The sequence below is a fragment of the Bos indicus genome, chromosome 4 (assembly GCF_029378745.1).
Source record: "Bos indicus isolate NIAB-ARS_2022 breed Sahiwal x Tharparkar chromosome 4, NIAB-ARS_B.indTharparkar_mat_pri_1.0, whole genome shotgun sequence".
NCBI classification, from domain to species: domain Eukaryota; kingdom Metazoa; phylum Chordata; class Mammalia; order Artiodactyla; family Bovidae; genus Bos; species Bos indicus.
In genome coordinates this window covers 4,781,707-5,358,422 of record NC_091763.1, presented here as the reverse complement: position 1 = coordinate 5,358,422, position 576,716 = coordinate 4,781,707, and the positions used below count along the sequence as shown (strand labels likewise).

Here is a 576,716-nt window from a genome sequence, read left to right as displayed (position 1 = left end):
GTGTGTGTGTGCTTGAAGTGTTGTGTTCCCAAACTGTCCACATAGAGTACATCACCTTACATCCTGTAGACCAGGCCAACAAGGCTCAAGGATCTGTGGACCTGCCTTCTCAGAGTCCTTGCCTGGAGCTGGACTTCCTCCTGCCCGTTTCATTTCCACCCAGTCTGAAGATCTGATCCTTGATGTGGATGTTGGATATAGAAGAGGAGGAGAAAGTTTTCTCTATTGTTTATCAACATTTTTATGCTCACTCCATCAACTTGCCCATCCCTTTCATTTGCTTTGTCTTCAGCTTACCTGAAACCACCCCCACCCAACTATTCTAAGTATTTTTATGGCCATCAGTTCTTCTTTGACTTTAGAATTTCTTCTTTTCATGGTTTCCCATGACTTTGCCCTTTAGAAGAGAAAGCACACCAGAATAGAGACATGGATACTATTCTTGACTATGCCTTTCATTTGTTGCATAAATGTGAAAAATTCCTCAATGTTTCTGACCCTTGAGTTCCTGTTCTGTACACAAGGATCATAACAATTATGCCAGCTACCTGATGGTGTCAACTTGAAGGCAAAAAAATGTGAAAATGTCCTTTGAAGACCACAAAGAAAGTACAAAACTGCTGCATGGTGTTTTAGTAAAATGCTTACCATTATTTAAGTTTAATAACTCAAAATTGGCATTCAAAGCAGCATGTCTGGTAAATAAATGAGTTTGAATCTAATTAAAAGGTAATGTTCCGCTATTTTGATTCCTCTGCCTTTGCAGTCTGGAAGGCAGTCGTCTCCGTCAGCATCCTTGGCTTGACTTTGAGAGCTGTGTTTACACCATGCTTCTCCGGGGATCATCTCAAAGATAGTGCCCCAGGAATTGACCCGAATCCCTCAAAAATACCATGTTAGGAAAAATAAGCAAGGACTTTCCCCCAGTCTTATTGGCTTCATTTTTGCCCCTTTGACAAATGGGCCAGAGATTCGTAAATGTAAAGTTCTTTTCAGTCTGTGTGATTTATTTTAAAAGAATATTTTCCTGAAGAACATCACAGGTCCCATACCCATGACATTAAAAAGCATCTATCTTTTCATCTTCAGAGACAGGAGCCAAGGGAGTGCTGGCAGCAGCATCTCTTCATCAGGAGGAGGGCACTTCCACGTAAGGGGTCGTATCCCCAACCCCTGACTGGAACCAAGGCCTAAACTGGGATGTCGATGTTTCTACACTTAATTTTGTTGTGAGTTTAATTCTTGGCTGGTTCAGACGATATCTTTGGTTTGTTATCTACACTCCACCTGCAACAAGCAATCCTTATCAAAATAATTCCACAGGTCTCCTGCCGGCTTAATTATCTAATCATTCCTATGTAGGTGTAACTCATCAAGTCTCTAAAGATATGGTTTCTGTTTATTTTGCTTTTCTTTTATTGTGCAATAATCTGTACCCCATAGCAAGGCAAGTTAGTGAAGACTGGAAGGGGAGAGAATTTGCAACCAACATTCTTAAAAGAGAAAAAAAGAGAGTTCATAAGTATTAATTATGTCCACTAAAGAGACAGAATGCAGAAAACGATGAAAAATGACAGCTTGCATCTTAAATGAGTAACAGGCAGTTGAGTAAAATTACTTTCTCACCAATCCTTACTTACCAGCAATGCTGTAAACCTTGTCTCAAGAATTTCAATGATATTTCTCTCTATTTTTGCTCCAGTGCAGTTGATAATACATTTTAAGAGATGTTCTTGCCTATATGTATGATCCTCCATTAAAACATTCAATATTTATCTGATGATGAATAGAATTACTGAATAACTTTTTTGGAGGTCTGGTGCTTGGATGTTTGATGTGAGAATGGCCTTTGATGTTTGCTGACACTCTCAGCTTGGCTTTGTAGGTGCTTCTCAATTTCCATGTCCTGTAGATGACAGCATGGCGTCCTGACAATAGCTCTCACCACTGCGCTCCCTTAGTCAAGGGATTAATATCCTTAGTTTTCTTTCTTTCTTTATTTTATTGAAGAATAGTTAATTTACAATGTTGTATTGATGTCTTCTGTACAGCAAAGTGACTCAGTTATACATATATATATATATATATTCTTTTTCATATTCTTTTCCATTATGGTTTATCACAGAATATTGGATATAATTCCCTGAGTCACTGTGCTGACTCATGACATTAGTAGGTAGGCCATCTGTAAACATAAGTGGCCCTAATTGGCCCCAAGTGGATAAGACTCACTGGTTGCCAGGCAGGGCCAGTTCAATCCTCTCACTTATCTGCACACTGATTTCCATTTGAAGCAAAGATGATGTTCTCTGGTCTCACTGAGTAGGTATCTGTACTTAAAAAATAGTAGTTCGTTTGTGCCAGTGGAAAGAACCTACTTGCAAATGCAGGAGACACAAGAGATGTTGGTTTGATCCTCAGTCCAGAAGATCCCCTGAAGGAGGGCATGGGAACCTACTTCAATACTCTTGCCTGGAAAATTCCATGAACAGAGGAGCCTTGTGGGTTATAGTCCATGGGATCACAAAGAGTCAGACACAGTTGAGCAGGCACACATGTGCTATACATTAGGAACGGGTTGTTTATCCATCTTATAGATAATTGTTTGCCTCTGTTAATCTCAAACTCCCATTCCTATGGAAAATGGTATGGAGGCTCTTCAAAAGACTAAAAAAAAGTAGACTTTCCACATGATCCAGCAATCCCACTTCTGGGCATATACCCAGATAAAACTGTATTTTGAAAAGATACATGCATCCCGGTTTCTTGAATCATTGTTTATGACAGTCAAGATATAGAAGCAACATAAATGTTCATTGACAGAGGAATGGGTAAAGAAGATGTGGTGTGTATATATACATATATGTATATATACTCATGTATATATATACACATATACACAATGGAATTTTACTCAGCCATGAAAAAGAATAAAATAATGCCACTTGCAGCTACGTGGATGGACCTAGATATAATCAGACCAAGTGAAGTAATCAGTCTTCGTTTTCCAATCAGTAGAGTGGAGGAAATGACAGGTACTTGTTGGATGATAAGTATGATGTTCTCCCAGGGCCCAGCCAGACTGTGATAATGATTAATCATTCTTAAGAGCAGCCTGGTGTAGCCTCACTTCTGTGGGAAAGCATCTCGTGCAGACATGTCAGCCGTTTTCCTTTGTTAGAAAAAAGTATAATCCTTCTTGCCTGCACTTTCATTGATCTCTTCTAAGCTCTTTTCTAAGGCCTCTTGCCTGGGGCTGTTTTACTTTTGTCTTCCAACCCCAGTTTCCTTCCTAAGTTCTCAGTAGGAGTGTATCACTCTCTGTATATCGGGGCTGAAATTCTTGTGCTTATTAAAAAGTGTTACAGAAATAGGTCCCTGTGTCTTGACATTTCCTGGAAAATTTCATGTTTGTGTTTATTTTTTCTGTCCTAAATAAGGTAAGATTCTTGCATCTCTGTGTAACAGAAAACCTCAACTGAACTCTGATAAACAAAAGGGATTTGTTATCTTATCTGACAAGAGAAGAGGAGGCAGGAGGGCCTCAGGTTGGCTAATTCAGGGGCTTAATAACTTCATCAACGATCCTTGATATAAGCCACTTTCCCAGGAGAAAGACTTCCTGGGCTGGTTGGTTTAGATTCTATCTCCTGGGGAGAAGCTTTTTTTTTTTTTTTTTTTTTTGCACTTGTCCTTCCATGGACCAGACCCCAGTCTATGCGTCTAGACTGATGTATTTGAATTGTTTATCTTGCTGGTTCAATGGTGGTTTTTCAATTCAGTCCAGTTGCTCAGTCATGTCCAGCTCTTTATGACCCCATGGACTGCAGCACACCAGGCTTCCCTGTCCATCACCAACTCCCAGAACTTGCTCAAACTCATGTCCATTGAGTCAGTGATTCCATCCCACCATCTTATTCTCTGTTGTCTCCTTCTCCTCCTGCCTTCAATCTTCCCCAGCATCAGGGTCTTTTCCAATTTGTTCCATTAAGACATAAAGTCACAAGCCCCTGCGGAACACAAAGGGCAGACTGACTGCCCCATGAATCCTTTCCTGTTGGAAGAAAGGGGATGAAGACAGATGAGAGAACTTTTTGTGAGATCTGCTTAATATTTGGGATTGAGCAAGTGGTCTCTTTGAACAGTTAATATGATTGGGGTCCCTGTGCAAATCAAAAACAGCTACACAATAAACCCTCTGCCTCTTGTTCAGGACCTCACTCTCTGCTACAGACTGAATGCCTGTGTGCCTCCAAATTTGTAAGGTGAAATCTGGCTCCCAAGGTGATAGTCTTAGGAGGTCGGGTTTTTACGCTTAAGTCACGAGGGTGGAGCCCTCCTGTTGGAATTAGTGTCCTTTAAAAAGAAGCTTGAGAAAGCCTTTCCCAGCACCGCTCTCCCACCACGTGTGGACACAGTGAGAAGATGGCCATCTATGAACAGGAAGGGGCCTCCCTGGATATCGGGTCTACTAGATATCCAGCCTCCAGAGCTCTGAGAAGACACTGCCATTGTTTATAAGCTCTAGTCCAGAGTACTCTGTTTAGCAGCCTGGGTAGACTACTGGACTCCAGGAACCAGGCCTGGGGTGACTCATCTGTTGTGGCCCAGGTCCCTAAGTCCAGACTGGGTGTCAGGAAGTGGAAGGAACAGGGTCACCTTTTGCAACTCCTTAGCACAGGCAGTGGCTCTGAGATTGTCCTTGGAGACACTGTAGGCATGGGTGGCCCTAGGGGTCCAGTCCCATAGGGCAGGGAACCTGATTGCCTTAGCACTCATCACATAGCATTGTGTGCTTTTCTCTGTGGGAAGGAGGGGTGAGGCAGAAAGGACCACGGTGAGTGAAGTCAGGCACAGGTGACGGGAAGTTCCACCTTGTGTCAACCTGGTGAGTCACAGCATCTCTCTGAGTCTTGGTGTCCTCTTCTGTCCCAGAGCAGCCATGCTGAGAAGGATCCGTAGCCACTGGGATGTGGTGCCTGGAACACCTTGTGCTCCCCGTGAACCTCACCCCCACCCTCCTGACAGAAAGCGGGGGCTGCCTTTCATTTAGGCCAAACCTAATCTCTCAAATCCTTAAGCCTCGATCTTTCATTTGACCCTCAGAATTCGCAAATCTGGTGCAAGTTTGTGTAATTCACATGGAAGGTGAGAATGAGGGGAAAAACCCACTGAAATCTTTGTCAGCCGCAAACTGATCACTTTCCATCCTGGTCTGTGTCTGAAGGAGAATGATGACATCGAGAGAAAGGAAGCAACCAGAAGGTCAAAATCGCTTCATAAGGAAAAGTTGAGCAGAACAATCAAGCCACCGGGGGAGGAGGGAGTCAGGATCCTTTCCCACACAGAAGAGATGTTCATGGAGCATTTTTTCAGAATGCATTCACAGAGAGGGTTCTCTTAGCCAAGTCACACATCTAAGGTGTGTTTGTACTATGTAGGGTGGCAAAGATGATTCCGGATGGTGAGGGTAAGGGCAGACCTCCAGGACCTCCGAGTGTCATCTACTCAGTGGGACTCAGGGTGGGCAGAGGCTGGCTGACCTTGACATCAACTTGGGAGGGCAGCAGGTGGGTCTCTGATGTGGCTATGGGACCACATGTGAAACGGATGACACTTGAAGGGCAGGGCCAGAGCCAGGCCTGCCTGAAAGGTCAGCCTAGGAGGTAGAGCCTGTGTCCTTTCATGGGTAGTGAAGTGTGGCCTGGAGTGTCCCAACATCTCATCTTACTTTATTTGGAGTTGAAAGCAACCCTGGAGTGTGGCTGAGGAGCAGGGGTTCCCGATGGCATTGGGTTGCCTCTCTGGGGATTTTGGGTGCCCACAGAGAACTGCACATGACTGAACAAGCCCTGCTGGGGCCTTGTCCTGCCAGCAGGACAAGGGCCAGTGGCCTCTTCCAGCATCCAGCATAGGTCACTAAGGAGATGCTGTCATCCCCTGAGGCATGGTGACCTTCCGTCCCTCCCCCTTAGAGTCCCTAAGCCAGGGGTGGTGTCAACGGTGGCAATTGCCAATGACGATTCCAGCTTTTAAAGCTGCTGGACGCTGGGTCACAATTGTGTCACTTCATTGTCTCACTTCATCTCGCAGAGAGGTAAATGCTACTATTACTCCATTTTGCAGCTGACAAAATCGAAGCTGCAGGAGGTCAGACAATGGCCTGAGTTCCCATGAACAGTCAAACCAGCAAAGCCAGTCTGTCCACCTCAGTAGTTTTAACCCTGACCTCCTGCTGCTGCTGCTGCTGCTTCAGTTGTGTCCGACTCTGTGTGATCCCATAGACAGCAGCCCACCAGTCTCCCTCATCCCTGGGATTCTCCAGGCAAGAACACTGGAATGGGTTGCCATTTCCTTCTCCAATGCATGAAAGTGAAAGTGAAGATGCTCAGTCGTGTCTGACTCTTCGAAACCTTATGGACTGCAGCCCACCAGGCTCCTCTGTCCATGGGATTTTCCAGGCAAGAGTACTGGAGTGGGGTGCCATTGCCCTACTTAGCATGAAATGGAAACAGTGACAGACTTTATTTTCTTGAGCTCCAAAATCACTGTGGACACTCACGGCAGCCATGAAATTCAAAAGACTCTTGCTCCCTGGAAGGAAAGCTATGACAAACTTAGACATCATATTAAAAAGCAGAGACATCACTTTGCCGACAAAGGTCCCTATAGTCAAAGCTATGGTTCTTCCAGTGGTCATGTACAGATGTGAGAATTGGACCATAAAGAAGGCTGAGTGCCAAAGAATTGATGCTTTTGAACTGTGGTTCTGGAGAAGAATCTTGAGAGTCCCTTGGACAGCAAGGAGATCAAACCAGTCAATCCTAAAGGAAATCAACCATGAATATTCATTGGAAGGACTGATGCTGAAGCTGAAACTCCAATATTTTGGCCACCTGATGCAGAGAACTGACTCACTGGAAAAGACCCTGATACTGGCAAAGACAGAAGGCAGGAGGAGAAGGGAGTGACAGAGGATGAGATGGTTGGGTGGCATCACCAATTCAATGGACTCCTGGAGATAATGAAGGACAGGGAAGTCTGATGTGCTGCAGTCCACGGGGTCACAGAGTCAGACACGACTGAGAGACTGAACAACAACTCAGGTCGCCTGAGAAGAGTGTCTAAATTCCCGTGTCTGGTCCCCTCGGTCCCCACAAACCTTGACCTGGGTGAGAGGTGCCTTCAGCTCTTCAGGGCAGCCCAGGGCAGCCCAGAGCATCCTTGCCTGCCAGGTGCCTGGGCCCTTCTGGGTTGGCTTTCACAGTGGCCAATGCCAAATCCACAGGCAGGGTAGGATCTTTAGCTGCCTTTTTCTTTAGCTAAAAGAGTCTTTTCTAAGCAATTGCAGGCATCAGGTGGTAAGAAAGACAATTGCTGTTTTTCTAGATCATTTTTTCACATCCATTACAAATGCGTTTCTGTTTTCTCCAGAAATTTCCTTTCATCTTCCCATTTTTTGCAAGGTTGTTGATCGTCTCGCCAATCCGTCAGTGCTTCAGCCTTCACTCTACCTTCAGAGTTTATCTATTCAAGACTCCGCTTACTGTTTTATGAAACAAAGCATTTCTCATTTTCCATTAAATATTAATATCAATATAATAGACCTGAGCCATAAGAGTTTTTAATCATCTCACTTTGGATCATTAAATCCCATTTCAGTTCATTTAGGATGTCAATAATATGAATTATAAAAGGTTCACTGCTCAGGCTTTAGCATCACAAGAAAATTACATTTTGCCATGATTTCGTCTCATGATTTCCCTATATGTTTACCCAGAGAATAGATAAATAGATCTGAATATAGATTTTTAGATAAAATATTATTATTAGGATGGATGAAAATCCATTTTTGCAGCCTATAACTGATTATGAAATGGAAAATTCTGATGCTGACTATCAGAAACTAGTGATCATATTTCTGTCAACCCAGGTTAATTTTCCCTCCAGAGGAGAAAGGAGTTGAAAAAATCTCAGTTTCCATGTCAGACAGCATTTGAAAGAGAACAATGAAAACCAGAAGAGAATAAGGGGATGGTTTTGTGGTGGAAAGGTGGAAAGGCCTGAAAATAATCTCTGAAAAGTCATGTGAATTGATCCATGAGAAGCCCACCTAAGGGTTTAAACAGTAATTTCAACCCAGCCGTGGATGTAGGATTCACTTTACATAGCAAGATTCTAGGTTTATTCATGTGCCATTCATATTACAAAGAAAACTCAGAGTTTTCAGGGGTCAAAACAGAACAACTGGACTGTTCCAGAAAGCTTCCAATTCCAAGTAACCAGAAACATAAAGGTCTTACCAACAAGAGACATCCCAACTCCTACTGACTGATGCCAAGGCGGCCACGATGGGAGACCACGGTCAGCGCCCGGCAGTGACAGAGTCTGACTCAAAGCAGACTGCTTCTCTGAGTATCAACAGGGGGAGGATGATGGAAAAGACAAGGTAGCGATTGAACCACAGTGGATGTCAGGTTTAAACTGGATAAAACTCACCTGTCAAAGGATAAGGAGCAGGAAAATAAAATCAACAGGCGAGATTTTTAAAGGATAAATCACTGTGGATTCGTGATTCACCCTGCAAATGGAAGTCACCTTCTTAACTGCCTGCCTGCATTCTTTCCCATCCCTGCCTTCCCTTCTAGAAATTCACTGAGTGCCAACTACATTCTGGGCACGATACAAGGCAATGAGGGTAAAAGGCTGAATTACATTAACCAGGCACCCATCTTGCACTTCTCACTTTGGGGAGGTGGGGACAGACCAAGACCACGCATATAGGAGACCTCATATTTTCACTTGTGCCATGTTTGATTTTAGCCAAATTTCTCCACCAACTTGGGTTTAGATTAAGCTAAGCTGTGTCTCCATTTCTCATTTAGCATAGGAAGCTTTGGTGGCAGCTGTCCTCTGTTAGCAACTGTGGGTGAAATAGAAAAGTCTTATTGCTTTGCCAGGCAAAGGGAGACACCAAGCTAATGCTTGGCTGTTATGGAGAAAATGGGAATAAAGAGTTACCAGTCCATCACAGAGGGTTGCTGGGAGGAATGCATGTAAAAAGATGTGAAGTACAAGCCAACAGAAGTATTTGAATGTGGAGCCTAGTGTGTCCAGACTCACCACCTGAAAGCTCTTGATCAGAGCTTTCAGCCCTGGAGGTGAGGGTGGAACCAGGGCGAGCAGCTTGGCCTGGCTGGAGATTTGGAATTGGGAGGTGTGAGGAAGGAAGGCAGAATGCTGGAGGAAACCAACACACCCGCCATGACTGTCCTGAAACACGCGAGGTCCTGGCTTGAATGACTCTAATCTGTGAGATGTTCCATTGCCACAATGCCCCAAGCCCCTTAGACTAGGTTTGGGCTTTTCTACATCACAGAGTTGTGTTCACTATTGTGTTAGTTTGTTTTCAGGTTACTTGATGGGAAAGAAGGCCCCTGAGCTCTTGGTTAAGTGGAGGGAAAGTCCTGTGGGGGTGGGCCTGGCACTGCTTTGGCTGCAGGGGCACATCCTGAACGGGACCCTTGGTCAGTGGCCCACACCTGGCTCTTTGGCTTGGGACTGACTTCTGAGCACTGTGGGCCTGGTCATTCCCAGTGGTGGCCAGAGGCATGGAGTCTTTCTGGCCAGGGACACTGGATCATGTCTCCCTGTTCTGACCCCTGGTGTTCAGCAAATTCCTGTGAGTTCCAGCTCAGTGAAGGTCATACTATGAGGAACTGCAATGCCTCTTTCTCCATCTCAAAGGCTAAGTTGTGTCCCCATTTCTCATTTAGCATAGGAAGCTTTGGTGGCAGCTGTCCTCTGTTAGCAACTGTGAGTGAAACAGAAAAGTATTATTGCTTTGCCAGGCAAAGGGAGACACCAAGCTAATGCCCTCAAAATTGTGTCACAGGTGGGCATAGTGAGGAGTTTTATAGTAATGGTTCAAAGAGGGAGTGATCAGCTGGTGCATAGTTTTCTGATTGGTTAGTGGTGAATCAGGATCATCAACGTTCTGGTTCCAACTGGTCTGGAGTCTACATGCTTGTGGGCAGCATATCCTTAAACTTTCCACTTGGGGGAGGTTTCAGCCTTTGCTAACAGCTCAGAGATATTGTGAAGCTTATCCCTTGAGGGGGAACCAGGACCCTACCCCAAGGCTGCACTATTGTTAACTTGGCTGCTCCTCTCTTGTCTCTTCATCCTCTGCCTTCCCTGATTAGCAAGTGTTTGAATCTGCCCATTAGAACTCAGGCAAAGACCATGGAGAGTGAGTGAAATCTGTTTCCTATAATCAAGAGATGGAGGAGGCAGAAAGGCTTCCAAGCCCAGGGGCCCCACAGGATCCTGCTCAGTATCAACAACATAGGGGATAAAAAGAACTAGCGTTTGGAAACCCAATTCCATTCAGACTACGACAGTTTCCTGTCTTTGAATGAATCATTTATCAGTTCCTCAGTCTTCGAGGCAGAGATAGAAGTACTTGGATTTCTTAACTGTTAAAGGGTGAGTGGGCACCCCTGTATTGTTCATATGTAATTGCCGAGTTGACAAGTCAGAGAATTCTAGGCTAAAAAAAATTAAATTCTCTCAGAAACATTTAATAAACAGTGTATTAAAGTAATTATAAAGTGTAATAAATATTAAGTGTAGAACTTGATGCTCATTTATAAATCATTCACACTTGTGCAGCCATCATCCAAATCTAGATCTAGAATATTCTAGATATTCTAGAATATTCTAGATACTCCTGGTACTCAGGAGCCATTCTGCAGTCCCCACCAGTTCTTTACCTTCCCCTGAAAGTTTACCTATATTCTGACTTTGTCACTGTAATGTAGTTTTGCCTCTTGTAGATGCTTGTATTAGTAGAATTACACCGTATTTTGTGTTGGTCTTCATTTTCTCAATAAAACATTTGTCGTGTTCATATTCGTGGCTGTGTTGTGTTTGCTGTATGCTGTACAGCATTTCATTGTATGAATAAACCAGAGTCTATTTTTCCATCCTATTTTTTTTTTTTTTTTACAGACTTCTAGGTTGTTTCCAGTTTGGGGCTATAATGAACAGAACTGTTATAAGCATTCTTGTATATGTCTTTGAGTGAATTTTTAGGCATTTTGTTAGGTATATGACAGGAATTTCTGGCTGACAGGGTCACACACAGTTTAGCGGATGCTGCTAAATTGTCTTCCAAAGTGATTGTTTCAGCTTATATTTCCATCAGCAATTTATGAGCCTTTCAGTTTATCTACATTCTCTGAGGTTTGGCCTTAGTTTAAAAGATTTTTTTCATTCTAATAGGTGTGTTTTGTATCTCATTGGCTTTATTTTGCATTTTCCTGCTGGTCAGTGATGTTGAGTTCCTTAGCATATGCTATTGATCATTTGGATTTTTTGTTGTTGAAGGATCTAGACGAAGTTTTGCCCATTTTAAAAATTGGATTATTTATTTTTGTTGATTTGTGGTGGTGCATTGAAATGACATATTTGTTGCATACTAGATGGCTGTGTTTGTGTGCATCAGTTTCTGGATTTTATCTATTCCACTGCTGCTGTTTTTTGTCTTCTCGTCAATAGCACAATATTTCAATCAGTTAGCTTTATGCAAGCCTTTCTAGCCGGAGGTGTAAATGTTTCCGCTTCATCTTTGTCAGGGTTGTCTTTATTTCCAATTCTTTGAATTCCCACATGAATTTTAGAATAGGCTGTATAGGCTTATTGATTTCCACCAAAAAGTCTACTGGGATGCCTGTTGAGATTTCATTGAATATATAGATCAATTTAAGAATTGACTTTTTAGTCTCCCAGTCCTTGAAGGTGGTACAGTTGATTCTTTTGATTTGTGAAATCTGTATTTCCTAATTTACCTGGTTGCTAAAATTTGTCAGCGCCAAATTGATACTTGTGGCATTTTGGGGTTGTTGTGGGCATGATCAGAGGGGTGATGGTTTTGAGTTCCTGGATGAGAGAGAGCAAGGCAATCTCTGCCTCTTGTCTCAGCATTAGCACTAGTAGTAAACAAGCATCCTTTGCACAGTAAATTCAGTGCCGTGTTTTTCAAAGTTTTGTGCTTTCTGTTGGTAATTTTTCTGTTTAAAATGGTCCCCAAGTGTAATGCTAAGGTGATGCCTGGGGCTCCTCAGCACGAGGAGATTGTGATGCATCTTGTGGAGAAATTACACATTGGTGAATCTGTGTTTAGTCATGAGCTATACAATGTTAGTTGTGAGTTCAACATCAATGAATCATTAACATATTAAATAAGGGGTCTTCAAATAGAAGCTCACTTAAAACAAGGTTATATATTGACCACCTGACAAAAATATTGTGACCAGAGATTAACAGTAATCTAACTTCAAATTTCCCCGAAGAGCAATGGTCAGTACTCACTAAACCAGTGTTTGCAGACTTTATAGAACATAAAGACTGTAAACAACAAGGACTGACTATATTTCCCTCTGTAAATTTGACTTTTTTGGCTTTAAAAAAGCTGAAGTATAGTTGATTTACAGTTTTATATTAGTTTCAGGTGTGCAACATTTTACTCTTTCTAAAATTATTATGAGCCAATGTCTATAATCCCCAGTGCTGCACAGTGTCTCTCCGTGGCTTGTCTACTTTATACATTGTAGTAGTTGGTACCTCTTTATCCCCTACTCTCAGCTTTCCCCTCTCTCCTTTCCTGTCCCCACTGCTAACTACAGATTTGTTCTCTATATCTGTGAGTCTGTCCCTCTTTTGTTATATACCTTCAATTGCTTTAGTTTTTAGGTTCCACATGTAAGTGATATCATACAGTATTTGTCTTTCTCTGTCTGACTTATTTCTAAGCATAATACCCTCTAGGCCCACCCACATTGTTGAAGATGGCATTATCTCATTATTTTTAATCTCTGGGCAATATTCCAATGTATATATACCACATCTTGTTTCCCTATTCATCTGTTGATGGACACTTAGGTTGCTGCCTTATCTTGGATTATTTCCCCCTGTATATTTGGATCTTTAGTTTTTATTGGCAAAATGTAGTCTTTTTCTGTGCAAAGGTTTGCTCATGTTCTATTAGTGTTCTTTTTTTTTTTTTTGAAATTTAAATTTCTATTTATTACTTGTATACAGAAAATAATCATTTTTGTATAATGATCCTGTGTCTGGTGATGTTAATAAGTTTGCTTATTAGTTCTAATAGTTTGTAGATTATTTTGGATTTCTCTCCATATACCATTACATAATTTGTGAATAATTGTTAGTTTTACCTCTCTCCTCTGCTCCCATTTCACATCTTTTTATTTTTCTTGCCTTTATAACTTTGGCTATGACTGCCTCTTGATCTTGTCTTGTTCAGTCATTCAGTCATGTATGACTCTTCGTGACCCCATGGACTGCAGCACACCAGGCTTCCCTGTCCTTCACCATCTCCTGAGCTTTCCCAAACTCATGTCCATTGAGTTGGTGATACCATCCAACCATCTTGTCAACTGCCTATGAAGTATCAAATATAAGTGGGAACAGTGGGTGTGATGGTTAATTTTATATGTCAACTTGACTGGGCCCATGATGCCCAGTTTTTGGTCAAATATCAGTCTAGATATTGCTGTAAAGGTAATTTTTAGATTAGTGCGCCATGAATAAAGCAGATTACACTCCATGATGTGGGTCGGCCTCAGCCAGATATCAGGTGAAGGTCTTAAGAGAGAAATCACTGAGATCTCCCAAGGAAGTGAGGATCTGCCTGCAGCCTTCTTTTAGAGACAACAGTTTTCCCCTGTGTCTCTATCCTTCTGACCAGCTCTGCAGATTTCAGACTTGCAAACCCCATGGTTTTGTGAGTCAATTCCTTAAAATCAATCTCTACCAAAAATACTAATTTTTTGTTAAGTGCTACTTATGGGATTTAGGAAGTTTTTTCTATTTCTAGTTTACTGATTTTTTAAAAAAATTATTAATAAGTATTAAATAGCAGATAACAGTTTTGTTTACTGTTAGTTGTAATGCTTATATGATTTCTTTTCTCTGTCCTATTAATGTGGTAAATTAAAATGTTGACTCTTCAAATGTGAAACCAAATTTTCAGTCCTAGAAACTTATTCATGATCTTTTTTCTTTTTTGGGGGGGCGGGTTCTAGATTCATCCACCTCATTAGAACTGACTCAAATGCATTTCTTTTTATGGGTGAGTAATATTCCATTGTGTATATGGACCACAACTTCTTTATCCATTTTCATCTGTCAATGGACATCTAGGTTGCTCCCATGTTCTAGCTATTGTAAATAGTGCTGCAATGAACAATGGGATACATGTGTCTCTTTAAATTTTGGTTTCCTCAGGGTATATGCCTAGGAGTGGGATTGCTGGGTCATATGGTGGTTTTATTCCTAGTTTTTTAAGGAGTCTCCATACCGTCTTCCATAGTTGTTGTATCAATTTACATTCCCACCAAAAATGCAAGAGCATTCCCTTTATCTCCACACCTTCTCCAGCATTTATTGTTTGTAGACTTTTTGATGATGGCCATTCTGACCTGTGTGAGGTGATGTCTCATTGTAGTCTTGATTTGCATTTCTCTAATAATGAGCAATATTGAGCATCTTTTCATGTGTTTGTTAGCCATCTCTATGTCTTCTTTGGAGAAATGTCTGATTAGGTCTTTTTTCCACTTTTTGATTGGGTTGTTTGTTTTTCTGGCATTGAGTTGTATGAGCTGCTTGTATATTTTGGAAATTAATCCTTTGTCAGTTGTTTCATTTGCTATTATTTTCTCCCATTCTGAGGGTTGCCTTTTTTCACCTTGCTTATAGTTTCCTTTGCTGTGCAAAAGCTTTTAAGTTTAATCAGGTCCCACTTGTTTACTTTCATTTTTACTTCCATTACTCTAGGAGATGGGTCATAGAGGATCTTGCTTTGATTTATGTAATCGAGGGTTCTGCCTAGGTTTTCCTCTAAGAGTTTTATAGCTTCTGGTCTTACATTTAGGTATTTGATCCATTTCAAGTTTATCTTTGTGTAGGTGTTAGGAAGTGTTCTAATTTCATTGTTTTACATGTAGCTGTCCAATTTTCCCAGCACCATTTATTGAAGAGGCTGTCTTTACCCCATTGTATATTTTTGCCTCCTTTGTCAAAAATAAAGTACCTGTAGGTGCATGGGTTTATCTCTGGGCATCCTATCTTGTTCTATTGTTCTTTATTTCTGTTTTTGTGCCAGTACCATGCTGTCTTGATAACTGTAGCTTTGTAGTATAATCTGAAGTCAAGAAGGTTGATTCCTCCAGCTCCATTCTTCTTTCTGAACACTGCTTTGGCTATTCAGGATCTTTTGTGTGTCCATATGAATTGTGAAATCTTTTGTTCTAGTTCTGTGAAAAATGTCATTGGCAATTTGATAGGGATCACATTAAATTTGTAGGTTGCATTTGGTAGTATAGTCATTTTCACAATACTGATTCTTCCTACCCAGGAACATGGAATATCTCTCCATCTGTTTGTGTCATCTTTGATTTCTTTCATTAGTGTCTTATAATTTCCTGTGTACAGTTCTTTCATCTCCTTAGGTAGTTTATTCCTAATGGTGAATGGAATTGATTCCTTAATTTCTCTTTCTGATTTTTCATTGTTAGTATATAGAAATGAAAGTGATTTCTGTGTATTGATTTTGTATCCTGCAACTTTGGTAAATTCACTGATTAGCTCTAGTAATTTTCTGATAGTATCTTTAGGGTTTTCTATGTACAGTATTGGGTCATCTGCAAACAGTGAGAGCTTTACTTCTTCTTTTCTGATTTGGATTCCTTTTATTTCTTTGTCTTCTCTGATTGCTGTAGCTAGGACTTCCAGAACTATGCTGAATAACAGCGGCTCAGTGAACACTCTTGTCTTGTTCCTGGTCTTAGGGGGAATGCTTTCAGCTTTTCACCATTGAGAATAATGTTTGCTGTAGGCTTATCATATATGGCCTTTACTATGTTGAGGTAGGTTCCTTCTATGCACATTTTTTGAAGAGTTTTAATCATAAATAGGTGCTGAATTTTATCAAAGGCTTTTTCTGCATCTACTGAGATGATCATATGGTTTTTATCTTTCAATTTGTTGATATGGTATATCACATTGATTGATTTGCATACATTGAAGAAACCTTTTATCCCTGGAATAAATGCAACTTGATCAAGGTGTATGAGCTTTATGATGTGTTGCTGAATTCTGTTTGCTAAAATTTTGTTGAGGATTTTTGAATCTATGTTCATCACTGATATTGGCCTGTAGTTTTCTTTTTTTGTGTTGTCTTTGTCTGGTTTTGGTATCAGGGTGATGGTAGCCTGGTAGTATGAGTTTGGAAGTGTTCCTTCCTCTGAAATTTTTTGAAAGAGTTTTAGAAGGATAGGCATTAGCTCCCCTCTAAATGTTTGATAGTATTATCCTGTGAAGCCATCTGGTCCTGGGCTTCTTTTTGCGGGGGGGAGGGGTGGGTAGATTTTTGATCACAGCTTCAATTTCAGTGCTTGTGAATTGGGTTGCTCATAATTTCTATTTCTTCCTGGTTTGGTCATGGAAGATTGAACCTTTCTAAGAATCTATCCATTTCTTCCAGGTTATCTATTTTATTCCCATATAGTTGTTCATAATAGTTTCTTATAATCCTTTGTATTTCTTTATTGTCTGTTGTAACTCTACTTTTTCATTTCTAATTTTGTTGATTTGATTCGTCTTTTTTTTCTTGGTGAGTCTGGCTAAGGGTTTGTCAATCTTGTTTATCTTCTCAAGGAACCAGCTTTTAGTTTTGTTAATCTTTACTATTGTTTCTTTTGTTTCTTTTTCATTTATTTCTGCTTGATTCTTTATGATTTCTTTCCTTCTACTAATTTTGGGGGTGTTTTTGTTCTTTTTCCAGTTGTTTTAGGTGTAAAGTTAGGCTGTCTATTTGATGTTTTTCTTGTTTCTTGAGGTAGGATTGTATTGCTATAAACTTCACTTTTAGGACTGCTTTTGCTGCATCCCATAGGTTTTGAGTAGTCATGTTTTCATTGTCATTTGTTTCTAGAAGTTTTTTTATTTCCCTTTTGATTTCTTCATTAACCTGTTGGTTATTTAGAAATGTGTTGTTTAATCTCCATGTGTTTCTGTTTCTCACAGTTTTTTTCTTGTAATTGATATCTGGTCTCATAGCATTGTGGTCAGAGAAGATGCTTGATACAATTTCAATTTTCTTAAATTTACAGAGGCTTGATTTGTGACCCAAGATGTGGTCTATCCTGGAGAATGTTCCATGTGCACTTGAGAAGAAGGGGTATTCTTCTGCATTTGGATGGAATGTCCTGAAGATATCAATAAGTTCCATCTCATCTAATGTATCATTTAAGACTTGTGTTTCCTTATTAATTTTCTGTTTTGATGATCTGTCCATTGGTGTGAGTGAGGTGTTAAACTCTGCTACTATTATTGTGTTACTGTCAGTTTCTCCTTTTATGTCTGTTAGTGTTTGTCTTGTGGATTGAGGTGCTCCTATGTTCGGTGCATAGATATTTACAATTGTTATGTCTTCCTCTTGGATGGGTCCCTTGACCATTATGTTGTGTCCTTTCCTATCTCTTGTAATCTTCTTTATTTTAATGTCTATTTTGTCTGATGTGAGTATTGCTATTCCAGCTTTCTTTTGCTTCCCATTTGCATGGAATACTTTCTTCCATCCTCTTACTTTCAGTCTATATGTGTCTTTAGGTCTGAAGTGGGTTTCTTGTAGACAGCATATAGATGGGTCTTGTTTTCTATCCATTCAGCCACTCTGTGTCTTTTGGTTGGAGCATTTAATACATTTAAAGTATATATATATATATATATATATATATATATATATATATATATATATATTCCTATTGCCATTTTCTAATTGTTTGGGGTTGATTTTTTAGGTCTTTTTCTTCTCTTGCATTTATTGACTATATAAGTCCATTTAACATTTATTGTGAAGCTGGTTTGATGGTATTGAATTCTCTTAACTTTTGCTTGTCTGAAAAGCTTTTTATTTCTCCATCAATTTTGAATGAGATCCTTGTGGGCTACAGTAATCTTGCTTGTAGAATTTTCCCTTTCAGTACTTTAAATATGGGCTTCCCTTGTGGCTCAGATGGTAAAGCACCTGTCTGCAATGAAGGAGACCCGAGTTCAATCCCTGGGTTGGGAAGATCCCCTGGAGAAGGAAATGGCAGCCCACTGGGGATCTCCTGGAAGATCTCTCTGCTGAAAGATCAGCTGTTAAGTCTATGGGGTTTCCCTTGTATGTTATTGTTCGCTTTTCCCTTGCTGCTTTTAATATTCTTTCTTTGTGTTTCATCTTTGTTAGTTTGATTAGTATGTGTCTTGGTATGTTTCTTCTTGGGTTTATGGTGTGTGGGACTGTTTGCACCTCTTGGACTTGATTTTCTATTTACTTTTCCATGTTGGGGAAATTTTCAACTATAATCTCATCAAAAATTTTCTCATACCCTTTTTCTCTTCTTCTTCTGGGATCCCTATAATTCAGTATCAGATCAGATCAGTCGCTCAGTCGTGTTTGACTCTTTGCGACCCCATGAATCGCAGCACGCCAGGCCTCCCTGTCCATCACCAACTCCCGGAGTTCACTCAGACTCATGTCCATTGAGTCAGTGATGCCATCCAGCCATCTCATCCTCTGTCGTTCACTTCTCCTCTTGCCCCCAATCCCTCCCAGCATCAGAGTCTTTTCCAATGAGTCAATTCTTCGCATGAGGTGGCCAAAGTACTGGACTTTCAGCTTTAGCATCATTCCTTCCAAAGAAATCCCAGGGCTGATCTCCTTCAGAATGGACTGGCTGGATCTCCTTGCAGTCCAAGGGACTCTCAAGAGTCTTCTCCAACACCACAGTTCAAAAGCATCAATTCTTCAGCGCTCAGCTTTCTTCACAGTCCAACTCTCTCATCCATACATGACCACAGGAAAAACCATAGCCTTGACTAGATGGATCTTTGTTGGCAAATTAATGTCTCTGCTTTTGAATATGCTATCTAGGTTGGTCATAACTTTCCTTCCAAGGAGTAAACATCTTTTAATTTCATGGCTGCAGTCACCATCTGCAGTGATTTTGGAGCCCAGAAAAAAAAAGTCTGACACTGTTTCCACTATTTCCCCATCGGTTTCCCATGAAGTGATGGGACCAGATGCCATGATCTTAGTTTTCTGAATGTCGAGCTTTAAGCCAACTTTTTCACTCTCCACTTTCACTTTCATCAAGAGGCTTTTGAGTTCCTCTTCACTTTCTGCCATAAGGGTGGTGTCATCTGCATATCTGAGGTTATTGATATTTCTCCCGGCAATCTTGATTCCAGCTTGTGTTTCTTCCAGTCCAGCGTTTCTCATGATGTACTCTGCATAGAAGTTAAATAAACAGGGTGACAATATACAGCCTTGACGTACTCCTTTCCCTATTTGGAACCAGTCTGTTGTTCCATGTCCAGTTCTAACTTGCTTCCTGACCTGCATATAGGTTTCTCAAGAGGCAGGTCGGGTGGTCTGGTATTCCCATCTCTTTCAGAATTTTCCACAGTTTATTGTGATCCACACAGTCAAAGGCTTTGGCATAGTCAGTAAAGCAGAAATAGATGTTTTCCTGGAACTCTCTTGCTTTTTCCATGATCCAGCAGATGTTGGCAATTTGATCTCTGGTTCCTCTGCCTTTTCTAAAACCAGCTTGAACATCTGGAAGTTCACGGTTCACATATTGCTGAAGCCTGGCTTGGAGAATTTTGAGCATTACTTTACTAGCGTGAGAGATGAGTGCAATTGTGCGGTAGTTTGAGCATTCTTTGGCATTGCCTTTCTTTGGGATTGGAATGAAAACTGACCTTTTCCAGTCCTGTGGCCACTGCTGAGTTTTCCAAATTTGCTGGCATGTTGAGTGCAGCACTTTCACAGCATCATCTTTCAGGATTTGGAATAGCTCAACTGGAATTCTATCACCTCCACTAGCTTTGTTCGTAGTGATGCTTTCTAAGGCCCACTTGACTTCACATTCCAGGATGTCTGGCTCTAGGTGAGTGATCACACCATCGTGATTATCTGGGTCATGAAGATCTTTTTTGTACAGTTCTTCTGTGTATTCTTGCCATCTCTTCTTAATATCTTCTGCTTCTGTTAGGTCCATACCATTTCTGCCCTTTATTGAGCCCATCTTTGCATGAAATGTCCCCTTGGTATCTCTGATTTTCTTGAAGAGATATCTAGTCTTTCCCATTCTGTTGTTTTCCTCTATTTCTTTTTTTTTTTTTTCTGGCCCACCATCTTTTTTTTTTTTTTTTTTTTAACAGCCCACAACATAAGAATGGTTTTTACATTTGTTTTAAATTGGAGTACAATTACTTTACAATGTTGTTAGTTTCTGCTGTACAACAGAGTGAATCAACTATATGTATACATATATCCCCTCCTTGTTGAGCCTCCCTCCCAGCTCAATTTTTTTTTTTTTTAACCCTCCTCCCTCCTCCCTCCCCATACCTTCCCTCTGGGTCGTCCCAGTGCACCAGTCCCAAACATCCAGCATCGTGCATTGAACCTGGACTGGCATCTCGTTTCATACATGACATTTCACATGTTTCAATGCCATTCTCCCAAATCTTGCCACCCTCTCCCTCTCCCACAGAGTCCATAAGCCTGTTCTATACATCAGTGTCTCTTTTGCTGTCTCGTATACAGGGTTATCATTACCATCTTTCTAAATTCCATATATATGCGTTAGTATACTGTATTGGTGTTTGTCCTTCTGGCTTACTTCACTCTGTATAATAGGCTCCAGTTTCATCCACCTCTATTTCTTTGCATTGATCACTGAAGAAGGCTTTCTTATCTCTTCTTGCTATTCTTTGGAACTCTGCATTCAGATGTTTATATCTTTCCTTTTCTCCTTTGCTTTTCATTTCTCTTCTTTTCACAGCTATTTGTAAGGCCTCCCAGACAACCATTTTGCTTTTTTGCATTTCTTTTCCATGGGGATGGTCTTGATCCCTGTCTCCTGTACAATGTCATGAACCTCACTTCATAGTTCATCAGGTACTCTATCTATCAGATCTAGGCTCTTAAATCTATTTCTCACTTTCACTGTATAATCATAAGGGATTTGATTTAGGTCATACCTGAATGGTCTAGTGGTTTTCCCTGCTTTCTTCAATTTAAGACTGAATTTGACAATAAGGAGTTCATGATCTGAGCCATAGTCAGCTCCTGGTCTTGTTTTTGCTGACTGTATAGAGCTTCTCCATCTTTGGCTGCAAATATAATCAATATGATTTCAGTGTTGACCATCTGGTGATGTCCATGTGTAGAATCTTCTCTTGTGTTGTTGGTAGAGGGTGTTTGTTATGACCAGTGCATTTTCTTGGCAAAACTCTATTAGTCTTTGCCCTGCTTCATTCCGTATTCCAAGGCCAAATTTGCCTGTTACTCCTGGTGTTTCTTGACTTCCTACTTTTGCATTCCAGTCCCCTATAATGAAAAGGACATCTTTTTTGGGTGTTGGTTCTAAAAGGTCTTGTAGGTTTTCATAGAACCATTCAACTTCAGCTTCTTCAGTGTTACTGGTTGGGGCATAGACTTGGATTACTGTGATATTGAATGGTTTGCCTTGGAAACGAACAGAGATCATTCTGTCATTTTTGAGATTGCATCCAAGTACTGCATTTCGGACTCTTTAGTTGACCGTGATGGCTACTCCATTTCATCTGAGGGATTCCTGCCTGCAGTAGTAGATATAATGGTCATCTGAGTTAAATTCACCCATTCCAGTCCATTTCAGTTCGCTGATTCCTAGAATGTCAACATTCACTCTTGCCATCTCTTGTTTGACCACTTCCAATTTGCCTTGATTCATGGACCTGACATTCCAGGTTCTGTGCAGTATTGCTCTTTACAGTGTCGGACCTTGCTTCTATCACCAGTCACATCCATAGCTGGGTATTCTTTTTGCTTTGGCTCCATCCCTTCATTCTTTCTGGAGTTATTTCTACACTGATCTCCAGTAGCATATTGGGCACCTACTGACCTGAGGAGTTTCTCTTTCAGTATCCTATCATTTTGCCTTTTCATACTGTTCATGGGGTTCTCAAGGCAAGAATGCTGAACTGGTTTGCCATCCCCTTCTCCAGTGGACCACACTCTGTCAGATCTCTCCACTATGACCCACCCATCTTGGGTTGCCCCACAGGCATGGCTTAGTTTCATTGAGTTAGACAAGGCTGTGGTCCTAGTGTGATGAGATTGACTAGTTTTCTGTGAGTATGGTTTCAGTGTGTTTGCCCTCTGATGCCCTCTTGCAACACCTACTGTCTTACTTGGGTTTCTCTTATCTTGGGTGTGGGGTATCTCTTCACGGCTGCTCCAGCAAAGCGCAGCCATTGCTCCTTACCTTGGAATTCAAATGTTGGTGTGTTTGATATGGTCCCAGAAGTCTCTGAGACTGTCCTCAGTTCTTCATTCTTTTTACTTTATTCTGCTCTTCAGAACTTATTTCCACCATTTTATCTTCCAGCTCACTGTTTTGTTCTTCTGCTTCAGATATTCTGCTATTGATTCCTTCTAGAGTATTTTTAATTTCAGTAATTGTGTTTTTTTTGTGTCTGTATACTTATTCGTTAATTCTTCATGGTCTTTGTTAATTGATTCTTGCATTTTCTCCAGTTTGTCTTCAAGGTTTGTGATCATCTTTACTACCATTATTCTGATTTCTTTTCCAGGTAATTTTCCTATTTCCTCTTCATTTATTTGGACTTCTGTGTTCCTAGTTTGTTCCTTCATTTGTGAAGTATTTCTCTGCCTTCTCATTTTTTTTTTTTTTAAGTTATTGTGTTTGAGGTCTCCTTTTCCCAGGCTTCAAAGAAGGTTGAATTCTTTCCTCCTTTTGGTTTCTGCCCTCCTAATGTTGGTCCAGTTGTTTGTGTGTGCTTTGTATAGGGTGAGATTTGTGCTGAGTTTTTGGTGTTTGTTTGTTTTTCCTCTGATGGGCATGGGTGAGTAAGGGGGTACTTATGTCTGCTGATTATTGGGTTTGTAGTTTTGTTTTGTTTGTTGTTTAGATGAGGTGTCCTGCACAGGTGCTACTGGTGGTTGGGTGATGCTGGGTCTTCTATTCAAGTGTTTTCCTTTGTGTGAGTTCTCACTATTTGATACTCCCTATGGTTAATTCTCTGGTAGTCTAGGGTCTTGGAGTCAGTGCTCCCACTCCAAAGGCTCAGGGTTTGATCTCTGGTCAGGAAGGATGATTCCACAAGTGATTTGTTATGGCATTAAGTGAAATTAAAACAAATATCCAAAAATGAGAAGCCAAAGATGAATCCCAGACAAATGACAGTTACAAAATCAGGCAAATAATAATTAAAATAATGGAATATACATATATACATATACACCCATAAGCAAAATCAAAACAGTCCAACAAAAATAAAGTACAGTAGATTGACCCAGAGAACAAACGGAATAAAAAATTATATCTACCAGTTAAGAACAAAACTAAATAAACCACAAACGGGAAAACAAAACTAAAGCAAGGTGCCAAGTGGGAAATAAAGCAATGAAAACAAAACTAACAAATATGTTGAGAGGAAAGGAAAGAAAGAAAAGAACCAAAGAGTAGCTATGCAGTTAAATAGAGGTAGATGATGAATATTTATATACATTAAAGATTAACTGCAAGGGGAAAAGAACAGTAGAAAAGGCAAAGGAAGGAATAAATGTATAAAAATATAACAGGTTTAAAAAAATTAAAAATTAAAATTATAAAAAAGAGAAAAGAGAAAAAAATGAAAGAGGAAAGAAAAAAGGGGGGAAAAAGGAAAACTCCACAGAACTGTAAAAGCCCAATGTAGAGGCAGATGTTTATAACACCAGTAGAAAATGTCACTGAATATATACATATACACCCATAGGCAAAATCAAAACAGTCCAACAAAAATTAAGTACAATAGATTAACCCAGTGAACAAAGGAAACCAAAAATTGTATCTACCAGAACAAAACTAATTAAAGCACAAACTGGAAAACAAAACTAAAGCAAGGTTCCAATTGGGGAATAAAACAATGGAAATAAAACTAACAAATATGTTGAGAGGAAAGGAGAGAAAGAAAAGAAAGAATAGAAATGCAAAGTTAAACAGGGGTAGATAAAGAAGATTTATATACCTTAAAGATTAACTTTAAGGAGAAAAGAACAGTAGGAAAAGCAAACAAAGGAATAAATGTAGAAAAAATAATAATAGGCTTAAAAAATAAAATTAAAAAAATAGGAAAGAAAAAAAAAGAGGAAAACTCCACAGAACTGCAAAAGCCCAAAGTAGAGACAGAAGTTTATGACAACAATAAAAAATGTGACTGAGGGGGGGAAAAAAAGCTTAAAGCTTAATTGGATATCTTAGTGCCAATAAAATCAACAACTACAATGGAGGGTGGAGGGGGGAAAAAGAATCCAAAAGAATCTACAGAACAACTCAAAGAATGAGAATAATAAATGTTTTTCTTTAGTCACTGCTGTCAGAGTCCTTTCCCACGCTGGGAGTCACAGTCCACCTCGCCTCCCTAGGATGCCCTCCAACACTGTGCTGGTCTCTGGACCTGCTGTGGGGGCAGCTCAGATTCTAATCTGGTCCTACTCCTCTGGGTTCTTGCCTCCAATGTCCACAGCTATCAGAACTAGGGTGTTTCCTTTTATGGGAGTTTTCAATGGCCTTTTATATATTCCATAGACACAGAGTCTGCTTCGTTGATTGTGTGGATTTAATCTGCAGCTTGTACAGCTAGTGGGAAGGTTTTGGGTCTTCTTCCTTAGCCACATTGCCCCTGGGTTTCAATTGTGGTTTTATTTCCACCTCTGCATGCAGGTCGTCCACTGGGGTTTGCTCCTGAGGCTGCCCTGGAGGACTTGCATCTGCCGCAGCGAGGGCCAGGTGTGGAGGTGGTGCAGCTGCGTGGGTTGCAGGGGTTCTGGCAGCACCAGGTACTCAGGGGAGTTGGTGGCTCAGGCAGCAGGAAATATAGTGCTCTAGAAGGGTATGGCAAGCAGTCTTGGCCAATAGGCTCCAGTATTCTTGCCTGGAGAACTCCCTCTCTGACAGAGGAGACTGGCAGGCCACAGTCTACAGGGTCGCAAAGAATTGGACAGGACCAAAGCGACCCTGAGCATATAAACACAAGACTTTCTTTTTTTGCCTGTGGCAGCTCTGCCCCAATGAGAGTTAAGCGTGAAGGTGGTACAGCTGCTTGGCTTGTGGGGACCTTGGCAGCGCCACGTGTTCAGGGACACAGACTGCCTGGTCAGCAGGAGTTATGGCTCTATCAGAGTCTTTTTTCAAGCCTCTTGTAGCTGGCAATCAGAAGGCCTCTTTGGCCAGTCTTTCTCCTTGGCTCCACCCACCCACTCAAGTCCTTAGACGGCTCCCTTGCCTGGGGTCCTTCTCTGTTGTTCAGCACATCAGGCACATAGAGGGGCCCCCTGGCTGGGGTCCTTCTCTTTAGATCGACACATCAGGCACTTACAGGGGCACCCTGGGTGGGGTCCTTGTGTAGTTCAGTGCATCAGGCATTTGATGGGCCAGCCCCTCTACTGTTCAGCTGCCGATGCTGGCGTGTGGAGAGAGAGAGGCTCCAGCCCCTATGTATGACTCAGCAGTATTGCCTTGCTTCCATGGCTGCCTGGCTTTCCTCCACAGGCATTTCCCACCGCAGTCTTCTCCCTCTCATCCCCTCAATCCATCTCTACACAGTCAACAGCAGCCCTTGCCCTGGAATTGTTCCACAATCCCTAAACTCCAGCTCCCAGCCGCTGCCCCTTCCAGAAGACCCGTGTCCCTCTCAGGGTTGTGTATGGCTGTGGCAAGGACTGTGTGATTCTCACTCCATTTAGGCTGCCACAGATCAACTGTTTTACTCCCAGCCTTAAATGTTTCTCCTCCAACTCAAACAGTTGGCCCCATGTGGGGATCGGACCCCTGCTTCAGTTCCCCCACCCGCTGAGGGAAGGGCCAGTGCTACTAACACTCCTGTTTCCACCCCCCCTCCCCCCACCCCAACCCCGCTCCAAGTTCCTTCATCCTACTGAGTTTTGCGTGGTTCTATACGTTCTTTTCTGCTGGTCAGGTCGTCCCGTCTGCTCTCAGCTGGTGTTCTGAATGCACTTCTGTGTCTGAAGGTGTATTCCTGATGAATCCGTGGAGACAGGTGTACTCCACGTCCACCTACTCCTCCACCATCTTGTTCTCTCCTGATCTTTTTGATGTATCGGAAGCTTTGATATTTTGTTTCTTTGGTCATAAAAAGGATTGACCATTTTTGCCATGTCCTTTTCTGGATTTGTTATCAAGATTATCCTAGACTCAGAAAATGAGCACTCTTTTTCTATTCTCTGAACAAGTTTATAAAGATAGTTGAGCATGTTACTTCCTATTATTTTAATGCCTGTAGTATCTTTATTTCAGTGTCTCTTTTAGATAGAAATGTTAATAATTTGTACTTTAATTTTTCTTGACCAGTCTTTGCTAAGAATATCAATTACATTAGTCTTTGTCTTAAATCATTCTGTGCTGTAGTAAAATACCACAGACTAGGTGGCTGAGAAACAAGAGAAACATTTCTCATAGTTCTTGATGCTGGGAGGTCCAAGGTCAAGGTGCCAGCATTTTCGGTTTATGGGAGTTTCCTCGTTCATATGGCTGTCTTTTCACTGTGTCATCATGTGATGTTAGGGGTAAGCAAGATCTTGGTGTTTAATTTTGTCTTTTCTTTCTAGCATCTTGAGAGAGTGATGTTAGATCATTGATTTTTAGTCTGACTTCTGTTTAACCCCCTCCCTTTTTTCAGGCTTTTAAGAGTATTGATTCCTTTTTAAAATTGCATTAGCAATATCCCACAAATGTTAATACATTATATCTTTTTTACTATCTAGTTCAATATATTCTAATTTTCATTTTGAGTTCTTCTTTTATCCTTAAGATATAAAGACGTGTGGTGCTTAATTGTGAAATGTTTGGAGATTTTTCTGGTTCTTTTTAAGAGTTTTGACTTCTGTCTTAATTTAACTGTGGTCAGACAATCTATCCTGTATGACTTCAGTTCCCTAAGGCTTGGATTATAGTTTGTTACATAACCTCTATGAACATTTGAAGAGAATGTGTGCTTTGCAGTTTGAGACTTGAGTGCTTCATGTATGTCAAATGGATCAAGTATTAAGAACTACTCTGCACTATTGATTTTAGGTTTGCTTTTTCTATCGGTTACTGAGAATATGTATTTAAAATCTCCTATTGTGACTGTGGATATGCCTATTTCTCATCTTACTTCTCTTATTATTTTTGCTTTATGTATTTTTAACCTCTGTTGTCAGGCACATATATATTTTAAAATTTTCTGCCTTAATAAACTTGTCCCTTATTTCTATATAATGTCATTGCTTGGTTTCTCATATTATTCCTAGTTCTAAAATCTACCTTGTTGATTATAAATATGGTTACTTCATCTTCCTCATGAACAAGGTATGCAAAGTATATCTTTTTGCATCCTTTTCACTTTTAATATATCTATGTATCTGAATTTAAAATTCATCTCTTGTAAATAACATAGATAGATCTTTATTTTTATTAATGAAATCTAACATTCTTGATTCATTGGAAACACAGATTTGGGGGGCATGCCCTGGACCTATTGCACTACAAGCTTCACATAATTCTGGTTTATGCTAAAGATTGAGAAACACATCTCAAGATTTAACAATATACATGTAGTAAATTAAAATGTTGATTTTCAAATGTGAAACCTAATTTATAGCTTATCACATCTAAACCAAATATGTATCTTATCACAGTCAGCCTTTGAATAATATTATATAACGTAAGAGTCTTAGAGCAGTGTGATCTGTTACTGCTGTTACTGGAACCTGCCCCGGGGTCTCCTGCACTTTAGCCTGGACAGACTTCTCGCAACCATTTTTAAATATGAGAAGTATTTGAATGTATAGCCTTTCCCCATGTGTTAAACAGCACAGGTATATTTAGGCATTTCCCAGCTACACATGGCTTCTCTGTTTGATGGCATGTTCATCCTTCTGTACATGCTCAGTAACCTGAATGATTCAGGTTTATCTCATCTCCTTCTTAATTACGGGGGACGATTATCATGATTTGACAGAAATATCTGATTGGATGGGTCTTGTCTCTAACAGCTGCCAAAAGTGTCACATTCAACCTCACGCTTTGAAGATGAATTTTGAGAATGCAGTCATTCAATTACATTCACCTTAAGATTCACAACATGGCTTGGGCCATGATTTGGGAATGATTGTTAATATAAATTCACTTTGGAAATAGATGCAAGTACAAATTATGGAATTTTAGGGTGCAGTTTGGTTTTGAGGGACTTTTTAAATTGTTATAAATAATAAAGGATGCTAAAGATGCATATTCAACTATATATAATTAAAATCCCCAAGGTTGTGGTTTTTAAAAGCTGAGATTCTTAGGTGACTAGCATACTTAGAGGATGTTCTTCTGCTTCTCTTTTCTCTTTCTGTTTTCTCTTCTGTTTTCTCTTTCCCACTTCTGCTCTCCTTCCCACCACCTTCATCCTGCCCACCTCACAATCAATTCCTCAATCCTTAGACTTTGATATCAAACACAGTCCTGGGTGGTGGGGAGAAGGGACTCATGAGAGAATTGACAGAATCAAACATGGTAAGAGGCTGACACAGTGCTGACAAGGGCACCCAACCCTGAGCCGCAGGGGAGGGTTAAGTCTATCCTTCAAAGGATCTACGTGTCCTGATGGTGATGCCAGAACCATCCTCTGGGCACCAACACCTCATTAAATCTCAGAAACAGAGACAGAGTTTTGCGTGAGGTAGAAAAGAGTAGCTTTATTGCTTTGCCAGGCAAAGGGGACCGTCAGGTTGATGCTCTCAAAACTGTGTCCAGACCTGGAGGGGATAGTGAGAAGTTTTATAGTAATGGTTTAAACGCGATGTGATCAGCTTGTGGACATTCTTCTAAACGGTTGGTGATGAGTTAAGTGGGAATCAGAATCATCAACCTTCTGATTCTAACTGGTTGGGGGTCTGCATGCTTGTGGGCAGCATACAATTAACTTTCCCATCTGGAGGGGGTTTCAGCCTCTGCAAAACAGCTCAAAGGTATTGTTATGTGTATCCCTTGATAGGGAACCAGGACTCTGCACCAAAATGCCATTTGACCGTTTCTCCCTTGTCTCTGTATCCCTTCCCTTCCTTGATTAGCAACAGTTTGAACCTGCCCATTTTTCTTTGTGTGTGTGTGATTGGCCACACCACATGATAGGTGAGATCTTAGTTCCCTGACCAGGGATAGAACCTATGCCCCTTGCATTGGAAAGTGGAGCCTTAACCACTGGGCCAACAAGGAAGTCCCAAGGAAGTCATGGGGGTTGAATGAAGCCTATTCCTGTAATCAAGAAATGGGATACACAGAAAGGCTTTTGTGCCTAGGAGCCCCAAAAAGCCTTGCTTGGTTTCAATGGGACAAGCTTTGCCTACTTGTGCCATCACTCCATGACTTCAAAATGTTTGCACCTTGGCAACAGCCATCTTGGGGGTCAGTGATTTAAATAAAACCAAGGATAACAGAAATTAGCGTATTTATTCTCTTTCACTTTTATTTCTCCCCCTCCAATTTGCAAAGAAAAAAGTTTATTCTGTGATTCTAGCAATGTCCCTCAATGTTCTCTTGTCTCTTAAATGTCACTATGCTTTTTTCTCTCCACTCTGCAACATCCACTTACTCATTCCATGGTCTCCTAAAATCAGGATCAGATATTAGGAATAGCTCAGTTCAGTTCAGTCGCAGAGTCGTATCTGACTCTTTACGACCCCGTGAATCGCAGCAGGCACGGGTCAACTAATTCTTCAGTTCAGTTCAGTCGCTCAGTTGTGTCCAACTTTTTGCGACCCTAAGAATTGCAGCAGGCCAGGCCTCCCTGTCCATCACCAACTCCCGGAGTTCACTCAGACTCACGTCCATCGAGTCAGTGATGCCATTCAGGCATCTCATCCTCTGTTGTCCCCTTTTCCTCATGCCCCCAATCCCTCCCAGCATCAGAATCTTTTCCAATGAGCCAACTCTTCGCGTGAGGTGGCCAAAGTACTGGAGTTTCAGCTTTAGCATCATTCCTTCCAAAGAAATCCCAAGGGCTGATCTCCTTCAGAATGGACTGTTTGGATCTCCCTGAAGTCCAAGGGACTCTCAAGCGTCTTTTCCAACACCACAGTTCAAAAGCATCAGTTCTTTGGCGCTCAGCCTTCTTCACAGTCCAATTCTCACATCCGTACATGACCACAAGAAAAACCATAGCCTTGACTAGACAGACCTTTGTTGGCAAATTAATGTCTCTGCTTTTGAATATGCTATCTAGGCTGGTCATAATTTCCTTCCAAGGAGTAAGCGTCTTTTAATTTCATGGCTGCAGTCACCATCTGCAGTGATTTTGGAGCCCCCCAAAAATAAAGTCTGACACTGTTTCCACTGTTTCCCCATCTATTTCCCATGAAGTTATGGGACCAGATGCCATGATCTTCGTTTTCTGAATGTTGAGCTTTAAGCCAACTTTTTCACTCTCCTCTTTCACTTTCCTCAAGAGGCTTTTGAGTTCCTCTTCACTTTCTGCCATAAGGGTGGTGTCATCTGCATATCTGAGGTTATTGATATTTCTCCTGGCAATCTTGATTCCAGCTTGTGCTTCTTCCAGCCCAGCGTTTCTCATGATGTACTCTGCATATAAGTTAAATAAGCATGGTGACAATATACAGCCTTGACGTACTCCTTTTACTATTTGGAACCAGTCTGTTGTTCCATGTCCAGTTCTAACTTGCTTCCTGACCTGCATATAGGTTCCTCAAGAGGCATGTCAGGTGGTCTGGTATTCCCATCTCTTTTAGAATTTTCCACAGTTTATTGTGATCCACACAGTCAAAGGCTTTGGCATAGTCAATAAAGCAGAAATAGATGTTTTTCTGGAACTCTCTTGCTTTTTCCATGATCCAGCGGATGTTGGCAATTTGATCTCTGGTTCCTCTGCCTTTTCTAAAACCAGCTTGAACATCTGGAAGTTCACGGTTCACATGTTGCTGAAGCCTGGCTTGGAGAATTATGAGCATTACTTTACTAGCATGTGAGATGAGTGCAATTGTGTGGTAGTTTGAGCATTCTTTGGCATTACCTTTCTTTGGGATTGGAATGAAAACTGACCTTTTCCAGTCCTGTGGCCACTGCTGAGTTTTCCAAATTTGCTGGCATGTTGAGTGCAGCACTTTCACAGCATCATCTTTCAGGATTTGAAATAGCTCAACTGGAATTCCATCATCTCCACTAGCTTTGTTCATAGTGATGCTTTCTAAGGCCCACTTGACTTCACATTCCAGGATGTCTGGCTCTAGGTCAGTGATCACACCATGATGATTATCTTGGTCATGAAGATCTTTTTTGTACAGTTCTTCTGTAAAAGACTCTGATGCTGGGAAGGATTGGGGGCAAGAGGAGAAGGGGACGACAGATGATGAGATGGCTGGATGGTATCACTGACTCGATGGACGTGAGTCTCAGTAAAGTCCAGAAGTTGGTGATGGACAGGGAGGTCTGGCATGCTGAGATTCATGGGGTCACAAAGAGTCGGACACGACTGAGTGACTGATCTGATCTATGTATTCTTGCCACCTCTTCTTAATATCTTCTGCTTCTGTTAGGTCCATACCATTTCTGTCCTTTATCGAGCCCATCTTTGCATGAAATGTTCCCTTGGTATCTCTAATTTTCTTGAAGAGATCCCTAGTCTTTCCCATTCTGTTGTTTTCCTCGATTTCTTTGCATTGATCGCTGAGGAAGGCTTTCTGATCTCTTCTTGCTATTCTTTGGAACTCTGCATTCAGATGTTTATATCTTTCCTTTTCTCCTTTGCTTTTTGCTTCTCTTCTTTTCACAGCTATTTGTAAGGCCTCCCCAGACAGCCATTTTGCTTTTTTGCATTTCTTTTCCATGGGGATGGTCTTGGTCCCTGTCTCCTGTACAATGTCATGAACCTCAGTCCATAGGTTCTCTATATATCAGGCACTCTATCTATCAGATCTAGGCCTTTAAATCTATTTCTCACTTTCACTGTATAATCAAAAGGGATTTGACTTAGGTCATACCTGAATGGTCTAGTGGTTTTCCCTGCTTTCTTCAATTTAAGTCTGAATTTGGCAATAAGGAGTTCATGATCTGAGCCACAGTCAGCTCCTGGTCTTGTTTTTGTTGACTGTATAGAGCTTCTCCATCTTTGGCTGCAAAGAATATAGTCAATCTGATTTCAGTGTTGACCATTTGGTGATGTCCATGTGTAGAGTCTTCTCTTGTGTTGTTGGAAGAGGGTGTTTGCTATGACCAGTGCGTTTTCTTGGCAAAACTCTATTAGTCTTTGCCCTGCTTCATTCCGTTTTCCAACGCCCAATTTGCCTGTTACTCCAGGTTTTTCTTGACTTCCTACTTTTGCATTTCAGTCCCCTCTAATGAAAAGGACAACTTTTTTGCGGTGTTAGTTGTAAAAGGTCTTGTAGGTCTTCATAGAACCATTCAACTTCAGCTTCTTCAGCATTACTGGTTGGGGCGTAGACTTGGATTACTGTGATATTGAAAGGTTTGCCTTGGAAACGAACAGAGATCATTCTGTCGTTTTTGAGATTGCATCCAAGTACTGCATTTCAGACTCTTTTGTTGACCGTGATGGCTACTCCATTTCTTCTGAGGGATTCCTGCCCGCAGTAGTAGATATAATGGTCATCTGAGTTAAATTCACCCATTCCAGTCCATTTCAGTTCGCTGATTCCTAGAATGTTGACGTTCGCTCTTGCCATCTCTTGTTTGACCACTTTCAATTTGCCTTGATTCATGGACTTGATATTCCAGGTTCCTATACAATATTGCTCTTTACACCATCAGACCTTGCTTCTATCACCAATCACATCCACAGCTGGGTATTGTTTTTGCTTTGGCTCCATCCCTTCATTCTTTCTGGAGTTATTTCTACACTGATCTCCAGTAGTGTATTGGGCACCCACTGACCTGGGGAGTTCCTCTTTCAGTATCCTATCATTTTGCCTTTTCATACTGTTCATGGGGTTCTCAAGGCAAGAATACTGAAGTGGTTTGCCATTCCCTTTTCCAGTGGACCACATTCTGTCAGACCTCTACACCATGACCCGCCCGTCTTGGGTTGCCCCACGGGCATGTCTTAGTTTCATTGAGTTAGACAAGGCTGTGGTCTTAGTATGATTAGATCGACTAGTTTTCTGTGAGTATGGTTTCAGTGTGTTTGCCCTCTGATGCCGTCTTGCAACACCTACCATCTTACTTGGGTTTCTCTTACCTTGGGCGTGGGGTATCTCTTCACTGCTGCTCCAGCAAAGTACAGCCACTTCTCCTTACCTTGGACGAGAGGTATTGCCTCACTGCCGTCCCTCCTGACCTTGAACATGGAATAGCTCTTCTAGGCCCTCCTGCACCCATGCAGCCACCACTCCTTGAACATGGGGTTGCTTCTCCTGGCCGCCGCCCCTGGCCTCAGGCATGGGATAGCTAAGTAACTAATTCTTACTCATGTGTAAATGAGTTAGTCACTCTTAAGGTATCTTACAGGTGTATGGAATCCTTAAGACATATAATAAAAGCATGTCTCCTATGTGAGTGGTGAACCAAAGATTTGGAGAGTCTTTCCAGTGGAGAGGAAAGAGGCTCCAGGAGAATACAAATGTGCTGAGGTCCCAAATCCCTGCACAGGTATCACAGGACCCCAGAGGTCTAAATGTGGTAAAGTTGATTTGACAAAATCCCAAGTCTAGAACAACTGGCATCAAAATGATGTTTAGTGGGTTGGGGTGGGAGAAGTTTATGGCCCAAGGTTGGGGTCTATGAAATGTAGAGAGAACCTGTTCAAGGGATAATGAGGGATAGTTCATCCCTGGGAAGGGAGGGAGTTAAGTCCTGCCTGAAGAAAACCCAGACTAAGTCCTGGTTTCAGATAGTTTGTTATTCTATGTGCTTATCACTTTGCTTTATATCACTTTTTGTTGTTTCTAACAACACAGTGCAAGTGATTGTTTGATTACAAATAAGATCAGTAATTTTACTAACATCTTTTTTTTTTATTAGGGTGATAACTTTATTTAAAAACAAAAAAGCAAAACACATTGCATCTAAGAGTCCCCACAAGCAGTTTTCTTCTAAATGTTGGGATTTAATTGAAATTCCCTTTTCAAGACATGTTATCTTGATTTTTTTCCTCTCATTTTTAAAGAAATGATTAGCCACCCCATTTTAGAAGGTATAAAAGGGGAAAAAAATGAGTATGAGGGGCTGAGAAATGAGTTTGTTTCCCATAGATCGTACATGTCACTGGGAATGAGAAGGAGAAACAAAGTTTACCATCAAGTTTGTACTTTTTAAAATACAAAATATGCAAAAATCCTTAACAAAATTCTAGCAATCAGAATCCAACAACATATTAAAAAGATCATACACCATGACCAAGTGGGCTTTATCCCAGGGATGCAAGGATTCTTCAATATCCACAAATCAATCAATGTAATACACCACATTAACAAATTGAAAAATAAAAGCCATATGATTATCTCAATAGATGCAGAGAAAGCCTTTGACAAAATTCAACATCCATTTATGATAAGAACTCTCCAGAAAGCAGGAATAGAAGGAACATACCTCAGCATAATAAAAGCTATATATGACAAACCCACAGCAAACCTTATCCTCAATGGTGAAAAATTGAAAGCATTTCCCCTAAAGTCAGGAACAAGACAAGGGTGCCCACTTTCCCCATTACTATTCAACATAGTTTTGGAAGTTTTGGCCACAACAATCAGAGCAGAAAAAGAAATAAAAGGAATCCAAATTGGAAAACAAGAAGTAAAACTCTCACTGTTTGCAGATGACATGATCCTCTACATAGAAAACCGTAAAGACTCCACCAGAAAATTACTAGAGCTAATAAATGAATATAGTAAAGTTGCAGGATATAAAATTAACACACAGAAATCCCTTGCATTCCTATATACTAATAATGAGAAAATAGAAAGAGAAATTAAGGAAACAATTCCATTCACTATTGCAATGAAAATAATAAAATACTTAGGAATGTATCTACCTAAAGAAACTAAAGACCTATATATACAAAACTATAAAACATTGGTGAAAGAAATCAAAGAGGACACTAATAGATGGAGAAATATACCATGTTCATGGATCGGAAGAATCAATATAGTGAAAATGAGTATACTACCCAAAGCAATCTATAGATTCAATGCAATCCCTATCAAGCTACCAATGGTATTCTTCACAGAGCTAGAACAAATAATTTCACAATTTGTATGGAAATACAAAAAAACCCTCGAATAGCCAAAGCTATCTTGAGAAAGAAGAATGGAACTGGAGGAATCAACCTGCTTGACTTCAGGCTCTACTACAAAGACACAGTTATCAAGACAGTATGGTACTGGCACAAAGGCAGAAATATAGATCAATGGAACAAAATAGAAAGCCCAGAGACAAACCCACGCACCTATGGACACCTTATCTTTGACAAAGGAGGCAAGAATATACAATGGATTAAAGACAATCTCTTTAAGAAGTGGTGCTGGGAAAACTGGTCAACCACTTGTAAAAGAATGAAACTAGAACACTTTCTAACACCATACACAAAAATAAACGCAAAATGGATTAAAGATCTCAATGTAAGACCAGAAACTGTAAAACTCCTAGAGGAGAACATAGGCAAAACACTCTCTGACGTATCACAGCAGGATCCTCTATGACCCACCTCCCAGAGTATTGGAAATAAAAACAAAAATAAACAAATGGGACCTAATTAAATTAAAAGCTTCTACACAACAAAAGAAACTATAGGCAAGGTGAAAAGACAGCCTTCAGAATGGGAGAAAATAATAACAAATGAAGCAACTGACAAACAATAATCTCAAAAATACACAAGCAACTCCTGCAGCTCAATTCCAGAAAAATGAACGACCCAATCAAAAAATGGGCCAAAGAACTAAACAGACATTTCTCCAAAGAAGACATACAGATGGCTAACAAGCACATGAAAAAATGCTCATCACTCATTATCAGGGAAATGCAAATCAAAACCACAACGAGGTACCATTTCACACCAGTCAGAATGGCTGCGATCCAAAAGTCTACAAGCAATAAATGCTGGAGAGGATGTGGAGAAAAGGGAATCGTCTTACACTGTTGGTGGGAATGCAAACTAGTACAGTCACTATGGAGAAAGTGTGGAGATTCCTTAAAAAACTGGAAATAGAACTGCCTTATGACCCAGCAATCCCACTGCTGGGCATACACACTGAGGAAACCAGAATTGAAAGAGACATGTGTACCCCAATGTTCATCACAGCACTGTTTATTATAGCCAGGACATGGAAGCAACCTAGATGTCCATCAGCAGATGAATGGATAAGAAAGCTGTGGTACATATACGCAATGCAGTATTACTCAGCCATTAAAAAGAATACATGTGAATCAGTTCTAATGAGGTGGATGAAACTTACAGAGTGAAGTAAGCCAGAAAGAAAAACACCAATACAGTATACTAACGCATATATATGGAATTTAGAAAGATGGTAACGATAACCCTGTATGCGAGATAGCAAAAGAGACACAGATGTAAAGAACACTTTTTGGACTCTGTGGGAGAGGGAGAGGGTGGGATGATTTGGGAGAATGGCATTGAAACATGTATAATATCATTTAAGAAACTAGTCACCAGTCCAGGTTCGTTGCAGGATACAGGATGCTTGGGGCTGGTGCACTGGGATGACCCAGAAGGATGGTATGGGGAGGGAGGTGGGAGGGGGGTTCAGAATGAGGAACACGTGTACACCCGTGGCAGATTCATGTTGATGTATGGCAAAAGCAATACAATATTGTAAAATAATTAGCCTCCAATTAAAATAAATAAATTTAAATAAAATAAAATAAAATACAAAATAGTTGTTTTAGAGGATAAGGAAGATTTAATTAAAAAAAAAAAAAAAAAAAAAACCACCACTCTGAGTCTGTATATAGCAAAACCCCATGATTTGAAATTCCACTTTTCCTGGGTCTGCCCAAAGTCCAGGGCTTTGAAGACACCCTGCCACACTGGGGTTGGCTAGGTTCTTCCCAGGTCCTTCCCAGGATGCTAGGAAATTCTCTCCCATCACTTTGAATACTCCTTCATCCATGTCACAAGAACTGGCTTTTCAAGACACCAGTGCTCATGTACAGCTATTTTCAAGTTTCCCCGGCTGTCTGCCCCAGAGTCCTGCAGACCAGCTGTTGCCCAGACCACAGAAATGAAATTCGACTCTGTGTGGGGGCGTGTCAGCCGGTCCAAACAGCTGGGGAGCATCGTGGGTGTGTCTTGACCCTGGAGGTGGTGAGGGCCAAGGGGAACCTTGTTTAGAAAACTTGGAGGAAAAAGTCTGTGTGGAAGTGTCTGTCCTAGGAGGGCCTAGGAACTGCTGCTGTAGATGGAGACACGTGGAGATCAAGGATCAGTGGAGGATGGGTGGACACCCAGGAAAATCCTTAGGGACACTTACAGATGTGTCATAAATGTGCCTGTTTATCCAAAATGTTTCCAAACAGTTGCATGTAAATTACACGGTTATAGAGGAAGCAAGCCTAATAATTCTTGATGAACTTGCCATTTTTAAAGAAAACATTTTACAAAATCACCCTGAATTCACCCTCGTGAATTTGGGTCTGCTGCAGGGTTTGGTCCCAGGGCACAGGGTGGCTGAGGAGGAGTGGAAGTTCAAGGTCTCTGTCCTCTGCTCTTGTGTGATTTCTGCTTCTGCAGGTGTTGTTCACACAGGGAGCAGGCACAACTCTAGCCTCTGGGAGACTGTGATCTCTTTTCCCACCTAGAGCGTAAACTGGGTCAGGAGCAGGTGGACACACAGAGGAACCCAAGGCAGATGGAGGGGGGCAGCTGGAGGATGAGGAACATTTGCTTAGACCCCAGATGAAAGGACTTTCTCGGGGTGAAGGAGGTGGAAGGGTATGTGGAGCCGTCTGCTTCCTGTGGCTTGTGCTGGGCTGCGTGCAAAGGAAGCTAGTAATTGGAAAACCTGCTGATTCCAACATTCCCCCAGGCTGCTTTATTTCTGGATCCTTTGGCCCCTTTCCCCCCGTTATTTTATGGCCAGCACGCCTCCAGATCAGTTACTATTTCAGGGGATGCTTGCTCCTGCTCTTGACAGAGAGAAGCCTTCAGGGCATTTGCAGTTTTTGAAATAGCAAAGGCACAAAATGCTCTCGTGTTATTTTATCTTCAGAGTTGAGAATGTGGCCACGTGTTCAGCAGCTGTGAACCCCAGTTCAGGCGTCTGGGGAGGAGGCTTGGACCAAAGCAATCCAAGCTCCCTGTCTTCAATAACGGGCTGCAGGGAGACAAACACCAGACTGAGCCTCCCAGCTCCATTATACAGAGTCCTGAAGTGTGTGAACGTATTAGTTGCTCAGTGGTGTCCAACTCTTTGCAATCCCATGGACTATAGCCTACTACGCTCCTCTGTCCATAGAATTCTCCAGGAAGGAATACTGGAGTGGGTAGCCATTCCCTTCTCCAGGGGATCTTCCCAACCCAGGGATCAAACCCGGGTCTCCCTCATTGCAGGCAGGTTCTTTACTATCTGAGCCACCAGGGAAGCCCATACACGGTGTCCTAAGTTCTTACAAATATCTACTCTAGTCATGGATCCTCCTCAGCCCGCTTCCCAGATCTACCATGGGCCAGGATGGTCTTAGACCACAGGAAGTGCACTGGGTACCACAGGAGGGAGCCTCCATCTCACAGCCCTTCCCTCTCCCTTTTCTCAGACCCTGGGGCCCGGATTGGAGCACTGGAGCCTTCTTTGTCAGTGAAGGAGAGAGATGGAGGCTACAGGCTTTGCTGTGCCATACCGCTGGTGGTGGGGATACCGAGCTACAGCCCTGGCTTTACAAGATGTAACTTCCCCTTGAGACGAGCAGGATGGGATGAAGTTTAAATGAGATGATGTGGATGCAGACCCAGCCAAATAATTGGCAGGTGGAGGAGTTGTCAGGGTGTGGACCTGTCTGCACTGGAGCACGTATTCTGTGTCAGGCACCAGGAACGCAGCAGTGGGCAAGACAAATCCCTGGTCCTTGTGGAGGAGGGCAGAGGGTGAACAAACAGGCCACAGAGACATTTCAGATAATGAGTCGTACCCAAGGCAGAGGGAGAGAAGGAGAGCGCCAGGCTGGGATGTGTGACCTCCCAGGGGTGGGGAGAGGCCCTGGATGAGTCGACTTGCACCAGCATCTAATTCACAGAGGAAGCAGAAGTTCTGAAGGGCCCTTCCTGGGGCAGAGCGGTGAGCACAGCCGCACAAAGTCCATCAGATACTTCAGCTCCTTCCTGGGGCCTAGGGGACTTGCCTACTTCCCCCACCCCTTCCCCTTCCCCACGCCCAACTTCCTCCGGCATTCCTATTTGCGTGCATGCATGCACGCTAAGTCACTTCAGTTGTGTCCGACTCTTTGTGACCCCATGGACAGTAACCCACCCAGGCTTCTCTGTTCATGGGATTCTCTAGGCAAGATTACTGGAGGGAGTAGCCATTCCCTTCTTCAGGGATCTTCCCCACCCAGGGATTGAACCTGCGTGTCTTATGTCTCCCACACTAGCAAGAGGGTTTTTTACCACTAGTGCCACCTGGGAAGCCCGCATCCCTGCTTATTCCTCTACATTTCTATCCACTCACCTTGACCATCTGCATGATGAAATCTGCACCCAGCTAGGATGTAATTAAAGAGTAAGGAGAGCCAGGAAGAATTTCAGACAGCTTGGTTCAAGAGAACTGCCTGCTGTGACCACTTGCTGGAAGAAGTTATTGAAGACATAATCCCAGGCAAAATGCCAAGATTCTAGACGGCCAGCTGGACTGTGGTCTTTAGGACAGGGGTCTGGTACTCCTTATGGGAATTTGCCCACTGATGGAGGGATGTGAGGGTACAGAAGCAGTCAGGAAACTGGGTTTCAAAGTGGCAAAAGTTCTAGCCCACTCTCCATCCTTCTAGATACCATGGGAGCTTCCCTATGGCTTCAGCTCCAAGTAACCAGAGTCTTAATTGGTTTCTTATTTTAGCAGCTCACAACATGATACAAAGTTATTTAAAAAGTGTTCTCAAGGAAAAAGAGACATAATATAGAAAAATGTGAACAAGATTGTAGACAATCTCAACAAGACAGTTTGGCCCAGGGTGGAGGAAAAAGGAATGCTCCATGAGACTCTTATGCTGCTTGGAGGGCAGAGGAAGTGATTGGCTATGATGGAGTCTCAGTGTTGGACAAAAAACTATGGTCTTAAATAGATTTGTTAAAAATGTTCGAAGTAAACAGGAAACAAGAGGTGAGACTCACAACTTTGGTTTGAAAATATTCTAATGATGTTCTCTTATAAAACAAATATGCAACTTAAGTTACACTTGTTAAGTAAGTTGAAAATAGGAGTGGGCAAAGATATAAGAGAAAATGTCAAACATATAAAGTTTTAAGAGTTATATGACTATTAAAATTAGGATTCAATCAAAAGCATTTCATGGGACAATGAGAGATCTTTTCTATTGATGAAATCAACACTCCACCAAATGTATAAAATTTAATCACCTAATACAACTGCACTGAAGTCTAACTCCAAAACTGTGAGTTCAAAAAATAGCTGAAGATATAGAATATAAAATACTCTATTTATTTATCACATATATTTCTAAAACTATACAACAGAGAAGGGATATATCCATGGACTATTTATAAAAATTTAAATCACCATGAAAAACTCAGTAAACTCCACAAAGCAAACATCAGAATAGTCACATTCTTTGACAAGACTGCAATAAAACTAGAAATTAAAAAAAAAAGGAAAACAAACAAAATCTACCTATTTGTAGTTTGTAAGAGCAATGTTCTGAAAATTTCTTGGAAAGGAATGAAATAGGGTCATTTGTAGAGTTGTGGATGGACCTCGAGCCTGTCATACAGAGTAAAGTAGGTCAGAAAGAGAAAAACAAATATTGTATATTAATGCATATATATGGGATCTAGAAAAATAGTACTGATGAACCTATTTATAAGGCAGGAATAGAGACACAGACTTAGAGAATGAACTTGTGGACACAGGGTAGGGAAAAGAGTCCAGTTCAGTTCAGTCGCTCATTCACGTCTGACTCTTTGCAACCCCATGGACTGCAGCACGTCAGGCCTCCCTGTTCATCACCAGCTCCCAGAGTTTACTCAAACTCATGTCCATTGAGTCGGTGATGCCATCCAACCATCTCATCCTCTGTCGTCCCCTTCTCCTCCCACCTTCAATCTTTCCCAACATCAGGATCTTTTCAAATGAGTCAGTTCTTCGCATCAGGTTTCCAAAGTTTTGGAGTTTCAGCTTCAACATCAGTTCCTTCCAATGAACACCCAGGACTGATCTCCTTTAGAATGGACTGGTTGGATCTCCTTGCAGTCCAAGGGATTCTCAAGAGTCTTCTCCAACACCACAATTCAAAAGCATCCATTCTTCAGCGTTCAGCTTTCTTTATAGTCCAACTCTCACATTCTTTCATGACTACTTGAAAAACCATAGCTTTGACTAGATGGACCTTTATTGGCAAAGTAATGTCTCTGCTTTTGAATATGCTGTCTAGGTTGGTCATTACTTTCCTTCCAAGGAGTAGGCGTCTTTTAATTTCATGGCTGCAGTCACCATCTGCAGTGATTCTGGAGCCCAAAAAAATAAAGTCACCCACTGTTTCCATTGTTTCCCCATCTATTTGCCATGAAGTGATGGGACCAGATGCCATGATCTTAGTTTTCTGAAGAGAGGAGAGGGTGGGACAAATTGAGAGTAGCACTGGCAGATATACACTGCTATGTGTACAGCAGATAGCTAGTGGGAGGCTGCTGTATGACACAGAGCTCAGATCCATACTCTCTGATGACCTAGGGGTAGGGGTAGGGGGTGGGAGGGAGGCCCAAGAAGAAGGGGATACATGTGTACATATGACTGATTCGCTTTGTTGTACAGCAGAAACTAACATAACATTGTAAGTCAATTATCCTCTGATTTAAAAAAAGGAGGGAATAAAGTGGTATCAAGACCAATTAGAAGCAAGGAAGCAACAATGAAACATTCCCTGTGAGTATGAAAAAGTAAGAGATATAGCTGGGCTGAGGAGGATGGGAGAGTGTGTAGAGCCTTGTTAATCAGACAGCATATAAGACTGAAGGCAGGTTAGTGAATGACTTAACTCAGGAAGAAATGAAATCAACGGCAAAGTAAAACAAAGTAACAAGTACACACAGAATAATGAAATAGAAGAGTGAACATACAGAAGACGTGATCGAGAAAGTCGTCAATGGGTTCTTTGAAAAGATCAATAAAACAGAAAACCCCTTGGCAAGTCTGATAATAAAGCTGAAGAAAGGAAGGTAAGACAGAAGGAAGGAAGGAGGGGGAGAGATGGAGAGAGAGAGGACCACAGACACAGGCATCAGATGTAAAAAGGGAGGTTTAGCTCCAATAAACCTATTTTTTACAAAAGCAACTATCTGCTGGATTTTGTGCATGGGCCACACCGTGTTGATGCTTTTTTTTCATGGGGGAGGGACACAGTACATTCATCCACGCTGACCCAATAAGTACACTCTCTGACACAGCCTATTATGTTCCAAACACATAATAATGATCAGCAAAATGTAGAAAGAAGAAACTGGGAATTCTATGGTGGTCTAGCATTTAGGACTTTCTGCTTTTCACTCCAGAGCCAAAGGTTCTATCCTTGGTAAGGGAACTAAGCTTCCACAAGCTGCACAGTGTGGCCAAAAAATAAGTATTAATTAATTAATTAAATTTTTTTTTTAAAGGAAAGACGGAGCTAAGACATGCTAATTCAAAACCAGGATAAACATGTTCATGAACTAGAAAAAAGAGCAAAACCAGGTGTGCAAAGCCATGCAGTCAATTGTATTTTAGAATATATTAATACTGAAAAGTTTTTGCAAAGTACCATGCAAGATATCCATCAGTGTTGATGATGATTGTTATGGAAAGAGAATCGCAAGAGGATCAAAAATATTGTGAATTCTGTTGTTGTTTTTTTCTAAAGTGACTTAAAATACACTTCCCAGTTTCCATGGGTCAAGAGGCCAAGGCTGGCGTGGCTAGGTCTTCCACTGAGTCTCACTGGGCACACATCCAGGTGTCAGCCACATTGCCTCCTTTCTGGAGCCATGGTCCTCTCCCCAGCTCACTTGGTTGTTGACAAAATTCAAGTCCAATTTTCTGTAGTTGTAGATCTGAGGTGTTTTTGCTAGCTCATAACCAGTGGCTGTTCTTGACTCTGCAAAATTCCTGGTGGTTCCTTGTGGGCTCGGTATTGACTGCTTAGCATTTCAAGGCCAGCACCGAAGAACTGATGCTTTTGAACTGTGGTGTTGGAGAAGACTCCTGAGAGTCCCTTGGACTGCAAGGAGATCCAATCAGTCCATTCTGAAGGAGATCAGCCCTGGATTTCTTTGGAAGGAATGATGCTAAAGCTGAAACTCCCATACTTTGGCCACCTCATGCAAAGAGTTGACTCATTGGAAAAGACTCTGATGCTGGGAGGGATTGGGGGCAGGAGGAGAAGGGGACGACAGAGGATGAGATGGCTGGATGGCATCACCTACTCTATGGACGTGAGTCTGAGTGAACTCCGGGAGTTGGTGATGGACAGGGAGGACTGGCGTGCTGCAATTCATGGGGTCGCAATGAGTCGGACACGACTGAGCGACTTAACTGAACTGAACTGAACTGAAGAGGCTCTCCCTGTGAATTACTTCACAAATTCCAGTCCCTGTTTGCTTTCACCTATGGAAGGCTGTCATGTCTGAAACAGTCTGTGTGCTCAACTTAACACATGGTGAGACTGGCCACGGATGCCATGGAACTTCATTCCTGTCCTCACAAGGAAGATGATTTTGAAGCTGCTCTTATGGAAGAGGATATTTTCTCTCCCTTTCACTCTGAGCTTGCCCTGGTGTCTTCTCAATATGACAATACCTCTTTTTAAAAATTCTGTCTAAATACCTGATTACCTCTTTTTAAAATTCTATCTGAATAAATGTGATCCATTATTAATTTTGTCAATCACTTTTGTTCTGTGTTCATCATATCCCCATGCTTTTCTAGGTAAAATGAGTCTAGAGGGAATTACAGTAATAGGATAGACTGATACAAACTTTAAAATGGGTTGGAATTGCTTAGAGTCATAAATGTAGTTACAACAGACATAAGAATCCAAACTATAAATCAGACCAGGGTAGAAATAATTTTTAAAAACAGCATTCGCAAAAAAGGAATTATTTGATCTCTTGTCTAGTTGAAAAATGGAGTCCCTGGTATGATACCTCCTCTGATGGGGAACTTTCTGAGCTGCTTCTATGGCTCCTCTGCCTTTTCCCAAGTTCCGCCTGGTGAGTGCAGACAGAGCTAAAGAGTCAGAAGAACAGCCTCTTCAAAAGCTCTCTCCTCTGATTTTCCAGAACATCTACTAAAAAGGGAGCCTGTGAAAATCTCATCCTCATTATGAATGTATTCCTTGGCGTGACTGTTTAGCGTCTCTATGGCAGCAAATGATTTTCCCCAGTTAGGAAATCAATTCTGAAGGCAACTAGCTCTTTTCTGGGAGAAAAAGCTCAGTTTTGTGTGCAGGAGTGTGACATCTGACCAGCCCCCTCACAATTAGAACACAGGCTTTGGAGGCAGACAGGGGTTTTGTCCAGCTTTGCCTCTAACGCAGAGGGTGGTGTTGGTGCTCTCCGTATTTCACCGTCTATGAATTGGGAACAGTATTTGTGCTGTGCTGTGCTTAGTCACTCAGTCGTGTCCAACTCTTTGTGACCCTATGGACTGTAACTTCTCTGCCCATGGCAATTCTCCAGGCAAGAATACTGGAGTGGGTTGCCATGCCCTCCTCCAGGGGATCTTCCAAACCTAGGAATTGAACCAGGGTCTCCTGCATTGTAGGTGGATTCTTTACCAGCTAAGCTACCAGAGAAGCCCTACAGTGTCTACTTCGACTCATCTCATAAAGAACCAGGGGGGAAGGAAGTCCCTCTCTCACCGAGATTCTTCCAGTAAGGGAAGCAAACCCATTGTGCAGGGGATTGACCTGGGATGCTGGGGTATCACTACCTCTTGGAGCCTTTGGTATGAAAGGCATTCAGGCTGGCATTGTTGTTCATCGCTTCTACTTCCTTCTCAGACTGTCTGCCAAGGTCTCACCCTGTGCCCACAGCCAAGCTCCTGAGAAGATTCCAGCTGAAGTAAGCCCTCATCATCCCCTTTGCTGTCCCTATTATTTGATAATCCCCAAAGCCCAGTGCAGACTTTTACTGTTAAAAAGGGTCCTTTTCAACAATGGAGATGCAGACATGGAGAACAGACTTTTGGACACAGTGGGTAAAGGAGAGGGTGAGCAAAATCGAGTAGTACTGAAACAAATACATTACCATATGTAAAATAGATACCTAGTGAGAGTTTGCTGTATGATGCAGGGAGCTCAGCCCAGTGTTCTGTGACAACCTAGAGGGGTGAGGTAGGGAGGGAGGTGGGATGGAGGTTCAAGAGGCCAGGGACGTATATATGTGTGCATGCATGCTAAATCACTTCAGCCATGTCCAATTCTTTGTGACCCTGTGGACCATAGCCCACCAGTCTCCTCTATTCATGGGATTCTCTAGGCAAGAATACTGGAGTGGGTGGCTGTGCTCTGCTCCAGAGGATCTTCCCAACCCAAAGATGGAACCCAAGTCTCTTATGTCTCCTGCATTGGCAGGCAGCTTCTTTACCACTAGCGCCACTTGGGAAGCCTGGACATATGTATACCTAAGGCTGATTCAGAAGATTAAGAAGAGGTGGCAAGAATACACAGAAGAACTACAGGAAAAAGATTTTAATGACCCAGATAACCAGAATGGTATGATCACTCACCTAGAGCCAGACATCCTGGAATGAGAAGTCAAGTGGACCTTAGGAAGCATCACTACAGACAAAGCTAGTGAAGGTGATGGAATCCCAGTTGAGCTATTTCAAATCCTAAAAGATGATGCTGTGAAAGTGCTGCACTCAATATGCCAGCAAATTTAGAAAACTCAGCAGTTTCCACAGGGCTGGAAAAGGTCAGATTTCATTCCAATCCCAAAGAAAGACAATGTCAAAGAATGCTCAAACTACTGCATAATTGCACTCACATGCTAGCAAAGTCATGCTCAAAATTCTCCAAGCAAGACTCCAACAATACGTGAATCGAGAACTTCCAGATGTTCAAGCTGGACTTAGAAAAGGCAGAGGAACTAGAGGGCAAATTGGCACCATACACTGGATCATAGAAAAAGCAAGAGAGTTGTAGATAAACATCTACTTCTGCTTTATTGACTACACCAAAGCCTTTGACTGTGTGGATCACAACAAACTGTGGGAAATTCTTCAAGAGATGGGAATACCAGACCACCTTACCTGCTTCCTGAGAAATCTGCATGCAGGTCAAGAAGCAACAGTTAGAGCTGGACATGGAACAATAGACTGGTTCCAAGGTTGTATGTCAAGGCTGTATATTGTCACCCTGCTTATTTAACTTACATGCAGAGAACATCATGCGAAATGCTGGAATGGATGAAGCACAAGCTGGAATCAAGATTGCAGGGAGAAATATCAATAACCTCAGATATGCAGATGATACCACCCTTGTGGCAGAAAGCAAAGGGGAACTAAAGAGCCTCTTGATGAAAGTGAAAGAGGAGAGTGAAAAAGCTGGCTTAAAGCTCAACATTCAGAAAACTAAGATCATGGCATCTGGTCCCATCACTTCACGGCAAATAGATGTGGAAACAGTGGAAACAGTGACAGACTATTTTCTTGGGCTCCAAAATCACTGCAGATGGTGACTGTAGCCATGAAGTTAAAAGGTGCTTGCTCCTGGGAAGAAAAGCTATGACCAACCTTAATAGCATATTAAAAAGCAGAGACATCACTTTGCTGACAAAGGTCCATCTAGTCAAATCTATGGTTTTTCCAGTGGTCATGTATGGATGTGAGAGTTGGATCATAAAGAAAGCTGATCAATGAAGAATTGATACTTTTGAACTGTGGTGCTGGAGGAGACTCTTAAGAGTCCCTTAGACTTCAAGGAGATCAAACCAGTCAACCCTAAAAGGAATCAGTCCTGAATATTCATTGGAAAGACTGATGCTGAAGCTGAAGCTCCAATTATTTTGGCCACCTTATGCGAAGAGCTGACTCAGGAAAGACTCTGATGCTGGGAAAGAGTGAGAGCAGGAGAAGGAGGTAACAGAGGGTGAAATGGTTGGATGGCATCACCGATTCAATGGACATGAATTTGAGCAGGCTCTTGGAGTTGGTGATGGTCAGGGAAGCCTGGTGTGCTGCAGTCAATGGGGTCACAAAGAGTCTGACACAACTGAGCAACTGAACTGAACCGAAGGCTGATTCATGTTGATGTGTGGCAAAAACTAACAACATATTGTAAAGTAATTATCCTCCAATTAAACATAAATAATTAGAAAAAAGGGCCCTGTTAAGCAGTGAGCAGTCATGGGCTCTTTGGAGAGCTGGCGTCCAGGGTGCTGATGCAGGCACAGTGTCTGCCTGGTGGACGCAGGGCTTCCACCTGCTCTCGGCTGGGAAATAGTGCAGCTCTTCGTGATGGGATCAAGGAGTCACTTGGGAGAGGTGCCATCCCATGTTAATTACCACTAAGCTCACTGGGCAACACATCATATTCTGGCAGCATGTGAAAAAATTTTTTTGCAAACTGGAAGGTGGACTGGTGGTTTTTCTTATAAAAACCTTCTCTGTGTTGCCGGCAGGAAGTGGGCTTCAGGCTTCCCGAGATGAACTGTACAGCAAGAGACAGGCATCTCCCCACATTGCCCAAGGTGATTGGTGAGAACACGTTTCTTCAGGCATATTAGGACATCTTTAGGACATTACATTACATTTACGAAAACTTTACAGCCCTATGGAGTTACAGACCCATGATGGAAGCCCCTAGGGAGACCCAGGTTTGCACCAATTCCTTCTCCTAGGCTCACTGACTAGCAAAAGGGATGGTCCCCTCACATCCTCCATGAAAGCCTCAGCCGCCTCTCATGGCCAGACCCTCTGGACTCCAAGAGTGTGTGAGCACCTTGCTGCCCGCTTTGCACATTAAGAGAAATACAAAGCTGTCCAAGACAGGCAGGCCCTCGGGCAGTTCCTTGAGAACTTTGAGCCCGAGATGCCCCATGCATGCTGCCTCAGTGGGAGGAAGGGGGCAGAGCACCAGTAAGAACGTGATGACCACGTGTGTGGCCGTGAGCTCAGCACGTTAGAGAAGGGAAGGGGGTCTTGCCCAGAGGACCGTGGCGGCGGCTGCGGGGTCTGCTTGAGCAGAGACCCATCAAGGGACCCCAGTTCTTCCCACCACGCCCCCCCACCCCCCGCCCGTGACAGAACAGAAGCTCCTCACGGTCACTACACCTGCAGGTATGCGAGGCCACTTCACGGGCAGGCAGCAGGAGGTCCTCAAAGGGTTGGCGCATGGGTCCCCAACCGTTTTGATATCAGGGACTGGTTTCCTGGAAAATAGTTTTTCCACCGATGGTCGGGGCAGGTGATGGCTTCAGGATAATTCTTACAAGGAGTATGAAACCTGGATCCCTCCCATGCACAGTTCACAGTAGGGTTTGCACTCCTATGAGAGTCTAATGCCGCTGCTGATTCGACTGGAGGCAGAACTCAGGCCATAATGTGAGCGATGGGGAGGAGCTGTAAACACAGGCAAAGCTTCACTTGCTCACCTGCTGTGCAGCCCAGCTCCTGAGAAGCCACAGATCTGAACTAGTCCGTGTCCTGGGGACGCCTGTTCTAGAAGGATTGGCTGATTTCAGAGCTCTCCTCTGACTGCTCTTGCCCAGATAACCGTGTATATATCAATATCTGAATTTCTTTCTCCCTCCCCACTCCCGAACCATAAGCTTATTTTCTATACCTGTAACTCTATTTCTGCTTTGTGTTTAATTTCATTGGTACCATTTATGATATTTGTCTTTCTCTTTCTGACGTACTTCACTTAGTGTGACACTCTCTAGGTCCACCACGTCACTTCAAATGTCATTATTCCATTTCTTTTTATGACTGAGCAGTATCCGGTCATATATATGTACCTCTTCTTCACTCATGCCCCTGTCACTGGACGTCTAGGTTGCTTCCATGTCCTGGCTATCGTAAGCAGTGTTGCAATGAATACTGGCGGTGCGTGTATCTTTCAAATTATGGTTTTCTCTGAATATACGCCCAGGAGTGGGATTGCTAGATCATATGTAACTCCATTTTTAGTTATATAAGAACTGTTAGAATTTCCATACTATTCTCCATATTGACTGTACAAATTTACATTCCCACTAACAGTGTAGGAGGGTTCCCTTTTCTCCACATCCTGTCCAGCATGTGTTGTTTGTAGATTTTTTGACAATGGCCATTTAAGGTCTTAACTCACAGAGTCAGACACGATTGAAGCAACCTAGCAGCAGCAGCAGCATTGTACTTTAGATTTGCATTTCTCTAATAATGAGTGATGTTGAACATCTTTTCCTGTGGCTCTTGGCCCTCTCTATGTCTTCTTCAGAGAAATGTCTATTTGGATCTTTCCACTCAATTTTTAATTGGGTTATTTTTTTTAATATTGAGCTGCCTGAGCTGTTTGTATATTTTAGAGATTGATCCCTTGTCAGCTGCTTCTGAGTCTCATTTCAACACAGGGAATGTTGCGTCCCTGTCATCCATGTAAGGCTGCAGGCAGAATATAAAGCTAGCAGCATGTCAGTATGCATTAGCAAAAGCAGAGATGATCCGACATCAAGGCGAGATTTAAAACCTGCTTCTAAGGCGGAGAGCTTTCAGTTGAGTTACAGCATCTTCCCCTTCACCCCCACCCCCACTCCTGTCACTGCAGTGGCAGCCCGTCCAGTGCAGCCTCCTTTCCCCTGGTGGCTGTGCTGAGTCACCTCCCAGAGCTCCAGAGTTGCCCCGAGGACCCAGGTCTAGTTGAGCTTTAATTGTTTCTCAGCTCTGGGCTGCCTCTGGCCAGTGTCCACTCTGCCCTGGCTCTGCTCTCTGCGAGGAGCCCTGGCTGTTTCTTTGTCAGCAGAGTCTGTCCTGGTGCCTCCCTGCTCAGCCAGGACAGTGGGGCAGGGAGGCGGAGTGGGGAAGGGGGAGTTGGGGTTGTGTCTCTGCAGACAAGGACAACTGAGATCCAAAACAACGGCTGCCCACTCCTATATTCTTGCCTGGAGAATTCCATGGACAGAGGAGTCTGGTGGGCTACAGTCTGTGCATGCCTGCTAAGCTGCTTCAGTCACGTTTGACTCTTTGCTACCCTATGGATTGCAGCCCGCTGGGTTCTTCTATCAGTGGGATTCTCCAGGCAAGAATACTGGAGTGGGTTGCTGTGCCTTCTTCCAGGGGATCTTCCTGACCCAGGGACTGAACGCAGATCTCCTGTGGCTCTCGCTTGGCAGGCAGATTCTTTACAGCTGAGCCAGCAGGGAAACCCCTGGGGCTACAGTCCATGGGGTTGCAAAGAGTCGGACACAACTGAGCAAATCACTTTCAGTGTTAAAGTTACAAGATCACAGAACTAAGAACACTACAAGGACCATCCTTCTTTATCCAGATTACTCCAGTGTGGGCATAAAAACTGTTTTAAAACAGAAATTTGAAAATATTTAAGCTATTATGTTGCAAAAACTGTGAGTCTAGGCACAGCTTCAGGCCTCTCTCTCCTTATCTGTGCGATGGGAAGAGAATCACAGTTTACACACAGACAGACTGAACAGGAAGTGTGCGGAAAGCCTGGCGTCTGAGTCTGATGACACTGGCCTTTCTGGCATGGCTTTCCTGCCTTGTGGACATTGGCCTGAGGGAAGGTTCTAGACGCCGGGGGCACAGGTCACGGGAGGAGCCTGCAGGGTGGGGAAAGCTCCAAGCCTGGATTCCAGGGCAAACCAGTATTTCTGCTCTGAACTTGAGCCAAGGACTCATGTCCACCAACTGAGAAATGAGACTCAACCTGCTGTGGACTGATGGGTATTCCCTCAGAAGTTGTAGGTTGGAGCCCTAAGCTCCAGTACTAGGAGGTGGGGCCTTTGGGGGTGACGAGGCCCCAGGATGGAGTCAGTGGCTTTATCAGACAGGAAGAGAGAAACCACTGTCTGCACCCGAGGACCCAGAGTCAAGGCAGCTGCCCTATTGCTGGAAGGAGGCCTCCACAGGCCTGGGGCTGCAGCCTGCAGAGCTGTGTGAAGGAAATTCCTACTGTCTGAGCCCTGCAGCCTGTGGTCTTTCATTGTCAGCTGCCCTCCCCATTGCTCACAGGCCCCAGTGAGGCTGAGTTCTGATTAATTCTAGAACACGTCCTGCTTCTTCCCACCTCCCAGCCTTTTCCTGCCTGAACTTCGCCTCCTGAAGGGCTGGCTCACTTGAGCTCCTGTGCAGATGCCCCAGGCCCTCCAGCCCTGCTGAGAGGCCCCTGCAGGAAGGATGTGATGAGTGGGCCCTCAATTCACTTTCTCTCTCTTCCTTTATCTTGCCTCCCTAGTGGATGGGTCCCCTCCTGAGGAGACCTTAACCACCACTGGGACAGGTGCCTCCTAGCCAGCGGGCAGGTGGGGCAAGCTTGGCGATGGTTGGGATAAAGGTCTTTTTCTTCTAGGAGGCTGGGTTCCTGTGGTGACCTGCTCCCTGGAGAGGTTGCAGTTGGGGATGCAGAACCTGCTGCCCAAGCATATGGACTCCTGACTGGGGTCACCCTCTGTACCATCCAGTCTCCAAGGTTGTCTGTCCAGAGGAGTGTTTTTGTGATCCTCCCTTCCCAGAGAGCAGCTGGCTCCTGGCAGACCCCTTCCTTCCTCTCCTCCTGCTCTTCAACTTTCTCCTTCCCACCAAAATGCAAATTCCCACCTCTGCTCCTACAAACCCCCTGCTCCCATCACCTCCCTAAAAGCTGGATTCAGGTCTGTCCTTGGGAATCCAAGGTTGCTCCAGGCTCTGAGCCACACACAGGACTGGGAAGGAAACGTGGGGCTTAATTTAGGGTGCTTTGTCCATTTCCCCCTTTTTCATGCATAGGCTATCAGGCTTAAAAGAAAAAATACCAGATGTATCACAGATCATTCCTGAATCACAGAATACATCGTTATTTTTATTTGTATGTTTTTGTATTTCCCAAATTTTCACTAATGAGTCTGTATAATTTTTTTCAGTCACACAAAAATCAAGGTTATTTCTGTACAGAGGCCCTGAAGTTGGAGAGGCTGGATCTCCTAAAAGCAGAATTTATTAAGGAACACTGCTGGCATTAAAAACACAGCTTTGAAGGGAAGTTGTTTGGATGTTCCCAGCAGGAGCAAGCAGCCCATATAATAAATACAGATACAACTTAAGGGCTTTTGTCATCCTCCACAGTAGGTAGGATTCAAACAGCTAAGAAGGGTTTCCAGTCCCCATGGGGCCCCAGGACATGGGAAGGTCCCACCAGAGTTGACATCTTTCAGGGTAAAGCATTTTTGCTTCAAGGGGGTCACCTCCTGGAGTGAGAGAGACAATGAGTTTTCTTCAGTTATTGATGTCTTAGTGTTCATTGATGTCTTAGTGTCAAGTTGGAGAAGGCAATGGCACCCCACTCCAGTACTCTTGCCTGGAAAATCCCATGGACGGAGGAGCCTGGTGGGCTGCAGTCCATGGGGTCGCTAGGAGTTGGCCATGACTGAGCAACTTCACTTTCACTTTTCACTTTCATGCATTGGAGAAGGAAATGGCAACCCACTCCAGTGTTCTTGCCTGGAGAATCCCAGGGACAGAGGAGCCTGGTGGGCTGCCGTCTATGGGGTCACACAGAGTCGGACACGACTGAAGCAACTTAGCAGCAGCAGTGTCAAGTTTCTCCTTGAAAAAGTTTCCACCAATATGAGCTTTATCAGGGGCTGAAAGGCTCCCTCTGAATCCAGATCTTCTGGACAAGCAAGGACCTTGGGCCTTTCCTGTGGGTGAGCAAAGGCCTCTCTACTTGCTGAGACAGTCCTCTGCAGTGTGTGTGACACCTGTGTGCCAGAAGCCAATACAGTTGTGAAAGCAGAAGGAGTTAGGTGAAAACTACAAGAGGCTGATGAAAGAAATTAAAGAAGACACAGATGGAAAGATATACCATGTTTGTGAATTGGAAGAGTCAGTATTGTAAAAATGGTCATCTAAAGGCTTCCCAGGTCGCTCAGTGGTTAAAAAAAAAACCTGCCTGCTAATGTAGGAGATTCAGGTTTGATCCCTGGGTCAGGAGGGTCCCCTGGAGTAGGAAATGGCAACCCACTCCAGTATTCTTGCCTGGAAAAATCCCCTGGACAGAGGGAACTGGTGGGCTACAGTCCACGGGGTCACAAAGAGTCGGACACGACTGAGTGACTGAGCACAGGTGCACCCAAGGCAGTCTACAGATCCCATGCAATCCTCATCAAAACTATCAGCAACAGTTTCCACAGAACTAGAACAAAGAGTCCCCAAATTTGTATGGAGACACAAAAGACCCTGAATAGCCAAAGCACTCTTGAGAAACAAAAATGGAGCTGGAGGAATCAGGCACCTTGACTTCAGGCTATACTGCAAAACTATAATCATCAAAACAGTATGGTACTGGCACAAAAATTGAAATATAGATCAGTGCAAGAGGACAGAAAACCCAGAAATAAATCCATGCACTTATGGTCAATTAATCTATGACAAAGGAAGCAAGACTACACAATGTGGGAAAGACAGTTTCTTCAAAAAATAGTGCTGGGAAAACTGGACAGTTGCACATAAAAAAAAAAAGAAAGAAAGAAATTTGATCATTCTTTGACACCATTCACAAAAATAAGCTCAAAATGGATTAAGGACCTAAATGTGAGACTGGACACTATAAAACTCCCAGAAGAAAATGTAAGTAGATCACTCTCTGACATAAATAACAGGATTATCTTTTTGATTCATTTCCCAGAATAACGGAAATAAAACCAAAAATAAATAAATGAGACCTACTTAAACTCAAGAGCTTTTGCACAGCAAAGGAAACAATAAACAAAATGTAAAGACAACCCGCAGATTGGGAGAAAATATTTGCAAATGATGTGACTGACAAAGGATTAGTCTTCAAAATTTACAAACAGCTCAAGATGCTTAACAGTGTTAAAACAAACAACCCAATCAGAAAATAGGCAGAAGACCTAAATAGATATTTCCCTAAAGAAGAGATACAGATGGCCAAGAGGCACATGAAAAGATGTTCAACATTACTGATTATTAGAGAATTGCAAATCAAAACTAAAATGAGGTATCACCTTACACCAACCAGAATGGTTATCAATAAATCTACAAACAATAAATGCTGGAGAGGGAGTGGGAAGAATGGAATCCTCCTATACTGTTGGTGGTAATATTAATTGGTACAGCCATTATGGCTAACAGTACGCAACTTCCTTAAAAAACCAAAAATAGAGCTACCATATGACCCTGCAATCCCACTCCTGAGCATATATCTGAAGAACAGCAGGATCTGAAAGGATACATGCACTCCAATGTTCATTCCAGCACTGTTCACAAGAGCCAAGACGTGGAAGAAACCAAAATGTCCATCAACAGAGAACTGGATGAAGAAAATGTGGTACATTTATACAATGGAATATTATTCAGTCTTTGAAAAGAATGGAATAATGCCATTTGAAGCAACGTGGATGGACCTAGAGATTGTCATACTGAGTGAAGTAAGTCAGACAGAGAAAGAGAAATATTGTATGACATCCCTTATATACAGAATCTAAAAAGAAATGATACAAATGACCTTATTTACAAAACAGAAACAGACTCACAGACTTAGAAAATGAATTTATGGTTGCCTATACACACTACTATATTTAAAATGGAAAACCAATAAGGACCTACTGTATAACACATGGAACTCTGCTCAATGTTATGTGGCAGGCTGGATGGAAGGACAGTTTGGGGGAGAATGAATACATGTATATGTATGGCTGAGTCCCTTCACTCTTGTAACTATCACAACATTGTTATTCACCTATACCTCAATACAAAATAAAAAGTTTAAAAAAATAAATTATATGACAATATACTCAACATAAAAAGGGAAGGCATTAGGGAGAAGAAACAGGGAAATCTTTAATGTCAAACTTAAAAGAAAGATGGGAAAGTAAACCCTCTACATTTTCAGCCCATGCTAAACACCACCTGTGCATTTCCTAGGATGAGGGAAGCTCCCATCTTAAACCACAGCCCAGGATGGACCTCAATACAGGTAAACGGATACAACACATCTGTGGCTTGTGCTCCATCCTGTCACTTTGCCCAGTATGTTTGTTCCAGCGTTTCCCCTCCAGCAGCATCTGGGTTGAGGCATTACACTTTCTTGTCTTGTCTCTTTAGCCTTTAAACTTTCTTTAGCCTCTGGCACATTTCCAGTCTTCCCCCATTCTCCCCATCATCCCCGTCTTTTATTAGAACATTCCTCCTTTGGGCTTCACCTGATAATTCCTTGTGATGAGATTCACATCAGGCATCTCTCCACACTTCTGCTGGCCCTTGGGATTTGCCCCGCGGGTGAAGTGACCAATCAGTGCATTGATGGTTGGCATGGGCTCCTTTGAATCTTATCTTCCTGAGGTTTGTAATTCATTGCTGCCCTGGGTTGCTATGATGCCCCCATTGGTGACCCAGGCCAGTCTAGCCGATATCCTTCAAGTTGACTCCATGTCCTGGTGACATGCCCCACCCAGCCTTTGCTGGAGTATTCCTCATTTACTGGCAGAATCAGCTGTTGTTCCAGGCTCATTCCTCTTGGCTTCAACCTGGAATGCACCATTTCTCCAGGAGCCCTGGTTCCCTTAGATACTGAGATTGAGTCTAAGGGTGTCTATGCTGCTGAAAGGGAGTGTGTGTTCTTGATCTCCTGGTGGACGAAGCTGGCCCCTCCAAGTAAGTCCACAGTCCTTCTCCCTGTATGTGTATCCTGTCCTTCACAACAGGACCCTAGCTCTATCACCCCACAATCACCCACTTGCTCTGTCCTATGATACATTGAACATCATTTCAGGATGGTTTACCTGCACAACAAAAGCTAACAAGAGTGAGGAACTCTTTGCAATTCTCCCCATGCCCCGGCCATACACTCTACAGAGACTGGGAGAAATTAGACAACAAATTAAATAGTTACAGTAAGAAATACAGTGCATAAATTACCATCAGGGAGACTGTGTTCAGAAACAGTGAGTCCAGGGTATCCTAGACCACCAGGTCATTCTCTTGTTCTCCATCTCTGGGCTACCTCAAATCATATTTTTAATGAGATTTTCACTGAGTTTCAAATCAGTGTTAGAGCTTAGAGAGCAGTGAGTAAAAAAATGGACAGAATGAAATTACAAAGTGGAGATTATAATAGTCATTGGCTGCTGAAATCAGATTTTACTACTGTGCTGATTTGTTTTCAGGAGGCAGAAGATGTGGTATATGCCCTTATTTTGAAATTAATATAAAATATTAACAAATTTTCAAGGGGCAGGGTAGAGGATCATTTTTCAATGAATGTCCTGCTGCCCAATAAAGTTTATCTTTTCCTCTGGGCACTAAAAAAATATGATACAACTGAAATATGAGCATTCCTACAGTCATTCCTAGTCTGATACTAATTCACAATGAATTGAAGCAAGAAGCTGGAGAACTCTGGGGAGACTGAGATGTGGTGTGAGGAGGGGACTGTTTCCCTCAGGTGATGGACCCACATGGAGGCTCTTCATGCAGAAAGCGCTTCACTTTGCAATAGCACACCTGGTGCTCAAATGCGCTGCTGCTGCTGGCTTTCTCCTGGAACGTGCAGTCCCGCGGGCACTGCGGCTGGGCCCGGCTCCCTTTGAGATCACTGCTGTCACAGGGGTCTATTTCCTTGTTGGCACCACCTGTGCCCAGTTCTCAGGCCTGGGCAATGACCTAATGTCTGCTCTCCTCTCCATGTGTCCCATATCACTTGCCTACCCTGAGTCTAAAAGAATTCTAGAAGATTGTCAGACGCAGTCACAACAGCATGATCAGTTCTTCTGGAATCACCCAGAGTTAGCAAAAAAGCCATCATTTCGTAGAACAAAGCTTGCTTTGCACGTTTCATGAAGCTGATTTATCTCCAGCAGGTATGTTTTTTAATTTGAGGCTCTGGTTTCAGTTGAGAGGTGATCTCTTGTCATCACATATTGACCACAAGCACAAAACTCTACATGAAACCCACAGGAGGGCTTTGATCAGGAAATGCTTGAGCAGATTTTTCTAGAAGGTAGGCGTATGGCTCACCCCCACCACCCATCTCCCAAGCTATGTATCCCGCTATTCCATCACAGCAACTATACCATATTACATTCCCAGCAGCAGTACACAAGGGTTCCAATTTCTCCACATGAAAGACTTTTTAAAATATAAGATTATCTCTTCAACTCCCCATACGATAATTTTCTCCTCTCTTTTTCAACAATAGGTGTATTAAAAGCACCTATACTGATATTTGTTTTGCTTTCTATCCTGGCTTATCAGCTTTCCTACAATATTCAGTGCAGACTAAATAACAGTTTCGAATGGTGCTTTAGACCATGCTGATGAAAGCTATAGCAAGGCTGATGGTAGAGACAGGTCATGAAGTGGTGTGCTCTGAAACCAGGGGGGTCTGGCTCATACCCTGTAGGGATTCTCTGAGAGACCCGAGGTGTTCTACGGGACCCAATATGGTGTTTCCGTCTCAGAGCCTGGAAACAAAGTCAAATAAATAGTAACCAGCTCACATCCTTTCATCTTTTCTTTCCATGCCACTGATTTTCAAAACGTTTATGAGCTGAAGAATGTCATTGTCATATGTATTGTAAGCAGACCCTCAGCATGTAAACAGAGGGAAGAGCGGCTGCACTGGCTCCCCAGGCCGTGCAGTGATGTGGCTGGGAGAGCCTCCCAGGCCCCCACTCATTGTCCTCCCCGAGGAATTTCTTCAGAAGGTAATTTGAAAATGAGTAGTCTAAATCCAGAGTTTGGCAGAGTATGGCCCATGAGTGAAAGTTGGCCCACTCTCTGCTTTTGTAAATAAAGTCTTTTTGGAACACAATGTGCCTAGGTTGACATCGTCCATGGCCTTCTGGCACGGTGGCGGCACTGAGTTCTCATAGCAGAGACCACACTCACTGCCCACAAAGCCTAGACTATCTGCTATCTGACCTTCACAGGAAAAGTTTGCCAAGCTCCTTTCTGAACTTTAGCTCAACTGACAGAAGACAGGGACTCCTTATGCTCACCAGGGCTCAGGCCAGCCTATCCAGGGACAGGGCACTCAGACTGACCAGCTGGGGCATGTTGGCCTTCTGCGGGAGGGTGTGCGGGTGTCCACAGCCCTCACCCTAGGTAGGAGACCTGTGGTTTCTTAAAGGGAAACGGGTGCTGTTAGCAGAAAAAGGAAGGGACACCAGCCAAGGATAGCAAAATAGGGAAATTGCCATGTATGTATTTAAAACTAGAGTGAGAAACTAAATAAATGAGTACTCAAACACATCTTTCTTTTTCTTTTCTTTTTGACATTTTCCTTTTTTTAATCATTGATTTATAGGAGAAAAAAAAAGCTGAATCTTTAAATATAGGGCACAACATTTTCTTAACAGAAATCGTATTATCAGCTTGACCCAATCTTTAAGTGGAGTCAGGAGGAAGCAGGAGAGTCTTGGCCTGTATGCATGCTTGGTCGCTCAGTCATGTCTGACTCTTTGCTACCCCATGGACTATGGCCTGCCAGGCTCCTCAGTCCACGGAATTTTTCAGGTGAGAATACTAGAGTGGGTTGCCATTACCTACTCCAGGAGAATCTTTCTGACCCAGGGATTGAACCTGCATCTCCTGTGTCTCCTGCATCGCAGGTGGATTCTTCAGCTAGCGAGTCATTGGAGAAGCCTAGTCTTTAATGGTATCAGGAGGAAGTAGGAGTGTCCTGGCCTGCTGCTGCTGCTAAGTCTCTTCAGTCGTGTCCGACTCTGTGCGACCCCATAGATGGCAGCCCACCAGGCTCCTCTGTTCCTGGGATTCTCCAGGCAAAAACAGTGGAGTGGGTTGTCATTTCCTTCTCCAATGCATGAAAGTGAAAAGTGAAAGGGAAGTCACTCAGTCATGTCTGACTCTTCGTGACCTGTCCTAGACGCTGACAAACACACAGCTTTCAATCCCAGCTGCCCGTGCTTTCAGACTTCACAGTTGAATCTGTGAGAAACTCCGTTTTTCCACAGCTCCTGAATCCACTGAAAGTCAGAGGGCTGTCCTGCTTGTTCCTAGCAATTCAACAAGCCTCAGCAGACCAGTCAAAATGTAAAGATACAATTAGAAATCTGAGCTCCACCTCACCTCTTCTTGAAGTCAATGGCACTGATCAGAATTTGATCAATATGGTTTGGCTAGGAGTTTTGCACACTCCCATTAAGAGAAATACCAATTCCCCTCATCCTTGACTGCTCCAGTGTTTTCTGAGGTTGCCACAGCTTTCTGCAGGTTGCAGCTCAGAACCCTGCTGAGAGCAAGAAGCTCTCACAGGAACCCAACATGCTGGTGACACCGCCATGGGTGCTCACACTTGCTCTGCGGTCTGTAACAATCTAGGCCCTCTGTCCTTTATTCCAGGGTCCCACAGAGTTCCGTTCTTGGGAGACAAAGAGAAATTTGAAAAGTAATCTGCTGGGAACGCCCTCCTCAAAAACGTTCATATTTTCTCCAGTGCTGTGTAATTACCAGCTGCAATTTCTTAGCCAAGTTGGAATTAGGAGGAAGGGACTTCCATGTCACCCAGTGACAGCATACACTATTCATTCCTCCCTGTGCATGCATATCTAATATTTATGGGATTTTACCTTCTGTATTGTTATGGTGGCCCGACACTGTAATAAAATATGGCATTCAGTTTGCTGACATTGTGTGCAGTTTTTAAAGAAAATCCAGACATTTGCAGAATTTGTTTCGAAGTGGATTGTTTCCACTTGTTTATAGGTGATGGTCAGCACTGCTGGAACTTTCCATTCACATAGGACCTTGAGGGCTAGAAGTTCTAATGCAGGGCACTGGCTGTGTAGACGTGGTGTCAGCAATGTCGCGGGTTCAACCCAGTTATGAGCTGAAAGCAGAGTGAAAACAAAGTCGAGGAAAAGAAAAAGGGCAGGACGGGCACAAGGGTGTGGGGATCCCTGTCCAGAAGCACGTCCCAAATTGTCTCCTGGGCCTGCAGGGCAGAGCTGCCAGCACATCACTGTCTTGTCCTCGGAGTGCCGGTGCTGGGCTCCGCGATGTCACTGGCAGATTCCGCAGCGCTGCGTGTGGAGGGTTGTCCCCATCAACACCACCCTGGGGAAGACCTCAGACTATAGCAGGCGTTAGTGTCACACTCAGCTACTGCTAACTGGTTTGAATAAATTTGCTGAGGGAAACATTTTGCTCAGATAGATATAACATACATGTTTTCTAATTGCCTTTTTCACTTATTATTTTTAATAGCATCCATTTAAATAACATTTAAACAACATTATTTTCAGTGGCTACAGATTTTTCTTTCATAGAGCAAAACCCTAATTTATTTTTACTAATTCTGTTGTTGAATATCTTCTTGTCCATCTCTTCACTTATACTGAATTCTGAGAACAAGAAATTCTGAGTTACAAGTATGTCCAAATTAGGGTTGCAATAGATTTTCAACCTATTGAAAAGTTGAAAGGGAGAATTGTAACAATTCACATCTCACCTGTAGCTACCTTACATCTGTAATTATTTATCTTAACTTACTCTCCCATTACAGTAAAACCTTTCTTTAAAAAGGTGTGAAATAGGCTGTCTAGGCTTTGCCATAGCTTTAGTTAACTGATTTCCTGTTGCTTGACCCTTGGAGCATTCTGAACTTTTGAGGTTATAAGTAATTCTTTGAGGGACATCTTAGAAAGGAAATACAATTTGTGGACCACTTATCATGTAGTTTAGCTCATTTATGTTTCACGTATTATCTCACTTAATTCCAAACACCCTCTGTGTCAAGTATTGTTATTGTTCTCTTCTCTCAGATGAGCTGGAGGCTTGGAGAGGTTAAATGCTGTGCTCTTCAGAGCTCACAAATGGTGCAGCCAGGAAGCTACCCCAGGTCTTTACAACTCCAGATACTGAACCTTTAGTCACAGAATTTCCCAGAGGGACAGGGGAGCCTGGCAGGCTGCAGTCCATGGGGTTGCAAAGAGTCAGACATGACGAGTGACTAACACTTTCACCACCCTCCTCCACCCCACTTTGCAGTGCCATCAGTCGGTTAAAGAGCTCACACTGATATGTCTCTGCAGACCTCCAAGCCTCCAAGAACATCAAGAGCAGATAAAGTCCTGAGTAAAAGGGGAAACTTGTCCATGAGATGATGTCCTGCACTTGTGCATGTGCAGATGAGACTCAATAACCAGCTACCCTCTCACACTCCTGCACCTAGTTAGTCTGCCCGCTGCACGCACAGGAACTGCCCCATCCCATGCGTAAGGTGAATGTTACCTGCCTTCTGTCTTCATGGATCTTTGTTTTTCTAGAATAGGAATGGAACATGGAGAGTTTGAACTGACCATGTAACAGTGTCCAGCTTGTGATTGAGACTGAAGAGTCGATGAGGCTCAATCTGCCCCTCAATTTCTGTTAATCTTAAATATCTGTCCATATTCACTCAAGCCTTTAGTCTTTGAAGCCTGGCTCAGCAAGAAGGGTAGAAAGAGGGCAGAAAATTGGGTTCCTTGGATCCAGCTGTAAAAATGTACAGATGCAGGGATCTAGACCATAAGGGAAGTGACTAGTTGTTTATGCAGACCTGCCAGCTTTAGCCAGTCCCCACTCCACCATCCACCGCCATCTTCCTGGCATGAGCTGGGTGCCAAGGACCTTGAGAAGGCTATGGAGTTTCCTGGGAGGCAGAACACCATATGCTCTTCTGTCCCACGGCTTGCTTTGCATATTTTAGTTTATTCTTTTGTTGTTTTTGTCATTGAATAAATAAATCACTATACAAGGCTTTTAAAGAGTGGGACAGAGCCATGTTCACTCAATTAGAGTTGGAAAGACAGAGAAGACCCTGTGCTTTCTGATGTGTGATTGTGGCCTGTGTAAGCTGGAGCTGGGATCAGTGGTACAGACAAGGATTGGAAAGGAAGCCCAGGAAAGATCCAAACACATACTCTGCATCTAACAATTCTCTGACAGCTAACTCAGGTTCTTCTTCCCAAGGCTGAACAAACTTGAGGTCATCATGATGGTGGGAGTCACTGAATTTGGGGTCCTCTTACTCCTGGATTATTGGATAATTGGATTATTGTAAAAGTTTCAACCTTAAATATTTTTCCCTGTCAAATCCTTGGTTACCTTGCTGTTGGTTGTTAAAATATTATCTGGGACTTGCATTACCTTCCAGAATAAAGGAAAGAGGCTGGATTTGACCTGCTGTCTGAAACTACCAAAAACAAGGCAAAATAGATGAAACATTGGTTTTCAAGACATTGGAAACCAGGCAATGAAGGACAGTGACCCCCAACAATTGGAAACAAACACAGTGAGACTTAAAATATCCCTAACTTACCACCTTGACAGTATTTCTAAGTCCCAGTGCATGGAGAGGGCTTCAGAGAGAGCCCAGAAGACACCCTGAGATGAAGAGATTGAGAGTGAGAACCCAGAAGGTAAATCTCCTAAGTGCTGGGTGCTATAGGTTAGAAAGTGAAAGTCACTCATTTGTGTCTGACTCTCTGCAACCCCATGGACTATACAGTCCATGGAATTCTCCAGGCCAGAATAGTGGAGTGGGTAGCTGTTCCCTTTTCCAGGGGATCTTCCCAATCCCTCCAGGGGATTTCCAGGGATTGAAGCCAGGTCTCCCACATTGCAGGAGGATTCTTTACCAGCTGAGCCACCAGGGAAGCCCATAGGTTAGAAAGCTTCAGAGAGACAGAGAGACTTCCTAGATCTGCAGAGGGTCCACTGTGAGTAGTCAGTGAGTACTATATATATTCAGAAACTGTCTGAGGCTGGGGAAAGAGTCACGCAAAAGGGTTAAAAGGAACAGCACTCACCACTCACACACGTCAGGGACTAGTATGTGTTCCCACCAGTAGACTAGAAACCCCAATATCCATGGGTGATTAGGTAAACAAGCAGAAAAATCTTGCCAAGTAGGAGAAAATTATTAATGCCAGCCAGACTGAGCACTGCTCCAGCTCCATCTAACCAATTTTACATTATTTATTTTTAATTTTTTTTTTTTTTGCCACACTGCACAGCACGTGGGATCTTAGTTCCTCAACAAGGAATCAACCTTGCACCCTCTGCAGTAGCAAGGCGGTGTCTTAACCACTAGACTACCAGGAATGTCCCTCCACATAACCAATTTTAAAAGAAAAACTCTGAAGGATCCATCCAACAGTGTCCAAGTAACTAAACTTTGTCTTAAACAAAAGATGTAAACCAACAGATCAAAACTAACCCAGACCAGCACAGATGCTGGGATCAGAAGACAAGCATCTTAAATAGTCACTAGAACTGTACTTCATGTGTTGGAAAGTTAGGTAGAAACATGGAATATATAAAAAAATATTCAAATAAAAACTCTAGAAGTAAAAACGTGCAAGATGAGAACTCTGTGAGACAGACATTACAGAATAAATTTTAGTGAATTTGAAGACAGCGTGATAGAAACTACCCACAAAGAAATACAGAAAGAAACTCACAGAGAACAGTGAATGACTAAGATGAACACAGTGACTTAGGAGACAACTCTAAGATGCACAGTGTATGTGTCATTGGGAAAACAATAGAGGAACTTAATGAACCCAAAAATGTTTTCTTGAGAAAATCAATAAGAATTGGCAAGCTTTTAGACAGATGCAGAATGAGAACCCAGAGTACAGGTCTCAGAGGCGAGCACGGTGGCATCGCCATAGGTATTAAAAGAACACTAGGCCGGTGTCGTGAACAAATGTGTGCCAATCAGTTTGACAGCTTAGGTGAAATTCACCAGCCCTTGAAACATACACAGCTATCAAGGTTTACAGAAGAGAAAATATCTAATCTAAATAACCTCCTCTCTACTAAAAATTAGACTTATAGATAAAACACTTCCCCTCAAAGAAAAAACTACAGGGCCAGATGACTTCACTTTCAATAATTTAGGGAAGAAATAATACCAGCACTACAGTAACTCTTACAGATAATTTAAAAAGAGGGAAACTTTCCAAGTACTCCCATGAGTGTTGCCTTGATATCAAAGCCAAAGACATTACAAGAAGACAGACCAGTAACAGTCAGTAACACAGACAACAATGCTAAAGCTAGTTTGGATAAATCAAATCCAGCAATACATAAAAAGGATAATACATCATAACCAAGCAACCTTATATCAGGAATGCAAGACTGGTTTAACATTGCAAAATAATCAATATAATTCATCATATTAACAAGCTAATAAAGAAAAACCATACAGTCATAACAATAGATATAGTCATCCAATCTGATAAATGTGGGAATAAAGGGAATTAGTCAGTCATCAATGTGGGAATCGAGGGGAATATTCTCAACTTGATGAAGGGCATCTATGACAAACCTACTTGCCGGAGTCCAGCTCCAGCAGCCAGGGATTCAACCTGAAAAGATGGACGGTGTCGGTGAGAGAAATGAGGCAGCCTCTCAGTTTTCTTGGACTGCCTGTTTATGTCAAGCTTATGAGTCTCTTCTATACTTTTGCAAAAGCATTAGGTCAGAGGTTTGATATTTTCAGTTCCCACTGGCCCAGATTTATTTTCTCCATAAATCATTTTTGCTCTTCAGAGTTCCTGCTTCAGTGATTCTCTCGGATCAGCCTTATCATCTATTATCTACCTCCTCTAATGTGTCCTATAGTTAACTTGTGATTACATTGTAACTCATGCTACATTCCTCAGTTTACTACCTATCTTCCTAAATCCTATTTGCCCCTAACATCTTGAGCTCACTATCTCTTAAAAAGGCTTCTAGCTATAGTGTCTCTAAAAATTCCTAACTTCTATAAGCTATAGTAAAATATGTTAACTTTACAACATTCCTTAAATCTTTAACTTCTAACTGTTTTAATTATTTCTAAGCCCTAAATTCAGTAAACTCCTTTGCCATAAACATTCTCCTCACAAATAGGCTTCAGATAGCAATCCCTCCCATGGCCTCAAGCTACAGTTTATGTGCTCATCCTGGAACACTCTTTTGTAAAAGTCCTTGAACAAATGTCAATGATTAACTTTATGAATTATTTTCTGAGCACAGCTGCAGAAGGTTTTGTGGCTTCTCATGCTCCTCTCAAGAACAATAAGCACCTTAATATTCCTTTTCAGTCAATTCAGCCGAGGAGAGAAAAATACAAGTCAGAATTACAAAGGCCTAACTCCTTAATCCCGGATCCGTGCCTGGGGAATGAGGAGAGGGGGCTGGGGGCTGTGGCTCCATTTTGTCAGTAATGCCTAACGTGGCTCCTGACACCTACTGCTAACATGATTCTTATTATTGCAAGACTGAATGCTTGTCCCCAAGGTAAGGAACAAGTATATCCATTCACAGTCTTTCAATTCAACTTTGAACTGAAGGAATAGTCAGTAAAATAAGCAATATATAGAAATAAAAAAAAATCCAGATTGGAATGAGAGATAAAACTGTCTTTATTCATGGATATCATTATCATCTATGAGAAAAATAAAAGCATCTACAAATAAGCCTCCAGACCTGATAAGCAAGTTAGTAATTTTGCAGGAAATAAAATGATATACAACAACCAATTATATTTTTGTACACTAACAATGAATAATCAGAAATAGAAATTTTAAAATGTTATTTTAATAGTATCAAAAATATGAAATATTTGGGGCCCAATCCAACAAGAGATATACCAACACATATGTCAGAACCCACAAAAAAATTGCTGAAACTCATAGAAATAAAGAGTACCCAAATTGAGAAAAACATTTTGTTCACAGTTTGAGGCACTTGATACTGCAATAATAGTTTCAAAGTAATATCAATAATCTCAGTGGACATTTTTGTAGAAATTGACAAGTTCACTCTAAAATTTTTACATCAAATCAAAGGGCTTAACATAACCAAAACAAAAACTATAGCTTTTAGAAAAAGAAAAAAATTGGAGGAATAAAACATTATCTGAATTCAAGATTCATTATGAACCTATAGCTTTTCCAGTAGTCATGTATGAATGTGAGAGTTGGACTGTAAAGAAGGTTGAGTGCTGAAGAATTGATACTTTCAAATAGTAGTGCTAGAGAAGACTCTTGAGAGTCCCTTGAAAAGCAAGGAGATCAAACCAGTCAATTCTAAAGAAAATCAACCCTGAATATTTACTGGAAGGACTGATGCTGAAACTGAAAGTCCAACACTTTGGCCACCTGATGCAGAGTTGGCTCATTAGAAAAGACTTGGATGCTGGGAAAGATTGAGGGCTGGAGGAGAAGGGGGCAACAGAGAATGAGATGTTTGGATGGCATCACTCATCAATGGATATGAGTTTAAGCAAACTCTGGGACAGGAAGTCTGGTGTGCTGTAGTCCATGGGGCTGCAAAGAGTCAAGCATAACAGCGACTGAACAACAAGAACAACAGTAATTAATAGATATAATAGAAAAATAGATCAACAGAACAGAATGACAAGATGGAGTATCCAGAAATAGATATACACATATTTGGAGAACTAATGTTTTTTCAGGAAAGTGTTTATTGGGGTGTGCTAAGCAGGGGCGTGGACATCATCATGGACATGGACATCACCAGATGGTCAACACCAAAATCAGATTGATTATATTCTTTGCAGCCAAAGATGGAGAAGCTCTATACAGTCAGCAAAAACAAGACCAGGAGCTGACTGTGGCTCAGATCATGAACTCCTTATTGCAAAATTCAGACTTAAATTGAAGAAAGTAGGGAAGACCACTAGACCATTCAGGTATGACCTAAATCAAATCCCTTATGATTATACAGTGGAAGTGAGAAATAGGTTTAAGGGACTAGATCTGATAAATAGAGTGCCAATGAACTATGGATGGAGGTTCGTGACATTGTAAAGGAGACAGGGATCAAGACCATCCCCATGGAAAAGAAATGCAAAAAAGCAAAATGGCTGTCTGGGGAGGCCTTACAAATAGCTGTGAAAAGAAGAGAAGTGAAAAGCAAAGGAGAAAAGGAAAGATATAAACATCTAAATGCAGAGTTCCAAAGAGTAGCAAGAAGAGATCAGAAAGCCTTCCTCAGCGATCCATGCAAAGAAATAGAGGAAAACAAAAGAATGGGAAAGACTAGAGATCTCTTCAAGAAAATTAGAGATACCAAGGGAACATTTCATGCAAAGATGGGCTCGATAAAGGACAGAAATGGTATGGACCTAACAGAAGCAGAAGCAGAAGCAGAAGAGGTGGCAAGAATACACAGAAGAACTGTACAAAAAAGATCTTCATGACCAAGATAATCATGATGGTGTGATCACTCACCTAGAGCCAGACATCCTGGAGTGTGAAGTCAAGTGGGCCTTAGAAAGCATCACTATGAACAAAGCTAGTGGAGGTGATGGAATTCCAGTTGAGCTATTTCAAATCCTGGAAGATGATGCTGTGAAACTGCTGCACTCAATATGCCAGCAAATTTGGAAAACTCAGCAGTGGCCACAGGACTGGAAAAGGTCAGTTTTCATTCCAATCCAAAAGAAAGGCAATGCCAAAGAATGTTCACACTACTGCACAATTGCACCCATCACACGCTAGTAAAGTAATGCTCAAAATTCTCCAAGCCAGGCTTCAGCAATACGTGAACTGTGAACTTCCTGATGTTCAAGCTGGTTTTAGAAAAGGCAGAGGAACCAGAGATCAAATTGCCAACATCCACTGGATCATCAAAAGAGCAAGAGAGTTCCAGAAAAACATCTATTTCTGCTTTATTGACTATGCCAAAGCCTTTGACTGTGTGGATCACAATAAACAGTGGAAAATTCTGAAAGAGATGGGAATACCACACCACCCAACCTGCCTCTTGAGAAACCTCTATGCAGGTCAGGAAGCAACAGTTAGAACTGGACATGGAACAACAGACTGGTTCCAAATAGGAAAAGGAGTATAACTTATATGCAGAGTACATCATGAGAAACACTGGGCTGGAAGAAGCACAAGCTGGAATCAAGATTGCTGGGAGAAATATCGATAACCTCAGATATGCAGATGACACCACCCTTATGGCAGAAAGTGAAGAGGAACTAAAAAGCCTCTTGAAGAAAGTGAAAGTGGAGAGTGAAAAAGTTGGCTTAAAGCTCAACATTCAGAAAACTAAGATCATGGCATCTGGTCCCATCATTTCATAGGAAATAGATGGGGAAACAGTGGAAACAGTGTCAGACTTTATTTTGAGAGGCTCCAAAATTACTGCAGATGGTGATTGCAGCCATGAAATTAAAAGACGCTTACTCCTTGGAAGGAAAGTTATGACCAACCTAGACAGCATATTCAAAAGCAGAGACGTTACTTTGCCAATAAAGGTCCATCTAGTCAAGGCTATGGTTTTTCCAGTAGTCATGTATGGATGTGAGAGTTGGACTGTGAAGAAAGGTAAGCGCCAAAGAATTGATGCTTTTGAACTGTGGTGTTGGAGAAGACTCTTGAGAGTCCCTTGGACTGCAAGGAGATCCAACCAGTCCATTCTGAAGGAGATCAGCCCTGGGATTTCTTTGGAAGGAATGATGCTAAGGCTGAAAGTCCAGTACTTTGGCAACCTTATGTGAAGAGTTGACTCATTGGAAAAGACTCTGATGCTGGGAGGGATTGGGGGCAGGAGGAGAAGGGGGCGACAGAGGATGAGATGGCTGGATGGCATCACCGACTCGATGGACATGAGTTTGAGTGAACTTCAGGAGTTGGTAATGGACAGGGAGGCCTGGCATGCTACAATTCATGGGGTCGCAAAAAGTTGGACACGACTCAGTGACTGAACTGAACTGAACTGAAGCAGGGGCCATAAGAACAAACAACAGGTTCACTTGCTTGCTTACTCACTGAGGAGGGACCAGCTTGTTCCATATATGGGGTGATGGTAGGTGTGTGTTCAAGGGTCCGGGCTGAGGGCTGGTTTAGGTGGTTTGCCCATCCTCTTGTGTATGCAAGGGTCATGCAGAGTGCCATGGTTTTTTCTCCAGGCTCTTCAGAGGTGGCAGTTGGGTTTTTTAGTCTCATTGTATCTTTTGTCTAGTATTTGCCCCAACTGTACCCATGCAATTATGCAAAGGCGATGCAGTGGAGGAAGAATAGTTTTCTCAATAAGTTGTCCTGGAATAATTGGATATTCTTGTTTAAAAAAAAAAAAAAAGAAAAAGAGGACATCTAGCTATATTTTACTTACCTGCAGCAATTAGCATGAAATGAGTCAAAGACTTAAATGTTCAACCTAAAGCTATAAAACTTCTAGATGAAAAGCAGGAGAAAATTTTTGTTACTTGAGACAGGCAAAGATCTCTTAGCTATAATAACACCAAAGCATAATCTAAAAAATGAAAAATTGAATTTAATCAAAATTGAAAACTTCTGCTCTTCCAAAGAAAGCTTCCATTCTCTTCCAAAGAGAAATGAAAAGACATAAACTGGGAAAAATATCTGCAAATCCTCTATGAGATAAAGGATTTATATCCAGAATATGTAAATATGTCTCAAACTCCCTAATAAGGAAATTCAGTTAAAATTGGGAAAAAAAAATAGCAGATATTTTACCAAAGAAAATGTACAGGTGACATGGGCACTTAAAAACTATTCAATATTATTACTAGTTATTATGAAAATGGCCATGAAGTTGGTCAAACTGCAGGAGATGAGGGATAGGGAAGCCTGGCATGCTGCAGTCCATGTGCTTATGAAGAGTCTGTGTGACTGAACAACATTATGAAAATGCAAATTGAAATCAAAGTGAAATACCAGTACATACCTCCTTAATGGCTAAATTTTAAAACACTGAGATGGTTAATTTGATGTGTCAGTTTGGCTGGGCCATCTTGCTCAGATATGTAGTCAAACTATGGATGCTTCCGTGAGGGTGTTTTTGGGTGAGATTAAGATATTATATTGGTAGGCTTTGACTAATCCAATCAGTTGAAGGTCTGAATAGAACAAAAGACCAACATCCTCCAAGCAAGAAGGAATTCTGAGCAGATGCCTCTGGACTTGAGCTGCAACCTCAGCACTTCCTGGATCTCCAGCCTGAGGCCCCAACCTGCAGATTTTGGACTTGCCAGTCTCCACAATCTCATGAGCCAATTCTTTCCAAAAAACCTCTTCTTACATGTATACACACACCCTACTGGTTCTGTTTCCCTGGAGAACCCTGACGCAGTGCAGCAGTTGGACGGCTCATACATAACTGACGGAAATGTAAAATGGTGCCAGCACTTTGAAAAATGGTGTGTCAGTTTCTTAAGAAGTGAAATCTTTATCTACCATAAGATCTAGTCTTTCTGCCCCTAGGTTCTTAGCCAAGGGTAAAGCAAACACACACTCATTCACAAAATCATAGGCAAATATTCACAGCACGTTATTTGCAATCTCCCAGTACTGGAAAGAAGTCAAATGTCCATCAACAGGTGAAAGGATAAAAAGACTGTCATATATCCACACGATGGATTTTATTTATCTTATTTTTATTTGAGATATAATTGCTTTACAATATTGTGTGAGTTTCTGCTGTACAATGAAGTGAATCAACTATATGTAAACATGTATCCCCTCCCTCTTGGACCTTCCTGACCACCCCCACCTCCATCCCACCCATCTAGGTCACCACAGAGCATGGAGCTGAGCTCCCTGTGCTATACAGCAGGCTCCCGTTAGCTATCTCTTTACACATGGTAGTGTATATGTCAGTCCTAATCTCTCAATTCTTCCCAGCCCTCTCCCTCTCCTCTCCATCCACATGTCTTTTCTTTACATCTACATCTGTATTCCTGTTTTGCAAATAGGTTCATCAACCTGAAAGTCCATTTTTTGACAAATGGATAAAGAAGATAGATAGAAAATAGAATATTACTCAGCCATTAAGAGGAATGAAATAAAGTCATTTGTAGAGATGTGGATGGACCTAGAGATTGTCATACAAAGAGAAGTCAGAAAGAAAAAAAAAAAACATATAATATATATATTAACACATATATATGAAAACTACAGTGGATTTTTACATAGCAATAAAAGGAATGAATTATTGGCATATTATTCAATATGGAGGAATCTCAATAATGATGAGCAAAAGACGATTGGAAAAAATACTTCATGATTAATTTTCCATGAATATTGCCTGCTTATGTATAATGATGGTCAGTGATTGACTTGAAATGTGGTGGCTAGAGCAGAAAGGAGAGATAGGAGGGAGGGATTTTGAAGGGACATGAAGAAACATTTGGAGTTGGTAGAAATGTTAGTACTTTAATAGTGGTGATAGTTTAATAGTGTACACATAATATCAGAAATCATCAAATTCTAGTCTTTAAATTCAGTTCACAGTATGCCAGTTATACCCTAATAAAGGAGTTAAAAATAACAGTGTATCTTTTTGAATATAAAAAAATTAGCTGTTATTAACGTTTAAATCTGTAATAATAAAACAACATCCAGGTGACTCTAGAAGAAAGCCAATAAAGACAGTATTAGAAACAGCATCAGACTAAATTTTAGTGGCTGAATTGAGAATGAATGAACTCAGGCCAGGACAGAATTGGGGAGCCATAGGTGAGACAGCTCAACAGAGCAGGCCCTCCAGCTGCAGGCATTACCTGCCCATTCCTGCTAGCTGACTGCCCCAACCTTCCACCTCTGAAGGAGACCTTCATTCTGCAAGATCTAACCTGGACGGAACGTTCTTGGTGAGGCTTTCTCAGTCCTGCTGGGTCTGCAGGGATGACCCTTCTGTGCTCCCCAAATCTCTTTTCTATGCTGATGGTTAGAACAAACTTACCCTGCTTTGTATTCATCTTTCCCCTGCTCCTCTCTTCAACTAGATGACACATGTCCAACAGAAGGGACCCAGCCCACTACAGCCCAATGCTTGGCAGACAGAAGGTGCTCATTACACGTTCACTCAATGAGTGACTCAAAACTTCATCTGTTCTGGGGTTTCTCTCACTAAACCATTTCTACAAATTTATTCTCTTTAGGAACAGATATTTGGGGAGTAGATACAGATACCCAAATCAGCAGACCTTTATAATACACCTGTCACTCTCCTCTTTGGGGTGCTTGGGGACACAGAAAAGGCAATCCTGTCCATGAAATGTTTGTGTTCTAAGAGGGGAAGAGCCCATCCTAAAACAGAGACCGCAGTCCATCTCTGCTGCTCCCCATGGACGCTTCCCTGCATCCACTGTCCTAAGACCACTCACCCTCTGCTGGCTGACCCCGCTGCCAGGCCGGCTTCTGCAGCCCCCTCCCCTCCCTGAAATGGGGCACTTAACTGCCCTTCACATCCTTTCTGTGTCCAGCTTCTCTTTCTATGAGTAGAGGACACTTTCCCCCCACAATCACTGGCATCCCCTTGGTTCCAATTGTTTATTTGTGCAGCCAGTATTTACCAGGGGGTGGGAAGTGAGCCACAGCCAGACGGTGTAAGATAATAACTTTATTCTTCAGACTGTCAGGGGCTTCCGGGGCGACTTGCTCTCAGTATGAGGAGATCAGAACGAGGGGATCCCACTGAGGGGAACGGAGTTTTGCCAAGTGTCTACACTGCAGGCCCAGGGTTGGTCTCGGTTCTTTGCTCCAGTGAAGCAAAGCGCATGCTCAGTCTGTCTGTTGAGTAAACGGACGACATAAAAGATAAGCTGGGGAAGGCACCCACAGTTGGGTTTAGGCAGCCCTTCAGGATTTATCACCATTTCATAGGCTTGTGATAGGGGTCTTTTGCATACTTGTTCCTTTTTAATCTGAATATTAAGTGATGTGTGTTTTCATCATTACTATTGGGCAGGGAATGTGCTTTCCTACAACCGCACCACACAGCAAATAATCTCATCTCTAAACCTAGAGCCCTGGTCTCATCTATTTAAAGTTCTCAGCCTGGCTTTCTGCAGCCAACATCTCATGGTTTTCACTTTACTCTGGGTTTCCCTGTTGGCTCAGACGGTAAAGAATCTGCCTGTGATGCAGGAGACCTGGGTTTGATTTTTGGGTTAGGGAGATGCCCTGGAGGAGGATGTGGCAACTCACTCCAGTATTCTTGCCTGGAGAATTCCATGGATAGAGAATCCTGGCGGGCTGCAGTCCATGGCGTCACATAAAGTTGGACACAACTGAGCGACTAACACACTTTAAAATGCTGCATGACAGAGGAAGAAAATTTGCCAAAAAAAAAAAAAAAAATCCAATGAAGTCCCTCTATGGGCAAAAGAGTGCTGTGGAGGTATTTGAGGTAGATCTTACTTTATAAACAATTATATTTCCATTTTAATTATCTTCTTGATGCATTTTCTCAGTTCAAAAATATGTCATCCATGCGTGGATTCTCAGTGGCAGTCAACTGAGATGATATTTTAAATACAGGCGACATTTAGGTGATGAACATGGCCTGCTCAGAGTAACAACATAAAAACCTAACCACTGTGTTCATTACCATCAAGTATCAAATACCTTAATTTTTACATCCAGGAAAAATTGTCTGCCAGTGTTAATCTTTTAGTTGAAATATTTTTAGCTAAGTCAAAGATATCCATAACTCGATTAAAAAAAACAGGTATTTTTCTTGTATTATTCAATTTGGAACCCACAGATGTAATTAGAGGTTTCAAATGAAATATTTTATGCAATATAACAATTATTGACATGAGATGCAGAGGGAAAAGTTCTGGGTAAAATGAGCATTTCTGACACTTGTGAGCAAAAGGAGAAACTTTATTTTGGTGAAGAATACGATGTTGAACATTCTTCCATGAGAATTCAGAGATATGCTCTCATTTTCTCCTTCTAATCAAATTGCAGTTTGTAGGTGTGGTGCTGTAATTTAAAATAAGAAATACATCTTTAGTCTTCATTGTTTCTGCACTTAATTCCTAAAACCCTTGTAATTTCTTCTAGAATCTTTTGTTAAAATATTTAGCTTTGTTCCTGGTTCCTGAGATAGCTTCAGAGCAATACAAGTGAAATGTGTATCTATTGTCATTGACATAACTGGCCCCTTTCAATCACGCCTTAGTTTATGTTGGACTTCCCTGGTGGCTCACTGGTAAAGAATCTGCCCACAGTGTGGGACATGAGGGTTCAATCCTTGGGTCAGGAAACCGCCCTGGTGGAGGAAATGACAACCCACTCCAGTATTCTTGCCTAGAAAATTCCATGGACAGATGAGCCTGGCAGGCCATGAGGTCGCAAAGAGTCGGACAAGACTCTGCACGCAAGCATATTAGTCTAAGTTAATGAGGTACCTTTGGGAAAGCCCATAAGGGTGGGGGACTGGTTTCCACGTAACCAACCAAGTGATCAGAATGTTGGAACTTTCAATGTCATTCCCTCCTCCAGGGAGAGGAGAGGGGCTGAGACTGAGTCTAATCACCAATGGCTCATAAGTTAATCCGCCATGCCTGTGTAGTGAAGCCTTATTAAAAACCCCTAAAGGATGGTGATCAGACAGCTCCTGGGTTTGGTGAGCATGTGGAGGTGCAGGGAACGTGCATCTGGAGGGCACAGAAGCTCTGTGCCCTTCCCCCACACCTTGACCTATTCATCTTTTCCATGTGGCTGTTCCTGAGTCACATCCTTTTATAATAAACTACAAATTGAGTAAATAACATGTGTCTCTGAGTTCTGTGAGCCACTTTAGCAAATTAATTGAATCTGAGGAGGCTTTTATGGGAACTTCCAATTCATAGTCAGATGACCACCTTGACTTGCAACTGGCATCTGAAGGAGGGGGGCAGCCTTGTGGGACCTGACATGGTAGTGTCATAAGTAAGTTACACTGTATGATATCCACTTGGTGTCACAAAATCCTGAGGAATTAAGTTGAGAATAAGGTTGAGATAATCAAGAAATCATTGGAGCATCAAAAAAAGTCCCAGTAGCAAGCACTTATTCAACTAGAGTGAGTGAGTGAGTGCGAAGTCACTCAGTTGTGTGTGATCCCATGGACTGTAGCCCACCAGGCTCCTCTGTCCATGGAATTTTTTAGGCAAGAGTACTTGAGTGGGTTGTCATTTCCTTCTCCAGGGGATCTTCCCGACCCAGGGATTGAACCTGGCTCTCCAGCAGGGCGGGCAGATGCTTTACCATCTGAGCCACCATGGAAGCCCACCTATAGAAAAAGAGGACAGAATAGTATTTCGATACCTTCACATGTTTTGATTCAAAGAGTATATTATAGCTTACAAACACAGACCAAAAAGCAGGAGAATTAATGGAAAGTAGAATAAGATTGCTGGTTGCTACAAGGTGATAAATGGGGAGAAAACAGTTTGTATATTCAATTAGAGACTGAGAGAGAGGAAAAGCAATATTTATACATGTTGTATCATAAATTAGTATTGTTAAAAAGGAGACAACAGGCTCAAAATAGGGTCACTTGTGCTAAGCCCTATATTTTGAAACCAAGATCTAATATCTAACTTAATTACAATTCAACTTCTCCCAGAAGTGGAGTCTTAAATCAGTCAATTTGGAATCACCTGGTCAGCACTAGAAATGCCTATCATCCCTTAACTTAAGGTCACAAACAATTCATTTTTAAATAGTATAACTTCCTTGTCCTGTCCCTTTCTGCCTAATAAAAGCCCTCCTTTATTTTTTTTAAAAATTAAATTTATTTATTTTAATTAGAGGCTAATTACTTTACAATATTGTATTGGTTTTGTCATACATCAACATGAATCTGCCACGGGTGTACATGTGTTCCCAATCCTGAATCCCCCTCCCACCTCCCTCCCTATACCATCCCTCTGGGTCATCCCAATGCACCAGCACCAAGCTTCCTGTATCCTGCATCAAACCTGGACTGGTGATTCATTTCTTATATGATATTATACATGTTTCAATGCCTTCTCCCAAATAATCCCCGCCCCCCCCCCCCCACAGAGTCCAAAAGACTGTTCTATACATCTGTGTCTCTTTTGCTGTCTTGCATACAGGGTCATCATTACCATCTTTCTAAATTCTATATATATGCGTTAGTATACCGTATCACTGTCTTTCATTCTGACTTACTTCATTCTGTATAATTGGCTCCAGTTTCATCCACCTCATTAGAACTGATTCACATGTATTCTTTTTAATGGCTGAGTAATATTCCATTGTGTATATGTACCACAGCTTTCCTATCCATTCATCTGCTGATGGACATCTAGGTTGCTTCCACATCCTGGCTATTATAAACAGTGCTGCGATGAACATTGGGGTACATGTGTCTCTTTCAATTTTGGTTTCCTCAGTGTGTATGCCCAGTAGTGGGATTGCTGGGTCATATGGCAGTTCTATTTCCAGTTTTTTAAGGAATATCCACACTGTTCTCCATAGTGGCTGTGCTAGTTTGCATTCCCACCAACAGTGTAAGAGGGTTCCCTTTTCTCCACACCCTCTCCAGCATTTATTGCTTGTAGACTTTTGTATCACAGCCATTCTGACTGGTGTGAAATGGTACCTCATTGTGGTTTTGATTTGCATTTCTCTGATAATGAGTGATGTTGAGCATCTTTTCATGTGTTTGTTAGCCATCTGTATATCTTCTTTGGAGAAATGTCTGTTTAGTTCTTCGGCCCATTTTTTGATTGGGTCATTTATTTTTCTGGAATTGAGCTGCAGGAGTTGCTTATATATTTTTGAGATTAGTTGTTTGTCAGTTGCTTCATTTGCTATTATTTTCTCCCATTCTGAAGGCTGTCTTTTCACCTTGCTTAGAGTTTCTTTTGTTGTGCAGACCTTTTAATCTTAATTAGGTCCCATTTGTTTATTTTTGCTTTTATTGCCAATATTCTGGGAGGTGGGTCATAGAGGATCCTTCTGTGATTTATGTCGGAGAGTGTTTTGTCTATGTTCTCCTCTAAGAGTTTTATAGTTTCTGATCTTATGTTTAGATATTTAATCCATTTTGAGTTTATTTTTGTGTATGGTGTTAGAAAGTGTTCTAGTTTCATTCTTTTACAAGTGGTTGACCAGTTTTCCCAGCACTACTTGTTAAAGAGATTGTCTTTTCTCCATTGTATATTCTTGCCTCCTTTGTCAAAGATAAGGTGTCCACAGGTGCGTGGATTTATCTCTGGGCTTTCTATTTTGTTCCATTGATCTATATTTCTGTCTTTGTGCCAGTACCATACTGTCTTGATGACTGTGGCTTTGTAGTAGAGCCTGAAGTCAAGCAGGTTGATTCCTCCAGTTCCATTCTTCTTTCTCAAGATTGCTTTGGCTATTCGAGGTTTTTTGTATTTCCATACAAATTGTGAAATTATTTGTTCTAGCTCTGTGAAGAATACAATTGGTAGCTTGATAGAGATTGCATTGAATCTATAGATTGCTTTGGGTAGTATACTCATTTTCACTATATTGATTCTTCCGATCCATGAACATGGTATATTTCTCCATCTGTTAGTGTCCTCTTTGATTTCTTTCACCAGTGTTTTATAGTTTTCTATATATAGGTCTTCAGTTTCTTTAGGTAGATATATTCCTAAGTATTTTATTCTTTTCGTTGCAATGGTGAATGGAATTGTTTCCTTAATTTCTCTTTCTATTTTCTCATTATTAGTATATAGGAATGCAAGGGATTTCTGTGTGTGGATTTTATATCCTGCAACTTTACTATATTCATTGATTAGTTCTAGTAATTTTCTGGTGGAGTCTTTAGGGTTTTCTATGTAGAGGATCATGTCATCTGCAAACAGTGAGAGTTTTACTTCTTGTTTTCCAATCTGGATTCCTTTTATTTCTTTTTCTGCTCTGATTGCTGTGGCCAAAACTTCCAAAACTATGTTGAATAGTAGTGGTGAAAGTGGGCACCCTTATCTTGTTCCTGACTTTAGGGGAAGTGCTTTCAATTTTTCATCATTGAGGATAATGTTTGCTGTGGGTTTGTTATATATAGCTTTTATTATGTTGAGGTATGTTCCTTCTATTCCTGGTTTCTGGAGAGTTTTTATCATAAGTGGATGTTGAATTTTGTCAAAGGCTTTCTCTGCATCTATTGAGATAATCATATGGCTTTTATTTTTCAATTTGTTAATGTGGTGTATTACATTGATTGATTTGTGGATATTGAAGAATCCTTGCATCCCTAGGATAAAGCTCACTTGGTCATGGTGTATGATCTTTTTAATGTGTTGTTGGATTCTGATTGCTAGAATTTTGTTAAGGATTTTTGCATCTATGTTCATCAGTGATATTGGCCTGTAGTTTTCTTTTTTTGTGGCATCTTTGTCAGGTTTTGGTATTAGGGTGATGGTGGCCTTATAGAATGAGTTTGGAAGTTTACCTTCCTCTGCAATTTTCTGGAAGAGTTTGAGTAGGATAGGTGTTAGCTCTTCTCTAAATTTTTGGTAGAATTCAGCTGTGAGGCTGTCTGGACCTAGGCTTTTGTTTGCTGGAAGATTTCTGATTATAGTTTCAATTTCCGTGCTTGTGATGGGTCTGTTAAGATTTTCTATTTCTTCCTGGTTCAGTTTTGGAAAGTTGTACTTTTCTAAGTATTTGTCCATTTCTTCCACGTTGTCCATTTTATTGGCATATAATTGCTGATAGTAGTCTCTTATGATCCTTTGTATTTCTGTGTTATCTGTTGTGATTTCTCCGTTTTCATTTCTAATTTTATTGATTTGATTTTTCTCCCTTTGTTTCTTGATGAGTCTGGCTAATGGTTTGTCAATTTTATTTATCCTTTCAAAGAACCATTTGGCTTTTTTGATTTTTGCTATGGTCTCCTTTGTTTCTTTTGCATTTATTTCTGACCTAATTTTTAAGATTTCTTTCCTTCTACTAACCCTGGGGTTCTTCATTTCTTCCTTTTCTAGTTGCTTTAGGTGTAGAGTTAGGTTATTTATTTGACTTGTTTCTTGAGGTATGCCTGTATTGCTATGAACTTTCCCCTTAGCACTGCTTTTACAGTGTCCCATAGATTTGGGGTTGTTGTGTTTTAATTTTCATTCATTTCTATGCATATTTAAACTCAAACCCAAAACAATAAAGTAAATGGCAATGGGATCATACTTATCAATAATTACCTTAAACGTAAATGGGTTGAATGCCCCAACCAAAAGACAAAGACTGGCTGAATGGATATAAAAACAAGACCCCTATATATGTTGTCTACAAGAGACCCACCTCAAAACAGGGGACACATATAGACTGAAAGTGAAGGGCTGGAAAAAGATATTCCATGAAAATAGAGATCAAAACAAAGCAGGAGTAGCAATACTCATATCAGATAAAATAGACTTTAAAACAAAGGCTGTGAAAAGAGACAAAGAAGGACACTACATAATGATCAAAGGATCAATCCAAGAAGAAGATATAACAATTATAAATATATATGCACCCAACATATGAGCACTGCAATATGTAAGACAAATGCTAACAAGTATGAAAGGGGAAATTAACAATAACACAATAATAGTGGGAGACTTTAATACCCCACTCACACCTATGGATAGATCAACTAAACAGAAAATTAACAAAGAAATACAAATTTTAAATGACACAATAGACCAGTTAGACCTAATTGATATCTATAGGACATTTCACCCCAAAACAATGAATTTCACATTTTTCTCAAGTGCACACGGAACCTTCTCCAGGATAGATCACATCCTGGGCCATAAATCTAGCCTTGGTAAATTAAAAAAAATTGAAATCATTCCAAGCATCTTTTCTGACTACAATGCAGTAAGATTAGATCTCAATTACAGGAGAAAAACTATTAAAAATTCCAACATATGGAGGCTGAACAACATGCTGCTGAATAACCTCCTTTGTTTTGTATGTATCCTTTCCACTTGCTAGATGTGAAACAGCCCTATTCATGAATGCTTAAAATCAATAAGATTTTTTAAATGTGCTCAGTTTAACTTTTTTATTTACTGTTGGTGGCAGCGCTGAGATCTGAAGGAAACCTCGGGCAACTTCAGGGACAATGAGAAGCATAGGTGTGGCACCTGCACCCACTTTGAGTTCTCTTTCTCTCTTTACAAGGGCCATGGGCAATTTCCTCTTGGTTTTGAGCTCCACTGTCTTTTGCACATAGCTCTGGACTTAACTGGCTTTCCAGTCCAGGGCAGGTCAGCTTGAATCAGTAGACACTTCCCTCTGGAACCCTGGTCCCTAGCCTTTGGTTAATTCACAGCCCCCAGTTGTTGGTATCTCCTGACTTCGTTCATGGTTCCATGACGGGAATGGCTGACGCTGTGCACCAAGGACCTCTTTTGTTTTTGGTTTGGGGGTGGTCTGCAGAAGCTTGTCTTTGGTTATGCTGGTGTCCACAGTTCTGTTTCTCTGGCTGCTGTTGGTTTCTGTGAATGTACACATGAGGCGAGGGCTATTACTACTGGGACTCTGGAAAGCCCTCAAAGCCACAAAGTTGGTAGATGAAGTTCGATCACTTAAAAGCTATTCCCATATTTCTACTCCTCACCTAAGATTCTCATGCTACCACAAGTTGGTCACAGAAAGAGTTAGGTTAACACTAGGTCACTTGCCAACTTTAAGAAAATTTTGGTGCAATGAGGTGTACTGTAAAACTCCACATAATCCCCAACCCAATAGCACATCCTTCTTAGGTATTAATTTGACTCTAAGAGGCCTAAGGCTTAGCTAAAGACATGGGATCCATCAGTTTCAAAGAGCTAAGCACATCACATTCCAGCTCACCAGCTAATTTTAGGTCTAAGATCTCTACTCTCCAAAGGTGTAGATATCTATGAAAATGTCAAAGTGTTACTAATATCAATACTAGGATGATAATGACCATTATCGGGAATGTTTTAACAAGACAAGATCATTCACTGAAGAAGTGCACTTGAAAGCAAGGTTTCCCCAAGCACACACACAGAATAAAAACACCTATTTAATTAGTATGCAGAAACATCCAAAAGTCTTCAAGATTCCAAAATATCTTCACTGAAAAATTCATTAGAAAAGGTTAATGAAAAATAAAAAACACAAGAGGTACCTGAAACAAAAGGCAAAAAGACTTACATGACTTCTCCAGATCCCCTCTATCCCCCTCTACCTGAGTAGTAGCTGTTGTTCAGTCACTCATGTCTGAGTCTTTGCAACCCTATGGACTGCAGCACGCCAGGCCTCCCTGTCCATCATCATCTCTTGGAGTCCACCCAAACACATGTCCATTGAGTTGGTGATGCCATCCAGCCATCTCTTCCTCTGTCGTCCCCTTCTCCTCCTGCCCTCAATCTTTCTCAGCATCAGGGTCTTTTCCAATGAGTCATTTCTTTGCATTAAATGGCCCAAGTATTGGAGTTTCAGCTTCAACATCAGTCCTTCCAATGCACATCCAGGACTGATCTCCTTTAGGATGGACTGGTTGGATCTCCTTGAAGTCCAAGGGACTCTCAAGAGTCTTCTCCAACACCACAGTTCAAAAGCATCAATTCTTTGGCGCTCAGCTTTCTTTATGGTCCAACTCTCACATCCATACATGACCACTGGAAAAACCATAGCCTTGACTAGATGGACCTTTATTGGCAAAGTAACGTCTCTGCTTTTGAATATGCTATCTAGGTTGGTCATAACTTTCCTTCCAAGGAGTAAGCGTCTTTTAATTTCATGGCTGCAGTCACCATCTGCAGTGATTTTGGAGCCCAAAAAATAAAGTCTGACACTGTTTCCACTCTTTCCCCCATCTATTTCCCATGAAGTGATGGGATCAGATGCCATGATCTTAGTTTTCTGAATGTTGAGTTTTAAGCCAACATTTTCACTCTCCTCTTTCACTTTCATCAAGAGGCTCTTTAGTTCTTCTTCACTTTCTGCCTGAGGGGTGCTGTCATCTGCATATCAGATATGCAGGTTATTGATATTTCTCCCAGCAATCTTGATTCCAGCTTGTGCTTCTTCCAGCCCAGCGTTTCTCTTGATGTACTCTGCATATAAGTTAAATAAGCAGGGTGACAATATACAGCCTTGACGTACTCCTTCTCCTATTTGGAACCAGTCTTTTGTTCTGTGTCCAATTCTAACTGTTGCTTCCTGACCTGCATACAGATTTCTCAAGAGGTATGTCAGGTGGTCTGGTATTCCCAACTCTGTCAGAATTTTCCATAGTTTGTTGTGATCCTTGCAATCCAAGGGACTCTCAAGAGTCTTCTCCAGCACCACAGTTTGAGAGCATCAATTCTTTGATGCTCTGTTTTTTTTCTTTTTCCCAGCTCTCACAGCCATACATGACTATCGGAAAGACCATAGCCTTGATGATACAGACCTTTGTTGGCAAAGTGATGTCTTTGCTTTTTAACACACTGTCTAGGTTTGTCATAGCTTTCCTGCCAAGAAGCAGGCTCTTCTAATTTCATGGCTACAGTCACCATCTGCAGTGATTTTAGAGCCCAAGAAATCTGTCACTGCTTCCACCTTTTCCCCTTCTATTTGCCATGAAGCAATGGGATTGGATGCCATGATCTTAGAATTTTTTAATACTGAGTTTTAAGCTGGCTTTTTCACTCTCCTTCTTCACCCTCATCAAGAGGCTCCTTGGTTCCTTTGTTGATGTGGATAATACCATGTCAACAGCTTGTAACTTGATTCCACCTTGTAACTCATCCAGCCTGGCATTTCATATAATGTGCTTTTCATATAAGTTAAATAAACAGGATGACAATAAATAGCCTTGTTGAACTCCTTTCTCAATCCTGATCCCGTCAGTTGTTTCATATAGAGTTCTAATTGTTATTTCTTGACCCACATACAGGTTTCTCAGGAGATAGGTAAGATGGTCTGGTATTTCCACCTCTTTAAGAGATTTCCATGGTTTGTTTTGATCCACATAGTCAAAGGCTTTAGTGTAGTCAATGAAACAGAGGTAGATGTTTTTCTGGAATTCCCTTGCTTTGTGTATGATCCAGTGAATGTTGGCGATTTTATCTCTGTCTCCTCTGTCTTTTCTAAATCCAGCTTGAACATCTGGAAGTTCTCGGTTCACGTAATGCTGAAGCATGGCTTGGAGGATTTTGAACATAACCATACTAGCATGGGAGACAAGTGCAGTTGTCTGGTGGTTTGAACATTCTTTAATACCACCCTTCTTGGGAATTGGGGTGAGGATTGACCTTTTCCAGTCCTGTGGCCACTGCTGTGTTTCCCAAATTTGCTGACATACTGAGTGCAGCACTTTAATAGGTTAATCTTTGAGGGTTTTAAATAGCTCTGCTGGAGTTCCATCACCTCCACTAGCTTTATTGGCAGCACTGTTTCCTAAGGACCACTTGACTTCACACTCCAGAATGTCTGGCTTTGAGTGAGAGACTATGCCATCATGGTTATCCAGGTCATTAAGATCTTTTTCCCACAGTTCTTCTGTATATTTTTTCCATCTCTTCTTGATCTCTTCTGCTTCTACTAGGTCTTCACCATTTCTGTCCTTTATTGTGCCCATCTTTGGATGAAATGTCCCTTTGATATCTCTAATTTACTTGAAGAGACTTTCCCTTTCTGTTGTTTTCCTCTATTTCTTTGCACTGTTCACTGAATAAGGTCTTCTTGTCTCTCCTGCTTTTCTCTGGAACTCTACACTGAGAAAGGGTGTACCTTTCTCAAAAAAAAGGAGGGAGAAATGGAAAGATGCCTGAATACTCACATTGTATATTTCTCTATCTAGACTGTCTTTCCACTCTGAAGAGACTATTAAACAACCAGCTGAGGCTGTAGGAGATCCTCCTTGAATATCTTTCATTCCTCTGTCAAAGACAAAACTATGGGAAATTTCTATCCCCAAGGAGGATCCACCAAAGTTTTCTGAAGAATTTAGAATCCTTATCAGAGTCTATGACCTTGGATTGCATTTATTAGCTTATGCCCATGCTGGTGTGCCTTGAGGAAGTCCCAAAAATGGGTACAAGAAGCAGAATGGCACAATCCTGAGGATAACATTGAACAACCTGTGTTCAACATGCCCCCCTTATGGATTGGGAAAGCTCACAAATAGCAAACACTTTTCAAAGCCATTCTTAGTTCTGCCTGCTGTGATTGGTTTCTGACTCAAACATGCATATATATATATATATATATATATATATATATATATATATATATCTGTGTTAGACTTATTATGTTAAAAGTCCACCTGGAAGGGCTCTTCCTAAGGCATCCTGGGTTTCATATAGTAGATGAAGTTACCCAGCCTGCTCTAGTAGCCTTATTTGTAACTGGATTATCTCCTGAGATGAGTGGATTTTCAAAAGGCAGGAAATAGGATGAGAAGCCACCAGTCTGACTGAACTCATGACCACAGCTAAGCACTTTGAAAGAACTTTGGAGAAGGACCATAAACAAAAATCTGCCAAGTTGCTAACTTCACAGCTGCAACAGCTCCAAGGCCAGGCACCTAAAATAACACTGGGTGTGTGATACCCTCCTGGGGGTCCATCATCAAGGTGCTTGTCCAGGAGTTGCTGTCTCATTTGTAATCCACTGGGACACTGGAAAAAAGATTGTCCTCAAAGTTCTTATGCAGATCCTTCCACACCAACTCAAATGCCTCATATCTGCCCCTGAAAGAGGCCCCATATGGGCCCCTTTCAGAACTCTTGAGACTCTGATGGCTTGTCCTGTAAACAGCTACCACAGATGCCCTTAACCAGTCAAGGGGAAACTAAAATTAAAGTCAACAGAGAATCTTGCCAAATTTTAGTAGATACTGGAGCTACACTCTCTACTTTAAACCTCATTCTCATAGAGAAAACTCCTCAGAGTGAAAAAGAAGTTTCTGTAGTAGGGTAAGAAAATTCAGAGGGAGTTTCTATCTCAACCAGTACAAATGGCTCTGGGACCTATCAATGAAAAGAGTTCTCTTTCGCTCTGTAACACAGCCCCAGTGAGTCCGTGAAACAGATATCTCCTTTCCAAACTAGAATATCCTGACCAACCTGAACCTGATTTTCTCCATTCCTTTCAATCTATCCTTGATATAGAAGAGGAAGAATTCCAGAAGAAGACCCCTAATTTAACCACAGCTTCTGCAGGCTACTAACATTGAGAGAATAAAAAGTGTAGAACCTATAAATATTCCGTTGCTGCTACTGCTAAGTCACTTCAGTCGTGTCCGACTCTGTGCGACCCCAGAGACAGCAGCCCACCGGGCTCCCCGGTCCCTGGGATTCTCCAGGCAAGAACACTGGAGTGGGTTGTCATTTCCTTCTCCAATGCATGAAAGTGAAAAGTGAAAGTGAAGTCGCTCAGTCATGTCCGACTCTTCGCGACCCCATGGACTGCAGCCCACCAGGCTCCTCTGTCTATGGGATTTTCCAGGCAAGAGTACTGGAGTGGGGTGCCATTGCCTTCTCCGATAGACACAACTAAACCTCTTTCCAACTGCCTCAACAGCTACTAAAACCCAAAGCCATACAAGACCTCACCCCAAGAGTAGAAGAGCAATTCACCCATGGGCTGAACTTTCCCTGCACTAGTTCCTGTGACATGCTGACCTTGCCCATCTGGATGCCTGATGGGAGGGGATAGTGAATTGTCCAGGATTTGAAATCTATTAAGGAAAAATAGAAAGAAAGTGCTAGTTGCTCAGTCATGTCCGATTCATTGCCACCCATGGACTGGAGCCCACCAGACTCCTCTGTCCATGGAATTCTCTAGGCAGGAATACTGAGTGGGTTGCCATGCCCTTCTCCAGGGGATCTTCCTGACCCAGGGATTGAACCTGGGTTTCCTGCATGGCATGCAGATTCTTTACTGTCTGAGCCACCAAGGCAGAATCTATTAACAAGATAGTTCTTCCGCATTTCCCAGTTGTTCGGAACCAAACACTCTTTTGTCACCAGTTCCACCAGAATCAGAATGGTTTCCTGTTGTGGACCTTTGTTCAGTCTTCCTGAGCATCCCTGTAGGTCCTGACAGCCAAGATCTGTTTGTGTCCACTTGGAATAATCAACATTGTGCATAGACAGTTACACTTCAAAGGTTCACCAAGGCCCCTGCTTATTTCTCCCAAGTGTCCCACTGAGATGTAAGCAGACTCCAGATCCCAGGACATCAACCCTCTAGAGCACGTGGATGACCTCTGCTATGTGGAGAGATGCCCATTTATGAATTCAATGTATTTGCTGAGACAGTTAGCTGGAAAAGGACATAAAATCTCTAAAGAAAAATTACAATGATCTCTAGACAGTTTTCATTAGCTCGATCATCATCTAACTGCTGAAGGAATCGAGTCATCTCCAGATTGAAGCTAATCCAAGATTGAAGCTAATCCAAGAAGGCTGTATGCCACAACTCAGTGACAGCTCCATGGCTTCCTAAGCCTGCCTGGCTATTGGAGACTGTGGGTTCCTAATTTTCCTTATGGACTCACCTTGGAAAGATGATCTTAAGCTGGTCTTTATAAGACCAAGAAAGGCAGGATAAGAACCACCTGCTCTAGGGCTACCCAGCTATTCACAACTATTCACCCCAGGGACTGTAGCACACCAGGCTCCTCTGTCCATGGGATTCACCCAGCAAGAATACTGGAGGGGGTTGCCATTTCCTCCTCCAGGGGATCTTCCTGACCCAGGGATCAAACTAGCATCTCTTTTGTTTCCTGCATTGGCAGGCAGATTCTTTACCGCTGTGCCACCAGCAAAGCCCGCTGTTCACCTTAATGTTATAAAGGAGATAACTGAGCCCTTGGGGATGTTCACACAGGAAAGTAGCAACGAACACAAGCCCTTTGCCTATTACAGCACACAACTGGATTCAGTTGCTCTTGCCTGTTGAACTGACTTTAGGTGCTGAAACAGAGTTAGGAGAAGCCTCAGAGGATTGGATCTTAAGAAATGACAGTGATTTACAAACTCCACATGCTGTCCAAAGTCTCCTGAATAATGAATTGACTCAATGTTTCTCTGCCAGCAGGTTAACTTCCTATGAGACCTTTCTGATTTCACTACCTAATCTGCATCTGAACTGTTACAACATTCTTAGCCCTGCTGTATCACTGTCTCTCCTGACGAAGGTGAACTTCAGGACTGGGAGATAATAATGTTCCATTTTCTGACCCCAGGTCCTGATTTGTGAGACTAATCCTGATTTAATTTTGTCTGTTGATGAATCAGACCGTAAAAATGGGAAAGGGAATTTCCAAGTTGGTTAGGCCGTTATTTCCCAACATGCACTGCTTGAGAGGGGAAATCTCCCACAAGTTCAATCAGCCCAAGGAGCAGAAAGGCATGCCCTTCTCTGAGCTGCCCGATGGCAGGACAATGCTTACACTGACAGCCCATATGCCTTTAGGGTCAGCCATGATTTGAGGATGTTACAAAAGTAAAGAGTTTTTCTTTCATCCTCTAAGAACCCAGTGAAAAACAGGCAGCAGGCAAATGACCTTCTTACTACTCTTCTTTTATCTTCTGAAATTGCTTTTATTGAAACTGAGGCTCCAACTAAAAAAGACTGAACTTGACTATGAGGGCCTCACTCTGACTGACCTTTTTGCAAAGGCAGCAGCAACAGAATCTGTAAATGTGGTGGCCCAGGTGGATGAAGTCGATCTTGTCTCTGCAAAAGAGGACCCCTTGTTGCCAGACTTTTGCTTTTCTTATATCCTTGTAACATGGCAGTAGTCTGTGCCTGAACCAGAGAAATTAAGATGGACCGACCATGGCTGTCAGTTCAATGAACAGTCAGTGCTGTGGGAAACAAGCCATTTGATTCCTACCAGCTTCCTGGTAAACCCCACTGTTAACGGTTTCTGCCTTCCTTCACCCACCAAGGTGCCATTGCTGCAGTTCAGTCACTAAGTCATGTCTGACTCTTTGTAATGCCATGGGCTGCAGTATGCCAGGCTCCCCTGTCATTTATGGTCTCCTGGAGTTTGCTCAAATTCATGTCCATTAAGTCAGTGATGTTATCTAACCATCTCATCCTCTGCCACCCTCTTCTCCTTTTGCCTTTAAACTTCCCCAGCATCAGGGTCTTTTCCAATGAGTTGGCTCTTTGCAACAGGTGGCCAAAGTATTGGAGCTTCAGCTTCAGCAGCAGAATAAGCATTCCTTCCAATGAATATTCAGGGTTGATTTCCATTAGGATTGACTGATCTGATCTCCTTGCTGTCCAAGAGACTCTCAGAATCTTCTCTAAGCAATACAATTCGAAAGCATCAATTCTTTGGCTCTAGGCCTTTTTTATGGTCCAACTCTCACATACTGATACATGGCTACTGGAGAAACCCTAGCTTTGATTCTACGGACCTTTGTTGGCAAAGTGGTGTCTCTGCTTTTTAATATGCTGTCCAGGTTTGTCATAGCTTTCCTTCCAAGAAGCAAATGTCTTTTAATTTCATGGCTGCAGTCACCATCCACAGTGATTTTGGAGCCCAGGAAAGTAAAATTTGTCACTGCCTCCTTTTCCCCTTCTGTTTGCCATGAAGTGATGGAACTGGACGCCATGATCTTAGTTTTTTTGAATGTTGAGTTTCAAGCCCGCTTTTTCACTCTCCCCTTGCACCCTAATCAAGAGGCACCTTAGTTCCTGTTCACTTTCTGCCATTAGAGTGGTATCACCAGCATATCTGAGGTTATTGATATTTCTCCTGGCAATCTTGATATCAGTTTGTGATTCATCCAGCCCAGCATTTTGCATGATGTACTCTGCATAGAAGTTAAATAAACAGGGTGACAATACACAGCCTTGTTGTACTCCTATTCCAATTTTGAACCAGTCTTTTGTTCCATGTCTGATTCTGTTGCTTCTTAACTGACATACAGGTTTCTCAGGAGATGGGTAAAATGTTCTGGTATTCCTATCTTTTTAAGAATTTTCAACAGTTTTTTGTGATCCACACAGTCAAAGGTTTTAGCATAGCCAATGAAGCAGATGTTTTTCTGGAATTCTCTTGGTTTCTCTATGATCCAGTGAATGTTGGCAATTTGATCTTTGGTTCCTCTGCCTTTTCTAACCCCAGCTTATATATCAGGAAGTTCTCAATTCAAGTGCTGCTGAAGCTTAGCTTGATGGATTTTGAGCATAACCTCTTTAGGATGGGAAGTGAGCACAGTTGTCCTAGGTTGAGCATGCTTTAACATTGCTTTGAAATTGGGATGAAGACTGATCTTTTCCTGTCCTGTGGCCACTGCTGAGTTTTCCAAATTTACTGGCATATTGAGTCCAACCCTTTAACAGCATCACCTTTTAGAATTTGAAATAGCTCAGCTGGAGATCTATCACCTCCTCTAGCTTTGTTCATAGTGATGCTTCCTAAGACTTGACTTCAGACTCCAGGATGTCTGACTCTAGGGGAGTGATCACACCATCGTGGTTACCTGGTGTGACCTTTTTTGTATAGTTCATCTGTCTATTCTTGCCACCTCTTCTTAATCTCTTCTGCTTCTGTTAGGTCCTTACCATTTCTGTCCTTTATTGTGCCCATCCTTGAATGAAAATTTCCCTCGATATCTCCAATTTTCTTCAAGAGATCTCTAGTCCTTCTCATTCTACTATTTTCCTCTATTTCTTTGCATTGCTCATTTAAGAAGGCCTTCCTATCTCTCCTTGCTATTCTCTGGAGCTCTGCATTCAGTTTTGTATGTCTTTCCCTTTCTCCTGTGCCTTTTACTTCACTTCTTTTCTCAACTATTTGTAAAGCCTCCTCAGACAATCACTTTGCCTCCTTGAATTTCTTTTTCTTTGGGTTGGTTTTGGTCTGCCTCCTGTACAATGTTATGAACCCCTGCTTCACTTTGTACTCCAAGACCAAACTTACGTGTTACTCCAGGTGTCTCTTGACTTCCTACTTAAGCATTTCAATCTCCTATGATGAAGAGAACATCTTTTTTGGTGTTAAGTCTAGAAGCTATGGTAGCTCTTCATATATCTGGTCAACTTCAGCTCCTTTGGCATTAGCAGTTGAGGCAGAGACTTGGACTACTGTGATGTTTTGCCTTAGAAATGAACTGAGATCACTCTGTCATCTTTGAGGTTACACCCAAATATTGCATTTTGGACTCTTTTGTTGACTATGAGGGCGACTCCATTTCTTCTAAGGGCTCCTTGCTCACAGTAGTAGATATAATGGTCATCTGAATTAAAATTGCCCATTCCCATCCATTTTAGTTCACTGATTTCTAAGATGTTGATGTTTACTCTTGCCATCTGCTTGACTACATCCAATTTACCTTGACTCATGGACCTAACATTTGAGGTCCCTGTGAAATATTGTCCATACAGCCTCAGGCTTTACTCTTACCAGCAGACAGCCATAACCAAGTGTCCCTTCCACTCTGGCCCAGCCTCTCCATTCTTTCTGGAGCTGTTAGTAATTGCTCCCTGCTTTTCCCCAGTAGCATACTGGACACTTTCTGACCTGGGGGCTCTTATTCCAGTGTCACTTTTTTTTTTTTTGCCTTTTCATATTGTTTATGGGGTTCTGGTGGCAAGGATACTGGAGTGGTTTGTGATCTCCTTCTCCAGTGGACCACATTTTGTCAGAACTCTTCACTATAACCTGTCTGTTTTGGGTGGCCCTGCATGGCATGGCTCATAGCTTAATTGGGTTATCACAAGGCTGTGATCCGTGAAGGGAATGGTACAGTTAAGATGACTCAAATTATGAATAAACATTGGTGGGGGGACTTCTATAACATTGCAAAAGTAATTTACCACTGATACCTGACCTGTCAGCTCCATAATCCTGGAAAATCTATTTTTGTCCCCAGAGGGCTCAGACCTCCTCCCTCTGGACCTGACGGCACCTGCAGCTGGATTCATTCAAGTGCCACTCAGGAACGGCCGTCAGTATGTTCTTGTTGTGTGTACGTCTTCCAGATCAGTTGCAGTCTTCCCCTGCTGCAAGGCTGAGGCTCTCACAGTGGCAAAGAAATTGTTAGAAAATGTGTTTTCCACTTGGGGTATACCTTCCACAGTCTTCTGTGATGGAGGCATCCCTTTCACTGGGAAAATCATACCAGCCTGACCCAATTCCTTGCAACTGTCACTTGGAATTACCGCTGTCCCTTTCACTTGCAATCATCAGACAAGGTCGCAAGCAGTTTGTGCCCAGACAGGATTTGTCTTTGTCTGTGGTGGTTTTCATTCCCCATGAGGCCTATGAGTGCCTAGTTGTTGCTACCTGACCGGGCCATGACTGCACCCCTAACTGTCCACTCTCAAGGTGAGATGCCTCATTGGTCAGCTCTCCTGGATTTACATTGCTCAATCAGACAGGACCTACTCAGAGGTCTTCAAGGTTCAGAGTTTGCTTCCTCTGGCAGGTCCTCACCTCCCTGGTTCAGGGTCAGTGCTGGGAGTAGGATCAAGAACCTCTCCTTAACTCTTGAAGATACTGCAGAATCTGCCAATAAAGATTCTTTACTCCCTGCCAAGATTGTTCTGGTCAAAGGACAGTCCCTGTTATCTTTTAACTGAAGAAGGAGGTGTCTGTGCTGTGGCCAGTTACCACCTGCTGCACTTGGATTGATACTTCTGGGGAAGCTGAGACTCAGCTACATAAGACCACTGAACAAGCTACTTGGCTGAAGAAAGAGCATCCTTCGGTGGGCCTTTCTTTGACCTATGTGATTTGACTCACTTTTGTCTTAGGGCCATGGCTCCAAACTACACCGCGGACATTATCTTACTTATGATAATCACAGTAGTCTCTCTGGTGCACTGTATTCTCTCAAAAGCTTCAAATGCTGTGTTGTAGCTATCAACCACCAAATAAATAACCTCCCTAAGGCTGGAACATCAGAAAATGAATGAACAGAATGACCAATTTTTTTTTAAAAAGTGTAAATCTGAATTTGAGACCTATGAAAACCACAATGACTCAACAAGAAATCAATCATGACCTGTAACCCCCACACAAGGATCAGCAAAACCTGTAAAAACTTCAGAAGAAAATCTGGAGGTGACACTGATGTCAATGCAATCCCTATCAAGCTACCAATGGTATTTTTCAGAGAACTGGAACAAATAATTTCACAATTCATATGGAAATACAAAAAACCTCGAATAGCCAAAGCAATCTAAAGAAGAATGGAACTGGAGGAATCAGCCTGCTTGACTTCAGGCACAAAGCCACAGTCATCAAGACAGTATGGTACTGGCACAAAGACAGAAATATAGATCAGTGGAACAAAATAGAAAGCCCAGAGATAAATCCACACACCTAGGACACATTATGTTTGACAAAAGAGGCAAGAATATACAATGAAGAAAAGACAATCTCTTTAACAAGTGGTGCTGGGAAAACTGGTCAACCACTTGTAAAAGAATGAAACTAGAACACTTTCTAATATCATACACAAAAATAAACTCATAAATGTAAGACAGAAACTATAAAATTCCTAGAGGAAAACATAGGCAAAACACTCTCTGACATAAATCACAGCAGGATCCTCTATGACCTACCTCCCAGAGTAATAGAAATAAAAGCAAAAATAAACAAATGGGACCTAATTAAACTTAAAAGCTTTTGCACAACGAAGGAAACTGTAGGCAAGATGAAAAGACAGCCTTCAGAATGGGAGAAAATAATAGCAAATGAAGCAACTAACAAAGAATTAATCTCAAAAATATACAAGCAACTCCTGCAGCTCAATTCTAGAAAAATAAATGACCCAATCATAAAATGGGCCAAATAACTAAACAGACATTTCTCCAAAGAAGACATATAGATGGCTAACAAACACATGAAAAGATGCTCAACATCACTCATTATCAGAGAAACGCAAATCAAAACCACAATGAGGTACCATCTCATGTCAGTCAGAATGGCTGCGATCCAAAAGTCTACAAGCAATAAATGCTGGAGAGGGTGTGAAGAAAAGGGAACCCTCTTACACTGTTGGTGGGAATGCAAACTAGTACAGCCACTATGGAGAACAGTGTGGAGATTCCTTAAAAAACTGGAAATAGAACTGCCTTATGACCCAGCAATCCCACTGCTGGGCATACACACCAAGGAAACCAGAATTGAAAGAGACACATGTACCCCAATGTTCATTGCAGCACTGTTTATAATAGCCAGGACATGGAAGCAACCTAGATGTCCATCGGCAGATGAATGGATAAGAAAGCTGTGGTACATATACACAATGGAATATTCAGATCAGATCAGTCGCTCAGTCGTGTCCAACTCTTTGCGACCCCATGAATCGCAGCACGCCAGGCCTCCCTGTCCATCACCAACTCCCGGAGTTCACTCAGATTCACGTCCATTGAGTCAGTGATGCCATCCAGCCAGCTCATCCTCTGTCGTCCCCTTCTCCTCCTGCCCCCAATCCCTCCCAGCATCAGAGTCTTTTCCAATGAGTCAATTCTTCGCATGAGGTGGCCAAAGTACTAGAGTTTCAGCTTTAGCATCATTCCTTCCAAAGAAATCCCAGGGCTGATCTCCTTCAGAATGGACTGGTTGGATCTCCTTGCAGTCCAAGGGACTCTCAAGAGTCTTCTCCAACACCACAGTTCAAAAGCATCAATTCTTCGGTGCTCAGCCTTCTTCACAGTCCAACTCTCACATCCATACATGACCACAGGAAAAACCATAGCCTTGACTAGACGAACCTTTGTTGGCAAAGTAATGTCTCTGCTTTTGAATATGCTATCTAGGTTGGTCATAACTTTCCTTCCAAGGAGTAAGCGTCTTTTAATTTCATGGCTGCTGTCACCATCTGTAGTGATTTTGGAGCCCAGAAAAATAAAGTCTGACACTGTTTCCACTGTTTCCCCATCTATTTCCCATGAAGTTGTAGGACCGGATGCCATGATCTTCATTTTCTGAATGTTGAGTTTTAAGCCAACTTTTTCACTCTCATCAAGAGGCTTTTGAGTTCCTCTTCACTTTCTGCCATAAGGGTGGTGTCATCTGCATATCTGAGGTTATTGATATTTCTCCCGGCAATCTTGATTCCAGCTTGTGTTTCTTCCAGTCCAGCGTTTCTCATGATGTACTCTGCATAGAAGTTAAATAAATAGGGTGACAATATACAACCTTGACGAACTCCTTTTCCTATTTGGAACCAGTCTGTTGTTCCATGTCCAGTTCTAACTGTTGCTTCCTGACCTGCATACAAATTTCTCAAGAGGCAGATCAGGTGGTCTGGTATTCCCATCTCTTGAAGAATTTTCCACATTACTCAGCCCTTAAAAAGAATACATTTGAATCAGTTCTAATGAGGTGGATGAAACTGGAGCCTATTATACAGAGTGAAGTAAGTCAGAACAAAAAACAGTGATACTGTATACTAACGCATATATATGGGATTTAGAAAGATGGTAACGATGACCCTATCTGTGAGACAGCAAAAGAGACACAGATGTATAGAACAGTCTTTTGGACTCTGTGGGAGAAGGTGAGGGTGGGATGATTCGAGAAAATAGAATTTAAACATGTATATTACAATATGTGAAATAGATCGTCAGTCCAGGTTCAATGCATAAGACAGGGTGCTCAGGGCTGGTGCACTGGGATGACCCTGAGGGATGGGATGGGGAGGAAGGTTGGAGCTGGGTTCGGGATGGGGAACATATGTACACCCATGGCTGATTCATGTCAATGTATGGCAAAACCACTACAATTTTGTAAAGTAATTAGCCCCCAATTAAAATAAATAAATTAAAAAATTTTTATCACATTTCTCAGTTAAGCTGAAAGTCTCATCAAAAGGGGGGGGTTGTTTAGAAAGAGACAACAGGTTCCAAATGGAGTCACTTGTGCTAAGCAAACATCACCAAACTAAGACTTAATAACTGAATTAATTACAGGTTCAGCTTCTCCCAGGAGTGGAATCTTAAAGCACCCCGTCTGGAATCACTTGGTCATCACAGGTGAGGTTATCTGCCTGCTAGACCCTTGAGGTCCCCTAGGGGAAGGTGATCTTGCCACAGAGGATCTACTCTCTGCTAGTCACTTCTTTGTCATGCTGCCTTCTGCCTGTCAGCAGCTTTCATTCTGTACAGGGCCTCAGAACTCCAAGTGTCAGCCTAACTCATGAATCATTGAATAAAGCCAGTTGGATCTTTAAGATTTACTCAGTTAATTGTGTTTTTTAACAGCATCTAAGCTGTTTGCTACACAAATGTTACCATCAGAATCTTACTTTGGCTTGGTGATCCATTTCAAGTGAATTTGTTTGACATTCCTAGAGGAATGATGAACCAAGGCCCTTCTGTGTACTCGGTGCAGTGTCTCGTGAGACAGGAGGTCTAGTCTGCGATGGAATGGGTCCCATTCCCAACCTTGAGTGAGTGTCGGCTATGGCTTCCTCCAGTCTTTTGGGATGGTTTGTGCTTCTGCCTCTGGTAACTCATTACATACATTCATTGATCAGCACTCAGTTAATATCCAAGGGGGATGCTCTTCAGAATCTGGCACTCCCCCTCTGCAGCCCCACTCCCCAAGCCCCTTTCTGTGAACTCTCACTGCTGTGCTTTCCTTGACTCCTGCTGTATCTGCTCTGCTCAAGGAGATACAGGTTCTGCCTGGGCCCCACTCACGTACCCTGCCCTGGAAACCCTTCTAAAACCAGAAGCCCATCTGGTGTAGGGCTTACCTCTTTGTTTTCTTTCTGTGATGGCTCACCTGATTACCTGATGTTCTGTTCTGTTTTTTGGTTGTTTCTAGCATTGGAGAAGGAAATGGCAACACACTCCAGTGTTCGTGTCTGGAGAATCCCAGGGACGGGGAGCCTGGTGGGCTGTTGTCTATGGGGTCACACAGAGTCGGACACGACTGAAGCGACTTAGCAGCAGCAGCAGCAGCAGCAGCATGAGGGTAAATCTATTTGCTATGGTGGTGGTGGTTTAGTTGCTCAGTCATGTCCGACTCTTGTGACCCCATGGACTGTAGCCTGCCAGGCTCTTCTCTCCATGGAACTTCCCAGGCAAAAATATTGGAGTGGGTTGTCATTTCCTTCTCCAGAGGATCTTCCCAACCCAAGAATTGAACCCAGGTCTCCTGCATTGCAGGTGGATTCTTTACTGACTGAGCTAGGGATCTATTTCCTATAGCTTCATTTTGACTACATGTAAAACACTTACACATTGAAATATAATGTAAGTGATATAATGGGCTAGACATTTTGGTTAAATTAGTAAAGATACCTAGGTTTAACTCACACAATAACAGCAAAAGATTATTGGCTGGACTAACAGAGCAAAATTCAACTCTCTGCTATTTATTAGACATAAGTTGAATTAAAGAGATTCAGAAAGTTCAAAATCAAGGTTACAGACAAAGATATGCCAAGTCAATACAAATAGCAAGAAAGCAGGACTTAGGGTCTTGATGGTGGGAGTAGCCACGCTGGGTCCTCGTCCCATCTCTCAGCCTTTCCACATCACTGCTCACCAGCCACAATTTCAGCTGCTGGTGCGTCATTTCTTTGCACGGTGGCTTTCTTTGGATTCAGAGTTTTCGCTCCTCTTGTGGCAGACCAGAGTGCTGGAGGATTAACACCCTCTGGGATGTGTCCTCAATCGATCAATGATGGGAATTGGTGTATGTATTTGCCAGCATCCTCTTTACTTGGAGGGGATAACCCTGAGGCACTAACAACTGGGGCTGCCAAGGGGAATAAAGCTGTGGAGGCAGGACACTAAAGGGCTCTAACCATGACTCATGGGCTGTCCACCCACCCCTGACACCCTTCCCACCTCCATGAGTTTTCTTCACTCAAATAGACCACTTACACCTGAACCCTTATCTCAGAATTTACTGCAAGGGACCCCAAATGAAGAGGCAATCAGAAAAGGCAGAATTAGTGCTTCCCTGGTAATCCAGTGGTTGAGACTCTGCTTCCAATGCATGGGTTCAATCCTTGGTTGGAGAATCAAGATTCCACATACCGTATGGTGTAGCCGAAAATAAATAAATACTCTCATTCATCAAAGCATTACAAAAAGAGAGAGAGAAAAGGGAGAATCCAGGCTCCCCAAACAAACTAAAACACAACCAATTTAACATCACTAATGCGATGATTAAAATCTGTAAAGAAGGTGGAACAGTTATGAATACACTCGACATCAGAGCAGTAATTTTATGAAGCAGAAACCAGAGGAGAAAGAGACCACAATGCATTCATAACAGGAAAGTTTTTCTCAGTTGAAGACAGGTCAAGCAGACAAACAGTTAATAAGAACATAAACTGCCGAGGCAGCAAACTCAGAGGTTAAATTTTAGAGAGAAACATAGGGCTATAAAATCAAACCTCAGGGAATACACCCTCTTGTCAAGTACGAGTAGAACTTAAAAACTGACCATATTTTAGGACATGCAAAAACATCTTCAGTAGCTCCCCAAAATAAAGTAATATGAATGGGACTTATGACCATAATACAATAACATAAAAATAAACAACACAGTTGTAAAAGTCCTCCCACAATTTATAAACCAGATCAAGGCAGTAAGCCAGGGCAACTGCAAGACTCATGTACTTGTTTTCTTCCTGCCAGGGGTCATTTCACTAAGCAGCCATTGGCTATCGAACAGTTCTTGGCTCAAAGGAGAAATAATAAACTAAGTTTCAGAATTTCTAGAAAATCACAATAATAGAAACACATCAGAGTCTAAAATTTATAGCAGCAAATACTCCTTACAAAGAAAATAAAAAAGAAAATGCAGGAATACTTGGCTAATTGAAAAAACTAGAAAGAACAACAAAGTAAATGGAAATAAAGAAGCGATCAATGACAGTAAAGCAGAAATTAAAGATTTGGAAATAAGGTCCACAGCAGAATTTAATGAGAAAAATATAAAGCTTGCCCTTTGAAAAGAATAGCAACAAAATTGACAAGTCCTAGCCAGCTTAATAAAATAAACGAAGAAGGAGAAAAAGCACAAGCACACAAAATAAAAGGTGACAACAAGAAAATTGTTATCAAAAGAGAGGAAATAGAAATCACACATTTAATCAGAATCTTCTGCAAGTAAGTTTGACAACTTAAATAAAACGGGTAACCTTTTAGGAAATATAATACCAAAGCTGATATAGGATAATCAGACCAATTTCCATAGAAGAGAAAGAGAAAGTAGTGAAAATTTTTCCTTAAAGAAGAAAAAATTCTTCTTTAAGTACAACGACCAGAGGTTTCTTAGGAAAATTCTGCAAAATCATTAAAAATCAGATAATTGCAGTGCTACCCAAATTATTCCAGAGTGTTAAGCAGGAAGGACATGAAGCAAGGATGATATGGACACCAAACCTGGACAAATAAATATGAAAAAGAAATTACAACCTAATCTGACATGTGAATTTCAATGCAAAAATATCGAATAAAGTAATAGTAAATAGAATCCAATAGCTCATGTAAATATGAATTCACTGTGACCAAATGGTACATATTTCAGAAATGCAAAAGTGATTCAATACCAGGGACCCTATTAATATAACTCAGTATATTAATATTGTTAAAGAGAAAAATCCTATTATCGTGATAGATGCCAAAAAGGCATTTAACACAATTCAATACCCATTTGTGACTTAAGACAGAACAATAACTCATATCAAAAGGCAGCTTCTTTCATACAAATGGCAAGTAGGCATGTGAAAAGATGCTCAACATCACTAATAATTAGAGAAATGAAAATCAAAACTACAAGGTACCACCTCACACTGGTCTCAATGGCCATAGTTAAAAAGTCTACAGATAATAAATGCTGGAGAGGGTGTAGAGAACAGGGAGCCCTCCTGCACCGTTGAAGGGAATGTAAATTGGTGCTGCCACCAAGGAGAACAGTACAGAGTTTCCTCAGAAAATGAAAACTAGAGCTACCATGTGATCCTGCCATCCCACTCCCGGACGGACGTCAGACAGACTTGTGACTCAGAGACTCACGCGCACCTGTGTTCACAGCAGCAAAACTCACAGCAGCCAAGACATGGGAGTGGCCTAAATGCCCCTCAACAGATGGGTGCGTGAAGATGTGCTTACCTATATACAATGCAAGACTACGCAGCCACAGAAAGAATGAGATAATGCTATTTGCAGCAACACGGATGGGCCTAGAGATGATCATACCACGTGAAGTAAGTCAGGAAGAGAAAGACAAATGCCATATATCACTTATATGTGGAATCTAATATATGACACAGAATGACCTATCTACAAAACAGAAAGAGTGTTTCTTTCTATAGATGCAGAGAACAGATGTGGTTGCTAAGGGGGAGAGTGGAGGAGGAAGGATGGACTAGGAATTTGGGGTTGGTAGATACAAACTATTATATGTATGGTGGATAGACAACAAGATCCTACTGTATAGCAGAGGGAATTATATCCAATCTCCTGGGACAAACTATAATGGAAAAGAATATAAAAAAGGATGTATATATTATATAACCGAGTCACTTTGTTATACATCAGAGATTGGCACAACACTATACTTCAGCTTTTTCAAAAAGGCAGTTTATTGTTTCATGGGGGAACTTTAGAGGCATTTCCACCAAGAAAGGCAAGGATGCCCACTATCTCTACTATTATTTAACATTGAACTGGAGGCACTAAAGCAATTCAGTTAGAAGCACAACATTGGAAGGGGACTTATGAGTGACATGTATGTCTGCAAAACCAAAATGATTGATGGTAAATGCTACTACACAAAATAGAAAAATTTCTATGATAGGATCAATAATCCTCACATATACAAACTACTCTTTTAGCAGACATGATGAAAGAGAAAATATATGCAGTTATAACATCAGAAATGTAATACACTAGCTAGGAATAAACTTATTCAATGCTGACCGCGGCCATGAAATTAAAAAATGCTTGCTCCTTGGAAGAAAAGCTATGACCAACCTAGACAGCATATTAAAAAACAGAGACATTACTTTGCTGACAAAGGTTTGCCTAGTCAAAGCTATGGTTTTTCTGGTAGTCACGTATGGATGTGAGAGTTGGACTATAAAGAAAGCAGAGCACTGAAGAATTGATGCTTTTGAACTGTGGTGTTGGAGAAGACTCTTGAGAGTCCCTTGGACTGCAAGGAGATCCAACCAGTCCATCCTAAAGGAGATCAGTCCTGTGTGTTCATTGGAAGGACTGACGTTGAAGCTGAAACTCCAATACTTTGGCCACCTCATGCGAAGGGTTGACTCATTTGAAAAGACCTTGATGTTGGGAAATATTGAAGGCAGGAGGAGAAGGGGATGACAGAGGATGAGATGGTTGGATGGCATCACCAACTCTATGGACATGAGTTTGAGTAAGCTCTGGGAGTTGGTGATGGACAGGGAGGCCTGGTGTGCTGTAGTCCATGGGGTCTCACAGAGTCAGACATGACTAAGCGACTGAACTAAATTGAAACCTACCCAAAAAGTCAAAACCGACATGAGGAAAACTAAAACAAAGTTGGACAAATAAATATCATTGTATGTGCATTGTGTTGACTTTCTCAAATTTAATTTATAATTTATTGATACCTCAATAAAATACCAGATTTTTTTCTGAGGTTAAGCAAGTTGGTTTTAAATTTGATTTGGAAGACTAAATGATCTAGCATGAAGATCTAAATAAATGATATTAAGTAAAGAGCAATTTTGGAGGGCTAACCGTTTCATGTATTAAAGCATAATAATAATTAGTAAGACTGAAAACTGTGTCATTAGTAAGATAATGAAAACTGTGTTATTCATGCATGGGTAGACAGACAAGAAAACAGAAGAAGAAACTCAGAAACATAGCCAATTGCAAATGGATGTTTAGAGAGCTGGCAGTGGAAGAGAAAAAAAATGGACAGGACAAAGGTATTCTTGGTTTTAAAGAAGCAGAGCAAAGCATTGGCTCTGGGGATGCGGGAGAGGATGGATGCCCCTTGGGTTTCTGGCTCATGTGATGGGCGGGTGGTAAAGGTAACACAAAGACTTACACTGCCTGGTGCCCATTCCTAGTTACCTTTGGTACACTGGGAATGCAGAAAAAGTTCTCTTATTATTACAGTTAAAATCCCTGCAATAAGAGAAGGCACAATGCAACCTATCACTGTGCTAACTGTGTTGATTTCTTGTGAATGACGGGAAATCGTGTGAGTCCTCAGTTTATCACCTGCTGTTCACCACATCGGTGGTGCTGATATGAGTAATTTCCGAGTCAGGTATGGGGTGTCTTGGCAAGCATTTGCCTATTTTCAGCTTCTGACACTTTCTGGAACTCTGCTTGGTCTTGTGGGTAGCCAGGAGACCTTCCTTAGCTGCCCCCTCTCTCCTTGCTGGCTTGGGTTGCGAGTGTTCACTTCCTAACTGGGTTCACTTCCTCCTCCCTGGCTTCATCAACCATTCTGTAGTCAGAGTGATGCTTGTAAATCAGTCTTGCCACTCCCTCCTTAAAGATCCTTCAGTGACTCCCCTTGGTCTTTAGGATGAAGTCCACACTTGTGCTTAGAAAGTGGCAAAGCATTCAATTTGGAAGCCTTGTTTTCTGAAACTATATGTTGCTTTGCTTTGCTCTGGTGTGACGGCACAATTCCTCTGTCTAGAATGACTCCTAATTCTTTGGCTATCAGTGCAGATGTCACCTCCTCCAGGAAGTTTTCTTGGCATTCTGGCTGTGGTTTGGAACTGACATTCCAAGCATCCACAGCTCTGCTTGCACTCATTGAAATATATCCTTCCCCTTGTCTTCCATCTCCCCCCAAGGTAGAGCCCCTCTTGGGAGGAACCATGGCCCTGACATTACTGGTTCTCCAGCATGTAGCCCAGTGCTCAGCATATAATGGCCTTGGGTGCTTGTTCAGCTTGAGGAGGAGGAAGGGCACAGCCTATTCATGCTCATTCACATCTGATCCTGCTCAAGACATGTTCTCTTCCCTCCTCAGTCTCTAAATATCCTGGCAGTTCTAAAGCTGATGTATTTGTCTCATGGCCATGCAATTACTAATTGGAAATTGTTGGTGCCTAGCTCATGCTGCTGGCACCTTCCAGCTTATCCCACTTGGGTCCCTGGACATTTCACATTCTCAGTGAATCATTATACTTTGTAAGAAATCTGAAAACCATCAATATTGTCTACTTTCTTAAGCAGTTCTTTTTTACATGGAGTTGGCTCATTTCAAGCCCTCAAGAGATGAGAATAAAGTAGCTTGCTGAAACATTGATTAACACAGGAGACTCTATCTTTTTATCTTCACAAGCTTATTAATTGCAAGATAAACTTGGAGCAGCTCTGGACTTCTTGGCCACCTGCATTATTTAGGAAGGGAAATGAATGAATGGTTACTTTAACTTTTGGTAAATGAGAGAAATGAAGACACATTTCCTCTTCAATAATAACGTAAGAGGAAAAAGGAGGTGGCAAACTTCCAACTGGTACAGAGAAAGATTAAACCCTGTTTCACTTGGAAGAACTGCAGATTCCAGCTGAACTCAGATATTCATTGGTGTTAATTCAAAGCCACATCTTCTTTAAAACACCACTGTTTTGATGATGTACTCAGGTTCTGTTTTCTTTGCCTTTTCCTCATTAGGAATTGGGGTGAATATTCTGTTTGCCTTTCCAGAACTTTTTCCCCTCCGCGCCCCCCACATTATTCTCCTCTCCTGGAGGCTGAGTAGGCATGGATTGCATCGACAAGTTCCCTTGCCTGAGAGTCCTGGTTGGATTTGGACTGTGGGATGCACTCGATAGACAGGAGCACAGAAGAGAGAGTCCAGGCATGGTTTGGCAGGAGCTGTGTTTCTCTCTCCAAGGTCACATCTCCTGCCCATCACCCTCAGTGACATCTAGAACTCTTGCCAGCCTGTGGTAGCTGCTCCTTCCCTTGTCCTCAGAAACTGAGGAATGGTAAGGATTCATCTCGTTGCTGGCCCTGGGCTTATTACTTTCCTTAAACCGTGCCTTTACTTGGTTAATAATCTTTGCACTAAAATTTCCATAAATCATTCATTTGAGTGAGACTTCTTGTTTTCTGGGACACTGGCTGACAAAAGCAACAGAGGTATTTTTACATGAGAAGCATCATTCCAGAACTCCAGCTGTCCATAAATCACTTACTCCAGGTCCCTCCCTTTACAGAGAGACTGCAGATCACAGAGAACAGGCGACTTGCTTGATGCCACATAGCCATGTATGACACAGCCAGAGACTAGAATGCATGGTGCTCGTCTTTTCAGATCACACTCCCTTCAGACCTTGGCGAGGATCGGACAGGAATGCTGCAAAAAAAAAAAAAAAATTATAGGCCAACATCCCTGATGAACACAGATGCAAAAACCCTCAACAAGACATTAACAAAATTAATATACACCATGATCAATTGGGTCTTATCCTGTGGATGCAAGGACAGTTCAAAATCTGCCAATCAGTCAATGTGACATATCACATTAACAAAGGAAGAATAAAAATATTATGATTGTGTTAATAGATGCAGAAAATACTTTTGACAAAATTCAACATTCATTTTTGATTAAAAAAAAACTCTCAACAAAGTGAGTATAGAGGGAACATACATCATAATAAAGGTCATATATGACAAACCCATAGCCAGCCAACATCATACTCAACAATGAAAAGCTGAAAGCATTTCCTCTAAGATCAGAAACAAGACAAGGATGCCCACTCTCACCAGTTTTAAACAACACAGTTTTGAAAGTCCTAGCAGAATAATCAGAGAACAAAAAGAAGTGAAAGGGATCTAAATTGGCAAAGAAGTAAAATTCACTGTTTGCAGATGACATGGTACTATACATAGAAAAATCCTGAAGACTCCATCAAAAAACTGTTAGCACTAATACATGAGCTGTCATATTAGCAAGGAAAATCATCACTACTGTAATAGTTAGCTTTTGCTGAGGGCTTCCTGTGTGTCAAGCTTCAAGCTTGGCGTACACATATATCCCCATTAGTTCTCAAAACTACTTTTGCTGATGCTGTAGATGAGGAAACTCAGAGATCAAACTGCTTGTCCCCATCATGTGGCCTGGGGTAGTGTGACAGAGCCAAGATTCACATCTGAGTCTTTCTGATTCCAGAGTCACATCCTAACCACCCTGTCACATGCTTCTTACCAGAACCTGTTCTGTGGGTTGGATCTGAGAGCACAGCGATGTCTAAAAGGCCAGGCCAGATGCCAGAGCTGCTTAATCCTGAGAGAGCAGCTGTGAGGGCAGCAAGCACACGAGTCGTTCACTCTGTAGGCAGGTGTGCAGCTCCCACCGCTAACGCTATTTGGCACCGACACCCCAGCAGTGTTCTGCCGGGATAAATCCTTCTACAAAGGTTGCCCTTCTCTGGCAGGAGCCCACTGTGGGCTGACAGCTGAGCTGCTATGGGGAAGTTGCTGGGAGATGCTCAGAGGGTGGCCTCCAGGGTTGGGAGCCAGACTGGCGTCCAGAGTCCTAACTGGAGAACTACAGGATCATGGGAACCAGGGACCAGGGAAATCAGGAGCACTTGGATATGACTCAGCCAAGAACTGTGTCCCACCCTAGGCAGCCTCAGGGTCACAGACAGCAACTAACCAGGCCTAATTTTGAAATGATCAGATGAGTACTTGCTTAAGAATGAAAATGTGATAAAAGGAAGTGGAGAAGACAAAATAAATCCTCCCAGCTCAGGACCGTCTGCCATGTTCGCCCCAGGAGCCCATGGTCTGGGAAATCTGTGTCCTTGGATAGATGTTCCAGATGGAATCCACCTGGGAGTCCACTGCTGTGCCCTCTTGGGGCCACACCTGGTCCTGTTGCCCATGGGCTCCTGGGGACCCCGAGAGCAGCAGGGGAGTGCCCTGGTCCCCAGGACACACCCTTGGCTCTTGCTCAGACCCTCACCTGCCGTGTCATCTCGGCAAATGACATTTCTTCTATGCTCCAGTTTCCTCCTCTGGATGAGGGGGCATGTAATAAATTTGTCCCATGGGTCTGAAGATTTCTCTGTGCCCAGTCTCACTGTAGCTGGGCACTTGGGCTCCTTTCTCACCCTGCACCAGGGCCCTCCCTCTTCTCATCTTCACCAACAGAGTCTCCCATGGGAGACCATTCTGGTGACAGATGACTCAGAGCCACAGTCTCCAGGGCTGTGGAGACAGCATTCCCCCACGTAGGAAACCCCATCTCAGAGTAAACTGGTGGAACCCAGGAACTCCCAGAGGTCACTCCTAGAGACAGGGTCCTCTCCCTGCATTCTCTGAGCTTTTCTGGGTCTCATTGTCTGTGGGAGCCCTCATGGGCTAATCCCTGATGCCAGGAAGTGTTTTGATGAAGTCATGCCATTGCTCACCAGGGAACTAACTGCATCTGTCATTTTCTGAGTCCCGCTTACCGCTCACAGTTTTCCAAAGAAGTGAAGAGGGTGACATCACCCTCCTCTCTCGTCCCTTCTCAGCCAATCTCTGATTCCCCCGATGGCACCAGCTTGTCTTCTGCCCTCAGGCCTGGGCTGCGCCACCCACCCCCTCTGCCCGCAGACCTGCCCCCGAGAATAATTTCTCCCTCCCACACTGGCCGCCCCTTCTTTCCAGCTGCTCTGAGCTGCCTCCTTGGAAAGCTCCTATCCTCCGCTTGGCTGGGCATTTGCCCATCAGACTGACTAAGCAGGTCCTTCTGGAATTTTCTCCCTGGGGTGATCTGTCTCACTGCCTAAAGGCTGAGCAGGGCAGAGGCAGGGCCCGAGCAGGAGACCAGGTCCAGAAATGCAGGGTCCACTCAGATTCGGTCACAAGATCGAGCCCATGCTCTTGGGCTCCCGGTCCATCCTGGGGTTCCCCTGGAGCCTGGGCAGGAGTCAGATCACCCAGCCTGCCCTGAATCCCCTTTAAGAATGGGCTTCTTAGTAGGAAGCTGTTCCAAAAACACCTGGAAACAGAAATGCCACTTCTCTGCCCGGAGGGCCTGCAGCGGGAACAAGGAAATAACTGGATCCAGGAAGATGGGGAAAGCTGGACTCTCAGCACTGATGCAGTCAGGCGACTCCAGGGCCCCCCGAGGCTGTGACCAGAGCCGAGGGCAGGAAGGCTTCCCTGGAGGCCCTTCTGTCGGCCCCTCTGAGACCCTTTCAGCCTCCTGGAGCCCTGGGGGCTTCCATTGTGGCCCCTCAGGTCCTTCTTCTGAGTTCCTTGCAGCAGAAGGCAGAGAAAAGATGGGGAAAGCCAGACTGGACACAGGCCACCTAGGCTGTCTCACTGCCTCTGAGGCGCTTTCTCTCACTGAGCGCTCACTGAGCGCTCTGGAGCTGACAGTGACGGAGATACGTTCACCGGTTAAGCTGGGACCTTGGCAGAGAAAGACGAGACACGATTAGTGACTTGCTGGGCTCACAGGTGTAAACTGGGCCCGGGAAGCTCATTCAGACCTGCCTCCTGCGCTCAGGCTGATGCCCTGTGGGCGGAATGAAGATAATGTGATGCAGCCTCTTTATCATCAGGCTTAATCTTCCTGGACTCAGTTTCTTCATCTGGAAAATGGTCCCTCACCCCCAGTGAGAACCACCAAGCACAATTGGGAACGTCTTCAAGAAGGCAAAAGCACAGCGCAGACATCTGTCCCATTCTCCGTGCCACAGCCCAAACCCAGCATGGGTACCGAATGTAAGCTGATGCAACAAAGGATAAGTTTAGCATCAGGTGAGCAGCATGAACTGGAGGGTGCAACCTAGGGACCCCCTTTACCGTTCTTGGGGTGTACTTCTGCCATCCTCATGGGGCACTGAATGTAAGCTGATGCAACAAAGGATAAGTTTAGTATCAAGTGGGCAGTATGAACTGGGGGCACCCCAGGGGCCCCTTTACCGTCCTTGGGGTGTGCTTTGGCCATCCTCATGTCTGCTACTCCCCCAGTTTACCAGGGAGCACGGCTTCCCTGAGAAGTGGGGCATGGAGTAAGAAGCTGGGGAAACTGTATGACATCCCCCACTTCCCCACCCCCACATCGTGCCCCTCTGCACCCATTCCTCCAACACTGCAGCAAACCCTGCCTTAGGGCCTCTGCACCTGCCTTTTCTCCCGCCAGCGAGGTGTCCACCCATGCTTTGCTCTCTCTCTTCCTCCGGGTTTTTACTCAGATGTCACCACAGCAAGAGGCCTTTCTTCATCACTCTACGTATGCTTCATCCCTTTCAATGTTTTTCTCCTAATCACTTAACATCATCTAAGTGAACTCGGTATATTGTTCACTTATTTCGTTTATGGTCTGCCTCCTTCACTCTGATACAAACACCATGAAGGCAGGAATTCTTGTCTATTTTGCATCTGCTGTAACCCAGAGTCTAGAAGAGGGCTGACTCATTGAATAAATGAATCTCTCCTTTCTGGAGGATGTCACCAACTCAATGCACATGAGTTTGAGCAAGCTCTGGGTGATGGTGAAGGACAGGAAAGACTGGCGCGTTGCAGTCTGTGGGGTTGCAAAGAGTCGGACACATCCGAGCGACTGAACAACAGCAATAACTCCTTTCTACTCTGGGATAGGGTACCCAGTGGAGTCATGAAATCCACACAAGAGCTACAATTTCACTTTCTTTTATTTGTGGCACTAGAAGACCAACAGTGGAGACAGTGTGATGTAAGAGTGATGGCCTGAGGCCCTCGCTGCCCAGGGAAGGTGAGGGGCCTTCATCAGACGACACACAGCAGTTCCTTCCTACCAGATGCCTGATCTGAAATCACTGTGAAACATACAAACGATCTCGCCATATTTGTTGCTTCATTAAGACAGAAATTTTATTTCAGGAATTCCTCTTGATTTCTATTAATCTCTTAAAGAGCTTTCTCTACAGCCGTAGTCGACAATCTGTGATAAATACCGGAGACTGAGTGCCCTGTGCTGTGATTCTGGGCAAGCCACCCGTCTGCTGCGCAAACCATGGAGACCACGCCCACAGTGTGAAGCACCAGCACAATCGTGATCTGATGGGAGTGACCTTCAGACGCCCAGTCTCCTCCTTCCTGCCCTGGGAAGGATTTCTGAGGCTCCCAGGGGAGCCTCTGGGCTCCGTGCTCAGCCCTCCGTGGGAGAGGCCTGCGGCACATCACAGCCTGCAGGGGGACAGCACACCGCGTGGGCATGCCGTCCACAACCAAGTCCTTCTGAACGCGTCACCACCACCTCGGGAGAACTCAGACCTGCCTGATTGTTACTCCGGGTGACTGTGGTCGACTTTTAATAGCTTACTTGGTCAGATCACGGTCTGCAGCCCTTCATGAGGTTTTTACCCCAAATGTTGGAGGAATAATAAGAATATAATACTTTCATTACTCAGTGAAGTCACATTTGAAAAAGCCTCTCAACTCTTTCTTCTTGCATCAAGTAGCAGATGACATTCAGGTTATTTCATTTACATACTTCCCCTAGAATTCAGAAAGATTTTCAACAACTAAATGGTTTTAACCATCTACATGTGGTAAAAGTCTCAAAGATCCAATATCGGCCTAAGGCATGATTCTTTCCACTCTGTCCGTCAATGTAATTAAGCGTGATGGCCCAGCGTTTACAGTCCCATTAACCTGCCAACAAGAATAGTTTATTGGCAACTTTAAATATTCAGAGGCAAATACATTTCCTTGGCACAAGCCACGTGGCAGAGCAGCACCCCCATCCGTTTTAACCACAACGCTGGAGTGGAAGTCAGAGGTGGGTTTTGGCCTGGAGACAGGGGAGCTGGCCAATCCTGAAGCCCCCTGGGCCTGGCGCTCATCAGTGGTGGCTGTGGGCGTCCCTTGGGGGCGGTTTTCTGCCACAACTGCATCTTGTCACTGACTCACACAAGCAAGGGCACCTGCGGTGAAGAAAGACCTACTGTTACTCAGGGATGTAGCGGAGCGCAGAGGGCAAGCATCCGGGCGCTGAGGAGCTGTGCACCAGTCCCTCCTGGAAATAGTCCTCTCCCGTAACAGCCCCCAGTGTTTATACAGTACCCGTCCAACTTACAACCCCAGGGAGAAAGCTCTCAGAAACACAGACGTGCCTGAGTAATTTCAGTGACTGGCTCCTGCCTTCAGGAAACAACGACTGGAGCAATTGTAGGGTCAGATCTGCAGGTCCCTGTGCTTCTCCTAGGATCATCCGCTGCCCCCAGCCCTGCCCTTCCGGAGCTCCCGCCCAGTAGTCTTTCCCTTTTCCCGGCTGGTCTCTCTGCCTGGGGCGTGTCTCTGTTGCTGCTGCTGCTAAGTCCCTTCAGTCGTGTCCAACTCTGTGGGACCCCACAGACGGCAGCCCACCAGGCTCCCCCGTCCCTGGGATTCTCCAGGCAAGAACACTGGAGTGGGTTGCCATTTCCTTCTCCAATGCGACAGTGAAAAGTGAAAGTGAAGTCGCTCAGTCGTGTCCGACTCTTAGCGACCGACCCCATGGACTGCAGCCTACCAGGCTCCTCCGTCCATGGGATTTTCCAGGCAAGAGTACTGGAGTCCCCTTTTTTGCTGGAAAATGAGGAAAACTCCTTCTTTAAGAATGTTCAGACCACCTGGAAGGAAAAGGTGCTCTCACTCCAAGTCCTGGGGAGCCAATCCAGTCGCCACCACCCCCCCCCCCAACGGGCTGTGGGTGACATGGCCCACCATGGTCCCCCAGGTGCCGTGTCTCTCACGCTGGAGCTGCGGCTCCAGGCAGGGATCAGGGCACCAACCCCCACCTCATCATAGGAGGCAGGCAGGCATCAGTGAGTGCAGGGGATCCCAGTGAGTGACTGCAAACCCACCCGTTCACCCTGCCACTCTGGGTCCGGGTCTGCACCCTCGTGGGATGCCCAGCTGCATAAAATGTGATGGCAGGATCTTGAAGGACCTATTTCCATGCCTCTGAAGGCCAAGGTGAACAGCATTTTTAAAGAAAGTGACAGATTCACCTGAAACAGTGTGAAAGGAGATCTGGATTTCTCACCGTGGTTCTGCTGGATTCAGTACATTCTAAAAGGATCAGTGCTGGCCCCACTTTGCACTAAATTATCAAAGCGAACATGTGAGGACTCAAGTAGATCTCTTATGATGGTAACAACCACCACCACCTAGAATGCTTCCAGTGCGCTTCCTGTGTTTTAGGCACCATTTCCAGCCCTGCACAAATCTCATCTCAATAAGGCTTCAGCTCAACTGGGCTTCCCTGGTGGCTCAGAGGTTAAAGCCTCTGCCTACAATGCGGAAGACCTGGGTTCAATCCCTGGGTGAGGAAGATCCCCTGGAGAAGGAAATGGCACCCCACTCCAGTACTCTTGCCTGGAAAATCCCAAGGATGGAGGAGCCTGGTGGGCTGAAGTCCATGGGGTCACTAAGAGTCGGACACAACTGAGTGACTTCACTTTCACTTTTCACTTTCATGCATTGGAGAAGGGAATGGTAACCCACTCCAGTGTTCTTGCCTGGAGAATCCCAGGGATGCGGGAGCCTGGTGGGCTGCTGTCTATGGGGTCTCACAGAGTGAGACACGACTGAAACGACTTAGCAGCAGCAGCAGCAATCCCCAGAAGGCTCATCTGAGCAGAGAACCGGCCACTGGCGGGTTGACTGCACGGCTGCATGGGTGTTTCTGGCTCCCGCCTCCCAGATCCGTCAGCAGCCCCTTTGCTGCAGGCACCCTGACACCATCTGAGAGACGAGATGGCATGAGACCTGGATTTGCAGGCATGGAGGGAGGAGACAGGCCCCGCTGACTTGGATGGAGCCCAAGGAACACACACTGTTGGTGTCAAGTAGTCTGACACCCAGGCCAGCTTGGGATGGAGACAGAATTGGGGCCAGTGGCGTCTGGATGGTGCAGGGTCTGCCAGAGAGAGGTCACAGGACTGACTCCAGGAATGAGTGCAGCTTTGGGGAAAGGAAGCAGCAGCAGAAAAAAGACTCACAGCATGGTTCAGGGGGGTGGGAGGAACGTGCAGGGCGCTTGCTCAGGGAGAGTACAGACAAGGATGCACACGTTTACTGCAAACAGCACCATGAGATCCAGGGAACCGAGGGTGGAAAAGGCTAAGAAACTTATTTAAAGAGTATGTTAGTTTTGTTTCTGATAGGTTTTTCTATCAAGCTCTAGACAACTTCAGAGGTGAGACACTTCTAACTCCAAAACAAAGGTTTTACTTGTCAGTCTGAAACAGCACAATGAGCTTGCCGGAACATCCAAGCAACAGAGAAAACAGTATGTGTGTCGGTGCGAAGAAAAACGGATCGAGCCTGCTACTGGAAAACGCAGCCAGCGTCCTGTTAATAGTGTGTTTATCCCGTTTCCTGACCTTTGAAAACCTGTAGGATAAAGGGCGCTATTCTTGCATCCGAGGCTGCCAGCAGCGTTGTGACCTTGATGATGGCCGTTGTGGGAGTGTCAGGGAGTGGATGCTGGGGAAGTGCAGGTGCACGAATGGTCAGGACATCTAGAAGCTACAGTGAAGGGGAGGAGAGGAAAGAGCTAGGCGGAGGTGGCGCTGGGTCCTTGGGAGGGATTTTTAAAATGCATATTTACTATTATTGTTTTAACAAATTGATTGATATATGAAATGTTAAAATGCAAGCATTTAAAGTGTAAACTTTGATACATTTTGATATATATGTGTATAAACATCACCAGAGTTAAGATGATGGATTGGGGTTATTTTTTAAAATTCACTTTTATTTTTTTATTTTTATTTTTTAATTTAAGTTGAAGTATAGTTAATTTATAATATCATATTAGTTTCCGATGTATAAAATAGTGATTCAGTATTTTCATAGATTATACTCCATTTAAAGTTATCATGAGATATCAGCTGTATTCTCTCTGTGCGCATAACAGGCCCTTACAGTTTGTTGTATACACAGTAGTTCTAGCTCTTAACCTCCCACCTGTGTCTTGCCCCTCCGCCTCCTTCTCCCCACAGGCAGCCCCTAGTTTGTTCTCTGTATCTGTGAGTTTGTTTCTGTTTCGTTATGTGTACTTGTTTTATTTTTCAGATTTCACATCCAAGTGGTAACACAGAGTATTTCTTTCTCTGCTGACTTATTTCACTACAAGGCTTCCCTGATAGCTCAGTTGGTAAACAACCTACCTGCAATGCAGGTGACCCTGGCTTGATTGCTGGGTCGGGAAGATCCACTGGAGAAGGGATAGGCTACCCGCTCCAGTATTCTTCGGCTTCCCTTGTGGCTCAGCTGGTAACGAATCTGCCCACAATGTGGGAGACCTGGGTTTGATCCCTGGGTTTGATCCCTGGGTTGGGAAGACTCTCTGGAGAAGGGAAAGGCTACCCACCCCGTACTTCACTCTAAGTCCATCCATGCCGTTGCAAATAACAGTTTCACTCTTTTCTTTCACTCTTTCAGCTCAGTAGTATTCTATTGTAAATATACCACATTTCTCTTTGTCCATCATCTGTTGATGGACACTTAGGTTGCTCCCATATTTTGGCCGTTGAAACGAATGCTACTATGACATTGCTGCTGTGGTTCAGTTGCTAAGTTGCGTCTGACTCTTTGACCCCAAGGACTGCAGCACTCCAGGCTTCCCTGTCCTTCTCTCTCTCCCAGAGTTTGCTCAGATTCATGTCCACTGAGTCAGTGATGCTATCTAACCATTTTGTCCTCTGCTGCCCTCTTCTCCTCCTGCCTTCAATCTCTCCCAGCATCAGGGTCTTTTCCAACGAGTTGGCTCTTCGCATAAGGTGGCCAAAGTATTGGAGCTTCAGCACTAGGGTGCACAAATCTTTTCAAATTAACGTTTTCATTTCCTTCAGGTCTATGTCCAGGAGTAGAACCGCTGGAGTGTATGGTAGTTCCACTTTTAGCTTTTAAAGGACTCTCCGTAACGTTTTTCTATAGGGGCTGCATCCGTTTACATCCCCACCAACAGTGTGCAAGTCCTCAGCCCCCTTGCAATCCCGCCTCTCCCCGATCCCTATACAACCACTGATACTCACCTCTACATAGTAGTTTGCGTTTCCTAGAACTTTATATACATGGAACAACCTACTATGTACTTTATTTCTTGTCTGGCTTCTTTCGCTCAGCATAGCTGTTTTGTGATTTATCTCTGGGTTGTTGCTTGTACATTCTTTTTACTACTGGGAAGTGATTCACTGTAGGGATACACTGGTTTTGCATCTGGGTTGGGCACGTCTCAGGGAGGGGTGCCCTCTCCTTCTCTGGTAAGTGGGGTGATGGTGTCTACATTACAGGACCCCTCCCCCTCCCCCCATGAGGCTTGTGCTGTCCCTCACAGCACCGTCAGCAACCCCGCTGCCACTTCACTGAGCATCTCAGCACTAAGCACGAGGAGATATCCCAGGCACCGTGGCCACTTACAGCCTGGCCCCACTGGGAGAAGCACCTTTCAGAAGGCAGTTCCAAGTTGCGAAGATGAATCTCCCAGGACACAAAAGGGTAGGTGGGAGCATGGCCCAGTGAGGGGAGTTAAGGGGCAGGTGAGTAAAGCAAGGGGGCGCTGCACATCCCCTGCGCTCCTGGCAGTGACCCTGCTTTAGACCAGCCTGGCAACCCCAGTGTTGCCAGCGTAGGAGCCCGGGGCTGGGAGCATTTGAATCTCTGGCTGGAAGGAGCTCTCATCACCACTAATAGCAACCTGATGGCCGAATCCAGATTTTCACAGTTCTCAGTGAACTAAAAAAAAATATTTGGGAAGGAAAAGTCCTAAACTTCAGTGTCAAAGAGGAAATTGCAGGTCAGCACTAAAAAGCTTTGGCTTGGACAATTCAGTGAGAGAGATCTTGGCAATAGAATTGGCCACAGGTAGCAAAATGATGCTGACGGCCATTAGGGTCCACCCAAGTGTAAGCCACCTTGCTAAGGAAGGGAGTAGTCTGCTGCTCAGTATCAGCTCACATGATCAGGGGACCTGCCCTAGGACGGGTGTGACCCAATTCAGGAGGAGAGACTACCCTCCCTCCCCTCCCTGGCAAGGGGACAAGGGGATGCTGCAGAGAGAAAAGCTCTAGAAGGTTCCCTGGTGTCCCTAAGGTTTCACGCTTCCTAAAAGAGTCCTTCTTAGTTTGGTTGGACAAGAAGAAAAACAATGAAGGACAAAGCTTGCAGTTTAAGGCCAAGCCAGAAAGCTGTAAAAATATCCAGGCATCGTTTTGCTTCCATGCCTGTGAAGGAAAATGATGTTTATATGGGAAAAGGTAAAATGAACAGTGGTGACAGATCTGAAGCTCAGAGTGAGGGAGGGGAGAAGTTGTTAGGGAGCAGCAGGGTTCTCTGCTCTGACTGATGTCTTCCCGCCTGGACAGGTCAGCTCCTGGGCACTTGTGGGTGCCCGAGGGAGTCAGTCAAGCAGCTGTGCAGAAGGGGAACAGGAGCCCTGGTGGAAGCCTGAAGGTGCCCAGAACTCATCTTATTTTCCAGAGAAGAAGGTGGTTTCTTCTAGCTTGATGTGGATTCTTGGCAAGTTTATAATGATTATGCAATCAATGAGCTCTGAGTACAGGGACCCTGAGTTGCACTCTGCCACTGGTATGGAGAGTCAGGTGATATGGTGGCAGGAGATGCCCGCTCCCTCTCCATTCTCCCAAAAGATAGTTACTGAGCAACCACTCTGTGTTGGGGGCTGTGCAAAGCCTTGGGACCCACTGGAGCTCACAGTGTGGCAGGAGAGCAGGCACCATGCAGAGGTTACACAGATCGTTACTGAGATTAGACCGTGATGTGACTGTGCGGGGAAATGAGGTAATGCTCTGGCGGGCCCCTCCTCCAGCCAGGAGGCAGCGGAAGACTTCCTGGGGGCTTGAGGTTAATTCAGGAACATGCAGGATGACTGGGAATTAGTTGGCAAAACTAGGAGGTGAAACCTTTTCCTTTCAGGAAGAGGGAACAGCATCCTCGGGGGTCACTCAGCAGGTAGCCTGTGATGACAGACAACCCTGGGTTCTACCTGTAGGAAAAAGGTCACCTGAAAAGTCTGCGACAGGCAGGATGGTCACCAGGCAGCAAAGACAGAGCTGGCCTGTCTGTACCGCTGAACTATTCCAACCTAACCGGAACACATCCAAGGTCTACAGTGTGCTTGCTGAGCACAGTGTGGGACGGGGTGTGGGCGGCTGACAGTTCTCTCGTGCTGGCTCCCGGTCACAGAACTTGGGTTCTCTCCCCACAAGCGAAGGGGCTCTGGCTTAGGAGAATAGACGTTTGCTGCTGCTGCTGCTTTGCTGTGCTGGCTCCAGTCCCTGGGGCGCTGACGTCATGTCAGCTGTCTAATCACTTCTCACGGGGTCTGCTGCCAAGACCAAGCGCCAGGACACATGTGTGGTCTGACTCAGTTAATTCCTGCGGTGGGAAACACACACCTGGGAGGGCCCAGCCAGGGTGGGGATGTCATGGGACCTAGTAAGGCATTCCCAGAGGCTGGCCACCCGGGCTGGACTGCCCTGGGGTCTGGGCCAGCAGCGGCCCTGACCTGGTTAAGGCTGGGGAAAAGGCCGCAGGACACCTGTGCCCCGCCTTCCCATCTGTGGGCTGGAAGCTGCAGTGTTCCCTCCCAGAAGCATAACGGAGGAGGTGCTCACTCTTGGCCCTCCGTAGAGGACTGCTGGGACACACAAAGAAAAGGCCTTGGGGCTTTCACCAGGTCCCTCACTTTAGGAGATGTCCCTAAGGCTAAGGCGAAGGACAAACCCCCTCTTTCTCTACTCCTGGTTGATAACCCCCAAGAGCACAGACAATGCTTCATTCATGTCTCTATCGAGAGCAGCTACTGCGATCCTGGACTCTGGTGGGTTCTCAGGAAATGCTTGTGGATGAATAGCTGGATGTGTGAATGTTTTAAATATAAACACAGATTAAAAGGGCACTTGCTGTCCATCCCAGAACCTCTGAAAGGATGCATTCAAAGCAGACTGACAAAGACTGTCCGACCGGATGGGCACAGTTTCACCATGAATATGAATTCAGGATGGAGTGGAAGGCAGAAGTGTACTGGGAGGTGGGCGGGGGGCACAGTCCAGGGTCTGAGCCTTGCACTCAAGATAGGAGAGCCATGTCTACTGCGGATGGGACAGCAGACTGAGCAAAGCCAAGGATGCTGTCACCTGGGGCTGGAGGAAAGACAAAGCAGGCGTGGCTCTGACACTCACAGACACAGAGTCAGAGGTGTTCACTACATACCATGGAGGGAGGCAAATGGACTTCCAATCACCCTGAAAAATGGCCAACTCGCTTCTAAGGGAATGATTCCCCCTACATCAAAGCTACCCTCTTGCCTTTTAGCATAAGCAGCATCATTGCCAGCGCAAAATGTGTTCCAGGAGGGTGAGTCACTGTGCCTGTGTTTAGCAGTAAGAGTCTGGTCCCCGAACACCCTCCCAGCAGGGTCAGATACCCTGCTTGTACTGGAGGAGGTGGCCTCAGGCACTGCAGCCCCTCACATTACCCAGCAGAGTAGGGAGCACCCTCAGTCCAGGATGCTGTCCTTGCTACATGCATCCTGAAGCGTCACTGAACACCCAGGACAAAGGAGCATCTGCTCATACTGAGAACCCACAGACAGCACAGGCCACATGGCATGAGTCCCGGAGCCCGGCGCTTTGCATCTTTTCCTCAAGGTTATGCAACTTTAAAAGCCTGAATGGTGAAAGAAGGCTGAAGAGGCAAAGCTCAAATGACTTGAGGAGCAAGTGTCAGAACGTGTACGAAAGTGCATCTGATGCGAAGTCACAAAGACCTCCACAGCCCGTGCCTGCAGAGAAGCGCTGCCTCGCCAGGCTCCTCGGAAGGCCCAGCTGGCCCTGCTCAGCTGAGCTGCATGCGTGTCCCCTGGTGTCACAGGTCTGCTGCGCCACACCAATGGTGGGGGGAAGCTGCTTGAAAAGGAGGTCAGGTGTGTGCCTCTGGGAGGACAACCACTGGTTCCAGGTGAGGCCAGACTGTCTCAGCTGCCCTGTGCGTCCCTGATGGAGGCTGAGCCGAGGCTGCAGGGTGGATGGATGGTCCTGACTTCCTAAGTCACATGTCCTTCAGGGCTTACAGGAACGGGAGATGCAGACTGCCAGTGAGAGGCCTGGCTTACTGCGTAGAGCAGTGACCTACACAGTCCCGTCACTCAGCTCTGCGGCCTCCAGGTAAGGTGTGCGGCACTGAGCAAATGGTCAGGGTCTCCCAGGTCATCTTCACCCTCTCATCTGGGGCCTGGCTGTCAGCCTAGGGGCATCTCTTAAACTGCTCTGGGCATCAAAATCTCAGATGCACCAGACTCACTGCCTCAACCCTTCCAGGATGGAGAAGGCAGGTCCCAACACTTAGATTAATCCAAGAAACAAATAAAATGTGGGCTTCTGACTGCCATCTCAAGCAGCTGCTAGGAAGCTGAGATGGTGATGAGCAGCGGCCAGGCCTGGGCCTCCCGTGGCTCTTTCTGTTAGCCCCCCAGGCTGTGCTGCTTGCTGTGTGGACACACACTCTCCCTGCATCCCCACCTGCCACCCAGCAGGCCTCACCTGGTCCCAGCCCTTTCTCCCACCGCCCTTGCATTTTCCCCTACTTTCTTTCCCATTAGCACAAATAGCTTCCTCTGCTTTTTCAGACAATTCCCAAACTTGATTTTTTCCCCTTCCTTTCTGGAAGGCCCTTGTGCACACTCTAAGACAGAGAAAGCCTGAGGTTCAAGGTGGCATGGGTGGCAAGATTTCTCTCAGTGCCCCTATTCCTTAGGACTCCTGCCAGATGTGGGGAGAGGAACAGCTATCTGAAACCATCCAAAATCAGTCCATGAGAATATGAGTATAGGAGAAATAAGTACAGCCTTCATATTCAGCGGTATTCAAACTGTATCAAAGCTCAAATGACACAGATAATGATCTCAAACCTCAATGGAAAGTGATTTGGTAAAATTGCAGATTTGTAGGCTCAAACCTCTGAAAAATCTACAACCACAGGATGAGATGTCTTGTGGATTTCACTTTGAAAACAATGTTTTCAGAAACTCTTAAATTGTTCCCAGGGACCAGCTGAACCACCAGGGTTGAGAACTGGCTGTGTTGCTTTGGATTCTCTGGGAACCACTGGCACTTTCTTTCTTTGAACTATAGTTGATTAACAATATTATGTTAGCTTCAGGTGTACAGCAAAGTGACTCAGGTATATATATACATAGAGATAGAGATATAGATATGAATGCGTGCATTCTCAGTCACTTCAGTCATTTCCAACTCTTTTGTGACCCTACGGACTGTAGCTCGCCAGGCTCCTCTGTCCATGGGATTCTCCAGGCAAGAATACTGAAGTGTGTAGCCATTTCCTCCTCCAGGGCATCTTCCTGACCCAGGGATCACACCCACACCTGCTGCACTGTGGGTGGATTCTTTACTGCTGAGTCACCAAGGCCTCCCACCATGGCTACTTTTTCAGATTATTTTTGACTAGATGCTACGACAAGATAATGAATATAGTTCCCTGTGCTATACAATAAGTCCTTGTTGATTACCTATTTTATACACAGTAGTACTCTTGCCTGGAAAATCCCATGGATGGAGGAGCCTGGTAGGCTGCAGCCAATGGGGTCGCTAGGAGTCGGACATGACTGAGCGACTTCACTTTCATGTTTCACTTTTATGCACTGGAGAAGGAAATGGCAACCCACTCCAGTGTTCTTGCCTGGAGAACCCCAGGGATGGGGGAGCCTGGTGGGCTGCCGTCTCTGGTGTCACACAGAGTTGGACACGACTGAAGCGACTTAGCAGCAAAAGCAGCAGTGTGCATATGTCACTCTCAAACTCCCATCCTCTACTTTTCCCTTTGTAACCATAAGTTTGTTTTCTATGTCTGTGTATCTGTTTATGTTTTGTAAATAAGTTTGTGTCCTTTTTTTTTTTTTTTAGATTTTGCATATGTGATATCCATACAATATTTGTCTTTCTCTATCTGAATTACTTAGTATGATAAGTGAAGATCCATTCATGCGGTGCAACTGGCATCATTTCATTCTTTTTCATAGCTGAGTAGTATTCCAGTGTGTATATGCACATCTTCGCTATCCATTCATCTGTTGATGGACACTTAAGTTGCTTCCATGTCTTGGTAACTGTAAATAGTGCTGCTGTGAACATTTGGGTGCATATAGCTTTCTGAACTAGAATTTTTGTCTTCTCCAGATATATACTCAGGAGTGGGAATGCTGAATCATATGGTATTTCTATTTTTTTGAAAAAAACTTTAAAAAATATCTTTAAAGGGAACTCTATACTCTTCTCCACAGTGGCTACACTAATTTACATTCCCCCCAACAGTGTAAGAGGGTTCCTTTTTCTCCACACCCTCTCCAGCATTTGTTTTTTGTAGACTTTTTGATGTTGGCCATTCTGACCCATGACTGGCCCTTACTTTCATTTTGATGTTGAGACATGGATGGAGGAGAGAGATTGTCTCAGGTTTGAATTACAGAGCTGTCTTCATCAGTGTCTGCAAGGTCTAACTGTTAGGACGCTTACTTAGCCATTCACCCCGATGTCTTCACTTTCCCTCATTTCATGTAATAAAGCACTAAGCTCATCAAGATATAATTTATGGAGAAATGGAAACAAGTAAAAACAAACTGAAAGCCCTCAACAATTTTAACTGCCCCCCCACTCCCCCCATCCCCGGCATCCAGAGGACAGTCTGGCATCCAAGGCCAAGGGATTAAGTGCAGTTTCTTCTCCCAGCATCCTGAGGCAGGGCTGAGCTTTCGGTAAATGGAGTGCCCTTAGCATTCTCCCTACCTGATGTCTTGGGTCCCTGTTAGGGCCACAGAGCACAGCTAGGGACACCTCTCCAGCACCAGGGACACACTCTGGGGCCTACCCGAGAGCTGTGCCTGTGGCCCCAGGGAGGCTCCCAGTCAGCGTGCTAAGGCCACTCCAGCCCAGGCTGCAACAGCATCCCGGCCTTAGTGAGGACTGCCTTCCGCTGTGCTGCCTGTGGGAGCCTTCCCTGCCCTCTTTGCTGCCCTAGGCTCCTGGCGGGAAATTTTTCAGCAGCGCCTGCCCTCCTCCGTGGAAGTGGCTCACCCATCTCATGGGCCAGCTGCTCTCCTTCATTCTGAGGGCCTTCTGTGCCCACCAGGTCCAGCCCTATGTGACCAAGACCACGTTACTCAGGTTTTCTGAGCCTCATTCACTTTTTATGTAAAATGAGAATAATCATAGTACTGACCTCTTCAGGGACACATGAGGACTTAAGCTTAGGATCTGGAAATGATCTCTTTTAAAGTAATACCTGTCACCACTTCCCTATGATTAGCCTAACTTCCTACCCACTAGAAATGGGCAGGGAAAGAATATCAGTCCATCCACAGAATCATTTTGGAGTTAAAGCAGATCTCAAAACCTACCTAATCAAAGTCCTTAAAATTTGGGAACCCTACAGTGGACAAAATCCACTGCTTTGAGGGACCAGGTAGGCGATACGTTCAGACCAAACAGAAAACAGGATAGAGCAGAAACTGCAGAAAAACCAGAAACGTGTGCTCCGCCCAAGGGACTGCAGAAACAGTAATTTTCCAAACGAATGCTGTCGCCTGGACCCCAACCAGGGCCCCGCAGGATGCATCGCAGATGGACGGAGGGGGAGCAGAGGGGATTGGGGTGACCTGGGCCTCCCACAGCCCAAGAGAGCGCGCACGCGCCGTCTCACACCCTCACCTTTCTCAGCCTTGCGGCTCCGGTGCCGGAGCGGATGGCGTCCATCAAGGCCTGTCTGGCGTCCAGCGGGTTGCCGAGGGGGCCCTCGCTGGACCTCGACGCTGACCAGGATGAGGTGGGCGCCTGGGTAACCGGAGTGGGTGGGGGCGGGGGCGGCTGGGACTGGACCCCAAGGTCTTCTACCCGCGAGGGGTCTGGCCCATGTGCAGACAGCGCGGCATCGCGGAGGCTCTGGAGCTCCTCAGAGGCAGAGGACGTGACCTAGCAACGAGACGGTGAAATGACAGGGTCCCAAATGTCCTTTCCAAGAGGCAGTGCTTTTCAGACCCTGAAAAAACCCAGGGGCCGTGTCTTCTCCCCATCCTGGGGCTCTCTGTCAGGTAAGTGACTGCTGGCAGGGAGCAGGGCTGCCCTCCTGAGACCCCTGCCCTCCTACCTCACCTGGGCCTGCCTGGACAGACCCTGAGGCCACACACACACAGCAACAGCCAATCGGTGGGAAGGACCCTCCTCCAAACACGGAGAGGAAGGTGCCCACCCGGTTTTTCCTCGGATTCTGGCTGCGGAAGGTGCATGACCCTCTGTCCCCAAGCTCAAGTCTGGGTAGTCCTGCGACTGTGTCACACCAGCCCCAGCAGGTAGCAGCTCCATCCTGGAGCTGAGTGGCCACTGCCTCTGCTGCTGGGTGACCCAGCCCTGCAGCCCGCTCTGTGTCCTGGGAGTGTGGGGAGGTGCAGGCACAAGTGTACAGGAAACGCTAGCACCTTCAGGAGAGGCTGGCCCTCAGGGCCTCTCCCGCAGCCCGGCTGGCCACTCCAGTGATGACTTAGCATCGCTTAGGGAATTGGAGGGTCGCCCTGGCTTGTGCAGTTTTCCGGGGGTCACTGTGGTGGGTAGGTGTGTGTCTGGGGCCCCCTCTCACCTTCCTCAGGCTGCAGGTCCCGCTGTGGCCACGTATGGCCGCCAGGAGGGCTGAGCGCTCGCCGTCTGCCTCAGTGTAGGATGGTTTCTTTGGCCCTCCCTTTGAGCCGGGTTCTGGAATCTAGAATATTTATTAATGACGTCAACTTCTGTCACTTGGGTGACAGGGAAATGACGACTATAAGGCAGTACACAAGAAAGCCTATAGTTATCAGGTCAGGCCTGCAGGGTCAGTTTTATCATCTCTGTCTGTTAGAAGGTAGAATTATCAAGGTGCAGTTCTGGATTGACCTCACACTATATAAAAATTAAGGGGCTTCCCTGGTGGCTCAGCTAGAATCTGCCTGGCAATGCAGGAGATGCAGGTTTGATCCCTGAGTGGGGAAGATCCCCTGGAGAAGGGAATACCCACTCCAGTATTCTTGCCTGGGAAATCTCATGGACAGAGGAGCCTGTTGGATGACAGTCCATGGGGTCACGAAGAGTCAGACATGACTGAGCGATGAAACAACAGCAACAAAATACAGAAATCAAAAGCTATGTATTTGGGGAGGCACAGGGTGATCACCCTCCCCAAATGTCATCTCCCTCTTTCCTCAGTGGCAAAATGAAAGAAACAGTTTCTAACCATCAGTGTCAGGGTAGCTGTTAAATAACATTTGCAAGGTGATAAATTCCTACATGGGGGGCAGGTGTCATAAAATTTTCCCCAAGGCTTCAGCCCACCACTGCTGAAAATGCAGGGTGATAGGGGGCAGGGCCTCAGCCTGACTCTCCATCTCCCCCTCCAGGCTCAAGGACCAGTTATGGATGATCCCTCCCCAAGCCGGCACCCCACCCCATCCCTCCACTCCCCCGTGCCCACACAAGGATGTATTGCTGACACCTTTCCCCAGGGCAGTCAAGAGCCTTAAAGGCAGTGTGGGCAAACCAAAGTCATCAGTTTTGTCTCCTTGGTGGTTCTATTTAAATAACTCCATAGGCAGGGAGATGGAAATCCAGGTAAAATTAAGCCGTGCAGTCACCCGCATCCCTAGCCTGGTCCCCCTCCTCTGATGTCACCTAAGATCTGTGTCTGAGTGGGTGTGGGGGAGAGGCCGTCCCTGAGGCAGAAGCCAACCAATAACTTCACCTTGCGGAGCCTGTCCTTGCCTCCTGCTGAGTGGATGGCCTCCATCAAGGCGCTGTGCAGGGATGTGTCTTTCGGAGCTGGCCTCTGGACCACAGGCCTGAATTTCTTCTTTGGCCCGAAGATGCTGGCTGGCAGTGTACCATCAGCTTCAAGTACACCTGTGCTTAACAAACTGGGCTTTTCCTCCCGTTGTGGGGGCTCCTGTCCAGCCCGGCCATTTGTATCTGACACTCTTGGAGAGCAAGGAGGCTCGCTGTGGATGGGGACCCACCGGGAGCCATTCACCAGGGTGCTGCCTGAAGTCTGATCATCTCCTGAGTGAAGGCGTGAGGGACTCAGGCCGTCAGACTTGTACTTGGGGTTGGATGCTGAGTCGGTCCTGTGTGTCCTTATGTTTTGCTCTCCACTGAGACCACTGCTCTGTCCCACAGAAGCCTGGTCCCGTTGTGCAGCTGTGACTAGTGAGCCATGGGAATTTCTGTGGATGCCAGACGGGTAGTCTTGAGCAGACAGCTTCCCGTAAGGGCTGCTGACTTGCCATCCAGGATGGGGTCCTGCCGTCAATTCCTCCCCCTCAGGACGAACGCCCGTCCCTGGGTTTGGGCTGGGGGTGGTACTGTCCTTCACCGCAGGAGGTGCTACCACTGGCTCTGGGGCTGTGCCTTCACACGTCCTCTGGGTGTTATCCTGTCTCCTCCCTGCATCACTGTGGACTTTTGGGGTCCCTATCCGCTTGGCAATGGCAGAGGCCATGTACTGACTGGATGTTCTCCTCTGAGGTTTGAGAAACGGGACTTCCGCGGTGTTAGCTGCCGGCACTTGGAGGGGGCGAGTGGCTGCTGGGGGTGGCCAGCTTCTCCCCTCCCCCACAGCTCTCCCATCTTCCGAGTGTGGGGACTGGGGCCCGGGCAGTGTTCCCTGGGGGTCTGGGGAGGTGGGCTCGCCTCTCAGTCTGCTTTCCTGAGGTTGCAGATTCGTGGGGGTGGTGGGGGTGGGGGTCCTCTTGGGCCTCTCCATGGGCCGGCCAGAGTGCTTCTCTACAGAATTGGATCTCCAGAATTCTTTGACTTTTCCAATGGGTGGGGTTTCTGCCTCCAGAGTGGGTGATGAGGGGACTACAGTCCTGCCAGTATGCACGTGGGGGCTCACCAGGTTCCCCAGCTCATCGATCTTAATGGCACCCACGGAGAGAGATGCCCCCCGGTCATAGCATTTCATCTCTGACTTCGGAGGGACAATTTTATAAGTTGTGAGGCCATATTTAAGGCCATAACTCCCCACTGGGTGTTGGCCTCGTTGATGCCATGGCGGTAGTGTTGATATATCACCTTTACCATCGCTTGCCTTTTCCTTCCCCAGCTGTGGGGTCACCCTTCCAGGGGCTGGGGTCCCCCCGCTGTGAGCAGAAACAGGCGCCCTGCCTTCCTCCTTCCCATTCCAGTGGTGAGTGTGAAGCGCTGAAGCAGAACTCGCCGTGGGCTCCATCTTCCTGGGATCCACCTCCTTCCAGGTGTTGGTCAAGGCTGACCTGACCTCTCTCTCAGGCTCCCGGGAAGGAGCTGGTGAGCTGGGCCCTGCTGCCCGCCTCTGGCTGTGCTGCTGGGGGCACTCGGCCTGGTGAGGTGGTGGCTGAGCCTTACTGTCGGCTGTGCTCCCCAAGTCGAAGGAGCCGGCGTTGTTGTTTCTATTGGAAAACACGCCTGAGTCCACGGGATCGTCCAGAACCTCCCCTATGAACGTCACCGGGACTGCCTCAGGGTCACCATGGGGGGTGGACATGCCATGTATGGAGTTGGCGAGGGGGCCTGTGTCAGCTTCGTAGCTTTCTTCCATTTCTGCAAAGAAGCACAACTCAGGTCACAGGCAGAGCCCACTTGGATGATTCTGATACCCCTTAACCAGTGAAATCCCACCTTGATTTTCATCTCCTGAGGGTCCTTTGGTGTAAGTTATTTAGTGTCATTTGGGTTGTTGTCTACACATGCCCAGAGCCAGTCTCAGTGCATAGGACCCAATCAAGGATGTGTCTGCAGATTCATGATGCCTTGGGGGCAGGCACTGAGGTACCACATTTTGCCAGTATCTTTACTTACAAATTGATGTTGAAGTCCAAGCCCTCAGTAAACACCACCTCAGAGCAGGATGGGAAGGTGGATTTGGGATTTTTACTTTCCTCTTGATTTGGTTCACAAGGAGCACCGCAGAATCTATGGGTCAAGTTGCTCTTGTTCTGCTTCCTAAGAGGCAGGTGACAATGCCTTGAGCCCCCAATAATTAGCCCTAAAGGACATAGTGGGCCTGCAGGCAGGGTCTGAGGGACAGACCAAGGTTGAGAAAGGTGTCTTAGCTCTGTCAACCCCATTTGAGGACAGAAAATGAAAAAGTGAGTCAGACAAAAGGCTTGGTCAGCTCTGGAATCTGCCTCCTCCTTGTTTTATTTGGTCGTCAAGCAAGGCCTGTATCTACTTTCTAGTCTGTGTGCCTTTGAAAGATTTCCGGTTTGTATCTGAGCTGGTTTGTATCTGCTCAGACCTTACACTATTCTGTCTGATACACAGAAGTGCACAGAAGTGCAGTCCCTGGGACGCCCCCGGGAACAGGGGTCCCTAGGGAGATGCTGTGTGCTGTGTTCCTCACTGAAAGTCAGACCACATGTTAGCAGTTCATGGGCTGGGAGGTTTAATCCAGAGGCCTGTTTGCCAGAGTGGCACCCAGTGTCTCCCTACATCATCCGAGGGCTGAGAACTTCTTCTTTGGTTCATGTGTGCAGACTTTTAATGTGCAGAATCAGTATTACTCAGAGCAGGCTGTAGGCGCCTGCTCGGACATTTCCTCGGCACTGTTTGGCCGCCCAGTGCATGGCCCCTTCTGGAGCTGAGCTCCCTGTGTGCTTGGCCCCCAGCCTGGGCCTTCCTCTCTCGGAGCCACATCTCTGCACACATTTCTGCACGTGGTCACCGCGGTGCAGTCAGCAACCCTGACAGCCCTCAGGGAGCCTGGCCCCGGCGGAGACGTCCAGGCAGGAGGGGCGGTGCTTACCTTCCAGGTCTTCATCCAGTTCTGCAAGGGTTTTCTGGAACTGTCCAGTCATGAATATTTCCTCATCCTCGTGTGAGGCTGGGGCAGCTTTTCTGTTTCTAGGGAAAACCAAGAAGAAAAGGGAGCATTCATTTAGCTCATTATTTATGTAACTGACTCTTTTCTGGAAATACCTGAGGCAGGTACAACTTAACGTCAGGCCATTCCATAGGCACTGCTGTCCTTGGAACGCCTGAGACACAGATGCGGTGTGTGTCTGTGTTGTGTGGATATGTGTGTGTGTGTGGTGCACAGCAACGACCACTCCAACAGTGAACTTCAGGGCAGCAGTGACCACCCCTCCTGCCGTGCCCCCTCCCCACGCCCACATGGCAGTGACTGGAGTGGGGGAGGGTGGGCAGGGAAGCAACTCCTGCACCCCGTGAGCCTTCCCACGTGGGTTCTTTTGCCCAGATCGTCCCATGGGAAGTCTCACAAGCAGTTAGAAGGCAGTCAAGGTCATGATTGCCACTTCCCAGAGAAGTGACCATGTGCTGAGAGGCTAAGAGTGCAGCTGTCCCTGCTCACAGGGGCTCCTGAGCCTGGGAGGGCTGCCACGGCTGTGTCCACAGGTGCCTCGCAGCCCTGCCACCAGGGTGTCCAGGGAGATGTCCCTACCTGCTGAGGAGAGCTGGGCTTTGCTTCTCTCCAGCCCTGGACAGTAGCATCTATGAGACAACAGCTGCCAAAGCAATTTGAGAGCAGCCCTTGGAGAGGCTCTGGTCTCTTTTGTTTCATGGTGCCAAGAACAGAGACACGTACAGGGTGATTGTTCCTCTTCTGCAAAAGCGGAAGGTCTTTCCCGCTGATCGTTAGACTCAAGGGCCAGTTTCCATTGTTACTAATCAGGCCGGGATAATGATGCATGAAATGTGCTTTGTACCGTCCTCACTTACATAGCAGAGCTTGTGTTCTGGTAAATGAGTCTTTCTTACTTGGTGACTGTGTCCCTTTGGGAGCCAGGAAGTGGCTTCCAGATCCAACTCAGCTAATGTCCTCTGACACGGCAGACAAAGGGCCCTGGCTGAGATGCGTGCGGCTATGGACCAATTAACGACGACCACAGAGGCACAAGACTTGCCTTTCCTGTTGCTTTGCCATAAGACTTAATTGGATGCATTTACTAAACTTGTATCTTTCTCTTCCACAGAATTTGATGGTTTAGATAAATTTAAGTTATATATTCAATCAAGTATATGGCAGAAAAGAATGGTAAGGGCTCTCTAAAGTAGTATTTGAAATGGAAAATAGTGTTTTTCAAAGGTTGGCTCCCTGTCTAGAATGGTTAAAGCCTAGTCAGACAAAATTATATCTACACTTTTCCTTCAGAGTATTTGCCTTCCCTTCAAAGTATGCAAAATCACATTGTTCTATGAGAATAGAATGATATCAATAAGAATTAAAAACTATAGCACATGGAATTACACTCAATATTTTATAATAACCTATAAGGGAAAGAATCTGAAAAAGAATGTATATGTACATACATACATACATGTATGTATGTATGTATGAGGGCTTTCCTGGTGGTTCAGATGGTAAAGAATCTACCCACATTGCAGGAGACCCAGGTTCAATCATTCAATCCCTGGGTCAGGAAGATCCCTTGGAGAAGGGAATAGCAACTCACTGCAGTATTCTTGCCTGGAGAATCCCATGGACAGAAGAGCCTGGCAGGCTACAGTCCATGAGGTTGCAAAGAGTCAGACATGACTGAGTGACTAAATTCTATACATGTATACAATCATATGCATATTATACATATATAAGTAAATATATATGTGTAGTTACTTAACTGTACATCTGCATCTAATACATCATGATAGAGATCAAACCAGTCAATCCTAAAGGAAATTAACCCTGAATATTCACTGGAAGGACTGATGTTGAAGCTGAAGCTCCAATACTTTGGCCACTTGATTAAAGAGCCAACTCATTGGAAAAGACCCTGAGGCAGGGAAAGATTGAGAGCAGGAGGAGGAGGTGACAGAGGAGGAGATGGTTGGATAGAATCTCTGATTCAACGGACATGAGTCTGAGCAAACTCCATAAGATAGTGAAGGACAGGGAAGCCTGGCATGCTGCAATCCACAGGGTTGCAAAGAGTCAAGCAAGACTTAGTGACTAAACAAAATCAGCCATACTTCAATAAAAATAAAATAATGTACTCTTAGAAGAAAATGAATTAAAAATAATTTAAGAGAAAAGGTCCACTGATGATATTACTTTATAAAAGGTAAACTAGAGAATGAAAATCATCTTGAACTGATGAAAATGCAAGGAATCTGAGACTCTTACACTTGTTGCTCCTGGTTTAAACTGGAAAGCAATGCAAACAGGTATATCAAGATGCAAAAACATAGTTTTAACTTTGTAGGACCTTTGGTTCATTAGCCTCTCTTCTGATAATTTGCCTTAATAATCCTGTGGAAGGAAAATATGAACCACCATGTTCATCGTATTCATGGGGCGATGTCTCCAGCTTCTGGCAGCAGGGAGTTCCCTCCCCTACTGCATTGATATGGATTATGATGTGGGGGTGGAAACACAGGTCACAGATGAAGCCCGCATGTTATGTGAAGAAATCAAGACATTCAGCTCCATCCAGGAGGGTCATGATGATCTAAAAGGAATCTGTGTCTGAAGACAAGGATGATGCAGAAATCTAGACACCACTACCAGCCAGTGTGATTTGTTGAAATGGATGGATTATGGCAAATATTTTATCCTTTCTCCTATGAAGTATGCTCTTTTGGGTACAAGGCAGCTTGAGTGATGAGGTGATTTTTTTCAAACAAGACAACATTTAAAATGATTCTTTGGTCCTCCTCGTGTCTGACTGTTTACAACCCCAGGGACTGTAGCCCACCAGGCTCCTCTGTCCATGGGATTCTCCAGGCAAGAATACTGGAGTGGGTTGCCCTTTCCTTCTCCAGGGGATCTTCCCCACCCAGAGACTGAACCCAGGTCTCCTGCAGCTCCTGCTCTGGGCAGGTGGGCTCTTTACCACTAGCGCCACCCAGGAAGCCCTCTAATGAGCACTAATTCCTTTATGAAAAGCAGTTTACATGTTTGTTGTACCATGCCCAATACACACAGTATGTTGTGTTTATAATTTTATTTTGCTGTCGAGAGCCTAGCAGTCCCAGTGATGATCCTAAAGCACTGTGTGACAGCCATAAATCCTCAAGGAGGCACTACAGCAGGGCCTGAGCTAGCCCTTCGCCATGCTCCTCCCACCCACACGCTGGCCTGAGCCGCCCTGTCAAACCATCAGTGGCCAAGCCCCAGGCTCAGAACTTCAGACCTGCTCTCTGCCTGCCCATCTCACCTCCCATCCAGGCCCTCTTGTGAAGTCTGGGGTCCCTACATCTAGTCCTCTGACCTCCACTTAGCTCAGCGGTCTTGCTCACCCCTTTCTTCCATCTGCCTCTTGTACAATCAGAGGTTTTCCCCAGACGCTCAACTCTACACTGTGCTGACATCCCCATCCACCTCTGGCCCACTCTTGCTCCTGACACCTTAGTGTGGACCTGATTCCCTGGGGCATTGTTTGTCCAGGAGGAGAGAGTGGACACCGACAGAAGCCACTGGCCTTGGGAGTGCTCTGGAGGGAGGGAACCCAGGTCCTCGACTGGTGCTTCTCCCAAGGCTGCTGGGGTGGGGCAAGGCGAGGCCTGTGACCACTTCACTTCTGCAGCTGGTGCCGCTCCTGATGCAAGGCAGAGGGGGGCCACCACTCTCTGAATTCTGGGCTTCTGCATGAATGGATTTTCTGGCCCAAAGATACCAGTGGTAATGTATCTATTTTGCTTTCAAACATAACAGCTTCAGGGAGGAGAGATTTAGCAGAATGCGCTTTTCGTTCCTCCCCCACCCCGTCCACGTCTACTAACTGACTATAAACCTTCCTCTCTTCCTGTAAGAACAAGCTAGGAGCACCGGGGCCCTGGGAGTACCAAGGGCAGCTTCTGCGGGCTTAGCAGGAGAGCCCTAGCATGTGTCCCAAAGAGGCACAGTTGGCCAGAAACACCACGGCCTCTTTTTAGCTGAAAGTCAGCTGCACAGGTGTTTTTCTCCCGGGTGTCATTCCTCATGCCCAGCACACACCCCGGTTTCTAATATAGGTTTCTTATTGACAGTTTGTTTTGGCTTGAGACCAAGAAAGCGAGGGCAAACAAGCGGTTATGATACCAGCTGCGCGTGTTGAATAAACATCACCAGCAGCCTTTCCTCCCACGGAAGGTGACTCCACAGAGAACACCGCCACGGGGACAGAGGGCGGTGCTGCCGGCTTCCACTGGAAGCACTCCCAGGAAGCGGAGCAGCCTCAGGGGGGCGTGGGGCTGGGGGCAGCAGGCCGCTGCCTTGGTGGGTCAGGGGCCGTGATGGGCTCGGCACCCCCTCCCGCAGGAGAGCCAACAGCACGCGTGAAATCAGTGCCCAGGCAAACAGGCGCCTTTCATTCTTTTCCTTTTTATATTAGAGAGAAAAAGGAGTGTGTGCAGACCTTCCCCACGCCAGCACATTAAATCATTTTCTTTTTGATGTGGCTAGGAAAGCTTCTGTAAATAATTTATCCAGTCACAGGAAAAAAAAAAAAAAAAGTCTGAGAGGAAAAAGATGTCCTTTTCAGCTAGCAATTCAATTGCTGACGACAACCAAAACAACCCATGGGAATTCAAAACAATCACTTGATAAACTAAAGGCAAGAAGCCTGGGAAAATATACAGTTGATGACAGTCATATATGCTTAACTTCCGCATTCCATGTACAAATGGCCTTCTATTTACAAAGCTTCAGAGTTCTAGAACAATGGTGTCCAGTAGAAATGTAATATGAGCTACATGTGTAATTTGAAATCTTCTTGTAATCACATTAAAAAGGTGAAAAATAATAAGCAAGATTACTTTCCATTAAATATTTTAACATTAATTTTTTAATTAGTATGGTAGCCACTGTACCCACAGTATAGTCCCTTCCCTGCCCCCATCTTAAATGTTTTTAAATATAGTTACAAAGTTTTAGCATTCTGAAAGGTATTAAATGCTTCTAAATGCTCTTGCTGGCACAAAGATCCTTTAGTTACAAAACTGCAGTGTTCTAGAAGGTATACAATATATCTAAATGTTTCTGCGGTGACAGAGTTCTCACAGTTCAGGAAGTTTCAGGGTCTAGAGTGTATAAAATGTTTCTAAATGCTCTTATAGTTACAAAGTTCCTATAGTTACAAGGTTTTAGGATCTAGAATATATAGAATGTTTCTAAATGCTGCTAGAGTCACAAAGTTCCTTCCTAGAGGTAGGAAGTTGCAGAGTTCTAGAAAGTATAAAATATCTCTAAAGGCTGCTAGGTCAGAGTGCTCCTCTAGTCACAAAGTTCTAGGGCTGCAAAGCCAGGACCAGAGCCAGTTTCTAGTCCCTCCACCCACGACCTGCACAGGCTCAGTTCCATAAATGTCTTGAAACCATCAACCCTTCAGACACTGGCACAGTTGCTCTCTTCCACAGCCCTCATGCCCACCACTCACAAAGAGGTGGGGGCTGAGAAGGAGCTTAGGGACTGCTAGGTGGAGGGTGGGCGGTCAGTGGACATTTAAAGGAGACACCCTTCCCCCAGAGAAGCTATAGCTTCTGTCTTTTGAGGCTCTGAACATGATTTCAGTGTGGTCTACTGTTGAAAAACAGAGCCTGATACCCACTTACCCAATCTCTCTCATTTACTCCTTATAGCATTCCTGTGGAACGAATGTTCCCAAAACAGACCCCAGGAGTGAGTTTCACAATATTGATATGCCGAGAGATGAACTGCCTGATTCCAGCAAGACTGCCTTTAGGATATGAGAATTTAGAAAGAGTGCTAGTTCCACCAGTATCCCTGTAAGCAGGTAGGAGGTGACAGCCCTCTGTCTCTCTCAACATCTTGTTGCTGTTTAGTCGTTCAGATGTGGCCGACACTTTGTGACCCCATAGACTGCAGCCCCCAGGCTCCTCTGTCCATGGGATTCTGCAGGCAAGAACACTGGAGCGGGTTGCCATTGCCCCCTCCACCTCCCCATCTAGCTACACACAAATATGTGCATGTGTGTGCATGGCTTCTTTTCAGACCAAGATGTTATAAATAGTTAACCCAGGCAGATGGTCAGAGGTAGACACAGTTATAAGGATTCTTCAACAAATCAAGTTTCTGTCCTTCCTCAGGCAGTTTAAAATAAACAACATCAACGACAATAACGATAAAACCAGCCATCAATTTCTGAAGGCTAGCAATATGTCAGGCACCGTTCTAAGGGGGTGGTACCGCAGATCTCCACTGTGCTGACAATAAAACTGAAGTGAGAGGTCACGTCCCCGAACTACAACTAGGCATCGCCTCACACAGGCCAGAAGGGCCACCATCAAAAAGGTTACAAACAGTAAATGCTGGCGAGCACGTGGAGAAAAGGGAACCCTCCTACACTGTTGGCGGGGATGTAAATTGGTTGCAGCCACTACCGAGAACAACACGGAGGGTCTTTAAAATAGAAAAACAGAGTTAATATATGACCCAGTAATCCCCCTTCTGGGCATATACCCAGAGAAAATCATAATTCAAGAAGACGCACGTACTCCAATGTTCATTGCAGCACTATTTACAATAGCCACACTATGGAGGCAACCTAGATGTCCATCAACAGAGGAATGGATAAAGAAGATTTGGTAGATAGATAGATAGACAGAGACAGACACCTAAGGAAGAATGAAATAATGCCTTTTGCAGCAACATGGACGGACCTAGAGATTATCATATTAAGTAACATAAACTAGACAAAGATAATTATCACATGATATCACTTCTGTGTGGAATCTAAAAAAAAACAGGGTGATATAAATTAACTCATATACAAAACAGAAAAAGACCCACAGACACAGAAAACAAACATGTAGTTACCAAGTGGGGAACGAGGAGGAGGGATAAATTAGGAGCTTCGGATTGACATATAGACACCACTATACATAAAATAGATAACCAACAAGAGCCTACTGTATAGCACAGGGAACTACACTTGATGTTTTGTAATAAGCTACAAGGGACAAAATATGGAAAAAATAAGGGGAAAGCATATGAGAAAGAACAGATATAAATGTATAGCTGAATCATCGCCTGAAACTGACATAACTTGGTAGATCGACTGTGTTGCTGTTCAGTCGCTGCGTCACGTCCAACTCTTTGCAACCCCATGAACTGCAGCATGCCGGGCTTCCCTGTCCATCACCATCTCCTTGAGTTTGCTCAAACCCATTTCCATTGAGCCAGTGATGCCATCCAACCATCTCATCCTCTGTTGCCCCTTCTCTTCTTTCCCTCAATCTTTACCAATGAGTTGGGTCTTCACATCAGATGGCCAAAGTATTGGAGCTTTAGCTTCAGCATCAGTCCTTCCAATGAATATTCAGGGTTGATTTCCTTTAGGATGGACTGATTTGATCTCCTTGCTGTTGAAGGGACTCTCAAGAGTCTTCTCCAGCACCATAGTTTAAAAGTACCAATTCTTTGGTGCTCAGCCTTCTTTATGGTCCAACTCTCACATTCATACATGACTACTGGAAAAATCAAAGCTTTGACTAGATGAACCTTTGTTGGCAAAGTGATGTCTCTGCTTTTTAATACACTGTCTAGGTTGGTCATGGCTATTCTTCTAAGAAGCGAGAGGTCAAGTCACTGACTCAGGGCACCACCACCAGCAATGAGCAGATATGATGCCAGGTAGTCTGACCATGGACTTTCTAGTCTTCATGTTGAGTTGCTCTGTAAGTATGAGGAGAGTTGGCCTGCATCATACATGAAGGAAAGATGCGTTGGGAAGGAGAGCATATGTGGGCATCACGCCTCCTACTCAGGGCGGGACTGTGAAGAGGTCACTCCTAGGTGCCCTCAGGATGATGGGCCATCACCACGTGGCCTGAATTCTTCCTGAGGGAGGTTATTTACTATCTGTTATACATTTAGAGGGAGACTCTGAATTTGATGTCCCACTTGCTGAGTCAAATTTGAACTGAGAGCGTAGATTTATTTTGCAATGAAATTTATAACTGGACTTGATGCAAAACATACCATTTTCAGATCACAGCACACAAAGCGTACTCCAGTCATTCCCAAGCTTTCGTGTTTGCTCTCTTTAGAAGACGGGTGTTTATTCTCAAGACTTTCCAATTCAAAATCTTTGCTGCCACAGCATTAATTGGAGGCCAGCCAGTGCTACCCTTGAGGAAGGGGTAGCCATGACTTCAAGGAGCAGAGACTTCAAATTCAAGTGCATGAGCAGGAGCCGTGCACTTTGTCACTGGACTGAATAGCTTAAGAAAAATGCTTTCAGTTGAGGCCAACACCATAGGCTCTCCTTAGACAGGCAGCAGAAGCTCTGCAGCAGTCTTTGCCTCCAATTTGGCAAAGTGGGACCCCTAGCCAAAAGAGTCTGGGTGACTGGGCTATCTACAGAAAGCAGACAGCAGAGGACGGAGAAACAGCCCAGCAACTGGAACTTTATAGACCTTACAAAATGGGGTCTTTGCAGGTCACAAAGGATATTCCACCGTTCCTTCCGATACTTAACGAATCCCTGTGTGTCAGAGGGGTGACAGTACTAAAGGGCACCCTGGCAAAGTTGAAAGCCACAAACACTCCTTATTTCCCCTTGGGGACAGGTCCCATGCCAGAGATTCTATAAGCTGGGGCGCTTGAGTCTGTTGGGGATGGCTTCACCACCCATCAGAACCCACATCCCACCTGGAGAGGCCCAGCTGTGCCTGTCACAGCAAAGGGTAACTTCTGTTTCCTGAGCCTCTGAGGCCTGGCACTCCAAGGATCGAGAGGCCTCACTATCACAGCCAGGCTCTAGATCATTGCAGGAAGAACATAAACACAAATGGCACCTTAGGATGAGCTGCAGTAACCAGGTGTTAGAATCATGCAGGGTGGAGCCAGGAGATGGATTCAGGGAGTGGCAGGAGGCACTGAGATCAGAGTGCCATCTCCTTCAAGGGGCCACCCTCTCTAAAGGTGGTCCAGGGGCATCCAGCACAGGAAGGGAGGGGCTGGCAGGTTGAGCAAATACACGTCTGTCCCTGTTGCCCTGTCCATCTTCTCCTGGGGGCACAAGTGTGAGAAATGATGCTCTTTGTTATTACTGCATCTCTCAATCGTTGAAGATGTGTGCTCCTGGGCAGAGCTCCAACACAGGGCCCTTTCTAGGGGGGCAAGGTCAAGACTACACCTCTGTGAACAGCAGCGGGCTCTGCTCTCCAACTATTTCAGCTCGATTCTGGGCTGTCAAGCCCCGAGCATAGGTTCTCTTCTCATTGAACTTGACCCCTGGGTAGTCTGGACACCTGAAATCATCTGCTCCATTGTGAATCACACACAGTCTCCTGACATGGTCTCTGACCCGGACTGGTCAGCCCCTGTGACAGTCTGGCCAAACTCCCCTCCACCTTCAGCCTTCGGTGCCTTTTTGCTGGCCAGGCTTCCAATGCCCTAGTCTGTGGACAGGACCAAACAGCACATGCCTGGAGGCACCACTTATCAGGAGCAGTGCATGCCTTCTCTAGCCTCTCTATCTGGGGTGCATATGTGTAAATGCTGCATGATAGTATAAAGGATGACATAGGACAGCATCTCCCAAATGGTGCTAGCAGAACTCATTCTATAAGACATCAGAGGCTGAGCAGAGGTAGGATTCACACAGGTTGCTTTGCTGCAGAATTTGTAAGAGACTCTATACTCTTGTCTTCCAAGGGGAGAATATAGAAGTTCTAAAATTTATTCTGAAGAATTATTTTTCAAGAGATAGATCCCAGGAGATACCCAGATTATCACAGGGACTCCGCAGTTGCTAGATGAGTGAGCAGAGCATGACGTGCTGAGGTGTCGAGCACTCAGTGAAGCCCACATCTGGACCTGCCCGCTCAGCACACAGATGTGGGTTTTTTTTTTGGCCCTGAATGTTTGAAGTGGTTTCCAAGATTTAAAATTTGGGAGACCTCACAGAAAAAAATCTAGATTTCTGGCTTCTCTTCAAAAGCCAGTCACAGCGGCTCTATAATCTCTCAAGGTAACAACTGAAGGAAGCCATGGGCTTGCACTCTTTAGAGAAAACTTGTGCTTTTCCCTGCACCCTGTGACCTCTGAGTCTGTAACTCTTGCTTAACATAGGTGCCACAGATTTTAAGTAATCTTGACATCAGTAAATAAAGTTATGCATTTGGACAGAAAAATGTGATACACCCTGCTGAAGTCTCTGAGTACATCTGGTTTGTCAATGGAGATAACTCTTGTTTTTAAAAAGAAAAACTACAGACAGCCTATGAAAAATAATGGGCGGAGAGTTGATCCCGGCTCTGAGCAAACAAAGGAACAGGACAGACAGGGCAGCAGGCCTCAGAGATTGTTGTCATTCTCATTTGACTCTGAAGCCTAAAACTGGCAGGTTGGTGTGCCATGAAAATTCCTGGTGCTCCGGCTCCTAAATTAACAGTGATGATTTAGTCAATGGGTCCCCTCAATGGTCATTCAACAGGCACTGAACATACACACAGGTGCCCAGCAGCCACCACACCTGTGACAGGTAGAAGGTGGTATCTGCACAGGTATAAGCAAAATTCGAGGCTCAGCAAAGTTAAGTGGACCCACAAAGGCCAGGCAACTAGTCCCTGGTGGTGGGATTCCATGTGGGCATGTGAGGGTCCAGAACCCCCTCCTTCCCCTCCACATTACTCTCAAATTCAGCGGCGCCCCACAGAAGAGAACAGATAAACATGACCGGCTCCCTGTTTGAATAAAACATCAGGTTCCAAAGACCCTGTGATTATTCTGGCTGTGGCAGCAGACAACATGATCATATTTGAAGGGAAGTCAGCAAGATTTTACCTCTGGGTTAATGCCAGGAAATCCACCAGGACTCTTGCATGAGCATCCCTGGGGATCGAAGTAACATATCTGATTAGTGTCAGATATAGAGCTTAAGGTGTACCAGCCTCATGCAAAACAACCAGACACTTCTGAAGATTACTAGAAAGCTATTCTCCTTTACATTTAAGTGGATGATGAAGGAAATGAAATAATTTTCCTCTGCAAACAGGCCAATCTCAGCTCAAGGTATCCAATATGGGCCAGAGGCAAAAGGGACCAATTGCAACCTTCTAATTTCTGGTCTAAAAAAATATGGTCTTGGAACTGTGCTTAAGACTAGAGAGCGTTACTATTAGAGTGTGTATACAACCACCCAGGGAAATGCTTGTGATAAACTGATAGCTAAAAGTAAACCAAAATAAAAGAGTACTGACACTACAGTTAGATTAACCACACAGAGACTTGAGTGTTCATTTGGACAAAGCTGAAACAAAACATAAAAATATAAGGGCACTCACTCATTTTGGTGATCAACTTGCACTTAAAAAAAATCCTATTTTACTTCTATTAATGTTTCAAAACCGTGTGTGATTGGTTCTTAAAATTATCTTAAAGGTAAAAAAAGAGATTTTCATATTAAGTGAAGTAAGCCAGGCAGAGAAAGACGGGTATCATATGCTATTGCTTATACGTGGAATCTAAAAGAAGAAAAAAAATACAAATGACCTTGTTTCCAAAACAGCAAGAGACTTACAGACATAGAAAACAAACTTATGATTATGAAAGGGGAAAGGGGGTGGGGGGATAAATTAGGATGTTGGGATTAACATATACACGCTGCAATGTATAAAATAGATAAATGGCAAGGACCTACTGTATGTATAGTACAGTGAATTCTACTCAATATTTTGTAGTAACCTATAAGGGAAAAGAATCTGAAAAAGAATATGTGTGTGTGTGTGTATGTGTATGCATATATGGGCTTCCCTGGTGGCTCACACAGTAAAGAATCTGCCTGGGATGCAGGAGACCTGGGTTCAATCCCTGGGTTGGGAAGATCCCCTGGAAAAGGGATTGGCAACCCACTCCAGTATTCTTGCCTGGAAAATCCTATGGACAGAGGAGCTGGCGGACTACAGTCCATGGGGTCACAAAGAGTCAGACACCACTAAGTGACTAACACTTTCACTTTCACATGCATTTTTTGTGCTCCAAAATCACTGCAGATGGTGACTGCAGCCATGAAACTAAAAGACACTTACTCCTTGGAAGGAAAGTTATGACCAACCTAGATAGCATATTAAAAAGCAGAGACATTACTTTGTCAACAAAGGTCCATCTTGTCAAGGCTATGGTTTTTCCAGTGGTCATGTACGGATGTGAGAGTTGGACTATAAAGAAAGCTGAGTGCCAAAGAATTGATGCTTTTGAACTGTGGTGTTGGAGAAGACTCTTGAGAGTCCCTTGGACTGCAAGGAGATCCAACCAGTCCATCCTAAAGGAGACCAGTCCTGAGTGTTCATTGGAAGGACTGATGTTGAAGCTGAAACTCCAATACTTTGGCCACCTGATGTGAAGAGCTGACTCATTTGAAAAGACCCTGATGCTGGGAAGCCTGAGGGCAGGAGGAGAAGGGAAGACTGAGGGCAGGAGGAGAAGGGGACGACAGAGGATGAGATGGTTGGATGGCATCACTGAGTGGATAGATATGGGTTTGGGTGGACTCCGGGAATTGGTGATGGACAGGGAGGCCTGGCATGCTGCAGTTCTTGGGGTTGCAAAGAGTCGGACACGACTGAGTGACTGAACTGAGCTGAACTAATATACATACCATATATATGCGTGTATACATATATAAAATATATGTGTGTATATACATATACTATATATGCATATATACCTATATAAAATATATGTGTGTATATATGTAAATGAATCACTCTACACCTGAAGCTAACATGGTATACTTTAATAACAAAAAAGGAGGAGGAGATGCTGAGGATTAACCTGCCTTTCTAATTAAGAATGAAGCAAGGAATTGTAACAGGGCACTGATGCAGAGACATATTAACCAGTCTATGGAAAGAGTACAAAGAACAGAACGATGTGTGTATGGAAACTTGATAGAGGACTGACATAGAACTAGGAATCAGTGGGGAAAATAGATTCATTCTTCACATCACACCTGAAAATAAACTCCAGGCGAACAAGAAGCCCAAAGGTGAGAAAGCAACATTGAAGCTTTTACAAGAAATTCTGATAATCGTTCGTCCTCTGCAGTATGAGAAGGATCTCTCAAATATTCAAATATCATAAACATTCCAGAGAAGGAGGACAAATTCAACAATATTCAAATCAAAAAGCATTTTTATACAATAAAATAAAACAAAGCTAAATTCAAGCCACAGTATTAGAGACTTTTTGTGTATATATAACTAAGGAGACATTAATGATTAAGAAAAAAGTAACATCCCCAAGTTTTGTAAAAAAATGGTTGTGAAAGGACAATTCATAGAAGAGGAAACTGACTTTGTAACATACATATGACAAGATGCTCATCCTTACTAACCAGTCGTGTATCTTAAAGCCATGAGACGCCACTTGGCATTGAGAGGAGTGCAGTGCTTCAGACGCCCGCTCGTCCGCATACTGGTGTGAAGGTTGACGGGCAGGGCTCTACAGACAGCTGGAGGGCGTGGTCAGCAGGTCATCATTTCGGACAGCAATTTGCCAATATTCCAAAAAGCTGAATTTTCTCTGAAGGCCTAATCATCCTCTTCTAAAAAACTCTATCCATAAATGGACATATACATACAACTTGCTCATTGACTCCAGGGGTGAAAAACCAGAACGGCTCAAGTGTCATAAAGAACTGGATGAGGGAGTGAACTCATGAACACACACGTCACCAGGGATAAATCGTAAACACGTGATATTGCGGAAACAGGTTATGGTGCTGTTTGTATGAAAGGTAAATGTGAACAAGCTGACACTATGCATTATTTATAAATACCTGAATAGCTAGACACAGCATGAAGACAGAACCACGTGCAACACATCCCCAGTCAGGCTCCTCACTATGGAGCCCTGGCTGGCTCACTGGGACAAAGGCCTCCATCCTTGGAGGCTGGAGGGGACCCGCCTTCCCAGCCGGCCCATGCCTCACCTCAGATGCCGGTTCTCAGAGCTGCTCCTCTCCCACAAGGGGCTCTTCGGGGGGCCCGGCTCTGGCGTCCCAGCCAGGTCCTGGTCGCTGCAGTCCTCCTGCTCTGTGCTCCACCTGTCTTTGGATTTCATGCTGTCGTGCTGGGAATCCAGGGACACGATGTCCGAGGGGGAGCTCATCACACCTGAGTCCTCTGTGGTGTCCTCTGAGGCAAAGCAGCTGCTGACAGACACGGTCTCCTCAGCCTCCGATGGCACTGGGGGGGCCCCGTCCACACTGCAGGGACCGCCGGGCCCCATGGACAGGCTCACTGGACGAGACACACAAGGGGAGGTCAGCCGCCGCGCCAGTGAGCTCCCCCGGCCTGACTCACCTGAAACCGCATCTGTGATGGGAGCAACATTTTCCCTCAAAAATCAGCATATTTTCAATTAACCTTTGAGATTTTCGTCCTGTACATAACTATAGGTAAGTGTGTGTGTGTGTTAGTTGCTCAGTCGTGTCTGACTCTGTGGGACCCTACGGACTGTAGCCCTTCAGGCTCCTCTGTCCATGGTTCTCCAGGCAAGAATACTGGAGTGGGTTGCCATTTCCTTCTCTAGGGAATCTTCCCAATTCAGGGATTGAACCCAGGTCTCCTGCACTGCAGGCAGATTCTTTACCATCTGAGCTACCAGGGAAGCCTGACTGTGGGTAAACATTAAAAAAATTCAGACTAACAGCATGATGAATCCAATTGTTTCTAGTCTGATCCTTGGCTTAACAGAAGTTGTTTGAACATGAATATTTTTTCTTTTAAATTAAGATTTTCAAAATGGAAACAAAGTACAAAAATAACTAATCTTGTTCAGGAACTTCTAACAAATATTCCTCAGGAACATGTGCAATTTTTCTTACTGTATTAATGACACTTTTCATCAGTGTCTGGCTCTCCCTTTATTTTTATACATGAGACAGTAAGATACGGTTTAAATAAGAGATGTTCTTAGAAGAGAACCCTCAAGTAAAATTTAAAAGAACAAGGACAAAAGCATCCTTGGTTGAGCTTACTGGCTCCTGAGCGCTGAATATGCACAACGTAGGGGAGCAGAAGGAATCGATGCGCAGAGCTGCAACTCACTGTGGAGGCCTGACATTCCACCCAACTCGAGTTGAGATGCTGGAGGCACGTATGTCCAGACATCATGAGGGACAGTCTGTGTAACGAAAGTGAGGGATCCATTTTTCTGGTACTGAGCATTGAGGTGGTCTAAGACTGTTCACTGAAAGCTCCACACTTGGAGCGGAAGCCCCCTAATACTGAGGTGGGAGGACAGGTGTCTAGAACTCTGGCCCAACTGCAGACCAGAGGTGTGTGTTTTCACTGAACATAGAAATAGCTTTTAAACCTCAAGACATACGATCTACATGCTGCTCGTGGTCATCCAGGAAAGAGCGATTGTGTTGTGCTGTGGTTTCAGTGTGTTTTTTTTGAAAATCATTCCTTCGGTAAGTAAGTTGTTGGACGCCTAAAATGGATCAAGACCACACACATGCTGAGTGTAAACTCCACAGACTTGGACAATGACAGACAAGCGACACAATAATCACACTCAAGACAGTGAATATGTTAACCAGACAGCAGACGAGACAGAGAATGAAGAAAACCAAAAGAACACCAAGGAGAAAATTCCTTGAGGTGTTGCTTTCTCTGAGATCCCGCAAATAAACAAAAGAATGAGAATAAAAACTGCCAGTTAACAAAAGAGCTCACAAAAAAAGATCAGAAACACGAGGGAGGGATTGTTTAGAGACGCGAATGCGCAAGGCAGTGTATCTGAACGCAGTGAACGCTTCTGAACAAGAACCTCTTTCTCTTAGCTTTCTTCCTGTCTTTTGTTGCAAGGCTCTTAATTAGAGGGCAAATACAGAGAAGAAACACTGCCTGCAGATTAATACCACCAAAGCCTTTTCTGCCAGGGGTCTGCTGAGACGCAGTCACACTCAGATGCTGTGCACCAGCTGCTTTGTCCACACAGCTGGCGACTCTACCTGACTCGTCACTCCTGCCAACCCCACTCAAAGCTGCTCCCTTGCCTGGCCGTCAATGGCGGCCCTGACGGCTGAGCAGACTCTGGTTTCCTGCTTTCTCTTGGTCACCATCACTGAACAAGTAGGTCAATCAAACTAACACTTTTTCTCTGCAATGTAAAAAGAGCACAGTGATGGAGCATACAGGTTTCTGGCCACAGAGACCTGGATTCAAACCCAAGGAGGGCGGTTGACTGGTTGCCTGGGGGCACATCCCTGGACCCTCTGCCTCAGTTTCTCCCGGGAGAGGATGTGGTGATCCTCCCACAGGCATGGACTGAGATGAGGACCAGGTGTGAAGCCAGCCCACTGCCTGGTGCCCCTGGCGTGTCTCCACAGCAGAGTGCATGCCAGGTTGGGAAGGGCCCCCTGATTGGACTTGGGGACACAGGTCCACAGGTCTCAGCTTCTGGTGACTCGCAGTTTACGGGGGACAGACAAGTACACCAACACTGGCAGTGCCACGTGCTGAGACCAACACCAGGGGTGTTTGCACAGGTGGAGGGCTGGGCTGGTCATAGGGAGGTCTCAGCACAGAGCAGGTTCTGGATAAGTGCTCAGCCCAGCCCTGCCCCCACTGCTCCAGCAGGCATCACTCAAGTAAAGTGACCTCAAGAGACCTGCTACTTGAGGAAACACTGGGGCAGCACCCCCCACCTTGGGGTAACACTAGAACCACCTGCTGTGAGCAGGCTTCCATGCACTCACGTGTCCTGGAAACTCAAAAGGCGTTTGTGGTAAGGGAGGACCTCGTCTGCCCCTTTTGATCTGGTTATAAGATTGAGGATGCTTGTCTGGGCTTGTTTTATATCCCTCAGAAGTTTTGAGGTAAAAATTGTTGTGAATCCCCAGACTCAATCCAGCCAATGGCAAATGCTTAGTCAGCAAGAGGTGAGCAGTCTCTACCCAGTTGGATGTGTTAAACCACTGAAACTCACTGTGAAGGGTATGAGTGCCTGTGCACCCCTCTTCCCAAGCGAGTCCTCTAATTCTGGAGGACGACCTTCCCCAGGGCCCAGGGTTCTCTGTCCTCGAACCTGACGGACAGGTGTCGGTGAGGGCCCACCCATATGCCTGCTCCAGGACACAGAGCCTGCGCTGGGCGGCAGGCGAGGGGACCTGCTCTCAGGGAGCCTGCAGTGTATGGTGGGGATGGTCACACAGGGTCAGAAGGGCAGCTAGCTGCCTAAACGCCCAAGGGGGAAGGAACAGGGGTGAGAGCATCTCCAGCCTGCAAGTGTCATAAGCACCAGTGAGAGGGGGGAGAGCGAGGATGGGAAGATGCTCAGAGCACAGGGTGGGTCTTCCAGTCAGAAAGAGAAACAGCTCTTGCAAAGGCTCAAGACTCCTGTGAACCATTTTGGGGGGAGCTTTTTTTTTGAACTAAAGAAATGAACCTTTTTTTGAACTAAAAAGTTATTACTGCAGAATTTTTGCAAATGTGGAAAAGCACAATCTATTTTTAGCAGATACCAAATACAAATTCATAATTAAATCATCTTCCAAATAAATAGCCACAGAGCCCAAGTCAGGAAATTTAATGCTTCCATTGTCCTCCACCTGAATTATATAATCCCATAGCTCAAATGCCATTACAGCTAACTGCAAGCTTTGGAAAATTCTCAAGCTTGGGTGTAAAGCAGAAAGTGCTAACCTAAGATTGCATGCATGCGTACTCAGTTGTATCCAAACTCTTTGTGACCCCATGGACTGTAGCCCATCAGGCTGCTCTGTCCATGGGATTTCCTAGGCAAGAATGCTGGAATGGGTTGCCATCTCCTTCCAGGGAGTCTTCTGACTCAAGGATCAAACCTGAGTCTCCTGTGTCTCCCACACTGGCACGTTACCACTGCGCCACCTGGGAAGCTCAACTTAAGGCTACTAATTCCTTGCGCTGAACACAATCATTTCAGTTTGGCATGAGTCCCACTGGGTTTTTCTTTCATAAAGTCACCCAAGAAAATTTCAAACACCAAATGTAAATATCTTTCAGGTATTTTTGTTATGGATTTGTTTTTATTACTTTTTTAAATCAAAGATCTTGTATCTTATGATGTTGCTTATTTCCTGGTCATTATGAAAGGAAATTGGTCAAGAGTCTGTTTCACCAGGTTTATCTGCCTAAAGAAAATGTCTCAACAAAAGACTAATCTCTTCCTCATCTCATCACGACACCTATGGCTCCCTTTCACAAGCCGACAAGCCATGCTCCGATCTCCTGTCTCAACCCATCTTGATTTAGTTCCCTTTGGTCTATGCATTGGGAATAAAGGGCAAAATAAAGTAGCTACAGGTGGGTGCTGCAGAACTACTGGGGTCAAACTGACCTGGTGTGTGTCAGTAATTTTTGTTATATACACCCCAAACTAATTTTGAACCGTGTATTCCCACCTACCGGAGAAGGCAATGGCACCCTACTCCAGTACTCTTGCCTGGAAAATCCCATGGACAGAGGAGCCTGGTAGGTTGCAGTCCATGAGGTCGCTAAGAGTCGGACACGAGTGAGTGACTTCCCTTTCACTTTTCACTTTGATACACTGGAGAAGGAAATGGCAACCCACTCCAGTGTTCTTGCCTGGAGAATCCCAGGGATGGGGAAGCCTGGTGGGCTCCCGTCTATGGGGTCGCACAGAGTCGCACATGACTGAAGTGACTTAGCAGCAGCAGCAGCAGCATGCCCACCTACTCTTTAACTGACATTTGAAAATATCCATCATGAGTTCAACTAGTTACAACAGATGTGACTTCATTGTAATTATTATTTAAATATGTTTAATTATTTTACAAAACATAATAAAAGGCATCTGAACATGATAGTGTCTTGATGTCCAGAACCCGGCATGTAAATTGGATGAGCAGTTCTCCCTTTAAGAGGTAGCTTCTAGAGCACAGCTCTTCTTTCTGGAATTTACTCCCCTCTCCCACACCACAAGAATCTCACCTCATCCTCAATGAACGTACTTTGTGCTTGAGAGCTTTCCTACTGATTAAATAAAATATATATATAAATTAAAATGCAATTTTTATTTCCTCTCTCAACAGAAGGTAGTGATTTTTTTCCTTTACCGGGAAGTGAGCATTGTAATCATGAACAGGAACGAGCCAATAAAAATTACATGAGTATTTTAGAAATGTTGACATTTCTTAAACAAAAAGGCAAAGTGACATTAGAAATGCATCTGTAATGACTCAGATTAGGCTTTTTTCAACTAATTCCTTAAAAGTGACTGGATACTTAGTACTAGAGCAAGGCAGGGTTTGCTATTAATACAGTTCACATTTTTCATTCTTATCACTATGCTATGCTAAGTCACTTCAGTCATGTCTGACTCGGTGCGACTCCATAGACGGCAGCCCACCAGGCTCCCCCGTCCCTGAAATTCTCCAGGCAAGAACGCTGGAGTGGGTTGCCATTTCCTTCTCCAATGCATGAAAGTGAAAAGTGAAAGTGAAGTCGCTTATCACTATTAACACATTATAAATCAGAGATGTATTATTAGATATTTTGTTATCCAAATGTTATTGACTAGAGATGTGTCAATATCACTTATTAACAAATCGTTGATCACAGGTATTAGTTTCTGCAAAAATGCCCCAGGTCAATAATGACTTAAGAAACTGAAAAACTTACTCACATGAGTAAGTTGAAGCGAATTAAGTTTTGCTATAGTGACATCCCTCCGCTCAGTTTTTAAAACTTTGACTCTATTACACATCACTTGATCGGCCACAAAATTTATGTTCAATGACATATTAATCGACAGTTTGCTCAGACCCCTTATCCATTTGGTTGGAAAGAAAACTTGGAAACCACCTGACATTCAACAGGACTATCCACCTGCTCAGGCCTCCAGCAGGAAGGCTGTGGGTGCTTCTGTCAGGCAACAGGGTAAGGTCCGCCCTCCTCAGGGAACCACATGCAAGTGAGCTTCCTGGCGGATGGCAGCTTGGCATGTCTTTTGTGGTAGGGGAGAAGAGCATTCAGCAGAGGGGAGCTGGGAGGACCCCCGCCCAGGTGCTGCCTGCTGTGAGCTCTCAGGTACCTCAGTTCTAGGAAAGAATGTCTGTGGACACATAGCATCTGGGTACAGATTCCCTTGGAAAGCTTTATGGTCTCCCAGGACAACATATTCCCAGGTCAAATCCGCCAACACATACAGAAGAGGTGAGTCAGTTTATGGGCGGGAGGGGAACACGTGGAACCTGCCATGGGAAGACAGACAGGGGGCATTCTTCTACCTGGAGGAGATGGAAAGGGGCCAGCACCTGAGTCTTGAAACAAGCAGAGGAGGGGCAGGCGGAGGAGGACAGTGAGACTAGAGGATGAGCGGAGTCAGACACACAGGCAGAGTGGGAGGCGGTGTGTACTGGGTGGCTGGGCTGTGCGCTGTGTCTTACATGGCTTACATGGCTGTGTTAGCACCTGCATGCAGATGTCAGCAGGGGGCGCGGCAGACGGCTGGCCTCAGTTCTGGCTACCTTCTTCTCCTGTTATCTATTCTTTCACTACAGTTTCCTCAAGGTGAAGTTTACCTATTTATTCCTCTATGAATTGACAGTCTCTTTCCCTGGATGGGCACCATTTAGTATTTTATATTTGGAAAAGAATATAAAAAAGAATGTGTATATCTATCTATCTATATATATGTATAACTGAATCACTTTGCTATACAGTGGAAAATAACACATTATAAATAAACTATACTTCAATAAATACTTATTATATAAAAAACATTTTGTATTAACAGTTTAGTCCAAAAGCCCCACAGACCTAGGATCCTCAACTATATTGATGAAGATAACAATGCAGCCAGTTCAACATAGAGCAGTACATGAATACATATGTTTTTCAAGAAGGCAGGATAATAAAGATCTTGAAATCATTTGTGGATCTAAAATTGACCTGAATTCTTTGAAGAGTCACGTAATGTACTCTTGGCTTCAATCAATCTGTACTTCTCCAAAGCCTGAACCATAACCTAATCCTAGAATCCTAATGTGCCAGTTAGAGACACAGAGAAGGTCCCTGGTTTTCCCGTAGTAAGAGAGGGCTGCTCTCAGATTGCCCTTCTCTGAAAGCCTACAGAGGCGCCAGCGGTGTCTTCTGTCTTTTCCGCACCGCCCCTTCCCTGACTGTGCCATATGAGTTCCTCCTTCCTGGAGCTAACCTTGTTTGCAACAGCTGGGAAGGTCTAACTGCCCCTCACAACTCCTGGCTGCTGGGTTGGTGTGTGAGATGAACCCAAACCTGGCCAATCAAGCATTGTGCAAGATGGGCATGTGTCTCAAGCTGGACCAATCAAGGCCTTTCTCAGGGCCCTCCTGCCACAGCTACTGGGCAAGTGGCCTCACTGGGCTGGAACCCATGCAGGGGGAGGAGGCCTGGATTACTTACAGCCATCTGGACCGGCACATGGGGAGGGCTTGTCCACAGACAGACAGGAGCACAGGCCTAGGACAGCGTTTGGGCTTGGGGACCCTGCTGTGACCACAATAACGATGTATTTCCTAAAATTCCCAGTTAGGTAAGCAAAAGAAATTTCAAAAAAACCCACTTGTTTGTAACTAGCTCAAAATACATTTCTTGGAATTAAATAGTCTTGTCCAATAAATGTCTAAACTGCCCTGAATTTTGCACGAATACATAGATACACACACACACACAGTTCATATTATGGTGTTTCCATTACAGGAACTTTAATTTTAAACTATGTATATTAACTGTGACAGCTGCACAGCATGTTTCCCTTTCCTGGATTTATTTTTCAGTATTCAGATTACAGCTTCTAGTAATTCTAATTTTGGAATAATCCAGTTTAGGATCTAGTTTACTTTCTAAGGCCTCTGGTATCTGAAGACTGTCTTCACTTAATCCTTCACTATCAATATGGCTAAACTGAAGTAAGTTCATATCAAAACCCTCAAGACCACATTCTTAGCACCACTGTTTCCTGGCATCTTGTCTCACAAATGAGAACACATGTGCCAGCAGGATTCTTGCTGACTGTATACAGCCTTATCTCTAGAAGCTAGTAAGATGCTCCTCTTCATCCACGAATACTCAAGATTTCACCAAAAAAAGTGTGCCTAAAAGCCTATGACTCTATGCCTGCATGCCTTCAGTTGTGTCCGACTCTTTGGGACCCTCTGGACTGAAGCCCACCAGTCTCCTCTGTCCATGGGATTCTCCAGGCAAGAACACTGGAGTGGGTTGCCATTTCCTCCTTCAGGGGATTTTCCCAGCCAGGGATCAAACCTGCCTCTCTTTTATCTCCTGCATTGGCAGGCAGATTCTTTTATCACTAGGGCCACGTGGGAAGCCTGTATGTCCCTAAAGATGGGTATTAACTTCTAAGAACTTTTAGATGCTCTTTTTTCATGTGTTTTTCAATACAGCCCGCTCTTGTTTTACGTATATAATAATCCATTAAAATTTTCTGAAGCAATAACTACAAATACATATTTTAAAGTTCTACTCTATTGCCTAAAGTCATTCTGCGTTTTTTGGAAGTTGGTTCCTCTGATCAGTTTGTGGTCCTTTTCCCAAACATTGAAAAAAATTTTATTTAGTAATTCTTGACTAGTTTCCTGTGCTAATCTTTTGTACACGTGGCCATCACTGGTGCCTTAGGATAGAGCAGACAGCTTTCTGGAGGATTGGGCTGAGCAGAGTCCCACAGGGCAAGAAGGAAGCCACTCTTTGGGGAGGACTCCACCTGGACGGGGTGGCTGGTTCCTCGCAGTAGCCACAACACTGACCTTGGCTGATGATTCTCAGACTCAATTCAGCCATACTGAGACTAAAGTTTCATTTTGTTTTCATGTGCCTGTTGTAGCAAATAGCTAAAAAGAACTCCTCCTCCACAGTGATGTCATGGCTTTAAGAATAGCCTGGGATACTAGACTGTTGGCTAACAACAATCAGATATTACAGTTCAACCTTGATATTTAAAACCATAAGGATAGTTGGGTTTAGATATTCTGCAATGTCCACATGGGTAATATTTACATAATTCCTGATTTATCTAGTGTCCTTTGCAGTATGAAAATAATTATTCATATTTTGCAAATTATAAAAAAAGCCCCAGCCAACAAATGATTTCACGTATCCCTGAGGGTATGTGTTATTACAGACACATACTTTGCCAGGCCCATGAACAGGATAAGTCCATTCAAAATCAAACAAAACCATGTATTAAGCAAAAGTCAAACCAAGGTTCTTACACCAAGAAAATCTGAGATGACTTTTGCTGAGAATACCTACATTTAAATGTTTTAAAATTTTTTCTTCCATGTTCTATAGAACAAGTCTTGGTTGCATTTGTTCAGAGATTTTAATATATTATAAAATATTTTTGATAAAAAGACTCAGCCCTCTTTTGCATGTGTAATTCTGGGGCCTCACCTCTGGGATGAGGATGGTAGTTCCTGCTATCAGGAATGAAGCTGGTGCTTCAGTGTGCGTCATCAAAACAGAAACCCTGTCCCAGGTTGTCTAGGACATTCAAGATGGGAAACGCATTTGATCAGCAGCTCAGAAAAGGTGAAGTTCAGGGACTGGCCAAGTTGCCAAACTGAGTCGACTATGAGTCAGGCCTGGTATGAAGCACAGGTGAGTCGCCTGCCTTCTTGACAGGCGGTCTAAGAAAAATACCATCTGCTGCTCTGCTAGATTCTCCCAAGCTCTATTCCTTTGTCATCAGAACCCCAGAGAACAAAGCATGTGGCCTGCTTTGGCTTAGTTTTCTGTAAAGCACTGTTCAGCCATTGCCAGTGAAGTTGACATGAAAATGACCAAATGAAGAACGTTTTGCATCTGATGGAGAAACTATCATAGTACTCAGTGTCTTTTAAAAAATCATCCCTTTTAATTTGTCCTAAAGTTTAGATCTTTCTTTCCCTCCTTTTGGAGAAGGCAATGGCAACCCACTCCAGTGCTCTTGCCTGGAGAATCCCAGGGACGGGGGAGCCTGGTGGGCTCCCGTCTATGGGGTCGCACAGAGTTGGACACAACTGAAGTGACTTAGCATGTATTCCCTCCTTTTGATTAAATGAATGCCTTACTATTTGGTCGAGTGTCCACCTGCCTGGCTTTTCTGCCTGATGCCCAGGAAGGTCAGGAGCAAAGTTAGTCTTTTTTAGAACTTTTGCATGGATTCTCCCCAGTACTTCAGTTTTCATCACAAGTATCCCTAAGTTCTCTGGTGTTTACTCTTAAGCACTTTAGGAAATAAGGATTTTTAAAATAGCATATATATACATGTATGTATATATATACACACACATATATTCATATGTATATATGTGATATACACACATATGTTTATGTAATATAAAATAAACAATATATTTCTTATTATTTTGAATGTTTAAAATAAACAGTATCAGGGAGGTGGCCAACAGTGTGGAGTATGAAGACCTTAGGCTCACCTCTCTCAATGGGCACACCAGAACTGCAAGAACCTAGAGCAACTATCTGTAAGAACAACCTTCAGACAACTAGAAGAAATTTTCCATGACTGGAGGCATAGAGAAGGCTCCACAATGAGATGGGCAGAAGGGGTGGGCATACAGTAAACTCAGAGCCACACCACTAGGTTGGTGACTCACAAATGGGAAGAATATCACGATTCATGGACGGAGGGTCTGAGCCCCACACTGGGCTCCCTGCCTAGGGGACCTGCCCCAAGACAAGCACCCAGAACGTCCGGGTGCTTTGTTAAAACAGCAGCCCAGTCACCCCTCTCCCTAAGGAGCTTCTAAATCAGTGGTCCGGGCTTGGGGCTGAAACGGCATTTCTCACATGCTCCCAGGTGATGCTGAAGCTGCTGGCCCAGGCCCACACTAGGGGAAGTGCTTCCCCAAACGCCTCACCAGGGCACATGGCCAGCTTGCTGTCTGCCTTACTCGGCTAAGCCTCAGTGAAGGACAATTTGAATTCAAACCTATTCATCACCTCCTGAGACCAAACCCCCTTCATTCCTTTTTTCTGAAGACAGTGACTTCTCTAACAAGGGTCCTGGAGTTACTGAACAGACCACTCTTGAAAAGTCACATTCAATGCTTGTGCTCAAAACACCAGAGTTTCCCTCCCTTTTTAAACTATTAGAGTCTACTTTCTGTCTCAATGTTCTTCCCATGTCCCATTTCATGGGAAGTCACCACCACAGGATGTCCGCAACAGAGTTAAAAGTGACATTTTCCTCAAGACAGCAGAATGAACATAATAGTTGTGGAAATTATATTGGAATGTAGCCAGTCAATTGGTGAAGTGGTAAAGAATCTGCCTGCCAATGCAGGAGACATGAGATCAGTTTGATCCCTGGGTCAGGAAGATGCCCTGGAGAAGGAAATGGCAACCCACTTCAGTATTCTTGCCTGGGAAATCCCATGGACAGAGGAGCCTGGGGGTCTACAGTCCATGGGGTTGCATAGAGTCAGACATGACTGAGCGATTGAGCGTGCACACACATATTAGAATAGTCTCAGAAAGAGCGAGTGAGGAAGTGGCACAAAACATCCCAGATGGCTGTAAAATACGCCTGAGATGAGAAGGAAAGAACTCACATTGGGGGAGGGGGAGGAGCAGGAAGGACTCCCAGGTTCTGCTTTGAGGCAGGAGGCGTCTCACATGCAGAGTCCAGGGAAGTGGGTCTGGAGATGCCAGGACACAGATGCAAAGCAGCAATGGTGAGAGGCTAACAGGCAGGGAGGCCAGGGGTCTCCAATGGAGGAAATAGGCTGCAAGTGTCAGACATTTTTATCTCTCTTTTAAGTGGCAGGAGGAAACAAACTAGTGATATATTTTTCCCCTTCTCTACACAAATTTAAAAAGAGGTCTCTCTTAAAACACTGTGTTGCCATAATGACACATGGTTCCTCCTGAACTTAACTTTTCTCAAATTTAGAGTTAACCGATGCATTTTTCTTACAGAAATGTTTGTCTTAAGCTATGTTAATGTGCTGTGCATTTACCCCAAACTCTGTCTTCAAGTTGGTTCCCCTAAAGGCTCAGAACTGACTTGAAAACCAGTATGTTATCCTCATACATGGTTCTCCTAATCCATGTAGACGGAACTATTTGTATGGTAGTCTGCCTTTATACAAGACTCAAGTCAATTGTTTTATGGCCCGGGATGACTCGCCTGGTGCCAAGATTATTTCAAAATGCATCTTGCAGGTGAGGGGCCTGGTGCCATTCTCTGAGTTTTGAGACATTCCTTTCTTTCATTAACAGACTGCTAGTAACTATATAACATCCAGCTAAAGACTAGCAGGCGGGTATAATCTCTGCCCCCTTCTGATGTCTATGTCAGAAGCTTTCTCTATCTCCTTTATACTTACATAAAACTATTACACAAAAGCTCTGAGCAATCAAGCCTTGTCTCTGGCCCCGGATTGAATTCTTCTCCTCTGGAGGCCAAGAATCTCGGCGTGTTTTGTGGTTCAGAAACAATCTTTCAACGGGACCCACAGGTCACTGTGTCCAAACATTCTCCCAAAGCTAGAAGCTGCCACCTCCAAGAGTCATCTGGGGAGCAGAGGGCCTTGCAATGACGGAAAGAAAGTCTGAATCTCCAGGGCTACATTCCCTGCATTTGCACCTTGGCCCCAAACCCCAACAGCCTAGCCAAACAAGGTGGTTATATTTGCCTCATTATTTGTATAAACTGCCTGATGTTTGAATAGCACAGATGTGAAGATGGCATCTTCAAAATGTCATCTGGGTCTGGACTAATGTATAAAAAAAAATATTTTTATTTATCAATTTTTAAATTTTTAGATCTATTTACTTATTATTGGAGTACAGTGGATTTACAAGGTCGTGTTAGCTTTAGGTTTACAGCAAAGTGATTCAGACACACACACACACACACACACACATGTATATTCTATTTCAGATTCTTTTCTCTTATAGGTTATTATAAAATCTTTAGTATAGCTTATGTTATACAGGAGGTCCTTGTTGTTTATCTATTTTATATATAGCAGTATGTGTATGCTAATCTCAAATTCCTAATTTATCCCTCCCCCTTTGGCAACCATGTTTGTTTTCTATGTCTAAAACAGAGAATATTTCTGTTTTATAAACAAGTTCATTTGTACCATCTTCTAGATTCCACAAAAAACCGATGCCATATGGTATTTGTCTTCCTCTGCCTGACTTACTTCACTTAGTATGACAATCTCTAGGTCCGTCTGTGTTGCTGCAAATGGCATTACTTCATTTTTCATGGCCGAGTAATATTCTGTTGTGTATATATATCATATCTTCGTTATGCATCCATCTATGGACACTTGGGTTGCTTCCACGTCTTGGCTATTGTAAACAGTGCGGCAGTGAACAATGGGGGTGCATGTGTCTTTTCAAATGAGAGTTTTCTCCAGATATACGCCTAGAAGTGGGATTGTAGGGTCGTATGGTAACTTCATTTTTAGTTTTATAATGAACCTCCATATGGTTCTCTATAGCGGCTGCATTAATGTTTTTAAACATTGAAGAGACACTCTAATAGGTGCTGGTTTGAAAATACATTCTGCATGGAAGGTTTACAACTCACGAAACGCTCATGCACCATCCGAAGTGTGTGGGAAAAGCTAAGCGACTGATAACGACTTGTGCGTGTGCTCTTCTGCACACGCACACACACAGCAGAGCCACTGCCTCAAAGCCACTCAGACACAGCACAGAGCAGGGAGCACACAAACAATTCCAAGTGACACCATGGTTTTCCTCTGAGCCTCCTTGCCAGCTCCACCTGCCTTGGAAATGGCATCTGCTCATAACAAGAGTAAGGTCATCATCAGAGCCTGTCCTTCTGGGAAACTTGCTGCATTGTTTACAGCCTTGTCCAAAGCCAACAAGCCACACAGACAGTAAACGAAACCTTGCACACACAGACCTCCTGTCTAATTCACAATTATTCAGTGTTACTGTTAATCACATAGTCGTGTCTGACTCTTTTGTGACCCCATGGACTGTAGCCTGCCAGGCTCCTCTGTCCATGGGATTTCCCAGGCAAGAATATTAGAGTGGGTTACCATTCCTTTCTCCAGAGGATCTTCCCAACTCAAAGATCAAACCCGGGTCTCCTGCATTGCAAGCAGACTCTTTACTACCTGAGCCACTGGGGAAGGCCCACTCACAATTATGGTGACCCCAAAATAATTTTGCTTTATGGACTATAAAGCACTCATCTCAGCCGAACCTGCCAGGACCCAAAATAACCTCCCAGGAGATGCTGGGCTTCAGCCTCAGTTTTCTGCTTTTGCCCCAGAGTCTGCCTTGGGTTCCGCCTCCTGCACAGTAAAGCACCTCTTCCTCTACTCCTGGAAGGAGGGTGTCCACACCCACCTCGTGCACCCCATGTGGTTTTAGAGACCCCACTCTCGGTTGCACTTTACCTAAGTTTTCCTATTAGGATTCTTTTGAATTTTAAAATAAAGTTTATTTTCTTTTTCCTTGTTATAGGAAGTCTGAGAACACAAGCAATGATTAGAAAGTAATCATTCATACTTAGAATTCCTAGCCTTTATTTTAAGATGCTTTTAGGATGAACATATAACAAAACTGCTTAAATACATGAGGAAAATGAGATGCACACCCCACTGACACACTCACGTCCTCACCTCATGCTTGCAGGAAGTTTCTCCTGCATCTATGTTCCAATTTAAATAATTAGGGGGCGGATTCAACCATGGCCTTGAGGAAATTGGTGCCTAGAGGCCCTAACTTTCTCCTCTGTACATGGGGCTCAGAAACGTCATCCCTCACTCAAGGAGCCAGCAGGAGATGGCATGTGACAGTGGAGGTCAAGTCTGAGGACAGGGCCTGGCACACACTCAGGGCTCAGCAGTTGTAGCAGTTACAATGAGCTTGTGTTACTTTGACTCATCTCAGTCTCCAGGCAGATCATTTCCAGGTGTGGTCTCTCCAAAGCTGGCAGGTCTAAGAACAGCCTCCATCACACGGGGGTTTCAGTAGGTGAAGTCTGAAGACTCTGGAGGCCTTCTCCAAGGATGGTGTGTCTGCAGCCCCAGGCCCAGACATGTGGGAGCAGCGAGGGGGCCCTGAGCAGGGGGCTCCCAGGAGGGAGGCCCAGGAAGCAGGGGACATGGAAATCATTTGCTGATCGAAAAAGATGCTGGAGGTGATGAGGTGGGAAGACTGGGGAAGGGTCACTGATCCAGTCAAATGGTCCCCAGGCGCCCCCACATCAGGCTCAGTGTCCCCGGCTGCTTGGGGCCTCTACGGGGTCCTCTCACTTCTCTGAGTGACGTGACCTTGGGGACAGTCCGCCCTCGGGGTCTCAGTTCCTAAACGGAGGGCAGGACACCAGCCCCAGCAGCTGACAGGTGAAGGGGTTCCTGGGATTCTAGCATTTCTGGTCCCACAATATGACGTCCCCTGTGGTCCATCCCCTTCCTCATTTGTTCACTGGTTTCCCAAGGACGGAGTCCCCTAAGGTATCAAATGAATCCTTCTTGGTGCATTTTCTGAGCTGGTTCTCTCTAGGGGTGGTGAAAAATGGAGAGTGAATTCTTTTCCCTGTAAGGCATGAGAACTTCCACCTTTTTTATCCTTCCAGACCTGGTAACTCTGTTTTGCCCGTGGCGGGCACATACTAAATGATCCGCACGTGGGTTTTCATCCTGAACTGCTGCTGTCTGCTAGGCTAAGACAGGCATGCTGACATACTTAGGGGATGTATATTTCATCAGGGTTTAGCAGTAATGTGTGCTAAGTTGCTTCAGTCGTATCCGATTCTGTGAGACCCTATGGACTGTAGCCTGCCAGTCTCTGTCCATGGGGATTCTCCAGGCAAGAATACTGGCGTGGGTTGCCATTTCAGGATCGAATCCACATCTCTTATGTCTCCTGCATTGGCGGCGGATTCTTTACCATTAGCACCACCTGGGAAGCCCAGGGTTAAACAGTATGGAGTGCAATAGTCCCAAGGCTCATTACTTTTCCCTTGCTTTGAAATTGTTCTGAAAGGACACACATTTAGCAACAGCCTCTTCATTAATTTAAGTCTGTGTAATTAGGTTCCCCAGTGAGCAGCTCTCCTGGGTGGATGCAACTGGAAGCGAGGAGCCAGTGCCACTGTTTGCAGCAGCTCAGCCCAGTTTGTCTTCCTGCTTATGTGCCCAGGTGCCCATGAGAGGTGGCGGGCACACAGACACAAGGCCGCTGGCATGAAGGATGCTTGTCTCTCTGAAGTCTCCTTGCGCCTCTGCTCTGGCATCCTGAGTCACAGTGTTACTGAGGGGCGACGGCTTAAGTTGGAGCCTTGGCGTGCAGGCCCTAGCTGCCTGCTGAGACTTGGAGAGAAGCTGTCAGTCAGCACAGTGATTTCTCTGGAGTGGCTGATGAGCCACTGTTCCAAGCGCTTCCGCTAGACTAGGCCAGTGAGAAGGCAGCCACATGGGCTCCTGTGATGCCAGAGTGACACTGCAGCCTGTTTCCTTCTGGGTTTCTTCATCAGCCGCAGGCACAGCTCATCGTGTCCTGTGAGGCAGCTCTGAGCCTGGCTGGCACTGGGCCCTCCATTCTGGGGAGAGGGGGCCTGTGCACACCTATCATGACCCAGCTCTGCCATCTTGAAGGACCCAGGCCTAGGCTTACCTCTCAGGGAGCACAGGACACTAGTGGAAAGCTCTGGGCACTTGCAGAGGTACCCCAATGTTGTTTGCACTCACCCCTGTCTGCCCAGGCTGCGAAGAGACTCAGCAGCTGTTTTAAGATGGGCAGAGAGGACATGCCACCCTGCAGAGCCCCCTGACAGGGCAGGACACTTCACTCATGAGCTATAAAAGGGCACAGTGTAAAAAGCCTTTTCATTAAACTTAGAAGCTTTTGCATAGCAAAGGAAACTATGGACACAATGAAAAGACAACCAACAGAATGGGAGGAGGTATTTGCAAATGAAATGAGCAATAAGGGATTAATATCCAACATGTATTGGACATTTCATTTGCAAATACCTCCTCCCATTCTGTTGGTTGTCTTTTCATTGTGTCCATGGTTTCCTTTGCTGTGCAAAAGTTTCTACGTTTAATGAAAAGGCTTTTTACAATAAGACCTGGGTTGGGAAGATGCCCTAGAGAAGGGATAGGCTACTCACTCCAGTGTTCCTGGGCTTCCCTGGTGGCTCAGCTGGTAAAGAATCCGCCTGCAATGTGGAAGACCTGGGTTTGACCCCTGGGTTGAGAAGATCCCCTGGAGAAGGGAACGGCTACCCACTCCAGTATTCTGACCCGGAGAATGCCATGAACTGTATAGTCCAATCTTTGCATGTCCGCAAAGAGTCGGACATGACTGAGTGACTTTCACTTTCACTTCATCTAACACGTATAAATAGGTCAGACAACTCAACATCAGAAAAACCAGACAACCTAATTAAACAATTAGAAACTGAATTGATATTTGCCCAAAGAGGAAATGTAGAAGACCACTGGGCACATGAAAAGATGCTAAACATTGCTAATCATCAGAGAAATGCAAATTAAAACCACAGTGAGATATCACTTCACATCTGTTAGAATGGCCACCATCAAAAAGAAGAAATATTGGCAAGTATGTGGGGGAAAGGGAACCTCTGGCACTGTTGATGGAAATGTAAGTTGGTGCAGCCACTGTGGAGAACAGTATGGAGATTTCTCAAAAAACTAAAAATAGAGCTACCTTATGACCCAGCAATTTCACTCTTGTGTATATATCCAAAGGCGGAAAAACACTCAAAACGAAAACTCATTTGAAAAGATCCAGGCACCCCAACGTTCACTGCAGCACGATGTACAATGGCCAAGACATGGACACAGCCTAAACGTCCATCAGCAGATGAACGGATGAAGGAGATGTGGTGCGTATGCACAGCGGAGTACTACTCAATCATAAAAAAGAATACAACTTAGCATTTACAGCAACGTGGATGGATGTGGAGGGTATTATGCTAAGTGAAATAAGTCAGGCAGAAAAAGATGAATACTGAATGATATCACTTATGTGTGGAATCTAAAAAATACAACAAACTAGTGAGGATAGCATAAAAGAAGCAGACTGACAGATACAGAGAACAAATCAGTAGTTACCACAGCGGGGAAGAAGGGTAAGATAAGGGTGGGGGAGTGAGAAGTACAAGCTATTGGGTATAAAATGAGTTCAAGGATGTATAACAAGGGAATAGAGTCAATATTTTGTAATAACTGTAAATGGAAAGTAACCTTTAAAATTATTTCAAAATAAAAAGTAAAACCTTAAAAACGAAGTCTCTTCAAAGGCGGTATGTATAATCATTTAATAGCTAAGAAAAGGAGGAAAAAGAAAGAGCCCTGCATCATTTGTGTGAGCATATGAAGACAAAAATTATACATGTAATTTAAGGCTTATGTGACAACAGGATCTTTACATTTTTCCAATTTTTAAAACTTAGGGCTTAAGATGTTTCATCTCTCCAGGCTGACCCAAACTGACATGTTTACAAGGGCCAAGGGATGTCTGTGAGAGCTGGAAGTGAGGCCACATGTGGAGGAAGTGTGGGGAGGAGTCTATATTTCTCTAAAACGGGCAGCTCCTGCTGCGTCCCACAGTTTCTTTCACGATGAACACCAGGGTTGTCACCTGTAATTTTTCTAAAAAAGCAAAAATCAAGATTTTAAGGCACAATCTCTTGCATCGAAACATTGGTCACTTTCATAATAGTTAAAATTTGCAGAGAGTTGGCCATTGTTCTAAATGCTTTACAGGTACTCACGTGTGTAATTCGCAAAACCATCTTTGCTATCAAAATAGAAAAACTCAAACCCAGAGAAGTGGATAAGTGGCCCAAGGTCACGAGTTCTATTTTGTGCTCCTAACCCCACGCTAGAATCCAGCTTCAGGCTGGATTCCTTCAGCATCCAGGTTTCCCCGGAGATGGCCCCTGATGGTTCAATCAAACCTGGGGATTCCACCCTCCTTGCAGGCCATTGGTCTGTGCCTCCCAGCTGCAGCCAATGCGTACACGGTACTCCCTGGGCCACAATCATTGGTTCAGAGCTGTTATGCGACTGAGTGCAGGTTAAAAGACTGCTCAACCTCTAGTCTTGCAGGAACCTATACATTTCCTTGTGAATTAAGCCAATTTGAGTTGCTTTGTCTACAGGCAAAAGCATCCTGAGTCACCAACAGTGCTCCTCTTGGATGACATCCAGAAGAACTGACAGCAGGGTCTCAAAGTGACATGTGCACCCCAGTGTTCACTGAGGCAGGACTCACAGTAGCCAAGCAACCCCATGCCTCCTGACAGATGAATGGACAGATATTCATCTGTCATGATGAACATGGGATATACATATAATGGAGTGCTACCCAGCCTTTAAAAGGTAAGGAATGCTGTCTCATGATACAAATTGGATGAAGCTTGAGGACATTTTGCTAAATGAAAATAAGTCAGTCACAGACAAACAGTGTGTGATTCTGCTGTTACGGCATTCTTGCACGTGCGTGCTGAGTTGCTTCAGTCATGTTCAACTCTTTGTGACCCTATGAACCACAGCCTGCCAGGTTCCTCTGTCCATGGGATTCTCCAGGCAAGAAATCTGGAGCGGGTTGCTATGCCCTCCTCCAGGGGAATCTTCCCGACCCAGGGATTGAATCCTTGTTTCTTACGTCTTTTGCATTGACAGGTGGCTTCTTTACCACTAGTACGACTTGGAAAGCCCATGGCATTCTTAATGGTCAAATTCACAGAGATAGAAAGCAGAAATAGTAGAAAGATAATAGAAAGCAGAATGGTGGGTGCCAGGAGCTGGGGGAGGAGTAGAGGGAACTGATGTTGAATTGGTGTGAAGTTCTGGACTCGCATGATGGTGAAGTTCTGGAGATCTGTTTCACAACAACACAAAAATACTTCATGTCACTGACCTGGACACTTAAAAATTGTTGCAATCATGTTAAATGTTGTTGGATCTTTTTTTTAAAGGCACAGTTGAAAAAGAAAAAGACTCCTGACTGATTAAGCAGCTTACTCAAACAATTGAAGAAGCCCCACACAGGCTGATCAAACCCATTCATACAGAGCACAGAGGCTGCCAGGCCTTAGAGCAGAGACAGGTCCTCTTGCTAGGAAAGCCTGCTGCCCAGCCCATTACCTCCCTGGTTAACCAGGGAGCCCTGTTTCCCCGGAAGCCATTGACAACATGGGAACTTTTGACATTGATCCAATCCATCATATAGAACCACATGAATAATGCTGATCTTTGGGAGCAACTTTTGTAAGGGAACGCACACAGAGCGTCTTCACAGCAGGCCCACACACACACGGTAGTCTAAACTGACATACTGAATTTATTATCTGCAAAGCCCTGATGTTTTTCATGGTGACAAGATGGGTTTTGTGTGTGTGTGTGTGTGTGTGTGTGTGTGTGTGCGTGCGCGCATGTGTTGTGTCTGTGGGCAAACACATTCACAAATGCTTAAAAGAGCCAGGTGAGCAAAGGACCAGGAGGAAAAGGATGAGGACATGAGATGTTGGGACCACAGGGAAAACTGCAGCCTGGCCCTTACGTGGTGGAAGGTCTCACCAGGACCCTGGGCCGGGCCGTGCCTTTGTACAGATGCTCAGAGTCAAGTGCAAGAGTCTGACCAGGGCTGCAGACACCTGACAACCGCAGGGGGATGGAATTCAGTCAGGGCAGAGACAGGACACGTGGGCACAGACAGCCTGAGGGCAGCTTGGGCCATGGCCGGCTCTGGGGACAGTCACTAATAACAGGGGCGGGACGGGGCCATGGCAGGACCCAGCCTGGGGCTGGAGCCTGGGTGCTTCCCTGCACCACCGCTGCACGCCTGGCACGGGCTCCACAGCCCCTGTCGTCCCATCAGAAAACTGGGGCAATAAACACCACCAGCTGCTGTGGGCTGAGTGGTGATCCCCAAATTCATACATTGACATCCTGACAACCATCTGTCCCTCAGCATGTGACTGTATTGGAATAGCATCTTTAAATAAGTGGTTAAGTTAAACAGAGGCCACAAGGATGGGTCTCAATTCAGTGTGACTGATATCCCTGTAGGAAGAGGAGGAGACCCCGAGGTGGGTGCACACAGAGGGAGCACCACATGAGCGCTTGGCGGGCAGGCTTCCCAGGAAGCCAGCCCTGCTGTGACCTTGACCCCAGATGTCCAGCCTCTGGGATGATGAGAAACAAACATATCGTGTGCATTTAGGCCCCGAGGGTTGTGGGGGTTGATGACGCAGCCTGAGTTGACTGACAGGCTGGACCCCCATCCTGGGGAAGGAAACGCTGGATCTCCCGCATCTCCAGGGCTCGACAGCCACTAACACGAACCGCCCACGCTCTGCCTGCCCATCTTCTGAGCTTTGTGCAGCCTGGCCTGTGTGCTCATCTGAGGTTTTAAAAAGCAGCTGAGCTTGCAGCTGTTGGCCTTATGTGTGTGGGATGGGCAGGGGTGGTTCTAGAAAGAGAGGAGACCACCACCTCAGAGCAAATAGCAGGTCCGGCAGGCCTCTGTGGACTCGCAGACCTGACCACCAGGCTCCAAGTCTTGCCTTAAAGTTAACCCACGCTTGCCTCTGGCCTCAGACACATGTCGTCTCTCTGTGCCTGGGTTTTGCATTGTAAAATAAGCAACATCACTAACCCCAGATGGTGGCAGTAAAGGGGAAGGAGTTTATCCACACACTGTGCAAGGGGGTTGTTCAGCCCATCCCTCCTGGGGGCAGGGGTCAGTGAAGCTTAGCCCCCTGCATGGGCACCCTCCCCAGAGAAGCCAGCCTGCTCTGCAGCCAGACAGGCATGGATGTGAGGGAAGGAGCACCAGGGGCTGCTGCTCCCTTGCACTGTATTGTCCACATGGGATAACTGCGGATTTCACAACAGGTTGAGCAGGTTCCCCTTAACTGTGTGCTCAGCTAGACACTAAAGCGGGGGCCTGATAGTTATTTCTTGGGGGGCTAGTGGTCAGGTTCACAGCCCTGGGGGGAGTGTGCCAGGGGGACAGGCTCAGAAACACGTTGCATGAGTGTGGACTGACCTGCAGGGTAGTGACTGTCACTGCAGATTGTCTGTCCTCGGACCTACAGATGTCAGACAGACAGACAGACAGACTGAGAGATACAGAGATACAAGTTCACTGATATACAGATGTACTGATATACAGACAGAGCCACATGCCCACACCATACTCACTTTCCTTTTTAGATCCTGGTCACTCCAGACACAGGATGGGGAGACTGCCAATCTGAGCACAAGACTCCCTGCTGTGTGACCTCAGAAAAGTCACTGTACTTCTCTGGCCTCACTTTTGCTTCTTTGTAAACCCAGAGGTCTGGATCCTATGAATGCAGCCACTCAAGCCAGCTATTTGCGTGATCGGCTGTAACAATACTGGCCTAAACTCAGAGCCCTGGTGTTTGTTTCCTGTACTTTTGTTTCCATTCTCAAGACTGTCCATCAAGGGGATAATCAAGGGTCCCTCCCTGGTGGCTGAAAGGAGTAGGGACTGGGGTGAGACACTGGTTATCCAGGCTCCTCCAGCCCTGTCAGTAAGCCACCCCTGCAGCTGCTCCCTAGCCTGGCAGGGAGGGGAGGTGAGGGGGTGCTGCCTCTGCAGATGAGTGGTTGCTGCCCTGGCGCCTGGTCCCGCCTCCCCAGGTGTCAGCCAGGCTCCTGGCTGGACCAGTGGGTCTGGAGCTGGGGAGAGCAGAGGGGATGTGGCTGACCTCCATTCAGTGAACTTTTAGCAATCTCAGCTTTCTGCACCCACGTGTGCCTCTTCAGCAGGAGAGAACGATGCCGATGAGAACAATGTTTGCTCTCCTCTTGAAAACTTGGACAGAGGAGCGATGGCCCCACAGTCCATGTGTGCAGATGCACATGTCCACGCTACTGCTCTGGTTGAAAATGTTCCCTCCCCTCAGATCAACCCAACTGGAACAACCCATTAAAGTCATCACTTGTGACACTTTCCTAACTAGTTTCAACAGAGCTTTACTTCTCAATTGATTTAGAACTTGGGGTATTAACAAGTATATTTTGTTAGCTTTCCCCATTAGATTGATAGTACTGTCCTAAGGGTACCTATTTAGCTACATGTATAAGGTTTCATTTGGCTGTCATCCTGCTTATTTAACATATGCAGAGTACATCATGAGAAATGTTGGACTGGATGAAGCACAAGCTGGAATCAAGATTGCAGGGAGAAATATCAATCACCTCAGATATGCAGATGACACCACCCTTATGGCAGAAAGTGAAGAGGAACTAAAAAGCCTCTTGATGAAAGTGAAAGAAGAGAGGGAAAAAGTTGGCTTAAAACTCAACATTCAGAAAACTAAGATCATGGTGTCTGGTCCCATCACTTCATGGGAAATAGATAGGGAAACAATGCAAACAGTGACAGACTTTATTTTTTTGGGGCTCCAAAATCATTGCAGATGGTGACTGCAGCCATGAAATTAAAAGACACTTGCTCCTTGGAAGAAAAGTTATGACCAACCTAGACAGCACATTAAAAAGCAGAGACATTACTTTGTGAAAAAAGATCCATCTGCTCAAAGCAATGGTTTTCTGGTAGTTGTGTATGGATGTGAGAGCTGGACTATAAAGACAGCTGAGTGCCAAAGAATTGATGCTTTTAAGCTGTGGTGTTGGAGAAGACTCTGGAGAGTCCCTTGGACTGCAAGGAGATCCAACCAGTCCATCCTAAAGGAAATCAGTCCAGAATATTCACTGGAAGGATTGATGCTGAAACTCCAATACTGTGGAAACCTGATGCAAACAGCTGACTCATTTGAAAAGACCCTGATGCTGGGAAATATTGAAAGTGGGAGAACGGGACGACAGAGGATGAGGTGGTTGGATGGCATCCCTGACTCACTGGACATGGGTTTGAGTACGCTCCGGGAGTTGGTGATGGACAGGGAGGCCTGGTGTGCTGCAGTCCCTGGTGTTGAAAAGAGTCAGACATCACTGAGTGACTGAACTGAAGACACAAACACACTAAACATGATTACATTGTGACACAAGGAAACTCTTGAGGGGGTGGTATATTTTTACTATCTTGGTGTAGTGATGGGTGTGTGTATCAACACTTATCAAAGGACATACTTTCTTTACACACAGGTGGGAACTCTGTGTTCCAATTATACATCACTGTGTGCTGTGTGCTTGGTTGCTCAGTCATGTCCGACTCTTTGCGACCCCCTGGACTGTAGCCCGGCAGGCTCCTCTGTCCATGGGATTCTCCAGGCAAGAACACTGGAGTGGGTTGCTGTGCCCTCCTCCAGGGGATATTCCCAACCCAGGGATTGAACCCAGGTCTCCCACATTGCAGGCGGATTCTTTACCATCTGAGCCACCAGGAAGCCCTATACATTGCTGCTGCTGCTGCTAAGTCACTTCAGTCGTGTTTGACTCTGTGTGACCCCATAGATGGCAGCCCACCAGGCTACCCCGTCCCTGGGATTCTCCAGGCAAGAACACTGGAGTGGGTTGCCATTTCCTTCTCCAATCTATACATCGCTAATGCTCTTAAAAGAAAAAAAATAAAAACTGCTAATTCCCATCCATTTGATTCCTATACTTCAACTTGCAATAGTAAAAAGAGGCTTACAATCTACTACTAAAGAGGGAAAAAAAATATCAATTTAAAACCACTCACTATTATTTAATGTTCATGGAACTTAATGAACTTAGTCTTCACATATTTCTGTCCTGGAACCCCAGGGGCTCTAATGCAGGGCATTTGTCCAGGGAGTGGACATTCAGGCTTGGCACCCGCTGCCCTCAGCAGGGTCTTATCCTGGTCTTACCTGTACGACAGCTGTGATGGGATGGGGTGGAGAGGGACATGCACAAAGCAGACACCCCCACTCCTGCCCCTGAGGCACCCTCTTCCTGGCTCTGTGGGTGCAGATTTGAGGCTAGCCTGAGAGGACTGGGGCTTCCCTGGTAGCTCAGTTGGCAAAAAATCTGCCTGCAATGCAAAAGACCCCAGTTCAATTCCTGGGTCAGGAAGATCTGCTGGAGAAGGGATAGGTACCCACTCCAGTATACTGGCCTGGAGAATTCTATGGACTGTATAGTCCACGGGGTCAGCGTCCACGGGGCTGGCGACTTTCACACTTTAAAAGAGGACTGAGGGAAGGGGTGGGAAGAAAAGACTGAGATAGAAGTCATACATCAAATGCTCCAGGGATTACAGAGAAACTTCCATGAGAGGAATCAGCCAGAAGTGTGAATACTCCTTACTTTCAGCCAGAATTGGGCTTTGTCTCTTTTCCTTTGAACCTGCAGCCCTAGAGATTTATGCTCCATTTTCCCACTTTCGTCCACTTATTATCAGGAGCCTGATGGTAAGACTTCATGATTTTCCCCTTCATTCTCCTGCTGGAAAAACCAAAGCCCAAGAATAGGCATAGCAATGTGATTCCTAGGCGCTGGGCCTTGGGGGGTAGGGGGTGGGGCCCAGTGCTGGTAAGCTCTGGGCCCTAAGGGCATGAGCATTCTTACTCATTGCAGAGGAGATGGAAGTTCGAGGCCAATCTGACTTAATACCGGCAAGGAGGACACATCTGTGGGCCAGACATGGCCATGTGCCATCTGGTTTAGGATCTGAGCTATTAGGAAGGCTTTATATTCCTCATTATCAGTCCAGAATATTCACTGGAAGGACTGATGCTGAAGCTGAAACTCTAATACTTTGGCCACCTGATGCGAAGAAATGACTCCTTGGAAAAGATCTTGATGCTGGGAAAGATTGAAGGCAGGAGAATGGGACGACAGAGGATGAAGTGGTTGGATGGCATCACCAACTCGATGGACATGAGTTTGAACAAGCTCCGGGAGTTGGTGATGGTCAGGGAAGCCTGGTGTGCTGCAGTCCATGGGGTTGCAAAGAGTCGGACACGACTGAGCGACTGAACTGAGCTGATTCATATGAAACATACAAGGATCTATTTTCTCCTCAATCCCAGTTCCTCTAATGCCAAAGAAAGAAGTATGATTCGCTTTGGCTATTGCATTCTGACTTAGGTTACAGTTGGGTTACTTTCCTCCCTCAAAAGTGGAGTGCAGATTTAACACCCTGGAATCAATGTAGCCAGCCTAAATAATCTCAATTGTTCTCATCTCTCTGTTGCTGTTTTTTAAAATTTTTTTCTGAAGGGCATTTTTTTTTTTCTTTCCTGGAGGCAGATACAACTTTCTGACTTTTACACAGCTTCTTCATAGTAATAAAAAGTTTATTATTTTCCTAAGAAGAAGGCAAAAGAAGGATTATATAAAGCATTTAAAGGTGGAATAAACACAGAAAGTGAGGATAAATTTAATCTCAAAATTTTCTGGGCAGAATTTTTGACAGAAGGGTCACCAGTTCTGTGTTGCTGTTGATGACAAGGAAAGCCCAGGGACTCAGCCTGTAGAGAACTCCAAGTCTCATTTCATCTCAGATTTGGACCTTCGTTTTCGCCCAAGTATTTGAAGTTTGCTTGTTGTTGCTTTACCATGGCAATGAATAAGGAGCAAAGCTATTTTGAGTTTTTCTCCTGCTCTACATTTCTTGGGTGTGAATGATGAAATAGTTAAAGCTCACGCATATGCCTGCACGCATGCACACATGTACACATAATTCAGGGGGGAAATAAGTGAGTACTCTGTGAGTGGATTAATTTCTAGACAATTGATTGTGCTGGTTGAAGCTGCCTTCAATACTTGTGCAGAGGTGCTCTCACCCTGTCTCATAATATTTGGAAGAAGCAATCCTACCCCATCACAGAAAAGTTTGTTTTGCCATGGAAAATGTCAGTCTGCATATGGACATATTTTGGATCAGACAACATGAGTTATGAAAGTTGTGAACAAACAGTATCATATGATGGATCCAAATTAACATGGAAACTGTGAAAATTAGCAGTTGATAAGCCTTGGAAACACAGATGTAATGTGTAATTGATTAAAATGGGTGAGAAAATAAAATACCAATGAGGAAACAGTAGTAAGATTCTCCAGATTGTTTCATCTCTAGTATTAAGAGCAATTTATTCACCAGAAAATAGTCTCTGAACTTTCATAGGAGAAGGTCACAAGTACCAGTGAAGTAAGATGGAAAACATTTCATCTAACTGTGCAGCAGTTTAGAAGTCACGGCCGTTCCACTGCACACTGCTGACACTGTCTCTGCATTGAAAATGGAAGCCTTTAAGCCCACTGCAATTGAAAAATAGCATAAAGTTAATGTTTGTTTGCTGTGGCACTTGCTATAGGGCTAATGTGCCTCAGGGCATCCCTGGGCACAGCTAACCAAGTCTTGTCAGCAGGGCTGCTTGATTTATGTGTCTCTGGTGAGACACATAGTCTGTTTTTCTGTGAGTTCAACTCTTGATACTATGTGTAACAGCATGGAGAAAAGAAATTGACAAATCTCCTGTTGGCTTATAAGGAGAAGAGATGACCCACAAAGAGGGATGACTTCTGGGTTGAGTCAGAAATGAAAACCTCTCTGAAATGTGACTGCCCTGAGAAAAAATATTGAACCAAATGAATCTGTCTGGTTCCTAGAAGTTTCTGACACTCGGTAAACACAGTGTCGTGACACACATGGATCTCTAAAGTTGTTCACTGATTGCCCTGAGTTTTACCCAGCTGTGTGAGAGACGCTTTGGCAATAGAGATCCCCGAGGTATTGCCAGTCATCCGTGTCTTTGGCCAACTTGGTGATCCAGGACATCTGCAGTGCTCTGGTCGAATTTGACTTGTCATATAATTTGGTCTTTTTCGTTCTGTTTGTTCCTCCTCACCCCCAACATCTGTGTTCTCTGTTTTTCATAGACTTTGATACATTTTTGTATATACTTTCTGTCCTCCCAACCAGGAATTCTGTGAACAATATCATTAATGTAATTTTACCCTGCTCTTCTCCTAACTTTTGGCCTTAAGATTTCCGACTGCTATCTTTCTTCAGCAATAATAGCTACTTCTTACACAAATGCTTATGGCTGTAATTATATACAGTCTTCCACAATATTCAATGTCTGGGTCATAAACCTTCTCTTGTTTCAGTTCAGTTCAGTTCAGTCGCTCAGTCGTGTCCGACTCTTTGCGACCCCATGAATCGCAGCACGCCAGGCCTCCCTGTCCATCACCAACTCCCGGAGTTCACTCAGACTCACGTCCATCAAGTCAGTGATGCCATCCAGCCATCTCATCCTCTGGCGTCCCCTTCTCCTCCTGCCCCCAATCCCACCCAGCATCAGAGTCTTTTCCAATGAGTCAACTCTTCCCATGAGGTGGCCAAAGTACTGGAGTTTCAGCTTTAGCCATCATTCCTTCCTTTTCTTGTTTAGACGTTTCCAATTAATGATTTGAGGTCAAATGACTGCTGCTTATCAGACAAAAGTTCTTTATTTCAATGCAAATAAAAGCATTTCTAACTTGTTCTGTTTCCTTGTGAGTAACATCTGTAACTTTGTGTTTTTCCCATCACGTGGCACTGGATTGGTTACACATAGCTCTAGCTATATATTTCTAGAAGCTCTAGCTTATATTTCTTTATGGGTTCTACCAATGTCAGCTGCAATAATTCTTACATTATCGCCACCATTCTCATCGTGATCAAGCAGACAACAGTCATTTAAGTAAAAAACACTTTCTGATTTTTTTTCTTTGAGAACAATGTTTAAAAAAACCTTTTGGAGGGAAATGTGACAAGCCTCTCCAATTCAAATGTATCTTTGCACAATAGTAAAAATTTACCACAGCAAGCCTTTTCTCCTAAACCCTAAGTCTTCACATGAGTATTTTCACCTGCTGTGTCTTAGGACTGCTAAGGTGACTCCTGGATTTTCTCAAGATGGGAGAAGGACCTCAGTCTCTAGGAAGAGCAGGCAACACTCCTACACGGACATGGCAGCTACGCCTCCGGGCCTGATTCCCACTTGCACGAACCTCCAGACCAGCATTTATCAAGTGGCTCCATTGCTACCTCTTTTCCCATGGGGAGCCATAGTAAGAAGCGGCCATGGGTGGAGGTCATTTGCTACTCAGTCTAACAGCCCCCAAAGCCTCCTGGCATCGAGCAAGTACCCATGGTCAGTGAATCAGTGGTTGAATGACTGCATGCCTCATGAACAGATGAAGTGAGACACAAGATCTTCTTCCTGTTTTCTTTTCATAAACTCTCTAAATGGCAGGGGACACAGTAATAAGAAAATCTAAAAAAAATCTATAAAAAAGTTGGGTCCTACATATCCCAGAAGGATAACCATAGGTCATGAGTTGTGAATCCCTACAGGTTATATTAGAGTTCATGAGCTTAGGCACTTATTTTTACCAGGAAGACAGACTATTTCAGTTCTATCCACATTGCCCTCACTGGTCGATTTATGGACACCATCTTGCTGAAAGGAAAGTGGAGAAGAAATTTTGCATCCAAATATCAAACAAGAAAAGTAGGAATTAATAATGAATTCAAATAAATCAAGGTTCTTAATAAAAACATATCCGTGTATCTGTGAAAGAAGAATTTCAGACAGAAAATTATCAACCTAGAATTTACATATAAAACTCTTTACTCCTACAAGGAAATATAAACCTCAGTCAAACAAATCTCTGTTGTTTCTGCACTTATATGTCAATTCTAAGGAAAGTGAGTTGCAGGTGTACAAATGAGCCCTTTATGCTGACAGATGGAAGATCGACAGGAGAATCAGAGTCAGGACAGCAGAGGCACAGGGAAAAGTCAGAGGCACGGAGCTCCAGGGAGGGGCCGTCCATCAGAAGTGCTTGGCATGGGTAGGGAATGATGCACAGCAATAAACTGTGGGGGAAAATAAAGGGTGAAACATGAACACAAACTGCCAAAAAAACATCGCCCTTCTCAGTATCACCAAGGCCCTGGGGATTGAGCACTGCATAGAGAGTGAGGTGTCGGCCAAACCACGTTACCACTGTTTCCTCCACTTTCTTTCTTGCTTTTGAAATGTACTTTCTTTATTGAAGTACAGTTGATTTACAATATTGAATTAGTTTCAGGTGTACCACATAGTGGTTCAGTTATACATGCTGTTTGTTTTGTGCTAATTGCTACGTTGTGTCTGACTCTTTGTGACCCCAGGGGCTGTAGCCCACCAGGCTCCTCTGTCCATGCGATTCTCTAGGCAAGAACACTGGAGTGGGTAGCCATTTCCTTCTCCAGGGGATCCTTCCAACCCAGGGATGGAACCTGGGTCTCCTGTATTGCATGCAGATTCTTCACCATCTGAGCCACAGGGAAGCCCTCAGTTATAACATATATGTATCTATTTTTCAGATTCTTTTCCCTTATAGGTTATTATAAAATACTGAGTACAGTTAGCTCCCCATGCTATGTAGGAGGTCCCTGTTGGTTATGTATTTTATTTATAGTGCTGTGTACATGTTAATGTTAAACTCCTAATTTGTACCTCCCCCCTTCCCCTTTGGGAACCCCAAATTTGTTTTCTATGTCTGTGGGTCTATTTCTGTTTTGTATGTAAGTTCATGAGTATCATCCACTTCCTTCCAGTCTCTCTCTGTGTCAGTTGTTCAAAGGACCTATTGATCTAACACACCCAATTCTGTCCCCTGGAAAAGTTACATCAGCAGCACTCACTGCTGTCTTTGAGGTCTAATAAAATGATTTGGATTTGATCAGAAACCTGAAAGTCCTTGCTGGCAGAGACAGTGACCAGCTGGTAGGCAAAAACCAATTTTTTTACCTCCTGGAAAGAAGTCTCAGTTGCTTTCAGAACTCCAGTGGAAAAATAGATAACATTGCAAAGCAATGCCCTCAACTGCAGATCAACAATCAAACCTTGATAATGCTGATGCTAAGCAGGGCTCAAGCATGAATTCAGAAAATACTGACTGATTTACTGGGCTGGAGAAAGGTCATCAATGGCATGTGCCTGCTGACCACAGTTTTCAAGGATGAAACTTCTGGGTCTTGCTATTTTCCCCAGTGAGAGACTGACCATCTGATGAAGGGCCATTGTATGGAGAATCTTTAAGGCCCTGAAGGCCTCAAGGCTTAGGGATTAAAACAGAATGGCTGTGCCTAAACTCACAGCATCTCACAAAAATTCTGTAAGACAACATTTTAGAAGACCACTGTCAGTAAGAAAATGGTAGGCTTATAATTCCTACTCACTTTTTAACTAATCAAATACAATAATGGTATTAAATAAGAATGTTGAACCATTCTTTAAAAATCAAGCTGTTTCTTACTTCCAGGAAGAACTTAAATTTATGTGAACCCAGAAAGAAGTTCTCATAACTCTTGGCATTGAAAAGTTGTTTTTTACAACCAAACTGAACTTGCTGCTGCTGCTGCTAAGTCGCTTCAGTCGTGTCCGCCTCTGTGCAACCCCATAGAGGGCAGCCCGCCAGGCTCCCCTGTCCCTGGGATTCTCCAGGCAAGAACACTGGAGTGGGTTGCCGTTTCCTTCTCCAGTGCACCAAAGTGAAAAGTGAAAGGGAAGTCGCTCACTCGTGTCTGACTCTTAGCGACCCCATGGACTGCAGCCCACCAGGCTCCTCTGCCCATGGGAGTTTCCAGGCAAGGGTACTGGAGTGGGGTGCCATTGCCTTCTCCGAACCTGAACTTAGGCAGCAAATTAAACTTCTGAGAGACACAGACACCTGTTTGATTGTGTCAACTCACAGCTTGAGCAGTGACTTAGACAATCAAAGATAATGTTGCCATCCATTTTCTTAGCTAAATTATTTTACTTCTTTTCAGCATTCCTGTTTATATTTGTTGTTGCTTTGTGGTGGGAGGCTGATAAATGGTTAGTCACCAGCTCTATTCTGGAAAAAGGAAAAGGGACAGACAGAACAATAAGGTTGCACTGCTATAAAGAATTTGTAAGTGATAATAAAGACTGCAACAGTCTTTGTTGTAAATTGTATATGACCAATTGATACACATAGTACTTTTATTATTTTTTGCCAAATTATTTTACCTATGGCCAGCTTATTATTACCTTTGACAAACACATGTACTTTTGACACCAGTGTGGATTAATCATTTTATGTTAAGGAGTAAGATGAACATGAAACCATGAAGAACTTGGCTTCTTCGTCCATCAGGTGAATGACTTTGCTGAGTTGAATAATGGTTTTTGAAAAATGGAAGAATCATTCTTCAGTTTTTTTTTGGGGGGGGCTACTTTTCACAATGCATTGGCTTGATATGCTTTTATAATTAATCTGCTCTATTAACATTACCCAGGGTTACACTGTATGCCTGGACAATTACCAGACAATAAATCAGTCCTGACACAGAACCTCTGCCAGTGTCCATGGTGTAAATGCTCCTTCCTTGGTTGATTTCCAGGTCTTATCAGTCACTGAATGTGGTGTTGGGAAGATGTGTGCTGTCATATAGCATTTTCACTATCATATTATTAAATCATATTGATTCAACGTACATAACCTCAAGAACACAGAAATAGTAAAACATTAGTAAAATAATTAGAAAGTGCTGAGTTTTTAATATGTACCTTTGTTTTTAATAGTATTCATTTGCAAGCTTACATATTTTACTTTTAATAATTGCTTTATTTGACAACAGGCTTCCCTAGTAGCTCAGCTGGTAAAAAATCTGCCTGCAGTACAGGAGACACTGGTTCAACCCCTGGGTTGGGAAGATCCCCTGAAGAAGGGAAAGGCTACCCAACTCTAGTATTCTGGCCTGGAGAATTCCACACACTGTATAGTCCATGGGGTCGCAAAGAGTCAGACACGATTGAGCGACTTTCACTTTCACTTATTTAACAACTGGCTTGCAAAACTTTTAAAATTTCAACAATCTGCTCTCACCAGCTAGATGGCATGAGCTAGGCTGAGTGGACACCTGGGCTTCCCTGAGTTGTCACTAAGTTCTTCAATTGTTTAAGACAGCGACATAGCTTAGAAATAAAGTGCCCAAAGACAATTAGCCAAAGGAAATAATTTCACAGGGTTTTCTTTTTTTAAACACTGCATAACTCTATCATGATTCTTACTGCTTTGCTCCTAAGTAGCACTCAGTCTAGTTCATATTGGATAGATGTAATGCTTTTCAAGGTTCCATGATAACAGGTTACAATTTCCACCCATTTTTAAAATATATTGTGAGCAGGGACAGACTCTGCTCCCACAGTTGCCGACTTCCTTCCTTTGATGAGAAGGTCACTTGCTCACCACCCAGTTCCTGTCTCCCTGGACGCTGTGCCCTTTCCCATGGCAGCAGGAGCAGCGGTGTGACGGGTCCTCTTGCCACAGGAAGGAAGCAGCCAGTACACACAAGATGGGCAAGAGTGCTCTGCTGGGCTTGCTCTGAATCCCACCCCGCACCCCCCAACCCTGTAGGGTTTCAAGGGTGCTTCCATGACAAACAAGATTCCCAGAATTGTGTCAGCTGTGTGTGTGTGTGCTGAGTCGCTCAGCTGTGTGTGACTCTTTGCAACCATTGTGGATGGTAGCCCACCAGGCTTCTCTGTTCATGGGATTTTCCTGGCGAGAACACTGGGGTGGGTTTGCGGTTACCTCCTCCAGGGGATCTTCCTGACCCAGGGACTGAAGCTGCATCTCCTTTGTCTCTGTACCGCACGCAAATTCTTTACTGCTGAGTACCTGGGAAGCCCACTGTGTCATGAGCTGTAGAATTAACTGCTTTGTCTGGAAACAGGCTGAGTGTTTAATGTTGTTTCCAATTGTAGAGCAAGACGCTAGGTCACTTTGAAGATGACTGGCCCCCGCATAGGGAGACCGTCAGTGAAGTTCCTGCCCTGTCCTGTGTACTCTGGCTCAGGCCAGCTCTTCTCTGAGCTAGAGAAGCTCTCATCTGGAAGCACGGGGATCTGCTGACAGCTATTCTGCCAGAAAACCACACAGCCGGACCCAAAACACTTCTAGATTTTCAGATCTGCTGAGTCACACAGCCAACAATGCAAGTTCTTGTTATTATTATTAATTTTACATTGAGCAAACTCAAATCTTCTATTGAAAATACTTTATTTCTCTCATTTTATTCCCTTAATTCAGAATTTCCCAAAGTTCTTTAAAATGGAATACTTGTTCACAAATTGAAAAATGATTAGCTTGAAACATCACAATGGTTGTCATGGTGGTGCTTGAACCTATAAATCATTTAGAACAGGAGACAATGGCTCCCTTTTCCCTCTATGTCTTTAAAATCCTTTGCCAATTATCTTAGAAATGGATACCCAAGGAAAGGCTGATTTCCTCCAGCCTGGTGTAGGAAAATGTATAACAATCATTGGACAGTAAAATTTTAAAAATATAAAACAAACTGAGGATCTGTAAATCAAATGTAAAACAAATTGAGCTCTCTATGCATTGATTTCTAAAATCCCCAGGGTCTTGTCATTGAAACAAGTGTCTACTAACTTGTTAATAACTTAATCATAACAAATACTGCAGATTTCTTAAATAAAGAATTCAGTGCAGCTAGTGGATAAACTCCACCAGCATGATCCACAATGAAGGTTCAACTAAAACTGAAGTCAGAGAGTGAGCTGGTTAGTGATGGGCAGAAATCCATGTGCACAGCTATACTGGTTTAGACATGCATATGAAGCACCAATGCACGTGATTAGATATCCAAAGGTTAATATGAAAGCTTATTAATAAGAAACGAAAAGATTAAAGTGTACAGGCCAAGGAACTTCTATTTCCTGTTGCTACATTTCTGCAAGGGAAGTTCAAACACATCACCAAAACCCTACTTGCGATGACCTTTGTGCCACAAGGCTGAGATCGTTCTCCTCCGCGTATGCACCAGCATTCAACCCCTCAGACCCCACAGGCTGGCCTGACCAGGGTGCCAGGGAGAGGGTGACAGCTCGGACCAGGCCAGGGGACCTGCAATCCTGCACCAAGTGATGCAGAGGCCAAGTCCACGCAGCTTCACATTTGCTCTGACCTACTTTGACGAGGCTGCGTTTTGTTCACCCTAAGTTAAATTCACCATGGAAGACTTACTGATGCTTCTTGCAGCAGAAAGTGACTTTAAATGAGATATAGGATTCCAAAGATTGACGGGTTGAACACACGACTCCGCTCACTCTGTTCTATTCTCTTCTTAGCTTCTAAGACTATCAGGAAACTGAACCCTTTCGTCTCTGGGCTCTAGGAGCACGCGTGCTGACGCCAGGAGCATTTCTTGTCATCCCTTTTGTTTGTAAAAGTAGGAATGAGAAATGGAGCTGGGTGTCAGCCCTGAACTGGCCAGTCCCGCACTGAGCCTGTCCCTGGAGGGGACAGTGCCCTGGTGACTTCTGCCTTCCAGGTGTGTGGCCACACTTCTTGGACTCATGTACCTGTCTTCACCCCTGGCACCTAGTCTTCCCTCTGCACCTGCTGCTCTCCAGATGCAAGAAGGAAATCACAGGCTGCATCCCACATGTGGTGAACACTGTTGGTTGTGGAAGCAGTATGCATTCTCCACACTTCCCAGTGAGCAGAATACCTGTGCTGACCAGCAGCTCCACACACCCAGGGAAAGCTGACTCCCATCCCGGCAGTCAGGATGCATCTGACTCCTCTTCTGGGATTCCATTCTCACCAGGGACTAGGTCCGCCCTGGACCCAACCTTGGTCTACCAGACACGAGAGAAACTCTGCAACTGGCCATTTCTGGAAAGGCTTCCTTTTCCTATGAAACTACTAGGAAAATGGTCTCTTCCCCTCTTCTGAGAATTGTGGCATCTGGATGGGATGCAGGGAATGGCCATGGTGCCCTGGCCAGCTTGAGGAGGAAGCCCACCTCAGAGATGACTAGGGAGATCCTTGATGGCAACTCTGGGCCTCAGGTTCAGCCCTGAAGTGTGTCCTCCTGGGACTCCTGTTCCACGAGGTGAGAGATTTTTACCTGAGCAGGCTTAAGACAGGAGTTTTGCAACCTGTATTAGTTATCTACTGCCATGGATCAAATGACCTCAAAATGTAGAGGCTTCAAAGCATAAGAATCTATCCCATAGTCTGTGTGGGTATGGAATCTGGGCATGGCTCTGCCATGTGCCTCTGACTCCGGGTCTCACAGGCTGTAATCAAGGAGTGGACCAGGGCTGTGGTCTCACCTGCAGGCTCGACTGGGGAGCCTGTGTGAGCCTGTTGCTTGGCAGCTGTGCAGGACTCAGCTCTCAGGTCAGTGGGTGAAGGGCCTCAGTTCCCCACTGGGTGTTAGCTGAAGGCTCCCTCTGCCCTTGCCATGGGGTCGCCCTGTAGAGCAGATCCCAATGTGCCAGCCGGCTTCCCTTGGGGTGAGCACATGAGAGGCTCCAGATGGAAGCCAGAGACTGTCTGCACCCAATCTCAGAGGCGACAGGTGACTCCACTGTGGCCACATTCTACTCGTTAGATGGGAGTCCATGTTCAAGAGGAGGGGCTACACAGGGGGTGAACACTTGAGGTGGGGGCATCGAGGGCTTCCTGACAGCTGGGCCAGACAGGAGACTGCTGAGGAACGGGGGCCCTGGCTGGGATGCTGACGGCTGCTACAAGCCCCACGTCTCCACACCTTGCCTGCATGTGAGGCCCTGCTGACACTGTGGAGAGCATCCACAGACAGACCTCAGGGCTGGGGCTGGACGCCCTTTAAGACCGCGACAGCCTCCAAGCAGCTCCAGCTAGTGGAGCAGCACACACTGACCTCGGTAGCAAGCATGGTGAGAAAAGGACGAGCAGCTGGAGGATGACGGGGAGGGGCAGCCGTGCTGAAGACAGGCTCCCAGGATGGGGCAGGGCCAGCAGAGGCCCACCCTGCTGGCAAGGGCCTGAGTGCAGGGAGCACTCCGATCAATCTGGCATCCAGGCGGGCCCCCAGCAGTTGAAGGACCAGTCACTTACAGGAGGCCTCTTAGAATCAGACACACACACTAGGTACAGTGACTTTCTGACTACAAACCAATTTCGATTCCAAAAGAGCCCAAAGAAAGAAAGTGAGGTCGCTCAGTTGTGTCCAACTCTCTGCAACCCCATGGACTGTAGCCTACCAACTTTCTCCATCCATGAGATTTTCCAGGAAAGAGTACCAGAGTGGGTTGCCATTTCCTTCCCCAGGGGGGTCTCCCCAACCCAGGGATCGAACCTGGGTCTCCCGCATTGTGGGCAGACGCTTTACCCTCTGAGCCACCAGGGAAGTTTCAAAGAAAAGCGCAGGAGCCCCAGGTAAGCGTGGCACTCGGCTAGCACACACCTCCTTTAGTGAGCCTTTGTTCTGGGTCAGCATGATCTTAATAGCCACGGGCCAAGTGCTGCTCAAAGTTTAAGCATCACAATGGGAAGGAAGGTCTGTCCCTGCTCAGGGCCTGGGGCCCAGGGGTTGTTCACATCAGCTGGCAGAAGGCCAGGGATGGACGGGAGGCTTGGGAGCAGTGACAGGAACACCAGTAAAGGCGTGAGGACAGCAACCAAGACCAGGGACAGGGAGATGGCTTGCACAGAAGGCTCTGGAGCAGGCGAGATCACAGTTGAGGGTGTGGTGCAGAGGACCTATTTCGTATCTTCTCACTTCCCAGGTGGTGCTGGTGCTGAGGAATTTGCCTGCCAGTGCAGGAGGCACAAGAGACTGGGGTTTGATCCCTGAGTCGGTAAGCTCCCCTGGAGAAGAAAATGGCAACCCACTCCAATATTCTTGCCTAGAGGATCCCATGGAGAGAAGAGCCTGGCAGGCTACAGCACATGGGGTCTCAAAGAGTCAGGCACGACTGAGCGCACACGCATGCACACTCTCTACCACCTTCTCACATCTGCCTGAAAAGCCATTGTTACTGATTCGCCGCTACTTAACTCTCTCCATCCTATCTTTGGTTGTGCTGACTGGTTTTCAAGAAAACATACTTCACTTCTTTGTAACAACCTAGGTGGAGACACCAACCAGGGTACAGATCACAAAGAAGGTGCACAGCAGAAGGGGTCTGGAGGGAGCTTCCAGCACAGCAGGAGCAAAGTGCAGGGAGTGGCCAGCAGAGACTGAAGGTCAAAGACACCTAATGTCGGCTGCTGGACCTGGGAGACTGGGGCCAGTGGCAAAGCTGCTTCAGGCTCAGCTTCCTCCTCACTGGCTTTCCCCAGACAGCACAGAGCGAGATCTCACCTGGCCTCCAGGTGGTCAGGTCTTGTTTGCACCACAGACACATTGTTTCTCAGAGAGAACACAGGTCTAACATTGAACTCAGGAGGAAACACACCAGCGTGTGTGGCTGGCATCCGAACGTCCCTACTGAGCTCCCACGACTATAAATAAGTGGATGTCTAAGGAGAGCACAGGTGAGGTGTGTGTGCCAACGGGGTAAAATCACACCCAGTACGTTATGTGCCAACAACCCACGGTGCCCTGGAGACAGGCTAAGAGCAGTACCCAGATTTCAGCATGATGTAAGAAAATCAAACAAATGATAACAAAGGATTCTTTTTCTTTCACTTATTAAAAGACCTGAATCAAAGCCGGTGAATTGCTTTCTCCCTGGCTGAGTGGTCGATTCCAGTTTTTCACACTGTAAACAATGCTCAGCAGAGTCCTGCTAATTAGGTAAGTAAATGCTTCAAAGTGGATGCCTTAACTCCCGGGGCACCCATGGCTGGTGGTGGTGGGGCAGGAGGCAGGGCCGGGGCAGAAGGCGCAGGGCTCTGGGTGGTCCTAGCATGAATGGGCCCTTCTCTCTGCACCCCCTGTGGCTCTATGCTCTCTTCCTGGCATCTCTGTGAGCGTGTCTGAGAGGACGAGCAAGAGGGAGGGCAGGGGAAGTCCCCTGGACACGCATGTGGGGAGACTAAGGTGTGCAACTGACCCAGGACTGAGAAGGGGATGGGGCCTCCAGATGGGAACACAAGGGACCTTCCCTTCTGTCTGGTGTGGGTCCAACCTCTGCACAGACCTTTGTCTCAAAGGCTCCCAAGGGTGGGTGGAGTGTGGCTCCTCAGCACTGGAGGGACGCAGGAACAAACTCTTCTCCAGGATGACGCAGCTTTTAACAAGCTGGGGACTTGGTCATCCAGTGGTTAGAACTCCGTCCTGGAAATGCCCAGGCACAGGTTCAACCCTGGGCGGAGAACTACGATCCCACCTGCCATGTGGCATGGCCAAAACAAAAGAAAAGCAGCTAAATCTTGTCCCATGTGCCTGGCAGATGCCACACATGCCAACACCACCCTCAAACCCAGGCAGGCTGGGGGAGACTGAGGTCTGAAGGCTGACAGAAGTCAGGTGTACGCCTGGCTCTCCCACCCAGTGTGCGCCCCCGGGCGGTGGCCCCTCCTCGCTGCCAGGGGCCCCGCTCTCCACCCAGTCCTTCCTCCCACTGGCTCCCCAGGGAGGACAATCCATGGAGGTAAGGATGGCAGCCACAAGAGCAGCCACTGAAAGCTTGGGCCCTGGCATGCGGAGCTTCAAACCCACCCTCTTCAGGTATGAAACAGCCCTGGAGCTGTCCAAGCCTCGGTTGTCATCTTTCTGACTCATCTGTCTAATCCTCCATTTTTGAATCCCCTACAAACTTCATTTGCATTTGGAAGTAGGTCCAATGTCAAGATGATCAAACGTATTTTGAGGATGAAAAAGAAGTCTTTTTTGAAAAGAGATAAAATGAATCAGGATTATTTTGCCTAGAGAAAGTTGGTAAGTAATTCAACAATTATCTTCTCTACCCAGAAGCTGGCAGGGAGCTAGCTGTCATTTCCAAGGAAGATAGAAAAAGATCAAGTGGTTGGATGGTGGAAAAGGATGAACTTCCTAAGCAGAGGGCTGCAGAGCTCATGTGGGACATAGGCATCAGCTGCTCCCCAGGTGGAATGCACAGAGGCATTATGCTGTTGGGAAAATGCAACCCTGGAGGGTACCTGGTTTATAAATACGCATCCTGTATAGCTTAGGAGCCCTGAAGTAGGGACACACACAGGCTCAATATATGGACGATGCCCTCTGTGTGTGTGTGTGTTACTGATGCTTAGTCACTAAGTCACACCTGACTCTTTGCAACCCCATGGACTGCAGCCCACCAGGCTCCTCTGGCCATGGGATTTCCCAGGCAAGAATACTGGAGTGGGTTGCCATCTCCTTCTCCAGGGGATCTTCCTGACCCAGGGATCAAACCTGCGTCTCCTGCATTGGCAGGTGGATTCTTTACCACTGAGCCACCAGGAAATCCTGTACGTATGTGTAGGTATATATAAAGAACTTAGGCCTGTCTGGAAGCAGGGATGCTCTACATGGTGTTTGTTAAAATTCAAAAGAAATCCCAGGAAACAAGAAAGGATGATCTCAGACGAGGTGTGACAGGAAGCAGAAACAAAACCAGCCTTCGATTCTGGCTGTTGCTAGACTCAAATCAAGCTGGTCCCCTCCTGAGGCCTCAGCCTCCCCTTCTTTAGGACTAATGTTTGGCCACTGGGTTCACAGACTCCAATGGGTAAGTCCCCGTCCATCTCTGGAGCACAGCCCCCTGCCCACCGGCATTCACAGCCGGCCGCAGCGGGCTCAGCACCACGACCTGTGTGACCGCATCATCGCTGTGCTACGCTGACCTGGCCACTGGCGAGCATTCTGAGGCCGGTTCTAACTCGAGGAACATTTCTCTGCTCCCGGCTGGCTGCCTCGGCCCACAGGATACAGTTTTGGCTGAACTCTAACCGCGCTCTGAATGATTAATGGGTTAAATAATGTTACACGGGTGCCTGCCGGGCATCCAAGGTGCGTTCACTGTTAACCAGACACACTGCGTCGAGCCTTTAGCAAGGAAAGCCGGAGGGGAGAGACACACACATCCCCAGGCAAGAACGGAAAGTCTGGAAACCCAGCCCCGACACCAGAGACGGCAGAGACGAGGTGTCGACACGGAGGGAAGCAAGAGGCACGTACGTGCGGGGGCTGGCCTTGGGCTGGAAGCCTCGGGAGCAGCGCCTTCCCCGGGAGCACCCAGCGGAGGCTCGGCCGCGTCCGCGGCAGGAGGCGGGTAGGGTGGGGGCGGGGGCAGCACTAGCTGGGGGGGGGCCCGAGCGGCGCCTCGGGGGGGCTTCTGTGGCACCTGCCGTCCGACACCTACATGGAATCAACAGGAGTCACTTCAGAAGGTGAAGCCACCGCTCTCCGCCTCCCACAGAAGGCACGTCACCAACACTTACCCACACCAAGGACAAACTCACGGCCCCAAACATACACACAGCCGCACCCGACCCAGCCACGCCCCGCACCGGATCCAGCCACACCCACACCGGACCCAGCCACACCCACACCGGACCCAGCCACACCCCGCACCCAGCCACACCCCGCACCAGGTCCAGCCACACCCACACCAGATCCAGCCACACCCACACGGAACCCAGCCACGCCCCACACCGGATCCAGCCACACCCACACCGGACCCAGTCACACCCGGCACAGGATCCAGCCATTCTTGGCACCAAATGGAGCCACACCCCGCACCAAATCCAACCTCTTACATGATTCAATTATTTTATATACGTGTTCCATCCTTGGGTCTCTTTGAAAATACCTGCCCAGTTACCATTTGTTTTTGGAAGGCACAGTATTTTCAAATTCTGGACCTATAACTATTATTAAAACTCCCTAAATAGTTCTGTCAAGTTAAAAGGAACTCCTTTTCTTCACAATAGTCTTTTTCCGCTTCACAGGTGGTTTTTTTTTTTTTTTGGCTTATTCTTGTTGCTTATATTTATCATCTATTATAGATTCAATAATCCCCTAATTTTGTTTCCCTCTTTAAGCTCATTTACACTATCAATCTCTTTGTTTGTGGTAATAGCTTTCAAACGTTGTCTCAAAAAGGGTCCTTGGCTGGACAAAGGGAGAGAAGTGGGGTCCCTCACTCCTGTCTATCTCTCAGACCATCAGAGCAACCCTCTTTCATCTATTCACATTGGGGATTTATTTACAATTTGCTATGAAAATGATCTGCTAATAAAATTTTTGAAAGTCAATGACTTGACACATGATATGAGTTACTAGTGTCATAAGTTGTGCTCATTATACTCATCTTAAAAATAGTTTCTTCAAGCTCTAACGTTTAGACTCTTCTAGTAACTAATAGAGTCTATACTTCATGCTCTTTATCAGACTATGAATAAAAATACTAAGAGACTTCATTTCTTCATCAAGGGATATATCCATTTGTTCCTTCTCTTGGTTATAGTTCTTTAGACACAGAAAAATGTTAATTTTCCTATATCTACATATCATTTCCTCTCTCAAAGTGCAAACGAGCTAAGGCAGTCTGCATGGGTGTGGTTCGCCTGGCCCACAGGTAAGGACCTGACAGATAAAACAGCACCAACCCCAAGGCAGGTAGACGAAGAGGCTCTCCACTAGGAGGCTTGGTCTTGTTTACCAAGAAATTTGGGTCAAGACCCAAATCCAGCCAGCTGCAATACTCCTTTAGCACAAGTACCAAACATTTAAAACATTTTGCTCTCTAGGGATCTGATACAAAAAGCTCAGCATATTCTGTTGTGGTTTGCACTACTTTTAAAGCATTATCTTTTAACCTAAAGCCAAGATTTTGGCTAAAAGTTCTGCTTGTGATGCCAGTATTGTACTTTTAATTCATGGGGATTTCTGATGGTGACGGAAATCTGCCTTGAAATGGCCAAGACCCCTGACCTCAAAAATTATTCCAAGTTATTATCTGGAGGAAAGGAACTTCTGGCCTCCTCCTCAATCTTCACAAACAAGTTTGTGGACCAGAGAGAGACTCATGCCCAGTTACTACCACCCACACCTCTTTGTAGAGGGAACTGTCACCCTAGTTTTCACTTTAAAATCCCATCTCCCTTCTCCTGTGATCCCCTTGGGTACCAGCAGCCCAACCCATGCCAGAATCTCTAAGCTCATCAGAGTTGGGCCTCGGTCTTTCAAGGTTCCATCAGGAGGCCCTTCCTGGGGCTGAAACGGGCTGGTCTGACCAGGAGGTGTGCAGAACTCAACACATCCACACTACACTTAGCATGGATGCCTCTAAGAATTTCAACAGGGAACTCTCAATCTGAGTTCATCATCCATTTATGAAAAGAGTGAGGAGGCAGCTTGGAAGGTAGAATAGGGGTCTCATTGTTAAGAGAAAAAGAAAACAGGATTAGCTGAAGGAGCTATTGATCCTTTAAATTGGATAGCTTTTCCTTTGGGAAAGAGGATGCACTGACGTGAAATACAGGATACGGCTCCTTGGAAAAGCCGATTCCCACGCTGTGAAATGCTAAGACGTTAAAAGCAAGGTACTAACCAGGGGAAAACGCTGACGAACAGCCAAGTAAGCTCTCATAGAAGTTTTAGGGGCCAACAGTGAGACACTGCATCCTTGGGCATCTTTTCCCTTTGGGGGCTGCAGCCATGAGGTCAAAGGCAGACCACGAGGGTGCCCAGGAGACTGAACGGCACCCCTGAAACGAGGCTGAGGCACTTGTCAGAGGCTTACCTTGGTCCCTCCGTAAATGAAATAACAAACAGTGATTTTAGAATAAAACTGGCTAGCCCTGGCTCATGGACCTAGGGATGGGAGTAGGATATTATGATCTAATAGGTCTTTCTGCTCACACATATTATAATTGCACCCTTTTAAACTATACTATGATTGCACCCACTTTAACTTGGGTTCCCTTTTTCTCTAGGATTATCATACATGAAAGCTGTAGAACTGGTGTGCTCAAAAAATAACTGAGCTGTTGTCACCTGATCTATAAATCCCCTGGGTTGAAAGTCTTTCACACCGTCATCCATGGGCTCCATCCTTGGACTCATCGCCTTCTACAAGCAGACACCGACTCCCAGCCACACACACAGGCTCCCCATCAAGCGCCCCCTCCGGAGCCTCCTCAATCACCCTCACCTTTCCCCACTGGCCCACCTTCTAAATGCCTGCACCACCCCCAGAAAACGCCTGCAGGGTATTACATGACTCACGACTGTTTATTTCCAGACTTTCTTTCTTTAGCCTAAATATTCTTCGGGTTAATGCCATCCCAGAGGAGGCCACTGCAGGGGTGAGGAGCAGTGCTAAGATGCAGGCCAAGCACCCAGAGGCGTGCAGACATGGTCACTCACCCGTCCTGCCCTTCCTGCCCTCCTCCCTGTCCTCCGTGCGGGGGGGCACCAGCGGGCTGGGTGGTGGGGGCTGTGGTGGAGGGGGAGCCGGTGCCCGCCTCTTCTTCTTCTGTAAGTCAATCTGCGACCCCAGAGACATCTGCAAAGCACAAAGAAGGACAAAGGGGGTCAGTGTGAGGGTGGCCGTGTACGTGGAGGAGCTGGCCAGAGTGATGGGCACCCCGAGGAGGGCTGGCAGGTTGCCAGTCCCCTCACTGGATTTCCTGTGTGGGCAATGGAGGCAGGGGTGTGAGGACTGCCTGTGTTGCCCAGGAGTGGCCCTGTGGGGGTCCAGGGATGTTCAGAGATGCCCCCAAGACTGCTAGGTGGCAAAGGGCAGAAGCTCTGCCCTGTATTTCCCAGGGCCTGCAGGCAAATCGGAAGATTTGGAAATCTCCTCTCAGCGTCAATATGAAAAAGGGGATCCTCAGCTCTCATATGTGTGTGCTCGGTCGCTCAGTCGTGTCTGACTCTTTGTGACCCCATGGGCTGAAGTCCACCAGGCCTGTCGGTCCACGGGATTCTCCATGCTTTTGTACAGCCACTGCTGAACGTGTGCATAAAGAACACTTCATCACACGTGAGGATGTGCACAGAGTTCCTGCACTGGGGGGCGGACAGAAGCCTTGGGCTCCAAATCCAGGGACACCCAGTCCTTCGAGGGCTCATCCTGGGAGGGGTGCAGCCAACACCACCCGCTGGGCTTCCCGTCCTGCTCTTGGAGCCGGGTGTTTTAACCCAAGCAGGCTCCCAGAGGACAGGGCACGTGGCTCTGCTTCCCAGGGAAGGCAACCTCCTCTTCTGGGCCAGACCTGGTGCTCCAAGTATGTGAGTAGAATGTGTGTGTGTGTGTGTGTGTGTGTGTGTGTGTGCTCCCCAGGTGGCTCAGTGGTAGAGAATCCGCCTGCAGTGCAGGAGTTCCCTGGGTCGGGAAGATCCCCTGGAATAGGAAATGGCAACCCACTCTAATACTCTTGCCTGGAGAATTCCATGGACAGAAGCGCCTGGTGGGCCACAGTCCATGGGGCTGCAGAAGGGTCGGATGTGAGTGAGTAACTAAACAAGTGTGTGCATGTGTATGCATGTGTGTAGTGTGTGTATGTGTGTGTAGCATGAGTGTGTATGAGTGTGTGAAGTATGTGTGTGTAGTATGTCTGTCTGTAAAAATCTACAACTTCATCAGTAATACATATCTCAATTTTTTTTTTAATTATAAAAGGAGGAAAGAAAAATCCTTTAATTGACATTCAGATTAACTGCTAACAGTTGGCAAACATTTTTCTGGGCTTTCTGCTTTCTTTTAAAAGTCATATTTTTTCTATCATTCTATCACAATATATTATAACCACATCCTATAACTTTCAAACTCTTTATGAAAAACATGGCCATAAAAAGGCAAACAGTTCCACAAAGCTTAGTCAAACCTGCCCACTCTAGTAGCAGCCACTTCAAACTCTCTTTCACTTAGCATTTATCCTGTTTTTCTAAATAATAAGCTTATTCTGCTATTTCTGGATTTTCCCCATGTTAGATTTTGGCTTCCTACCCCAGAAGTTCTCAGACACAGGCACATGCAGACCCATAATGCCTGTCCCACCCCCTGCCCCACATGCACGCGCGTGCACACACACACACACACACACACACATTTTCCTCCCAAATCTTCAAAAAAATTTAGAGCACAAGAATCAAATTAACATTCACTATTTAGTTAACCATATAGAGTTATAGTAGATATAATTATGAAAACAGATGTTTTCTTCAAGAGCAAGTTTCTCTAACCAAGACATATTAAGTGTATATTGACTATACTTTCTTTCTAGGTGAACTTTTGTTTTCTCTAAACTTGATAACTGATTTGTCTTCTAACTTTTTTCTTTTTGCTGTCTCCTGGTTATCTGTTTATCCAGATATTTTATCCTTTGTCCCCTGGATCCCATGCCTTTTAAAATTTCACTTCATTTTAGCAGGGCAAGGTGACTATCAGCTGAGACAAGAAGGATGTGGTGTGAATTTTTGAGATCTTGAAAATCTGAGAATGTCTGCGTTCTGCTACACTGAGCCATCCGCACGGTGCCTGTGGGGTCTCTGATGGTAAGAAATCTCTCAGGATGCTCAGCACTCACCCCATCCCCTCCTGGCCTGCAACCCTGCGGTGAGGACACCCCACCCAGGCTGGTTGTCCATCTTCTTTCCTGCAGGCTTGGGCGTCCCCTCACTCCTTAGGTCATCCTAAGGCATGCCTGGGGTGAAATTGCTCTTTACGCTCTGCTGGGGCGTCCACGGACTCTAGAGGTCTGTACATCCTGTGATTCTGTAGAATGTTCTTGTGCCATTTCTCAGAGATTTTTTCTTTTCTCTGTTTTCTCTTTTCTTTAAGGATTCCAATTACTCGAACACTGTAATTTCTAAATCAATTTCCTAACTTTTCTTGAGTATTCTTCCTTTTTAATTGAAACAAAGCTGACTTACAATGTGCTAATTTCTGCTGTTCAGCTAATTGAGCCTGTTTCTGTTCCTAATAGGTTCATTTGTGTTGTATTTGAATATTCTTGACTAATTAAAGAAACATTTTTACCCTCTCTCTTAGAAACCTCCTTTATTTCATTATCCAACTCTTTCGGCTTTTAAGTTTTCGGTTACTATATTTTTAACCTCCAAGCACTCTTTTTTGTTGTATTTTTTTGAAATACGTTCATGTCTTGTTTCCTGGATACACTCTCTTTTCTCTCTGAGGCTGTTAATTTGTATCTTTAAAAACACGTCTTTCTACTGAGCTATATAAAAGAATGAAATGATGCCATTTGCATCAACATGGATGGACTTAGAGATTATCATATTAAGTGAAGTAAGACAGAGAAAGATAGATACCATGTAATATCACTTACATGTGGAATCTAAAATGTGATACAGATGAATTTATTTACAAAATAGAAACAGACTCTCAGATAAAGAAAACAAACTTATGGTTACCAAAGGGGAAAAGTGGTGGGAAGCGATAAATTAGGAGGTTGGGATTGACATATACACACTACTATGCCTTGGGAGGAAAGTTATGACCAACCTAGATAGCATATTCAAAAGCAGAGACATTACTTTGCCAACAAAGGTCCATCTAGTCAAGGCTATGGTTTTTCCTGTGGTCATGTATGGATGTGAGAGTTGGACTGTGAAGAAGGCTGAGCACCGAAGAATTGATGCTTTTGAACTGTGGTGTTGGAGAAGACTCTTGAGAGTCCCCTGGACTGCAAGGAGATCCAACCAGTCCATTCTGAAGGAGATCAGCCCTGGGATTTCTTTGGAAGGAATGATGCTAAAGCTGAAACTCCAGTCCTTTGGCCACCTCATGCGAAGAGTTGACTCATTGGAAAAGACTCTGATGCTGGGAGGGATTGGGGGCAGGAGGAGAAGGGGACGCCAGAGGATGAGATGGCTAGATGGCATCACTGACTTGATGGACATGAGTCTGAGTGAACTCCGGGAGTTGGTGATGGACAGGGAGGCCTGGCATGCTGTGATTCATGGGGTCACAAAGAGTCGGACATGACTGAGTGACTGATCTGATCTGATCTGATGCACAAACCAGATAATCAACAAGGACCTGCTGTTTAGCACAGGGAACTCAATATCTTGTAACAATCTATAATAGAAGAGAATCTGAAAGAGATAGATAGATGTATAACTGAATCACTTTGCTGTATACCTGAAACTGACACAGCATTGTTAATCAACTATACTTCAATAAAAACTCTTTATATTCATTTTCTTCTGGTATGTGTGTGTGTGTGTGTGTGTGTGTGTGCATGTGTGCTAGTCACTTAGTCCTGTATGCTCTTTGTGACCCCATGGACTGTAGCCCACCAGGCTCCTCTGTCCATGGGGATTCTCCAGGCAAGAATACTGGAGTGGGTTGCCATTTCCTTCTCCAGGGGATCTTCCTGACCCAGGGATCGAACCTGGGTCTCCTGCATTACAGGCCAACTGAGCTACGAGGGAAGCCCTTAGCCAACTGCTCCTAAATAAGTGTGCTTTTGTGGATAGGGTCTGTGAACATTCATGAGCTTTCCTGGAGTTTTGTGGTCAGAGACCCGCTTGGCTCACTGGGGTAATCCCCAGCTGTGCATCTCTTTAGGACACTCTCTGAAGCTTCCCAGGTGGTGCTAGTGGTAGAGAACCTGCCTGCCAATGCAGGAACTCTAAGAGACGCAAGTGTGGATTCCATCAGCCACAGTCCATTCAATTCACCCCCTCTGTCTTTGGTAGAATATGAAGACTGTGATTTCAGTGATGACAAATTAAACTTCCTAGCAGTCCTTTATCTTCCCCACGTGCCCTTTTCTTCTCCTTTTACTGAGTTTCAGATACATTCCTTGACTATAACCTCTGAGGTAAGGAACACATAAAACTGGAGGAAAAGCAGATTCAAAAACTGATTTCCCAAATTTAAGAAACTTCATCATGTGGTTACCTCCCAAACTCAGGATAAATTCACCAAGACTCTTTCAAATAAACAGCTGTCAAAGTTCTCCAGTGTTCTATCAGTGTCTATTGGAGAAGCAATGGCACCCCACTCCAGTACTCTTGCCTGGAAAATCCCACGGACAGAGGAGCCTGGTGGGCTGCAGTCCATGGGGTTGCTAGGAGTCGGACATGACTGAGTAACTTCACTTTCACTTTTCACTTTCCTGCATTGGAGAAGGAAATGGCAACCCACTCCAGTGTTCTTGCCTGGAGAATCCCAGGGACAGGGGAGCCTGGTGGGCTGCCGTCTCTGGGGTTGCACAGAGTCGGACACGACTGAAGCGACTTAGCAGCAGCAGCAGCAGCAGTGTCTATACATTGTTAATGTCCCTAGTTTTCCTGGGGTCTGGTTGCCCGTGGGGTGTGTGAGCTGGACCCTCAGGAGACCCTGAGCAGGGGAGGCCCTGGTCGGAGGTGGTCACCTGCTCTCACCACCAGCACCATCATAATCCTGCCTCCATCTTCATCGAGCTGCAGGCGATGACAATGCTGAAAGGCAGAGAGCCTTGGCTCTGGTTCCTGGATTTCTTCCTTCGGGACTGACAGTCATCCATTTGTTAATCAGGATTGCTCAAACACTATGGATGGGCCTGCCTGTGTGATTTTCTAGTCCACATTCCTCCATCTCTTCTTAAAAGATGACGAGAGATTTTGTTTAATGTCAATTGTTCACTTGTTCTTTCCATTAATTCACCAGCTATTGCTAGTTCCTTGTTCTGTGACTGCAAGGACAGTGTCTTCAAAGGATTCATGGGAATGACAGAGTTCCTGACCTCCTACTGATGCCCACCATGAGTGAAGGAGAGAGAATTCTGTAACATGACATGATCTTCTTCTGGCTGGAAATGCTGCCGAGAGCTGCAATTTGGGGCTGACTTGGGACACAGTATCCTCTGTGAGTTCACGCTGGTTGATCAGCGCCTGCTAAGCTCCCACTGACGTCTGTATAATGACGACGTGTTCCAGATTCTGCCGAGTGCCGGCATCAAGTGGGAGATAATTAGAAAAACGAATCAGGAAAGCGATTCTGGCTCAGTAGCTTGGAAAAGCAATTTTTCCCCGTTGAAAGAAAGTTCTGGCTCACTCCTCGTTACAAGATTTGGAGAAGCATCAAACTCCTCGAGCCTTTGCCAAGATGGCCCAGCTTTGGCCCCAGTTGCCCTTCTCCTGGATAGAAGCACAGCCCCTTAACAATGGCTGAAGACCATGCGTTTTCCGGGCACACGGCTACTTCTGATCAATTAAGGTAATGCCTTTGCAAAGTGTCTGGCAAGGTCTGAGACTCCAACCAAGACAAGATCTAATGGGCAAACTTCTCTCTCTTTTTTTTTTTTTTCTGGAGCTTTTGTTATTTCAAGGTGTTTAAACAAAAGTACTAGATTGGCCAAAAAGTTTGTTTAGGTGTTTAAAACCCAAAATATACAGCCTCATAGAAAATACCTTGAACACTGGCAGCAATGAGACTTTATTAACATTTACTAAGGGTGCCAATGCATATCATAAAACTGCCTCAGAGGCCCCCAGGGGCAGGTAATTTCACTATCTCTGTTTTATAAAAGAAGACACTAAAGCTTGTAAAAGATTGCTTGCCCAAGGTCAGGCAGCTCACAAGTGGGCAGAGTTGAGATTTGATTTTGGTTTAAACCATTTTCCTCAGGTCTGAAAGATAGGACTCTGAGAGTTTTGAGTGGAAATATCTATTCCTGTTACCTCATCCATCCATCATTCCAAGCATGTGTGCTTGGAACCAGTAAGCTCCACGCTGGGCACTGGAGGAAAGAAGGAAAGAAGGGCACTCCTGGAAAGAAGGAATCCAGGAGCATCTTTTTCCTGTTGAATCCACAGCTCCAGGGGGCTTGGCTGTGCCCAGCTGGGTCCTTCCTTCCTTGCCTTTTTTCAAGCTGTTCTTTCTGCCTAGAACGTCCTTCCTTTCCCAGCACTTATATCTGCCGCTGCTGAAATCTTCCTCACTCCTTAAGGCCACTTCTCAGGAAGACCCCTGATGTCCTCAGGTGACAGTTAGTCAACCCCTCTTCCTGCCCAGATGCAGGAGCAGAACATCTCTCAGAGGTCAGCCCTTAGCTCCCCTCCCTGGGTTCTAGCCATCTGCTGCCATGCTTGCTCCCTTGAGTCCTGTTTGCCTTTGAGTTCTCTATAGTAAAGGGTGTGATTTATCAGTCTCTGAATTGCCACAATTTCTTGCTTCTTGCCTTTGCACTTCAGGAATCAAATGTTTATTTGAATATAAGAAAGAATGAAGTAGGAATTTTTTATATAAATGGAGCATATTATAGAAGGAATTTATGAGAGCCTGCAAGTATAACACAGCCCTGGCCTCGTATTCTCATTTCTCTTTCATTCAAAATGTGAATACTCTATTGTTTTTACTCTGACAAATGAAGACTATATATAATCACTAAAAATATTTCAAATAATAGAGGGGCATATAACATGCTAAGCGAAAATCCTCACCTCTACCCCTAAAAGACAACCTCTATTAAATTGATGTGTTTCTCCTTAGCCTGCTTTCTGTGTATCTACATATATGAATATTTACTAAAATGAGAACACACTCTCAGAAGGAAAACTGCTTTTTTCACCTGTGATACTGCTCACTGCTGGGTAGGAAATCTCTCCGACGTCCTGAGGAGGGGATGGGTCTGCCCCTGCAGGAACCACACGTGTGTGTACCTATCCTCAAGGTTTGGCATTTCGATTTTTCCAACAACTATTTCGAATACATTTGCAAAGAGACTCCTCACATATTTAATCTGTTTCCATTTTGTTCTCTTCTAATACAGCTTCATAAACTCACTGGCTCACAGGCAATGCAATTTTCAAATGAACTGAAATCGGAATCTCAAAGTGATATGAATGCTCCAGTGTTCACTGCAGCATTGTTCACAATAGCCAGGATGTGGAAGCGACCTAAATGTCCATCGACATGAACAGCTAAAGAAACTGTAGTCCCTTCGTACAATGAAACAGCACTCAGTCATGAAGACAGAGGACATTCTTCAACATGTGACAATACAGATAAGCCCCGAAGACACTGTGCTACATGAAATAAGCCAGACCTGGGAAGCCAAATACTGCACGATTCTACTCACACAGAGGTCTAATACACTAGGCAAATTTACAGAATCAAAGGGTAGAATGGTGGTTGCCAGAGGCTGGGGAAGGGAGGCAGGGAGTCACTAACCAGTAGGCATTTCAGTCAAGCAAGGTGGGTGAGCTCCAGGTGTCTGTTGCACAACCCTGCACGCAGAATCGAGGGGGACGCATGGTACACGCCATGGTTTAAGGGGGTGAGTCTCATATCAAGGGTTCTAAGCACAATAAAATGAAATTCAAGACAAAACAGGAGACACGTTGCCCAACGGACCTTCACAAAGGCTATATTATAGTTTGCTTCTAAGTCGCTTCAGTCATGTCCGACTCTGTGTGACCCCATAGACGGCAGCCCACCAGGCTCCCCCATCCCTGGGATTCTCCAGGCAAGAACACTGGAGTGGGTTGCCATTTCCTTCTCCAATGCATGAAAGTGAAAAGTCAAAGTGAAGTCGCTCAGTTGTGTCTGACTCTGTGCGACTCCATAGACGGCAGCCCACCAGGCTCCCCCATCCCTGGGATTCTCCAGGCAAGAATACTGGAGTGGTATTATAGCTTACACCCTCACTAACGCTCCACTTTCTCCCCACCCCACTCAACAATAGAACCAAGATAACCATTCACGTTTTTATCAGAGTCAATGAAAAGTACCCTAATTACTTTTTAGATCTACATTCTTTAAATGCTAGGGTTAGCATTTTTTTAATGATTATTCTTTACTTGTGCGTGTGAGAAAGAGAACGTTCATATCCAGTAAGCTGTTTTCTCCCTACTGTGGTGTCATCCTTATCTTAGTATCAACCCTCTAAATGACATAAATGATGTGAATATCTTCCCTAGCTTCTTATGGTATTTTAATTTTCTGTGTTTTTTTTTTTTTTTACATTTTTTGGAATATAAAAGTTATTTAATTCAACCTGTCAAGTCTCCCCACCTCCTTTTTCTAACCCAGGGTCATACTAAGAAAGGGATTCTTGATTTCAAATGTTTAAAATTCTTATTACTTTAATGTAGTTTCCTGGTATACTTTTTCATAGTTTTTATTAAATCAATCTAGACTTAATCTTGTTATGTGCTCTACATTTCTCCCAAAGTGATGAAATGAGCTCACAATACAAATGACAGCTATTTTATACATCTGCAGGCTCCTATATTATCATCAAACAAAACCCAGTAATAGCACACATTAGAATCTGAAAACCTGATGTTGTGACTGATGTTTCCTTTCCCCTCTGAAGCATCTTATCCAGGGAAAATCTGGCCTGCTGGAAACCTCACCTTTTTAGAACCAAGCAGAAACTGGCTGCCAGCTCATGTCTGTGATCAGTAACAGGAGGCTCCTGCCCTGCCACACCTGCCAGGCTCCTGCCAAGCTTGGTCTAAACAATAATCACTTTGCCAACAAAGGTCCGTCTAGTCAAAGCTGTGGTTTTTCTGGTAGTCATGCATAGATGTGAGAGTTGGACCATAAAGAAGGCTGAGCACCAAAGAATTGATGCTTTTGAAGAGTCCCTTAGACAGTAAGGAGATCAAACCAGTCAATCCTTAAGGAAATCAACCCTGAATGTTCATTGGAAGGACTGATGCTGAAGTTGAAGCTCCAATACTTTGGCTATTTGATGGGAAGAGCTGACTCATTGGAAAAGACTCTAATGCTGGGAAAGATTGAGGGCAGGAGGAGGGGGCAATGGAGGATGAGATAGTTGGATGGATGGCATGACCGACTCAATGGACATGAGTTTGAGCAAACACAGGAGATAGTGAAGAACAGGGGAGCCTGGGATGCTGCAGTCCATGGGATTGCAAAGAGTTAGACACAAATTAGCTACTGAACAACAACAAATAATAAATCCAGAGTTTCCTGGGAAGAGTCGGTGTCACATCCGAGAATTCTGAAAAACTAGTGATGCGTCTAGAAAGATTTCCCTTGGAACTGCTTAAAAAAGATCTGAACACAACAGATTTTTACTTCAAGGGATAAATCCTCAGTCATCTAGGGCAGCAGTTCCTAACCTTTTTGGTATCAGGGAGCAGTTTTATGGAAGACAAGTTTTCCATGGATGGGAGTGGGGAAGGTTTCAGGATGATTCAGTCACATTATGCTTATTGTGCACTTAATTCCTATTATTATTACATTAGCCCCACCTCAGACCATTAGGCATTAGATCTCGGAGGCTGGGGACCCGCATTCTAAGGTACTTATTTCTTGATCATATTCTCATTCTCCAGGGACACCAGGATGCCAACATTAGGGTATAATGAGGTTGCTCTCATTTAAAATTTCAATGACTGCTTCTATGTGATGATTATTCTGTATAATTTTCCTCTAAATACACTTGTGCTTTTTAAGAGGATGATCACAAGGATTTGAACAAGAACAGCATAGGAAAATATATCAGCAAGAGGAGAGCGTAGCATGGTGGTCATGCTTGGACCCTGGAGGTAGAAAGCAGGATTAGAGTTTTGCTTCCACTGTGAGGTAAGCTGCTTAATTTCTCTGTGCCTCAACTTCTCCACTTGTAAAACAGGGATGAAAATATTTATTGTTTCTTTAGTGCCTGGGAGGATTAAATATGTTAATATCATGAAAAGCACAGAGAATGCCATCCTCACTGATGGGTAGTTTCTACTAAGACCTTTCACCTCCTGACCCTTCTCATCGCCCCCCGAGCCAATGGCGGACAGCGCAGTACGACAGGGAGCCCTGGAGGTCACCTGCAGAATCACACCTGGAAGGACCCCAGTCTTGGTTCCAGCTCCTACAAGGAATCAGGCTCCTCAGAGAATGTGGTTAGGTATCCTAGTTAGGTTTCGAGGGCTACATGTGCTGATAGTACCTCCTGCAGAAAAGTGAGGCCACCCTGGGAGCTGTGAGTCACACAGAACCTACGCCAGCTGCCCATGCTCACTCATACACTACTTTCTCTGTGACTTGCTCTTTGCTCTTCAACGGAACAAGAGTAGCGCCCACCTCACGGGGCACCATAAGGCATCACATACGTATCACGCGAGTGCTCAGAAATGTCCCCAGCTGCCAGAAATGCTGTTAGGAAGTGATGTATATGTGTTTGCTAAAGAAACAGGAAATAAACCAAAGGACACCACAGAACACAAAATTCTAGAGCGGGAACTCCAGCTCTTTGATTTCACAGGTGAGGACACAGAGGACCAGAAGCTGAATTTGAGACCAATCCCACCTGACTCACCTTGAGTGGTGAGTCAATGAAAGAGAGCATTGATGACCCCAGCTTACGTGCTGAGAGGAAGATGCTGCACTCAGGGTTCCTGTGCATCCCCGCTGCCCTGTGTAATCATCAAAACAAGCCGATGGAGTGAACATCTGTCTCATTGTCCATTAAAGGGAAGTGAGTTTAGAGGGCCTCGGTCACCTGCTGAAGGCCACAGAGCTGACCGCTCTCTGACACTTCGTCTGCTTACAAAAGGGGACACACGTGGGTCCAGCCCGTGCTCTCTGACACCACACCCTGTTTTGAAGGTGGACCCTTTGCGGGATTTGCTGCTATCTCCTTAGTGCTGGCAACTATCCTTGGCATATTTTGGGTGGGCACTAAATATCCATTAACTTAGTGAATGCTGTGGCACCCCACTCCAGTACTCTTGCCAGGAAAATCCCATGGGCAGAGGAGCCTGGTAGGCTGCAGTCCATGGGGTCGCGAAGAGTCAGACACGACTGAGCGACTTCATTTTCACTTTTCACTTTCATGCATTGGAGGAGGAAATGGCAACCCATTCCAGTGTTCTTGCCTGGAGAATCCCAGGGACGGGGGAGCTTGGTGGGCTGCTGTCTATGGAGTCGCACACAGTCAGACACGACTGAAGTGATGCAGCAGCAGCAGCAGTGAATGCTGTAACCAAAAGCATCTGTATGATGAAACCAATACCTGTTTTCCCCTGAGGACAGGTGACTTTGTAGGAGCCTGTTATGTGTCCAATACTGCGGTTGGCACTGAGAATAAGAGGTGAGCAAGATGGATGGGACCTCGAGGCTGATTTTGTTGGAAGGGAGGTAGGTAATGATCAGATGTCTCATGGACAATGGCACTGCTCCTCACCACAGGCTGCGTGTGTGGAGAAATAGTTCAGGGGGCTTCCCTAAACCAAACGAAACAGGGGGGTTGGTTTTGACCATGTCTGTGGGGCTTCCTTGTGGACAGGCTGCAGGTGTCCCACTGAGACACTTGCATGGCAGTGGCACTGAAGCTAAGCATGGGTGGGATTGTTCAAGAAGAGTGTCAGGGAAGAAAGGAAAAGACAAAACCCTAAGAAGGCCTAACTTTCATGAGGCTGGTATAGGATGGAAGTTTCTGGGAAGCTGTCCGAGAGCTGGGAAAACCTGAGAGGGTGCGGTGTCATGGAGCACAAAGTGATCAGGAGAGTCAGAGGCTGCAGAGCTCAGGCAGGATAAAGATGGACAGCGCCACTGTGCAGAGGGCGCTAACACCCCCTGGGAGAGTGGGGCATCTAAACCAGTGCAGCGTGGAGCAGAGACGGGGTGGGCAGGCTGTCCGGGGGTGATGTGCAACAGGGCAGGTTACAAGGGGTAAGATGCAGCAGCATCGACAGGCGTGAGGCTGGAGGCGCATTTCTGGGGGGTCTTTTGCTGACATGTTCCCCCTCGGGCTTCTGGCAACTGAGCCCACCCCAGGGGCCGTCCTTGGCCACTTCCCTTATTCCTGAGAACTTTCAAGGTGGTTTCTTCCATATGCAGTGGTGTCAATGCCACCTTTGTGCAGGCTCCCAGGTTCACAGCTTGGCCTGAACTCCCCTAAGCTCCAAGGTCACACACCTAAGTGCCTGCTGACAAGAGCACCTGGACACGGGCAGGTGCATGTCCAAACCAACCCCTTGATTCTCTCCCCAGACCTGCTCCTCCCCCATGTGCATGGATGCTAAGTAGCTTTAGGCAACTACACCTCTTTGGGACCCCATGGACTGTAGCCTGCCAGACTCTTCTGTCCATGGGATTCTCCAGGCAAGAATACTGGAATGGGTTGCCATTTTCTACTCCAGAGGATCTTCCTGACCCAGGGACAGAACCTGCATCTCTTTCATCTCCTGCATTGGCAGGGGCATTCTTTACCGCTAGCATGCTCCTCCCCCTGCCTCCTCCATCTCAGGGGAACAACACCACCTTGTTTCCAGCTGTTCTGGGCCAGACGCTGCATATCTTCCTGGAATAGTCCACACCCCTCCAGCAGAGGCCAGTCTTCCTCTGTGTCCCTGTCACTACTCGCCTGAACCCACAGTCATTTCTCAGCTGAATAAGTGTCACAGCCCCTCCCTGGCCTCCTCACACCCACCTGAGATCCTGCCACAGGACAGCAAAGCAGGCCATGCTCTGCCTGAAATCTGCAAATGCTTCCCGCCCCATGTCCTGCCTGATTTCATTTCCTTTGGGAATATACCCAGAAGTAGAATTTCTGGGTTGTAGGGCAGTTCTATTTTTAATTTTTTGAGAAGCCTCTACAATGCTTTCCATAGTGGCTAACCATTTTTCATTCCCACCAACAGAGCACGAGGGTTCCCTCTTCTCCACATTGTGGCCAACATTGGTTATATCCTGACTTTTTGATAACAGTCATTCTGACCGGTGTGTGGTGATACTGACTGTGGTCCCAATTTGCACTTCCCTGATGAGTGATACTGAGCGTCTTTCCACGCTTCTGTCTGTTGGCCATTTGGACGCCGCTTGTGACAACGTGGATGGGCCTTGAGGGCATTGCACTAAGTAAGATGACTCAATATGTGGAATCTAAAACACCCAAATTTATAAGAACACTAAAACGGTGGTGACCAGAGGCTGGGGTGTGAGGAGAGAGGAGAGAGGTAGTTTTAGGAAACAAACTTACAGAGTAGATGAATAAGCCTAGAGATCTAGTACTTAGCACAGCGATCATAGGCAATAATATTGTATGATAATCATCACTTGTTGAAACACTAGATCTTGATTCTTCCCACCAGAAAAAGAGAAAGGATAGGCATGTGAAGGAACACGGGTGCTGACTGTCGCTACAATCAGATTACAGTATATTAATGTACTAAATCTGCACACGGGGCATCTGAAATACACATAATGTTATATGTCAAGTAGATTTCAATGAAAACGAAAGTAAAATCTTGTGGCAGAAGCTGCTGAGGGAACTGGATGGGAGTGCACAGCAAGCTCTGGGAAGAGGGAACCTTTGCTGTGAAACCTGTCCTGGAGCAGACCAGAGGGTAAGTGAGGACCAGGTTGGCACCTGGGGCAGCTCCAACCTGCCGCCAGGAGACGCGAAGCCACAGCTCCCACAGCTGCACTGGCCCAGTTTTGTTCATCTGGGCACCTGCAGAGATTATGCAAGAACCCAGGCAGACTGACACACTGTTCATGGTGCCATGCCTTCAGGGAGGGAAGGGGAAGTAGCAGCCAGGGAGGAAATAGAGTTCAAAGTCTGGGGCTTTGGGTCAAGGTGCATCACTCGGGGAATTAGCAAGTCCCCAGAGCTGGCTGTGGCCAGCCCATTAGTGAAAAAATATTGCACCATATCAGTAAACAAAGGATGCTGCAGCCATCAAAACATCATATTATAACCTCCCCAATGGTGAGCCCTGAAGAGAACTCTGCCTGGAGACAGGATGCCCACCATCAAACCATCAGACACTGCAGCTACCACCACCCACAATGGTGGACTCTGAGACTCAGGATGAGAAAGCATAGGATACTGGCCCTAGATAACTGAGGTGCATACCAAAGGATGATTTCAGTGAGCCCAGACTTGCATCTTCCTGGACATAGAAAAGTGCTAAATTCCTTAACGTCAGATGTCTGCTTTTCTTTAAGTAACAGTAATCTTTTGATGTTCCAACTACCTGGTCTTTGTTGCAAAAATCGCTAAATATCCAGCCCCACCACCTGTTAGCTCTTCTGAGCTTATCTGAGAGGCTGTGTCCCAGGCTTCAGTCCTCAGTTTTATCTGCTGAATAAAACACAATTCTCAACTTTCAGTTTGTGCATCAGTTTTCGACACCCCAAGGGTGTGTTTCCTTTGGGATTTGCTTGTTTCTGTCAGTTTACTATTTATTTAGCTTTGCATTTCCTCAAGGATGCTTCCCTTCCAATGTCCCCTGTGGACACAGCCCTCAGACCCTGCCTACTCAACAGATTTGATCTGCCCTCAGTGGGGGGTTGTCTAAACACCTCTTCTCTATACCCTTCCCCAGGTGAGACAGCCCTGGGGAAAGAGTGCTCAGGTATTAGTACGAACCTGTGACTCTCCTTCTGGGAATTTGGCGAGGGGATTCAAGGAGATGGTGACATCATATCCTGGTCTTACAGGGGTTCCTAAGTCCCACCATAAAGAGTACATCCACCATGGTCACCGATGACATAATATGTGGGGAGTTTCAATCTTAGAGTACCTGTATAGTCTTAAGTTCAAAAGGTAATCTTGCTGTCAGACGATACTGTTGTTGTTTTACCCAATCACTAAGTCACATCCAACTCTTTGCAACCCTATGAACTGCAGCACACCAGGCTTCCCTGTCCTTCACTCTCTCCCAGAGTTCACTCAAACTCATGTCCATTGAGTCGGTGATGCCACGATTTAACTTTGGTCACTACAAATAAAGTGGGAATTCCCAGGTGGTGCTAGTGGTAAAGAACCTTCCTGCCAATGCAGGAGATGTAAGAGATGTGGGTTCAATCCTTGGGACTGGAAGATCCCCTGGAGCAAGGCATGGCAACCCAGTTCAGTATTCTTGCCTGGAGAATCCCATGGACAGAGGAGCCTGATGGGCTACAGTGTACAGGGTCACAAAGGGCTCGACACGAGTGAAGAGACTTAGCACACGTGCACACATAAACTAGCACTGATTCTATGTGAGCAAGCATCTTTTTAATGAAAGCAGTGTCTCCCGTTGTCCCTATTTCTGGGTGTCATCTGGGCAGATGGATGGAGCAAAAGCTAATGGAACTGATAGGTTCATTCCTAAAGCTGGGGGAAAAAAAGAGTCCTTCCAGGAACTGTACAAACCATGCATAGACCTATGCCCAAGATGTGGGGAATTTATCCGTTATTTGCTACTGTTAGATGACCAAGTCACCATACTTTTGGCCATGGAAATTCTAGTACCTACCCAGTGTTTTTGGATTCTGTCTTACTCTTAGGCTCCTAAGAAAGGGTGAAAAGTCTCCACCCAAACTTGAGTGCCTCGGGTCAACGAAATGACTCCCTTTGGTTGTTTATATTCCATCCCTGAAAATTAAAGCCCTCTTCACAGGTGGGAGCAGGCAAGCTGCCAGGGAAAACAGTTTCTGTCATCACCATCTTTGGTAATTCCAGAAAGAAAAACACTGGGCATGCTTCATGGAAAGTTATGAGAAGAAACAAAAGTTGCTATTTCAGCACTTTCTTTCTTCCTCACTTAGCACAAAACGCCCTAAAACAGCATACTGATTACGTGCAGCACAAAACGCCCTAAAACAGCATACTGATTACGTGCTTTTGGTTCTTAAATGGAGATTTTAACATAAAATCTTTAAGTCTGATTTTTCCTTCCTATTTCCCCAATGTGTACCAAAGATTGTTATATCCCTCCAACAGATATTTACAAAGGGTTAATTTTTCTGCTAAAATGGTATTAGCTAGAAAGCTGTACATAGACAGTTATCTGAAGATTTGTAGTCTTTTTGTTTTAATTTTATTTTTCCTTTTTTTTCTGGCTTACTTTTCTTTCTAAAAAATTTTTATTTTATTAAAATATAGTTGATTTACAGTGGCATGTGACTTTCAGGTGTACAGCAGCAAGACTCAATTACACATATCAACTTTTTCAGATTCTTTTCCCTTATGGGCTATTAGAGACACCGAGCATAGCTCTCTGTGCTGGACAGTAGGTCCTTGTTAGTCGTCTGTTTCATATATAGTCATGTGTGTGTCTTAATCCCAGACTCCTAGTTTGTTCTTTGCCCTTTGGCAACCCCAGAGACTATTTTCTACGTCTGTGGCTCTACTTCTGTTTTGTAAATAAATTCATCTGCATCATTTTCTTTATGCTGCACATGTAGGTGCCATATGGTATTTGTCTTTGTCCGGTTTATTTCCCTCAGTAGGATAACTTCCAGGTCCATCCATGTTGCTGTAAATGATATAATTTCATTCTTTAAAATTGTTTATTATAGTTGCTTTACAATGTTGTGCTATTTTCTGCTGTACAGCAAAGCGAATCAGCCATATGTATATATGTACACACACACACACACACACTCACATATATATATCCCCTATTTTTTGAATTTCCTTTCCATGTAGGTCACCACAGAGCATTGGGTAGAGTTTCCTGTGCATCAGGAAGCAGACTGTTCTCATCAGTTATCTATTTTACATATAGTATCAGTGTATGCAAAAGTAGGAAGTCAAGAGATACCTGGAGTAACAGATAAGTTTGGCCTTGGAGTACAAAATGAAGAAGAGCAAAGGCTAATAGTATTCTGGCAAGAGAATGCACTGGTCATAGCAAACACCCTTTTTCACACAACACAAGAGACGACTTTACGCATGGACATAACCAGATAGTCAATACCAAAATCAGATTGATTGCATCCTTTGTGGCCAAAGATGGAAAAACTGTATACAGTCAGCAAAAACAAGACCTGGAGCTTACTGTGGCTCAGGTCATCAGCTTTTCATAGCAAAATTCAGGCTTAAACTAAAGAAAGTGGGGAAAACCACTAGGGCAGTCAGGTATGAATTAAATCAAATCCCCTATGAATATATAGTGGAGGTGACAAATAGATTCAAAGGATTAGATCTAGTAAACAGAGTGCCTGAAGAACTGTGGGTGAAGGTCCATAATACTGTGCTGCTGCTGCTGCTAAGTCGCTCAGGTCGTGCCCGACTCTGTGCGACCCCATAGACGGCAGCCCACCAGGCTCCGCCGTCCCTGGGACTCTCCAGGCAAGAACACTGCCATTTCCTTCTCCAATGCATGAAAGTGAAAAATGAAAGGAAAGTCGCTCAGTCGTGTCTGACTCTTCGCGACCCCATGGACTGTAGCCTCCCAGGCTCCTCCGTCCATGGGATTTTCCAGGCAAGAGTACTGGAGAGGGGTGCCATTGCCTTCTCTGAATATTGTGCAGAAGGAGGCAAACAAAACCATCCCAAAGAAAAAGAAATGCAAGAAGGCACAGAGGTTTTCTGAGGAGGCTTTACAAACAGCTGAGGAAAGAAGAGAAAGGAAAAGCAAGGGAGAAAGGGAAAGGTACACTAAACTAAATGCAGAGTTCCAGAGAATAGCAGGAGAGATAGGAAGGCCTTCTTCACTGAAGAATGCAAAGAAATAGAGGGTAACAACAGAAAGGGTGAAGACTAGAGAGCTCTTCAAGAAAATGGGAAATATCAAAACAACACTCCACTGAAAGATGGGCACCATAAAGGACAGAAACGATAAAGACCTATTAGAAGCAGAAGAGATCAAGAAGAGATGGGAAGAATGCACAGAAGAGCTGTAAAAAAGAGATCTTAATGATATAGGTTCTGGCACGGGTTGTGATTTGGGACCCATGTCCTCAGGAAACACACGGGGGATCCTGGATGGCAATTGTTCCTGGAACTCCCAGGGAGTGAGGTCACATCTGGCAGGTTGAGAACTATCCGCATGGAGGGGAACGGTTGGTAATGGAGGAGCAGACAACACACAAAGGGGAAAGAGGACAGAGGAACCCTGGAGGAGCCACAGCAGAGGGAAGAGAGTGGGCAGGGCAGGAAGAGGAGCGGAAGGGAGCACATGGCCACAGGAGGCAGAGGAAGATGCTGCTGCTGCACAGATGAAGCGGGCTTTGGGAGACTCCAAAGGGGCGTGGCCAAAGCAGGGTCTTACTTTTGCTCTGAAGACTGAACCTAGGTTTCGGCTCTGTCCGTGCGCGTCCTCTTCCCTGTATCTTTGGAGGTTGGGGATGTCCCGGGGGGCGCACCTTCTCCACCACGTGGCTCTGGGTGGGCCTTGGGTCTTCTCCTGCGTTGCTCCCTCCTTCCCTTTGGCCGCTGCCCTTGTTCAGGACCAGAGCATCTCTGTCTGGCTTACTTTAAAGCTCTCTCACCTCGCGGTCTGCCTCCAGCCTTTCCCTTCCCCAAGGTAGTTTCCACAATGCTCCCACTACCGGTCACTCACGTGTTTACTCAGAATTTCCCTAGATACCAGTAAGTGCCAGGCACAGTCCCACATGAGCGAACAGAGCCTCAGAGAAGGCAGATTCCATCCCTCCACTCACAAGCTCACATCCTGGTGACAGGAGACAGAAGAAATGCCTGGGCAATTTTAAGTAGTGACCCATTTTTAAAGACAGAAACATTTGCGGGCTGAGGACAGAGAGCTCACATAGGCAATTAAACTGGAGGGCTGAGAGACCTCTCTGAGGAGGTGGACATTTGCCTGAATGACGACAAGGAACTGAAGAATATTCCAAGAAGAGGGCAGGGGGAGGGTGGTGGGAGCTGCTCAGCTTTGATTCCACTCAACAGGACAGGGAGGCCATTTTGGCCAGAGACCCTCAGGGTGCTCCTGGACAGAAGCTTGGCTTTTTCTGGTGTCATGATCTTGAGTGCTCAGTTGCTAAGTCAGGTCCGACTCTCTGCGACCCCATGGACTGTAGCCCACCAGGCTCCTCTATCCACGGGATTCTCCAGGCAGGAACACTGGAGTGGATGGAGTGCTAGTTCCTCCTCCAGGGGATCTTCCTGATCCAGGAATCAAACCTGTATCTCCCCCATCTCCTGTACTGGCAGGCAAATTTTTAAACTACTGAACCACCTGGGAAGCTCACTCCCTACTTAAATTATAAGTAGAATCAAACCCAAATGGTATCTCTGGCAGACAGGCAGCTGTTCAGTGGGGCCCCGATTCTTCTTACCTCATCTTACCCCTCCTACAGGACTCACACACATCAGCCTCCACAAGGTTCCCACTATCTGCATCATCCTGTCCTGTATCTAGCAGACTCCTATCCACCCTTCAAGACCCCAGTGCAATGTCCCATTCCACAAAACGTAAACGTCTGCCTCTTGAGTGCCCCAGGGCACTTGCACTTGCTGAGCCTGTCTTCCCCCTGGCCTCATCAAAAGCATGGGTAAAGTTTGCCCACCTGTGTCGCTCAGCAGCTGAGTGTGGCTCCAGGCAGGACAGGCAACAGCCCCCCCACCACATTTTGGCAGATAGGAAACTCAGTTAAGTTCAGTCGCTCAGTCGTGACTGACTCTTTGTGACTCTATGGACTGCCCCATGCTAGGCTTCCCTGTCCATCACCAACTCCTAGAGCTGGTTCAAACTCATGTCCATCAGGTCAGTGATACATCCAACTATCCCAACCTCTGTTGTCCCCTTCTCCTTCTGCCTTCAATCGTTCCTGGAATTAGGGTCTTTTCCAATGAGTCAGTTCTTTGCATCAGGCGGCCACAGTATTGGAGCTCCAGCATCAGCATCAGTCCTTCCAGTGAATTTTCAGGACTGATTTCCTTTAGGATGGACTGGTTGGATCTCCTTGTAGTACAAGGGACTCTCAAGAGTCTTCTCCAACACCACAGTTCAAAAGTATCAATTCTTTGTCACTCAGCATTCTTTATGGTCTAACTCTCATATCTACACATGACTACTGGAAAAACCACAGCTTTGACTATACAGACCTTTGTCAGTAAAGTAATGTCTCTGCTTTTTAATATGCTGTTTAGGTTTGTCACAGCTTTTCTTCCAAGAAGCAAGAAGCAGGTGTACTTCTTAAGGGTGAAACACAGGAGGAAGACCCTGCCTACAGAATGCTTCACACTTATACCACTCTCTTCACACTTATCTACAGGGACACAGAGCAAGCACGTCCCAGGAAGATGTGCAGTCGGGGCTGTGTATGGCTCGCATGCACTGGGACCATTCTGGATGGGGTCGGGTGGGTCAGTCAGCATCCCACAGAGATTTTCAGGTGGACATCCATTTTAGATTTTCCCAAATATTCATGCCCAGACACACGCAGACACAGCAACTGTATAGGCTTGGATACAATTTAAGTAAAGCTTGCAAAAGTAGTAGGGAGAAAGGTGGGATGCCATAGGGTAAGTTGAAAAGTATATTCTGATATAGATTCCACAAATATAGTCAACTGATCTTTGACAGAAGGGCAATGGAAACACAGTGGAGAAAATACAATCTTTCAGCAAATGGCGCTGGAATAACTGGACATCCACAAGCAAAAAAGTGAATCTAGACACAGATCCTACACCCTTTTCAAAGAATAACTCAAAGTGGATCACAGACCAAAAATATAAAATGCAAAGCTAAGACACTCCTGGAAGATAATCTTGGAGAAAATTGAAATGACATTGGGTTTGGTGATAACTTCCGAGATATAACACCAAAGGTACCATCCGTGAAAAAGTTAATTGATGAGCTGAACTTTATTAAAATTAAAAATCTGCTCTGCCACAGATACTGTCAAAAAATGATAAGACAAGCCACTGACTGAGAGAAAATATCTGATACATCTGATAAAGGTCTGTTATCCAAAACACACAGTTCAGTTCAGTTCAGTCGCTCAGTCCTGTCCGACTCTTTGCGACCCCATGAATCGCAGCACGCCAGGCCTCCCTGTCCATCACCAACTCCCGGAGTTCACTCAGACTCATGTCTATCGAGTCAGTGATGCCATCCAGCCATCTCATCTTCTGTCGTCTCCTTTTCCTCCTGCCCCTAATCCCTCCCAGCATTAGAGTCTTTTCCAATGAGTCAACTCTTCGCATGAGATGGCCAAAGACTGGAGTTTCAGCTTTAGCATCATTCCTTCCAAAGAAATCCCAGGGCTGATCTCCTTCAGAATGGACTGGTTGGATCTCCTTGCAGTCCAAGGGACTCTCAAGAGTCTTCTCCAACACCACAGTTCAAAAGCATCAATTCTTCGGTGCTCAGCCTTCTTCACAGTCCAACTCTCACATCCATACCTGACCACTGGAAAAACCATAGCCTTGACTAGACGGACCTTTGTTGGCAAAATAATGTCTCTGCTTTTGAATATGCTATCTAGGTTGGTCATAACTTTCCTTCCCAGGAGTAAGCGTCTTTTAATTTCATGGCTGCAGTCAGTAACAGTAAGATACCACAACACCATAATGTCTCTGCTTCATCACTAGTTTTGCTGACTTTAGGACCAGGATTCCAGCAGTATTCTTAAGCTAGAAGCAAATTCACCAAGTGCAAACCAATGCTCAGAATATGTAAAAGAAATAAAATACAAAGTATACTGTGGTAACATAAGTAATGAAGATTTAATCAGGCTTTCTATTGGCTATTGGAACTACATAATGGAAAGTCAGGTTTTATGAACTACTACTGCTTTTGCGTCTAAAATTTTCACGAAGAAACCATGCTCTCACTTTGGTCTCTTCTCCCTTCAATAAAGCTCTGTTTCCTCTTACAAGACATTCTTTGTTGGGAAGTTTTTAGTGGCTGGAAGATTTGACTGTCACCACCGCCTGGGATTAACACGACTAACATGGTTCCTTAATGCTCTGTCCTTTGGCAAATACAGAAAGCGAAACCGAAATACAAAGAGCATCACAACAGACAGTGTGCTTCTTTTGTGGTTATTATCTACCAAAACAATAGATTTCGGGGGGAAAAAAAACATTTTCTATGGTTGAATGAGCCCTTTATATAGAAATCAGTACTTTTCAATACTATTTAAAACCCTTTCTCTTCCATACCAGAAATGTGTTATTTGCTGCCTCAGAATTTAATCATAATAGTTTGCTAGAAATATGAAACAAACTCGAACTTGAGGGAATTAAGTGTGGGTCTCTTCATATAACCTAAAATTGCTTATTTTATATCGTTGCTCAGTCATGTCATTTGTGACCCCACAGACTCACCAGGCTCCTCTGTCCTTGGAATTCTCCAGGCAAGAATACTGGAGTGGGTAGCTAGTCCGTTCTCCAGGGGATCTTTCTGACCCAGTGACAGAACCTGGGTCTCCTGCACTGTGGCAGATTCTTTCCTGTCTGAGCCACCAGGCAGCCCTGGAGATAACCAAGGGGCTTTGACTTCCAAACGACCTAGATCCACACACTCACATCTCTCTGCCACAGTGACAGCCCCGAATCCCCCTCTGCCGCGGCGACAGCCCCGCGTCCCCCTGTGCCACGGTGAGAGCCCCGCACCCCTCTGTGACCTCCTGGTAACTGCGTGTATCTTCTGGGTTAGTCGGTCTGGTCCCCTCACCCCTGCCAATCAGATGGATTCAAAGTATGGCACACTTCAAACAGCTCTGGAGCTGTTGTCCAGACCGCTGCATCCACCCTAGGACACCTCCAGCTGGCCCTCCGCAGGGAGCTTGCTGACAAGAAGTGAAGCCTGGGTCTGGGTTTACCGCATGCTGGAGCCAGGGTGAGCACTGCCACGCTCCAGCAGCCACAGCCTCAGCTGTGACCTGTCACGGTGGCAGCCGCCACGGGGCCGGCTTCCCTTCACGGGAGGTGGTCCCCATCTCCACACTGATGTCCTCTTCTCGTTGGTACATAGACTAACCACTGTTCCTATGTGCTCCAAATGTAGGCAGAAGAAGTGTTTTGAACTAGGCATTCAACATAAAAAACCCCATAGCATTGCTATTTACAACAGCCAAGACATGGAAGCAATCTAAGTCTAAAAATAGATTAATGGATAAAGAAAATGTGGTGTATATATATACACAGTAGAATATTACTCATCCATAAACAGAATGAAATGATGCCATTTGCACCTGGCATACAAAGTGAAGTAAGGTAGACAGAGAAAGATAAATATCATATGATATCACTCACAAGTAAAATCTAAAAGAAAATGATACAAATGAACTTGTTTACCAAACAGAAATAGACTTGTACATAGAAAACAAACTTATGGCTACCAAAGAAGAAAGTAAAGGTGGAATAAATTAGGAGTTTCAGATTAAAATATAGACACTATCATATATAAAATAGATTAACAACAAAGAGCTACCGTAGAGCACAGGCAACTATACCTGATGTCTTATAATGGAAAAGAATGTGAAAAAGACTATAAAAAGATACATATCTGAATCACTCGCTATGCGCCTGAAACTAACACATTTTAAATCAACTATATTTCAATAAAATTAAAAAAAAATTCCAAAACAAAAATCCCACTCACAGGAGAAAATCTTAACTATTCAAGAAATCATAGTTAGCCAGTAAAGTATTAGTCACTCAGTTGTGTCTGAATCTTTGCAACCCCATGGACTGTAGCCCATGAGGCTCTTCTGTCCATGGAATTCTCCAGGCAGAAATATTGGAGTGTGTTGCCCTTTCCTTCTCCAGGGATCTTCCTGACCCAGGGATCAAACCCGGGCCTCCTCCATCGCAGGCAGATTACCGTCTCAGCCGTCAGCAGAAGCTCCATAGTCAGCCAGAGCCCCACACTAACACTGCCTCTGTGTGGCTGGTGAGCATGGCAGGGCATTCAGTTTGGTACCATGAGGATTTACATGCTGCCGGCACCTCCGTGGCACCACCACCTGCCTAGAAGCTCTTCTGCAGGGACCCAGAGCACATAGTCAGCAAGGTTGTTTAATTTAAGTGACTCTTCCTCCTTGAAAGAAAGAAATACAGCCAAGAGAGCAGTGGACCACGGCATACACTCGTCTCACCTCGCTAAAGGACAATTCCCAGGCCCCGGTCTTCATCCACGCCATGTACAGGCGCTGAGGGTTTCCAGGCGGCCCTCCTCGTGCTACAGAGTTAAGTGTGCATGAGGTTCATATCTATTTGATGGGGGAGAAGAGAGGCTGGACAAAGAAGGCACCCTATAACGATTACTATTTACCGCAATCCTCTGTGCTTTTCAAGGTTTTTTGTTTTAGCATGTCGTAATTTTCCTAAGTTGTATTTTTTAATGAATTTGCCTATTTAATTTTTCCACATTGTTGGTATAATGTGACACCATTTTCTTATTCTCTTTTTAATGGTGATAGGAGCGATTCATCTTTTATTCTTGATAGAAGTGATTTACATTATCTTTCTTTTTTTCTTATCAATCTAAATGAGCTGATCTTTTGATTATTTCCAAGAAAGCTTTGGTTTTGTTGATTTTTGTCTATTATTTTTCTACTTTGGTTTCTTTAATCACTATTCTTTTTTATGTCTCTGTTTTTTCTTTGAATTTGTTTTGTTCTACTATTCCTAGCAATTTCAGATAGAACCTTAAATCTTTGCTTTTTATTTTTTATTTATTTCTTTTAATTGGAGGCTAATTGCTTTACAATATTGTATTGGTTTTGCCATACATCAACATGAATCCACCACGGGTGGACACGTGTTCCCCATCCTGAAACCCCCTCCCACCTCAATTTTTTTCCTTTTTCTAATATAAACGTTCAAAGTTATAAAGTTCCCTATAAGCATTGCTGTAGCTGTATTTTGCAAATTTTAATATGCTGTACTTTTGTTTTTATTCAGTTCGAAATTACCTTTGTTGCTTCTTTGACTTAGATCATTATTGTTTACAGATTTATTGAGATACAATTCAAATATAACATTGTATAAGTTAAGATGTATAATATAATGATTGGATATACTGATATATTGTGAAATGATCCCCATAATATGGTTTGTGAACATGTTCTTCCCTTTAGGCAGTTTCTATTTTTTTCTTTTTTTGTTAGAACACTTAAGTTCTACTCTCAGTGACTTTCAAGTGTGTAAAATGCAGTATAGTTAACTGTAGTTACCAAGCTGTACTTTAGAACTCAGACATATGTGTGTGTGTGTGTGTGTGTGTGTGTGTGTGTGTGCGTGCGTGTCTATCTGAATCACTAGCTATACCCCTGAAACTAACACCACATTGTAAATCAACAGTTCTCAGCAGCAGGGTCTTTTCTAATGAGTCGGCTCTTCACATCAGGTGGCCAAATACTGGAGGTTCAGCTTCAGCGTCAGCCCTTCCAATGAGAATATTCAGGACTAACTTTTAGGATTGACTGGTTTGATCTCCTTGCAGTCCAAGGGACTCTCAAGAATATTCTCCAACATCACAGTTCAAAAACATCAATTCTTTGGTGCTCAGCCTTCTTTATGGTCCAACTCTCACATCCATACATGACTACAGGAAAAACCATAGCTTTGACTACACGGAACTTTGTCAGCAAAGTGATGTCTCTGCTTGCTGTCAAGGTTTGTCATAACTTTTTTTGCAAGAAGCAAGTGTCTTTTATTTTCATCACTGCAGTCATCATCTGCAGTGATCTTCAGTTCAGTTCAGTTCAGTTGCTCAGTCATGTCCGACTCTTTGCGACCCCATGAATCGCAGCACGCCAGGCCTCCCTGTCCATTACCAACTCCCGGAGTTCACTCAGATTCACGTCCATTGAGTCAGTGATGCCATTCAGCCATCTCATCCTCTGGTGTTCCCTTCTCCTCCTGCCCCCAATCCCTCCCAGCATCAGAGTCTTTTACAATGAGTCAACTCTTCGCATGAGGTGGCCAAAGTACTGGAGTTTCAGCTTTAGCATCATTCCTTCCAAAGAAATCTCAGGGCTGATCTCCTTCAGAATGGACTTAGAGCCCAAGAAAATTGAGTCTGTCTCTCTTTCCACTCATTGTTTCCCCATCTATTTGCCATGAAGTGATGGGACTGGATGCCATGATCTTAGTTTTTTGAATTTTAAGTTTTAAGTCTACTTTTTCACTCTCCTCTTTCACTTCATCAAGAGCTCTTTAGTTCCTGTTCATTTTCTGCCATAAGGATGGCGTCATCTGCATATCTGTGGTTTGTTATATATTGAATAATTTTGGCTTGTCTCCTGGACATTTTGAGTGTTTTGCTTACAAGGTGCTGGACTCTCTTATATTCCTACAAAGAGTGTTAATTGTTTTATTTTAAGAGATAACAAGCTGAATGGACTCACAATGAAAATTCTGAAAACTGGCAATTCAAGTTCTTTCATCCTTAGCTAGGCTGCTTGGCCCCCATCTCTTGCATGCACGATTCCATCAGCCAGAGATTTGGGCAGAATTTATTCATAGAATTTATGGTTCTCTGGCTTTCTCTTTTCTGATATTTTCCCCTCAATTTCTAGAGGCTGATGGCTGTCCTAAACTTAGGTGCTGCTTTTTCAGGTCAGGAATACTGGGGATCATGGACAACTTTCTTGAATCTATATAATTTTCTGTAGCTGCATAAAACACTGCTGTTGTTCAGTTGCCCAGTCATGTCCAGCTCTTTGGGACCCCATGGACAAAACATAAGACATTATCCTAGATGTAGTAGTTCAAACACACACGTTTGCTATCTCACAGTCTCTGTGTCAGCAGTGTGAGCATAGCTATGTGGGGTTCCCTGCCCGGGGTCTCAGTCTCTGTGTCAGCAGTGTGAGCACAGCTACGTGGGGTTCCCTGCCTGGGGTCTCAGTCTCTGTGTCAGCAGGGTGAGCACAGCTATGCAGGGTTCCCGGCCTGGGGTCTCATAACGTGTCATCAGGCTGCCTTCCTGCCTGGAACAAGCACTTGCAGGCTCACTGGAGTTGTTGGAAGAGCCCCCTCCCTTGCAGCTGCATGCCCAAGGAGCCTGGCGCTTACTCTGGACTGGGGGCCATCTTCAACTTGGAGACGCCACCTGCGTTTCCCTGTCACAGGCAGTCTCCTCTTCAAAGGTGGTTCATGTCATGCATGTTCGCTTCTTTGAAGCAAAGGAAGGAATCCTTTTCCTGGTTCTGCTAAGATGGAATCTTATGGTATACAACAAAATGTGACCAAAGAAGAGACGTTCTACCATCTTTGCCATATAAGGCGACCTAATCAAGGAAGTGATAGCTGATGACCTGTGTCACACTCTGTGGGTCAGAAGCAAGTTGCAGTACCCCGTGCACCCAAGGACAGGCAGTCACAGGAGGACGTGAAGCTCTGGGAAACACATTAGGTATGCCGAGGCACCAGGGCCAAAAGTACATTCTACTGTCGTACAATCTGGGGGCCTTGGAGGTAAAATAACTTCTTCAAAGTTGCACAGGTCAGTGTTGGTAGAGCCTCACATTCACATCCAGGCAAAGCCTGCCTCCTCCTGGAATGCTGCATACAGCCTAACACGTAAACCTGTGCGCTACGCCATGGGAGCAGTCTGGAGTCAGCCACAGAGAAGTAGCACTGAAAGAAACACGCCATCTGCAAATCAAGGCTATCCAATCTTCCTGGAGTCGTGTGAAATCACAGCTATATCTGCAACTCAGATACCAAACACAAAGTTAGTTTCTTCATTCCTAGCATTGCCAGAAAGTGTTTTAGTTCCTCTTTTATAATTAAAGTCACCAGTGACCACATCACATCAGAAAGTCTAACAGATGACACAGGCTTGAGTCAGAGAAACCAAAATGTTAGAGGAACTTTATTTGGCAAAGACTGATTCTCTCAGTCTGGCTATCAGGTAAGTTTCTCTGGTGGTTTTATTACTTCTCTTAAATTATCACAGTATTCAAACTCTGTCGTCTTGGATCTGTTGTGATCCTAATAATAATGGGTATAGATAGTAACACAATTTCTAATAGTTTATATGAAGAAGTAGCTGAATACTAATGGAAATGTTAGATTCGTAAATAATAGCTGTAAAGCATCAATCTGAGGACCATGAGAACCAAGTTCTTTTGGAGAAACTGAAACTCACCAGCTGGTGGGGCGGGCAAGGCTGCTAACCACGGGCCCTGGTTTATAAAGTAAGAGGGAGAGGACGAAGCTGTGTTCTTGATCCGCAAGGTCCTCTCACTTCTAAAATTAGAAACTGTGCCTCAAACCTATGTTAATATGAAAACGGGGAATTAAGTTTCTAAGGGAGAAAATAAGATTCTGTATCACAAATACAGGTCAACTGTCTGTTGAACGGAAGTCTTTGCTGGAAGCCCTTGCAGCCCCCACATAAACAGGGGTAAATGGCAACAGTCAGTTTTATTTATTTAGGCATTTTCCAAAGACTGTTTCCTTGAAAAGACTATTCATCCATTGCTGTTGTTGTTCAGTCGCCCAGTCGTGTCTGACTGTTTGCAACCTCATGGACTGCATGACACCAGGTCTCTCTATCCCTTACCATTTCCCAAAGTTTGCCCAAGTTCACGTCCATTGCATCGGTGGTGCCATCCAGCCATCTCATCCTCTGAAGCCCCCTTCTCCTTCTGCCCTCAGTCTTTCCCAGCATCAGGAAATTTTTCAGTGAGTCAGCTGTTCACATCAGGTGACCAAAATACTGGAATCTCAGCTTCAGCATCAGTCCTTCCAACCAGTATTCAGGGTTGATTTCCCTTAAGATTGACTGGTTTGACCTCCTTACTGTCCAAAGGACTCAGGAGTCTTCTCTAGTACCACCATTTGAAGGCATCAATTCTTCGGTGCTCTGCCTTCTTTATGGTCCAGCTTTCACAACAGTACGTGACATATAGAACTTTAAATATTTGAAAAATCTTGCTAATTTTGCAAGCACTCTTACAAGTCCTATGAATATATCAGCATTTCAGAACAGCTTTGGTTATACAGACAAGCGCAGGAGTCATGCTTATTTTACTTCTGTATGAGTGCATGTTCAGTCCTGTCTGACTCTTTACAACCCCATGGACTAGAGCCTGCCAGACTCCTCTGTCCATAGGATTTTCCAGGCAAGAATACTCGAGTGGGTTGGCATTCCCTTCTCCAGGGGATCTTCCTGACCCAGGGATAGAATCTGTGTCTCTCGTGTCTCCTGCACTGGCAGGCAGATTTCTTTACCACTGAGCCACCTGGGAAGCCATTTTACTTCTGAGGAAATAGAAATCAGAAAGGGTGATTGGCAAGTCCTTCTAAGTGACTTGTCCAAAGTTGTACAGGCAGCAAGTGGACAAGAATGACCACATGAACTGCAAATGGCTGGAGCTCACCTAAGTACAACTTGCCACTGTTTAACTACTCGCTGCCTTTGCAAAGGCATGCTACATGCTTTCAGATTTCCTGCTGGAGTCCCGTGTTGGTGACTTTAACATATGGGAGGAAGTAAATTCTGTAAATAAAAACAGTTGTATAAAAAAGAAAGAGAAAACCAAAGAGCCCTTTATAACTCCAGCTGGAGCAGCTCAGAGGGAAAGACAGGGTCAAAATGGTGTGACATGTATGAGAAGGAAAGTGCCTGAAGGCAAAAAATGAAGGATTAAAACTCAAGTTATTTCGATGTCAAACAAATCTACCCACTAAAAATGTTTAAGATTGGGACTCCCCTGGTGGTCCAGTGGTTAAGAATCTGCCTTCCGATGTGGGGGACGTGGGTTTGTCCCTTGTCAGGGAACTAAGATCCCACATACAACTCGGGGAACTAAGAGCATGCACCGCAAGCAGAGAGCCCGCATGCCCCGACTACGGTGAAAAGAGGAGACAGAGAAGAAGAAGCCCGTCTCAGTGAAAGATCCTGCTGCAACTAAGATCCTGCGTGCTGTAACCAAGACTCGATGCAGCCAACAATAAACAGCTGAATATTTTAAAAAGATGTTTCAGGCCTCAGTGAACCTTCATAGGGTCATTAAAAATATTTTACCCCAAAATATGCTACAAGTAAGGCATTTGGAGAAAGTATATTTTTCACATTTATGGTAAGAGATTTGACTTTTTAAAGAAAACAGCAAAACCACTTATCATTCAGTAATAAGTGGCAAATCATTATTTTTATTTACAATAAAATATATACAATGAAAACTTCACATCTTAAACAGTTGTAAGTCTACAGTTCAGTTGTTGCAGTTGTTCAGTCATTCAGTCATGTCTGACTCTTTGTGACCCCATGGACAGATCTCCCCTGTCCTTCACCATCTCCTGAAGTTTGCTCAAACTCATGTCCACTGAGTCAGTGATGGCATCCAATGATCTCAACCTCTGTCTCCCCCTTTTCCTCTTGCCTCCAGTCTTTGCCAGCATCAGGGTCTTTTCTATTGAGTCAGTTCTTTGCATCAGGTGGCCAAAGTATTGGAGTTTCAACTTTAGCATCAGTCCTTCCAATGAATATTCCAGATTAATTTCCTCTAGGATTGACGACCTTTAGGAGTGACTGGTTGGATCTCCTTGCAGTCCAAGGGACTCTCAAGAGTCTTCTCCAACACCACAGTTCAAAAGTGTCAATTCTTTGATGCTCAGCGTTCTTTATGGTCCAGCAGTTGAGTAGTAAGCACATTCTAATAGTTGCACAATTTCCAGAACTCTTTTTAAAACAGTATTATAGTATTACAGTTACATTTCTTTATAATTTTGTTTAGGCATTTCATTATTGATTTTGGCTGGGCGGGGTCTTTGCTGCTGAGCAATCTGCTCTCTAGTTGGAGTGAGTGTGCTTCTCATTGCAGTGGCCTCTCGTCATGGGGCGCGGATCCAGGGCGCACGGGCTTCAGCAGTTGTGGCGCATGGGCTCAGGTTTGGCTCCCGGGCTCTAGAGCACAGGCTTAATAGTTGCAGTGCTCGGGCTTGGTTGCTCCACAGGATGTGGGATCTTCCCAGACCAGGGATCGAACCCATGTCTCTTGCATTGGTAGGTGGATTCTCTACCACTGAGCCACCAGGGAAGCCCCAGAACTCTTTTTATCTTGCAAAATGGAACCTCTATACCCCTTAAACAACTACCCCCTCCCCTCCCCCAGTCCCTGATGGTTCTAGGCATTTTGCCCTGGGAATCTTTGCCATAAGCACTTTTGCTGCACAACAATTGACTGTAAGACACTTTTGCCATGAAAGATAAAACAGCAAAATAAATTAAAATTTTAAATTAAAAATAACAAGGATATAATGCAACATGAACATGAAAAACAAAATTTTAAAAAGATTTATTGTGAAAATGAAAATATAATAAATCTTTGAATATATTTAAACTGTGTGTAGATTCATGGTTATAGTTGAGTCAGGCATATCTTAGAGAAAGCAATGCTACTCCTTGCCTCAAAGGATTCAGGATTTAACACTGGGCTTAAGTTATTTACAGTATTTAAAATGTGCTCTAAGTCTCTCCTTATTTCCCTGGAAATAAGCAGAACAGACGAGGGAGGCTGTTATTCCTTGTCAATGTGTGTAATGTCCATACCTGGTAGCCCACATCTGGGCTGCATTTAAATGTTCCATCACAAGCCTCATTTTATATTTCATGAAATCGTCTGAGCCAGATTCTGTGCCAAACGGCAAAATTCTGGCTACATGATGTTCTCCACTATCAATTGCAAAAACTGTTAGAAACTTGTATTCATCAGGAATCACCTAGTCATTCCTTTTTAGGGGTAGAGGAAGTGTTTGATTCTTTCGCCTCCAACTTCTAATATTGCTTAATTTGATGGAGGTGGCCTGAGGGAATAAACTGCTGCATGTAAATTAGCCAAAGAAACTATCATTGATGCTCTTGAAGACTGTTGTGAATTTTATTTTTATTGTTTGTCTTTGATGGCAAAACTGTCTTATAGTGAAACTGTCTGGGGCAAAGGTGTTTCTGGCAAAATTACCAGCAGGGCTTCTGAAACTCCCATGCTGCTTCCTGTCCCTGTGATCCAACTGCTCTGTGTAGCTCACAGAGGGGAAATCAGACAGTGTTTATCTTTTTCTTATGGGCACAGCGACCTTTTGTTTCAAGCGTAAAGTTCATCCATGCTATAGAATGTGTCATTTTACTTGCTTTTTAAGGTTGCTAATATCCCATGCAGAGACAGGGATAGACCTAGAGATGTTGTATGTTAATGCATATATGTGGCATCTGGAAAAATGATACAGATGATCTCATCTGCAAGGCAGAAATAGCGACACAGACGTAGAGAAGAAATGTAAGGACATCAAGGGGGAAGGGGTGGTGGGATGAATTGGGAGAATGGGATTAGCATACAGAACCTACAGGTATAGAGCAGATAACTGAGGAGAACCGACTGTGCAGCACAGCGGACTCTGCTCAGCGCTCTGTGGTGACCTGAACGGGAAGGAGATCTGGAGAAGAGGGGCTATACACACAGCTGAGACACTGCTGTACAGCAGAAACTAACACAACGCTGAAAGCAACTACACTGCAATAACAATTAATTTAAAAATATCCCGTGGTGTGTATAGACCACGTTTCGTTCTCCTTTCGTCCACTGGAGGACACCGACAGTTTGCTTCAGCCTCTTGGCTACTGCCAATTACATGGATCTGTCTTTTGCTTATGCATTCAGAAGAAATTGCTAGATCATATTTTACTTTTAACGTTTTGAAAAACTGTTATATGGTTCTCCACAGTGGCTGCACCATTTTATATTCCCACCAACACGGCACAAAAGTTCCAGTTAAGTTCCATCCTCAACCACACTTGTTATTTGCTGGGTGTTATTGTTATTGTTGTCTGTTCTGAGAGGAGTCATGCTGACGGGTGTGACGTGGTATCTCATTTTGGTTTTGATCTGCTTTACCCTAACGTTCAGTGATGTCAAATATCTTTTCGGGTGCTAACTGGCCCTTTGCATACTTTCTTAAAAGAAATCTCAAATCACGTCCTTCACCCATTTTTAAACAGGTTGTTCATTTTTTTTTGTTGAGTTACAGGAGTTCATTATATATTCTGGACATTAACTTTTTCAGATATATGATTTACAAATATTTTCTTCCATTGCATAGGTTGCCTCTTTACTCTGTTGATCATGTCCTTTGATGCACGGAAGTAAAAGCTTCACAGACACTAAAACTGTGAACTTGGCTGGGCAGTAAATCAAATGTTTCTAAACATGAAGGTAAGTTAACCACAGTAAGCCCAGATAAGGTGAGGCTGAGGTGGGGATGGAAGTTCAGGACAAGCTGGGGCTTGGGTGAAAGGTCTGTACCGTCCCAAATTTCCAAAGGTTGAATGATGCTTCAAAGGAAGGAAATAAGGTCTTTTATATTTTAGATTTAAAATATTGATTTGTATTCTAAAACCCACTTCTCTGACTATGGATTACCAAAGTGACTGGGAAGAATCATGAAAATACTTGGATAGAAAGAAGTGAGATTTAAAGGTAGAAAAATAATGAAATCCTATTTTTGCCAAGTTCTCTTTCTAATGAGAAACAGACTGACTGCTGACACGATCGACAAGCAAAACTAAAGTGATGAAAGGACAAAGAATGAGGTAAGAACAACGTATCTGAACAGTGAATATTTCAACCACACGACTGTGATGCAAAGCCTAGCTGTTCATTTCCTCTGTCACTGAAGCATCAATGTGTAGAATAGCCAGCTCACTGATCATTTTGATTTTATCAAAGACACCTCCATGTAATGTCACTCTCTGATGGACAGGGAGGCCTGGCGTGCTGTGGTTCATGGGGTCGCAAAGAGTCGGATACGACCGAGCGACCGAACTGAACTGAATGACAGCTAAAAATATACAAGAATCTAATCTTCTTCCAACAAAGATTGGTTTCTTTAGCTGGAAGTGTCAGGCAGGAAATGACCCATAACAAAAGGTAGAAGCGAAACAGCTAAAATAGCCCAGTTTCCTTTCTCTGCAAGCTCTCATCGCCGATTCCCTATTATGTCCACTCAAGGAAGTTCCTTGGCCGCAGGACTGTTTTCACAGCCTCTGCCATGGGACCCCCACAGCTTCCTGGGGATGTTTGTTTAGGCAAAGGAGCTGGACTTCCTCTAAATAACAATGCGGCCCCATCTTCGCCACCTCCAGGGGAGAAGGAAATACCCCAACACCAGAGGTGACATTCTCAGTGTTTCCACTTCCAGCGTTTTTAAAAAGATCATTCTGTACCATGATAAATTTTGTATTTGCTTCTCCATATTTTAGAATATAAACAAAACCTATTCTTGGGTGTTTACTGCAAAGAGAATTAGTGCAAACCCATTCTTTAGTTTTGTTAGTTCTGTTTATGTACTAAACTGACAGAGATACTTCATATTCGAAACATTTGAAGGCTAAGTGAACATTCTTTTTAAAAATATACACAGAAAGGCAGTTTGCCTAGATCCAAAAGAACTTTACATAGCTCCTACTTGTTTTATTCTTCACTCTTGTCAAGACTTTTGAAGTCTTATAACATATAGCAGATAAACAGATACTTTATAGTGGGGGTGAGGGCTGCTAAAAACAGACAAGGCATGTCAGAAAATCAGATCTACATATTTGAGTTTTACTGGTTGATCTATATTCAGGGTTTGGCCATGTCTGCAGTAAAGGCTTGGCACTTCATCTCTTATACTATGAGTTTAATATGGGTTTCAGACTTATATATGGGTCAGGTTATATATATATATCTTACTGGTCCTGGTGAGTCTGGTAAAATTAACCCTGTTTATCCAGCAGTTTCTACCCAGAAAACAGGATTACACAGGACAGGAGCCCAGCCTTGTCCATCAGCCGCTTGCCAGTTTGGTTTAACTTCCTTGACAAAGGGCACATATGGAGGTGAACTGGGTCTATCCTGATTCTGCCAGATACATTACCTGAAGCACCACTTCCAGGGCAAGCAGACTGGGTCACTGAGAAAGGCTCCCAGAAACTCGAGCGCTCAGAAACCCCTTTGCTGAAGCACGCAGCAAGAGTGGTATGCCATGGAGCAGAAACAGAAGCTTCCTTCAAGATTTTTAGGATAGCTTTTAATCTTTGGGTTTCAGTTCTCCAACAGCAAACACATGATCTCCGTGGCAATGAAGAGGGAATTAGCGAGCTCTTCCATCTCACTTGAGAATCTGCATCAGAGGCGACCACCTAGCAGAATGCGTGCTGCCCTCCTCTACGCCTCCTCCTGCACAGCGGGGACTGGAGCCTGCATGTCTCACTGGAGCAAACCCCCAATCCCCCCCACCACCCGCCACGGCTGCCTGGTTCCCTCTGACCCTGCTCAGCACCCACGCAGGACAGCTCCCTGCAGGAGACACCTGAAGACCCTGGGTGACCCTGTGACCCCCTTTCCCCTCAGGGAATCTCAGTGTTGTCACTGGCACAACGAAGATAAGAGCAGTGCAGAGATATTACAAAGACGCAGTTAACTGATGTACATCAAGGCTGAGCACTGTAGCTGAAACGCAGCCAGCACTGAACGGGACCTGGTCATTATAACTGTTTCACGCTAACCTTGGGGCCGGTTAGCTGTCAGATGAGGCGCCTTCTCTGCCCATGAGCCATGGAAGGGCTTTGTGCTGGTGAGGGGATGCTCTATGAGGTCGGTCTGGACACATGACCTCTCAATTGAAACTGATATAACATTTAAACACTCCTGGCTGGGCTCACAATCTTTTCCCACTAGGACTTGACCCATGATCCACGTACCACCCAGCAAGGAAGGAAGTTAGAAGTGACACCTTCACCCAGTCTAGCCTCTGGCCCCTGACTGGACCAATCTGATGATCTCCCAGAGATGAGGATCAGGTGGGACCGTCTGGATCAAAATCAGCAGTGCCTGTGGGGGCTTCCCATGGGATAGGCTGCTGTCACTATATTTGATTCTGTGTCACACTCTCCCCATCCCCACGAGGTCCCACGAGGGCCATTCTCTGGGATTTGTGTGGGGGGGTGCGCAGGACATTTTTATACCAATTAAATATTGAGAACTTTTAAAATATTATATGTCATTTGTCCTTGAATTCCTTATGGCCAAGAAAACTGGTTTACATGAAAACAGAAACTCAGTATTCTTTTGTTATGGACTGAATTCTGCCTCCACAAAATGCACATGTTGAAGCCCTAACCCTTGGGACCTCAGAACGTGACTGCACCTGGAGATGGGGACTTTAAAGAGGTGAAGTGAAGTGAAGTGAAAGTCACTCAGTCGTGTCCGACTCTTAGCAACCCCATGGATTATACAGTCCATGAAATTCTCCAGGCAAGAATACTGGAGTGGGTAGCCTTTCCCTTCTCCAGAGGATCTTCCCAACCCAGGGATCAAACCCAGGTCTCCCGCATTGAAGGCAGATTCTTTACCAGCTGAGCCACGAGGGAAGCCCCTTTAAAGATGTGATCAAGTTAAAATGAGGTCATCGGGGTGGCTCCCAACCCAAATGACTGGTATCCCACAGAAGAAGGGTGGACACACACACACGTGGGGACACAGCAGGAGGACGGCTGTCAACGAACCAAGAGAGGCCTCAGCTGAACGGACCCGTGCAGACACCCTGAGTCCAGTGCTGAGCCTCAGGAACGGTGAGAGCTCAAGCTCCCTGACGGAGTTCTGCGAGGGCGGTCCAAGAAGACTGGCCACTGTAACACAGCTGTCGGCAGGCACTATTTGAGGTAAAAATTCAGGCCACGTCAGAGTCCACGAGGCTGTCCAGAGACAGTGCTTCAGCCTTACTCCTTAGTTTTCTCACTGCTGTGACCTTGAGCAAGTCACGTACGCTTCAGGGGCCCCGTGAGCCATTAGATGTGACCCTGACTCCACAAGAGGGGGTGAGACCATTTAAGATCGTGAAGCGGCATCTCCATGACAACATCAGCAAGTGCTAAATCTGCCACCCCGTGTTTCCCCCACATACTCACCGCTTCCTCCTGTGACTGCCCGACAAAAAATTCTTCCCCTGTGCACTAAACCAAACATTTGCAGCATGCTCACATGTTGCTTCCCATCCTATCTTCTGGGGCCTGAGCACATAAACTCAAATGTCTGGACACATTTTTATACCAATTATACAGGACATTTTTATACCAATTAAATATTGAGAACTTTTAAAATATTATATGTCATTTGTCCTTGAATTCCTTATGGCCAAGAAAACTGGTTTACATGAAAACAGAAACTCAGTATTCTTTTGTTATGGACTGAATTCTGCCTCCACAAAATGCACATGTTGAAGCCCTAACCCTTGGGACCTCAGAACGTGACTGCACCTGGAGATGGGGACTTTAAAGAGGTGAAGTGAAGTGAAGTGAAAGTCACTCAGTCATGTCCGACTCTTAGCAACCCCATGGATTATACAGTCCATGAAATTCTCCAGGCAAGAATACTGGAGTGGGTAGCCTTTCCCTTCTCCAGAGGATCTTCCCAACCCAGGGATCAAACCCAGGTCTCCCGCATTGAAGGCAGATTGTTTCTCGCTGTCATGTTCCAGCGAGACCTTCCCTTTCTCAATATTCTAATATTTTAAATTCCGCTGTTTTTAGAAATAAGGGGTGGTCATTCCCAGACTCCCTAATCCCGAGAGTGTTCTCCTCTGGGCATGGTTAGCTGTTTCTCTCACGGTATGGCTCAGACACACGGCCGCCTGGGGCAGACGTCATCAGTACCAGCGCTCCCCATCGCCACGCTCCTGCTGGTGTGGCTCAGGCTGCCGGAAACGTGGTGGTGCCTCACCCCCAGCATCCACTCACCTTCCTTAGGGGTTCCTGCCCTGGACACAGCGGGCCCCAGGCCAGCCCTGGACAGGAGGAGGGGCTGACAAGACCTGGGGATGGGTGACTCTTGTCCAGGGCCCACAGCACAGGGACCATCGCAACGACATCTCAGGGCCACTAGAATCCTGCACAGAGCCCGAACCCCACCCGCTGAAGCCCTGCCAGCACGCCTGGTCTCTCTGTCCTCCTGTCCATCTGCTTCGTCCACATCAGCCTCCAGCTGCATCATTCATGTGAGTCACTAAGTCAAACAGGACCATTTAGGTTGTTTCTGCATTGGAGTTATTATAAACAGTGCTGCAGTGAACAGCACTCTTTGAACTATGGTTTTCTCTGGGTATATGCCCAGGAGTGGGACTGCTGGATCATATGGCAACTCTAGTTTTAGCTTTTTAAGGAATTTCCATACTGTTCTCCACAGTGGCTGTATCAGTTTACACTGCCGACAGTCTGGGGGGGTCCTTTTCTCCACACCCTCTTCAGCATTTATTGTTAGTGGATTTTTTTGTTGATGGCCATTCTGACCAGTGTCAGGTGATACCTCATTGTAGTTTCGATTTGTCTTTCTCTAAAAACTAGTGATGTTGGGAATCTTTTTATGTTCCTGTTGGCCATTTGTAATTCTTCCTTGGAGAAATGTCTATCTAGATCTTTTGCCCATTTTTCGATTTGGTTGTTTCTTCTTCATTTTTATATTGAGCTGCATGAGCTGTTTGTATATTTTGGAGATTCATCCTTTGTCAATCACATTCTTTGCAAAGAGTATCTCCCATTCTGAAGACTGTCTTTTTTTTATGGTTTCCTTTGCTGTGCAAAAGCTTGTAAGTTTAATTATGTCCTGCTTGTGTATTTTTTTTTTTTTTTTAATTTTCATTACTCTTGGAGCTGGGTCAAAAAAAATCTTGCTGTGGTTTGTGTTAAAGAATGTTCTGTTTTCCTCTAAGAGTTTTATAGTTTTATAGCATTACATTTAGGTCTTTAATCCATTTTGAGTTTATTTTTGTGTATGACAGGAAGTGTTCTAATTTCATTCTTTTACATGTTGCTGTCCAGTTTTCCCAGCACCACTTATTGAAGAGACTGTCTTTCCTCCATTGTATATTCTTGCCTCTTCTGTCATACTTTAGGTGAATCTAGGTGCATGGGTTTATTTCTGAGTTTTCTATCCTGTTCCATCAATCTATATTTCTGTTTTTTGTGCCAGTACCATACTGTCTTGATTATTGTAGCTTTGTAGTATAGTCTGAAGTCAGGGTGCCTGCATTCTCCAGCTCTGTTTTTCTTTCTCAAGATTGCTTTTTGTGTTTCCATTCAAATTATAAAATTTTTTCTTCCAATTCGTGAAAAATACCCTTGGTAATTTGACAAGGAATGCATTAAATCTTTAGACTGCTTTGGGTAGAATAGCCATTTTCACAACAGTGATTCTTCCAACCCCAAAACATGGTATAGCTCTCCATTTGCTTGTGTCATCTTTGATCTCTTTCATTAGTATCTTACAGGTCCTTTGCCTCCTTATGTAGGTTTATTCATATTTTGCTCTCTCTATTGCAATAGCAAATGGTATATTTTCCTTAATTTCTTTTTCTGATCTTTTGTTGTTAGTGTATAGGAATGCAAGAGATTTCTTGCATTAATTTTGTATCCTACAACTTTTCCATATTCACTGATTAGCTCTCGTAATTTTCTGGTCGTATCTTTTGGGTTTTCTATGTATATTATTGTGTCATCTGCAAGCAGTGATAGTTTCAACTGTCCTTTTCCACTTCGTATTCCTTTTATTCTTTCTCTTCTGATTGCCATGGCTAGGACTTCCAAAACTATGTTGAATAATAGTTTAGAGAATAGGCACCCTTGTCTTGTTCATGATCTTAGAGGAAATGTTTTCAGTTTTTCACCATTGAGAATAATGTTTGCTGTGGACTTGTCATATATGGCTTTTATTATGTTGAGGTAGGTTTCCTCTTTGCCCACTTTCTGAGAGTTTTTATTATAAACGAGTGTTGAATTTTGTAAAGAGATTTTGTCCATCAGTAGATGAAGTGGAAAAATATGGTGTGATACACATATACAATGGAATATTGTGCAATTTGCAGAGATGTGGATAGACCTAGAGATTGCCATACTCAGTGAAGTAAGAGAAAAACAGTACTGTATAATATCACTTACATGTGGAAACTAGAAAAATGATAACAGATGAACTTATCTGCAAAGCAGAAATAGAGACAGATGTAGAGAATGAATGTAGTATGGACACCAAGGGGAAAAGGAGGGTGGGAGTAACGGGGAGATTGTGATTGACATATATACACTACTATGTATAAAATAGATAACTAATGTAATCCTACTGTATAGCACAGGGAACTCTACTCAGTGCTCTGTGGTGACCTAAATGGGAAGGAAATCCAAAAAAGAAGGAATATATGTATACATATGGCTGATTCACTTTGCTATAAGGTAGAAACTGATGCATTGTAAAGCAACTAAACTCCAATAAAAATTAAAGAATGAAACAACACCTATATGATTAAAAAAACAAACAAACCTAAACAAAACACAAAGCTCATCTCCCTGGACTTGTCGCCAGAGAGCTCCCCCTAGACAGATGACTCATTTACTGAGCCTGGAGGCAAGTTTGTGTGGTCTCCCCTGAGTCTCCTTAGCGCACACTTCTCTCTGCTACTCAAGTGCTTATGGGGGTCTGCTGCCTGTCTGTGAGTGAAGCCTGGGACTGAATGAGGGATACGTTACTGTCCCAGGACTGGCCAAGTGCACAGTAGATCCGTGCTGTGTGCTGAGACCATGGGCAGGGATGAGGTGCTGTGGGCTTCTCTGGACTGTCACCAGGGGTCCCTTCACATACTAACACATCACCGACCTCTGCTGAGGATTTCTCTGAGAAGAGCTGACAACAAGGGTAGTCCTAACAGACCCCGAACTGGGAAATCACAAACGCTGCAAGATGCATTCTGCATCACAATGTCTTGGACCAGATCCTTCTCCAATGAAGAGGGACAGAAGCCATGCAGAAGGCTATGCACTGCCCCCAACAAATCAAGGAGACTTTGTGCTCTGCTAATGGGGAGGATGCAGTTGGGAAAAGTGAGTTTTCTTTGGGCAGGAAGTCACTCATTGCACCTGCTTGGGATCCAAACTCTGGAGTGGGGCCCTGCTGTGGGGAGAAGATGCTTGCGTGTCTTGGTTTGAGTAAGACTTCTGAATTTTCCTAAGAAACATTCCCCCAAAGCTCAGAGACAACACACAGAAGGAGCTACAAGGTCTGCCAGGGCGAGATGCTGGATGGAGGCCTCCCTTCCTTCCTGGAGGACAGAGGAGGGGCTTTACTGCCTGGGGTCTAGGAGGCCAGGGCAGGGAGTTGGGTTCACTCAGCTCCTCTGGGAAGCCACATTGTTAGGGACTGACCTCGAGCTGGACACAAAATGTGCTCTCTGTCCTGTTCCTGACCTCCACTGGAGGGAAAGGCACTACAAAATGGAAAGGAAACAGCCCTCCCAAGGCTCTGCAGACAGATGGACGCTGAAGGGTGTGGTCTTGTTCAGTGGTGGATGAGGGGACTCCTGCCACATGCAAGAGAAAGTTCCAGCTGCTGGCCTGGGCCTGTGATGGCAAGTCTGTTCAAACTCCAGGGCCAGCCCTAGAGACACAGAAACCCCCCCCACAACTTCCTGCTGACACGCTCTTCTTCTCCCATGTCTGGTCTATCTCTTACAAACTCCCAGAGGAAAGGTGTTTGCAGGTGAAGGAGGGCTGCGCTCTCCTCTGGTTAAGGGGGTGATCTGCAAGGGGGACAGCCAGTGGGGCTGCAGGAAGCAGAGCGGGGCTGATTTGACTTCACTGTCCTGGGCTGTGTGGCCTCTGAGTCCCCTCACTCACATGGAGAAGGGACGTCATCCTCAGCAAACGTGCCAGGATGGCGCTGATGGTAAAATCGAACCATTTGTGGGGAAGTGTACAGGTAGTGCCGGTGGTAAAGAACCCGCCTGCCAATGCAGGTAGATGTAAGAGACACAGGTCTGATACTGGGTTCAATGCCTCCATGCCCCTGGAGGAGGGCATGGCAACCTACTCCAGTATTCTTGCCTGGAAAACTCCATGGACAGAGGAGCCTGGCAGGCTACAGTCCATGGGGTTGCAAAGTCAGACATGACTGAAGCAACTTAGCATGCACGCACATACTTTACATAGGGCTTCCCTGGGGATTCAGATGGAATCTGCCTGCAATGCAGGAGACCTGGGTTCGATCCCTGGGTTGGGAAGATCCCCTGGAGAAGGAAATGGCTACTCACTCCAGTATTCTTGCCTGGAGAATTCCATATATATGGTGAAAATGGTGTCACACACATGCATACATTATGGGCATTATTCTGAAGAAACATGAGTGAGAAGCTTTGGAAGACCAACCTGACAGAAGGAAATCTAAGAGGATATACAGATAACAGAAAAATGTGGGCTGTAGGAAAAGACTGAATACAAGAAGAGGGGAGAGGTGGACGGACGGGCTGAGGGAGAGAAGGAACTAGAGCTCCGCTGTGCTGGGCTCCGTCTGCATCTCCCCCTTTATCTCCACACTGTGGTGTCTCTGCACCCACTGAGCAGAAGAGCGCCGGTGCACGAGGGGCGTCCCCAGCCCCCGCCCCAGCTCTGGGCACCGCGCCCCTCTGCCAGCCCTGCTGCTCCTCACGAGGCTCCAGGAGGCGGAGCTCCGTGTCACGTGCCCTGTTCTGCCCCTCCTTCCGAGGACTGGAGGCAGCGATGAGCCTTCCCATCTCAGAGGGCCCCCTACTCCCCAAGGTCCCCTTGCAGCAGGCTTGTGCCCTGGCCCCAGCCACCCACCTGCTCGCTACTCGGCCCCACCCCCAAGCCCGCCGTCCCTGCGCCTGCTCGGGTCCACAGCAGACCGTGCAAGGCCATTTCCAGCTCGGCACTGCAGGCGTGGTCTGGAGGAGCTGCCCTTTCTCAACGGGCTTCTGGAGCAAAGCAATCCTTTAGCCAACTGCATATACGTTCTGAAATCAGTGCTTTTCACTTAGAGAGGGCCCATCGATAGGCAGCTGATACATGAGTGATGCATGTATGACACAGTTAATGTAAACATTTACTGATGGAATGGCTTGGTGTGAGACGTTGGAGACAGGTCAGTGAATAAAGAAATAAAACCTCCTTCCAGGGCTGACACATTAGTGGCTACAAGACAAACGGAACAGGGGAAGGACACAGAGAGTGACATGGGGCAAGGGCCCCAGAGATGCACCTGGTGGGGACACCGGACAGGGTGGGGGCAGCGAGAATGGGAGGGCCTGCTGGAGATGGAGGGGGAGGCCGGAGGGCTGGGGACACCGGCGGTGACCCGCCCGGAGCACTGGGACTCAGGCCGAGATGAAGCCATCAGAGGCCTTAAGAAAAGTCACAAACGATCCTCCTCCTGTTGTGACGAGTGTGGCCCTAGCAGTGGTGTGGAGAGCAGTCCAGCGGGGAAGGGTGGGCAGATGCAGGGACCAGTGAGGTGGCCATGGCAACGGGAATCCTCCCTGGGACTCAGGAGAGCCTGGACCAGAGCACTGGGAGTAAGGGGGCTGGGGCAGGGCAGGATTTGGATCAGGACTCATGGATAAGTGGGATGGAAAGTGTACGCAGGAGAGGGCCTGTGGATCTGAGACCTCGTCCCTGTCATCCCTTTCTGGGCCTCTCCCTTTCTGAGCCTCGTCTGATGCACAAGGCAAATTGAGGGACCACTCCTCTCTGCTGAGCCCCTCCCCATTCACCTCCCTCTCTTTTCACCCCAGCACTGCAGGAAGCTCATCCGCCAAGCCCTGCACGTGTGAGGTGCTGCTGACATGCCAGCTGTAGTCAAAGGTCTTCAGTTATTACAAAAAATAACTTCTAAAATGTCACCAAATATCATCCACTTCTCCAGAAACAAATGAACCGCCGCCATGAGCTGTGTGATAGGAAACAGAGGGGCCTTCACAGGCGGAGGCCAGAAGGGTGACAAGCAATGACTTCAAGGCAAGCATCACTTGGGCCTCAGCATCTTCTGCATGCTCATTCCACTAGGCAAAAACCATCAGTCCTAACAGGAAAGGAGACTGGACCTGGGACCGCTGGCTGTGTGGCCTGACCTCCCAGGGCCATGCCCCTGCTGCCCGTAGATTGCCCGGAACCAGGGTCATCAGGGCGGCCGCAGGCCTTCCCGCTGCTCTGGCCCGGGAGGCAGAGCGAGTCAGGACCACACCCGCCGGAGCAGAGCCACTGCAATGGAAGAACACCTTGACCGCAGCCAGGCGAATACCCCAGCTCTTGATGAAATGTCTTTGGGAGTCTAGCCAGCAGAATTTTATGATTTCCTATAACATTCTAATTACCAGATCCAGAAAATGTAGCTATTTCCATTAAATTCCCAACATTTGCAAATATCGTTTTTTTTTTTTTTTTACACCAACTACTGTGTTCTTCAGTGTACATTAGACTGAGATATTACAGTAATGAATATCAATTCATGTTTCCAAGTGCAGGGCCGTGCACAAGGCAGCTGTTCAAAAATATTTATTGAATACACAGGCATATATTTCATAGAAAGTTCCATCTTGGGTTATACTAATAACCAATCATAACACAAGTCTCCCTCATCTCTCAGCTTAATAGTTAACATCACAAGTTATTTTCATCTCAAGGCAATAAACTGGAGATAATGTACAAACACACTGTCATGTTGGATTATATGGAGCTGAGCATAATGAATGCCATAATTCAAATAATATAGGAAGCAAGAAAGCTTGAATAACCAAAATATTTTTTGAATTACTTCCACTTATAAAAAGATTCACAGTTGTAATTATCATAAAAGCAGGTGTATAATAACTGGATATTGGCTGCATAAATTAATGGCTAGCTGTTTATTCCACGTTTGTAGATGATGACCGCTAAAATTAGACACAGCACTGTTTTAGCAGACTTCTACAAGTTACTACTTTTAATCAATGGACAGAGGTTAAAAGTGAAATAAAGCTCTCATTAAACCGCCAGGGGTCACACAAATGAGATGTGGACCACTGTGGCTCATGGGGTTGTTTCTTGCTTTAATAGGTGAATTGAGTCACCTGAGTAAGAAGCACAACTCTGTACTAGTCTCTTCTTCTCAAGCAGGGGCTCCCAAGGGATGACAAGTGTTCCCTCTGCAGCCCTCGAAGGTGTGAGCTAATAAATGGGGTATATCAGGTTTGTGCCCAGAGGGGAAAATGCCACCCAGATAAGGAGGCATCCTTTAACAGAGTAAGCCTGCCTCAGGGGCTTGGCCTCTTTTCACAATTGGTATCTCTAGCAATAAAGTTTGATTTTTAAATACAATCTGCCACTTGGTTAAGGCAAACTTTTGGGGAGGGGGCGCTGTCCAGACCCTCTGGCTCCTCCACTCCCCAGGGTGCTGGGTCCAGCTCTCACCTCCATTCTGCAGAGCAGTCTGCACACCTAAGAAAACAAGGCTCAAAAGTGGAGTAAGCTGCCAAGGTCACGTTCCCAGCAATGACAGAGCTGCTGGGATCTGAATCCAGGAAGCAGCTCCAGGGTCCTCGCTCTGACCTCTTCTCTGCGTGCCTGGGGTAGCTGTTCGGATCATTCCCATTTTGCAGTACTTCCCTGGTGGCTCAGAGGGTAAAGCGTCTGCTCACAAGGAGGGAGACCCAGGTTCAATCCCCGGGTCGGGAAGATCTCCTGGAGAAGGAAATGGCAACCCACTCCAGTATTCTTGCCTGGAAAATTCCATGGACGGAGAAACCTGGTAGGCTACAGTCCATGGGTCACAAAGAGTCGGACACGACTTCACTTTCAGTTTTCTTTCTTTCATTTTGCAGAGGAGGAAACCCGGGACCAGCGAGTGAGCGGAAGGATATCCACCCAGGTACCTGTGTTCCCCACCCACGATCTGAGCCCATGCTGATCCCAGGGCAGCCTCAGGGTAGAAATATCTGCATAGGAAGGCAAGTCGCCTTGGTCAGCCTCTAAGACTTGCTCTGTCTCAAACACAGACTAGCAGGCAGGAATGCCAGCCCCTGGAAAAGGGGCAGGGCAAGGGGTCACACCAGCCTGGAGTGAGGTGCGGGGAGGATAGTTTAGACCCCAAACATGGAAGAGAGAGAAAGATCCCACCCGGAACAAGCTGTTCCTCTGTTGATTCACGTGAACCTTCCTGGATCCCAGTGAGAAGAAGTGGGACCTGCTCATGTCTCTTCACACTGGCTTGGCCAAAAAGTTCATTCAGACTTTTTTGCAAGATGTTATGGAAAAACCTGAACAAACTTTTTGCCCAATTCAATAAATTACTTTAGGCCTCAGCTAATGGTGCAGGATGATAGTAATTTTTCAATGGAAGACTCTCTCCAGATCTGTTTAAAAAAATACTTCTATTGAGTAGAAACACTGCTCTCACATCTGATTGGTCTAAATTCTGGGCAGATAGGTGGGGAAGGGAGAGGTCTATGCAGTATTGGTTCTCCAAGTGGGGTTCACCTGGGAACCTGGTGAACCTTGAATTCTCAGGCTCCACCCCAGAACTACTGAATCAGAAACCCTCAAGGTGGAGCCAAGGTAAACATGTTTTCACAAGCCCTTTTGGGGTGATTCTGAGGCTCACTCAAACTTGAAAAATACTGACTTGGCATGGGGTGCCCTAAGGTATATCATTCCTGTCTGAACATCCCGAGTAATGAAAACTTCACTCAAGGCACTGAGACGAGAGGTGAAGATCTGAGGCAGTGAGCAGTTCCACTTCCTTCTGCAAATGACACAGGGCTTCACCCATCTCCCTGATCTTTCTGCTGACTGGCTTGGACAAGGACGCCATGCATTTCTCTCACTGGCTCAAACACCTCTGGGAAAACATTCTTGAAAAGTACTTTTAGAAAAAACAAAGACTCAAATCATGAATGTATAATGGGATAACAATTTCTATGACAAACATTACATTTTTTAAAGTTTCAATTGACCTGGAAGATGGCTAAAAGTACTTTGCCTTTAAGATCCAAATAAGTCAATACATTGCCCCCCAGTCTCCATGGAGGATGGACTCCAGGACCCTCTCAGACACCAAAATGCTCAGGGGCTGAAGTCTGAAGTATATGCATATAACTTGTGCACATCCCCCTGTGTACTTAAATCATCTCTAGATGTCATCTCTAGATGAGTGTTAGTCATTCATTCATGTCTGACTCTTTGCAACCCATGGACTGTAGCCCATCAGGCTTCACTGTCCATGGGATTTCCCAGGCAAGAACACTGGAGTGGGTTGTCATGCCCTCCTTCGGGGGATCTTTAGATGACATAATAATACAATGTAAATGCTACGCAAACAGTTGCCAGCAAATGGAAACTTTGCTTTGTGAAAGTTTCTGGATTTTTTTTTTTTGGGGGATCCACAATTGGTTGAATCTGAGGATGGGGAACCCACAGATAGGAAGAGGTGACTGTACTGAATGTTTAATACTCAGTTCAGTTCAGTTCAGTCACTCAGTCCTGTCCGACTCTTTGTGACCCCATGAATCGCAGCACGCCAGACCTCCCTGTCCATCACCAACTCCCGGAGTTCACTCAGACTCACGTCCATTGAGTCAGTGATGCCACCCAGCCATCTCATCCTCTGTCGTCCCCTTCTCCTCCTGCCCCTAATCCCTCCCAGCATCAGAGTCTTTTCCAATGAGTCAACTCTTTGCATGAGGTGGCCAAAGTACTGGAGTTTCAGCTTTAGCATCATTCCTTCCAAAGAAATCCCAGGGCTGATCTCCTTCAGAATGGACTGGTTGGATCTCCTTGCAGTCCAAGGGACTCTCAAGAGTCTTCTCCAACACCACAGTTCAAAAGCATCAATTCTTTGGTGCTCAGCTTTCTTCACAGTCCAACTCTCACATCCATACATGACCACAGGAAAAACCATAGCCTTGACTAGACGGACCTTTGTTGGCAAAGTAATGTCTCTGCTTTTGAATATGCTATCTAGGTTGGTCATAACTGTTCTTCCAAGGAGTAAGTGTCTTTTACTACTTGACAAGAAAAAAGTGTTTAAAAATATGAAAACCTAAGGGTTCCCATTTTCCTATAAACTAGTCATGTCCTTGAAAATAATCCTTTCCTCCTGATTCAGGATATTCATGTTAGTAGCAGTTGCACATAAATAAGGCTTTCCAAATAAACATCTTATCTTTATATGGAAGGAAGTTCAGGAAGAAGGAATTGACGTTCTTCCCCAAAGATGACAATACATTTTTGGGTTCCTTTCCCAGAAATTAGTAAATAACAAAATCTTTTCATTTAAAAAGAAAAAAAAAAAAAGAAGCCTGTTCATAGCAAATGCTTAAATTGAATCCATATGCCACTCACATACTTAAAAAAGGAGATGGCTGCTGTGAGCCAATTTCTCCACTCATTCTGGGCCAAATAAAACAGATTTCAGTTAAAAAAAAAAAAAAAGCTTTTATTGCCTCAGAGGGAGCTCTATTCATCCTGTAGGGTATACAAGTACTATTTATTTTTCATTCAGAATTCCTGATTCTCTACTTCATACACATTTTCCCACTCAGGTCGACTTTATCCACTCTGTATAAGTACATTAAAATCTGAAAAACATAACACCTTCTCTGGATGGAATAAATTTTTTAAAAAATGTTGAGGCTGCATAGCTAAGGAAACCATAAACAAAATGAAAAAAACAATCTATGGACTGGGAGAAAATATTTGCAAATGATGCAACCAGCAAGGGGTTAATTTCCAAACTATACAAACAGCTCCTACAATTCAGTAACAAAAAAGACAAATAACCCAATTGAAAAATGGGCAGAAGACATAAATAGACATTTCTCCAAAGATGAGATGTACATGAAAAGATGCTCAACATTGCTAATTAGTAGAGAAATGCAAATCCAAACTGCAATGAGGCATCACCTCACACCAGTCAGAAGAGCCACCATCAAAAAGTCTACCAACAATAAATACTGGAAAGGGTGTGGAGAAAAGGGAGCCCTCTTACACTGTTGGCAGGAATTTAAGTTGGTGCAGACACTATGGAGAACGGCATGGAGGTTCCTTAAGAAACTAAACGTAGAGTTTGCATATTATCTAGCCATCCCCATCTGGGGTGCAGATCCAGAGAAAACGCTATTAAAAAATACACGCACCCCAAAGTTTTGGAGCACTGTTTACAATAGCCAAGGCATGGAAACAACCTAAATGTCCATAATGATGAGTGGATAAAGATGATGCGGTAGACATACACAGTGGAATACTATCAGCCATAGAGAGTGAAATAGTGCCATCTGCAGCAACATGATGGGCCTAGAGAGTGTCATACTGAGAGAAGTAAGTCAGACAGAGAAAGAACACCATAGGACATCACTTTTATGTAGAATCTAAAATATAGCACAAATGAACACAGCTACGAAGCAGAATCGGATTCACAGACATGGAGAACAGATGTGTGGTTCCCAGGGCGGAGGGGCTGGGGAAGGGAAGGATTGGGAGTTGGGATTAGCAAATATAAGCTAGTATATATAGGACAGATAAACAATAAGGTCCTACTGTAAAAATGAACTTATTGATAAGAAAAAAGTGTTTAAAAATATGAAAACCTAAGGGTTTCCATCCAGCCATCTCATCCTCTAACACCCTCTTTTCCTTCTGCTCTCCATCTTTCCCAGCATCAGGGTCTTTTCTAAGTCAGTTTTTTGCATTAGGTGGCCAAAGTATTGGAGCTTCAGCTTCAGCATAAGTCCTTCCAATGAATGTTCAGGATTGATTTCCTTTTGGGTGGACAGGTTTGATCTCCTTGCAGTCCAAGGGACTCTCAAGAGTCTTCTCCGGCACCACAGTCCAAAAGCATCAATTCTCCAGCGCTCAGCTTCCTTTACGGCCCAGCTCTCACATCCACACATGACCACTGGAAAAACCACAGCCTGGACTAGATGGGCCTTTGTTGGCATTGCTGTTTTTTTTCTGGAATTGCTTCCTCTATAATTCAGCAGATGTTTTCAATTTGATCTCTAGCTCTTCTTCCTTCTCTAAACCCAGCTTGGAGACCTGGAAATTCCTGGTTCACAGAATGCTGAAGCCTAGCATGCGAGATTTTAAGCATGGCCTTACTAGCACGGGAAGCCCTACTAGCATGGGAGATGAATGCAATTGTCTGATAGGTAGCACATTCTTTGGTACTACCCTTCTTGGGTATTGGGATGAGGATTGACCTTTTCCAGTCCTGTGGCTATGGCTGGGTCTTCCAGATTGACTGACATAATGAATGCAAAACCTTGATGGCATCATCCTTTAAGAATCTGAATTCTTAAATTCAGGATTTCATCACATCCACTAGATTTATTAACAGCAGTGCTTCTTAAGGCCCACTTAGCACTCCAGAATGTCTGGCTCTGGGGGACTAACTATACTATTGTAGTAATCCGGTTCATTAAGATCTTTTTTGTACAGTTCTTCCATGTATTCTTTCCATCTCTTCTTGATCTCTTCAGTATCTACTGGGTCTCTACCATTTTTATCCTTTATTGTGCCCATCTTTGGGCAGAACGCTTCCATGATGTTCGCAATGCTCCTCAAGAGATCTCCAGTCTTTCCCTGTTTGCTGTTTCCTTCTATTATTAAGCACTGCTCGTCAAAGAAGGCCTTCCTGTCTCTCCTAGCGACTTTTGCAACTCTGCATTTAACTGGAGATGCTTCTCCCTCTCTCCTTGCTTTCCACTTCTCTTTGTTCTTCTGCTATTTGTAAAGCCTCCTCAGATAGCCACTTTGTTGCTTTTCTTTTTCTTCAGGATGGTTTTGCTCGCCACCTTCTGTACAATATTACAGACCTTTGTCCATAGTTCTTTAGGCACACTGTTAACTGGATCTCGTCCCTTGAACGTATTCATTACCGCTACTGCGGATTCATACGGGATTTAAGTCACACCTGGCTGGCCTATTGTTTTTCCCGGTTTTCTTTAGTTTAAGCCTGGATTTTGCTATGAGAAACTGATGGTCTGTGCTCCGGGTAGGCTCCGGATCTTGTTTTTGCTGACTTGATACAGCTTTTCCATCTTCAGGTACATAAAATATAATCAATTTGATCTTGGTATTGACCATTTGGTGATGTCCATTGTGTAAAGTAGTCTCCTGTGTTGTTGAAAAGGGGTATTTGCTATCACTAGAGCATTCTCTTGGCAGAATTCAGTTAACCTTTGCCCTGCTTCATTTTGTTCTGTTACTTGCCTGTTACTCCAGGTATATCTTGACTTCCTCCTTTTGGATTCCAATCCCTGATGATGAGTGGAACATCTGATTTAGGTGTTAGTTCTAGGAGGTCTTCTAGGTCTTCATAGAACTGATAAACTTCAGCTTCTTCACCATCCAAGGGGCATAGACTTGGATTACTGTGATGTTTCATGGCTTGCCTTGGAAACGAACCGAGATCATTCTGGCATTTTTGACGTTGCACCCAAGTACTGTATTTCAGACTCTTTTGCTGATTATAAGGGCTACTCTATTTCTTCTATGGGATTCTTGCCCACAATAGTATATAAAATAGTCATATGAATTAAATTTGCCCATTCCCGTTCATTTTAGTTCACTGATTCCTAGAATGTCAATGATTATTCTTACCATCTGCTGCTTGACCACATCCAATTTTCCTTAATTCGTGGACCTAACATTCCAGGTTCCTATGCAATATGTTCTTTGCAGCATCAGATTTTACTTTGATCACCAGACATATCCATAACTGAGCATAGTATCCGCTTTGGCCCAGCCATTCATTCTGGGGCTATTGGTAATTCTCCTCCAACCTTCCCCAGTAGCATATTGGACATCTGGGGGACCCATCTTTTGGGCCTTTTATACAACTCATGAAGTTCTCACAGCAAATATACTGGGATGGTTTGCCATTCCCTCCTCCAGTGGATCCCAGTTTGATCACAAATCAAAACACTTCATCTAAAATGCACTGCGTTACAGGCTTTTCAGACAAATTTCAAGGGCTGTGGCTAGAAAAGCCAGTAGATGGGCACCGGGCGTCCCTGAGATCAAGGATAAAGAACACCCCTGGAGGGACTGAGAGAGGTGACCAATGAGTAGACAGATGGATACACAGATAGACAGGTAACCAGGCCAGGAAGGAAAGGAAGTGAGAAGTCACGACACTGCCACAGAGCCACTTACATGACTGCTAACCACGATACAGTAAAGTCAGTTTATGAATAAGCCCCAAAGAACCTGGACCTCAAGACTCGCAGGGTGTGATGCCAAGGATGAGATGAACAGGCATGGGTCAGCCAAGTGACACCACTGAGTAGGAGGAAAGCGTGAAGAGAGTCAGCTCCTGCTGGAGGAGAGCTGGGCTTAAAGGGGCTCCATGTAAATATCCCCATTCACGGGGCAGTGCCGGGAACCATCTCAGATCAATGTGGAATCACTCGCCCTTCTCTTTACACTGCTGACCAGCCTGTATCTCAGAGTCTGTGTGGAGCAGACCTGCTGCTGCCCAGGGAGCTCAACTCTGGAAGAGCCCAGAGCACACTGTCTATCCTGACCACAGCAGGGTGTCATTCTTCCCACACCCCATCCAAATAATCTTTTTCCATGTCACACTTTAAGCCAGGAAACTTGTCAAATAATGTCCTGGCCCCTGGAAAGGGAGGGTCTGATATTTCAAATAGTGTTTCAAGGCACATCATCAGGCAGATGAAGGAAGAAGCCCAGAGGAAGATGCCAGCTATGAGGATGCAGGCTCTGCCGGTCACCACGAGAGAGTCATGTGCAAAGTCACTCTGCTCTGAAGGCTCCACAGATACAAGGCCTCCCTAAATAGATGTTATGTCATGTAGAAACCAATTTCTAATGCAAACACCTTCTCAGCTTTGCTGTGAATGTAGATTATTTGGGCACCTATATTACATTAATATTATGTGTCATTCCTATCTTAAACACACTTCAGATTTCTTACAGAGCTTGCAATTTTCTCATTAAGCAATCATGCTCTAAATTTCAAAGCTAATGATAAATGTTAATCAACAAGTCTAAGCCTTTAAGAACTGAAGGCACAAAAATAGTTTCTGATCTTCCCTAATTGAAGCAATGTAGCACCTCACCTAGACTTCTAAATAAAGCTTACATTTTCACCCTGAGCCATCTTGTTGCTAGAGCCACAAGCTTGAAGGATGACACTGCACACAGGGACCTTCCAGAGAACTCACAGGTTCATTTAGCTGGTCCACGTGATGCCCTCTCCCTACCTTTTCTGATGTCTTGTCTTGCACAGGTGGCCCTGCACGGGGCAGGGTTGGAGGAGGGGGTGCCCGGCGCTTCTTCAGGTCCGACTTGACCGACACCCCTGAGATGTTGCCAAGAGAGAGGGATGGACCCAGGATAACAGAACGTGGATTCACACACGGGGAGTTCGGGGTCGTCAAGCAGCCCTGTCGGAGGAAGAGACAAATAGAAAACCTGCATTACTCTGAGATGCTTCTGGATGCTTGACTGCTCAGAGATGAAAACTGAACACCCAACGCCCACCAGAGCTTCTCCATCATCGTTTTTACAGACAAACAATGTTTGAATCACAAAACTTTTGTTTGAGAGCAAAACCCTTCTATTTTCACTCTCCAGGGAAAGTGACCACAGACCCCATTATAAAACAGGTTCCTGGTATGAGGTTTATTTTGCTAATCGTGAAGGAAACAGCAAGACTGTTTAAATCTGTATGAGGAATTCTTACCAGCGAGAATCATGGAAAACTCTCGATCCACCTACAGTGATGAATTTGCCTCCTTAAATTTGTGACCTGCCATCAGACCGAGTACTTAGATGTTGAAAAGGGGAAGGAACAGATCAACAGGTGTGTTTCTCCTGGAACGCAGAAGCAGTGCATCTTGGCCGTCTGGAGCAGCATCTCACCCCCTGCCTGGAAGGGGCTTAGGTTTCTCCTAATTTGGGGAAGTTTCAAATAATTGACAGGGCAGTATAAACAGCCTGCCCTGGATATTTCATGTGACCATCAAATGCAGTACTTCATGACAGATCCCTAATTAACTGAAAACAAATTCAACCTAACACCCTAGTTAATTGCTCCCAAGGAGCAACGTCTATATCCAGGGAGCAGACTAAAGGCATATATATGTATTTTTTTCAGTTCTTCCTCCTAGGTTCTATTTAGTGGAATAATGCAAGTGTTAGTGCAGGGAAGAGCATTTAGATAACTAGCAGTCTAATTCCAAATTAAAACCGAAATGGATGCCCATCCCTTACCCTTCTATGCCCTCTGTCCTGCCCTGACCCTCCCCAGAACCAGCGTTTCCACTCCACGCGGTCCACACTGAGGGCCAGTGCGTGGAGTGGTCAGTACACAGATGCAGGGGACCCAGAACCAGCATCTCCACTCCACGCGGTGCACACTGAGGGCCAGTGTGTGGAGTGGTCAGGCCGCAGATGAAGGGGACCCAGAACCAGCGTCTCCACTCCACGCGGTGCACACTGAGGGCCAGTGTGTGGAGTGGTCAGGCTGCAGATGAGGGGGACCCAGAACCAGCGTCTCCACTCCACGCGGTCCACACTGAGGGCCAGTGGAGTGGTCAGGCTGCAGATGAAGGGGACCCAGAACCAGCGTTTCCACTCCACGAGGTGCACACTGAGGGCCAGTGTGTGGAGTGGTCAGGCTGCAGATGAAGGGGACCCAGAACCAGCGTCTCCACTCCACGCGGTGCACACTGAGGGCCAGTGTGTGGAGTGGTCAGGCTGCAGATGAGGGGGACCCAGAACCAACGTCTCCACTCCATGCGGTGCACACTGAGGGCCAGTGGAGTGGTCAGGCCGAAGATGAGGGGACACACTGCCGGGACTCGTGACTTTGCCACTGATAAGCTGGGTGACCTTGGAGAGGTTTCCTAACTTCTCTCTGCCTCAGTTTATCTCCTGCAAAATTGAGGTCAATAATAGTACCTCCATCCCAGAGAAATGGTGAGAACGAAATGGGTTACAATAGGTGAAAGAGGCTTAAGAGAGTTCAAGGCACAAAGTGAGCATCCAGTATGTGCTGTTACGGTCATTATGCATTTGTATGGTTTTTTTTCTCCCCCGTTACGGTGTGAGCCCCATGAGGACAGTGGCCATTCCCTTTTTGCAGTCATAGCCGAGTCCCAGGCTCCCAGCAGCTCCTGGTAACTGGTGGGCCCTTGAGTCCACACAAGCAGGAGTGAGTGGGTGGGCAAATCTGCCTTACATTTCACACCAGGAACTTGTGGGTGAGCCATCAGCTCACCACATTTGAAATAAATATAGAAAGAAAACTCACCACTCAATAGCAGCCCTGTAAGACGTGCCCTCAGCCTATTCTGTTCTGCCAATTACATCAGTATTGTTTCCTGAGAAGATTTTTGAGACTCAGATTTTCTTGTACTTAAATATTAACATCAAAGGAAAGTGGAATCCCTGCTTCTTATGCCAATTCATGCTTTCCTGCAAGACGCTATCAAACATACTGATAATCAAAAGCAGAATCCCCATAGCAGGTCAGGGACCCACAGGAAAGAGCCCTACACCCAGAAAACTAAACCCAGGCTCCCACATAAAAACGTAAAGAAAAAATGTCAGTTGTTTCTCCCAAATCCTTGAGTTTTGCAGACGTCAGATGTGTACTAAGCAGTCGCTAAGTCACGTCTGACTTTTTAGTGACTCCATTGACTGCAGACTGCCAGGTTCCTCCATGGGATTTCCCAGGCAAGAATACTGGAGTGCATTGCCATTTCCTTCTCCAGGGGATCTTCTTGACCCAGGGATTGAGCCCACATCTTCTGTACTGCAGGCAGATTCCTTACTGCTGAGCCACCAGGGAAATCTCCTACTAAGCAAATGAGCCAATGCAAAATGAACTCTTAAATACTTCCATCTACCTTACATGTACCTCCATTGCAACTGTGAACACAGAAAAAGACAAAAGAACTTAAGTGCACTCAACAATGCTGGGTCTGGATGGTAAATGAAGCAAACCAGAGCAAGGGCTAGGCTGACCCAAGTCTGGAGCTGGGCATGCATTACACTGAACGGCTGGCTCGCTCGCATGCCCCCCACCCCATTCGAGAGGATACAAACTCATGCTGTAGAGGTTTGTTAAGGCCTGTGAAGCACAGCAGAGAACCCTATCCACTGCCTGCATCTCTGGAGCGTGCCCAGACCCATTGGCATCCCTTAAACATGGACTTTGTGACAGGGTGCCTCGCATTCCTGACCCTGATTGCTTTTCTTCCCTCTTCCCTGTCTACACTGGCACTGCCAGTCCTTCTTGCCTCAGTCCTCACCACAACTATGCCTGCCTGGCAGAAGCCTCAGTGCCTCTTTGAACTCACTTTGGTCCCTTCAGTGCCCCAAGCATGTTCCCGGCTCTGTGCAGACACTCTGTTAAAAGCACTTCACAGCGCATCTATTTTATATCTATTTCAGGCTCTTCCTCTGTAACCCTGCTGCCCTTACAGCACTGGGACTTCTGAGTCTGTCAACTCTTTCCTGAAGTGGGGGGGCTGCCTCAGCGCCCACCCTGCACACACAAGCAGGAACAGCTCCATCTTTAAAACGAAGGACCTTCCACTCACTTCAAAGTTGCTGTCAGCACCCAGCGTGTTTCTGTCACGTTAGATGTGTCCCATATATGTGGTTTCCCTCCTTTGATAAGTATTTTTGGTAAGAATGATCTCATCAGGGCCACAGAGAGATGGCCTTGACAGCAGAGAGTTGGAGCCCAGGGCCACCGATCCTGGCTGTCTCCAGTCCTGACACCCGTCACTGACGGGCTTCACAGTGTCCACGTCTCTGGAACAGAGCTGAGTTCTGACACCACAGGTCTTTTAGCCAACTCTGTTCTACAGAGCACACACAGCTCTCTCCCAAACCCAGCCCATGCTTCACACCCTCAGTGTCAGTGTCCCCTAGTTCTCGGTCCACCGAGCCCTCTCATCGCTGAAACACAGCAACGCTTCTCAATTTTCAATCCAGGGGCGGCCAAAACATCTTGGCTGCCCAGAGGATATTTGTGGTTTAACTCGTTTCCCTCTTTCCCCACTCCTGGAATTTGCGCACACAATAAAGAAAAAAAAATCCACAGAATAATTTGGATAGAAACATTGCTAAGTACTGGATGTCGTTTGGGAGGCTAATTCATATCAGTGTAAAATAAGATGGTAAACCGCACTGTGGCCCATGTAGCCTAGGGTCTAGACAGCCTGGTCCACGCCTCCTGTTCCAGTTGGGTTTTCTCCTGCTGCGCAGTGGCCAAGTTTCACGGGAACAGACCACGGCTTGCCTGCAGGAGGGATCTCATTTCCTGCTCTTGTCCAAACTGTTCAATAGCGTTTAAAAAAAAAAAAAAATCAAATCCTTTTCTCATAGGGGAGTGAGTCATACCTTCCTACAAAGGTTGGCAGAAAAATTGACGGGTTCTGGCTTTCATAGTCACATCAGATTTTCTTAGTTTTTTCCTCCTGTGATGGAAGCCCAATAAATCATTAAGAAAGAGCAATGGATAATGAAAACGGGAATAAAGCAAACCCTACTGACAGGGCCCATAAGAGGTCTCATTGTTAAGATGGCTCATTATGTTGACCTCGCAAACAGAGAATAAAATCAGTGATCCTCGAGACTGACCAAACTGCCCAAAAGACTTTCTGTTTTCTCACTGGCCCTACCTTCTCAAAGCTATGAGACCACCAGCTACAATCTCCACCAGGAGGTCCAGACCTCTGGCTCCGTGACCACAGGACTCAACTACAGGCTGAAATTTAACCATCCCTTCAGAGAATTTTTCATTGGCGGGGCATAAGAAAGACCCCGTCAGAAATGGAGGACACTGGTTCTCCTTAAGGGCCAGTCACCCTCTCTTTTCCCTCTAATAAGTTCCCCTTTTCTTGCCTGACTGCCCAGCTTGCTTTATTTTTCTCTGCATTTGCCTTACACCAACCTTTAGGACCCAGAACTCGTGGGACTTCAGACTGTGGGGTGTACACCTCCTGTGCGGTCACTGGAGGGCTAGTCAGATGGGAAACAGTACTAATGCCATGAATTCACACCACCACTGACAGCCTACGGATTTATTACCTTCAGTATAAAATGATAAGATGGGACTTCACTGGTGATCCAGTGGCTCAGAATCCCAGCTTCCAGGTCAGGGGGCCTTGGTCAGGGAGCTAGATCCTGCATGCTGAAACTAAGAGTCTGCATGCCACAGCTAAAATTACACAAGCTGCAACTGAAGACCCTATGTGCCTTCACTGAAGATCGAAGATCCCACACGCCTCAACTAAGACTCGGTGGAGCCACATACATGAACAAATACTAAAAAAAATTAAGATGATAATTTGATCCCATCTCACACGCACAGCTGGAGGTTGAGGATTGGGAAACAGCTTTGGGATCTGTTGATTTTGCCATAGATATCTAATTTTGAGTTAAATACGTATATTTGTTTTTGTTTGAAATGTACTCTAAATTCTAGTGAATCCTGATCTCCTTCTGCTGTCACTGCAGCCAGAACAACAACCGTGGAGACCACTGTTCCTGCAGTGATGGTCTCAGTAGGTTAGGGGCAGAGCTAATTCTTAAGGCCAAACCTACAGTCACCCCTTCCCCACCCCCCGCCCCTGGGAGCTCATGGGTTCTCAGGATGGCTCAACTGAAAAAAAATGCATAGCTGAAAAGTTGAGAATTATGTTTTATTCAGTAGACAAAACTGAGGACTTAAGCCTGGGACACAGCCCTTCTGAGAGCTCTGACAGACTGCTCAGAAGAGCTAAGGTGGGAGGAGCCAGAATATATAGGGATTTTTGCAACTCGAAACATCAAAAGAGTGCCGTTAATTAAGGAGAACCGGACATCACGCTGCTCTTTATATGGGAAGATGTAAGAGTCTGGCTCACTGAAATCATCCCTTGGACATCTACCTCAGCTACCTGGAGCCAGCTTCATGTGGAGTTTTCTCATCCTGAGTCTTCTCAGGGTCTGCCTTGTGGGTGGCTGCAGTGTCTGCTGGTTTAATGGTGGGGATCCTGTTTCCATCCCGAGTTCCCTTACATCTGGGTGGCTGTAATGTGACGATGTGATGACTGCAACACCCTTTGTTCTGTTGACACACCAGCGACATTTGTTTCACTGACACAAACTCCCTTGGCTTCTCTCTGGGGAGAGGCACAAACCCTGAGGGTTTTCCAAGCAGCCATCCTGAGAAGCTGTGAGCTCCTAGGGGCGGGTGGGTGACTGTAGGTTTGGCCTTAAGAATTAGTTCTGCCCCTAACCTATCGGGACCATCCGTGCAGGCAGAGTGGTCTCCACGGGGCCAGCACTGCCGTGACAGCTCCCTATAGTGCTGGGGAAGGCTCTGGGAGTGCTGGGTCTCCCTGGAATGATTCTTGGGTTCACAGGGACTGCAAAGAGCAGGTTCTCCTCTTTACTCATTTACTCATAATCCACTGGGCAGGACACTGAGAGTGCCCAAGGTGAGCATCACCGTATCTGTGTGGGCCCCACTGTATCCTCTGCTGCAGTTGCTGACATCACCCGCCTCAGGCAACTCTACAGGCATCCATGTCACAGCTGAAGGGGGCCTCTGTCCCTAGAAACAGGAAGGGCGCTGTGAACTCTGACTAGAATATGCTTCTGAGATAAATGGGGCAATGCTGTACTTGAAACATTTCTGTCTAAATTGTTTCTGGGACTTCCCTGGTGGTCCAGTGGTTAAGACTTCACTTTCCAATGCTGGGGGTGTGGGTTCAATCCCTGCCGGAGGAGCTTAGATCTCACATGCCTTGCAGCCAAAAGGTCAAAACATAAAACAGAAGCAATATTGCCACAAATTCAATAAAAACTTTAAAAAATGGTTTCATAAAGAAGTAAGGATGAAGAGTTATTTGTTCCCATTTCTCAAAATTGTTCATTCTGGCAAAAAAAGACTACCTTGCGAGAATCAAGCATATGATAAAGGAGACCTTTTGACATGGTTGGTGAGGCATTCAGACAGAGGTTTTGGCCTAAATATTGAGGAAAATATTTTGGTTATAGTAAGTACAATCTGAAATAGCCATCAACGATTTTATCAGCATCACATGCTTCTAAATTAGACCAGATATTCTTAGGATGGCATGGTTTTAGAGTTTTAATGGGGAGAAAAGCTGAGGCCCAAGGAAATGAATTGAACTCCTCAGGATGCCTGAGCTCCTGGGGAATGGGATTCAACTGGTCAGTTCCAAGCATCCTGCATCCCTCCTCTCCGTTCACCATGCTGTCCCCTTTTGAAAGGATTTCAATAGCTTTGCTCTTCTCTTTTTCCTTTCTCTCTTCCTTCCCTCCTTCCTTCCTTGTTTCGTTCTCTCTTTATCAAAAAATTCAGTGGGAGAGAAGTTAGTCAGACCTGTTACCACATCATCCTTTCTTCGGATACAGGTTTTGGCAGGGATATAAGGCAGGGCCACATGACAGAGCCTGATAGGTGGCGGACCTCACTCTCCTGCCCACACTCTCAGGGCAGCCCGGGTCTATCAGAGCTGCTCTGATGTGAAGGCAGGGAACACTGCTCCCCACCCATGGCTGCCAGCGCTGCCCTGGATGCTCTGCTTGTTCTTCCTTATCCTCAGAGCACAGCCTTCCTGAAGGACACACCCTTGGCTGAATCCCTCTGCCAGGGGGTACCCTGTCTTCCTGTGCCCTGGAAATCTGGCATCAGTTCAGAGCAAAGGGCAAACAAAGAGGCTGAAACCCATCAGCTTCGTGAGAATGAATCCTCGTGATGGGCAGAGACACAGAACTTAGGAATCTAGTTTCTACCGTGTAATGTGAGTGGGAAATAGCCATTCTCTAGGGCCATGTTCTTCCTGGGAATGCCTGAAAAATGGCATTGCTTTAGAAGATAAGTTGTATAAGCTATTTGGCCAACAAAATACTGTGTCATGGAAGCTCTCTGACAGTTTCAAGCTTCAGAACAATTTCAGAGATCTTTCTTCTGTTGGTTGGATTTTTCCTTACAACATCCCCAAAACATTCAGCTGGTAGTGTCTGCCTTCCAACTAAACTCAGGGAAGACACTGAATACTCTGGAACTCTGAGCCTGAAAAGTTTTTAGCAAACACGGGGGATGCTTGGAATACGCTGATTACTCATAATTGACCACTTTCACCAAGACCATGTTAGAGAGCCAGAAAGTTGTGAAAAGCTTGTGAATGAAAAGGAAACCAGCCTCGGTATAAGTCAGAGGTGCCTGGCCGCAGGAAGGTGGTGGGCACGCTGGGACCCCAGGTCAGTGTGGAGGCTCCACAGCGGGTGTGGAGGAGGAACCCTGGGTGAGGTGGTGTGATGCTGAGTGGAGAGAGCTGAGCGTAACTCAGTGCTAGGCTCATGGGGACGAGGCGGGCAGAGACCTGAGGGAAATACCCGGACCCGCACAACAGGGTGTGTGTGTGTGTGTGTGTGCGCGTGTGCGATGGCTTGCTGTGGGTCTATGTGAGATTTCAATGGATGCAAACCCAAGCACAATTTTGGCAGGTAGGAGTGATGATTCTAATTCATATGAACCATAAAACCTTAATAATAAAGGTTTCCCTTTCAAATGTGTGAAGTTTCCTACAATTTACAAGGAAGCAGACTTTGAATGCTCACCTGAGAGTTCTGTTTACTAAAACTCACCAGGAGTAAGATTGCCTACATGGTCACAGTGGAGATAAATGAATAAAGGTATTGAGATCCATGGATTTCTCTAGAGGACACCAAGCCTCACATGTCAAGTGTCTCATGTGTGTTTCTTGAATACCGCAGGCTGGATCTGGCAGCTGGTTGGTATTGGCTGGGTCTCAGGGCTGACGGAAAAAGACGCCTCTTCTCCATATAGAAACAAAACTATTCAATAAAATGAGAAAGATTCTCCCTGTAAGCAACCAGACGATTTCTAACACTCCTATCAAATCAGGAAGGCTGCTCTGTAACTGCAGATAACTGAGTCGTTAGATGGAGGAAGTCAAGTTGATAAAATGTCTTTTCTAGCAAATTTATCTTCAAGTAAACTAGTAGGGTTTTCGTTTTTTAAAGAAGCAGGAAGTGTGGGTATGATTCAGTCGTCTGTTGGCTGAGGAGACCAGTTCTTCAGGGCACTGTCCAAACGCCCCTCTCTCACTTGCAAAGACATCCCTCATCCTTTGCTAACCACAGGCTTCACTCTGTAGAAGATTGACCCCAAAATTCACCACTGAAGATGGGACCCTTATGCAAGGGTCTAAAGAAAAAGTCCAGTTAGAAAGAACACAGCAACAGCATTTTGCAGACTTTCCTGGGCAAACAGAGAAGGGTGGTCTCTCTTCCAGAAGTGAGTCTGAGCAGACGCTGGCTGAGAGTGGGGAGAATCAGGGCTGTTGGGGAAGGAAGGGACCCCACCCCAGACTGGAGCAGAAACAGCAGGGATGAGTGGGGTCATTCAGCTCCCACACACCAACCCATCTGATCACGGGACCGCTCCGCCAGATTGGTAATCACATAACCCCCTTTCACAAGAAACTGAAGCAGAGAGAGCGGATCCTCCAGAATCACATTCAGACAGTGTGAAACCATACAGGCCGGTGGGAAACAGGTTCTGAAACTTGGCTGCACACTGGGACCCCAACCCCTGGAGCTTTTGAAGATGGGAGATGCCAGCCACACCCCAGATCAATTTCAGCATACACTCTGGGATGGGAGTAGGTATTTGATTTTTTTTTAAGTGTCAAAATATGTATAACATAAGAGTTATCATTTTAACCACTTTAAAATGTGAAGTTCAGAAGCATGAAGAACATCCCAGATGGTGCCCAGACACCACCATCCAATTCCAGAACTGTTCATCCCTCTAAAAGGACACCCTGGTCCATTCAGTAGCCACTGACCATCCATCTCCCCAGCCCGTGGCGACCACCTGGTTGCTTTCTGACTCTCAGTGGACTTCCCTGGCTGCTTCACATGAATGGAGTCAAACAACACGTGGTTTCCAGGTCTGACTTCTTTCACTCAGCGTGAAGATTTCAAGCTTCCTTTGGTCTCAGCCGGGTCAGAGCATACTTTCTCATCATGGCTGGATAATCCTCCTTCGCACAGAGAGTGCATATTCTGTTCAACCCATTCACCTGGGGACAGACATAAGGCTTGTTTTTGACTTTGGGGACTTGAGCCACTGTGAACAGCTGTGTCCCAGTGTTGGCTTGAAGCTCTGTCCTCGACTCTGGTGGGTCCCTCGGAGCAGACGTGCTGTGTCTATACTTCGTGCTCCAGCTACACTGTTTTATAATCTTTTCCACTATCAGTAAAAGGGGGTTCCAATTCCTCCACATCCTTGCCAACACTCGCTATCTGTTATTTTCCTTTTATAAAAAATTATAGCCATCTTCTTGACGTGAAGCGGTGCCTCACTCTGGTTTGGGTTTGCATTTTTGTAGCTCATCATGACCCCGGGCATCCTTTCACAGGCTCGCTGGCCCTTAGGCGTCTGCTTTGGAAGGCAAGATTAGGAGCCACTGCTGGACAGTCCTCCCCAGAACCATCAGAGCACACTGCCCAGGGCAGAGGTGGCTCGTTTTTCCTTTTCTCTCAGGACAGAGCCTTAAAGCATAAGCCCGGGACAATTTTCCTGGTCTCCAGTCCAAGGATGGTGGGGGTTCCCACGCGTGACAAACCTCCACTGGGAACAACTATACATGATTTCTGCCCCTCAGACTTACCCTCGGAAAAGCATCTCAGGAAGCGAATGCCGTTTCCAGGGGAACCTCGAATAGCTTCCATCTGATTTAAGGAGATTAATCATAAATTCTGGAGCTTTACTATTAATTAACAAAGCACCAGTGACCCACCCCTGATCCCTCTCTTGAGCTCCACTGCCTGCAGAAGACACAGCTGATCCAGTGGGTGCCAGCCGTGGAGACAGGGCCTCAGGCCACACATGTTACAGGATCACCTGTAACGTCCACCTGTAAAGCTCTGCAGGTTCCGTCAGGCTGCCTGTGATGTCCACCTGTAAAGCTCTACAGGTTCCATCAGGCCACCTGTGACCTTCTCTTGCAGCCTGGGCACCCTGCCCTTGTCTGCGCACCTGACCTTTAGGGACAAGATTCTGCAGTTCTCCTGACCCATACCCACTCTGCACTCTCCCTTGAAGACATTAATTCCCGTTGGAAATAAAAAAGAGAAGGAGAAAGGTGACTGCAGGGGAGCTGCAGGAGGTGGCAACAGCCCAGAGGGTTAGAAGAGGGGACTTCGGATCAGATGCCGGTTTCCTCATCCCAGGCAGGGAACAGAGAGGAAACATCAAAGGAGATTTGGCGGGTTATGTCTAATCCTTTCACCACAAGGTGAGCAAGCCAGGAGGAAAAGCAGATACTACAACAGTTACAGAATACGGTCGCTACAACCCATCTGGAAACTGGGAAGCGGATCTACCTGCTACTGTTTGTCATTCCAGGAGACATGCAGGGCAGTTCTCTTTCTGGGTGCCATGTGGGGAGCTAGCAGGGGTATCTGTCTAGTAAACCAGCCAAGCAGGCCATCGTCCAGGCCAGGGATGTCCATGCAGGCCTGACAGCAGGAGGTACTCAGAAGGGGAGGGAAGTCTGTCTCTCTGGACAGCAGCCTGAGGCAGTCCCTGGGACCATCTTACTTTGGGGTTTACAGGCTGGCAGGCTTGGCTGCCTCTCACTACCCAGGTCACGTGGAGCAGGTGGACAGGGCACAGCTGGAGCAATGGGGGCCCCAGAGGAAAGGAAGAGAGTTACTGCTTTCCCCTTTTCTTCTCTCAGAACTCAGACTCCCAGTGGGCACCTGTCAGCATCTGTTTCACCAACCGGATTCTAAGGGGCTACTCCACCAGCCTGAAGCAAAAGTGTGGGTTCTCTTCCCAAGGTGGGGTACCCGCCTGACCTGCCCACAGGAGCCCCACTGCCACTGCCCCACTGTCTTCTCTCCCAGACACAGTGGCTTCTGAGACAGAGATGATGCTGACACCCGGGAGGCTCTGCCCAGCCTCTCCTCTCAGGCCCCCCCGCCCAATGCCCCTGCTCTGCACAGCATCCTCCCCAGGAGCTCTGCCCACCTCGAACCAGGCTCTCTGGTTCTGACCCACAGCTGCCTGGGCTCTGCTCCCCAAGTAAGCCCCCAGGAACAGCCTGCGAAGGCCTATGGGTGAGTGACAGAACCAGCAGAGGTGGCTCTGGGGTGGCTGCCCACAGGCCCTGTCCTTCAGGGACCCGGCACTGCAGTGGCCTCTACCCAACAGCACCCCACCTGCTTTTCAGGGCATCTGGGTGTGTGTGCATGTGTGAGGAAACATGTACACGTACGCACACACAGATATAATATATATATGATTTAAATATACTATCACCTTGGGAATCCCCTGGTGGCTCAAGACAGTAAAGAATCTGTCTGCAATGCAGGAGACCCAGGTTCGATCCCTGGGTCAGGAAGATCTCCTAGAGAAGGGAATGGCAACCCACTCCAGCATTCTTGCCTGGAGAATCCCAGGGACAGAGGAGCCTGTCAGGCTATAGTCCATAGGGTCGCAAAGAGTTGGATATGACTGAGTGACTAACACTTTCACTTTTCACTATATATTATATATTACTATATATAATAATTATACTTATTATATCAATGTACTATACTATATTATATGATATACAAATAATATATAGTTAAATAATATATAACATTACATATAATATATAATACATAAATAATAGAATATAACATATATAATATATAAAGAACCTGCCTGCCAATATAGGAGATATAAGAGACATGGGTTTGATCCCTGGGTTAGGAAGATTCTCTGGAGGAGGGCATGGCAACCCACTCTAGTATTCTTGCCTGGAGAATCCCATGGACAGAGGAGCCTGGTGGGCTACAGTCCATGGGGTCACAAAGAGTTGGACATGACTGAAGTGACTTAGCATGCACACACATAATATATTATAGGACATATAATATAATAATATATATAATAAAAATCTCTTCTCATGAAAATACTCAAGCCCTCATTTCTGACTTTAATGCAGACTCCTCAGCCCCTATTTCTGGGCTCTTTTCCAAGTCTCTGAGACAAGCCTCACTCCCCTTGTGCCAGGCCCACTATCAGAGCAGTGCAGGCTGTAGCCTGCTTTACCGAGCCGGCACCACCTGCCCCCACAGCCCACATGCTTCGCCTGAGCCTGAGGGCCGGGGTCCTCCCCCACCCTCTGTGAGTCAGGGTGAGCGGCCAGGGCCTGTCGCCTCTCTAATGATGAGGTCGCTGTCAGCAAGGTCGCACATGCCTGGGTTCTGAACACCATGGTGGGGACTATCCTCCCCTCAAACATCAGTCCCAGGCAGCTCCCTGCACCGTCTGCTCTTCAGGGTCACGGGCAGCTGAGTCCAGGTCGCCGGCTCCTCCCCAGACGGCACTTCCATCAGGAGTCCTGTGTTTGTATATGAACCTCACTCCACATGTAACCCCTGTCCACAATAGGGCTACATTTTCTCTCCTGCTTCATGAGCAATTTTTAAACTGGCTGGTCCATTTTATGAAATGAGTGAATCAACACGTTTTTCTTGTTTCTATGGTGTTTGGTGAATTTGCTAGTTCACAGATCTGAGTCACTGACAAATTTATTTCACTATTTCCCCCAGAATGTCGGGGACACAGATACAAAAGCCATCATAATCTTTAGGCCTTGTCACATTTCTTTCTATTTAAGATGCTGGCAGTTGTCAGTCTCTAGGGAGGTACTTCTGTGCATGTTCATGCATGCTGTGCATAGCTGCACAAACACACACTCACAAACACAACCACACATGAAACACTGTACTTATTGCTTTCACAGAAGGCACAGGCTTGGAAGAACAGAGTGGGAGCCCAGCTCTGCTGAGATGCAGGAGAAGGGTCACACCTTGGCTTGGGCATCACCAGGTAGCCCATATGCCCAGTAATGCATCAGCTGGATAAACCAGCCTTCTGGTCAACCAGAAACAGAACACACACACACTGCAAGTCTCCTTGCATCAGTGACCAACCCCAGAAGCCTGGAGATGGAATTCCAGGAAATACCCCTGATACCCAGAGTTGACACAGATCATTATAATTCTTTATAAATGGCAACATTCTTCTTTTTATGTTTTGATTGTCCTCAGCATAATGTTTACATTTCCTGGAGAAATGACAGAGGACAGGAGAGATGTCCATCCTCCGAGAGGAAGCAGACACCCTCAGCAGCCTTTCTGCCCAGATGATGACGTGAGGGAGAGAACCACCCGGCCACCTTCAGAAGACAGTTCTGGTTGGTGTCATCACCATCCAGATGAGAGCCACCTGTGGCTGCTCAAGGCTGGACAGAGACGCAAATGCCACAATTCAAAGGGTTACATGTCTCCTTCTGACTTTTTGGAGAAACTGCTCTATTTTTTCCACTACAACTTTATAGGGTCTTAGGGTTGGAATGGCAACCTTTCACCCAGACATAAGTGACAAGGACCCCAAGCAGACAAGGGGTCCTTGTTTAATCCTGATTTAAGGTGAGAAGTGAAGAACAGGTGCCTGAGTGCTAAGCCACTTTAGTCATGTCCAACTATCTGTGACCCCACGGACAGTAGCCCACCAGGGTCTCCATCCATGGGATTCTCCCGGCAAGGGTTGCTGTGCCCTCCTCCAGGGGATCTTCCCTACCCAGGGACCGAAACTGCATCTCTTACCTCTCCTGCACTGGCAGGTAGGCGCTTCACCACTAGCGCCAAATAGGAAGCGAAGAACAGGGTTATCTTGTTAATTGTAAGTCAAATAAAGAACAATCACTTGGCCTTGCAGGAAAAATCCTTATATGTGTAGCTTGCTGTTAAGCACTGAATCCCACCCCTTTCATGACAGTGACATTCAGTGCCCATCCCTGAGCCGGGGCCATGCCTCACTCTTCTCCCCTCCCCCAGGGCCCGGGAAAGCCTGCACACCAGTCACCTCAACGTTCATGTTTGTGGGGCTGTCTGCATGTTTATAGACAAGTAACTTGGAATAAACTAGCAATTAATATTTTCTCAGGGCCCAGGTAGCCCCTTCTTTGGAGAAGGCAATGGCACCCCACTCCAGTACTCTTGCCTGGAAAATCCCATGGATGGAGGAGCCTGGTAGGCTGCAGTCCATGGGGTCGCAAAGAGTTGGACACGACTGAGCGACTTCACTGTCACTTTTTACTTTCATAAATTGGAGAAGGAAATGGCAACCCACTCCAGTGTTCTTGCCTGGAGAATCCCAGGGACGGGAGAGCCTGGTGGGCTGCCGCCTATGGGGTCGCACAGAGTTGGACACGACTGAAGTGACTTAGCAGCAGCAGGCCCTTCTTTTAGGGGAATCCATTGCCATGAGTGTTTTCACAGGGTGTTTTTATCTACACTTTCTGTTGCTAAGGAAGAGCTGGTAAAGGCAGACATCACTGCAAAATCAAAAGCAATCTCGCACACAAATCAATCAGCAGTACAAGTGTGCCTGGAAACGGCACCTCCTATTGCCCTTGCTGGCTGGCCTGTAAGGGTCTCTGTGGCATTTCTGTTTCTTGGGTCTGAGACGCAGATGCTCCGGCTGCTCCAGCACAGGCATCCTCTAACTCAGCCCGGCTCAGGGATCCTCAGTGATGGGCCAAACCAGACCACAGGCCTGTTTTCAGGAACCAAGACCCTCAGGCGCACAACTAGCTGAGGACCACCACCCGCCTGCCAGGGAGCTACCATTACTTTGTTTTGTAAAGTTAAACTCCAGCGTCGGTGGAGTTGACCCCGGGCCCAGTTCTGTCCTCTTGGCTGGGTCCTGGCTCTCATGGGGACTAAGTTCTTCACTCTCTGGTGAGCAGCCCATAGCGTATATTGGAGGGTGCCTTTTACTTGCACATGACTGATGCTAAATGAACACGAATTAGAGTTTCAAATGCAGCCACTCTGTTCCTTGATAATATTGCACTGTTAAATTTGCTTTATTGCTGCCAAATATTATGACTGATAATTAAATATATAGTTACAAGATATGTAGCAAATCATTTTCAAATAATAACAAAAAAGAAGGATTGTCCACATCATTATGCTAAAGCAAATGTAAATATAATCCCTCCACACGAACTTACATTGTAATATTTCATTACTGAATGAATTTTAATTAATATTCAGTAATATTCCCACTTACTAATTCAAATCAGAAATTTAATCAAAAATTCATGTATTAATTCAGTTCAGTTCAGTTAAGTCCCTCAGTCATGTCCGACTCTTTGCGACCCCATGAATCACAGCACGCCAGGCCTCTCTGTCTATCACCAACTCCCGGAACTCATGTCCATCGAGTCGGTGATGCCATCCGGCCATCTCAACCTCTGTCGTCCCCTTCTCTTCCTGCCCCTAATCCCTCTGAGCATCATGTATTAATACTTACATCATATTACTGGAATATAATTAACTTCAGTAATTTCATTACTGAAATACTATTAATTAAAAATGGACACAAAATGTCACTAAATTGAAATAGCTGAGGTTCTCCTGTTGCTTCTGTTTTTGGTTTACAGCATGCTCAGTTGCCTGAAGTCTCACACAGAAGCTTATATGTGCATGCAAGCTAAGTTGCTTCAGTCGTGTCCAACTCTTTGCGACCCTATGGATTGCAGCCTGCCAGACTCCTCTGTCCATGGGAGTTCCTAGGCAAGAATACTGGAATGGGTTGCCATTTCCTTCTCCATGGGCTCTTCCTGACCCAGGGATCGAACCTGCATCTCTTATGTCTCCTGCATTGCCAGGTGAATTTTTTTTTTTTTTTTTTACCATTAGCGCCACCTGGGAAACCCAATAGACGCTTATATTCTCTTACAAAGGAAATTAATTAAATGGCTGCAAACAGTGCGTTAATTTTAACTCAGATTGTTTGCTGAGAGCCATTCCCTTCCTCCCATCAAGAAAAGAAGCAGACAACGAGGCAGTGACAGGAGGAAGGCCAGACTCTTGGTCCCATTTCAGGGGTGACACTGGGGACCACCAGCTTCCAGCAAACATCAGCCTCCCTTCTTTGATTTTGAGTGCCGTCACACAGTCACCCATCAAGACCAACTTCCCCGGCTCTCTGCTGCTATCTGAGACTCTGTCATTACATTCTCACTGATGAAATATGAGTGGATGTGATGTCCAAGCAACCTGCAGACTGGCCAGTAGAAACCTCTGTTCACAATCATTCCTTTTAATGGATGGACAGAAAGATAAGGGTGGTCATTTGGATTCTTCTAACCAAGCACTTACCTTGAAAGGTTAGTGCTTCCATCCCTGGACAGTTCCAGTCCTGGAAGGGCTGTGGTCAGAATCAAGAACTTCTGATCTAAGTCTCAGAATCTAGGGAACTTATTGTTATAGCTCCCCAGCCTACCCTTATCATTTGGTGGCAGTTGTCAAAAGAGTTTGTGTGCCATGGACACTCGCAGTAGAAGCCCTGAATTAGGGCAGACTGAGGGGGAAATGCACTACGATTTTATTTACTTTTTAACTGATCTACTATGTGTAGACATAGTGAGATGATCATATTAAGTCTAGTTAGCATCTGTTGCCACACTCAGTTTTCTTGTGATATGAACTTTTAAGAGCTTCCCTCTTAGCAACTTTAAAATACACAATACAGCCTTATTAACTACAGTTACCAGGCCGGTACATGATGTCTTCAGGACAGGTTTATTTTATACCTTTTATAGCTGTTAGTTTATACTTTTTGACTCCCTTCACCTATTCTGTCCCCTCCCCTCCCCCATGCCTCTGGGAATCACAATCCGATTTCTGCATCTATGAGCTCATTTGTATGTTTATTTATTTAGATTCCACATATAAGGGAGATCATATGGTGTTTATCTTTTTTGTCTGACATGTCACTTAGCATAACGCCCTCAAGGTTCATCATCCGTGTTGTTGCAAATGGCAAGATTTCATTCTTTTTTATGGCTGCATAATGTTCCATTCAATACACGTGCCACATCATATCCACTTATTCATCAATGGATACTTAGGTTATCTCCATATTTTGGCTATTATAAGCAATACACATGGAAGCATATATATCTTTTCAAGTTAGTATTTTTGTTTTCTTTGGGTAAATATCCAGAAGTGGAATTACTCAGAGAAGGCAATGGCACCCCACTCCAGAACTCTTGCCTGGAAAATCCCAGGGACGGGGGAGCCTGGTAGGCTGCAGTCCATGGGGTCGATAGGAGTCAGACACAACTGAGCGACTTCGCTTTGACTTTTCACTTTCATGCATTGGAGAAGGAAATGGCAACCCACTCCAGTGTTCTTGCCTGGAGAATCCCAGGGACGGGGGAGCCTGGTGGGCTGCCGTCTATGGGGTCGCACAGAGTCGGACACGACTGAAGCGACTTAGCAGCAGCAGCAGTGGAATTACTGGGTGATGTGGTAGTTTCTCTTTTCATTTTTTGAAGAACCTCCATACTATTCTTCATAGTGGCTGCACCGATTTACATTCCTACCAACAGTGCACAGGGCTCCCATTTCTCCACGTGCTCACCAGCACTTGTTATCTTTTATTTTCTTGGAAAGAGCCATCCTATCAGGTAGGACATGATACTCACTGTGGTTCCGTTTGCATTTCTCTGAGGATTAGTGATGTAGAGCATCTTTCCTTGCGTCTGTTGGCCATTTCTGTGTCTTCTTTGGAGAAATGTCTACTCAGATCCTGTGCCTAATTTTTAATAGAAGCGTTAGGGGTCTTTTTGCTATCTAGTTGTATGAGTTCTTTATATATTTTAGATATTAACCCATTATTGAATATATAATTTGCAACATTTTTCTCATTCAGCTGGATTCCTTTTCATTTTGTTGATGTTTCTGTTTGTTTCACAGAAGCTTTATAGTTTGATTTGTGCATGTGTGCTCTGTGACTTTAGTTGTGTCCAACTCTTTGTGACCCCGTGGACCACAGGGTACCACGCTCCTCTGTCCATGGGCCTTTCTCAGCAAGACTACTGGAGTGAGTTGCCATGCCCTGCTCTACAGGATCTTTCTGACCCAGGGATCAAAGCTGTGTTTCCTGTGTCTCCTGAATTGCAGGTAGACTTTTTACTGCTGAGCCACCAGAGAAACCCATAGTTTGAGATAATCCCACTTATTCATTTTTGCTTTTTTCACCTACACTTTTGGTGTCAAATCCAAAAAATAATCACCAAAACTGACGTCAAGGAGCTTACCACCTATTTCTCCTCTAGGAGTTTCATGGTTTCAGGTCTTACATTCAAGTCTTTAATCCATTTTTAGTTCATTTTTATTTACAGCGTAATATAGTGATCCAGTTTCATTCTTTTGCTTGTCTATCTAGTTTTCCCAACACCGTTTATTGAAGGCACTGTTCTTTCTATATATTTTTTATGGCTTTGTCATAAATTAATTGACCATATATGTGTGGGTTTATTTCTAGGCTCTGTTCTATTCCATTGATCTGTCTGTTTTTATGCCAATGCTATAATATTTTGATTACCATAGCTTTGTAGTACAGTTTAAAATCACAGAGTTTTCAGCTTTATTTTTCTTTCTCAGGATTGCTTTGACTATTCAAGGTCTTTTGTGGCTACTTACAAATTTTAGGATTGCTTTATCCATTTCTATGAAAAATGCCATTGGAATTTTGATAAAGATTGCAATAAATCTGTCAATTGCTTTGGATAATAAGGATATAAATATTAATTGTTCCAATCCATGAGCATGGGACATCTTTCCATTCATTTTGTCTTCTTCCATTTCTCTCAGCAATGCCTGATAATTTTCAGTGTACAGGTTTTTCACATCCTTGGTTTAAATATATGTCTATATATTTTATTCTTCAATATGCAATTGTAAATGGGTTTTCTTAGCTTCTCTTCCTGATAGTTTGCTATTAGTATATAGAAATGCAACAGATTTCTATATATTGAGTTTGTAATCCTGCAATTTTACTGAATTCATTTATTAGTTCTAACAGTTATTTTTTTTTTTTTTTGATGGAGTCTCTACAGTGTTCTATACTTGGTATCACATCATTTGCAAATAGTGATAGTTTTACTTCTTCTTTTCCTATTTGGGTGCTTTTTATTTCTTTTTCTTGCCAAATTGATCTAAGACTTTCAATAATATTTTTATTAAAAGTGGTGAGGGGAGCATCCTTGTCTTGTTCCTGATCTTAGAAGAAAGTTCTTAGTTTTAGCCTTGAGTCTGATGTTATCTGTGGGCATTTCATAGATGACCTTTTTTATACTGAGGTACATTCCCACTATACCAACTACGTTGAGAGTTTTTATCATAAATGGATGCTGAATTTTGTCAAATGCCTTTCTTTGACTCTGTTAAGATGACTGTATAATTTTTATCCTTCAATTTGTTACTGTGGTATGTCACATTAATTGATCTGCTGATGCTGAACCATCCTTGCATCCCTGCAATAATCCCATGTGATCATTGTGTATGGTCATTTTAATGGATTGTGGTATTTGGTTTGCTAATACTTTGTTGAGAATTTTTTACATCTACATTAATCAGGGATGCTGGTCTATAATTTTCTTTTCTTGTAGTGTCCCTTTCTGAATTTGGTGTCAGGGTAATGTTAGCCTCATACAATGAGTTTGGAAGTGTTCCTTCCTTTTTGTGCTTTTTGGAACAATTTGAGAAAGAGTGGTATAATTCTCTGAATGTTCGATAGAATTTCCCAGTGAAGCTAGCTGGTCCTGAACTTTTTTTTGTTGGATCCCCTACAGTTTTAAATAGTAGCCTTAGGTCAAACATCTGAGAAGGCGACTGTGTGCAGAACAAATAAGGACCAGTGTGCTATGCCCCAGTCTGGAACAGACCACACACCTCTATGGGAATGACCACAGCCAGCCTTTCAGACTTTCTTGACCCTTGGCCATCATCTGCCTCCACATTCAGCTTGGAAATGGCTCTACAGTTTTATTCTGTTCTGGAACAAGGCTCTAGACTCAACCTCTCTCAACTCACCAGACTCATTGGTCCTGCTGAACTTGCAACATCCAGAGAATGATTTCCAAGAATTATCTGACACCAAATAGATACACACATAGTCTGTAACTTCTAATCTCTAATCATGCACCCTAACTTCTAGTCTCCGTTTCTCAAGAGTAAAGGAAATCCCTCAACACTATTTCTACCTTGCTCCTCAGACGGCAGCCTGGGTGAAGGATGGCATCCTCCTGATGGTGGAGGATGCTGGTCTCAGCAAAGCGCCCAAGAGTGGAGGAACACTCTCCTCACCTCGGGGGCCTGCAAGGGGCTACTACTGCTCCCTTGGTAGCAGTGACAAAGGCCAAGAAAAGAAGGGGCTCTGAGGACCTCAGAGGACTGGTACCATACGGTAACATCACTTACAGTTCCCTTGGAAAGGGTGCTATTCCACAGGAGGCTGCAAAGCCTCAATCCAACACTGCTTAATCAAACAATCCACATCACTGTGACTCATCAGAAACATTCAAATGCAGCTTTGCTGTCACCTGCCTCTGCCCCAGGAACACACCCGCCCTCCTCCTGGACAAAGACCTTGTCGCAGAACAGGCTGGGCTGGGTGGTCGCATTGGTGTCTGGCAGGCATTTGGAAAGGCAGCCTCGGGCATGGCTGCCAGGTCCCCTGAATCCCCGACCTACACGCGTAGATCAAGGAGAGGAGGGGCAGCAACAGATTTCCCAAAGCTGTCCACAGAAGTGTGGGACATCATTTCTTATTCTGAAATTCTGTCTCCTTTCCCCTTTCCAGTGAGGGATTCAATATTCAAAATCTTAGCCTAAAACTTCAGAGTGCTGGGCAATTGGGATATCAACTTCAGCACCAATAACTTTATTTTTCTATATTTGTGTGTAACCTAACTCTGCTTACATTGTTTGTTTCTAGTAACACAATGAACCAGAAATTGACTTTCAGCAGCTGTAGTTCTGAACGCGATACACATGCACTCAGCAGGCATGTGTGAGGTCCCTCCTCTGGGTTCTGGGCACTGGCCTAGCTGCTAGGGACAGGGTCATGAAAATGTAATAATAATGATGATAAATGGCTCCTGCCTTCAGCGAGCTTAAAATCCTTTCCTCATTTTTTGCTGCAAGTAACTCTAATGTTGCAACAAAACCAGGATATGATGGCTATGAAGATCAGAAGTCAGTCTCTAAAAGCAGCAGCAGAGGTGATTTTTGGCACAGCCGAATCAACTGAGATGACTCTAAAGAGAGGGTTAGACACCACATGTTGTTAGAGTCATAAAATGCATTTAGAAAAACAAAGACAGCTCTCCTTGGTGACAAAAAGACTGCACGGTTCATATGTGCCCTCAGCTTCATTTGCACAAATTTCAACCCCCATCCCCATAAATTAATACCTGGAAGCCAGATACCTAAGGTGCAGTGTGTACTGAAGGAGAACCAGTAAACATCTGACTTAATGGAACCTGAATGGAGGAATATCATACCTGCTTGGTAGTATTTAAATTTTATTCCATGAGTTGTTTAGAAACTGTTCCAGGTCCCATTATGGTGGTGTGTATGGAGGAGGGCCTATGTCATCTGTGATGAAGATGCAAACATGCAATCTGCCAGCCTCTACTCAACACAGAGCATTCAACTCATCCCAAGACAGAGATGGAAAGGAAATTCAAAGGAAGGTGAAAATCGTATTTTTTTTCTGTAAATAACTGAATTTTCAAAGAAACAAACTCCATAACCACTGCATTTATGACTTGCCTTCACTTTTGTTATAAAGCTAGAAAATCATCCAGATAATATAAGATAGAAATCTAACATGCTAAAAGAAACAATATCAAATACAAATCACTTAGGAAACATCATTAAAAATGTATTCTTATAGTTCAACCAAATACTCTGATCCAGATAGATACTCACAGATACCTATCTATATCTATGTTGTATGTTTTTCTCAAGCCAAGGAAGCAAAACATTCCTTTCTTACCTTTTAACTTTTCTTGGCTTTTCTGCCTCTCTTTATGTTCAAGCAGCAGTTACTGTCCAAGTTTATCAGATTATCTCAGTCTGATGCTAGGTGCCAAGATTCCTGATCGGTGCCTCCTGAAAGCTGGTCTCAGCATCTCCTCCAAAAGGAGGTCCCAGGCTCACTGGGTCACCCAGCAGGAAGCATCACAAGTAAGCGTTAGGCTTTACTGGAGACTGTCCTTCAAGAGTTATACTTATGATGTAATTATAGACTCACAATGTGTCTTCTGGGGCAGCAAACATTCTTCACCAGGTAAATATGGGCATCACTCTGACCATGAGATGAAAAGAAAGCTCTGGTCCTTCTCATCCCAGACTGAGGGTCAGAAGCAGGAAGGCATTTGTTCAGTGTGCTTCCAACCTAGAGTCACTGCAAACTGCCCTGAACATACCTGCGTAGACACACACACACACACACACACACACTCTCTCTCTCTCTCTCTCTCTCTCTTTCTCTCACACACACACACATGGATAATCAGGAGCACCTGGCCGTGCCCTCTGCGGGCAGCATGTCCTCCCACGCCCCCATGGACCATCTCACAGACTGAATCTCCCTGTGCAGACCCTGTCCTCTGTGTGGGTGTCTCTAGGCCAGACTCCACCTCTCCACCCAGGAACCAGGGTCCAGGGCCTTGGTTCTCAGCACAGAGCTTCATCTGGGAGCTCATTAGAAATGCCAAGTCACAGCCCTAGTCCCTGGCCCCCTGAATCAGAACTTTTACAAGACCCCATGATGCCCCATGTCTCTCCTGAACACAGGGTCCCCCAAGTGTCCGGTGGCCCTCTGGTCTCCCATGGCAGTGTCCCGGGGGAATTCTGCCCAGAGAGGGGCTTGGGCAGGGACGGGAGACAGAGGGAGACTGCTGTGTGAAGCAGCTGGCAGACCTTCCTTGTCTTTTTTATTTTCTTCACATTCACTATTTTTATTCTATGAGTCAAGATTCAGCCTTTGGGAAGATACGGTACATATACACAACATGTACTACTCAGTCATAAAAGAGAATGAAATTGTTAGGTAGATAGAATAGGGAAAAGGAGTCCAAAATGGCAGTGGCTAAAAGACAAAGAAGGGAAAAGCCCGCGAAAATAGAACAAAAGAAGGTCCGAGGACCAGAGTGAGGACCTCAGGTAAAACAAACAACACTCCTGGATGGCCCGATTTACATAGGACAGGCCCAGGGAGAGATAAACATATAAAAAGAGGAGCCAAAGCTAGCTCTCTCTCTCTCCCCCGAGTGCTGGGGCGCTCTTCTCCTCATGTCTTTGGATCAACGTGCCCTCACGCCTCGAAGATGGATTTTTCTGCTATCTTCTAAATAAAATAGAGCTGTAACACTGAGCTGTAACACTGATTTGTGTAACAGCTATAACATGGTGCATTCGAGACCTGAGAGCTATAACACGGTCTATCCAAGACACGCCGAGGGGGCTTTAATGCCCATCACTCCAAATCTTTGTTGTGATGAGACAAAGAACCGAGGAACATACACTCGAGTGACAAAATCATGCCATTTGCAGCAGCATGGATGCAACTACAGACTACTCCTGACTGAAGTGACACAGAGAAAGACAAATACCATATCAGTTATATGTGGAACTTAAAATGTTACACAAACGAACTTATCTACAAAACAGATTCCCAGACACAGAAAACAGACTTGTGGTTGCCCAGGGAAAAAGGGTGGTGGAGGGACGAATCAGGAGATTGGGATGAGCAGATGCAAGCTATTATACACAGTATGGATGAGCAACGAGCTCCTACTGTATAGCACAGGGAGCTGTATTCAATATCCTGGGATAAACCATAATGGAAAAGAGTATACTTAATATGTAGGTATAACTGAGTCACATAGGCTTCCCTTGTGGCTCAGATGGTAAAGAGTCCGCTTTCAATGCAGGGGATCCGGGTTTGATCCCTGGGTCAGGAAGATTCCCTGGAGGAGGGCATGACAACCCACTCCTGTATTTTTGCCTGGAGAATCCCATGGACAGAGAAACCTGGTGGGCTACAGTCCATGGGGTCGCACAGTCAGACACGACTAAGTGACTAACACACATGACTGAATCACTGCTATACAGTGGAAATTAACATAACATTGTAAATTAACTGTATTTCAGTAAAATTTTAAAAGGATTCAGACTCTAGAAAGCAAATCATTACATACATTGCTAACATTGCTAATACATACATATTGTGCACTGTTTATGAACATATAATCATTGACTGTATTTTATTAATATATAAAAGCTTCAAAAGGGCTGTTACCCTCTAGGGAGGAAGGGGGCTCTGTTCTAAAGGGAGTTTCATCTACATCCAAAACAGTGAGGCCAGAAAGGAATCTGGAAGTGGGGCGCCTGGGAGGAGTGAGGTGGTGGGGTTTGGGACGTCCTCTAAAGGCAGCAGGTGGGGATCCGAGCTGGACTGCAGACGGAGTAAGGAGAACAGAGGAAGTAAAGGGGCCCCAAGCTTCGGGGTTCAGCCACCGTGACAACGCAGCGGCCTTTCCCAACACAGGGAAGGGCTTGGAGGGACCAGGGTCTGCTTCTCTCTGCTGTCTGGTCTCAGAAGTGACTCGAATCCCTCCCACTCCACCAACCCCTGTGAAGACAGCTGTGGTTCTGCAGTTTTGTGCTTGTCCACCCAGGAGCAGCAGAGGCTCACAAAAGAAATGCAGAAATTAGGGGGAAAGCAGATACACATATTTTAAGGGAAATAAGGAAAATCAGAATTTTGAAAGGAACTTTTTTTACTTCTCATTCCTACAGACATTAAATCCTCAGCCAAAGGGTAGAAATCCATGCTTCTTCTTCTCACTATGAGAACTAAGTACTGGCCTGAGGCCCTTCAATCAACCTTTCAGGCTCCAGTTGGAGGATATTTTCCCCATTCTAAGAATCCAGTACTTTGAAAAAAAATTCCTTGAGGCTTTAAAAACAGAACCTTCCTCTGACAGTTTCCAGATTTGCACTGGAGAGCATGCAACATAAAAACTTTAAAAACTACTTTGAACGGGCAAATAGGTATGCAAAGCAGCTTTGGATCATTTTTCTAAATTACATTTTTGGATCTGTGTCCTTCCCACTGTTTGAGAGAAGCTTCCTATCCAAGACACTGGATTAGAAATGAAAGCCTAAGTGGCTACAATGACTGTGATTTGTTGCTGACGGCACTACCCTTTGGAGAAACCACGCGGTAATGCCATAAAACTCTCACTCTTTGATTCCCTAATACCTTTGCAAGTCCCTTTTATAATGAAAATCCCCCAAATGAAAATGGGCTTTTGAGCCGGAGAGGACCCTCTCATTTCTTATAGTTCCCGAGGGAAAAAAGGAACAAGGAGCCGAGCCGTCGCCCAGCCCGGCGAGTGTCAGCTACGGATGCCCCCCTGTGCCTGGTGTGTGTTCAGCCTCACTTAACCCTCTCAGGAGCCCTGAGGTGGAGGTGACAAACCCGCTGTGCACACGGGGGAGGTGAGCCTGAAGGTCGCGGAACGGTGTGTGCCAAAGTCAGAATCCAGAAGCGAAAGCCAGGAATTTCCCTCTTCCTGGACGATCACACCACCTTTAAAAAATTGAGACCATTGTTGTACTAGAGCAAACTGTAAATGATGCTAGAGCAGGAAAAGTGAAAAAGCACAACTCTGTCTCTCAGAGCTGCTTGTAGGCACCAGGGGCTCAAGCGAGTACATGAAATGACACGCGCCAAGTTGGGCTCTCAGTCTTTCACGTGACTCCCCTCTGCTTTGAAAACTTTTTCATATGCTGATTATTTTATAATTCTGAACACAGAACACTTTCGAAACACGCTACACTGTTAAATCTCTCTTCAAAATGAATTTACAACAAAAATTAGTGCTACATCCCAAACGAGGCTTATCACTCAGGATGTATTTTTCTCCTCTTGATTTTATGAATGCTCCATAAAACGGCAACTTTCAGCTGGGAGTTTCAGCAGGACTCACTGTACCTGTACAAATACTGCCCTCCTGTGGCAGATCTGACTCCACACACACTTCGGGGAGCCAGCTCTTAACACAACTTGGGATGGGATTTTTATCAGGCCTGGGCAAGCTGGGGAGACATACAGGATATTGGAAAAGTATGGGATTCTCGGCACTACATCACGGAATTTGCTTTACAGCTAAGTTTTTAATAAGTTTTCCTGAAAGTTTCACATTACTGAAGGGCACCTTTTCAACTTCTGGGCTCCTAAGGGCAGGACTGTAATATGGCAGCCACCTCCATTCAGGCCAACAGTGACATTTCAACCTGGACCGAGAGCTCATTCAGGCTTTGGATGGAGAATCACTTCGGAACACAGTGAGGGTCTCCAAGGGACCCTGAGGATGGTGGAGGATTTCTGTAACTGCCCAAACGGGAAACGGCCCCAGAGGAATTTTTTTTTTTTTAATTGAAGCAATGCTTTTTAAAAGAAAGTGAAAGTGAAGTCGCTCAGTCGTGTCCCACTCTTTTCAACCAGTGGACTGTAGCCTACCAGGCTCCTCCCTCCATGGGATTCTCCAGGCAAGAGTACTGGAGTGGGTTGCCATTTCCTTCTCCAGGGGATCTTCCCGACCCAGGGAATGAACCTGGGTCTCCTGCATTCCAGGCAGACGCTTTAACCTCTGAGCCACCAGGTCATTCCCCAAAAGATTTTATAACTTAATGGTATCTGGTATGGCTCAAGCTGACACATTTTTTTTTCTTCTGAACTTTTTATTTTATATTGGGTTACACCCGATTAACAGTGTCATGACAGTTTCAGGTGGACAGTAAAGGGACTTACCACACATACATGTATCCACTCTCCCCCAGACTCCTCTCTCATGCAGGCTGCCACATAACACTGAGTAGAGTTTCTTGTTCTATACAGTAGGTCCTTGTTGGTTACCCATTTTAAATATAGCAGTGTGTACATGTCCTTCCCAAACTCCCTAACTATCCCTCCCCGCAGCAACCATAAGTTCATTTTATAAGTCTGTGAGTCTCTTTCTGTTTTGTAAGTAAATTCATTTGTATCATTTTAGACTCATCAAATTTACAGCATTTAAATGAAGGCCCACAGGGTTGCAAAGAGTCAGACATGACTGAGCGACTGAACTGAACTGAGGGGCTCATACATGGCCATCACCGAAGTTCATTTTGCAATCTGCCCAAGGTCACAGAGTTAAAACCAAAACCAGGATTGGAACTCAGGTCCCTCTCCTCCTACACCAGAGCATTATGTGCCACCTTAGCAGACGCTGCAGCGTTTCTGCATGTGTGGCATTTCTGTGCACTGAACTACAAGTAAGGCCGAGTGCCTTGTTCCATCAACATGCAGAGTTCATCCCGCTATATGTGCCTTAGGAAAAGAGCAGAGGATGCAGACAGAGACCCCGGGGCCATTCCTACCTCGACACTAGTCACATGCAGTGGACACCGGCCACGTCCCCACCGTGTGTCTCGGGGGCTAGATCTGTGGGGTTCCACAGAGGCACAGAGAAGGCCAGTTTCCCTGAAAACATCAAATCCAGGAAAACTGCTTGAAATTATTTGTGAGCTGGTTATACCCACTCTGATTCAAGGATCCTTGATTAAGAAAATGAAGATAGATCTTGGAATACAGTAACTATTAGTTTACATGAAATTAATCTTTCTAGGAAAGACCTGATTACTTTGGCCATTCACATATGTTAGGATACTTTTTAAAATGCAGATCAAATCTCTTCCAGCTCTTCGGGTTACAGATATAAGAAACCAGTTGCATATTCTCAAGGAAAAATGAACAATAACATCTGGAAGTTTTCTAATAAAGCTCCCATCCAGTTTACTCACAATTTCAAAATGCTTCCTTAAAGGTATTAGTCGAGCTCTATACTTGCTAACCCTTACAAGGATGCTGCAGGCTGGATGGTGTTACGCCCATCACACAGATGGGTAAACAGAGGCAGAGAGGCCCCTCTGCTGCCAAGAAATGAAAGGTCAGCTCCACACCCTGAGGGTTCTGCCTGTGCTCAGCTAGGAGTCAAGAGCTTGGGGGAAATTTCTAAAAATGGGAGCTTCACCAACATGCTTGATTGAGAACGTAATCTCAAACACAGACAAGATATCACAGACATAAAAATACAAATATGAACACACAACATATTGATAAACATAAACAGACATCAACAGATTTGATCAGCCACTAGGCTTCTGGAAGCTGGCAATTTTTGCCTCTGGATAAGGAAGGCTGCTCTTATTTTATAGTGATGTGGGGAGGATGAACGGAGATCGTAGAAGTAAGTGCAGGCCTGGCAGGCAGGCGGGTGGTGGCAGCTGTGAGTATCATCCTCTTTGACCAGCATCATTTTAGTAAGTGCTGTCTTGCCCTAGGGCTTCAAACCCAGTAAACTCTTATTTCCAGGCCAATAATTAATCTGCCACATTACAGAAATTCAGTTGTTGACTTTGATTTCTGTAAAAAGTCACCTGTAATTTTAAAAATGAAAAAAAAAAAAAAAACCCATCCTAGAGACCATCTATATATGTATAAAACACTCTTCCCGCTTCCCTTAAACTACTCTGTGTAACCACCTCAACCTGCAACACAATAATGTTGAGTCTTCACAGCTAAGAATGTGGCCCATCTTTCTATTTGCACAACTCTACTTTTGTGTGTGTGGGCTTCCTGGGTGGTGCTAGTGGTAAAGAACCTGCTGTCAACACAGGAGATGTGGGTTCGATCCTTGGGCTGATCCTCTGGAGGAGGGCATGGCAACTCACTCCAGTATTCTTGCCTGGAGAATCCCATGGACAGAGGAGCCTGGCAGGCTATAGTCCGTGGGGCTGCAAAGAGTTGGACATGACTGAAGCGACTTAGCATGCATACACTCTTGTGTGTATTTGTAGGATTTTATGATTTTCCTCATAAATGCTTTGGATATTTCCAATGAACTTTTTGCCTAGGTCTGTTTACCTATCTATCAATCTATTTATCACTGTATCTATCTATCGGGTCTTCCCTAGTGGCTTAGATGGTAAAGAATCTGCTGCAATGCGGGAGCCCCAAGTTTGATCCCTGGGTCTGGAAGATCCCCTGGAGGAGGAAATGGCTACCCACTCCAGCATTCTTGCCTGGAGAATTCCATGGACAGAGGAGACTGGGTGGGCTATAGTCTATGGGGGGGGGGGGGGTCACAAAGAGTCAGACACAACTGAGCAACTAACACATCGATCTATCTCCCTACCTATGTTATGCATGTGTTCTTGTGCTGCATTAGTCAGAACAAAAAAATTGCATACAAATTAACAATGTCTACTACAAATTTATGCTATTGATACCATCCATTGCTGTAGAAAAAGTAATACTTGGCATGTAATAATGACCAAAGAGGTACGAGTGGTCCAGCCCTTCAGGGTAGTTCAATAGGTCTCCTACAGAAACAAGGTAGTTTGCAGAGTGCATGAAACATTAGATGACATTTTCCAACAATCTGGGGCCAAAACTGAGACTGATGAAAGTCTTACATTCTAATGAAGCCGTGGATGTTTTAAACCATTCTCAGTGAATTTAAAGGCTTCCCATGTGGCTTAGTAGTAAAGAACCTCCTGCAATGCAGATGTGGGTTTGATATCTGGGCCTGGAAGATGCCCTGGAGAAGGAAATGGCAACCCACTCCAGTATTTCTGCCTGGGAAATCCCATGTGTCCATGGGAGCCTGGTATGCAACAGACTATGGGGTTGCAGAAAGTTGAACATGGCTTAGCAAGGAAAGAGCAGCAGTGGATTTAAGTCTGTTTTATAGCAAAGTAGCAGCATTGATGGTGTGGTTGCGGCAGGGAAAGCCTTGCTCAAGATTAGACAGTCGAAGAAGAGCTCTTCTTAAAGGTCATTACATAACTGCATTCAGGCTGATATGGGGTCAGATGAGAATAATGGTTACAGGCATTTTTATGGATGAGTGGTGGCCACTCTGGGTTCGAGCCCAGGCTGTGTTCCCACCATGAGTTAAATCCTTCTTCTTACTGGAAACCAGTAAGATTTGGTTGTCAGGAAAGTTGAGAGCTGATTTTCACAGCCTTAAAATATAGGGTTTAAAGGGGAAACAGCTTCAAGCCCTGGATATCAAACTCCTATGTTTTAAAGAGATGTGTGAGAAATTGAGAACATGCAGATGCCTTTAGATAACTGTCACGAGGATTAACACATTTACTTAAATTAAAAATATGACTTTTTTTAATCCAAAGTAAATGTGACTTGGATTTTCAGTTGGACAATAAGGGCCCATTTCACTAATTAGTTAATGTGGCAGATGGTCTCAATAAATTACATGGACTAAATCTATATAGCTAAGATCCTGACAAAAATAGACAAAGTTTGGGATGAGATGTTTTTAAATGACTAAAAAGTGCTGTTTTGGCAAAAGTGAGTAACAACTGACAATATCAATTTCCTCAAAACTTACTGATGATATAGATTTAGAAAGTGCTTGTGGCATCTATGACCACAGTCTCAATTCTTTTCTTTTTTGGTAGATGAATATTAACTAATCTTTGGCCAACCAATATATACATGTATCAAATCATTATGCTGTGCACCTAAAACTAATATAATGTTATAGGTCAATCATGTCTCAGGTTTTAAAAAGTCACTTTTGCTATTCCTTAGCCCAGGTCAACACGTTAGTAAAATCAGTAGCTACTACACATGTAATTCTAACCTCAGGCTTCTGAAAAAATATAACACGAATGAAAACCAGAGTATGATGTCAAATTGGTCATTTTGACTTACTTAAATTTTCTAAAAATAATTTATACAATTTCAGTAACCATATCATACTGAATTATAATACTCCTTTACATGTATATAATACTTTATAATTAAAATTTTCCATATATGCTATTTAATTTATACATATATGTTCCTTTAGGAGGGATACCTTCAAAAATTATATTTTAAAAAAAGAAAGTGCCTCTGAGAAATGAGTGTAATTATTATTTGAGAAATCTTGATAAAGTATTTTTTTTCTTATATCTCCCATGAGTCAATAACTCTAGTATCACTGAGTAACAAATCCCCTGACAGATCAAATGGCTTCTAAATCTTGGTTACTGACTAATTCAAAAGAGAACCTAGTCAGGCACAGACAAAAGATCAATCGAAATAATAGTTTATGATAGATCACTATGGGATTGGGCTTCCCAGGTGTCGCTGGTGGTAAAGACCCTGCCTGCTAATGCAGGAGACATATGAGACACCAGTTAGATCATAGGATTGTGAAGAATTGGACAAAACTGAAGTGAGTCAGCACGCATCCACACCCTATGGGATTAACCAGAAGGACTTCAAAGAATTGAAGGACTGTTATAACAGGAAAGTTTTCCATCCTCTAATAATTATTTAGTATTTATTATTTATTTTATCAGAGAAGGCAATGGCACCCCACTCCAGTACTCTTGCCTGTTTTTTATATATTATATAGTATTATAAATAAATACTAATATTTATTGGTATTATATTTAGTAAAATATTTCCTCAGGATTTGAATCAATAAAAATGGAAAGAGTCACAGGATTAATCTGAAGCTATTCTGCTTTTATCTATAAGTTATGCTCATTAATGGATATAAGAAATAAACTTAAAAATTACCTTTCATCTTATTAAAAGATATCTTTTCAAGAAAGATTTACTTTTCATGCTTAACAATTATGTATCAGCAATTATATTTATATTGTTTTTATGTATTTGCAAATGTAATAACTCAATATAGAATATTTTCCTACTCACAGTTTTATGATCACATAAAATTTAAAAATCTAATTTAAACAGACATTTTATATCACATTTCACTTCAAGTCTTTAGAAAATACTTTTAAGAATAAAATATATATTGGATAGAATATAATTTTACATGGGGACTGGCAGGGAAGTATTAAGAAAAAGAATAATAATGCAAAATGTTTTCTTGTTATAGAAGAATTTATCTATGTGATTGTATCAAACTTTATTAGACACATTTAAAATGTCAATATTTATAGTATGCTATGAATTTTTTTCTCTTTCAAGCATTTAAAATTATGAAGAAGCTTTCTACATGCCAGTTTTGAAATGTGAGGTCACCAATGGTTTTTTAAAAATTCCTTCAATGTATACTTGCAGAATTTAGGAAATAGGGCTCTGTGGCTCCTATCATCCATCAGCTGGCTCCTATCAACCATCAGCTGGTCCTAAGAATGAGAGGAAGTGGTTCTAGACGGTGCGACTCAGTTATTTCAACAGAGGATCCATCCCACCACGCTGTTTGGGGCGGGAGAAATGGAAACTAACACATGTGGAGACTAACACGTTCCTCATTTTCCGAATGTACCAATGGGCAACTAAAAGCAGCTACGTGAAGCTTTATGCATCTTTCTAGATTAAAAAAATCCAAGAAACAAAAACCAACTAGGCCACTTTCTAATTTTGCCGCCCAGAAGGCAGTGCGAAGCTGCCAGAAGCCCCCTGGGTGTGAGTGCTCACATCTGAAGCCTTCCCCAGTGTGGGCACAGAGGCGTCCTCCCAGCTGCCCACCCCAGGCTGCCCGAGCTGCTCGCCTGGAACATAAGCAGGCCCCAGGTCAGCTCCAGGTGCGAGCAGGAGCACACGCCACAGCCACTCTTAGCAGCTATTCAAGCCAAACACGCCAGCCTGGCCATTCCATGAGGCAGCAACATCTGCATAATCAACTCTAATCCAAGGCCATGACCCTCAGCTAAGAACCTGAAGGTTCTAAAATAGCCCCTGATCAGTGCTCACAGATCTGAAAACAACAGTTTTTAAATTCATGACTCTTGAGTATAGATTTTTTTTTTTGTCTTTCCCCCCAAAACAGCTCTTTTGCTTAGAAAATTATGCAACATGAACAGATCTGAGATGATGATGCTGTTCAGTTGCTAAGCTGTGTCCGACTCTTTGAGATCCCATGGACTACAGCATGCCAGGCTTCCCTGTCCTTCACTATCTCTTGGAGTTTGCTCAAACTCATGTCCATTGAGAGTCCGTGATGCCATCCAACCACCTCATCCTCTGGCGACCCCTTCTTTTGCCTTTCATCTTTCCCAGTATCAGGGTCTTTTCCATTGAGTCGGCTCTTCGCATCAGGTGGCCAAAGGACTGGAGCTTCAGGAGCAGTCCTTTCAATGAATATTCGAGGCAATTAAGTAGGTTTTGAGAATTTCTATGTTTTAAATTCAGTTTACCACTGCAGTGCTCATTGGGTATACACGAAACTCACCAAATATCCCACTCTTTACCCATAAAAGGCGAACAATAATTACACGTAAATTCATTGTGTAAAAGAGTTTCCCTTGATCTGGATGGTCGGGGACCTCCAGCCAGAGAATCACCAGGGAGCACTGGAAAATACAGCTTCCGGGCCCCACCTACCCTCCCAAATGAGGATCTCTGGGGGCATGACCCAAGAATCCAGTTGTTACACTAGATCTTAAGGTGATTCTGAACTGAACTGAAGGTGATTCTACGGTATCTTTCAGAACCACTGGGTTAGGAGAATAAATAATGCAAAAATGATACAAAAAAGTATCACATCAAAAACATTAAAATACCAAAGTTTTAAAGCAAGGACAGATATCTGCCCTTATTGAATTTAGCCAAAATGATATCCTTTTAAATACATTCTCTATAAGAGGTTTATACACACAGATGCATATTGTTTTCCTTTAAGCAGATAAGGGAAGAATCACTTGAGCTTTAAATGTCACCATTTTTCCCATTCTGTTCTCAGACATTAGTAGACTATCTGCCATCACAGGATTTTAGAAACCATTTAAAAATGATTTACTCAAAACCTTCCTGTTCTTAATGTAGAAAAATTGAGACTCAGGCTTGTCAGACATGTGCAACGTGTGGGCGATGAGAGCTAGGCTCTGGAAAAATAGGTGAGTCTGAACTTGGGCAGCTTTTAACACCAGGATTCACTGTAAGTGTGTAGCTCAGGATCCTTACCTGTAAAATGGGGTTGATAACTACCTCTTTCACCAGGTTTATAGCAGATTAAAGGAAGCTACTTTTAGCATAGCAGCTCAAACAATAGAAGCAGAGAGAAACAAGGAAGGAAGAAGCTAATGCCCAAAACAACAAATAACCTAGGAAGGTTACAACTGAACAAGAGAAGTTGAGCACAAAACAGAATAAAATAAATGAAAAAGATGAAGTGCATGAGAAAGGAAAACAGTTCTAGTTAGTCCAAGACTGAAGAAACACGGAGTACGACAGAGACAAAACCCCTGGGACCCACAGACCAGGCTTCCTTGTTATCTGGGACACTTTTGCAGAGAATCCTGCCAATCCATCAGGGCAAGACTGTCTGGATGTTTTAGGCTCTTATTCTGCTTAAAGGCATTTCTAGATTTCTTTTCATTGTCTTTGCTGGCAGTTTCATCTCCAGAGAGAATTGTGAGGACCACGCAGGACAGCCCTGCCTGCAGTCCCAGCAAACTGACCTCAGAGCGTCAGGAGCCATGTGCTCAGCCACCAAAAAGAACAAAATCTGCAGCAATGTGGATGGATGCAGAGGTTATCACACCACGTGAAGTATGCCAGACGGAGAAAGACAAATACCATATGATATCACTTTGTGGAATCTAAAATACGATACAAATCAACTTATCTATGAAACAGAAACAGATTCACAGACACCCTATATTCAATATCCTGTGATAAACCACGATGGAAAAGAATATGAAAAAAATATATACGTGTGTAGCTGAATCCCTTTCTTGTACAGCAGACATTAGCACAACATTGTAAACCAACTATGCTTAAAAAATTTTTTTAAAAAGATGTCAGGTATCAGAAACCCAACCTTTATAGAGTGAAGGGAAGTTCACACAGGAAACTGAATTTGTAATTTCAAGGAATTCTGGCAGAAAAGGAAAGGATACGGGAGGCGGAAAGAGGAGGGGGACAGGGGTGGGGTAGGGGGCTCAAAGATCTTAAGTAGAGACACACATGAAGCAGAGATTTTCAAAGGACATGTGGGGTAAACACATATAGTCAGTAATGACAGGGAACCACAAAACCACAATCAAAGCATCAGAGGATCAAGAGCAAAGAGCTAAGTGAAGTAGCTCAGAAAGAGAAATATTGAAATAAGTTGCTCAGTCGTGTCCGATTCTTCGTGACCCCATGGACTATAGCCCACCAGGCTCCTCCATCCATGGAATTTTCTAGGCAAGAGTACTGGAGTGGGTTGCCATTTCCTTCTCCAGGGGATCTTCCCAACCCAGGGATCGAACCCGGGTCTTCCGCATTGCAGGGAGACGCTTTACCGTCTGAGCCACCAGGGAATCGCTATATTGTGCATTAACACATATATATGGAACCTAGAAAAAGGGTACAGATGAACCTATTTGCTGGGCAGGAACCGAGATGCAGAAATGGAGAATGGATGTGTGGACACAGAGTGGGAAGGAGGAGCTGGGACACAGAGAGCATAGCGCTGCCACACACACACTCCCAGGCTTCTCTGGTGGCTCAGCAGCAGACCCACCGCCAAGCAGAAGTGGGTGCGCTTAGGCACTCAGTCGTGTCCCACTTTTTGCCAAACAGATGTAGGTTCAATTCCTGGGCAGGGGAGATCCCCTAGAGGAGACGGCACCCCACTCCAGTATTCTTGATGGGAAAATCACAAGGATAGAGAAGCCTGGTGGGCTACAGTCCAGGGGCTCACAAGAGTCAGACGTGGCTTAGCAACTAAACAACGTGCAAGATAGCTAGCTAGCGGGAAGCTGCTATATAGCACAGGGAGCTCAGCTCGGTGCTCTGTGATTACCCACAAAGCTAAGCTAAGTTACAGTGCTCAGCTAAGTTACCCATTTAGGAGTGCATGGGAGGGAGGGATATATGTATAAATATAGCTGCTTCACTTCTGTTGCACAGCAGAAACTAACACAACGTTGTAAAATCCCAGCCTGCCAATGCAGGAAATGTAAGAGACTTGGGTTCGATCCCTGGGTCCAGAAGATCCCCTGGAGGACGGCATGGCAACCCATTCCAGTATTCTTGCCTGGAGAATCCCATGGACAGAGGAGCCTGGTGGGCTGTGATCCACAGGGTTGCAAAGAGTCAGACATGACTGAAATGACCTAGCAGGCATGCACACATGTAAAACAATACACTCCAATGCTTTTTAAAATCAATGAGCCAGGATTTGGGAGAAACGCCTGAGTTCTCTCTGGCCACAGGCTTCCACCCAATCTGCTCACTAAGCTCTCACCGGTGAACCAAAGCAGACCCAGGATCTAACCCTGGGACTCTGAGCAAGTTTCTTTATTTCTTTGTGCCCCAGCATCCCCACTGGGACCTGGGGTAATGGTTATATTGGCCCCACGGGCTCTGGAAGGTCAAGATACATGGAGGAACAGACACAGAGGTCCACATGATAGGAAGAGAAGGCTCTGGACCAACTTGCGTTCACCCTCCTCACGCCTCCTCTAATGCTCTGCAGATGGTGGACGCTTCCAAACCCAGCTGGTGGGTTAAATGCTAATGTTCCACACAACAGTTCTTTTTCTCATGCCATCTACTAGTGAAAAAATACTTGACACAGCAAAATAAACCTTTTAAACCCAACATAATAGGGTTACAAGCACTTCCTTTCTTTGTAGCTAGAAGGCATATATGACTTGAGAATTTCCAAGATGATTTTTAAGTGTCTTCACTTTTTGTTCTCTGAATTATGACTTCCCTGGTGGTTCAGATGGTAAAGAATTAGCCTGCAATGTGGGAGATCCAGGTTCAATCCATGGGTCGGGAAGATCCCCTGGAGAAGGGGAACATGAACGTGAAGTCGCTCAGTCGTGTCCAACTCTTTGCAACACCATGGACTGTAGCCTACCAGGCTCCTCTGTCCATGGGATTTTCCAGGCAATAGTACTGCAGTGGATTGACATTTCCTTCTCCAAGGGATCTTCCCAACCCAGGGATCGAACCCAGGTCTCCCACATCGTAGACAGACGCTTTACCGTCTGAGCCACCAGGGATCTTTGTGTAAATGTAACCTGTACCACACATTCAGCCATCCATCCATCCAGAGGATGTTTACTTAGCTTCAGCCTCCTGTCAGGACTACGTAGGTACCAGCAGAGAAGGCTCATGGCTTCATGTTCTGTCGGTAAATAGAACACCATCACCCAAGACCACTTAGGAATCAAGTGTAGGGTATGGGCAGGCATTTCAGGGCACACTGACACGATATGGTCCCTTTTCCCTGAAGGGATTAATATGCTTACATATATTAAGAAAAATTCCAAGACAGGCAGAGGACAAACTACTCAAACAACTCTGTACAGAACACAGAATCATATGTGTATGTAATCAATTACCTTATTATTGCTTCTTTTATTAACTTTGAAAAATCCCAGAAATTTTTTCTTCTCTTTGTCTGTCTCATCGTTGCTGAGTGAAGATTTTCTAAAGGTTTCTGAAAAAAATAGAAGTACTAAGTTATTTTCTGCATATGAAACAAGAGATTAAACACTTTAAAAATCTCAACAAATGCTTCTTTGTTTTACTCTACTCTTAGACTTTTATTTCATTCTTATAAGAGAATAAAACCATTAACTATTTCTTTCAAAGCATTTTGAGCCACCTAAAAACCTCCAGCTGGGTTTAAGAAATTACTAAATGTTTTTACAATCTTTGGTATTAAAAAAAAAAAAAAAACAAAGAAATCCCAACGTTCTAGGGCAGTACTGTGCAACAGAAAAATAAAGGGATGATATAGGTAATTTTAGATTCTCTAGTAGTTGCATCAAAAAAGAACCAGATGAAATTAATTTCTATATGTTTTAGTTAACCCGATAGATCTAAAATATTATCATTCTGTCACATAATCCATATAAAAGTATTAATGAGGTTTTGGTATGAAGCCTTCAAAATGCAGTGCGCGTGGCACAGCGTGTCTTGACTTGGACTGGCCGCAAGTCACGTGCCTGCCGACCACACCTGGCTGTGACCATCAGACTGGACAGCACAGCTCTCGTGACTGAGACATCTGTGCAAAACACCTGCTTTACGAATTATGAGAGTGGTGGTCAAGGATGAAGCTATATAAACTACATCAACAGCTCCCCTGCTTGGAGGGCCCACTGGTTTCCAGAACTTGGAGGGACCATGCTGGCTTACCCGGGGACATCTGAGACAGCCACATCGGCCCCCGTATGACCCACATCCCTGGATTTTCCTTCCTGTACATCAACCAGGATGTTTTCCATTTTCATTTCAGGCTCTAGGGGCCCATTTTTCTTCTATTGTGTTCTTTTATTCTTGACTTCTAAATGCTCCATCTTCTCCTTTTCCTGGAGTTTTCTTCATTGGGATTTGTCAAGCTAGAATGGGGATGCTCAGGTTCTAGGCGAGGACACCAGAGCCCAGGCAGGGAGCTGAGGATGGAGGCACGAGCTGTGGTCTCCAGGATGGGGTGGGACCACCTGCAGCAGCGTCCCTGGGGGCCTCGGGCCACAGGAGACACCTACATGGGAGACTCTGGAGTGGGGCCCAGCACTCTGCACTCAAAAAGCACCCTCACCCTGGGTGCATAAATTGTGGCGACCGCACTTGACAGCTACGGGAGCAGCAGGTAAGGGCGCTGCGGTATGGGCATGCTCTGGCCTCAGTACACTCATCTGCAGGTAAGGGTGCTGCGGTGTGGGCGTGCTCTGGCCTCAGTATACTCATCTGCAGACTGAGCCTGGCACACTCAGTGCCACCACGGCCTCTATGACCATTATCCACTGATCTTTTGACACTTTGAAGGCCACTCTAGCCCTTGTCATCAACTCATCTGTTCTTCTCTTCCAAGACACAGATACGGCCAGAGGAGAAGACATTTAGATGATGCAGGAGAATGGAAAAATGAATTACTCCACACCACTGCCAAGTGCCGAGGGACAGGCCACCAGTCCACTGGCGGCATGGGGACTGGACGTCACAAACTCTGCCACCAAAATACCAACCCGAACCAGGTAGACATCAATGAACTGCTCATCTGCTAACCTAGAATCCCATATTCCAACTAGAGAAGGCCGACTTGGAAGTCAGTGCCCCTGTAACATGCATTAACACAATACCATCTTCACCACGAAGCAAAAACCAAGCCCCTGGGTCCCTTCAATCCGTCAGTAGCAAAGGCTCCCATTTTAATCACAAGGGTCAGGCCTCTCAGCTGCATGCAGGTGGCTCCAGCCCAGCCCATCAGCAGCCTCACACCACACGACAACCAAACCAGCAAGGAGACTGGCTTCAGCGGTGAGCATGCATCTCCCCAATACACATGTGCACATGGGGTTCATGGTTAATTGCATCAAACCCTTTGTTAGGCACAGAGCCTATAGTAAAATATTCTGTACTACAGAGTAAAACTGTATGTGAACAAACAACAGTATGCACCAGAATGTGTGTGTTTTATTTTTTAATTGAAGGATACTTGCTTTACAGAATTGTAAATTGCTCTACAGAATTGACAGAAACCAACTAGTTTCTATCAAAGATCAACATGAATCAGTCAAAGGTTTACCCACGTCCCCTCCCACGTGAACTTCCCTCCCACCTCCCTCCCAAGCCCACCTATCTGGGTTGTTTCTAGAACTGACTGCTCTGGGACCGGATGTGCAAAGTGCAGGATATGATACTGCCTGAGAGTTGAGGGAGCAAGAACACATCACATGCACATGGGCTGTTATGCCAACCTCACCACCATAGACCGGGTCAAAATCGAGCCTCTCATTTCTCCCCCTGGACAGGGCAGCGGCGGGTCTCCAGCGTCAGGACGGAGGCTCTGGCTGCTTTAGCACAGCGCTGCCCCTCGGGGCCCAAGAGACTGCAGCCCCCAGCTGTCCAGCTCTGAGCTGAGGCCCAGGCAGACTGTCTAACCTGTGCATCTGGACCGACGGGGCCTCCGGTGGGGTGTGCGACTGGCAGGCACTGGGGGAAGGATGATATGGAGAACAGAGCGGGAGCACCTGGCTCCCCTGACAGTGTTCCCACCAGCCAAAGCTCCACGTGGTACCCAGTCAGGCCTGGAGAAAATACTCATTTACAAGCCTGAACCCATCGCTCTAAATGTATAACAATTTGAGTGTGGAATTTATTTTATTTTGACGTATTCTCATTGACTAAGACTTAAATATGAATATAAGTAGGGGGAGGACATACTTCATCCTCAAAGCACATAATGTTTGGAAACATCAGAATGACTTAGACGGTGATACAGGTGAGCTGAGGGATGCAAAGGGATGGAGCATGCAGCAGGGACCCCTGAGGACTGGCTCATCTGAAACATCCACTCTTCCGGGTGTGGAAACAGAACAGCCGTCAGCAAGGGGAACCAGGTCTGTGCTGCATGAAAACGACACGTTTGTAAGCGCCCATCCTCATCACAGGACGCTGGGTACAGGGTCAAAAAAGAACAGTCGTGATAGCTCTGATCCAGCTTTTCCACGCTTGCAGCTAGATGGTATACCAACATCAAATCACTCAGAACTGATAAAGCCTTCATATATATGAGCTTTCTGTTCAAAACAACTATCTATTCATGGTGCTGCTTTTTTTTTTTAAATTGGACTATAGTTGATTTACAATATTGTGTTAGTTTCAACTGTAAAGCAAAGTGATTCAGTTATACATATACATATGTATCTATAGGCACTTCCCTGGTGGCTCAGATGGTAAAGAGTCTGTCTACAATGTGGGAGACCTGGGTTCGATCCCTGGGTTGAGAAGATCCCCTGGAGAAGGAAATGGCAATCCACTCCAGTACTCTTGCCTGGAAAATTCCATGGACAGAGGAGCCTGGTAGGCTACAGTCCATGGGGTCGCAAAGAGTCAGACACGACTAAGTGACTTCAGAGAGAAACATGTATATATACACACTCTTTTCAGATTGTTTTCCATTATAGGTTATTATAAATATTGAGTATACTTCCCTGTGCTATCCAGTATGTCCTTGCTGTTATTTTATATACAGCAGTGTGTATATGTTAACCCTAAACTCCTAATTTATCCCTCCCCCACTTTCCTCTTTGGTAACTGTAAGTTTATGTTCTATGTTTGTGAGGCTATTTGTGCTTTGTAAATAAGTTCATTTTTATCATATTGTTTTAGGTTTCACATATAAGCAACATCATATGTTTTTCTTTATCTCCCTCACTTCACTGAGTAAGACAATCTCCAGGTTCACCCATGTTGCTGCAAATGGCATTATTTCATTCTTGTTATGGCTGAGTAATATTCCATTGTTACCATACCTTCTTTATCCACTCAAAGGCTAATGAACCTCGGGGTTGTTTCCACGTCTTGGCTACTGTAAATAGTGCTCCTATAAACCCTGGGATGCAAGCATCTTTTTGAATTAAGAGTTTTGTCTTTTCCAGATATAGTTCCAGGAGTGGGACTGTAGGATCATATGGCAATGTTTTTAGTTCTTCAAGGAACCTACAGACTGTTCTCCATAGTGATTGCACCAATTTACTGGGTTGGCCAAAAAGTTCATTTCAATTTTTCCATAAGATGTTATAGAAAAAAACCCAAACGACTTTTTGGCCAATCCAATACATTCCCTCCAACAGTGCAGGAGGGCAGGAGGGCTCCTTTCTCTCCACATCTTCTCCAGCATTTATTATTTATTTACTTATTATTTGTAGACTTTTAACCTATGGCCATTCTGATCAGTTTTGATTTGCATCTCTCTCATAATTACTGCTGCGGAGCATCTTGTCACGTGCCCATTGGCCATCCATATGTCTTCTTTGGAGGGACACCTATGGTGTTTCTTAAGAGAGAGTCCCTCTATTCGTAGCAGTAATCTGCAGGGTATGATGGAGGAGGTAACGGATGAGGAATACGAGGTGTGGCTGAGGCCACAGCACTGTCACTGACACTCGGACTGTGGTTCCAGACCAAAGCTGCGGGACTTTTTGCATTATATTTTTTTTTTACAGAAGTGAAGTCTACTGTTAAACACTTTAACAAACGTGGACAGAAATTTCTGTAAAATATGAACACTCATAATTTTAATGAGCCTCTTAGAGTATGTGTATGTATAGTCCAAAAGGTTTATATAAATCTCAATATATGTGTGTGCATACATATCTATGTACATATGTTCATGCATATGTATATATGTATTATTAAATATAATACATATCTATTTATAATAAATATAATATATAAAGTATATACAATTTATAAGAAATGAATGGAAAATCTGGACTAATCACGTCCATATTTGTCTACGACAGAAAAGGTCAGATTTCACTATCCACACCGCCCCAGTTTCTGCAGTGGGCAGGATGGACCCTGAAGGCAGGCAAGAACAGGTAAGAAGAGTACAGTGCCTCTCGTGCATGGACCGCTTCTGCTCTGCACACAAATTCTGTGTTCATAAAGTGCCCGTTTTCTACAATGACATCCTTCTTTTCTCACCAATCAGAACCACACAGCAAATCCTCACGCAGGGGACATTGCTCTCTTAGCCAACCAGGGAGTCAAGAAACCAAGTCACAGCCCCAGTTCAGTCTGGCCAGACGCCCCCAGAGTGCCACCCTGCCTCCCCTCAAGTCACTCCATGCATCATTGTCCTAGCCCAGAGCCATGCAAGGTGCAGCCTGGCAGGGCAGCACTGGGCTGACGGTACCTCGACAGCTCAGGGAAGGCTCCGATTTCGTTTTGGTCAGAAGAACTGGAAAAGGCAGGCAACAGAGAGTGAAGGCAGGCTTCTCAACCCACAGCAGCACTTGACAAGGCCTGCAGCTATCCGTGCCCCAAAGGAAAAGGCCAAATGCAAAGCAGGCCTTTTCAGGCAGGCCCACATCACTGACCTTGATCCCCTAGAATCCTGCCACTGTCTGGCTGTTAAACACCATCCTGGAAGCAGGTGGCAGCAAAGCCTCTGTTTTCTCCAGTTGCCACCACTAGGATTTCCAGGGCAGAGCAGGCCTTGCCTGGGACACATCTCCTGCCTGCGGCCTTCACCCTTCCCCAGGCAGCTGCTGGCTGGGAGGTGGTGAAACCCCAGAGGAGCAAAGGAAAGGGCTCCTCATGGAGAGGAATATTCTCTTCTCTACTCAGATACCTGACTGCCAGGAGGATGGGAGGGAAGCATATGGCAGGGATGCTAATCAAATATTTCACAGCCCACAGGACACACTATGGTGTAGACGAACGAGATGTTGGCCCCAGGAGCAGCACACCCCCAAAGCCAGGTGATGCTCCTTTATTTTCTGGGAAGGCTGCCAGGGTCGTAGGGCGAGGGTCCCTGGGAGGGTGCCCAAGGCAGAGAAGAGGGAGATTTGGGGCCGGGGCAGCTATTTCTCCTGGTACAGCAGTGTGTCCTGTCCCACGTGGGTATCGGAAGAGGGAGCTTGGGAATTGGGGGAGTTTCCCCTCTTGCTGCCTCACACACGTTCCCAGAAGACCACAGTCTCACTGGGCCCACTCCTTAATGCAGAGATTGGTTTTATATGCTTTTCCCAGGTATTACGTTCTACATCTCCCAAGATGGGCTTCCCTGGTGGCTCAGATGGTAAAGAACCTGCTTACAATATAGGAGATCTGGGTTTGATCCCTGGGTTGGGAGGATCCACTAGAGAAGGGAACGGCTACCCACTCCAATATTTTTGCCTGGAAAATTCCACGGACAGAGGAGCCTGAAGGGCTACAGTCCATGGGGTTGCAGAGTTGGACACGCCTGAAGTGACTGAGTGAGTGAGTGAGAAGGAATTTTGCGACTGGTCTCGACCACGAGCTATGTTTGAGACCTGGGAGTACTTAATGACAACTGAAAAGGAAGTCCAGGAGAAGGTGGTTCACCTCCTGTGGTTTCTGAGAAGTTCTTTCAGAGCAAAATCCCTAGTGTTCTCATTTTTCCCCTTTACATATTTCATGGAAGCTCACAGGAGACAAGCGGTAATGGGTATGCTCACTACTGGAGGAAATGGAGAAGGAAGAATACTGGAGAAGCTACTCCAGAAGCCACTCCTGGAGAATCCCATGGACAGAGGAGCCTTCTGAGCCACAGGCCATAGGGTCGCAAAGAGTCAGACACGACCAAAGCGACTGAGCACGCACTACTTGGGGGAAGAGGTATAATTACAATCTGTGTATTTTACTTCCCACCCACTCCCGCTCTGGTTTGGACACAATTGGAGATGCCTGCAAACGTGCGTCCCCATCGCTCTGCGTGAGGGCACACAGGCAGAGTCAGTGGCACCGCATCAAAGACCCAAGGTGGCCTCACCTCTCTTGTTGTCCCAGGCATACAACTCCTTTATCCCCAGCTCGTTCAGGGACTTGGAAAGCTCCAGCTCCTCACCAGCCACATTGTCCCTGAGGAGTACCACGTGCTCTGGGCTGACCTCACACTTGGCGCAGATGACCGGGAGGATGCTCTGCAGGGGCACCTCGGGGCTCACACGCACCACCGCCTTCTGCGTGCGCAGGTAATTCACCACTAGGCGCACCGTTTTCTGGAAAACACAGCAGGCAGAATTCCATAAGCACATCTTCCCACAGCTCTGTTTACACTACAATGGAGCAGGGCAATATGTCCTTTGGACCAAGTTCTTCCAAAAGTCACTGGTTGTGGGGGGAAACAGCAGATTGAATAGGGAACGGTAAATGTCTAGAACAATAAATTGACCTTCCCGTCTCTTTTCTAATGAACAAACTTAGTGAGAGGGGGAAATGGTCAGCAGCGAGGACCCCAATTTGGAATCTAACACATACGTTGTCTTTCAAGGATTCTAAACAGACCTGAGCACAAGGCACTAATATATTCTCTAGAGGGAAATACTTTGGATCTATGGTGAACAATCCAAGATAAGGAAAGAAACATCACAAAACATCAAATTTTTGTTAAAGAAGCTAAAATGCCCAGATAAATATATTCATATCTAGTATCACGTTGATACATGAATTAATATTCATATATAGAGAGTACACACATACATTTAAGCTAGACAAATATATAGGCTCAGATGGTAAAGAATCTGCCTACAATGCAGGAGACCTGGGTTTGACCCCTGGGTTGGGAAGATCCTCTGGAGAAAGGAATACCTACCCACTCTAGTATTCTTGCCTGGAGAATTCCATGGACAGAGAAACCTGGAGTGTTACAGTCTATGGGGTTGCAATATCAAGTTTTCATTTAAGAAGCTAAAATACTCACATAAATATATTCATATATATTATGTTAATATATAAATCAATTTTCATAAATATGCACTGTACACATATATTTAAGCTAGAAAAATAGAGACATGTAAATATAATAGGCATATAATAATATTGATAGATATTATAATCAGAAAGAAAAAAATCAATTTGATTAAAGCTGATCGTAAACGTCTACAGATCGAGTGGCCCATCGAAAGCTGTAGTAGGCTGAGGTTCATGCAGTCAGCTTCTGTTTGGTCTTTACTGGTCACCACATTGTTCTAAGATCCTGAAGAGTACAGACTGAATGACATAGGTCGCACACTCCCTTCCAATCCGAGGCCAGGGTTTAACGAATTTTAGAAGGAAAGATGGAACCATGAATCTTTTCCATGCTTCTCAACTTGAACTCCTATATAACCCCGGGCTCACCTGCCCCTGGAATTTGCAGCTAGGGTTCAGGAAGGTAAGAAAAGCCACAGAATATAAAAGGAATTTCCTTGGACATTGATTTTAATTGAAGAATTAGGGGAAACTCAGAAGAAGCGTGTGTGTGCGTACCTGCTCAATTGTGTCCAACTCTGCAACCCCATGGACTGTAGCCCACCAGGCTCCTCTGTCAGTGGAATTTTCCAGGCAAGAACACTGGAGCGGGTTGCCATTTCCTTCTCTGGGGGATCTTCCCCACCCAAGGATTGAGTCTGAGTCTCCTGTGTCTCCTGCATTGGCAGGTAGATTCTTTGCCACTGAGCCACCTAGATATGGCACCAATTAAAAGTTATTAATTATCTAAACCTAGAGGACATCGGAGAAGGCAATGGCACCCCACTCCAGTGCTCTTGCCTGGAAAATCCCATGGACGGAGGAGCCTGGTATGCTGCAGTCCATGGGGTTGCTAGGAGTCGGACACGACTGAGCGACTTCACTTTCACTTTTCACTTTCATGCATTGGAGAAGGAAATGGCAACCCACTCCAGTGTTCTTGCCTGGAGAATCCCAGGGACGGGAGAGCCTGGTGGGCTGCCGTCTATGGGGTAGCACAGAGTCAGACACAACTGAAGTGACTTAGCAGCAGCAGCAGCAGCAGCAGAGGACATGACCTGTTAGCCAAAGTATCGTGTTTAAAAATAAGGAAATTTAGGAGATAGTTTAATAATCTAAAAGAATGAAATAGCATTGCTTTTCATTGGAGATAAAGGATAAAAGCCTTATTAAAAAGTACCGTAAGCAGATGAAGTTATTTTTAATCAATATGCAAAAGCCTGAAACCTATGCATAAAATATTCTCCAAGGACAAGGAGTAAGTATTTCTAACATCAATTTTTCAAATGGGAATCCCCTTCTATTTCATTTCTCAGAGAAGATCTTGGAATCTTCCACATATTCCAATCTCTGCCATGGACAGGAAGGCCTCCAGAACTCTACTGGAACTTTTAGGACTAGTCCAGTAGGGTAGTCATTGGCTATTTGTGTTATTTCAATTAAATTTAAGAAATGCAAAGTTCAGTTTTTCGATCACACTGGCTGCATTTCATATGCTCAGCAGCTATGTGTAATCGGGGGCTGTTGGCTTACAGGGAGCAGAGTTATAGACCATTTCTATCTTTGCAGAAAGCCCCTGATTAAAAGATGGAAAGAAAGCTTTCCATCTTTGCAGAAAGCATTGATGCATGACTCTGCTCTAGAGTGGGTCCTTTTTTTGACATCTAAAGGAGCAGTGTTACACAATGCGCATTATTCAAAGCTGTGAACTTAGGTCTCCTAAAACTCAGTTTAGGGCCTAACTTTGCCTACCATGAAAGTGGAAACCTCAACCATGGCATGTGTAATTTAGACAGGAGAGACCCCAGTGGCCCCCTCCGCTACACCTGCAGTACCCTGGCTCCCAGGGAACTGCACACATCCTTATATGACACACGGACTCCCGTGCTACTGACCTCAGGCACCTTAGGGGGAACAGGCTTAACTTTCGCTTCAGGAACTTTTTCTTTCAGAAATACGGTGTGCACATTCAAGGTCCCAACTAAAGTATTTGGCTTAAAATTCAAAGGCTGTTGGGTTTCTGAAGACCGGATCTCCAGGGCATGGTTGGAGGGATTCAGGTGGTTCTGAAGGCAAAGTTCAACCAGTAGGTCCATCATCGCATGGCTGGAAGAGAGAAACAAACCATGGTCAGGGGGAATGTTTGCACTCTCCCTTCTGCTGGTTGAGAGAGGTCAGGACTAATGCACCAGCGGGTAGAGGAGCAAACTGGTCATCCTTATGAAGAAAGAAAACAGCCGCTGGTTATTTCCTCATTCATGACTCTACAGAGATATCTTAATACATTCAACACTAAGAAACCACAGTACTGAAAACACCATCAAAATAAGAACAGCTGGGAAAATAGTTGCATTTCTAGGCAAGCTCATGAGTATGTTGACCTCAATCCTGTAAGATCAGCACAGATAATATTAACTTCTGGGCACAAGATATAAAATTTTCATTCTTTGCAAATATAGTGTATCTTAAACAGCAAAATTTTAAGTTGAAGGCGACAATGGCTTTCTTTATAGCTAGAAACTATGCTTTTTAAAGACAAAGAAAATGAAAATTACGTTATTGAAATGTCAAAAACTTTTATGTCTCCTACCACAGATCATTATTTACTAAGGGAGCTAAAAAAGAGTGGATTGTCCCAAAGAATGGAAAATTTCATTTCCATCATTCATATTAAGCTGGCAGAATGCTTTTATATTTCAAGCTGACCTCTCTTTTCCTACACATTTCCTGAGCAGTGGGGCATAATCCCCTGACAAAAGTGTAGGTCTTGTCTTCTGATCTATTTCTTAACCAGGAATTGGCATAGCAATTATTTCAGGTCATAGTGGAGCTTTCCAGGCGTCTGGCACACAGGGTGTGCAGACTGGGGACTCGCGTACACCTGTGAAGGCACAGGCTGGCCACCATCTGGTCGGCACGCACCATGAGGGCTATGGCGCTGAACGCTGACACCACAGGCAAAGCTTCAAGGCACCCCATTTCCCATTCACTCACCAAAAATATCAATAATGTTCTTGCTGACACGAAACATCTAACAGCCATCTCCATGACAACACTTACTCCCAGCTACTATCCAGGAGGTAGTTAGGTGACAGCCTATGTTCTAGCCAGGAGACCCTGGAGTCACACCTAGGAGACTCAGTGCCCCTGGCTCCCAGGACTCTGAAAGGGCACTTGGTGGGGCCAGGGCAGCACGGACCCTCACAAGGGCCATGAAGGTGGGCATGCTGGCTAATGATGAGTGTGCGCTGGGATTCCCTTAGCCTCGGAAAAAAAAAAATCATCATTTTCTCATAAGCTTAATACATCAAAACAGGAAGCGACATCACCAAAGACTTCAAGACACTGAAGTCCATGAAAAAGAGACTTCCACTGAAAAGTCAGCATAGAAAAGAGAGTTCTAAGGATGCTATAATAATGACCTATTATTGTTGCCATATTCTCTGCAGATGGCACTGCTCCCTCTCATTCTCGTCATCCTGGCGGCTGGGGATCACTCTCCCCTGGCTTCCATGAGGGACGTGGAGGCGGGGTTGGCACCCTGGTCCCATAAGATGCCGACTGTCACTCCACCTCTCTAAGCTACACCCACAGTCGGCCGTGATGCCGTGCTTAGTTGCTCAGTCGAGTCCGACTCTTTGCAACCCATGGCCTGTAGCCTGCCAGGCTTCTCTGTCCATGGAATTCTTCAGGCAAGAATACTGGATTAGGTAGCCATTCCCTTCTTCAGGGCATCTTCCTGACCCAGGGATCGAACCCAGGTCTCCAGCACTGCAGGCTGATTCTTTACCATCCAAGTCACCAGGAAAGCCCACATCCATGGTCTACGCCACCAAATAAACCAATATGGGCAAATTCTCAAACAAAAGGTTGAATTAATCTTAGATGATAAACCACAAAGAATACCAAAGTGACTAATGTAACCTTCTGTTCTTCGAATCCACTAATTGGTAACATGTTTGAAAGATCGAATTTGACCTGAAAGGGTGCAGACCCTCTCTGGGGCTTTTCCATCACAGAATGAACTCTTCTAGTACTAGCAGAATCTGGGATGTATCCTGGCATGTGCTAGCAGGAGAGTGGTGTAGTATTCGGTTCTGTCTGGATAAAGAGTTGGGTGCCCCCATCTCTACCAGTGGACTGGCTCTCCTCTACTGATCCTGGTCCTGATCAGTGGGTCAGGACCCACCCAGCTGCTCTTGCTCTTCTGTCATCCTTGATGACGAAGCTGCAGGGGTGTTGTGAACACTTTAGGGTGGAAGCAATTCTCAACAAAACGCCTGTGGGGGAGGGGAGGGGAGGGATTCCCAAGCAGAAAATTTTATGTGCTGGAGATCTGTTTCCTCAAATTTATCATTCAATTTGGTGAAGGGGGAAGCAAAAAAAAAAAAAAAAAGAAAGACCACAATAATAAGATTCAGCACCATCACACCCTGTCCATGGCATGTGCTGAAATTGGGAGCACAGGGCCCATTACTGACTCAACTGGACCAGCCAAGGGTCACAGCGTTGCTTCCGAGGGCTGGGACTCAGGCCAGGCCAGAGGGTTTTTGCAGGAAAGTGGGGAGGTTTGGGGTGCGAGAGGCGCTCAGACGTGGGAGATCCCTCTGGCCTGCAGGCCTCTTCCTGTGGCTCTCGGACAGACATGGCAGCCTAATGCAGACTTATCTGGGTCGCATTTAAGGAGCTGGATACACAGTACAGGGGTGAACACGAGCACACGGGTCCAAAAGCATCAGTTCCTCTCTTGTTTCCTGGAGGGCCTCCCACTCAGGTGATTCCTCCCCAGGCTCATGTAAAGCGTGATCTGAGTTACCACTTTCTACCCCACACTTTTCTGGACAGTGTCCTCAGAAAATGGGGTGGCTGTTGTGCACCGTGAAAGTGGCTGTCAACTGGCATTTAAAGTCCCCAAGCTCCAAACGGCTAGCCAGGACTTTCAGGGTCTCTGGTGCTCCTGGAGAAGACTCTAGGAAGGAAGAGGGCACCACAGCACCCAGCAACTAGGGGTGCATTCTGGTTGGGTTCCAATCATGAAAACTTGTGTTTTTCTTAACCGCAACCTCAATGTCACTAACCTCTCTCTTGGAGGTCACGTGCCGTGAGAATCTAAAGCTTCCTGAGTCCAGGTCACATGGGGGCAGGCTGCTTTCTGTTTCTCACTCAGTAGTTGGCTCAACCAGCCCACTTGGGGCCCTGGGACACAGCCCAGAAATCTTTAAAGTTCCCTGTCAGTGTTTGTTTTTTAAAGGGCATGTGATCTGGGGGAGAATGGATACATGTATATGTATGACTGAGTCCCTTTACTGCCCACCTGAAACTGTCACCACATTGTTAACTGGCTATACTTCTTTAAAAAAATACTTGTGAAGTTTGCATGCTACCTTTAACGCACAAACTATTGTTTCCTACATGTAAGTTACATTTATGCTCTGATGCACCAGCTTTCTCTTGACCTGCCCAGCACTGGAGTGGAACTGTGTGCTCCCAGTGGCACATGTGTTAGTGGCACGTGGAGCCACAGGATGGCCAGGCCAGGAGACTCCTGGAACCTGGCTGGCCCTTGAGTCCAGGTCCACTCATCTTCCCTTCTCAATCCAGGTTCCAGCAACACTAAACTTTCCCCTTCTTACACAAACTAGTCCTTTTGCAAATGCTATTTATTTCCTTCTGTTTGCTGGGATGTCCTCTTCCCAGTGTTTCATGAAGCTAAGAGTTCAATAATGAATAAACGGTCATTTTCATTTTTTCAGTCTGTTTGGATCCCAGTCTGTTCAGTCTCCTACAAAAGGAGACTATCTCCTAGGATGATTGGTTTAGCACCAAGTCTAAAACAGTAACAGCATCTTCTGTGAAAGATTAAATCATGGGTTCAGTAAAGAATATCCCCACCTTTTCACAGGGTAAGCATGGAGTTGAGAGTTTATGATCAGCCCCCCAGGGTATTTTCTTGTAGGAAAGATTCTCATAAAGAAACTTAGTAGTAATTGGAAACTCTTAAGGACATTCTGCATCAACAGAAAGATTGCGCTTTTTTTTAACTTCTCTTAGATTTAGCTCAAACAAGCAATGACTTAATAAGGCAGAAACATTTGGGAGGTAGTCACTAAAAATTGTGAATTAGGACCAGGATAATCAAATGTATTATATATTCAATAAGATTCACCTCCCATTAATGTCACATAAGGGTTTACATCCCAGGAACTTTCTCCAGGAGGATTTTTAAGGCAATGAAGGTACTCCGTATCATACTGTAATTGTGGACACATCATGATACATTTGTCCAGACCCACAGAATGTACAGCATGGAGCGTGAACCCTGGTGTAAACTGTGGACTTCAGGGGAAATGATGTGTGTGTGTGCTGGTTCATCAGATAGAAGAGATGTGCCATTCTGGTGAGAGATGTGACGGCGGGGGAAGTCGGGTATATACAGGGGTGTGTGAGAAATATCACTGCCTTCCTCCCAATTTTGCTGTGAACTTAAAACTGCTCTGAAAAATAAAGTCTTTTTAAAAAAGCGTATTCTTTAAGTAAAAATGTAAATCAAACTAAACCAAACCTGACTGTTAGCCTGTTATATAGAAAATGTTCCTCTGGCAGAGTCCCCTGTGCCAAAACTGCCCTTCCCAGCTTCATCCCTTCATGTCCTGGTGCTGAAGAGAAGCCAGCTCCCTTCCTTTCTCTGTGGGGGGCATGGCCTGCGCCTTGACGGGCAAGTCAAGGAGGGAAGACCAGCGCTGGCTCGATCCCCTTCCCCTTCACCTGGGAGCAGGTGAGCTCTCTCCAGAAGAGGCACTGAGGACCATACCTATTCCACGGGGGTCTTGTGCTGTTGACAAGGCCTGGGACCTGCAAATCCATGCCGAGTTGTAAACTCGGTTATTACAAAAGGGGTCTGACAGCCTGCAGCAGCAGAATCGCAGCTCTGAGCACCGAGAGAGGTTTTCTGTGCTCTGAGAAGAGAATGCTGCCTTCTCCTGTCCCAGGCCCCTGGGGCATGCATGCCAACTGGACAGAAGTTAACTGACCACATCAGGATGACGCAGCCCTGACATGTGAACACTTGACACCATTTATGAAACACCCTTTTTGCCTAAGGGCACTGTCCCTTCAAAGACCTTCTCTCTACTTGTCCTCCGGTTAGAGTGATGGGACCAGCATTCTCCTAGCAGGGACCCTGAGCAGTGCTGACAGCACCCTTCCTAAAAGAGTACCTACCAGAGCATCTTCCTTAAGAAAGTTCCAGAACACCCGTTCCCATGTCTCACCTAAGAACAGACTGGGACCTCTGCTTTTAAATCCAACCCATGGTGGATTCATGTTGATGTATGGCAAAACCAATACAATATTGTAAAGAAATTAGCCTCTAATTAAAATAAATAAATTTAAATTAAAAAAAATAAATCCAAGGGAAACTTTAAAAAAAGACAAAGAAAAATCACTGCCATATGCAGAATATACCAGACTTCATGTACTAATGTGCTTTCCTTGTGAAAATCTTCCATGTTTGGAAATAGTATGGTTAAGGTACTAACTGTAAATTATAAATAACTTGCTTATCCTGCAAAAAGGTGGGCATGTTCTCTGATAAAATGAAGAGAGAAATCACACTGATAAATAGCTAGGTGATCTGGTTTCAGCGAGGGTCAGGATGTGACTTTGGCCCACTCTTATATTATTAAAGAGCAGGAAACATAAAACCAATTCCTGCAGCAAGAAGCTGCCGCGTCCGCAAGTTACAAGCTGCTCAAGGAGCCCACAGGCTGCTGCAAGAAACCTGGGGAAGGGATAAGTATCTACTACTCTGAAAAGAGGAATCTATTTTAATACTTAATCTCTATGGCTGAACCTGCTCTCATAGCTGCATTGCAAAATGGCACCGTGATAACTTCTACTTTGGAAGAAAATGAAAACTAAAGATAAAACTGGAGGAATATGTTCAGTTTGAAAACATTTTTCAAAATAATGTTTTTAGTTTTCAAGCAGATATTCTATCTCTCCTTGCGCATTTATAAAACCAGACCTGTGTGTAATGTAAGATAGGATCTGCGGGTCCATTTTCTTTAAAAAAAAAAAAATGTAACTAGACTGATGGAAGTCATGGTTTCACACATGTACACTTATTCACAAACTCATTAACTCGTACACATTCAATGTGGCAGCTTTTATAGGTTAATCATACTTCAATACAGTGATTTGCTAAAACATAACTAGAAATTGAGCCCAAATATTAATATAATAATAGTGAGTAAACCGTAATACATTCATTGATAAAATTAAGTTCAGTTCAGTTGCTCAGTTGTGTCCGACTCTTTGGGACCCCCTGGACTGCAGCATACCAGGCCTCCCTGACCATCACCAACTCCCAGAATTTACTCAAACTCATGTCCATTGAGTCGGTGATGGCATCCAACCATCTCATCCTCTGTCATCCCCTTCTCCTCCCGCATTCAATCTTTCCCAGCATCAGGGTCTTTTCAAATGAATCAGTTTTTTGCATCAGGTGGCCAAAGTATTGAAGTTTCATCTTCAACATCAGTCCTTCCAATGAATATTCAGGACTGATTTCTTTTAGGATTGTATCTCCTTGCAGCCCAAGAGACTCACAAGAGTCTTCTCCAACACCACAGTTCAAAAGCATCAATTCTTTGGCACTCAGCTTTCTATGCTTCAACTCTCACATCCATACATGACCACTGGAAAAACCATAGCCTTGACTAGATGGATCTTTGTTGGCAAAGTAATGTCTCTGCTTTTTAATATGGTACCTAGATTGGTCATAACTTTCCTTCCAAGGAGAAAGTGTCTTTTAATTTCATGGCTGCAGTCACCACCTGCAGTGATTTTGGAGCCCCAAAAAAGAAAGTCTATCACTGTTTCTACTGTTTCCCCATCTATTTGCCATGAAGTGATGGAACCAGATACCATGATCTTAGTTTTCTGAATGTTGAGCTTTAAACCAGCTTTTTCAATCTCCTCTTTCACTTTCATCAAGAGGCTCTTTAGCTCTTCTTTGCTTTCTGCCATAAGGGTGGTGTTATCTGCATATCTGAGGTTATTGAGATTTCTCCTGGCAATCTTGATTCCAGCTTGTGCTTCCTCCAGCCCAGAGTTTCTCATGATGTACTCTGCATAGAAGTTAAATAAGCAGGGTGACAATATACAGCCTTGACGTACTCCTTTTCCTATTTGGAACCAGTCTGTTGTTCCATGTCCAGTTCTAACTGTTGCTTCCTGACCTGCATATAGGTTTCTCAAGAGGCAGGTCAGGTGGTCTGGTATTCCCATCTCTTTCAGAATTTTCCACAGTTTATTGTGATCCACACAGTCAAAGGCTTTGGCATAGTCAATAAAGCAGAAATAGATGTTTTTCTGGAACTCTCTTGCTTTTTCTATAATCTAACGGATCTTGGCAACTTGATCTCTGTTTCCTCTGCCTTTTCTAAAATCAACTTGAACATCTGAAAGTTCACGGTTCATGTACTGCTGAAGCCTGGCTCACATGCACCTAACCCTATGATAATATGGCCTGCTTCCCAAGTTTCAGTGAGAAAAGTCCACTTAGGACAGAGGTCACTCTGTAAAAGAAGAAACACAGACACTCCAGAAACCTGTGCATTTCTGGCATGACCCTACCCACAGGAACTCCTCCCTTCTATGGATGCTGGGCCACAGGAATCCAATGTGGGTCTTAACTTCTGGCTCCGGGGCCCCTCTGCTGGGAGGCAGCCACAAGGAGGCCCCCGCAGAGGAGCATGTCCTAGTGTTCCCCAATAGTATCACTTTGAAAAGCTGTTTTGCATCACCTCCTAGAGGTAAAGACGTTGTATCCTAGGAAAATATTAAGGCCAGGAGCAATGTTCCTCAAATTTTTGTGTACACGGTGCATAAAATAATTTTAAAAACCTGTGAACCCCTTTGCTCCAGTAAATCATTACCTGAAATTTCCTTTATAAAACTAAAGCAGTTGCAAAGGATGCAATTTTAAGTAGAATCAGAATATTTTAACATAAAACTGTTATATCACTCTTTTCAATGTATCGATGAGAATAAAAACACCCAGAGTGATGTGGTTATCCGTTATCCATTTTTAAAATTCTCGAGAAAACGATTTTTGAAGATTTAAATATTTTACATAATTTCTTACCTCCCTTGGTCTCCTAGAAATGCAGGTCCCATTCACTCTTGTTTCAGAATCATACAAAAATATTTTTGTGCTTGAATGTCTTTATAATTGATCACTCTATAATATTCTACATAATAAAGTGTATAAACATTTAGATAGAATTGTTTCCTGTGACTTTGTTAAATTTTTAAATTACAGATTGAGCTAATAACAGTAGTACAAAAATGATTAAACAATGTGATTATGATCCATTTTGATAAATATCAAACATCATATCAGAATTCTATTAGCATTGCTCAGTCGCTTCAGTTGTGTCCGACTCTGTGCGACCCCACAGACAGCAGCCCACAAGGCTCCCCCATCCCTGGGATTCTCCAGGCAAGAACACTGGAGTGGGTTGCCATTTCCTTCTCCAATGCATGAAAGTGAAAAGTGAAAGTGAAGTTGCTGAGTCTTGTCCGACTCTTAGCGACCCCGTGGATTGCGGCCCACCAGGCTCCTGCATCTATGGGATTTTCCAGGCAAGAGTGCTGGAGTGGGGTGCCATTGCCTTCTCCAACCCTAACCCTAACCATAACCCTAATTTAGCTTGGGTGGTGGGTGTGACCTTGGCTACAGGCACCTTGACAGGCAGATCAGCTCTCAGTAAGGATTCAGGTGGAAATCGAGGGTTTGGAAATTGATTCCCGTCAATGTCAACTCCATGCGTCCGGCTGTATCCCTTCATGTAAGCTTGTACTGTTTTCATCTGGAACGTTGCTAAGTGGTTGCAGTCACACCTCTGACAGTCAGTCTGTAAGTGGATCTGAGGATGGTCCCTCAGGGGTTGTCCCCAGCTGTGCTATGTCAGGGCCTGCGGGGCTGGCCCTGCCCCAGGTGGCAGTCACCTACCTGGAGTCGGCTTGTAGGCCTGAGACCTCCCTCCTTTCTGAGCCCACCTCCAACAGGAGTGAGCTGTGCAGCTCCCAGGATCAGGGTGAGTGTGCTGAGCTCGCTGGCACCCAGCCGGGAGGGTGAGACCCTGCAGGTTGTTCCTAGGCCCAGATTTACACCCCGAGGCCTTGCACACTGCACTGTGGCACCTCCCCCCACTGGCCCTGGCCGGACCCTCACCTCCCGTTGACCACACTTCTCTTCTCCAGCCCGCTGGGCAGCACGACGGTCATGGCCACCACCCCGTCGTCCAGCGAATGCTTTCTGCTGAGCTGGTTCTGTGGGGGCCCGGGGGATGCTCTGCGAGGAGATCTCTGTCCACTGTGCAAGTTGGGGGTGGCAGGCTTCCCAGGAGGCGGGGGAGCGCGAGCCTTCATCTTCCTCCTGGAAAGGCGGCAAGAGGAAGGATGAGTTAGGTGGCAGCTTCCGACCTGAAGTCAACAAAGCTGTTGACAGCCAGCAGTTTCTAAGGACCCTTCCCCCTCATCGTTCATTCTTGCAATTATTTAGGGCCTTCTGGGTCACAGGAACTTTTAAAAATCAGTATATTACAACAAGGACCTACTGTAGAGCACAGGGAACTGTGTTCAATATCTTGTAATAACCTAAAGCCAAAATAATCTGAAAAAGAAAACATGTGTGTATGTATAACTTAATCACTTTGCTGGGCACCTGAAACATTGTAAATCAAATATACTTCAATAAAAAAATCAATATATTGCCACTCTTCAACACTAAGAGAAAATGGACAACTAAGCAGAGTGGAGAGCACGTTTTTATAATTGAAGTAGAGTTGGTTTACAGTGCTGTGTTAATTTCAGCTGTACCAGCAAAGCGAGGCTCAGTCATACATGGAATGCATTCGTTTTCGTCTTCTTTTCCATTATTCAACAGGATGTTGAATATAGTTCCGTGTTACACAATAGTTATCCATTCTACACATAAAAGCTTACATATCTGCTAGTGCTGACCACCCACTCCATCCTTCCCCCTTCCTCCTCCCCCTTGGCAGATACCAGTCTGTTCCCTATGGAGAATTCATTTTGAAAGTACATATTCCTGGAAAGAAACAGCCTAAAGCGTGTTCCCCTCTTGGGATGGGTTGGTGTGGAAGAATCTGTTTGGACCAGTCCTTTCTGAACCATTGAGTGGGTCACAAATTCCAGCTAATTAAGGGGGCTTCCCAGCTGGTCTATGTCACTCTAGCTGAAATCGCTGACCCAGCTCTGGATCCATGATTAGCTGAAGATCTGGAATCTATGAGTCCGTGATACTGAGAATGTGATGGGACTACGTTAAGATGAACGAAATTATCCAGAAAATCCACCAGACTGACACCCACAGGCACGGGCACTGTGGACAGAGGTGGCAGTTTTGAGGCAGGGGCTTTGATGATGTTTTAACACCCTCATCCTCTGTCGTCCCCTTCTCCTTCTGCCCTCAATCTTTCCCAGCATCAGGGTCTTTTCCAATGAGTCAGTTCTTTGCATCAGGTGGCCAAAGTATTGGAGTTTCAGCTTCAACATCAGTCCTTCCCATGAACACCCAGGGCCTTGTCCCAACCACCTCGCTCTTCTCCCATCTGCCCTCCTCCAGACTCCAGATGGAGGAGCCATGAAGAGGCTATGTGAGCCCTCAGTGATTAACTTCTGCACAGCAATGTGCCGGGGCATTCTGTCTCAAAGCACCAGACATCAGAATTCCATTTCTAGATATTTATCCTAAAGAAACATTCCCACAAGAATGCATTGTGGGAGGTTCAAAGATGCTCAGTACAATTTACAAAGGCAAACAAATATAAGATATTCTAACCGCAGGTCAAAAAGAGGGAATTTCAATAAATGACAGTATAAAAACAATGTTATACTGGTATTGCTTAAATATACTTTACTTTTAATTTTATTTTACATTGGGCTGTAGCTGGTTTATAATGTGCTTCAGGTACAGCCAAGTGTTTCAGTCATACGTACGTATGTTCTTTTTTCATTTTAGGTTATTAAGAAGAACGAACACTGCTATATAACACAGGGAGCCCATCCTGGGGTTCTGTGACAACTAGAGGGTGGGATAGGGCAGAGGCTGGAGGGAGGCTCAAGAGGGAGGGCATGTATCTATATCTATATCTATTAGTTGTGGCTGATTCATGTTGTGCAGCAGAAACCAACAGAACATTGTAAAGCAATTGTGTGTGTGTATCCTCAGTCACTTCAGTCACGTCCGACTCTTTGTGACCCCATGGACTGTAGCCTGCCAGGCTCCTCTGTCCATGAGATTTTCCCAGCAAGAATACTGAAGTGGGTTGCCAGACCCTCCTTCAGGAGATCTTCCTCATCCAGGGTTTGAACCCATGTCTCCTGTGTTGCAAGCAGATTCTTTACTGCTGAGCCCCTGGGGAAGCTCACAAAGCAATTATCCTCCAATTAAAAAGAATACTGTCCAAATGACTATACTATCTACAGATTCAATGCAGGCAATCTACATATTTAATGCAATTCTTATCAAATTGCTAGTGGCATTTTCCACAGAACTAGAACAATAAATTTTAAAATTTGTTTGGGGATGCAAAAGACCATGAATAGCCAAAGCAATTTTGAGAAAGATAAACAAGAGCTTGAGGAATCAGGCTTCCTGACTTTAGGCTATACTGCAAAGCTACAATAAACAAAACAGGGGAGGGAGGAGGGAGGAGGGTTCAGGATGGGGAACACAGGTATACCTATGGCAGATTCATTTCGATATTTGGCAAAACTAATACAATATTGTAAAGTTTAAAAATAAAATATAATTAAAAAAAATAAATAAACAAAACAATATGGTACTGGCACAAAAACAGAATTCTAGATCAGTGGTACAGGACAGAAAGCCCAGAAATGAACCCACACACCTACGGTCAGTTAATCTACAACTACGGTCAGTTAATCTACAACAAAAAAGGCAAGAATAATCAATGAAGAAAATACAGTCTTTTCAATAAATGGTGCTGGTAAAACTGGAGAAGTTAAGCAAAATACTTTAAACATATAAGTTGATGTTGTAAAATGTTAAATACAGACATTTTAGGAAAACAAACTTCAGAACCCTGTTTTGAGAAATACTGTTTATAAGAGAAATAAACATATAGCAATAGACCATAAAACAGTCTAGAAAGACAGAGCAAAGATTTAGCAACAATGACATACAGGTGACGGGTACCATGACATTTGTTGTGCTATTCTCACTCCTATGCATTTCCTAATGTTTTCTATAGTATCACTGCTCTATATATTACTTGTAAAATGAAAGAGGTAATCTTAAAATGGGGGAAAACAGCAAGTGGGGTTCAGATGAGGCCTCAAAGCATCACCATTCATGCCACTGGTTAACACAAACCTTAGGAGTGACACTTGGGTCTCATCCTCTAACCTGACAAGTACGTATAAATTAATTCTCTTTTTTCTAATGAAAAAACCTTAGACCTACATCATATTTTTATGCTTTATTCTAATGTATTGCATATTTTTCCCTTTAAACTTACAGAAATAAAGTAGCAAACATATATTGCTCTAGCCTAAGGACTGTGTATAGTTAATTCATTTATTATTCACAATAACACTCCAGGGAGGGACTACCATTCCTGTTTTATAGATATGAAGTACAGGTACATCTTTCTCAGATTACAGACAATTTGGCTTCAGAGCCTGAAAATTTAACCAGTGCATTCTTCAACCACTATCAGGAAGACCAGATATTGGGGCGTTTTACAGATGAAAAAGTGAAGGCAGGGAGATAGGCTATATAAAACAGATAAACAGCAAGGATATACTGTGTAGCACAGGGAACTCTACTCAATATGTTGTAATAAGCAAGGAGATCAACCCAATTAATCCTAAAGGAAATCAACCCTGAATATTCATTGGAAAGACTGATGCTGAAGTTGAAGCTCCAGTACTTTGGCCACCTGATGTAAAGAGCCAACTCACTGGAAAAGACCCTGATGCTGGGAAAGATTGAGGCAGAAGGAGAAGGGAGAAACAGAGGATGAGATGGTTGGATGGTATCATCAACTCAATGGACATGAGTTTGAGCAAACTCCGGGAGATGGTAAGGGACAGGGAAGCCTGGCATGCTGCAGTCCATGGGGTCACAAAGAGTTGGACACAACTGAGCTACTGAGCAACAACAGGAAGGAAAAATTATATACACACACATATATATATATATGTATAACTGAATCACTTTTCACACCTGAAACTAACACAACTATATTTCAATTAAAAAAAAAAAAAAAGAGAGAGAGAGAACTGCCTTGAACTCCTTCAAAGAATGCTGTCGAAAAGGAGGCATTTGGTCATTCACCTAACACTGAGATGGGAGCAAAAAAGACAGAAGCAATGTCCACTGCTCCAGGATTCCCCAGATAAATGATGTCCCCACTACCCTGAGTCAGCCCTCCCATCCCCAATTTCACCTCTTGCCACCACCCAACCAAGGCTTCATCACCGAGGTCTACACAAATGCAGTCTCTTTTTCACCCCACTCTCCTGCCACGCCACCCTTCGTTCCACAAACATGCGCTGAGTGTGACCATGGGGACCTTCATCTTTCCTGCCTTGCTCTGCACACAGCACCCCTGACTGCATGATGACAAAGCTGCCCAGAGAGGCTTCTGTGCTGGATTCTACAGATCCTGCACGCTGTAGTGTGCATGTGCGCGAGTGCACGTGTGTACACATGCAAGTTGGCCAACACTGAAAACACTAGAACGTTTCAGGTGAACAAAATGAATTTCTGACTCTTTTTGAAAAAAAGCAAAAATCAAAGATCTGATTGGGCCCTGAACACCTTCGAACAAAGCCCAGCTGAGTGTGTCCATCTGGACCCGTAGACTTCAGGCTATCACAGACTTGTCCCCTTCAGCTGTCAGGACATCCAAACCACAGCTTGAAAATCAGGGCTCTCCAAGTGTGGCAGGGAGGAAGCCAATTCTGATTTCATGTTGGAAACTGCTTCTTTGACTTGCTTTCCATTGCTTTTATTATTATAATCATACTCAATGCCTTGCCTGGAGGACCCTGCCCCTCTGCTTGACTGTAAACTAAAGTGCCTTTGTTCAACTCCTGGAGAGATGGTTGTCCCTGCCTACTTGCTAATAGGTGGGATTAACACACTCCTTCCAAAGGCTGGCCATTCCCTTGGAGATGCTGTGCAAGACTGAGGACCCTTTCACTTGACTTCCCCACTGCCTTTCCCTCTCTATTCTGCCTTTTGACTTTAGTTCCTCATTGCTTCTTTCTCTCTCTATAAAAAAACCTGGCATCCAGACCCTAATAAGATGGTTATTCTGAGGCGCTAGCCTACCACCTTCTCAGTCAGCTGGCTTTCCAAATAAAGTCTCTTCCTGGCCTCATCATCTCGTCTCTCAGATTCATCAGCCTGTCGTGGAGCGAGCAGAGCGAGCTTGGATTCAGTAACACACGAACCCTCAGTCCCGACCCCTCTCTGCTCTCCCCCACTCGGTTGGTGATGGGTCTCAGATCTCCGATCCTAGAAGCACGGACATCACTGATGGCTCTGCCTCACCATCTGACTGGTGGTTTTGTTCCTTTGAAGACACAGCTCAAAACCCTGTCTCCCGAGAATCCTCCAGGCGCTCCTGACCTCCAGACACACACGGCTGAGCTCAGGGGTCTCTAGCTGCCTGCAGAAGCACCTGGGAAGTTTAAAATGTGTTTACCTCTCACCGCGAACCAATCAAACCTGAGCCTCTCAGAGCTTGTTTACATTAAAAATCAACATCTCTTGAGAACAGAGGCCCTTGTCTTAACATGAAAATGGCATATGGTTTTACCTGCAAATTTGTATTACTTGGCGAAAGCATCCGATAGAAAAATATACAGTTGATACATATTAATTTGTTCATAACTTTATGAGTCTGTTTTTATTTCACAGAAATAACATCTGCAGATTTTCAGCAGTGAACATGAAAAAGTTTCACACCAAGAGCAATGCCTGGGGTGCAGGTGGATTTGAGGAACTGACAACAGGCAGGACCCCACAGGGCCTGAGCACAGAATCTTTTCTGTGTCCCCTGCTTCTCGTTTGTAGGGAACAGACCCCAGCCTCCATGACCGTTCCTGATTTCCAAAGGGCAGATTCAGCCTGCTGCTAATCAGAGAAGGGAGGGAGCGAGGGGATATGGAGACACAGAGCAGCAGCCGATGAACAACATGCAGCTGGGGCAGGTCCCGGCTCTGCATCAGGGGAGACGCAGGACAGTATCGTCGAGCTCTGTATGAAACCAAGTTCCCCAACAGATGGAAGATGCTGGCATTCTCCACCCCAGAGAAGACCAGCTGAGGCCAGATTAAGGAAACCAGAGAAGCTCATCAAAAGACCACCGAAGGCCAGATTAAAGGAGTGCATGCCCTGCACACACTCTAGGTCTGCAACCTTGCCCTTGAATCATCGCGATAGAGCTCCTCACCAAGTCCTCCTGGGTAGAGACACAGTTTTGAGGGGCACCGGCCTGCTGTGTCCCCCTTTGCCTGTGCGACTCCGTAGCCAGCAGCCCACCAGGCTCATCTGTCCCTGGGATTCTCCAGGCAAGAATTCTGGAGTGGGTTGCCATTTTCTTCTTCAGTGCATGCATGCATGAATCACTATACTGTATACCTGAAAGGAGCATGATATTATCAGTCAACTATGCTTCAATAGCAACAGAAAATAAATACAATAAAAATATACTTTGCCTCATCTGATCCTCATATTCTAAAGGATATGATCTCCAGTTCTCATTTTACAGCTGAAGAAACCATGCTCAGATGGGTTCTAAATGCACAGATATCCCACAGATATTTGGGGAGTGCCTAAATGACTTTTGCAAGGTCACTGATAAAGTGGAAGGGAGCAGAGGGTGGTTTCATGTCTGTTTTGTCTGGAGGAGGGGCCTGGCGGCTGCAGGAAGAAATTCCTGGTAAGAACACTGCCAAGGATCCAGATGATCCTGCAGCCAGTAGGGACCCTGAGGACTTGGGAGAACAGGCGAGGAGTCAGGTGAGAGGGGCAGCATCTGGGCACACATCAGATGGAAAAGCAAGGCTGGAGGCGGCAGTGCCAGCCCCAGGTTCACAGCACGGGGGCTGAAGTGGAGGCCAGGTGGGATGGGAGAGGATGCCAGGCAGAGAGGCCGTCAGGGAGGCAGGGGGCTCTGGGGTGGGGACACTGCTCGGCAACCAGACTCCAGCATGGAGCTCTACATGGGCCAGCAGAGGACTCGCCATTGGAGATGGCCAGAAACAGACTTCCGATGGGTTGAGCTCAAGATGACGATGGCACAACCAGAGCGCAAACGGGCAGAGGAAAGGGGCGACCCAGCTCTGAGGCCACACCAGGAGGCAGCGGAAAAGAGCACCTCTTGGGTCGTTCTGAGTATCCGTCTGGGTCTGGGCTATCTCAGGGGAGTCCCCCCTTCCTGGACCTCAGTTTCCAGGTTGGTAAACTGAAAGCTGGATGGTAGGACTTCCAGTTCTAATAGACCAAATCATAGAAAAATATAGACCCAAACTACCACCATTATATAAAATTAAACTAAGCAGTAGTCAGGGTTAAGATGGCCAGCATCAAAAAACAAACAACAGAAAAGAAGTGATGGTGAGGATGTGGAGAAATTAAAAGCCCTGTGCACTGTTGGCTGGAATGCACACTGGTGAAGCCACTGTGTAAAACAGTCTGGAGATTTCTCAAAAAATCAAAATTGGAACTAGCACATGACCAAGCAACCCCAGTTCTGGGTATATACCCCAAAATAACTGAAAATAAAGACTTGAAGAGATTATTTGCATACCCATGTTCAGAGCAACATTATTCACAATAACCAAAAGGTGAAAACAACTCAAGAGTCTGTCAACAGATGAATGAATAAATGAATGAAATGTGAATTCATTAATAAATGAATGAAAATGAAAATGTGGCAAATACACATTATGGAATACTATCCAGCCTTTGAAAGGAAGTAAATTCTGACACATGTTAAAAGGTGAATGAATCTTGAGGACATTATGCAAGTGAATAATATGCCAGTCAGAAGGACACAGATGGCATGATTCCACTTATAGAAGGAACACAGGGCAGTCAAGTTCATAGAGACAGAAAATAGAATGGTGGTTACCATGGGGAGAGACGGGCAGTTTTACTTAATGGGTTTACACAGTTTTTGTTTAACAGAGTTCCAGTTTGGTAGATGGTTCCAGATGAAAAAAAGTTCTGGAGATGATTGGACAACAATGTGAAAGCACTTTACATTCCTGAACTGCATGCTCGCACACGGCCAAACAGTGGTCAATTTCATGTTGTGTGACTGTACCACAATGTAATCATGACCATTACCTCCTAACAAGACCACATCTCATCATAACAAAATGAAGTTTGCTTCCTCATCTTTGTGAGTCTTCCTGCCAAGACTCTCTTTCTTGGGCACCCCTCAGTCTCTGCCTCTCGTGTCCCTCTGCCCAAGAGCAGCTTCTCTGGCTGAGCACACTGGAGGGCAAGGCAGAAGATGTAGGACCTGACGTGGTGGGGGCTCACGGGCCCCTTAGAGGAAGGGAAGGAAGGGGAGAAGCTGGATCCACCCACGGGAGGGAGCCCTGCCGGGAGCAGGGGGCTGAGAAGGGGTTAGAGCGATGAGACCTCTCCGCAGCCTCCCTCTTTGAACCCCTGCATCCCAGAAGCAGCACAACGCCTCGGGCTTGTGTGTCCAAGGGAGTGACCATGGGCCAGTTCAATAGCAGGAGCTGCCCAGGCGCACGGACGCCCCAGGCTCCTCCGATCGTAAGCAGCATCTCCCCATAACACAGCACCACCAGCCTTCTCTACCCAGCAGGGGCCCCTGTTCTTCCCACAAGCCTGAGTGACCCTCGCTTGGTCCAGGGAAGCCCAGGTCAGGTCCAGTAGCTGGTTCCTCCCTGGAGAGTCTGTGCAGATGCTGGGCAGTGGGGGCCACCTGAGTCTAGAAGCAGATGGCAGTCAGAGGGCTGAGCTTTTGCCCCAGTCTGAGGACCCTGCTGAAGCCGGGACTCAGGGCCTGGCCCCTCCTGGGTGCCCCCTGGGGGGCTCTTTAGGGCCTGAGTCACTGAGCAAGCAACTTACCTTCCCAGTGCTCCCTCCCAGACAAGCAGCTGGGAGTGCCCGGGCAGGAAGGACTTAGTAAATGAAAAAAAAAAAAAATTCTGGCATCTCAAATGTTATCAACCAGAGTTCCAAGCGGTTATATCTTAAAATCATCACACAGTCATTGCCTAAACGTCAGGAGCAGGCCTGCGAGTTCCCACACCAGCGGGATTGCAGTCAGCCGGTTCTTACACTCAGAGCCCTTCAACTTGAAGCAGGAGGCACAGATGCTCCCCCTAAAGCCAGACGATCCTAGATGGTGTGGGCTGTGTGTCTAACACTGTCTGGACTCTGAGTGCAAATCCCAGGGCCCGGTCCAGACAGCTGAGTTAAAACCTAACTCCACAGGCCTCAGCCAGCGCCCAGCCAGGATGGAGGAGCCGGGCAGCACGGCTGCAGTCTCAGAAGAGAAAGTCCACATGCCTCTCCACTCCCTGAGCAGAGTCCAAGGTGCTCTGCTCTGTGTCACTATCCATGGACGGTGATGCTGATGCCAGCTCAGCTGAATGACAAGCCTGTACGATACCTGCCTGTGCACCCTGGCGGCAGCCTGGGCAGGAAGCAGGGCGAACAGCATCGCCTGAAAGGGATTCCAAAGAGCAACCAGGCACACCCGCTCCTCCTGGGCCTGGCCCACTGGTGAAGCCAGCTTGGGATAAACAGACCTGTGGATGCTGCAGGCAGAAGGGAGTCGCCCATCCCTCTCAAGAGCCTTTCCAAGCATGATGTTTGCTTCCTGCTGGAAGAGGCAGAAAGTTGGACACAAGCTACCCTGGTTCTTGGGTCAGGTCACTTCCAGTGGCACCTGGTTCCTCCTGCCAGCAGCTGGAGGAGGCCTCTGCTCACCTCGAGGGAAGGAGCAGCTGGAGGCTGCCAGGCGCTCCCCACCAGAAGCAGCCCAGGAGCCCGGGGGTGTTCCAAAGGCCCCACCCAGCCTCCCAAACCTGATGCTGCGTTGAGTCACCTCCCAGTGGGCCTTGACTGCAGTAAAGAATTCAGAGATCTGGGGAGCACAGTTTCAAGGAAGCATCAAAGGAAGGGGGCAGAAGAGCAGGGTTTTAATTATGACATCATCAAACATCATTTTGCACACTTAGATTTAACTTCTCCTATGAGCAATGCCACATATGTCTGGGAAGACAGTCATCCACTGACAAATAGTTAGGGGCCCCATCACATCCCAGGGCCATCCTAAGATTGACAATTGCAGCTGGAAGTCACCCTCCACAAGCTCGTGGTCCCCAAGGGTGGACATCAGCTCATGAGACACAGAAAGAAGGATGGTAGAACCACAAGGGCAAGGAAGGTAAGATGTGTTCTACAAGGATTACACAGGTCTCTTAATTTAGACAGAGTTCACCATGTTTCTGGAAATGATTTGTGAGTGGTGATAAGAAAATAAGACAGAGGTGGCAAGAAAAAGTGGGCATGAGGCTGTCCCCAGCAAGGAGGTTAATTTTGAGGGTGCCAAGGTAGGGAGGGCTTGGGATGTAGGGCCATTTCAGGAATCTGGCATGTGGTAAGGTGTGGGGATAAGTACAGGCTGGGGTACAGAGGACCTGGGGAGTATGGAGCAGGAGGACTTTGAGTATTTCCTATGAACAATGAGGAACAAATCAGACTCTGCCCACAAGGTGACTCACACATGCACACACACACATGCACACCTGTGCACACACCCATGCACACACCCCACATGCATACCTGCATACACAACACACCACACACATACACATGTGCACACATGCATGCATAGCTCTGAGAGGCTAAGTTCATGAACAAGTGCAAATTTAAGGCAGCTGACCATCAGATCCAAAGGATAAATTCCACTGTCAAGAGAAACAACAAGAGAGGAACAGGGGCTGGTAAGAATCAGGGGCAGGAAGATCCATGTGAGCAGGACTGAAGGGAAGTCGGCTGTTGTTAGAACAGCTCCACATGGGCAAGAACTCTGCATGCCAGGCGTCAGCAGCCGGGCTGAGGTGAGGACGGGGTGCCGGGTTGTCTGATGGAAACACGCTAAAAGCACGCAGACAGGTGTGCAGACAGTCCTGAGAAGACGCACTCAAAGGCAGCTGTGGCGCTCCCCCTCCTCCACACCCCACCCTAAAGTGGGGGCGTCCTGCCCCCAGCAGCCTCCAGTCGGGTCTGGGGGTGGATGCTGTATTTCCTTTTGTGCCCAGGTGTCTGTGAGCTGCGCTGTTGGAGGTAAAGGTGAGGACACGAAGGCACAGGTGTGTGTGTGGGGGGTGGGGTGGGGTGGGGGTGGGCGTGCGGTTGTGATGGCCAAGACTCAGGTTCTGTATCTGTAGCCCAGGACCCACTCCATAAGGACTCTGGGTCCTTAGGTTCCCTTAGGTTCCACTGGGTTCCCTTAGGACAAAAGGGAACCAAGTCAAGCACCTCCAAAGGGACGTCAAACCAAGTCAAGTGCCTCCAAATTTGCCACCTGGGGAGCCCTTAATTAGCTGTGTGCATGGTTAAACAGGCAATGAGGACTATTTCATTTAACTGCTTTTTAGTTTCATGTTTGGATACATTATGAAATCAATCCATCAAATTAATGGCTTCTGGTTATTTGCATTAAAAATAAAAGCAATAAGTTGGACAGAAAAAGACAAATACAGGATATCGATTATGTGTGGACTTTAAAAAAAGGATACAAATGAACTTATCTCAAAACAGAAATAGATTCACAGATACAGAAAACAAACTTTTGGTTACCAGGGGGAATGAGGGGGAGAGGTAAATTGGAGATTGGGATTACCAGATACAGACTACTATATAAACAAATAGGTAACTAATAAGGATCTACTCTATAGCACAGGGAACTCTACTCAATACTCTGTAATGACCTATATGGGAAAAGAATCTGCAAAAGAGTGGGTATGGTGGCTCAGACGGTATAGCGTCTTCCAGCAGTGCAGGAGACCCGGGCTCAAACCCTGGGTCAGGAAGATCCCCTGGAGAAGGAAACGGCAACCCACTCCAGTACTCTTGCCTGGAGAATCCCATGGACAGAGGAGCCTGGTGAGCTACAGTCCATGGGGTCGCAAAGAGTCGGACACAACTGTACGACTTCACTTTTACTTTCATACATATATGTGTAACTGATCACTTAGCTGCACACTTGAAACTAACACAGCATTTTGAATCAACCATACTCCGATAACATTTTTAAATAAATAAAAGCAATAATGAAGATGGTTTTGATGTAAAGGATGGTCACCCTCTCAAAGTCAAAAGATTCATGTGGACAATAAGAAACTGAAATCACAGGTTTAAGTTTTCACACCTAAATGGAATGTTGGCGGTTTCAACCAAGTGTCAGCAGCCACAGAATGAGAGTGAGAACCGTGATTCAGAGTGAAGACTCAGGGCAGGCAGCCTGTTTCAAAGCCAGGCCCCTCTGTATCCCACGTTATTTCCATGGTGTCTGCTTATGTCCCTGGGGTGGCCCTGGTCCTGCTTCTTTCTTCATCTGACCCCACTCAGGAACCCACTTTGAGATTCAGATTTCAGAGAAGGGACTGGATCATGGCCAGGAAAGAGCCTTGAAGAGGGTGGGCATGACCAAAGCAGTTGCCCAGTTCTCTTTTGCAAATGTACTTCAGTAGTGGGTAGGGTTTCCCTTCTGCAAAATATATTCTATAGTTTTCTCAGGAAATCCAATGGAAGTTTAAACATATCAAGTGCCTGAGTGTGCGGAGCCCAGGCAAGTTCTGGGCATCAGTAAGAAGAGGGCCTTCTGCTCGGGCCAACAGCATCCTTCTCTTTACCCTTTCAGGGACCAGGAAATTCCAGGAGAAAGTGGAACGCAGACATCAGACCCCAAAGACAACACTGAAAATAGGCTACTTGGACTGTTAGAAATGAGGGGAGAAAATACAAGGGAGGCAACCAGGGTAGGAAATGATGGTCTTCACAGCGGGCCTCCATGCCTGGAGCGACAGGGCAGAAAGAGACATCGGGTCCCTCCTCCCACCCCCGCCAGGGGCAGGAACAGATGTACCCCTGCTAACAAGGCCCACCTTCTTGCTGGGACACAGAGAGAGCTGTTCTGGAAGGTTCGGGGAGGTCTGGATGGAATCCCAATTAGACAAAACCCCTCTCCATCTGACTCCCATGGTCCTTTCCACCTCACCCCTTCTCCCTTTGCTACAGTCAGCACTCTACCATGTAATCACAGTCATAGTAGGTTCCATGTCCCTGCTTACCTGGCCCCAGCACTTCTCTTTGCACTTACTGGGTGGACCCAAGCACGCCTGTCTCAGCTCCCCCAGCCTTGGCCCCGCCGTCCCCCGCATGCTCTTCCACATGCCCTCCTTTGCTATCTGGAACTGGAAAGCTCTCCTGTATCAAGGGCTTCACACATGCTATTCCCTGCTGGAAATGCTGTTCCCTCTCCCCCAGACGCCGTCCCACACTCCCTGACTCAGCCTGGAAGGCGAGCTCCTACGAAAGGCCTTTCCCCCAATCCCTGCTGTGGCTCCATGGAATGTTCTCCAGCAGAGCATTGGGCCAGTTTATTTCACGGTGCTTCTCGCAGTCTACACTCACAGGGTTTGGATCACAGTATGTAGGACCAGCCAGAACTCTGCACTTTAACTCTTTGAGGTCAGGGACCAAGACTCTCTTGTTCCCAGCAGGGACAGTAACTCAGCGCCTAAGTGCTGTGTAAGTGAGTCAGCTCCCTTTGCTAGGATTCAGCTGCCATACTGCTGCCCAGCTGTGTGGGCATCTAGGAGAAGGTGACCGTTTGGAAACCCAGAGGGCAGCAGGGCACTGCCGGGGGTAGACTGGATGGTGTCAGAGGCTAGGGAGCCCCCCACCCGCCAGTAACACTCCCAAGGCTCTGAGCCCAGCAGTTCCTGGACTTTTAGCTGAGTTTCTGAAAATGTATAAGCCCACTGGGTCCCAAGCACTTTGCATGCATTCAATTCTCACAACAAGGGCACATGCAGTGTTAGCCTCCCCACTGTACAGATGGGAAGACTGAGGAGCTGACAGGCAAGGGATTCTCTTGGGATCACACTGCTGGGAGGCCCTCCTGAGCCACCATGCGCCTCTGCCCCGTCCCTAGCTGTCTCCTGGAAACAAAGAACCCCAGGTATCCGGTAGCCAGTGCTGAACTGTCCAGGCTCTGCGCCCTCTGCTGGAGGGTGGGCACCCTGCCGGGGCAGCGGCAATGAGGGCATGAGTCAGGAGGCCCCCTCTGGTGAAGGTTTCTGGCACAGTCTGCTGTGACTTGGGGTCTGGACAAGCCTTGTCTAATACAGTCAGAGCCCCAAGGACGTTCTTCAGGGCTGAGTTTACATGAATCACAAATATGCTCAACATTCCCATGGAACAGAGGGAGAGGCAGGGTCCTGGGGAGGTGAGGGGACTTGTCCAGGCTGATGGCAGGAGGCCCTGGGTCAGTCTGCTGGGCTCTCAGCATCTTCAGAATCAGGACAGGACTCCTTTGAGCATCTGATGAGGGCAAAGATGCACTGAGACAGCTTCATGTATGTGCACACGATTTCTGCAAAGTGCTGTGAGTGACGGGGACCCTGGCTGGAATCCCTGTGATGCCTTCTCTCTGATCCCTGTGAGCCTCCCATGATAAGGGCCCTGTGTCTTCTGGGACAAGAATCCCTTTTAATAAAAGAGGAATGAGGACAGTCCCTCTGATGCTTCCCTCTGCGTGTGTGCATGTGTGCATGTGTGTGTGTGTGCACGCGTGCATGTGTGCATGTGTGTGTGTATGTGCACGCGCGCGTGTGTGTGTGTGTGTGTGTGTGCATGTGTGTTCAGTCACTCAGTCATGTCCGACTTTTTGAGGCCCCATGGATTCATGGGGAGTCTGCCCACGGAATTTTCTCTGCCCATGGAATTTTCCAGGCAAAAATATTGGGGTGGGGTGCCATTTCCTACTTCATCTCCTATCATCTTTGCCTTTCAAAACAAAATTCAGGACAATAGAAACATTCCACAGAGGATCCCTATAACTATACCCATGATACTCTCAAATTAAGAGGCACCTTCGAGCTGCGGCTTGAAGGAGAAAGACGATATAAAGAGAGGAACCCCCATGTCCCAGGAAACAGAGGGAAGGGGGCTTCTCATAAAACACTGCTTTTCAGGGCCATGGAGACACTGTCCTTTGGAATTCTGCCCCAGAACAGCCTTTCACAGCTGCAGAGCATCTCCAGCCTCAGTGGTTCTCTCTGGAGTCAGAAAGAAGTGAATTCAAATCTGGTAACGATATCGCCAGCTGTGCGTCCCCCAGCAGACAACTCGGTCTGGGAAAGTACTGTACTTGTCAGCCTCAGTTTCCCCAGGAGCCAAATGCAGAATGCTTTCCATGTTTATTGTGGGGTTCCCATGAGGATTAAAGGAGATGACTCATGAAGCTCCCTACAGGACACTCAGTGTCCATAGTGGTTGTATGGGTTTTTACTGTCATTCTTTGAGGCAAAAACAAAAACAAAAACAAGCCTCCTGTCTCCATGAGGGCAGAGGAGCTAACTCCTGCAGATGCCCAGTGAAAGCTCATCTGTGCAGCAGATACATTCAAAACCAACCAAGAAACCCTACTCACAATAGACTTTGACCTCTGTGACCTGGGGTTGAAAGAGCTTTCAGTAATTGAACATGAAATGATTAGCTTTCTTGATGGGGTTCTCCAAGACACAATAGCAAAAGCTATCCATAACACACAGCAAACTCACCCCGTGGGCCGTGAGCATGGGAATGTGGCTATCTCAGCACACATCAAGTTCATATTCAAAGAGGAACATTTGAGAGCCGAGTCCCACAGCTATTACCCAACTTCCAGTAAGTTAAGAAAGAGCCCATGGGTGTGGATCGCTTAGCTGTCGGCAAAGGCTCCTGGATGAAGCTGAGCAGAGCAGCTCCTGCTCCAAGGATCAGATAAAGAGTTACTGCATTCTGAATGTTTATAGAAAAAGGATCTCTCCTTCCAAAAAATAGGCTGCACTAACTCAATGCAGTTTGAACATTCTTATCAAATGATGGGAAACAGATCAGAGGCAAAAACTTACTGGTTCCCAAAGCACCTGGCAATGTCTGCACACGTCCCAAGCTGTGCTGCCCTCACCTGGAGGCCTTGCTTTGCCTCTTTACAAGGCGCAGGCCTAGCTGCTCAAGGCGAGCCCGTCCCTGGAATTTCCCTGGATGGGAGCTTGGCGGGGAAGCAGAACTGTGAGAACACGCACAGGTTTCTGACCCGACCAGCCTGTGACTTAATAAAGATGCCACCCGATGCAGGGCTTCCTACCGAACAAGCCTGCAGTGTTGCACCCGCTGGCTGAGATATTCCCACTGCACCCCCTGCCAGGAACAAAATCGCAATTTACCTTGGCTCACTTGGCCAAAAGCTCAGACCTTCTAATCCTAATCCAGGGAAAAAAAAAAAAAAAAAAAACAACCTGCAAAGGACGCGCTGTCAAAGAGGAAGAGCAGATCTATGTCTTCAGCGAGGAGCAGCTCCTTGCTCCTTTCTGACAAAGCGCACCCACCGCTTCCTTGGAGCTGTCGGTGTGGACATCACAGGCTGTCCCTCAGGTGTAAGTGTAATTACGCTTCCAGAGACAAATCAGACCTTCACCAAAGCTAACCAACCTTGTGCAACCAGGCACTCGTTGAATTTGCCTAAAGCAACACTTGCCATCTCCCAGGCACGATTCAGCACCTTCTTGGGATGATGAGTCTATTTTTTCTTTGCCTCAAAAGCTTGGTGATCAGAGAGTTGCTGTGTTCCCGCAGCAGTAATGAGGCTTCTCAGGCTTGAAGGCCATACTCAGTTTCTGCCAAATATCACCATCCCAGGACGACAGACAAGGCTGCCAAACAGATAAGGTGGCAGGCAGACATGGCCACGAGGCTGCAGTGCCCTAGGCTCGCATCCAAGTCAAGAGCCAGAGGTTCCCAGGGAGGGTGTGGCAGACTGGGATGAAGGGATCCGGCTGCCAGAACACCACCCTCCCCACCATCAGACCCCAGTCTGCTCTGCTGGAGTTGCAGCGTCACCTGAGTTTCCCACTTCCTGGCAGGCAGCTCCTGGAGTTCTGGTTGACCTCTATCCCCCATGGGGGAGGCATGGCCAGTCCAGCATAGCCCCAAGGAAGCAAGGAGTGTTCTGCCCCCTAGGACGCCCCCCAAGTAAGATCCCGGTGTCCTCCAAGCTTCCTCACTCCAGAGTCCAAATCCACAGCCCACTACCACCTTACCCCCACAATCTCCAGAGACTGTCCAAGTCTGCTGGTTTCTAGACCATTACAAGCCTGACAGAGAGCTCCTCCATGCATCACTGCCTCTGCGCCTCTCCATTTCAGCCAGCGCCTCACTATTTTCCATTGCACTGTCGTCTCCTCCCCCCCCTCCCCTTCTTCCTCCTCCTCTTCCTCTTCCAAAGGCTGCACCGAGTTCCACCTGCACCATTTTCCGTCTGTCTCCTGCCCCATCCTTCCTGGGGCCGCTGTCCCCTCGTGGTCAGACTACAGTCATTCCTCTTACCACAGACGCTAAGCAATCTCCTCCTTCACCTGCCCACCCCTCCTGAGTCCCGTCTCCACAGCTGAGGTGACTCTTCCTCAGGACAACTCCATCCAACCATCCCCTGGTGCAAACTGCTCCGTGGTGCCCCCTGCCTGCTGAGTGAACCCCAGACTTCTCCACGATGATGCCACCATCCCAGGCTACTTCTGCCCCACTCCCAGGTCAGCCAGGCTGGGGTCACCTAAACCCCAGGGCCCTGCAGACAGGCCAGGCTCCTCCATCCGGACGGTCCCACCCACGAGTCCCTCATCAGTGAGTGCAGGAGTGACGTCCTGGGGGAGAGTCACAGGACTTGACTGTGGGCCTGGGCCAGGGTAGGGGTGGGGGTCAAAGGATGAGGCGGACACAGGACCCCGGAGGAGTGACAGGGAGAGGTGACCGCACCCAGGCTCCCGTCTCCACACCACCGTTCACCACGTGACCGGTACACCGTGCACTCAGCCTCCTGCACCTCCACGTCCTGCTCCGAAAACAGGGAGAACAGGCTCCTGCAATGATGCAGTGACTTGCTCTTCTCAACCCCAGCACAGCGGGACAGGACCATCCTGTCCTACACAGAGACGAGGACCCCGCCCTCTGGTCCCCCTGCAGGCCCTGGTGCAGAGGAAACCCCACTTGCCTCCCCCAGCACATCACAGTGAAGACTAGAGGTCAACAGGAAGCGAAGGGCCTCCACAGCCCACGTGGACCTCCCTGTGCCCCCCACATGGTGCCTGGCTATCTGCCTCCAGACCAGAGAGGCACCCCCGGGCTGGGCTGGGGGCCAGTGCACGTGGAGCTGTGGGACTACAGGCCTGGGGCTGCTCAGAGTGCGGGACAGGGGTCCCTGGATCTGGGGAAGTTCAGGAACCAAACATGATGCCTGTCTGCTGCCTTGAAAGATTGGGAGGCGGGCTGGACCTGCCAGGTCAGAGGCAACAGAGAGGGTCCACAGAGGGTGACCTACACCCACTGGTCTAGGCCCAGGGACTGGACTCGCGGTTCCGAGGAGGGCGGATGCTGCAGGGCTGCCTGAGGCCTGGGAGGAGCCTGTCTGTGAGGGCCGCCCCCCAGTGCTGGGACTGAAAATGATGTGGGCTCCCAGAGCAGGAGCTGAAGAACCACACCCCTGGACATGCACAGATGAACCCCATGGAGGGACAGGGCATCTGGGTGCCTCCTGCACCCAAGGGCTCACACACCTGGCAGCGAGCAGAGGGCGCAAAGCACCCATGAGAGACCAGTGCCGGCTCCTTCCCTTCCTGTCTGCCCCCCAACACGGGCTACAGAAGCAGTACCCGCACCCAAGGGGAGCCTGGTAGGGCAGCAGACCCCCGCAGCAGTACCACAGAGAGTGGGGAGGCCGGGGGTGAGGGGGTATGAAACTGAACTTCTTAACATCTGAGAAATGAGACTGTTCTGGTGGATGACAAGGACTAAGGTGATGGGACCTGCCTGAAACACAGTCTAGAATGAGGTGGTGGCAGCGACCTGACGTGCGCTGAGTGATGGAAACAATGATACTCATGGGTCCAACCCGTCCCACAAATGGGCTGGACATCCTCATCTCATCGCTTTCTTCGTAAAAAAATGCAAATGGGTCAAAAATGAGAACGAGCGAGGAGTAAAAGCAAAAGGTAAAGGACTATTGCAGAGACCTAGTTCCTCTCTCCCTGTCTCCAGAGGAGCGCAAGGCAGGGGGCAGAAGTTGGAATCCACCAGCACCCCTCAGCTGTGGTTCTGGCAGGACTGGGGAGGAGCCACACTGAGGTCTGGACCCCGCAGAGCTCCGCAGCAGCCTGGCACCGCTCAGCGCGTCCCCACACCGAGGTCTGGAGGCGTGACTCCTCTTCCTTCCCAAAGAAAATAACCAGCAGAAGCTCTTAGGACTTTCTGCTACACATTTATTAAATGTCTTCCTGGGCTGTCTGGCTGTTAGCAGCCATACCCTGTGAAACCGACCAGGGAGGTTTGTAAGCAAGTTCACTGATTCAGGAGATTCGTAACAGATAATTACAGAGATGACCAGGAGCAAATTACACCCCACGTCACTATGGAAACCTCAAATAGTCTATTACACAAGAGCTACCAAATTCAGTTACTGAACATGCAGAATGAACGTTTACAAACATTAGCTAAGAAAAAACTCTTTATGGCTTAAGAACATTCAGCAGATTACGCGGAACATCAAATTACCTGCAGTGACAGAAAACCATTGATCTCATACCAGCCTCCAAGAACACATGCTGGTAAAATTAGCACTGATTTTATCTCAAAAGACCTGTGATGAACGAAACCTATAGTTTTCCTCCGGATTCACTAACAGAATTGGCAAGAGGCAAGGAATGCCAACATGCCTGCCGTGACAGGCAGACAGTGATTGGCTTTCAACAAGCCACACGGTATGTTTCTTCCCTTCAGTGGGAAAAAAGGAGCAGGACGGTATTAAGTTCCTCCCAGTAAAGTGTGAAAAAAACAAAGAGCGAAACCGAGTGGGAATCCCGAGATAAAAACAGCAGAGCAAGAAGTGAGCTGGGACACCACTCACTGAAATGCATCCTGCAACTTGCTGATAAGCCTGCTCCATTTCTACTTACTTTTGTAAATAACAGAAAAGCGGTGAAATCTGACGAGCCAGCTTCCAGCACAGCCAGTAATTGACTGGGATGGGACAAAGCCCTCAGAATTTCTCAGGAAAATGAACCCCTTCACTGGACGCCAATAACTCACGAACCACAGTTTCAATGCTCCCAGAGAACATCTGATTTCTGGACCTGAGTCTGCACTACTTCATTATCAACAGGAGGTTCCTGCCAACAAGCTGCAGATTTGCTGTAAAAACCTTTAAAGCATGCATCTGCTACCTCAGATGTAGTCACCTTGTAATCTTCTGTCTGACTCTTAAACAGAATTCTCACTGCATACAATGCAAGGAAATGGCACTTTCTTTAGGCTGACATTATTTTATTTTCAGAGACACCTTCATTTAGGATAGCAGAGAATGAAGACAGGAAAACACAGGCAGAAACAGAGGCTGAGGGTCATTCTCCTCCAATAGGGAGCTTTCCCGGGCTCGGAGCTGAGTGCTGGGTGCCTTTAATTCTCCTTTGAAAATGTGACACTTGATAACCTTCCTGTGAACTGTTTCTCAAAATAGGGCCTGGGCTCCGCAGCTGATCCCTGGGCCGGGAAACCGGAGCTGAGCGGGAGCCTCCTCACTTGCTCTGCCGGATCGGCCCATCCTGGTCTGTGTGACTGTCATCTTCAGACCTGCCCCTGGGCACAGAGCTGAGGGACCAGCCCGGCCTGCTCCCCAAGCACGCTGACACCCCGAGTTCAAATCAGAGACCGTGGGGAAGCATCATGCTTGTTAAACCGAGGGCTGGACGGTCCGTCCACCTGGCACTGGCCGGGGCCCCCAGAGTCTCGTCCAGTTGTGGAAAGGGAAGGGGGGTAGGCAGCGTCCTCTCTTATGTCACTGGACTATCCCACCACCTTCCCACTCCTCCCACCTCCGAGGGTATCTGTCTTGGTCCTGTCTTTAGCCCCCACCCCAACAGCAGATCAAAAAGCTGAAGTGGACGTCAGAATTTTTATTGCAAGTCTGTGATTTCCAGGGAGCAATCATATCCCCTCAACCCAAAGCCAAGGGCTTGAAAGGGAGTCTTTGATGCTTCACCTCGCAAAGCTGTTCCTCTGCCCACCACCCAGGACTGCTCCCAGGCTCCCAAACCACTGGCCCAGGGGCAGAGTCTGGTTGGAGGGCTCCCGGCTGGGAGCCCCTCTTTAAGAGAGAGAATGGACAGCATAGCACAAAAGGAGATCATGGCCAAACATGGGCGGCCCTGACGGTCCAGCCCTTGGGGTCTGCAAGGACGAGGGTAGGCTGGCCATCTGGCCCAGGGACGCCAGCACCCCTGCTTTGAGCTCTGCTGGCCACCCTCCCGCTCAGGCTCTCCCAACCCCACCCCGCCCGAGCCTCCCAGCCGGAGCACTTCAGGCTGGCTGAACAAGAAGGCTTTGACTTCCTAAGCATCATGAGAAAAATGCAGCAGAAATTCAGACAGGTCCCCAAACAGGAACTGCCATCTCCAGCAGGTGAGGACCTCCCTCAAGCAAGCAGAGCCTACTCTGCTTGATTTTACTTCCAAGAGCAAAAGAGGGGAAGTTCCTGAAACCCAAGCTTCCAACATGCCAGGCCGTCCACAGCGACCTCTCGGGACTCACCCTCCTGCCAGGTGGGGCGCACTGGGGTGGGGGCCGCCTCTAGGGAGGGGAACAGCGGTGCCTGGTGGGGGGCTGCCCTCCCAGTGAGCAGGCTGGGAAAGAACTTCAAGACCTGCGCCCTTCTGAATAAAGCAGCTGAGGACTGACAGCTGACATGCTGCTATGTCGCATTAGCCCACAGCAGATGCGAAGTTGAAGCCCCTGTGTGAGCCTCAATTCAGAGAGCACCCCACAAAGGAGTGTGGGTGCTGGGGTGGGGGTCACTGGGTCCCAGGTGGGCCCCACACCAGCTGTCCCCCCGCAGCTCGGATTCCTCCCTGGAGAGAGGACCAGAGCTGTCTCCCCGCAGTGAGGGGCGCAGCACGTAAAATGCAGTGAGCAAGGCATCTGGCACGCGGTGTGCTCAGGATACAAGCCCACCTCGCACCTGTCTCTTCCTCCAGCTGCACGGCAGCCAGCCCCTGTGCCCCACCCCCAGCTGGACTTGCTTCCAGACTCAGGGAGGCGGTGGCTCCCTCTTGAAGGCCGAGCTCACCAGGGATGTGCTGGGCTGGGGACCACTTCACTCCGTCCTGTGCATGGGGTTGGCACCACGGCTTTCCCCAGCTCCCCACCTGGCCTGCCCTTAGCTGCTCCTAGCTGGTTCAGTGAGTAGCCCTGCCCGTCCTCCCACCCCAGTTCTGACAACCATGAGTCCTTTCCCGTTGCTTCTTTCAAATAAAAACAGAAATGAAGAAGCAAAAGCCCCAGGTTGGTGCCTGGAACCTCCCCTTGGGTTGAACATCCACCATCCAATCCCACAGCCTGGTCTACATCTACCCAGCTCTCAGCAAAGCAACTGGGAACTTGTTGATGACTCTTAAAACTTAACATGCTTTTTCAGCTTGACTCTGACCTATTAATAAGAAACAGATTTTAAACAAATAAAACTGCACTCTTCTCTACATTCTCATAACAATTTGCCTACAGTGTTCTCCCCATACATTGAACAGAAAATTACACTGAAAATTTACAAAAACCACTTAATAGTGCAACTAGCAATAATGTTGAAAAATAAACTCAGCTAAGATGCATCAGCTGAATTTACTGTTGGGCTTTGCTCATGTCAATACACATAAACCACATTGAGATCAATAATTCCCTTTATCCATCTTTTTTTAACTTATAAAATAGAAAAGATTACAGTAACAAGTTATGCCGTGTGTGTGTGTGTGTGTGTGTGTGTGTGTGTGTGTGTACACTCATTCAGTTGTGCCCGACTCTTTGTGACCTCATGGACTATAGCCCGCCAAGCTCCTCCGCCCTACACTGGCTCAATTCAGTTACTAGCTTTTGAAATCTGAATATGGTATCACCAAAAATATAGAATTATCACTGTATTTTGTCCATTCTGGGACACCTAAGAAAAAGAAGTAACTTTCAAGGGGTATAGTCTAAGAGTTGCCATTATTTCACAAACATTAACATGGTAGCAAAGAAAACAAAAGATGTATCAGAATAATGCAATATTTACATGGTGTTTTAGATAACGATCAGGTCCCCCAGGAGGATTTAAGTCCTCGAAGCTCCGAGGGTCATCTTCTGTTTCAAAGCTGTTGGTGGTCTGTTGGGACCTGGCCACCAGTCCTGGGAGGGGTGGATGATGTCACAGGGGCCTTTGTTGACACTTCAGGTTGCCAGGTTGTGCCCTTCTGTGGGATTCCTCTCCAGGACCACAGGGGAGTGAGGCAGGGGGAAGAACTCCCACCCACGCAAGTGGCCACCAAGCTGACTGTGGATAGTGCCCAGGACGGACTCCAGGCCCTGTTCCCTGCCCAGGCTGGGGGACAGACTTCCTGGTGAGGTCAGAGTCTGCACAGCTGGCTCTGAGAGCCTCCCTGGACACCCCAAGGCCTGCACGGCCCTGGTTTCATGTCACTGGAAGAGGACTGGTCACCCAGCATGTACACAGAAGCCATGGGACTATCGCTTAGGTTTGGTAAGTTTCGGGTGCTGAGAGTCCTTCCTGAGGAGCAGGGACAGTTGGGCCTCCCTGTGGTCCTTTCCCTTCATCCCCTTCCCAAGCCTGGCCTCGGCAGAAAAGACCCTGCCTTTTCTGGGTTTTTTCCAAGATGGCCTCAGCACATGTGTCTTCCTGGGAAAGCTGCTTTAACAACAGAGGGTGGATTTCTCAGCTTCCCTGTTGAAGCCCATGGCATTCACCTACACCAGGGTCATCCTTTGCCCACCAGCTCTGACAAAGGCATAGCCTCCAACTCAGCTTTCCTGGAGTGTTCTTATCCTTGGGGGAAGATGCTTGGTTTCTTTTCATAAGAGCAGGATACCGGCACATGCTGGAGGCTGGCAGGATGACATGCCAAAGGTCCTGCCCCTGGGCTGCAGAGACAGAGCAAGAGAAGAAGCTGTGGATGCCTCTGGGGTCACACCCATGCAGTACCCTCCGCAAACTGAAATGGTGTATCCATTAAGTTAAAGCAAAGGAAAAGAATATCTGGGCTTTAAATACACACCAACCAAGGCTTCTACTCAAGGCTCCAGTTTGGGTTGCATCCAGCAGCCCCCCAGCCCCCCACCCACCACGCTCCAGTCCAGGACCTTGAATTTGTGGACTATCACTCACCACCACGTTTTCCTCTACTGAGAACTCTCCCCTCTTATCTGCTGGCCTCTCTGCCTCATACCTAAAGATCCACCTCAGGAAATCCTTCACCCAGGAAGGACCCCTGGTAGAAGAAGGAGCCACACCTCCAACTGGCCTCCTTCCATCTGGGGGCACCCCTTCCTGGGGTTGCCTCCAACTGTTAATTTTGTAGGCACATGCTCTTTATTAAAAATTAAGTTACATACTGGGACTTTGCTGGTGGCCCAGTGGCTAAGAGGCCACACTCCCAATGCAGGGGCCCAGGTTAGATCCACGGTCAAGATCTAGACCCCGCATGCCATGACTGAGACCTGGCACAGCCAAATAAATAGACTAGATGAACATGTAGCTTAAAAAACTGAGTTATATCAACTTATGATTAAATAAATTACATTAGAAATCAGGGTAAGAAGCAATCAGCACATATTCCGCCCCCATAGTTATTCAGTTATCTCTGCCATCGAGGTTGTTTACAGAGCTGTAGCCGCTGCACATGGTGGGCCTCTGACTCTGCATTCAGACCTGTGTGGGTAGCCGGTCATGGCCAGGCGGTCTTCTCTTCACAGCACAAAATGGGCAAAGGCCACAAATTGTACTTTGCTCCTTAACTGATGGACATGATCAGGGGTGAGCAAGCATTCTCCATAAACAGCCAGGAGGTAAGTATTTGGGGCTCTGTGGGCCATTTGGTCTCTGCTGCAATTACTCCCCAGAGCATGAGAACCCTATGGAAATAAATGACTTGTGTTCCCATAAAGTTTCCTTTATAGACACTGAGCTGTGAATTTCATATATTTTTCATATGTCACAAAATATTACTCTCCTTTTGTTTTTTTTTAAAACTCACTGAAAATTTAACAAACATTCTTAGACTGCAGGCTGTACCAAAATGGGATCCAGCCTGTTGGCCACAATTTGCCATCCCCTGGCCTAGACTTCAGATCATGATGCATAAGATCTTCACGATGCAGATCAGACAAAAGGGTGTCATGTGAGTACCAGTCACACTGTGGACAGCATAACAGGTCAAGGAAAGATTCTGACAGCATCTTTCATTCAATCCATTTCAGCAAGGAAGCCTCACAGAATTGGAAATTTGTGAGGAAACTGAAATTTCAGCATTCACTTTTTCATCTTTATCTTGCTTGTTGGAAATCAAAGTGTCTATTGACATCATTGTGAAGTGCACCTGTCTGCCAGCACAACCGCAAAATGCCTGTGGGTTCAAGGGTTCTCCACAAATCAACAAAAGGACCGTGATCTCTCTATGCACACAGCTTCCCAGTTGTATTTCCATAACTGTGATGTGCATTTTAAGTCATTGTTTCCTGCTCAAGGATGCAGAGAAATAACCCAATTTCCTATTTTAAAAATAATGTTGCATAAAAACAACCTCAGAATTAGAAGTTTCATGAGACGGAAGCCTTGATACCTGACAAACTAGGATTATGACAAAGAAAGAAACAGGTTCAATACTCTGGCAGTGGCACCACCATGCACAAACACCTCCTCATGCTACACATTCCAAAGAGATAAAGTATTCTGAGGCCCCACTGCCCTCATCTGCTGGCTCCCACAAGGCTTCCCTGTCATGTCCTGTAGTCCTGCAGGCCCTAATTCTCTCACATGGGATTTTGCAGGCTGTCCTGGTGGAATCTCCCTGCATGTTGGACATTATAGAGAAGGTGCCAGAAAGTTCCAGAGGGGTGGTGAACTGGGTGGCTGTGTGAACACAGGCTGACCATGACCCCTCTAAACCATAAAATGACACAATGATGTCTCAAAATCACCCCCTTTTGCTGCTATTTAATTTTATGATCTTAAGGTTCCTGAAACAAACAAAAAATGTCAACTTGGGGTTTGAACATGGCTGGAAACCCTGCCAGGACCTACGCGTTTGCGTTTTGTAGATACTGGTGATTGGATTTCATGCCCACGTGCACAGAGGTAACCCCCACAGCCGACATCCCAGACAGCAGGGAGAGGACCACACCCTGAGCCTGAGCCCCAGCGCTGCACCCAGGGCGTTCTGAGGCACTTCCTCCCCAGGAGGCCTGTCTGAAGTCAACACTACTACCTTTGCGTGGACAGATCCATCCAGTAGGGTGCCCAGCACAGAGCATGCCCTAGTGATGGCCACAAAGCAGGTGTCCAGGCCCCAGGAAGCCCCTCAAGCTCACCAGGCACCAGGAGTGACCAACAGGAGAGCACTGGACCAGGGCTGCCCAGGTCAAATGTGGACGGCTGTGCGGATTGCCCGCCTGGGTAGACAGGTCCCAGGGCAGATGGCCAAAGCATGGTGGAGCTGACGTCAGCACAAGGCCAGCGGGACACAGAGGAGTCGGCTATGTGGACTGCCCGCCTCGGTGGACAGGTCCCGGGGCAGATGCCCAAAGTGTGGTGGAGCTGATGTCAGCACAAGGCCAGTGGGGCACAGAGGAGTCAGCGGGACGCTGCTCCCCGAGCTGGAAAGGTTTTGCCCCTTCGTGGTACCGGCCCCGAGAGGCAGTAGAGTGGTGGAGTGTGGGGCTCTAGAGCCTGCAGCTCTGATTTCGCTCCAGTGACTCCCCCAACAACTGGCTCAGTGGATTGGGAGTCACTCCACCTCCCTGGGCCTCAATTCCCAGGGGTTACAGAGAGATGTAACCCTCTTCCAGCACGGAAGCATTACACACGTGAACTGCAAACCACCCAAAAGAAGTCTGCGTGTGTTTGCTCAGTTGCTCAGTTGTGTCCAACTCTTTGCGATCCCATGGACTATAGCCTGCCAGACTCCTCTGTCCATGGGATTTTCCAGGCGAGAACACTGGAGTGGGTTGCCATGCCCTCCTCCAGGGGATCTTCCCGATCCAGGGATCAAACGGGTCTCCTACACTGCAGGCGGATTATTTACCAGGGAAGCCCCACAAAGGATATAAAATTCTAAATAAAATGTCAGGTATTCCATCAATGGGTATTAGATGCTTGCCATATACAAAGCATTTGCTAGGTGATCTGTGACATGCTGCTGCTAAGTCGCTTCAGTCGTGTCCAACTCTGTGCGACCCCATAGACGGCAGCCCACCAGGCTCCCCTGTCCCTGGGATTCTCCAGGCAAGAACACTGGAGTGGGTTGTCATTCATAAATCATCCTATAATTTATGGTCCCAGGTCTTAAGAATCTTATGCTCTATTAGAGGTGAAAAGGTAGACACTTAACTATGAAATGATAAGACAAACCATGTGATTAAGTGAGGTGAAATATGAAAGAGCATAGTTCAGAAACATGCCAACCATAAAGCACAATTTTGGTATTTTTAAACTATTATTATGGGCATTATTAAATTAAGGAAACCAAGTGTGGTAAGGGACAAATCCTGCCTGCAGATTATGCTTTTGTAAGGGAGGAATGATCATAGTATAAGTATATTATTCAAAAACTTAATTTTCAATCTGGCAAAGATCTCTGCCAATGCAAAATAAGACATTATGCATTATACCATGTGGCATGTATGTATGGTTTATTTTTAAGCAAAAAGGACTAAGAATATCTAGTAGCATTTAGAAAATACTTCACACTTCTTTTTATCACTCCATGAATTTAAAACTGAAAACATGAAGAACTGAACATCTTAGTCTTAGGCGGAAAAGCAAGTTAAGCATCTAAATTTTCCAATTCACATAAAAGGAATAATAAGAAGACAGTTGTCGTCTATATGCTTGGACCCGGAAGACCATGAGCGCAGCGCATCTCTCCAGGGAGGAGCAGCTCCCACAGGGCCACCCCGCTCTGTCCCCAGCAGCTTGGGAGCCCAGACAGAGTGTCCTGGGCACCCATTATAAACATCACCCATTGGCAGCAGGACACATGTGCCAAACAACCCCCCACCCCGCCGACATTTCTGTCTGTGCCCCAGGTGCCTGCCAGTCCCTGCCTTCCACCTCCCATGGAGGTCACACCCTGAAACTCCAGGGATGAACTCTGCCCCCAGCATGCAGCCCAGCCCTGCTGCTGCTGTCAGCTCCAGGAGGGGCAGAACAGAACCGCAACATAAGCCACCCAGCCTGGTGCAGGGGCGAGGCTCCAGATCAGGATCAGAGAACTCCTCAAGCAGCCTCATGAAATGCACTAAGTGCTGGTCAACGAAGCAGTCAAATGTTTATGAAGGAAAAGACCATCTCCCATGGCTGCTGTTCTATGACACCTTGACTTCAATACTGGTCCAATCACTTAAAAACAGATCTCCTTACCTGTGGATTTCTTCCAAATCTTGGAACAAACCAAGGGGCTTATTTCCACACTTGTCTGCTTTACATTTTTAACAAGCATTTTGAAATGACATGAGATGTAGATGACAACACTGGGGAGTTATTAAAAGACAAATTGGGGTGTATTCCACAAATAGCTGTCAGGCAGAGAAAGTGGCTTTGGGATCCCCAAGGTTTTCTTGTCATGAAACTTGAAGCAAAGGGCGTGGGAGGTCGCTGTGCCTATGATCACGGAGGCTGCAGGGCTGGGCTGTGACGCAGGCTCTCCTCCCACACTGACTCTGCGCCTTAGACACTCAAGGCTCTTGCTTTAGTCACCTCGTTAATCCTCCCACCAGGAATCGGAGCAGGTATTTGGAAAGGACGATTCAGCCAAGCTAAGAAATTCCCCCCAAATATTATACCAACTGAGCACAGCAGACCACCCGGCTGCGTCTCCTCTGGGGCCATCAGAGGAAGGCAAGCTCTTTTGGCCTCCAGGGCAGTTGCAGTCCATGAACTAGTATCACATGGACAATGAGCATATCTGGTTCCAATGTGCTCAGTCACTCAGTCATGTCCAACTCTTTGTGACCCCATAGACCGTAACCTGCCAGGCTCCTCTATCCAGGGGATTCTCCAGGTAAGAATACTGCAGTGGGTTGCCATTTCCTCTCCAAGGTATCTTCCCATCCCAGGGATCAAACCCAGGTCTCGTATGTCTCATGCATTGACAGGCGGGTTCTGTACTGCTGAGCCACCTGGGAAGCCCCTGGTCCTAATACAAAAACCCATTTCCTCCCAACAGGAACGTTTCATCAATATCCTCAAAAACAGCCAAGAGCCATTTCTTGTGGACAGACTACTCCATCCATTGTACAAGAATTTTTCTTCATTTCAGTGAAAAAGGGCATCCTTTACCCCTCTGTGCTCACTATCCATTTATCCTCCATGGTGGGCCACATCCCACTGAGCAGCCCTCCGAGTGCAGCCTGGACACTGACCACTCGTGTAAATGGAGGAAAAGACTCGCTCATCTCAGACGTGGCACAGACAGGGGCAAGCAGAGTGGAGGTCCCAGCCACACAGAGACGAAAGAAAGAAACACCGTCTGGGGGTTCAGCGAGATCCCCGGGGCCTGGAGAGCTGGGCCTGGAACCTCACACCTAGGCTCGCACTCCTGGCCACGGGGAGCTGGTAGCACAGTCTCGATGAGATGTTTGACCCCTCTCTGCGTGAGGTTCCCGTCACCAACCGCACAGAGGTATTAACACATGGAAGGATCCTGCTCCACACAGCACATAACAGCCCCCAGAGATAGCAGATAGTGACTTAACTAATAAGGATATGATAATCAAGGTTTGATAAAGGTTGTTTTTCTAAATTATGGTAAAAGACACATAATATAAGGCTTCCCAGGGGGTGCTAGTGGTAAAGAACCTGCCCGGCACGTGAGACACGCACGTTCAGTCCCATCCCTGGAGGAGGGCGTGGCAACCCACTCCAGTGTTCTTCCCTGGAGAATCCCATGGACAGAGGAGCCTGGCAGGGTACAGGCCATAGGGTCACAAAGAGTCGGGCATGACTGAAGTGACTTAGTGCACACATACACACATAACATTAACCACGTTAAATATTTTTAAGTGTGCAATCAGTCGTGTCAAGTCTATTAACGTTATTGTGTGACCAACTTCTGGAACTTTTTCATCTTCCCAAACCAAAACTCTGTCCCCACTAAACATAAACACCCCACTTCCCCCTCCACTCTCCTTCCTGTCTCTGTAACTCACACTCCTCCGGGCTCTCCTGTAAGTAGATTTCGTGGAGTCTTTGTCTTTTTGTTACTGACTCACATCACATCCTCAAGGTTCACTCACGTCACAGCTGAGGTCAGAATTCCCTTCCTTTTTAAGACGGAGTAATGGTCCACTGAGGACATGGGCTATATCTTATTCATCCATTCATCTCCAAAGGACACTTGTATTGCTTCCACCTATGGAGGGCATGAACTGAATGTTGGTGTTTAATAAGACAGAAATAGGGAGCTCTCTGGAGGTCTGGACATTGGGGTACATCCGAGCCGGATGGGAAAGGACCGTGTGTTGGTGCCCCACCCTCCGAGGCACAAGGAGGGCACAGGGCCCTGCCCCTCTGCACAAATGGGCAGAGTCCAGTCAAAGCGGAGGACCAAGGCCCCCAAACCAGAGCCCCAGAGACAGTCCAAATGCAATCCTGAGTGGTCACACCCAGGACCCGAGAGGAAGGTGCTCCTAGGAAACCCCCGGGGCCACAAACTGCGGGTGATGCTGCTGGTGGCAAAGTTCAGGGAAGCCTCAGGACCAGGAGATAAGCCACACCAGTGTGGCTGGACATCCCTAGAACTCAACAGGATGCCCACTTGTCTCTCCCCTGTGGAGGGAGCACTTTCTCCCCAGGAGGATGGGCTGGCTTTTTTCTCCCAGCTGAGCCCCCAGGAGGAAGGGGAGGAATGCTAGGACTCCAGTGCTGGGCAGCAGAACCAACACCCCAGGGGCAAGCCGCCTGCACCCCACTGGGCCTCAACGAGGTGGATGAAGGCCTCCAGAGGGATGCAGTCAGTGGGAGCTGGGGGGCACAAGGGATCATACACACCGGTCTCAAATAGAACTTGTCGGATCTCGGTGAACTGAACTCCTGGGTACACAGTTTCTTTGATAAGTTAGGTTCTTACTGGAGCTTGAGAGCCTTTGCAAGCACCAACTCCTCATATGGAGCAGTGAATAACCTGGCAAAGGAACATAAGTACTTTTCTAGAAACCAGGGACAAAGTAAAATCGGCTGAAGACTTAGCTGGCAGAACAAGCTCTTGGCCAGTTATCTGCAGGAGATAAATGCTTTTCTCTTACCCCTGGAACTGGCATTATCAGTATGCAATTATATCTCATAAGCGGCTGCTGCTTGTAGACACATGCTCATATGTTCGCTCCTGTCCGACTCTTTGTGACCCCATGGGCTTTGACCAGCCAGGCTCCTCTGTCCATGGGATTTTGCAGGCAAGAATACTGGAGTGGGTTTCCATGCCCTCCTCGAGGGTATCTTCCCAACTCAGAGATTGAACCTACATCTCTTATGTCTCCTGCATTGGCAGGTGGATTCTTTAAGCACTGCACCACATGAAGATACAGTGGCAACTTATGAAACGGAAATGGTGTGTAAAAGTCAGACTTTAGTATCAGCTTCAGTTCACGCGGTGGAAGCTGTCTGAGTGCTTTCATGAGCTCAGTGGTCTAGTCTTCTACTCAAGCCCAGAGGATATGCCCACGGAGCCCCCAGCTAATGCATCTCCCTCGAGCCCAGCCCAGTATCTCTACCAATACCAGGCATTTCCCACCCCTGGACTCAGCGCCTTGTTGACCAGCTGAACCTTTGAATATCTTCTGAGTTTTGCGTAACTGTGCCCTACTCCTGAGGCAGAAGCATCCTCCTCTTTCTACCCAGCAATGCAAACTCACAAGCCTCAGACCTAAAAGACAGAGGCCCGCGATGGAGGGGAGTCTTCAGAACATCTGGGCCTTGGCTCCTGTGCGGCCCCGAGAAGCAAAGCACAGTAAATTCTGACATCCCTGTTCTTCCAGGGCCTCTGCCTTCCCCAAGGTGCGTGTCTTCCTCTTAATCAGACTGGGAAGGTCAGGTTCTCCCTGCCCTCTCAGCTATCAAAAGCTGCCTTTGGTTCAAGAGCTCCCTGGTTCTTTCTAGCAAAGTATAAATGACAGATAAGATTGTACCTTTCCTGGGAGGGCTGCAATGCGGAAAGGAAATAGGAATTTTTTTCTTTTTTAATTCTAAACTTTGAGACAGAATGAGTTGGCTGCATAGAAGAGACAGTAGACTTTTTTTTTTTTTTCACTTTTTTGAGCAAAGTGTATGGAAGTGAACAGTTGGACAGCTTGGGGTCAGTGGTCTCAGGAAACATCCGTGAATCACACCATGGACGAGGCTTGTTCTCCTCTGTCCTCTACAGGATGAGTGCATTTCAGGGACTGTGTGTCTTCCTCCTTGATGCGTGCAGACTGGATCTAAAAGTTCTGCACTGCTCTGGGAAATAACTGGCTATGTTGGTTCTGCTACAGTAATGGACCCTACTGAAATTTTCCTAAGATTGACTGTCCACTTGAATTACTCCTGAAATGAGACCAAAAGGATTCTTTTAAATTTCTTTTAAGGCTTTGCACATAGAATTGTAAGCTTAAAGGAAACAGGTTAAGAGTTCAATGTAAAGAAAAATGGATACATTCTTACAATACAGCTTCTGTTTATGAGATGGTTACATTTCTCAGAACATACGTATCAAGTAATATTACTCTTGGTTTGTTATATGAAACAGGATCTCTAATTTATGGGAAAACTCTGCTTTCTTGACATGCATCTGGATAATGGGGTGAGAAGAGCGGGGTGCCCCTGACCCAAGACTGAGGCCCCCACAAACACCCATCGGCCCTCCAGGAGGCCTGATCCAGCAAGGCGCTCTCAGAGATGCTGCAAAACTGCTGTCCATGCTTCTCACTCAGCTCACACTCGGCTGATGGCACAAGATGGAGGGTGGAATCTGGAAATGGACATACTGAAAGTGTGTAACACTACCAACAGGGAATATCTTCACTTAAGTTTATATCCATTTTAATACCCCTCAACTTAGCCAGTCTCTATACATATCTAAAAATGAGTTTAAATTTAGAACTAGAAAAATATTTATATTTTCTTTAATTTTTTTAACATTTTATTTTTAATTGAAGGATAACTGCTTTATAATATTATGTTGGTTTCTGCCCTATATCAATATGAATCAGCCAGAGGTATACATGTGTCCCCTCCATCTTGAACCTCCTTCCCATCTCTCAACCCATCCCAGGTCTCTAGGTTGTCACAGACCCCCAGTTTGAGTTCAATATCACATGTAAAATAGATAAGTGGTGGGAATCTGCTGTATGGAAAAATATTTAAAATTGCCAAAACATTTTTACATAATAAAATAAGCCTCAAACAGAATAATGGCCATAGATCCAAAAATGCTGCATAGTAAGTAGGTTAGATTTTAAGGAGAAAATGATTCATGCCAAAGGCCACAGTAAAAATTTAAGAAAAATAAAATAAATTTAATTTTATCTAAGAGAAATTTTAAATAAAATTTAAATAAAAAATTTAACCACTAAAAATTTAATTAAGAGAAGTTTTATAACTTTTATCTCTTTGAAAGTAGTTCAGTTTTCTAAGTTGATTTCAATAATATCCTCAGTGGTCTAAGATTTGCAAGATATACCAGAATAAGCTGAGTTGATTCTGACTCATTCTGAATGTGTCCTTTTCTGAAACTGATGTATGTATTTACCCAAGTTTGCCTCTGTACCTATCCACTACATTGAAATGATGAAACTTTCTAACTATTTATCTCTTATCTCTAATGGATGTCTTAGATCTAGATGAAGGATGATGTTTGGACTACTTCTGACAGGTGGTGAGGGAGGGGGCGAGACAGACTCCCTGGGGGCTCTTGCAGCAGAAACACCTGTCTGGCAGGGAATGCGGAACTTGCAAAGCAAAAGACAGGTTTCACGGTGTCTCAGGAAACAGAGTCTTCAACAGTGGGGGGAGTAACATGAAAACAACAAGAAAATCTGTAGTTAAAGGCATCCTGGAAATTTCGTCATCACCCTTCCCACGGGACAGACACCCAGAAGCTGAATGTGAATTGGTGTAAATGTTACGTAAATTCCTGAAATTTAAGTTAGACAACAAAAATAGTTAATATTCCCATGCTAACTTTGTAAAATACTGCAGAAAGATTTGATAAAGGTTATTATCTTTATTTTAGAAATAGTCTGAACTTAGGCAAGGATGTGAATGCACCTTTACACAAAGAATCGCAGAGGGTGGAGCGAGAGGTACTCAGATGAATTTTTCTTAAATTCTTCAACGATAAGATCATATGAGTTATACAAGATTCCAATGCCACTCCCTTTAAACTGTGTTCCTAAAGTAATAAAGCTGGTAAGTTCTGCTGAAAGCAAAGCACACTCCTTCACCACCCTCTTTGCTCTGATTCACCCTTCCTGGGATCTGACTTCTCTCCTCAGTAAGAACTTCAATTATTGTCCCCTTGTCACTGCCCAGGGTTGCTTCACTCATCAGAAAGCCAATGACAGGGCTCTGGGCCCAGGCTGCCCAGCCACCAGACTGTCACCCTGCCCTCTTCCTGCCAGCGGGAGGTAGGAGAGGGACGCATTTATCAAGTAAAATACAGATCTGCTGCTAAGATAGCAGATCCTAAATACTCTCATCACAAGAAAAACACGATAACCACATGTGGTGACAGATACTAACTAGACATTATGTGGTCATTTCCCAAGTACACATATATCAAATCATTACACTGTATACCTAAAACTAATACAGTGTTACATGCCAATTATAGCTCATGTAAGAAAATAAAATGCCAAATAAACAATTACATTTTTAAAATGAAAATAGTTAAGTAACAAAGTAATATAAAGTAAAATAGAAAAAAATAAAGTACAGACTGGACACTCCCTTCACCAGCCTCCAGGGCCCAGCAGAGCCCTGTGTCCAGAGCATCAACCTGTGTCCAGCCAGCAGGTGGCCGGGAGACACACGCAGAACACTTCTTCCCCCGGGAGTTTTTACAATGACCACACCAAAGCAGTTTTTGCCTACAGTTTTATTGCTGCCAGTTGTCCCTGTTACAATAATTATATTATTCAAATAAGTATTAAGTAAATTTTTGAAATTTATGTTTGACAATTAAAACTGTTGATTGTGTAAATACTGCGGACAGATTTAACAAAGGGTATCATCTTTACAGGCTTCCCTGATGCCTCAGATGGTAAAAATCCACCAGCAATGCAGGAGACACAGGTTCCATGCCTGGGCCAGGAAGATCCCCTGGATGAGGGAATGGCAACCCACTCCAGTATTATTGTTTGGGAGAATTCTGTGGACAGAGGAGAATTCCGTGGATGGAGGACAGGGTAAGCCCCATTATCTTTATAGTCTCAAATGAGGTGAGGGCCAGAAAACTGTAAAAGATAGAGGAGAAATGATCCAAGTTTAAAGGGATTTCCTGCTTAGATTTATGTGCAATTGTCTTTATACTGTCCTGGCTTTTAAAGAAATGGAATCTGATAACTGTACTATATGCATTCACGACATGGTTCACAGGGAAGATTTTGAACCTTGAAGAGTGGACTTGCTTGGCTGCGCCATACAGCTCAGTCATGTCTGACTCTTCATGACCCCATGGACTGTAGCACGCCAGGCTTCCCTGTCCATCACCAACTCCCCGTTTGTGTAAATGGGGAAAAGATGAAGGTCTTCCTGAAATCAGTCCTGGAAGCACGGCCTGGTGAGTGTAGACAGTTTGCACTGCAGCCCCCCTCAACCCCCACAGAGAAGCCCCCTTTCACTGGGCACCATCACAAGCTGATTCAGCAGTTCTGCCCATACCCAAAGGAGGGGAGACCCCCAAAGAACGGGACAATACAGCTCTCCAGGTGTCTTAGTTAAAATAAATAATGAAGGAAGGTATGTATCATATTTCATGATCCCCTGATTGAAATGACTCTTCAAAATAACTGAACAATTAATGGTCCTACCTGTGATAAGATGATTTTTACATTGCTCTTAAAAATGATAATCATATTCAGACAAGAGACGACAGTGTGCTTTTCGATTCTAAATGATTAAGAGCATCTTGAGCAGTGACTGGCAAAAGTCACCTGGGTGGCAGAAGATCTGCGTGGGCTCTGCCAGCAAAATAGGGGATATAAACTATATCAAAGGAAAGCCCCCAGGAGAGCCCCTGTGACATGCCAGGTACCCTGTTTTCCTGGGTCCTACATGGCACCCCAGGAGCTCAAAGATCAAAGTAGACCCAGTGGATTTTTAGCTCCTAATATTCCAGGGGTGAGGCTCAAATGTTAACATACATCTGTTCACTCATTTCTGGATGCTTCTAGTTACTTAGGAGCAAGCCAGCCTAGACTCCTCAAGTGTTAGCATTCTCGATGAATGGCACCAAGGATGCAAGCAAAGCTACCACTGATTTAAAACGATTTAGATTCACTTAGAATTTATTTTTAATAGGAGTTATTGAGATTTTGATATCTCTATCCCAAGCTCCTTGAATGCAGGGACCAGATATCTAAGCTATGCTGAACTCTCCCTATTTCATCAAGTACCCACTCCATCACTACATTGTATCTTCCTGACTACGGACCAGGATCCCAAGCCAGGCACCCAGTAGAGACTCCACAATATCTACTGGATTGAACAGAAACAATGGGGAACTGCAAATCTGCAACCTACAAAAGCAGTGAAAGATGAAGCAATGAACATCTGTATACCCTCCAACCACACCCCAAGATTCACTTTCTCTCACACACTTATACGTGTGTACACGTGTACACGTGTGTGTACACACACATACCCCTTCTCCCCATGAATCATTTGAAATAAACGACACTTCACTCTAAAGTATTCAGCAAGGAACTCCCCAGAATAAGGAAATTTTCCTATGTAAGCTTGGAAAATCTTTACCTCACCTAAGAGAATACCATTTAATAGCCAACCCAAACTTGAATGTCCTCTATTATAACAAAATTACTTCTTACAGCTGCATTTTTCAATCAAGGATACAATCAAGGTTCACACACTGCATTTCATTATCCGATCTTTTTAAGATCTTGAATACTCTCCCTCCTATTTTTGCTTCGTTTTGTTGTCCCCGGTATTGACTCTTATAAAAATAGTTTTACTGAGATGTAATTCACATACCCTGTAATTTACTGATTTATGTTGCAGAATTCAGTGGTTTTAGTATATTTACAGAGTTGTGTAACCATCACCACAGTCAATTTTATAGTTTCATCTCTTGCAAAGCAGCATCAAGCCCATTAGCACTTACTCCCCTTTCCCTCTGACCTCTGCAGGCCTGGGCAACTACTGATTTGCTTTCTGTGTCTGTGGACTTACCTATTCTGATTATTTTATTTAAGTGAATAATACAATGTATGTGTTTTTGTGACTAGCTTCTTTCACCAATCATAATGTTTTCAAGGTTCATCCAATGTATTAGTACTTCACTCCTTTTATGGGCTGTATAATATTCCATTGCATGAATAGAACATATTTATCCATTCAACAATTGATACTGAACATTCTAGCTGTATCTACTTTGTGGTTACTATGAATAATGCTGCCATGAACATCTGCGTGTGTGTGGACATGTGCTTTCCTATGTTCCCACCAAGGGCTGGACTTGCTGTGTCATATGTTCAGTCCATGCTCAACATTTTGAAAAATGTGACACCATTTTTCAAAAATCAGGATTTTTCAATCCTGATCAGAAGTGTCTGAAGGTTCCAGTTTCTCCACATCTTTAACACTTGTTACTGCCTGTTTTTTTTTTTTTTTTTATTACAACCATCCTGGTCAATAGGAAACAAACAGAGATCATTCTGTCATTTTTGAGACTGCACCCAAGTACTGCATTTTGGACTCTTTTGTTGACTCTGATGGCTACTCTACTTCTTCTAAGGGATTCTTGCCCACAGACATAATGATCATCTGAATTAAATTTGTCCATTCCTGTCCACTTTAGTTCACTGATTCCTAAAATATCCATGTTCACTCTTACCATCTCCTGTTTGACCACTTCCAATTTACCTCGATTCAATGGACCTAACATTCCATGTTCCTATTCAATATTGCTCTTTATAGCATCAGACTTTACTTCCATCACCAGTCACATCTACAGCTGGGTATTGTTTTCACTTTGGTTCCATCTCTTCATTCTTTCTGGAGTTATTTCTCCACTGATCTCCAGTAGCATATTGGGTACCTACGGACGTGGGGAGTTCATCTTTCACTGTCAGATTTTTCTGCCTTTTCATACTATTCATGGGGTTCTCAAGGCAAGAATACTGAAGTGGTTTGCCATTCCCTTCTCCAGTGGACCATGTTTTTTCAGAGCTCTCCTCCATGACCTATCCATCTTGGGTGGCCCTGCATGGCATGACTCATAGTTTCATTGAGTTAGACAAGGCTGTAGTCCATGTGATCAGATTGGCTAGTTTTCTGTGATTGTGGTTTTCAGTCTGTCTGCCCTCTGATGGAGAAGGATAAGTGGCTTATGGAAGCTTCCTGATGGGAGAGACTGACTGAGGGGGAAACTGGGTCCTGTTCCAATGGGCGGGGTCATGCTCAGTAAATCTTTAGTGCAATTTTCTGTTGATGGGCGGGGCTGTGTTCCATCTCTGTTGTTTGGCCTGAGGTCAAACTGTTGACCCACCCCTCCTCCACCAGAGACTCCTGGACACTCACAGGCAAGTCTGACTCAGTCTCTTGTGGGGACACTGCTCCTTTCCCCTGGCTCTTGGTGTGCACAAGGATTAGTTTGTGCCCTCCAAGAGTCTGTTTCCCCAGTCCCATGGAAGTTCTGTAGTCAAATTCCCTAAGGGTTCTTGTCTTCTCCATAGCTCTCAGTTCAGTTCAGTTCAGTTGCTCAGTCATGTCTGACTCTTTGCAACCCCATGGAGTGCTGCACTCCAGGCTTCCCTGTCCATCACCAGCTCCCGGAGTTTACTCAAACCCATGTCCATTGAGTCGGTGATGACATCAAACCATCTCATCCTCCGTCGTCCCCTTCTCTTCTTGCCCTCAATCTTTCCCAGCATCAGGGTCTTTTCAAATGAGTCAGCTCTTCACATCAGGTGGCCAAAATATTGGAGTTTCAGCTTCAGCATCAGGCCTTCCAATAAATATTCAGGACTGATTTCCTTTAGGATGGACTGGATGGATCTCCTTGCAGTCCAAGGGACTCTCAAGAGTCTTCTCCAACACCACAGTTCAAAAGCATCACTTCTTCAGTGCTCAGCTTTCTTTATAGTCCAACTCTCACATCCATACATGACCACTGGAAAAACCATAGCTTTGATTAGATGGACCTTTTTTGGACCTCTGCTTTTAATAATCTGTCTAGGTTGGTCATAACTTTTCCTCCAAGAAGCAAGTGTCTTTTAATTTCATGTCTGCAGTCACCATCTGCAGTGAGTTTGGAGCCCCCAAAATAAACTCTGTCACTGTTTCCACTGTTTACCTATCTATTCACCATGAACTGATAGGACCAGATGCCATGATCTTAGTTTTCTGAATGCTGAGCTTTAAGCCAGCTTTTTCACTCTCCTCTTTCACTTTCATCAAGAGGCTCTTTAGCTCCTCTTCACTTTCTACCATAAGAGTGGTGGTATCTGCATATCTAAGGTTATTAATATTTCTCTAGGCAATCCTGATTTCAGCTTGTGATTCATCCAGCCTGGCATTTCACATGATGTACTCTGCATATGAGTTAAATAAGCAGGGTGGCAATATACAGCGTTGATGTATTTCTTTCCCAATTTGGAACCAGTCTGTTGTTCCATGTCCAGTTCTAACTGTTGCTTCTTGACCTGTATACAAATTCCTCAGGTGGCAGGTAAGGTGGTCTGGTATTCCCATCTCTTTCAGAATTTTCCACAGTTTGTTGTGATCCTCACAGTCAAAAGCTTTGGAGTAGTCAATAAAGCAGAATTAGATATTTTTCTGGAACTCTCTTGCTTTTTCGATGATCCAACGGATGTTGGCAATTTGACCTCTGGTTCCTCTGCCTTTGCTAAATCCAGCTTGAACATCTGGAAGTTCACGGTTCTCGTACAGTTGAAGCCTGGTAGGAGGATATTGAGCATTACTTTACTAGCATGTGAGATGAGTACAATTGTGCGGTAGTTTGAACATTCTTTGGCACTGCCTTTCTTTGGGATTGGAATGAAAATTGACCTTTTCCAGTAATGTGGCCACTGCTAAGTTTTCCAAATTTGCTGGCATATTGAGTGCAGCATTTTCATAGCATCATCTTTTAGGATGTGAAATAGCTCAACTGGAATTCCATCACCTCCACTAGCTTTGTTTGTAGTGATGCTTCCTAAGGTCCACTTGACTTCGCATTCCAGGATGTCTGGCTCTAGGTGAGTGATCACATCATTGTGGTTATCTGGGTCATGAAGATCTTTTTTGTATAGTTCTTCTGTGTATTCTTGCCACCTCTTCTTAATATCTTCTGCTTCGGTTAGGTCCGTACCATTTCTGTCCTTTATTGTGCCCATCTTTGCATGATATTTTCCCTTGGTATCTCTAGTTTTCTTTATGAAATCTTTTTTTCTTGTGTTCTGGTGTCATTTATAAAATGGCTTTACCTAACCCAAGACCATTAAAGATTCATTCCTATGTTTTCTTCTAAGAGATTTATAGTTTTAGCTCTTACATTTGGGAGTATGATCCACTTAGAGTTAATTTTTATGTGCCATATAGGTAAAGGGTTCAACTTTGTTCTTTTGCATGTGAACATCCTATTACTCCAATACCATTTGCTGAAAGACTATTCTTTCCTCACTGAATGAACTTGGCAACCCTTTTCAAAAATCAACTGACCATAAATATAAGGATTTATTTTTAGGATTCTCAATTCTGTCCCATCATTCCAAGTCTCGCTTATGCCTGTACCACATTGGCTTGATTATTTTGGCATTGTAGTTAGGTTTTGAAATTGGAAAGCGTGAATCCTCCAACTTTGTTCTTCTCTTTCAAGACCGTTTTGGCTATGCAGGGTCCCTTGCATTTCTACATGACTTTCAGGATTATGACACTGAGTTCTGTGGATGACTTCACTGCCATTGGCTTGAAGAAGGTTCTCAATTTGTCCATCTGTTTCTTAATATGAGATTCAGATTAAAAACTTTTCTAGCAAGAATACTACAGAGGAGTATCGGTCATTTCCCGTGGCATTAAAGGAAGCATAATGTCACGTTGTCCTGGTACTGGAAGTTTTTGGGCTATGAGCACTGGGTTAAGGATAAGGAGCTGGTTCCCAGATTGCTCCACTGCAAAGGGATGCTTTTCCCTTTGTAAGTAGCAGGCGGTTTTCAGGCCCATGTGGAGCACGTGTACACAGCCAATTCTCCAACAAACTTTCAACCAGTGATGTTAGCATCCTGTCATGATCTTTACCTATTTCAAGGTAGCAAAATGGAGATGCTTTATATTCATGGTTTCTTCTAAGTTTATTTAGCTAACAGTTCTCCCTTATCTCTTCTTTCTTTGCATAACACTATGAACTTAGGAATTTTAAAAATTGAACACTCTGTAATCTATCACTATGATTATTCTTGTCAGTACAAGGTCCTTCAGGCCACCTCTGGGGTCTTTTTTGATATAGCTCATTGACCATTTTCTTGCTTTCTGGCATGAGATTACCCTGTTCAATATCTGTAATAAGCTGTTTTTCCAAGGATCTATGTGGAAAAGTATAATTACTATAACTGGTGGAAAATATATCATTGTTTTTACATATACATATGTGAAAATGGTGATTATATGTATACATATCCCCTCTGCACACTGAGAGAATATTGATACCGCATGGAGTCCCTCCTCCTGCAGTCACAACCTCACTACCCAAGGACAGCAGCATGTTTGATTCTTCAGTGCTGCCCTGTAACAGCCACAAAATCATTTCAGAATTACAGAGGCAGCATCATCACCCACTAGAACAGAACTAGGTGCAACTCCAGAGTTCTTTGCTATTTCTTTTGTTCTTAATATATATTTCACTTAAGACATAGTCATAAAATTCTGTTCAAAAATCATCAGAATGCAGTCTTTATTCTGAGTAGTCATATTGTCAACTTTATGGAGCTAGTCTCATTTGTTTCTGTTTTATTCAACTTCATAAACTCCTTTTTCATCTTTGATACTAGTTTGTTTTCTGAACATGGAAAACACTTTGTGGTTCACAATTAAAACCACATAAAAGGGAATGTTTACAAAGTCTCACTCTATTTTTATGTTACCCACTTTATGCCTGATACCTCCATCCTTTCTGTTATTTTAATTTTCTTGCAAAGAAAAAGAATGTACATGTATTTTCATTTTTCCCTTATTTCCTGCACAAAAGGGAGCATCCCCCGAATGGTTTTCAGTTTTTTTTTTTTTTTTTTTTCCTTCATTTTACCAATGATTACTCAAAATTGTTAAAAGTCAGTTCATAATGACTTTTCCCCTTTTATTTACTTTTTGGCTGATACAAAGTAATTTTAGTAGATGGCATGAAACTGTGAATAACTTTTTTTGCACAAAAGAGCAGAATGGGAGGCAGGCAATTTCTGGTGATTAAACTATAATCCTTCCACTGCAGAATTAAGTACTAACTGGGAACTAAATACAAACTTGTACATAAGGGAAAATACACTGTTAATCTGTATTAAATGGAGACAAAGAAAGAATATCTTCAATATCTAATGTGGAACTTGAACTAAGCCAAATCAAAACTAATTGTCCAAGCTTCAAATAAAATCCTAATATACCACATGGAACCCTGGCTTCCCTGGTGGCTCAGTGGTAAAGAATCTGCCTGCAATGTGGGAGACGTGGGTTCAATTCCTGGGTTGGGAAGATGCCCTGGAGAAGGGAATGGCAACCCACTCCAGTGTTCTTGCCTGTAGAATCCCATGGACAGAGGAGCCTGGTGGGCTACAGTCCATGGGGTCACAAAGAGTCAGACACAGATGAGTGACTAGCACTTTCACTTTCAACGCTGGATCTCCTTACATTCCCCCTTTGCCCTTACTTGAGAAATAAAGTGGAAATTATCCTCTCCATGATCCTTCTAGATTAGATTCTAGAAACTCTGATTGCCTAGAATTCTCCAGAAAGTGGCCTACTGAATTCACAACAGTCTGTCAGCCAGACAGAATCACCTCTGTGACCTTGTCCCTTTCACAAACATCAAAGTCGCCATCTGACCTCTTGGTGGGGGAGTGTGTAAGGTGAAAGACCAACTGACCCTTCAGAGGTTGACCTCAATTTGTTTTACGCTTTCTATTGATCATTCTCAGACCTCGGTAAATGTCTTTTTCTCTGCTCTTGAGTAATATTTAAAAGCTCTAACCATATTTAAAAGGTTACTACCTATGCTGCTGCTGCTAAGTCGGTTCAGTCGTGTCTGACTCTGTGAGACCCCATAGACAGCAGCCCACCAGGCTCCCCCATCCCTGGGATTTTCCAGGCAAGAACACTGGAGTGGGTTGCCATTTCCTTCTCCAATGCATGGACGTGAAAAGTGAAAGTGAAGTCGTTCAGTCATGTCCGACTCTTAGCGACCCCATGGATTGCAGCCTACCAGGCCCCTCGGTCCATGGGATTTTCCTGGCAAGAATACTGGAGTGGGTTGCCATAGCCTTCTCCAGTTACTACCTATAACTGACTTCAATTTCTATAACACCTTCTATCACTAAATTAAAAAGTACTGTGTGGATAGTTCAAACTGTCAGCCAAACAAACATATATTTTCTTTCTTTCTTATTTATTTATTTGTCTGTGCCTGGTCTGAGTTGTGGCATGGAGGATTTCTGATGTTCACTGCGGCGCACAGGATCTTTTTTTGTTTAAGTTGTGCCATGTGGGGTCTTTAGTTTTCAGCATGTGAACTCTTAGTTGAGACATGTGGGGTCTAGTTCACTAAGGAGGGACCGAACACAGGCCTCCTGCATTGGAAGCATGGAGTCTTAGCCACCGGAACACCAGGGAAGTCCCTACACATATATTTCTTAAAACCGGTAAGAAACCATATCACTGTCTCTATGTGAAACCTGAATCAATCTATTTTATTTTATTTCTGACCCTGCTATTTAGAACACATCAGATTCCTTTGCCTAAAAATAAATGCTTAAGAGGCACAATGTAATGAAAAGAGAGAATCCTTGCTACTTCATACAGCTGTTGTCAGGGTTAGGGGAGAAAATGTTTGTAAGATTGCCTGGGATGCTGCTGGGCACACAGTAAACATTCAACCTGGGTGGATTTTTATCCTTCATTCTCCTGGAAAAGAGGCAAATAGCCACGTTGCTGCCTTTCCTGTATCTCCTCTTCACGAAGCGATTACTGGCCAGGCAGACAATAGGAACAGTAACGAGCAACAGCATCCAGGGCCTCGATGATTTGAGGGTAGATCAGTTGCCTGTCATCCCATGCTGAGCTGACCCACATGGAGGGGGTCTCCACTTCTGAGAGCCTGGAGCTGACCTGGTCAGAGGTTTGGTGGGACCTGGGCTCTGCCATGGAAGAGAACAAACAAGAATTCCGAGTGTGTTCTGGGGATGGAGGTAGGCGGACCAGGGAAAGCCCTCCTGCCGAGACCTGCTTCCTGCTATGAGAACAAAGGGCCCGCAGGTCCCAGGGCGGATGGAGGGGCTCACAGTACACCTGGTGCCACGCACTCAGCGCACAGCATGGGGTGGAATTCACTCCATGTGAAGGTGGGCATGACTGTCCCTACACCAACTGGAAAACAACACCGGCCTGGGCGGTTTCCTCACTCAGTTACTCAGCCCCTGCTCTGCTCCCCCCGAGCTCCCGCTGAGCAGGAAGCCCATGTTGTACAGACACCGCGACATCAAGACGGCTGGTGGCTGGGGCCCCAAGGCTGGCACACAGCCATCCCTGCACCCAAGGCCTGGTGGCTATTTTTACTCCCTGCTCCGACACACCCGCAGGGAAAAGGATCTCAGAAATGAGCTCTGGAAGGCTGTGGCGTAGCTGAGACCCCGGGATGTCGTGCTGCCCATCATGGCAGTGAGCCGGCGGGTCCGAGCACAAAGGCAGCAGTGTTCCCGGGCAGCATGCCCAGGACTCCCGCCCTTCAAACGGACGCCCGCTTCAGACTGCCCTGGCTACGACTTTCCAGGACTCAGAACAAATGAGCATTTTCGATCTGTACATACTGAAGGGAACCACAGGGCTGAGGCTAAGGCACAAAAGGTCTGACCACGAAATTCCCTGTAGGAGCCCCGCCTCCAGCCATGCCTTTCTCGGGACCTTTGAAAGCGAGCTCTGGGCCACAAGCAAGGCTTTGTGTGTCGGAAAAACCCACTCTGTGGGCCTTTCAGAACATACAATGATTCTCAGGCAGGAGCCAATTTTAGAACAGCATGGAAAGGCAGCGGCCACACCAACATGCTTCTGTGTGCTTCTGGAGAAGCTTGAATCCCGGGGCGAAGGGACCCGGACAGCTGGCCCACTCACAGTGCGTCCCCTGGATCAGACTCACTTCTATCACCCAGGAAGCCCTTCTGGGTGCCCCTCAAGCCCACAGGTTTCCAGTGTGTTCTGTGCTCAGGGAGATCCAGGAAGGATGACTACTCCCTCAGACCAGCAGGGAAGCAAAAATTCAGGGATGCCATGGGACTGGAGGAAGGTCCCCAAACGGTAAAAAGACAACAGGTGTTCTAATGAGCAGTTGTATTACTTCACTGCCTTGCTTAACTCATAAATATTTCCTGCCTGACATCTAATTTCCCTAAGTTATGGTTTAAAGTGAAGGATCATTGCTTTCCATTATCCTGGGACTCCACATACAGGACCATCGCAAACATAAAGTTTCCTTCACTGACTCTACTAGTTCATTCACTATACTGTACATAACACACATGAGATTTAAGAGGAGATGAGGAAGCCCACAAGAGCAGGATCTAAACAGGAGAAGGATGCCACATCCCTTTCAGCTCTTTTTAATAGTTGCCTAAGGCTCTGAGCTTCCCTGTGGGCATAGCAAAGATGAGAAGCATAGCCAGCGTTAAAGTTCCCTGTCCCAAGGCAGGTGGCCCTTTAGGACCATTTTCTGCAGGACTTCATGGTGAGAATACAGCGCTGAAATTGACTTGTGCCCCAACGACAGGCTGAAGAAACACCATGGCAGTTTTTCAACAGCTGTTCCCTCCTTCAATAAAGCCCACACTATGACACCAAGCAAGGTCCAATTATATTCAGAGTCCAAACAAGTCAACCCCCATCTCTTGGGCTGTCTTATTGAGGATAGAAGATGGCACATCTAAAGCACCACTGATGTTTTATAAAATAGGGAATTAATTTGGTAAATTTAGAATATGCAAAGGTTTATTCCTTACAAGAAAGGCAGGCTTACAAACTTAATAATTTGGTTGAATATGCTTTAAACCAGTTATTTGTTCTACAATTATCACAAATAAATCTATAATGTACATATACCTATAAAATGTATAGATAACTCAGCTTTTAGTTACAATTTTATTTTCTAAAAATATTGCTAATATTTGGCATTAGTTATACAAAATATGAAACCAAAGACACTGAAGCCATTTTGATGTTTAGCAAAATAATCTGATCTAAAGAAAAACATACTAACAAAAGTATTAAGAATCCACTCAGATTTGATCAAATTTCCCCTCTCAATTCCTGTAAGAGAAGCTTTTCAATTAGGCATCAATAATCAATAAGGAACATGCTGATTATGAAATTTAATATTAAAACCAATCCTTTAGGACTGTGTATTTGATATAACATAAAAATACATTATTTATTTACCTGTAATATGATATACTTATTTGCTAATTTTGAAATCACTTTTCCTCGAAATAAGGTAGTTCTCCTTGAAATGTATTTTTATAATTAGAAACAACACTTTCAGTCACTGCTTTTACTCAGTAAAGATATTTAGAATTTGTTATCCTAAATAAATGGAAAACATGTTCTATTTAAAGGAGTATAAAGCAATATATTATTTTTATCTTACATAAATTGAAACCATGTTCTATTTAAAGGAGTATAAAGCCAATATAGTATTTTTAAACATCTAAAAGAAACTAAGAAACAGCTCTAGTATATCTTATTTATGGAACTGTGTAATATTTAAAATTTTGCTTGAAAAACGGGAAGGAAAAAAGAGAGCATGGGATTTAGTCCTTCATCTGTGCAAACAACAGTTGCTACTTCCCCTCACGTGGTCCGTCTCTGGGATAGAATCTGGACAGTCCCAAATGAGGCAACGTGGCCCCTTTCTGGTTCTAGTCCCCCATTGACGGGAAACACAGACAGATGGCTACTAGACATCAGGCTTGTGCCGTAAGCATACAAAGTACCCTTGGAGCCCAAGATGTAAATCAGTGCTGCCATGGTGGAGCACAAGATGCAGGTTCCTGAAAACACAAAACGCAGCTACCATGTGCCCCAGCAAGCCAACTCCTGGATGTACATCCAGAAAAGACACAAACTCTAACTTGAAAAGATGCATGCACCTCAATGCTCATAGCAGTACTATTTACCACAGCCAAGAAGCGGAAGAAACCTAGGTGTCTATCAACAGAGGAGTGGATAAAGGAGATGTGGCACATATATACAATGGAATATTAGCCATAAAAAAGAAAGAAAGAATGCCATTTGCAGCAACATGGATGGGCCTAGAGATTGTCATATCAAGCAAAGCAAGTCGGACAGAGAAAGACAAGTATCACATGGCATCATTCATTTGTGGAATTTAAAAAAAATGATACAAATGAAGTTATTTACAAAACAGAAATAGACTCACAGACATAGAAAACAAATTTATGGTTACCAAAGGGGATAGTTAGGGGGGAGGATAAATTAGGAGTTTGAGATTAATAATGAACACTATTGTATATAAAACAGATAAACAACAGGGTCTATAGTATAGCACAGGGAACTATATTCAATAGAATAACCTATAATGGAAAAGAGTATGAAAAAGATACATTTATATACATGTATAACTGAATCACTTTGTTGTATTCCTGAAACTAACACAACATTGTAAATAAACTTAATTTAAAGATATCAATTTAAAAATAAACAAGCAAAGGGAAAATACAATAAATACAACCTGAAATTTTTAAAGAGTATCAGTGCCTTCTGCCTAAGGAGGGTGGTGGCTGCAGAGACGGTACAGCAGGTGCTGGTGGAAGCACGTGTAAAGAACGGGACAGAGAAGCGTCCAGCCCAGGGCCAGACAAACTGGGAGGAGAAGATGACCAAACGCAGGCGGGTGAAGACCTGGGGCTGCAGGGAGACAGGGCTGGGCACTGACAGTGAGTACTTGGGCACGTGGACCCCCTCCAGGAGACTGGACGTCATCCCACAGGTGACAGCAAGCCCAGGCAGGGCTCCAGGCAGGGTAGCATCCAGAAAGGACTCACACTGAACTGCGACTTCCCTGCAGGAGTGAGCAGGGTGGATTTAGAGCACGCCTTGCCTTTGCTCAGCACCCTCTGAGGGCATCTCACAAACTCTAGAAAAGATCCACACCCACTCCACACCACGCAACCCTCCCCCATAGCCTCCTGCCCTTCTCCCTGAAGCCTGGATCCACCAGCCACACCCACTGCCTTCCTGCTCCTGCATATACACAACTCAGCCCCACCTCAGGACATTTGCATGTGCTGCCCACACCCTGGCGTGGCTTACTCCTCCCCCACTGAGGTCTGAGAGCAAGTTCAGTTCAGTTCAGTTCAGTCGCTCAGTCGTGTCTGACTCTTTGTGACCCCATGAATCGCAGCACGCCAGGCCTCCCTGTCCATCACCAACTCCCGGAGTTCACCCCAACTCATGTCCATCGAGTCGGTGATGCCATCCAGCCATCTCATCCTCTGCCATCCCCTTCTCCTCCTAACACCAATCCCTCCCAGCATCAGAGTTTTTTCCAATGAGTCAACTCTTCGCATGAAGTGGCCAAAGTACTGGAGTTTCAGCTTTAGCATCATTCCTTCTAAAGAAATCCCAGGGCTGATCTCCTTCAGAATGGACTGGTTGGATCTCCTTGCAGTCCAAGGGACTCTCAAGAGTCTTCTCCAACACCACAGTTCAAAAGCATCAATTCTTCGGCACTCAGCCTTCTTCACAGTCCAACTCTCACATCTGTACATGACCACAGGAAAAACCATAGCCTTGACTAGACGAATCTTTGTTGGTGAAGTAATGTCTCTGCTTTTGAATATGCTATCTAGGTTGGTCGTAACTTTCCTTCCAAGGAGTAAGAATCTTTTAATTTCACGGCTACCTCCTTAAAGACACTTCCCAGAGAGCTCATCCAAACAGCACCATTGACAACCCTTTGTGACACCCCAGTTATCATTCCCGAAAGGATGCATGTTTATGTATTTGCTCTTCTCTGCTGGGACGAAACACACTGGGGTTGTCCACCATGCATTCCAGGTGTAAAACACAGATGAATAATATGTATGGACTCATGCTCAGTCGTGTCTGACTCTTCGCAACCCCATGGACTGTAGCCCACCAGGCTCCTCTGTCCATGGATTTCCCAGGCAAGGATACTGGAATGGGTTGCCATTTCCTTCTCCAGGGAATATTCCTGACCCAGGGATCGAACCCACCTCTCCTGCATTACAGGCAGATTTTTACCTGCTGAGCCATCAGGGAACTCTAATGAATAATAATCCATGATAAATACCTATTAAATGCAAGCATGGAGGGGAGACCAGAGTTAGGAAAGTGCTACAAAAGCCCAATACATCAGTGCTGACTTTGTCTGAACTAAGAAACTGGGGGCTCCCAGGTGGCCCTGGTGGTAAAGAATCTACCTGCCCATGCCTGGAGAATCACATGGACTAAGGAGCCGGGTGGGCTACAGTCCACGCGGTCACAAAGAGGTGGAGCAACTGAGCATGCAGCAAACAAGGCAGTGTCAGTGTGACAGCATATTGAGGAAGAAGAGCTGATGCGGTAAGTGAATCTGTGACTTATACACGCCCCCTTGCTTGACAGGGAGGAGGGCCCACTGGTCATGCTGACTTTCACATGGAGCAGAGGGGACAACAAGTGGACAAGAAGAGCGGGAGATGAGGGCACTGGGGGGAAGGCCTGAGGAGGAACCAGGGGAACGGGGGCAGCTGGGGTGCCCACTGGGCCTGGCCCCTCCTCACCATCACACACGGAGCATAAATGTGCATTCTGACGCTACCGAGTGACGGAGAGCCAACCCTGCCGTGTGCCTGCTCTGGGGCACGGATGGACAGAAGCTGGCCCTCGCTGGGGGACGAGAGAGGGACCCCTTTACCTAAGGCCTCTGGGATAAGCACAAGCCTGACCCCACGGGCTGCTGCAATTGGGGGAACAGTGGATGACAGACCGGATGGGGTTGCTTTGAATATTATTCTTGGCAGCAGCGCGCACGGGTAACAGATGAGACAGGCCAGAGGCTCAAGGAGAGCCAGGACTGAGCTGTTGAGGGCCTGGACCAGAATTGAGGCCACGTGGAGGCTGGAGAGACCTGTGATTGTGCAGGGACCACGTGGCATATCCACACAGGGCGAGGGCTGTGGGGTGGCTCGGAAGGCATCTGAGAGCATCCTTAGACCCATCCACTCCTGCCCCTACCGGCACCACTTGGTACCCAGGCCTCATAGCCCATCCCCAGGACCCAGCTGCCCTGTAGGCTGGGCCACGGGCATCAAGTCAGGCTTCCATCTGGCCACAGAAGGCGTGGGCAGAGTTGCTCTCCACGTCCCCATCCCCAGATCCCAGCTTCGATACCTCTCTGCCGCAGGTCTGCACTGCACGGGGGACCTGTCCCCGGGAGACAGATCCATGCCCGCCACCCCAAGAGCATCCTAGAGGAGTCACGCAGTCAAGACTTGGACATGTTTGCCAACTAATTGCAGGTTTAAGGATTAAGGGTGAAGGTGACTGATGCCAGATATGAGTCGGGAAAAACTGTTCATAGTGGCAAGAAGAAAAATAGGGTTTTTCTGAGGGGCTGGTGGTGGTAGGTGAACTGCTCCAAGTCTTCCCACACGGCAGCTGGAGGCTCCCACTCTTGCGGCAGGCGGTGCTCTCAGGTGAAACCCCAGGGCAAAGGCGTCCCCAGGGTGGCAGCAGGTCTGGGTTCCCGGCCGGCCTGCAGATTTCAGAGCCAGGAGAGAACTGGCCAGACCCGTTTGACTGGACTGTGCTGCTGCTGGTGACTTAATAGTAATGTCACTGAACGTCTTTTTGGCAACTACCAGATATTTTGTAATGGTTCCCCACAGGAAACACAGTGACACAGTGAGCACTATCCCTGCTCCAAACCCGGGACAGGAAAGAGGGCGGGGATGAGCCATGTCTAGGGGCCGCTGACCCAGCCCTGAGATGTGGACACAAGGACCCAGCCCCGCGTTTCACCCTCATGGCAGCCCACAAGGGAGGAACACTATTCTCACTTTTATAAAAGATGAGACTGAGTTTAACTATCTGTCCAGGTACGCATGGCTAGTTAGGGTTCCCTCCAGCGCAATCTGAGCCTGACCTCCCTAAGATGCTTTCTGGGTCTAAATGACACCTTCCCTAGGATCTCAGATTCTCAGAATCAAAGGCCAGGGCAGGAGGGTATGTGCATACAAGGCAGTTCTATGGGATCTGCCCGTCATAGCAAAGGCAGGAACAACCTCACATTTACCCCCAGGATGCTGTTTAAACAAAGCACGATGGATGGGGTCACACAAGGGAGGAACTCTGCAGCTGGACCAAGACTGAGGATACTCTCTGTAGCGGCAGCTCTTTCATGTAATTGTTAAAGAAGATGTAGTCTAAAAAAGCAATTCCTAAAACTTGAACCAAAATGAACCAAATACATCTACTGTACATTAAGTTGGCAACATCAAAACAACCCCAGATGGGATGCATGGGACAGGATGAAATAAAATATGCCATGTTGAAGGGGACGTGATGGGTTCATTACACTGTTCCCTGTGATAAACAGATGGACAGAAAGATATACAGACTTAGATGCCAGACAGACATAGATAGATGACAGATCACTGTTGTTTAGTCGCTAAGCTCTATCTGACTCTGTGACCCCATGGACTGTAGCCCACCAGGCTCCTCTGTCCATCGGATTCTCCAGGCAAGAATACTGGAGTGGGTAGCCATTTCCTTCTCCCAGATGGAGAGAGACACAGAGAGAGGGAGAGAGAGAGAGCGAGAGAGAGAGAGAGAGAGCGAGAGCGAGAGCGAGAGCGAGAGCGAGAGCGAGAGTGAGAGCGAGAGAGATGCTATTTTCTAGTTGTGGGGCTGGAAAGACTGAGGCCTCTCTTGTCTCCTTCTGGGACCAGAAGCCACAGAAGGGTCTCCATCACTGGCCGGTCATCTCAGCATTCGGGTCTAACTTACAGTCACCTGGAAAGCCTGGGGACAGTGGCTGATCCTTACAACCACGGGTAGCACCTGCAGCGCCCGCTCAGGAAACCCAGGCGCTGCTCATCTACAGTAAGGTACCTGGAAGGAGCATCTTACTGTCTCTTTAGTCTCTTTCCTTTTCTGGATCTGACAGTAACAGGCTCCTGTTGCAACTTCCCAGGCCGTGGTGTTTGCAATCCTGCCCCCGCTTCAAAGACACGGAACAAGGGGTCAAAGATTAATCAGCCCTGTAAAGATAGAGAAGACCTGAGCAACTGGAGCCTGGAGAGCAGGGCAGTTCCCCAGCCCCTGGGCCGGTCCAGTGGGGAGAGTACAGGCAGGGCTCCAAGAACTGGGCAGGAGGAGCCGCAGGCAGCACAGGACAACCAGGCCACTGCAGAGCCCCAGGGCTCCACGTGGCCACAGGTGGGGCAGCTTGCTTGTCAGCCCTGGGAACAGAACAGACTTCAGACAAAGACCCAAAACGCACGTGCAGAATGCTGGTGGTCCCTGGGGTGCCAGGAGGGCAGAGGAGCACAGGGCTCGCTGACGCCGGCCGTGTCAGGTGGCCTATGACCGCCCTCCCTGGCTGGCGCTTCTGATTCCGACCAGGAGGTAGAGTCCCGTGGGCTGACAATCTACGTGGATTCACAGGGGTGTGACCATCATGTCCACCTGCGCTTCCCAGAGCAGCCTCTCTGTGTGAGGACACAGCTCTGAACTAAAAACAGAACTCGAGGCCAGATGTGGCCCAGAGCATGGCCCTTTCCCAGCGTTTTACTGACTCACAATCCCATTTCACGGGCTTCCATGAGCCGCTTTCACAGTCATATACAACCTGACAAGCTCCCTTGGGATCATTTAAAATGTTTAACAAATACTCATCATGTGCAAAAATAAATTCTGACTTTGTATGTAACTGGTGGTGCACATTGTTTGCATGTTTTCATTGTGTGAGGAACAACTCAGTTGTGGGCAAATGAATCACAAAGTGATAAACTATTTCATTCTTTGTATGGAAATCAAACGCACAGTAAAATGCAGACTGAAACTTAACTATGTGTTCTGGGCAAAACTGCTCTTGGCAACTGGGTGTTTTACATTTTCTTTTAAAAAAAAAGATCCATGGATTCTTATTTTAAATGACAAAGGAAGACGTGGCTTTTCAGCTGCTACTTGTAAGCACTTCTGCAGGAAGAGTACAGCATGTATAAGGACGGTTCCTATTTCCCATGGGAGAAAATAAAATAAGGAGGTTTTAGGAAAGCAGAATCAGCACATATGTATTTTCTAACTTGTAGTTTTACAGACATTTAGACCAAGAGACATATCATTTTTATTTGGATCCACAACTTAGCCGTCTCAGGATGAGTATCACAAGGCGAATTTACAAAATGAGCCCTCCTTTTTTATCTTCCCCATTAATTAACATCTCAACATCAGGTCCCCTTCTTCTTCTTTCTTTTACCCCACAGTATACCACAGAACTAAGCTGAATGACATGATTAGAAATTTTGAAGAAACACATAAAATAGCATAATGGTTGAGATTTCCATGGGTGCTTAGAACAAGCCCCAAAGGTGGCCAAGGCATTGTCTCGCTTAAAAAAAAAACAAAAACTCCATCTGCCACTATTTCTCTTTCCACATGAACCTTCAATGTTTGAAGAAAAACCTCAGAAAATAATGTTGAAGCCATTGCTATTTCTACTTCTTTAATGATGTCAACACTGGCATGCTTTGCCAGCCCCCTTTTGTAAATTGCTGCATAAAGGACTTTCTCCTGGCAGCTGTTCAGGGGTCCACCTGGCCTGAAGTGTGGCCAGGATCTCCTGATGTGAACACACAAGGTTGGAGCAAAACAACCACAAGGCTGAAGCCATTCAGGCTGGGAGCAGGGGTCCATTTTTTTTATGTGTTTGCATGATAAGTCACTTCAGTCGTGTCTGATTCTGTTACACCCCATGGACTGTAACCCTCCAGACGGCAAGAATACTAGAGTAGGTTGCCATGCCTTCCTCCAGGGGATCTTCCTGACCCAGGGATCCAACCTCCATCTCTTACATCTGCTGCTTTGGCAAGCAGGGTCTTCACCACTAGCGTCATCTGAGAGGCCCCTTTGTATATGCATTTGCTTCTAAACAGGTGCACATTACTAGTGTACTGTGAACACGAGGGAAGTTACACGGAAATCTAATTTTGGAAAGGATAAGATAAAAATTAAATATTTCCTTCCCCAAACCCAATGGCTCACGAGGCAGGCACTACTGGGACATACAGCCGCACTCTGAAGACCGCGCCTCTAAGATGTGACCCAGTGGCATCCGTGGTAGCTACACGATGCCAGCTCAATTCCACCAGTGGAATCTGGCACATCCTTAGTGAGAAACTTCCCCATCCCTCCAGGAGGGCAAATAACCTGCATACCGGGGTTTTATTCCAATCAAGGAGTATAGATCCAGGAATGGAAGAAAGCAGTACCAGTATTCCCAGCAGTCTGTCCAAAAGGAGAAGGCCCCACGTAGGGCCTCCAGTGTGATAACCATTCACTGAAGGACACGGCACCTCTGCCGAGGCGGTGTCCTCCAAATTTACCAACAATGACAGAGGAGGTACGGAACTTTCATCCCTCCTCTAATCAGCCTTTCCTACCACACTGTCACATAATGATAAATGCTAATAACAACAGCCCCAAGCTCCCTGTTCACTCTGTGTGAGGTGCCATATATGTTTATATATTTTTTAAATGAATTTATTAATTTTAATTGGAGGCTAATTACTTTATGATATTGTATTGGTTTTGACATAAATCGATATGAATCCGCCAGGGTTTACATGTGGCCCCCATCCTGAACCCCCCTCCTACCTCCCTCCCCATACCATCCCTCTGGGTCATCGCAGTGCACCAGCTCTGAGCACCCTGTATTATGCATCAAAACTGGACTACCGATTCATTTCACATATGGTAATATACTTGTTTCAATGCCATTCTCCCAAATCATCCCACCCTCTCCCACAGAGTCCAAAAGACTGTTCTATACATCTATGTCTCTTTTGCAGTCTTGCATACAGGGTTATCATTACCATCTTTCTAAATTCCATATATGTGCGTTAGTATACTGTATTAACGTTTTTCTTTCTGGCTTACTTCACTCTGTAAAATAGGCTTCAGTTTCATCCACCTCATTAGAACTGATTCAAATGTATTCTTTTTAATGGCTGAGTGATATTCCATTCTGCATATGTACCACAGCTTTCTTATCCATTCGTCTGCTGATGGACATCTAGGTTGCTTCCATGTCCTGGCTATTATAAATAGTCCTGTGATGAACACTGGGGTACATGTATCTCTTTCAATTCTGGTTTCCTCAGTGTGTATGCCCAGCAGTGGGACTGCTGGGTCCTATGGCAGTTCTATTTCCAGTTTTTTAAGGAATCTCCATACTGTTCTCCATAGTGGCTGTACTAGTTTGCATTCCTACCAACAGCGTAAGAGGGTTCCCTTTTCTCCACACCCTCTCCAGCATTTATTGCTTATAGACTTTTGGATAGCAGCCATTCTGACTGACATGAGATGGTACCTCATTGTGGTTTTGATTTGCATTTCTCTGATAATGAGTGATGTTGAGCATCTTTTCATGTGTTTGTTAGCCATCTGTATGTCTTCTTTGGAGAAATGTCTGTTTAGTTCTTTGGCCCACTTTTTGATTGGGTCATTTATTTTTCTGGAATTGAGCTGCAGGAGTTGCTTGTATATTTTTGAGATTAATTTTTTGTCAGTTGCTTCATTTGCTATTATTTTCTCCCATTCTGAAGGCTGTCTTTTCACCTTGCTTATAGTTTCCTGTGTTGTGCAGAAGCTTTTAATTTTAATTAGGTCCCATTTGTTTATTTTGCTTTTATTTCCAATATTCTGGGAGGTGGGTCATAGAGGATCCTGTGGTGATTTATGTCAGAGACTGTTTTGCCTATGTTCTCCTCTAGGAGTTTTATAGTTTCTGGTATTACATTTAGATCTTTAATCCATTTTGAGTTTATTTTTGTGTATGGTGTTAGCACGTGTTCTAGTTTCATTCTTTTACAAGTGGTTGACCAGTTTTCCCAGCACCACTTGTTAAAGAGATTGTCTTTTCTCCATTGTATATTCTTGCCTTCTTTGTCAAAGATAAGGTGTCCATAGGTGCGTGGATTTATCTCCGGGCTTTCTATCTTGTTCCATTGATCTATATTTCTGTCTTTGTGCCAGTACCATACTGTCTTGATGACTGTGGCTTTGTAGTATAGCCTGATGTCAGGCAGGTTGATTCCTCCAGTTCCTTTATTCTTTCTCAAGATTGCTTTGGCTATTCGAGGTTTTTTTTGTATTTCCACACAAATTGTGAAATTATTCTAGTTCTGTGAAAAATACCATTGGTAGCTTGATAGGGATTGCATTGCATCTATAGATAGCTTTGGGTAGTATACTCATTTTCACTATATTGATTCTTCTGATCCATGAACATGGTATATTTCTCCATCTATTAGTGTCCTCTTCAATTTCTTTCACTAGTCTTTTATAGTTTTCTACATACAGGTCTTTTGTTTCTTTAGGTAGATATATTGCCAAGTATATAATTCTTCTCATTGCAATGGTGAGTGGAATTGTTTCCTTAATTTCTCTTTCTGTTTTCTCATTGTTAGTGTATAGGAATGCAAGGGATTTCTGTGTGTTGATTTTATATCCTGCAACTTTACTATACTCATTGATTAGCTCTAGTAATTTTCTGGTGGAGTCTTTAGGGTTTTCTATGTAGAGGATCGTGTCATCTGCAAACAGTGAGAGTTTTACTTCTTCTTTCCCAATCTGGATTCCTTTTATTTCTTTTTCTGCTCTGATTGCTGTGGCCAAAACTTCAAAAACTATGTTGAATAGTAGTGGTGAGAGTGGGCACTGTTGCCTTGTTCCTGACTTTAGGGGAAATGCTTTAAATTTTTCACCATTGAGGATAATGTTTGCTGTGGATTTGTCATATATAGCTTTTATTATGTTGAGGTATGTTCCTTCTATTCCTGCATTCTGGAGTTTTTTTTTTTAACCATAAATGGATGTTTAATTTTGTCAAAGGCTTTCTCTGCATCTATTGAGATAATCATATGCCTTTTATTTTTCAATTTGTTAATGTGGTGTATTACATTGATTGATTTGTGGATATTAAAGAATCCTTTCATCCCTGGGATAAGGCTTACTTGGTCATGATGTATGATCTTTTTAATGTGTTGTTGGATTCTGTTTGCTAGAATTTTGTTAAGGATTTTTGCATCTATGTTCATCAGTGATATTGGCCTGTAGTTTTCTTTTTCTGTGGCATCTTTGTCTGGTTTTGGTATTAGGGTGATGTTGGCCTCATAGAATGAGTTTCAAAGTTTACCATCCTCTGCAATTTTCTGGAAGAGTTTGAGTAGGATAGGTGTTATCTCTTCTCTAAACTTTTGTTAAAATTCGGCTGTGAAGACATTCGGTCCTGGGCTTTTGTTTGCTGGAAGATTTCTGATTACAGTTGCAATTTCCATGCTTGTGATGGGTGGATTAAGATTTTCTATTTCTTCCTGGTTCAGTTTTGGAAAGTTGTACTTTTCTAAGAATTTGTTCATTGCTTTCAAGTTGTCCATTTTATTTGCATATAGTTGCTGTTAGTAGTCTCTTATGATCCCTTGTATTTCTGTGTTGTCTGCTGTGATTTCTTCATTTTCATTTCTAATTTTGTTGATTTGATTTTTCTCCCTTTGTTTCTTGATGAGTCTGGCTAATGGTTTTCAATTTTATTTATCTTCTCAAAGAACCATCTTTTGGCTTTGTTGATTTTTGCTATGGTTTCTTTGGTTTCTTTTGCATTTATTTCTGCCCTAATTTTTAAGATTTCTTTCCTTCTACTAACCCTGGAGTTCTTCATTTCTTCCTTTTCTAGTTGGTTTAGGGGTAGTTCAGTTCAGTCACTCAGTCATGTCCGAATCTTTGCAACCCCATGAATCATAGCATGCCAGGCTTCCCTGTTCATCACCAACTCCTGGAGTTTACTTAAACTCATGTCCAGTGAGTCGGTGATGCCTTCCAGCCATCTCATCATCTGTCGTCCCCTTCTCCTCCTGCCCCTAATCACTCCCAGCATCAGAATCCTTTCCAATGAGTTAACTCTTCGCATCAGGTGGCCAAAGTATTGGAGTTTCAGCTTTAGCATCAGTCCTTCCAATGAACACCCAGGACTGATCTCCTTTAGAATGGACTGGTTGGATCTCCTTGCAGTCAAAGGGACTCTCAAGAGTCTTTTCAAACACCACATTTCAAAAGCATCAATTCCTCAGTGCTCAGCTTTCTTCACAGTCCAACTCTCACATCCATACATGACCACTGGAAAAACTGTAGCCTTGACTAGACGGACCTTTGTTGGCAAAGTTATGTCTCTGCTTTTCAATATGCTGCCTAGGTTGGTCATAGGAGTAAATGTCTTTTAATTTAATAAAAATGTCTTTTAATTCCATGGCTGCAATCACCACCTGCAATGATTTTGGAGCCCAGAAAAATAAAGTCTGACACTGTTTCCACTGTTTCCCCATCTATTTGCCATGAAAGATGGGATCAGATACCATGATCTTAGTTTTCTGAATGTTGAGCTTTAAACCAGCTTTTTCACTCTCCTCTTCCACTTTCATTCAAGAGGCTTTTGAGTTCCTCTTCACTTTCTGCCATAAGGGTGGTGTCATCTGCATACCTGAGGTTATTGATATTTCTCCCAGCAATCTTGATTCCAGCTTGTGTTTCTTCCAGGCCAGCATTTCTCATGATGTACTCTGCATATATGTTAAATAAGCAGGGTGACAATATACAGCCTTGATGTACTCCTTTTCCTATTTGGAACCAGTCTGTTGTTCCATGTCCAGTTCTAACTGTTGCTTCCTGACGTGCATATAGGTTTCTCAAGAGGCAGGTCAGGTGGTCTGGTATTCCCATCTCTTTCAGAATTGTCCAGTTTATTGTGATCCACATAGTCAAAGGCATTGGCATAGTCAATAAAGCAGAAATAGATGTTTTTCTGGAACTCTCTTGCTATTTTGATGATCCAGCAGATGTTGGCAATTTGATCTCTGGTTCCTCTACCTTTTCTAAAACCAGCTTGAACATCTGGAAGTTCACAGTTCACGTATTGCTGAAGCCTGGCTTGAAGAATTTTGAGCATTACTTTACTAGCGTGTGAGATGAGTACAATTGTGCGGTAGTTTGAGCATTCTTTGGCATTGCCTTTCTTTGGGATTGGAATGAAAACTGACCTTTTCCAGTCCTGTAGCCACTGCTGAGTTTTCCAAATTTGCTGGCATATTGAGTGCAGCACTTTAACAGCATCATCTTCCAGGATTTGAAATAGCTCAACTGGAATTCCATCACCTCCACTAACTTTGTTCATAGTGATGCTTTCTAAGGCCCACTTGACTTCGCATTCCAGGATGTCTGGCTCTAGGTGAGTGATCACACCATCCTGATTATCTGGGTCATGAAGATCTTTTTTGTACAGTTCTTCTGTGTATTCTTGCCATCTCTTCTTAATATCTTCTGCTTCTGTTAGGTCCATACCATATCTGTCCTTTATTGAGCCCATCTTTGCATGAAATGTTCCCTTGGTATCTCTAATTTTCTTGAAGAGATCTCTAGTCTTTCCCATTCTATTGTTTTCCTCTACTTTGCATTGATTGCTGAGGAAGGCTTTCTTATCCCTCCTTGCTATTCTTTGGAACTCTGCATTCAGATGCTTATATCTTTCCTTTTCTCCTTTGCTTTTCACGTCTCTTCTTTTCACAGCTATTTATAAGGCCTCTTCAGACAGCCATTTTGCTTTTTTGCATTTCTTTTACATGAGGATGGTCTTGATCCCTGTCTCCTGTACAATGTCACGAACCCCCAACCATAGTTCATCAGGCACTCTATCTATCAGATTTAGGCCCTCAAATATATTTCTCACTTCCACTGTATAATCATAAGGGATTTGATTTAGGTCATACCTGAATGGTCTAGTGGTTTTCCCTACTTTCTTCAATTTAAGTCTGAATTTGGCAATAAGGATTTCATGATTTGAGCCACAATCAGCTCCCAGTCTTGTTTTTGCTGACTGTATAGAGCTTCTCCATCTTTGGCTGCAAAGAATATAATAAATCTGATTTCAGTGTTGACCATCTGGTGATGTCCATGTATAGAGTTTTCTCTTATGTTGTTGGAAGAATTGTTTGCCATGACCAGTGTGTTCTCTTGGGAAAACTCTATTAGCCTTTGTCCTGCTTCATTCCGTATTCCAAGGCCAAATTTGCCTGTTACCCCAGGTGTTTCTTGACTTCCTACTTTTGCATTCCAGTCCCCTATAATGAAAAGGACATCTTTTTTGGGGTTAGCTCTAAAAGGTCTTTAGGTCTTCATAGAACTGTCCAACTTCAGCTTCTTCAGTGTTACTAATTGGGGCATAGGCTTGGATTACTGTGATATTGAATGGTTTGCCTTGGAAATGAACAGAGATCATTCTGTCGTTTTTGAGATTATATCCAAGTACTGCATTTCAGACTCTTTTGTTGACCATGATGGCTACTCCATTTCTTCTAAGGGTCCCTACCCACAGTAGTAGATATAATGGTCATCCGAGTTAAATTCACCCATTCCAGTTCATTTTAGTTTGCTGATTCCTAGAATGTTGACGTTCACTCTTGCCATCTCCTGCTTGACCACTTCCAATTTGCCTTGCTTCATGGACCTAACATTCCAGGTTCCTATGCAATATTGCTCTTTACAGCATCAGACCTTGCTTCTATCACCAGTCACATCCACAGCTGGGTGTTGGTTTTGCTTTGGCTCTGTTTCTTCATTCTTTCTGGAGTTATTTCTCCACTGATCTCCAGTAGCATATTGGGCACCTACCGACCTGGGGAATTCCTCTTTCAGTATCCTATCATTTTGCTTTTTCATACTGTTAGGTTATTTATTTGACTTTTTTCTTGTTTCTTGAGGTAAGCGTGTATTGCTATGAACCTTCCCCTTAGCACTGCTTTTATAGTGCCCCATAGGTTTTGGGTTGTTGTGTTTTCATTTTCATTCATTTCTATGCATATTTTTATTTCTTTTTTGATTTATTCTGTGATTTGTTGGTTATTCAGTAGCGTGTTGTTCAGCCTCAATATGTTGGAATTTTTAATAGTTTTTCTCCTGTAAATGACATCTAATCTTACTGCATTGTGGTCAGAAAAGATGCTTAGAATGATTTCAATTTTTTAAAATTTACCAAGGCTAGATTTATGACCCAGGATGTGATCTATCCTGGAGAAGGTTCCATGTGCACTTGAGAAAAAGGTGAAATTCATTGTTTTGGGGTGAAATGTCCTATAGATATCAATTAGATCTAACTGGTCTATTGTATCATTTAAGGATTGTGTTTCCTTGTCAATTTTCTGTTTAGTTGATCTATCCATAGGTGTGAGTGGGGTATTAAAGTCTCCCACTGTTATTGTGTTATTGTTAATTTCCCCTTTCATACTTGTTAGCATTTGTCTTACATATTGCGGTGCTCCTATGCTGGGTTCATATATATTTATAATTGTTATGTCTTCTTCTTGGATTGAACCCTTGATCATTATGTAGTGTCCTTCTTTGTCTCTTTTAACAGCCTTTGTTTTAAACTGCATTTTATCTGATATGAGTATTGCTACTCCTGCTTTCTTTTGGTCTCTATTTGCATGGAGTATCTTTTTCCAGCCCTTCACTTTCAGTCCGTATGTGTTCCTTGTTTCGAAGTGGATCTCTTGTAGACAACATATATAGGGCTCTTGTTTTTGTATCCATTCAGCCAGTCTTTGTCTTTTGGTTGGGGCATTCAAGCCATTTACATTTAAGGTAATTATTGATAAGTATGATCCTGTTGCACATGAGTTTGGGTGAACTCCAGGAGTTGGTGATGGACAGGGAGGCCTGGTGTGCTGTGATTCATGGGATCACAAAGAGTGGGACATGACTGAGCAGCTGAACTGAACTGAACTGAACAGCTTTATAAGCAAGTGTGTCATAATCCCTTTTTCCAGATGAAGAAATAAGAACAGGGGGTACCCGGGGTACCCTAGGTCCTCCCAAAACCAGAGCTTGAGTTTAGGTGCTTCCTCCTCTGGAGGCAGTGCAAGCCCCAGGGAAGCTAGAGTGAGGGGGTGCCAGAATCAGGTGTTGGGAGAGGGGCACAGACACCAGAGGCTCCCAGCTGCACTTGGCTTGTGACAAGCTAACTGCTCAGGGTCACTGGAGGATGGTCCTGGGTCTCCAAGCAACCCAGGGGGCAAGAGGAAGGAAGTCTTATCCTCACAGCAAGTGGTTGGTGCCAAGGCATGTCCTACATCAGTGACTCCAGGGAAGGAGGAGAGAGATGCTCAGTACTCAGAGGGGGCCAGGGCTGGTTATGTGCTCATGACATGAAGGGGACAGCCACACGTGGGGTCCTGTTTCAGGCCAGAAGGGGGAGCACCATGCAGATCTGGCGTGGCGGGGGGGGGGCGGGGGGGCGGTCAGGACCTGCCCAGCATGCTTGGCTCAGGCCAGGGAGGAAGCTCAGGGTCAGGAAGGCTGATCTGAGTGAGTCGTACCCCAGATCTCCATGCTCCTCTGCTTCATGGCTTCCTCCAGGGGAACAGACAAGATTTCACTTAAACTGCAGCAAATGCAATTGTGACTCATCATAATAATCCTTGGTTTTGTGAAAGCCAGCATCAGGACAAGGATAGTATGTTATAGTTTCTTCATGAAAGTGAAAGTGTTAGTTGCTCAGTTGTGTCTGACTTTTCATGACCCCATGGACTGTAGCCCACCAGGCTCCTCTGTCCATGGGACTCTCCAGGTAAGAATACTGGTATGGGTAACCATTCCCTTCTCCAGGGGATCTTCCTAAGCCAGGGACTGAACCCAGGTCTCCTGCATCGTAGGAACATTCTTTACTGTCTGAGCCACCAGGGAAACCCTGTTTCTTCACAGGCTCTGTCTATTAGTTTGTTTTAAGATGCTGTTAGGAAATGGTTGTTTACAGTTCTACCAGCCCTCTTCATCAAAGAATCATGGCTCAAGAGACAAGGTATGTTCAATCACCCCTGAATGAAGATGTGGCAGGAAAAAGCCCCACAGAAAACCCTAAGCTAGTTGACAGCTGTAGCCACACTGGACAGATGAAGTTCCTCAGAAGCCCCTTGGAGTGCGACTTCTCTTTCCCCTCATCTGGATTGAATCAAGTCAGCAAATCAGAAAAGTAGACAGAAACCAAAACATCTCCAACACGCACACTTCCCTCTGAAGTCCACTTATACGCCCTCCGAAGTGGGTTTAGGTTTGTGAGCACCTGTGTTGTCTTAAAACACTGTTGCCAAGCATAACCTGTGGACGGTAGCTGACCCTGGACACCCGTCTGAACACATGTGGCTCCCTTGGAGCAAAATAAAATGCACCCTTTTAAGAAGAGAGGAAGAGAAAACATTTCCTCTAGAAAGGTTTCTTTATACGGCCCCACTGTTGCAAAGCTCAGAGCCAGCCCTGGCCCTGAGGTGGTGAATGGCAATAGTTCCGTTCCAGAAAGAATTCAAAACAAGATCTCCTCCAAAGATGCACATTCTTGGTCAGAGTCCTGAATTTCCTCAATATGCTCATTCATTCACACATTTATGATGCACCTACTATGTGCCAGCACCATTCTCTGGAGTCTCTCCAGGAAGAGAGGGTCAGGGAACGCAGGGCGCATTTTGGCAACAGACAGAAACATCTGGCTTGCTTGCACTTAACAGACAATGTTTGTTGTTGGATAAATAGAGATAATGCAAACCCAAATCTTCTGGGGAGAAATAACGTACTGATGGTAAGTTAATAACTGTTGTTGGATCCTGTTGTGAGATTAGAGTTTACTGGGAGAGTATTTCTAGAGAAAATAGGGTGCTGAAAAAATAGAGAAAAGAAAGATACATAAACACAAATCTGAGACTCTGTTTAAAGGGATGGACTACAGTGAAGATGCCCAGGACCAGGTGCAGTGACACTAGGCAAGAAGACTGGACTTAAATCGACTTCCTCCGGTTCAAACTCTGGCTGCAGACAGCAGGGCCGTCCCATCTTGGGGGCTGGCAAATTCCTGTCCCCTGTGTTTTCCTATAGTAAGCAAGCTGAGATTGTTTTCTACAGTTTTTAAATGGTTGAGGGAAAAAACTCAAAATAGGAATAATACTTCATTGCATGTGAAATTACTTGAAATTAAAATTTCAGTGTCCATTTTTGTTGTTGTTCAGTCATTAAGTCATGTCTGACTCTGCAACCCCATGGACTGCAGCATGCCAGGCTTCCCTGTCTACCAACAGCTCCTGGAGTTTGCCCAAACCCATGTTCACTGAGTCGGTTCACTGATGCCATCTAACCATCTCCTCCTCTGTTGCCCCCTTCTCCTTTTGCATTCAGTCTTTCCCAGCATCCAGGTCTTTTCCAATGAGTTCTTCATATCAGGTGGCCAAAGTACTGGAGCTTCAGTTTCAGCATCAGTCCTTCCAATGAATATTCGGGGTTGATTTCTTTTAGGATGGACTGGTTGGTCGCCTTGCAATCCAAGGGACTCTCAAGAGTCTTCTCCAACACCACAGTTCAATTGCATCAATCCATCAGCGCTCAGCCTTCTTTATGGTCCAACTCTCACATCCTTATGTGACTACTGGAAAAACCATAGCTTTGACCATACAGACCTTTGTCAACAAAGCGCTGTCTAGGTGTGCCAAAGCTTTCCTTCTAAGGAGCAAGTGTCTTTTAATTTCACGGCTGCAGTCACTGTCTGCAGTGATTCTGGAGCCCAAGAAAATAAAATCTGCAGTTTCTATATTTTCCCCTATCTATTTTTGTCATGAAGTGATAGAACTGGATGCTACAATCTTAGTTTTTTGAATGCTGAGTTTTAAGCCAGATTTTTCACTCTCTTCTTTCACCTTCATCAAGAAGCTCTTTAGTTCCTCTTCAATTCCTGCCATTAGGGTGGGATCATCTATGAATCACTGCCTATTATTTGCCAGATAATAAAGCTATCGCGGATCTCAGCCACACCCGTGTGTTTACACAGCAAGGCCTCCACCACACAGTGCCAGAGCTGAGTGGGCCTCTTGGAAACCCAAACACCTGAAAACATCTGCTCTCTGGCCCTTTCCAGAAAGGTGTGCCAACTCCTGCCCTGTTAAACCCAAATGCCCTTTGAGGGCACACGGCCTGCAGATCCTGCGCCTGCCCCTCGTCTCACTCCCGGCGCCTCTTAGTTGTTCCCTTAGCACGCTCTCTAAACATAGGGCTGTCCTTGGAGCTGGCGGGCTGCCCTCTGGTGAACAGCTCCCTGTGGTTCCACCAGCCTGGGGATACTCTACCCGAGGGTCTTTCTGTTATCCCCCAACTGCTCATCCCAGCAGGACTTAACTGCTTAGATCACATTGCTTAAAGAAAATGTTAAGAAATTAATGGGTGTAAAGAGAAAGAAGATGATTATTTTCATGTAACCTAAGTTAAATGTCTAAGCAAAACAAAGTAAGCTGTTATGAATAATGAATGGTTTACTTAGGTGATGGAAAGTAACGTGAAAAGAATTAAGATAAAAAAAAAAAATCTTGTCAGTTCCCAGGAGGGTTCTGCAATCAGATTTTTTTAAATTGAAATTGATCTGCAATGTTGTGTCAGATTTGTATGTACAGCAAAGTGATTCAGTTATATATATGTGTGTGTATATATATATATATGAAAATATGTATTCATTTTCATATTCTTTTCCATTATAATTTATCATAGGACATTGAATATAGTTCCCTATACTATACAGTAAAACCTTGTTGTTTATTTATTTTATATATAGTAGTGTGTATATGTTAATCCCAAACTCTTAATTTATCCTTCCCACCACCAACACTTTCCTCTTTGGTAACCATACATTTTTTTCGATGTCTGTGGGTCTATTTCTGTTTTGTAAACTGCACTCAGAGTTGATCAAAATTCTTTTTGATTTCTTAGCCGCTTTTAGAGAATCTGAAGCTGGAAACCACAGGCAATGCATTCTGGATGGGACCTTCAATCTAAAGATTGCAAAATACATGTAAATGCATTTTTCTAAGACATTTCATATTTCCAGCGCACTCACTCAAGTGATGAATCCCAATCGCACTTGGGTCAGATCAATGGAACTGCCCACAGTTCCCTACATGCCGTGCTGTTCTGTGCACAGCTTCTCCCACCAGGGTCAGCTCTGCACTATCCTGGTGCTGAGGCAGTTCTGCTGGGCTCTCCGTCTCTTGCCCAGGTCTCACAGCTGAGATGTGGTACCTCCATTCCCAGGCAGCCTGACTCCATGAAACAGCATCTTCACCCACTCTATGATTCAGACTCCAGAGGAGCCAGAACTAAAAGATATGTTAGATTATAAAAATTATAAATATTTTTGCTACTTAACACTCCAGTATGGGCTATGCCAAAAAAAATCAGATAAATTTGGAAGTTTGAAAAAGAGGATTCAGATTATGGAGAATTAACACACTCAGGAAAGAAACTTATCAGAGTTCCATTCCAGATCCTACATATCAATGAAATGCGCTCAGACATCTGAACGCTCAAACAAGTACATGGCCTGAGGCGTCTACTCAACAGGCACTTTGCTGACGTTTTCACCCCAAAACCTATGCTCTGGGAGTCTCCTCAGGGCAAGCCTGTGGATAAGGCTTGCAGTTAGAGGAAGAGATCTCGCAATGTGGTCTGCCATTCAGGAAGATTCTCTCTGCACCTCTATGTCTGTGCATGCATCTATGGGACTCACAGCAAATACCACCACAAACAATAGCACTGTCTTTTCTGGGAACAAAAATCAAATCATAGGCGACTATAAACCAACCTCAAAACATAAAGCTAACATATGTTGCGAATTTTTAATGCATATTCTAGCTTGTCACAAAAGTGTCTGGGGCAATATGGCAGGCACCACTATTTGAAATCTCTTTCCCAAAAAATAAGCCAATGTCTGTGGCGACAGTCCTGAGAAAACTGTTCTCAAGAGCAGGTAGTGGTAATGAGGCTGTTACGTTCCAACACCTGATTCTGCTTTTAGAAGGGAAATTATCTCAGATGGGCAGCTCTTGCCTTCCAAGCAAATGGGCAGCTATGTTCACCGCATATTTACAGTAAGTGGATTCATCTGGCATTTAACATCAAGGTCCTAAAATGAATTAGACATTTCAGCAGAGGGATGAACTAATTTTACCTATTTGAAGACAGTTCACTTGCCTAACTAATTCAATAACCAAATACAGGAAGTTCCCTGGCAGCCTTGTGGTTAGGATTCTGGGCTTTCACTGCCAAGGCCTGGGTTCAATCTCTGGTCTGGGACCTGGCATCTTGTAAGCCACATGGCACAGCTATAAATAAATAAATAAAATAAAATAAATAATCAAATCCAAATCCAAAAATACTCAAACACTTCAGTGGTTCTGGAATTCCAACACCTCCTAAAAGCTGTTTTAGGTGTTTATATTTAAAGTGTTACTGCCTCACCCTGGTTCGCAGGTCCAACAGTCCCATCTCTGGGACAGCAGCTTCACCTGTAGCGAGTGGAAGTCTGTCTTCCCTGGCCTCCTGTCCGGACCCTCTTCTGCTCCCTCAGCTGCCCCTCCAGGTGTCACAGCACATCCTGACCCCACACCGCCACCTTCACGGTTACCCCAGCCTGCGTCCCTGCTGAGCATTTGCATGGGCTGCCACACTCCCCAGCACACACACCTGCCTCAAGCTGACACCAGCCTTGTTTCAATATCTCCCCTCCCACACATGCCCCTCCTGCCACATCATAGCCCATCTCACCATCCTCCAGGCAAAGGGCACCACACGATGCAATGGTCCCCTCCTGTCCCCACATCCAAAAGTCAGCCCACTGACCACAGTTCTGCGAGACTCTCCAATATTCCCCTTCTCAGAGTCACTGCTGCCTCTCTAAAGCCCAGTTTTTAAGAGACATCCGAGATAATTTTAACGAAAAGAATTCTTCTCTGATGCAAATAATTGGACTTGATTCTCAGGTCTACATTTTTATATGCATGGGTTCTGTCTGAAGTGGGGAAACATTGGTACTAACAAGTTGAAGGGAAATCACCTGGCTGTACTTCAATTCTTTAATGGCCGAACTTCTGATTCCCAAGTGACACAGCAGTGAGAAGTGACATGGGCAGGGCTGAGGAGGAGAGGGCAGGCTATGTGGGTGCTCCCTCCAGATGTATGATGGTGGCGACTGAACAAAACTGCACAACCTAAAAGCTGACAGTTATGTTTTATTCGCCAAACAACACTGACAACTTTAGCCCAGGACACAGCCTCTCAGGCATCTCTGAGAAATTGATCTGAAGAGCTGAGGGAGGAGCCAGGATATATGGGAGTTTCTGCAACAAAGACCAAGTAGTTGGAACATCAAAAGATTACTTTTGGGACTTCCCTGGTGGTCCAGTGGTTAAGACTCCACATTCCCAACGCAGGGGGTATGGGTTCAAATTCAGTTGGGGAACTAAGATCCTACTTGCCATGTGATGTAGCCAAAATAAGGATAACTATTAATTAAAGAAAATAAGACATCTCAAGTTAAGGAATCTGGTGCTGTCTATGTATGGGAAGATGCAAGAGTCCAGGCTCACTGAAATCATTGCTTCAATGCACCTCAGCTGTCTGGGGCCAGTGCCCTGTGCTCTCTCATCCTGAGTGTCCTCAGTGATGAGAAGGTGATTGAAATGTGATGGATTGATGGCTGCAACATCCTTTGTTTACTGATATGGCAGAGACTTTTTTTTTTTTCACTGAAAACAGCAACTGGGTGCTGCCAATGCCAGCCCACAAATGGGTCCAGAGGGCTGGGTGCTGGGGAGCCAGGTCACTCTAGGACCGTGACCTTCCCGGCTGCAGGAAAGGTCTGGCGGCGCACTCTGGAGATGCAAGAACAAGGCTGCGTTCATACCAGCTGTTTATTGCCCTCTGCAGTCATGCTGCATGAAGCTGAAAGACGTTCTCAGAGTCTAGGTGCAGGACTCCCTTTGCATAAAGAGAACTGTGAGATTGTTGGGGAACCCCCACTTCCAGATCTACCTAACAGAGCCACGCCCAATCTGCCTGGGCTGTCCCCCAAGTGTTGGCCCCTGTGGCCCCCTGCCCAATGGCCTCCCCACTTCGCAGAGCTGAGCTAGGAAGCAAGGCTCCACCAGAGAACAGGAGTCGAGCTGGGCCTTTACTTTGCAACATTAGAGGAAAACAAGCCAGTTCCTCACCATCTGCAAACTGATTGGCAAGCATGAGAGTCACATGGGAAACTTGCAAAATTACAGGAGCCCAAGCTGCTGGGATCCAAGTCCCGGTGTGTGGGGTGGGGGGTGGTGCCCAAACCTCATCCCACCCCCTGCCCCCACCCCACAGGCATGTACCCCATATACCTTCCCCAGGATAAAGTTATTCAAAAACAGTCATCCAGGGGTTAGAGATTCCAGCTGTTCACCTCGCAGTGAAACATAAAAGCAATCATCTCCTTTTTTTTCCCATGGGAATGTTAACGGACCCCGATGACATTCTGGAGCCCCACGTCCTCCCCAATTGTATTTTCTTCTTCCTCTAGTCTGCCCTCCCTCCCCACAGGTCTGGGGGTTTCCCTGTTTTAACAAAGAAGCCCTTATCATCTTATTTATTCTTCAACAGCAGGAAGCTTCCTTCTTTTTCCAAGGAAAAGCCCTTTGTTTCTACAAACAAAACCCTGGTACAAACACAGAGGATGTGTCCTGTGAAGAAATTAATGTTCAGTGGCAGGACCGGTGAAGCTCATAAGGAGGATCTCGGCTTAGACTCCAGGACAGTGCCATGGTTTCGTGACAAGAAAGCAGCAATTCTAAGGAATTCATCTGAATTAGAACCTGAGATTTGGGCTGGATAGCTAACAGCAGTGAGCAGCACATTCAAACCCATGACAAGATGCTCTTTACTCACTGGAGTCGCTGTGACAGCAGGCTGGAGCCTTGCTGGCAGCAGTGCCTGTGAGTCCCTGTAGAAAACGGCACCTGCCCTTGCCCCTCAGGTCTCACCCCCTGCCTTCCGTGAGGCTGGAGGGAAAGGGGAGCTGGACACAGTGTGGACCAGCCCCTAGGTTGCCTGGGGCCAGGACAGAGGGGTCCTGAGTCCTAGAAAAAGTGTGGCCTTCTGCATACAGAGCAGAGGAGTCCATCAGAGACTCAGGAGTAAAGAGGGAGACAGACCAGAGAAGGGCAGTAAAATGGAGCAGACAGCACTAGGCAGAGTGAATGGCTGGCGCAGCCCCAGAGTCACAGACCTAGAAGCACTTAGCCCCCCAGATGGTGAGGGGCTCCCATCCTGTCTCCAGCAGGTCCCCATCACTAACCTCTGCAAAGGCAGCAGCAGGGCCAGGCCACAGGCCCATCAGGACTGGGATCCCTGGGTGAGGCTCCCCTGCTGCCATGACAACCGTGGATGCTCTGGTCCAAGCCACAGTCCGGCTAAGTAAAAAACTGCCAGATCTGCGCTTGCGAAGCTCTGAACCGGTCATTCAGGCCAGGCATGGCCATGACCCTTGCCCACAGCCTGAAGGGTGTGGCTGCACCTGAAGTCAGCAGCCAGGCCTCTGCATCCAGCTGGCCAGCCAAGCTCACTGTCAGCGGGCAGGCAGCATTCAGGTTCACGCACACTTGTCTGGACTCGGTTCCCTGGAGAGCATCACTATAAGACCCCTGCCAGAAGTGAATATTCCTCTGAAGGGCACTGATGCAGCAAATGAGCCAGTAACTGACCTCATAGTGACCCCCCTCTGCCTGAAATCGCTGGGGGTCCTTGTATGCCAACAATTCACAGAAATAAATGGGTGAGCTGTATGGAATATAAAAAAAGTTTTTTATATTTCAATAAAGCTGTTATTTTTTAAATTATGGAAACAAAATATTTATTTCAATGTAAATTCTTTACCCACTAAAATGCTAAAGTCCCAAAGTAAATTTATAAAATCTCTTGAACCTTCCAGTCCGATGTGTGAACCCGTGTCTAGTCCTCATCATTTCAGTGGAAAAAAAGACTCTTTAAAAGGTGCTCTTCCCTTCTTTGGCAGGCGACTCAGTGGGTAAAGAATCTGCCTGCATGCAGGAGACACAGGTTCAGTCCATGGGTCAGGAAGATCCCCTGGAGGAGGGCGTGGTAACTCGTTCTAGTATTCTTGCCTGGAGAATCTCATGGACAGAGGAACCTGGTGGACTACAGTCCACAGGGTTGCAAAGAGTCGGACATGACTGAAGCGACTTAGCACACATGCATGCACTTCCCTTCTTTTCCTTGCTTTTATCTTCTTGAAAAGATTTAGGTAGCCAAGGAGACAGCTGGAGTGGGGCAGAGGTGTGGTGAGTATACACAACGCATTAAAGCGATAAGTACATCCATGAAGGGTTCTGGCAGTTGGGCTCCTGGCATCAGAGCTGGGAGTCAGCCACATGGAGAGCAGGGCAGGGAGACAAGAGCGTGTCCTCCCAGAGAGGAGCGTCTGCATCTGTGAAGTTATGTGTATGGACATGGGGAGGGAAGGGGCGGATGTCAGCAAACACAGATGTTAATAACCGGGGAACTGGGATGGGTGTTTGCAGGGATTCTTTGTAGTAAGCCTGCAGCTTTCCTGTAAACTTGACTGGCTCTAAAATAACAAAGTTAAAAACATATTGGTAGGATTTCCCTGCTGGTCCAGTGGTGAAGAGTCCATCTGCCAATGCAAGGGACACAGCTTCTGGGAATATCCCACATGCCCCAGAGCAAACAGTCCCATGAGCCATAACTACTGATGCCCAAGCGCCTACAGCCCACGTTCCATAACAAGAGAAGCCTCCACGCACCTCAACTGGGGAAAGCCCGTGGGTAACAAAGATCCTGGGCACTCAAAAGTAAAAGAATGAATAAAATTTAAAACCGTATACATTGGTAAAAATGAAGAAAGGACTACTGAACCACCTAAGGATACTGGGTATGATTGCTGTCTGGTTCTCCAGCCACTACTGAAGCTGGCACCTGCCCCTCCTCTCTAGGTGTCAGCCCCTCCCCTGTCTCGTGGCCCCTGGTCTTTCTGTCTCTGCTTCTCCGTATTTCTTTAGGCTCCTCTGGTCCTTTGTCCTCCCTTCCACAGACTGACCCTCTTTCTTTCTCCTTCCTTTCCCCATCCCCACCTACCCAGTCAAGAAGTCAGTTCAAAATGGAGTTAGAGTGTATCTTTTATTTATTTAGGTTGTGTAATATAGAAAAAATACAAAGATTTTGAGAAACTTTATGTATAATAATTTGCTATTTTCTTCTCAAATAACAGTTATGGTCACTTTTAAAATTTTATAAGTATAATGAGTAAAGAGTATTTTAAAATGTTTCTCTTTGGATAAAACAATACAACTCTTTTCTTATTTTCTGTATAGTCATTTTCCCCCCTATAGGTCAGTCATCCTTAATTTTAAAAAAAGTTTCTGTGATCCTAATTTCCCTCTGGGACCTATGTGTACATAACTAATAACAGACAAAGATGAACAGACAGACAACGGACAGGTGGATGGGTGGATGGACTGCTGGACAGAGAGAGAACACATCGTTCTTGCTGCACTGCAGTCCCCGTGTGATCAAATGCAGATGACAACAAGGCCACTGTCCCAGGCGGCCTTGTACTCAATGCAGACATGTTCTGCAAAAACTTCCAGCGCAGAGCAGACAGGTAGCAAGCCATCACGAGAGGCTCCTGGATGGGCGGACAGACCATCTCCCTTCTCCAACATGCCTTCTGCAGTCCTGGCCACACCCCAGAGCAGATCAGTTTCATGGTATTTACCGACCTCCTCTCTGCACTCACATGGGACACACAAGGTAAGCACAGCCCCTGGGGACGCCTAAAGGACAGTCCTACCTCAGGACCCAAACCACAGTGGCCGGCCTGGTACCAGTACCCCAAACACGAGCATGTAAATACCCATGTCAGATGATAAATAAATTTAGAAGCTCCACATTCACAGAAACTCCCACGCACACGCACACCGAGCAAGCGGGGAGAACTTGATCCGGAGCTTAGCCGATCTGAGAACCAGCCCTAGGCAGGGCACTCCCATTTATGGACACCCGTCCCCTCCTGGGGCCCCACAGGAGACAACAGCGCTATATTTAGACGGGTCCGTGATTCCAGCCACTGCAGCCAGCAAGCACAGATCCACCTCTTCCGTGTGCTACTCTTCCAAAAGTAAAGAGACAACAAAAATAATAAAACAATAGTGACAGCTATAATCTGCGGAGCTGGGGGCGGGGGATCCCTCCACATGGGATGTGTGCTCCTTGTTGATTTCAGCGTGGAGGAGAGAGGAGATTTCAACAGCGGCCAGGCTGCTGCATGTGGCATGCTGACTCTTCATGCACCGCCCTGCACCTCCCTGCGCCGCCCTGCGCCCACGCACAGGCGCCCGCGGGGATACTCCCCTCCCGAAGCCTGGGCCTGCAAGCAATAGACAGCTGTCATCACTCTCAGGTTACCAGCAGGCCTGCCCTGCGAATCAGCCCAGCACCCAGAGGCTAATGATCATAGGGTTTCTCTTTTTAAAACCCCAATGATTTGCTGAGAAGTCACACAACAAATGTATGGCAAAGGCATTTTACATTCCAAGAGAAATCATGAGTTTTCAATGTTTTAAAACTTATCTACTAAACCCAGGTCATTCTCAGCAGGGACCACGCAGAAACTGCATGGAAGAAACTAGGCCCTAACTATAAGAAAGGAAATAAAATGTGTGACATTGCTGCAGATATTCCCATGGGTGCGTTACACGTTTTTTGATAATTTTTTTCCCTCTATGTTTTCAAATAAACTGCCTGAAATTTTCAACTCTATTTACTAGGCCCTGCAATTATTATTTTCATATGAGATCCTTTGATACACGCCTTTCAAAAAATTTTTAAGTGTTTTTGATGACGACTTTATTGGACTTGTTACAGTATTGCTTCTGTGTCATGTTTTGGTTTTTTGGCTGTGAGGCATGTGGGATTTTAGTTCCCCGACCGGGGATCAAACCTGTACCTCCTGCATTGCAAGGTGAAATCTTAACCACTGGACTGCCGGGGAAGTCCCAACACATGCCTTTTAAAAATAAGCTTTATTTTTACAGCAGCTTTAAATTTGCAGCAAAATTCAGCAGAAGGTACAGAGATATTCCAAACACCCCCTACCCCACACATGTACAGTCTCTCCCGTTATTAACATCTCACAACAGAGCGGCACCTTTGTTACAACTGATGAGCATGCATTAACATCATCCTCGCCGAGAAGCCCTAGCCTGCACTAAGGTTCACTCCTAGTGTCACAGACTTTATGGGTGCAGACAAGTGTATGGTGATGCACCCACTGCTGTGGCATTATGCAGAGGAGTGACATCACCCTAAACGTCCTTTGTGCTCTACCTATGTGTCTCTCTCTTTTCCTCCCTGACTCCCTAATCAGGAAGCCGCTGGTCCTTTTACCTTCCCCACAGCCTTCTCAGGAACGTCACATACTTAGAATCATACAGTGCATAGCCTTTACAGATGAACTTCTTCCACTTAGTAATGCATCTAAGTTTCTTCTGTGTCTTTCCATGGCCTTGTAGTTCATTTCCTTTCAGGGCTGAATTATATTACACTGACTGATATTCCAGGCACATAAATCTTAAAAAGAACAAGGCTCCAAGGGAACAAACATACTATGCCCTATCTCTCCCACTCAGTGTAGCTGTAAAGCCTGGTCAGCGTGCTTGCAGCAGTTATTTGAGAACTCTGAGAAGTAAACTGTAACAAGTGAACTGGGGATGAAGACTGGAATTCACAATACCATCAAAGGCTGCTAAGTTTACGGTTTTTTCCAGTCCCGGACACGATGCAGCATGAACTCTGCTGCGGGCAAAGGCACAGACAGATCGCAGTCCAGGAAGAAACCCCAAGTGCCGGCTCCAAGAGCAGGGGAGGGTACCCTAGTGCTCAGAGAGAATGGGGTGTACACCTTTCTCAGGGGGAGCAGGGCTATGCTCACCCATGCCCTCCTGAGCCCAGTCCCAAGCAGAGCTGGTGGCAGCAAGGTTGGGGGCCGCAGGGGCCCAGAGGACCCTGGAGCTCTGAGGGACGAAACCTGTCCTCTCCCATCAGGGAAGCGGTGGTTTCCAGGAGGTGGAGTGAGCCCCACTGCTTTTTCTAATCTCTGTTCTTCTGCTGCTTTGCCCCAGAAGTGGGCAGTCTTGGGAAGTGCACCTTGGAGTCAGGTAAATACAGCCCCAGTTTGCTGGCTTGACGACCAAAAGGGGAAGCTTAGAGAAGCCAACAGCCCTGGGGAGACTGTAGAAAAAGAGCTCAGGAAACTCCAAAGAGTCGTCTGAAGTCCTGTGGCATCTCTGACCTGCGCCAATGTGGATCTGACCCTTACCAGCAACCAGAGACTTTGAGAGCTGGACTAGGAGAGAGAATACCTGCTGGGTCCCAGTCTGGGCGGGGCAGAACAAACGTGGGGAAGATCAGAAAGCACGGAAAAGGCTTTGTAAGCAGAACTGGTGCTGAAACAGTAGCTACAGAAAGCTTGGCAGAAATTTAAGCTGAACTCAGTTGAGTCAACTGCCTGATAAAACAAAAATATCAACATTCTCATAAGACAAAAACAAAACCCAGAATACCATAACAGAATATTCAACAGGTCTATCCAGTTACTCATCTCAAGTCACATGGGGAAAGACACCATCAGATGTCACAAAAGACCCATGGACTGGAACTGTGATTGAGACATGAAGCAAATGTTATAAAAACATTCCAAGGAGTAGGAGCAAACACATGGAAATCAATGGAAACACAGTAAGTCTCAGCAAAGAAACAGAAGCTTTAAAAAAATACCAAAAGGAAATTTTAGATTTGAAAATATAATAACTGAAACTAAAAAATGCAGATTTACTGATTTTGAGTATGTCAGCATAAATTCTCCAACCTGAATAACATCAAGAGAAGTGGTTGACAAAAAAATGTAGAGACTCAGGAATTGATTAGACAGCACCAAAAGGTCTCACATGCATGTCAACAGACTTCCAGGAGGAAGAGGAAAAAGAAAGTGTTCCAGAGGAAAATTTATTAAGAAATAATGGCAGAAAACTCTCCCAATTTGTTAAAAGACAGAAGCCTACATATTCAAGAAGTTAAGTGAACCCAATACAGGACAAATAGAAAGAAATTTACCCACAAGGATGTTATTATCAACCTACTGAAAACTAAGGACAAGGACAAAATTAAGAGAGAAATAAGACAGACCCACATTGCTTATATGAGAATAATCTGAATGCCTACAGGAACTATACTAGCTAGAAGGAAGAGAGAAAAGGCAAATGACGGCAAAGAGATTCACTGCTAGCAGAACTGGTCTAAAATAATTGCTAAAGTAAGTTCTTCAGATTAAATGAAAGCAATATGAGAAGGAAGTCTGGACCATGAAGGGTGGCAGAAGTGATAAACATCTCAGCAAATGTAAGAGGCCATTCCTTCCTTTTTGAATTCTTTAAAATACAGGTATAACACGTAGCCATGGAGAATACCTACATTCCACATGGAATGATAAACTACTAATTCTAGGGAAACTATGAAATGTTTACATATTTTAATCCATAGAAAACCCATACAATTACACAAAAGGTAAACTTTAACAAAACAGCAGAAAAATTAAAATTAAAATGAGACACTAAAATTTTCAAAAAAACTCAGAAGGAGTCAAGAAGGGGGATATAGGAAAGCAAAACAGGCAAGAGAGAAAAAAAGACTAAATTATTGTCCTAAATTTTAAAAAACCGTAAAAGCTACAGATCATTTTTTTCATTTATATAAATGGTTTAATGAAATATAATGGTTTGATATTATGATTTAGTATGAATGGTCTAAACACTTAAACTAAAAGATGGATTGTTCAAATATATACTACTTCAAGAAACTACTTTAATATATGAAATAGTAAAGTAAAATTATGGAGAAAATATACCATGCAAATGTTAAGCAAAATAAAGCTGGAATGGCTATGTCAACATCAAACATAAAATGTCAGATGAATTCAAGACAATTACCAGGGATGAAAAAGGACATTACATAATGCTAAAGAGATCAATTCATCAAGAAGACATAATAATCCTAAACTTCAATGCACCAAACAAAGAGTCCTTGAAATACATGAGACAAAAACTGAAAAAAACTCATCATCAGAAAAATAGACAAATCCACAATTAAGTTTTGAGGTAACAGCCCTCTCTTGGTGATCATTATAAATAATACACAATCAACAGGATATTGAATAACTGAAAGACACCATCAGCCAACCAGATCTAACGGGATTTCTACAACTCCATCTAACTGTGGCAGAGAACATTTGTTGCCTAGTGTACACAGAACAATCACCAGGATAAAATATCTCGAGTCACAAAGAATTGAAAGCATATAAAGTATGTTCTGGGCTTCCCTGGTGGCTCAGATGACAAAGAATTCCCTTGCAATGCAGGAGACCTGGGTTCCATCCCTGGATCAGGAAGATCCCCTGGAGAAGGGAATGGCAGCCCCCTCCAGTATTCTTGCCTGGAGAAGCCCAAGGACAGAGGAGCCTGGTGGGCTACAGTCCAGGGGGTCACAAAGAGTCAGACACAACTGAAGTTCTCTAACCATACTGGAATCTGACTAGAAATCAGTAACAGAAAGAATAACTGTAACATTTCTAAGCACTTGTAAACTGTTAGTATTACAAATAATATACTTCTAAGTAAACCATGGGATAAAAAGGAAGTTGCAAGGACTTGAACATAAGTGAATAAAGAAATAAGTGAATAAATAAATAAATTAAAATTGATGGATAGATGAAAAGAGCTCAGAAAGAGATGTATAGTATCAAATGCTTACTTTAGAAAAGAAATATCTCAATAATCTGAGTTTCACTTAATTAAATTTAAAAAGAAAAATTAATTAAATTATGTAGAAGGAAGACAATAATAAAGAGTAGGGAAAGAAAAAACCAATAGAGACAACAACAAAAGTTAGCTGTTTGTAAATAAATAAATTTGTAAACCAAATAAAATTGATAAATGTAAGACAAGAATGACATAAAAGAGAGAAGATACCAATTAGTAATATGAAGAATTAAAAGGAAGATATTACTACAGAAACATTGAAAGAATAGGAAGGGGATGCTCTGCACAGATTCATGCACATAATTAAACAACTTACATAAATGGACAAGTTTCCCAAAACGACAAGCTACCAAAACCTCACTGAAGATAAAATAGATAATCCAAATACACTTATCTAATAATTGAATTTGTAGTTAAGAACTTATAAAAGGAATTTCAGGCCCATATTGTCTCACTGGCAAATTCTACTAAACATTTAAGGAAAACAAAATATACCGATTCTACCAAATCTTTTCCAGAAAATGGAAAAGGAGGAAACACATCTCAAATTATTATATGAGACCAATATTACATTATTGCCAAACCAGATAAATGCATCACAAGAAAACTAAATATCAATACCTCATGAACTAAATATCAATGCTCATGAACATAGATGCAAAAACTCTCAAGAAATATTAGCAAACAGAATCAGCGATATACGAGAAGAATAATATACCACAACAAAGTTGGTTTTATCTCAGGAATGCAAAGCTGGTTCAATATTTTAATAATCAAACAAGGTAATTCACCATGTTAACCATCTGCAGAAGAATCATATGAACATATCGATTAAAACAAAGAAAAGTGACTGGCTCTGTTCAACATCAAGAACTCTCAGCAGGAGTAAAGACAGCTTCCTCTTCAAAAAGCCTGCAGTCCTATCAGACTACAGGACCCTAAAGGCTGAATGCACTCTCCCTAAAATCAGAAGCAACTCAAGGTGGTGGACTCTCCATCCTCCTATTCAATCTCAAACCAGAAGTCTACACTGTGGAATAAGAGGAGAGAGAAAGGCATAAGGATTGCACCAAAAGGAATAAGAACACATATTTTCTAGGCACATGTAGTAAATCCCAGAGAATCTGCAAAAAATCAAAACAAAACCCTTATACAATTAGTAAATGAGTTCAGCAAAGTCACAAGGTCAACACACAAATCAATTCTCTTTCTACACAGTAATGAAAACTGGTAACTGAAATTTCAAATTCCACTTATGAAGGCTCCAAAAATGTAAGATACTTAAACATTTGAGCCAACATGGATCTATATACTGAAAATGACAAGAAACTCACCAAAGAAATTTAAGAAGACCCAGATAAATGAAATGCTATATCATGTTCATGGAACAGAAGACTCAGATTGACTTATGGTTTTAACAACACTTCAGGCATGATTTTTTTTTTTTTTGTAGATATAGATAAGCTGATCCCCTCACTGTTCACACAGATGCACAGCCTGGGAGAGAAATGAAGCAGAGAACATCTGCAGGATCAATAGAGGCGGCCCCAGGCATGTCTGCTGCACCTGGGCGCCTACAGGTCACCACATTCCATCTCCACGAGTACTGGGGAGCAAGTGATTTTTCCTGACTATGACTGCTGTTTCTCATGTTCACATATTCTTCTGTCCCAAATAATAACTGAGTATATCTTTTGTTTATTTTGCAGGGGTTTCTGCCCCACCATTCTCCTCTTTACTACCAGTCACCATCAGGGACAATCAATACCCACTGGCCCTCGCAAGGAGGGCCAGTTCTGTAATCCCCTGCCAGTTCTGTAATCCCCACCCCCCCCACACTGAAGTCACAGCTGCTGCCAGCCACCCAAGGACCTGCTCCTTCATCATCTGGCCTCCAGCCTTCTTCCTGCCTCCCCAGAACCTTCCAGGCCAGTGTCAGGGGTGGCTGCCACCTCTGCCCTCACCTCACACACACATACACACACACACACACACACACACACACACACACACACACACACTGGTTCACTCTCAGGGTCATGGAGACAGTGGCATGCAGTGACGGCAGAAAAGGAATCAGCTTGGTTTCACAGAGTGTCATCCTGGTTCCCTGATTGGGGAGGATAACAGGGAAAAACACAGTGTGCCTGTTACAAGTGAGCAGTCATAGTCAGGAAAAATCACTTGCTCCCCACTACCCATGGAGATGGGGAATGTGACGACCTACGGGCCCCCAGGTGCAGCGGACATGCCTCGGGACGCCTCTACTGATCCTGCAGATGTTCTCTGCTTCGTTTCTCTCCCAGGCTGTGCAACTGTGTGAAGAGTGAGGGGATCAGCTTATCTATATCTACAAAATAATAATAATAATAATGCCTGAAATGTTAAAACCATAAGTCTGGGAAAAGGCGACGATGTGGGATATACTTACAGTAAAACACATTACTTGTTTATCTGAAACTCACACGATGGGCATCCTGTATTTGATTTGGCAACCCTAGATCGTGGGGGGGGGGGTCTCAGTGCACCTGGGTCTCAGCATCCTCCGACCACCCAAGCAGGGGGTATGAGGTGCAGGGGCCAGCCTACGGAGACACCTTCCCGAGTCCTTCCTCACCATCAGCTGACACAGGTGGGTGCTAAAGGCGGCGTCCCCACCAGGTGCAGAGCTCAAGGCTCCAAGGTCCCTTCACTCACACCCCTACCCCAAGTGAGACCTGCTGTTTAGCATCTTGCTCCAAAAACACGGCTCCAGATTCCAGATGTTGCTTTGTCCACTTCTCCTGCCCCCAGGGCTCCCAGTCAGATGCCCAGCCTGAGGCTGGCATCTGCCTTGTCAGGGTGCGTGACTCTGAACAAGTCTCTGCCTCTCCCAGAGTCACATGTTTAACCAAGGCTAATAGGACCCAGCTGGCCCTCCCAATGGGACTCTGGACAACGGAACCTCAGCACCAGCTGAAGCATTGGCGAAGGGCCTTTCGATGCCACTGTTCTCATCTTCACTGTTGATAAGTCACAGCAGCTTCTTCCTCCTCGTTCTGCCCCTGCACCTGCTCAGCAGTCCACCCATCTCTACCCGACATGCATCTAAACGCCTCTCTCTCCGTCCGACCCACAGCTTGTCCATGGGCTCCAAACACTTCCTCTTCTTCCTGGGCCTCCGAGGCAGCTCCTATCTCAACCCGCAGCCCAGCTCCAGCCTTGCCCTCCCCACAGCCCCAGGGCTGTTTGCTGCGACAGCTGATGTACTTCCTTCCCTCCTCCACACCCTTCAGACGGACAGGCTCCAAAGGGGAGCATGAAGGCGCCCCTCATGATGGTCTGGGCCAGCAGCCTTCCTCCCTGGATATGCAGCTCTCTCCTCCTTCCAGAAATAGGCTGTGTTCTTGGACACCTCTGGATCATTCCTGCCATCCTGCCTCCTCACGTGGAAGGGCAGATCACCCGTTTCCTACCCTCGGCCTCCCAGGAGCACAGATGCAGGCTTCCTCTGCTCCACAGGGCGTACTCAGGACATGATACCCACAACGTGGTACCCACAGGTCCATGGCTGGCTTCTCTCTCTGCCAGCCACTGACAGCCACTCTGCACACAGTAGGTATGCTGACATCATGTGTTAGACGGAAGTGAGCTTTCCAGCAAGCCATGGAAGGTAGGTGGGCAGCAATGACCAGAACTAACCCTGGGAGTAATTAATGACCTGTCAGTGCCAGGAAAGATGATGTGGCCTCTATAGAAGAGAGCTTGTCCTACTTTCAACAATGAGAGCCATGGACATCAGCGCTTCCCTTTCTGCCCAGCTCGTCAGAAACACAAGGACGCAGCAGACGCCCCCTCCCTGCACGGAGACTTGCTCTCACCGCTGGCACTCCCCCGCCCTCTGCGTTCCCCAGCCTGGTTTTCTGTTCACATTTTTGTTAATCTTCCTGACACAGGCCCTAGACCAAGACCTCAGGGAGGCAGAAGAGACACAGAGGAAGCACACGTGGCAGGCCAGGGAGAGGGCGGGAGCCTCTGTAGAAAGTGCATTGACGTGACCATCCTGTGAGCAGTCAGACCTGGGCCTGGCCACACTTTCAAGCCAGACTGAAGGGCAGTGCTTGTGCCAGGCCGACTACTGCCCCTGAGCCAACCTGACAAGACTGCAGGTGGCATCGAGGAGCCGTGGTGGGACGAGTCACCCAGGATACCAAAGGCCACCAGCACGGCTCAGTGACCTTCCCTGGTTGTTAATCGACGGGGAACATGGGTTCTGAAGCCACAGGAGAAGCAGGGGGATGGATGGCCAGGGCCCTTCCTGGCGGCAGCGGTCCTGTGAGGCCTGAAGGGCCCAGCGCAGGCCGTCAGCTGGAGAAACCACTGCGAGGCACAGACGGACCTGTGCTCCGCCTCCCCAGCCTGTCTCAGTCCGCAGCTGGCGCACCCCGAATCCGGGAAGGATGGGCGTTGCCTTTTCTAAAACTCTGAGATGAGGGGGTCATAGCCCTGGGTGCCCACACATCCCCACTACTTCTTGGCAGCCTCAGCCTCCCCCCATCTCTCAGACTCAATGATTAAAACGATAACAGCAAACACTACGTCACTCTTCCCCAGAGATGCCTGGCGGCTTCCGTGCAGCCGCCCTGCACCCCTCTGTCCCGTGAACACCCGGCCTCATCCTGTGCTGGCCTCTGCCCAGATCGGGGTCCCTGCCCTGCACAGGGGGGCACACAGCACACACCCTGTGATGACAGCTGCGAGCTGGACCCTGACACACACACAGGGAGCTGGAGGGACCGGAAGAGGCAGGACAGACAGCGGGAAAGGGACCAGAGGGATGAGCAAGAAGGGACACAGCTGCAGCTGAACCCCGTGTCTGATGTGTTGGGGTGTCCTGACGAGTAGATTCAGCCTAAGAACGACTTTTGTAACGGTTCCAAGTTACCTGAAGACAATCTGGGCAGCTGAAGCAAGGACAGGAGACTCAGTGCCATTAGGGAATCACTGTTAGATTTGTTAGGCAAGATGATGAGGTGATGGCCCTGAGGAGATGAGTGGCTATGAGTCAGATGAAAGGACAGCGAAGGGGCTTTCCCCATAAAACAATCGAGCCAGATAATAAAAAAGCTTAAAACCTTTAAAACAAGATAACAGGCACAAGCAGGCACACGGGGGCCCCCACATGGTGTCCCCTACCTCTGTGTGTGTTCAAAATCTGCCGTCGTATTTTTTTAAAAGGAGAAATACTTCGTTTCCGCCATTTCAAGTCATCCACTGACTGGAATTAGCTGAATCTTCAAATCGACAGCTGTTTATTACTAAATATAGGGCAGTCCCCTGAAAAGTGATCTATTCCAAAATTACCTTTTTCTGTTTTTTTAAGGTGAGTACTATTTAAAAAAGAATGATGATCATGTGGGAAAAAAATGCTGAATCAGAAGCTGGGAAAGTATTATCCAGCTACTTCCACATGTCGTATGGTTGGCTCAGGCCAACTAGCTGTGCTCCCTGCAAGGCTCCCAGTAAAGAGGACCTGGACCCCACAGAAATGCCTGGTCCTCCAGGCCTGGGTGCATGCACGGGGACTCTGGCAGCTGAGGCCACTGCTCCTGGCTGGCCTGATTCCTCTTCCCTCTGAGTTAAGAGAACTACTGAAGAAGTAGTTACCAAACACATTCGATGTCCCCCATGAAAAATTTACATTTAAAATTCAATCAACTTCACGTGAATACACAAGAAAGGAGAAAAAATGAAGACGGAGATGGACCCAGAAAGTGTAATTCTCCTCCACTGCTGGTGGAATGCAAAGCAGTACAGCAGCTTGGAAAACCGCTGTGAGCTTCTTAAATGGTAACCATGTGCCTACCATGCAAGCCAGCCAAGCACCCCAGTAGTTACTCAAGAGGAAAATGACCCATGTCCACACCAAGACCATAAATGAAAGCTCACAGCAGCTTTATCCGTAGCGGCCAAAACTTGGAAACAAGCCAGATGTCCATCAACAGGAGAATGGACACACAGATCATTGTAAGTAAATAAATGTAATGAATACTCCTGTCAACAAAGAGGAACAAATCACAAGACCACCACAACATAAATGAAAATCAAAACCACTATACTGAGTCAAAGGATAAGAGAAAAAAGAACATGTGAGAAGAGGCACTTCTCTCAGTGCCACTTAGAGAACATACTAGAAAACGCAAACTGACCTACAGAAAGCAGAGCAGGAATGGGTCGTGGCAGAGGTGTGTGGCAAGGAGACACAAGGAAACTTTTGAAAGTGAGAGAAAACGCCTGCACCCTGACTATGTTGATGGCTTCCGGGATGTAAACACGCATCAGAATCCATCAACCCAAATGCTTTAATTACATGCAGTCGATTGCACATAAACATAACTCAACCAGTAATTACAAAATTCGGCACATTTTCTCAATCACAAAGAGGAGAAAAGAATCAATTCCGAAAAAAGACTCTTGTCTTCAACATACTGAGAAGAACAGCGTGAGTGAGATGATTCATAACTGAGGCCTAGCAGCCTCACTGGCTTCGGCACGGGGCACTCCCCATTGAGCTCAGGGTCTGAGGTCAGGATGGAGTTCTAGGATATAAAACACAGCTCTTCCGCCGGGAGCAGTTTCCCTACACTTTTCATCCATCAGGACCAACCTTAGGCCCAACTTTGTCCAATTTACGGTTTGCTATTTTTCTGTAGCTGACCTCACTAGTCCAGGATATATGCATACTTTTATATTTCCTGCCGACCTAACATTGTCCTTGCACATGATCTGTGCTCAATTTCTATAGAATTAAGTTTCGCCTGTATCACTTATTCAATTAAAGCTATCAGAATGGTTTCTTTAAAAAAAAACTCCCCAAGTAAATGAGACCAGAGAAGCATCTGGTGAGCGGCCACCCTTGCGGGCTGCACCGACACAGGCCTGTTCTGTCACTGCAGCACAGCTGGGGGCTCCTGTGCAAGGATGGGTCCCACCCAGCAGACATGACATCCTGGGGGCAAGGCGCCTGCACATCCCGGGGGTCCTGAGGTCACACTCCTCTGCAGCTGCCACGGGCCACTTGCTTCCTCCAGGGCCACTGAGATGATGTGGCCAAGGACTGCCACCCAGAGAATCTGCAGTTCAAACTGGTGTCCTCGACTTTCTTGTTGATGCTGAAAAGTATCTAGTCCTGACAGCCTCCCAGATGTCTGCACTTCTCCACTTCTTTGTATCCTCCTTTTTGATCATTAGAAACAGAAATCTCCCCATTGAATATACCTCTGGGTATCTATTTACGCGAGCTAATCTTGGTGTGATATTTACAGCTCCCCGCGCTTGGCTACTGCTACTGTGTCTGGAAGGAGTGTTATATTTAAGAACTGCTTGGGTACAACCATTTTCTGAGAAGGCCTTTCATAAAAATAAACCTGCCTGATCTTCACCCCACCCTATAAGCAGGACTAACTGCTCCTTCTCTCCTGGGTGTTCCTGCTGCAGTGTATCCGCCGTCCCTGTCACCATGTGTCACCATGACTTGTCTGCAGATCAGGTCTTCCTTCTCCATGGTGGCATCTGCCAGGGCAGGGACAAAGTGTCCACGCCAAGAGGCCAGACCGTGGGTGAATTTTAATGGATCCTTACTCTTAGAAAATCATAGTTGATTAAATGAATACATTTTTAAAGGGTCCTATGTCAGTAAAAATGAACCATTTCATTTTTTAAACACCTATTATAGGGAGGGAAATAAAACCCAAACTTTAGACAGAGGAGGAGAATGGGGAGAAAAACACCATCCTCAATAGTAAAGATGCAAATCTGAATCTAAGGAATCGTTTCAATGAGTGCAGACACTTGGATCTTCCCAGACACGGAAAGAACTAAATCATTAACTTCAGATCTTGGGCTTTTGTGATTATAAGTAATCTTTTGATATCTGACTATGTGTTTTTTCCCAGCAGAAGATCCTATATATTCTGGCTCCTCTTTGGAGCAGTTCCTCAGAGCTGCCTGAGAGGCTGTCTCCTGGCCTGTGTTCCTCCGTAAGATCCCCGAATAAAACTTGACTCACAATTTTTAGGTTGTACATTTCTCTTCAGTCAATGAGAGTTAGTCCTAAGATGCTGGAAGATGTTTGATTAAAAAGACTTTTGATGAAACAATTAAAAATGAAGCTTGAGTTTGCTTTCGGCTTTGTACTAAAGAATCATTTTACGCAAGTTAAATATTTTATGTCTTTTTTGGTCAACAATTTATTTTTCAGACAAGTAATTCTGCAGGAAAACAACTAGATGAATCACCCCACAAATATTTCAGAGCCTTCTTGTTTCATACCAGATGCTTGCAAAGGCTTCACAGCCATTTCCATGTTGCGATGTTGCCCGTGACTCAACAGCTAGAGGCTGAGTATAGCAGGAGTGCTTGCCTGCAATCTGGCTTTTTCCAAGGCAGTTTGGTTAAACCGTGTGCGTTATATTGAAACATACACAGAAAGGCCTCTGAAGAGGAAATCTTCTAACAGAGAACAATTGGGCCCTACCTATACAGTTCTTTCAGACTAAACACACCTTTACCTCCTTGAGAGCTTGAAACAATGTGTTTCTTTCCATGATTCACTTAACGACCAGATGGGAGGATGCACCGTGGGATGGATGAATGGATGGATAATCTTTATGAAGGACCGGACACTTCAGCCACCTGGGAGCTCCTTCAAAGCCTACACATTCAGCCAGAAGCCTGGTTGCCTGGGACGGACCAAGTTGCCAGTTAAGAAATTCCTATATTCCGAAGAACTTTGGCAAACCCCTAGCCTCAACTCTGAGGTGAGACAGGAAAGAGGTAAATCAGTGAGGATTATATAATTTCAGATTTTGCCTGTCTTCTCCTGTCTCTGTTCATAATGTCATGAGTTCCCAACTGGCTGCAGGAAGAATAACCCCCCAACAGCCATGGGCCCCCATTCCAGGGGGACTGGCCATCAGCGTCCCTGGAGGCTCTCAGAGCCAGCTGGTGGGTTCCAAGGAGGACGAGCATGCGGGCCTGGGCCCGGCAGATGGTGGGGTGAGGTGGTGGGGTGGGACAGCAGGAGGCAGCAGCCCTGTCCTAAGAATGCCAGAACATAGCCACAGTTGAAATTGTCTGGGCAGGGGGCTCTCCACTGCTTTGTGGCCAGAGGTCTGGGGTCCATAACCCTGAGCTGCTGGGTTAATGTCTGTGGGAGTCAGTGTCCCCATTCCTGAAATGGTGACAGTATGGCACCCAGGGACAGATCGACTGAGGGGGATACATGACACAGAGCGCAGAAAGCCTGGAGGCACCCCACACCAGATCCATACAGCAGAGCCGCTGGTCTGCGGCCAGGTCTGGCGAGGCCACTTGTGTAACGTCTCAGCGACATCAGACTGCAAGAAGAGCTTCTGGACACCGTCTCAGCTGCACCCTCATCTCACTGCAGGCAGCTCCAGGGACCACACTCTGAACATAATGGCCTCGGGCCTGCTGCAAACACAGGCCGTCTACCTCTGGCCCCGACCTGGCTCACTGGCCTTGCTTCTTTCTTCACCATCACAGGTGTTAAGGTTTGCCTTCCAGTCTCAGAACTGTGGCTGCTGAGCACAGATGCCCACATCCTGGCAGGGTCCCAACAGTGGGTCCCGATGCTGAGTGAGACAAAGCAGCCTGAGCCCAGTGGGGCTGGGCCTGCATCCTGCACCCTGTTACCACCGCCTGTGTGATGCAGGATGCCGCAGGGTGACTGCCTCATGGAGGAAGCAGGTGCTTGCCTTCTCCTGGGAGGCCTGGAAACAAAAGGAAAGCCAGCAGCACAGCCCATGGAGGTCCAGCTCCAGCCCACCCCGGCCAAGGCTCCCTGCCTCCGGTAGCATCTGCATCTTCTCAGGGCCTGACTGAGCCTCTACCACTCACACCACCTGGAAAACCTGCCCGTCTTTTCTCCTTACACCTAGAACTTTCTTCAGGGCCCCCAGCAACCTTCCCACAAATACATGAAGTGTGCACTGCAGCACACCTGTGATCCTGGGTTCAGATGTGGGTTAGCCTCATCACCTTGCTGAATCCAAGTTAACCACATCACCCGGCTGATCCTGAGTTCACCGTGTCACTCAACTGACCCTAGATAAAGCACGCCACCAGCTGGCCACCCTCCCTAACCTCTTTGTGGCCCACTTTCCTCATTAAAACTGGGAGACAGAGTAGCCCCCTGTCCAGGCTGTTGCAAGGGTGAAATGGGGTTACATACAGCAGCCCTGCAAACAGTGCCTGGTAAGATCCCCACTGTCCACATCCTCCCAGAGCTGTCATCACTCTCCCCTTGAGCCCCCACCCCACGCCCCGACGGGAGCATCTAGAAAACAGAGGCTGAGTCACCCTCCACCCACGTGCTTAGGGGACCATTGTGGGCGGCCCACTGCTAAGAAGGGGCCAGACCCGGCCTCGCCTCCAGCATGATAAACGAGGAGGGGGGTCTCACAATAAAGCAAGGATGCCATGGCTTCCAGCTGGCACCTTGGATGAGACTTTCTACTCTGACAGTCCGATTGCTAACACCAAACGAGAAGACCGTTTCTTTTATCCTGAAGAGCTCCAGTCCTGGCGATGACCGTGCTTTCAAAGGCAGGAGCCTAGCTGTGCTCCTTTTCACTCCCTGCTCATGAACTGCTACCACTGTCTCTACTACTATTTTAAAAGGAGATCTGACACAGGACCGGGAGCGCGGCTGTCACCGCGGGCACAGACAGCTGCGGGCACCGTGGTGACTCACTCTCTGGCATGTGCCAGGTCACTGGCTCAGTGATTGCAATGCGGTCCCAAGACTATGACAACAGTACAGCACCCAGAGGGCTGCATGCTTCGAAATGAGCTGCTGTTTCCACTGTTGGGATAAAACCCTGGACTTCACCAATGAGAGCCTTTCTCAAGCCCCGTCACAGACTGAATACAATGGTCCATAATTTCAGGGTTAGGCTCTACATTCACTTTCAGGGAGCAGAGATGTAAAAATGTCTGTCCTTTTAAAGAATCTGGGGACAGGACACACGGCTGAACGTGGGCTGAAAAGCCCATTATCCGAATCCAATAATGAGGCCACGGTGCACATCTGCTTTTGTGTACACGGCGAGGGCTGGGTGGGTGGTGAGAGGTGGTGGGGGCATCCTGCCCCCTGGGATAGAAAAGCAGCAGATACAGAGGCAGGTTCACACTCCTGATCACTATTTCTTTCCTACAGCAAAAAACAGTCAAGAGGGAGCTTGTCAAAGCAACAAGTACTGTTGAACACCTATTATCTCAAGCTAATGAGCTTGGGGTGAGGGTTGACTAATCCCTCAGATGTTTCCTATGAAAAACATAGACAGATACATCAAAATTTAGATTGTCTACGGATCTGATTCTACCAGGGAATGTGTGAACCCTTTGGGTCCTTCTGTTTGGGTCAGCAAATAGTCTTCCTTTCCCGATACTTTTCACAGTGGATCTATAGATTTATTCAGTATTTAGGGCTTCCCTGGTAGCCCAGATGGTAAAGAATCTGCCTGCAGTGCAGGAGACCCAGGTTCCATTTCTGGGTTGGGAAGATCCCCTGGAGGAAGAAATGGCAACCCACTCCAGTATTCTTGCCGGGAGAATCCCATGGACAGAGGAGTCTGGCTGGCTACAGTCCATGGGATCGCAAAGAGTTGGACATGACTGAGCGACTAACAGTTTCACACTTTCACTTTCATTCAGTATTTTATCTAATTGCCAAACACACATTTTCAGGAAATCACCTTGTGCTGTTATTTCTCAGCAAAGATTCTACATAGTAGCTGATCAAACACACATGAAACATCATGGACTGGACTCCACGGTGAACCTAGATTATTTACTTTATAGTCTCTTTAACGAGTAAAGGACATCATGCAATACTGTTGGACACAGCCCAGGTTTGGAGCAAAGCCCTCTTCCAAAATCCCCACTGGTCCAAGTCAGGAGACTGCGATCCAAGCACAGGCCGCTACGCCATCTCCATCGCAGTCAAGAGGGGACCAAGGATGGAGGGGAGCCGGGGTCTAAGTGGCACCCAAGAGGTGCATCTGGAGACCAAGTGGTCCCGCCCGCCACTCCTTACACCCATACCCTCAGCACAGCAGGGACTGGAGAGCAGCAAAAACGACTTGCTCCTCTCACAAAGTCCCCAGCCCTCCACCGCTGGGACCTCCTACGGAGCAAGGGGCAGTCACCACCGCAGGCTGATAAAAGAGAAGGGACACAAGTGAAACCTGGGAGAAAGTGATATGTCACTTCTGCACATAGAAAATAAATGAAAATCTGTTTCAATAGCAATGCCTCCTCGGCACTATAAAAACACTCCCTACCTGATGTACCTACACCACATGCTGGAGAAGGTGTGGAGAGAAAGGGACCCTCCTGCACTGGTGGTGGGAATGCAAACTGGTGCAGAACAGCTCTATGAAGAAGAGCATGGAGGTTCTTCAGAAAACTAAAATAGAGCTACCATATGACCCCGCAAGCTCCCTCCTGGGCACTTATCCAGCAAAACGAATTTGAAAACATACATGCACCCCTATGTTCACAGCAGCACTGTTTACAACAGAAAAGACACAGGAGCAACCTAAACTCAAGTGTCCACCCACAGAGGGATGGGTGAAGAAGACATGGGACGTGTATACAATGGAGTACTGTGTGTGCACACTCGGTTGTGTCCGATGCTTTGCAACCCCATGGACTGCAGCCCACCAGGCTCCTCTGTCCATGGGATTTCCCAGGCAAGCATGCTGGAGTGGGTTGCCACTTCCTTCTCCAGGGGATCTTCCCAACTGAGGGACTGAACCCATATCTTCTACACTGTGGGCAGATTCTTCACTGCTGAGCTACTGGGGAAGCCTGCAATGGAATATTACTCAGCCATAGAAAGAATGAAGCCATGCCATCTGCAGAAACAAATGGCCCGAGAGACTGTCACACTAAGTCAGTCAGTCAGAGAAAGGCAAATATGGTACGATATCACTTACATGTGGAATCTAATAAAAAGATAAAAAGGAATTCCTTGGAAAACAGAAACAGACCAACAGACATAGAAAGAAAACGTGGTTATCAAAGGGGGCGGGGTTTAAGGGGTTAATTAGGAGTTGAGACTGATGTATACACACTGCTATGTATGAAGCAGATAATCAACAGAGACCTACTATAAAGCACAGGGACACCCTGCTCCATATTTCATAATAACCTATAAGGAAAAATAATCTGAAAAAGAAAAAATATATATGCATATGTAACTGAATCATCATGCTGTACTCTTGAAATTAACCCAACATGGTAAATCAATTATACTTCAATTAAAAAATAAACCCTCTCTCCCGAAGTAAAAAGTTAAGAGTGAAGCGTGCACTCCTCCAGCACACGAGTGTATTATTAAAACCTCCCTGGTTTAAAAAGAAGCCATCCATTACATCCCATTAACCTCGCCAGCTAAAGTCTAAACACTGACATAAGAATACGAATCATTTTAAACTCCAAGTGAGAAGTCGCATCAAGAAAACATTCCAAATGCATGATTTCCCCTGGAGTTGCCATTCAGATGCCTCATCTAAAAACCAATGTTTTCCACAGACCAAGAGCAGACAGAAAAGGCATTTCCTTCCAACTTCACACATGTCACTTACCACTTATAACTGACAAATGGAGAGTATGCCACACAGGTTAAGTAAAGCTTCATGAAGCGGGATAAGTTATTTTTGTGAGCGTGACTAAAAACCAGCTTAGAAAGAAAAAGAAAACAGACTGATGGGCACAGACCCTGGGGAGCTCAGAGTGCCTGTGCAGAGGGACCTTCAGGACACTCAGGTGCCCCGAGGGGGTGCTCCATCAACCCCATCGTGTGAGGATGGCGGTCCCGTCTACCTGCAAGGCCCCTTGGCATCTGCTGAAGGACAGGCCAGCATCAGCACTGCCCCAGGCAGGCTCAGCTCTGAGGGTCACCTCAGAGCTCCTGGGCCGTCTTGACTGGGCCGTCTTGACTCCCAGTCACCTCAGAGCTTCTGGACTGTCTTGACTCCCAGCTCCTTCCTGCTCAGAGGCCAGAGATAGGGGACATTAACCCAGGAAGATCCCAGTCTGATGCCCACCCACCTGCAGGGGCACAGGGAAGACCGCCTGGCTCACAGCAAAACCCACAGCTCAGCCTGTAGTCCAGCCAAGGTCGCCCACCAGAAAGCCCGACCCCAGCCCTGTGAGCCTGGGCCTGCATACCTTCCACTCTGAGGGCGGCCTGCCTGTTGGGCAGAGCAGAGCACTGGGGTCTCCTTAAATGCACGCACACAAGACACAGTGAGCTGAGTCAGCACCCCAGGCCAAGGGGGGCTGTGACATGCTATGAACTCCTAAGCCAGGGTCTAGCAGAGCACCTTCCAGGGGGAGAAGCTGCATTCGAGGCATCATGTTAATTCACAAATACCTGGTCTGTGCTCAACAAGAGCTCCACTCCCACCCCTTACCTCTCACTCCCACCCCACTTACCTCTGCCCAAACAACACCCCGCCCAGGCAACTCAGGGCTGCACGTCCGGAGACGTACCAACACGGTTACTGCCAGGTGCGCACCACCACAGACCCCTGCACAAGCAGGAAGCCACGTGGTGCTGACGCGTGGGCCGTTTCTTCAGGAAAACGCCCTTGAGAGACACAGGCGGCTCAGAAACAGCCTGGGACACCACCTGAGGAGGCCAGACGGTGCCTGGGCTCTGGAAGCTCTACCTCTGTGTGCCAAGTGACCGAGGGGTAAGGAGGACACAGGCCTGGAGACTTCGGTCATGTGACAATCCCACCCCCGGGCTGTGGACAGAATCACTGTCACCAGCTTTGGAGGATCGGTGGGGGCCGCCCTCCCGGGCCAGGGCTAGGAACGCCTGTCCTGTCAGCTGGAAAACCTCACTGTCACAGATGACTAAGGCACTGAAATGAGGAAGGGTCCCGTGCAAAGCATTTCTGCCACCTCCTCTGAGAAAAATGTCCAGCCCCAAAGGCAGGATTCCAAAACTGTGAAACACGATGGTCTGTCAAAAGAAGAACTGATGAGTAACAAGGAGACACTTTACGTGGAAATCTTTTTCAGTTTAAACGAATTGCATTTCCAAACTAGTTGTCATTACTTTTCCGAAGGCGATAAAATCCTTCACCTAACCTCATTTAGGACATACTCTTCATCTGTGGATCCCAGCATGTTAACCAAGCAAAGAGATCTGAGGATGGGGAGTGATGGGTTGGGCATTAGAGACACTCAGCTTCAGGATCCCCAGGAACCCTTTTTTAAAACTCTTTGGCTTTTATTGAAATATAGCTAATTTACTGCTGCTGCTACTGCTGCTAAGTCGCTTCAGTTGTGTCCGACTCTGTGCGACCCCATAGATGGCAGCCCACCAGGCTCCCCTGTCCCTGGGATTCTCCAGGCAAGAATACTGGAGTGGGTTGCCATTTCCTTCTCCAATGTTAATTTCCGCTACACAGCAAAGTGTATATATTAACATACATATAAATACACACATTTATACACATATCTTTTTCATATTCTTTTCCCTTATGGTTTATCACGGGTATTGAGTATAGTTTCCTGTGCTACACAGTAAGATCTTGTTGTTTATACATCCTCTATCTAAGAGTTGGCACTTACTAATCCCAAACTCCCAACCCCTCCCTCCCCCAGCACCTCCCCGCTGGCAATGGCCACGTTTTAAATCCAGGGGGGTGATCTGGTGTGGCTGACAGCTCTGCAGTTCACTCTTCCTCTATGTGATGCTGCCCGGACACCGTGAGCCCCTGGGATGTCTTAGTAAGAAGTGGTTTAGACGGAGCGTCAGAGGGAGACAGTTCTCAGTTCTACTCCAAGCCAGTTCCACATGATAATTACAGGCGGCAAGACAGACGGGCGTCCAAATGGGCAGATGGATAGGGAGTCTTGGCAGGGAGCTGCTCTCAGTGGCAAATGTCTACATTCTGGCTACACTGAATCAGTCTCTTTCCAACCTAATGGTTTGTTTATTGAACATTAGTGGATTCTGCTCTTAATTAATAGGGCTCTACTCAACACAACTGTATTTAAGTCTCAAGAGTTAGCCTCAGGAACACAAGTCTCCTCTTCTGCTGTATCACTCCCACCCTAGCTATTTTTAAATTCAACTCCCTAACCATCAGGTTTGTGAAAACTGCCAGGATCTGATTTGGGAGTCTGCTGCTTTGCCCAGGGCTAGAAGTGAGCTTAAACGTCATGTCCCATGTGCTCACACATACATGCACACTCACAGCCCATTTTCCCCAGTCTCCTAACCTCAGTTTACTACCTAAGCATTTAAGGCTTCAAGCCATTTCCACATTTCTGAAGGGTCAATACATCTGGTCTACTCCATGAACCCAAGGCTGCGTGGAGCACAGATGCTGAGACAAAAGCCTGGCAAGGATCCCTCACCCTTTCTGCTGCTCTTCTCACCAATCTGGCCAACCCCCCACCCAGGCAGGAGCCCAGATTCTCCTGCTGCGGCCACACCACGGGCCGGGTTTGGAAATCTTCCTCCCTCCCACCTCTCCAGGCTGGTGCCCATTCTTAACAAGCCAAAGCGGACAGGACGTGCATGGCAGGAACAGAGACATCATAAAAAGTAAACTGCTGGCCCCCTGATCTGTTCCAGACAAAGGTGAGGCAGGGTCAGAGCCAGGCGCGTGCATGGGTTTCTCCTGGAGGCCTGGGGGAGGCGTCACTTCTGCCCAGCGCTGCCCGTGGCCCAGGGCGGGCTGTCACAGGCCCAGAGCTGCACCACGGAGGAGCCCTGCGCCTCTGCTGCGAGTGAGCTCAGAGCAAACTGAGGATGCGTTTCCAGCAGAGGCCACGGGGCTTCCAGGGTCCCTGGTCTAAAGAAATCAGGGCCCCTGGAATCCCAGAGGAGAAGGGGCAGGGCCACCTGGCCTGTCTGATTACTTTCACCGCAGCTCCTTCCAGTCCCCACGGAGGGTCAGATGTGCTCAAGCAAGGACCCCAGGCAGCTCCCTGGTCCTGTCCCCTCGTCTTCCATGACTGGAAAGGAGAGGGTGATAAAGACAAGGCTGGTGGGGAGGATGCAGAAACGGGAGCCCTCAGGCACTGCTGGCTGTAATGGTGAAGAGAGTCGCTGCTGTGGAAAGCGGGGTGGTGACCCCGAAAGAGTTCAACATAGAATCCAGTTATCCCACCCCAGGGCAAACTCAGAAAAGCAGTCAGAGCAGGGACCTCCAGAGAAGCATCACTCACAGCAGCCAACAGCGGAGGCAAAAGTGTCCCTGGACAGATGAGTGAACAAACCAAAGGCGGTGAACACACATTCAGCCTTAAAAAAGGAAGGAAATTCCACTCCTGCTATGGCCAGGACATTCTGCTAAGCGACATAAGCCAGTTACAGAAAGACGAACATTTCAAGATTCTACCTTTCTGAAGTCCCTGAAGTCAAATTCACCCAGACAGAAGTAGGATGGTAGGCGCTAGGAGCTGGGGGCAGAGGGGTGGGGAGTGACTGGATACAGAGTTTCAGCTTGGGAAGAAAACAATTCTGGAAATGAAAGGTGACTGCTGCACAAGAATGGGACTGTACTTAATGCTACTGAGCTGTAGAGATGGCATGTCATATAAATTTTACAATGATTAAAAAAAGACTGGGTCATAGACATGAGCAAAGGGATGTGCAACTTGAGGATCAGACCCTCAAAATAAAGGGCAGGTCCCCCGCCTCCTCCCACAGTCGGCAGGGCCGGAGCAGACGGGGGCCACACACGGGCCACGGCAGAGCCACCAGATGTGAAGAAGCGGGTGCCCTTGGACTTAGTACCTCGTCTTAGCCTGTTCAGGCTGCTTTTCCAAAACACCACAGACTAGGTGGCTTATACGCAATAGGCATGTACTGCTTGCAGTTCTGGAGGCCTTAAGGCCAAGGCTGGGTGCTGGTGTGGTCTGGGGACCTCTTCCAGGTCGCAGATTTCTTTCTCCCCCTATCTCCATGGGTTAGAAGGGTCAAAGGGAGCTCTCGGGGTGTCCTTCATAAGGGCACTGATCCCAGTAGGGAGGGCCCGGGCCCACCCTCATGTCCTAACACCTCCAGGAGCCCACCTCCTAATACTGTCAGCTTGAAGGTTAGGATTTGAACATGTTAAGTTGGGAGAGACACAGACATTCAGATCACAGCACACCTCAACACCTGCTTGCAGAACTGGATTTTCACAGGAGAGAAAAGATGACTTCATCTCTCAGCTGCCATCACTTTGCATCGTCTAATACAGTCACTTTAGTTTCTCAAAATCAGACATCCAATACCTCCGAAGTCTGCAAAGAACAGGATGGCACAGCCCACAAGCCCAGTCAGAGCAGGGTGGCTATACAGGTTAGCAATGACTGATCTTTCTGATGTCCTGCAGTCTGGCAAAAATAAAACGAAGCAGAAAGTTTTTAAAAAGTCAGTCTTTAAAAAAGAAGGACCTAGAATTTCTGGGAACACTTCTGTTCCTATGGTTTCAGAGATCACGTGAATCTTGAGTCCATCCAACATCCTCCAGGGGGATGCAGCCTCACTTTCTGCATTCCAGCTGTGCGTCCTGCGCCTGTGCTCCAAACTCACTGCAGACAGCGACCGCAGCCATGAGATTAACACACGTGATCCTTAGAGGAAAAGCTGTGACAAACCTAGACAGCATGTTAAAAAGCAAAGACATCACTTTGCTGATAAAGGTCCATTTAGTCAAAGCTATGGATTTCTCTGATAGCTCAGGTGGTAAAGAATCCACCTACAATGTGGGAGACCCTGGTTTGATTCCTGCATCGGGGAGATCCCCTGGAGAAGGAATAGGCTATCCACTCCAGTGTTCTTGGGCTTCCCTTGTGGCTCAGCTGGTAAAGAATCCACTTGCAATGTGGGAGACCTGGGTTTGATACCTGGGTTGCAAAGATCCTCTGGAGAAGGGAAAGGCTACCCACACCAGTATCCTGGCCTGGAGAATTTCATGGACGAGTCCATGGGGTCGCAAAGAGTCGGACGTGATTGAGTGACTTTCACTTTAACTTTCATGGTTTTTCCAGTAGTCACATACAGATGTAACAGTTGGAACATAAAGAACGCTGAGTGCTGAAGAACTGATGCTTTTGAATTATGGTGCTGGAGAAGACTCTTGAGAGTCCCTTGGACTGCATGGAGGTCAAGCCAGTCAATTCTAAAGGAAATCAACCCTGAATATTCATTGGAAGGACTGAGGCTGAAGCTGAAGCTCCAATACTTTGGCCAGTTGATGTGAAGAGTCAACTCACTGGAAAAAAACCCTGATGCTGGGGAAGATGAAAGGCAAAAGGAGAAGAGGGAGGTAGAGGATGAGTTAGTTGGATGGCATCACCAACTCAGTGGACATGAATTTGAGCAAACTCTGGGAGATAACGAAGGACAAGGAAGCCTAGTGTGCTGTAGTCCATGGGGTCACAAAGAGTCAGACACAACTTAGTTACTGAACAAAAGCAGCAACAAAAATCCTGTGCCATAAAGTTATGACACAATTTATCACAAGGTAGCACCCTTGCCTCCCAGGAGCTCAGAAGTCTGCAGATCAGAGATACGTAATGGGAAACCCTAACCTCACACAAGGGTTTCCAGCAGGGGAATCAGCACAACCACGAGAGGTGAAGGTCAGGGCTCATTATCTGAGATGAGACGAGGGATCTCAATGGCTGTCAATGGAGCCCCCAGCTACACCTAGGGGAGGAAGCAGGAGCTACCTGAGAAAGAAGAAATGTCGCCAGGCCCTGGGGAGAGAGGAAGCCTGAGAGAGCAGGGTGCCCTGCGGTTCAGGAAGGACAAGGAGACAGTGCGAAAGGAGATGCTGGACCTGCATGCCCACGAGGGCGCCACTGACCGTACCTGGCTGCTGACAGTTAAATGAATGAAAACGGAAGAAAGTCAAAGATTTAGTCTCACGTTTCAGTGGCTGCAGACAGGACACAGACACAGAGCATCTTCATCCTCAGGCGTTCCGCTGAGCCAGGAAAGAGGAGGGAGCCACTCCAGGACGGGACTGTGGGCTCGGCTCAGAGGCCACTTTAATGCTGCACATCTGACACCTGGACCCAAGTCTTCCTATTCCTGAGCCTATATTCTTTCCACTAAGCCTGCCTGTCTGCCTTTGATGAAGAAAGTCAAATTGGATTAATGGCCAAGCACAGGGAATTCTGGATTAGGGAAAGATCCCTGCCTGGCCCAGCAAGGGTTCAAGCACATCCATGTGTCCACGTGTGTCCACAGAGGAAAACAGCCTGCTGTCCCCTATCTGAAGGAGGGGAGAGGGTCTGGAAGTCAATATCCCTTGTCTGGGATCCTTGGTAATGTGGTGAGAAAGAAGAAGAAAGAGTGATGAAGCAGGATTCCTGGTTATCTGGCTCACCTTTGGGAGTCCTTGTCAGTTTTGGGGGAAAAGGATAAGGACTTCAATGATCTTTTGAAAGTGATCAGTGTCTCTTAAAAAGAGACCTCCGCTTGGTTTGGTGGAGGTGGGGACTGGAGCTGCAAAAGTCCCCAAAAGCATCTGTGGTCTGGGAACACGGTTCATCAAATGGAGTGCAGTAAAATATGTCTTAGTTGTTGCTTGACAAGCTTTTTCTTTTTTAAAATAGAAATGTTTTTGGCTGTGAAATTTATTCTAATTGACCTTAACCTGTAGAAGACATGGTCCTGGCAAGCAACAGCTTAGCAGCTAATTAGGAGACCAAGAGAAGTGAGCATAAACCCTACAGGCTGCAATGCATCTGCCCAGCTAGGGAAGGGAGCATCCTTGTCCCTGAAGAGGGGGACTGTCCCTGAGACAGGCAGGAGGAAACACAGCAGCTTCTGGAGACCCAAGAGAGTGCACAGCAAAATCTAGTTCAGAATAAACACCATCAGGTCCTTAAGTGTCCAAGGACAGAGGAACAGATAAAGAAGACGTGGCACATATACACAATGGAATGCTGGCTCAGTGGTAAAGAATCTGCCTGTCAATGCAGGAGACATGGGTTCAATCCCTGGGTCAGGAAGATTCCCCTGGAGTAGGAAATGGCAACCCACTCCAGTACTGTTGCCTGGGAAATTCCATGAACAGAGGAGCCTGGGGGGCTACAGTCCATGGCATTGCAAAGAGTCAGACACAACTGAGTGACTGAATATGCACACACACAAAAAGGAACAAAATTGGGTCATTTGTAGAGACATGGATGAACCTAGAGACTTACCAGAGTGAAGTAAATCATAAAGAGAAAGACAAACATCAGATATTAACACACAGATGTGGAATCTATAAAAATGGTACAGAGGAGCCCACTTGCTGGGCAGGAATAGAGAGACAGAGTTGAGAATGGATTTGTGGACACAGAAGAGGAAGCGGGGCATGGGCTGAAAGGGGAGATTGGGACTGACATGTATATATCACCATGTGTAAAACAGACAGCTAGCAGGAACCTGCTCTATAGCACAAGGAGCTCAGCTCAGTGCTCTCTGAGGACCTAGAGGGGTGGGATGGAGGGGGAGGGAAGGAAGTCTAAGAGGGAGGGAATATATGTATACATATGACAAACCTAGACAGGGTATTAAAAAGCAAAGACATCACTTTGCTGATAAAGGTCTATATAATCAAAGCTATGGTTTTTCCAGTAGTCATGTACAGTTGTGAAAGTTGGACCATAAGAAAGGCTGAGTGCTGAAGAATTGATGCCTTTGAATTGTGGTGCTGGAGACGACTCTTGAGAACCCCTTGGACCCCAAGGAGATCAAGCCAGTCAATCCTCAAGGAAATAAGCACTTAATATTCCTTTGTAGGACTGCTGCTGAAGCTCCAATACTTTGGCTACCTGATGTGAAGAGCCAAATCACTGCAAAAGACGCTCATGCTGGGAAAGACCGAAGGCAATAGAAGAGAGCGGCAGAGGATGAGATGGTTAGATAGCATCACCGACTCAATGGATATGAATCTGAGCAAATTCCAGGAGACAGTGAAGGACAGGGAAACCTGGAATGCTATAGTCCACGGGGTCACAAAGAGTCAGACACGACTTAGCGACTGAACAACAGCAATAGCTGATTCACTTCATTTTACAGCATAAACTAACAATATTGCAAAACAATTATATCTCAATTTTAAAAAAAAGAACCAACATCATCAGGTCTTGAAAACAATTACCATCATTAGCTTTGTATAAAAGCAAATGAAACCATATAAAGTACAAGCAAGAAAAACCCTGAATACTACGTCTGGGAGAGAGGAGTAAAAAATAAAGAATTGTGGAAACATGAAGGAAAAGTGGTAAAGTTGATGACACTGTCATCAATTCAGGTGCTGAAAGCCAGCAAGTGGTCCTGGAAGATGAAGACTCCAGTGACAAGGTGAAAGTGAGAAAACAAAGGTATAAGGTGGAGGGGGTGGAATTCGCTTAAATGAAAATTATAAAATCGTAAAAAGGTATAGTATCAATATGTCAATAATACAAATCAATATTAACTAGTGTAACTGGAGAAAAAATTACAAAGATGAAGATATATAAAAACCTTCAGTGAATCATGAAATACCAAACCTATGTTCTGTTACAGTATAAAGTAACTGAAAAAAAATTTACAACTATTAATATATCCTGTGGTCTTTCTGAAAGACAGAACTAAAGAATGATAAGGCAAAGTGTTAAAAATTAATAAAGGATAGATGAGAATTCTTAAAAAAAAAAAAAAGAAACACAACTTCATGATTATCAAACCAGAAACCTTTTCCTCCTATGGCATACTAATAAAAATATGCTTTTAATGTGATATAGTAGATAAACTGTGAAAATTTTAGAAAAATATCTAGAAACTAGTTTAGTTTTCACACTATAGTTCTTCTTAAAATATACAAAATTAAAAAGCTTTTGAGTTTCATCCTCAAAATAAAATAAAATAAAATAAAATTATCCAACACATACAATCCACAGACTCCACAATTAAATTCTATTTATTCTCTAATAAAGGGGTACTGGAAATACACCACATCACAATCAAGTGTTCCTATGTTTTAAATTTGCACAATTTCAATCTAAACACTACTTTGGTGTCAAACATCTCTGCTCACTTTTAAAACTTATGACCAATTACAAATTTAAACTTAATAGCAAAGCACAAAAGGCCTAGAAACATAAATTACTCATCGGTGTGCAGACAACTCACAATCACTGCTTTCCTAATAATTATGGAAGCACTTTTAGGTGTTCCCAAATTATCACTTCACGTCCCAGGTCCCAAATTAAAGAGGCCACCAGACCCAGACCTGCATGCCCATGGGGGTGTCACTCGCCTGGACCTACCTAATAATAATCTGATCCGCTGGCACCAGGAAAAGTCAGCCAGGGAGGGAAAGAGGTGGAGCCACAGGCTGCTGTGCCTGGTACAAACATCTTCACACCAAATTTAATCACATATTAGCTTCAGCTCCATCACACAATCACTGAGAAATATTACAATGCTCTAAGCTTACCTGCTATTGTAACAGGGGAATTCAACTCCTCTAATGTATTAAAAAATATTAAGAAAAACTATTATTACAAAAGAATACAATTCTGAGATCTCCTCTCCACTTTATATCAAACAAGAACGAGTTTTGATGTCCTTAAATGAACTACTGACTTAAAGAAGGGCTCAGAAGTAACATCTTAAAAAAACAGCTCAAATTGAATGGGAAAATTTTAATGTAGCAAATAATCAGTCAGACTGTCATTTTTAAGGATAAACACACTTTCTAACAGGTTAGCCAAAAGCCTAGAAACCTTAAAAAAATAAATAAATAAAGGCCCAGAAACCTAAACATGTTTTTACAGAGCACACCTGCTAATATTTCACTATCTTTGCATGCTCGTAAGAGATAAGGTAGAGAAAGCCAAGGTGGCCACCCAAGTTCACGGTCAGGAGTAGCAGGCCTCCCATACTTAGCGGTATGTTCAGTGTCAACAGGACTCAAGAAGCTCAAGTTACCCACTTCGATTAATATCTTTAAAATTATTTCATGTTCTAATGACTTGATTAAATAATGACAAATTTATGCAGAGAAGGGAATACCAGCTATGTCTCCGGGGAGCACACATTCTGGTGAAACTGACTCACAAACTTTCACTGATATTTACACAAGCACGCTCCTGAATGAAGCCAATGGGCAAAAGCACCAGCTGTTTAGACATTTCATGTCACTGGAGACTATTTTATCCTACAGAAATACGCATTTCCACCACAGGGGAAAAAAATTAACTACTACCCTGCCAAACTCACCAACATGCTGCCTCTTGTTCCTATGAGCTCCAGTGGGAAATTCAATCCTGTGTCCATAACCAACTACTGGGATGTGGGTGTACGCAAGCATGCCCAGTTGCTCAGTCACGTCTGAGTCTTTGTGACTCCATGGGTTGTAGCCCACCAGTCTCCCCTATTTATGAGATTTTTCAAATAAGAATACTGGAGTGGGTTCAACTACTGGGGTAGATCTCACAAACACTCAAACAGATAACTAAAAGTAAGCCAAAAAACTTTGCCTTAAATGGACTTGGAGATATTTTAAAACCTTACTCAAAGGTAATTCACCTTTACTTGCATTCTAGAATATTCCATAAATTAGTATACCTCAACTAAGGTCTGAAATTCTTGAAAAGTCACACGGTCTGATTGGTTAGTTTTTGCCTATGTCCTCTTTCCTAAAATAATACTTTTCCCCAACAGTTTTAAATTAAGTTAGCCCTAAGATATGGTTTTAATGAAATTACTAGTAAAAACCTAAATTCCAATCCAAATAAAATGTATACTTGTGCTCTCAACAAAAATAACTAATAATTATGTATTAATAAATTAGGCAGACATACAGTCAGTGAATTTACAGTCACTAATGTCTCTGGCCCTTCAGTAATTCTCAAGGACTGTCATACACGTTATTTTATAAGGTGACATGTCCTTAATTCATTGTCCCCCATCCAGCCCATTTCTACATAACACAAGGCAAAGCGCCAGTCTCAGTGAACGACAACAAATTCATCACATCAGTCATCTGCCATGGTGTGGAAAAGTAATAGCTTAATGAAAGTGGGATTAGATAACCAATCATGGCAGTATCAGAGGAAAAACATTCCCTGGAGCATGGAGCACGTGGCAGGCATGGCCTTATTCTTAGGCAACAGGTCAGAGGAGACGGTAATTTTGGTGAAGAACCAACAGAAGCTGACCGCCACCAATAATGTACCAAAGCCAGAAATTTCACATCTGTATCTTTCCTTTCTGATAGGCAACCAATACACACATATTATATAAAACATTCAAAGAAACAAACAAACAAACAAACAAAAAACCCAAGACCATTTCTGCCCTCTGATTTTAAGCATGCTGCATTTGGTTGGCGTCTGTTCACTAAAACGTACTAAAACAAAAGATACAATAATTGTATACGATAGGAGGCTCTGCATGCGAGTGTGACGAAACAGTCAAATGCATCAAGAATAACAATCTCAGGTTTGTTACCATATCCACAGCAAAAGCCCCTAGTCTCTGCCGGGGGAGCTTGGACGTGAAGGCCAGAAATCCGCAAAGCACCACCAACCAGACTCGGCCGGGGTTGGGGGGTGGTGACTGACTTTCTGCTCACACAATACCACCCTGGAAACAGTGTCCCAAGTTTAGAATCCCCATTTCTTCTACAATCAGATTCTTTTAAAGGATTTTACAAGTACTTTTTGGATACAATTTTGCTGACCTCTTAAATGTTTGTTGACCTCTTAAATGTTTGCTGACCTCTCCAAATATAAGATAGTTTTGCCAAAAGGATTCCGGTCTCCGTAAACAGACTCATTAAATAACCTCTCCAATGGAGACAGATTAGTAGCAATTCCGTTTCACATTTCTCGATGTCAGTTTGAGATGCCCACTACCATGAAAAAGGACTTTCCACATTTCTTTTCTTTGGGGGAGATTTGTTTGTTCAAAGGGAATTACATAACCGCCCCTAAGCGCACAGCAAAAAAACAAACCAAAAAACAAAAAACAACAAAGTTCCTTTTAACATTCCTCAGCTTCAGGATTATTTGATTTGCTAACCTGGCTCACTTTTTCCTGGCATTAAAGGCAGAGTTAAAAAAGAAAGAAAAAGGCAGTTTTTGAAAACCTTTTGAGCACTTGGGCAGCACCGCAGCCTATGAGTTCGCGCGGGCAGGATGAGTCAACGGGACACACTGCAATGAAAAGAGATTAGTTGTCCCCAAAGCCGCCTTACTGGAGACCAGTTGCTAGAGTGGAACGTGGGCCCCTTTGGTAAGCAGGTGCAGGGCCCACCCCAGGCACTCATTCCATTCTCAGGACTCATCACACATTCGCTCCAGGCCCTTGAGACAGCTCACAGGTCCTGGGTGTGCCCCGCGGAGACGCACTGCCCCGGCAAGCCGAGCGCGCGACCCCTTGAGCGCTGAGCGCAGGCCACCGGGCCCGGCGGGGGTCCTGCCCGGCTCAAACTCCAGCTCGGGATGTGGTTAAAGAGCAGGGTTATTTTTCTTGTATTACGGAAGTTACTCTTTCAGCGAATAGAATACGAACCTGACCTGTAATCCGCACACACGAGTTGTGGGATGTAAAACAGACCCCGCGAAGGTTTGGGCAAGAGGATCGGCCGCGCAGGCAGGGATGGGAGCCCCCACTTTAGTGATATGCTGGGGTCCCCGGGGCGGGCCCGGTTCACTTGCCAGTGCCCTGTACCGAGGAGCCCCGAAAAGTCAGCTAGGGAGGGGAGCAGCAGAAAACCTCCAGGGCAATGCCCTGTACACAGCCTTCCCGAGACCGCGGCACCTAGGCGCCTCTGGGTGCTCGGACCCTGTTCCCCTTCCTTTTAGGGGGAGGAGGAGCGGACGGTGGGGCGGGATGACAGACTGGAACACAGTCACCCAAGGGGCAAGTCAGCGACAGGGCTGGGGGCCCGGCCGGGTCTCCACCGCCTTCCTCCCCTCCCGCAGGGGGAGTCCTCGCGGGTGGCAGGGAAAGTTCGTGGGGCTCCGCCCGCGGGGACCCCCAAAAGGGAGCGCACAATCCCAAAAGGAGCGCGCACACAAACGCACACACGCGAAAAGCGCCGGGGCCGCGGGCTGACACTGTTACCCCGGGCAACGACCTGGGCGCACAAAGTACACAACTCCCTTCCCCCGCCGGGCGCGGGCTCGCGGCCCCGAAAGGGGCGCCCCGTCCCGAGTGCACGCCGCGCGGGCGCCGGCGTCCGCGGCGAGGGGAGCCCGGGGCGGCTTACCCGGTCGGGGGCTTGGCCGCCGAGGCTCGCAACGCGTCCATGGAGTCTGCGGGCGAGGCGGGGCGCGGGCGGCGCTCGGGCCCCGCGAGTCAGGCGCTCGCAGTCGCCGCCGCGGCCCTCATTCACTTTTTCCGCGCTGACCCATCGTCCTCCGTCGCGGGCCGGCGGAGGACAGCCGCCCGGCCGGAACGGCAGAAGGGGCTGGAACAGACCCAGGCAGGCGGGGGCGCGGGCCCGCGGGGAGGGGCCGACGCGGGGCGGGGGTGCCGGGAGCAAGGTGCGCCGCGCCCCCGGGAGCACCGCCCCCGCTGCCGCGCGCCTCCGGAGCGGCCGGCTCTGCCAACAGCGCGCGTCCGGGGCGGGGGCCGGGCGCCAGCGGGGCCCGAGAAGATACCCGCTTCGCCGCCGCCTGCTTCCCCGGGCCTCTGCTCCCGGGAGAGAGGGCACTGGTCTCCTGGCGCGTGGGGGTCCCGGGAGCGCGCCTCGCGGGGGCGGGGAGGAGCTGCGGAGGGGGAAGCACCTGGCAGCCTTTCGGGCAGGACGAGGTGGGCGGACCGACGGGAGGACGTCCGAGCGTTAAGAGTGAGCGGTGTCAGCCTCGCCGCCCTGGAACCCAGAACCTCCTTCCGGGCAGCGGCACTGGTGCGGTGGGTCTCTACGTGCCTTCCTGACCTGCCGCACCTGGGAACCTGTGAGAAAGGCAAATTCGGGCTCCACCGGGTCAGGTATTGGAAGTTGTGGGCCCTGGAGCCGGCCCAGCCTTGCTCCTGGGAGCTCGGGTTGTTAGACAGGTGCTGCGGTCGCGCTGCCGGTGATGGATTCGAGGGGCCGCGGGCAGAAACGCCAGCACAGGCAGCCCACGTGGGGCCCAGAGCAGGCCAGCCAGAGACCCCAGATCTTCCGAGCTTCACCCCACACTCCTTCTAACCCAAAGCCACAAAAGGGATCTGGGCTAGTGCGAAAGTCTGATTTACAAAAATGACTCTTCCGTGGGGTTCCAAGGACTAGAATAAAATATGAGTAAGTGAGCCTGCTGTGCTGGGTGTTAAAGGAGGCGTTCCTTTGAGTCTAAAACTGGGATGAGGAATCCGGAGGCCTGCCTGAGCCTTCCTCCCGCTGCCCTCCAGCTTTCCCCTTAAGGAAGGGGAGAGACCGGTCTAGATACAGAATGGGAAATCCTTGCTGGGACTTGAAAGGCCTTAGGTCCTCAGGCCTGGGCGCCCACCCAGAGCGCACAGCCTCAGAGCCCACCACGCTGCAGCTCTGCCTTCCCATTCTGTCCATCTCAGGCATCTGCCTGGGATGCTCTGCGGTGTCATTTCCAGTTCCACCCTGTGGTCCCTGCTCAGATGCCACCTCCCCAGGCAAGCCCTCCAGGAGCACTGTGTGCGAAATACAGACTTAGTATTGCTCTGCATGCCCTGAGTTATTTTTATTCTAAGAATTTATCTATTTGTAGATAGCATACCTTTTTAATATATATTTTTAAATATAGATTTGTTGCTTGCTTATTTTAAATATTTGTATTTACAAATAGCTGTTTATGTTTTCATTATAGATAAAATTTTGCTTCTATATATGAATGTGTCTGTGAACTTTGTTTATATAAACAATTACAGGTGTAAACATTATAAATCAATGGAATATAAATATATAGCCATATTTGGCACATTTTGTTCTTTTCTGGCCATCTTTCTTCTTCCCTAGAATGTGATCTCAGTGAGTGTCGGGCCTTTGTCTGTTTCATGTATCAATGGACCCCCAGCATTTAGGACAGTCTGGCAGGTAGACGGGATGCCTGATAAATGCAGGGTGCGCTGAATGAGTGAATCTCTCCTAAGCCTTCCCCCTCTTGGTGTGGGGATCAAGGACTCCTCCTCAGGATCTCTGGTTCCCCCTCCTTACTCTTACTCAGGAAGCCACGTAAGAAAGGGCAGCCTGGGAGGGGCTAGAGATCCCTGTCTGGATCCTGCTGAGGGGGCAGGCGGGAGTGCAGCTCACTGGAAGGCCTGGAAAGGCCGCAGGAGGAATTGGGGCGGGGGGAGAAGGAGGAATAGCCCAGTGTTCCCAGTGGAGAAGGGGGTCATAGCAGGTAGCTGTCTCTCAGGGAGACAACATCCGGGAAAGATGAATAGAAGGAGGCAGTGTCCCACCTTCAGTGTGATGTTCAAATTGCTCTAGAGTAAAGGCCCAGAAAGACCCAGAGACCTGGACACCTCTGATTCCAGGAGGGCCACCAGGCGTCTCAGACCCTGAAACCCTGCAGGCACATTTACTTAACCCGGAGTGGGGTGAAGGGTGAGGACTGGTGAGAGATGTCATGAGGGCAGGGTCAGACTTGTCCCAGGAATGATGGGCTGAGTGCCCAAGGCTTTAGGGAAGACTTGGGCCAGCCTGGCAGCCTCCTGGGTCAGCTTGGGGGCCAGTTCTCTGTTTGCAATCCAAACTTCCTTTACCATGGGGATCCCTGCAAACCCACCTGCGTAGAGATGTGGTCCAACATTGTGCAGCTCGCAGAATGCTGTTGATGTGGCGTGTTAGTCACTCAATCCTGTCCAACTCTTTGTGACCCCATGGACTGTAGCCCAATTCTCCAGGCAAGAATGCTAGAGTGGGAAGCCATTCCTTTCTCCAGGAGATCTTCCCAACCCAGGGATCAAACCCAGGTCTCCTGCACTTCAGGCAGATTCTTCACCATCTGAGCCACCAGGGAAGCCCCAGTTCAAAGGATACTTTGCAGTATCTGCCATAAGCCAGTCATTGTGTGAGGAGGGGAGCCAGCTGACCATTTTTCATTGGAGCCAGACTGAAGTGCCAGGTGGAGGCTCAACGTTTCCAGACCCAGCGTGGGAACCGCAATAGGTGAGGGCTAAGAGTCTGAGGGCAGGGGCTCTGCCCTTGTGGCACCCTGAGCAGGACACGCTCCTGAGTTTGCTTATGGAGCTTCTATAGCAAATGCACACTTGCATGCAGGGGGAGCAGGTTTCCCTGCTGTTCTTTTCCTGCATAGTCGGTTAAGTTTCCCTGAATAAATTAGAACCTTTGGAGATATTAACTATCATTTAATGTCTTATTTGGGGCATTGTAAATATCCAGGGATGTGCTGATAAATCTTTAAAATGGCACCAAAGAAAGCCCCAATTTGAAGGTGTTGTCAGTTTTTGCTGTGACTACTCCCACCCTGGCCTTTCTCAAACTGCCATCACCCACCAAGAGGTTGCTGAAGACAGGGTTGGGGGGTGGGTTCCCGCACATCAGGCCAGCCACCCCATCTCACCTTCCTAAGTATTGCAGGAAAGCTGACCTTTGCTGCTTTGCTGCGTGGGGCATGGCTGAGTGCCTGCTCTGAGGCCTGCACACCACGCTTGGTGTTGCTGTGCCAGCTGTCACTAGCTGCTCCCAGCTGTGGTTCTGGATGGCCATGAGGCAGCTCTGGATGCAAGGAGAGGGTGCTAGCCCTGCTGCTGTGAGCCAGAGTGTGAGGCCACCTCTAGGTCTCCCTTTCCTTGCCCTGACGCCACCTCCCTGCTTTGCTGCTATGTCTGCACCCAGAGCTCCCCTCTACCCTTGGCAGGAAAAGCCCTCAGTGCCCACTCAGGCCATGCAGTCAGCCCTGGCCTCCAGGCAGGGTGCCTGGAATACCCAGAGTCCCTCCAGCTACTCCGCATCCCTTTTGAGGAAAAGAAGAATGTACATGAAACAAACTCATTAGGAAGCAGCTCAGCTTAGAGTGGGGCTTCCCAAACTAGAATACACTCAAGATGCTCCTGGGAATTGTGTTAAAATGCAACTCCTGCTCCAACGGTTCCAGAGAGTCTGCATTTACAACAACTTCGCAGAGAGTCAGGGGCTGCTACCCCAGGGAGTGAATGGGCTGCCAAGGTTCTTCAGTCACATCCAACTCTTTCAGACTTATGGACTGCAGCCTGCCAGGCTCCTCTGTCCATGGGATTCTCCAGTCAAGAACACTGGAGTGAGTTGCCATGCCTGCCTCCAGGGGATTTCCCCAACCCAGGGAAAATGTCTGGGTTGTGTCTCTTGTGCTGCATCATCAGGTGGTTCTTTACCACTAGCGCCAACTGGGAAGCTAGGATTTAGAGTCAAACATACTAACCTTCACCTCACTCATAGTAAAATCACTAAGGGTGAGTCATTTCTCGTTCTAAACTTTTGTTTCTGCCTTTGTGAAGTAAAAGTCATCAGAGGCAAATCCAGGTTTTCCAGGTCTGATAATGCAATTTTAATATAACACGGGGAGCTATGTGTTTAATACAACACAGGAACTAAAGGAAATCAACCCTGAATATTCATTGCAAGGACTGATGCTGAAGCTGAAGCTCCAATACTTTGGCCACCTGATGCAAAGAGCCAACTCATTAGAAAAAGACCCTGATGTTGGGAAAGACTGAAGGCAGGAGGAGAAGGGGATGACAGAGGATGAGATGGTTGGATGGCATCGCTGACTCAATGGACATGAGCTTGAGCAGGCTCTGGGAGACGGTGAAGGACAGGGAGGCCTGGCGTGCTGCAGTCCATGAGGTCGCAGAGAGCCGGACAGAGTGACTAAACAACAACAGGGACCTATGGTCTGTATCTTGTAATAACCTACAGTGGGAAAGAATCTGAAAAAGAATGGGTTTATATATGTATAACTGAGTCACTTTGCTGTACACCCAAAGCACTGTAAATCAACTGTAAGTCAATAAAAAATTTAATTATATGAACTAACATGTAAGTAAATTACATTAAAAGTAAGGGTAATAAATACTAAAAAAGAAAAAAAATAGCATACCAGCACAGGGAACTGTAGGCAGTATCTTGGTATCTTGTCATAAATTATAATGGAAAAGAATCTGAGAAAGAATAGATACATATATAAATATATATAACAGTCACTTTGCTGTATACCTGAAACAATCATCTATACATCAAGAAAAAAAATTGTACACAAGTAAGTAAATTACATCAAAAGTAAGGGTAATAAATACTTAAAAAAAAAAAAAAAAAAGCATACCAACACAGGGAACTGTAGGCAGTATCTTGGTATCTTGTCATAAATTATAATGGAAAAGAATCTGAGAAAGAACAGATACATATATAAATATATATAACACTTTGCCGTACACCTGAAACAATCATCTATACATCAAGAAAAAAAATTGTACACAAGTAAGTAAATTACATCAAAAGTAAGGGTAATAAATACTAAAAAAAGAAAAAACTAGCATACCATATGATTAATACCAATTTAGATACGGAACTGCATGTTTACTTTGAGTACAACATGGACTGAATTGTCTCCTCAAAATCCCGGTGGAAGCCTTAGTCCCCAGTGCAACTGTTTGGGAATGGGGCCTTCCCAAGGGTACCCTAGATTCAGTGAGTTCATGAGGGTGGGGCCTTGGCTCTGTGTCACTGGTATCCTTTCAAGAAGACCAGGCTCCGGACCTCACTGTCTCCCCATGAGGGCTCACATTTGCTTCAGGCTCAGATTTAATCATTTCTTTTCGGATGGTAAGTTATTTAAACAGAATGTATTTCACCTGAGATCATTAACTGACACCAGTAACTCAAAAACACACTGATGTGGAGTCCTTGATTTTTACTGAGCTAGAATCCCAGTGCCAAGTACGCAATCCAGTGGTCATAGAGTTGTCTAGTTATACGCAGAGGTGCCCAGCCATCCCCACTACCTAAATTCATAGCATGGTTATCACCCCAAGGAAACCCTATGTCTGCAAGCATTTTCTCCCTGCTCCCCACCTCCTAACCCCCCTCAGAGTCACTCACCTTTATGTCTCTATGGGTCTACCTAATTAGGACATTTCGTAGAAATGCACTCATGAAATAATACAGCCTTTTGTGTCTGGCTTCTTTGACTTATTATGTTCCAGGTTCACCCATGTTGTAGCATATGACAGAATTTCATTCCTTTTTATGGTAAATTAAGATTCCTGTGCTTAGATAGACCACATTTTGTTGATAAACATGTAAGTGGTCTCACTTTTTGTCTATCATGAATAATACTTCTATGAACATTCACATAGAACCACATGTAACGTGGGTCCTAGGGTTCCCAGCCCTTCTCACAGCGGGACACGTGAGTCTAATTTACAGTTGGCCCTCCACACATGAGGGAGGGCACTCTGTATCCGAGCCTTTGCATCAAGCATTCAATCAACTGTGGATTGTGTGGTACTGTAGCGTTTACTATTGAAAAAAATCTCAAAGAGTTTACATCCATTGTGTGGACAAGTTTTCCTTTTTCATGTATTTCTAAGAGTGGAATTGCTGACCATATGATGACTCTGGGTTCAACCCTAAGAGAAACTGCCAAATGTTTTTTACAAAGTGGTTGCATCATTTTCCAATCCCACCAGCAATGAATGAGGGTTCCAGTTCCTCCATATCCTCAGCAACATGTGTTAATATCTGTCTTTAATTCTAGCCATCCTAGTGGGTATGAAACGTTATCTCACTGAGGTTTTGATTTTCATTTCCCTAATGACATGATGTTGAAAAACTTTTCATGTGTTTTTTTCTTTTGCTATTTGTATATCTTCTTTAGAGAAGTGTGATTCAAGTTCTTTGCCTATTTTGAAAGTTAGGTTGTTTGCCTTTATATTTTTGAGCTGTGAGAGTTACTTATATAATCTACATACAAATCTCTTATCATATATGTGATTTGAAAATGTTTTCTCCTTTGGGTTATTCTTTCACACTCTTCTTTTTAAATCTAAGCACAGTTGATTTATAAAGTTGTGTTAGTCCCTGTTTACAGCAAAATGATTAGTTATACATATGTATACGTATTCTTTTTCATTATGGCTTATTACAGAATATTGAATATAGTCCCATGTGCTCTACAATAGGACCTTGTTGAAAGTGAAAGTTGCTCGGTTGTGTCTGACTCTTTGCAGCCCCATGGACTGTACGTTCTAGGCTCCTCTGTCCATGGAATTCTCCAGGCAAGAATACTGGAGTGGGTAGCTATTCCCTTCTCCAGGGATTGACTTTCTGACCCAGGAAATTCCTTTCTGACCCAGGAATTGAACCGGTGTCTCCTGCCTTGCAGGAAGATTCTTTACCAACTGAGCCACCAGGGAAGCCTATGACCTTGTAGTTTATCTATTTTACATATAGTAGTTTGCATTTGCTATTATCAAAATCCTAATTTATCTCCCTTCCCTTCCCTTCCCTTGCTGAGTCGGACACAGCTGAGCAACTTCACTTTTTTTCTTTCCTTCCCTCCCCCTTTGGTAACCATAAATTTGTTTCCTATGTTTCTTCTTTCATACCCTTGATGGTATCTTTTGAAGCACAGAATATTTTATTTTTTATGAAGTTCAATTTATTTTTCTCTTGTTGCTTGGGCCATATCTAAGAAATCAGTGACTAATCAAAGGTCTGTTTGTAGAGTGTTGTGTAGTGTTTGTGTTAAGTCACTCAGTCATGTCCAATTCTTTGTGACTCTATGGACCGTAGCAAGGCCAGGCTCCTCTGTCCATGGAATTCTCCAGGCAAAATACTGGAGTGGGTGGCCATGTCTTCCTCCAGGGGATCTTCCTGACCCAGGGATCAAACCCATGTCTCTTACATCTCCTACATTGGCAGGCGGGTTCTCTAACACTAGCACCACCTGGAAGCCCCTTGTAGAGTGTCAATCCTTCTTTTATAAAATGACAGTATATTTTTTCCAAAGTAATAATTTATGCGTGAGGCCAAGCACAAGAAGGATTGGGAAGTGGCTTCAATGTTTCTTCAGAGACTTGAGCCCTCTCCTTCTGTAGCCTGTTCTTTTAACAGGGAGCTCTTGAAAACAGCTCTTTGTAGCAAATCTATCAGAGAAGGCAATGGCAACCCACTCCAGTACTCTTGCCTGGAAAATCCCATGGACAGAGGAGCCTGGTAGGCTGCAGTCCATGGGGTCGCGAAGAGTCGGACATGACTGAGCGACTTGACTTCACTTTCACTTTTCACTTTCACGCATTGGAGAAGGAAATGGCAACCCACTCCAGTGTTCGTTCTTGCCTGGAGAATCCCAGGGGTGGGGAAGTCTGTTGGGCTGCCGTCTATGGGGTCACACAGAGTTGGACATGACTGAAGTAACTTAGCAGTAGCAGCAGCAGCTAATCTATTGCTCCCTATTAGGCCTAATTCCACCTGAGTAGCCATCAGACCTTCACCCAAGGCACAGGATCCACAAGGAAATGTCAGGAAACAACAATTGAAGAAGACTTGCAGGTCAGGGGTTCGGACTCACTGGAATTCTCAAGAGGTGGAAAGGGGCTGGGATTTATACTGCCTCCAAACTGGAGAGTTCGTTGGCAAAATAGGAGCCAGGATAGGAACCGACAGAGATGGGATGGACCCACGATTGGATTAGGCACGAAGTGGTTGTTTCTGGCCTGTTTCTGGTGAGGCCCTGGAGAGGATCACATACGCTGAGTCTCCGAATTGCAAATCTGGGAACTGCCCCATCCCAGGGTGTTCCCTTCAGACCAGCCTCCAGCACCTGCCAGAAGACACGCATCTCTCTGTCTTCTCTCTCTTCTAATGATAGCCAGACAACAGGTATATACTGATTGAATTATTAACCATAGTCATTTGTTGTTGTTCAGTAACTAAGTCATGTCAGACTCTTTGTGACCTGATGGACTCCAGCACATCAGGTTTCATCATCCTTCACCATCTTCTGGAGCTTGCTTAAACTCATGTCCATTGAGTCAGAGATGCCATCCAACCATCTCATCCTCTGTTGTCCCCTTCTCTTTCTGCCTTCAATCTTTCACAGCATCGATGTCTTTTCCAATGAGTTGGCTTTTCCATCAGGTGGACAAAGTATTGGAAATTCAGCTTCAGCATCAGTCCTTGCAATGAATACTTAGGGTTGATTTTCTTTAGGATTGACTGGCTTGACCTCCTTGCTGTCCAAGGGACTTTTAAGAGTCTTCTCTAGCACCACAGTTTGAAAGCATCAATTCTTTGGCACTCAGCCTTCTCTATAGTTCAACTTGAACATTTGTACATGGCTACTGGAAAAACCATAACTTTGGCTATCTGGACCTGTGTTGGCAAAGTGATGCCTCTGCTTTTTAATACACTGTCTAGCTTTGTCATAGCTTTTCTTACAAGGAGCTGCATCTTTTAATTTCATGGCTGCTGTCACCATCCATATTTATAGATAACACTTAATGACAGTTACTAGGAGCAAAGCACTGTGTTCAATGCATCAACAGCACTAATTACACAATGTTTAAAGTGACCCAAAAGATGGGGACTATTGTTGTCCCCACTTTAGGGATGGAAAATCTAAGCATCTAGGGAGTTAACTAAATAGCCTAAGGTCACACAGACTAAGGATTTGAGCTCAGGAAACCTTATTAAAGACCCTATATTCTCTGCCGTTATGTGAAGACAATTGCTCTAATCTATGTCCAGTGCCCAATTGCTCTGTGATCTGTTCAACACAGAGGCGGTTGCCGCCCTTCCTGTTTGTCAGCAAATGTGTGCAGAACACACTGCCAAGGGGCAAATGGAGAGAATGTGTAGGTCTGGCTTTCCTACCGCTTTGCCACAGAGCTTGTATTTTAGCCACCAGCTGTCATAATTTATCTCCTGGTGAGATCATACTAAAAGCTGTGTTCTCTCCTCACGCCTCATTAAGAGGAAGCATCTCTGAGTCTCTTGGTCAAGATGTTCAGCCCCTGAATTTAGGCAACATCACAACTATACCTAAACCCACACAAGGATCATGCAAGTGGTTCTTCCTTGCATTGTTTTCTAGAAATGTGAGCCCCCTCAGGATATGCATCCTTGGAATTTTGATTAAAGAGGATTTTCTGACCTAGGCTGATGTCTGTTCTGACTTGATTTTTGCCTTTGAGAACTTGACAGGTTTTAACTCAACTGATGGTTCAGAACATGCTGCTGCCGCTGCTGCTGCTGCTAAGTTGCTTCAGTCGTGTCCGACCCTGTGCTACCCCATAGACGGCAGCCCACCAGGCTCCCCCGTCCCTGGGATTCTCCAGGCAAGAACGCTGGAGTGGGTTGCCATTTCCTTCTCCAATGCATGAAAGTGAAAAGTGAAAGTGAAGTCGCTCAGTCATGTCTGACTCCTCGCGACCCCATGGACTATATAGCCTACCAGGCTCCTCCATCTAGTTTACAAATAAGACTATCTGTCAATGATACTTTGTTCAGTATCACTCATTCTGATGTCATTTCCAAAGCCAGAGCTGGAGTGAGCAGCATTTCATGTTCGTTTATACTTTCCTGTGTATTAAAAACTGTTACTTAACATAATTTGAGAGTGGAGGGATCCAGCCAAAGAAATATAATAATATTTCTAGATTCCTAATTTCGTTTTGAATATTATTGGTTTCTTGGGCTGACTCATAACCTCCTTCCCAAAGTGATAGTTTCATATTTTTCCTGTATCTATGGGCTAGATTTATCAAGGGGAAGAAAGAGGAAGGAACAGGTTTTCTGTAATCTTGTATTCCCAACATTTACAATGCAGGACGGCTCCCCACCAGGATCTGCACTGGGTTTGCCTCCAGCGTAGGGCCAGTCTGGATACAAGGGTGGACAGGGGTCACAGCTGATGAGGAGTTGAGTAACCTCCTAGGAGGGGCTCACCCTGAGAATGGAGGGGAGGAAGCACAGGATTAGCCAGAGGGGAGGTTCTGTCATCAGTGGGGTTGGGGGATGTCTCTGAACCTCCCCAGTGTCAGGATCCTGACTTGACTGGGTCAGACCTCAGGGTCGCTGTGACATTGGCAGGTCTAAGAGGCAGCAGCATCTGAACCACAGGGCTTTGAGGCAGGAGCTCAAGAGAGGACCTAACAGCAATGCAACCCAGGAGGGACCAGCACCTTACCAGCACCGAGGAGGGACAGAGCTGCAGAAGAGGCCCAGGGAGAGGGCACCATGTGTGCAGAAGTACCGATCTGAACAGTACAACAGCACCCTTGGGAGAGTCCCAGAGCAACAGATGGCTTGGAGTCTTTTAGAGGTAATGGGCAGGAGCATTCTCACTTGCTACTACGGCATTTTTTTTCCAGCTTCATTGAGATACAACGGATATACAACATTGTGTAAGTTTAAGGTGTACAGTGCAATGACTTGATGTACACATATACAGCAAAATAATTACGGCTATGAGGTGAGTTAATATCACCTCCTATTGTCGCAATTTTTCATCTGTACAGTGAGAAATTTTAAGATCTAATCTCTCAGTAATTTTCAAATATACAATTCAGTAGCGTTAACTACTAATCACCATGCTGTACTGTACATGTTCAGAGCCCATTCATCTAATAACTGGAAATTTGGACCCATTGCCCTTTGTTTATTTCTCCTATTAGTTCTGTTAGTATCTTTTACATATATAGGTACTTCAGTGTTGGGTGCTGGTTAGACACTATGTATTTTCACTTCTTTATCTTATTTCTGACTTTGCTGGGTCTTTGCTCTGCACAGGCTTTTCTCTAGCTGCAGCGAGGCAGGGCTCCTCTCCAGTAGTGGCGCATGGGCGTCTCATGACCTGGCTTCTCTGTGGAGCGTGGCTCTAGGGCGTGCAGGCTTCAGTAGCTGCGGCACGGGGACTCTGCAACACAGGCTCAGTGGTTGTGGCTCATGGGTCTAGTTGCTCCATGGCATGTGGGAATCTTCCTGGGCCAGGAACTGAATCCGTGTCTTCGACGTTGGCAGGCAGATTCGTTACCACTGAGCCACCAGGGAAGCCATGGACTTATTTTTGTTTTCAAGCTATTATAGCTTAAGAAACCTGTTACCTATATACACTACTAGATGTAAAATAATTAAGCAACAAAAACCCACTGTATAGCACAGGGAACTCTGTTCAATATTCTATAATAACCTAACTATAAGGGGAAAGAATCTGAAAAGAAAACTATAAGGGGAAAGAATATATATCTGAATCGCTGTGTTGTACACCTGAAACTAACACAATATTGTAAATCAATTTAAATTAAAAAAAATAACTTTAGAAAAAGGAAGTAGAAAGAGAAAAAGATCATCTCACCGATAAATAAGTACTCAATAAAGTTTGCTATCATACTTTGTATCAAAAAAAGAAACCTTAGTTAAATACCAAATCTTCAGGTTCGTAATGATGGAGATGTTTGTAGAGGGTTCTGGCTTTGTCTTGGAGAAGGCAATGGCACCCCACTGCAGTACTCTTGCCTGGAAAACCCCATGGACAGAGGAGCCTGGTAGGCTCCATGGGGTCGCTAAGAGTCGGGCTGAACGACTTCACTTTCACTTTTCACTTTCATGCATTGGAGAAGGAAATGGCAACCCACTCCAGTGTTTTTGCCTGGAGAATCCCAGGAACAAGGGAGCCTGATGGGCTGCCGTCTATGGGGTCACATAGGGTCGGACACGACTGAAGTGACTTAGCAGCAGTAGCAGCTGGCTTTGTCTAGAATGACATTTCAGGAGAGAGCTCTCTGCTTCCTGTGCCTATTTTCACAACCAAAATTCACTATTTAATTGGCAATTTTTCCCATACACAAACAGATATGAGTAAAACTTTCATTATCCCCTAAGTAGCTGCCTATGCCTACTGAGTCAGAAACACCACAGCTGAATTGGGGCACAGCCTCCTGGGGGCATCCTCACCTGCCAGGGGATCCTCTTTCATGCCTCTCACGTGTACTCAGCAGAATCACACTTCTGGGCTTTTTTAAAATGAAAAAGCAGAATGGAGAGTAAGACCTGTGATACTCCATTGGTTACACCAATGGAACATAGGCCTATTGTGTTCCATTTCACAATCCCATTTTTTTTTTTTCTTTTGCTTTAGTCCTTGAAAGAAAAGCAAAGATGGGGAGAGGATTCTCAGAGAGGCTTGGTGCCAACACAAATAGGCAGATCGAATTGTGCAAAAATAACTCCTTCCCACAATCTCAGGTAAAAAACTCACTCTAGTTAAGGAGTCTCTCACATGCAGGTCACGCCTGGAGTGTTTATGCCTCTATAAACATTACTTTCATTTTTCTGATTAATCACTTGAACACCACATGCCTCTTTGGCAGTCAGTCAACTTTCTGCATCTTCAGGCCCCTACCTCTGTTGAATCATCCAAGAGTCCCACGGGGTAAACAGGGGTGGGTGATCAGAGCTCTCTTAGCCTCAACTCCAGAGAAAGCTGGAGCCTACCCATGTTGTGACTGATTGCTGCCAGCTTGTTCAAGTCGGGGCTCTGCAGCCCATGGATGCTGGGTGTCTGATCCAGGCTGATTCCTCTGCACTGCAAGGATTCTCTGAAGGATATGTGGTGACATGCTGGCCTTTAACCTGCAGGGCGTCTTTTCAGGCACATCCCAGACCCAGCACATGGGTGTACTGGGTGGAGTCCTAGATTCTGGAGCAAAGGGGCTCAACTCTTCCTCACCCACTCCAGCCACAGCCAGACAGTGGACTGAAGCCTCATGAAGAACAGCTGTTCAGCCGTGGTCACCTTCCTGGGGCCAAAGGCTCCAGCTTGTCCCACATTCACATAATTAGAGAAGGCGCCAGGTGATTCTGAGTGGAGTAAGAGGATCTCATTCAGAGGGGCTGACCTTGACCTTGCCTCCACCTAACCTTACTGTACTCATCCTTTCCCTAAAGAAGAGAAGACCACAAAGCCACGTGCAGTAGAGGCAGCCCAGCACACCTGGCCACAGCAAGCTGGGCAACTCACTTCCCTGTCACTTGGGTAGAGACGCACATGAACAGCGTGGAGGCCTCCCGGTCTGACGGGCAGCACCTGGAGAGTGATGGGAGGCCCGGGGCCAGGAGGCAGAAAACCTAGACAGGCGGTGGGAGTAAGAACACGGTGACCCCCACCAGAGTATCAGACCCCTCCAGGGACCAGCAGCCTGTGGTCCAGTGGAAAATCAAAATACTGAGCCTTCTGTTCAAAATCCAGAGGAAAGGGTGGTTGAAGGTACTATCATAGAAAGCTTGGCCCTTTGCTGAGGCCTCTCTCTCCCAACTTGTCATGGTGTTATTCACTTGCTGTTTAACTGTCATTCTAAGAAAACCAAAAAATTTTAAATCATTAACTTGGATCTGACCACTCATCTCTACGTTGTGCAATGCCCGTTTTAAGCGGGAATACAAGAGAACTTAGCTCATACGAAGCCCAGTGGCACAAGCTGTATTCCGTAGCTGTACATGCTTATGTATTTTTCTCACACTAGACCAGTGGGAATGGTGAACAAAACTAACGCTGCTGCTTTTATTTTGCTTCCCGACACACACATACATTCTATTAATAAACAAGTGAGGCAAGACTGAATGGAGAAGAAATTGTGGTTGTCCTGTTTTTCCCTTTCCTTCTGTGTCAGAATTTTCAGCAGAAGTGGTTGGCTGAGACATAGCTAACCTAGCACGTGTAAATCAACAGATGCTCCAGAAAAGAGGGAAAACTTACATATTTGAAGGAGTGGTGGATCTTTTGCGCAGTCATTTCTGGAAGGGATTGAGTGTGGGTGTTGCACAGGAGTGTATGTGGTTGAGTCAAGAGAAGGATGAGAGATGAATTTGGTGTTATTTAGTTGCTAAGTTGTGTCTGACTTTTTGGCAACTCCATGGACTGTACCTGCCAGGCTCCTCTGTCCATGAGATTTCCTAGGTAAGAACACTGGAGTGGATTGCTGTTTCCTTCTCCAGGTGATCTTCCCAACTCCAGGATTGAACCTGCATCTCCTGCATTGCAGGAGGATTCTTTACCACTGAGCCACCAAGGAAGCCACATATATGCTGTATAGTTTTAAGAAACTGTAAGGAAAGTTCCCTAGGTAATGTCTTGAGCTCTAGAACCAGGAGGAATGCAAGCACATTTCCCAGCTGGAGAAATGGCCTCTTTATCTGTAATCTAGGCTTTAAGCAGCTAAGAACAGAGCCACCTGCTGTGGAGACTCTAAGCCACTGGTCTGGAACCATTACCAAAACACACACACACACAACAGGTATATTTAAATATTTGTCAACTCAGAGGACAGGCTTAGGGGATATATTGGTGTATGTCATGGTGTTTACTATATTTAGAAAAGAAAGCCAATACCTGGGAAAATCCTAAACTCCCAGAAGTGAGTGATCCAATGATGATGCCAGCCTCCAATAATCTCTCTGCCTCCTTTCCAATGATCTAAACAGACACAAGTCCCAAGTCAAGTTACCAACCAACATCGCTCTCCCTTGCTACTCTTCAGTGGCTCCCACTGCCTAAAACTGTCAAGAATAAACATTATGTGCACTGTCCAAGGCTCATTATAAACTTGGCCTCCACTTTTCCTTTCTATTTTTTATTGGGATTGGATATGTTGGCCAGGGGATTCTGCTAACATGGTCGTTCAAGGCTGGAATCCTGGGAGCTAGAATTTGGGCAGAGAATCCATTCTGGTATTTCAATATTAAAGTTACTTAGATATTTTTAATGGACTTCCCTAGTAGCTCACTACCCGCAATATGGGAGACCTGGGTTCAGTCCCTGGGTTGGGAAGATCCCCTGGAGGAGGGCATGGCAACCCACTCCAGTATTCTGGCCTGAAAAATCCCGATGGACAGAGGAACCTGGCAGTCTACAGTCCGTGTGGTCACAAAGAGTTGGACATGACTGAGCAACTAAGCACAGATATTTTAAAGCACTACGTGTTCCATATCAAACATATTGGTGGGGCATAGATGGCCTGTTTTCACCCAAAAGAGGATAAAAATGTTCTACTTTATCTTTCTCCTCATCAAAAGTCAAAGATAGCACTTTCCCCAACAACAGGAGGATCACATTCTCTCCAAGTGGATATTAGATATTTATCAGGATGAAAAATATTCTGAGTCATAAAATAAGTCTCAAAAAACATAAATATTTCAACCATACAAAGTGCGTTCTCTGAGTGAATAAAAGTCAATTGGAAATCAACGACAAAGTCAGTATCTGGGAAAATCCTGAATTTTGGAAATGAAATACCATAGATGGAAATGAGCCAAATCAGAAGTCAAAAGAGAAATGAGAAAATGTTTCAAATTGCATGAGAATAAAGATACACTGTATAAATTCTGTGTATCATCAGGAGCAAGAGTGGTAACATCACTACAGACTGTACAGATACTGAGATAAACATTATGGCCAACTTCTCCCTAATAGAATTGACAACTTCAATACAAGCAGCAAATCTGATGAAAGACATGAGCTGCCAAAGCACATTCAAAAAGAAATAGCCTAAAACTCCCAATGTCTATGGAAGATATTCAATTTGTAGCTAAAAATTTGCCCAAAAAGAAAATTCCAGGCCTAGATGGTTTCACTGGTGAATTTCAGAAAACAATTAAGAAAGAAATATTATCAATTCTGCATAAACTCTTCTGGAAAATTGGAGGAGAGACTATTTCCCAAGTCATTGACTGAGGTGGCTGCTGCTGTTGCTGCTAAGTCGCTTCAGTCATGTCCGAATCTGTGCAACACCTGAGACGGCAGCCCACCAGGCTCCCCCGTCCCTGGGATTCTCCAGGCAAGAACACTGGAGTGGGTTGCCATTTCCTTCTCCAATGCATGAAAGTGAAAAGTGAAAGTGAAGTCGCTCAGTCGTGTCTGACTCTTTGCGACCCCATGGACTGCAGCCTACCAGGCTCCTCCATCCATGGGATTTTCCAGGCAGGAGTACTGGAGTGGGGTGCCATTGCCCTCCTGTCACTGAGGCTAGTGTATTACATTTTTTTTCACATATTATTTAATTCAATTTCCTAAAATTTTGCTATAACTTTTAAAGTCTATATTCATGAAGGATGATGGTTGTGGTTATATTTATTTTTTTAATTCTCCTGTAATATCTTTATTAAAAAAATAAATATAACTACAATGAATATAGACTTTAAAAGTCATAGCAAAATTGTAGCAAATTGAATTAAATAATATGTAAAAAAAATGTAGTATGATAAACATAGCCACCAAAGATATTTATCTTAGGAATGAAAAGTTGGTTTAAGAAAAAAAAATTAATCAGTGATTTCACTATACGAAGAAAATAAAAAACAAAAACCATATAATAATAACCCAAATAATAATCCAGAAGTAAGTCAGAAGGAAAAACATCAATACAGTATACTAATGCATATGTATGGAATTTAGAAAGATGGTAACAATAACCCGGTGTACGAGACAGCAAAAGAGACACTGATGTATAGAACAGTCTTATGGACTCTGTCGGAGAGGGAGAGGGTGGGCAGATTTGGGAGAATGGCATTGAAACATGTAAAATATCATGTAAGAAACGAGTTGCCAGTCCAGGTTCGATGCACGATACTGGATGCTTGGGGCTAGTGCACTGGGACAACCCAGAGGGATGGTATGGGGAGGGAGGAGGGAGGAGGGTTCAGGATGGGGAACACATGTATACCTGTGGTGGATTCATTTTGATATTTGGCAAAACTAATACAATTATGTAAAATTTAAAAATAAAATAAAATTTAAAAAAATAAATAAATAAAAAATAAAAAACATAAAACCTAAAATACAAAAATATAATACATATAAATATATAATTTATATATTTATATGTAGTATATATACAAATTTAAATATATAAATATATAATATAATTATATATTAATTTATAATTAATATATATAACATATATAATATATATTCTATAATTAATATAATTATATTGTATATTAATATATATTATATTTTCTTATAACATAATACAATATAAAATATATTGCAATATACTATATTTTATGTATTACAATATATTATGTACATTACATAATATTAAATATATATTATATATACCATAATGTATATAATATATAGTATGTGTAATATATAATATAATATATGTTGTATATTATATATAATATATATAATATATAATAACAATATATATAATATATTATAATATTATATTATAATATATATTATAATATATTTCATATAATATATTATTATATTATATTACTATATAACATTATACATATAATATTACATAATATACAAAATATATAATAATATATAATCTATATGATATAATATATATAATATATGATATAATATATTTTATATTATTATATATTATTATATATGTTATATATTATATAATATTATATTATTATATATTATTATATTATATTTTTATATATAATATTATATATAATAAAATAATATAGTAATATAAGATAATAATATATACTATACTATAATAATATATAAATATATATTATATATATAATATATATATATATATATATATGATATGCTATGCTAAGTCCCTTCAGTCGTGTCCTACTCTGTGCGACCCCATTGATGGCAGCCCACCAGGCTCCCCCATCCCTGGGATTCTCCAGGCAAGAGTACTGGAGTGGGGTGCCAATGTGAAAGGTTGTTGTTGAATCACTCGAATACACCAGGATTCTTGGCCCCCGGAGGAGAAGAATTCAATCCAGGGCCAGAGATGAGGCTTGATCGCTCAGAGCTTTTGTGTAATAAAATTTTATTGAAGTATAAAGGAGATAGAGAAAGCTTCTGACATAGGCATCAGAAGGGGGCAGAAAGAGTACCCCCCTGCTAGTCTTTAGCTGGATGTTATATAGTCACTAGCAGTCTGTTAATGAAAGAAAGGAATGTCTTAAAATTCAGAATGGCACCAGGCCCCTCACCCATAAGATGCATTTTGGGATAATCTTGGCACCAAATGGTTTATCCTGGGCCATAAAATGATTAACTTGAATCTTGAAGAAGGGCAGACCACCATACAAATAGTTTCATTTACATAGATTAGGGGAACAATATCCATACTGGTTTGTCAAGTAGGTTCTGGGCCAAGAGGCGGAACAGACTTGGAGACAGAGTTTGGGGTAAAGGCATAGTACATTAGCATAGCTTAAGACAAACATTTCCATAGGAAAAAGGCATTGGTTATCTCTAGACTCGACAATAGCTAACTTCAGGGGAAGCTGGGTGTCATTATGTCAACACAATATTTTAAGAGAAACCTCCCTTTAAATTTGTATAGAGAAGGAAAAAATATTGCTAGTTTGTTTCCTCCTGCCGCTTAAGAGAGATAAAAATGTCTGACACTTGCAGGCTATTTCCTCTAATTGGAGACCCCTGGCCTTCCTGCCTGTTACCCTCTCAATTGCCTTCTCCGATACAATATGCTAATATATAATATATTATTATATTATAATATAATATATTTTATTTTATTTATTATATACAATAATATATCGTATATATAATAATATAGAATATAATATAGAATAATATAATTATTTATAATTATATTATATAATATATATATAATTTATATTACGGAGAAGGCAATGGCACCCCACTCCAGTACTCTTGCATGGAAAATTCCATGGATGGCGGAGCCTGGTGGGATGCAGTCCATGGGGTAGCTAAGAGTCAGAAACGACTGAGTGACTTCACTTTCACTTTTCACTTTCATGCATTGGAGAAGGAAATGGCAACCCACTCCAGTATTCTTGCCTGGAGAATCCCAGGGATGGGGGAGCCTGTTGGGCTGCCATCTATGGGGTCGCACAGAGTCGGACATGACTGAAGCAACTTAGCAGCAGCAGCAGCAGCAATATATATTATATATATATATTATAGTATATAAAATATTAAAAACCATATATTAAAAAATTAAAAACAAAAAACATATAAAATAAAAAACATAAATTATATATATATAATATTATATATTATATAAAATATAAAAAACCATATAATAAAAAAATAAAAACTTAAAAAAACAAACCATATAATAATCCATATTAGAAAAACCATATAATAATCTCAATTAATTGAGATAAGCATATGGTCATATTCAAACATCCATTCATTTAAAAATAAACTAAAAAAAAATACTCAGCAAGTCAGGAATAGAAGTAAATTTAACTTGATAAAGGGCATCTATGAAAAACCCACACGTAACATTACACTTAATGGTGAAAGAATGAATACTTTCCTATTAGAATCATAAGCAAGGCAAGAATACTTGCCCAAACCCCCTCCATCTGACATTGTACTGCAGATTATAACACTCTAATCAAGTGGTAAAAGGAAAAGAAAAACAAACCTACCCAGCTAGAAAAGGAAAAAAGAAACTGGCTTTATTTATGGACTTAATTATGTTAAAATGTCTGAAGGACTCTACAAGAAAAGTCATTAGTAAAGTGGTTTTTGCAAAGTTGTAGGATAAAAGAATTTATATAAAAATTAAATGTAATTGTATATTCTGGAAACAACCAATATAAATGTTGAAATTAGTAAAATAATATCATTTAAAATAACATAAAAGAAGAAGTATTTTGAGATAAATCTAACAAAAAAGGTACAATACTTGAACACTGAAATCCAAAAAAAAGTTAGAGAATTTAAGGAAGAACTAAATAAATGGAGATCCTTACTATGGCTAAGGGTCAGAAGACTACTTCTATGTTAAGATGTCAATTTTCCCAAATCGATATATAGATTCAATGGAATCCCAGTGAAAATTCTGATGACTTTCTTGTAGAATTTGACAAACTGATTCTAAAATCACATGTAAACATCCAAAGCCTGGTAGAGCCAAAGAAACTTTAAAAAATAAGAACGAGTTTGGAGAACTAACATTACCTGACTTCTAATTGTATCATAAAAGTATAATTATCAAGACATTTAATTGACATACGTCTAAAGCATTTGCATTAGTATAAAGCCAGACAAACAGATCAATGGAACAGAATAGAGAATGCAGAAATACACCCACATGTGTATGGACAACTGATTTTCAACAACTGGGCAATTCAGTAGAGAAAGGATGGACTTTTCAACACATGTGCTGAAACAAGTGGGTACTATAGGCAAAAGGATTGGCTTTGACTCAACTGTGTAGAATGCTGCTGCTGCTGCTAAGCTGCTTCAGTCGTGTCCGACTCTGTGCGACCCCATAGACGGCAGCCCGTCAGGCTCCCCCGTCCCTGGGATTCTCCAGGCAAGAACGCTGGAGTGGGTTGCCATTTCCTTCTCCAATGCATGAAAGTGAAAAGTGAAAGTGAAGTCGCTCAGTCATGTCCGACCCTCAGCGACCCCATGGACTGCAGTCTTCCAGGCTCCTCCATCCATGGGATTTTCCAGGCAAGAGTATTGGAGTGGGGTGCCATTGCCTTCTCTGACTGTATAGAATACATAAATGTTAATTCAAAAGACATCATAGGCCTGAAATCATAAACTTTTAAAAGAAAACAAAGAAAAAAATTTTTGTGACCTTGAGTTAGACAAAAATTTGGTAGATATGACACCAAATGCATAATCCACAAAAGAAAAACATCTAAATTAGACTTTTAAAAACTTCTGCTTGTTGAAAGACATTGGAGAATAAAAGCTACAGACTGGGACAGAATATTGGCAATGCACATATCTGATAAAAAGAACTTGTATGCATATACATTTATATGATCTCAAAACACATTAAAAAGCAAAATATACAACCCAACCAAAACATAAGTAAAGATTCAAATAGATATTTCATAAAAGAAATATATGGATTGATAATAAGCAATAAAAAGATGCTCAAAATCCCTCTTAGTCATTAAGACCACATTGCAAATTAAAAGGGGAAATGTGGAAAGGAGAATGATAAATTGAGAACTTGGGATTGACATATACACACATTAGATTAACAACAAGGATGTACTATATAACACAGGGAACTCTGCTCAATATTCTATAATAAGTTACATAGGAAATAAATATGAAAAAGAATGAATATATGTATACGTATAGCTGAAGCAAATCACTATGCTCTACACCTGAAATTAAAACATTTTAAATCAACTATACTCCAGAAACAGACAAAAAAGCCACCATGAAATGGCATTAGACTCCTATCAGAACAGCAGAACTTAGAGAGACTGACCACACCAAGTGTTGGGGAGGATGTGAAGAAACGAGAATTCTTATCTCTTTGTGGTGACAATCTAAAATGATATTTATCAAGAAGGTAGTGTGAAAGTTACGACAAATTATCTACATACGGACCTCCCTTTGAGTTGTGAACTTGCAAAGATGCGAATGTATAAACCTATTACAGTTCAGCACCATATACCTGATTGTGCTAGTTGGGTACCTATGGGAACTTTGTGGAACTTATGAACAAGTTGTGCTCTTGCAAGAGAGCTTATTCATATGTAGGGGACTTACTGTACTTATAAGTTAAACTTAGAGTTACTGTATGATCCAGCTTTTCTACTTCTAGGTATTTACCTGAGAGAAATGAAAGCATACGCCCACACAAAGGCTTACAGAACAATGTTTAAAACTGCCTTACGTGTAACAGCCCTAACCTGGAAACATCCCAGGTGTACCATACATACGTGGAAAAGCAGATTATACTACATAGTCACACATGCAATACTACTATTCAATAAGAAGGGATTTACTATTTATATATGCAACAACAGAGGGAAATCTCAAGATAATTACCCCGTGTGAAGGAAGTCAGACCAAAAAAAAAGCACATGATGAATGATTCCATTTATACAGAACTCTCCTGCTGCTGCGTCACTTCAGTCGTGTCCGACTCTGTGCAACCCCATAATGGCATACACCAGGCTTCCCGTCCCTGGGATTCTCCAGGCAAGAACACTGGAGTGGGTTGCCATTTCCTTCTCCATTGCATGAAAGTGAAAAGTGAAAGTGAAGTTGCTCAGTTGTGCCCGACTCTATTGACCCCATGGACTGCAGCCCACCAGGCTCCTCCATCCATGGGATTTTCTAGGCAAAAGTACTGGAGTGGGGTGCCATTGCCTTCTCCGTACAGAACTCTAGAATATGCAAATTAATCTATACTAGTGGAAAGCAGAGTTGTAGCCTGTGCAGAGCAGGTGGGATGGAAGAGGTGAAAGGGGCTGGAGGGAACCTTAGGGGGTGAAGGGCTTGATCAGGATCTTGATCAGTGATGGCTTCATGAGTGTATACATGTATCGGGTATATACAAACATACACGCATATATACACATATATGTGCAATGCATGCAATTTACTGTACGTACCCGGTAACGCTGTTTAAGAAAACATTCTATGGACTGAACCAAGCACACCTACAACCCGAAAGTATCTCAAGTTGCCAATTTTTAATCTCTGAGACAACAGAATGCTGTAGACAGAAGTGTCCCCCTTCAGAGGTTTCTGTGACATACATACAATGAGTGAAATCACGTGGCTCCAGTACATGAGTACCCAGGAAGCCAGACAGCAAGCAAACACACCATCTACCCCTTTCTGTCTGGTTCTGAGACTTGCTTAAGCAATGACCCCCTAAAAAGAACTGATATCCAGCTAACTATAAAGGTAAGTTTCCGTGCATGCATGCTAAGTCACTTTAATCACGGCCAACTCTTTGTGACCCTGTGGACTATAGCCTGCCAGGCTCTTCTGTCCATGGATTCTCCAGGCGAGAATACTGGAGTGGGTTGCCAGGCCTTCCTCCAGGGGATTTTCCCTACCCAGCGATTGAACCAACACCTCTTGTATTGTCTTTTGCATTGCAGGTGGATTCTTTACCACTGAACCACCAGGGAAGCCCCATGTTTAAGCTCCTTATAAGAGAAAACCTGAAGTTACAATGGAAAGAAAAAGGAAATACTTAGCAAAGTCCAGAAAGCTCTCCTGTGCCCTTCAAGCTCCTGAGGGCTCAAAGGTTTCCCAGCTTTATCTCTGAATACTAGCACTAAAGCTAATACTCACTTTTGATGTTTCATGAATACTTTGCTTAATATGGTGGCTCAGACAGTAAAGAATCTGCCTGCAATGCAGAAGACTTGGGTTCGAGGTTTAGGAAGATCACTTGGAGGAGGGCATGGCAACCCATTCCAGTATTCTTGCCTGGAGAATCCCATAGACACAGAAGCCTGGCAGGATATAGTCCATTGGATCACAAAGAATCGGATACAACTGAGCCACTAACACTTTCCCTATTTCACTTGCTTAGTATATTCGCAGGTTCTTCTTTTCTTGCCATTTTCTAGACTGAGAACATACAGGCCTGCAACTCCCTTCAAGTGATGTCTTAGTGGTCCTGAGCCTCAGCCTCTGGATTGATAAAGGAGGATGAGGTCATGGACTGCACACCAAGTGTGATGTGGGCAAGGAGGCCCAGGGAGGGTGTGAACTGCCTACTGGCATTTCCATGTCCTGACATGGTCACCATTTTCATATGAATTTAAGGAAGCGTGAGAACTGAGTTCTGCACCTTTTCGCCCAGGGAAGACAGCGGCTTGGTGATCTGGCTTGGCTCACAGGCAGCCCGCCTCATCTCCTGGAGGGTCTTAGCTTGACTGCTTCAGGTTCCCGCCCCTCTGTTCCCATCTCCGTGCATGGCCAGGGCTCTTTCCCTTCTCAGGACCACATGGGTCCATTCCCAGCATCTTTCTGGGCTGCCCGCCCCCACCTGCTGTCCCCTGGTCTCCAGGGAGCATGCCCGCCTAGCTGTGTCTCTGGAAGGACGGCCACAAAGGCGGCCTCAGTCCATGTGCCTCTCAAGGAAACACTGGCAGGTTTCTTTGTGGAGGTTTACCTGATGCAGCCTTTGCCTGCTCTCATGAGGAGGCACTGCTGGTGATGCATGTGGCTGAGGGGCCCCTGCAGGTCTCCATTGGGTATGTCCTTACTACAGACACTTGGCCCTTTGGCATGCCCTGCACACTGGCCCTCACCCCTGTGGGGTGTTAGCACACTCCCTTCGTCCTCTTGAAGTCTAGATGAGGGCAGCTGTGCTAGCTTGGGGCCCAGAGGGAAGATCATCCCACACAAAGCTTCAGATTCCCTGCTTCCCTATTCCCTCCACAGGAGGCCCAGCAGGCTCCCCAGGAGATGGCAGTCAGGTCTGCAGACAGCAGAATGAGGGTTCTGAATTGCCAGGACAGAGGTATCACCTCTGACCTCTCCAAGTTTCCACAGGGACCAAGGGAAAGTGCTTTAAGGAGGAGAGATATGAAGTGCTTCAGCCATAAAGCCAGGGGGTGTGCCTGCTTCCCTGTGGGATGCCTGTTGCTGCCTCTAAGAACTCGGGCCCTGTTCTGCAGAGGGGCTATCCCAACCGGCTCTAGAAGCTGGAGCTAAGAAACTGTGTGGAGAGTGCATAGCTCTGGAACCCCTGGCTAACAGTGACATCCACTCCAGCGCTCTAAGAGTTGACCTTGGTGGCAATGTGGATGCTGGAAACATCATCCACTTGCAAATGCTGAAAGCAAAGAAGTTGCCCAAGGCAGTGGCTGTGAGCTCTAATGCCCCTGACAAGGGAGGGGGCCTGTGAGCCTGAGGTCCAGGGGCGATTCTGGGGCAGGGACATAGAAACAGTGACCATGTTCTCTGCTCTGTGATTGTCCCAGCCAACTTGGCTGGGCCTAGCTAAGCAAGAGGACACTTGGGGGAAAAGCAAGAGTCCCAAATTTGGGAGACTCAATTAGCTTTTACCATGATCTCCTTCTGGAATTCGTTAAATCTACAACCCTGCTCTGGTACTCTGCCTTTTCTTTGCAGGAGCTCCAGGCTTTATACCTGGTTGAAGTGGCCATCGACTTTCTGAGTACACCGCCCTTTGTAGGAGCCAGCAAGTCTGTGTCTCCTGGATGTGGGCTCGAATGATATATTCACGAGCTCTTCTTTGGTATCTTCTCTGTCCATTCAATACAAATGCACTTCAAATGCTTATTACATGTTAGGGTCGGTGGAAAGTAAGGGGAGACAAAGAAAAGTATCTATATGCTTCAGCCTGAAAGCCAAAGAAAGTCCTTTTCAAAAATTCTAACATTCATTTAGGTTGATTCCATGTCCTGTCTATTGTAAAGAGTGCTGCAATGAACATTTGAGTACATATGTCATTTTGAATTTGGCAATAAGGAGTTCATGATCTGAACTACAGTCAGCTCCCGGTCTTGTTTTTGCTGACTGTATAGAGCTTCTCCATCTTTGGCTGCAAAGAGTATAATCCATCTGATTTTGGTATTGAACATCTGGCTATGTCCATGTGTAAAGTCTTCTCTCGTGTTGTTGGAAGACAGTGTTTGCTATAACCAGTGCGTTCTCTTGGCAAAACTCTATTAGCTTTTGCCCTGCTTCATTCTGTACTCCAAGGCCAAATTTGCCAGGTGTACCTTGACTTCCTACTTTTGCACTCCAGTCCCCTATAATGAAAAGTATATATTTTGGGGGGTGTTAGTTCTATAAGGTCTTGTAGGTCTTCATAGAATCATTCAAATACAGCTTCTTCAGCATTACTGGTCAGGGCATAGACTTGGATTACTGTGATATTGAATATTAAAGTCAGGAAGCAACAGTTAGAACTGGACATGGAACAATAGACTAGTTCCAAATAGGGAAAGGAGTACATCAAGGCTGTATATTATTACCCTGCTTATTTAACTTATATGCAGAGTACATCATGAGAAGTGCTGGGCTAGATGAAGCACAAGCTGGAATCAAGACTGCTGGGAGAAATATCAATAACCTCAGATATGCAGATGACACCACCCTTATGGCAGAAAGTGAAGAGGAACTCAAAAGCCTCTTGATGAAAGTGAAAGAGGAGAGTGAAAAAGTTGGCTTAAAGCTCAACATTCAGAAAACTAAGATGATGGCATCTGGTCACATCACTTCATGGCAAATAGATGGGGAAAGAGTGACTGACTTTATTTTTTGGGGCTCCAAAATCACTGCAGATGGTGACTGCAGCCATGAAATTAAAAGATGCTTGCTCCTTGGAAGAAAAGTTATGACCAACCTAGACAGTATATTAAAAAACAGAGACATTACTTTGCCAAAAAAGGTTTGTCTAGTCAAAGCTATGGTTTTCCCAGTAGCCATGTATGGATATGAGAATTGGACTATAAAGAAAGCTGAGCAGTGAAGAATTGATGCTTTTGAACTGTGGTGTTGGAGAAGACTCTTGAGAGTCCCTTGGACTGCAAGGAGGTCCAACCAGTCCATTCTAAAGGAAATCAGTCCTGAGTGTTCATTGGAAGGACTGATGTTGAAGCTGAAACTCCAACACTTTGGCCACCTGATGCAAAGAACTGTCTCATTGGAAAAGACCCTGGTGCTGGGAAAGATTGAAGGTGGGAGGAGAAGGGGATGACAGAGGATGAGATGGTTGGATGGCATGACTGACTCAATGGACATGAGTTTGAGTAAACTCTGGGAGTTGGTGATGGACAGGTGGGCCTGGCATGCTGTGGTTCATGGGGTCGCAAAGAGTCAGACACAACTGAGTAGTCAAACTGAGATAGGCCTAGAGCCTGTCATGCAAAGTGAAATAAGTCAGAAAGAGAAATACAAATATAGTAGCACATATGTGAAATCTAGAAAAATGGTACAGATGAACCTATTTGCAAAACAGAAATAGAGACACAGATGTAGAGAATAAATGTATGGACACCAAGGGGGAAAGAAGTAGTTAGATGAACTGGGAGACTAGGATTGACATACATACACTATTGATACTGTGTATAATATAGATAACTAGCATATTGAAAAGTAGAGACATTACTTTGCCAACAAAGGTCCGTCTAGTCAAGGCTATGGTTTTTCCAGTGGTCATGTATGGATGTGAGAGTTGGACTGTAAAGAAAGCTGAGCACTGAAGAATTGATGCTTTTGAACTGTGATGTTGGAGAAGACTCCTGAGAGTCCCTTGGACTGCAAGGAGATCCAACCAGTCCATTCTGAAGGAGAGCAGCTCTGGGATTTCTTTGGAAGGAATGATGCTAAAGCTGAAACTCCAGTACTTTGGCCACCTCATGCGAAGAGTTGACTCGTTGGAAAAGACTCTGATGCTGGGAGGGATTGGGGGCAGGAGGAAAAGGGGACGACAGAGGATGGGATGGCTGATGGCATCACCGACTCGATGGACGTGAGTTTGAGTGGACTCCGGGAGTTGGTGATGGACAGGGAGGCCTTGCGTGCTGCAATTCATGGGGTCGCAAAGAGTCGGACACGACTGACCGACTGAACTGAACTGAATGAGAACTTACTCTAAGCACAGGGAACTCTACTCGGTGCTCTGTAGTGACGTAAATGGGAAGGAAATTCTAAAAAGAGGGGATATATGTATTTATATGGCTGATTAACTTTGTACAGCAGAAGCTAACACAACAGCATCTTGACTGGATCATTTCTTGACCTAGTCTTACACTGAAGCACATGTTCACAGCAGAGTTTAGATCTGGAGTTAAATGTAACCTTAGGAGTTCATGCTGCACTGTAGGACAAATCTGAGAGTTCCCTTTTACTTTCACCACAGAGAACAGAGGAAGTACACTTCTGTCTGGTCTCCCACAGAGATGGAAGATGCTACAGGCGAAGCTGGACTCCAAGGGCTGTGAAGGGGGCGGGGCTGACCCGAGGTGGGCGGGGCTGCCCCAGTAGGTGGGGCAGACCAGAGGGTGAGGCAGTGGGCAAGTCACTCAGCGTATCAGACCCCTGGGCCCACCAGTGGAGCCAAGAGTAGGTTCTGGAAGCTGCTTTCTGGAGGAAACAAGCCCACTTTGCATAAATCTGTGAAAAATGGAATTGCAAGGCCAAAGAATTAGCTGAGAAGTGGAATCAAGGTGACCGAGATGATGCAGCTGAAAAGCCAGGTCTCCAGAGCCAGGGATGGGCTGGAAGAGGGGGAACCGAAAGTGGAGACAGGGAGTGAACAGATGTGAGCAGGCAGCATGGCCACCCCGCCTCCATTCCTATGACACGCCAGATGCTTCAGTGCCGCCTCGTCTTCATCTACCTGTTCTACTTGTTCTGCGACTCCCCGGTGTGGGATGTCTGTCTAGCGCCTAATTGCTGATCAGAAGTGGAGTGGAGGTGGGGCAGGAACACTCATGAACTGTCTGTAATTAGAGAGTAACGGTGGCCTCTGCTCCAGGCGTGTGGTCTCTGAGCCCCGGGGAACCTGGTTAGCCTCCCTCTAGTGCTCAGTTGGCCCCACTGCGGGAGTCATTCGTGCCCTACCCTGCATCTCTGGCCTCCTCCGCCCGCCTGGCTGTGTGCCGCCTCAGCTCAAGAAACGGAGAGTGGTTGGAGAAAACTGCTCCAGGGAGAAGGCGCTCCTTTGAAACTTAGGGCCAGGCACCTCAGCGCAGCCCTGGCCTTGTACTGTGAGGCAGTGTCTCCCTCCCGGATCTGCTGCCCACTCTCGTCAGACTGTTTCAGCCTCTGTGAGCCATTTTGCATCACTTTGAATCTCCTGAGACTCCCAAACCCCTTCTCACCCCTCTCATCACTGGTGACCTTGCTCATCATTTCATGAGGAAACCTAGGAAATCAGAAAGCATTTTCTCATCTCCCGCAGTCTCTCAGCTGGCTGTCTGCATCTACCAGCCTGTTAAAGAGGAGACTGGGACTCTCAAGGCCCACCTCTCTCCTGCCCAGGGCACTCTCCACTCTTCCCCTCTGTCATCACATTTTCTTGTTGTCCCATATCATTCCGATCAACAGGCCGACAGGACCGTCTGTGGGCCATTAAATACCACACCCTTCCCGCTTCTGCCCTTTCACTCTGCTCTCCTTTGGCCTCACTCTCCATGAAAGAGTTGTCCACACTGGCTGTCCCAGACCACCCCCCCACCCTCCCCTGCAGCCCTGGGACTCCAGTACACCTGCTACTGCCCAGGCCACGTGACCTGCTTGGGCAAAGCGAACCCAGCACTTGGGTCTCCCCTCCCACACAACCCTCTCTAAAAATCCTTATGTTTATTATTTTTAAATTTTTATTTACTTTTAATTTTTATATTTTTGGCCATGCCACACAGCATACAGGATCTTAGCTCCCAGACCAGGGATTGGACCTCTGCACCCTGCAATGGAAGTGTGATGTTCCCAGCCACTGGACCTCCAGGGAATTCCCAAAATGCTTATGTCTAACATGATGAAACTGGAAAAGGAGATCTCAAGAACAATAATGGCAAATAAGTCACATTAAAAAATAAATGCAGGTTTTAAAAAACTGAGCAGAACTTTAAGGTTGTTTTACATTGGGAAATAACATTTTGAAATGTTTTCAAATAATTTGAAACTGAGGGATAAGTTTCAGAAACAGCACAGAGTTTCATGTAGTTAACATAAAATATAAAAAGGGCACCCTTATCAAAACCGGGAAACTGACCCTGGCACTATCTGTGAAATAGATTTTAGGGGAAATTCACCATCTTTCCACCGGTGTCCTTTTCCAATTGCAGGATACCATCCAGGGTCCCATGCTGCCTGTCTCACTGTAGCCTCCTCCAATGTGACAGCCCCTCTGTACTATTATAATTTTTCTAATAGAATGCTTTTCAATTCATGTTTGTCTAATGTTTTCTCATAACTAGATGAAGGCATTTTTGGCAATAATATCATACACTTATGGAATTTTTAAGCTGACTGATGATTTCGAGACAGATGACATGCTAAGCATTTTTTGAAACATTACTCAAGATCCTCAAAACCCTTTCATGAAGTAATGGTTTACTTGCCTTTTACAGATGAGAAAACCAGGGTGTTGAATCATTGTTGGAGGTCACACAGTTAGTGGGATGCAACTGGGACCTGAGCTCACACCTGGCTGGGCTGGGCAGCTCTGGGTGAAGGAGATGGCACAGCTCATGGGCTTTTCCACAGGGAGGGCGCTTGGGAAGTGTGTGAGCCTCCTCCACCCTGAGCGTCACCAAGAAAGGGTGCCACAGCCACTGGCAGAGCTCATCCCACCACGCGACCGCATCTGTCGTAAAGGCAGAGTCAGCCTCTCTGACATCGTTCAGACCACCCTCACTCACAGGACCTGACTCTCTCCACCCAGCCTTGTGTTCTGTTGACATCTGGTCTTATTATTTTTTTTTAATATAAATCTATTTATTTTAATTGGAGGTTAATTACTTTACAATATTGTATTGGTTTTGCCATACATCAACATGAATCCGCCGCAGGTGTACACATGTTCCCCATCTTGAACCCCCCTCCCACCTCCCTCCCGGTACCATCCCTCTGGGTCATCCCAGTGCACCAGCCCCAAGCATCCTGTATCCTGCATCAAACCTGGTCTGGCGATTCATTTCATATATGATATTATACATGTTTCAATGCCATTCTCCCAAATCATCCCACCCTCGCCCTCTCCCACAGAGTCCATAAGACTGTTCTATACATCTGTGTCTCTTTTGCTGTCTCCCATACAGGGTTATCGTTACCATGTTTCTAAATTCCATATATATGTGTTAGTATACTGTATTGCTGTTTTTCTTTCTGTCTTACTTCACTCTGTATAATAGGCTCCAGTTTCATCCACCTCATTAGAACTGATTCAAATGTATTCTTTTTAATGGCTGAGTAATACTCCATTGTGTATATGTACCCCAGCTTTCTTATCCATTCATCTGCTGATGGACATCTAGGTTGCTTCCATGTCCTGGCTATTATAAACAGTGCTGTGATGAACACTGGGGTACACGTGTCTCTTTCAATTCTGGTTTCCTCAGTGTGTATGCCCAGCAGTGGGATTGCTGGGTCCTAAGGCAGTTCTATTTCCAGTTTTTTAAATCTCCACACTGTTCTCCATAGTGGCTGTACTAGTTTGCATTCCCACCAACACTGTAGGAGGGTTCCCTTTTCTCCACACCCTCTCCAGCATTTATTGCTTGTAGACTTTTGGATAGCAGCCATTCTGACTGGTCTTATTTTAAGGTAGGAGTTAGAAATCGGAAAGATGACACTGAGTCAAACAATCTGAATTCTGAGTGGCTCAGTGGAGAGCGGCAGCAACTACAAAACCCCTTGTAAAGTGAAGAGTCTGTGAGTGGAAGCTGTCCATTCTGCCCTGTCCTTGGAAGTCACAGTGTGCCTGCCACCAGCAGCCAGCGACTGGGCTGGGGTTGTTAGTGGTGCAGAGGAGCGACTGAGCGGTTGGAGCCTCCGCCCTCGCCTGGCAGCTCTATCTTCTGTTACGTGCAGGACACATTAATGAGAACACACGGTTCTGTTGTTTCACATGGCGAATGATTGAACATTCCGTTAAATATTGACCTTTAGCACAATCGCACTCATATCTCACCTGTGAACTATGAGGCACCGAGAATAAGCAGTTCTTCCCAAGCAGGCATGTCGGGTAGCAAGAGGAAAAGCGCACCCCAGCATCACAGTGGAATGGGCCGGAGTGTACCCAGAGTGCTTATCAATGGTCAGTGACGCCCGGAGCCCGGAACAGCTGCTCTTCAGTGGTTAGGCTTGGGCCCAGGATTGTTTAACGTCTTTATCAGTGACCTGAATGAGACTGAATGAACGCGTGTTTTGTACCTATGCGGCTGATACTGAGCTGGCAGGGACAAACAGGGCCTCAGAAGTGAGGGTTGTAATCTAAACTGACCTTGGCAAATTGTGGCCATGTGCATTGATTAGACTCCATGGCTAGAGAAGAGTTTTAGAGAAAGAGAGAACTATAAACAAAGTGGAAAAAACAATCTGTCTTCAGCACTTTGTCAACTGTCTGGGGCTAAGGCCATGTTACTGAATCCAAGCTCTGCTCGCCGCATGACAGACCAGTAATTGGAAGATGAGGTGTGGAGGCAAGGAACAGTGACGTTATTTGGAAAGTCAGGTATCTAAGAAGATGGTGGACTAGTGTTCTTATCTGGGTCCGGAGGTCAAGTTTTTTTTTTTTTTTTTTTTAACAATATAGAGAGGTAGAGGAGGTGAGGTAGTAAAGTGAAAAGGTCATGAGTCTTACAAAGCATCTCCTAGCTTGGCCAGCATGGGGTCTGCGGCCATTCACAGGGGGGTAGGGACAGGAAGTCTCCCATGAACTGGACAAAGGCACTTTAGTTTAACACTCAGGCAGAAGGGCAGCTTCTCTGAGGCAGGCCATTATATATGCTTACAGCTATGGACAGGGCTTCCCAGGTGGCGCTTGTGGTAAAGAACCCACCCGCCAATGCAGGAGACCTAAGAGACATGGGTTTGATCCTGGCTCAGGAAGATGCCCTGGAGGAGGAAATGGCAACCCACTCCAGTATTCTCGCCTGGAGAATCCCATGGACAGAGGAGCCTGGTGGGCTACAGTCCATAGGGCCTCAAAGATTAGGACAGGACTGAAGTGACTTAGCATGCAAATACATGCAGGGACGGACAACATCCTTTTAGTGATTATAGTAACAAAAGCTAATGAAAAGCAAAGGTTAAAGTAAAAGAAACAGATTCAGCATGGATTCAGATGCTGTTCTTCCCTGTTACAGCCAGAGTACAGCAAGATGGGAGCCCTGGGAGCTGGTGGTGTGTCCCCTGCAGGCACCATGGGATGCCTGCTTCCAGCTGTGCCCAGTGCTTGGACTTTGGGATGTGGTGGGGCTAAATGGAGAGGGATGGGCAAGGCGAGAATGATCTGACAGAGGACAAAGTCATTTCAGGAGAACAGACCGAGAGGTCCTGAGCAAGGGGGCGGGCTTTTGTAACACTGTTACTGAGCAGGACGCTGTGAGGGCTTCCTGGGTACCAGAGCCTTTCTGTGTCCCCAGTTTCTTGTTTGCAGGAAAAAGACCTCAGCCTCTATGACCTTCCCTGAGTTTCAAGGCAGGTTCGAGAAGCTGCTAGTCAGGGAAGGGAGGCAATGCAAAGACCGGGGAGGGGCAGCCAGAAAACAGTGGTGCCACCATCAGGGTGTGAGGAGCAGGATCTCTGATCTCTTTTATAGACACTAGAGCCCCCAGATGGAAGAACTCAACTGCAGGAGAACCGTGAACACTCAGCCCCCAGACCTACTGGAGCCCGAGGACTGATTATGGTCACCCCTGTGATGTCAGCCTGCAGCCTCACCATCAACAATCGTAGACATGTGCACGAGCTGATCACTTACCCCTCCCTCACGTGGCCTTGAAAAATGCCTCCCTGGTACCCATCAGGGAGTGCAGGGCTTTGAAGCCGTGGCTTCCTGGACTCCTTCCTTGCTGGGCACCTACAGTAAATGCTGCACTTTCCTTCACCACAACCCAGTATCAGCAGACCAGCTTTACTGCACGCAGGCACAGGGTAATGCAATGGGGAAGAAATACCAGAAACTAGCAAAATAAATCAATGAACTCTTTAATGTCATGGAAAGTAGATGCTGATATGATTTAAAGTGAATTATAAATACAGGGCAGGCAGAACTCAGAGTCAGTAGAAAAAGTTTAGATGAGAGTACAACTTGTAAGAGAAATAAAGTCTTGTCACGACTATGAGGCCATCTTTGTATTATATTCATTATGTATATATACATATATATATATATCTTTGACAGTCAAACAAAAGTAAATAAATATATACATGTTACATAAATAAGGTGTATGTGTAGGGAGCATTCCTCTTTCTGCTTAAAAACATTATCTGGCTGTGCTGAGTCTTTGTTGCTGCATCTGGGCTTTCTCTAGGTGTGGCAAGCGGGGCTGCTCTTCCCTGCGGGGCATATCTTTCTCACTCTGGGGTCTGCTGTTCCTTGCAGGACATGGCCTTCTGTGGGGGCTGCTCTTCCTTGTGGGGCATGGCCTTCTGTGGGGGCCACTCTTCCTTGCAGGGCATGGCCTTCTGTGGGGGCTGCTTTTCCCTGCGGGGCATGGCCTTCTGTGGGGGCTGCTCTTCTCTGCGGGGCATGGCCTTCTCACTGTGGTGGTTTCTCTTGTTGCAGAACCTTGTGCCTGGTTGCACACGCTTCAGGAGGTGTTTTGCACAGGCTTAGTTGCTCTCTGGCTTATGGGATATTCCCAGACCAGGGCTTGTACCTGTGTTCCCTGCATTGACAGGCAGATTCTTAACCACTCTGCCACCAGAGAAGTCCCAGTACTTTTTCATTGTGCTCTAATTGACAGAGCACAAAGTTCACTCTTTCAAAGTCCTTCTTAACTAGTGGTTAGACTAAAGCACTTCTTAGCCTGTGAATGAGATAGCAGAAAACCACCAAAAGTAATTAGCAAAGTGGATTTTATTAGCTTGGATACCAGAAAAGTTTTGACTAAGAATATGGTGGAGAATTTTCCCGGTGTAACAACTGATTTCAAGATGGATTTAGAAAAGGCAGAGAAACCAGAGATCAAACTGTCAACAAGATTGCCAGGAGAAATATCAGTAACCTCAGATATGCAGATGACACCACCCTTATGGCAGAAAATGAAGAGGAACTAAAAAGCCTCTTGATGAAAGTGAAAGTGGAGAGTGAAAAAGTTGGCTTAAAGCTCAACATTCAGAAAACGAAGATTATGGCATCTGGTCCCATCACTTCATGGGAAATAGATGGGGAAACAGTGGAAACAGTGTCAGACTTTATTTTTTGGGGCTCCAAAATCACTGCAGATGGTGATTGCAGCCATGAAATTAAAAGACACTTACTACTTGGAAGGAAAGTTATGACCAACCTAGATAGCATATTCAAAAGCAGAGATATTACTTTGCCAACAAAGGTTCGTCTAGTCAAGGTATGGTTTTTCCTGTGGTCATGTATGGATGAGAGAGTTAGACTGTGAAGAAGGCTGATCACCGAAGAATTGATGCTTTTGAACGGTGGTGTTGGAGAAGACTCTTGAGAGTCCCTTGGACTGCAAGGAGATCCAACCAGTCCATTCTGAAGGAGATCAGCCCTGGGATTTCTTTGGAAGGAATGATGCTAAAGCTGAAACTCCAGTACTTTGGCCACCTCATGCGAAGAGTTGACTCAATGGAAAAGACTCTGATGCTGGGAGGGATTGGGGGCAGGAAGAGAAGGGGACGACAGAGGATGAGATGGCTGGATGGCATCACTGACTCGAATGTGAGTCTGGGTGAACTCCGGGAGTTGGTGATGGACAGGGAGGCCTGGCGTGCTGTGATTCATGGGGCCGCAAAGAGTCGGACACGACTGAGTGACTGAACTGAACTGATTGGATCATTGAAAAAGCGAGAGAGTTCCAGAAAAACATATACTTCTGCTTTATTGACTATGCCAAAGCCTTTGACTGTGTGGATCAGAACAGATGTGCAAAATTCTTCAAGAGATGGGAATACCAGACCACCTGACCTGCCTCCTGAGAAATCTGTATACAGGTCAAGAAGCAACAGTTAGAACAGGATATGGAAAAACAGACTGGTTCCAAATCACGAAAGAAGTATGTCAAGGCTGTATATTGTCACCCTGCTTGTTTAACTTATATGCAGAGTACATCGTGAGAAATGCTGGGCTGGATGAAGCACAAGCTGGAATCAAGATTGCCAGGAGAAATATCAATAACCTCAGATATGCAGATGACACCACCCTTATGGCAGAAAGTGAAGAAGAATTAAAGAGCCTCTTGATGAAAGTGAAAGAGGAGAATGAAAAAGCTGGCTTAAAACTCAACATTCAGAAAACTAAGATCATGGCATCTGGTCCTATCGGTTCATGGCAAATAGATGGGGAAACAGTGGAAACAGTGGCTGACTTTTTTTGGGGGGGCTCCAAAGTCACTGCAGATGGTGACTGCAGTCATGAAATTAAAAGATGCTTGCTCCTTGGAAGGAAAGTTATGACTAACCTAGATAGCATATTAAAAAGCAGAGACATTACCTTGCCAACAAAGGTTCATCTAGTCAAAGCTATGGTTTATCTATTAGTCATGTTTGGATGTGAGAGTTAGACTATAAAGAAAGCTGAGTGTCAAAGAATTGATGCTTTTGAACTGTGGTGTTGGAGAAGACTCTTGAGAGTCCCTTGGACTGCAAGGAGATCCAACCAGTCCATCCTAAAGATCAGTCCTGGGTGTTCATTGGAAAGACTGATATTGAACCTGAAATTCCAATACTTTGGCCACCTGATGCAAAGAACTGACTCACTGGAAAAGACCCTCATGCTGGGAAAGATTGAAGGCAGGAGGAGAAGGGGAGGACAGAGGATGAGATGGCTGCATGGCATCACCGACTCAATGGACATGAGTTTGAGTAAACTCTGGGAGTTGGTGATGGACAGGGAGGCCTGGTGTGCTGCCATTCATGGGGTTGCAAAGAGTCAGACAGGACTGAGCGACTGAACTGAAGTGAACAACTGATTTCCTAACTGTAAGGTTTGTAAAAGGAGGGAGTGAAGTTTCCCCTATAAAGACTTTTGAAATTAAGGTCAGTTCTGATCTTTCTGCAGAAGCAGAAATGTGGTCTGACTTGGACCTAAGATTATATCCTAAGACTGTAGGCCCTCCTAGCTTGTGTGATTTGGTTCTGGTGTCAGGTCAATGAAGGTGTTACATTGACATATGCAAACCTGTAGAGAGGAACAATTCAGAAGCAGGAAAACAAAGCATCATTGGCCATTTGTTTAAAATATAAGTGTTTTCTCAGAGTCTGAGAAAATATGCAAGTTAGCAGCTGACTGTCTTTTCTGCCCTTCCCTGAACAGCGAGGCTGGGTGTTGGAGTTATCAGCTGTCATCCTGAAACCAGGTGGTATAAAATGCGGTGATGCTAAACATCACCCCTCCACCTGCAGGGCAAGAGGGAGGTGCTATCCATCTCCAGTAAACCAGGTGGAGGGAAAAAAGCCTCTGCCGTCTGCCCGAGCCTCTGCCCTGGGCTTGCCCTCCAGTGAGGGGCGTGCCCTGCCCTTGCTGGCCATGGAAACACTGCCTTCACGCTGCGAACCTTGTGCCTGCTTGGCTGATTACATCTGAGCGTCCTCTTCTCTCCTGCTTTCTGTGAAAACAAAACAGCAGAACGTGGATGATGGCAGCTGTGGAGCAGGGCACAGCCGGTGCCGGCCCTGGGCCCTGTCTACAAAAGCCGCTCATTTTCAGGCACCTGCCACCTGACAGGCGCTGACGGTCCAGCCCTGCAAGCTGGTTACCATCAGGGCGACGTTCCCAGGGAGGCGATGGGGATCAGTGCAGCCTCAAAGGAGAAGAGTCTGCAGGGGTGGGGCTCCAACCGGGGCTCAAGCAGGGGTCCCTGTGCTGTGCGCCTGAGGTGCCCAGAGCCCACAGCTCTCTTTTATCTCTTCATAAGTAAAACCCATTCCCCAAGTTTCAGTCTATTTGAATGGAAATACAAAAAGGTGCCTAATTGTCATTAGGCTCATAAGGAGCCCCCCACAATTTACATCTCCCTCACTGGTTTTGTAATCTCTTCCCACCTCCTCTTCTTTCCTGACCTCTTGAGTTCAAAGAATGCAGGGAAAAATGTGCCAAATTCCCTCTAAGTATCGACCCCACTGCAAAGAGGGGAAATTAATCAAAATAAAAACAAGGTTTTCCTATGCCCAATAAAAGCAAAGGAAAAGCTAGAAAAGGGAGTCTGGAGGGCTTGTGTAGGATTTAGGCTGCTTTTGCTTCTAAAAGAAAGCTTTCTTGGCTATGAAACAAGGCATCCTTGGAGACTGATGGAGACCTTTCGTAAACGGTAAAGGCTGGCATTTTAAACTCATTAATACTAGTCAGTCATGCTATTTGGATGTTTGCAAAGAATGCTAGGTTGTTCCTTTTATACTTTAACGTCTATATTTTGATACATCTTTAGTATCTCATATAACTTTTAACCAATTTCAGACAAGTCGCTGCAGGTTGGAATGGTTGTATTATATTATTATGGCTGTAGCAATAGATTTCCATTAGAGAATTTCCACATGCTGTTAGAACTCAAGGTGAAATAATCTGTTAGTATTGAAATATGACCACTACTTGGCCATTTAATAAGGTTTTGAAATAATCTGTTAGTATTGAAATATGATCACTACTTGGCCATTTAATAAGGTTTTGGCTTGCAAAATTATTTCATTGAATTATTTTAATGATATTATATTATAGTATTATATCTGTCTTGCCTCTCTAATAACTTGGAAGGGCATGACCCTATTTGTGTGATTTTGTATACACACTTACCTACCTACTACATGTGACTCGGAGTTGATGCGATGCTGAGAGTTCTTCTGATAGGAAGATTTATGGTGATTTTAAACTTTTAAAAATTACTGTACTGCCAACAAGATCCTACTGTATAGCACATGGGACTGTTCAGTGTTATTTGGCAGCCTGCATGGGAGGGGAGTTGCGGGGAGAATGGATACATGTGTATGTATGGCCAAGTTCTTTTGCTGTTCACCTGAAACTGTCACAACACTGTTAATTGGCTACACCCAATACAAAATAAAAAGTTTTTAAAAAGTTATTGAGCCTCTGGATATCTATATTATGCCTACATATATATATATATATATTTTTTTTTTTTACAAAATTATATTTAAAAACTACTTGAAAGCATCAAAGAAGGTTCAGACTTCTTCATTTCTCAGTCATGGAAGAAAGGACATGAGTATCTTTTATGGACATTTTCGAGTGATTACACTGAAGAAATAAGCATGATTCTTTCCCCATCTCTGCTTTAATTATTTAGAAGTTCATTCATTCCATCTTTCACAAGGCATGCCTGCTCCATGTCAGAGAAGGTGTCTGTAGCTGGAGATACCCAGTAAATACTGTAGAATCCACAAATTAATAATCTCCTCTTAAGATATTAATCTTAGAATGATTGCACAACTGAATGTAACTTCCAGGGCAAGGCAGCACTTAGCTGAGGGCACCTCTATGCAGGTGGTGGACGTGAGTCCAAGACTCCCATCACCTGGACCCCTGAGCAAGGCACTCACGTGGCACAAGGTCCCATCTGTAAAATGGTCTAGTAAAAATGTCCCTTTCATGGACCCAGTCTGGGAATTACATGTATTGTTCATATTGATGATTATGTTGGTAAATTAAGAAACTTGAAATAAAAGACACAAAGTTTCTTGCTTTACATTACATATATCAGAGATAGACATTTTGACTTCCTTCACATAGCTTGTCAATCAGATACAAAGACTCTGGACAGCCAGCATAATTTGAAAAATAAGGTTATAATTATGAAACTTGGTTAAACTATATGTATTCTTTGTATTCCTGTAAGTGAATTACTATGTGAACAAGATATTTTCCCAGGAAATTAGTACCTGTAGAAATAGGCAGATATTTTGATTTGGGAAACAAACAGTAAAAAGAAAAAAAATCATGCAAGATGACAGTGATCAACCTCTGTCTTGTTTCCCAGCTTCTATCCTCAACTTCTTGCAGACATGGGAAGACTTCCCCCTTCAACCCCACTAATTCCTGTCACGGGCAATAACTTCCCATAACAGAATAAGAAGTTGTATGTTGGGGTTGTTATCACTGGGGTCTTGTGATTGCATATTCTTTTCAAACAGATAGATTTAGGAGAATGTGTTTCTTGTGGTCATTTCACTAAATGGCTTCTCCATTATGAATCTGTACATTCAGTTTTTACTTTAGATGTGTATTTGTGATGGGCACACTTATAAGTTGTCTCTTCCTTTGGTAGAAGGGAATTGGAGAAGATAAGAGGACATATGATCTCCGGCTTCTCTGGTCCAAGATATGGTCATTAAATTCCATTCCTCTTACACATGTGCATTTTGGCACATTTCCAAAGAATAGAAGGATAGGTTTGATTGGATGGAAGTAGTTATTAATTAACCAGTGGGTTTACATTGATGTTAAAGAGAAAAAGAGGGTAACATGTCCTGTTGCACATCTTGAATGGTTTGGCTATAACTGCTGGGCAGCACTGCAAGCTCAGAGGCCCCCTGGTCACAAACGCGGACCCTGAAACTGCTCCAGGCTGGCAGCCTTCAGCCAGAGCCCACAGCACTGCATGTCTCAGTCTGATCTGATGCTCTCCTGACACACGATACAGCCTGTGCACTGCCCGCGTGCTCATGTTTCAGCCCGTGCTGTGATAGCACCTCTCAGCAAGGAAAAGGATCTCAGGCTGTGGGTGGCGAGGCAAGCGTTGAGTTTCAATCCATGAAGAAGAATGGGTGGGGCCCCTGTGTCAGGAGTGCCTTGGCATCCTTTCCCTTCCAGAAACTTGCGATACTTGGAGACCTGGGCAGTAATTCCTTGTTCCAGAAGCAAATCTCTTCCGAGGACAGGGTGGCCCCCATTCTGTGTTACGTGTGCAGAATGTAGGCTAAGCTGCATTTGATATCTTTTGGTGTTTGAATTGTGTTTTCTCTAAAAACCGTTAATATGATTTAAGGCAGACTGGTGCCTGAATGCATTGGGCTGCATCACCTGTAAACTGTGGTCAGGCAAACAGGACTTAAAGATAGATGCTCTGTTTACCAGGCAAAAGCACTGCCTTGGAAGTCTGAGTTCTGATTTGACACGCAGCTGGTGATGATTAGAGACAAAAACTGGGGCACGTCAGACTTCTGAGACTCCTCTCCCCCGTCTATGAGATGGACGTCAGTACTAATGAGTACTGTGCATGCCTGGTGTGTGTGCTCAGTGCTGCCTGATTCTCTGTGACCCTGTGGACTGCAGCCTGCCAGGCTCCTTTGTCCATGGGATTCTCCAGGCAAGAACACTGCAGTGGGTTGCCATGCCCTCCTGCAGAGGATTTCCCCAACCCAGGGATCAAACCTGGTCTCCTGTGTTTCCTATATTGGTAGGCAGATTCTTTAACACTGAGCCATCTGGGAAATAGTAAAGTTTTTCAAACTGAAAATTGACAAACTGCTCTAAGGAAACTCTGTGGGATGGGACAAGCATGTGTGATGCACCTGAGCAGAGGTGAGTCTGAGCAGAACACTCACAGGGAATTGCCTCAAGAAGAGGATCAGTCACAGTTCCAAGGGTCTCTGTGCAGACCTCAGCTCCACTGTACACAAACGCTTGCTTTTGGCTTCTTTCTTCTTGAGATCACTGACCACAATTTGGAAGTGAGCTCAGAAAATGTGGCACCCAAATCCAGTGAGCTCAGAAAATGTGGCACCCAAATCCTGCCTCAAATGCTACAATTTTATGGCTTCCACAGCTTTGGTTCAAAAAAGGTAAATCAGCTTGCTCAAGGTCACATCAGTTAGTGGCAGCCTAGACAGAAATGGTGGGCAGGAAAGAGGATGCTGCTTGTGAGGCACTCCTGAGAGTATGACGATTAGATCCTGATGGTTCATCAAGTAAAACCGACACATCATGGTGAGCCCAGGGTCCGCAGAAACTGCCCACAGGACTGGATACACCTGAAAGTGTCTGACTCTGGGGCCTGCTCCCACCTGTGTGGAAAGGCTTAATGCAAGCAGCTTCATAGGGTCTAGCAAGGAACGCCACAGACAAGACATGGCCAGATTTCTCCAGCTGCAGGTGGAGATGACAAGTGTCCTGACCAGAGGGCTCAAGATTGCAGAAGAAATGGTGGTCTCAGGCCATGTCAACTCCATGGACTTTGCTCACAGAACCAGCAACTGCCTCTGATATCATTTTCCTGGTTATGGTTTGTTTTCCATGGATACTTTACAACAGGGGGCTTCCCTGGTGGCTCAGTGGTAAAGAACTCACCTGCCATGTAGGACATGCAGGAGACGCAGGTTTGATCCCTGAGTCAGGAAGATTCCCCTGGAGGAGGGCATGGCAACACACTCCCGTATTCTTGCCTGAGATTCCCATGGACAGAGGAACTTGGCAGGCTACAGTTCATGGGGTCGCAAAGAGTTTGACATGACTAAGCAACCAATGCTTGCACGTTTTTCCAACAGGAGTAAAGACACCTCATCGATTAAGGAATCATTTCCTGATAAACAAATCAGTGCTGGGTTCACACACATTTTCAACTGAAGAGTGATAACAAGACTGAGATGAGTTTAGGACGAAGAAAGAATCTAGTGAGGTTACACACAGCTGCCCACACAACTTCAGCCCAACCAGGACGCTCCCTGAGTCCAGGCCGGTCCTCTTTGCACTTCCAGGGAAGCCCAGAGGTGGCGCCCTTAGCCCCACTGTTTCTGTGGACAGCGGCACCCAGTGTGCAAAGCCTTGCTATGAACCTGGGTGTGCCCACATCATGCAGCCACTGAGGGGCGCTCCTGCTTCTCTCACGTCAGTCCTAAGAGATGAGACCCATTTGTTACCCTGCTTCCCTGATGTATACGACAGTGTCACTGTTATTTCTGAGAGGACCAGATACGTGTGCTCCCCGAGTTTTTATACTTGGATTCTGAATCCAGAGAAGATTAAAAAATGAAGATAAAATTCAGAAGTCACTTTTGCACATGGTGAGGCAATACTATTTCACAATAGACAGTATTTCACAGCCTACTGGATGACACTGTCCTTGGGTGATGTGTTTTCTCCCCCAAGTAGCGGCACGTGGGATAACCTACTTTGCAGTCTGCTCTACCTTTCAGTTCAGTTCAGTTCAGTCGCTCAGTCATGTTTGGACCACAGCATGCCATTCCTCCCTGTCCATCACCAACTCTCAGAGTTTACTCAAACTCATGTCCATTGAGTCGGTGATGCCGTCCAATCATCTCATCCTCTGTCGTCCCCTTCTCCTCCTACCCTCAATCTTTCCCAGCATCAGGGTCTTTTCCAGTGAGTCAGTTCTTCGCATCAGGTGGCCAAAGTATTGGAGTTTCAGCTTCAACATCAGGATTGATTTCTTTCAGGATGGACTGGTTGGATCTCCTTGAAGTCCAAGGGACTCTCAAGAATCTTCTCCAACACCACAGTTCAAAAGCATCAATTCTTTGGCACTCAGATTTCTTTATAGTCTGACTCTCACATCCATACATGACTGATGGAAAAACCATAGCATTGACTAGACAAACCTTTGTTGGCAAAGTAATGTCTTTGCTTTTTTAATATGCTGTCTAGGTTGGTCATACTTTTCCTTCCATGGAGAAAGCATCTTTCAATTTCATGGCTTCAGTCACCATCTGCAGTGATTTTGGAGCCAAAAAAATACTCAGTCACTGTTTCCACTGTTTCCCCATCTGTTTGCCATGAACTAATGGGACCAGATGCCATGATCTTTGTTTTCTGAATGTTGAGCTTTAAGCCAACTTTTTCACTCTCCTCTTTCACCTTCATCAAGAGGCTTTTTAGTTCCTCTTCACTTTCTGCCATAAGGGTAGTGTCATCTGCATATCTGAGGTTATTGATATTTCTCCTGGCAATCTTGATTCCAGCTTGTGCTTCATCCAGCCCAGTGTTTCTCATGATGTACTCTGCATATAAGTTAAATAAGCAGGTTGACAATATACAGCCTTGACGTACTCCTTTCCCAATTTGGAGCCAGTCTGTTGTTCCATGTCCAGTTCTAACTGTTGCTTCCTGACCTGCATACAGATTTCTCAAGAGGCAGGTCAGGTGGTCTGGTATTCCTACCTTTTGCAGAATTTTCCACAGTTTGTTCTACCTTTACTGGGTTCAATAATCGTTTTCTGTAACAACCTGAAACTGGCAAGTTGCACGTGGTTGCCATCCAAGTTTCCACACTTCACCTGTTAGGCAGGTTTTGCTAAGGTGGAGATGTTTGACAAAGCTGCCTTTATCCTTCAACTACAGCAGTTTCAGTTTACCAGAGTTCATTTTGGTATTGCCAATTTTGGCAAAAATCCAGGATTTCTTATTTGAAATAAATTTTAGTTTACAAGGTTTCCAAATGTACCAGATTTATAAAAATTAAAACAAATTGTATGAGCCTCAGTTCTACCATAAAGTCATTAAAAACATAGGGGAAAGAGATAAATCAGGAGCTTGGGAGGAACGTATACACACTACTATATAGAAGATAGATAACCAACAATCTCTGCTGTGGTAATCTATGTGAGGAGAGAACCTAGGAAGCATAAACAGAAGTATTTGATGACTCACTTTGCTGTATAACACACCTGAATCCCTGAGAATCAGCTATGCTGTGGCTGTTTGGTCGCTCAGCTGTCCAAATCTTTGCAGCCCCCTGGATTGCACCCCGCAAGGCTCCTCTGTCCATGGGGTTTCTCGGGCAGGACTACTGGAGCAGGTTGCCATTTCCTTCTCCAGGGGATCTTCCTGACGCAGGGATCAAATTCATTATCTCCTGCATTGGCAGGCCGATTCTTTACCATTGAGCCACCTGGGAAGCCCTAAACCAACTATACTCCAATAAAATTAAAATATTGAAAAAGGGTAGAGAAATATAAAAAGAGAGAAAGAGTGAGAGAGAGCTACCAAGGTACTTTTTTGCTGCTATCGGTTTTTAATAAATGCCTTAATCTCCAAGTGCTGCTCCTTCGAGTTACTGCTTTATATCAGCCTGAGTTTATTAATTCTGTTCATTAATCACCAATATGTGTATTGAGTGCCTGTTGTGTTCCAGAAACCCTTCTGGGCACTGGGAACACAGGCTAAATCAGAAATAGCTTCTTCAGGGGGGAGCCTCTGGTGTGGGGCAGAGTCCCACATTCATCTCTTAGGGACTGTTGTTTTGTTTCCAGAGAGAATATCCATCTCATTCATCTAACGAATAAAACAAAGGGTTTTATTTCACTCTACAGAGTCTGGGGAAGTGGGTGGGAGGCACCCAGAGAGGGTTTGCTGAGCTTGTTGTGAGGGGTTGCAGAGGTGATGCTGGTGGGAAGTGAGCAGGATTTGGGAAAGAAGATCGAGTTGTTCATTTATAACTCTAGTGATTGGTACTCAGAACAGAAATGAGGAATCTCAGTGGAAGTGTGGCCTTGTAGGTGCTAGTTTGCAGTATATTGGCTGAGCCACGGCTATGAAGCAGAATTCCTGATATCCCTGCATATTTATGGAAATAAAACACTTCTTATTTACTCCCAGGCTCTGATGATTTGGACTATGAAATAATACATTTATTTTTCAAGATTAGAGTTGGTTTTCAAGAACTTACATAAACATTAAGCAAATTTGCTTTTTAGCCAAAATATATAAGCTGTGTCTAAGGAAAAAAAACTAACTTTGCAAGCTGGAGCTTTAGTGACACCCAGGTGGGATGGGGGATGGGTAGCAGTCAGCTGAACACAGGGGCTCAGGCCCCTCTAGCCTAGTCCAAGCAGCATCAACTTTCACGAATTCATGCATTGGGCTTCAAGGCAAGATTTCACTTGAGAATGTATTTTTCTGCTACAAAATATTTGATACACAAGCTGTAAACTCTAAAACAATGAATAAGATGCTTTTCTGTCCCTTCCTTTCTGCTGTATATGCCTGCACATAGACACCACGTTCTCTACTTTTTACAGTGTTTTACTTCACTTGTAGCAACCTGTACTTTTTTCTACAGTGAGAAAAAATTATTCAAGCACACAAGGTTTCGTTTCCTCCAGAGCACAACAGAAGCAACAGTCTCTTTGATTCTTTGTAAAAAAAGGCAAACAAAAATTGTGTTTGTCTAATAGTATTGCTGGGAACTTTCAAGGATTTGGGAAAGATGAAGATGTGTATTTTCTCTCTATAAAAATGTGTATCTTTTGCTGTTAGGGTCTTCTATGAGGAACATGACTAACACCACTGTGAGCACAAGCACTGGGTCCCAGGCAGAGATCCCCGGTAGGACGGAGGGCATCACTGAGTCGCTCTGCCTGTTCCCTGAGACAGCATCCCTCCCCGGTCACCAAGGCGCTGTGCTAGTGTCTGGCCTCCAGGGCTGGGAGAAGCAGGTCTCCTTGCCCTGCATCCTGAGGGTGGTCCCAAGGCAGCGGCGGAGGGAGGGGAGATGATGCTGTGATAACTGTAGCTGCAGCTGGCAGCTGGAAAGCAGCAGAGCCTGCATTTGGGAGTCTCTCTCTTCCCAGGACTTTGGCCCTCACCCTGGAACTTGGTTGAATCAGTCTCAAACTTCAATTCCCTTCACATATAATCAGTTCAGTTCAGTCGCTCAGTCGTGTCTGACTCTTTGCGACCCCATGAATTACAGCATGCCAGGCCTCCCTGTCCATCACCAACTCCCAGAGTTTACCCAAACTCATGTGCATCAAGTTGGTGATGCCATCCAGCCATCTCATCCTCAGTCATCCCCTTCTCCTGACCCCAATCCTTCCCAGCATCAGGGTCTTTTCCAATGAGTCAGCTATTCACATCAGGTGGCCAAAGTGTTGGAGTTTCAGCTTCAACATCAGTCCTTGCAATGAACACCCAGGACTGATCTCCTTTAGGATGGACTGGTTGAATCTCCTTGCAGTCCAAGGGACTCTCAAGAGTCTTCTCCAACACCACAGTTCAAAAGCATCAATTCTTTAGCGCTCAGCTTTCTTTATAGTCCAACTCTCTCATCCATACATGACCCCTGGAAAAACCATAGCCTTGACTAGATGGACCTTTGTTGGCAAAGTAATGTCCCTGCTTTTTAATGTGCTGTCTAGGTTGGTCATAACTTTCCTTCCAAGGAGTATGTGTCTTTTAATTTCATGCCTGCGGTCATCATCTGAGGTGATTTTGAAGCCCCCCCAAAATAAGGCTGTCACTGTTTCCCCATCTATTTCCCATGAAGTGATGGGACCAGATGCTATGGTCTTAGTTTTCTGAATGCAGAGGTTTAAGCCAACTTTTTCACTCTCCTCTTCAACTTTCATCAAGAGGCTTTTTAGTTCCTCTTCACTTTCTGCCATAAGGGTGGTGTCATCTGCATATCTGAGGTTATTGATATTTCTCCTGGCAATCTTGATTCCAGTTTGTGTTTCTTCCAGCCCAGCGTTTCTCATGGTGTACTCTGCATATAAGTTAAATAAGCAGGGTTGACAATATGCAGCCTTGACATACTCCTTTTCCTATTTGGAACCAGTCTGTTGTTCCATGTCCAGTTCTAACTGTAGCTTCCTGATCTGCATATAGGTTTCTCAATAACCACACTATAACTATAAGAATTCCTCTCCTCACTGTTTCCTTTCCTCCCTCATGTTTAACTTCCTTTTTAAAAAATTGAAGTATAGCTGATTTATAGTATTGCGATAATTTCAGGTGTACAGCACAGCGATTCAGTGTTTTTGTAGATTATACTCCTTTATAATTTGCTGCAAGATAATGGCTATGGTTCTCTGTGCTGTACAATAAATGCCTGTTGCTTATCTATTGTATATTTACTAGCTTCTACCTCTTGGCCCCTCACCCCTAGCCTCTAACTTGTCCCCCTTCCCCTTTGGTGATGTGACCTCTTATTCATCTGCTCCACGTGGCCTCTGAGTTGACAGCTCTCCTGGAAGAAATGGCATCTCTCCTGTCCTTTGCAAACGCCTGTAACCAGGCGGGAAGAGCTGCAGAGGTGAGTTAGGGCCTCCGGAACACCAGGACCTCGCTCCAGCCTGTGTCAAGGGCACGAGAACTGCGCTTGCCATGAGCTCTTTAGCCTTTATACACGTGTGTACTGAGTCACGTAGAAATAGGGGGTAGTTTGCTTACCATTTAGGCAAATACAGTGAGCACACAGTGCGTGTAACTGAAGAATGACCTTCCTCTCATTCTAAACCTGTCAGCTTTCAAATGCTCCTTTTTACGGTGGCTGGACATCAAGGACCTGACACAGACTCTGATGGGAGAAGCCAGTCTGCATTACGACAGCTGACTCTAGCCTAACAGTCACCATTTTCTCAGATGGCCTTCAAATAGGAACACGTTGCTTTATACTGCCCTCTAGTGACGGATTGCTGTCAACACTTGACCACACAAGCATGTCCTGATGTCAGTTCGTATTAAAAGTTCCATTGTTTTATTCTGCATATAAAGGCAAAGCATCTTATGACAGACATAGAGTATATTCACTCTTTTGAAATGCGAGTATATTTATCCAAACGCCCATCTCACATCTCCTGTTACTCCAGGAACCTGCTCTTCTCTCAAGACTCTTCCTTCCCACTTCCTCCTGCTGGTAGCTCCAGACTAAATAAGTCATCCCAGACTCCTCTCTTTATCTGTAGCCTGCATCCCCCACTGATGCCCCGGTGGTCCAAAGATGCCTCCTGGAGTCTGGCCCCCCTCTCTCCACTGCTCACCTAAGAGCTCCTCATCTCCCCTCTCTCGCCCGCATTTGACAACAGCTTCCTTGCCGGTCTGCCTGCTTCCAGCTTTGCCTGTGGTTGCAGAGTCATCCTTCTAAAACTAAGACCCAGTCCTGTCCCCTTTCCCTTCAAATCCTTCTGGAGACCCTGCATCTCACTTAGAAAAAAAGTCCACATTCTTGAAATGGCTTTTTAGCCCTTGGCACTTGCCTCCAGCCTTTTCTCTGACCTCCTTTTTCACCAGGCTCCCATTATATTCAGCTGTGTTTTAAATGTTTCACAGCTGGCTCTCTGGGTGGGCAGACGGGAGCCCAGATGTGCAGGGCTTGCTGATTTCCCTGCTGTTCATGTTCCCATTGCAGACAATTTCAAGCTACCAAGGTGAGGTCAGATTGCACAGAAAATTCCTGAAACATTGACTAATCAACTCTCCCTGGCCAGAGCAGGCAGACTCTAGCCCGAGACTGTCAGTCTCTCCAGGAATTCCGCTCAGCTCTGGGGGTCCTTCCTCCTCCCGGAATGGGCAAGGGTGTCCTCACCTCATGCCTTGGCAACAGTTGGTCCATCGGCTGTTCCTTCTGCCTGGAGAGCTCTTCTGCAGTTCTCTGGTGTTCTCCTGTTCTTTCTTCCAGTGCCTTATTGAAGAGATCCTCCCTTGCTTAACATGTTCAAATTGCACTTTAATCTCCTTCCCCAGTTTTACTTTTTGCTTCGTATTTATCACCATGTATTATTAATGCATTTACTCATTGTTATGGGCTGTGTCCACCCTCCCCCCACCAAATTCGTATGTTGAGGTCAGAATGTGACTGTATATGAAAATAGGCTCTTTACAGATGATGAGGTTAAAATCAGGTCTAATCCAATATAACTAGTGTCCTTATAGGAAGGGGAAATTTTTCACATGCACACGGCACAGGAGAGGACAGCGACCTCTGGAGGAGAGAGGCTCCAGAAGAACCAGCCCTGCCCGCGCCTGGATTCCTGACTTCTGGTGTCCAGAATTCTGCTGTTTAAGCCCGCTGCTCTGTGACACTTTGTTACACCAGCCCCAGCACACGAATATGCTGATTACTGTTTCTCTCTCCCTCAGAAAACGTAAGCTCCACGAGGGCAGAGGCTGAGCTGGCTTAGGTCAGCACAGTGTCCCTCATGCTGAGAGCTGACTGATGAAGTACTCCATCAATATTTACTGAGTAAATGATCCGGCTACAGTGTAAAAGCTGAAGCTTGCCCATAGTTCTGCAAGCCATCAACTGTTTATCACTAAGAAATACTTTTAAACTTATTTGCAACAAGTGCTATCAATTAGGTTATTATCTTAACCTAACACATTAAGGATAATTTTTATAATGTATATCATACCATGAGAAAGCTGGAAAGGACCACTTCTAATTATTTTCTCAGAAAGTTTTGCTGGAAATGAAATCACAAAGGTCAAAGAGCTTCTCATAATGAGAATTAACTTATTTTTAAAAATAATGCTTCTTTTTCAGACAACACAAGTAACATTTTAGCATATTATCACATTTTAAAGTGAAAAATTCTTATCACTGGAGTTTTTCAAAGGATGAAAGCATTTACCATCCTTCAGGCTGATTTAAGGCATCCATTTCCCCACATTTTACAAAGTGCTGGGTGCTACCATTTAAACAGTAGGATTTTTTGATAGGTTAAAATATCTTAAGATTGTTTGACTTCCATTTCTTTGGCAGCTGGAGAGGATTTCTGTCTCATAAAAATACATGTTTATTCAACTTTTAAAAAGTTATTTATCCCATAGGAGTCCAATCCCAGTTGTTGTAGCTGTCTGGTCTCCCCAGGGAACTTAGAGAGAGAGGGAGACAAGGAGGGTGTAACCACAATGGAGAATATTCCAGTTTCCTTAAAAGTCTAAAAATAGAGTTGTTGTATGATCCTACACTCCTACTACTGAGCATATACCTAGAAAAGATAAAAACTGCAATTTGAAAAGATACATGCACCCAATGTTCACTGTAGCACCATTTACAGTTGCCAAGACATGGAAGCAACCTCAAAGCAGAGGTGCCATTTCTTCCAGGAGCGCTGCCAGCTCAGAGGCCACATGGAGCAGATGAGTAACAGGTCACAGCACCGAAGGGGAGGGGGCAAGTTAGGGGCGTGGGGCCAAGAGGTGCGGGCTAGTAAGTATACAATAGAGAGTCAGGAAGATCCTCTGGAGAAAGCTCTGGCAACCCACTCTCGTATTTCTGCCTGAAAAATCAGATGGACAGAGGAGCCTGGTGGGCTACAGTCCATGGGGTTGCAAAGAGTCAGACACAACTGAGTGACTAACACACACACACACAGATATACATAAATCTGTGTATGTGTGTATGATCAGATCAGTTGCTCAGTCGTGTCCGACTCTTTGCGACCCCATGAATCGCAGCACGCCAGGCCTCCCTGTCCATCACCAACTCCCGGAGTTCACCCAGACTAACATCCATCGAGTCAGTGATGCCATCCAGCCATCTCATCCTCTGTCGTCCCCTTCTCTTCCTGCCCCCAATCCCTCCCAGCATCAGGGTCTTTTCCAATGAGTCAACTCTTTGCACGAGGTGGCCAAAGTACTGGAGTTTCAGCTTTAGCATCATTTTACATATATATATACACACACACACACACACACATATATATAAACTACTACTAGCCATAAAAAAGAATGAAATAATGCCGTTTGCAGCGACACGGCTGGACCTAGAGATGATAATACTGAGTAAAATGAGTCAGACAGAGACAAATATTATATAATATCACTTCTATGTGGAATCTAACACATCATAGAAATGAATGTATTTACAAAAAAGAAATAGACTCAGGCATAGAAAACAAACTCATGCGTACCAAAGGGGAAACGAGGAAGATATAAATTAGGAAGTTTGGATTGACGTATATACAGTACTACATATAAAGTAGATAAACATCAAGGACCTACTGTATAGCACAGGGAACTCCATTCACTATCTTGTAATAATCTACCAGGGAAAAGAATTTGAAAAGAATGTATATATGTACACACACACACACATATCTGAATGTATATATATGTGCACACACACACATGCATATCTGAATGTATATATACGTATGCACACACATACATATCTGAATGTATATATATGTATACCACACACACAGATACACACACACATCTGAATGCATATATATGTACTCACACATGCATATCTGAATGTATATATATGTACACACACATATGTATCTGAATATATATATATATGTACACACACATCTGAATGTATATATATGTACACACACACATCTGAATGTATGTATATGTACACACACATACATATCTGAAGGTATATATATGTACGCACACACACACATCTGAATGTACATATATGTACGCACACACACACATCTGAATGTACATATATGTACGCACACACACACATCTGAAATACTATGCTGTACACCTGAAACTAACACAATGTTGTAAATCAACTACACTTCAAAAACTTTTAAAAACGATACGAAGAGGAGGGTACAGAGAGAAGGGAGAGGAGACTGGGGAGGAGGGAATCTGCTCCAGGTCAGAGTGCCTGGCTGCTGGGCACGATGCTGAGCCATGTCCAGTCCTTGATAAAATAGCAGCTGTATGATTCCTTGACCAGGGACCCAGAACCACGCTGACTCCCTGGCGTCCTTGTCAGGTGTGCCCAGCCTCATGCAGGTGTTTAAATGATTTGGTGAACGTTCCAAAGGTCCACATCCCAAGGAGACGTGCAGATTTCAAGGAGGAAACGTCAGAATCTCTTGGAGTCTGGATTCAGGGTCCTCTTTTCCATGATGACTGTCTTGAAAAGTAAGCTTCTTAAAAACGACTGAGTCATTGTCAGGTCGGGAAAGGCCCTGAATGTCCTAATGGCTGATGGCCGATTTTGTGCTGCCAGCTTTAGCTGAGGCTTCCTAGTGAAGGAGGACCCCCCTCTTTTGGTTCTTGGTGGTTACTGGTGGACGCTGCTGAGTGAGCAGGATCTTATGTCTGGCTTCCTTCCTGGGTGTCCTGTCCAGCACCAGTCAATTAAGCGACATCTTGGAACAGACATTGCTCATATCAGAGGCAGACAGAGTGCACCAGCAACTCAGATCTCAGCAAACTCTGAAGGTCAGGGATCTCATCAGAAACCCACTGGCTTCCGCTGTGCGCTGTCTGAGAGGACACGTATCACAGACTGCACGTGGCCCCCACTAACATTCCTCTAAGGGCTTCCACAGGCCTTGTGTGGGTGGATGGCCCCACGTGTGCCTTTGTACCCTGGATGAGGTGGGTCCTGTGTGCTCTGAGGGGTCCTACAGCAAGGGGGCACCCTTCAGATTGTTCAGCTACTGTCATACCCACTCCCTGCATCTTTGCGCAAGGATGCTGCCCTCCATGTGTGGGGACCACACAACTCACACACGGATGCCTTCCTGGTGGTATTGGAACATCAGAGGGGATTGCAACTCTACTTACACTTGCATCTGAGGGCTGCGATGCGTTTGGGGGCTTGGGGTGGGGGAATGAGGTTTCTTCCAGGCTCGGGCCAAGTTATGGAATCCTCACTCTAGACTATGTGAGTTATTTTCACTTATATTTAAACTATAAGCAACTCTTCTGGTCTAGAAGAAACGCAGTTATTGAAGCAAACGGACCCAACAGGAATGTGATGTTGGGAGTGTCCACACCCCAAGCACGTCTGCTCTGTCCCTGGAAGCCCTGTTTCCATGTCAGCACAGGAGCTCACACGAGAGTGAGCTCTGGGTTCAGCACAGTTTTCAGCCCACCAAACTGCTCCTCATCCACGCTCACGAACCCCAGGGAGTCTCCTGGTCTTCAGGGTTGGTGATATGGGCTTTCTGAGATGCCTCTTGCTTGCCAACGGCACACCTGGCGTGGACACAACATCAGATGGAGCGTCTCCCCTGGGCACTTGGAGAGCACCTCCACCTCTAGAGTCCACTGTGGTGGTGCAGTCATGGCACCACACTCGGCACCGCCAGGGTCAAGTTTAAACAGCTGTGATGTAAAGGTAACGTGAATTGTGACACCTTCCACCCAAGACACCTTGCATAGTTTCTACACCCAGTCACTTTTCTGCATCTTCTGATCCTGACTGGGAGCCTTAACCAATGAGTGAGTCCACAGAAGCTCCTCCTGAACACTTACTGGTGGCCAGAGACCAGGTCAAAAAGTTAGTTATTGTGAGGGTTAAATGACTTAGATATCTGAAGCACTTAGAACAGTGCTTGATACATGATAACTTCTCAGTAGGACTCTTACCACCACCATCATCTCCACCACCACCATAAATATAATCTTCACCATCACCTCTATTATCATCATTACCTCCACCATCATCACCATCATCTCCATCATCACCACCATCACTTCCATGATTATCACCAGCACCTCCATCATCATCACCAGTATATTAAAAAGCAGAGATATCACTTTGCCAACAAAGGTCCCTACAGTCAAGGCTATGGTTTTGCCGGTGGTCATGTATGGATGTGAGAGTTGGACTGTGAAGAAAGCTGAGCGCCCAAGAATTGATGCTTTTGAACTGTGGTGTTGGAGGAGACTCTTGAGCATCCCTTGGACTGCAAGGAGATCCAACCAGTTAATCCTAAAGGAAATCAATCCTGAATATTCATTGGGAAGACTAATGCTGAAGCTTTAATACTTTGGCCACCTGATGCAAAAAGCCAACTCATTGGAAAAGACCCTGATGCTGGGAAAGACTGAGGGAAAGAAGAGAAGGGGACAACCGAGGATGAGATGGTTGGATGGCATCACTTACTCAATGGACATGAGTTTGAGCAAGCTCTGGGAGAGAGTGAAGGACAGGGAAGCCTGGCATGCTGCAGTCCATGGGGTCGCACAGAGTTGGACTTGACTTAGTGACTCAACAACAGCAAGGGATGAGGAGTTGGAATAAGACAGGCAAGAGGGCTTAGGGCCAGCCCCAGGGCAGAAGCTGTGATGGCGAGGGTGATGGTGGTGGAAATCCCCAGCCCACTTGGGAGGAGCGCTGAGGGAGCGTGGGACCGTGACCGGGGCTGCCTGGACCCGCCCTCCCTCTCCCACTGTGTGTGGGAGCAGGGGAGACAGGCTGTGACAACAACCTCTGTCTCCTTAGCGGACTCATGGCCACGTCTCCCTCCTCGGGATTCTTGGGAGAAGTGTTGCTGTCCCCTTCCCTGACCTGCGGAAACTTTCTTTCTTCTGCTCGTCCGCTTGGACTAACCTCTCCACAAAGACTCTGGGTCCCCACCTCTTCCTCTGTCCGGGCCTGGTTACGCCCGCCCCCTTTTCTTGTCCACAGAAGTGACTTCCTCGCTTAACTCCTCCTCCACCACTGCTCCCCAGACCCCAACACCAACAGAGATAAAGATGCCCTGCTGCTCAGGATCAGAGCTTAGCAACTACAACCCGTTTGTAAATGGTTTTCTGGGTGGACATTTCTTTCTGTTTACAAGGATGACAGTAATCCCAGGTCATGAGCTGGCTGTGGAACATGGGGGACTACATTTACATTTTCTTGGCCTCAGATCCTTTTGGAACTTGGAGTGCATATGTAAATACATTGAGACAAATTTCTACTTTTAGTTTTTAGTATTCAAGTATTAAGAAGCAATTAAGGGGACTTCCCTGGTGGTTGAATGGTTGGCATTTCGCCTTCCAATGCAGGAGGTGCAGGTTTGATCCCTGATCAGAAAACTATGATCCTGCATGCCTTGTGGCCAGGAAACCAAAATATAGAACAGAAGCAATGATACTGTAACAAATTCAATACAGACTTTAAAAGTCCTTAAAAAAGAATCAATTGTGTTCTATTTGGTTAAAAACGAGTGGACCTGGGCCATGATCCTTAATGTTCACCATCGCGTTAAAAACGAGAGACAAACAAGTGTTCAATTTAGGATTTTCTCTATTTTTGTGTCTGTTTAGAAATGTCCATAAAAGTAAACACACACACAAAGGGAAGGAAAGACAGGGTTTTCCTGAAGGAGGGCGATGAATTGCATGTGAGTCCCACGGGGTGAGGAGCCGGGCTTTGGTCCCTTGTCGGCGGATAACTCGGGGCCCACCCCTCTGGGTGAGAGGAGCGACGCTGGGCGCGCCTGCCCAGCCCGCGGGAACTGAGTTAGGGCAGAGTCTGCTTTCGCGCACGGACTGCAGCACGAGAAGCCACTGCCACCTCGTGGTCACTCTGGCAAACTGCAGTCCCGGGGACCACGGCAGTCCCACGGGGGACCAAGACTGCTTCCTGTAGGGCAGACCTACTCGGCTCCTCCCCTCGGGTTAAAGGTCTTCCCTCAGTGAGGGGGATCACCAGCATCTGAGCACGAAACGCTGGAGGGCAGCGCGGACGCTGGCTTCCCTGATGGGAGCAGAAGCAGCCCGAGAGAGGAAGCACCGGGATCACCGAGGCCACGCTAATCACCCGTGAAGTGATGGATAAGTACTCGACGACGGACCAATTAGCCATGAGAGGCTGTCAGTCTATTTTGCATGATGCAATAAGCAAGTTGTAAATATTACAACTAACTCTATTTGATAACACGGCTCCTCCTAACCTCAGTCCTTCCTTGACTCCACAAACAGAAGTCACATGTTTGGTCAGGAGGATTTTTCGTAGTTTGTGTATCTGAGTAGAAGTCATTTTACCATCTTGGTACTAAGAGGGTGGGATTCCTAAGCGCTAGCGAGTTATTTCTCACCGCCTTTCCCACTGCAGCCTCCCGTGGTTGCTCTGGGTGGGGGCATCCTCAGCTACACTCAGCTCCGCCTCTAGCGTTGCCCCCGTCTCCGCAGAGCAGGGCTGCGAGCCGAACGCTTGATTTTTCTTGGCCTGTTTATCTCTCCTATGACCCTATGTTCTCTGCTAACCCTTCACTTTTCTGGACTTCCCGTTTTCCAATCTCCAAAATTTATCCCCTTCCCCCAATTATCACCACAATGGCCATTCTGCAGCCACTGTATCCTGGGGCCTCCCAGACATCTGGGTCCTTTCTCTCTTTTTTCTTTATTTTATTGAAGTTTAGTTGATCTGCAATGATGTGTTAATGTCTGCTGTACAGCAAAGTGACTTAGTCATATATATATATTTTTTTCTTTTTCATATTCTTTTCCATTATTGTTTCCTCACTGGATGTTGAATGTAGTTCTCTGTGCTAGAGAGTAAGACCTTGCTGTTTATTTGTCCTGTAGGTAACAGTTTGCATCTACTAACCCAAGCTTCTAATCCTCCCTTCGCTCTCCCCCAGCCCTCTCCGCTTTGGCAACTGCGCATTTGTTCTCTGGGTCTAGTCTGTTTCTGTTTCATAGGTCAGTTTGCCTGAGCCATATTTTAGGTTTCACATGCACATGATGATTTGTCTTTCTCATTGTGACTTACTTCACTCAGTGTGATAGTCTTTAGGCCCATCTGTGCTGCTGCTGCTGCTAAGTCGCGCCAGTCGTGTCCAACTCTGTGCGACCCCATAGACGCAGCCCACCAGGCTTCTCTGTCCCTGGGATTCTCCAGGCAAGAACACCAGAGTGGGTTGCCATTTCCTTCTCCAGTGCATCAAAGTGAAAAGTGAAAGTGAAGTCGCTCAGTCGTGTCCGACTCTTTGCAACCCCATGGACTGCAGCCTACCAGGCTCCTGCATCCATGGGATTTTCCAGGCAAGGGTACTGGAGTGGGGTGCCATTGCCTTCTCCACATGTTGCTGCAAATGACATTATTTCATTCATTTTTATGGTTGAGTAATATTCCCTTGTATATACGTACCACATCTTCTATATCTGTTGCTTCGTTGATGAACGTTCCTACTGTTAACAAGACTGAATCCCTTTGCAACTTGACCATAGGAGGCACCCCAGCTTGACCCATGGTCTTAGCTATTATAACATTATTTACTCAGGAGGGACACTATTTGTCATAGAATACCCGTCCACTCATGCATATGAAACTTCCGCTTTTGGTTAGCCTGAGGGGTTAGCGTGGTAAGGCCGCCGTTGCCAGTGGCCTAAATCAGAGCTGCTCCGTCCCTGCCCGCTACTGTGCCCTGTTTGTCTTCATCCAGCACTGAGATGTTCCCAACACCTAATTAAGCTCTGAACACCCACTTCATTCACTCTGGAATCAGTCTCCTATAACTAGTTGAATCCTTCCTACAAATGGGATTTCTTTAAAAAGCTTAAAACAGCTGTCACAAATAACCTTGACCTATTTTTTCTGTATTGCAAATATCTGATGTAGCTTCTCAGTCTTCTGACAATTTGCACCCTCCTCTGTGCTTCCAGTGAAGTTCATGCAGACCTTCCCATGTTGTGTTGTTGTTCTTCAATTATTCAGTTATGTCCAACTCTTTGTGACCCCATGGACTGCAGCACGCCAGGCTTCCCTGTCCTTCACTGTCTCCCAGACTTGCTCAAACTCATGTCCACTGAGTCGGTGATGCCATCCAACCGTCTCATCCTCTGCCGTCCCCTTCTCCTCCCGTGGCTTGTGGATGGAATTTCCTGTTACGAGCAGGTGATCTTTCTCTGTGCTCTGCTTGTCCACAGGATGGTGACGACTCCTGCTTCTCATCAAAGGTCCGTGTGGCCCCTGGATCCTGGGCAGTCAGGCAGGTCTATGTGACAAGTTCTGGCCAGGGGGCTCTTACCAGAATCATGTGTCTCTTCCAGGTTCAGTCCCTTAAGAGCTGGTGTGTTTCCCTCTGGATGCATCATCCTCTGCCCTGGTGATCCAAAAGGCCACATGTTGAGATGGATGATCAGACGAGTGCTGGTCAGTGCTGAGCAACCAGCACTCTGGGGGACACAATCAACATCATTGGTGACATTTGCTAATTTCATGGTGTCGATACTCCCAGCAAGGCCAGTTTCACGCTGCTCATGAGCTGTCTCTTAGTGTGGAGATTGGAGGAGATGGTGACAGTTGGGGTCTGTGAGCTGATGGCAGTTGGCTCCTTGAGGTGCTGGGCCTGAGTCACCGCAGTGAACAGGCTGGACAGTTGGATTAACATCTAACAGCAGATATTACATCAGTGAGAGGCAGTGTTTTGTGCTGAGCTGCTGCGTTTTGTGTGTCGTTGAAGGAAAAAACCCAGTCGACTGAGCAGCATCCCAATGCTGGGCACCTGCCTGGAGGTTCTCCATGAGCCTGGAGTTGGTGGGCTGGGGAATATGCACATCACAGTCTTTGTCCTGAAAGTTCCAGTGTAAAACTACAAACACTTCTTAGTCTATTTCTTTCCTTCTGTACTTGTGAAGGGATCGACATTACTCTTTTGATTGAGGAAGACAAGAGACTTGAAGAAGACTAGCGGGTCACGAGGGCTTTGCCTCCAACTCACAGGGCCCTCGTTCCCAAAGGAAGTGTGCGTGGCTGGGCAGGGTGCATGGGCAGAGGACCTGGGGCGCTGCAGGGCCCGGAGCTGGGAGCACGGGTGGCTGATGGTGTGAGGGCAGAGTGGGCCTGGACTGGAGATGCAGGCCAGGGCCACGTTCTTCCTGCTGGTGGGCCTCAGGGCGGAGATTCGGGGATGCTGTCAGGGGGGTGGGGTGCCTGGACACCCCACGGAGATGAGGACGCCTCGGTGATGCCAGCGGGGGAGAAGGCACACATAGGTCCACATGCGATCAGACGTCAGGACGAAACGTGGGCACAGACTCCCCTGTCCATGCCTGCAGGGGCTAACAGTCAGCCACCTGTTGGTCTGGCGAAGCCATGAGAAAATCACCATGGGGAAAGAATAAAAGCAAAATAGAGCAATACAGCATAACCGCAGTCCAAGTACATCGGGCTGATCAGTGGGGGTTGTCATGCCACTAAGCTAAGGAAAAGCACAGTGTGGACCTTGGATCTTGGGTCAGCGCGAGTTCAGAACGCTGATGTGCACACACTGAGATGTCTTCCCAAGGCACGTGTGCATCTATGACCTCCAGCTAGTGAGAGCCCTTGTACCAAAAAATAACGAAGAGTGTTTAAAGTAATCAATGAAATGGGAGACGTGACCAGGGACACAGCAGGCTGACTTCATCGTAGCACAGCAGATACTTCCTGCTTGCCGAGACACTAAGTAACAGTGATGCGGGTCCAGGTAACAGGGCTTGACCCAAGAGGGCTTGAGTCCCCAGGTCCCGTCTTTCAAACTTTCATTCTGTCTCTAGTTTCTTTTCCCCAAAATGTGCGTTGACCACTATCGATCCCTGCCTGCTGTGCTGGCTGCAGCACGTGCCCATTTCTGAAGCCAACAGACTGCTCTGGGGTAAAATCGGGAGTTCTAGGGTGCCTGAGTTTTCACTTGAAAGTGACGGAGAAAGTCCAGGTATTCATTTTCCTTCATCAGGTGAGATGGTTGCTTGAGGGAGAGACTGAGTTGTAGAAGATGCTCTTTCTTCACATGAGGATTTTGTGGTGTTAAAATATCATCCTCACTATCATTCAGTCGCTCAATTGTGTCTGACTCTTTGCAACCCCATGGACTGCAGCATGTCAGGCTTCCCTGTCCCTCACTATCTCCCAGAGTGTGTTCAAATTCATATCCATTGAATCCATGATGCCATCCAACCATCTCATCGTCTGTCACCCCCCTACTCCTCCTGCCCTCAGTCTTTCCCAGCATCAGCATCTTTTTCAAGGAGCCAGCTCTTTGCATCAGGTGGCATAGTATTGAAGTAGTCCCCCTATAATGGCATAAAGTTGCTCACTGCCATTGTATTAGCTTTCTGCAGCTGGCGACAAATGACCGCAGGCAGCTTTAACAACATGTGTTTATCACCCTGTGGTTTCCCATGGACAGGAGTCTAAGGTGGCTTAGCTGGTCCTCTGTTCAGGATCTCAGAAGCTGTGGTTGGTGAGCTGGCAGGGCTGCAGCCTTGTCTGAGGCTGAGCCCCTCTTCCAAGCTCACTGGTGGGTGACAGAATCATTCCCTTGCCACTGTGGCATTCCTGGATGTTTGAGTCTTCAAGTCCACCGGAACGGGGAGTCCAGCTGCTCAGTCTCTGACTCCAAGGCCACCCAAGATGATCTCTGTTGCCATCTGACTACAGACCTTAATTATGCCTGCCAAGTTCCTTTACCTTTGGCACACAGCATAATCCCAGGAGTTACCTCTGTGTACTGAACTCTGTGATCAGAGAACAGCGGCAAGTCCTCCCCACAATCAGAGGGAGGAAATTCCAGAGGAGGGTGCTTATCAGGGCAGGGTCAGAGCTCTGGCCACCACACCTTCTTATGTCAGGGTTTCTGTATCACCTGCAGGTTATCTTAGTCAGTGGGTGAAGTTCAGGCTTCAAGTTCACAGTCTTTACTACCTGTGTTTCAATAGCTGTAGTTACCAAAATAGCTGTGTTAGCACAAAATGAAATGAATCTTGCAAAGGTGGCCACACGCCCAGAGGCTGCTTGTTGGGATAGGTGACAGTGGAAATCGTATGGCCCTTTGAACCATAATTTATACTGAACATTAGTCCTTGAAGCTTTGAGGAATCTTTGACTCCTTGATAAGAAAGATATAGGAAAGCAAACTGCAACTTCAGAGTTTTATGGAGTTCTTCATGTGAAAAGTGATATTCCCAATTCATTCCCTTTGCAAATTACCATATTCATTCATGGATTCATTCATTCATTCCATAATGTTTGCTGAACAATTTCTATATGCACGAACTATTTTATCCTTGGGCTTTCCTGGTGGTTCAGTGGTAAGGAATCTGCTTGCCAATGCAGGAGACATGAGTTCGATCCCTGGGTTGGGAAGATACCCTGAAAAAAGAAAATAGCAACCCACTCCAGTATCCTTGCCTGGGAAATCCCATGGACAGAGGAGCCTGGTGGGCTACAGTCCATGGGGTCGCAAAGAGTCAGACATGACATAACAATTAAACAACAATATTTTATGCTTGGGGACCCAAGATAGCTGAGATGGCTTGTCTCATGGAACTCGTAGAGGGGAGAATAAAACTTAGCAGGTGAGTCAGCAAAGAAAACTGTAACCACTGCTAGGTGCTCAGAGGAAACCAGACAGGAGCTGCTATAGAATGTGCCTGCGGGCGTCTGCTAGTTTGGTCTGAGACCAAAGTGTGAACTCGAATGGTGAGAAGGCCGAAGGAGAGGGCGACTGGTTGCGGTTTGCTGCTGTGGAAGTCCATGTCCAAATGGGAGGTAGCTGGCACTTTGGAGGTCAGGAAAAGGGTCAGCTGGCTGGTGCTTAGTGAGTGAGGGTAGGGAGGTGAAAGATTAACTCAGGGATCTCAGAGCTTGGGTGGTGCCAGCCTTAGACAACAGGTAAGGTGCTCAGATCAAATCCAAACTCCCAGAAACAATAAGCACAATCCCAGGTATACTGGGAAGGCTTGGCTGGTTTGAATCAAGGGAGTTATGGGGTGAGGTGACTCTGGGATTGCAGGGGATCAGACCGTGCTGCAGATTAAAAACAGGCCTGTTAATTAGGCAAATGAACAGAGTGAAATAGGTAGTATAGGTGAACAGTACAAAATAAGGACTTGGGGAAATTTGATCCCTCTAAGGAGTGGGGGTGAGGAAACGGGGTCCTTGTGCTGCCATAGTGTGCGGTCAGATTAGACCGAGTGAGAGGGCCGATGCAGCTGTGTGGTCCTTTGTGGTAGCTCAGATGTCCTTCAAGCGGGTCTGACGTTGCACATTGCTGTGACTCCTGAAATGCAGGCAGTGTGTTACCTGGAGGTGTGCTTTTGTTTAATTGTTTATTTCTTTTGGTTGCCACTCCTGCTGCTAATTCGTCAGCTGGAGTTCAGGAAGGCTGCCCTACCTCTGAAAGAGTGGCTACACCGTCCAGAAGGAGAAACCAGGACATTGAATACAGATGCACTGGCAATGGGAAAGGGGACGGTGGCATCAATGCCTTCATTTGTCAGCTTGCATCACCAAAGACAACCAGAGATGTTCACACACACACACACACATACTCATACACACACACACACACAGCTGGCTCCAGAAACAAAGCCCTGATCGTCCTTTCTGAGGGAGTCTTATGTGAGAAGGAACTTGGCATTAGAATCAAGCCTCATATGCCCCTGTGCCTTCCGAGTTAGAATGAACACGGGGCCCGTCCACGGCAGCAGAAGAGGACACGGGGAGTGAGCAGGAAGGGCTGGTGACTTTGGCACACACAGTGGGGTTGAAGGAGGGGCTGTGGCTGCAGCTGGATCAAGAGCACAGGGGTAGAAGTGCTACATGGGCTGAAAGAGAGGACCCCAGAGGGAGGAGGTCTAGAGGTCGGGAGATGAGGGTACCAGAAGAGCATCTTTTGGACATCGGAATCACCAAAGATCCTTTCAGAAGGAGGATCAGTGGACCGGCAACCCCATCTTCCAGGAATGGTGACGGGCATCCTGGGGGCAGTATGATGACCACCATGTGCAGAAAGGCTTTGACCATAAGACTCTAAACTGGGGATGTGGCCTCTGGGAGGATGGGAAGGTTTGTCACTGTGCTGTGGGAGCAGGCGGGTAGGAAATTTGTTTTTTTTTTTCCTTATACTCACCTATCTCTTTTGAACCTTGTGGCATACATCTGTATTTGCCATCCAAAGAATACTAGACAAGCCACGAAAGGCATGGATAAGTCATTAAAGAATGAAACTGACATTGTAGTGTGTGTGGTCTTGAGTTACAGAGAAAAACACAAAATACAATTTCATTTTGTCTTTAATTCCTCCCTTCTTGGAATATACTTTTCCTCACGTATCTTTCAGTTGTTTCCTGTCCCTCTGGAGACTCCAACACTTTTTTTTTTTTTTTTTGGCTCTTTAAGTACATTACCTTTGGTAACATGCACACAGTGTAGAATGTACATGCTGCTTCATTTGCTGTGTCCACTTGCTCTCTGACTACAGGCTGGAGGATGGTTTGGAGGTGTCAGCGGTGGGTGAGAAGGCTGGTCAGATGGCTGAGTGGTGGCACGGGAGTGGGATGCACGGACTTGGTTTCTGATTAGAGACAGTCTTGAGGGTGAAGAGGGCTCCACCCTGGGTCCCTGCTGCCCCAGTTCCTGACCATTAGGTGGTAAAGGATGCTCTGAGCCAGGAAAGACTGCCTGTTTGGAATTCAAATCCCCTTCTAGGCCACATTCTAGGTGTTTAGGACCCAATACTTCTCCTCCCAAACAGCCCTGGGTCCATTTCCAAGGCTGCAGAAGACTTTGCTCTGATGTCCTCCTGAGGGTGGTGCCCGTGGGGCTTCAGTTATCCAAAAAAAGGTCAGTTTCAGGAACTGTGGACAGAGCTTGGACTTGTATTCAGTGATGTCCACACAAGGCCCCTCCCAGTGGGGGATCCCCCAGAGGTGGGGTCTGCGGGGGGACGGTCCAGCCCAGGGCTTCATCAGGCCTGGGAGCCAGCCCTCCCACTGACTCTCATGTTCCGACCGAGTGACAGAATCTCTGACAAGCCCCAGTGTCTTCCAGGTCTCTCCCAAGGCAAATCTCTAGACGTAAGAGGCTAGAACGTGCATTTTATTTGACGATTATGTAACCTAATATTTAAGGTCGGCATTTGAGACACACAGTGCACGGACCTCTGTTTGTGCACCTGTTTAGGTCGTGCAACTGTTAGGTTTTCCAGATCAGAAAGCGAAATGGGGACAAAAATTAGGTTGGGGTTCCCTATGAAGATAAAGAAAGGAAGAGGAGAAGCTTGGTTCCAAGTGTTGCCCACTGTTGTTTAGACACCATTAGAGGCATCACAGTGTCGTAAGGCTGATGTGGGCTGTGGTTTTGAGGGCTGAGACACATTGAGGAATCATCTGGAGGGTCCCAGGCTAGGAGAATTTTCTTCCGTCTGAAATGCCCTGGCTTATCTTCAGGCAGGCTCCTACTCATTCTCCAGAACCCAGTTTATTTCATGCTCTCTTCTTTCTCCAATTATTTAGGCAGAGTTAATTACTTAGGTGGAAAATTAATTTTTTCAAGCTGTAACATAGATTTCTTGATCCACCTGGGTTGACATGTTTATATTTATCTTGGGATCTTTTTAAAGTCAAGCACACTGTTTTTGAAAATCTTGGATCTGCAATATCCTGGTATATAATAAGATTCAGTAAATATTTTCTCATAGAATACTGAAATCATTTTGTCAGTATTTGAACACATTAGATAATGTAGACATAAGGGCCAATCCCTAGAATATCACAAACTACCAAAGCTGACACAAGAAGAAAGAGAAAATCTGAATGCTAAGTCACTTTAGTCGTGTCCGACTCTGTGTGATCCCATAGACGGCAGCCCACCAGGCTCCCCCCTCCCTGGGATTCTCCAGGCAAGAACACTGGAGTGAGTTGCCATTTCCTTCTTCAATGCATGAAAGTGAAAAGTGAAAGTGAAGTCGCTCAGTCGTGTCCGACTCTTAGCGACCCCATGGATTGCAGCCTAACAGGCGCCTCTGTCCATGGGATTTTCCAGGCAAGAGTACTGGAGTGGGGTGCCATTGCCTTCTCCAGAAAATCTGAATACACAGATAACAAATAAATAGATTGACTTAGTAATTTAAAAGCTTTTCACAACGAAAAGCACAGACACAGAATTCTATTACACATTTAAAGAATAATTAATAGCAATTCTTCTAAAACTCTTTCAAAATACAGAAGAGGAGGGAACAATTTTGAGCTCATTATATGGGACAATGTTACCCTGAGGTCCAAACAAGAAAAATATGTCACTGGAAAAGTACAAATCAATATCCTTTATGAAAGTATATGCAAACCCCCCCTGGGGAAATTCCCTGGAGAAGGAAATGGCAACCCACTCTAGTATTCTTGCCTGGAAAACTCCATGGATAGAGGAGCCTGGCAGGGGGTCACTAAAGAGTCAGAGATGACTGAGCGCTCATACACAAATTTAGTATAAAAAGAAGATACACCACGACCAAATGGCATTTATCCCACAATGCAATGTGAATTTAGCATGGAACTTTTAATCAATGGTCTGCACCATACTAACAGAATAGAGGACAAGAAACCCACAAGATCACCTCAACAGATGAAGAAAAGGCATCTGACAAAATCTATCAGCTTTCCATGAAAAAACATTCAATAAACTAGAAAGAGAAAGGAATTTCTTCAACTCAGTGAAAGGCGCCTATGAACATTCTGCAGCTAACATTATGTTTAATGGTGAAAGACGACAGGCTTTTCATCTGAGATCATAAACAAGACAAGAATGCCCGCTCTCACTACTTCTATAAAACCTCATCCTGGAGGTTCCAGACCAGCCAAAGGCAGGAAAAAGAAAGAAAAAGTATTCACATGGGAAAGGAAAAAAATAAAACTATCCTTATTTTCACATATCAAATGTCATGATGGTGTGTACAGAAAATCCTAGGGAATCCAATGCAAAACAATTTGAACTAATAAACAAGGTTAGCATGATAGCAGGATACAAATCAATATGAAAATCTGTTATATTCTCACTTACTAGCAATGAACAATCTGAAAATGAAATTAAGAAAACAATTCCATTTACAATAGCCTCTGAGAGTCTAGAAATAACCCAGTTACAATATGGGCAATTGAATTCTAGCAGGATGATGAGAAATTCATGGGAGAAAGACCAATTGTTTCAGAATATGTTGTTGAGAAAACTGGGTATCTGTATGCAAAAGAATGAATTTCAACTCTTTCCCTACACCATACACAAAAAACTTTAGGTGATTTGTGGAGCAAATATTAAGAACTTTTGTCTTGCATTGAAAGCCCCACAGCATCAAAAATACTTATATATAAATCTAGTAAAACAAATGTAAAATGTATACACCAAAACTTTAATACAGAACATGAATCAGAAGACATCATATTTTTAAGATGACAATGGTCCTTAAACTGATATATAGATTCAAAGTGATTGGTATCAAAATTCCAGCTGACTTTTTTGCAGAAAGCAACAGACTAATTCTAAAAATCATATGAAAATGCAAGGGACCCATAGCACCCAAAACAATCTTGAAAGGAATACTAATGTTAGAGGACTTGTACTTCTCAATTTTAAAACTTACTACCAAGCTATAGTAATCGATACTGTGTAGTGCTGGCACAGAATAGAACTGAGAGTCTAGAAATAACCCGTTTACAGCCATTCTGGTCAATTGAATTCTAGCAGGATGCCGGAGAAATTCATGGGAGAAAGAACAATTGTTTCAAAAATGATGTTGCAACAACTGGGTATCCATATGCAAAAGAATGAATTTCAACTCTCTCCCTATACCATACACAAAAATGGACTCTTGGTGTTTTGTGGAGCAAAATATAAGAACTCTTGTCTTACACGGAAAGCCCCTTGAAATATAAAACTTCTAAAAGAAACAGAGGAGCAAATCCTCATGACTTTGGGTTAGATAGTGTTTTCTTAGATACAACATGAAAAACACAAGCAACAAAAGAAAATACAGACAAGTTGACAAATTACAGTTTAACAAAATTAGAAACTTTGGTGTTTCAGAAAACATTATCAAGAAAGTGAAAAAACAACAAAGACTAGGAGAAAATATTTGAAAAACATGTATGATAAAGTATCTGTGTCCAGAAACAACCCTTACAATTACCCAGATTAAAACTGGGAGAATATGAACGGAAATTTTTTCAAAGAAGATAGACATTCAGGTTGCCAGTAAGCACGTGAAAAGATGAACATTAGTCATTTGGAAAATGCAAATCAAAAGTAAAAGACAGATAATAATGAGTACTGACGAGGATGTGAAAAAAATCAGAAACCTTGCTGGGCATTGCTTTTGTGAAGGAAAAATGGTGCAGCTGCCTTGGAAAGTAGTTAGGTAGATCCTCAAAATATTGGTAACATTAGCATACAACCCAGAAATTCTGCTCTTAGATACATACTCGAGAAAAATGAAAACAAAGGTCTACACAAAAAAAACTTGTACATGAATGGTATAGCAGTTTTATTCATAATAGTAGAAATGTGAAGACAACTTAAATGCCTGTCAACTGATAAGTAGATAAAAAATTGGATGTATCTGTACAATGGAATATAATTTGCCAATAAAAAATACAGAACTGCTACAGCATTCATGATGATTGAAAACAATTCACTAAATAATATAAAACTTAAAACTAAAGAGGCCAGTCCCAAACGACAACCCTGTGTGGTTCCATTTATACAAAATGTCCAGAACAGGAAAATCTACAGAAGGAAGTAGATAAGGGGTTGCTGTGGGGTTGGGGTACAGGCAGAATGCATGTGCACTCGGTCGTGTCCGACTCTTTGTGACCCCATGGACTGTAGCCCACCAGGCTCCTCTGTCCGAGGGGTTCTCCAGACAAGAATACTGGAGTGGGTTGCCGTTTCCTTCTGCAGGGGATGTTCCAGACCCAGGGATGGGACCCATGTCTCTTTCATCGGCAGGTGGATTCTTTACCACCAAACCATCCGAGAAGCCCGTACAGGCAGAATAAGGACTGTATTAGTTTGTTAGGGCTGCTACAACACAGTACCAGAAACTGAGCAGCTTAAAAAACAGAAATTTATTGTCTTACAGTTCTGGAGGCTAATGTCTAAGTCCCGGTTTTTGGCAGAATTTCTTCCTTCTGGGTGCTGTGAGGGAGACCCTGTTTCATCCCCTTCACCCAGGTGCTGACACCTTGCTGGTGATCTTTGGTGTTCCTTGCCTCGTGAGGTGTCACCTCCATCCCTGCCTTCATCTTCACGTGGTTCTGTGTGTGTTCGTGTGTCCAGTTTCCCCTTGTGTAAGAACACCGGTCAGGGCTCAGATATACGACATTATCTTTAATCACAGCCACAATCACCTATTTCCAATAAGATCACATTCTGAAGTTCTGGGAATTAGGGATTCCATGTATGATCCTGGAGGGGAACACAATTTCACCTGAAACAGGGAGTAACTACTAATGGCTCTCATTTTGGGGTGAATGAAACATTCTAAAATCGGACTGTGGGGTGGTCGCACAACTCTGTGGGTATACGAAGGATCATTGAACTACACACTTTAAATGAGCAAGTTTATAAGACGTGGATTATACATCAATAAAACTGTTAACAATTATTTTTATTAGTGCCCAAGGGTGCTTTTACTTATGTTGTGTAATAAAACTCAGAAAGGATTTTAAAGATGGCCAAGTTCTTTTTCAATGGAGAGTATGGATGTTTACTGGAAATGAACACAGCTTTGCTTGTATTAAAAGTGCTATTGAGCAAGTCTTGATCTTTGAAGATGAATCTTGGAATGAGTCATTTCTTCCTCCAGAATTAGCTTTTAAGAACAATCTTGTGCTCCCAATTTCTAAGAACTGAAAATGCTGTCTTAATTCTAAGAATGTACTACAAGCAAGAACATGATACCAAGGCAATTCAGTAGTTTAAACACCAAGGTGAAAACTGTGTGTTGAAGGAAAACAACTTAGAAATTCTAAATATAACATTGTCAACTTTATCCCTTTTATACAAAAATATAGTGTTCATTAAAAATGTTCATTAAAAATTTTTTTTTTAACATTGCTTAATTTTTGCAAGCAAGACCAACAAATATTTCCTCTTTAGCCCTGGCATGAATATCTGAGCTGCCTTCTATTTCTAAAAAGCTTGTTTCACTTCCCATGCTTATGGATTCCATTGCCTACCAGCACATGGGATTGCAGACTGTCTGGGGGGGTGGCGGGGTGATGCAAAGGAGGAAGGGTTAGCGATGAGAAATCTGAAAGGAATTTGCTGGTGAGAAACTTGTTCCCCCAGTTCCTCAGTTCCCGCCACTCTCTTCTGTTCACTTTAGGCCAACTTACTGTTTCTTCTCTTCATTTTAGGCCAACCTGCTCATCAGCCAGCAGCTGGTTATTGTGCTTCTTGCAGATTCTATATGGAGTCATACACACACACACACACACACACACACACACACACACACACACGCATGTCTGTATACTAAGTGTCTCCATCCCAGGATTTCTTCAGGATACAGAGGTCGAGGTAGAATGGATGGGCAAGGAATTAACTTCTTATGACATATTTTGCCTGTTTTCTCATTGAAGACTTTATACTTGTTCCCTTATCTTCCCCAATTTTTGGGTGAAGAAATAGAGAATTTAAGTAACTTGTGAAGGTCAAACAATTGAAGGATCTAGGACTTGAATCTTACCTATCTGAATTCAAAGTTTTGATTTTTGGAGGAAGGAGGGAAAAATGAGGCTGTCTCACCAGATGCAAAGGGCGAGACAAATGTAATCTAGCTGAAGGCCCAGGAGGAGGAAGCAGGTTTGCAGGGCCAGCCTGCTGAGGCAGTGATGGGCAGAGGCTCGGGCCGGGTGGGCGAGCCAAAGGGCAAGGAGATGGTGGACTGTCAGTGGTGGTGCGGGGAGCTGAGATGAGCCTGGCGGGAAGGTGTGGTGAATCGGGCTTGTGGCAGGGCTGAAGGGCCCAGGCTCACAAGGAGCTCCTTCTAGGGCTGAAGAAAGCAGAGAGTAGATAGAATCATCAAGAAATTTTAAGGAAGAAAGAAGGGAGTTTGGACATTTATAACAAATGGCTCTAGAACAAAGGATGTTGTTTTATTATAAAAGTTACAAAATAGTTTACCCACGAGACATATGAGATGCAAAGGAGGAAGTGGAGCAAGGTTTGTTTAAGGTGCTGATATCTAGTGGGAAAATAGCAGACAAGGTTGGGAGCTGAAGTCAAAAAGTGCCCCGGGGCCATCCACGTCTCTACAAATGACTCCATTTCATTCTTCCTTATGGCTGAGTAATATTCCTTTGTACATGTGTACATCTTTATCACTGTGCACGAAATAGACAATTAAGGAGAACATACTGCGTAGCGCCGGGGAACCTTATTTAATGCCTGTGGGTGGCCTGGATGGGAAGGATGTCCAAAAGCAAGGGGGTGTACATGCATGGCTTCCCTGCTGGCTCAGACGGGAAAGAATCTGACTGCAAAGCAGGAGATTCAGGTTCAATTCCTGAGTTGAGATCCCCTGAGAAAGGGAATGGCCACCCATTCCAATATTCTTGCCTGGAGAATCCCACAGACAGAGGAGCCTGATGGGCTACAGTCCACGGGGTTGCAAAGAGTCAGACATGACTGAGTGACTAATATTTTCATATATATATATGATTGATTTAGTCTGCTATATGGCAGAAACTAATACCACATTGTAAAGCAATGATACTCCAATGAAAGTTAAGTTAAAAAATCTAGTTCAACAGTAATAAACAAGAAGTGTCCAGGGCTCCATCCACGGCCTGTGTGGTTTAGAGTCCTGTTCCTGCTCAGCCTGGCCTTATCTGTGAGAGAAGAGGGGAGTCTGGAGATGTGGCCTCAGCCACAGGAGGTCTCAAGACACCTGGCTGGAGGGATGTTCTGTGTGTGGGGGGTGATCACCAACCTCCAGCCTCTGGAGCTCTGTTTCCTCTTCTGTGAGGAGGGCGCTGAGCTCAGATCTTTGCCCATCACTTGTCTGTCACACACATTCTCCTCCTTAACACCCTCCCGAGTGTGGGTTACTCTGCCATGAACACCTCAGGGAAACAGGATGCAACAGATCAAAGGGGAAAAGATGCGCCTCACAGCATCATTTGTCTCTAAGCATTGTCAGGTCTTACACCCTTGGCCACTCTGTAGACTCTCTTTGCTCTAGTTCTTCCCTCTGTGGCCATGCAGTTGGCTATTGCCATGACCTTTCCTTGATTTTCAAAACACTGAAAACTTTATTAAAAATTAATGAGTATTGCATTGGTGCCTAGGACCTCCCTGCCCTCAATTATTCTTCAGTATTTTTTGGAGGTGCGTCCTGCCATTTGAAATGGCAACCCACTGCATATTCTTGCCTGGAGAATCCCAGGAATGGGAGCCTGGTGGGCTGCCGTCTATGGAGTTGCACAGAGTCAGACATGACTGACGTGACTTAGCAGCAGCAGCCTGCCATTCCTGACTCTCCAATCCAGAAGCAGCTTTGTCAGCCCTTCACATCCCTTTGTGACTTCAAATTAGAATTCGGGATCCTGGAGGAACAGATATTTTGCAGGCCAGCTCTTGTCCCAGGGCTGGCAGTTAGTTTTGAACCTTTGGTGAAGATCTTTTCTTTCATCTCAGTTACGTATCACCAGCTTTTGGAAACTGATTCTGTTAGTGGAGATGGATAATCAGTGCTTGGATGTGTGTCCTGGGCAACTTTGTTCAGCACCTCTACATCGCATGTGCAGCTGACCAAGGAGATTCTAAAGGTAACCAGAGACCTGGCCTCAGCAGCATCTCATGTGTGAATCAGCCTCTTTGTGGATATCTTGGTTCCACTTAATTTGTTGCTGTGGTTGTTTAGTTGCTAAGTGATGTCCAACCCTTTGCAACCCTATGGACTATAGCCCGCCAGGCTCCTCTGTCCCTGGGATTTCCCAGGCAAGAACACTGGAGTGGGTTGCCATTTCCTTCTCCAGGGGATCTTCCAGACCCAGGAATCAAACCTGCATCTCCTGCACTGGGAGGCAAATTCCTTACCATGGAACCACCGAGGAAGCCTTCCACTTAATTTGCCCATTTAGAAACGCCATCCCCCAATATAGCTTCTAGTTATCATTGTTGGCCTCCTGTTCCTAACACAAATATGCTTTGTATGATAATCCTAAAGCTGGTGGATGACAGCCAAGGGCGAAAAGCAACACCACGGGCTGCTGCTGCCATCTGGTGGTTGGGATTCTCACTGCCAGTGCAAAATGATTCTTGGGTGGATGGTTCCAAATGTTTGTCATTTTATCGATGCAATGCTTCTTAGAAATCAAGAGGCAAGCAGTAATGATGAATGCACAGACTGAGGGACAGAACTGTTGGTCAGAATATGAACATCACCTGGAAATGAGATCTCTGGTCGTGTGACACAGCTTCTGGGTCCCTTTGGGTCAGTTTTGAATGGGAGCAGGACAAGAAAATGAGAATAGCAGTTGCATCTTGGAGATGGGTTCAGGATTTACTGCATCATGAGGGAATCTTCTAGGGTGATGGTAACATTTTATATCATGACTGGGGCTTCGGCCATGGGGTGAGCATTTACTACAAGCCATTGAATGACATACTTAGGATTTGTGCACTTCACTGTGTGTGAACTTTTCTTCCAAAGAATAAAATGGGACCACAGATGAATATTGCACTTTCATTAATGTCAAATTATTGACATTTTGAAAGGAACTGAAGTCTGTCTTTTAAATGCATCAAAAATAATCAGTATGATGGATTGAAGGCTTCCTGGTAGCTCAGACAGTAAAGAATCTGCCTGCAATGCAGGAGACCTGGGTTAGATTCTTGGGTCGGAAAGGTCCCCTGGAGAAGGAAATGGCTATCCACTCCAGTATTCTTGCCTGGAGAACTCCATGGACAGAGGATCCTAGCAGCTACAGTCCATGGGGTCGCCAAGAGTCAAACATGACTGAGCAACTAACTTTCTTTCAGGGGAGAGATGGATGGAAAGGGAAGTAAGGAAGCAAACAGTGAAATGTTAATTGTAGACTCTAGATGGTGGGACATCCCTGGTGGTCCAGTGGTTAAGAATCTGCCTGGCAATGCAGGGGACATGGGTTTAATCCCTGGTTTGGGAAGATTTCACAGGCGGGGGGACAACAAGGCCCATGTGCCACAACTACTGAGCCCACAAGCCTAGAGCCCAGGCTCTGCAGCAAGAGAAGCCACCACGATGTGAAGCCTCTCACCGATACTAGAGACTGCCCCTGCTCACCGCAACTAGACAAAGTCCTCAGCAGCAACAAAGACCCAGCAACAGCCAAAAATAAATACATAAATAAAAATTAAAAAAAAGAACTAGATGGTGATCTATGGGGTCTTCACTGGGAAATGCTTTCAACATTTTTGTATGTTTGAAAAGTTTTGTAGTAAAACGTCAGAATAAAAATAATTCTGTATCAAGTTCTGGACATTTTAAATGTTCTTGCAGTTGTGGAATCACCCTATTACTATTATTTAAAATAGTGAATTGGCCAAACATTTCCTTCAGTTTTTAAATAAAAATGAGACACAGTTTTCATTTTCACCAAGCACTTTATTGAACAATGAGTTCACCATCTTGTTCCATTACCTTCTGCCACCTTTTAGGCAACTTCATAATTCCCTCTTCCCAAAACTTTTTGTCATTTTGAGCAAAGAACTGTTTCAGGTGCCTTTTACAGTCTTCCAGGGAACCAAAATATTTTCCATTAACAGAATTTCGCAAAGACTGTAATAAATGGAAATCCAAAGATGCAATGTCTGGTGAATGTGGTGGATGAATCAGAACTTCCTAGCCAAACTGTAGCAGTTTTTTCTGGTCATCAAAGAAACCTGTGGTCTTGCATTGTCCTGAGGAAAGATTATGTGTTTCCTGCTAATTTCAGATGCTTTTCAAGGAGTGATCTTTTCAGTTGGTCTAATTGGGAGCAATGCTTGTTGGAATTATTGTTTGGTTTTTCAGAAGGTGCTCATAACAGAGGACTCCCTCCCAATTCCACCATATATACAACATCACCTTCTTTAGATGAAGACTGGGCTTTGGTGTGGTTGGTGATGGTTCATTTCACTTTTCCTGTGACCTCTTGTGTTCCACATTATTTACAGTATCCACTCTTTATCGCCTGTCACAATTTGTTTTAAAAATGGAACATTTAATCAGAAATGACAGTCGGAAACAGGCACAGGAGTGTTTCTCCCACTTGATGTATGTGGAAACTAAACATCAAACATCAAACATCAAAGTAATGAACATAACCAAGCTTTGCAAATGACTTTCAGCACTTGATCTGGATATTTTGAGTGTGTTGGCTATCTCCCATGTGGTATAACGTTGATTGCTCTCAATTATTGTCTTGATTTGATCTTTATCAACTTCAACTGATCTACCCCACCATGGAGTATTGTCCAGTGAGAAATCTCCAGCACAAATCTCCAGTGGTTTTTTGCAAACCATTTTTGACATGTTTGATCAGTCACAGCACCTTCTCCATACACAAAGCTTTTTTTGCGTTTCAGTTGCATTTTTACCTTTCTTGAAATAATAAAGCATAATATGCCAAAAATGTTTCTTTTATCTTCCATCTTCACAAAAATTTTAGCTACACAAAAATTCACCAATTTTGATAATTAAAAAAAAATGCTGAGGGACTTCCCTGGTTGTCCAATGGATAAGACTTCACCTTCCAAGGCAGAGGGTATTGGTCCCATCCCTGGTTGGAAAGCAAAGACCCCTCCCTTATGTTGGCCTAAAAGCCAAAACATAAAAAAGAAGCAATATTGTAACAAATTCAACAAAGACTTTAAAAGATGGTATACATTCAAAAAGAACCCTCAAAAAATAAATAAATGCATGCTGATACGACAGCTGTCACAGTGCAATCTAATAGCATTATTTTCAAAAGAAATTAAAGACAACTGAGAGTGACTGAGGCCATCTTACAGAAAAAAGCAAATGAACTCTTTGGCCACCCCAATATATATTAGGAAACTGGGTTTCAGGTCTGACTAAACTCACACAATTAATAGGACTTCCCAGGTGGTGCTGGTGGTAAAAAACAAGCCTGCCAAACGCAGGAGACAAGAGACACAGGTTCAGTTTATGGGTTGGGGAGATCACGTGGAAGGGCATGAGAACTACACTAGTGTTCTTGCCTGGAGAATCCCATGGACAGAGGAGCCTGGCCGGCTACAGTCCATGGGGTCACAAAGAGTTGGACACAACTGAAGCGACTTGGCATGCATGCATACATAATTAATAGGCATCACATTGTCATCATGTTATGAAGGTCTCACAGTTTTCCATTTCAATGCCTTGCCTTTTACAGATTAAAAATCAGGGCATCTTTGGGGAGTTATGAGTGGGGAGTTGGAGGGGCAAACATGTCCGGGGTTAGAACAGAGACTCAATCCTCCTGACTCTGAGTCAGGGCTCCATCTTTCTGAGGAAGCTGCTTATTCTCAAACAGCTGCAGATGTTTGGAATTTCCAGAGCGCCCCTAGAGTTTGCCCAAAGTGCCTCCACCCTCACTTCAGCTGTAGGAACAAACCATTCTGGGCACTTGATTTTATCTCCAAGTTTTTTGTATTTACAAGCAGCACAGTGCTAAGTGTTAAGTATTTCAATATTAGTTTAAAATCCTATAAAGATCAAGATGTGCTCTTCTTTCCCAATCCTTCATCTTCCTCCAAGTTTACTGCTATGTATTTGATGTTACAGAGGAAAAAGATTGGCCCTGCGTTTCTCTGCCAGCTCCGGGGTCACTGACTGATACAGTGTGTGTGTCACGTGACCACTTTGCTTCAGTGACCGCTGAGGCTTGGTCCAGCACCGGCAATCTGCTATGGTCCCATCCACACCAAGTTCACAAGCATCATCGCCAGGGCCTGCATCCTCTGGACCTCGCTGGGGAAGTTGGCAGAGGGATGGACTGAGCCTCGCTGGTGTCCTCAGGCCAGAGTGTCCCTATGCCCCTCCCAACTGCTGCCCACCTGCATTTGCCACCTTTTCTCCTGTGGAGTCTTAGGTTCTCATCCTGGGTAATTAGAGACTGCTGCAGCCCGCAAGTGCTTCTGGGGCTTCCCTCAAACTCAGTTGCTTCTCGCCACTGGGTGTCACTGCTGGATCACAGGAATCCAGGAGAGGCATCCCCAAACCTGGACTCAGACAGTTATGTTTTCAAGAACTGTTGCATTTGAAAATATTTAATTGCTTGTTCAATAAAAGTATATTTTCCTAAACCACACGGATTGAGAGTCTGATTGCAGGAAGGATGCTGGCACAACTTGTATGTATCCCTGGCTGAGGCTTCACGGGGCTGGATCTTCACACAGAGGCCGTTACTTGGACATGACCTTAAAAAGGATTAGTATTTTCCTTTCTTTCCTTCTCTGGAGTGGGTAAACACATTGAGAATTAAAATGATTTCTGCTTTATTTTTTCAGACTTATTCTCTTAATGGACACCCTGATGGACCTACTTAACTCTGGGGGTGAAAATAGTTAATGTACATAAGAAGCAAAAAATAAAAAAAAATGATTCTAAGTGATACCTACTAATAATGCTTAATTCATTAATTCCTTCAATTATCTATTATCTGGTTTCTGGAAACCTGCCGTAGGCTTTGTAGCCCATTCCAGGTATGGTTTGTGCATATGTATTGCAAAGCTGGGGTTGAATTACCCAAAGAAAGCAAAGAGGGAATTAGAGAGAAGCAAATAACACGGCAGCTTTGGAGATGCAAAGTCCAGAAAGAATCCATTTAAATAAAGACCCAAATGTACACAGATCCACATTTAATAAGCAGGTTCATAGAGGGCATGTTTTATTTTTTGGGTTCCACTATTTCCCTTTTTTCTAGTGTATTTTACTGAAATAGTATATGAGAAAAATGCCCACATGTATTCAAAAGAAGAGAGCATCTTACCTCCAAAAACCTGAAACATCCTGAAAACCTTCTCATCAAAAACCCAATGCATTTGGTGTTAAAACTGAACACAGGCACAACCTGAAAGCATCTGGCCCGGGAAGCACGCTGTGAGAAGCCTGTTTTCAGGTGTCCCGAGTTAGCTGCCTCGGAAACTGGGCTCTGAAAGAGAAAGACCTTCAGGTATGGCTGAATCCTGCCCAGTGGCCAAGCCCCTTCCTCCGCACACAGCTCTCCCTGTGCATCCACCGCCTATTTCAGTCCTTCTGCATCTTGCTGACCAGGGCAGGGATAGGAAGAGGACAAGGTTCTGGAAGAGGAGGAGGAGGAGACCCACTGCCCACCGACCTGAGCTGAGTGGAGCAAAGCCATAAGGAAGCCTGGGTTTAACAGGCTTTAAAATGAAAGATGCATGCTTTCATGGAGGAGGACATAAATTTATAGCTGATGGCAGGCACTGCCCAAAGGCTGTCTGTGTTTCAGGCAGTTTCTGCAGGAAGGACCTGGTCCTTAATTTTCAAGTCTGTGCAGAACCTAAATGTGAGTCCTGCTCAAAAGGAAGGGCAAGGTGCAGTGAGAAGAGTGCACCTAGAAGCCCTTTCCTTTCTCATGTCTCTGCTCATGAGCTGATTCCATTCCCCCAGCGAATTTCACCTACGAAAAACAAGTTCAGAGGTAAACTTATGAAACTTCAAGATGGTGTCAGCAGAGCACTAAATGGAGTATGAGGCATTTCTGAGAACTGGGAGTGGGGCTGGCCTGGGCCCATGAGTGACTGAAGGAGGGAATTAATGATTCTCAGATGTGGGTGGACCAGGCCCAGGGGGCGACTGGCAAAACCGAACACAATACCCTCCTGCATTGTTGGTGGGAATGTAAACTGGTGCAGCAACTAAGGAGAAGAGTAAGGAGGTTCCTTAAAAAACGAAAATCAGAACTACCATGGGTACTCCTGGGCACGCACCCAGAGAAAGACGTGGTCTGAAAGGACATGTGCACGCCATGTGCACTGCAGCCGTATTCACAATAGCCAAGATGCGGCAGCACCTAAAGGCCCATCAGCAGAGAGACGGGTAAGGAAGAGATGGCACATGTGCACAACGGAATACTACTCTGCCGTAAAAAAGAATGAAATAATGCCATTTCAGCAAAATGGATGGACCTAGAAATTGTCATCGGAGAAGGCGATGGCACCCCACTCCAGTACTCTTGCCTGGAAAATCCCATGGACGGAGGAGCCTGGTAGGCTGCAGTCCATGGGGTCACGAAGAGTCGGACGTGAATGACTTCACTTTCACTTTTCACTTTCATGCAGTGGAGAAGGAAATGGCAGCCCACTCTGGTGTTCTTGCCTGGAGAATCCCAGGGATGGGGAGCCTGGTGGGCTGCTGTCTATGGGGTTGCACAGAGTCGGACACGACTGAAGCGACTTAGCAGCAGCAGCAGCAGAAATTGTCATGCTGAGTTCAGACTGTCTGTAAGTCAGACAGAGAAGGAGAAATATCTATGATGGCTCTTATAAAAGAATCTGAGAAGACGTGATACAAAAGAACTTATTTATAAAACAGAAACAGACTCACAGACTTAGAGAATGAACATTTCGTTGCCTGGGGGGAAAGAGTGGGGAAGAGATAGAGAATTTTGGGTGGACATGTACACACTGCTATATTTAAAATGGATAACCAACAGGTTCCTACCGTATAGCACAGGGAACTCTGGTCAATGTATGTGGCAGCCTGGATGGGAGGTGAGTTTGAGGGGAGAACGGATACATATATATGTATGGCTGAGTCCCTTTGCTGTCTGCCTGAAACTATCACAGCAGTGTTACCTGGATATACAAAATACAATCAAAATAAAAACAATACAAAATGGAAAAGTTTTAGAAAACCGAACCTGAGAGAGTGGGTCTGCTCTGAGTCTGCACTGAAACGCGAGCCTCATGGCTCCTGTCACCCACTTGGCAACATGAGGTGGACTGTTCTTGTAGGCTGGGGCTGCAGGCGTCCCATCTGTCTTTGGGCACCTTTGCCTCCCGGGTGTCCTGTGCCCTTTCCATTGCTATGGTGCAGTCAATGTGATCAGAAGCTTGTAATCAATCACTAAGCTGGACCAGCATGACATGAGCCATGGGGCTAAAGTCAAGGGCAGGAAAAGGAAGCGTATTCATCTGAACCATCAAGGCTCATTGACGGTGTGGTTCTCCTACCCAACACTCAGAGCAGAGCCCCCCTAGGAAGGCGATGCTGAGTGAAATCCAGGTGACATGTGGCAGGTGACATGGCTTTGCTGGGGAGCCACTTGTCTGGTCCCAACTCACACTACATGAGGGAGCCATAACCGCCTTCAGCAGCATCTGATTCTGTTAATGGAATGAAACCACTCCCTCGACAAGTGTCAGTATTTAAGCTAGACTGATCTAGCACAGAGTCTGCAAGCTGGATGCCCCACGAGACCCCGCCAGCAGACGGGTCCCATTTGGCTGGAACTGAACCTTTAGTGAGCTGGAAAGGAATTGAAATAGTTGGTAGTACTTAAAATTTAGAGATGTCATGTAGCAATCCTAAATTCCTCTCTCTCAGTTCTGACTGCACTGGTTCTGAAGGTGCAGGTCCATTTCACACTGAGGTGCCAGGGGCTGGTGAGTCACGGCCAGTCTGAAGTCTCACCGGCGGTCTTGGCCAGACCAGAGCTCAGGCTGCTGCCGCCTCAGGCGGGGAACCGTCCTCTCCCCCTCAGCCCTGTCATTACCAGGGACTCTAAAAGCAGCCAGGAGCCTGTCTCCCGGCCTCCTGCCAGATAAGCTGTCAATGAGAATAATTGCTTTTTAAATTGGGGATCTAGTTCTTTCCAGCATCTCACAATCACTGTTTCTTTACGGTGTTGGTTTATCACTTCAAGGAAATTCTAGAAGGTGGATGACAACTGTGATTGATAAGGAAGTAAAACAATCTGATAAATACAAATATGAACACTTCACCTAGATAGGAAGAAAACAGAAGTATGTGTTTTAAGGGACAAGTGAAAGATTGGTTTTCAACTAAAGATTGTTTCACTTTATTTGTTTTTGTTTCAAAATCCTGCTTCCGCAGATGTTTCTGCCCCTTGTTGCCGAGTTACAGGCTGTTGAATCATCCCAGCCCTGTTGTGTTATGCATTTTCTGCCTGCAGAAAGGCCGTGAAACTTCCCCTCCTGCTTTTTTCACTGATAAATTAGACCATGTGGCCAAGCTCTCCAAGCTCCCAGCTCCGGGAAGAGAGGCAGGTACAGGCTGGAAGATCTGAGGTTATTGTTTCCTTGTTGATTGAATGACTCTTTCAAGTAGGAGCCTCTTTTCTTGCAAGGCTGGGAAAGAATGAAATGACTCCCTTTCATCTGATACAGATGCGTATTTTTAAATATTTGAAATGCCAGGCTATCTCGCTGATCACCTTGAACAGCTGTTGTCATAATGTAACAGAATGCCCGAGCAGGGTCTTCTATTGCAAAGCCTTTGGAAAAGCGAAAGGAACACAGAAGGCATGGTGGCTATTAACACAGAAAGGGGTCTAGGTTCTCTTTCGATTTGTCAAACATTTGCTGTTCTTGTTTCCTTTCTATTTGCTCTGCTGGCATCTATTAGAAATGGACCTTGAGATAATTTACTCTCACTATCACAAATTCCAATGCTTTGGCCTTAAGATCTTTCCTTGTTGCTTTTGTGTATTTTCTTGCATTTAGGGTAAAGATGCTTGTGAGATCACAGAGAGACCCATGCCTTGTTCTGTCTCTTCCAAACGGGTTGGTGGGCCTGGCCACCTGCTCCGTCTCCCTCGGCGGGTTACCCATTCCTGAGGGGTAGGAACTCCTCAGGGTTACGCAGCCCTGAGGGGAGGGCTTCAGGCTTTTCTGTATCACATCTCCAGGCCACCCTCCCCATCCTCACTCAACAAGAAAATAAAACCAGCTGGAAGATGGCTTTTCACCTACAGACCAAGGAGTCTGTCCCTCTGCCTCTGGCCCCTTCCTCCCGGTCACAGTGATGTTGATCAGGGGTCTAGGCCTCCTTAACCAATAGAAATAATTCAAGCAAGGCTTTATTTGGGCTCCTGCTGCAGCAGGGGGAGCAAGAACAAACAGGCTCTCTTGCTTGTTTAACTCAATGAGGGGCAGGGCAGGGAATGAGCTGGTTCCTGAGACAGGATAAGGGCTGGGAGGTATGCAGGGTTCAGGCTGGAGGGGTGGCTTAGGTGATCTGCCCACCCCCTTGATGATGTTGAATGCAGGGGGCAGGCACAGTACCCTGCTTTTGCTCCTGGCTCTTCAGAAGTGGCACTTGGGTTTCTGGTCTCTGTATATCTTGTCCATAATTTGCCCCAACTATGCATGTACACATTTATTATCAGTCCCTTACAGTTTCTTTGTATTTTGTCACCCAAGGAGACATCTGTCCATGTGCAAGCACAGCAACAAACAGTCTCAGGTCCCAAGTCCCCGCTTATCTTAACAGTGACCACATGGGTCCCTCTTGTGTGGGATGATCACAACTGCCCTGGTGCTCTGGGTACCAAATTCCTGGCATAAGAGAGCATCTGAGTCTGCTAACAACCCCACTCTGGCCCCTGCAGTGACACACACCCCTCTTTCACAAAGGCATGCAGTCAGTCAGTCAAGTCAGTCGCTCAGTCGTGTCTGACTCTTTGCGACCCCATGGACTGCAGCACGCCGGGCTTCTCTGTCCCTCACCATGCAGAGGGCCATGAATTCGCTTCTGCCTCCCTGCAGCTTCTGCAGTTCCCGGGAAGACTCTTTCAGTGTTGTGGTCCTGGAGGCCACTTCCTCTTGAAGCTACTTCTCCCCCGTCACTGTCCTCAGAACCTGATAATCTTGCTCACCGTCATTCATTTCCCTCCTGTGGAGGCTGGTGAGCCATCTCCTGCATCTCTGCCACTCCGACTCAGACTCTTGGATTGGCTCCTTACATAGCGATCGCCCTTCAATTGCTGAGAAACTCACACATCGCCTGTCAGCTCTCTTCTTCACGCCCAGGCTCTCCCGGCGTTGCGGCAGCCAGTCTCCAGGATTCCTTCTCCATGAACCTCCAGTCTGTCTCTAGCCTCGACTTCATTCCTGAACTGGGAAGGTCAAAAACGAGACAATGGGCCCCCAGTGGAGTCTCTTGTGCTAAACCCTGAGTCACTAATCTGAGACTTACTCGCAGCTTGGTTCTCCCAAAGCCTTAAACCAGCCGATCAGGAACCACCCCCTCAGCACAGGTGAGGTCACCAGCTTCACAGGTGGCCTCGCCATAACCAAACCTTTTTTTTGCCAAGTATACATCCTTGTTCCTGCTGCCCTCTGCCTGTAATATATCAATGGCAACTCAGATCTCCCTCCTATCTGCTAGATTGAATGCTGCCTAATTTGCATCAATTTTTGCTCAAGTAAACTACGGAAATTTTGAATCTGCCTCAGGTCATCTTTTAAGGGTTTGTGTGCTCCCTGCACCTTCCCCTGGATGTCTGGTGGCCCCTTGCCCTTAGCAGGTCCTCTCTGAACCCTGGACCCCAACCCCTCCTGGCTGCACTCTCCTGGGTCCAGACAGGAAACATCACCTGCCGATTCATCCTTCCTATAGGGAGTCCTGGCGCTAGGACCTGTGTGGTTCTTGGATCTGATGATCTCTCTTTGCCTGCCTTCCTCTAAACCCCGTCCTCCTGCCTCCTTTCCTCACTCAGCCCCTCAGTCCTCATGAGACAAAGTGATCTTTCAAAAACATCACATCAGATACGTCTTTTCACTATTCAAGACACTGGCTCCCTAAAACAGTCCATCTATCCTGTCCACTGTCTTGCCCTTGCCCTGGGTGGTTTTCCTTTCCAGCTTGTGTTGTATTAATTCACGAGTGGGCACTTCATCCTGTCTGTCCACCCCACTGCCCAGTGCCCAGTGCTGAGACAGAGGAGGCACTCAACACTTGTTTAACAAAAGACTGGTTCTGGGTGCCTTGTTCACTGAACAGATGAGCAGATTTTTTGTTGGCAGGCACTGGGTTTGTTTTTGCAGGTGAAACAGCAGTTTTTGTTTGTGCAAGAAATTGGAAAACAACTTATCCCAGAAAAAGTGGAAAGAATCTTCAGTTGGACAGGAGACCACAGTAACTGGGGGGTGTAGCAGTGAACTGCATGGACAAGTGTTGGTCTTTGAAGTCCTTGAGCCAGTGTTGGCTGGTCCAGGTGACTGGAGAGCAGGGCTGAAGAAATCTACGCTGAGCAACTGCAGGCTGCTGACTGGTGTGAAGTCCTTGGGCTGGGTTTCAGCTCTGATGTGTCAGTAGGATTCCTAGAAAGGTCGAGACAGCACCTTCTGCGTAAGCACTTGGGGTTTTGGACCAGCCGTCAGCATGGGGTCCACTCCAGGCCCCGAGACTAGAGCCTGTCTCTGAGACCTGAGCACAGAAGCTCAGTTGTCACAACCAGGGAAGCAAGTCCAAGTCCAGGCCAACAGCACCGGTTTGGTGACGAGTCTGGGTGTGACACTAGTGTTTCCTGGTTCTCCCGTGTGTCTTAGGAGGACTCCAAGAGAATGAGCCAGAATTGAGCCTGTTATTTCTGGGGTGGCCGAAATGCAACCCAGGGACCCCAGTTTTGTGAGTAGAAGTGATGAGGGCCCAGGAACCAGGCATGATGTGGTACTCTGTGGTTCGGTGGGAAATCCTCGCATGTGAAAAATTATCAAAAGTGAGTCATGGACCATGACAGTACTGTGGTAGAGAAAAGGGAGAATTTGGATGCAGAAATCTTGGGTTCAAGCAGCATTTCTTAGGTAATATTGAGTTGGTCAATGCAGAAATCTTGGGTTCAAGCAGCATTTCTTAGGTAATATTGAGTTGGTCAAGTGGCTTCTCTGAGCCTTAATTTTCTCTTCTGTACAGTGGACATAAGGACGCCTTAATCTTCTCCATCTGAATAGCCCTTTTGCTATTCCATGCAAAAAGGACTGCTGGTTGCTAATAGAAGATTTTGGAATCAAAGGAACCTCAAAGGTCTGTGTCAAAGTTCAAAAGGCTACATAAATCCTTCTCTACTTTGGCTTCTCAGAGACTGTCATTGGCTAATGTGCTTTTTGAATTTTCATCATGGGAGTTTCATGTCTGGCATTTCTCAAACTTTTTGACTGAAAAATCTCTTTTTCCTGCTATACTTACTAACCTTTCCAAGAAAAGCATTTTCCCAGAAAGGACAGTTTGGGAAATGCTGATACAGAGGAGTGAATTTGTCACTAATCACGTGTGTGCCTCCGCTTCCTTCTTTATGATATTAACTTTGAAAAGGTATGCCGGATTCTAAAGAAGATTGGGAGCAAGGTGGTAGGGGGTGCTTAGGTAAAATAAGAAGATAAATTCATCATAGAAAGATGTTTGCAGAAAAGTGTACCATCCTGGCTTGGAGACCTAGCACATCACATCGAGAGCTGACAGCTGAAGCATTTCACTTCTCACAGAGCTGCTGAGCAATGCGGACAGGCCAGGGAGGAGGGGGGCCTCATGGCTGCCTGAGCTCAGGTTTCCTGGAAGACACTAGATGTTGGATATGAAGGTGTTTTTCTACTTCGAAAAGCTGGGGAAAGAACTTAAAACCAAAACGAAATAGCTATGTGACCCAGATAACCATGATGGTGTAGTCTTTCACTCAGCCAGACGTTCTGGAGTGTGAAGTCAAGTGGGCCTTAGGAAGTACTGCCGCCAATAAAGCTAGTGGAGGTGTTGGAATTCCAGCAGAGCTATTTAAAATCCTAAAAGATTGTGCTATCAAAGTGCCACACTCATTATGTCAGCAAATTTGGAAAACCCAGCAGTGGCCACAGGACTGGAAAAGGTCAATCCTCATTCCAGTTCCCAACAAGGGCAGTACTAAAGAATGTGCTGGCCATTGGACAACTGCACTCATCTCCCATGCCAGTAAAGTTGTGCTCAAAATCCTTTGAGTGAGGCCTCAGCATTACGTGAACTGAGAATTTCCAGATGTTCAAACTGGGTTTAGAAAAGGCAGAGGAAGCAGAGATCAAATTGCCAACACCGGCTGGATCATAGAGAAAGAAAGGGAATTCCAGAAAGACATCTATCTCTGTTCCATTGACTATGTTAAAGCTTTTGACTGTGGGGATCGTAACGAACTGTGGAAAACTCTTTTTTAAGTGATGGGAATACCAGAGCATCTTACCTGTCTCCTGAGAAACCTGTATGCAGGTCAAGAAGCAACAGTTAGAACCCTGTATGGAACAACTGACTGGTTTAGGATTGAGAAAGGAGTACAACAAGGCTATTTATTGTCATCTTGTTTATTTAATTTATACACAGAGCACATCATGTGAAATGCCGGATTGGATGATTTACAAGCTAGAATCACGATTGCTGGGAGAAATATCAACAACCTCAGATATGTGGATCAGTCAGTTCAGTCGCTTAGTCATGTCTGACTCTTTGCAACCCCATGGACTGCAACATTCAAGGCTTCCTTGTCTGTCACCAATTCCTGGAGCTTGTTCAACTCAAGCCCATTCAGTTGGTGATGCCATCCAACTATCTCATCCTCTGTTGTCCCCTTCTCCTCCTGCCTCCAATCTTTCCCAGCATCAGGGTCTTTTCTAAGGAGTCAGTTCTTCACATCAGGTGGCTAAAGATTTTGAATTTCAACTTCAGCATCAGTCCTTCCAATGAACACTCAGGATTGATCTCCTTTAGGATGGACTGGTTTAATCTCCTTGCTCTCCAAGGGACTCTCAAGGGTCTTCTCCAACACTACAGTTGAAAAACATCAATTCTTCAGTGTTCAGCTTTCTTTATAACCCAACTTTCACATCCATACATGACTAATGGAAAAACGATAGCTTTCCATAGATGGACTTTTGTCAACAAAGCAATGTCCCTGCTTTTTAATATGCTGTCTAGGTTTGTCATAGCTGTTATTCCAAGGAACAACTGTCTTTTAATTTCATGGCTACAGTCACCATCTGCAGTGATTTTGGAACCCCAAAAAATAAAGTCTGTCACTGTTTACACTGTTTCCCCATCTATTTCCCATGAAGTGATGGGAACAGATGCCATTATCTTAGTTTTCTGAATGTTGAGTTTTAAGCCAACTTTTTCACTCTCCTCTTTCACTTTCATCAAGAGGCTCTTTAGTTCTTCTTTGCTTTCTGCCATAAGGGTGGTGTCATCTGCATATCTGAGGTTATTAATATTTCTCCCAGCAATCTTGATTCTAGCTTGTGCTTCATCCAGCTCAGCATTTCTCATGATGTACCCTTCCTGTAAATTAAATAAGCAGGGTGAAAATATATAGCCTTGATGTACACCTTTCCTGATTTGGAACCAGTCTGCCGTTTCATGTCTGGTTCTACTTGTTGCTTCTTGACCTGCATATAGATTTCTCAGGAGGCAGGTGAGGTGGTCTGGTATTCCCATCTCTTTCAGAATTTTCCACAGTTTGTTGTGATCTACACAGTCAAAGGCTTTGGCATAGTCAATAAAGCAGTAGATGTTTTTCTGAAACTCTCTTGTTTTTTTGATGATCTAGCGGATGTTGGCAATTTTATCCCTGGTTCCTCTGCCTTTTCTAAATCCAATTTGAACATCTGGAATTCCATGGTTCACCTACTGCTGAAGCCTGGCTTGGAGAATTTTGAGCATTACTTTGCTAGTCTGTGAGATGAGTGTAATTTTTCAGTGGTTTGAGCATTCTTTGGCATTGAATTTCTTTGGGATTGGAATGAAAACTAACCTTTTCCAGTCCTGTGGCCACTGCTGAGTTTTCCAAATTTGCTGGTGTATTGAGTGCAGCACTTTCACAGCATCATCTTTCAGGATTTGAAATAGCTAAACTGGAATTCCATCACCTCCACTAGCTTTGTTTGTAGTGATGCTCCCTAATGCCCGCTTGACTTTGCATTCCAGGATGTCTCGCTCTAGGTGAGTGATCACACCATCATGGTTATCTGGGTTGTGAAGATCTTTTTTGCATAGTTCTTCTGTGTAGTCTTGCCACCTTTTTTTAATATCTTCTGCTTCTGTTAGGTCCATACCATTTCTGTCCTTTATTGAGCCCATCTTTGCATGAAATGTTCCCTTGGTATCTCTAATTTTCTTGAAGAGATCTCTAGTCTTTCCCATTCTGTTGTTTTCCTCTATTTCTTTGCATTGATCACTGAGGAAGGCTTTCTTATCTCTCCTTGCTATTCTTTGGAACTCTGCATCCAAATGGGTATATCTTTTCTTTTCTCCTTTGCCTTCAGCTTCTCTTCTTTTCTCAGATATTTGTAAGACCTCCTCAGATAGCCATTTTGCATTTCTTTTTCTTGTGGATGGTCTTGATCACTGCCTCCTATACAATGTCACAAACCTCTGTCCACAGTTCTTTAGGCGCTCTGTCTATCAGATCTAATCCCTTCAATCTCTTTGTCACTTCCACTGTATAATCACAAGGGATTTTATTTAGGTCCTACCTGAATGGTCTAGTGGTTTTCCCTACTTTCTTCAATTTAAGACTGAATTTTGCAATAAGGAGATATGCAGATAATACCACTCTAATGGACTTTACTGGTGGCTCAGATGGTAAAAATCCACCTTCAATGCAGGAGACCTGGGTTTGATCCCTGGATTGGGAAGATTCCCTGGAGGAGGGCATGGAAACCCACTCCAATATTCATACCTGGATAATCCCCATGGACAAAGGAGCCTGGCAAGCTACAGTCCATGGAGTTGCATAGAGTCAGACATGACTGAGCGACTAAACACACACAACACTCTAATGGCAGAATACAAGAGGAACTAAATATCCTCTTGATGAGGGTGAAAGAGGAGAGTGAAAAAGCTGGCATAAAGCTCAATATTAAAAAAGCTAAGATCCCTGCATCCAGTCCCATCACTTCATGGTAAATGGAAGGGGAAAGGGTGGAATCAGTGACCGATTTCCTCTTCTTGGGTTCTAAAATCACTGTGGATCATGACTACAGCCATGAAATTAGAAGACAATTGCTTCGTGGCAGGAAAGCTATGACAAGCCTAGACAGTGTGTTAAAAAACTAAGATATCACTTTGCCAACAATGGTCCATATAGTCAATGGTATGGTTTTTCCAGTAGTCGTGTATGGATGTGAGAGCTGGACAATAAAGAAGACAGAGCACCAAAGAATTGAAGCTTTTGAACTGTGGTGTTGGAGAAGACTCTTGAGAGTCCCTTGGACTGCAAGGAGATCCAACCAGTCAATCCTAAAGGAAATCAACCCTGAATACTCTTTAGAAGGACTGATGATGAAGTTGAAACTCCAATACTTTGGCCACCTGACGCAAACAACCAACTCACTTGAAGAGACCGTGATGCTGGGAAAGATTGAAGGTGGGAGGAGAAGGGGATGACAGAGGATGAGATGGTTGTTTGGATGGCATTACCTGCTCTATGGACTTGAACTTGGGCAAACTCCAGGAGAGGATGAGGGACAAGGAAGCCTGGTGTGCTTCAGTTCATGGGGTCAGAAAGAGTCAGATATGACAAGGTGACTGAATAAAAACAACAACAGTTATGAAAGAATAATAGTTGTATTAAGGTATTTTGTTATAGGTGATGTGATAGAGGGGCAGTAAGAGAGCTTCCTCCCCTTTCGAGGACCTTGTGAGGCTGAATGGGGTGGAATTGGTCATTTCTTAAAAAATGGAAGTGTTAGTTGCTCAGTCCTGTCCGACTCTTTGGGATCCCATGGACTGTGGCCTGCCAGGATCCTCTGTCCATGGGATTCTTCAGGCAAGAATACTGGCATGGGTAGCCATTTCCTCCTCCAGGGGACATTCCTGACCCAGGGACTGAACCTGGGTCTCCTGTATTGCAGGCAGAAAACTGACTTCAACACCAGAACTCACCAGCAATGAAGCCCTGGGTGAAAGAAACAGTTTCTTTGAGTCTTAGTTTCTTTATGTGTGAGATGGGGATGGTGCATTCAGGCAGAGCTGGCATTGCCTCAGTTTACACAAGTCTGAAGCTCTGAAGGAGTCCACAGCAGTTTCTTGGCCTCAGCATCATGGACACCATGGGTTGACCTACTCTGTATTGTGCAGGATAATGTGTACATTGTAGGATGTTTAGCATTATCCCTGGTTCCTAGACTCCAGGGGAACCTGCTCCCCAGTTGTGACAACTCGATCTGTCTCTAAACGTTGTCAGCTGGCCCCTGGGGAAGCAAATTAGCCCTTGATTGAGAACCACTGCTCTAGGTAAAGATCAAAACTGTGGCATTTATCAGAACTCTTATTTTAAAAACAACTGATTTGATGGGAAAAGATGATTCGGGGCTGGAGCTTTGAAGAATACAATGTCAAAATTCCTCCTGCAGAGATTTCTTTAATAAGGATACTTATCAATGTGAAATGAAATGTCCTTGAATAAACAGCCTTTAGTTGCATCTATTGATAGTTTTGAGCAAGATGACCACTTCTGTTTTCCTGACACCACCAGTATCATCTTCAGCACAGGTTCATGCTCATCAGGGTGAAGGAAGACCAAGGCCACTCAGAGAAAGCAGTGCAGGGCTGTTGCAGAGGTTATTCTTAGAGGGGCACCTTTTGTTTCTTATGAAATTGCCTCCTCTTATTTGTCGACACTGTAAGCAGCAGCTACCCACCCAACGTTCATCCTCCTCTTTAATCCTTCTGTCATCTTAGAGCTGATTCAAGGGAGGGACGCCGAGAGCTCTCCAACATTCATGTGCCCGCTTAGCTGCATCTTCCTCCTGTGACCCGGCCACCATCACTGCCGCCTAGGTCCCGGCTTGGCCTCCGCGGTCTCCCGTGTCCTCAGTCATCACCCCAGGCTGCCGGTCGCCCACACGTCAGCCAAAATGATCTTTCTTAGGCGCAATTCTTTGCTCTTCCCCTCCTGACAAACCTTCTACAACTGTGCACTGTCTTTGTAAAATTCACATTTTGGGGGAATGACATGGAAAATCTTCTTTAGTTTATATGCAACCGTGACTTTTATCACTTCCTGCCTCAAAAGAGATGAGCCAGGCACCCCAAGTTGCTGTCTATGGGGAACAGCTCTCAGATCCTCCCCCCTCACTCCTGTCGTGATGAGTTCTTGTTCACCGTCAGATACTAGATGCCACATCACCCCTTCAGAAACCTTCCTTCAGAAACCAGGGACATAGACAGGCTCTAGGCCACAGCATGGTGGTCCCCACTATTTCTGTGCCATCGCACACACCTCTGCCATCTGCCAAGGACTTCTTACTGCCCAAGTTTTCTGTGGTCTCCTTTGGCACATTTTAGGATATCCTTCTATCCAGCCTACTGCTGAGGATGTTGTTTTTATTCAGTGTCCTAAGAGAAAGTGAAAGTGAGTTCGCTCAGTGTTGTCCGACTCTTTGTGACCCCATGGACTGTAGCCTACCAGGATCCTCAGTCCATGGGATTTCCCAGGCAAGAATACTGGAGTGGGTTGCCATTGCCTTCTCCAGGGGATCTTCCCGATCCAGGGATTGAACCCTGGTCTCCCGCATTGTAGGCTGACGCTTTACTGCATGAGCTACCAGGGAAGTCCTAAGAGAAGGAAGGTCCTATTGTTAGCATGATCTGCCCCCTCTTACTAGCATGGGCACCTCCCAGGGTTTGAGTAAGAAAAGTGCCCTTGTGTGACTTTGCCCTTTATCTTAAGCCTCTGCCCTGAAGGCCTCGGCCAGGAGTCCAGGCTCTCAGCTAGAAGGCGATGTTAGTGAGAGACACATTTCCCTCTGAAGTTGTTCTTTCTATTTTTTTTTTTAATTAAATTTTTGGCGGGCACATGCTAATCATACCCAGCATCAGCACTTACCATTTTTGTTTCAGATACCCTCATTCTTTTTTCTATAAATTTTTAAATTTTTATTTATTTTTTAATTGAAGGATAATTGCCTTACAGAATTTTGTTGTTTTCTGCCAAACCTCAACATGAATCAGCCATAGGTATGATTGTTCTCCCTCTTGAACCTCCCTCCCATCTTCCTCCCTATCACACCCCTCTGGGTTGAAAATCCCAGACATATCATCTCATCAGCTTCCCCAGTCAATACCTTACTAGGAAACTGTAGAAAACAGAAACTTCCTTTCAGTATAGTCTCAATACCTCCTAAACTTCTTCTCAGCAATTTCTTAATGTCATTTTATATTCACAACATATTCACTTTGCTCTTGTTGTCTCACAACAGTCTCTGCACATCTGGTTTGCTTGGGTCAGGATCCGACCAGGTTGCCCCATCTCAGGTAATATGTCCCTTGGATCCTTGTTTCCTGTGAAGGCCCAGAGTTATAGCTGTGTAGATGCTGACTCTGGTGGGGGGGTGTCCTCATCCCACTGGAGGCGCAGGCTCTGCTTGCCCCTTTGGTGATGTTGGGAAGGTCAGTGGGTTCAGGGTCATCACTCTGGCAGCAGAAGGGCCCCACCGTCCTCTTCAGCAGAGCTGAGCAGTCCTGGATGACTCTGGTCCAGGGCCTTAGGTCACTAAAGGGCTTCACAAGGGTGACTTTTCAAACTAAATTTCATCCTGGATGATCATGTACCATCCTTCTGTACAGAATGACTTTTCCTCCACAATTATCTGGTTCCCCTGAAATACAGTTTGTCTGGGATAGAGATGATACTTACTTGACTCTCTTTACTAGTTTTTAAATAATGAATTGGTGTCCTTTTTAAATAATGAATTGGTGTCCTGGGGGTCAGGAACAAGCGTGGTGTGTGCATGTGTGCATGTGTGTGTGTTTTGAGTGTAAAATTACCTAACTGATTGTTCTAATTCATTGCAGTTATTATCCCCTTTGGCAGCTCCCTGGTGGCTTAAATGGTAATGAGTCCGCCTACAATGCAGGAAACCCGAGTTCGATTCCTGGGTTGGGAAGAGCCCCTGGAGAAGGAAATGGCAACCCACCCCAGTATTCTTGCTTGGAGAATTCCATGGACAGAGGAGCCTGGCAGGCTATAGTCCATGGGGTCACATAGATTGGGACACGACTGAATGACTAACATACACACACACACACACACACACACACACACACACACATATTTTGATAGTTTGATAGTTCCAATTGCCTTTTTCAAAATTATTATTATTTTTTTTTACTTAGGCTATAGTTGCTTTACAAAGAGCTATAAGTTTCTGCTGCACAGCAAAGTAACTCAGCTATATGTATACACATAGCCCCTCCTTCTTGAACCTCCCTCCCATCCCTCTAGGTCACCACAGAGCACCAAGTTCAGCTCCCTGTGCTATACAGCAGCTTCCCACTGTTTATTTTAATTCTATTTTAGTGGAGCCTCTCCAGGCCACATTCTTTGATAAGAATAAGACGTATCTTATGACATCTTTGTTTCCTGGTACAATGAGATCCCTCAGGCTTTTTTCATACACTTCCTGCACTGCCCACTTCTCTCTCAGGCTTGTGGGTTTCCTGTGGGTGGGAAATGTATTTCTAGATGACCATCTGGACATCTGGGGTGCTCATGGGTGCTGGGTTGCCATTGCTTCCAGGTTTTTCATAGACAGAGCCAGCAAATATGCAAAGAAGGAAAAAAATAACTCAGGAATTCTTCCTGATATTTCCATTTCAAACCCAGCATCACAAGGATTTTGACTTTGATTTTATACATGAATCTGTTTCAATTGAATGTCAGTTTTTAATGATATTGATATAATTTCTCAATTGTTTTCTCTTAATAAATAATTATGAGTATAACATATAAAATACCAACATTCTTACTAACACTAGAGCTGGTGAATGTAGTTTAAGGTGATTTTTGTAGTTTTTTTATCCCAGGCTCTAACCTAAGGCTGCAAAAATAATGTGTTTTCTAGTCATTTGAAATAATTATTTTCAATATAGTTATGCTACCAATCAGAGTTACAGTTAGGGTCCATTGGTTTGGGTTTGTTTTCCAATTTTCAGAGATCGCTTCCTTTATATTTAGTTTTGTTTCCCGGGTTTGTAAAATATTGCATGATTCCAACGTCAAAACTGAGAGGAGCCTCACTCAGAACTTGCCTGTGTGTTCCCTCTCCTTAAGGATGCTCTGCACGGGACCTGGGCTCTCTTCTGTTGCCTTCGTGCAGATGCAGTGTATGCCTGGGGGCTTCTCTGGTGGCTCAGATGGTAAAGAATATGCCTGCAGTATAGGAGACCTGGGTTCAATCCCTGGGTTGGGAAGATCCCCTGGAGGAGGGATGACAACCCACCCCAGTATTCTTGCCTGGAGAATCCCATGGATAGAAAAGCCTGGCGGGCTACAGTCCATGGGTTGAAAAGATTTGGACACAGCTGAGCAACTAACATAGACACACACAGAGTGCCCATGAGTGTGTCTCTGTAACACATAGTGCCTAGTGTGTGCACACCTGTGTGTATGGGTGTTCACGGCCCTCTTTCACACAGCAGGGTGTTGTGTGCACATTGACACATGACCCGTTGACTTGGCCATCCTGGGCAGACACTCTGCATCCAGAAAGCCTCTTCCTTTGGGGCGTGCTCCACACTCACAGGCTGGATCCAGGCTGTGCTCCCAGGCCTCCCTCCAGGCCTCACTGCTGGGCTCAGGGCACAGCTCCCTCTGTGGCTGTGGCCATCCAAGCTGTGTGCACCCACCCATCACCCTCTGCTTGAAAGTGTCTGGGGCACCTCCCAGCAGAGGCCGATTGGTTCCATGGTGGACGGATGCCTATGGAGGTGTTCGGCTTGGGGCCTGTTGCCTCTGAGTTCAGCCCTGAGCTCTCCTTCCTTCTGTTGTAGAGGCTCTTCCCAGGAGGCTTCTTAGACTGTGAGTTTCTCTTCCCATTGTTTTTAAGCAAGCGTATATTCCATTTTTATGTATGTGTGTATACACACAGTATATGTAACATGTAAGTTATTTATGCGTCTATGTGTAAGTATAGACTTCCCTGGTGGCTCAGAGGGTAAAGCGTCTGCTTACAATGCGGGACACCCGGGTTCAATCCCTGGGTTGGGAAGATCTCCTGGAGAAGGAAATGGCGACTCACTCCAGTATTCTTGCCTGGAGAATCCCATGAACGGACGAGCCTGGTAGGCTATAGTCCATGGGGTTGCAAAGAGTCAGACACGACTAAGCGACTTCATTTCACTTCACTTCACTTCATATTTAAGTATACACATGCGTATACCTATATATCTCCCCATTATATGTGCTTGTTTGTGTATATAAAAATAAATGTAAATATAAATATATAATCTCCCTGTACATGGCCTGGTGATTGTGCTCTAATTAGACATTCACTTGGGCTCAGTTTGAACATGAGTGATGCTTGTTTTCTTAATGAGAAAGCTCAAGAACGTGACAATCAAATCTTTTTTTTAAATGGAAATTAAAGTAATGCTCAAAATTCTCCAAGCCAGGCTTCAGCAATATGTGACCGTGAACTTCCAGATGTTCAAGCTGGTTTTAGACAAGGCAGAGGAACCAGAGATCAAATTGCCAACATCCGCTGGATCATGGAAAAAGCAAGAGAGTTCCAGAAAAACATCTATTTCTGCTTTATTAACTATGCTAAAGCCTTTGACTGTGTGGATCACAATAAACTGGAAAATTCCGAAAGAGATGGGAATACCAGACCACTTGACATGCCTCTTGAGAAATTTGTATGTAGATCAGGAAGCAACAGTTAGAACTGGACATGGAACAACAGACTTGTTCCAAATAGGAAAGGGAGTACATCAAGGCTGTATACTGTCACGCTGCTTATTTAACTTATATGCAGAGTACATCATGGAAACCCTGGGCTGGAAGAAGCACAAACTGGAATCAAGATTGCCGGGAGAAATATCAATAACCTCAGATATGCAGATGACACCACCCTTATGGCAGAAAGTGAAGAGGAACTAAAAAGCCTCTTGATGAAAGTGAAAGAGGAGAGTGAAAAAGTTGGCTTAAAGCTCAGCATTCAGAAATGGCATTCATAGCATCTGGTCCCATCAGCTCATGGCAAATAGATGGGGAAACAATGGAAACAGTGTCAGATTTTATTTTTTTGGGCTCCCAAATCACTGCAGATGGTGACTACAGCCATGAAATTAAAAGACACTTACTCCTTGGAAGGAAAGTTATGACCAACCTAGATAGCATATTGAAAAGCACAGACATTACTTTGCCAACAAAGGTCCATCTAGTCAAGGCTATGGTTTTTCCAGTGGTCTTGTATGGATGTGAGAGTTGGACTGTGAAGAAAGCTGAGGCCTGAAGAATTGATGCTTTTGAACTGTGGTGCTAGAGAAGACTCTTGAGAATCCCTTGGACTGCAAGGAAATCCAACCAGTCCATTCTGAAGGAGATCAGTCCTGGGTGTTCTTTGGAAGGAATGATGCTAAAGCTGAAACTCCAGTACTTTGGCCGCCTCATGCAAAGAGCTGACTCATTGGAAAAGACTCTGATGCTGGGAGGGATTGGGGGCAGTGCCGGGGTCCAGCCCCGGCTGATCCAGGGTATTCGAAGGAGAGACGGCATCGGCGACCTATTTATTTAAATATTCATCAAAGATATAAAGAGTAATAGAATGAGGATAGCTCAATGAGAAAATTTAGTGCAGAACAGAGGCTGAATAATTCAGCCAGAAGGTGAGAGAAAGAACGACATGGGGAGACCAAGTTTCGGTGAACAAGGCCTGCGCTTTATCTTTCAAAGTAGTTTTTATACCTTAAGTTATGCATAGAGGATAATGGGGGAAGGGGTAGAGTCATGCAGTAAGCCAGGCTTTCTTCCTGCAAACTTATCATATGCAAAAGTTTAGATGATTTGCATCATCTTCTGGCCCGGAGGCCTGTTAACATTTTAAGACCCTTTCTTCAGAAAACTTATTTTTTTCTAAAGGTGATTAGGCAGGTGCCACCCTCCAAAAGCATTAAAGTTGCATTCCTATAGGGCAAAGGTGTGGTGGGCTACAACAAAAACGAATTAACTCAAGGGTCCAAGGTTACAAACATTAAAGCTACTACTTACACCAATTATATTAATCAATACACTTCCAGGGACACAGCAGGTAAGGGATATGGAGACTTGGCAGCAAACATTGGCCCAACAAGTGAAAAACCCTTCACCAATACAATTTCTAATTAATCTTTTAACTGCTCAAAGGACTCTGTATTTAGACAGTTTAGAACATCTCATGCCTCTCACAGTTGGGAGGCTCTGAGCAATCACATGTAGCTGGAAAAACCTATTCAGGTAGGCTAGAGGACTTCCAAAGGAGTTTGTAGGTTGAAACACTATCATACCCAGGAACTTTATTAACTGGAGCTGTAAGTTAACTCTTTTTTCAGAGAGAGGTAGTGGGGGACAGCCCCCCGTAAAGTCAGAGGTGTAGGTGAGAGCACAAAGCAGAAAGTAGGCAGACTCTGGTTTTGGGGGTAGATGCTCGAGAATTCCCAGGGGGACTCCTGAGGCTCGATCACGCCTTTGCGTATGCCGAGCCTCCTTCCTCATGACCTTTGCCACGGGTGGAGTTCCTCATGCTGGCTCCTGGCAGTGATAGACTTCCAGTTGAGCTATTCCAGATCCTGAAAGATGATGCTGTGAAAGTGCTGCACTCAATATGCAATATGCGCTCAATATGCAATATGTTGGCTCCCAGCAGGGCAGGAGGAAAAGGGGATGACAGAAGATGAGATGGCTGGATGGCATCACTGACTCAATGGATGTGAGTCTGAGTGAACTCTGGGAGTTGGTGATGGACAGGGAGGCCTGGTGTGCAGTGATTCATGGGGTCGCAAAGAGTTGGACACGACTGAACATCTGAACTGAACTGAACTGAACTGAATAGCTCTTTTAGGACTTCCCTTGTGACTTGGCTGGTAAAGAATCTGCCTGCAACGTGGGTGACCTGGGTTCGATCCTTTGGTTGGGAAGATCACTTAGAATGTTGTGCTTTTTTGCAGGTGTACAGCAAAGTTATATATATATATTCTTTTTCATATTCTTTTCTAGTATAGGTTATTACAAGATACTGAATAGCTTCCTGTGCTGCACAGTGGGACCTTGTTGCTTGTCCACTCTAAACACAGTCCCCTAGAGCCACCCCATCCCTCCCCCACAACCCCTCTGCCTTGGCCACCACAAGTCTGTTCACTGTGTCTGTAAGTCTGTTTCTGTTTCATGTATAAGTTCGTTTGTGTCATACTTCAAATCCACATATAAGTAATATCATATGTTACTTGTCTCTCTCTGTCTCAATTACTTCACTAGGTATGACCGTCTCTAGGTCCCTTTGTGTAGGTTCTAATGGCATTGTTTTGCTCTTTTTAATGGGGAATAATATTCCACTGTATGTATGTACCTTATCTTTATCTATTTCTCTATCAATGGAAATTTAGGTTGTTTCCATATACTGTCTATTGTAAATAGCAGTGAACATTGGAGTGACTTTGTAAAAACACCCTTTCTCTGATGCGTGGAGAGTGGCTCAGGGTCCCCCTGATGACACAGGGCAGACCTGGAGCTGAGGCTGGTGAAGGGTGCCCCTGTCCCTCCAGCTCCCCAAGGCTCTCCCACCCAGGCACACGGGAGTTCAGAGCTGCCAGGATGGCCCTCGGGCCCTGAACTAGGGAGGATGCCTGGGACTGGGGCCTCTCTGTGCAGCCTTCAGTCGCCGCCTTAGATGCCCCTCCTGCCCAGAATGGGCTCTCCTGGGCACCAAGGAGAGTCCACAATGGTGCATTTCTCAGGGGCAGCATGACAGTCATCTTGCTGTGCCTTGACTTCAGCCTGCCCTGGGCAGTAGGTCTGTCCCTCTGGCACAGCCTCTGGCCAGAGAACTACTATTTCACAACCAAAGATGTTACACTGAGAAGTTTCTGTCTCTACCTCCCCAGACTCGGAGCTCTTCAAAATCGTTCTTTTATTCCAGCGAGAGACGAATGCCTGTGGATTCCACGGGACAGGGCGATAAAGACCTGCTTTGGGCAGTTTTGGCCACACATCTTGTCCAAGACACCAGTAGCCCTTCATCCACCCAGAGTGATCTCACCATCACTGAGAGCCCGCTGAGAAAGGCACATTGTCTCCTGAGCAGGGAGGGGGAGGTGGTCCCTTAACCAGGGCATCAGGGCTGATTCATCAGACAGGGCATAAACCAGGGACTGCAAACATTGAGGCATGGCAAGAAGGACGTGCCGGATGTGCCTAAATCCTGGTGAGGCTAATGGAGGCTCAGTCTAAGGCTGGGTGACACTTGTCAAGAATGGAGACGGTCAGGAAAGTGGCGGACAGGTCTGACATGAAAACAGTCCTTAATCTAGAAAGGGAGGCCACTGCACTGGAGACGACCACAGGCCTTGCTGGGTAGTGATCTTTGTAAGACCAGGGACAAGAAAGTGGACCGGGAGCCTGGAGATGGCCTGGTCTTGCTGGGAAATTTCTTCCCTTTCTGAAAACAGAAATACTACGGATTGAGATATTGCTAAGGTCGAGGCAGTCTTTGATCTGAGATAAGACCTCATTGTTCCTTTCAGCCTTTTATAAGCTTCCCTCCTTTAGGGTAGCCAGAGTGACCATGCTGGGTCTCACTGGTGGCATTATTGAAGATCTTGTTTTCTCCCTTTAGCATTGGTTTGATGTATTTCCCCATTCACAGTCAAAGTAACTCTATCACCAGTCTGCAGAAAAATGTACAGACTCTTAAAGGCATGTAGTGGGGGTTCTCAGTTGGCACTCAGCACTTTTCACCCCCCACTTCAGGTGGGTCAAGATTGGTCCAAAAGCAGGCGATGAGGGTGGCTGCCAAGAGGGAATGAAGATCCTCCCTGATCAGAGCTTGAGGGTCATGGGGTGGAGTCTTTGATTTGAGGACCCAGGGGACTGGGGACGCTGAGCATAGACCATCCTCCTCTCCAGGGCCAGTGCACAGATCTGAACCCAGACCAGGCTGATGAAGATGCTGGAAGCCCTTAAAGGGGTGGGTAGTAAACCTATAGGAGAGGACAGGCAGAGGGGCATGATGACCTAGGTGAGAAGTGTGCCTGTCATCTCTGGCTTCAAGGACAACCCCAAAGACAGGGGCTTAAACACCAGACACTCCTTGTGGTTCTGGGGCTGGATGTCCAAGACGGAAGGTCTGGTCAGGTGAGGCCCCGACTTCCTGATTCTCTGGGTCCACATGGGGCAATGAGAAAGAGCTCTGTTCTCTTTGTCTCCATCTAAGGGCTCAGATCCCATTACGGCCCTGCCTCATGATCTTGGCCTTGTCTGAACCTTATCACCTCCCAAAGGCCTCCCCTGCACATGTCATCCAGTTGGGGTTAGGGCTTCACCATAAGCATTTGTGGGGACATAAACATGCAGCTCATCACAGGTGAGTGTGGGCTGAGTGGGCTCTATTGGAAGGTAAACCAGGGAACAGTGGGTTTCTGCAGGTTACCCAGAGGCAGCCAGGTTGCAGTGGGGCTCAGCACGTGGGGGGCATGGCCTGGGACCCCCAGAATGAGCTGGGGGAGGCTGAGAGGATGGGGTTTTTCATGGAGCTAGGGAAAGCATTCTTTTTTCCTCTAGAATAAAAGAATGTGAAGTTTGGATAAAAGCCTTGCTGACACACCTGGTCTCTACTGGGCCCCCAGCAGCACTTGGGGCATGACTTGGTGTTGGGAGTCTGTGGGGCTTCTGTTGAAGATGCATGCACATCTGGAGATGGGGTGGGCAGTGGAACCAGAAGACAAATGGCCCCACGAGCAGAACAGTTGGGAAGCCAGATAGGGGCAATGGGGAGCAGCCTCCAGAGCCATCTCTTGCTCCAACTCCTCTGTGGTTCCAGCGGTGTCCCTCTGGCAGCTGCCAGCCCCTCCCGGAGGTGTCTTTTCCCTGAGCTTCCTCCCTTCTATCAGACTGGGAGGACCCACCTTTCACAGCCACCCTCCCTCCTCCCAGGGAGACTTGGGCCTGTCTTGTGGTCTCTGGGTCCTGCTGTGTGTGGTCAATATCACTGGGCCCCTGGAGAGAGCTTCACTGGTGTCCTGGGGCTGCCATCACAAAATACCGCAGAGTGGGTGGCTTGAACAGCAGAGGCCTGTTCCTCCAAGTCCTGAGGCTGGAAGTCTGAGATCAAGGTGTCGGCAGGGCTGGTTCCCGCTGAGGACTCTCTCTCGGGATTGTAGATGGCCATCTTCTTCCCGTGTCCTCACGTGGTCCTCCCTCCATATGTGTCTGTGTCCTCAGCTCCTCTTTTTATGGAATCACCAGTCAGATTGGACTAGGACCCACTGTACAGAGCTCAGTCTAACTTAACATAGTCACCTCTTCAAAGGCTCTGAATCCACAGCTGTGTTTTGAAATCCTGGTGGTAGGACTTCAGTCTATGTTTTGGGAACACGTCAGACCCATAGCAGTGCTGTGTACTCAGTTGAGTGATTCATGCTTCCAGACATCGGTCCCCATTCCTTAGGACAGAGTGGAAAATATATGTGCCTGAAGAGTCCCGTGGAAACCCACTGACTTCCTATCACCAATCAGAAACAAGGTGGTTGAAGCAGAAACCTGGTGTCTCCTTCAGCTTTGCATTGTACTGCAAACATCGCAAATGAGTAGGTGTTAGGAAACACCTCTGTGCTGTGGTCTGAGTGCTCTGGGGAAGGCCCCGGGGTCCTCCAGGGCTGGAGATGGTGGGCTCCTGGTTCTGCAGTGCTTTCACTGGGGAGTGAAAGAGGAAAGTCACAGGTAGGACAACAGATCAAAGCAAGATTTAGTAGAAGGGAAAAAAATCTTTCTGCAGCTCCAAAAAGGAGAGACAAATTCCCATTGGAACATTATGACATCTTCATGGGGAAGTAAATCGAGTTAGTGATGGGTGTTGAACCATCCATAGGACAGAACAGGGGCTGCATAGTTCTTTTAGGTGCAAGGAAATAATGGCCTTTTATTGAGCCTCTGCTGTGTTCAGTGAGCTTTGCATACACAGTAAGTCCACTGCACACGGACTTTCAAGGTGTGGACTTTCAGAGATGCAAACATGCGTTCTCGTGCCCAGTCGCGTAAGTTAGCGCATGTGTCTGGTGTGCATTGTCGTGTGCGTGCCTCCTCCACAAGTGGTTGTGCGTCTGTGCACTTCACTGTACACTACTGCATAGAGTGCAGTGATTCAGTATCTTCATTCCAAGCACAGAACCTGTGCCATCAAAGTCAGGACTGAGCGAAACTGCACCTTGCCCTCCATCTCCTATCGCTGACAATCCTTCACCGCTACCGTCTCTCACCTGCTTCCCTCCCCGAGTCAGTGATTCTTCTTTCCTTTTCACTCGATGTATATGCCGGTTGTTGTACTATCCTACTGTACTTTTCAAGGCACTATACTGTAAGATGAAAAATGTTTTCATTTTTTGCTTTTTTTTATGTATTATTTGTGTGAAAGGTATTATAAACCTATTGCAGTGCAGTGGGTTTCCGTGGTGACTCAGTTGGTAAAGAATCCACCTGCAATGTGGGATACCTGGGTTTGACCAAAGGGTTGGGAAGATTCCTTGGAGAAGGGAATGGCTACCAACTTCAGTATTCTGGCCTGGAGAATCCCATGGGCTGTATAGTCCATGGGATCCAAAGAGTCAGACATGACTGAGCGACCTTCACTTTCATAGTACAGTACTATATAACCATCTGTGTTAGTTGGGTACCTAGGCTAACTTGGTTGGACTTATGAATAAATGAGACTTTTGAACATGCTCTTAGAACAGAATTGGTTCATATGCCTGGGACTTACTTTATTAATTTGATGACTCTCCATTCAACCCCACTATGGGAGCCCTGATTTCACCACCATGCAGCAGAGGACCTGACCATCAGAGAGGGGAGACGCTCACCCCAAAGTACCTGAGCTGGAAGAGGAGGAGCTGCCATGTCGGGGAAGTCTCAGAGGTTGTCTTCATGGTGAACTGCCCCTTTGGGGAGCAGCCAAATTCTAGAGTGGGAGCATTCTGGGATGGAGGGGTGAGAGCAGGTTTACCTGGAGCAGGACTTCCAGGGGGAGATGTTCTGAGCCTCCTGGAGGACAGCTACAACTCTGATCTCATGTCAGCCCCTGAGTTCCTGGTTCAGTGGGGTCTGGGAGTGGGCCAGAGAATTTGCTTTTCTAGCAGGCTGTGGTCTGGGGGCTGCCCTTCTAGAACCATCCCATCAGAGGAGAAAAATATTTGAAGACAAAATGTCTCAACACCCAGAACGGTGAAGCAAGAATAACATTTCTGCTCAAGAAGACAAAAAGATAGATGATGTTTTAACTTTGTGATTCATTAAAACCCAGGGATGTATTGGTTTTGCCATATATCAACATGAATCCAATACAATATTGTAAAGCTAAAAAATAAAATAAAATATTAAAAAAAAAAATCCAGGGATGTGCCTGTAAAGGTGACTGTAACTGTGTGTGTTTTGACTTTTTTCCTCCTCTGTTATACTTTAAAACTCCAAAGACAGTGTGTCTCTTGGCCAAGCCAGAGGCCGTGTCTAGGGTAGAGTCCTGACTTGAGGTTGGGTAAGGAGGCTAGTGGCAGGCAGGGGTGGCAGCCAGTGGACACGTGTCTGCTGGCTCCTCAGGAGCTGGAGCCAGACTGATATCCCCATAGGTGCCTAGAATCTGCCTGTGTCCTTCTGGAGCCCCGAGAAGAATGGGGCTCCTCTGACTCTCCCTGTGTTTATTTTAAGCCCTGACTCATGAAGGGGCCCTTCCTAAAGTGCTTTCCCAGGAATTAGAATTGACATCCACACTGCTGTCCGTGTCCATTAGCACTCAGGCTCCAGCGTGCCTGCTGAGGAGTGCATCAGATCATGGAATTCAGTAGTGCCAGCGCCGGGGCTTTTAGTAAAAAGTGTTCTTAGTGAACTTGTTCTTCTTTAAAGGTCAGTTAATAAAACTTTTCTGCTTAGTCCTTCTACAAAGTTTTCCCTCCTGTCTGTATATTCTCATCTGTGGCCCAGCCTCAGCTAGACTCACTCTAATTTCTGGGAAGAGACCTTCACCTTCTGATGGTTCCTACAAGCAGAGAAAACTCTCTGTTTATGTCTCCAGAATCACCACTGGTTTATTTAAGTATCTTCTTGAAGAACTCTTCTTATCCAGAGAATATTTTAAAATGAGAAGTTGCTTTTTCAAAGATGATGGCTATTTATACCAGACCTATTTGCACAAAAGACTTGAGGCAAATTATAGGAAATAAATCATTACTATGGGGGGAAAAGAAATGAGTGCATTTGAAAGAAGAGCCTAGGAGAGAGGCCTCTGCCTGAAATCTAAGCCAAGAGAGAGCTACGTGATGCAACGGCTCTAACTCTGCATTTTCTGCAGTTTATGTAAAGATGGAGACAGAAAAGATGAGGCAGTGCTCATGTTTTATTAAACGAAGCTATAAAGGATGTTGGAATAGTCAGTTTTCCCTGCTCAAGCACAGAGCAATTTTTCTCTCTTAAAGACTTTAGATAGGCCACACTGAGTCACAGACTAATCAATATTTTAAGAGAATTTTTTTTAATATGAGGTATTTTTCACATAGTCTTTAACCTTAAAAAGAATTGAGGAGAGGACTTCTGCTTTGTGGTCTGGTATGTAAGGAGCTTAAACAACACCCCTCCATTTCAATCACAAATAGAAAGCTGAGCAAATTGAAAAAAAACTAGCAACTCTTCTTAGATCTGTTGGAGAAGTGAAATTGCAGGGAAGACCTCTGCCCCTCCAAACTGGAGGAACTGATAGGCAGGTGATACCACAGAACGTACTTCAGGACTCCAAAGAGCTTGGGATCTTCTGTCTCAGTGCAGAAAGAATTCAGCGAGAGGCATAGTGACAGGTAAGGAAGTTGTTTAGCATAGGATGCTTGTGAGAGATTCAAGTGGGTAGGCAAGGAGGTGCTGCCCCAAGGACTCGGGAGGCTACTATGTTTTCATAAGTAAAGGAAAGTAGGGAGGGGGAGAAGACCACCTTCTTCCTCATTCTTCAAGCCTTCCAGCACTCACTCCTACTGTTGGGCAGGAGGGTTTTTGCCCTTACGTGGCCCGACCAGGACTGTTATGGCACTGTGGAAGCTAAAGGCAGAAACATATACAGAATATGGCCAACCACCTCAGGTTTCAGTATAATATCACCTTCCCCCATATGTTTGTTTTTGGTGTGTGCAAAAGAGCATGTCAGAGGACTAATTAACTTACCGAGCTCGCTGGGCAGGATGTGGGTCTCATTCCTTCGTGGTCTTATTGTTTGGGGCACGTCGCATGCTTCTGTTGCTTGGTTTTCCTGCCAAGCAAGCCTGCTCTCTTGAGTGACCGTTAACTTACAGGGTCTCGCATACTTTACTTTCTACATACAACCCTTCAGTGATTAACTATTTAATTACCCACTTTGTTCTTTAATTCTGTCCTATCGCGGGGACAAAGGATCACAACTTATCAAAGCTAAACGTCCCTGCAGACACCAGGAGCAGGACAGGAGCAACTGAGCTGTAAGTGATAAATTGCTGGAGGGCCAGTGGAGGTGACCCAAGGGTTCACAACTCCAGGGGCGAGGCCAGTCATGAGCTCCCACAACTGTATGGCTGTTCCCGCCAGGACTCTACCACATCCTCATAGTAAATTATCAGAGAAAAGGTCTCTTCTATAGTTCCCAACTATATGCTGTCTATAAGAAATTCAATATATTACTAAGACATATATAGTTTGAAAGTAAATGTATGCAGAAAGATATACCACGCTAGCACTCCTAACTAAAAGAAAGTGAGTGCAGCAATATTAATATCAGAGCAGATTTCAGAGCAAGGAAAATTGTCAGGGATAAAGAGGGACATTACATAATAATAAAGAGATCATTACTCCAGGAAGACATAATAATCCTTAATGTGTGTACATTTAATAGCAGTGTCAAAACATATGAGGCAAAAACTAATAGCATTGCAAGGAGAAAGAGATGACTCCACTATTATAGTTGGAATGTTTCACACTTTTTTGTAAGAAACGGACGGATCTAGCTGACAGAAAATCAGTAAAAGCATAATTGATCTCAACAGCACCATCAATCAACTGGTTGTAATTTACACCTATTGACTACTTCAACCAACAAAAGAAGATTACACATTTTTGTCAAGCTTACATGGAACAATCACCAAGATAGATTGTCCTCTGGGCCAAAAATATACCTTAACAAATTAGCAAGATAGAAATCATACAATGTCTGTGCTCAGACCACAGTGGAATTAAGCTAGAAAATCAATAACAGAAAAATACCTGAAAATTCCCCAAATGCTTAGAGATTAAACAGCATATTTCTAAATGTGTCAAAAAAGAAACCTCAAGGGAAATTTTAAAATGTTTGAAACAAAATGAAAATAGAGCATATCATTTGTGGGATGCAGTGAAAACACTGCTTAGAAGAAAATTTACAGCTTTGGCTGCATATATTAGAAGGGAAGAATAGTCTAAAATCAATAATCTAAGCTTGCACCATAAGAAACTAGTAAAAGAAGAGAAAATTAAGCAAAAATAAGGAGAACAAAATAAATAATAAAAATCAGAACAGAAAACAGTGAATTTGAAAGTAAGAGCACATAGAGAAAATCAATGAAACCACAAGCCGATTCTTTGAAAAAGTCAATGAAATAAATAACTCTCTAGCCATACTAAAAATTAATTAAAAGAGAGATGCTACAAATTACTAATATCAAAAATGAAAAAGGAAAATAAATTAGATCATGAGATTATAATAAAATTATAGTAAACAATTGTATGCTCACAAATTTGATAGCCTACATGAAATGAACCAATTCCTTGAAAGACACAAGCTGCCAAAAGTCACACATGAAGAAAGCAAACTTGAATGGACATTGCAGCAAGGCAGGCTAATAACCTTCCAAACAGAAAGCACCAGACAGATGAGTTAACTAGTGAATTCCACCAAAGATTTAAGGGGAAAATAATATCAATTTTATATGATATCTTCCAGAAAACAAACAGAAAGACTACTTCTAACACATTCTGATGCTAGTATTACCGTAGTACTAAAATCAGACAGAAGACATTATAAGAAAACTGCTACTGCTGCTGCTGCTAAGTCACTTCAGTCGTGTCTGACTCTGTGCGACCCCATAGATGGCAGCCCACCAGGCTCCTCTGTCCCTGGGATTCCCCAGGCAAGAACACTGGAGTGGGTTGCCATTTCCTTCTCCAATGCATGAAAGTGAAAAGTGAAAGTGAAGTTGCTCAGTTGTGTTTGACTCTTTGCGACCCTGTGGATTGCAGCATGCCAGGCTTCCCTGTCTTTCACTATCTCCTGGAATTTGTTCAGACTCATGTCCACAGAGTCAGTGATATCATCCAACCATCTCATCCTCTGTCCCCCAGTTCTTCTCCTGCCCTCAGTTATTTCCAGCATCAGGGTCTTTTCCAACGAGTTGGCTCTTCATATCAGGTAGCCAAAGTTTTGGAGCTGCAACTTTAGCATCAGTCTTTCCAATGAATATTCAGGATTGATTTTCTTTAGGATTGGCTGATTTGATCTCCTTGCTGTCCGAGGGCCTCTCAAGAGTCTTCTCCAATACCACAGTTCAAAAGCATCAATTCTTTGGTGCTCAGCTTTCTTTTTAGTCCAACTCTCACATACATACATGACCACTGGAAAAACCATAGCTTTGGCCAGACAGACCTTTGTCGGCTAAGAAATGTCTCTGCTTTCTAATATGCTGTCGAGGTTGGTCATATATTTTTCTTGGTCATATATTTTTCTCACATCCATACATGAGTACTGGAAAAACCATGTCTTTGACTGTCCGGACCTTTGACGGCAAAGTGATGTCTCTGCTTTTTTTTTAAATTAATTTATTTTTTATCAAACAGCTTTTATCAAATAGCTTTACAGAATTTTGCTGTTTTCTGTCAAACCTCAGCATGAATCAGCCATCAGTTCAGTTCAGTTCAGTTGCTCAGTCATGTCTGACTCTTTGTGACACCATGAACCGCAGCATGCTAGGCCTCCCTGTTCATCATCAACTCCTGGAGCTTACCCAAACCCATGTCCATTGAGTCGGTGATGCCATCCAACCATCTCATCCTCCATCATCCCCTTCTCCTCCTGCCCTCAATCTTTCCCAGTATCAGGGTCTTTTCAAATGAGTCAGCTCTTTGCATCAGGTGGCCAAAGTATTGGAGTTTCAGCTTCAACATCAGTCCTTCCAATGAACACCCAGGACTGGCCTCCTTTAGGATGGACTGGTTGGATGTCCTTGCAGTCCAAGGGACTCTCAAGAGTCTTCTCCAACACCACAGTTCAAAAGCATCAATTCTTCGGTGCTCAGCTTTCTTTATAGTTCAACTCTCACATCCATACATGACCACTGGAAAAACCATAGCCTTAACTAGACAGACCTTTGTTGGCAAAGTAATGTCTCTGCTTTTTAATATTCTGTCTAGGTTGGTCATAACTTTCCTTCCAAGGAGTAAGCGTCTTTTAATTTCATTGCTGCAATCACCATCTGCAGTGATTTTGGAGCCCAGAAAAATAAAGTCTGCCACTGTTTCCACTATTTCCCCATCTATTTGCCATGAGGTGATGGGACCGGATGCCATGATCTTCGTTTTCTGCATGTTGAGCTTTAAGCCAACTTTTTCACTCTCCTCTTTCACTTTCATCAAGAGGCTCTTTAGTTCTTCTTCACTTTCTGCCATAAGGGTGGTGTCATCTGCATATCTGAGGTTATTGATATTTCTCCCAGCAATCTTGATTCCAGCTTGTGCTTCATCCAGTCCAGCGTTTCTCATGATGTACTCTGCATATAAGTTAAATAAGCGGGGTGACAATATACAGCCTTGACGTACTCCTTTTCCTTGTGGCTGTGATGGCACATGAGCGCGGCAGCTACAGCACGGCCAAGATTAGCTACCCTGAACCAGAGGTCAGAGGTGGCAACTGCACTTTGCTGGAGCAGACCTGAAGAGAGACCCCACGTCCAAGGTAAGTAAAACCCAAGTAAGATGGTAGGCACTGAGAGAGGTGATCACAAGGCAGACAGACTGAATCAGCCATAGGTATACATATATCCCCTCCCTTTTGAAACTCCCTCTCATTTCCCTCCCCATCACATCCCTCTAGAGCCCCTGTTTGAGTTGCCTGAGCCATACAGCAAATTCCTGTTGGCTATCTATTTTACATATGGTAATATACTCTGCTTTTTAATAGCTCTCTAGATTTGTCATAGCTTTTCTTCCAAGGGACAAATGTATTTTAATTTTATAGCTGCATTCACCATCTGCAGTGATTTTGGAGTCCAAGAAAATAATCTGTCACTATTTCTATTTTCCCCATCTATTTGCCATGAAGCGACAGGACGAGTAGCCATGATCTTAGTTTTTTGAATGTTGAGCTTTAAGCCATCTTTTTAACTCTCCACTTTCACTTTCACCAAGAGTTCTTTAGATCCTCTTCCCTTTCTGCCATCAGGCTGGTATCATCTGCATATCTGAGGTTATATTGATATTTCTCTTGGCAATCTTGATTCCAGCTTGTGCTTCATCCAGCCCAGCGTTTTGCATGAGGTACTCTGAATATAAGTTAAATAAGCAGGGTGACTATATACAGCCTGTTGTACTCCTTTCCCAGTTTGGAGCCAGTCTGTTGTTCCATGTCCAGTTCTAACTGTTGCTTCTTGACCTGCGTGTGCTAGTTCTATTTTTAGTTCTTTAAGTTCTATTTTTAGTTCCTTAAGAAACAAAATGGATCATGTGGTAGTTCTATTTTTAGTTCTTTAAGAAACCTCCGTATTGATTTGCATAGTGGCTGCATTAACTTACATTCCTATCAACACTGCACAAATGTTGCCTTACTCCAACACGTATTATTTGTATTATTTTAGATGACAACCAGTCTGATAGATGTGAGGTGGTCTCATTTTGGGTTTGATTTGCATTTCCCTGATGATTAGTGATGCTGGTTATCTTTTCATGTGTCTCTTGGCCAGCTGCATCTCCTCTTTGAAAAAATGTCCATTCAGTTCTTCTGCCCATTTTTAAACCCAGTCATTTGTTTTTTTGATGTTGAGTTGTAAATCTGTTGCATTTCTATACACTAATAACAAACTAGCAAAAGGAGAAATTAAGGAAATAATCATTTGCCATCATATCAAAAAGAATAAAATACCTAGGAATAAACCTACCTAAGGAGGTAAATGACTTGTACTCAGAAAACTATAAGATATCGATGAAATAAATTGAAGAAAACACAAACAGATGGAAAGATATACAGTGTTCTTGGACTGGATTGTAAAACTCAATATTGTTTAAATGACCATTCCATCCAAGACAATCCACAGATTCAATGCAATCCCTATCAAAATACCAAGAGCGTTTTTCACAGAATTAGAACAAATAATCGTAAAATTTGTGGGGAAACATAAAAGACCATGAATTGCAAAATAGCCTTGAGAAAGAACAAAGCTGGAAGAATCATGCTTCCTGACTTCAAACTGTACTACAAAGCTACAGTAGTCAAAACAATATGATAATGGCATAAAAATAGAAATGTAGATTGATGAAACAGAATAGACAGCTCAGAAATAAACCTACACACTTGTAGTCAATTACTATACGACAAAGGGAGCAAGAATATATAGTCTCTTCTATAAGAATATAAGTCTCTTCTATAAACTGGACCGCTACATGGAAGAGATTGAAATTAGGACATTCTCTAACACCACACAAAAAAATAAGCTCACAATGGATTTAAGATCTAAATGTAAGATCAGATACTATAAAAGTCTTGGAAGAAACAGAGGCAGGACACTCTTTGACATAAATCACAGCAATATTTTTCTGGATCCGTCTCCTAAAGGAAAGAATAGCAAAAGTAAGCAAATGGGACCAAATTAAACTTTAAAACCTTGCACAGCAAAGGAAACCATCAGCCAAACAAAAAGCAACCTACCGAGTGGGAGAAAACATCTGCAACTCATATGACTGTTAAGGGATTAGTATGCGATGTATATAAATAGGTCATTTTAAAATTTACTTGCAATTTGCTATTGACATCTGATGTTGCACATTTTTTTCATGTGCTCAATTGCCATTCCTATATATTCTTTGATGAGCTTCCTTCTGCCCTTTTTAAAACAGAGTTCTTCATTTTCTTATTGCTGAATTTTAAAATGAAAATGAAAGACACTCAGTAGTGTCTGACTCTTTGCAACCCCATGGACTGTATAGTCCCTGGAATTCTCCAGGCCAGAATAGCAGAGTGGGTAGCCTTTCCCTTCTCCAGGGAATCTTCCCAACCCAGGGATTGAAGCCAGGTCTCCCACAGTGCAGATGGATTCTTTACCAACTGAGCCACCAGTAAATCCCTGAATTTTAAAGATCTTTATATATCTTAGATAACAGTCCTTTATCAGATTTGACTTTTGGAAATTTTTTCTCCCAGTTTGTGACTTGCATTTTCATTATCTTCACATCATCTTTCTCAGGGCAGAAGTTTTTAACTGCAATGAAGTCCAGCTTACCAAAATTTCCTTTCATTAATGACTTCAGTGTTGTATCTGAAAAGTCATTGCCATATATAACCAAGTTCATCTAGGCTTTCTCCTGTGCTAGCTTCTAGGAGTTGCACCTTTTTTAGTTATACATTTAGGTCTTTAAATCATTTTTAGTTAATTTTTGTGATGAGCCTAAGTTCTGTGTCTAGATTCATTCTTTTGTGTGTGCATGTCCAGTTGTTCCAGCACCATTTGCTGAAGAGATTATTCTTGTTCCTTTGCCGAAGATCAGTTGACTGTATCTATGGGCTCTATTCCTGAGGTCTCTCTTCTGTTCTGTTGATCTGATTGGCTCTGCTTTCCCCAACACCACATTATCTTAATTACTGTAACTTTATGGTAAATCTTAAAGTCAGGTACTGTCAGTTCTCTAATTTTGTTCTTTTCCTTCAATATTGAGTTCACTTTTGGGTCTTTTGCCTCTCCCTGTAAGTGTTAGAGTCAGTTTGTTAATATCAACAAAATAATTTTCTGGGATTTTAATAAGGATCATGTGGAATCTATAGATCAAGTTGGGAAAACTGACATCTTAAAATATCTAGTCTTCCTATCAATGAACATGGAATAACTTTCTATTGATTTTGTTCTTGTTTATATCTTTACTCAGAGTTTTATAATTTTTATTGTATAGAGTTTGTACATATTTCACTAAGCTTATACAGAGATATTTCCCTTTTTTATTACTAATGTAAATGGTAATATTTTTTTTTTCAATTACAAATCCCATGTGTTCATGGCTAGAATGTAAAAATGACAGTTGAGTTTTGTATATTGACCTTGTATCCTGCAACCTTGTATAATCACTATTTCCAAGAGTTCTGTCCATTGTTTTAGATTTTATACTGTGAACAAAGACAGTTTCATTTCTTCCTCCCAATATATAGATAGTAAGTCCTCTAATACAAACCTTCAAACTGCAAAATGTTCAAAGATGCAAATGTGCATCTGGTTCCAGTAAGGAGCCAGAACCTGCGCCATTAACATCAGGCCTGAGCGACATTGCAGCTTGCCCTCCATCCCCTATTTCTGATGATGCTTCAGCTCTACTATCTTCCACCTCCTCTCCCTCCGCCAGTCAGTGACTCCTCTCCCCTGTTCACTCAGTGCCAGCCCCTGTATGCCAGCTGCTGTACTGTACTACTGGACTTTTCAAGGTACTGTAAGATTTAAACATTTTAATTTTTGTGTTTGTTTTTTATGTATTATTTGTGTGAAAAGTGTTATAAACCTATTGCAGTACAGTACTATATAGCTGATTATGTTAGTTGGGTACCTAGTAGCTTTGTAAGATTTACAAACAAATTAGACCTACAAATGTGGTTTTGAAATGGAACTCATTTGTATATAGGGGACATACTGTACCCTTTATTTACTTTTCTTGTCTTAGTGCATGAATTAGGACTTTTAGTATTTTGTACAAAAGCAGTGGCAAGAGGACTCATTTTTGACTTGTTCCTAATCTTTGCAGGAGGAGTTTATCCCCATTCGGTATGATGCTAGATGTACATTTTTTGCAGACGTTTTTTAGCAAATTGAGGAAGTTCCTCAAGTTTCTGGTTTACTGAGAATTTTTATCATGAATGGGTGTTGAATGGCAGAGCGCAAAAAGGAATATAAAAAAATGCAACAAACTAATGAATATAACAAAAAAAGAGAAGCAAACACAGATGTATAGAACAAATTCGTGGTTACCAGTGGGGAGAGGGAAGGGGGGAGGGGCAATGTAAGGTAGCGGAGTAAGAGGTACAAGCTACTAGGCATAACAAAAGTCACAAGGGTGTACTATACGGCACAGGGGAAAAAGCCATCATTTTATAATAATTGTCAGTTGAGTACAACTTTTAAAAATTTTGAATCACCATATTGTACACCTGTATACATATATATGGTACAGCAACTATACTTTAGCAAAAGATGAAATATCACTGAGAATTAGAATGGCCCAAATCTAAAACACTGACAACACCAAATACTGGCAAGAATACAGGGGAGCAGGAACCCTCCTTCACTGCTGATAGGAATTCCAAATAGCACAGCCACTTTGCAATAAAATTTGACAGATTCTTACAATACTAAATACATTCTTACTATACAATCTAGCAATCATACACCTTTATATTTGCCCAAATGAATTGAAAACTATCTCCACCCAAGAGCCTGTGTGTTGATTTTTATAATACTCTTTATTCATAGCTGCCAAAACTTGGAAGCCACCAAGATGCCCTTTAGTAAGTGAATGGATAAATAAACAGTAGTACATCCAGGCAATATTATTGAGCATCCAAAAGAAACAAGCTGTCAAGTCATGAAGCAAAAGAAGCCAATGTGAAAAGGCACAGACTCTCTATTTCCAACTATATGACATGCTGAAAAAGGAAATAAAAAGATCAGTGATTGCCAGGAGTTAGAGGTGAAGGGATGGGGCAGACCATAAACTCTGGGTGGCAAAGACTTATCAATGCAGGCTTGGAATGGAGCAGGGTCCTACAGTCCCGCCTCTCTATGCCCTCAACCTGCCTTTTGTCTGTGGAAAAACTAGCTAAAGAATAAATTTAATCGCAGAAGTGAGAAAATGCAGAAACAAAGGAAAACAGTCCAACAAGGCTAAATAATAATAGTTTAGTCATTAAGGGACCTTTAGTTCTTCCTCAAGGGCTATATTTGGGGCCATTTTCTGTGAGCTGCCTTATAGATACTGAAACTCCCACCATGTGGAGAAGTTAACTACATAATGACAAAACTGTAGTCCTAACATAAGCTGCCACAACTCCAAGAACTGGTCTTCAGGAAATGGGAGCAAACTGATCCTCGAATTGAAGGTTAACCATTTGAAACATTCAAGATGATGCTGCTCAGACCACCAATTTCAAGATGACTGTCAGAGCTGATGGTGCTATTTCTGCAGGTACCCCCTTCCCTCTGTCTACAAGAGCCCTTGCTCCCTGATGGTCAGTGGGGAGGCAGTTGGCCTTTGAGCAGGAATCTGCCTCTCCGCCACCTCACCGGTTGCTGGCATCCAGGATAAAGCAAGCTTTCCTTTCCACCAACCTGGCCTCTTTATTGGCTTTTGAGCAGCTAGCTGGGACCCCACTTTTGGTTACAGGTTCACCCTTCGTAACAAATGTACCATTATTTTGGTGGGGAATGTTGGTCGTGTGGGAGGCTGAGCAGAGACTGGGCCAATGTAAGAACTTTCTGCACTTAATGTGTAATTTTGCTGTGAACCTGAAACTCTTCTAAAAAATAAAATTTATTAATTAAAAAAAAATGGAGTTGAGGACCAAATGCTGCTATGTTGTGGTACTACCAGGATAATACTGTGTGTGTCTGTCTATGTGTGTATTTTCACTTGAGAAGGAGCCCATTCACACAGAATTTTCAACTTTCTGTTCTCAGTGGTTCAAGAACAAACCACAGAGGATTTTCAGGCTGCAGTGATTGGTTAGCCTATCCTCTCTCTTTCAGAATCTATTCTCTCTGCTAGGCTTTCTCTTTTCTTAAGAGAGAATTTGAAATTTGATGTTTGAAATGGAGTTCCTTGGCTTGCATCTGAAGGAGACAAAAGATAGGTATGTGCTTGTGATTTGCAGGTTCAGCAAGCTTCATCCCAGTGCACCAGGCCGCTGAGGCTGGAAGCCATCAACATGAAAATTTGGGGCCCTCCAATTGCATATGAAATTTGAAAAGGTTGGTGGAGGTCACATCTGAAGATGCATCACCATGACTGCTATCTAGGGCCTGCTCGTGTTTGCAGATACACTGTTGTAGCTGCTGACAGACAGATGGCAGAGCTGCCATGGCCAGGTTAGTGCCAAGGGAGCCAGGTCTTGGGGAGAGGGGCGTGCATAGTTTTCATGTACAAACTCATCACCAGGAAATAGGTTTATAATATAAAGTGCAGTGTGTAATCAGATCAGATCAGATCAGTTGCTCAGTTGTGTCCGACTCTTTGCGACCCCATGAATCGCAGCACGCCAGCCCTCCCTGTCCATCACCAACTCCCGGAGTTCACTGAGACTCACATCCAGCGAGTCAGTGATGCCATCCAGCCATCTCATCCTCTGTCATCCCCTTCTCCTCTTGCCCCCAATCCCTCCCAGCATCAGAGTCTTTTCCAATGAGTCAACTCTTCGCATGAGGTGGCCAAAGTACTGGAGTTTCAGCTTTAGCATCATTCCTTCTAAAGAAATCCCAGGGCTGATCTCCTTCAGAATGGACTGGTTGGATCTTCTTGCAGTCCAAGGGACTCTCAAGAGTCTTCTCCAACACCACAATCCAAAAGCATCAATTCTTCGGCGCTCAGCCTTCTTCACAGTCCAACTCTCACATCCATACATGACCACAGGAAAAACCATAGCCTTGACTAGATGAACCTTTGTTGGCAAAGTAATGTCTCTGCTTTTGAATATGCTATCTAGGTTGGTCATAATTTTCCTTCCAAGGAGTAAGCGTCTTTTAATTTCATGGCTGCAGTCACCATCTGTAATGCTGCCCATTAATGTATTTACACTAAGAGCCATGAATATTTAGTATAGACTTATGCTGGCAAATTATTTGTGTGTGGGTTTTCCAGTAGTCATGTATGAATATGAGATTCGGACCATAAAGAAGGCTGAGCACTGAAAAATGGATACTTTTGAACGGTGGTGTTGGAGAAGACTCTTGAGAGTCCCTTGAACTGCAAGGAGATCAAACCAGTCAATCCTAAAGGAAATCAATTCCGAATATTCGTTGGAAGGACTGATGCTTAAGCTGGAGCTCCAATACTTTGGCCACCTGAAGCGAAGAGCCAACTCATTAGAAAAGACCCTGATGCTGGGAAAGATTGAAGGCAAGAGGAGAAAGGGACGACAGAGGATGAGATGGTTGGATGGCATCACTGACTCACTGGACATGAGTTTGAGCAAATTCAGGGAGATAGTGAAGGACAGGGAAACCTGGCATGCTGCAGTCCATGGGGTCACAAAGAGTGACTGAACAACAACAACTAAAATTAAAAATTTATCAGGAAAATAGTATGGAGGCTCCTCAACTACTGAAAATAGATTCAGCAAGCCCACTCCTGGGCATGTATCTAAAAAAGATGAACACATTAAAAAAGATACATGCATCCTGATGTTCACAGTGGCACTAGTCACAACAGCCAAGACATGGAAGTAAACTTCAAGTCCATCGACAGATGAATGGATAACGATGCAGTGAGATGAATGGATAATGATGCAGTGTGTATATACAGCAGAACATTATTGATCCATAAAAAGATAAAATAATGCCATTTGCAGTAACATGGATGAGCCTACAGATTACTGTATTAAGTGAAGTCGATAGAAAATGACAAATATTCTATAATATTACTTATTTGTGGGAGGACTCCCTGGGTAACTCAGCTGGCAAAGAATCTGTGATGCAGGAGACCCGGGGTGGATTCCTGAGTCAGGAAGTTCCCCTGGAGAGGGGATAGGCTACCCACTTCAGTATTCTTGGGCTTCCCTGGTGGCTCAGATGGTAAAGAATCTGCCTGAAATGCAGGAGACCTGGTTTTGATCCCTGGGTTGGGAAGATTCCCTGGAGTGGGTCTTGACAAGCCAATCCAGTATTCTTGCCTAGAGAACCCCATGGACAGAGGAACCTGGCGGGCTACAGTGCATGGGTTGCAAGGAGTCTGACAAGACTGCCTGACTAAGCACAGCACAACACATATGTTAAATCTAAAATGTAGTACGAAAATAAACTTATTTACAAAACAGAAACAGATATACAGACATAGAAACAAACTTATGATTACCAGAGGGGAAGCTGGGGAGGGATAAATTGGGAATATGGGATTAACAGATGCACACTACCATATATGGAATAGATAAGGGTTTACTGTATAGCACAGGGAATTATATTTAATAGCTTATGATTGTCTATAATGGAAAAGAATAGAAAAAAGAATATAGGTATATATATGTATATGTATAGCTGAATCACTTTGCTGTATACCTGAAGCTAACACAATATTGTAAATCAGCAATACTTCAATAAAAAAGTATTGGTGAAAAAATAAGAGTTTATTTGTGGACTAAAAAATATTTTATCCAGCCATCTTTTGTTTTTACTTGCTAAGGCTGCCTTCAGGTCGGTTCAGTTCAGTTGCTCAGATGTGTCCGACTCTTTGCAACCCCATGAATCACAGCACGCCAGGCCTCCCTGTCCATCACCAACTCCGGGAGTTAACTCAGACTCACGTCCATCGAGTCAGTGATGCCATCCAGCCATCTTATCCTCTGTCATCCCCTTCTCCTCCTGTCCCCAATCCCTCCCAGCATCAGAGTCTTTTCCAATGAGTCAACTCTTCGCATGAGGTGGCCAAAGTACTGGAGTTTCAGCTTTAGCATCATTCCTTCTAAAGAAATCCCAGGGCTGATCTTCAGAATGGACCGGTTGGATCTCCTTGCAGTCCAAGGGACTCTCAAGAGTCTTCTCTAACACCACAGTTCAAAAGCATCAATTCTTTGGTGCTCAGCCTTCTTCACAGTCCAACTCTCACATCCATACATGACCATTGGAAAAACCATAGCCTTGACTAGACGGACCTTTGTTGGCAAAGTATTGTCTCTACTTTTCAATATGCTATCTAGGTTGTCATAACTCTTCTTCCAAGGAGCAAGTGTCTTTTAATTTCATGGCTGCAGTCACCATCTGCAGTGATTTTGGAGCCCCAAAAAATAAAGTCTGTCACTGTTTCAACTGTTTCCCTATCTTTTTCCCATGAAGTGATGGGACCAGATGCCATGATCTTCGTTTTCTGAATGTTGAGCTTTAAGCCAACATTTTCACTCTCCACTTTCACCTTCATCAAGAGGCTTTTTAGTTCCTCTTCACTTTCTGCCATAATGGTGGTGTCATCTGGATATCTGAAGTTATTGATATTTCTCCCAGCAATCTTTATTCCAGCTTGTGCTTCTTCCAGCCCAGCGTTTCTAATGATGTACTCTGCATATAAGTTAAATAAGCAGGGTGACAATATACGGCCTTGATGTACTCTTTTTCCTATTTGGAACCAGTCTGTTGTTCCATGTCCCGTTCTAACTGTTGCCTCCTAATCTGCATACCGGTTTCTTAAGAGACAGGTCAGGTCGTCTGGTATTCCCATCTCTTTCAGAATTTTCCACAGTTCATTGTGATCCACACAGTCAAAGGCTTTGGCATAGTCAATAAAGCAGAAATAGATGTTTTTCTGGAACTCTCTTGCTTTTCCCATGATCCAGCGGATGTTGGCAATTTGATCTCTGGTTCCTCTGCCTTTTCTAAAACCAGATGGAACATCTGGAAGTTCACAGTTCATATATTGCTGAAACCTGGCTTGGAGAATTTTGAGCATTACTTTACTAGCATGTGAGATGAGTGCAACTGTGCGGTAGTTTGAGCATTCTTTGGCATTGCCTTTCTTTGGGATTGGAATGAAAACTGCCCTTTTCCAGTCCTGTGCCACTGCTGAGTTGTCCAAATTTGCTGGCATATTGAGTGCAGCACTTTCACAGCATCATCTTTCAGAATTTGAAATAGCTCAACTGGAATTCCATCACCTCCGCTAGCTTTGTTCATAGTGATGCTTTCTAAGGCCCACTTGACTTCACATTCCAGGATGTCTGGCTCTAGGTTAGTGATCACACCATTGTGATTATCTGGGTCATGAAGATCTTTTTTGTACAGTTCCTCTGTGTATTCTTGCCACCTCTTCTTAATATCTTCTGCATCCTACATATGATTCTTTGGGAACCCTTCAGGCTGTTTTCATGATTCTAAAAGTTTAGATTTTTAGGAGCAGTGGGTCTTGTGAATTCTCTCTGCAATTACATTTGGGTTCTGCCCTATTCGAGGCAACTAAGTAAAGTCTGTCTTCTGCAGCAGCCAGGCAGTGGCCCAAGTGAACTGATCTTCCAAGAGTTGGGAGCACACTTTTCTATGAATGAGTCTGCATTATAAGTGTATTTCCTTGTTATACAGTGGGGTCAAGTATACACAGTGATCATCATAGCCTTTCAGACACCCGTACAAGAGAAAGATTTAAGGTAAACAATGGCATGATTCTTAGTTTTCCACTGTGCACGTGCCCAGGACCAGGAGGTATGACTGCGTGGAAGAAGGTACAAGTTCAGGCGGTTCTGGGTTTCATCCTGAGGGTGGCAGTGTTCAGTGGAGTGGGTGATCCTCTTCCATCACTTTGTGTCCACAATGAACATACATTCACTCTGATCTCCCTTGAATTTCAAACCCTCAGTTTCTTTCACCTCCATTTCCCTGCTCTGCACTCACTTGCACCCTCTCCTGAGACTTGTGTGACAGAGGCTTCACATCAGCATGCTTGATTCTCATCTTTCTGGTGGGATATTTATGACTGCAATCCTGTTGCTCTGCCTTCCCTATTCTGAGCCTGTGCTACTGCACCTGTGATGCTGGCAGAAGTTTCTAGTCTATTTCTTAATATTTTCTATTGGTGTCACAAACAAATCTTTTGACTATAATAGAGATGTCTGTCCAGAGACCATTTTAAAATCCCCACCTGACTATTGCAGGGCACCAGAGCGAAGGTCTCTGTTCAACAGACTTTCTTTCTCACTTCTTGCCTATGTTGCATCCCTCTCTTGCCTTCATGAAGGTATGAGGAATATCCCAGAGCCTCAGAAGTGGCAAGATCTAGGATTTTCATAATACCTCTTGACTCAAGATTTTCAAATCACCCTGATCTAAAGAAATCGAGAAAAATTATCAACTGTCTTCTCACAATTGCAGAAGAAGTGGTTATTGTCATATAGAAAGTCTTCAAATGACTTTTCTGTTTTACTGGCTAAAAGTTGTGAAAATTTCCAGCTGTAAAATACACAAAATGACAAAGAAAGGCTGTGGCCCATACGTAGCAGATAATCTATTATTTCTATTATTTGGTCCAACTGTGAGTTAATGCAGGCAAGAATAGGCAATTCAGGGATCCTGGCTCACATTGATTTTATGTGATGATGTGATATTGTCTTCTGAACAGATGACCAGCTGTTTCAGATTATTCTGTGAATTACAGTAATTTTGGTAATTAGGGGAAAATATTCTAGTTTTTCTTTTTTTTCTTTTTTCCCTTGGCAAAACCTCTAAATGTCTGACTCTCTGTGACCCCGGAGAGAAGCGCTTTACTCCCATCTGCAGAGAACTCAGAGAGGAATGAATTAAGCCCAATTAATACAGTCATTTCTAAAATGGCTACTGCACAGCTCAGTATGGGTATTGTTAAGAGGAGGGCACTATTTTCCACACTGTTTCTCCACTGAAATGAGAGAGTGTGGGGGAGGATGTAGTCTCCTGGGGGCTCAGGATATGGAAAGGCTGGGTTTGCTGTGGGATCTGCCTCCAGTCTTAGACTTGACATCCATCTGGGTGGTTTCCTTCAAGCAGCCAACCCCATGTGTGGGGACAGGATGCTGACTTCAGCTGTGGGTGCCAAGGGCTCTCTCACTGTTTTGGCTCTTTTATTCTCATCTCATCATTAAATTGAGCTCAAGCTCTCTTCTTTCAAACAGCAGTACTCATCTCGCTCCAGGTGTTGTTCCTTGGTTCACTGCTTCTAGAGGCTTTGGATGAGCCATTTAAAGTCCCAGAGACACAGCATGCCCATCTGGGTAATGGGGGCAAAGGTTCCACGAGCTTCACACACTGAGACATGCGCATGCCTGGGAGTTTAAAACCTCTGCTCCATGGTACCCTGGGGAGGTCTAACCTCCCGTACAGTGCTAGCGTTAGAAGCAATTGCCCTTACATCACAGCTCTGCCTTCTCCTTGATGATACAAAGACGATATGTACAGCTCTAGTGGTGAGAAAAAGATGGAAATTGGAATGCTTTGTATGCCAGAGGAGGCTGCAGCTATGAGTTTCTAAACCAGTTTCTTAAGACGGATTGAAGGAAATGGATGTGAATCTTACAGCTATATCTCAACTTAAATTCAGCCATCAAGGGCCTGATTTCTAAAAGCTTATTTGCACTTTTCCAACAGAATACTACTTGCAAAGGCAGAGGGGTGGAGCGAATCTATTTCCTATGAGGTGAAACCTCCTATTCGGGGTTTTAAGTGGGCTCATGTATTATCCCAATGGCTGACCATTCTCCTGGAGCTGAGGGCACAGTAAGTCCAATAAAATCACCCCAGCAGTTTGATATATCATTTCATCCATTTCTGACTTGGAGAAGTCATAAGCTCATGTATTCAGAGGGACCTGTGCTAACAATTCTAGCTTGGTCATTCAGAGTATTTACGGCATCTCATATCGTGGCACCTGCACTGGCCATCCCATTGCCAGACATATTTATCCATTGACTTTGTTTTGGACCTAGCACATGCCAAAAAAATATGAGTCATCTTGTTGGGGGGATGACCACAGTGTACTCTGCAAAGAGACCTTTTACATATATTGAAATTAATTGCCTTGTTTTGGAGTGCTTGATTGAGAGTTAGAAAGAAATTAAATCATTTTGTAAAACAGAAACTATCTCAGTTTCAATGAATTGGTTTCTCCAGGTCATTCAGCTAAGTTCTCTGGCTCAGAATTTAGAGTAAATAATCATTCTTATTATTTTCAAGGTACTTGACATGTATTGCAAGTAACAATAATAAGATTATATATAAGATTATAATAAGACTTCAGAAGATAAAATCATTATCATTTTATAGAGGAGGAAGCTGAGACTGGCATGCATTAAGTCAAATGCTGGAGTTAGCGTTAGTTAATCTTTCAAGAGGAGTTCAAACTCTTTCAAGGCCTGTCCAACTCAAAGTTGTATGCCAGCCCCAGAACCACATAGCAGCTCTGCTTAGTAGCCTGCTCTGTCCCAGGTCTCAGGCAATGTGCTGAAGACAGCCAGCCAGACAACTCTTGACCTTGTAATGCCCAGAAGTAGTGGAGTGCAGCAATGAACATCTCAAGGCCAGTCCAGAAAAGCTAAAATTGCAAACAGTTTATAGAGCTGAACTCCTCACCCCATTATTTTAATTCTAGTTCCAGTTCAGCATGTCCCTGTTACTCTGATAGCACTCAGCCCATCGTGGGTGGCCAGTCACTTTTATAAGAAGTGGAAATTCTGCAACTAAAATGTGAGCTTGCTTTTTCTGGGAAATACAGTCTCAGGAATCTTAGTGGGTTATGTTGTGGGTCCTTGACATAATATGTAGCAGCTGCCCATCAGCACTGGGAATATCTAGTGTGTCTGGGTTTCCTGTAAGATTTCCCGTGAACACTATTGGTTAGACAAGATTTCTAATCAGTAGCTCAGATGGTAAAGAATTCGCCTACAGTGCAGGAGACCTGGGTTCCATCCCCACGTCAGGAAGATCCCCTGGAGAAGGGAATGCAACCCACTCCAGTATTCTTGCCTGGAGAGTTCCATGGACAGACCACAGGTCGCAAAGTGTCGGACACGACTGAGCACCTATCACTTTTCTAATCAGCAGTATATGTTAAACTCACTCGAGGAGATCTCTGAAGAGACACATACACAAACGTGTCTTTGTGAACTTCCAGCATATTTTCAAGATAACATCAATCTTAAGCATGCTTTGAGGACTCATTAAACTCCAATCACAAGTAAAATATGGGAAGAGAATGCAGCATATTGAGAAGGAAAGTTACAAGAGCCAGGAGACTCAAAGCAAGAGTGTAGGTGAACAAGGAACGATCCTTTAAGTCAGCGGCCCAGATCAGCTTCTCTTAATTGCTTTTGAGTCTCTCATTTCAAAATTTTCCAGTGTTTCCCAGTACCCTGCACTCTACTGGCAGGAGTCTGAGTAGATCCCAGGCTTACTGGAAGATGCCGGTCTTAAATCTGGGGTTCATAAGAGCCTAACGCATTTCCAGATCTAAGCCTCGGTGATTGCTAATGGTGACTTGCTCTGAATAAAAAGGCTATTGCTTATTGTCACGCTGAGAACTGACTATTGAAACACTGTTATCCAAGGTTAGGTTGACCTAAACAGTGATGTAGTGAGTGATTGTGTAAGGAATGACAAACAATTCATTAGGTCACCGAGGACCAAAGCAAATTGCATGAGAAAAATTTGTTTTGATTCTTAATTTTCTCACTTACCATGCTGAAGGGCATTCTTTAAAGGCCAGAGTTCCCCCGACTTCTGAGTCAGAAACTGGCGTTTTCATATACTTTTCATGACAGAGGCTTGGGGGACGAAGCTGTCCCCTTCGTTCCTTTTATCCATCATAGGTCCTCTTCAGTCCATTCCTTCATTTGTTAAGTGTCTGGGTTCCCTGGCCAATGGCAAGTTTTCTGTCCCTGCTTTAATCAGTCTTCCACTAACGTGCCAAATACAACAAAATAAAACCCAGATCAATTGCTGATGGAAAAACCTGCACTACCTCACATCTGCTTAAGAAGTAAATTCCTTAGGAGGGCATAGAAGTCCCTTAAAGACACGACCCCCGCTTACCTTTCCCACTGCATCTTGCTCTGATCCTCGTCACATTTTATGTTTCCTGGTCTTCTAAGAATTCATCATTTCTGGAGATCACTTACATATGCTTTTTGTGAAATGACCTTCTCTTCCATCTTCACTGGGCAAAATCCATCATCCTTTATGACCCAGTTTAAATGTCATTTTAGTCATCTTGCACTCTGTCACCATAGACTGGGTGACTTAAATGAAGAAATTTCTTTTTCACAGGTCTGAAGGCTGGCAAGTCCAGATCCTGTGCCAGTAGAATCAGAGGCTAGTGAGGGACTGCTTCCTGGCTTGTAGAGAACACCCTTCTTGCTGTGTACTCAGATTGCCTTTCCTTACTGTGTGCTCATGGGGGGAAAGAGAGAAAGAGAGGGGAAGACTAATGACGAAGGAGAGGGACAGGAGGGTGAGGGGGACAGAAGGGAGAAGGGGAGCGGAGAGAGAGAGACCTTCCTCTTCTTCTAAGGGCACTGATCCTATTACAAGGGTCTGACCTTTATGACCTCCTCTCACCCTAATCTCTTCCTAAAGGCCCCACCTTCAGATCCCATCACCGTGAGGGTTAAGGCTTCACGCATGGACTTTGAGGGGACACAAACATGCAGCCCATAGCAACGTCACCTTCTTTGTGAGGTCTTTTCTAAAGGCTTCTCTCCTTACAATGGAGTGATATACAGATCTTTCTGTCTCCTTTACTACATCACAGCATCTAAGGCATATCCTAATGTGCCTTGGACATGTCCTAATGTCCATGGACAGAGGAGCCTGGTGGGCTACAGTCCATGTGGTCACAGAGTCAGACATGACTTAAGCGACTGTGTGTGCATGCACGCAATGCTTAGCTAAGTGTTTGGAATTCAGTGTACTCTTAAACTTTTTTTTTTTTTCAATCAATGAGGATTGAAAGAAAGGGGTTAGATGAACATGACTGACTGTGTCTGATCTTAACCAGCTCAATCCTGACCTCAGATTGGAACAATCCCTGAAGGGCAGCTTGTCTCCAGGCAAGGACCTTCTCATACTTTGTATTCTTCTAAGTCTTGGATTCAGGGGGACTTGTTGGGCTGCAGGAAACTGTACAAGTTTCTTGTGACACTTGCATCTTTGTCTATTGCATGTCTGTCTAGGACATACTCCTCCGTTGGAGGTAACTCCTTTCCTTAAGATGGCCAAATAACCAGACACCAGTCTGGGTCTCTACTACAGGCTCCTTTGCCAAGTGACTAAGAATTGGGAGCACAGTTATGTGCATTCACATAATTTAACTCTCAGGATTGAGCACCAAGACCACCATGTGTGACCACAGGACTTAACTATTTGTACCATGACATTATTGGAAATTCTGGAAAGATCAGGCTGTAAGCCAGTCAATAATTCAACGATTGCTTTGAGAATTTCCGATAAACCAATTCTTATGGGACAAGAACGTGCTTATCTGGGCAAAAAGGTCTTCTCTCAGGACTATTCAACAGTTTATGTATTGTATAATAGTTTATTTATCAAGGTGGGATGAAGATGTTCCCTCACCGTGTTCACCAATCTTAGCATATAATGATCAGTGTATTCTCACATAAAGGCTGTGTAGGCATTAACTGAACTGTTCTTTCAACTTGTATATTTGTCTGAAAATGTTAAAAATAACAGTTTGGAAAAAAGTGAAAAACATGCTAAAGCATGAAGCATGTCCATTTCCTATTAGTTGCTCCCTTTGACTCATCTTAGCCATTTGAGACCAATCCTCAAACCCTATAAGGATCCTCTCAGATCACTTCCTTCCTTTAAGACTCTGGCAAGGTGTATCCTCCGTCACCTTAATGGAGCTAATAAACTTGTCTGTGCTTGATAAATGAATACTAATTCTGGTGGACTTTTTAGGGACTCAGCAGTGCACATGGCTTTGACAAAGCCAGTATTATAGAGAATGATCGTGTTCAGGAGGATGAAATCTGAACTCTAATCTTACTGTCCTTTTGCCTATGACCTTGGGCAAGTCATTTGCTCTTTTAACCTCAATTTCAACATATGAATAATGAATAATGCGAGAGTTTGGAATAAACTACTTTTGCCTCCAATTGTCCATATGTATTCACTTTGACCTTCTCTTGTTTCCATTTTTTTTTTCTGGAGATTAAAAGTAATAACCAATACAGAAGGGAGAAAAACTTATTTGTTAGCTGTTCCTACTAACAATTTTATCTATATTGGAAAACTGCAGTAAAATATTCCTAATATTCGTTGACATTTTTGATGAATGAAGCAGTTCATTTAAGTGACATTTCCAAGTAAATGAGTACAGCTTATCCTCCTTCCAACACCTTTAAAAGCATTAAGCATTTGAAATAATAATGATTCTAAATTATTTTATTAACTCCTCTCAAATTCCATGCCACCTGCTGTGGAGCAGTTTGACTGTGTTTTGGTGTTTCGTGATGTAAAATGTTGGGTAATTCTAGGAGATCTTGCTTCCATGAAAGGGATGTTGAAATATTTCAGTATTATTTGTATGTTGAAATATCTGAAACATACTAACTTTCCATGCAGAGGGGTCTGTTAAATACATTTTGGCATTTACAGAAGATGGGATCCATATAGTCCGTAAAATCTGCATGGTAGAAGGAGAAGAAACACAGCAAGCACACACAGAATGACTATTTTTTATAAAAAAAAAAAAACATAGGTAGTAATTATTGGAAAGTTAAATAATATTAACTGTAGCTATCCTGGAGGGCATTGAAAATCTTCTTTGTGTTTCTCTATACTTGGCATATTTTTAAAATGACAGTGTGTTACTTTTATAATAAATAAGCAAAAATGTTAAAATGAAAAGCACTAGCTTGAAATGTGGCCAATCAGGTGAAAGATAATTCAGCAAGGCAGGGTTCCCGACCCAGGCTCAATGAGAGTGGAGACGGGCTGCAACGACAGTCTGGTGACTGGCGGCAGGAGGAAGCTGCGCCTTGAACCAGGGATACTTCGTGACTACGCCAGGTGCTCGGAGGCGTTTTGGCTTAATTTTAGCTCTGGAGGTACATCCATGAGGGCAGGATTCCAGAAGCAGGAACAGCCACAGAAAGTTTTAGTATACTAGTGGAAGAAAACTGAAGGACAATTTCGACAAGTGGGTGATGGCCCTCATTTTTGGACTGCAAGGAGATCCAACCAGTCCATCCTAAAGGAGACCAGTCCTGGGTGTTCATTGGAAGGACAGATGCTGAAGCTGAAACTCCAATACTTTGGCCACCTGATGCAAAGAGCTGACTCATTAGAAAAGACCCTGATGCTGAGAGAGATTGAGGGCAGGAGGAGAAGGGGACAAGGGAGGATGAGATAGTTGGATGGCATCAATGACTCAATGGGCATGGGTTTGGGGGAACTCCAGGAGTTGGTGATGGACAGGGAGGCCTGGCGTGCTGCGATTCATGGGGTCGCAAAGAGTCGGACATGACTGAGTGACTGAACTGACAAGAATGTTGCTACTGCCTTCGGGGGCAGGATGCTTCCGAGCAGCTCATAGACCCCATGCCTCTGGGCGTAGAGCTTGACAGCTGCTTTTGTAATTGGTTGGTTTTGAACAGTTAAGATATTGTGCCATGTGTCTTCCATCTATTGTCCCTAAATCTCTGTCTCATTTTTCACAGTTAGAATCATGGACTCTTCTTGGTGGCTCAGAGTCCAAGGGCTCTTTGGAATCCTATTATTCAGGCAATTGTGCACCTGCTTGTCTGGGTACTTAGCTTCCCTGGTGGCTCAGACAATAAAGTGTCTGCCTGCAACGTGGGAGACCCAGCTTTGATCCCTGGGTTGGGAAGATCCCCTGGAGAAGGAAACGGCAACCCACCCCAGTACTCTTGCCTAGAAAATCCCATGAACAGAGGAGCCTGGTGGGCCACAGTCCATGGGGTGAGTCCACTGAGTGACTGAGTGACTGAGTCCACTACTTAAGTAAGTTATCTGACTTGTTAAACTTAGTCTTATGACAAAGAAAAACTTAGAACTGATTCCTAAGCCCCAGTCCTACTGACATCTACCTCAGCCAGGTGTGTGCCATGGGACAATTCACTCACATTTATCATGTTTACCCATTTCTCCATCATCACCTTGACCGCTGCTGGCCACATCTGCGGAAGAAGAGAACATGAGTCTATCCTGTGAAATGCCACATTTCCTTCCAAGCCATCTAAATTGTCCTGACCTCTACTCGTGACACACTGTGAACTTTCCAGAACAGATAAATTTAAGAAAATCAAGGTTTTGAGTGAAAATTATACGTGCTTTTAGAATTCTAGTTTTGGTCATTAAAATGAAATGGTCCTGCAGATTGATGGTTACTGACAGCTTCCTCCATGCCCAGTTCTGACATCATTGCGGGCTGTCTCATGTAACACACGAGGACCCTGAGGTGGTGGCTGCAGAGCTCTCTGTTTTATGTGTGGTGATGTGAGGCACAGAGAGGGAAGTCATTTACCAGAACTCACAGAGCTACTAAATGGCTGAGCGGATTTGAACCTGGGTTGTGCGCCATGCTGTGGAATTTTATGTTATGCTCTTCCCAATGAAGAGACCAGTGGTGACATAAAATGTGTGCTCAGTTAGAAGTCTAGGGTGTGACACTCTGAATTTTTGCTTGCTAACCCTTGGTTACCAGAAACATGAGGACTGCTATGGACATTTAAAGTAAAATGAAATCTTTGTACATGTCTGTCTTTAGGTTGTTGGGCTTCCCTGGTGGCTCAGATGGTAAAGAATCTGCCTGCAATGTGGGAGACCTGGGTTCAGTCCCTGGGTCAGGAATATCCCCTAGAGAAGGGAATGGCTACCTACTCCAGTATTTTTGTTTGGAGAATTTCATGGACAGAGGAACCTGGTGGGGTACAGTCCATGGTGTTGCAGAGTTGTACATGACTGAGTGACTTTTTTTTTAGATTGTAGATAATGTGCATATTAAGTAAGATCTTTTTCTGTATTTATTCCTCTATTTACATGCACATGCCTCTGAACCTCCATAAATAAAGAATCTTGGAAACTTCCTCCTCTTTTGTATCATAAGGAAAGTGCCTTGAACAGTCTTTTAACTACCTGGATTGGCTCAGAATGTTTGACCCACATTTCTGCCTTAGGGACTGGTATTATGTAATTCCCTTTTTAAGCACTTTATAGGTATCATCTACCTAATCTTTAAAATCACTGTATAGAATTGGTTACCTTTGCTATCTCTATTTTAAAAATAAGGAAACTGAGTCACAGAGAAATTCAGTAACTTCACTAAGAACACAGATCAAGTAAGTACTTCCTGAACAGTGAATGAAACTATGGCTTTACCGTTTCCTCCTAAAATTACACCACTGTTATGGTAAATTGATTTGTAAAAGGCATATGCCCACAAGGTCAAAGAGAATGGATAAGGTGATAACAGAAATAACCGTTTAAAGCATTCATGTAAAGAAAAAAGAGGAAACTAGCTTAGCAAGACTACAGACTCTGGACTCTGACTTAGGCAGTTGGGGGAGCCCAGCAGAGTGAATTCATTTTTTCAATTCTAGGAGTTGAGACTTGGAGGAAAAACAGAGGCTTGCAGATGGGAGGATAAAATGACAATGTTTAGTGCTGTATAAATGGCCCTTACACCCCCAGAACCCTTCTGCTGCCTCAAGGATCCTGACAAATACTTTTTTATGTTCTGAAGAGCATAAATCAGAAGGATTCTGGACAGGATCCCAAAGCTCCACTGAAGGCAGAGGGATTGCTCTGGAAACTGAGGGAAAAGGAGACAAGTGAAAATCTGCGGGGAACAAAGTGACATTCTGCGATTGTGAAAACCATCAAAGCCTTGGGTTACAAGGAGCCGGCTCACTACCACTCCCGTCTCTCTGTAGAAGATTAAAGATTTCCTCTTCCGGAAAGCTGATCAACCAGTGAGAAAATCCTGCAGACACTGACACAGGGAAGTTGCTGCCAAATGGTCAAGTCAGGTCTTCTTTGGAGAACTCGAGAGATAAATGCCCTCCACACAGACAGTGCTTTGGATGAGATTTTTGCTCTTGCTAATAAGGCAGTCAAGATCTATGTAGTTGCATAAAACCTCTAACTTGAAAGACATTAAAAAAAAAAGACAAATAGCAAACAAAAGACAAAACATATGAAATGTTTGGAGTAAACATAAGATATGTATGACATTGGAAACTTAACCCAGAGGGATGGTATGGGGAGGGAGGTGGGAGGGGGGTTCAGGATGGGGAACACGTGTATACCTGTGGCGGATTCATGTTGATGTATGGCAAAACCAATACAATATTGTAAAGTAATTAACCTCCAATTAAAATAAATAAATTTGTATTAAAGAAAAACATGAAAAAATCTACAAAATACTCAGAGTTAGGAGAAAATATGATATTTCTGACACAGAGATAAGAAGTTACTAGCAATTTAGAGAGCAACAACAACAAAAAATCTCCAGGAAATACAAAAGTGTATGAGCAATGAAAACAAATAGAAGAACTGGAAGATATAGTTGAAGGTAGATTTTCATCTTGCAAAATAGAATGAAAACCAAAAAAGGTAATGTCAATTGGAGGGTAAGTCCTGGAACTCCAACATCCAAATGAGAACTCCAACACTCCAAAGAGAAAGCAGAGAGAAAATGGAAAGAAGTCATTTTTAAGAAGTAATTCAATGTACTTCCCAAAGTGAAAGACACAGGTCTTCAGGCTGAACGCCCAGCAAAATGGGTGAAGACAGACCTGCACCGAGTCATAGGGTGATGACAGTTCAGAGCACGGGAGACAAGTGACTGTGGCAAGTCCCAGACACACACATTCCCGTGCTCTTACTAACCCACCGCCAGCTCACCAGAGATCTTTACAGACGTGGAACCAGACTTTCCAGCAATGCTTGAAAGCTAGCTGACATGTGAAGTGTAAACACTGAGGAATAACATAGGAAGTCTAAGGGAAATGACTTGCAAATTAGAAATTTCAGTTCTAGGTGTTCAACCAGCCATAGTAGATTAAATATACATCTAGGCACATACAGCTCAAAGTGTTACTTTCCATGTCTTCTCAGGAAGCTGGCAGAGATGTGTCTCACCACATTATTGAGGGCATAAGCAGGAATGCTAATGTTGAAGCTCCAATACTTTGGCCATCTGACATGAAGAGTTGGCTCATTGGAAAAGACCCTGATGCTGGGAAAGATTGAAGGCAGGAGGAGAAGGGGGCAACAGAGGATGAGACATTTGGATGGCATCACTGACTCAGTAGACTTGAGTTTGAGCAAACTCCAGGAGACAGTGAAGGACAGGGAATCTGGCACGCTGCAGTCCATGGGGTCGCAGAGTCGGACGTGACTGAGCGACTGAACAACAACAACAACAAAGCAGGAATGAGGGAGGCGGAGTCTCCAAGAAACAGATGGCTACCAAAAGGGGGTTCAGTTCAGTTCAGTTCAGTTGCTCAGTTGTGTCCGACTCTTTGCGACCCCATGGACTGCAGCACGCCAGACCTCCCTGTTCATCACCACCTCCCGGAGTTCACTCAGACTCATGTCCATTGAGTCGGTGATGGCATCCAACCATCTCATCCTCTGTCATCCCCTTCTCCTCCTGCCCTCAATCTTTCCCAGCATCAGGGTCTTTTCAAATGAGTCAGCTCTTTGCATCAGGTGGCCAAAATATTGGTTTCAGCTTCAGCATCAGTCCTTCCAATGAATATTCAGAACTGATTTCCTTTAGGATGGACTGGTTGGATCTCCTTGAAGCCCAAGGGACTCTCAAGAGTCTTCTCCAACACCACAGTTCAAAAGCATCAATTCTTTGGTGCTCAGCTTTCTTTATAGTCCAGCTCTCACATCCATACATGACCCCTGGAAAAACCATAGCCTTGACTAGATGGACCTTTGTTGGCAAAGTAATGTCCCTGCTTTTTAATATGCTGTCTAGGTTGGTCATAACTTTCCTTCCAAGGAGTATGTGTCTTTTAATTTCATGGCTGCGGTCACCATCTGAGGTGATTTTGGAGCCCCCCCAAAATAAGGCTGTCACTGTTTCCCCATCTATTTCCCATGAAGTGATGGGACCAGATGCTGTGATCTTAGTTTTCTGAATGTTGAGCTTTAAGCCAACTTTCTCACTCTCCTCTTTCACTTTCATCAAGAGGCTATTCAGTTCTTCTTCACTTTCTGCCATAAGGGGTGTCATCTGCATATCTGAGGTTATTGATATTTCTCCCAGCAATATTGATTCCAGCTTGTGCTTCATCCATCCCAGTGTTTCTCATGATGTAGTCTGCATACAAGTTAAATAAGCAAGGTGACAACATACAGGTTTGACGTACTCCTTTTCCAATTTGGAACCAATCTGTTGTTCCATGTCCATTTCTCAAAAGGCAGGTCAGGTGGTGTGTATTCCCACCTCTTTCAGAATTTTCCACAGTTCATTGTGATCCACACAGTCAAAGCCTTTGGCATAGTCAATAAAGCAGAAATATATGTTTTACTGGAACTCTCTTGCTTTTTCGATGATCCAGTGGATGTTGGCAATTAGATCTCTGGTTCCTCTACCTTTTCTAAAACCAGCTTGAACATCTGGAAGTCCATGGTTCATGTATCCCTAAGGGGAGGGGAGGGATAAATTAGGAGTTTGGGATTAACAGATACAAACTTCTATTTATAAAACAGATGAACAAAAATTACCTACTGTATTGCACAGGAAACTCTACTCAGTGTCGTGTATAATAATAACCTATTGTGTGCATGCCTGCTAAGTTGCTTCAGTCATGTCAGACTCTTTGTGACACTATGGACTATAACCAGTCAGGTGCCTCTGTCCCTGGGATTGTCCAGGCAAGAATACTGGAGTGGGTTGTCATGCTCTCTCCTCCAGGGGATCTTCCCAACCCAGGAATTGAAACTGCTCGTCTTATGTCTCCTGCATTGGCAGGCAGGTTCTTTACCATTAGTGTCACCTGGGAAGCCCAATAACCTATTAATGTATGGGAAAAAATCTGAAAAAAATAGATGTGATATATATGTGTAACTGAATCACTTTGCTATATACCTGAAAAATCAACTATAATTCAATTTTTAAAAGATGTGAAAAAAACAGGAAAAAAAGGAAATGAATGAACAAACATGAAAAGAGTGGCCCTGTCTCTCCCTAGCACTTTCCCTCTGCCCCCCTGTCCTCGTCCTCGACACTTCCCAGAGTGCCCTCCATGTTAACCCTCCTCCATTTGATATTTAGTAGTATCAAACTAATTAAGAGTATCCAACTCATTCACTCTTTAATGTATATCCTTATACTCTCCAAATAGTGACTGTTCGTTCACATTAACTGGGACAGGAATTCTTGCAGATGACAGAAGTGTACCTGGAATCATAGTGTTTGCATTAGGGAAGCCTGTGGCCGAGGCTTGTAGTGAGTCTTCTCTGGATCCCCACATACAGCATAAAACATTCCCAGTGGATGTCACAATGTCCACCAGGCTCAGAGCTGCCTTCAGGAGTGGGGTGTGACTGTTTATTTGGGGTCCCAGGGCAGCCACCTTCTGATGGCTATGATGCCACCAGCCCTGACCCCCTTTTCTGATACGAAACTAGGATTCTTATGGGACTGTGCTTTACCTCCCATGATTATGATCATGATCATTTAATTCCTTTGGCTCAGGATGTGTCATCTTGGAAGAGGAGTTGATAAAGTCCCTCTAATTAAAAATTACCTTCCAGGCTCCTTCCCTGCCCTGGGGTTTGGTTAATAGGATCTTTCTATCAAGCTAACATTCAAGGTCTTGCCATCCGTACTTCAGACCTGCGGGTGTATTTGTGTTCTTGGTGAATTACGAAGACTTGAGAGACCTTCTCTCTTCTCAGTTTGTCATCCTCATTATTATTTTATGAACTAGATGAAAAGAAGATGCTGCATAGCAGAGCAGATTAAGAGGCAGACTGTGAGGGGTGAGGAAGAGGGAGATAGTGATGAGATGATGCTCAAGGGCAATGAGGGAGCAGAGGGCGAAGAGACAAGGCGAAGCAGGAGGGAAACTGAAAAAAAAAAAAAAAAAAAAAAAAAAAACAAGAAGAGAAATGATTCCTGCCTGGAGAGAGAGGTCTAAACAAGGTGATGGTAGCTCTCATGTCCTTGACACCCCCTCCTAATTAGAGAATCTGTCATGCCTGAGACGTGCCACTAGTGCAAGCTGCTAGTTTCATGTAGAGCTGTATGACTTGAATATTTTGCTTAGCTCTATGCTAAGATCCACTCCATGGCTCCTGGCTGCTGGGGTAGGCGGTAAAGTCAGGCATCATCTGTCTCACTGATTTATCTCCTACATTCATTCCTGGCGCCTTCCAGGGACAGAACATTTTGGGCTCCAGTTGGTGCCCTCTGACTTACCTAAAGTACAAAAAGGTGAGGGATATAAAGAGGTAATCAGTTCAGTTCATTTCAGTTGCTCAGTTGTGTCCAACTCCTTGCAACCCCATGGACTGCAGCATGCCAGGCTTCCCTGTCCATCATCAAATCCCAGGACTTGCTCAGACTCATGTCCATTGAGTCAGTGATGCATGAACCAAGCTGCTGTGGCAGGCGAGACCCAGGAAGTTCTCTGAGCACCTCAACATCATTGTGAAAGCATTTTTGTTATTGCTGCCCTCATTTTTGTTGCCAGGAAAGTAGAGATATTCTATAAGTTCTTATTTTTCTTCTTGTTTTATTTTCAAAATTTTATTATAAAGAAGTTCACACGTATGAAAAAGATCAAATAATTGTACAGCACACTCACATGTCTGGTACCTGTTTCCCTCAATTAGCATTTTACCCCACTGGCTTTATCATAATCCAGCTCCTTATTCATCCATCAATCACCTTGTTTGCTTTTCTTCCGCTTGCTGTACACAGGTATGGCCGATATGTATATTTTCCCTACTTAATCTACTAATAGCTCATTTTGCTTCCATGAATATTAATCATGGTGTATTTCACACACCCCTCTTAAACTGGAGATTCTCCCCTTGATCATTGTTGCCTCCTTACACTTGTCTTTCTTGAGAAAGAGAACAGAGCTAGAAGTATCGCACTCCCTGACTTCAGACTACCCCATAAAGCTACAGTAATCAAAACAGCATGGTGCTGGCCCCAAAACAGACATCGACCAATAGAAAAGAATAGAGGGCCCAGAAATAAACCCATATGCCTATGGTCAATTAGTCTATGACAAAGGTGGCCAGAATGAAGAATGGGGAAAACACAGTATCTTCAATAAGTGGTGCTGGGAAAACTGGATAGTTCCATGTAAAACAGTGAGATTGGAACATTTTCTCATACCATATACAAAAATGAACTCAAAGCAGATTAAAGGACCTAAATGTAAGACCTGAAAACATAAAGCTCCTAAGAGAGAACTTAGGCAGAAACACTCTTTGACATGTACTGTGGAAATATATTTTCTTTGATGTGTCTTCTCCAGTAAAAGAAATGAAAGCAAAAATAAACAAATGGGGCTGAATTAAACTTCAAAGCATTTGCACAGCAAAGGAAACCATTGGCAAAATGAAAAGACAATCAACTGAATGAGAGAAAATATTTTCAAGTGATATGAACAATAAGGGATTAATATCCAAAATATATGGAGAACTCATACAATTCAATATCAAAGAACAACTCATTTAAAAAATGGGCAGATATGAATAGACATTTCTCCAAAGAAGGCAAACAAATGGCCAATGGGCACATGAAAAAATGTTCAACATCATTAATAATCAGAGGAATGCAAATCAACCCACAAGCTGGATATCACCTTATGCCTGTCAAAATGGGCATCATCAAAATATCTACAAATAGTAAATGTAGGTGAGGATGTGGAGAAAAGGAAACCCTTGTGCCCTGTTGGTGGTGGGAATGTAAATTGGTACAGCCACTGTGGAAAATAATATGGAGCTTTCTCAAAAATTTAAAAATATGATCCAGAGATTCTACTTATAAATATATATCTGAAGAAAATAAAAGTGCTAATTTGAAAAGGTATATGCACTCCAATGTTCATAGTAGCATTATTTACAATACTCAAGATACCAAGGCAACCTAAGTGTCCATCCACAGATGAGTGTATAGAGATACTGTGGTGTATATATACAATGGAATATTACTCAGTCATAAAAAGATGAAACCTTGCCATTTGCAATAATCATGGATGGATTTGGAGGGTATCATGCTAAGTGAAGTAAGTCAAACAGAGAAAGACAAACACTTTATGTTATTGCTAGTATGTGAAATCTAGAAAATAAATGAATAAAACAAGTCAGAATCAGACTTACAGATATAGTTCAGTTCAGTTGCTCATTCATGTATGACTCTTTGCGACCCAATGGACTTCAGCACACCAGGCCTCCCTGTTCCTCACCAGCTCATGGAGTTTACTCAAACTCATGCCCATTGAGTCGGTGATTCCATCTAACCATCTCATCCTCTGTCATCCCATTCTCCTCCCGCCTTCAATCTTTCCCAGCATCAAGGTTTTTTCAAATGAGTCAGTTCTTTGCAACAGGTGGCCAAAATATTGGAGCTTCAGCTTCAGCATCAGTCTTTCCAAAGAGTATTCAGGACTAATTTCCTTTAGGATGGACTGGTTGGATCTCCTTGCAGTCCAAGGGACTCTCAAGAGTCTTCTCCAACACCACAATTCAAAAGCATCAATTCTTTGGTGCTCAGCTTTCTTTATAGTTCAACTCTCACATCCATACATGACTACTGGAGAAAACATAGCTTTGACTAGATGGACCTTTGTTGTCAAAGTAATGTCTCTGCTTTTTCATATGCTGTCTAGGTTAGTCATAGCTTTTCTTCCAAGGAACAGGTATCTTTTAATATCATGGCTGCAGTCACCATCTGCAGTGATTTTGTAGCCCCCCAAAATAAAGTTTGTCACTATTTCCATTCCCCATCTATTTGCCATGAAGTGATGGGACCAGATGCCATGATCTTAGTTTTCCGAATGTTGAGTTTTAAGCCAACTTTTTCACTCTAGTCTTTCACTTTCATCAAGAGGCTCTTTTGATGTTCTTTGTTTTCTGCCATAAGTGTGGTGTCATCTGTAAAAAGGCCTCCTCAGACAACCATTGTGCATTTCTGAATTTCCTTTTCTTGGGGATAGTCTTGATCACTGCCTCTTGTACAATATCACAAACCTCCATCCATAGTTCTTCAGGCACTCTTTCTATCAGATCTAATCCCTTGAATCTATTTGTCACTTCCACTGAATAATCGTAAGCAACTGGATTTAGGTCATACCTGAATGGTCTAGTGATTTTCCCTATTTTCTTCAATTTAAATCTGAATTTGGCAATAAGGAGTTCATGATCTGAGCCACAGTTGGCTCTCAGTCTTGTTTTTGCTTACTATATAGAGCTTCTCCATCTCTGGCTACAAAGAATATAATCAATCTGATTTTGGTATTGACCATTTGGTGATGTCCATGTGTAGAATCTTCTCTTGTGTTGTTAGAAGAGGGTGTTTGCTATGACCAGTGCGTTCTCTTGGCAAAACTCTATTAGCCTTTGCCCTGCTTCGTTCTGTATTCCACGCCAAATTTGTCTGTTACTCCAGGTATCTCTTGACTTCCTAATTTTGCATTCCAGTCCCCTATAATGAAAAGGACATCTTTTTTTGGTGTTACTTCTAGAAGGTCTTGTAGGTCTTCATAGAACTGTTCAACTTCAGCTTCTTCAGCATTACTGGTCAGGGCATAGACTTGGATTACTGTGATATTGAATGGTTTGCCTTGGAAACGAACAGAGATCATTGTGTCGTTTTTGAGGCTGCATCCAAGTACTGCATGCAGTCGGACTCTTTTGTTGACTCTGATGGCTACTCCATTTCTTCTAAGGGATTATTGCCCACCTTAGTAGATATAAAGGTCACCTGAGTTACATTCACCCATTCCAGTCCATTTTAGTTCACTGATTCCTAAAATGTTGATGTTCACTCTTGCCATCTCCTGTTTGACCATTTCCAATCTGCCTTGATCATGGCCCTAACAGTCCAGATTTCTATGCAATGTTGCTCTTTCCAGCATCGGACTTCATTTACATCACGTCACTTCTACAACTGGGTGTTGTTTTTGCTTTGGCTCCATCCCTTCATTCTTTCTGGAGTTATTTCCCCACTGATCTCCAGTAGCATATTGGGCACCTACTGACCCGGGGAGGTCCTCTTTCAGTGTCCTGTGTTTTTGCCTTTTCATACCGTTCATGGGGTTCTCAAGGCAAGAATCCTGCAGTGGTTTGCCATTCCCTTCTCCAGTCACAGATACAGAAAGAAACTAAATCTAGTGTTTACTAGTGGCGAAGGGGAAGAGGGAAGGTGCAAGAGAGGAGTAGGGGGGTAAGAGGTACAAACTAATACATGTAAAATAATTAAACAATAAAGATATATTGTATAATACAGAGAAATGTAGCTGTTATTTTGCAATAATTTTAAATGGAGAATACTGTATAAAAAATAATGAATAGTATGTTGTATACCTGAAACTAATATGAGATTGGAAATTAACTATACTTCAATTAAAAAATAGTATTCTTCAAATTGCTTTGAGCATACAGGTAAAGTTATTTTGGAATGAATTCTGGAATTGGATTTATAAAGTGACAGTCATGTATATTCAGCTTTGTTGCTTCACTCCCAGTTGGTTCTAGATGATCTTGCTGATTTACTTTCCCACCAGCATCCTTTCTTCACACTATCAGGCTTTTGAATTTTTGCCAGATTCATAGATATAAAATGATATGTCATTATATTATTAATTATTTGCATTATCTGCATCTTTTCATGTTTATTGGCTATTTAGACTTCTTTTGTTGTTTAACTGCTAATACCATTTGTTTAATTTTCCACTGAATTGTTTGTCTTTTTTAACATAAATTTATTTATTTTAATTGAAGGTTAATTACTTTACAATATTGTATTGGTTTTGCCATACATCAACATGAATTCGCCACAGGTATACACGTGTTCCCCATCCTGAACCCCCCTCCCTCCTCCCTCCCTGTATAGTGACATATATTTTTTATTTACACATTTTCACAGTGGTTCTTATACATATATGTTTTTTATACTGTTTTAACTTGCTTGTGACATTTTAAAAACTGTTCATTCTGTCTTTTGCTGAACAGAAGTTTTACAATTTATTACAATTATATTTACCAATGTTTTTTTCTGTGATCTGTACTTTTTGCATCTTATTAAAGAAATTGCTCTTTTCTTGAAGTCACAGTGGCATTTTTTTTCTCTTGACCCTTAGGTTTTGCTGTCGTGTGTAGGACTTTATGGATTTTTTTTTCTGTATGTTGTGAGTCACTGTATATATTTCCTACTTGAACAATCAGTTTCCCAGGATAATTTCTTAAATTATCCTTATCCTATCTACTTATAATGTCACCTTTACCCTGAGTTATAGCTATGGTACTTCTGGTAGTGGTGGTGTTTTTATATTGATTTATACCACACTTTTTTACTTTGATAAATAACGATGTTTTATAAGGAAAGCCCTAGTTCCTTAATGCTTTTTCTTTAAATCATTATAGCTCTTGTGTCTCTTTACTTACTATAAATTAATTTTAGCTAGTCAAATTTTATAAATTACCATGCTGAATTTTGGCCACTATCGTAGTTAATTTATAGATAAATTGGGGAAGAATTGACGTCTTCTATTTTTGGTGCTTCCCTTAGTTATATCTGTCTAGATCTGCAGGTACATCTGCAGCTACATCTGCACTTATATCCACATCTACATCTGTACCTGTCTTTCTGCACATCTGCACTGCCTCTATTCTGTGTCTGCTCTGCAGCTCTATCTATGTTTGTGTCTGTGGCTACTGGGAATGAAATTGTATTTTAGAATCTTATTGTGTTTAAATTTTTGCTTGATGTACTGGGCTACCACTAATGCTCATATGTCAGTCTTACATCTGGTAGAGGACTGGGACTCTGATGACATGAAGGATGATCAAATGTGGAGGATGAGGGGTCCTGGTTAAATGGACTTATCAGGACTCTTGCTAAAACTGGGCAATAAGGAGAGGAAAATGGAAATAGACCTAGATGAGAAAGTTCTACAACCCTGTGAAGAGTTTGATTAAGGAGAGAATCTCCATCATATCCAGGTATTTTGCTATTTTATTTTTCAGTTCAGTTCAGTTCAGTTGCTCAGTCATGTCTGACTCTTTTATTTTTATCTTTTAAATTAATTAATTATATTTATTTTATCTTTTATTTATTTTTATTTTATTTAATCTCTTATTTTTATTGTATTTTTAAGCAGTTTTTATACATTCTTTGTTGAGTGTTTGGAGATGCCATATTATTTACAAATAAAGGTATATTGTTTGCAAATGAAGACAAGATTTATTCATCTATAATTCTTACTCCTCTTAAAAAAAGAAATGTCATTGCATTGGCTAGGATCTCCATTACAGTGTTGAATAGACGTGGTGAGAATCTGCATGTTTTTCTGTTTAGTCTCTAAACAGAACACATCTAATATTTTCCCATTAGTACTTGCTCTGGATTTCTGTTAGCTATCATTTAAGGGCTTCCCTTATGGCTCAGCTGGTAAAAAATCCGCCTGCAATACGGGAGACCTGGGTTTGCTCCCTGGATTGGAAAGATCCCCTGGAAAAGGGAAAGGCTATCCGCTCTAGTATTCTGGCCTGGAGAATTCCATGGACTGTATAGTCCATGGGGTCACAAAGAGTCAGACATGACTGAGTGACTTTCACACTCACCAAACTAAGGACATCTCTTTTATTTCCACCTAGTTTGCTAAATGCATTTTAAATTAAATAAATATTAAACTTCACCAGTTTTTGCGTCATTTGAAATAACCATAGATTTTCCTTCTCTGATCTGAAAATAGGGAGTATTATTAAAATTGATTTTGGATGTTGAAGCATCTTTGTGGTTTTGAGAAAGACCCTACTTGGTCATCATGGTTTTTAAATATAATTAATTGTATTGTGGAAACTAATTTGTGAATATTATTTTATGGTTTTCGCCTATTTGCTCTTAATGAGATTGACCTCTAATTATGTTCTCTTGCACTATCTTTTTTAATTCTTGTATTAAGCTCATAATAGCTGAATAATGAATTGGGTGTTTTTCAGCCTTTTAAAATTCTCATTTCAATTTGTGTAAGAACCAAATCAACTCTTTCCTGATCCTTGTATGTTTTTGTTGAGTAAGTATATAGGCTATTGAATATCGTCTCAATTTCTTTAACAATTAACTTATTTTGTCTGTTTACTTTTTCTTGGGTCAGTTGTATTAATTTATATTACTACAAAAATTGTCCATTATACTTAAGTTTCTAAATTTATTAGCAGAAGATTATATCATATATTCTCACAGAAACTATTCTTAAATTTTATTTTATATTAGAGTATATTTGATTAATAATATTGAGCTTGTTTCATACATAAATGTATCTATTTCTTCAAATTCTTTTCCCATTTAGGTTGTTATATAATATTGAGCAGAGTTTTCTCTATGCTATACAGTAGGTGCCCATTGGCTTTCAATTTTAAAGATAGCAGTGTGTGCATGTCAGTCCCAAACTCCCAATCTACTTCTCCCGCAACCTTTCCACCAGTAACCATAAATTCATTCTCTAAACCTGTGAGTCTGTTTCTGTTCTGTAAATAAGTTCATTTATATCATATTTTTAGATTCCAAAAAAAGTGATATCATATGCTATTTGTCTTTTTCTGACTTACTGCACATAGTATGATTGTCTCTGATCAGTGATCAGTGAAAGTGGCTCAGTCGTGTCCAATTCTTTGTGATCCAATGGACTATACAGTCCATGGAACTCTCCAGGCCAGAACACTGGAGTGGGTAGCCTTTCCGTTCTCCAGGGGATCTTCCCAACCCAGGGATCGAACCCAGGTCTCCCGCATTGCGGGCAGATTCTTTACCAGCTGAGCCACAAGGGAAACTGGAGTGGGTAGCCTATGCCTTCTGCAGTGGATCTTCCTGACCCAGGAATTGAACGGGGTCTCCTGCTTTGCAGGCGGATTCTTTACCAGCTGAGCTGTGAGGGAAGCCCGTGATCGTCTCTAGGTCCATCCATGCTGCTGCAAATGGTGTTAAAGAAATGTAATCCTTGTGGCATCTCCGGTACTTTGCTTAATATTTTATCCATTCTCCACTTCTTTGCAAACCATTCGTCTGCTCTGCCATCACTCAGTTCTCCTGCATCTGAGGTCAGGAGTCTTATCTCTTTTTCTCAGATGGAGAACAGAGGCAAAGAGATGCTTACTGACCCCATCAATGTCTCTGGACTGCTGGTAAAAACTGAGACAAGGATTCACACCCACATTTGCTCTCACTAATCTGGACTTTTCCAGCCCTTTTATGGTGTAGTGGTGGTTTCTTGTGCATCCCATGTTTTTGACAGTGATCTCTCACTCTTTTTAAATTTTTTTCTCTTTCGTAGATCTTCATTTTGACTTGAGTATCAGTTACATTTGAAAGTTAGAAATTCTGTGCAGGCTGCTACCCATGCCTCCCTCATCTCATCATAAACATCACATCAGGTGGGCCTGAAGTTGAATTAAGGGAGCTGGGCTCTTCAGGCACTTGGAGAATCGGAAAGGGATTCACTCATTCTGCACAAACTGATGATCTCACGTCTGACCGAAGGAAACATTGTAAACAAAGGAAATATCCAAGGGGATGCTGCCTTCTGTATTCAGAGAAAGACATCCCATCTCAGCTCTCCTAGGAATCTTTAGACTTTGATGAGATTCTATTTGTATTAATGGAAGCAATGAAATTCAAATGTTTAGGCCAGTACCAGGGGTGTTGGAAGCATAACGAGTTGGATTAAGGAAAGAGACATTTAGTCTGATCAGGAAAATCTCTTAATGAGCTCTCCTAGACAGTGAAATTAGGAGAGAAAAACTAGTCTGGGCTGGATGAAGAGTAGTCCACAGAGATGGGAATGAAGGGTCTTGTACTTAACTCAAGGCTACGTGATCCATCATGTCTTCCCAAGTTAACCTGCTTTGCTCCTGAAATTGTTACAGCTTCCTGTTGTTTATAACTTCCCTCCTCACACAGGGGAATCTGTTTAGTTTGTTAAAAATAACAAGCAACATTTGAGTGCTTCCTCTGTGCTAGGTGATTTGTCTTGGCATTTAAGTATCATGATTTCTGACACTGAAATTAAGTTGAGTTGCAACTCATACTTGCTTTTGTTTGGTTAATCATCTGGCTTCTCTACAAGGTCTAAGGCCTCTGAGGCAGAAGCTGGGCTTTTCCTCCAGTCCCGTCTTTGTGCCTGGTGCTGAACTGAGTCGGCCTGGGGACATTCTCAGGCTCCGTGTGAAGCTGTTGAGTTAATGAAGGACCTGGCTCTCTAACACCCAGAGAGTGTTAGAGAGCTAGCATGGGGCCCATGCCTATAAAAATACTGACTCAGTATTCCATGGCCTATAACAATACTGACTCAGTGATATTGATTACATGTCTGATTGAATGCTGTTTCCCTCACTGATCTCTGATTTCCTTGAGTGTAGTTTTCGATCCTGGCACTTGCCTGTCATATAAGTGCCATGTATGTGCAATGGGGGAGGGCATCAGGGCCCAGCGACGCTGGCCGAGACTGGTTCCTGCTTAGATTAGGTACCAGGCCTAGATAGGACTAATGGTCCTCACTTCCCCCAGGTTTCAGCCCAGTTTTAAGAAATCCAACCAGTATAAGCTGCATTTCCAAAATGTCACTTTCCTTATGGGTTGTTGTTGTTATTGCTCAGTCGTGTCCAACATGACCCCATGGATTGCAGCGTGCCAGGCTTCCCTGTCCATCACCATCTCCTGGAGCTTGTTCAAACGTATGTCCATCGAGTCGGTGATGCCATCTCAACCATCTCATCCTCTGTCATCCCCTTCTCCTGCCTTCTTCCTTATGGGTACCTGTTTGCTTGATTTGGATTAATGTTTGTCTACAATTTTATTCAAATCCTGTGCTATTTCGAGGATCTATAGTACTTTCTCTGACTTTATGTGAGTGACCACATTCACTTATAAAGAAACAGTTCTTATACTGCTTGAATGCGCTTGAACCCACTTCTCTGTCCTCCATGTCCAGTGCCATTAAGAGGAAGGCTGCAGAGGGGCCAGGAGGAGTCACCCTCCTAATGTCGTCTCCAGCTGTGCATCTTAAATCTCAGTTGCTGGTGAATATGGTCCCTGGCCACGGGCAGTAAACCACACACTCCCAGGTTTGCTGGTGACCTGTAGGGCAATGTAATCACAGTGGATGTTGGGGAAAGACTGGAATCCTTGCAGGCATACAAGGCAACTTGTGAATACAAAAAAAGAAAAAAGCTCTCTCCAAGTTAGATCTTTCAGCAGAGCACCTATTTTATTTTTATCGGTTGAACAGTTGGTGTACTCGCAGAAACACATCTGTTCTCCACTCTGCAGGTGGCCGTTACAGCACAGCCTCTAGGTGGACATTAAGAAGGGCTGTGCTGTCAGAAGAAAGAGTGGTGCAGATTGTCGTCCAGCCCACCAGGAAACGGCTTCGTTCACATCTGGGTCCCCCGCTCCAGCTCCAGCTATGAATGTCAGTGGGGGTGGCAGCACTGGTTTTAAAAGCCAGGGTGGAGGGACAGGGATGGGGGGCCTGTCGCTGCTTCCTGGGGTTCCCCCTCACTGGGCCTTCTGGGGTCTCCCTGGCACTGGGCAAAGGGCGGACAGCAGCCCTTTTCCCCGAGGGGATTTGCAGCTGGACGTTAGGACACTGGTGGGCGGGGCGGGGGGGGGTCCTCTCCTGAAAAGTGTGCCCGCTCACTGGACACCCATGCCTCACCAGAGAGGCAGATGCATCAGGTGTACAGGATAAGGGGTGGGTTGGTCCCCCAAACTCCTGGATCCAAGTCCCCGCTGCCCGGGGCCTCAGGATGTGACTGAGGTACTTGACACTTGTAACTCAAGTTACCGAGGTCACTGATAGGGGTGCTTCATCTAAGGTGACTCCTAGGAAGGGGAAGGAGAAGGCAATGGCACCCCACTCCAGTACTCTTGCCTGGAAAATCCCATGGACGGAGGAGCCTGTGGGCTGCAGTCCATGGGGTCGCTGAGAGTCGGACACGACTGAGTGACTTCACTTTCACTTTTCACTTTCATACATTGGAGAAGGAAATGGCAACCCGCTCCAGTGTTCTTGCCTGGAGAATCCCAGGGACGGTGGAGCCTGGTGGGCTGCCGTCTATGGGGTCGCACAGAGTCGGACATGACTGAAGCGACTTAGCAGCAGCAGCAGGAAGGGCAAACCTGGCCGTAGGCGGCACAGAGGGAAGGCGGCCTGAGGACGGGGGATGGGAGAGAGTCCACACGCCAAGGAGAAGGGCCGGAGCAGATCCCTCCTTCAGCTGCAGAGGGACTAACCCTGCCGCGCCTCCGTCTTGAGCTTCTAGCCTCCAGATCAGGAGGCAACGCGTCTGTGGTCTGAGCTGCTCACTGCGCAGCTTTGTTCCTGCAGCCCCACGGAGCTGACCCAGGAGGCGTCATGCCCAAGCGTGGACCCCGAGCTCCACAGGAATGTCTCTGAGATGCATTCAGGATTCTTCTCCACACGCCTGACCCCCGCCATCCTTGGTGGGGCGTTTCCATGGACAGAGCCGTCAGCAACTTGTCCCCAGGGCTGATTGTCCATTGCTCTGCAACGCCTCTAGCAGACCTTGGAAACTGTCTCATTTACTATTGGATCTGGAATTTAGCAGGTGTGTTTGGGAACCAGGTCACCTAACTGCTTCAGAAATCATTTTGCTTGTCCTGAGAAGACTGCAGGAACATTTAGAAACAGACTCTAAGTGGCTCCAGCAGGTGGACTGTTGATTCTTGGTTTTTAGAGAACATCCGTGGAGCCCGTCATTGACAGTGTCTGTAACTGCCTGGCTCTGCCTCCGTGTAATGAAGCATCCCTGTGTCATGATTACCATTGTGACAACAAGATGGATGTTTCAAAGACGCACTTCTGTGCTCAATCAAATTTGAGAAACACATTACAGTCAGTCTTTTGCGTGGGGCTGTTTACTCCTGCTTGTGGCTAATTAGTCAAGATGAATGGACAAATGGGAACTGCCGTCCTCCCAGCCCATCAACTGGCTGCTGCTTTGTTCTGAAAAGGGCAATTATTGTCAGTTTAAAAATATTTGATGCCACAGAGGATTTAAATTAAGAGAGAGAGAGGAGTGATCAGGTTTCTACGAGGCTGTCATGAGAGGGAGGTAAGACAAGGTTCCTCACACAGAGGTGGCCAACCTCTTCCCAAAGAGACAGACAACTCTTCCCAAAGAGACAAACTGGGGGTGCCCCAGGGCACAGCATCCTGCCCTGAGTGTGGAAAAAGCAAACAGGGTATGTTTGGTCTAACCTAAAAGCAACAACGGGGGCAGAATATCTTGGAACAAGGCTGCAGTTTTACTTGGTCAAAGCTCCTTTTAGGAAAACCAAACTGTATGGAGGAGCAGAGAAAGAAATGGATGCAGAAAACTGGCTTCCACCGGCCAGCTGAGCACCTTTGAGCCTCATCTTCTAACCCAAGTTTTCTCATAAAAGGTAATCATTTCTACCTGTGGGAGTAACACGTGAGCTGATGCTTAATCAAACTCTTAGAAGCCTGCAAAACCCATGCAAATTAATCCTTTCCAGAAGACAGCTGTGCATGTTCTTTGCCTTCCTGTTTTGGCAGATTTTTTTGTGACTCTGAAAATGAATTGATATTGTGCTTATAAAAAGTGAAAATATTCAAAGCCGCATTTCCAGTGGATAACTTCCTGTTCTATGTCTGTTTTACCCACCAGCCCTCACTGGCCACTACTGAGAAATGTGCAGTCTCATAGTGTCATTCTGATTACTGCGAAAACTGCAGTGACTCAGTGTTGGGTCTAGAATTCTGGTCTGTCCTATGGTTGTATGGCCCAGAACCATCCTCTTTTTGCTTTTCGTCAGCTCTCAGTTGGTTTCTCAGGGCCAGGTATTTGAAGGGCCTTGGGGTGATGTCATCCTTTAGTAGTTCTGGGTTGGAAGAGTTAAATGACTACATGGCCAAGTTCTTCCATGTTATAGGGTAACAATATCAGCAATGGTGCATGAATTGGGGCCAATAACACAAATCTCTCAAGTCCATTGGAGTTTTATTCTCTCTGTATTGGGTCCTTGCCTCCAGGAAAACTTAGTGACACATGCTTAGTCACTCAGTCATGTCCGCGTCTTTGTGACCCTATGGACTGTAACCCACCAGGCAGGGATTTCCTAGGCAAGAATACAGGAGCAGGTTGCCATTTTCTTCTCTAGGGGATCTTCCTTACCCAGGAATCTGGGTCTCTTGGTGACACTGCTGGAGGCAAATATAGCAACCCAGAGGAGATGGTCCATAATTTTTCCTAAGCACTGCCTTTTCCTTGGGAGCAAAAACCTACCCGTATTGGCTCAGGGTAATGCTGGTTCTTGCTGCACTCTATCGCCTTCACACTTCAGAAATATATTTTGTTCTCTATTTAATTGTCTAAAACCTCCCAGACAGAATGTCTTCTCCAAACATTGGTACTGTTCTCGGCGAGGACATCGGCTTCTGGATCACTGCTGGGTCTTCTACGCAGCTGTGGTTCAACATCAAGCTAAGCACATCTGTGTTTTGTGTTGTTATTTTAATTTAGAGGCTGCTCACACATTGAACACTTTTTGAAGTCAGCATTGGTCATGAACACATATTTATACCTAGAATAAAACTGAGCCAAGATAGGAAACATCTTTGCCAAGGGAAAGCAAACAACACCTCTCTCACCTGGACTGGCAAATGTCTGGGTACACAGTACTCTTTTGTTAGTAACAAAGGTTGAGCTGCAGGTAATCCTCCAGTTTCCCTTTATCTACGCTGTGGGGATAAGTACTCAACATTTTGCCGTCACCTTGCATCCTCTGAATGCACGTTATTACGTGTGAAACCCTGTAATTGGTGTTTTCACATTGTTGCTAAAGCTCCTTACCAGTCCAGGAGAGGTGTGTTGTTATTTTCCCTTTGTACTCATAGAGAAACTGAGACTCAGAGAGAGAAAAAAATATTCAGTTTCATGAGAACCAACTCTGTGATGTTTGATGTGTAATCTGTCGTTCCTTCCCTTGTAAATGTTGGAATAATTTCACTTCTAGGTGAGTGACAGTAGCAAAATAATGGAGACCTCTGTGCCTTTTACACAGATTCATCATTGTATTTCACATGGTCTATCTATCATCTGTTATCTGTGCATCTAAGTGTCTATTATATATCTATTTATCATCTACATATCTATTATCTATATATCTATTATTTACCTACTTATCTATTATCTACCTATTATTTAGCTATCTGATAGCTATCTTCTATCTATTATCTATCTATGTATCTGTCTATTATCTGTCATCTATGTATTATCTATGTATCTCTTGTCTATGTTTCTATTTATCTATCTAATTTTAACTATTTTATCTATTTTAACTAGTATTTAATCTATCTAATTTTCTCAAACCATGAGTGTAAGTTGCATGCATCATATCGTTTATCCTTTAATACTTCAGAGTGTTTCTCAAGATCAAGGACACTTTCTAACATGACCACAATACAGTTATTAAATTCAGGGATTTTTAACATTGACACAATGTTATTTATCAAAACTATAGCCCATATTCCAGCTTTGCAGTTGTTTCCAAATGTGTTTTACAGCAATTTAGCCTCTGGCCCCGTATGCACGGTGAGTTGCCACGTCTCTTTAGGCTCCTGTCACCTGGGAGGGACCCTCAGCCTTTGTCTTTTATGCCACTTTTGGGTACAGGCCAGGTATTTCCAGGATGTCCCCTCAGTGTGTTTACTTGGTGTTTAGATAGTGCATGCCTGAGTGGTAGTATTTTGTAAGTGATGTTGTGTCCTCGGTGGGTCATATCACAGGGTTCATAAAGTTGGTTTGTCCCAATATTGGTGATACTAATTTTGATTCCATTTCTCCTCTAAAAAGCACTATTTATTATTTTTTATTTAAATAACTTGTTAAAAATATTTTGAGGCCAAGTAAATACCCCATTTCTCACTGAACTCGCACCCGCTAATTTTATTTTAATTTTCATTCATGGTATTTGCCCAAGGGCTTCACAGGTTGTGTAGTGGTAAAGAACCTGTCTGCCAATGCAGGAGACACAGGAGACATGGGTTCAATCCCTGGGTCAGGAAGATCCCCTGTAGGAGGGCATGGCAACCCACTCCAGTATTCTTGCCTGAAAAATTCCGTGGACAGAGAAGCCTGGCAGTCTACAGTCCATGGGGTTGTAGAGAGTTGGACACAACTGAGCGACTAAGCACACACATCCCATCATGTATGCCTAAATCAATTACTACCACAACAAGGAAAATATGCTGATCTGTTTTCTTTTACATAACTTGAGGATCTGTTGTCAGGGCTGACTGCTTATGGAAGCTTTGAGAATTAAGGGTTGTTAATGTCCATTCTGGGACACAAGTTGATAGTCATAGCTATTAGTGGAGAAGTTAGCTTTTGAACTTAGGACTTTTAACCAAGATGAGATATTGGTTTCTAAATCTCTAAAGATTTCACTCTTTAGAGGTTATTTGTAATTAATTATAACAGGGACACTTTATTTTATCTTTGGCTCTAGACTTCTTTGTTCAATAAGTTGTCACCAGATGGACCACCACAGAGTTTAGTTTTGGTGGTCTTAAGGTGTGAACCCATTTCACGTTCTTACTGCTTGCCTATAAGGTGGGTCCAAGTGTTTTCCACTGCTGGGCACCTAGAGTCTACAGCCAGTAGGCATGGAATATGCATTCACTGCAAAATTAATGGCTGGGTCAACACTGCTTTGAAGTTGACCTCTGAGTGCAGCCCAGTGGAAAGCTTCTTAAAAGCTAAAAGCAAAGAAAATACATAACATTAAATTCCAACTTGTGGGAAAGTCTTCCTCCCTAACCAGGCTAGGGTTTGGTCTAATTCCACTTGACATGGGTTTCCTACCACTGATGTATTCTGAGGGGACTTTGACGGGTGCTTGTGGGGTCAGTTAATGGGGAAACTGTGTTCCACTTATTGAGGGACGAAGTGAGTTTTTTTTGTTTGTTTGTGTATTTGTCCTTATATGATAGAGCCATCTAGGAGTGGAGATGACACGTCTTTGTTGTTGAGAGGCGAGTCAAATGTTGAGATCCCGGGGCAAGAGACGTCAGAGTGGAAGGAGAGACTAGGACGCTAGAAGATCTAAAGCAAGGACTATTCATCGAAGACAGAAAGCACCAGAACTGAGGCCACAGGCGGCGTGTTGGTCTCAGAATTCTGCAGGGTGGGCAGGGAGGGGCCCCAGGGGGAGCCCTAGGTTCAAGCCGGAACCCTGTGGGGAGGCCCAGGTGATGGCAGCAGTGCCGGGCTTACCGTGGAGATGTGTCATTCCCAGATGCTGGAAGTGCCACTGGCTTTGGAATTGGCAGTGGTAAGCTAATCTTGTCCCTCTTTTGCCAGTGAGGAGAAGTCAGGGGAATAAATGAGAGTGTGAGAAGGGGAAGGGAGTATTGTGAAACCCTTTGTGTCCTTGTGATGACCTTGAATTTCTAAGACTGAGTGGAGGAAAATGATTTTTATACGCTCGCCCAATTCCCCAAGGACCCTGGTGCTAATTCTAAGTGTGTAATGTGTGAGTCTCTGAGGTGTCTATACAAAAGAGTTTGCTGAACCCCAGTTGACGATAATATACTACATGGGTGTTGACTTCAAGGCAGCCATTTTTGAGGTTTCACTGTATCATTTTCCTAGCTGCAACACTCACAAAAGAGATGACCACTTACATTCATCTGCTTTCCAGAGGCGTCCTGGATATAGCACTACAGAAGCATGGACTCATTAGAGAACCTCTTTGGCACCCACATAGAGCTATAAAGACCTAGCAGATATTTTTCTCTTTTTTTTAATGTAATATTTTCAGCTCGGTTTTCACAAAATTCTGATGGTGCTGTCCTCTGTGTAAGGATGAGTGCATATTACCCTCACGTGCCAGTGACCTCTTGGTTTTACTTGGTCTGTGATTGTTCCTCCATTTGTAAGTGTTATGCAAGTGGAAAGGGGCATTTTGAGATGTAGACTGTTAACAGATTTATTCAGCACAGGAGTTTCAGTGCCTTGCCTACCTGCAAGTGCAGATCTCTAGTCTCTAAGAGACTGGGAATTGTTAACAACTCTTCCTCTACTGCTCTCTTTCTCCGTCTCCTGTTTCCTCCCTCCCTTTCTCTTAAAGCCTATTATTTCCAGCCACACAAACTTGTAATAGCTGATGTAGACCCTGAAAGTAAAATTAATTAAAAGCGGGCAAGTGATGTCCAATTCATCCAGCACATGTGGAAATCCCAACACTGCTCTGCCTGATTGAAAATGTCTAGAGAACATGAGATTTGCCAAACAAATGCCCCCAAACATGGAAGTGGATGACTGGAGGTGGAGGCGAGGGATGGGACAGCTGGCGGCTGGGGAGGCGGGACTGGTCTGCATCCGTGTCTAACTGGGGCTGGCCATCCTGCACTGAGAGAGGCTGAAGTCTGTGCTGCCTCATCTCTCTCCTGATGGACTGTCTCCATGGAAACCTGCGTGAGGTCAAGCACACTTGCGAGACTTGATATGGAACTAATGTTGTGATGCAAAGGGAGGGAATTAAATACGAAAATTTGAGTCCAAATTCTTCCTTATGCTATTTCTTTGTGCCAGAACTTAGTGGAGCTGTGGGTATTGGTGCGTCCCTGGACCTGGCCTGCCCTTCCCTCCTCCCATTTGCCTCCCTCTTTGACTCATGAGATAGTCTTTTTCTGGAAATGGAGACCTAGTATAGGAATGAGAACAGCTTCTCTTTACCTTTGACGCCACTTCTAAAACAGGTAAGCTTGATTTGATCATGCTTGATTGCAGGCAGGTATATTTTTCCCTCTCAGGTGTTGTGTCTGTAAATGTCTTCTCATCAGGGGCTGGCACGTGACTTTCCTTTGAAATCAGGCTTTCATGACAAAGTGAAACTTTTGCAAAAAGGAATTGTCTTTGTAGAGGGCTTGGCTACTTCTGCTGAAATGACAGAGAGTGAGAGAGTGCTCAGGTGAATGCCCGCTGGAATGGCAGGGGTGTCAGAGGTGGCCACAGAGGTGCCACGTGGTTCTGGGTTTCCTGATACCAAGCAAACCTAGACAGCTTCGGTAAGCGTCACAGTGTCCAGGAGGAAGGCCGAAGCCAGCCACTGGCATCCCAAGGGTCTGCTGTATTTGTCTTCACGTTTTGCTGCAGTCTCTGAAGTCCCTGTGACTGCATGTTGCTTTCCTAATAAAATAAAAGTTATTGTGAAGCAGCAACAGCAACCACAAATTACAAATCGAGGGGCACTGCTGTGCACTCAGTCCACCAGGCAGACAGCAATCTAAGGGGCCTCTCATATCCAGTCCCATCTTTGGGCAGGCTCCAGGGATTGAGAGCCACCAGATGTGGCGAATTGGCAGGATACAGCTTTCTCCTAGGGCTTCCCAGGTGGCAGTAGTGGTAAAGAACCCGCCCGCCAATGCAGGAGCCCTAAGAGACAAGGGTTCCATCCTTGGGCGGAGATGATCCCCTGGAGGAGGAAATGGCAGCCTACTCCAGTATTCTTGCCTGGAAAATCCCATGGACAGAGGAGCCTGGTAGGCCGCAGTCCATGGGGTCGCTAAGAGTTGGACACGACTGAGCGACTTCACTTTCACTTTTCACTTTCATGCATTGGAGAAGGAAATGGCAACCCACTCCAGTACTCTTGCCTGGAGAATCCCATAGACAGAGGAGCCTGGTGGGCTGCCATTTATGGGGTCGCATAGAGTCGGACACGACTGAAGCGACTTAGCAGCAGCAGCAGCAGCATGCCCAGCTTTCAAAGTGCCTGGTGAGGAAGGAGGGAGCATAAGGCTGAAGGAAAAGAGAATTAGTCAGGGAGTGCCCCAGAATCTCTGGTGGCCAAGGAGCGCAGGGGAGACTCAGAGGACGGGTGGGTGACCCTGGCATGTGGTGGGTACTCTTGGGTGGAACAGTAGTCATGCCTTGGGTTTAGTCTGGATAGCCTTGAAAACTGAACCCAGACATATTCAGGAGATTAGTAATCTATGACAAAGTGTTGCTGAGTTCACAGAACATGACTAATAGAAATGACATATGAAGATGAATCTTCTTAACAGCTCCAAGAATTAAAAACGTTACACCAAGAGCAAAAAAGAAAAAACTTCAGCAAAACCAATGAACGACCTTGCGGGGAAACACCGTGTGTGTTAACTTTGGATTTTGGAGTGTCACATACGCTCCATGGCCACAGGCCCAGCTCCTTGCTAAGCATGCTGTGGTTGACCAGGCCCGGGTCTTCTGTCCATCCTTGATATAGAACACTTTGGAGATGGAAGCCAGAGGCTGGGCTTCCCAAGTTTCTTCTTGTAAAACGGGCAATTGGGCATACAGCCAAGTCCAGTGATGGGGGTGCAGTGCTGCTGAAGGGTGACCAGGCCTGAGGGAGGTCCAGCGGTCCTGAAGACAGGTGTCATTTGTCACCTGCATGGGAGCAGGAGTTACACAGTGTTGGGGGCAGTGAGGGCAGGGGCCAAGCCCTGGGGCAGTTGAGAGCAATCCCACAGGAAGGATGTGCAGGGCCTGAAAGGAGAGGGGTTTGGAAGCAAGGTGCTGTCCTGGGCATGTTCTGTTTTTTACTTCCCTTTGCCAAATTCCTTGTGCCTGGTAGGGCTGTGAGCCTTAGCAACAACTCCCTTTATTCTTACACCTCAAGGATGGGCGTAAGACCCGGGCCTGGCCAGTTACAGCGTCCTGGTCCAGTGGGCAGGGAGCATACGAAACAGTCTTCAGAATCCCAGTCTAACACATAGCGTGTTTGGCCTCAAGGTCCTTCATTGGCTTTGCTTTAAGTTTCTTCTATGTCCTTCTTGGGGTAATATTTTTAATTCTTGGAACTGTTAAGAGGATTCATTAAAGCTAAGGATATAAAAATTAAAAATAAAACAAGCAAGGCCAATGTGTTTCAGGCCCTGAAATTTGATCTTATTTCTTGTCTTTTTTTTTTTTTTCAAACTGACATCGTCCAAGCACTCGGGACAAAGGTTATCAGTGACTGTTAAATAAATGGATACTGATATTGAATAATGATGAGATGGGGTGGCTAATCTGGAATAAGATGGTGCAGAAGCTTCTAGGGACTATTTGACTACCATGTAGAAAAAGCTTTTTTTAAAAAGTAGAATGGCACTGCAGAGAAAATCAGAGAGAGGTAGGGAGGGAATGAGAGGGAGGGGAAAGGGAGGGGAAGACAGATCTGGCATCCATGAATCCCATTTTGAGCTGTAAGTCTTTCAAAGATCCTATCAATTCTGCCTCAGCATCCTTTCTGAGTGGGCAAGCAGAAAGTCCCTATTGGTTGTTCTAGTTCAGTTTCTATTTTGTATTTAAAAGAGATGAGACACTGTTCCCAGGGGTCTCCTGGCCATATTGAGGAGGAAATGACTCATACAGGAAAAGTACCACCTCCACCTGTGACTCAGGTGTGACTGTCATCAGCCCATGAGACAGCCACAGACAGACCTGCAGCTTCCTAACCCCTGGGACCTTATAATGTACTATTTTAAATACAAATTCTCAGAAGTATTGGGGAAAGGCTTTCCATTTTATCAGGATTAGTTTATTGAAGGGCCAGAGATGAAGCAGGAGGGAAAGGGGCAGGGCATGACTTTGAGAAGAATGACACAGCCCAAGGACACAGAATCAACTTGCTGTTCAATCACTCAGTCATTTCTGACTCTTTGTGATCTCATGAACCACAGCAAGCCAGGCCTCCCTATCCTTCACCATGTCCTGGAATTTGCTCAAACTCATGTCAATCGAGTCGGTGAAGCCATCCAACCATCTCATCCTCTGTCGTCCCCTTCTCCTCCTCCACTCATTCTTTCCCAGCATCACGGTCTTTTCCAATGAGTCAGCTCTTCACACCAGGTGGCGAAAGCCCTGGAGCTTCAGCTTCAGTGCTTCCAGTTAGAACCACATTGGTCCAAGATGGTGGACAAGCTGACATTCACTAGATGTTAAGCCTCAGTATACATTCATCGTAACACATCAGCGAGCTAAATGACACACCTGTGGGTGCCATGGCAGTTCTGAGGTCAACCATCAAAGGCTAAAAAGTGAGTGGTAGCCCCATTCCTGGAAATCTCAGCCCCTTCCCAAAATAGTTGAAATACCCCTCCTACTAATTAGCCTATGAGGTTACCTGCCCCTATAAAACTGACAACTCCACACCCTGGTGCTGCTCTCTCCTTCTGAGAGGGCCCACACCCTGTCCGTGGAGTATGTTTCTCTCTAAATAAATTCTTGCGTATTGCTTTGTTTCTCATTGAATTCTTTCTGTGATGAGGCATCAAGAACCCAAGTTTCATTAAGTCCTGAGGCCAGGTGTAATCTCAGTAATCTCAGGAAGACCATGGATTTTGGCCAGGTTCAAGTCCTGGCACATGGATTCAAGTCCCAATATAAGTTACATGGTTTAAGAGGGACCACCAGGATTTAGTCCAAAGATCTTGCTATGCCTCAAAAAACAAAACAAAACAAAAAAAATGGCCTTGAGAGGTGAATGTTCAGTCCAATCCCCAGATCAGCCCACAGTCTGGTGAAGGTGGCTATGACCAACGCGTTTACTGAGGAAGGCATGCGTTCTCCTGAAATGAAGAGCAATGGCCGAAAGACAGGGACAGGATGGTCACCAGCAACTGGCTAGACCCAATGATTGCTTGGCGGCTAGGACTGAGCCCTGCAGAGCAGAACAGGCAGGGCAGCAGAGCAGGGGACAGAGGCAAAGGACAGTCCTCCTTCTAGGCTGTTCCTTGCCACACAAGGATGCAGTAGAGGCAAAACTTTCTCCCTTTGATGTTTTGTTTGTTTGTTCATTGTCCATCCTTAATTCATGATTAATAAGAGCCAACCGTGTGGGTGCACATATGAGCTCCACCAGGTGCTATGGAGATGGAGCCCCAGATGAAACCATTCAGGGCAGAAACAGGAAGCTGAATAGAGGTCTCAGAGTAACACCCCCAACCCCTGCTTCCCTGCTGGCTCTTTCCCTTGACTTTGCTCCCCTCTCTGTGCAGGGGTGTCTCTGAGGGTCTGCATCTCTGTCCCTGAGGGATTTCTGCTCAGGTAACACTGACTGACATACTGAGTGAATTTACCTGGCCAGCACACTTATAAATAATTATAAAATTGGGCAATTAGGGTGGAATCTTGGAAAAATCAGAATGAAGGAGGGAGAAATGGGCTTTTCAAATTTCAGAGCTGGAGCTGGGCCCTGATCTTGGTCATCCAGCCAGACGAATAGAGAAGAAAATCAAGAGGGTTTCCTTTAGCATTTATTCTGCTCCAGTGATTCCCACGCCACATCAACCCAGAAGGGTAATAAACACAGCCTTATTCTAGAAAGGAGCCTCTTGCATGAGGGCTAACTGAATGTCTTTGATTCTCTTTTAAATGAAATGGCTTTCCCAGATATGTCATCTGGCTTTATTGCTTGGCTTTGAAAGAAATGATGATACTTCTATCTGCAATGGTTTGAAAAGACATTGTTTGCAAATAAGCAGATTGGCAGAGTGTTATTGCTTCCTGGTGAATTTGAAAGTCTTCTGGTGGGAGGTGAGGAGAATGGCTCCTGTTCTCTGCAAGCATAATTGTGTGCTCACACTTGGCATGAAGGCAGGGGAGGCAAGGTGCACTCAGCCTTCAGACAGACAGTGATTCAATGGATGGAAATATCAATTTTTTTTCCCCTAGGGTTAATGTCTTTCATAACACATTCAGGGGCTTAGACTATATTTCAAATGAAAGACTTTTTTCTTCTTATTTCCAATTACATTTGGAAGAATTCCTTTGGCAATGCATTTTAGAAATATAGAGGAAAAATAACACAGGGGTAATAGAGTTTCCAGTCAGGAGACACTCATCAGCTATATGATTGTGGATAATAAGATAGTATTTTGGGGACTTCCCTGGTGGGCTAGTGGTTAGGGCTCCGAGCTTCCGCTGCAGATGGCACAGATGTGCCATGTCGTACAGTCAAACTAAGATTTAAAAATAGACAGTATTTTTACCTGTGAGATGGGGAGATTCAGACCTACCTCATGGGGCCTTTGTAGGGTTATCTGAAGAATGAAGCATTGGGACATAATTGTGAGGTCCAGTTAATGGGCTGGCTGTCAGTATTGATACAAAGGTACTGCCATTTTTAGCCATTCTGAAAGGCTGATTGTCTTGTGAAAAACGTGTAAACGTATTTGGATTCATATGCTATGTATAAGGAGAAGGCAATGGCACCCCACTCCAGTACTCTTGCCTGGAAAATCCCATGGACGGAGGAGCCTGGTGGGCTGCAGTCCATGGGGTCGCTAAGAGTCGGACACGACTGAGTGACTTCACTTTCACTTTTCACTTTCATGCATTGGAGAAGGAAATGGCAACCCGCTCCAGTGCTCTTGCCTGGAGAATCCCAGGGATGGTGGAGCCTGATGGGCTGCCGTCTATGGGGTCACACAGAGTCGGACATGACTGAAGCGACTTAGCAGCAGCAGCAGCAGTAGCAGCTGTGTATAAGGTGGTTGTATCTTATATGGTAAAAGACAGGGAAAAGTTGTGATTGTTATGATTTCCATCAAAGTAAGTTTGAGCTCCTTCCTAACATGAATCTTCACTTGTCAACTGTTCCACTGTGCCATAAGATGTGACTCTGGTTTCCCTGTAGAGGGAGAGGCTCTGGGAGAAATGAGTTGTCAGTCTGAGAAGTAACATGTTGTGACTACCAGCCAAAAGGATCTCCATCATTGAAACTTTGAGTGAACTTAAAGTAGACACTGAGCCCTTCCTCCCACACCAGTGGACAGGGCACCATGTTTACGAGCCCCTGTGTTGGGTCCTAGTCCTCTATGTCTGCAGTGGAGCTCAGAATCTGAGGGTAATACAGAAGCCCTGCAGTCCTAGATCTGTGGAGGATTCCACACCTGCAATTGCCTTTACTCTTCAATCCTCTTTGCTCCTTTCTTTACAGACATTTCCAGGCTTCTTGCACGTGACTCACACCGTCACAGCTAACCTTTCCACTGTGCATGACAAGCACGTTTTTCTCTCTTCATCTTGGTCCCCGTGCTCCTGAACCAAACTCAGATCCACTCACTTGCATACAGTAAAGCCAATCTACTGGCACTGGGTCGTGGTTAAGGAAAGCGCAGTGTTTATTGCAGGTACCAAGCAAGGAGTCTCCCTGCTAGCTTTCAGGGAAAGGTTTTTTAAGACAGGATGAATGGGGGGTTGCAGTGCATGATCAGCTCATGGACATTCTTCTGACTGGTTGGTGGTAAGGTCAGGCTCATTAACCTTCTGGTTTCAATCTGTTTGAGGTCTATGTGCTTTTGGGCAGCATACAGTTAACTTCTCCCACCTTGTGGGAGTTTCAGTATCTGCAAAAGCTCAAAGGACATGGTTCATTATATTATCTATAGTCCTTGAGACAGAACTAATAGTCCTTGAATTTGTTTAATGACTAAATTATTATTATTATCTTGGTTAACTGTTCCCCTTGGCTTCTACATTTTCTCACTTCTCTGACCAAATTTATTCTTTGGATTTGGAGACCGTCTGGGAGGCTAAAGTTTTGCTACAAACAGAGGCAGGCAGAGGACGATGGTGGGGTGGGGGTGGGGCCATCTGTCCCTGGAAGGGCCCTGCAGGGTTCTCCCTGCTGCTTTTATATACTTCTCCCAGCTGCTTGTCTTCATGGAAACTGGATTGCTTTGAGAGCACCACTTCCCTAGGGGTCCTTTGGAGATGCCTGACCATGTGTCTCTACCCCATCTACACACAGCCTGGTGGGAAATGTGTTGTCCTCCTAGCTTCCCCTTACAAACTCCAGGGTTCTTCCTGCCTCTGCAAAGACCCCTTTTTTCCCATTTCAAAGTGTCTTGCTGTTCACACTGCTTTCTGAACCCAGGGTAGGCGAGGCACAAGTGGGGAAGCTAGAAGAAAACTCCAAAAGCCTTAGGAACTGCAGACATGTTTATTTTCTGCAGGCTGGAGCAGCAGCAAAAGGGGTTTCTCAGGTGGGGCTTATACAGGTTTATAGAAAAAAAGTGGTCCATGGCCAAGTAAATACACCATGACACGCATGCACACTGGTATACGTGATCTCAGCTGTTACATAACCATGCAAAATCATTGTTTATAGGATGTGGGGCAAGGGCCCGAGGGCAAGAGGGCGTGCAGTGAGAGCATGACTGACGCCGTCTTGGCTATGTGCTAATTTCCCACACAGAGAGTCTGATATCCCTTCCTCCTCCCTGCCGCCAAACACCCTAAAGTCATTTGCCTACATTTATTAAGGAGTCTGCAAAGGACCCCAGGCTTCTCACCCCGCACCATTAATGTCTACGGGAACTCATGTTCTTTACCTACTTAAATTCAGTAATTTTCATCTCTATTTTACTTCTGCCTCTCAGGACCATGGTTATCTTTGACCAAGTCATGGTCCAGAATTGCTCTCAGTGAACAAATCTCAAGGAGCCCTCTTAAACAGCCCTGCTTTCCAGCTAGAACCTGGCCAGGTCATGAATGATCTTCCAAGCTCCCTCCAGCAAACCTGTCCTCTCCACTCCCATCCAGGTTGATCTTGGTCTCCATGCCGACTGATGTTAGTAAAAATTCCCTCAGAGCGCAAAGCACTGCTTTTCCTCCTCCCTGAAGTTCCAAACTTCTGGCACTTTCCTAATGTGTTGTCAGCCTCTTTTCATTCTGCATTCAGTCAAAGACATTCTGAGAAAAGTGGTGAGGACACGCCAGAGTCCCGGCTTCAGAGTCACCTGGGTACTTGATGAGCAGAGCCTGCGGGGGTGACATAGGAAAACCATTTGTCTTTGCAGCCAGTCCGAATCCTCACCACCTGCACCATACACCCCATGCTCTCCCAGGCAGATCCTCCTGCTTTCCGGGCACCTCACTCTAATCTTACCCACATAAAGGCTCGAATTTCAGATCCAACATAATCTTGATTTCCTTCCTTTCCTTCCAGTACTGGGCGAGTTCTAGGGGGCTCAGTGTGGGGAGCGGACATAGCCTAGATGAGGTCATATCACCTGACAGCCGAGTCTCCTCCAGGACATCCTGTCTCCACACCTGCTTCCGGTCTAGTGACCACTGAGCTTCCGGGCCCCTCTGTGGAGGGCAGTCCTTTTCTGTTATGAATGAAAACTGTCACATGAGCCAAACCACTGGCTGGGTCACCTTCTCTCTCTCCTGCTCATTTGTATGTCAGTTCCATCCTTTCTGCAGGATTTCCAAAGCAGGTTTCTTTCCTTAAACTCTCCTTTGGCTTTTGGGGTTATATGCTTGTTTTCTTTCTAGATTTTACATCATGGATACCCCAAAATGAAAAATATGAAGTTATTAATTTCTGGGCCTACCAAAACCATTCACCATCCAAATCCATCCAGTCCTCTCTGCTCTGACTTTTCCTGAGACAGAAACGCCCACTAGGACTCACCCCGTTGCTTAGGGTCCCATAGTGGGGTTAATTCGAGGAAACTCTGGGACATCATCCTTCTTCTGTGCTGAATTCCTGTGGCTGGCCCCCAGACAGCCAGATTCTGTCCTTCTCTGGTCCTTAGCATGGCTGTTGGATTTGAGGGGTCTTGCCTCCTCTTTCCCCAGTGGCCTGGAGCCTGCCCTGAATTCACAGCCCTTCTCCTGAGGGGTCCTTCTTTTTTTTCTACCATTTAATCAGAGCTTTCCTTTTCATCCACGGCTGCTTCTTTCCTGACAACCAATGACAAAATCAAGTTTCAGCCCAGTCTAGCCTCTCATGTTTTCCCAGGGAAGCAGGATTCCTGGAAATGTGTAAATTACACTCCCTTCCCAGAGCTTCTCTAGCTTTCAGTAATTATTTAATCTTATTAAAAAAGATCACACTTCTGTATAATCTGGTCTTTGTGTCATTATCTGCCCCTTTACAACACTTATCACTCCTTGATGACTGAGTCCTTAAAACCAAAAGACTGGCCTGTGGCATATTATTAATATGTATTTGTTTGCTTGTTTAACCACATCCTGCTGAGCCCTTGTGGATCAGCATGTCTGTGGACAAACCCAAAGATGGGGGTGGGTAGGCATGCTGTGTTCTCTGTAGACCTGATGAAAACATTTGGGGCTCACCTGCGGAATTGGCATCTGGGCTGTGGTGGTTTGTAAGCCAGAGCTTGGTCTCTGCAGACCTCTGACAATGAACCAACATAGCTATTTAAAGTCCAAGCCTGCAGCCCTGACTGAAAAACACATTCAAGAAAATGAAAATAGTTCCCACACCAAGGGCTCAAAAGCCCATTGTCTGTTTGAATCAAGCTTTAATCTAATTTTTCTCTTCCTTCATAGGCTCAGGCTTGATAGAAATTGCTTGTCTGCAGTTTTAAAAGTTTGCACCTTTCAAAAATAGCCAGGGACCTCCTACAGCAACATGGATGGATCTAGAGACTGTCATACTGAGTGAAGTAAGTCAGAGAAGCTGAAATATCATATGATATCCTGTATAAGTGGAATCTAAAAAGAAATGATACAAACGAATTTACTTACAAAACAGAGAGAGACTCACAAACTTGGAAAATGAACTTATGACTGCTGGACACACTGCTATATTTAAAATGGGCATACTGTACAGCCCTGGGGACTATGGTCTGTGTTATATCACAGCCTGGGTGCGAGGGAGTTTGGGGGAGGATGAATGCATGAACGTACTTGCCAATGCAAGAGACAGAAGAGATGCGGGTTTGATCCCGGGTAAAGAATATCCCCTGGAGGAGGGCCTGGCAGCCCACTGCAGTGTTCTTGACTGGAGAATCCCATGGACAGAGGAACCTGGTGGGCTACAGTCCATGGGGTTGTAAAAGTCTGAAACAACTGAAGGAACGTAGCATGCACGCATGACTGAGTCCCTTTGCTGTTCATCTGAAACTATCATAATACTGTTAATTGGCTATACTCCAATATGAAATAAAAAGTAAAAAAAAAAAAAATAGCCAGAGGTCTTTTACAGGCACAGCCAGGGACCTGAACACCTGGCCCAACCAGCTGCTGCAGCTCCTGCAGGAGGGCTACGCTCCTGGAGCTCCATGGGACGTGTTCTTCCAGGCCCGGAAGAGGCAGGCCAGCACCTCCTTATCTGCACCCTCACGCAGCTCTGTGTAAGGAAAGGCTACTCTTCACTTTACAGTCCATGATCCCTGGGTTGAAGCCTACAGGGACACCTGAGCTCTACCCTGTTCCTGTCTGAGTTCAGAAACTCTCTGGAAGTCTGCTGACATTGGGAGAGGTGAGTCAGGGGCTCACGGTGGGAGTCCTGGGCTGACAGAAGCCGAGTTGGGCTCTGGGTCAGGCGGGCTTCCTCCTTCTCCTGCCCAGTTTGGCAGAAGTGGAGGGGCATGTGCCCTCAGGACAGGTGATGCCTGCAGAGTGTCCATCACCTCCATGTTGGCCAGAGGGCTTTCATTGCCTCAAAGCCCTAGGACAGATGGAGGCCAGACCCAGAGGCCATCAGATTTTAACCCTCTATCCCCACATGGCAGAGGAAAGTGGACACTTGTTTGCTGCTCTTCTCCACAGGGCAGGTTCACCCTCATGTCTTCGGGGAGGGTGAGTAGGGAATGGGAGGAAGACCGGACAGTTACCCTCTGGGGAGAGTTCTTCCCACTCGTCAGTGTGAGCCAAGAACGTCTGCATCCCTTGAGAGCTGCAAGCCTCATGTTCCACCCAGACCTGTGGAACCAGAAATTCTGGGGTGCGGTCTGGCAGCCTTGCTTTAGCAGTCCTGCCAGACGAGGTCAGTGCACAGTCTAGGAGAGAGTGCCAACGGCCTTGGCACCATTGACGTTTGGCCCAAATAAACCCTTGGTCTGTATATGTGTGTGTCTGTGCTCATGTGTGAGTGTGCACATGTATACGTGTGTGTGTGTTCTGTGGGATGTTTAGCTGCAGCATCCCTGACATCCCCAAACATCACCAGCCATGCCAAGTGTACCCAGGGCAGGGAAAATTGCCACCAGAGATTTCCTGGCTGAAACAGTGGTGCAGCAGAGAAGATGGAGAGGGCGGAGCAGGAGGAGGGGGAGGGGAAGGGGGAGGAGGAGAAGAAATGTACTGGGAAGAAGCACAGAATTTAACAGTGGTTATTACCAGTGGTGGGTCTTAGATGGTCTTTGCATAAAGAAACTTTTCTGTCTTCTCCAAATGTACTAAAAAGTTGTATATTATTGGAGTGGGTTGTCATGCCCTCCTCCAGGAGATCTTCCCGAGCCAGGGATCGAACCTGAGTCTTTTATGTCTCCTGCATTGGCAGGCACGTTCTTCATCACTAGCGCCACTTGGGAAGTCCATTACTTTTACACTCCAAGAAATGCACATTTGAAAGGGTATTTGGATAACCTCCAGAAACGCCCAGACTCCCCTTGGTGGGCGTGCTGCTTTGAACCCTAAGCCCAGGTTTCTGCCCCGCCCTGTGACCCTGCAGCCTGTCAGGCAGTGCCCACCCCAGGTTCTGAGATCCGACAGGATGCCGCACTGTTCAACCAAGCACTCCCCTCCCCGCAAATGCTCCTGGGGCTGAATCATCCTCCTGCCTACAGCTCAGCAAGGACAGATGTGAGCTTCAGGGTGGCCACTGCCCAGGGTCCCCCTGGAGGAGACACCATAAATCGCCTAAGATCCTAATGACAAAGCCGCGTCCGTTCAGAACACATACAAGATGAATGTAGGACTCAAATTGGAAGTGTGAATGATCCTTCTAACCATCCTCATGGAGATGCTTAGCTCTCACCTCTGGCTCCACCAGCCTGGCCTGGATTTCCACCAGTTCCTTGGAACCTACTGGGGAGACTGTTGGAGACGTGAGCTCCCAGGTGTGTCCTTAGGATTTTTTGTATCTTAAAAACTGGAAGTTTTCATCTTTTAATTCTTTTAAGAATTTAAAAACTTAAATCATCTTGAGAGAGTCCTGAGTATTCAACTGACATCATGACAGGGGTGACCGTCAATTTCTGTTTTGAAATAGGAACCAAGAAATATTGTTTCCAGCCAAGGTGTAGGGGTCTATGTGTGTCAGACTGAGCCATGTAACATCAATGTACAGGGATCCTGAAAAGCAGGTATCATAATTTCCATTTTACAGATGAGAACCATCTAGGTCAGAGACTTCAAGACATTCTCTCAGGGTCACACAGATAATCACGGAGAAGCTGGCCTGTCTGAGAAAAGTGTCTGTGATGCACACTTGGCAGATGGAGGAAAACAGAAGAATGTGTACAAAGCTAGGGTTTGGGGTTCTTGTTAAGGAACCCCAAAATGCTGCACCCTGTGTGAGCTCCTCAGAGAGAGACAAGGAGAACGGAGCTCCTTGGTGAGAAAATGGTAGGGAAAGATCACAGGACTTCCTCAAGGTCTCCTGTGTGTGTCTCAGTCACCTCCGGCTGCTGTAACAATGTACCACGGCTGGCAGCTTAAACAGGAAACATTTATTTCTCACAGTTTTAGAGGCCGGAAACCCCCGGGCAAGTCACTGGCAGACCCCATGTCTGGGGATAGGTTCATTTGTGTCTAGTTTAGATCCCACCCGTCAGGGGTACCACGGGATTCCTAGGTGGCGCAGTGGTAAAGAATCTGCCTGCCAAGGAAGGAGGTGCAAGAGATGAAAGTTTGATCCCTGGGTCAAGCATACTCCCTGGAGTAGGAAATGGCAACCCACTTCAGCATTCTTAGCTGGAAAATTACATGGACAGAGGAGCCTGGATGCAGAGAGTCAGACACGACTGAGTGGCTGAGCACATAAGTAGACTGAGCACGTAAGTAGACTGAGTGAGCGCGTAAGTTGACTGAGCGCGTAAGTAGACTGAGTGCGTAAGTAGTACCATATGGCATTTGTCTTCCTCTTTCTGACTTACTTCACTTAGTCCGATAATCCCCAGTTGCATCCATGTTGCTTCAAATGACATTAGTTTGTTCTGTGTATTTAGATACCATTTCTTCTCTAACCATTCCTCTGTCTGGACACTTAATGTGTTACCTATTGTGAAGAGTGCTGCTTATGAACATGTTTTGGGATTAGGGTTTTGTCTCGATGTGTGTCCAGGAGTGGGGTTCCTGGATCATGTGGCAGTCCTATTTTAGCTTCCTGAGGAACTTCCATACTATCCTCCACAATGGCTGCACCAGCCTACGCTCCCACCCCCAGTGCACGGGGGCTCCCTCTTTCCTTTGCCATACCCTCCCCAGCATTTGGTTTTTTTAGACTTTGATGATGGTCATTCTTACAGGTGTGAGGTGGTACCTCACTGTGGTTTTGATTTGCATGTCTCTGATAATTAGTGCTATTGAGCATATGCTTCTGTTTTTTTCTGTGCTAGTATAAGGAATCTTTTAAGACCTGTGACCTGACCATAGTGCTTTTAGCACCCTGGGAGAAAATAAGAGGCTGCACACATTCTAGGAGACTCCAGCTTGCTTTTTCCTGGCGAGAAATACTTCTCTAATCTTTAAATGCAGGGCATTTTATTAGAGACAGCACTCAAAACCTCTCTCCATGAGCCTACCTGTCCAGGAACACTGGAGCAGGCTCTGGTTCTCCTGGGGAAGCCTGTGGTTTGAGGGATGGTCATCTGGGCTGCTTGGCGTGGAAGTGCCATCCTAAATTAACCAGATCTTGGGTGTAGCATTGATTCCTGCAGGTAAAATGTAGTGGGAACTCAGCCCACGTCAATTATGTGACATATCTCCAATCAGAATGAGGCACATCACCCTCCCAGCTCTGGCCCCACTGAAAACTTAACCAACAGAGCCAGCTCCCCAGTATTGGCGTTTTACCACTAGAGGATAATTTGACAAACAGGACTCATGGTAATGGCTTTCCTGGTGGCTCAGCAGGTAAAGAATCCGCCTGCAACATAGCAGTGGCGAGAGACACAGTTTTGATCCCTTATTGGGAAGATCCTCTGCAGAAAGAAATGGCAACTCCCTCCAGTATTCTTGCCTAGAGAATCCCATGGACAGAGGGGCCTGGTGGGCTACAGTCCATGGAGGGTCACAAAGAGTCAGACATGACTGAAGTGACTGAGCATGCACGCACACACCAATGGTAAGTGTTCTTGTCTGTTCAGGCTGTGTTAACTAGATACTGTAATCTGGGTGCCTTAAGAAACATTTCTCATGCCTCTGGAAGCTGGAAGTCCAAGGTCAAGGTGCAGGTCAGTTCAGTTCCTGGTGAGACTTTCTTTCTGGCTTGCAGACTATAGCCTTCTGGCTGTGTCTTCATATGGCTGAGAGAGAGAGCGCGCCAGTCTGTCTCTCATCTCCCAGGGGCACTAACGCCATTGTGGCTGCACTCCTCATGACCTCATCTAAACCTAATCACCCCCCAAGAGCCCCTCCTCCTACTATCATCACACTGGGGGTTGAAGCTTTAATGTATGGATCTGGGGGGACACAGACATGAAGTCCATAAAGTAAGAATTGAAGAGGAAGTGGTTTCCAGCTCAATATAAGAATACATTTTCAAAAGGTGATTTTACCTAGTCATTCATTTCATACATGATATTAAGTGAACACAGAATGCAAAGCACTGGGCTCAGACCTGGGAACACAGTGGTGGTGAAGATCTCCTGGACCTGCTTAAAGTCTAAGTGAGATAGAAACCCCAACCAAGTTCAGAAGTCTTGTTTGTCTGCTGCTGTGATGAATCTGTGCAGGGGCAGCACAGAGCTCTGAGAGTTTGTGATGGGGGCTCCTGACCTGCTCATAAGTTCAGGAAATGCTTCCCCGAGCAAGTCGTCTTTGAGAAGAATCATGGGGAGAAGGATGTCTCAGGCGACGAGGTCTCCCTGCCAAGTAGGAAGGGGCACAGGGCATTCTAAGAACTGAAAAAAGCCAGTTACTTTAAAAAAGAAAAAAGGAATGAATCCCCTGTGGGGTGAAGAACAGCCCATCCTTGGAAATTCTCAAACAGACTGGGTGAGAGGTTTATAAAGAAATTTACACATGGCTTGTATAGTATATTCCAATTTTAAGACCCATGAATTCCTTGATCTGAATAAGTCATACTCCAAATTATAAATTTCAAGGTAATGCTACAGTTCGAGGAAAATCTTATCAGTGATAAATAGTTAGAATGATCTCTTCATTCATTTCCTCCAAAAATATTACTCTATTTCCACTATACCTCATACTTCGATGGAAAAGAAATGGCCTAGGCCCAGAGTTTCTGAGCCCACATAACTCAGAAAGACTGTGATGGTCCTGATTGTGGGCCAGGTCAAAGAAGGAGGAAGTTCAGCCACAGCCTCAGAGGGGCTAGGGAGGAGTCAGAGGAGAGCTCAAGCTTGACCTGGGCCTTGAAAGGAGTTTCTCAGGTAGAGAAGGAGCACGGAGGGCGTGCAAGTCCCCGAGAGCAAAGGAGATGCTGCGGGGGGCTGCCAGTGCCCAGGCTCGGCTGCGCACCGCGGGGCGGGACAGGCCACTCCTTGTACCTGCCTGAACCCGACTGTGTATTCATCGTCCCTGCCTGTCAAGCGGACAGCTTGTCTGGGAAGATGAGAGGCCTTTCTTGCGGTGCCTAGTGGTGGTCAGTGAATGAACGGCCCGATGCAGAGCTGTAAGAAACAGCATCTAGAGTGGGCTCAACAGGGATGCTAAGAACAAGGGCTTTGCCTATGGTGTGTGCATAATACTGTGGATTATGACATTGTTCCTTTTGGCAGATGTGTCTAGAGATTGTGAGAAGAGTAGTGTCAGGGTTTCAGATGCAGGCGGGGGAACAATTAGATTTCCACAGTCTGGGTGAGGACAGACGCAGGGCCAGGCTGAGGCAACAAGTGGTCCAGGGAAGCAAAGTGGGATGCAGAGATGCTTCTGAGTTAGGATCTGGGGCATTTGTGCCACGTACTATATTTCTATTTTTAGATCCTGGCATGATACTAGCTTCTTTGCAAAAAGGACTGTGTTGTTTACTAATTGTCAGCTTCAGGTACATTCTGCATCATCTGAATTGCTGAGTAAACACACGCCCTTTCAGATAATATAGTGGTCTCATTGTCAGGCCAGAAAGACCTGCCAAGTCTAATCTGACACAACATAATAGGCCTGGCCTTCCTGTTTCTCTCCTCCACACATGCCCATGTCACTCAAGCGGCTGAGTGTTACACCTACTGGCATTCCTACACATGAAAGACAGAGCTCCTCACTGTTGCAAAGATTAAAACCTCAGTAACAGTGATGTGGCTTCGCTTAAAACTTTAAATCAAAGCCTTCGTGTAATGAGATGGCCAAGGCCAAGGCTCTGACCCATGTTCAAACCCTAGTTTTGATGTGCAGGTATAACCTGTGTGTGCTGGGATGGTCCTGCAGAGAGACGGTGGCTGGCTGATCACAGACATGAGCTCCAAGGTAACCGGGATACAGTGAGATTTAACTGGAAGTACAAGAGGTAGAGAGAGATGTAGTCTGGGGAAATGAATAATAACAAAACATGGCATGTGGTAGATTCCTGAAATAAGCCTGAAATCATAAACAATGTGTCTCCTGAGAGGCGATACACTGCCTCCCGGGTTCACGTGGCCCTGTGGTAATGTTCTTGTTATTCTACAGCCAATTTCTACTTTTTTTTTTTTTTTGGTAACAGTTTTATTGAGATAAATTTACCTGCCCCCCACCCCCCCACCCGCCAGTTCTTTTAAAGTGCAAAGATCAGTGGTTTGGGGCATATCCACAGGACTGTGAAACCATCATTACTATCTAACTTAAAAGAAATTGTTGCTTGTTGATTAGTTGCTAAGTCGTGTCTGACTTTTGCGACTCCATGGACTATAACCCACCAGGCTCCTCTGTCCATGGGAATTCCCAGGCAAGCATACCGGAGCAAGTTCCCCGTTTTCCAGGGATTCTTCCCTACTCAGGGATCAAACTTGCTTCTCTTTCATTGGCAGGCAGATTCTTTACCACTGAGCCACCAGGGAAGCCTCTCAAAAGAAACACAGCACCCATTTGTTCTTTCAGCTCTTTGCAAACACTACTTTACTGATGTCTCTGTAAAGTTTACCTATTCTGGACATTTCATATGTTGGAATCATACAGTGTGTAAACTTTTGTATCTAGTCTAAGTCAAAGATTTTAGATTTATCCATGTTGTAGCATGAATTAATATTCCATTCTTCCTTATGGCTGAGTAATATTCCACTGTAGAGACATAACATGTGTTTACCCATTCATAAGTTGAAAGACATTTGTATGGTTTATACTTTTTGATGAATAATGCTGCTGCTGCTGCTGCTAAGTCGCTTCAGTCGTGTCCGACTCTGTGTGACCCCATAGACGGCAGCCCACCAGGCTCCCCTGTCCCTGGGATTCTCCAGGCAAGAACACTGGAGTGGGTTGCCATTTCCTTCTCCAATGCATGAAAGTGAAAAGTGAAAGTGAAGTCGCTCAGTCATGTCCGACTCTTTATGACCCCATGGACTGCAGCCTACCAGGCTACTCAGTCCGTGGGATTTTCCAGGCAAGAGTACTGGAGTGGGGTTCCATTGCCTTCTAATGCTACTTTAAATATTTGTGTACAAATATTTGTGTGGATACATGGAGAAGGGGACAACAGAGGATGAGATGGCTGGATGGCATCACCGACTCGATGGACGTGAGTTTGAGTGAACTCCAGGAGTTGGTGATGGACAGGGAGGCCTGGCATGCTGCAATTCATGGGGTCACAAAGAGTCTCTTGCCTGGAGAATCCCAGGGATGGCAGAGCCTGGTGGGCTGCCATCTATGGGGTCACACAGAGTTGGACATGACTGAAGTGACTTAGCAGCAGCAGCAGCAGCAGCAGAGCAACTGAACTGAACTGACATGCTTATTTCAGGCATATACCAAGGAATGGAATTTCTGGGTCATATGGAAGCTCTATGTTTTACATCTTGAGAAACTGCCAAACTGTTCCCCAATGTGGTGCATCATATTACAACACCATCAGCAATGTATAATGATTTCACTTCCTCTGTATCCTCACTAACAATTGTTATTATCTATCTTTTTTATTTTAGCCATTCTAGTGGATGTGAAGTGGTATGTCATTGTGATTTGCATTTCCTTAATCACTAGTGACTTTGAGCTTTTCTACTTACATCTTCATACACACATACAAACACACACATACATACATATCTTCTTTAGAGATATATGTACTCAAACAATTGAAACATTTAAAATTAGGTCATTTGTATTTTTGTTCTTGAGTTATAACTTTCTATAATGTTCTGTAAAGAGGATGCTATCAAATATATGATTTTCAAATATTGAGTTTGTCAAAAAGTTCCTTTGAGTTTTTTCATAACATCTTACAAAAATCCAAACAAACCTTTTGACCAACACAATGCTTTCTTCCATTCTATGTGCTTCACTTTCTCCATAGTGTCCTTTGAAGCACAAACATTGTAAATTTTGAAGAGGTCCAATGATTCTTTAAAAGAAGATTGCTCGTGCTTTTAAAGTCATATCCACAAAAGAAATTTTCTAACCCAAGCTTGTAAAGATTTACTTCTTTGTTTTCTTCTAGACTTTTTGTAGTTTTAATTTTCATAGTTAGGTCTTTGATCCATTTGAATTACTTTTGTGTACAGTGTGAGATCAGGGTCTAGCTTCATTGTTTTTGCATGTGTAATCCAGTTTTCACATCATTTGTTGAAAGGATCATTCTTTCCTCATCGATTTGTATTCACATCTTGTTGAAAAAAATCAATAGACCGTAAATATAGGGCTTGCTTTGGATTTAGTTTTTTTTTCAATTTTATTAAGATGGGTAGTTAGATTATTGAGATCTTTCTTCTTTTTTGGATTATGTTTACAGTCAAAAATTTCCCTTTAAGCACATCTTTAGTTGATCTCCATAAATTTTAGCATTTTTTTTCACTTACCTCTAAGTATTTTCTACTTTATCTTGTGACTTCTTTGACCCATTGATTTTCACATATTTTAAAGATTTCCACATTCTTTATTATTGATTTCTAATATAATTCCACTGTCATCAGAGAACACACATTTTAGGCTTTCCATCACTTTATATTCACTGAAGCTTGTTTTATGTCCTAGCATATGGTCTAGCCAGGAGAATGATGTACATCTGAGAGGAACATGTATTCTGCTGCGGTTCCATCTGCTGGGCTAGTTGGTGGTGTTCAAACCTATTATTTCCTTGTTGATCTTCTATCTAGTTGTTGTGTATATTTGAAAGCAGAGTATTGGAGCCTCCAATTACTGTTGAACTGTTTATTTTTCCCTTCTTTTCTATCAGTTTTGTTTCATGTATTTTAAAGCTAAGTAAGGATATATTTCATGTATTTTAGGAATATGTTTAAAATGACCATATCTGATGAATTGACTGCTACCCTCTGCAGCCCTTGTCGGGCAGTCAGAGGCAAGCATAATTTAGGTTCAAGAATACATGTTTCCTATCCTTCTCTGCTGAGTGGAGCTCACCAATTGCTTTTAATTGTTCATCAGTATATATAACCCCACCTTGTTAGAGGAAAAGCCAGTGCAGATGCTGGGCAAAAGGAACTGAATCTTGAAGATGAAAAGAGTGTAACAGGAGGAGGGTTACAATGATGACAAGGCTACACAGACTCTCAGGACAAGATCTTGGAGGTGCTAAGATGTTCGATACAGGATGTCAGATTTTATTCTGAAAGCTTGGGGGCTCCAGAGGAGGATTTTAAATAGACATGTAATAACATGTCTGCAAGACACTAAATTCATTCTTCTGGCAATTTGGAGAGATCCAGGCTGTAAAAGACCAGGAAAGTTAAAAGTCTGTTGGAATAAACAAAGGAGAAATGATGAAAGGTTGAGTTATGGTGGTTCAAGTAAAACAAAACAGTACAGAGCTCTGAGAGACCTGCAGTTTACAAGATCTTGGTAATTGTATGAGATAGAGAAAAGGAGGAAAGAAAAATAAATCCAGATTTACACCCTTAGTAAAGTGGGTTCAATTCAATAAGGTAGATCCCATAAAAACAAGGTCATAGCTTTTCAAGAGAAATTGATGAGATTGAAGAGCCTCTGCAGCATCCAAAGAGAGATGTCCACCAAACTGTTGCATGTTAAAGTTGGGAGCTCAAGAGATAAATCTGGAGTGGGTGCATTTATTTAGGATGTATTTTCATATAAAGTATGAAGCCAAGGTACAAGAGATTAGATAGGGGACCATCTATGTGGAGATGAAAGAGTGTGTGAGAGATGGCTTTGGTGGAAAAACAGTGTTAGAGACAGGACAGAGAAAAGAAACCCAAGGAAGACCCTGAAAAATCACAATCAGTAGAAGTCTCTCTGCCTTCCCCTCTGGCTCTACAGCACAGGACACACACAGTGCAGTGTTGTGCTGGTCACCATTGTCCAGCCAGCACCCCCAGGAGCTCATTAAATCCCAGGAGAGCTGCTTCAGTGTTTGGAATTGAATTCTTGATTTTCACAGATGCTGAGTTAAATGGCTTACAAGCCTATGGAATATGCATCATGGGTGCTAATTAAACACATATTTAGTAAGATAACATTGTTTTGACATTAATACAACATCCCTTAGTCCTCCTGAAATTGGGACCATTGACCATAGTAGCCTAGGCCTGGAATCAGTATCTTTTCCTTCTTTAAGAATCCTCCTTAGGGCCCTTTAAGATTATTGCTCCCAGGAATATAGTTTAGTGATTTTATGTTTAGGTAATCTTCATCATATTCCTACTGTGTTTTTAATTGAATAATAAACATTCAAGATATAAATGAACATATGAAAAATATTAAGAAGAGTAACTATATCAAAGCCAACAGTTAACAAACAGTCACTCTTTTATCATCTTATCTGAGGCTCACCAAGCCTTGAGAAGCAGAGAGACTGGGTGGAATAGTGTTATGGGGTTACTACCCATGCCACTTCTACTAACATGTCCATGACAAACGTTTCTCTGTAAAGCACTCAGTGCACCAACAGACCCAACCTAGGGGCCAGTGCAGGGCCCGAGGAGCCATGGGGTGAGGGACATGTTGCGGAGTTGCAGGGCTCAGCTCTCCCAGGAAATCCCAAGCATAGTGATGTGCAGTCCTTCTGAAGGAGGCCTGTTTAGGGGGAGCAGACACTGGGTATTCTCTTACCTGGAGTCAGCCCTGCCTCTCTAAATGGGTGCTGACTCCGAGTACAGCATTGCGTCCTGATGAGCGGGCACCCCGCCCTCAACCATTCCTCTCTTCTGGAACTTTTTGGTCTCGTGTCAAGACCACTTGTAATGTCTCCAACACCTTCAGGTGAAGTGTCCTGGTTGATGGGTATGGTTAGATACACACAGTAAACATAGCCTGGTTGGATGTCAACCCTGTGTTTTAGCAGAGGATTCAGCAGTTATGGGTAGGGGGCTATGTTTCTAAATTTTACCCATCCTCCTCCTCCCTCCAAGCAATGTGAAAAAGGGAAAGAAAGTTCATATTGGGTTGGCAGATTTAAAACACATGAGTGCTTATTTGGGCAGAAGAACAACTGTGTCAATAGGTTTGGTACCGAATGGAATTGAAGCTGCCTCTTGGATTTGATCCAGTTGGAGACACTGCTCTGTTTTCTGTTCTGCAGCCCTCAGGGATCTTCTGTTTACCCACAGACTCAGAATTTCCCATTTGACTGCTCTCTGGGGTTCAGGATGGTTGGTGGGGATTCCTCATCTCACCGAGGCTACAACACAAGCATTTGCTGGAAGGGCCAGGACTCCCTATGACCCCAGCCTTGGGGGGCTGGGAGTGCTCAGGACCCAGCCTCACTCTGGCCACCAGCCCACAAATGACAGCCAACTGATTAGTGAAACTGTTGAAGAAGATTTCCAGCCGACTCTGCCCTGTGCTCATTAAGTGAGAAATAAAACTTAATGAGAGTTGAAAGATGGTTAGCAGGCAGAGTGAGGAAATTCCCAGGAAATAAATGGCTCTTAATGGAAACAGGAGCCTGGTGGGCTACAGTCCATGGGGTTGCAAAGACTCAGACACGACTGAGTGACTGAGCATGCACACACGATAGAAACCGATTTCCAGAGAAAGCTGGAAGACAGTCCAAGCATTGATGTGTTGATAAACTTGGGGATTTCTGAAAGTCTTGGGACCTAGCCTTTGTGGATGTCAAAAAATTATCTTAGGGAGAAGTTAATGTACCCTGAACTGTCTGGTTTTCTTATCCAATCTTCTAAGTATAGAAATTCGCAACAAATTATCCTCTATTGTAGTAAATCCTGAGTTAAAGAGCTCCCCAGGGCTGCCCTTCGTGCTGTGGGGTGGGCTGGTCATGCTCATGTCGCTGTGCAGTGCCTGCTACAGGGTGGGCACACGGGCGCCTCTCCTGACAAGGGCTGTCTGCACACGGATCTGTTTCTGGAGTGCAGTCTGCCACCCAGGGTGCAAAGGAAGACGTGGTGCTGCTGGAGCCTGGAAGGGCAGGAGGACCGGTGCAGCCTAGCTGCCCACTGTCCTGACCACCAGTTTTCAGAGGCATCCAACCAGGTTGGCCACCTGACTGTCTCAGGGACCTGCCCTAACTTTCCCACACCAGTTCCTGACACCTTCCCACACCAGTTCCTGACACCTTCCCGCACACATGCTGTTCTGTGATAATGCCCCAGGACCTGGTCACATTTGAATGCGGCCTCTTTTCACAGAGCCTCAGCCTGACCCCTGTTGCCTCCAGTTCAGTGTTCTTACACCGGCTTCTCAGCTCTCTGCTGGTTTTGTGCTCAGGACCAACAAAATCCTCCAGTGAGAGCACTTTATCCTCTGTCACTGCATTTCTCAGCTTAGCAAAGCTCCATTTTGAAAATAGTATAAATATTCAGTAACCTGGGTTTACATAAGTAAATTATAGCATACTATATAGTCATTAAAACTCTAATAACTGGGTCAGAATCTGAAAAAGCGTAAAGTAAAACAAAAGGGATTGCATATGCATTTTGGAAAAACTATATGTACCTGTGGATACACTTACAAAGGCAAGTAAAAGTCATTTCTTGTGCTGGAGTGGAGAAGTTACAGGAGAACATCTAAATTTTCTTTTTTAATATTCTGATTAGCAAACGTGTGAGAAAGACCATTATTGCGGGCCATGGAGTTCTTGTTTAGTGTCACTGGCCCAGTGTTGTGAACTAGACTGTGTGTGACGATGTGATACCTCCATGCTGCTCCTTTCTGACTGGCTGGCTCCCTCTGTCCACTCTCATATTCAGTTAAACCAGAGAGTAGGAGCTGTTAGTATATAGAAATGCAACAGATTTCTGTGTATTAATTTTGTATCCTTCAGTGTTACTGAATTCATTTTGATGAGCTCCAGTAGCTTTCTGGCGGCATCTTTAGGATTTTCTATATATAGTATCATGGCATCTTCAAACAGTGAGAATTTTACTTCTTTTCCAATTTGGATTCCTCTTACCTCCTTTTCTTCTCTGATTGCTATGCTCAGGACTTCTAAAACTATGTGGAATAAAAAGTGGTGGAGTGGACATCCTTGCCTTGCTCCTGATCATAGAGGAAATGCTTTTAGCTTTTCACCATTGAAAATTATGTTTGCCATGCGTTTGTCATATATGGTCTTTATTACTTTGAGATAGGTTCCCTCTAGGCCCACTTTCTGGGGAGTTTTTACAATAAATGGATGCTGAATTTTATCAAAAGCTTTGTCTTCGTTATTGAGATGATGGAAACAGAGGGTAGAAGGTCATGCTGCATTTTGGGGAGGTGTCGAGTCTCTGAAAGAGTCAGTATCAAACTCCTAAAGAGTCAGGACCTCTCACTTTCTGGGCCCGATCATGAACTTCCCTCTGTAACTGAGTAGCCACACTGCTTTCTCCCCATGGTGCTGATTAAAATCCTGTTGTTTATATGTGGAATCTAAAATAATAGTGCAATTGAACTTACTTATAAAACAGAAATAGAGTCACAGATGTAGAAAACAAACTTAGAGTTACCAGGGGGAAAAGTAGGGAAAGGGATAAATTGGGAGATTGGGATTGACATATACACACTAGTGAAAGTGAAGTCACTCAGTCGTGTCTGACTCTTTGTGACCCCATGGACTGTAGCCCACCAGGCTCCTCCATCCATGGAATTCTTCAGGCAATACTGGAGTGGGTTGCCATCTCCTTCTCCACATATACACACTACTATATATAAAATAGATAACTAACAAGGACCTACTGTATAGCAGAGGGAACGCTACTCAATACTCTATAATGACCTGTATGGGAAAAGAATCTAAAAAAGAGTGGGTATATGTATCAGTCAGTTCAGTCGCTCAGTCGTGTCCAACTCCTTGTGACCCCATGAATCGCAGCATACCAAGCCTTCCTGTCCATCACCAACTCCTAGAGTCCGCTCAAACTCATGTCCATCGAGTCAGTGATGCCATCAACCATCTCATCCTCTGTGGTCCCCTTCTCCTTCTGCCCTCAATCTTTCCCAGCATCAGGGTCTTTTCAAATGAGTCAGCTCTTCACATCAGGTGCCCAAAGTACTGGAGTTTCAGCTTCAACATTAGTCCTT

General features: G+C 44.9%; 1 protein-coding gene and 1 long non-coding RNA gene across 6 annotated transcripts; one reads left to right on the top strand and one right to left on the bottom strand.

Annotated features, from left to right (window-relative positions):
- Positions 1 to 95,052: 95,052 nt before the first annotated feature.
- Positions 95,053 to 400,925, bottom strand: COBL (cordon-bleu WH2 repeat protein). Of its 5 annotated transcripts, none has more exons than XM_070787412.1 (15): positions 400,736 to 400,925; positions 294,768 to 294,971; positions 285,421 to 285,631; positions 282,567 to 282,795; positions 280,965 to 281,009; positions 275,656 to 275,753; positions 237,537 to 237,719; positions 184,255 to 184,393; positions 181,060 to 181,239; positions 140,103 to 140,412; positions 126,011 to 126,108; positions 122,972 to 124,806; positions 121,841 to 121,960; positions 120,919 to 121,179; positions 95,058 to 103,556 (listed from the first exon to the last, which is right to left on the bottom strand). In XM_070787412.1, exons 1-15 carry the CDS (start codon positions 400,774 to 400,776, stop codon positions 103,527 to 103,529), a joined length of 3,984 nt encoding a protein of 1,327 aa, XP_070643513.1. In that variant the 5' UTR covers positions 400,777 to 400,925; the 3' UTR covers positions 95,058 to 103,526. The 5 variants fall into 5 exon arrangements, with proteins under 5 accessions (XP_070643515.1, XP_070643518.1, XP_070643513.1 ...); XM_070787413.1 differs by lacking the exon at positions 95,058 to 103,556 and adding an exon at positions 107,839 to 109,110; XM_070787414.1 differs by lacking the exon at positions 280,965 to 281,009 and having other exon boundaries at positions 95,053 to 103,556.
- Positions 189,833 to 192,988, top strand: LOC139182655 (uncharacterized). Its single transcript, XR_011566157.1, has 3 exons — positions 189,833 to 190,060; positions 191,336 to 191,516; positions 191,616 to 192,988. It is a non-coding gene; the product is annotated as an uncharacterized lncRNA (long non-coding RNA).
- Positions 400,926 to 576,716: the final 175,791 nt, after the last annotated feature.

What these genes read in the sequence shown, in the direction of transcription:
- COBL (XM_070787412.1), bottom strand. Translation starts at nt 400,776, where the DNA reads ATGGACGCGTTGCGAGCCTCGGCGGCCAAGCCCCCGACCGG. An exon ending in CCCAAGGCCAGCCCCCGCAC is followed by an intron (nt 140,413 to 181,059) that starts GTACGTGCCTCT and finishes TGTCTCGTCCAG; the next exon opens with TGAGCCTGTCCATGGGGCCC. An exon ending in TCTGAGAACCGGCATCTGAG is followed by an intron (nt 126,109 to 140,102) that starts GTGAGGCATGGG and finishes GGTTTTCCCTAG; the next exon opens with AAACAGAAAAGCTGCCCCAG.